At 47.6% G+C, this 576,716-nt stretch overlaps 1 protein-coding gene, 1 long non-coding RNA gene, 1 other non-coding gene and 3 pseudogenes across 15 annotated transcripts; 2 read left to right on the top strand and 4 right to left on the bottom strand.

Annotated features, from left to right (window-relative positions):
* Window positions 1-177,638: 177,638 nt before the first annotated feature.
* LOC140420974 (ETS-related transcription factor Elf-1-like) lies at window positions 177,639-549,107 on the bottom strand. Of its 9 annotated transcripts, XM_072505191.1 has the most exons (13): window positions 548,950-549,090; window positions 506,088-506,178; window positions 426,049-426,270; window positions 423,129-423,221; window positions 348,203-348,251; window positions 260,553-260,905; window positions 243,807-243,972; window positions 190,787-190,894; window positions 190,132-190,311; window positions 189,124-189,207; window positions 181,488-181,680; window positions 180,840-181,259; window positions 177,639-180,180 (listed from the first exon to the last, which is right to left on the bottom strand). In XM_072505191.1, the coding sequence occupies exons 6-13, from the start codon at window positions 260,622-260,624 to the stop codon at window positions 179,229-179,231; spliced, it is 2,175 nt and encodes a 724-aa protein (XP_072361292.1). In that variant the 5' UTR covers window positions 260,625-260,905; window positions 348,203-348,251; window positions 423,129-423,221; window positions 426,049-426,270; window positions 506,088-506,178; window positions 548,950-549,090; the 3' UTR covers window positions 177,639-179,228. The 9 variants fall into 9 exon arrangements, with proteins under 9 accessions (XP_072361292.1, XP_072361290.1, XP_072361296.1 ...); XM_072505189.1 differs by lacking the exon at window positions 506,088-506,178 and having other exon boundaries at window positions 548,950-549,107; XM_072505195.1 differs by lacking the exon at window positions 506,088-506,178 and having other exon boundaries at window positions 177,639-180,177; window positions 548,950-549,107.
* LOC140420975 (uncharacterized) lies at window positions 247,829-303,200 on the top strand. 5 transcript variants are annotated; one of them, XR_011946645.1, is made up of 5 exons: window positions 247,829-247,889; window positions 297,843-298,002; window positions 298,114-298,146; window positions 301,274-301,395; window positions 302,992-303,200. It is a non-coding gene; the product is annotated as an uncharacterized lncRNA (long non-coding RNA). The 5 variants fall into 5 exon arrangements; XR_011946644.1 differs by lacking the exon at window positions 247,829-247,889 and adding an exon at window positions 258,868-259,087; XR_011946646.1 differs by lacking the exon at window positions 247,829-247,889 and adding an exon at window positions 275,042-275,140.
* On the top strand, window positions 263,151-263,264 carry LOC140422856 (U6 spliceosomal RNA; annotated as a pseudogene).
* On the bottom strand, window positions 283,600-283,804 carry LOC140422836 (U2 spliceosomal RNA; annotated as a pseudogene).
* Window positions 432,863-433,255, bottom strand: LOC140422749 (small ribosomal subunit protein uS8-like; annotated as a pseudogene).
* A 1,324-nt stretch (window positions 549,108-550,431) lies between the features above and the next one.
* Window positions 550,432-550,503, bottom strand: trnae-uuc (transfer RNA glutamic acid (anticodon UUC)). The gene has a single exon. It is a non-coding gene; the product is annotated as a tRNA-Glu (tRNA).
* Between the last annotated feature and the right edge of the window lie 26,213 nt (window positions 550,504-576,716).

Here is a 576,716-nt window from a genome sequence, read left to right as displayed (position 1 = left end):
CAAAATCCTATTGCAGTTATATATTCAGGCATTGGGCAAAATGAACAGTTCACATAAAACAATAAAATTGAAAGACAGCGGAAGCAACTTGCAATCAAAGTATTTTTAAAAGCAATTAACGCCTTGGAATCAAGGATGTAACTTGTAGCAACCATAAACCCCTTCACAAATAATGAGCAGCTTCAGAAAGATGAATGCCCAGGGAACTGTTAAGTGGCTATAAAGTGGTAAGTCAGGGAACCCTCTTGGTAAGAGAAAAGTGGCTCCTTTTTGTTCCAATTGATTGAATAAATCAAACTCTCTTATTGAACCTCTCCAAGAACCAGCCAGAGCAGATGGCGTATCCAGACTATCTTTTCACGGTGTGTCTGTGTGAGGGGTTTATATACCAGAACTCTTTATCTGATGGAAGTTGGGAATCTGTCATGACTCTCAGTTAAGAATTTGAAAATGCTGCAGTTGTTTTCCTACTGTTCTCTCACATCCAGTTTTGTACTATTTCCAGCACTTGTTGCTACCTCTGTCCTTCTAAACAACTACTCTCCCCAAATCTTGTACCTTGGCTCCTGCCACAGGCAATACACACACACACTTAGCTGTGCACTATATATATATATATATATATATATAACAAAGCTTAGCGTCTGTCACATTTTAGATGTGGCATTTCAGAATCAGGGTTGAATTTGCTACTGCAATTTATAATACTTTAAAATGGTGAGAATATAATTAATTTATTGTTCTATTCAGAATGCTATAGCTAAAACAATGGTATTTCCAATTATTATACCTTTAGCAACAACAATAATGATTCAATGCGTTGCATTTTTTCCAAGGGTAAATTATAATAGACTTACAAGATTATGTGATCAAGAAAGAATGAAAAAATGCAGTTAATTAGTTTCCCAAGGTCCAGCACTCACCAGAGGTGGGATGTTCGATCTCAGGAGGGAATACTGATTTGGTTCTATCACAGTATTATATACATATATTCCTATTGGCTGCTCACAGACAAGCCTTAATAGAATTTAGAGAACTTTCTGTGTTGCCCAGGGGTCTCGATACACTTGGATGAAAAATCTAGAGCAGCGATATCTCTTAGCATTGAGCTTCACCGTATTCTGTTGAGAGATTCAAGTCAATGGGATTTTGCTTTGTCTCATTGCTCCTCCACCCTGAACATCCTTGGGGAGAGGGACCCACTCAAATTGAGCATATATCCTGTCTCCTGCTATTACTTTATTTAAACCAGGGAACAGGAGCAAATCCCCTCTGCCATCTTCAGTATCACAATAGTTTGAAGCATCTTCCTCTCTTTGACTTAAGCAAGTAGCTTTAGCATTGGTTTGTGTAAGTAAAGAAAGGGAAGATGTCCCTTGGCCCTGTTACAACAACTTGAGTACAATCGGGCAAAAACGCTGCTCACCATTCTGACCTTCTGGTGACCTTTTCCAAAACCCTGGGGACATAGTTGTTTCAATAATAGGGACAGAAGCAGCCTCTGTATGGTAGTGGCTTTACAGGATGTCCGAAACACAGAGACAGTAGGACAGAGAGAAGGACCTGCCACTCTAAGAGGAATGCAAGGCCTGAATTGGCTGAAGATAAAGGGCCGCTATTTTTTCTCCTTTCTAGAGCCGGGTGCTCTACACTGTGGGCATGCTATCCCCCAGCAAAACGGGGAATCAGTGGCCATATTGCGCCATTTTCTCTGGCGTAAAACGCCACCGTTCCAACGCCGACGTGGGGACATAGCCCCAGAATCGTAGAATCCAGCCCCCTGTATTCTTATTAAACTGGGGTTGTTTAAATGGGGTAAGAAGATGGTGAACTCAGGTCTTGCCCCCAAACTGTGGCTCTTCAGCTGAAGGCATTTCAATACGACTACAGCATTGGCATCTACAAGCAAAGTGGAGAATTGCCCAGGTATGTCCAGTTCACAAAAAGCAGGTCTAATCCAACCCAGCCAATTGCCGTCCCATCAGTCGCCTCTCAATCATGAGCAAAGTGAAAGATTGTGTCATTGATAGATGTGTCTATCAAGTGACACTTACTGATCAACAATCAGTCTGGGTTCCTCCGGGACAACTCAATTCGAGATCTCACTGCGGCCTCGTTCCAAACATTGACAAAGGAGCTGAATTCCAGAGGCGCAGTCTTCAAATGGCCTCCTTCTGCACTGCAGGGGTTCTACGATTCTCTTCTATCAGGTGAGGCGAGGTGAATGTGACCATCTTTGACATCAAGGCAGCATTTGACTGAGTATGGCTTTTGCGACCTGCTTTCCTGAAAAAAAAGATACTCAGGTAAATTTTGTGTTCCCGTCCGCATGATTCATCGCGGGCCGGGATGGAAAATTTGACGAACCATTTAAAGGTCCGTTGACCCCGAGCAGGAATTTCCAATGTCGGGGTGAAGCAAACACAAAATCTCGACCCCAATTTCTAATTTTTCTTTCTCAAACTGTATTGTAAAAAATGAAACTGAAACCATCTAAAAGCAATGGAGACAGCCAAATGGCTACAATATACAGCCTAAATTCCAGTAGGTGGGATGAAACAAAAGAGACAATCCCAAATTCCGGGGAGTAAGAAAAACCCTAGATGGGTTTTTCCAGCAACCCAACCTCCCACAGAGCAGTGGGTAGTCCATGACGGAGGCTGCTCGCCATTGGCTGCTGATGGAATCTTGCAGTCCCACCAATGTCTGTGCCGCTTTGCGTGACCTACCCCGTCCTGCCGCCAGGCAACCTGTCCCAGGGGATCACCTTTGGCTGTGTTGGAAGATCCCGCCAGAAGGGTGGACCAGAAAAGTAACATCTAACCTTCATCTAACAATGTCAGGAAATGGATATCTACAACAAAAGAGAATCTAACTATCTCCCCTTGACATTCAATGGCATTACCATTGCTGAATTGCCCACCATCAACCGCCTGGGGGTCACCATTGACCAGAAACTTAGTTGGACCAGCTATACAAGTACTGAGGCTACAAGAGCATTTAAGAGGCGAGGAACCCAGCAGCGTGTAACTCACCTCCTGGCTCTTCATGCCCTGTCCACCATCTACAAGACACACATCAGGAGTTTATTAAATGTAACCTGGATGAGTGCAGCTCCAAACAGCACCCACAAACCTTAACACCTTTTAGAACAACACAGCCCACTTGATTGACACTCAGTCCATTAGCTTATACATTCATTGGGTAGGATCCTCTGGATGGGTGTTTCTCAGCCACGTGTCGCTCGCAACGGTGGGATTCTATCCTCCCGCAGCTTGTCAATGGAATTTCCTGTTGAAACCAGACCACGCCGCCACAAAATGCACTTCCAGCAGGAAATGTGAATCCCGATGTCCCGAGAAGTCCAACCATTGTTTCTACCACTGGCGCATGGTGGCAACACTGTGTACCATCTACAAGCTGCACTGCATCAACTCACCATGGTTTCCTACAACAACACCTTTAAAACCCTTGACCTCTAGTGTCTAATGTGTCAAAATCCTGAAGCTCTCTCCCCAACAGCACTTACACTACACAGACAGCAGCAGTTCAACAAGGCTTCTCACCACTACCTTTTCAAAGGATATTAGGAATAGGCAATAAATTCTGGCCTTCAGACTGATATCAACATCCCATGAATAAATTAGAAAATAAACAGTGTTGTCAATTCATAATCCAAGCTTCACATCTACAATCTAGAGCTTTGCTGTTAGAGTACAGTGGCTTTGTGTTTGTAATCATATAGAATACACTGCACAGCTCAGCATGTTTACATCAACAGCACCCTCGTACTGTTATGTTTTGATGTTTAAGGACGGGAATCTTAAACTGGAGTTTATCACGATCCAGCAGAAGGCAGGATATGATGTATGATCCCTTGACGCTGAGACAGAATACAGCAGCATTCATAGAAGTCAGACATATCTACATAAAACTCGATTCAACCAAATGGGAACAATGTCCCATAACGAGCGTATTTAGCCCCGTGTTTCCTGGCGCTCACGATTCATGTTGTATAAAGGGCCTCAACGAGGATCGCGCAGCTGAGGCCGAACATAGCCCCATTTTATACACTGGGGAGCTCTGCCATTTTAAAATGGCATCCCGATGTCCAAGACCCCCGAAGCGATCCCCGATCTCCTCCTACCCGAGCCTGAAGGCATTATGGGAGGCATAATGGAAGGCATAATGCCCCCCCAACACCCACATAGGGCACCCCGACCCGATCACACATGCAATAAAATGCCAGCTTGGCACCTTGGCCGTGCCAACCTGGCACCCTGGCAGTGCCAATGCCAGCTGGTGGCATTACCAGGTGCCAGGCAGGCATTGCCAGGGTGCCCAGGAGGCACCATCAGTGCCAGGGTACCACCATGCTCAAAGAGCATGCAGTTGGGGTCCTCCCATCCCCTGAGAGACCCCATGGGTGCTGTTCCGTCAGGTCCCCATTAGATGCGCTCAGCCAAGGTTTCTGAGGCAAAGGGAATGAATCTAAAAGCCTCAGGTATCTCGGGAATTGATGCACTATCAATTACGACGAGACGAGAGTAGGATGTAATCGAGGCTTTATTACACAGAGATGAGTGGCCTCCTACAGCAGCTTACGAAATAGCTGCTGTTCGAAGAGCACACACATTTATTCTCCGCCTACTGGGCGGAGCCAACAGGCAGGGATCTACACCCTTACCTGTAGTACAGGGGCCTTACCGTAATACCCATATATACAATATAATACAACAGTGGCGACTACCACAGGAATGTGCACATTAGAGTGAGACTAGCTGACATGCACTAATATGCAGATTTGCAGTGATTAGTACTGCTGCCTCACGGTGCCAAGGACCGAGATTCGATCACAGCTATGGGTTGCTGTCCGTGTTGAGTTTGTACATTCTCCCCGTGTCTATGTGGGTATTACCCCACAACCCAAAGATGTGCAGGGTTGGTGAATTGGCCACACTAAATTGCTCCTGAATTGGAAAAAAAAATAATGCACTTCAAATTTAAAAAAATAAAATAATATGCAGGTTTGCCAAAAGGTGACCGCGTTGGAACGGTGTCTCCTGGCTTTTATAGGCCACTGCTTTTCCGGTTCAGTATGGATCGCACCCATTGCCTCCAAGTTAACATTGTGTGCATACAGTAATATTTCCTATTCACCGGTTAGGTAAATAACAACTGCAATGTTTATTTACATATACCTACAATACTTGCAAACTTGTGACCATGATTCAGCTTCCAGGACTGAACTGATACAGAAACCGGCACGGTTGCTAGGGTGATCCCAAATCCTGGTCCCTGATTGGTTCCCCAAGTCACGTGACCCTCAACAGATCACAACATAAAGGGGACAAACATCATGGCCGGGATTTTCAGACCCCGCGTTGGAGAATCGCTGGGGGCGGGGCGGGGGGGGGGGGTGAATCCCGCCACGCCGCTCTGACGCCGGGCCGCCGATTCTCCGGCGACCAGAGAATCACCGCCAATCGCACCAGCACGGTCACTGCAGCACCGGTCGGGGGCCATTGAAAGCGGGTTCCGCGGCGATTCTGCACGCTCGACAGGCCGATTGCCCGCCGAGTTCTGCCAAGTCCTGCCGGCGTGGTTTGCATATGGTCCTACCCAGCGGGACATCGGCATTCTGGATGCGGGGGCTATCCTGGTGGGGGGAGTCGACTCCGTGGGGGGCCTCCACGGTGGCCAGGCCCGCGATTGGGGGCAGCAGATCAGCGGGCATGCCTATTCCAGGGGGTGGCCTATGTTCCTCTGTGCTGGGCCCCTGTAGGGCACCGCCATGTTGCCCGCGGGCCGGTGCAAACCCGTGCCAGCCGTATCGCGCATGTGCAGACCCGCGCCAGCCGTGGCGCGCATGCGCGAATCCGGGCCAGCTTTCGGCGCCGGAGCAGTGCACAGCACTCGGGCGCTGTTCTAGCCCCTGAGGACAGGGTTAATGACTGGGCCTGGGGGCCCGTTGACGCCAGCGTCGCCCGCGCCAGTTTTGACGCCGGCGTCAACACTTGGCCGGGACTTCAGAGAATTCTGGCCCATATAGTCTTATCTCCGAATAAAAAATCCACATTGTTGTTCCACCAATCTTTGTTTGTGATTGGTATGTTAGCGATAAATAGAAGAATGCGTTCCTCCCATGGATCTTTTATGCTTAGATGGATAAAGCAGTCAAATGTTAGCCACATCACCATCTCCATGTCACACATTGACCTGAATTGGACATCTGTTGCATTTTGTGCAAATTGCTACATCAAAATCTTGACATTGCTGACTCAACATCATTGAAAGAGTACCTTCATCACAAGAATTGCTGTGGTTCATGGGAAAGAATCGCCATTGCCTTTTCAGAGTAACTAAGGATGAACAATAAAAATGGATGTATAATAAATCAGTGATTGCAAAGAGAAGGGACTGAATGTAAAATAAATCAACAAGTACACAATATCTAATTGAATAACTATTGTACAATTTAAAATATATGCTTTACAGGAAAATCTTTTAGCTATTATTCCCCATATTCATTAAAAGTTCATGAGATGCCAGAAAACACGTAACCTCCCTCCTGTATGACGTGTATCGAGTTTGCTAGAGTAAGTGTTTAACGAGAGTTTGTGCAGACTAAAATGCAAAATGGCGACAAGTGGTCAGCAATTCAGGGGAACTCGCCAGAAGAATAAAGAAAATCACATCTAATGATCCATACATTTGCCAGGAAAAAAAATAAAATCTCGAATCCATAAAATCGAAACCAAATTTGATTCTTTTGGGACAAATTCCCTGATGCCGGGCTCCATTTAAAGACACCCATAATGCGAGGAGAGCAAGTAAGAGAAAGGGATTCAACACTGCAATGTGGATTCTGAAATGTGCGCTCCCTTTAAGCGCTGCTGTTTGGAGTATGAGATCAGTGAATTGACTCTATTCAATCATTGTTAACCAGTAGGTGTAATTATAAAAGGACAATATCCTAGAATTTATAATGTTGCTTTGCATTTTATGTAATAAAAAGGAGGATTTGACTATTCAGTTGTACTGGCCTTGACTATAATACAACGTCATAACAGATCTTTGAACAACATTGAAGCTTTATAAAAGATTGTTCAAACGTTCTGATGGATTTAAACCTTGCTTTAAAATTTGTCAAGTTCTAATCTATTTTTCAGCAGTAATTACTATCCACAATGCTCCTTGCTGGAATATAGTCCCAGTTTCCCTCCAACATTTCACCCAAGTAGCCAGTACACAGATGTGACCTTTGACAGTAAGTGCCATTATGCTTTTGACAGTAAGTGCCATTATGCTATTCGTCTGTGAGGGCATCATGGATAAGCTAGATGTTTCCGTCCTCGCTAAGCACCTTTCCATATGCAATTCCACTGCTAGGATCACAGACTAGTAATCAGATGCAGTAACCAAGATCTCTTGGCATAGCTTCTCCACTCAGCCCTGACAGAATAAATACCTCACCACAGTGCCAGGATTGAGTCTGTACTTTTTCTCTTCCGTATAATTCAGCTCCTCACTAGATAAACCGACTGAGCCATAGAGAAAGCCAGGAGAGAGAAATTGGCCTTGTTTGCTCCCATTTATTGCTGCGGGTTTGATTCACTTCCTACACTGATTGCCAACGCCTGCTCCACTCACAGTGCACCTCCCATTTAAGAGACACAAGCTAAGTTTAAAGCAGCATAGGCTAGCTTAAAGTGGTGTTAACCACTCAAAAAATTGATCCCCTGCTGACATATCCAGCTGATGTTGGCGCGAGATGGATGTTGAACTCATCAAAACGAACAGACAGCACAAAGCTGGCATTCGGCCTGCAGTGTGATCAACAGGCAGAGGTTAATTGCATGTCATATTTAGCCCCCAGTTTCTCTCACCATTTACAATATCAATAGAACCTCTTGAGTGTGTTGCATCCTTAAAACTCCCCAAGTTCCAAGTTCATTGTAGCCTCATGTTTCATTCCCGATACCATACCAAATCAATACCAACCGGCACATGTTGCAACTGGTTCTAGGGGCTTTAATGTTTTGAATTTTCACAGCAAGAAATTATCTTGTCCAAATTATTTTTGCAAATTTCTATAATAAACACCTAACAAACCAAGAACTACTTCTTCATTGGAAATGACAGATGTGCTCATTTCCATCTCACAGCTGCAGCGGCAAAAATTGGTGAAGTTGAAAACCTGAATGTTGATGGAGTGGAGGCGACAGGTGCTCCTGTTTGGGTTGAACATTCATTTCATCTGGCAACCTGTGAACTGCAGCTCTGTTCCTGTACCCATGAAAATACAAACAGGATTGTTTTTTCCATCAGTTCAGTTGGGAACAAACCGGTTAACTGCTGGCAAACATTCCTGTAATTTATTCTTGATCTGGGCATCACTGGCATTGTTTGTGTTTATTTATTGCTCCTTCCTAGTTGCTCTGAGGCGGTGCCATTGTTGTCTGGCACACTCACCTCTACCTCACAGAGGCTGCCAACCCTCAGATTCTTCCATCTACCTCCCTCTGGGCCATGACCCTACCATCAAGACATTGTTTCCAGGACTGTCAGTGACCTCATTACCTCTGGAGATCTTCCCTCCACAGTCTCCGATCTCGGAGTCCTCCAAAACCGCACAGCCCGCTTCAACTCATTCCCAAAATCCACAAGCAGGATTGCCCTGGTAGACCCATCGTATCAGCCTGATTCTGCCGCATGGAACTAATTTCTCCCTATCTTAAATCTATCCTCTCCCCCTGGTGCAGTCTCTTCCCACCTATATTCATGCTTCCACTGATGGCTTACGCCATATCAACAATTTCCAGTTCCCTGGCCTAACTACCTCCTCTTCACTATGGATGTCCAATTCCTCTGCACCTTCATCCCCAACCAAGAGGTTCTGATGGCTCACCACTTCTTTCTTGAGCAGAAACTGGAACAATTCCCATTCACCATCTTCCTCCACCTGGCTGAACTTGTTCTAACACTAAATAATTTCTCCTTTAACTTGTCTCAAGTTTCTGCAAATAAAAGGTGTGGCTATGGGTATCTGCATGGGCCCCAGTTATGCCTGTCTTTTTGTGGGTTATGTGGAACACTCCTTGATCGAGCCCTACTGTAGCCCGCTCCAGCAACTCTTTTTTTCATTCCATCAATAATTGTCAGTGCCGCTTCATGGTCTACTCTGGATCTAAAATAATTTATCAGTTTTGATTCCAACTTCCACCCCTCCCTGACCTTCACATGGTCTAATTCTGACACTTTGCTTCCCTGTCTCCATTTTCATAGACTCACAATATCCATTACAAACCCACCGATTCCCACGGCTACCTCGACTACAGCTCCTCGTGCCTTGCTTCATGTAAGATTCCATCCCATTCTTCCAGTTTCTCCACCTCTGTCGCATCTGTTCTGATGATGCCACCTTTGAAAATGGTGCTTCTAAAAGGTCTGCCTTTTTCCTTAACCAAGGTTCCATCCACACTATGGTTGATGGAGCACTTAACCAGGTTCCACCCAGTTCCCACACTTCTGCCCTCACCCCTTCCTCTCTCTCTCTCCCAGAACAGGATAGGGGCCCCCGGTCCTCATTTTCCACCCCAGCATCTTCCGCATTCAACGGATTATCTTCCGCCATTTCTGCCAACTCCAGCATTATGCTACCATGAAGCACATCTTCCCCTCACCCCCATATCAGCATTCCATAGGGACCATTCCCTCCAGGACAATCTGATCCACTCCTCCATCATCCCCAACACCCCATCCCCTTCCCACATCACCTTCCTATGCAAATGCTGAAGGTATAATGTCTGCCCCTTTACCTCCTCACTGTTCAAGGGCCCAAAGACTCCTTTCAGGTTAAGCAACATATCACTTGCATCTCTTTCAATTTGGTTTATCGTAATCGCTGTTCCCAATGCAGTCTCCTGAACACAGGGGAGACTAAATACAGACTGGACGACCGCTTTGCAGAACACATTGCTCAGTCTGCAAGCATGACCCCCAACTGTCCTGTCCCTCACCATTTTAACTCAGCAATTTGCTTTCATGCCCACATTTCTGTCCTTGGCCTGCTGCAATGCTCCAGTGAAGCCCAATGTAACCTGGAAGAGCAGCACCTCGTCTTCCAATTAGGCATGTTACAGCCCTCAGCACTGAACATTGAGTTCAACAACGTTAGACTGTGGCCTTTCTCCTACATCTTAAACCCTTTTTTTAATATCCCACACATTTATTGTCTCAATGTAAAAACTCTCTACATCTTGTTTGTTGCAATCTCTCCCAGATACAATTTAATATCCAACATATTTCTCCCTTTCATTAATTCTGATGAAGGGTCAGGCGGACTGGAAACGTTAACTCTGTTTTCTCTCCCTATGAAGGCTTGTGACTTGTTGAGTTTTTCCAGCATTTTCTGTTCTGTTTTAAGTTGGCCTGTGAGCAGAACACAGCACACACAGCTCTGCTGCTGATCTCCCGAAGCTTTCCACCCATGTGTAAATGTTCTCATGCAACCAATCTCAAATGTTTACCAAATCCTTTATGAGTGATTGGTGCCTTTGTATCATTAGAAAAACACAACAAGGTAAGGATTCCTTCCCTGAAGGACAATATTGTGATGAATATCACACTGACCATAGAACCAGATGAAGTCAAAAGAGTATAAATGAAACATGTATATGTAATTGTCATTCAGAATCCCTAAAACCCATTGGAATAGGAACATAACAAATAGAATTATGAATAAGACTTATATAGTTCAAACTCTCCAAACAACAAATGTAACAAAGAGAATAAATTCTCCTGTGATCTGGAGTTGATAAACATAAAATTCTTCCTGACATCATTAGTGAAAGCTTAGCAAAGCGGCCCACAGGCCCACAGAGATAACATAGTACTCGAATCTATAGTCTGTCCATATTTCAAGATGCATTGACACCAGCATGGTAATTAAACACAGATAACATGTCCTGCGAACGACCTCCTTAAAAAAAAAGGATCTTATACATATGATACATATGAATGGCCATCTTTAAGATAGTCCACTATAAGCTAGTCCTGTAAAGGCTATAAGATGCCTCACTGTCCTAAAAAAATATATATAAATCTACAAGTATGAATAGCCGTCTCAAAGATAGCTTAATATGGGCTATTTACCATCAGGCTATTCTACAGAAAGGGAAGAAAAATCTATTAAAAGACACACATTCAACAGAACTAGCACTCACTCTTCTGTCCTGCAAAGGGGGTGCAGTCAAATGTTATATTCCTGCCTGTTTCGTCAAAAAGTCATTCTGGACTTTGTGAGTATGACTTTCTTACTTTGTTAAAAGTTTTGTAGCAGAGATACTGTCTACCATATTTCTCTTTTAGAAGCGACAGTCTGTTAGCAGATTTACGTTAATGACAAACTGTTAGCATACTTAACCATTTGTAGACTCTGTAAATCTTTTTTATATTTTAAAATGTTTGTAATAAAACCCCACTAAAAGTATAAACTGTGTGTGTTACATTGAGTAAGCTGAAGTTCTCAGAAGCACATTATGAAAAGTCCTAAGAGTCAAGAATCCACGCTGAAAAAGCAACGGTTTAGTATGAGCAACTTACCTGGGGAATCCCCCACTAGGAAGTAACTGAAAGCTGTTTAACTATTTCAGAACTGGAAGAATAATCTCCCTCTAGTGGGAGCTGTTCCCTTTTTTGTCTATAGAAATAACTTTTCCTCTATCAGTAGCTTAGTCAGAAATAGACTATTAAGATTAATCATCCAGGTCAGAAATCCTAAATCATTCACAAATGACCCAGTTGGATTTTTACAGCAATCTTGATTTTTTTTTCACTGTTACCAGCTTTTTGTTTCCAGGGCGGAATTCTCTGGTTGTATGCTGGTGGCGGGATTCTCTGGTCCTGAAGGCAGCGCCGCCCGCCCCCGCCCACGAGTTTCCCAGTGGCATGGGTAGATTTCAATGGGAAATCCCATTGAAAAAGGGTAGGAGTAGAGAATCTTGCCACCAATGAACGGCACTGCCAAACTCTCCATCCTTGCTGGCAGCAGTATCGGCGTGGACTCTCAATGGAAATCCAGGACCCAGGCTTTTTTTTAACTGAATCCAAATTTTTACAACTGCAGTGGTCAGGCTTGAACTCCTATTTGCTGAATTATTTGTCTTGACATCTGGATTATTTTTCCAGTTGCAAAAGCACATCCTAATATAGTTATGCTCAGAGTTTTCAATGTGTGTTTTGTCTTGGACAGTATCTGTCTCACTCCATGTGCAGTCATATGTTTGAATATACTTATTACAGAAAGTAGCAACACAGCTCACCAGCCTCTGAGATTCAATTGCTCAGTGCATAGCCAAGAGTGGAAGTAAGCTATATAGAGTTTTGGTTCATCCTACATTAACTGATCTGAACTGAGATGACAGAAGGAGTAGTGCTGTTTATCTCTGTGTCCAGCATTTCACGAGGGAAAAATTAACCAGGGTTCTGATCTTTGGTCTGTGCTGGAAATTGGATGTAAAAATTTACTGAAGAATGTCACTCTGTCAGTGTATCTGTCTCACTCCCCTGCCCTTTCCCTGTACCCTTTGGAACCTTTCAATAGCCTACATATCAACAGTGGCTACATATTAAAAGTAATTAATTGGCTGCGACATGTCAAGGAGCCAAGGAGCATGTCAAGGAGCAGAGAGGCGCTTCAGAAACACAAGTCTTTTTTCCATTTGAAAAGCTATTATGAATTCTGCTTTCACTGTTGTTTCCATGGGTGAAGGGGAGGTTGTCCTCACAACCCTCAGCATAAATTCTCCTCACCTTTATTCTTTTGATTTTAAAATGATGCCGTCTGTTGCTGATCCATTGATCAATCGAAATAGTATTTCTCCCTTTGCCTTATCAAAACATCTTTCTGAAATTGGCTGTTAACCTTTCCTGTTCGATACACAAGGTAGTGCCAGGATTGTGCTCAATTGTAAACCCTGTCATAATTAAATACCATTTGAACGCTTGGGACGTGCAATTCGTTAAAACCCATGCCAAGGGTGGAGATCAAAAAGCATGATTAACATGGGCCCATTGCCTCCGATGGAGGCACTTAAATTCAGCCTGCTTGTCTTAAAGCCAAAGTTCATTTTGACACAAACTCACTCCAATCAGGTTCACAGGAGGAGAGGGCCATGTGCATATCGGGTACAGAGTTCAGCCAGTTCCTTTGTGCTGGCTTTATATTTGTGAGAACGGAAAATCCAACTTTGCACATGTAGGTCATCGTGAAGGGCAATGCTTGTTTTACTTAGCACTGGATACTCCTCGGAGATGCTACTCCAGAATTCTAACAGCCTGATGGACTTGCAGCGTGTCTTTAATGTGCTGTCACAGGTGAGGCGCAGAAGTTCAGTCTCTTCATTTGGAGTCAGCTGTAAGTGTACAGTTGGCTCTGGGATCTCAAATGCAAAAGCTTCTTTCGCCCACCTCTTCTCTTTCAAAATTTTCCAGAAACTTCTCCTCTGGAAAGTAGCAACAAAAAATGTTTATCAGCAAGGCCAGATGCGACTGAATAAGGTTTGCCAGTCTATTGACACTTACTGTGTTCTTGGATGTGTCGTAACAATATGGGGAACATGTAGCAGTTTGGGCTTTGTACTCACACTTGCCAAACTATCAATGACTTTTAGAAAGCATCTATTTCTTCACAGTGCCGAAAGCAATCATCATCCTTCCCTTGCAAGTTGAGGATCAGTTTGTTTAGAATTGAAAAGATGTCTGCAAGGTACAACATAAATAACATCCAACTCTCATTTGCCATATAACATAAGGCTTTGAATCCTGATTTGCATTGGTACAATTAACAAAGCCATACCTCAAGAAATCATCCTTATACTGCTTTGTTCCCAATTTCAGTTTCTTTTTAGTAGGCTGTTTTCTAGAGACCCTGGAGAACTGCATATAGTTCACACTCGCACTGCTTTGTCCTGCCATGGACTCTCCTCAGCAGCTCTCTCCAGCCAATCCAGTTGTGAGATCCTGGCCTGCTTGTGTCTCTGGCAGCGAGAAACTGGAGGAATCTCTTCCCCGTGATTTCATGCCAAATGTTTGGACATACAGGGGCATGACGTCAGTGTATATGCCAGATAGGTGACCTCCTCTCTACCGATGCTTCTAACGGGATGGCTGCATCGTTAGTATTTAAAAGCTGGCCACGGCTGGCATTCTCAATTTAAAAGCCAGACGCAGGCAGGATTCTTAAAAGCCGGTCACAGCCATTGGGTGCTTCACCTCCGATTGAGAACGCCGTGACCGATCGCTCTGCACCCCTTGAGACCCCCTTACCCGCGACCCACCCTGCTTTAGAGGATTGCATGTGATGAGAGATTGGACACAAATGGCCTCCGCAGGATGGGCGAAAGGATGGTGGGGGTGCCAGCTCACCAGATGTCGATGTTGAATGCAATTTCTGCTGCACAGGACTCAAAGAGGATTCCCATGGAGCGGCTTACAGACAAGGTTAATGGCTATGCAAGCTGACATGCTCAGAGCATTGGGAAACTTGCCAGAAAACCTGGAGGACTTGGATTCCAATCTTTCCCAGCAGGGGCTTTGCAAGGAGCTTGGAGCCCATCCTTAGCAGGTGACCAACTCCATCAACACATTTCTGGACACAGCCATATGCTGACTGATATCTCAGCTTCCCTTGCAGCACAAACAGAAGCCACCCAGCTAGACTACTGCTAGAGATGGTGTAGAGGTGGTGCAGTCCAAAACTGGACCTTCTAGGACCAAAGTTAATCAAACAGTCTGTTTGTATGTATGAAACAGTCTCCCCAATTAAAAATCAGCAGCCTCCCTACTATGGAATGTTTGTTTTGTGGTAGCTTTTATTTCAGCATTGTGGCTCAGAGGACACTGAAGTGACCACCACCATTAGCAACACACTGCCAGCTGGCACCGTGCTCGCCAGCCCGCCGCTCACAAAGTTGAGCAGCACTTAAGCAGCACTTGCTCAGCCAACCCCAGCCAGTTTGCAACAATGGCGCTCAGGAGACCGACCCCAAGGTTCAGGGATGCAGATCTGTGGAGGCTCCTAGATTCAGTGTGATGTGTTATCTATGTTGGATTAACACGGACTGCAACTCGTGCATCATTTTATCATTTTAAAACAGGCTTCCAACGCTGTAGATGGTTCAACATTGCTTTATTGAACTTGCCGAGTAATGTACATAGTTCGCTGTGAGTCAACACTCCATCAATCTAAACTTACTAACCTTGGTCTGGCTTGCCCAGACTTTCCCTGTGCCAACCGAAGCTTAATTTTGGTTGTAGGGAAAATGCTGGAATCTATCATTAAGGAGGAAATAGCGGGGCACCTGGAGGGAAATTGTCCCATTGGGCAGACGCAGCATGGGTTCACAAAGGGTAGGTCGTGTCTGACTAATTTGGTAGAATTTTTTGAGGCCGTTACCAGTGCAGTAGATAACGGGGAACCAATGGATGTGGTATATCTGGATTTCCAGAACGCTTTTGACAAGGTGCCACACAAAAGGTTGCTGCATAAACTAAAGATGCATGGCATTGAGGGTAAAGTGGTAGCATGGGTAGAGGATTGGTTAACTAACAGAAAGCAGAGAGTGGGGATAAATGGGTGTTTCTCTGGTTGGCAACCTGTAACTAGTGGGGCCCCTCAAGGATCAGTGTTGGGCCCGCAGTTGTTCACAATTTACATAGACGATTTGGAGTTGGGGACCAAGTGCAATGTGTCAAAGTTTGCAGACGACACTAAGATGAGTGGTAAAGCAAAAAGGGCAGAGGATACCGGGAGTCTGCAGAAGGATTTGGATAGGTTAGGTGAATGGGCTAGGGTCTGGCAGATGGAATTCAATGTTGCCAAGTGTGAGGCTATCCATTTTGGGAGGAATAACAGCAGAATGGATTATTATTTAAACGGTAAGATGTTAAAACATGCTGCTGTGCAGAGGGACCTGGGTGTGCTGGTGCACGAGTCGCAAAAAGTTGGTGTGCAGGTGCAACAGGTGATTAAGAAGGCTAATCGAGTTTTGTCTTTCATTGCTAGAGGGATGGAGTTCAAGACTAGTAAGGTTATGCTGCAATTGTATAGCGTGTTGGTGAGGCCGCATCTGGAGTATTGTGTTCAGTTTTGGTCTCCTTACCTGAGAAAGGACATATTGGCACTGGAGGGAGTGCAGAGGAGATTCACTAGGTTGATCCCAGAGTTGAGGGGATTAGATTATGACGAGAGGCTGAGTAGACATGGACTGTACTCATTGGAGTTTAGAAGGATGCGGGGGGATCTTATTGAGACATATAAAATTATGAAGGGAATAGATAGGATAGATGCGGGCAGGTTGTTTCCACTGGTCGGGGAAAGCAGAACTAGGGGGCATAGCCTCAAAATAAGGGGAGGTAGATTTAGGACGGAGTGTAGGAGGAACTTCTTCACCCAAAGGGTTGTGAATCTCTGGAATTCCTTGCGCAGTGAAGCAGTTGAGGCTCCTTCTTTAAACGTTTTTAAGAAAAAGATAGATGCCTTTCTAAAGAATAAAGGGATTTGGGGATATGGTGTACGGGCCGGAGAGTGGAGCTGAGTCCACAAAGATCAGCCATGATCTCATTAAATGGCGGAGCAGGCTCGAAGGGCCAGATGGCCTACTCCTGTTCCTAGTTCTTATGTTCTTATGTGTAGTAGGTGCTGGCTGTACATTGCACTCTGACTGCTGCCGAAGAGGCCGAGACTTCCTGCCTCGTGTCTTTTATACTGGTAATGTAGCCTGTAGTGTCCTGCCTGGTGATTGGTTGTTCTGTATTCTGTGTGGTGATTGGTTCCTGTGTGTGTCCATCATTGCCTGTCTGTATCTCATTATGAACATGAGTGCATATTATGACACAGTGGAGGCCAGGAGAGATGTCCTGTTCCTCTGAGGGTCCGGAGGGTCAGCCACAAGGGGAGCCAGTGCTGCCTGGGATGAGGTGGCTGCGGCTGTGAGCTCCAGGAGTGCGACGACGCGGACTGGCCTCCAGTGCCAAGAAAAGATCAATGACCTACACCGTTCAGCATGAGTGAGTAGATACCAACGCCTCCCCCAGGCCGCCACCCCACCCACACCGGAGTCCTTTCCACCCCACGCAAGCATCCACCCCAACTCTCCATGCGACCCCCAACTCTCCCTCTACCCCACTCTCCCTTCAATCCCCCAACCCTCCCTTCACCCCCTCCCGCCCAACCATTGTGACCCACACGTATGGCTAACGATGCCATCCCTGTGTCTCCTCAGGAACATCTCTCCCACAATCCCCAGGAGAGGGCCTAGAATGGCGGTGGGGTGCCGGACTTATGGATCCTCACTTCCTTTGAGGTGTGGGCCCTGGAGGTGACTGGGATGGTCGAGGATAGGGTGGTCATCGACATGGAGGTTGGTGGTTGCTGCAGAAGTGAGGAACCACCAGGCCCCACCCAAAGGACCTGTGAAACATGAGTTGTTATTGCCTTACTGACCGACCCATCCCTCCCACTGACCACACATCCTTTTTCCCACGGGCCCTCCAGTCAATGGCACCGTTCCCATCTCAGGTGTTAAATGAAAATGAAATGAAAATCGCTTATTGTCACAAGTAGGCTTCAAATGAAGTTACTGTGAAACGCCCCTAGTCGCCACATTCCGGCGCCTGTTCGGGGAGGCTGGTACGGGAATTGAACCGTGCTGCTGGCCTGCCTTGGTCTGCTTTAAAAGCCAGCTATTTAGCCCGGTGTGGCACTCTCTCCAGCCTCCAAGGTGACCCTCATGGATCTGCTTGAGCACCATGGCCTGCATGCTGTGGGGGATAACAATTCGATCCAGTTTCAGAATGATCCCTTCAACAACCGTCAAATCATCCTTGACATTAAGAAACAGGGGGCATTACCCCTTGCGCCACCCATTTGCGAGGTGGTGCATTACCCTTTGCAGCAGAGGGTCTTTGACAGTTTCTGTTCGTACCTGGACGACACGTTCATCAGTGGCCGGGAAGTTGCTGGCGCACATCTGCACCTGTGCCTCGATTTGGCGAATGAAGTCTACATGTTCGCAGGGTGTTGTGATGGATCTGGATAGGGCATCCGTGATTATCAGCTCCTTGCCTGGTGTGTAGACGAGGTTGACATCATATCGGCGGAGTCGCAGAAGAATGCGCTGTAGCCGGGGAGTCATGTAATTTAAGTCCTTCTGGATGATGTGGACTAAGGGTCTGTGGTCTGTTTCCACCGTGAACTTTGGCAGACCGTATATGTAATCGTGGAATTTAACGATTCCTGTTAGGAGACCCAGGCACTCCTTCTCAATCAGTGAGTACATTTGCTCGGTCGGAATCATGGCCCTGGAGGCGTATGCCACTGGAGCCCAGGATGAGGAGTCATCTTTCTGGAGGAGCACCGCACCAATGCCGCCCTGACTTGCGTCCGTGGATATTTTCATTTCCTTGGTCGGGTCAAAGAATGCGAGGTGACTGGGGTGGTCGAGGATAGGGTGGTCACCGACATGGAGATTGGTGGTTGCCGCAGAGGTGAGGAACCACGAGGCTCCACCCGGGGGACCTGTGAAACAAGTTGTTATTGCCTTACTGACCGACCCACCCCTCCCACTGACAACACGTCCATTTTCCCACGGGCCCTCCAGCCAACGGCACCGTTCCCATCTCAGGTGTGGCACTCTCTCCAGCCTCCCACGAGACCACCTTGGAGGGGCGCTCCAAACAAGACAAGATCAAGGTATCACAGCTCTCATCCACACCCTCCACTGGCGCAGAGACACACATCCTGTGGGGTCAGGCTCCTGGGGCACAATCTGGTGAACACCACACAGATGCTGATGTACATCAGGTGGAGGCAGGAACCCCCAGCGAGACAGCAGTCGGAGGGCTGCTGGATTCAAGGACCCAGCTGGGTCCCAGCCTTTATGCTGAGCCTGTGGAACAGGGTTTCCTGGAGCTGATGGAGATGAAGCGGTCAGGACATTCAGAGCAGATGTCAGTGTAGTAGTCACCACTGTTTGTATAATACTTGTATTAGAGGTAATACAGTAACGCTCCTGTACTACAGGTACGGGGGGTAGATCCCTGCCTGCTGGCTCCGCCCAGTAGTCGGAGTATAAATGTGTGTGCTCTCCGAACTGCAGCCATTTCGGCAGCAGCTGTAGGAGGCCACACATCTCTGCTTAATAAAGCCTCGATCACTCTCTACTCTCGTCTCGTCGTAATTGATAGTGCATCAGTCAGCAATACTCCAGCAGATCCATGGCTGATAGGAGGAGTCCCAGAGCCTATGGGCGCAGGAGATATCGGCAGCAATGCGTGGCACCGAGGCCAACACTGCTAGGGTGGCGACTGCAGTGGAGAGCCTGGTGCATGACATCGGCACCGTTAGTGATGATGTCCAAGGCGTTAGCCTAATCAGTGACAGACATGGCTCAGGGTTTTACCAGAATGTCCGCCTCGCCGGGGGATGTTACCCAGTATCATGCTGGCCTTGATGAGGTTCTGTGGGTCATGTCCCACTCTCAGACGGGAATGGCCAAGGCGCTGCGGATCTTGTCCCAGTAGCAAGTGGGCATTGCCAGGACGGTGGGGGCAGGTAGGTAGGGGTTGACGGAAAAGTGGGGGGGCACCATCAGGAGATTGGGGAATTGTAAAACACAATAAACACCCTTTGGCGCAACCATTATGATGCCTCTGCCACTTTCTTCCGCAATGAGGGCCGACCCCCGAACCCTTGACCCATCTCTGAAGGCATCCCCTCCTCACCGGGCACACCGCGTGCAGGTGATGGGTGGGAGCGAGCACTCAGCAGACAGACAGGGGTCAGACTATGGCATAGATTGAAGAGCACTGGCACTCAGCTCTCTGCGGGTTATCATCACTCCCCTGACCTCGACAGTGACCCACTGATGGTGCCGACACAGTCCCAGCACCCTGAAGTGATGTAACACATCCCTCGTGTGTTCGGATGTTGGCTGCTGCATGTGCGGTGTTGATTTCCGCAGTGTTCAGACACAATGTTCAGGCATCAAGGTGTGATTGAAATGCTAGGCAATGACTCCCACATGCTACATGACCCATCCACCCACAGGAATCCACTTGGGATGTGTGAAGTGCTCACTTAACCACGATTGCCAATTCCCTATTAGCAGTAGCCTCAGGCCAGAGGCCTCAGCAGTCGGTGGGGGTTATGACTGATCAGTGAGGCAGACGGGCAGGGGCATGGGTTGCCCCCGGAATGATCCAGGGTTTGGCATGATGATACTGCATGCGGTTGTCCTCCCCTGCCCGATTCCCTCCTCCCCCGCCCCCCGTCACATGTCCCCCCACCCTCCCATGTCGCCCAGCCCTGCAGAGGGTCCCCCACCCCCAGGCGAGGGTCCCCAACCAGCACCGCCGGGCTCTTTGCCTGTGAGTGAAGATGGTTACTCACCTTCTTGGCTCCCCACAGAAGCCCTTCCGCCATGTTCACGCTTTTAGAAAGGAGCACTAATTGGCACCAGCATGGCCACTCTCTGGGAGGCCGATGAATGACGGGAGGCCGTTGGTTTCTGTTAACTGTATGGGAATGCGGCTTCAGTGGCGATAATTGGTTTCTCGCCACGTTACATCGAGCTCCCGATTTCGCCTATGGAAGTGGGCTGGTTGCATCGCAAACTGTTTGGCGCCTTTAGCCAGGCGTCTTACACACACATGCCACCCGCCACAGATCCCCCATGTAACTCGCCTCCATGTGTCTCACCACGTCCTTAATGTGTCCCCAAGGAAAAGGCAGCCTATAACAGAAGGGAGCCAGAGAGGACTGGAGCGTGTGTCCCAGGCCTTTGGACACTCACCCCTGCCGAGTAGAGGATGGATGGATTTTTCCGGGGAGGTGCAAGAGTGGGCTCTCTCCAAGGTGGGAGGTCGGTATGTAACAACCAAGAGAAACTCTGGTGCAAAATGATGTCCCTGTAGCAAGTGAGTCACTCCTCTCCCCCAGACCACTCCTTCCCAAGGTTTCCCCATGTGTCTTGTCTTTTGTCTTGCAAGATCAATATCGGACCATGCCAGTCCATTTGAGGTACATTGCCCCCAGCCACAACCCCAGCACACCTCGGAGGACAAGACCGGGGACAACACTAACTTTTCTGCACTGCATTTACCTGTACCCGCCACCATCTCAAAGGCTGACACCTCGGTGGGGCATTTTAGTGAAGAGGCTCCTGGGTCACCATCTGATGCACACGTCACACATGCTGCAGCACAACAGGTGGAGGTAAGGACTCCCGAGAGAGTGGACAGTCGGAGGACTGCCCAATCCCAGGAATCAGCCACAGTCCAGACAGGTATAGTGCGTCTTGAAAGTGTGATCCCATCATTGGTGGAGATGCAGACGCACAACCAGGATCTACAGGAGGGGGTGTCAGCAACTTTCCACCGCCTGCAGCTCCAGTTGGAGTCCAATGGCCTTCAGGTGCTGACAATGAATGATGCCAGGCCAACATTGAATAGGTATCGTCTGCGGTGGAAGCCTTCGGTCAAAAAGTCACAGCCATGGGTCAAGATGTGCAAGACTTGGGGCACACTGTGCGGTTCAGGACAGGGGAGCCCAATCACAGGCAGCCATGTACCGGGCCTATATGGACATTACTGCGGCATTCCAGAGCTTGGCCCAGTCACAAAAGGTCATGGCTGAGGGTGTTAAAAGCAATGACTGGCCGCTGACTGACCAGATCCAGTCACAGAGGGACAAGACCAAAGCGCAGAGGGACATGACTCACTTGCTGAGGGATGTGGCCCAGTCTCTGTGCTCGATGGTTGAGGGCATCAAGATCTTGGTTTAGTCGAGAGTGGGCCTCCAGGACTGGCAGCACCAGGTGATGGTGAAGCCTCCGGAGTTCACTCCGACCTCACCTCCATCCCATGTAGGAGCCCAGGGACCATCGAGCACACCGAGGGAGGAGAAAGTAATAGGGCCTGCGCCGGTGCCTCCTGCAAGGGAGGTTCTGGAACACCCCAGAGCTCCTGAATCCCCCCCACACCCCACATTGGTGCATCTGATGGGCAGTGGGCAGAACAGGCACCTCGTCGTCTGTGACACCCAAAAGGCAGCCAGGTCCATCCAGGTCCATCACTCCAAAGTTCAGCCGCCAAAGGCATCTCAGCTCAGAGGGCGAGATAAGGAGCAGGTTCCTTCCATGCCCGATGTGCTGTCTGGGGTCACACCTACAAGGTGCAGTGGGCCATGTAAAATAAGGAAGTTAGACACCAGTTAAGTTGGCACGGGTGCAGTACATAGGTTTGAGGTAAGGGGACGGGCGCAGTAATGTGTGTAGTCACTAGTAAACACCTTATCACCAACATGTAAGCTCCCCCTCTACATGTCCCCCACCCAAACCCACCCCAACCCCTCATGTTGGTGATGTGACCGTCGCTGGTTAGGCCAGTATTTATTGCCAATCCTTAGTTGCCCTTCAGAAGGTGGTGCTGAGTTTATCTTCTTGAAACTCTGCAGTCCTTGAGGTGTAGGTACATCCACTGTGCTGGTAGGGAGGGAGTTCCCAGTTGTTGCCCCAGCTACAGTGAAGGAGCAATGATATATTCCCAAGTCAGGACGGTGAGTGACTTGGAAAGGAACCTCCAGGTGATAGGGTTCCCAGGTATTTGCTGCTCTTGTCCTTTTAGATGGTACTGGTCGTGGGTTTGGAAGTGTTGTCGGAGGAACATTGGTGAGTTACTGCAGCGCATATTGCACATGGCTGCCACTGTCTGCCGGTGGTGGAGGGGTTGAATGTTTGTGGAAGGGGGAGCAATCAAGCAGATTGCTTTGTCCTGATGGTGTCGAGCTTCTTGAGTGTTGTTGGAGCTGCACTCATCTAGGCGAGTGGAGAGTATTCCATTACACTCCTGACTTGTGCCTTGTGGTGGACAGGCTTTGGGGTGTCAGGAGGTGAGTTACTCGCTGTAGGATTCCAAGCCGTTGATCTGCCCTGGTAGCCACAGTATTACTGTGGCTAGTCCAGTTCAGTTTCTGATCAATGGTAACCCTCAGGATGTTGATTGTGGAGGATTCAGCGATAGTAATGCCATTGAGTGTCATGGAGCGATGGTTAGATCCTCTCTTGCAGGAGACTTTCGTTGCCTCGTACTTGTGTGACGCAAACGTAACTTGTCACTTGTCAGCCCAAGCCTGAATATTGTCCAGGTCTTGCTGCATTTGGACATAGAATGCTTCATTATCTGAGGAGTCGCGGATGGTGCTGAACAGTGTGCAGTTATCGGCAAACATCCCCACTTTCGACTTTATGATGGAAGGGAGGTCATTGATGAAGCAGCTGAAGATAGTTGGGCCTAGGACACTACACTGAGGAACTCCTGCAGTGATGTCCTGGAGCTGCGATGATTGACCTCCAAGTATACTCGCTCAAATGGTGCCTTGATGTCAAGGGCAGTCACTCTCACCTCACCTCTGGCATTCAGCTCTATTGTCCATGTATGAACGAAGGCTTAATGAGGTCAGGAGCTGAGTGACCCTGGCGGAACCCAAACTGAGCGCCGTGAGCAGGTTATTGCTGAGTAAGTGCTGCTTGATTGCACTGTTGATGACTCCTTCCATCACTTTGCTGATGATGGAGTAAATTGATCGGGCGGTAATTGTCTGGGTTGGATTTGTCCTGTTTCGTGTGTACAGGACAGACCTGCGCAATTTTCCACATTGCTGGGTAGATGCCAGTGTTGTAGCTGTACTCCGGGGAACAGCTTGGCTAGGGGCACGGCAAGTCTGGAACAGAAGTACTATTGTCGGGATGTTGTCAGGGCCCATAGCCTTTGTGTACCCAGTGCCTTCAGACGTTTCTTGATATCACAGGGAGTGAATCGTATTAGCTGATGTTTTGAGTTTTCATAGCGGTTGAATACAACTGAGTGGTTTGCTAGGCCATTTCAGAGGGCATTAAGAGTCAACCACATTGCTATGGGTCAGGAGTCGCATGTCGGCCATACCAGGTAAGGACGGCAGATTTCTCCCCTAAAGGTCGTCAGTAAAGCAGATGGGTTTTTACAACAATCGAGAATGGTTTCATGGTCATCATTAGACTTTTAATTCCAGATATTTTATTGAGTTTAAATTCCATCACCTGCCGTGGTGGGATTGGAACCCAGACCCCCAGATCATTATCCTGGCTCTCTGGATTGCTAGTCCAGCGACAATACCAGTATGCCACCTCCTCCCTATAAGCTCTCCTATCTCCCCACTTACCCTGCAGTGGGGCTGCGCTTCTGATGAGTGCACTGAGGAGTGGCAGCACCTGGTGTGCCACGGATTGAGCTTGGCTACGACCATCCCGATGATGGATCAGCTGGGGCCTGAGGCTTTCCAGAGGGGTGGCCTGGGTGGGCTCCCAAATGACCAGTGGCTCTGTGAACATTTACAGGACACAGTGAGCAGTCAGCAGAGTGAGCAGCCAGGGGGCTGTAACTTATCCCAAATGGGTGCATTTAAAACACACACTGCAGCAATGGCAGCCTGAGCCAAGTCACCCCGATCCCAAGGGGTACACCTCGAATCCACGGAGCCTGTCAGCAAGTCGTTCCCTGCTACACTCTGCCCCCCCCCCCCCCCCCCCCCCCCCCCCCCAGCGCTGGCAGCCACCGCTCAGCAAGTGGTACAATTGTTTCAATTTTTTTCAAACTTTGCTCACCTTCTCTTTCCCCCTCAGCAGCCATGGCGCCCAGTCCCAGTTTGTAAATATCTGTAGTAAACTGTGCCTGCGAGGGGTAGAGCATCGCAGAAACCCGGAGCACAGTGGTGCGAATGCGCTGATCACATTTAAATGAATGCAAGTGCTGGATTTGTATGCTGCCGCTTGTGCAGGGCCCGAACCTCTTTATCACCATCAGTAGGGATGATGCCCAAATGAGTGACCTCAATTTTGGCCTGACGCCCGACTCTTCGCCCGATTGCGGTTCACGTTTGCTGCGTCACGATAATTCCACATAATGTAACACGTTGACCGACATCACAATCTGCCTACTCTGCAATCTTCCATTCATAGCATCTGAGCTTTCCTTTTTCTTTTCTTTTTTAATTTAAAGTACCCAATTCTTTTTCTTTCCAATTAAGGGGCAATTTAGCGTGGCCAATCTACCCACCCTGCACATTTTTGGGCTGTGGGGGTGAGACCCACGCAGACACAGGGAGAGTGTGCAAACTCCACATGGACAGTGTCCCAGTGCCACCCCTATAGTACCTGAGCTAACGCTGTACCCAAAATAACATCCGTGATGTCAACAGAACGCTGCTTATTTGGCACATAATGCCATTTTGAATCCAAAATGGCACCCTTGGTGCTGAAAATGCAGGCACCCACACAATTGAACTTTGAGGCCCTGACGTACTCAAAAATAATAAGGTACCAACGAACATTGACACTTTCTGGAGGGAAGCCAACCAGAAAAAAAAGGAGGCCATTATAAAAAGAAATGAGAATTTGGCTGGCCATTAACAAAATCAAATGCTCGCTGTAGGATTGTGAGGGACTGACTGTCTCAACAAAAGATGAAGCTGATGGTTAAAATGGACCCTGCTCTCCTGAAACCAAGATAAATGTGCACCTTTGTGTTTATTATTGCTGATAGGTTTTCTTTGGGTTACATGCTCAGATTTTCCAACTCTATGAAAGACCTACGCTGCAGAGCAATGAAAGGCTCAGAGGCAGAATTAAATTCCCTGCCTATAAATCAGGGTTTTTTAACAATGGCTCTCAGCAAAATCACAGCCTTCTTTTATCATTACAGCTATCTGATGAGTGGCATTAAGTGCAAGTGGAATCATTGTCAGTTCAGAGGGTAAATCTGCAGAACAATGGTGCAGTGCCAGAGCATTCTTCTGAAGCTCGCCTGTGATATTTGACATTCAAAAAATAATGGAAAACATGCCCAGTTTTAAAGAGGGCAGAGGTTCTTTTCAAAGGTTAACAAAGACCAGATTAGTGAAGCACAGAAATATCTTTGCATTGCTGTACCTTCTTCAAACCTTTCTTTGGCAACAGATGTAATTTATTAAATTTCAGCATCATAACCTTTGTAGGTAACGAGCTGAAAGCTTCGATCTTACTCCCTGGATGGGGAGCGACGGGAAATCTGAAAGGATTTCATCAATCTGAAAGTGCTGGCAGGTATTATTCATAGAGATAAAAAGGTGCTTACATTCCTCTCACACATCTTCTCGCCATTAAAATCACCCAAGCATGACTCATTTATTAAAGGTGGGAATTTGTGCTTTTAATGTCAGAATGAACAGCTCTGTGGTGTATAATCTGAATACTTCAAACAGGCTGATGTTTTGAATATTAATTTCTCGATATTTAATCCAGCCCAATCAAGAGCAGGCAAGTTGATTTTTTCTTTACAGAAGTTTTCTTTCTGAACCATCAATGCCTACATCCAAATCGAATGGTCAGAAAAAGACCACCTGGCCACATCTGTGGTGATCAGGTCACCATGACTGGACATTTCCGATTCCCCCCACTACTCTACAGCCATATAATCACCCAGGGGGGGTGGGGGGGGGGGGGGGCAACAAAAATAAACCACAAAAAATTCAGAGCAAATCAATTAACTAGTCAAATAATCTAGAAACTACTCAATCTCTCACGCAATCAAAACCAATCGAAGCTACCACACGCTTGCAGAATCTGTAAAGCCACTTGCTTCTATATTATGCGATAGCTGCTTCAGCCACTACCTCCTCCAGCTCTCTCTTTCAGGCCTACAGAGCCAGCACCAGTCACACCTGCTGGTTCACTATTCTACATCCATTTTGCCAGGGAAATGGGCAATGAATGGTGAACAATCCCAGGGAAGTTGGCAATGAATGGCGGGCAAATCCAGGAAAATTGGCAATTAATGGATTTGGGCCAAGAAATGGTGCCACAGGTTAAGTTTTTATAAGCTTCATTGTGGTTCAGGAGGAACAGGTGGGTCCCTTTCCCTCCACCCACCCCAACCCAATGACTATCAGAGGCAGTTTCCTACAATCCCTGACACAGCCTCCATTCCCCCAAAATCTAATTGCCCCAATCACCTCCATCTCACTGGAGCCACTGCTGTTGAACTGTATTCAAATCCCTCAATAGCCTCCCTATCCTGATAAATTCCTCCACTCCTACAGCCGTACAATTTGGCATCTTATAGAAGTCATAGAATTAACAGTGCAGAAGGAGGCCATTCAGCCCATCGAGTCTGCACCGGCTCTTGGAAAGAGCGCACTACTTATGCATTGCCAATTTCCTCCACCCCACCATCAGTGGCCATGCATTCAGGTGCTTGAGGCCTAAGCTTGAGAATTCCTTTCTAAAATTCTCTACTCTACTTCCTTGCTCTCCTCCCCTGTGAATATTCCAGATATCTCTTTCGGTTGCTCAGTGTCAGATTGTTCAATAAATTTTCCATCAATCATCTTGGGGTGGTTTGAGGGTGTTCTATAAATACAAGTTTTAAATTTGAGGACAGGCAGTAAAAATGGCCCACACCTCATGCTGGCCCAACCACCTGGCCAATTTGAATCAACTCATCGTTTGAGCACTGGCAGATTCATCCGTGCCGTGTGGAACTTGCATTATTGGAAACCCATCTCCTTGCCCACTGCATATCAACTTGGATTCACCGGAATACATTTAGAAGAAATAGTTTCAACCTAGATTTGGAATTCCTGAAAGTACTTAGCACTCAGTGCTATTACTGTCCAGAAATCTTGTTTATTCAGCAGCATAAGCATTAATCTCTTGGTGCTGCCGTGGCTAAATTTTAAATACATCCAATGACTTTTAAGTATGCCTTAAGGAAGCAAAATCCCTTGGCTTCCCTCACTATGTGAGTTAATAGTGTCAGGAATCAAATGATCCTATTAAAAAGCTTAAATCTTCTTTAAAAAAATTTTTTTTTTTTTAAAGTCAGCTTGATTTATGGAGTTTTTTTTGATTAATTATTTCTCAAATCAAACGGGGATCCATATACATAGTGACGGACTCAAATTACTTTCCACATTTTTAATATTTAAACTGTATAACAAATCTGCACTCGTGCTGGCCAAAACAGCATGTAGCGAGCTAAGGTACCTGCAACTCAAAAACTTCCTACGAAAGGAGACAAGGACGTACCCACAACCGCCACGACAGACATTACTGGAAGAGTTACTGGACGCAAACATCCTAGATAAAGGGAACTGTAGCGACATGTATGACCAACTGGTAGAAAGGGCCGACACTGTACTGGATGTAACAAGAATGAAGTGGGAGGAAGACCTGGGGATTGAAATAGGGTGGGGACTCTGGAGCGAAGCACTGCATAGGGTCAACTCCACCTCCATGTGTGCAAGGCTCAACCTGACGCAACTAAAAGTGGTACATAGAGCCCACTTAACAAGAACTCGAATGAGTAGGTTCTTCCCGGAGGTGGAAGACAGATGTGAGCAGTGCCAAGGAGGCCGAGCCAACCACACCCACATGTTCTGGTCTTGCCCCAGGCTTGATGGGTACTGGACAATCTTCTTTGAGGCAATGTCCAAAGTGGTGGTCTTCGGGGTATCAGACCAGCCAGATCTATTCCTGGGGAGGAGGGTGGACGCCCTTGCCTTTGCCACCCTGATCGCCAGCCATAGAATCCTGTTCGGCTGGTGGTCAGCAGCACCACCTAAAGCTGCCGACTGGCTGTTCGACCTCTCGGAATCTCTCCAAATGGAGAAAATTAAATTCGCCATCCGAGGGTCGGACGACGGCTTCCACAGGACATGGGAGCCATTCACCCAACTGTTCCGGGACCTGTTTGTGACCAACGAACAAGCAGAAGAATAGCCAAGAATCAAGGGAAAGTAGCCAAGGTGTGAGATGGAGGGAAAGACCCAGGGGCGGGGACGACGACAGCTAAACCTAAGAGAAAAGAAAGCTGAACCGGAGGGGGGTGAAGAAGGGGGGCGGAAGAGGGAAGAAGGAGGAGACAAGGAAGAACAGAAGGGAACCAGAGACGGAGGGGAGGGGAGAGAAAGAAAGCCAGAAGGAGAGCACAGGAAACGACAACAAACTCGGCAAATACAGTAACAGAGAGCAAGAAAATACGGGAGAAAGATGGGACAAACGGCCGAAGCACAACAACAACGGCAGCGAAAACCGTCCGGGAGAAGCAAGCAACAACACCAACACCAGATCCATTCTCGTATTGCCCTCTCCGTATTGGACATAACTACTGTAATTGTTTCTCCGGCACCCAAATGTATATAAACCTCCCCAGTTCCCCCCCCCCCCCCCCCACCCCCACAAACATGTGTCTACTTATTTGTTAAACGTATTATTGCTAACTGTACAGAGTTACTGTTTTTGAGCTGGTGTACAATATCCTACCAGGGTTTTTTTCTATATACTTCAATCTTTGTACATAACTGTAAATATACTATTTTCAAAAACCCAATAAAAAACATTCATAAAAAAAACCAGCATGTAGGACTGTTGATGCTTTTAACATTATGACACGCAAACCCACGCAAAAGGTATTGTAAGATCTCAAAGGCTGTGACAGCATTTTCTGCCCAGTGATGTCAGATTTTCTAACTTTGTCAGGGATGAATGTTAATGTAGAAACACTCAGCTGCGTCTTGAAGTTCTCAAAGTTTAGATTTGCAACGTTTCATTTCTAAAAAACTGACATCTTTTTCACTCTCCTGGCATACATTTTTTGATGGCTGTAATATAAGTCCAGTCGTGGAAGGATTAACCCATGGTTCGCAAAGAGGGATTACCATCCAGAGGGAAAATGCAAGAAGTATGTCAATCTTCGATATGTTTTTCCACAAGACCCATTGAAAAGCTAAGTCCTGACTCCACCTTGATTTAGTCTTTCATTTCTCAGCTGTGCATCAAGAGACAGCATCCTTGTTAAGACCATGGACGTAGTGCTGCCCTGATGTGAGGGCAAGGCAGGGAGTTCGGTTTTGGCAGGGGATCCATTTTAAATTTGTACCCAGATGTTGCTGCAGGTTCCAGATGGCAGCTCACTCTGCCGAATCTTTGTTTTTCCTCAGATCTGAGAAGGCTTCTCTCCGCTTGTGATTATTTGAAACGGAGAAGACAATGGCACCAGTCACACGTGGGGAGCCTCACTCCGAGTCCAGATTTACGCAGCAATTAGAAAATCTCTGCCTCACCCTTTGCCCCATTCATTAAAGCAGAGGTCTTGGGGGATTTTCACTACCGTTAGGAGTCACTTTGGGAGCACGCATTTCTTCCAAGAAACATTTATCTCCACACGATTCATCTTCACTTCACCCCCACGCTGACCTTCACCTCCCCCCTGCGCAGTTCGAATGAAACTCAACAGAAGCGGGAGGAGCAACACCTCATCTCTCAAATAGGCACTTGCCAGCCTCCTGGACCCAATATTGAGTTATAAAAATTTCAGATCAAAACCACTAGTTCCATTTTTTGCTCCCCTTCCCAGCCCTCACCTAAGAGAGGAGCTATCGGTAGTTGTGTTCTTTGTTTTTGTTCTTCAGGATGGTGAAGGCTGTAGTGCTAACAAAGAACAGCAAGTAGTGTTTGACAAACAAAGCTAATTTATTATACGACACTGAATTAGATTCAAACATATTACTAAGGAATTAGGTAAGTACAGTTTACACCACACTTTTACAATACCAAATTATTCTATCAGTTAAACTATCTCACACCTACTCTTTCTGCCTCCCACTCTCTCCCAGAAGGCAAGGAGGCATGTGATATTTATATGGTTGCTCTATAGTACCATCTAGTGACTAGAGTAGTAACATTACATTAACCCTTTATGTGCTTTACAATATCCACATATTGTGACAGTAGTGATGCTGCTATTGAATTTACACCTCCTCTAAGCTTGTCTTCTGTTTCTTTACTCGGCACCTTTTTCCCTTCTGCGCTATTACAGACTTTGCTTTTTATTCTTCCCTTTTTATACTTCCCTTCCCGCTCCCCCATTTCCTTGCTCTGTACCATGTTAAAACGAGTTACACCTCTAACATTTTCCAGTTCCATATGTCACAGATCTGAAATGTTCGACGGGAGTCTCAGTAGCCTGATGCTGATAGCTGAGAATGGACTCCGACACTGAAATCGGGGCCGGTGCCGGTTTGACGCTGGTCCACCATGCTCCGCCCCTCCAAAATGGCGTCATTGTGGCGTGCACCATGCGCCGTTTCAGCACCGTTGGCACAGCATGGGCCGAGTTCCTGATGGCGCGGGATACGTGTGGTTTGAGCCGGCAAGCCTGTGGATTGTGTCCAGCGCTGCCACACTCGGCCGGAATCCATCCTGCTGGCCGGGGGGGGGCAACTGCTAGGGCTGGGGGGACTGGGGGGTGGCCAGTGGGTGGGCTGTGGGGTTGTGGTTTGTGGGTTAGGTTGCACGCACAGCCGGTGCCATGTTGTATAGTGCAACCGTTACAGGTCGTCAGGCGTGCGCACGTGTGGCCCGGGACCCAGCCATTCTCTGCCCGTTTTTGGCACGGGCGGCAGGGTTTCAGTCGCCGACAGTGCTAGCCCCTCACCGGTACTGAAACCGGCAAGAGGTCCGCGCCGATTTGCCGGTCATGAATCACCACGGGCGGGATTCCCCCTTCTGTGGACTAAGTCTCCACGCCGGCAGGAAAACCGGCGCCAACCTCTCCAGTGTCAACAGCCCCGAAAGTGCGGAATTCTCCGCATTTTCGGAGGCTAGCTGGACGGCAAAGATGTTGGCACTGCTCCAGCCAGTGCATAAGGGCTGGCGCAAGTTCGCGCATGCGTGGAACGGCCAGCGTGATCTTGAGTATGCACAGACCGGTCGGCGGATTTTCGCGCATGAGCAGGGGGTACTCTTCTGCGCGCCGGGCCCCGGGCAATATGGTGGAGCCCTACAGGGGCCCGGTTCGGAAGAAAGAAGTGTCCCCACGGAACAAGCCCGCCCGCAGATTGGTGGGCCCCGATCGCGGGCCAAGCCATTGAGAGGCCCCCCCCCGGGGTCAGACTCCCCCGTGTCCCACCGAAGACCGCCCACGCATACTCACCTGCCAGGTCCCGCCGGTGCGTGAGTTGAGTGATTCACGCTGGCGGGACTGACCAAAAATGGACGGCCGCTCGACCCATCAGGGCCCGGAGAATCTCCTGGGGGGGGCGCTGCCAACGGCCCGCGACCGGTGTGGCGGGAACCTGCCCCCGCACTAAAAAAGCCGCAGGAGAATACGACAGCCGGCGTCAGGGCAGCGGGGCGGTATTCGTGCCTCCCCCTGGGGATTCTCCGACCTGGTGGGGGGGTCGGAGAATCCCGCTCCACGTGTCCCACGCAGGCATCGGCACTTAGCCGCAGAAACGGAGAATTCCATCCGTTAACTCTGGGCGGGACTCTCGTTCCCCCCGCCACCTGTTTCTCAACGGCACACCGTTCGCTGGTGGCGGGATTCTATATTCCTGTCGCTTATAAATGGGATTTCCTATTGAAGTCACCCCATGGCATCAGGAAACCCCCGGGCGGGGTGCATGGCCGGCTGGAAAAGAGAAACCCAACAGCTGGGGAATTCCGGCCTCTGTGTCGCTCTCTACAGCTGGGTCTGCTGAGCATTTCCAACATTTCCTGTTTTTATGTTGGTTCCCAGCAACTGCGGTACTTGTTTTTTTTCCATATGATCTATTTTGTACAGTAACCCTGATGTTAAATATCAGTATTCTCTGAATGCTATATTGGTACAGAAATCTCACGAAGTAGAATTTTCTATGAGTGATTATATGTTCTTCAACGTTCTTTACCTTCAGAATCTATTCATGTTGCAATAGGTAAGGCGCATACTGCTCTGAACTTATAAATGTTCCAAGGTTTTGCATTGGAAACTAATTCATCCTGTTATATTGGAATCAACAAACTTTCAGCCAAAGACTCTACCAACTGCAGTTTTGTCAAGTGACTTCCAAGAATTAGATAGAAAAGATGAGTTTCTGGAATCAGGCTAATTGAAACAGACTTAGGGAGAAAAGGATTCCACACCATCATACGGTGGAATCTAATTTTGAAGCGTTGACAACAGGAGCGACTTTGTATGCCCTGCAGGGGAGATTAAGGATAAAAATAAAAGCAAATCCATCGTCTTGATATTCATGACAATGAGGGAAACAAATTTTTTTAATGTACATTTATTTCCATTCAAAACAAATAGTAGTCTGGCTGGCTAGTGCCACTTTGCTGCACTTATAGCAGCCAGGATGAGATTAATCAAAACAATTCTTCAGGATTTGGAGTAAAAATGCCACTTCTAGTTTACATTTGGGATCCAGAGCAAGCCTGAGATCATGGTAAATAGCAAAGCCCATGGATGCAATTGCAGAGAAACTTGCATGGAGTTTAGCTAAAGACGAATTTGCAAAGGACACCAGAGAAATTCAAACCCCAAACCTAGCCCATGGGTCTGTTTTACACTTTTCTTGATTTTCTGTTCTTTTGTCAGAGTAAAATGAGCTGGTTTAGCACGGCGGGCGAAACAGCTGGCTTGTAATGCAGAACAAGGCCAGCAGCGCGGGTTCAATTCCCGTACCGGCCTCCCTGAACAGGTGCCGGAATGTGGCGATTAGGGGCCTTTCACAGTAACTTCATTGAAGCCTACTTGTGACAATAAGTGATTTTTATTATTATTATAAAATGCTACATTCCAACTTCTGTAAAGATAAAATGACTCAAGTAGCAGCACATGTGCTAGAGAATAAATGGAATTAAGGCTCTTTGTTATGATCCCTCTGTCACACTACTGTTTAATTAGACATTGGGCCAATGTAAAAACACTCCAGATCAACAGGATACATTGGAATTCAACAGTGATATGAGGCCTGAGGAAATCTCTAGCTTTAATGCCCTAGAATTGAGACACAACCTTTCCTAATTAACATGAAGACCAATCTCATGCATTTCATGAGCTAATGAACTACGTGTAAAGCAAATCTCCAAATCTGTTGGTAGTCATTGAGTTTTGAAAACAAGCCTTCCTGTTTGTAGAACGTGTGCTCACTGATTAGCATGCTTTACAAACTGAAAAGATCACGGACGGGATTCTCTGGGCGGGATTCGATGGCCTCAGGACGTTACCCGAGGCCCACGCCCCGATGCCCAACCGGCCGAGTTCCCGACGGCGTCGGTCGCATGTGTCATTTTTTGTTGGGAACCCGGCGTGGAGGCTGCGGGCTCAGGGACTTTGGCAGGGGCTGGGGACACTGTCGGGGGGCAGTCTGGGGGCCGTGAACCTGGCCAAAGGGGGGCACTATTTGGCAGGCCGGGTTCGCGCGCGGCCGTGTTGAATGTCACGGCCGCTGCAGGCCGCCGCCACGCGAATGTGCGGCAACGGACCCGGCAATTCTCCTGCCATACCGGCAGCTAGAGCCGGGTGCTCTACGCTGCCTGTCTGCTAGCCCCCGAAGAACGGAGAATCGGTGCACCGATGTTTCGGTCGTAAAACGGCACCGTACCCACGCCGACGTCAGGACATAGCCTGAAAATCAGAGAATCCAACTCCCTGTCCCAGTTTCCAGCATGGCGTTCAATGTGGTTCCCCATTGTGGCCATGTCATCGGGAAACCCGTAGGCATCGGTGCGCTGCCGGTGAAGCGGAGGAACCCACCGACAGAGAATCTCGCAGCACAGATTTGATTATTTTTCCGTTGATCATTGCCTCACTTCAGCTGAGCCAGAATTGGGGCCTCGGGTCTTCTGTTGGGGGGTCGGGGGATGGATGGGGGGGGGGGAGGGGGGCGGCTGGAAATGGGATACGAAAGGTCAACAGCCCAAGGTTCTTTTTCCTGATATTCAACCAATGACCCTAACTGGAATTTACTTGTTCGGAGTTCAACCAAAGGGGCCGGATTGAGCTTGGCTGGTGCCTGCCAAGAATGTCAATCAGACTGGCGTAAACATCATGTGGACAAAATACTGGAGGGAAGCAAGTATCCCTGAAACTGCACTGGGGAGTTAAAACCATCATAATGCGCAACAGAAGTGCAAAATCCAAATATATTCAATATTTCCTGACTGGCTGTCAATTAATTGATCAGGTGACCGGTCTCTCAGTCAAACTGTAATCCCATCAGGCCCCAATACTTAAAAAATTATGCAGGTTTACATATGTACTCTTGGTTTGATTACCTCAGCAGCTATCATTTGCATCATTTAATCAGTCCAATTATTTTGGAGGGAAAGGGAGTAAAAGAGGAAGACTTGAGACACCCACCTCTGAAGCAAATATTTCAGTGCCATTGGCCTGAGATTGTGACCACTGGGACGACAGTCTTAGACACACCCACCTTTTAGTGTATCTGTACATTATGGATTTAGCCTTTGTGGCTAAGTCCCAGGACACAATGGAGACTGGACATTTCACCTACAGTTACAGAGTTGGCGTCATCCCGATTTCCCCATTCCACATTCAGTAAAAAAGCTGTTTTTTTTTAAGTAGATCCATATTACAAATTTTAAATCAAAGCAGAATACTTGTGTCTAAAATATAATGAGCAGTAAATAGTTCCTGATTTTGATTAAATGCATTATTCTGCAGCCTTGTTGCTAAAATCACCAAAGCAACTGTTCGTTCAGCCACTCCCGATTGAGCTGTAGGGAATGCAACACAGTTTTTGGAATAGTATGGTGACAACAATGTGAAGTTCAGCAATACATTTTGTTTATTATCCTAGTGGGTGATAAGAAACGATCTTGTTGAAATTGTCCAGGTTCAAACCTGAGGGATGGGACTAAAGTGAGGATGACCAGGGATGTTAATTGGGGAAGTAATGATCTCAACTGACATCAAGAATAAATTTGCATTTATATAGCACCTTTCATAACCTCACAACATCCTACAGTGCTTTACAGTCAATGAGGTATTTTTAAAAATATCGTCATTCTGTAATGTCACAAATAAGGTTGTGGGGTTCCACAAACTGCAAAGTGATAAAGTTCAGGTAGTCTGTTTTTGATAATATTGGTTGAACATAAGAACTAGAAGCAGAAGTAGGCCATCTGGCCCCTCGAGCCTGCTCCACCATTCAATGAGATCATGGCTGATCTTTTGTGGACTCAGCTCCACTTTCCGGCCCGAACACCATAACCCTTAATCCCTTTATTCTGCAAAAAACTATCAATCTTTATCTTAAAAACATTTAATGAAGGAGCCTCTACTGCTTCACTGGGCAAGGAATTCCATAGATTCACAACCCTTTGGGTGAAGAAGTTCCTCCTAATTGCAGTCCTAAATCTACTTCCCCTTATTTTGAGGCTATGCCCCCTAGTTCTGCTTTCACCCGCCAGTGGAAACAACCTGCCTACATCTATCCTATCTATTCCCTTCATAATTTTATGTTTCTATGAGATCCCCCCTCATCCTTCTAAATTCCAACGAGTACAGCCCCAGTCTACTCAACCTCTCCTCGTAATCCAACCCCTTCAGCTCTGGGATTAACCTAGTGAATCTCCTCTGCACACCCTCCAGTGCCAGTATGTCCTTTCTCAAGCAAGGAGACCAAAACTGAACACAATACTCCAGGTGTGGCCTCACTAACACCTTATACAAATATTAACCAGGATATGGGAAGATCTCCCATGCTCATCTTCAAAATATTGTCATGAGATTGTTTCCCCAACTGAGGAGAAAATCGGGCCTTCGGTTTAATTCATTGACTTGATTTATTGTCACGTGTACCGAGGTACAGTGAAAAGTATTGTTCTGCGTACAGTCCAGACAGATCATTCCATACATGAAAAAACATAGGACATACGATAAATAAACAATACAAATACATAGACACAGACATCGGGTGATGCATACGGAGTGTAGCACTACTCAGTAGAGATGTGTGGAGAGATCAGTTCAGTCCATTAGAGGATGATTCAGGAGTCTGGTAACAGCGGGGAAGGAGCTTGTTTTGAACCTGTTAGTACGTGTTCTCAGACTTTTGTATCTCCTGCCCGATGGAAGAGTTTGAAAGAGAGAATAACCCGGTTGGGAGGGGTCTTTGATTGTGCTGCCCACTTTCCATAGGCAGGTGTAGTCTGAGTCAGTGGATGGGAGGGTGGTTTGCATGATAGACTGGGCTGTGTTCACGACTCTCTGCAGTTTCTTTTTTTTAAATAATTTTTTTTCCAATTAAGGGGCAATTTAGCATTAAGGGCCAATCCACCCACCCTGCACATCATTTGGGTTGTGGGGGCGAAACCCATGCAAACATGGGGAGAATGTACAAACTCCACACGGACAGTGACCCAGAGCTGGGATCAAACCTGGGACTCGGCACTGTGAGACTGTCTGAATTTCTTACAGTCTTAGACTAAGCAGTTGCCATACCAGGCTGTGATGCAGCCAGATAGAATGCTTTCTATAGTGCATCTGTAAAAATTGGTAGGAGTCAATGTGGATAAGCCAGATTTCCTTAGAGTCCTAAGGAAGTATAGGTGCTGTTGTGCTTTCTTGGTCGTAGCGTCAACGTAGGCAGACCAAGACAGATTGTTCATGATGTGCACACCTAGAAATTTGAAGCTGTCAACCATCTCCACCTCGGCACCATTGATGTAGACGGGGGTGTGAACGATACTTTGCTTCCTGAAATCAATGACCAGCCCTTTAGTTTTGCGAACATTGAGGGAGAGATTGTTGTCATTTCACCACTCCACTAGGTTCTTTATCTCCCTCCTGTACTCTGACTCATCGTTGTTCGAGGTCCGACCCACTACAGTTGTGTCATCAGCAAACTTGTGGATGGAGTTGGAGCCACATTTTGCAACACAGTCTTGTGTGTATAGGGGGATAAGTAGGTAGTCTTATGGGGACCCACTATTGAGGACTATCGAAGAGGAGGTGTAATCATTTATCCTTACTGATTGTGGTCTATGGGTCAGGAAGTCGAGAATCAGGTTGCAGAGGGATGAGCCAAGTCCTAGGTTTTGGAGCTTTGATTTGAGCTTGGCTGGGTTTATGATGTTGAAGACGGAGCTGTAGTGAATGGATAGGAGTCCGACATAGAAGTCCTTGTTGTTGAGATCATAGAATTTACAATGCAGAAGGAGGCCCCTTGGCCTCTCGAGTCTGCACCGGCCCCTGGAATGAGCACTCAAGCCCACCCCATCGCCGTGACCCAGTAACCACACCAAACCTTTTTGGACACAAAGGACAATTTATCATGGCCAATCCACCTAACCTGCACATCTTTGGACTGTGGGAGGAAACCGGAGCACCCGGAGGAAACCCACGCAGGCACGGGGAGAACGTGCAGACTCCCCACAGACGGTAACCCAAGCCGAGAATCGAATCTGGGACCCTGGAGCTGTGAAGTAACTGTGCTAACCACTGTGCTACCATGCTGCCCCAAGATGCTCTAGGGATGAGTGTAGGACCAGGGAGATGCTGTCTCCCAGGCACTGAATGGCCTGAATCTTCTGAAATGAGGAGCAGGGAACAACTTAAATTGCTGTTGCGCTTGTTGACTTCTTTATTTCTATGTGAACTGCAAGCTGTTTCTTATATTGACCGAATGACTACACAACCAGTATATTAGTCCAAAAGACAGTTTATTAACAAACACATTTGTTTTATATGCAATGATTCACACGGCTACGTACTAAACTAAACCTAATAACTAAGATGACCTTTACTTAACTTCAGGGTGACCGGCTCTGTGTGGAAGATAAGGCCTTTATCTGTGTCCACGTGGGTCGGTTGGAAATCTTCAGGTTCGTCTCGGCTGGGCTCGTTCTTCAGGTAGCAATCGCGGGTCCTTGAACTTGGCATTGATATGCTGCAATTGGTCGCACACAGGCCGGTCCAAAAGAGGCCGATCCCTAGTGCGCAGGGCTTCTTATCCTTCTTCTCTTTCGCGCCCTTTTGGGCGGGCCTATCTCCAGCTCCAATGGATCGATAGGGTTTCGATCACCTTCATTGATCCTGGCCAATTAAGGGGCGGATACCTCAGTGGCTGGGCGGGTCCCAGCTGTCATTGTCCCAGGCACGTAGGCCTTTCCAAATAAGGAGATCTGGTGCTGGTTAATCTGCTACTACTATAGTTCCTTGATTCAAGCTCTATTGTCCTGGGGGAAATGGTGATTGACTTTTAATGGGTGCAGGTTTCAGTCAGGTCTGGCTTCTTTGCGCAATACACAGAGGCTGTATACTTTTCTGTGTCCAGGTTGACCACAATTCCCATGGGCCTTTGCAGATGGCCATTTTAGATGGCTACACGCCTCAGGATCCAGAGGAACTCCCTATGCACACACTTAATGGTACTTACCATGGAAGTTTAAACTTCTGGGGCGAAATTCTCCTACCCGCCCCGCCACATTTCTGCCCCGACCGGCCGGCGGGAGTCTCCGTAACACCGGCCGGTCAATGGGGTTTCCCATTGTGGGGCAGCCCCACGCCGTCGGGAAACCCCCGGGCGCCGGCAAAACGGAGACTCCCGCCGGCGGAGAATGACGCCCCAGATTGCTGTTCTTACCTTGCTCAGACTGCCTCAAGGTTCTCCACAACAGTAGGATCAGATGGCCAGAAGCATTGGAGGCTTGGATTCTTTGCGCTATGCCTATGCTGGTTTCCACAGAGATTTTCTTAAATCTTTACCTAACAGGTGTAAAACTCGCTGAGGAATGTAGCTCAAAGTATCTCAGCTGGAGTGTACTCCAGTACCTTGGTAATGTCGCCATCGATCAACCACCCAACGGCACCAACAGCTTTCACCACCCCACCTAATAATGCTCAAAATAAGCCATCCTCCTGACAATGCTCAGCAGCTCCCCCCCCCCCCCCAACCTCAAGGCTGATTCACCTTCCAGAATTCATGGCACCTTTCTGCTGTCTATCGGGGTGGGGGGGATTTACACATCCATTTAAAAACAATCTAAGTTCTTGAACTGAAGACAGACCTTAAGGGGACCAAACTAGAACCAGGACCAGGAGGTGTGAAAACTCCAACGTAAAATGGTAAGTGGGTAGTTTAACATTGCAGTCGGCTCACTTGCTCCTCTGCTGACCAGAGGCTCTGAGCCTTGACCCATCCTAAGAGATGACACTTTCACCGGTACACCACTCCTTCAATACTGCACTCAAATGTCGGCCTGGATCACACAGTCAAGAGAAGTAAAGTACTTATTTTTCAGCGATGTAGTTTCTGTAACATAACAAAGGAGGAAGAAACATTGCAAATTGCACGCTATTAATATTTAATGATTATCCAGGAAGCACGGAGTGAACAAGTTACCAGTGTATTGGAAGGTTCTAATGCAACACCTTGATGTGGCATTCTTACAAAGTGTGATATCTGTGTTGTTTCATTGTAAATAAAATTGACAGAATTCTTCCTAAACATGGGTCAAAAGAATACCGTGGGGTTTTTTCACTTCAAAGGAGAATTGTTTTCTTTCGCTTGAGAAACTAGTGTAATGAAGTAGGTGGCCATACCAAGTGTAAAAGGCAAGTCCTGTTGTGTTAACCTGAAGGGACTCTATAAATTGACGGCAGCCATTCCAGTCAGAATTGGGAATTGTTTTCTATCAATCTCGCCATTGTGGAATCTCAGCCTCAAATATGGTTTTCTATTCAAAACGAAACAGAATGCTGCAGATGCTGAAAAGCTGGAAGTTGAGGCACCAATCAACCCTAATTAAACAAGCTTAATGGCCTACTCCTGTTACTATGCAACTGGCTCAGACACTGTCTGTGCAGAGAACAATACTTCAGGTATGGATCCTTTCTCAAAACTGGAGGACATTGCAGTAAACAGCATACACATGCACACACTAAATCAGCTGTAAAGGGATGGAGTGGAAGACAGGTGATTGTTAAAGGCTAGAAGTGATTAAAAACATGAAACAACAGGAGTTATCATGAGAGGAATTTCCATTAAAAGTATTTCATTTCTTTGATTCCATTTATCTGTGCATGTGACAGTATATGCCTGTTCGTATCTGTAATTACCCATCCCATTTCTTTGTTTATGTTGCGTTGCCAATGCTGCCAATCTGTTGTATCTTCCACTTCGGATGAAGGGTCAAGTCTGAACAATTAACTCATCTGCTCATTGAACTGAAAAAGCTCGTCCCATATCTGAGTGTTTCAGTAACCTTGAAATCACGTGTTGACATGCACAGACATGAGACAGTGTTTCAGGTTAAAACTGACTCGCTGGTTCATCTGTAAGTGACAAGGATGACCAAACCTATGAAATGTTTTCCCATTGTGATTTTTTTTTTAGGATCACAAGTAATAGGAGAAATTAGCAATTCGGCCCCTCAAACCTAATCAACAATCATGGCTGATCTCATTGGGGCCTCAACCTCACTCGCTGCTGCAACCCCCCCCCCCCACCCACCCCCCTCACGCCGCCAAATACTCAAACATACCCTGGTACACACCTACTCATTGATAGAATCATAGAACATCAGACACTGAAGGCGACTGTTCATTCCTCATGCCTTTGCACGTCAACACGTGATTTCACGGTTACTACCTCACCGATGCACGCTGCTTTCCCACAATCCTGGTCTCTCAAACAGCAACATGGTATCAAGGAGGAATAGCAGATACACAGCCATGTTCAAATTTTTTTTGAAAATATTTTTGTTCTGCTTTTAAAATTTTAACATTTTAAATATACAACACAACAAAGTAAAACAACCCCCCCCCCCCATCCTTCAACACCCCAGTGACTCACAACAAACATCCCCCACATAGTGGTGAGCATTACGGCTTCACAGCGTCAGGGTCCCAGGTTCGATTCCCAGCTTGGGTCACTGTCTGTGCGGAGTCTGCACGTTCTGCCCGTGTCTACCCGTGGGTTTCCTCCGGGTGCTCCGGTTTCCACCCACAGTCCAAAGATGTGCACGTTAGGTGGATTGGCCATGCTAAATTGCCCTTTGGTTAGATGGGGTTGCTGGGTTATGGGGATAGGGTGATGGTGTGGGCTTAGGTAGGGTGCTCTTTCCAAGAACCGGTGCAGACTCGATGGGCCGAGTGGCCTCCTTCTGCACTTTAAATTCTATGATTCTATGATGATCCCCACCATCATCCCCCCACTTGCCACTCACCCCCCTCTTAGCAGCTGATGGTAACCAACTCATCAAAGTGTGATATGAACACCCCATTTCTTATGAAATTCCTCACTCGCACCCCTCAAAATGAACGTCACCTTCTCCAAGCACAGGAACTCCATCAAGTTCTCCAGCCACACTGAGGCACAGGGCGGAGAAGCTGACCTCCACCCCAATAAGGCCTGCCTGCGAGCAATCAGCGAGGCGAAGGCTAAAACATCCGACCTCGCCCCCATTGTGTACATGATTGATCAAACCCCTCAACGCTGTTCACAAGTGTCCTCCACCCCCTCAAACAACCGGCTCATACTTGACTTTGTCAGGTGCGCTCTGTGAACCACCTTTGGCTGTATCCACCCCAGCCTTACACACGAGGTTGAGGCATTAATTCTCCACAACACCGCATGTCACAACCCGTCCTCCAGCGCCATCCCCAGAGCCTCCTCCCACTTAACCTTAACCCCTCCAATGACGCCATGTCCATACATCACCAAAATGACCCCCCCCCCACCTCCAACCCCATCATCGACAATACCCCCTCCAACAATGAAGAGAGTGCTGCCACCGGAAAAGTCGGTAAAACCTTCTTTGCAAAATCCCGCACCTCCATGGACCTAAAGGCCTCCCGCCACGGAATCCCACACTTCTCTGTCAACTCCTCCAAACTCGCGAACCACCCTTCCGAAAATAGGTCCATCATTTCCATCACTCCCCGCTCCTCCCATCCCCGAAACCTAGCATCCAATGTCGCCACCTGAACACGTGGTTCCCGCGTCCGCTTCGACCCCACCCCTAAAGTGCTGCCAAACTTGTCTCCATATCTTCAGGGTTGGCGCCGGAGCAGGTGTACAACATTTTGTAAAACTCCTCAAATGCCTTGTTCACCTGCTCCAGCACTAACAGCAGCTCCCCTGCCCCATCCCAGACCCGAACAATCTCTCGATCGGCTGCCTGCCGGCAGAGCTAGGACACCAACAAGTCTCTCCATATGCACATGCTACCCACTTCCCGACTCAGCTGCCGCACCACTTTCTCTGTAGGTCAAATCATGCCTGCAATTCCTTTCTACTCACCAGAGGTTCCGAAGTGGGATTCCCCGCATATCTCCCATCCACTTCCAAAATTTCCTCTACCAGCCGCTGCCACACCTCCCTATCCACCTGAGCCTTAAGCGATTTGATCCTACCCCTTACCACCGCCTTCAGCACCTCTCAAACGACAGATGGTGAGATCTCCCCATTCCTTTTGAACCCCACGTAGTTCATCAATCACCATTCCCATCTTTACACAAAAATTCGGATTCAGATGCAGCCCCACATCCAACCTCCACACCGGCCTCTGTGCAGGCCCCTTCTCCAAAATTACATCCACCCCAAGTGCGGAGCATGATCCAAAATAACAATCGCTGAGTACTTCACTTTTCTCAGCCCCCACAATAGCGATTTCCCCATAAAGAAATCGACCCTTCAGTCAACATTATGCTCCAGCGAAAAGAAGGAATACTCCATATCGCCAGATGCAAAAACCGCCACTGATACGCTCCCCCCATCTCCTTCATAAACGCATCTCAGCACCTTCTCCGTCATCTGGTTGCTATGAAAGCAGACTGTCACAGCTCATGGTGGTTCATTCGCCTTTGGCTTTGGCTGGAGCAACCGGTGAGCCCTAACCAGCTCAAAGAGAGGAATCCTCCTCCTCCCCAGCCAAACAATTGGCGAACAACTCTGTAAAGTACACTGTCGGCCTCCGGTCCTCCAGCCCTCTCAGGCAGTCCCGCAATCCACAGATTCGGCCACCGTGACTTGTTCTCTAGGTCCTCCAACTTGGTTCTCAGCTCTTTATTGCTCTGCTCCACCTTCCACAGCTCCCCTCCCATCGAGACGAGCTGGTCGCTCTACTGCAACAATGCCTCCTCCGCCCCCTTCAACACTTCTCCCTGCTCTCACACCACCGTCGACATCTTTCCAAGAGCTTCCTTTATCGTGGCCAGCGTGTCATCCACCAACTGTTTGAGCAAGGCCATCATCCCTTTCCCATGCCGCTCAAAATACTTTGCGAACTGCCGCTCAAACTCCACCGCCATCACCTCAGCCAGGCGAGCTTGCTCCCGTCAACTTTCCACCAACAGAACTCCACACTGAACACGAGCTCTCAGGAGGACCATCACTCGCTCCTTATCGTCCGGTATTTTGTCATTGGACTTTTGACATCCTTTAGTTACCTCAACTTTTCTGGAGAGCAATCAACTGAAATTTCACTCAATTCTGGGTGAAAAGGGCCAAGAAACAAAAGCTCTAGCAGGAGGGTGGCTAACACAACTCCAATATTTAAAAAGGGAGGTTGAGAGCAAGCAGGGCATTATAGACCAGTAAGCCGGACGTCAGTAGTGGGGAACATTCTAGAATCCATTATCAAAGATTTTATAGCAGAGCACTTAGAAAACAGTGGCAGGACCGGACAGAGTCAGCATGGATTTATGAAGGAGAAATCATGCTTGCAAATCTACTGAAATTCTTTGAGAATGTAACTAGTAGAATTGGTGAAGAGGGGCTAGTGGAAGTGGTGTACTTGGACTTTCAGAAGGCTTTTGACAAAGTTCCGCATATAAGAATAGCGTGTAAAGTTAAAGCGTATGGGATTAGGGGTAGTCAATTGAGATGGATAGAAAACTGGTTGGCAGACAGGAAACAGAGAGTAGGAATTAACAGGTCTTTTTTAAATTGGCAGGCAGCGACTAGTGGTGTACCACAGGGATCGGTGCTATTCACAATATATATTAATGATTTAGATGAGGGGTCAAAATGTCATATCTCCAAATTTACAGATGACGCCAAGTTGGATGGAAGGGTGAGCTGTGAGGTTGGTGCAGAAATCCTTCAGTGTGATTTGGATGAGTGGGAAAATGAATGGCAGATGCAGTATAATTTGGATAAATGCAAGGTTACCCACTTTGGTAGCAAAAACAAGGAGCAAAATTCTCCGGAAACGGCGCGATGTCCGCCGACTGGCGCCCAAAACGGCGCCAATCAGACGGGCATCGCGCCGCCCCAAAGGTGCGGAATGCTCCGCATCTTTGGGGGCCGAGCCCCAACATTGAGGGGCTAGGCCGACGCCGGAGGAATTTCCGCCCCGCCAGCTGGCGGAAAGGGCCTTTGTTGCCCTGCCAGCTGGAGCGGAAATGACATCTCCGGGTGGCGCATGCGCGGGAGCGTCAGCGGCCGCTGACAGTTTCCCACGCATGCGCAGTGGAGGGAGTCTCTTCCACCTCCGCCATGGTGGAGACCGTGGTGGAGGTGGAAGGGAAAGAGTGCCCCCACGGCACAGGCCCACCCGCGGATCGGTGGGCCCCGATCGTGGGCCAGGCCACCGTGGGGGCACCCCCCGGGGCCAGATCGGCCCGCGCCCCCCCCCCAGGACCCCGGAGCCCGCCCACGCCGCCTTGTCCTGCCGGTAAGGTAGGTGATTTAATTTACGCCGGTGGGACAGGCAATTTATCGGCGGGACTTCGGCCCATCTGGGCCGGAGAATCGAGCGGGGGGGCCCGCCAACCGGCGCGGCCCGATTCCCGCCCCCGCCGAATCTCAGGTGCCGGAGACTTCGGCAACCGGCGGGGGCGGGATTCACGCCAGCCCCCGGCGATTCTCCTACCCGGCGGGGGGTCGGAGAATGTCGCCCAAGAAGTCAGACTATTATCTGAATGGCCATAAATTAGGAGAGGGAACATGCAACGAGATTTAGGTGTCCTCATACACTAGTCACTGAAGGTAAGCATGCAAGTGCATTGGGCGGTAAAGAAGGCTAATGCTTTGCTGGCCTTCATTGCGAGAGGATTTGAGTACAGGAGCAGGGATGTCTTGCTGCAATTATACAGGGCCTTGATGAGGCCACACTTGGACTATTGTGTGAAGTGTTGGTCTCCTTATCTGAGGAAGGATGTTCTAGAAATAGAGGGACTGCAGCAAAGGTTTACCAGACTGATTGCTGGGATGGCAGTACTGACATACAGGAGAGATTGAATCGGTTAGGATTGTATTTGTTGAAGTTCAGAAGAATGAGGGGGGATCTCATAGAAATCTATAAAATTCTAACAGGACTGGGCAGGGTTGATGCAGAAAGGATGTTCCCGATGGTGGGTGTCCAGAAACAGGGGTCACCGTCTGAGGATACAGGGTAGACCGTTTAGGAGAGAGGTAAGGAGAAATTTCTTCTCAGAGAGAGTGGTGAGCCTGTGGAATTCGTTACCACAGAAAGTAGTTGAGTCCAAAACATTGTATGGTTTCAAGAAGCAGTTAAGCTACAGCACTTATGGCGAAGGGGATCAAAGGATATGGGGGAAAGCGGGATTAAGCTATTGAGTTGGATGATCAGCCATGATCATAATGAATGATGCAGTGGGCTTGAAGGGCCGAATGGCCTCTTCCTGTTCCTATTTTTTCTATGTTTCTAGAAACCACCCAACATGCAACCTCCACCTACATGTCACTACCGGAAGTCGCCCTGTTCAAATTTAAAAGTCGTTGAAATTATTGAGCAGACCAATAATTGTTCAGCAGCCAGAGATTGAAAGAGGCTCTCTACACAGTTTATGCAGAAATGCCCAAGAATAAAGAAGCAAACAGAAGAAAGCCTGGCGTGTGGCCACAGTTGGAAGATGCCATTGCAAAATACACCAATGAAAGTCGCCAGGATGGACTCTCAGGCCAGAATTATGCAGCCCCTCCATGACGACAGGTTCCCTGGCGGAGAATGCGGTGAGCCACAAATATTCATTAACGTTTTTTATTAACTTACGGGATGTGGGTGTCGCTGGTAAGGCCAGCATTTATTGCCCATCCCTAGTTGCCCTTCAACGGGACTGGAGGATCTTGCCCTTCTGTCGTGTTGGGTGTTCTGGTCTACAAACAGGTCAACACGGCTGGAGTTGGTGTAACTCTATTTTATTAACAACTCAACTTTAATAACATACTGTAAGCTTGGGTATGTGCATTACCAGCATATCTATGGACCCTGTCCTGTCACTATCTAGGTGAGGCACTCAGCAAAAGAACATTTGGCTCTGTTAAGGCGCAGGCCCTGGTCCCGTATCCGTTGAAAGACGCGTTGGAGGCGACTGATATGCTCCTGCGGTGTGGTAGACCAAATAATGATATCGTCCACATAGATGCGCACGCCTTCGATGCCCTTCATCATCTGTTCCATGATGCGATGGAAAACTTCAGAGGCCGATATGATCCAAATGGCATTCTATTGTAGCAGTATCTGCCAAATGGAGTGTTGAAGGTACACAGCTTCCTGCTGGACTGATCCAATTGAATCTGCCAGAAGCCCTTTGAGGCATCAAGCTTGGTGAATATTTTTGCCCGAGCCATCTCACACGTGATCTCCTCACGTTTGGGTATAGATTAATGTTCCCTCATTATATTGCGATTTAAGTCTTTCGGGTCAATACAGATCCGGAGCTCGCCGGAAGGCTTCTTGACGCACACCATGGAGCTGACCCATGCAGTTGGCTCCGTCACCCGGGAAATCACTCCTTGGTCCTGAAGGTCCTGCAGCTGCTGCTTGAGGCGGTCCTTGAGGGGTGATGAGACTCTGCGAGGTGTGTGAACTACCGGGGTGGCATCCTGTTTGAGCAGGATTTTGTATGTGTAGGGCAGTGTACCCATGCCCTCGAAACCATCCTGGTTGTGAGAGAGGATTGAGTTTAGTTGCGCCCTGAATTCCGCATCTTGGACGTCAGACGTGCCTTCTGGAGTGTACTCGCTGAACGAGGTGGAGGAGTTTGCACGCCTGTGCACCTAGTAGAGAGTCCTTTGAAGAGCCCACGATCTCAAAGAGTAGGATGGCTTTACGCGAGTTGTGCGTCACTTCGAGTTGGCACGACCCCGTGGCGGGGATGACGTTGCCATTATAGTCGACCAGTTGACAGATGGATGGAAGAATTGTTGGCTTGACCCTCAGGGTTTGAAATGCTGACCATGTGAGGAGATTTGCGGAAGCACCAGTGTCCAGGCAGAATGTGATCTGGGACCGGTTGACCGTGAGGGTGGCACACCACTCGTCGTCCGGATTAATGCTGTGCACCGACAGCAGCTGGTGTGTTCGACTCGGGGACAGCTTGTTATTGTTGATGACAGCAATGCGGAAAGGCTCCCTGTCCTCAGTGTCACTGGTCTGTATGATGTCAGGATCGGACTCGGGGAACGTGGGTAGAATTGCCCGAACATTTCTGCGAGGCTGGTTAAACTGTTGCGAGTTGGCAGGCTGAGGTACTCGACAGCAGGCAGCATAGTGGCCAAGCCTGCCACAGCGTAGGCATTGTCGCGCTTTGACAGGACATTGCCGCTTTAAATGGGCTGAGCCACAGTTGCCGCACGTCATGACGTCAGTGCTGTTCGTTGCGCCACTGCGCATGCGCGGTGCGGTCTTGCGTAGTGCGCACCTGCGCATCGCATTCCTCCGCGTCAACGTCCCCTCTTTTGGAGCGTACAAGCGCGGGAGGCCTCGGAAAGCGCAGAAAACGGCTGCCTTCCTCAGGCCCGCGGGCCATGAGGTACCCGATCGTCTGGACCCGCTCCACCTCGTGGGGCCCCTGCCGTGCCATTTCAGCCGCCTGGATGTGTGAGTACCGGCTGGTGGCGTTCTCATGCAGGACGCAGGTCTCGATGGCCGTCGCTAGGGTGAGTTGATTGATTTTAAGGAGCTGCTGGCACAGGGTGTCCGGCATGACCCTGAAAATTATCTGGTCGCGTATCATGGAGTCAGAGGTGGGCCCATAGCCGCAGGGCTGCGTGAGGATGCGGAGGTGCGTTAAATAAGACTGGAAAGGCTCGTTCTTACCATGCAGGCGCTGCTGGAACAGGTACCTTTCGAAGCTTTCGTTGACTTCAACGCTGAAGTGTTCATCAAATTTTAGGAGCACCGTCTTGTATTTGGTTTTGTCCTCGCCGTCGGCGAATGTAAGGGAGTTAAAGATGTGGATGGCATGTTGCCCTGCCGTGTATAGAAGAAGGGCAATCTTCCTGGTGTCCGATGCATTCTCCCTGTCTGTGGCGTCTTGGAAGAGCTGGAAGCGCTGTTTAAAAAGCTTCCAATTCACCCTGAGATTGCCAGTGATGCATGGCGGCGGCGGCGGGTTGATGTTCTCCATGCTGCAGGATGGCGGATTGCTGATAAGTTGCAGGTACGTCTCACAGGGGCTAGTATGCATCCACTCCTGGAACCATGTCATGTTGGGTGTTCTGGTCTACAAACAGGTCAACACGGCTGGAGATGGTGTAACTCTATTTTATTAACAACTCAACTGTAATAACATACTGTAAGCTTGGGTACGTGCATTACCAGCTTATCTGTGGACCCTGTCCTATCACTATCTAGGTGAGGCACCCAGCACATGGTGAATGTCTGAGAGGCAGGCTGTGAGATCTGTGCTCTGAGCTGGCTGCTGCTAGAATGAGCGGGAACTCTGGTGTTCCCTGTCTTTATAGTGCGTGTGCTCTCACTGGTGATTGGCTGCGATGTTGTGTATGCTGGTTAGTCCTACTGTATGTCCATCAGTGTGTCAGTGTGTGTGATTGCTGATGTATATCTTGACGCCTTCGTCTTAGAAACTCAACTTGTACATCAGTATGCATGGTACTGCCATCTGTTTTTATATTTCTCGCAAGTTTGTACACATATTCTAATTTCTCCGTCTTCATTATTTTACTCATGGTTTGCTGGTTTCTAAAATCTTGTCAATGTTCTGGCCTACCACTTACTTTTGCAGCATTTACATCGTTTTCAACTGATATCATCATTAACTTCTTTAGTTAACCTCTTTCTCTTCAAAATTCAACAGCAATGTATATTTATATAGCACCTTTGACCTGGTAAAATGACCCAATGCACTTCAGAGAGGTGTCATCAAAAAGGCTGCATTTCCTGTCAACAACGTGTATGTGCATCTCTAGTGTTTTGAAAGTTTTACAGCCATCACTCTCTGACAGCTGTGGTAGTTTATTTATGATTTGTCATGATAGTGACTTCCAACAGAATGAATGGGACTGCTATTCCTGCCATCAATTTTTATCTACATTCAAATCACGATCTAACACACATCCAACTTGTGTTATATGGTTTGTGTAGAGAAACCAAGCAGTATCTGTTTATCGTGAATCTCAAAGACACTTTTTCTGAAATCTGCTCCCTGCTCTGGGACATGGATTAGCTCTTTCCTACGAGAGAGGGGTGGCTCAGAGAAGAGCCTCCGAGTTCAGATGTTTGCGGTTTGCTCAGCAGGTCTCACTTCTTTCCTTTCTCAGGCTGTTTTCTTCACCTTTGAGGCTTTCACTTTGGACTTGGTCTTAAAGAAGGAAGTTGAGGCAGAGAGGTTTAAGATGGAATAGTGCAAAGAGCCTCGGCAGCTGAGGGAACTGCTACCAACAAAGAGAATTTGGAATCTGGGATAATCAAGAGGCTTGAGAAGAGTAGTAATCCTGGCTCTGGGTCACTGTCCATGTGGAGTTTGCACATTCCCCCCATGTCTCTGTGGGTGTCACCCCCACAACCCAAAGATGTGCAGGGTAGGTGGATTGGCCAGGCTAAATTGACCCTTAATTGGAAAAAAAATAATTAGATACTCTAAATTTTTTTTTATAAATCAAGGCTTTCTTAGCCATGAGCCAAGATAGGTTAGCAAGCACAAGGGTGATGGGAACTTGTTGTGAGTTAGAACAAGGGCAGAATTTGGGTGACGTCAAGTTTATGGAGGGTAAAACATTGAAATAGTCAAGACTAGAGATTAAGTCTCGGATGAGGGTTTCAGTAACAGGTAAGCTGAGACAGGTTGGAGTTCGGTGATCACATGGAAGCAGAAATAAAAAGTCCCATGATGGTATGGATGTGTGGTTAGAAGCTTACCTCAATGCCACTGACTCTTGAGCAGTCAGGTTCAACCTCAAACATTTGCCAGAGAGAGGACTGCAGTCGGTGGCTAGGGAGCATATGAACTATGAACAAAGAGCAGGATTGGGCCCTTCAGCCCATATACCCTGCCTTAATAACATCATGGCTGATCTGATAGTAACCTCCAATCTATTAATCCGCCTACCCCTGATAACTTCTCGCCCACTTGCTCCAAAATATTGCGAGACTCTGCTTGCACCATCTTTTCACACCAGCCCCCGGCGATTCTCCGACCCGGCGGGGGGTCGGGGAATCACGCCCAAAATGTAACCTCATCTCCGATTTAAATGTGTAACCCCTGATTTTTAAACAGCGACCCCTTGTTTATTTTAAAGAGCACAGTTTGTGGTGGAAACCAATGGTTTCAGTTTTCCCAGTATATAGGTGAAGGACATTCCCGCTGATCCAGTACTTAATGTCAGACGAGCAGTTCTACAACTAGACTAGAAAGGAATCGAGAGATGTAGAGATGGGTGCTGAACAGTTACGTATGAAAATTAACATTCTGTGTTCAGGTCAATATCACAGTATATAGATGCAGAATAAGAGAGCGACAGATAGATTCTTGACCAACACCAGGGGTAATGCTGTTGGACCAGGAGAAGTTATTGCAGGTGGTTACCTAGCCATAACAGGATAGGTTAAAAAAAAGGAACAATGTGAGTTCAGTCCCACCCAGGTGGGCGGGAGTGGAGAGGAGTAGGAGGACGATGGTTTGAGGTCAACTGTGTTAACGACTGCAATCAGGTCAGGAAGGGTAAGGCGAGAAAGCTTATAGTCACACAGGCTGTCATTTGTGAATTGGTTAAGAGGTGTACTGCAATTTTGGCTTTCCAGTAGCCTATTAGAATGATATTCATCAATTTCCCTTCTCTAAAACAAGTAAATAGATCAAAGCTTCACCCAGGGAAACCAGCATTGGCGACCTACCTTTTATCCACATCCTCTGTCACAAACCAATCCAGTCTCACTACTGAATGATCAAATACTTGCTATCCATCTGTACCTGGAACCATGACAACCGAAGCAGCTGCTTTTAGATTTAAAAAGTGTTTTTTAAAGTGAGCATATATACAAGGAGCCATAATCGGGGCAGTAGCAGGTCCAAGCTTCTATGTCTAATTAACTGTCAGTCTTCAGTCAATACTGCATTAAGATGCGTGCTTGGGAAAATAATGAAGGGGCATGTTTGATTCCACTGTGTTCCATGTTTGATCAGCTATTGGATTAGTGGTAGGTCTGTGCCTATGATTACTAGTGTGATCACAGGGGGTGCAAGGCTGTGTCAGAGTTTGTAATGGCTCTGCATTATTCTCGCGCCTATAACTGTTGTGCCTCTGATAAGGCTGTCCATTTTAAATTAATGATGACAATCTGAATATATTTTAATGTTTTCTAAAATTAAAACCCCGCCAGAACATGACCTGTTGGAAATAATGATATAGCCCTTAAATAATGAAGATGCTTGGGGCTGTTTTCTGCATCACCCTCACGCACAAATAGGCAGATTAAACCAGCAGCAGGACAATAGCTCAACAACTTTTCTGAAGAAGGGCCCTTTTATTCCCAAAAGCATTCTGAGCCAGATTTTACAACGCCAACAGCGGGGAAAGTTACGACATTCGCCAATGATTGATGTGCAATGATTGTCCGAGGAGTTTGAACTTCCAATGGGGCGATTTGCGCTGCCCTGGCCTTTCCCAGAATGTTGTCGACACAGCTCAGGATCAGAAGCACGATACTTAACCTAGATTTGACCCGCTGTTTAATTTCTGCCCTAAGTCAATGACTAGCAGTGTAGTCGGACACCTTGCCCCCAACCCCGCCCTCCCTACAAACGTCACACACACCCAACTGCCCCGGCAAGCGAGACAACCCCTCCATCCACTAACTCCACTGAGACCCTCAAAACATTTTTAAAAATTGAGCTGAACATGGCAGCTGAAGTTGCAAAAAGGAGGCGTATCCTCTCCGCCGCTCCTCTTCACCATTGATGGATGGCTGCATCAAGAGATCACAGCTGCAGTCGGGATAAGGAGGTAGGGTACACAAAAATGTAGGGTCACACTTATCTTTGCAGTCAGCGGCAATCGCCCCAGCATTGTAACACTGACAGTGAAGACCAGAATAACTGGGCCACAGTGTCTGTGAGAACTTAAGAAATAGGGGCAGGAGCTGGAAATTAGCAGTGGGATTCACCACCGGCGGATTCTCCGTTGCGTCGGCAGCGCACCCACGCCCGCGGGTTTCCCAGCAGCGTAGGGGGGCCACAATGGGAAATCTCATTAGCGGTCGGTGGGAACGGAGAAACCTGCTACCAGCGAGGGCGTGCCGCGCAGGAAAACACGGCTGGCGGACAGGAGAATCTCGCTCTCGGCCTTTCAAGTCTATTCCACAATTTAGTAAGGCTAAGGCTGATATTTATACCTCAACTACACCTCCCTACTCTATCCCCATTTCACTTCATTCTTTTGAATCCATAGTAATCTTGAGCAAAATGACTGACATCCACAGCTTCCGAGAATAGAGAATTCCAAATGTTCTGAACCCTTTGTGTGAAGAACTTTCTCGACATCTCACTCCTAAATGGCCAACATCCTATTCGGAGACCGTGACTCCAGTTTCTTGGCTCCTAATAGGAGAAATAGCCTCCTGCCGATCTACCTTGTAATGTCTATTAAGAACTTTGCATGTTTCATTGAGATCCCCTCTCATTCTTTTAAACTCCAGAAATGTAGGCTTAGTCTTCTCAGTCCCTCCTCATCTTATGTTCCCAAAAATCAGTCCAGTGAAACTTGCTATCCTTCCTCGAAAGCAAATACATTCATTCTTAGGGATGGGAACCACAACTGTTCACAGTATTTCAGGTGTTCACAGTATTTCTACATAATTGCAGTGAACCTTCTTCATATTTATGCTCCAATCTTTTTTAATAAAAGCTAAATACACTATTTGTTTTCCTAGTTGCTTGCTGTATCTATACATGGATACCCAGCTCTTCTGAATATCAACAGTTCCCTGTCTCTCACCAATTTAAAATATTCTGCTTTTCTATCAGTGAGTAATGCCTCTTTACATTATATTCCATCTGCAGTTCTCTTGACCACTCAGTTAACCTATCTTTATCTCTTTGAAGCCTTTGTATCCTCCTCACAGCTTACTTCCCCAACTAGCTTTACATTAACAACAAATTTGGATGGATACACTCAACAACACTCAACCCTCATTCAAGTCATTAGTAGGACGGGCAACATGGTAGCACAGTGGTTAGCACAGTTGTTTCACAGCTCCAGGGTCCCAGGTTCGATTCCCGGCTAGGGTCACTGTCTGTGGGAGACTGAACGTTCTCCCCGTGTCTGCGTGAGTTTCCTCCCACAGTCCAAAGATGTGCAGGATAGGTGGATTGGCAATGCTAAATTGCCCTTAGTGTCCAAAACGATTGAGTGGGGCTACTGGGTTATGGGGATAGGGTAGAGGTGTGGGCTTAGGTAATGTGCTCTTTCCAAGGGCTGGTGCAGACTCGATGGGCCAAATGGCCTCCTTTTGCACTGTAAATTCTGTGATTCTATGATTGATATGACTGATAATAACTGATAATTTATATAACTGAGGCGCAAGTACTGATCCTTGAGGAACTGTCACCCAAAAACTGATCCCAGCAGAATCCCAACAGTTACAACATTCAGACTCAAAAAGACCCATTTATTTCTATAGTTTTCTGCCCATTATTTAATCATCAAAATATGTTACCCCAATCCCATGAGCCCTAATGTTGTGTAATAATATCTTTTGTGGGTGCTTAATGAATCTTGTTAAAAAATCCAAGTACACAGCATCCTCCGGTCCCCCCGATTCATCCCATTACATAGAACCAAAAACAAATAACAGGTATGTCAAACATGACTTTTCTTTTCCTAAAATGTGGCAGGGTGGCAGAGTGATTAGCGCTTCTGCCTCACAGTGCCAGGGATATGGGTTCAATTCCGGCCTTTGGTCACTGTCCATTTGAAGTTTGTACATTATTCCCATGACTGGGTGAGTTTCCTCCAGGTGCTCCAGTTTCCTCCCACAAACCAAAGAAGTTCGGATTAGGTGGATTGGCCATGTTGAATTGCCCCTTAGTGTCCAGGGATGTCCGTGTTAGGTTATGGGGTCATGGGATAGGGCAGGATGAACGGAGAGTGGACATGGGTATTGTGCTCTTTTGAAGGGTTGGTCCGGACTCAATTGAGCCAAATGACTCCTTGTGCACTGTAGGGATTCTATGATTCTAAACTCATGTCGACTCTGCCCTATCACATTAGAATTTTCTAATTGTCCTATGTCTAGGTCCCTTAAATTATTTTCTGGCATGTTCCCTCCTCCTGACTCTGGACTCACTGGCCTATAATTCTTTGTTTTCTCCCTCCCATGTTTCTTAAATAGCAGAGTCAGATTTGCCACCTTCCAGAAGACCATTCCAGAAGATTAAAAACTCATAGAGGGAGGTTTTCCAGTCCCACTCATCGCGGAAATCCTCGCGGGTGGGCCGGAAAATTTGTAGGCTCATTTAAAAGTCAGTTGACCTCAGGCAGGTTTTTCGAGCGTGACCGGAAAATCCTGTCCATATATTCAGACCTCTTTGAAAAAACTCTAGGATACAGACCATCAGGTCCAGGGGATTTGTTGACTTACAGTTCCATTATTTTTTTCCAGCACTACTTCTTTACCAATTTCCTTAAGTTTCCCGTCTGGGGCAGCACGGTAGCGCTGTGGTTAATACTGTTGACTCATGGTGCCGATGTCCCAGGATCGATCCCGGCTCTGGGTCACTGTCCGTGTGGAGTTTGCACATTCTCCCCATGTTTGCGTGGGTTTCACCCCCACAACCCAAAGATGTGCAGGGTAGGTGGATTGGCCACGGTAAATTGCCCTTAATTGGAAAAAATGAATTGAGTACTTGGAAAAAAAAAATTTCAAGTTCCCTGTTTGCATTGGACCCCTGATTCCTCATTACATCTCAAGTGTCTTCCTTTAATTCACTCTTTAGTTGTATGCATGTGTAAATGACTCGGTTGAGGAAGATGACCTTGTGCAACTATAAAAGGGGCACATGTAACTGGCAGGCAAAATTGGCAAATGCCCAGGACAAATTGTGCTTGTTAACTGGTTGTTAAATAACAGTAGGTGCTACTGTTTAATGAGGCAATGGAAAAAAAATTCAATGCATATTTAACAGAAAACATTTGTGCAAAATGTTTTTCAACTCTCCCAATGGGCACTACCTGACTCTGAAACATTAATCATGCAAAATAGATTTTTTTAAAAATGTCCGCACAGTTGATCGTAATTTTATCGATGACGTGTCTATTAGAAATTCTTCTGACTTTGGAGACTTACATCGTAGGTTTCAACCCTGCACGTCAGGCAGCATACACACCTTTGTGGGTTGTGATAGTGATAATAGATTGTGCCTGGAGAGAAAAAAACATGTGCCCAATTTCACACAAATTCACAAGGCTTCTAAGCTAACAATGCTATCATATCTAGTACCAAAATCTTGTAACAGCACCAGAGGCAGGAGGAAAGGTCAATACCTGTTCTAGTCAACTGCAAAGCTACTTTCAATAGTCAAACTAATAGATATTCATTAAAAAGGTATTAAGATACTTCTGAACTGGGAGAAGTCATTAGTGTTTGAAGTAGAACCTACTCACTCATTGCTCTGATATTCCCAAAAGTCTACTTGTTTTGGCAGAATTGTAATTCAATTTTGGTGTGATTTCATCATTTTTGAATATTTAAGTGTGAAATTAAGACAGATTAATAGTCTTTTGGTCAGTTTGTTTCGCTAGTAATACTGACAAATGGATCATCTTTTTAAGGATCGGTGAAAATGTCTTCTTCAGGGATAAGAAGGAACTCCAGATGAAGGCTAGGCACATGCAGCATTAAACATAGAGACATAGAAAGATTAACAGCACAGAAGGAGGCAATTTGGCCCATTGCATCCGTGTCAGAAAGCACAAGGGTCCCTTGCCTTAGATTCGAGGGCAGCACGGTAGCACAGTGGTTAGCACAGTTGCTTCACAGCTCCAGGGTCCTAGGTTCGATTCCCGGCTTCGGTGACTGTCTGTGTGGAGTCTGCACGTTCTCCACAGGTTAGGTGAATTGGCCATGATAAATTGCCCTTAATGTCCAAAAAAAGGTTAGGTGTGGTTCCAGGGTTAGACTCGTGGGCTTAAGTGGGGTGCTCTTTCGAAGGGCCAGTGCAGACCCGATGGGCCGATTGGCCTCCTTCTGCTCTTTAAATTCTATGATTCTTGACCACCAAGTTTCACTGACTTCATCTGCTCTCTCCACAGGTGCTGGCTGAACTGCTGAGTGTTTCCAGTGTATTCAACTTTTGTCTCACATTCCCACCATCTGCAATTATTTACTTTGCTACTTTGCTCATTCGTGGAATTTTCTGCACAAGCAGGAAGTCTGCTAACTCACTTCCTCTGGTGTTCCAACTCACACCTCAACTTTCCAAACGGAACTACCAATCTCATGAAGAAGCGACGATGGGACAACAAGTAATGGATAATACCGACCTGCTGGGTAAACCTTTTGGAATTATTAGTAATCCATTTCGGAAAACAGCAACAACTTATTACAATGGCATTTGACTTTAAACTCCTTCCTTCAACTCCTTCCCCCTCCGCTTGCAAGTGAAATCTTCAGCACACATTGTTTTATGTGGAGCATGAACCAAAGATTACAAAATCAAAACTTATTAAGATGCCTCCAAATAGTCAGACCTTGGAAAAGAAGTTCCAGAATCCCCATTCCCTCATACAGGCGGCACGGTAGCACAGTGGTGAGGACAGTTGCTTCACGCTCCAGGGTCCCAGTTCAATTCCAGGCTTGGGTCACTGTCTGTGTGGAGTCTGCACGTTCTCCCCGTGTCTGCGTGGGTTTCCTCCGGGTGCTCCGGTTTCCTCCCACAGTCCAAAGATGCGCAGGTTAGGTGGATTGGCCATGATAAATTGCCCTTAGAATCCAAAAAGGTTAGGTTGGGTTGCGGGGATAGGGTGGAGGTGTGGGGCTTAAGTAGGGTACTCTTTCCAAGGGCGGGTGCAGACTCGATGGGCTGAATGGCCTCCTTCTGCACTGTAAATTCTATGAAAATATAACAATTCGATGTCCAGGTTCCATCTCGTCACATTGGGCTCCTTGAAACTAGAACACACTGCAATGTGAGAGGGAATGGGCAGAAATCCAGAACATAGAGCTCAACATCACCGTCTGTTACAGATACTCATCCAATGTGATGAGGGAAAGATACCTCGTGCATTGCAAACCCTGCTGTTGACTTTACAGAAATTGCACCTTGCTGCCAAGCTCCCTGGGTGTTTGAAAACAATTGTTCTCTTTGTGCAGTGAATAAGATTTAAACTCAACCAGAGAAAATACTCGTACTTAATATTGTAAGGTACCTTTGACAATAACATTTATATTCCTGTAATGTCACCTAACCTCTCCAGCCTAAAAAGGGAACAATTTAAATTGTAGAATCTTATTCCTACAAGTCTCGTAGTGAATTGTTGTGGGAAAAATACATTTTCCTTGCTTTTCATTCCTCTCCCTCTTAGTTTTCCTCTCCCTCTGGGCAAGGTCTTTCGGCTGTTCACGCCATCGCAATCTTCTGGTCCCACTGGTGGCGCACCTCCAATGTCAATCCTATTGACAGTGGCGGGACCAGAAGATCCCACTGCCGAGAAACATACCGTGGGGAGGCCAGTGAATGTCATACCCCCTCTCTCTGAATCCAATCTTTGGTTCTTCCTACTTCCCCTTTCTGTGCCCGATTACATTCTATTTCATTCCATTTTCTTCTCAGTCTGTTTCGTTCCCAATCCTCAAATGTCATTGGTTAATGAGAAATACCGTTGGCCTGATTATTCACCAAGCTCTAAGATTTCCCAGCAACCCCAGACGTGTCCACTTGCCACGCTAAAACCTTTTTGCTGAAGGTTGAGGGGAAAGATCGAACTAATAGGGCAGGCCATGAGATATCTTTCTCCAGCAACCATTGTGCTCATTTACCTCAGCACTCCAGACAGTGCAGAGGCAGGAGGAATTTGAGTGATGCGGGAGCCCAGAGACTGACAATCACTGAGCTTTTGATTGAATTGACTATTTGTCCTAATCCAATTGAAGCAAGAAGGAACTTTTCTCCTTCTTGACGTTTCTTACGGTGGCTACTAGCAACCTGAGGCAAAACACAAACCAATGAATACAAAATTGCTACTTTTCACATTTTGACATGTTATCAGCTCTGGATCTCCAGCACAGAACAGACAAAATTAGTTTCTATTTTCCCAGGCACTATCTAGGTCAAATAACATTAAAGTGATGTTTGTTCTGTCGTTTTATAAACCAACTTAATGATACACTGCCGCTCTGGTAAAATTATTTTGTCTTTTTTTTTGTTTTGAACATTCACTTATTTGAGGTGCACAATTTTATAAATCAATTATTTTGTTTGAAAATAAACCTTCGATTTCATTCCACAAGAGGAACAGGCAGACAAATTTCAAGTTCATTAATCTGACCACTGGTGAGGTTTTTAAGTACTGTATATAGCAACAGGTCAGTGGTCGGGTATTCAATGCAAGTGGATCATCTCTTGACTCCTCACAGCTTCTCCATCACCTAGAAGGAACAAGGCAGGAGTCTAATGTAAAAGCCTTCATTTGCCTGGAGCACTGCATCTACAACAACTCACAAGACTGACATCATCCAGGATGAGGCAGTCCGCCCATCCACCATCTTAAGGATCCGTTCATTCCACCACCTGCTGCCATATCTCTTATCCACAAGAGAAACTGCAGCAAAAACACCAGGGTCTCTTCTCCAGCAATTCCCAATCCGTGGCCTCCAACAACTACACGGACAGGAGCAGCAGCTGCTTAGGAACACGGGGCAGAATTTTCAGAATGGCATGCAGCTGACACATAACCTATTCCTGCTGAACCTCAGAGGCCCACTGTCATTGCACGCTCAGTTAAGCTCTGACTGGCAGTGAGCTGGAGTTTGTCTGCCCTTGGAAGGAAGTGCCACCTTGGAGAGCTGCCGGCTAATCTGATTGGCCAACAGCTCGCCAACCTATCCAGGCACAGTGCTGCAGTGCCCAGAAAAGGTACTGCATCGCTCCACCTGGAACTCAGACCCAGAAACGTTCTTAAGGTGAAACACAGGGGTGGGAGAGTAAGGTATGCCCTGGGGGGCCAGGAGGGGAATCATCGCAGTGTCAGGGGAGATAGGGCCAGAGTTCCCAGGTCCTGAAGTGGAGGGTGCTCCAAATCAGAAAGGGCCTTCAGATTGAGGCACCCCCCACCCCCCCCCCCCCACCCCTGCCCCCCCATCTCTTCCTGCCTGAGATGGAGAATTGTTTATTTTTCGGTTTCCCACCCTACTCTGACCCGCGCGCGCCAGTCTAAAAATTGAGGATTGCCAAGAAAAGGCCCTTAAGTGTCCATAAAGTGGCTACTTAAGGGCCATAACAGGGGAAAGGACAGATATTCCACCCAAGGCCATGCCCAACCAACCGTGAAATTACGCCTGGGTCAGGGCAGGCGGGATCACGGAGGAAATCCCGCCCATGCAATTTTACACGCTCCATCTCACCTCCCCCCGGCCTCAGAACCCAACTGGGAGGAACACTCTGCCCCCCATCCCCCAATTTGGAAATATATCATAATAGCAAAATACTGCTGATGTGGGAAATCTGAAATAAAAACAAAATGGTGAAAAGACTCGGCAAGTCAGCCAGTATCTGTGGAGTGAGGAACAGAGGCAACGAGTACGATTTAGCAGCCTCGCTGTGCCCGACTTGTTGTCGGGAAGAAGTTTTGAATCTCACGATAGATCTCTCGCGAGATTTGCAATTCTCGAATGTCTTGCGAGATTCAACGGGATTTTCGCCAAACGTCGCAATGTATAATTTAGTAAGAATGAGTTGCTTTTTCTTTAAAATGTCACTCATGTTCCACCTCATTTGTTGATTCAAAATTTGTGATCAGATATCCTCAAACACTATTGATTTTCTCCACAACACTCTCCACTTTATTCCAGTGATTCAGTGGAGATTGACAGCACACGCTCTCCGCAACATGCTGAATGACATGAAGCTGTATTGCACATGTGCTGGCATCCCACAGAAAAGGAGTTAATAAATGTCATGATCCATAAACAAGTCAGGGGCCTTTTCATAGGTCTGTAACTTCAACTTTATTGCCCGATATATAATTTATACTGTGGAAATTACAAAGGTGCGATGGGCTGTTTGTTGAAAGTAGAGCTGGTTTATATTAGCATGTGGTAGACATATGCCCCGGTTTGTCAGAGAGTCTGTGAGTGAAATTGAAATACTCCAGTCTGTGTGCAAAGCACCAAGATAGAAATACTCTGCAACATCAATAAATCACACTGCAACACACAATATTCTTCACAAACCATTTATATTCTTTGTCAGAATCTGGCGAAGATACCATATGTTAATAAATAAGAATTAGTTATCAAATATCGAAACAGGTAGGGACACAAAATGATTATTAGTAGCAAAAGCAATACGAACAACATTGTTCTTTGGTGCTAGTGTTTATGTGAAAGTGGACTCAGAGTGCAACAGAGGAGAGATGTGGCACAATTTCCCTCTTTTCCCACCTCTCGACTAACTGATTGTGACAAGGTCTACTTTGGAGAAGTGTTTTGATCCTTTGAGTGTTGTGACCTTCAAGAACGGACAAAACATAAGTTTTCTGAAAGGCTTCAATTCAAGGAAGAAATAAACTCTGATTTTCTCATCACTCAAAACGTAAAACCCAACAGCACGCACACACACACGGACAAAAAGATTGATTTAAAAATAGAGCATGCACCAATATCTTTTTAAGACTTACTCAAAATGGCAGTTGGAGACCCATAAGACCATAAGACATAGGAGTGGAAGTAAGGCCATTCGGCCCATCGAGTCCACTCCACCATTCAATCATGGCTGATTTCAACTCCATTTACCCGCTCTCTCTCTCTCCATAGCCCTTAATTCCTCGAGAAATCAAGAATTTATCAACTTCTGTCTTAAAGACACTCAACGTCCCGGCCTCCACCGCCCTCTGTGGCAATGAATTCCACAGACCCACCACTCCCTGGCTGAAGAAATTTCTCCTCATCTCTGTTCTAAAGTGACTCCCTTTTATTCTAAGGCTGTGCCCCCGGGTCCTAGTCTCCCCTGCTAATGGAAACAACTTCCCTACATCCACCCCATCTAAGCCATTCATTATCTTGTAAGTTTCTATTAGATCTCCCCTCAACCTCCTAAACTCCAATGAATATAATCCCAGGATCCTCAGACGTTCATCGTTTGTTAGGCCTACCATTCCTGGGATCATCCGTGTGAATCTCCGCTGGACCCGCTCCAGTGCCAGTATGTCCTTCCTGAGGTGTGGGGCCCAAAATTGCTCACAGTATTCTAAATGGGGCCTAACTAATGCTTTATAAAGCCTCAGAAGTACATCCCTGCTTTTATATTCCAAGCCTCTTGAGATGAATGACAACATTGCATTTGCTTTCTTAATTATGGACTCAACCTGCAAGTTTACCTTTAGAGAATCCTGGACTGGGACTCCCAAGTCCCTTTGCACTTCAGCATTATGAATTTTGTCACCGTTTAGAAAATAGTCCACGCCTCTATTCTTTTTTCCAAAGTGCAAGACCTCGCACTTGCCCACGTTGAATTTCATAAGCCATTTCTTGGACCACTCTCCTAAACTGTCTAAATCTTTCTGCAGCCTCCCCACCTCCTCCAAATTACCTGCCCCTCCACCTATCTTTGTATCATCGGCAAACTTACCCAGAATGCCCTCAGTCCCGTCATCTAGATCGTTAATATATAAAGAGAACAGCTGTGACCCCAGCACTGAACCCTGCGGGACACCACTCGTCACCGGTTGCCATTCCGAAAAAGAACCTTTTATCCCAACTCTCTGCCTTCTGCCTGACAGCCAATCGTCAATCCATGTTAGTACCTTGCCTCGAATACCATGGGCCCTTATTTTACTCAGCAGTCTCCCGTGAGGCACCTTATCAAAGGCCTTTTGGAAGTCAAGATAGATAACATCCATTGGCTCCCCTTGGTCTAACCTATTTGTTATCTCTTCAAAGAACTCTAACAGGTTTGTCAGACACGACCTCCCCTTACTAAATCCATGCTGACTTGTCCTAATCCGACCCTGCACTTCCAAGAATTTAGAAATCTCATCCTTAACAATGGATTCTAGAATCTTGCCAACAACCGAGGTTAGGCTAATTGGCCTATAATTTTCCATCTTTTTCCTTGTTCCCTTCTTGAACAGGGGGGTTACAACAGCGATTTTCCAATCCTCTGGTACTTTCCCTGACTCCAGTGACTTTTGAAACATCATCACCAACGCCTCCACTATTTCTTCAGCTATCTCCTTTAGAACTCTAGGATGTAGCCCATCTGGGCCCGGAGATTTATCAATTTTTAGTCCTCTTAGTTTCTCTAGCACTTTCTCCTTTGTGATGGCTACCATATTCAACTCTGTCCCCTGACTCTCTGGAATTGTTGGGATATTACTCATGTCTTCTACTGTGAAGACTGACGCAAAGTACTTATTCAGTTCCTCGGCTATTTCCTTGTCTCCCATCACAAAATTACCAGCGTCATTTTGGAGCGGCCCAATGTCAACTTTTGCCTCCCGTTTGTTTTTAATGTATTTAAAGAAACTTTTACTATCATTCCTAATGTTACTGGCTAGCCTACCTTCAAATTTGATCCTCTCTTTCTTTATCTCTCTCTTTGTTATCCTCTGTTTGTTTTTGTAGCCTTCCCAATCTTCTGACTTCCCTCTACTCTTTGCCACATTATAGGCTTTCTCTTTTGCTTTGATGCATTCCCTAACTTCCTTTGTCAGCCATGGCTGCCTAATCCCCCCTCTGATAACCTTTCTTTTCTTTGGGATGAACCTCTGTACTGTGTCCTCAATTACTCCCAGAAACTCCTGCCATTGCTGTTCTACTGTCTTTCCCACTAGGCTCTGCTCCCAGTCGATTTTCGTCAGTTCCTCCCTCATGCCCCTGTAGTTACCTTTATTTAACTGTAACACCTTTACATCTGATTCTACCTTCTTTCTTTCAAATTGGAGATTGAATTCGACCATATTATGATCACTGCCTCCTAAGTGCTCCCTTACTTTAAGATCTTTAATCAAATCTGGCTCATTACGTAACACTAAGTCCAGAATGGCCTGTTCCCTCGTGGGCTCCATCACAAGCTGTTCCAAAAAGCCCTCCTGTAAACATTCAATGAATTCCCTTTCCTTGGGTCCACTGGCAGTATTATTTACCCAGTCCACCTGCATATTAAAGTCCCCCATGATCACTGTGACCTTGCCTTTCTGACATTACTTTCTATTTCGTGGTGCATTTTGTGCCCCTGGTCCTGACCACTGTTAGGAGGCCTGTACATAACTCCCATTATGGTTTTTTTGCCTTTGTGGTTCCTCAACTCTACCCACACAGACTCCACATCATCCGACCCTATGTCGTTTAGTGCTATTGATTTAATTTCATTCCTAATTAACAAGGCAACCCTGCCCCCTCTGCCCACCTCTCTGTCTTTTCGATAGGTTGTGAATCCCTGGATATTTAAATGCCAGTCCTGAACCCCCTGCAACCATGTCTCTGTGATGCCTACCACAGCATACCAGCCAGTCACAATCTGGGCCACAAGCTCATCTACCTTGTTCCGTACACTGCGCGCATTTAAATATAGCACCTTTAATTCTCTATTGACCGTCCCTTTTTGTTTTCTTAGTGTGGTGGACCTTGGTTTACTGAGCCTTTCCATACACTGTGTCATATTTTGTGGGATGGGGACAATCGTAACCACTCTTGAGTTTTGTCTGTTCGTGTTTCTTTTTATTCCTAAGCAGCTACGCTCCCCGCTGATTACTTCACCTCTTGGTTCGCTGACTTTCCCTCCCCCCCCCCCCAATCTTTAGTTTAAAGTCCTATTGACCACCCTATTTACTCTTTTTGCCAGAACACTGGTCCCAGCTCGGTTCAGAGGAGACCATCCCAACGGTATAGGTCCCCCCTGTCCCAAAACTGATGCCAGTGTCCCATGAAAAGAAACCCCTCATTCCCACACCACTCTTTCAGCCACGTGTTAACTTCCCTTATTCTTGCCTCCCTATGCCAATTTGCATGTGGCTCGGGCAGTAATCCGGAGATTATGGCCCTTGAGGACCTGTTTTTTAATTTGAATCCTAGCTCTTTATAATCTCTAAACAGGTCCTCTTTCCTAGACTTGCCTATGTTGTTGGTACCGACATGGACCACAACAACTGGATCCTCCCCCTCCCTCTCCAGTATCCTTTCAAGCCGGTCAGAGATGTCCCGCACCCTAGCACCAGGAAGGCAACATACCATGCGGGACTCTTTATCCTGCTCACAAAGGATACTATCTATCCCCCTGATAATAGAATCCCCTACAACTACAACTTGCCTATTTACTCCCTCCCCTTGAATGGCCTGCTGAACCATGGTGCCTTGGTCAGCTGACTCATCCTTCCTGCAGCCCTGTTCGCCATCCACACAGGGAGCAAGTGCCCCATACCTGTTGGACAGAGTCAAGGGCTGAGGCTCCTAAGTTCCTGACTGCTGGTTCCCTTTACCTGCCTGACTTGCAGTCACACCCTGCTGTCCCTGGCCACTGGCAGGATTTAAACTACTTACTCTGACAGGTGTGACTGCCTCCTGAAACACAGTGTCCAGGTAAGTCTCCCCCTCCCGGATGTGCCTCAGTGTTTGAAGCTCAGACTCCAGCTCATCGACTCTGAGCCGGAGCTCTTCGAACATGTACAGAGAAGGCTGGGCAAGGCTTCCAGCGAGTCTCCCCAGAGCCTCCATGCCTTGTGGGATTCTACAAAGTCCCGTGAGATGTCGGAGTCCGAACTCTGTCCCAAATGGGCATGACCAAATGGCGCTCCCGGAAGTAGGTTGTAAACCTACTTACAACCTACTCAGGTGGGGTCCACCGGCCTTCTTCGATTTTTTTTGGCCTCCCTGGCAGTACTCCTGCTGGCTTGACAGTGCCATCCAGGCACATTGGCTGTGCCAGAGTGCGAGGGGGGCCATGCCCATAAAATGAGGGTGGAGGGAGGGTTTGAAGGGTGGGAGAGTGCAGGGAAGTAGGAACCTCTGGGAGGTTGGAGGGATGATGGATGGACCTGGAAAGGAGGGGTGCTATAAAGGGGTGGGGGGCTGGAGGGGGCTCCCCTAGGACCCAATAGCGGTGTGTTCTCACGGGGGGGGGGAGTAGTGTCCATGTGTATGGGGAGTGACATTGCCCATGGGTGGGGGGAAGAGTATGGGATACCCACAAGCTCACTTAGAGATCGGGGCACCCTTTCAAAACAGTGGCCCGGTCTCTGAGTTCAGCTCCCCAGTGCTTTTTTTATGTGGGCCAAACCGGTGAGAAACACCCAAGGGCCCAAAAAAATTGTTATTAAATAGTGGTGGGGAACTCGCTGGCAGAGCCGGCAGGAAACCCCTTGGAAAAACCTGACACAAATTAACTTGGACATTTTTTGGGAGGATCGCTCCCGTCACGGGTTCATCCGTTCAGCCGGATTGTGCGCTGTGATCGCCGAAGCTCTGGCGCTGTTGCTGGCCCGGGTGTTGAACTCGCCCGTGCTGGCATCGGTAGTGAGGGCGCCGGTGCGGGTACAGATGTGGACTCAGTAAATATACATTTTCATTTAAAGAAAACAACACACTCAAACAGCTATAATAATATTGTGCATTTCTTTTCGTTCTTCTTCCTCCAACCGAAAACCTTCTCAATTCACAGTCTCTTTGAACAAAGTCTCTGCACGATCCATCCATTCCTCTACTCCTCGGCATTTCTCTTCAGAATCAGATAATTTAGTTCAATCTGACCACAGAGCCCCTTGCAATTCTCCAATACAGGAACATTGGGGACCACAGCTTTCAAGCAGTCAAATGCCTGTTGAAAGTCCACTGTCCATTGAAATTTTTAAAGTTTCTCCAGCAATTCCATCAGTGGCGTAATCACGCCACAAAACGTTTGCACAACTGTTCGATCAAATCCACTCATGCTAAGAAATCACATTATTTCCCTTCGTCTTGAGGATAACGGAAACCCCACAAGGACAGTGATTCGGGCTTCTCCAAATTCACTTTCGGCTAGGTTCATCACCAAACCTGCCTCCTGAAGTCGATCGAGGAACTCCATACAATTTTTTAAAGGTTCTTTCCATGTCTGGAAGTTGGAAATAAAAGCAGATTATCCCAATTTCTCAATGCAGTCCCTCAAACGTGGGATAGGATAAGAGTCCGTTCTTGTAACTGCATTCCCCTTTCTGTAGTCCACACACAACCGTTGGGTACCGTCTGGTTTAGGCACCATCACTATGGGTGAGCTCCATTGGCTGCAACCCACTTCAATTATGCCATTTTTAAGCATACTTTCAATCTCTCTGTTGACCTGTGCCAATTTTAACGGATTAAGTCGATATGGATGTTGTTTGATAGGAACAGCGGGCGTCATTCTCCGACCCACCACCGGGTCGGAGAATGGCCGTAGGCCGCCGTGAATCCCGCCCCCGCCGAAGTCTCCGGTACCGGAGATTGGGCAGGGGCGGGAATCGGGCCGCGCCGGTTGGCGGGACCCCCCCGCTGGATTCTCCAGCCCGGATGGGCCGAAGTCCCGCCCAGAAATTGCCTGTCCCGCCGGCGTAAATCAAACCTGGTATTTACCGGCGGGACCAGGCGGCGTGGGCGGGCTCCGGGGTCCTGGGGGGGGGGGGGGGCGGTCCTGCAGGGCGATCTGACCCCGGGGAGTGCCCCCACGGTGGCCTGGCCCGCGATCGGGGCCCACCGATCCGCGGGCGGGCCTGTGCCGTGGGGACACTCTTTCCCTTCCGCCTCTGCTACGGCCTCCACCATGGCGGAGGCAGAAGAGACTCTCCCCACTGCGCATGCGCGGGAAACTGACAGCGGCCGCTGACGCTCCCGCGCATGCGCCGGGAAACTGTTGAGGGGATAGGCCGACGCCGGAGGGATTTCCGCCCCGCCAGCTGGCGGAAATGGCATTTGTTGTCCCGCCAGCTGGCGCGGAAATGCGGCGCATGCGCGGGAGCGTCAGCGGCCGCTGACAGTTTCCCAGCGCATGCGCGGGAGCATCAGCGGCCGCTGTCAGTTTCCCGCGCATGCGCAGTGGGGAGAGTCTCTTCCGCCTCCGCCATGGTGGAGGCCATAGCGGAGGCGGAAGGGAAAGAGTGCCCCCACGGCACAGGAGCATTCCGCACCTTTGGGCCGGCGCGATGCCCATCTGATTGGCGCCGTGTTTGGCACCAGTCGGCGGACATCGCGCCGTTGGGGGAGAATTTCACCCAGCATTTCCCACATCTACATCATGTATAGCCATTTTAATACTTCCCAATTTATCTCTACAAACTTGCCCATGTGATATCAATAACTCTTTCATGTCAGTTCATTTTTCCTCTGGAAGGTAACTTATCAATTCATAACAAATTTTAAGAACATCCTCATTTTCCAATTTAATTTGAGGTATGTCAAATTCAGTCATCTGGATTTGGTTCGTCACTTTGAGTTAGAATCATTAAAACCTCCTTTTTCTCTACTTCCCTTTCAAAGTACCTTTTAAGCATATTCACATGACACACTTGGTGAGTCTTCCTTCTATCTGATGTTTTTACCACATAATTCATCTCACTTAATTTCCTTTCAATCTGATACGGTCCACAAAATCTAGCTTTTAAAGGTTCACCTATCACTGGTAACAACACTAAAACTTTATCCCCACTGGCAAAACGACGAACTTTGGATTTCTTGTCCGCTACCCGTTTCATCACATTTTGTGCAACTTTCAAATGCTGTCTAGCCAATTCACCTGCTCTATTTAATCGTGCCCTAAAATTTGACACATAATCCAGTAGTGTAATTTCCGATTTCTCACCCACCTATTTTTTCTTCATCAATTTAAGTGGTCCTCGTAACTCATGACCAAAAATTAGTTCAAAAGGACTAAATTTGGTAGACTCATTAGGTGCATCCCTAATTGCAAACAATACGACTGAGATTCCTTTATCCCAATCCTCTGGATAATCTTGACAATACGCCCTCAACATTGTCTTTAATGTCTGATGCCACCTTTCTAACGCTCCCTGCGATTCTGGATGGTACGCAGTTGATTTAAATTGTTTTATTCCTAAGCTATCCATAACTTCTTTGAATAACTTTGAAGTAAAATTTGATCCTTGATCCGATTGAATTTCTGAGGGTAGTCCATATCTAGTAAAGAATTTAAGTAACTTCTCCACAATCCTTTTAGCTGTAATATTACGTACTGGAATGGCCTCTGGAAACCTAGTAGACACATCCATTATAGTCAAAAGATATTGATTCCCACTTTTTGTTTTGGGAAGCGCTCCTACACAATCAATTATGACCCTCGTAAAAGATTCCTCAAATGCTGGAATGGGTATTAAGGGTGCTGGTTTTATCACTGCTTGAGGTTTCCCTATCACTTGACATGTGTGACATGATTAACAAAAATAACTATATCTTTATGTAGTCCAGGCCAATAAAAATGTTTCTGGATTTTACCTTGAGTTTTTCTTATTCCCAAATGTCCTCCCATTGGTACCTCATGTGCAACTCGCAACACCTCCTTTCTATACCCTACCGGCAATACTACTTGATGAACTTCTGCCCACTTTTCATCCGCCTGCATATGTACAGGTCTCCATTTTCTCATCAAGACATCATTTTTACGGTAATAACACTCTGGTATACTCTCATATTCCTCTTCCGTATATGCTTTCTGATATATCCGTTTTATTTCTACATCTTTCTGTTGTAACTCTGCGAATTTTCCTGAACTAAAAATATCCGCCTCATCCTCCACCTTTTCTTGTTCTTTTTCAACCATCTGATCAAAAATCATTTCTGATAATTGCACTTCAACTTCATCTTCACTCTTTGATTTCTCCTCTTGTCTTGACCTGTGACTTTGCGACCTTGTTACTACACAATCTGGAAAAATCCCAGGATATTCGTCCTTCAACCCTTCAGTTGTCTGATTTTCCACTGGCATATCAACCACAGTAGGCATCACTCCCACCTGCGACCCAGCTATATTATTACCCAAGATGAACTGTATTCCTGGATAAGATAGTTTATCTATTACTACCACTTCACCACTCTTCACTGGACTTTCCAACCTTACCTTATATAATAGAACGCTACTCCTCTCACCCTGAGTTCCACATATCACCACCTTTTCTGGCAACATTCTTCCCAAACTACATAATTCCTCATCTCTTACCATTAAAGATTGACTAGCCCCTGTATCTCTTAAAATTGTGACTTCTTTACCTGCTCCTCCTGATACACATGTGTAAACTTTACCCACACAAGTAAATTCTTGAAATACATCTGGCACCTTCTTAACAATTACTTCTTGAACAGGCTGTACAATCATTTGCATCTCCTTTTCTTCCCTTGGGCTTTCCTTTACCACTTTAACAAACCCCACGGTCTTATCCTGTTTTACCACATCAGCCTTCCCAGTGCTTTTCTTTAACCACCAACACTGTGACTTTACATGGCCTAGTTTATTACAGTGAAAACATCTGAAACTTTTAATTTCTTTTCAACCCTCCTTGATTTATTTTTTAATCTGAGGTACACTCTCTTTATTGTCTTCCATCAGATCACCTTTACCTTTACCACTTGAGTATTTCTCATGTCCCCAGTTTCTATCCCTCACCGGCTGAAACTGATGTCGGAAATCAATCTTTGATTTATGAACTAATTCATAATCATCTGCCATTTCCGCTGCTAATCTCGCAGTTTTAACCCTCTGTTCTTCCACATGAGTTCTCTACATCAGGAATTGAATTTTTAAACTCCTTAAAAAGTATAATTTCTCTGAGAGCTTCATACGTTTGGTCTATTTTCAAAGCCCTTATCCACCTATCAAAATTACTCTGAGCATTTCAAACTCCATGTATGTTTGACCAAATTTTTTCCTTAAATTTTTAAACCTCTGTCTGTAAGCTTCAGGCACTAGCTCATATGCACTTAAGATGGATTTCTTCACCTCCTCATACGTTCCAGATACCTCCTCCGGTAGTGATGCAAACACTTCACTAGCCCTATCTACCAGCTTTATTTGAATCAGTAATACCCCCATGTCTGTGGCCATTGCATTTGTTTAGCTACCTTCTCAAATGAAATGAAAAAGGCTTCTCCCTCCTTCTCGTCAAACCTTGGCAATGCTTGGACATAGATTAAATAGATCCCCACCACGTCTTCGACTATGACGCTCTGTCTCATTATCCTCATCCACCTCCTCACTGTACATGTCCCTTTGCGTCTGCCAATGTTAACTGATTTTCATATTTCAGAGCCGTTTTCCAAAGTTCAAACTCTCTCTCTTTTTCCCTTTCCTCTCTATCTCTTTCTTTGTTTCTTTCTTCTCTCTCCTTTTCTTTTTTCTCTCTATCTCTTTCTCTTTCTTTTTCCGCTCTCTCTCTTTCGTATACAAGCCGCTTTAATTCTTTCTCATGAATGGAACATTCTTTCTCATGTTCCATTTGTTTAATTTGCAACTGAATTTTTGCCATTTCCCATGAGTCAAACTCTATCTCAGGCAACTTTAAATGCTTAACCTCCGCCATAATTACCTCACCTTTTCGCATTTTGTCAGGTAATGTTAACTGCAATGTTTTTGCCAGACCCAACAGTCTGCTTTTCATCTCTGTCCGTAAAGTACTGCGCGTGACAGTCTCCACCCCCAAAAACCTCTGAGCCTCTGTCCACAACACACTCCCCACTTAAACTAAAATACCACACCGGAAAAGCAACAATCCTTCACTGTCTTTAAGTTCACAAAAGCCAATCTAATAGATAGACTTTTATCCTCCTCAAGCCCCCAATTGTTATGGGCGAGGCTTTTTCAGAACCCCAAAATGTATCATGGAGTTCAACCAACCTCCCCCTTTAATGTATTTGTTGCTTTTCCTAGCACATAGCTTGTTCCTTAGGTGTGGGATTACAATTATGGACACGTGGGTTTTTAAACACAAAACAATGTTTATTCCATGAACTCAACTTAACATCTTAAATAAACATTGGATCTCTTAACACCCCTTTCTTCAAAGATAATTCCAAAAATATTACAACAGTAAATAATTCCTCAAAATGTTCCTTCAAACTTCCAAGAGACTTAACACTTTTAAACAGAATCACATCAGGTTAAAGGCTTTACTATTATGAGTTTAAATCACCCAAATGATCCAGAGATAGTCTTTCATGGCAGAGACATAGCAAATCCAGCTCACTGCAAAACACAGACACTCCCCAAGCTCTTTTCCTCCAAACTGAAACTTCAAAATGGCTGACCTGAGCTCAGCTCCACCCACTCTCTGACATCACTGTTTTCTTCAAGGTACATTGCTTAAACAATCATGTCTTAAAGGTACTCTCACATGACAGGTTGAAGACACTATGTAGGGCTTTAATGACGGTGGACATTGTCATGTCGGGGCATGGGATTGCAAAGGGGAAGCGGGAGAACTCATCAATAATATTGAGGAAATATGTATTGCGGTTATTGGAGGGAGGGCCCTATGAAATCGATACTGAGGCACTCAAAGGGCCGGGATGCCTTCACCAGGTGGGCCTTATCTGGTCGATAGAAGTGCGGTTTACACTCCGCACAGATCTGGTAGCCCCTGGTCATAGATCTGACCTCCTCGGTGGAGTAGGGCAGGTTGTGGACTTTGATAAAGTGGATGAGCCGGGTGACCCCCCAGGTGACAGAGGTCATCGTGGATAGCCCGTAGTCAGTCATCTTGCGCGCTGGCGCATGTGCCGTGGGACAGGGCATCTGGGGGCTCATTGAGCTTCCCAGGACGATATACTATATCTTAATTATAGGTGGAGAGTTCGATCCTCCACCTCAAGATCTTATCGTTCTTGATTTTGCCCCGCTGCGTATTATCAAACATGAAGGCTACCGATCGTTGGTCGGTGACGAGGGCAAATCTCCTACCAGCGAGGTAGTGCCTTCAGTGCCATACGCCTTCCACGATGGCTAGGGCCTCCTTTTCGACTGAGGAGTGCCGAATTTCGGAGGTCGTGAGGGTGCGTGAAAAAAATGCTCCCAGTCTGCCTGCTTGAGTGAGGGTAGCGTCGAGAGCGACCTCTGAAGCGTCGCTCTCCACCTGAAAGGGGACGGACTTGTCCACCGCACGCATCGCGGCTTTGGCGATATCGGCCTTGATGCAGCTGAATACCTGGCAGGCCTCAGTTGCCAGTGGGAAGATGGTGGCCTTGATTAGTTGTCAGGTTTTGGCTGCATAGTTGGGGACCCACTGGACATAATATGAAAAGAACCCTAGGCACCTCTTCAGGGCCTTGGGGAAGTGGGGGAGGGGGAGTTGCAGGAGGGGGCGCATACAGTCAGGGTCGGGTCCTAGAACCCCGTTTTCCACGACGTAGCCGAGGATGGCTAGTCTGGTTGTGCGGAAAACGCATTTCTCCTTGTTGCAAGTGAGGTTAAGGGTTCGGGCGGTTTGGAGAAATCTCTGGAGGTTGGTGTCCTGGTCCTGCTGATCATGGCCGCAGATGGTGACATTGTCCAAGTACGGAAATGTGGCCCGCAGCCCGTACCGGTCCACCATTCGGTCCATTGTTCTTTGGAACACCGAAACGCCGTTTGTGATGCCAAAGGGTACCCGGAGGAAGGAGAAAAGGCGGCCGTCTGCCTCAAAAGCCGTGTAGTGGTGTCCTCCAGGCGGATTGGGAGCTGGTGGTATGCAGACTTCAAATCCACCGTGGAGAACACTTGGTAGTGTGCAATCTGATTTACCATGTCTGCAATCCGGGGAAGGGGGTACGCATTGAGTTGTGTGTACCGGTTTATGGTTTGGCTGTAATCTACAACTATCCAGTTCTTTTCCGCGGTCTTGACGACCACCACCTGAGCTGTCCAGGGGCTATTGCTGGTCTCGATGACTCCCTGCCGCAAGAGTCGCTGGACGTCGGACCTGAGAAAAGTCCTGTCCTGTATGCTACACCGCCTGCTTCTGGTGGCGACTGGTTTGCAGTCGGCGATGAGGTTTGCGAAGAGTGGGGGAGGGTCGACTTTTAGGGTCGCGAGGCTGCATATGGTGAGTGGGGGTAGGGGCCCACTGAACGTCAGGGTTAAGCTCATTCGGTTGCATTGGAAATCTAGTCTCAATAGGAGAGGAGCGCAGAGGTCTGGGAGCACATATAATTTAAAATTTGCGTACTCGGCGCCCTGTATTGCTAGGGTTGCGGTAGTGCACCCTCGGATTTGCACCGAGTGGCACCCAGAGGCGAGGGAGATGGTTTGATGCACCGGGACAATTGGGAGCAAGCAGCGTCTTAGCATGTCTGGGTGAATGAAGCTCTCTGTGCTCCCGGAGTCGAAAAGACAATGCGTCTCGTGCCCGTTTACCCGGGCGGTCATCATGGAGCTCCGGAGGTGCTTGGATCGCGACTGGTCCAGGGTGACTGCGCTGAGTTGCGGGGAGCCGTAACTGCCCTTGTTGATCGTACGTGTCGAGTGGCGTAGCAGATGGCGGGCAAGATGGCAGCCCCCATGGATCGCACATGGCCGGCCGCGTGGGGGAGGATGGCCAAGATGGTGGCCCCCGTGAGTCGCACGTGCTGTGAGGGCTGGAAGATGGCTGCCCCCACAGATAGCACGAGGCTGATGATGCGTCAACAGGGGGCGGAGTCGGCAGACACGAAGCTACACTGCGGGGTCTGCGGGCCAGTGAGTCTGAGGATCGGGCCTGTGAGTTAGAGTTCTTGGACTTGGCCAGGCAAACTTTGGCGAAATGTCCTTTTCTCCCGCAGCTGCAGCAGTTCGCATTACGGGCCGGGCAGTGCTGCCGGGGGAGTTGGGACTGGCCGCAGAAATAGCAGGGTAGCCCCCCATCGTGGGCGGGCAACCGCGCGACACAGGTCTGGGGTAGTCTTTGGTCGGGGGTCCACGAGGGGATCGCGTGGTCAGCCGGGAACGCGTTAAGGCTCTGGAACGCTACTTCCAGAGAGGAGGCTAACTTTACCGTCTGATCCAGGTCCAGGGCCCCCTTTTCGAGTAGGCGCTGTCTCACATAGTTGGACCGGACTCCCGCCACGTAGACGTCTCGGATGGCGAGTTCCATATGTTGAGTGGCCCTAATGGTCTGGTAGTTGCAGCTGCGTGCGAGGGCTTTGAGGTCGCGTAGTCTTCTAGCGATTCCCCGGGGCGCTGGCGGCGAGTGGTGAGGATGTATCGTGGGTAGACCTCGATCACGGGCCGTACATAGAGACGTTCGAGCATTGCGAGGGCGTCTGTGTAGGAGGAGGCCTCGTCGAGTTGAACAGAGATTTGATGGCTCACCAATGCGTGGAGGAGGCTCAGCTTCTGTTCGTCGGTGACGGAAGGCGTGGAGGAGGCAGCGAGATAAGCCTTGAAGCAGCGGAGCCAGTGCAAAAAAAGTATTTCGCCTCCACGGCCTGCGGATCGAGTTCCAGTCAGTCAGGTTTGAGGGCCGATTCTATAGGTGCGTTTAAGTTGATTAAATTGATGCGACCATAAATTCACTTGAGACAAGAGTAGAAGTAAACCGTGGCTTTAATCAACTTAGAACAGTGCCTGCCTGCAACTGATCCAATACTGAGAACCGCCTACAGGTCGACTGCTCTTTATATCTCCCTTCAAGGGGAGGAGCCATGGGCGGAGCCCATACATGCCCCAACATGTTCCCCTATGGATAATGCCATACAATGGCCCATAGGTGGAGCCCACAAGGGCAACAGCATAGCACAGATGCAAATACAAAGGCAAACATGGTCCAGATACAATGGTGGATTATTGGTATAATACATTCACCACAGTAACCACTGTTGCACAATCGGAAACATGGTAGCCAATTTGCACATAGCAAGGTTACCAAAGCAGAAATGTGATAATGACCAGATAGTCTGTTTTAGCAGGTCAGACCATTTGGCCTATTATGCCTATGTTGCCTCTCCAGTAGATCTTATCCAATTAGTCCCCCTTCTGTTATTTTCCCGTAGCCAAGTAATCATTTCCCCTTTGAGGATATAATCCAATTTTCTTTGAAGATTATTATTGAATGCTCCCATCGCCCTCTTAGGTAATGCATTCCAGACCACAATTCGCTATGCAAAAAAATGTATTGTCGTGTTACCCAATCACATTGGGGGTGGGGGAAGAGGTGGACTTTTCACCACAAACACAGGAAACAGAAGGTTGGGTTGTTTTGAGGAGTTTGTGGTGGGCAGGGGGGAAAGTTGGAAACTAATTAAAGTAGTGATTTTCAAGAGGGCCCGGTAGGGGGGTTAGCGGCCGCGCCTTGTAAAGCCCCTAGCTTTACCTGCAGATACGACAGAGAATTTCCGGGTCCGTGGCCGCGCAGGTGCACGGCGGCGACTAGCAGCGGTAGCACCGTACAACATGGCACCGGCCGCGCGCAGACCTGGCCTGTAAGATAGTGCCCCCTGTAACCACCCCGCCAACCCTGGACCACCCCCCACCAGTCGCCCCAGCCGCCGCCGATGCCCACGACCAGCGGAACGGTTCCCCCCAACCCCACCCACGACTGTGGCGGCGCTGGACACAGTCCGCAGATGCCAAGCAAGGTCCCCGAAAACTGTGCCCCACGCCATCGGGATGTTGGCCCATCGGGGGCGGAGCATCGGGGGAGGGCCTCTGGTGACATCCTGAGGCCACCTCAACGTCCTGCGGTGTATTCAGCTATGACAACATTTTTGAGGGGGGCGGAGCATCCAAAAAATGGCGCAGCCCCCGATTTCGGCGTAAAAACAGATTCTCCGGCCAATCGCTGAACGTGATTTTGACTTCAGCAATCAGAGAATCCAACCCAGGTTTTCTATCCATTTGAGGGCAGGCTCTCCAAGCTGGAGGGCGATTCCGAGGACTTTCAGCTTCAGAGACGAATCCAGCTGCAATACCATACAAGTATGAGGTCACCTCAAGAAGAAGGTGCCCTTTCAGCCACATTTTTAAAACATTCATGAGAAAGAAAGAGATAAAGCAGCGAAGTCACCAGTGTGGCTGTGGGGAAGGGGCAGGAGGGGTGGGGTGGAATCCCTCCACAAAGTGCTCTTTGGCTGCATCCCACCCTGGCAGGCTGAAAAGGACTTTCGGCCTGCCAGCCATGCCGAAACCCCTCTCCAGTTATTGGGGCCCAGATTCTCCGTTCCTGAGACTAAGTGTTGACGCCGTGGATTCGTGGACTCCCACGACAGCAAAACCGGTGCTGCACCATGTGGCACCGGCGCCACATGTAATACAATCGATTTTAATGAGAAACGGTGCGGGATTCGCCAGATTCGCGATTGACACTCGGGCGGCTGACAAGCTGCAGCCGCATATACACACTTCACCCCCCAAAAACACCATCCCAACCAACAAGATGGCACTGGTTGTGCCAGAGCACGCCCATCCCGCTGAGCGAGGTGCCTGCGGGGACACCAATATGACCCGTGGCCCTAAGTTCACAGGTGATAGTCAGCGGGGTGCGCAGCTGCATGGCTGCCTTGCCGGATGCGGCAATTATGTTCCGTGCCCATTCAGCCAGACCCCCACAGCCCAATTCCTCCTTCAGGCTTTCAATAATCCGAAATGCCTGCTCACTGCATGGCAGCAGGTAGCCCCTCCTGGGCCCTGAACTCATCTCTCCCAAAATAGCTGGTGTTGGGAATGCCATCCTGAAGCAGGCACAATGCTCAGTGCCAGTATTTCTGGGGACACCCCACCTCCATTCTCACCTGCAGTGGCCCTTATAATCGAGCCCCTTAAATCTGCATCCTCTGGTTGTTGACCTTCTGCCCTCGAAAATGGTTTCTCATTTTTTTACTGTATCAGAACTATTCATGATTTTGAACATCTTTAACAAATATCTTCCTCAGGAGACGAAAGATTGAGAGAACAACCCCAGCTTCCTCAGTTGCTCCCAATTGTTTTTAAATGCTTTTCTGGGTTATGTGTATCGCTGGCAAGGCCGGCATTTGTTGTTCATCCCAAATTAGCCTTGAGGAGGTGGTGAGCCACCTTCCTGAAATGTTGCCATCCATCTGCCGATAGCTGAAGCCCCTCAGGCATTCTTGCTATGATGTATAGTGTACGGATCTGCACACAATCCTGAAGCGGAAGCCTAACCTGTATTTTAGAATTTCCTTTTGAGTGTACTTTATTAACAAAGCCAAGGATCTGGGATAGTTGGCTGGACCCTCTGTTCGGGATACTCCTGCCAGAGTAGAATCGCTCCTTTTTTGCGCTGGCGCTAGGAGCAGGATTCAAGAATGATACCGTTGAGGGCAGCACGGTGGTGCAGTGGGTTAGCATTGCGGCCTCAAGGCGCTGACGTCCCAGGTTCGGTCCCGGCTCTGGGTCACTGTCTGTGCGGAGTTTGCACATTCTCCCCGTGTTTGCGTGGGTTGCCCCCACAACCCAAAGATGCGCAGGGTAGGTGGATTGGCCACGCTAAATTGCCCCTTAATTGGAAAAAATTAATTGGGTACTCTAAATTAAAAAAAAAAGAATGATTCCCTTGCCATGCAAATTTATGCATGGTGGGGAGTTCGCGGGATACTGTCATATTCCCAGTATCCGGCCTCCATTTTGAGCGGGCACCCGATACAAAGGTCCGGTGGAGGGACCCCCTCTCCCACCCAATACAAATCCTACCCCCTCCCGCTGACGAGTAGGGGCATCCTCCTCCCCCCACCATGGGAATTATGGGTCTCACCCCTCCCCGCACCCCCCCCCTCCAAGCACACATGTATGGGGGTGGCCTGATTCATCCCACCAACCACCCCCATCAGTTGCCCAACAGATCCCCCACCAGAGACACTCATCACAGAGACTCCCCATTCCAAAGACCCCCATCTCAGATATCAACCCATCAGGACCCCCACCCCCCCCCCCACAATCAGGGGCCTACCTCACCAACCCACATCAGATCCCCAAAGCAACCCCCATTAGATCCCAAAGTGAGAGACCCCAATTTTAGAGACCCCCATCTCAGAGACCCCCCCATCAGTGTGCTCCCATCAGGGAGCCTCTCATCAGACTCCCAACAGAGATACACCCATCAGACTCCCAAAAGTGATGCCTATATCAAAGACCCCTATCTCAGAGGCCCCCATCTCAGAGGTCCCCCCCATCGGAGACCCCCCCATCAGTCCAGGCAGAAACAGTGAAAACTCACTGCTTTTTCACTTACCGGCAGCCCCTTACACCTGCTGCCTCAGACTAGAAGTGTTGAATGCAGTTCATTCATGACAACATTCTATGAATGTTACTTCATAGAAAGCAAACCACCCCGCAATGCTTTAAATCCCCTCAGATCCTTTGATCTGCCAGGCTTCCATTCACTTTCAAAGAGAAATAGCTTTTAGTAGACTGTGACTGACAGGGTAATAGCTTCCAGACAGCCAGGTGTCTGTATTGCTTATTTTCATTTCTGTGTCTCAAGTACCCTGCTGTGAAGCTGAATCCAATTTTATAAACATCTAGGAGATAACTGCTTTCATTTCCTCTATTTCTCAGCAGAATGCACTTAACTTTGTTTGATGTGGGGGCAGCACGGTGACACAGTGGTTAGTGCTGCTGCCTCGCGGCGCCGAGGTCCCAGGTTCAATCCCGGCTCTGGTTCACTGTCCGTGTGCAGTTTGCACATTCTCCCCCTGTTTGCGTGGGTTTCACCCCCACAACCCAAAGATGTGCAGGGTAGGTGGATTGGCCACGCTAAATTGCCCCTTAATTGGAAAAATGAATTGGGTACTCTAAATTTATAAAATAAAACTTTATTTGATGTGGTGAGGATCTATAAATTTAAAGTACCCAATTAAGAGGCAATTTAGCATGGCCAATCCACCTAACCTGCACATCTTTGTGTTGTGAGGGTGAAACCCATGCAGACACGGGGAGAATGTGCAAACTCCACACGGACAGTGACCCAGGGCCGGGATTTCAACCCGGGTCCTCAGCGCCGTCGGCAGCAATGCTAACCATTGTGCCACATGCCACCCCTGGTGAGGATCTATTAATCATAACGAGATGTGTATAAACATTGTGGTTAGCATCAAAGCAGGGTACTTGAGTTCCATTCAAGCATGAAGGGAAAGATAAATAAACAATCGACCAAGCAGCTGTGTATTGATCATTAACATGTGAATGTTATTGGAAGCTTTTTCAAATGTTGTGGGCTTTGGAGGAAGCCTGAGACACCTGTAACTGCTGCTGTTTTAAAGGCTTTTGTCAGCCGAAGCAGATGTTAGGAAAGGGAAGGTGAGGGGCAGCACGGTGGCGCAATGGGTTAGCCCTGCTGACTCACAGCACCAAGGTCCCAGGTTCGATCCCGGCTCTGGGTCACTGTCCCTGTGGAGTTTGCACATTCTCCCCTTTTTGCGTGGGTTTCGCCCCCACAACCCGAAGATATGCAGGCTAGGTGGATTGGGCACGCTAAATTGCCCTTTAATTGGAAAAAATGTATTGGGTACTCTAAATTTATTTTTCCCAAAGATTGTAAAAGAAAAGGGAAGGTGTTCCTGCATTGATTCTTCACTGAACTGCCTGGAAAGCCCTTCAGCTGTCAGGCAGAGCAGTTCACGCTGACGAGGCCACACCAGGAGGATGCTATTGAGCAGAGGGCACCATGCCAAGGCTGATCTGCAGGTTGCCCAGGACTTGAAGGGGCAGAATAGACACGAGACCCCATCCCTTATTCCCCCCACCCCACCACACCCCTCTGCAGCCTGGCCTTGGCAGAGTGGCACATTATCAGTGCTCCACCATGCCAGGGCTGCACTTGGCCAAACTCGCACCAAAGCCTGCCCCCATGGATTTCCCACTGTGGGGGTCAGAGCACCATGGTGATGGGGGGATGGGGAGGGGGGGTTGGGGGAAATCGGGCTTCCAGCCCATTAATTGCATGCTTATCATTAATTTGCATTTTCCCTCCAGCACGGGGCAGGTAGTGCGCTAAGGTTGGCATCAGGGAACCAGAGAATGGAAACTGCTTGAGCGCCCAGTGCCAGTCCCATTTTTCTGCCGACACTCCATTCTCCACCTGATCTGGATTCCCAATCACAGTAGCGGTGAATGGAGAATCTTGGCTACAATTGGTCAGTGGCATATTCTATTGTTAAGAACACAGCTGATAGTAAACGTTGCATTATTCCAAATCCCAGAAGGGAAACTTGAAACTACAGCCCTCACTGTCTTTTCCAATTTGATTTACTGTGAGGAAAGGTTTGAAATCCAGAGAACGATGTCCCAGACATTTTGTGATGATTTTAAATGAAATAAATGTTTATTAAGCAATTAAATAAACAAGAATACACTAAACTAAAAGTACCTTTAACTAAGACGAGCTATAAACAGTATTATGAGCTTTACCCTGTTCTAATCGATCTTTTTTTGCGCTTCCTTCAGAGCTACAGCTACTTCTCCCTGAATGTTCCACATCTTATTGATTATTTTAAACTATTTTTAAAATCGAACAACAGTTACCACACCAGGCAGTTGGGATTTGCTTATGAGGTAAAACAAGCAACTGGCTTTGCAACTCAAGCTTTCTTTCAGACGCATTTTGCTAGGAGTTAAACATCTATTCCTGCCATGGCTGAGGTCTGAAGCAGCTACCCTTGCATAGATTTAATCGTCTCCTGATATACAGTTTTTCCCATTTGATCTTCCATTATCTGAACTCACCTCTTCAGAAGTCAAACTTAATTATCTTCATTTCATGAGTCTACCTTTTAGAATGTACAGTAAGTGCAAAGTTCACACCTTGTCTCCTCCTTTGAAACTCCAAATCTTATTCAAAATCCTTTATGTTCTGTTTGAGTGTTATCCGTTTGCCTTAGGTAAATAACTGGGGCGTCATTCTCCTACCCCCCGCCGGGTCGGAGAATGGCCGTTGGCCGCCGTGAATCCCGCCCCCGCCGAAGTCTCCGGTACCGGAGATTGGGCGGGGGCGGGAATCGGGCCGCGCCAGTTGGCGGGACCCCCCGCTCAATTCTCCGGCCCGGATGGGCCGAAGTCCCGCCCAGAAATTGCCTGTCCCGCCGGTGTAAATCAAAGCTGGTATTTACCGGCGGGACCAGGCGGCGTGGGCGGGCTCCGGGGTCCTGGGGGGGGCGCGGGGCGATCTGACCCCGGGGGGTGCCCCCACGGTGGCCTGGCCCGCGATCGGGGCCAACCGATCTACAGGCGGGCCTGTGCCGTGGGGGCACTCTTTCCCTTCCGCCTCCGCCACGGCCTCCACCATGGCGGAGGCGGAAGAGACTCTCCCCACTGCGCATGCGCGGGAAACTGTCGGCGGCCGCTGACGCTCCCGTGCATGCGCCGCATTTCCGCGCCAGCTGGTGGGGCAACAAACGCCATTTCCGCCAGCTGGCGGGGCAACAAACGCCATTTCCGCCAGCTGGCGGGGCGGAAATCCCTCCCTCGCCGGCCTAGCCCCACAATGTTGGGGCTCGGCCCCCAAAGATGCGAAGCGTTCCGCACCTTTGGGCCGGCGCGATGCCCGTCTGATTGGCGCCGTTTATGGCGCCAGTCGGCGGACATCGCGCCGTTGGGGGAGAATTTTGCCCCTGTTTGCAGTGTTGTTAGACACATCAACATATTGTAAATACTAGTTTCATTAACACTGCCTCACAGCACCTGGAACCTGGGTTCGATTTTGACCTTGGGTGACTGCCTGTGTGGAGTTTGTAAGTTCTCCCTGTGTCTGCGTGAGCTTCCTCTGGGTGCTCAAGTTTCCTTTCACAGTCCAAAGATATGCAGATTTGGTGGATTGGCCATACTAAATTGCTCCTTAGTGTCCAATGATGTGCAGGTTAGGTGGATTGACCATGATCAATGCACCGGGTTACAGGGATAGAGTGAGGACTGAGCTAGGTTGAGTGTTCTTTCGGAGGATTAATGCAGACTCAATGGGCCAAATGTCCTCCTTCTGCATTGTAGGGATTCTATGAGAGATTCTAAGCTGGCCCTGCCTTAAGCAGCTTGCATTTACCAATAGTCTTGACAAATATGTAGTCAGCAGAAAACATTCCAACTTATTGAATTTCCCTAATATTTTCATGTCATTACTATTTTTCCTGATACTTTGCCCACAAAAGGTTTACCTTGTCATGTGAAGATGGTACTTCCGACAATATGAGACTCGTGCTCATCTGGAGTGTTGGCCGAGGAACATGTCTTAGCACCTTCATGATGCTGCATGTTAGAATCCAGGTGTTTCTAGTATCTCGGGTTGCTGCAGGGGTAATGGGAGGGGTAAGGCATTTTCAAGTTAAGGTGCTACCTTGCCAAATACGATTGATCGCAAAGTGATCAATTCCAAACGCGGCAGTTGATTTGTAAAACATCAGCAATTTTTATCGCTTTTGCTATTACCATGGACAAGGCTACATGACCAGCAATGTGGCTGGCATCTCCCCACCACCCAACCTGAGATAATTGTGCCAGCACTGCCAGAAACACTACCAGAGCCCACCCAAATTATTTGCATAGCTTAGACCACCAAGAGATCGGGAATGGTCAGCGTCAAGAACCAAGGCTGGGGATGGATAGACATCCTGCCTCACTGAAGGTCCATCATTGATGCAACGAGGAAAGTCTGCCCCAGTCTCTCTGGCAGTGACGACGGAATCGCTCAAGTCAAATTTCCCCTCAAGCTCAATTTGATTTTCCACCAAGGCTGTACACAAGCTCCTTTCTAATTTCTGATCGCATTCGGTTGTTTCATTTTCCAAATAACGGGCAATGCCCATTTCAGGCTTGCATTGGCCGTCGTTCCCCAGTTGCCTGCAAACACATAACACACACAAAAAAGAAAAGCACTGGTAGTTATTGCTATATTACGTTGTGGAATATCTTATTACTCATTTGCTTTCTGCCAAGATGGTCATACACTCGATGTTCAGTAACACTCGAAGTCTTCATAAAGCAAATACTGCTTATTGAGTAACGATAACAATTTAACTATGAGTTCGTTCTCTCTTCAACAACTAAACTATAGGTTAAATTAACAAGACTAAATATATATTAACTATGATTAACGGCACCTGCACACTATGCTATCTCTCTCTACCTCTGGTCACTAGTCGCTCCAAACACGAAGAGGCAGGAACGCTCCTTGAGTTTATCTTTTATACCCATGTCTAGTGCTGCCATCTAGTGGTTATCTAGCGGTTACTTCTGAATATTGACTCTTTACACACATACAGATATGCAGATCACTACAGTTATCCTTTTGTCTGCCTTTCAGTGGGGGGTGGGGGTTTGTCTGCTGCCTTGCCAGGATTACACAAAAACAAGAATTGGTACAGTAAGTCAAACAGGAACAATAGCAAGCAGTAATTTATTACTTCATCAGGCGGCAAGGTGGCGCAGTAGTTAGCACTGCTGCCTCATGGCATTGAGAACTCGGGTTCAATCCCAGCCCTGGGTCACTGTCTGTGTACAATTTTCACATTCTCTCCGTGCCTGCGTGGGTCTCACTTCCACAATCCAAAGATATGCAGAGAAGGTGAATTGGCCACGCTAAATTGCCCCTTAATTGGGAAAGAAAAATTGGGTACTCTAAATTAGAAAGAAAGAATTTGGTGGTGGTTGAGGGGAGTATCCCTGCCAATAGCTCCAGGTCAGGTGGATCATTTCCACTGATGCTCTCCACGTACACCAGCACATTTAACAAACGGCTAACCAAAAAATTCAAAATGCGTAAATGGCAAATTTGAATGCCACTTTTCAAGCTTTGTGTGCGAAAATGGCAACCTTGCTGAAAAATGCCACAGGCAAGCAAAAACAAAATCATACAGAGGTTAGAGTTAGGTTATCAATGCTGAATTTGAGTTGAGAAGCCTTATAGTCCACATCTTGCTTACATTACTGAAACTAGAGAGTAAATTCTGCAAGTCCCATACTGCAGTGGGGCCTTTGCGGATCGCTAGAGCACATTGTAAAATTGCAGACAATACAATCCGTTTTGACTTCTTACAAGACACTTCAAGGTCTCACATACAATTTGCTGCTGGAACCAAGAAATGAGTTAGTCAATATTAGCAGGCTCAATACATTCACGTGGCATTCTTCCATTCATCCCTTTGCCAGAAGCACTCACCCATTTAAAATACAAAGGAAGGTCTCCATAATAAAACAGTGGCAGGGAAATGTTAGATCAGATGTTACGCTTTCTAATGTTAACGTTAAGAACCGTAATTATAACCTGCGGCATCTGCATCATACATTTTCCAATGTCTGAGTTTTAAAAGTATTCTGTTCCCCAAAAGCACCATCCTTCACATTGACAAACTCAAAACGTTCCCACCCCGGAAATGATTTCTTCTTAAATTCATATCGTTGCCCAGATTAACTAGACGGGATAATATCATAACCTAAAAAACTATAATTTTGGAAATACATAGCAGATCAGGCAGCATCTGTGGTGAGAGGAACAGGACCAGCTTGTCCACAAGCCCTGGGGCAGGGTAAGGGGGCAAGGCATATTGGGTGAAGAACAAAAAGGGGAGGTCTGCGAGAGGGTGGAAATATTAAAAGGCAAAAGGGTATGACGGTTGCAAGACAAATATATTTCCAGCATTTTTCATTTTCAATTTAGATTTCCAGCATTTGCATTATTTTCTTGTATAATCTATCTCTCTCGGACACTACCCAAGATGACTGTCACTAGAAGGACATTATTAAACCGAGTTGTAAATGATCTAAAGTTATTTTCAGGCTGCCACTCCAAGAAGTGGGGCTCTTTAAATCAGCCAGGATACATTTGTCTGATAAAGCCCCAACTGGAAGAGTTATTAGTCGGTCTTCTCTATGTAGATATGCCTGTCACATTTTCTACTGTTCAAATGTACTCCCACCTCAGCACCAATTACAATCCTGTTCTGTTGTGTAAATCCTCCTGGCTAATTAATTAGAATGATTACTCACTTTAATAAGATGTGTGTTCAAAAGGTTGCTTTATACCTTGGACCATTCCTGAAGGCTTCCTGTTTGAGCTAAATTCACTCCTTTTCACCCCACCTGGGTTTTCACAGCTAACAAAGCGCTGTCCCTTATTCTGCCTACAAATGCCCTGGGGTTTCCATCTAATTGCATCCATAACTGTCAAAATAACTTCCGATCCACTGATTAACAAAAGGTTCTTGGTCAGTCACGGTTTCATCCAGGCTCAATGTAATCTGCATTCGAGACATACGATATCAACAACTTGCAGTATTACAGCAATTTTAATGTACTAAAAGCATCCCAAGGTGTCTCACGGGAGGGCAGCAGGCAAAATTACCACCAGGCTACATGAAGCAATATCAGGACACATGACTGTAGTCAATGAGGCAACTATTACGGAGCACCTTATTACAGGAGATTTGGAGCAAGAATCTTGGGCCTCGGTAGCAGAAGACACAGTCACTAATGTGAGGCAATGGAAATCGGGGATGAGTGAGCGACCAGAGTTTGAGAAGCACAGCGATCTCAGAGGATCAAAGAGCTGGTGGAGGCTATATTGGCAGAGCATGAAAGCAAGACCATGGAGATATTTCAAAACAAGGATGAAAATTTTAATTTTGAGAAACTACTAAATAACATCATGGATGATATAACCATCCATCATCAAGCTAAACATCGGAAATTACAATGGCAAACTCAGCTGTGTCGACCCTGCAAAGTCCTCCTTACTAAAATCTAGGAGCCTGTGCCAAAATTGGGCGAGCTGTCACACAAACTAGTCAAGGAACAGCCTGGCGTAGTCATACTCATAGACTCATACCTAGCAGATAATGTCCCAGGCGCCACCCTCAGGATCTCTGGGTATGTCCTGTCTCACCTTTCTAAAAACAGCTGGCACAATATAACTTCAGTCTAACGTTAGCTTGCAAGATGTCACTTCCTCTTAGTGTGGTATTGCGATCCCCGATCAGTGCCCAAAAGTGGCTAGGACACTGGACCGAAACCCTAATATTTTAGTTTACTTTAAGACTGCGGAAATAATTATTTGCTCCAGGAATGATTGCAAGAGAAAAAAATAGGGCTTTGGTATTCCTAAAACAAAACTTTATTAAAAATACAGTATTAAACTTTTAACTTCACACCTGAAAAGGAGCAGCTTACAATTACTCCCTTAATGCTCCTACTCCATTTCCCATTAAATTATGAGAAAAGAAACATACAGCTCTCAATCCAGCTTACAAATCAGCAGAGCATAGAGTAATACTTGCGGTACAGAACAGATTCTGGCACTGGTTAGAACCCCTTCAGACTCTGGCTGAATATCTTCAAATAGCTGCTTCAACTGGGTTGTATCAGCCTCTTCCTTGTCTTCAGACAAGACTGCTCTGCTGCTAAAATATTATTACTCTTTGTTTAACTCTCCTACTCGGAAAAATAACTGCCTTTACTTGTGGTCTAACTAAAACAAGGATTGCCAGATCAGACTTCACTGAGCCGAAAGCCTTTCTCCAAAGCAATTCTCTCCATAGCTTTCTCCAAGACTGTCCCTCTCCACAGCTTCTCAAAATGTCTCTCTTCCTTCCTTGGCTCCACCCAGCAATTACTTCATCTCTCCAAGCTCAAAAACAAATTAATTTTCCAAGGACTGAAGGCATATTATCATGATAGGGAGCTATTAGGATTTTGGGTTCACAAATGGGATCCTAAAATGAAGCAGACAATTTAAAGGTTTAAACAGATTGAAGGAAAATGGTGTTAGCCTGAACTCAAAGGGATACATCCATACATGGCGATGACACATACTCCCATTCAGACTCATTAGGGAATGCATCATTCACCAAAGACCTATTGTCTTTCAAGACACTCCTGCATGACAGCCATTATCCCATTGACAGAGTCTGATGACCTAATGGTCTATCGATGGAAGGTAGTTGCATATGAATGGAATAGCTCTGGACTTTTGCATAAATGGGAATGGGCTATCAGCCAAATAATGAAAATAGATTCAAGTTTTACCACCTCGGGGGGAGAAGCTTTGTTTGAAGGGCTGGGTGAAGCTTAGAGAGAGAGAGTGGGGGGGGGATCTTTTTGAGAACAAAATCAGAAGCAGATGGTCAGCCAAGGAGACAGGTCATGAAACCTGGAAGTAGAATGCTGTGGAGAGCAGCCAGTCAGGTCATGAAGCCTGTTAGCTTAAATATGCTAGCAGCCGTGGAATAAGTCATGGAAACTGCCAGAGAGAGAGAGAAAGCTTTGAAAAAGGCTTCTGAAAGATGTCCTAAAAGAAGAAAGGCTGCTTCCTAAATGGAAGTGTTGCCTTTGCCTGGATGTGTAAGTGGAAAGAGAGCTGTATTTTAATGCCGTGTGGTTTAATGGGACCTCGTGTGTTAAAGTTAAGAAGCTGAATATGATCTATTAATGTCAGAACTGTGAAGTAAAAGTTTAAATATTGTTTACTTTTCTGCTGTTTTAAGAAAGTTTTGTTTATAAAACAACAAAGCCCAATTTCTTATATTAAGACTCCCAGAACAAATCTATCTTTTCTGCACAGTCTTAAAACTTTAAAACGTTACACATCTGGTTCAGTATCTTAATCTTTGTTGAGGGCTGGCCAGGCATCTGTAACAACATTAACTCCCCAGGGACTTCCCCAGGCAACCCACTATGCTTTTGCCCAGACTGATAATGACATTGCTTTGTGAATTTAACCTGTTGGCTGCAAAAACCACCCATACCCTGTAGAACAAAATTATCATTTTTAAAACATGATCATTGCAGTCAAACATAATCTAACCCCAGGTTTTTAACACTTAAATTGTCCAATACATTGATAATCCAATTTTCCTAAAATCTTCCAATCGTCATTGGCAAGTCATGTTGCAGCTGTATAGAACCTTAGTTAGGCCACACTTGGAGTATAGTGTTCAATTCTGGTCGCCACACTACCAGAAGGATGTGGAGGCTTTAGAGAGGGTGCAGAAGAGATTTACCAGAATGTTGCCTGGTATGGAGGGCATAAGCTATGAGGAGCGATTGAATAAACTCGGTTTGTTCTCACTGGAACGAAGGAGGTTGAGGGGCGACCTGATAGAGGTATACAAAATGATGAGGGGCATAGACAGAGTGGATAGTCAGAGGCTTTTCCCCAGAGTAGAGGGGTCAATTACTAGGGGGCATAGGTTTAAGGTGAGAGGGGCAAAGTTTAGAGTAGATGTACGAGGCAAGTTTTTTACGCAGAGGGTAGTGGGTGCCTGGAACGCACTACCGGAGGAGGTAGTGGAGGCAGGGACGATAGGGACATTTAAGGGGCATCTTGACAAATATATGAATAGGATGGGAATAGAAGGATACGGACCCAGGAAGTGTAGAAGATTGTAGTTTAGTCGGGCAGTATGGTCGGCACGGGCTTGGAGGGCCGAAGGGCCTGTTCCTGTGCTGTACATTTCTTTGTTCTTTGTTCTTTGTTCTTTTGTCACAGTGGTTGGCATTAAGAGAGAAGCAACGGGTATCAGCCAGTGACAAGCACTGCTTTACAAGAATATTTGATACATATATATCAAAACTTAAGCAATTGTAATGAACTGAAATATCATATTTCTGCAATTCGCAGAAACTTTGGAGCCAAGTCTGAGCCTAATGTAATTTGGCAGTCTAGCAAAGGTTTGAAAAGTGAGACACTAATTTCTCAAGTAAGCTGTTATTACTATTGTGGGATCGCTAACAATGCCTCTGCTATGATGAGGATTGTCCATTAGTGAACTGATAGGGTTTCCACAGTCTGCCAGTAAAAGGCTTCCTCAATTACAAAAATCCCATTGGCTTGGCAGCAGAATGATTGCCTGCCTTCTTGGCACAGATATGCACGGGCTAAACTATTCAAAATAAGCCATTATTCACAAAGAGAGAACATTACATGCAAATATAAAATTCTTGAAGTTTGTTTCAGTGAGGTTCCAGCATTGGTGCCAAATGAGAGAAGGCTTATATGAAAGACAGGTCGGCATGTAGATTCAGATAGAAACAGAGGCTTGTGGCTAGTATATTTTTACATCGATCCTTCATCATTTATGATGATTGTTACAAATTAAAATGTTTGTTCTATCAGTAGTGAGGGACGTCCGATGGCACTCACGAGCGGGTCGGCTGCATTGAGAGGAGCTCCCGCCGGTGGCCACTGTTTACGGCGCTTTCGGGGGTTTCCCCGTTTTTTCGCTCTCCCCGCGATTTTCGTCGGCCTTTGGGGCCGTCCCGGGCATCAAGCTGGGCCGGTTTGAGCACCGGCATGGAACCCCGCACAAGTGTCGGGTGGCCGGAGCTGAGGCGTCGGGCCCTGGGCGCGCAGCATTTGGAGCAACGGGGGCGAAGCCAAACTGAGGACGAGGCGGCAGGCCCGAAGCCAGGGCGCAATGCAGTGGAGATGTTCCACATCGGGTGGTTCCCGTCTGGAATGTGTTTTTTTTTTTTAATATTTTTATTCAATTTTAGCAAATTTTCAACAAAACCTTACAGAAAAAAGAAAAGCATAAAACACACAGATCAACATTGTACACTTATATCGCGAATTCCCCCAATGTACAAACCCCCCATGACATAATAATAAACACATCCCCTCCCCCCTGGGTTGCTGCTGCTGACCACCTCCTAACGTTCTGCTAGAAAGTCTAGGAACGGTTGCCGCCGCCTGAAGAACCCTTGCACAGAACCTCGCAAGGCAAACTTTACCCCCTCCAATTTAATAAACCCTGCCATGTCGCTGATCCAGACTGCTACGCTTGGGGGCTTCGCATCCTTTCACTGTAGCAGAATCCTCCGCCGGGCTACCAGGGATGCAAAGACCAGAATACCGGCCTCTTTCGCCTCCTGCACTCCCGGCTCATCCGATACCCCAAATAATGCTAACCCCCAGCTCGGCTTGACCCGGGTGTTCACCACCTTAGACACAGTCCTCGCAAAGCCCCTCCAAAATCCATCCAGCGCTGGACACGCCCAGAACATATGGCCGTGGTTTGCTGGGCTCCCCGAGCACCTCACATACCGGTCCTCTACCCCCAAAAACCTACTCAACCTTGCCCCTGTCATATGCGCTCTGTGAAGAACCTTAAATTGTATCAGGCTAAGCCTGGCGCAAGAGGAGGGAGAATTAACGCTACCCAGGGCATCAACCCACAGACCCTCATCTATCTCCTCCCCAAGCTCCTCCTCCCATTTACCTTTTAGCTCCTCCACCGAGGTCTCCTCCTCTTCCTGCATCTCCTGATAGACCGCCGAGAGCTTGCCTTCTCCAACCCACACCCCCGAGAGCACCCTATCTTGAATCTTACGTGCTGGAAGCAGCGGAAATTCCCTCACCTGCCGTCTCACGAACGCCCTCACCTGCATGTGCCTGAAGGTGTTTCCGGGGGTCATGGAATGTGTTTTTAAGAAGTCTGAAGTCCAGTCCCAGGGGAATAATTTTTATATTTTTTTAATACATTTTTTTTGAAGGAAAGTTTTTTTTAAAAGATTGAAGAAAGAAAGAGAAAAATAATAAGTTGTTAAAGGATGCAAAAAGCAGCGGTGAAGCAGGAAGGAAACGCGGGTTCGCTGTCGAATGAGAGGATCAGCAAAAGCGCTGACAAGATGGCGGGTGCCGGGCCGCATGGTGGGGCCGCACTGCCTATGATGGAAAAGATGACCGAGGTGATGGCTGTGGAGGTGGAAAAGCAGTTTGCGAGGCACATGGAGACGTTGAGGAAGGAGATGGCGGTCGCACTGAAGTCATTGGTGGAGGAAGCAATCGCCCCGGTGAGGGCAGCTGTGGCAAAGACATTGGCCGAGGTGTGAGGGTAGGGCAAGAAGATGAGGGAAGTGGAGGAGGCCGTGTCGCAGCACAGCGACCAGCTCACCCCGATGGGGACGAGCTACAGAGGGTGGTGGAGGTCAACAGAGGACTCTGAGCAAAGCTCGAGGACTTGGAGAACCGCTTGAGGCGGCACAATCTGAGAATTGTGGGCTTGCCCGAGGGGACAGAGGGCTCGAGGCCAGCAGAGTACTTCGCTAAGATGCTGGCGGAGTTGATGGGGGAGGGTGAGAACCCTTCCCGGTATGAGCTGGACTGAGCTCATCAGTCGTTATGGCCGAAGCCCAAAGTGAATGAGCAGCCAAGAGCAGTAATTATCTGCTTCCATAAACACCACATGAAGAAGAAGGTGTTAAGCTGGGTGAAGCAGAAGCAGGAGGTGCAGTGGGATGGTGCTAGAGTTCGGATTTACCAGGACGTGACGGTGGACTTGGCAAAGAGACGAGCGGCATTCGGCCGAGTGAAGGCGGCACTGTACAACGGGGTGCGATTTGGAATGGTATACCCAGCAAAGCTGAGGGTGACGTATAACGCCAAAGATTTTTGTTTTGAAACAGTGGAGGCGGCCGAGGCGTTCATGAAGGCAAAAGGCTTGGGACAGACGTGAGGAGCGGAACTGGAAGAGACACCGTGGACTGTGATTGGGGAGCTGGAAAATGTATAAATGCTATAACTTTCTTTTCATTGGCATGTATTATAATTTACTTCACTTCACATTGTTATAGAGTTTATATTTTTGTTTGGGTTGATTGGCATTCTTTGTTGCAACGGTTATATGTTATTTTAATGAATTGTATGGGTTGGATTGTTTTTTTCTGGGACTGGGTGGGAGGGGTCTGTATACCTTGGAGGGGTGGGCTAGTGAACAGAGGTGAGGTGAGAGGAGGGCTCCGGACATTGGAGTCTGGTTAGCAGGTTTCGATAGGGCTATGAGGCGAGCGAGGGGGGTTGAAGGAATCGATACTGGGAGACGTTTTTTCAAGAGGAAGTGCAGTGGGGGATTCTGGATTCTGGAGGGGGGGGAAGGGGTTTGATGTTAACAATGAATAGGGGCGGTTCAGGCTCATGGGGCAGGGCCCAATGGTATGATGATGGTCGATGAGAAGGGGGGGGGGGCTGAGAGACCCCCAGTTAGGATAGTCACGTGGAACGTGAGGGGGTTAGGCGGTCCAGTCAAGAGGTCAAGGGTGCTTGCGCATCTTAAAAGTTTGAAAGTCGATGTAGCAATGCTGCAGGAGACTCACGTGAGGATGAAGGACAGGGTGAGACTTAAAAAGGGTTGGGTTAGTCAGATGTTTCACTCTGGATTTGACGGAAGGGCTCAAGGGGTAGAGTGATTGCAGATCAGGGGGGTAGATATGTGATTGTGACAGGGGCGCTGGAGAGGAGGTTAGTGGCACTGGTAACTGTATATGGTCCCAATTGGGACGATGTGGGATTCGCGGTGTTTGGGGCTCTCCCTGACTTGGACACACATGAACTGATAGTGGGGGTGGACTGTAACTTGGTGCAGGAGCCAAGGTTGGACAGGTCACGGCCGCGCTCGCTGGTCCCATCAAGGGGGGGGGGCGAAGACATTGGCTGGGCTAATGGTGGAAATGGGGGGGGGGGGGGTGGGGGGGGCCTTGGAGGTTTCTGCACCCAAGGCAATGGGCGTACTCATTTTTCTTGGCATAAGGTATACTCGCGGATCAACTTTTTCGTGGTGGGGAAGGCTTTGCTGGCTGGGGTTAAGGGGTCGGAGTACTCGGCAATTGCAGTATCAGATCATGCTCCACATTGGGTGGATATGGTACTGGAGAAGGGCGCTGCACAGAGGCCGGGGTGGGAATTAGATGTGGGACTGTTGGTGGACCGAAGATTCTGTGACAATATTGAAATAGTAATTGAGGAATATGTATGTACAGTTTCAACTGTACGGGTGAGGTGTCGAAGGCAGTTGTCTGGGAGGGTCAAAAGGCAGTGGTGAGGGGTGAGGTGATCTCGTTTAAGGCCAGGGTGGACAAAGAGGAGAGCTTGGAGCGGCAGAGGGTAATAGATGAGATGCTGGAGGTAGACAGGAGTTATGCAGATGAGGACCCAACGAAATTGGACAAGAGGAAGGAACTACAGGCGAGCTTTGACCGACAATTTACCAGGAAGGCGGTGCGCCAACTAGTCGAGCAAGGGCTGCAGTTTACGAGCATGGAGATAAGGCAGGTCAGCTTCGGAGGGAGGCGGCGGCAAGGGAAATTGTTCAGGTGAGGCGCAGGACAGGGAAGTTGGTGGTGGCTCCGGATCTGATTACCAAGGTCTTTGAGGAATTCTATGAGAGGTGGTAGAGGTCAGAATCACCTAGGGAAAACCGGGAGATGCAGGAATTTCTAGATGGGTTGGAATACCGAGGTCAGGGGAGGGGGACAGGGCTACATGAGACAGAGCGATAGTGGAGCAGGAGATAAAAGATGCGATTGGGAGGATGCAGTCGGGGAAGGTGGCAGGGCCGGATGGAATATTATAAAAAATTCAAGGATAAGCTGGCACCCCTGGTGGTGGGGATGTTTGAGGAGGCGATAGGGAAGGGGGTGTTATCACAAACTTTGGGGAAGGCATCAATTTCCCTGTTGCTTAAAAAGGATAAGGATCCGACGGAGTGTGGGTGTATAGGCCCATATCACTTTTAAACACGGACGCAAAAGTATTGGCGAAGGTACTGGCAGGTAGGCTGGAGAAGTACCTCCCGAAGATGATCGGTGAAGATCAGACGGGGTTCGTGAGAGGGAGGCAGCTCTTTTCAAACGTTAGAAGGGTATTGAACGTGGTTATGGCACTGGCGGAGGGGAAGGAAACAGATGTGGTTGTGGCATTGGACGCCGAGAAGGCGTTTGACTAGGTAGAATGGGGGTACTTGATGGCAGTTCTGGAATGATTTGGGATTGGACAAAGATTTGTGGACTGGGTAAAGCTATATAAGGAGCCGAGGGCGAGTGTCCGCACAAATAACATCAGCTCGAGATACTTTTCTCTCCACCGTGGGATGAGGCAGGGATGTCCTATGTCCCCCCTGCTGTTTGCACTTGCGATTGAGCCATTGGCCATCGCATTAAGTTCGGGGTATGGAAAGGGATAGTGCGGGGGGATAGAGCATAGGGTGTCCTTATATGCCGATGACTTGTGTGTCAATAGGGGGAACATTGGAGCTCCTTCAGGTGTTCGGGTCTTTCTTGGGGTACAAATTAAATCTAGACAAGAGTAAGTATTTTGTGGTGTCTTGGCCAGCGGTGGGGGCATGGGTGGGGGGGTTGCCATTCCGTAAGGCAGGGACTCACTTTAGATACCTGGGGGTGCAGGTTGCCCGGGAGTGCAGGGGCGGGGGGGGCTCCATAGGTACAACATTTCTAGTTTGGTGGGGAGAGTGAAAGCCGATCTGGCAAGGTGGGATGGTCTCTCTCTGTCTCACTGGCGAGTCAGTAACAGGCTGTTAAAGTGAATGTGTTGCTGCGATTTCTGTTTATTTTCCAATGCCTGCCGATTTTCCTGCCAAAGGCATTTTTCAGAGAGATTGAAGGAATGATTAACTTGTTCATATGTGGAGGGAAGGTGGCCAGAGTGAGAAAGGTGCTGCTACAGAGCAGAAGGCAGGCAGGGGGGTTGGGTTTTCCGAATCTGATGTATTATTACTCGGCGGCGAATGTGGAGAAGGTGCGGAGCTGGGTCACAGGAGTTGATTCCCAGTGGGTCAGAATGGAGGAGAGTCTGTGCAGGGGGTCGGGATTGAAGGCGCTAGCAACAGCGCCGTTCCCGATGGCCCCAGGGAAATACTCAGGGTGTCTGGTAATAGTAGCTTCATTGAGAATTTGGAGGCAGTTTCGCCAACACTTCGTGTTGGGGGCAGGGTCAAGGGAAATGCCGGTTTGGGGAAACCATAGATTTGAACCAGGGAAGTGGAATGGAAATGGGAGGAGAAGAGGATTAAGACACTGAAAGATTTCCAGAGGCTGGTTTAGCACACTGGGCTAAATCGCTGGCTTTTAAAGCAGACCAAGGCAGGCCAGCAGCACGGTTCGATTCATGTACCAGTCTCCCCGAACAGGCGCCGGAATGTGGCGACTAGGGGCTTTTCACAGTAACTTCATTGAAGCCTACTTGTGACAATAAGCGACTTTTCATTTTTTTTCATTTTCATTTGTTTCTTGGGGGTCGGTTTGCAAGGATTGAAGGAGCTGGAAGCGAAGTACGGGCTGGAGCAGGGAGAAATGTTTAGATACATGCAGATTCAAGATTTTGCCAGAAAGGAGATACGGAGCTTCCCTGTGGAGCCGGCCTCCACATTGCTGGAGGAGGTGCTGACTGCAGGGGGACTGGATAAGGGGTAGTGTTGGCGGTTTACAGAGCTACTTTGGAAGTGGAGAAGGCACCACTGGAAGGGATCAAAGGAAAGTGGAAGGAAGAGTTGGGAGAGGGTATGGAGGAGGGGATCTGTTGTGGGGTGCTCCGGAGACTGAACGCCTCCAACTTCTGTGCAAGGTTGGGGCTGACACAGCTGAAGGTGGTATACAGAGCACACCTCACAAGGGTGAGGATGAGCCAGCTCTTTGAGGGGGTTGAAGATGTGTGTGAAGGTTGCGGAGGAGGCACCGCAAATCACACTCATATGTTTTGGTCCTGCCCAAAGCTGGAGGATTACTGGAAGGAGGTTTTTAGGGCAATCTCTAAAGTGGTGCACGTGAAACTGGACCGCAGCTCCCGGGAGGCCATATTCGGGGTGTCGGACCTACCAGGGTTGGAAACGGGTGCGGAGGCAGATGTTGTAGCCTTCGCCTCATTGATCGCCCAAAGGCGGATCCTGTTAGGATGGAGAGCAACCTCTCCACCCTGTGCCCTGGCGTGGCGGGGGGACCTGCTGAAATTCTTGACTCTTGAGAAGGTCAAATTTGAACTGAGGGGAAGGATAGAGGGGTTCTTCACTTCATGGGCGTTATTCATTATGCACTTTCAAGAACTGGATAACATCGAACATTAGTTGGGAAGGGGGGGTGGGAGGGTTGGGGGTGGGGGGACTGCGTGTGTTAATGGTGACTATCGGTGACTATCCTGATTCCCTTTTGTTATTTGTTTATGTTAACAAGCAGGCAGTTGTTTGGGGGTTTGGTGGGAGGATGGGATTGTTGTTGATATGGGGATTGACATTATATTCATTACTGCTTATTGTTTATTGTTCAAATTTGGGGGAGAATGTGAAAAAGGAGGAGAATAAAAATATTTTAAAATAATGTGCACAGTAGAGAAAGGCATATGTTTGATTTAGACACACATCCATGTAATAGTGAGCAAATTCCTGGTTTTGGTTGTGCCCCAAAGACAATAACATTTGCAAGCTTTCTGTTGCCCAGTGTTAGGTGATGAGTACCTTACGCAGACAGCAGCAGAGTTACATGGTCCAGCAAAAGAAAATGTGAATGCCAAGTACAGCAGCACAGCTAAAATACCAATGATATCAGAAACTTCATAGTAGCCTAGTCGCTATTGAGCCCAGTAACACTGAAGCTCTGACTCTCCCTGGTAAACCTTATTTCTTCTCAGAGGAGTGGGAATTCCATGGACGGTCGATGACTGCTGCAAAACACAATAAAAGTATAAGAAGTCATAGAATAGTAATTTAATTCAAAACAATGTCTTACACCATCAAGATACCACTGAATCTTTACTCTTGCAGCTGAACGTGTTACTATAGCACCTAATATTGCAAAATCGAAATTGCAATCGCACAGCTACTGCCAACACAGTAAATACTATATTAAACCACTAAAGGATTATAGTGCCACCTAATGACTGTATTATAATATGTGTATAATCGATCTAAGCCGGAGAAAATACAAATATTTTTGAGGAATTAATGTTCATCAGGGCAAAGTCCGTCAAAACAGGGAAATGAAAAAGTTTTTTCACATTTCAGTTCAATTTGATTATCACTCTGGGGTCAAGAAAGAATAACATGGATGAAATGCTGGTCCTGGCTTCCTTCACACTACTACAATAGACCGTAACCCCACAACCCCCTCCCCCCACCCCGCCCAATGAGATTAATCCGCCTTCTGCAGCAGGCGTCCTTGTAGCGTCCATGAGACTGCCACTTGATGTTGAATTATGATCCATTTTAGAAAAAGATGCTCCTCACTTAGTCAAAGTTCTGATGCGAAAAATTCAGCTGTGGAGATTTAATCCATATTCTGTGCGGCATGGCAAAAACAACAACCAGAGAGCACAGCAAGAACACTGATGTCTTTGCCGAGATTTTTTTTTCTGAATTTGTTCTCAGGATGCAGGCAGTGTTGGCAAGGTCACATATATGGCCCATTCCTCATGGCCCTGGGAAGCTGGTGGTGGCAGTGATTGATGGTGGTGAGCCTTCTGGAACTGCTGAAGTCACCATAGCGATGGTGTTTTCACATTGCCAGTTACTAGAATATGGAAGATTGGAAAAATCGGATTGGATTCCCAACAATTGTGTTACATGTTTCTCATAGACTGACCTGTCCCAGCTAAGCCAGTTCCTGAGGACATCCTTAAAACCTTCGAGATTCTCTGAATACAGAAAGTAAAGGTCAAAGTTATATTGTTTTCTGGGCAAGTGCTTCACATGCAGGAAAAATAGTATTTAAAGCTTAACCACTGATTAAATGTGGGTGGTACAAAATGCTGAGCTTCACTTTTAATTGTTATTGTCTTCTGGTATAAAAGTTTACATCTGGTTTAAGCACTCGTGCTGCGCGTATAGTTATTATTCTGTAAGGCAGGGATTTTGGTGTCTCCAGGAGGCATGCACTTTCTTTGCTGCTGTCAAAAAATGCTGCAATGTTCTTTCACTGAACAAATTAACTTCTCACACCAGTACTCCCACTCATTGAACATCCCATGTACGTTTTCACCAGCATTTGCTTCTGATGTCAATGGTACTCAACAGTTGTGTGTTAGCTAGGTTAAAGGCCATAATGAGGTATGGTTGTGTAAATTTCTAATTGGTGCATTCATATAAAGTGGACAACCAGTGTTGCTAGGGCCTGAACTGTTGCAAGGCGTGCTTTTAATGGGTCACATCTATTCGCACCACTCCTTTGGAATTAACTTTGCTGTGCCAGCAATGTGGAATACATGGAGGATCCCCACATCCCAATGATGGTATACTACAGACAGCTGAGCGCAGGAACCCACACCAAAGGACATCTCAAACAAAGATACAATGACATTCTGAAAGCCAATTTCAGAGTTGATGAGTTGGATCCCATGACAAAGGAGTAAAACAATCCTCAATCCTGGACAGATCCATTTGAATCAGTATACTTAAATATAGGCATCAACAAAAAATGGAAGAACAATGCACACATTGCTGGAAAGTCTGTCATGTGCAAAATGATCAATTTATTGTGAGGCAAGCTGTCGAACTGCAAGACATCACTAACATTACTGAGTTCAGAAATAGCAGTGCTAACTCTGTGGTTCACAGAAGGTAGAGAGTGACTGATTTCAGAAACAACATGGCACTAACATTTATTTTTTATTTTTTATAAATTTAGAGTACCCAATTATTTTTTTTCCAATTAAGGGGCAATATAGCTTGGCCAATCCACCTACCCTGCACATCTTGGAGTTGTGGGGGTGAAACCCATGCAGACATGGGGAGAATGTGAGATATGGGGCAAATATTCCTGAGCATGCCCATGAATTATTGATAGCAACAAACAAATCTAACAGGGGAGTCAAAAGAATCACCATTATCCTGAGAGTGGCTAGAATATGGAATGTGAAACAGGTTGTTTATCCAATTGGTCTATATTGTTGGTTATCCATCAAACAAGTCTCCTCCCACCGCTCTTTAACCCCATCAATGTAACATGTCTATTCCTTCCTCTTGTATTTATCTAGTTTCTCCTTCTATGCAGCCATGTTATGCATTCCAACTACTCCATGTGGTAGCAAGTTCCACATTCTAGCCACCATCAGGATAATGGGGATTCTTTTGACCCCCCTATTAGATTTGTTTGTTGCTATCAGTAATTCATGGGCATTCTCAGGAGCATTTGCCCCATATCTCAGATTTTCTAATTGAATATCAATCCGAATGGAAGTTTACTATTTGTTTTTTCCCACTTTAGATTGGTTGATATTATAATCCACAGTCCTGAATGTTAGTCAAGAAAGAGAGCTAATGCCCCTGTAAAGGTGGGGGGTTACATAAAAAAATATTGTGCTCCAATTTTTAAACAGTGTTGCACTTCCCATCACTGAACATAAAAAGTATTTGTCCACGCTATCTTCAGTTCTGTCCATATCTATCTACAGTAATCCATTGTTGCTTATCTTTCATATACACAATTACATGCTATATGAAGAGCATTGTCATGAGCAAGAAGAACAACATGCATGTTGATGGCACTTGCTAGGTCATTGATTTAAATAAAACAAAAGTTAATCATAGAAGTTACAGTGCAGAAGGAGGCCATTCGGCCCATCGAGCCTGCACCGGCTCTTTGAAAGAGCACCCTACCCATGCCCACACCTCCACCCTATCCCCATAACCCAGTAACCCCACCCAACACTAAGGGAAATTTTAGACATTGAGGGCCAATCCACCTAACCTGAACATCTTTGGACTGTGGGAGGAAACCGGAGCACCCGGAGGAAACCCACACACACACGGGGAGAACGTGCAGACTCCGCACAGACAGTGACCCAAGCCGGGAATCTACCGTGCTGCCCTGAAGGCAAGCATTCTTCTGGTGGAGACATTTCCATTTATCATCGCATGATGAATATCCACTTACTGCGATATCTGTGTCCTCCAATTAAGTTTGTTGTTTAGAGTTGAACAGCTCACTCGATGTGCTCACAGAGGTTGGAATGTTATGACCTACTGAAAACCTAGAAGCTGTCAAGGGTTGCTGCTCTGGCTTTTGTACGAGGAGCCGAGAGAATCAGTCAACTGCTGAAGCATGAGATAGAGTATTGCAAGTCGACCAATTTGAGTTGAAGGAAAACTGTCAAACAGCAGGCTGTTGTAATTGGGGAGTTCAGCTTCTTGCTCACTTTACATTAACTGTGGCACAGCTGACAATAAAAACACTGGTCTACAGTTATTGAGGGTGATTTTCATGCTCTTGCAAATATGAAGCAATTTTATGCACTCAGATGGGACAAGGTTTATCAGACACAATTGGCAGAGACAAGCCAGGAAAGCAATTAGTTTCTTGAATAGGATTTAAAATCTAAGTCCCAAGCCCTGAATGTCCTGTCCAAATTAATCTGGGTGGGGGAGGGAAGAAAAATTAGACAGGGCGCCATTCTGGAATTTTGTGCCACAAATTATGTCAAGCATATAACACATCTGCAAAAATATAAGCAAGTATTATAATGAAAAATATGAGGGGGCTGCATCATACCATGTGTATTTCCAATAATCTGTACCATAGCAACACTGGGCATTCTGTGTATATCTGGTACTGTAGTCATCTGGGATGGCCACGTCCCAATTACAAAATGGACACTTGCAAAGAATGCAGGGAAAATTGAACAATACCGAAAAAACAAGTAGGTGCAAGCTCTGTCTGTTGATTAGAGCTGTAGCTCTCAGACAGGACCGGTACTGCAGAACCATCTACATACTAATGAGCTATCCCTGGGAACAAAAGGCAACATTTAAGTAAACAATGCTAAGACAGACATCCCGGCGCCAGAGGAGACTAAAACAAAGCAGCCCAACAGCCACCTAGGACACGCCCAGCAACCAGGGAACCCACCCCTCTATTGGAGGAAAATCTATAAGGACAATTGGGAAAGGGCCCAATTAATTGGCGCCAAGTTCAAGGCACACCTAAAAGCGCGCAAAGCCCTTTTAGGTATAAAAAGGATTTCCCAAGAGAGAATCACTCTCTTGGCCTCGGCTCTCAGCAAGGAGAGACCCGCCAAAGCTGCTCCAGACCAAGTAAGTTCCAAGTCAACGCACGCTACGAGATAGACGCTCCTAGTTGCTACCCTGTAAACAGCTCAACCCAGCAGCCTCAGAACCAAGCAACGGCCATTGTTCCTCTGACTGAGTGGGCACCTGAAGCTAAGTATAGGCTTTTAGTAATAGTGATAGTTTAGGTTGCAGAGTTTTATGCATGAGTAGATTTGACTGTGTAAATAAATGAGCATTGCTTTTGAACTTATTAACTGGTGTATCGAGTCTTTAATCAGTATTCGGTTTTGAACCTTGTGGCGGTATCGAAAGATACCTGCCGACTCTTGAGCAACCGTAATTAAACAGAGCCAAATTAAGAGACAACAGCAAGTTAGCAATATTTACTGGCGACTCTGGTGGGACTCGACTTAGAAGTGGCCTAACCACTCCGAGAGAACCCAAATTCAAATTGAGAATCTAATTGGAAACAGAAAAACCACAAGTGTAAGAACAGTACTGATCAAGCCTCCGAGATTCGGAAGTGTGTTAATAATGTGTACTAACAGGGATATAAGATAAACCTGAGAGATTTTGTTGCGTAAATCTGTTGGGAGTTTTGTAGGCCAGAAATTAGCGTAAGCCGTACCCATGTTTACATCACCACTTTATCACCCCCTGTTCCAAATTCAGTCGAGAACCTAGATAGAGAAAATGGCAATGTAGGCAATAGAACGCCTTATGAACCCCCAGGAATTTGAGGTTGCAGCGACCAGTAGAGTAGGACAGTGTCCCGTTTGGGAAGATGAGATCAGGAACTATCTCAAAGGGAAAGGACGGCCCCTTTGGAGTGAATTCTGCGCCAATGATGAAACAGGTCCCGGAAATATAGGACATACTTGGTGGGAGAACCTGTCAGAGATACACAAGAAGAGCTTGGGGAAAGTTCGCAAGCCTATGGCAATCGTGTCCTGTTTGGCACAATTGCGAGGCACAGAGGAGGTCATTAGGACGCTCTGTAGAGAGATAGAGGAGAGAGACAGAAGTAGTGAGGTAGACGTGAGCGAAGTAGAGAAGGTGAATAGAGATTTAAAAGAGCAGTTAGCAGCAAAGGACAGAGAGGTGGATGATGCCAAGTGGGCACACCAGAATTGTCTCGCGCATTTGAGTAGCTTCCAAACGTAATACGTTAAGGCCTACCAGGACATGCAACGTTCGGTGTTGGTAAGACAAGAGACCCCCACGCAAAGTGCCGGAAGCAAATTGCAGAATTGCTTTCGGTTCAAAATGGATTTCAAAGCACATTTGGACCACAATTAGATCAGGAAAACGGCCCCGATTGGCAGGAATTGAACGAGACTGCCCATAGATACGTACATGGGACATGTACGCAGGAAAAAACCCAGAAAAGGAGAGCGCCCCAACCCCCAACCGAACAGGCAGAACACACCCCCATGAACCCTGTAACCACACACCGCAGGTCCAAGCAGAAGGAGACGTAGATTTCCTGTGCACAACCCTATTAACCGTGACCCAATTACGGGACGCATGTGGAAAAATTACACCGCTCCTTCCCACATCAGACCCCCACCAATTTTTTGCGAAAGTCAAACAGCAGGCTACCATGTACGACCTGGACGAGAAGGAGCAAGTGAAGCTCACAGTTTTAAGCCTCGACCCTTCAGTCGTGGCAGCCCTTCCCGACCCACAACTCCAAGAGATGCACACAGCGATTCTTGATATGATCAGCTACAACAGAAGAGACCCCGTAGAAGGCCTAAACCAGTGTAGGCAGAAGAAAACAGAACACCCCCACAGCATTTGCTGGACGCTTGTGGATACATTTCACAGCAGTTTTCGGAGAGTTAGCCCGTGCCCATTTGTCCCCAGATAATATGACCAAATGGACTCACATCCTAGTCTCTCACGCGACAGACGCAGGACAGAAAGCTTGCTCAAATTATGACCCCTCAGACAAGGCCCACAGTGAAAAATGGGTTTTGAAGAGATTGTCCCGCGCTTGGGAGCAATCAGGCAAAGCAAAACCGCATTTTTAAAACCCGATGAAGAGCAGGCAGACATGAATCGAGTTAAAGTGCACCAGAACCCCGCATGGGTAAATTAGGGCAGGAACAACCCCCCAGCCCAAAGCTCAAGTATGTTACAATTGTGGACAGTTAGGATACTTTGCACGAGAGAGCAGCAGAGAAATCAACAGACAGGCACCCTAAACAGGAATAGGGCAAAGCCGATCCATAGCGTTAGCGCCCGTTCAGAGAATGCAGACATGAACGGCACCGACTGACAGTGTTCGGGCTCCCCAACGTGGGTCTGCGACACCCTTTGGGACAAGTCCGGTAGACCGGTAGTAGCAGGCAAAGTCCGGGGACACCCCGTAGAATTCCTTTGGGACACAGGAGGGTCCCACACCACACTCAATTCCTTCACGATGTTTCAGCGAAACACATGGCCCACAACAGACACCATCACACTCAGTGGCTTTATAGGCCATTTACAACAGGGACACATCACAGCCCCTGTAGCAATACAAATAGGTAACATCACGATTAAGCACCCCATGGTTTTGGTTGATCTGCCCCAGACAGCAGAACATATGCTTGGAATCGATTTCATGAGCTCCCATAACCTTTCTTTTGACCCAGTTAACAAGTGTGTACGGAAAATGGCAAAGGCAGCACGAGCCCCCTCCACGCTCACAGTTGGAGAGTATGTAAACAGGATTATCTCAGTAGGAGACTTCTGGTTCGACCCTCGAGCCATTAGTGCAGACAACCAGGTTAGGCCAGTCCTGCAGGAACATAAAGCAGCATTTGCACAGCACAAGCACGACTGTGGCAAATTGGCTGGCTTTGTGAACATTACAGGTCCCGACCCCAAACCCCAGAAGCAGTACCGATTTCCCCAGGAAGCAGAGAGAGAATTCTCCAATGTAATAGAGAGTTTGTTGGATCAAGGTGTACTCAGATCAGTAGCCTCCACAAACAACGCACCAATTTGGCCCATCAGGAAACCAGATGGATCATGGCGACTGACCATTGGTTACTGGGAACTGAACAAAGTAGCCCCAGGAGCAGCCCCCACCGTAACCACGAGTCCCGAGACCATGCTCAAACAGGGACTCCAGTCAAAAAGAAATTCGGTTTTGGACATTGGCAACGGCTTTTGGTCCATTCCATTGGCTAAAGCGTGCCAGTACAAATTCGCCTTCACATTCCAGGGACAACAATATACATGGACGTGCCTTCCACAACTCCCCCTCCATTTTCCACTGATAGCTGGCAAATGGATTAGCAAAATGTTCCCACCCCGATTGTCTGGTCCAGTATGTAGATGACTTGTTACTACAGACAGACACAGGGAGAGCACATTTCGCTTCTCGCCGAACTCCTAGGACTCCTAAAAGAAATTGGTTGTAAAGTCAACCACAAGAAGGCCCAGATTTTGAAAGAGAAAGTGATTTACTTGGGAACAGTGATCACACATGGTAAAGGTGAGATCGAGCAAAAGAGAATTGACTCGATCGTCAAATTGCCCCTTCCCCACAATGTCTCAGCCCTCCGGTCATTTTTAGGACTGGTTGGCTACTGCCGAAACCATATTGACGGTTTCGCCACTAAAGTAGCGCCCCTTTCCGAATTTCTCAAGAAGCAGGCACCTTGGGAATGGCTTCCACTGCATACGGATGCTGTGGATGCTTTAAAAAGAGCACTACAGGTCCCAGATCCACTTTCCCCATACGCTATCGAAGTAGCAAGCACCGACCGAACCTTTTCGGCCGTGCTCCTCCAGGAACGCCATGACCAATTACGCCCCGTAGCATATGCCTCACGTGTGTTAGACCCCGTAGAGCAAGGATTTTCTGCCTGTGAAAGGCACCTGCTCGCAGCTTTTTGGGCAATACAATACTTCGCCTACATTACAGGACTCAACCCCATCACCATCCTCACAGAACACACCCCAACACAGCTATTGTTAGACAGCCGACTTAAGGATGGCACAGTCAGCCAAATCCAGGCAGCCCATTGGACCCTTCTTTTACAGGGGCGGGACATTACAGTTAAAAGAACCAAGACCCACACTTTCCTAGCCGACAATTTGCAATATGCAGGTACCCCAAATGAGTGTGAGATCATCACCACAAAACAGAACACAGGCCCATTTATTCCCCAAACACCTCCCAGGAAAACAGGTAGTACACCCCAGAGACCCCAGCCCACAGACACGTGTGCACCCCTGAAGATTTATGTGGATGGCTCCTCCACAGTGTTAAATGGAAAGAGAATCACAGGTTGCGGTATTTACGTAGAGGACACGCAGGGACGCACACTAGATGAGATTTCACTAAAGTTGCCAGGACACTTAGGCTCGCAGGTAGTAGAGGTGGCAGCAATCGCTTACATTGTAGACCACCCCGACTCGTTCCCGACCCCAGCAGACATCTATTCGGACAGCTTGTATGTGTGCAACAGTTTGACGTAATTCCTACTCCTGTGGGAACGAGAGGATTTGCTTCCGTGGATGGTAAACCCTTACCCTCAGCCCCATTACTCCGCCAAATCTTAGAGACAGCGAAGGATAGAAAATATGGAATAATTAAGGTTCGCAGTCATCACCGTTCTTTCCCCCCCCCCCCCCCCCCCCTCCCCGGTAACGGTAAAGCAGACGGTAATAGCGAAGGTAGGCTCCAGGCATGGTTATTTTTGGAACCCCCCCCGAAAGCACCCCAGTACATGCAGTTCAGTCTCACAGACCAATATTCAGGATCTAGCGAAGGCACAGAAAGAGGACGAGAAACTCAGGGAAGTTTTAAAGGGTACCTTCCCAGCCCCGTATGATAAATACAAGAATGCAATGACCACACATGACGGTGTGATTTTAAAAGATGGCATTTATATATTCCCAGCCAGGAGAGGAACCAGATCATTTGTCAGTTCCATGACAATCATGGACACTAAGGTATTGAACAGACCCTAGCCCACCTCAGACCGCTCTGCTGGTGGCCTGATTTAAAAGCCGATGTTACTCACTACACAGAGAATTGCTTGATCTGTGCCCAGAACAATCTGGGCAGATATGCGAAAAAGTCTTAACTTAGTCATACCCGCCCGTTAATGGACCCTGGACAAATCTCCCGATAGATTATATAGGACCCCAACCCCCTTGCAGAAATGGTTATAAGTATGTGTTGGTGGTCATAGACACCTTCACAAAATGGGTGGAAGCATTTCCATCGAGAACTAATACGGCAAAGACAACGGCTAAAATATTAACACACCACATGTTTACAAGATGAAGGCTCCCATTTCACTGGACGTGGAATGAAAAACGTCCTCACGATTTTCGGCATTCAACAAAAGTTTCACATAGCATACCACCCCCAGTCAAGTGTTATTGTGGAGAGGATGAATAGGACATTAAAAGCCACCCTCAGGAAAATGGTTCAGCAGAATAACAGCACCTGGGATTCAGTTCTCCCATTTGCTTTAATGTTTATAAGGAACACGGTATCCACGTCCACAGGATACGCCCCCCACACTCTCATGACCGGACGCCCCATGAAAGGGACAGAGGATTTATTAGGACTGGATTTGGCCAGCCCTGCAGTTACAGCCCTCATGCATGAAAATGCGGTACAACAATTGATACAGAACATAAATGCAGCCCAACTCGCAGCAGCTGTGAGACCTGGGACCAGGAAGCAACAGGGCAAGGCTTGTTTCGACAAGACAGTACACGCCACTGAGTTTGCAGTAGGGCAGCAAGTGATGCTTTCACTATACAACCCCAGTTCATTCCTTTCCCCTAAATTCTCCGGACCGTACTCCATTTCGGACAAAGTCAGCCCCTCGGTATACAAAATAACCTATCCCAATGGCAAGTCTGCGTGGTTTCACATAAACCAGCTCAAGGCTTATGGCTCGCAGAATAGCCACACACACCACATCCTGCTCGCAGCAGCAGACGAGCATGCCCCGCCCACAGATGACGTTTTCCTACCCTCCCCCAACCAGTCCAGCCTGTCCACAGACATGACTTCAACTCCACCCCCAGAGGCACGACTCCGCCTCCCCCTTCCTTCAACCAGCAGCGACAGCGACAGTGATAGCGATCACATTGACGACAGCCACAGCACTCCACGTTATGACTATACCCCTGTACCAGGCCCCACTCCCAGCGATTCCGAGCATGATTCCACTGACCCCTTCGAGGTTACATATATCCTCTTCTAGAGTCATTTCTGGTTCACTTGAATTATCATTGAGTTCTTGGTGCTCCTCTTTTGGAGTCATTTCAGGGTCACTTGAATTATCATTGATTTCTGGGTGCTCCTCTTTTGGAGTCATTTCAGGTTCATTTGAATCATCTGTGATCTCTTTGTGCTCCTTTTCTGGAGTCAAAATCTTCACAATTTCATTTTGTTGTGGGTTGTGGTGCTCCTTTTCTGGAGTCAAATCTTCAAGATTTCTATTGACGTGATCTCGCTGGAGTCTTGGTGCTCCTCTTCTGGAGTCAAAATCTTCAAGATTTCAATTGACATGCTCCCTCTGGACTCATGGATGGCCGTCCTCTGATTATTGAGTGCTTTTGTGCAGACGAGCTGAGATATGCCAGTCTCGCTGTGATCCTGCACATCCTGTATGGGAATTGTGATTTCTTCGTCACTGGTCTCACATACAGTGGGTAGACATTCAGTGTCTTCTTCTGGTGGCTCAAATAAGCTTGATAGATCTTCATGGTCTTGTACATGCATGTCGTTCGCTATGGAGTGTTTGCTTGCTTCCATTTTTGAGTCTGTCACCGAGCTGTCGGGGAGGCCTGCGTCACTCTCTTTGTGGAGTCCTTCATTGCTCTCTCTGTGGAGTTTATCATCGCTCTCTCTGTGAAGTCCTTCATCGCTCTCTCTGTGCAGTCTGTCATCAATCTCTCTGTGGAGTCTGCCATCGCTCTCTCTGTGGAGTCGTGTAATGTTCTCGCTGTTGAGTCGATCTGTGCTCTTTCAACGGAGTCGTTCTGTGCTCTCTGTGTGGCGTCGTCTTCGTCTTGGGTATTTCTGTCATCCAATGTATCGACGACCTGCCATGGTATTGGATTCATCTACCATGAAAAGAGTCGTATTGAGCTTTTCAACCGTGTTGCTGATGCTGTGATCAGGATCTCCGAATAACTCAGCCATGTCTGAGCAGTATTGTGTGTATTGTTCGATAGACAAATCATCACTTTTTGTTTCAGAGTTGCGATCGTTCTCTTCATGTTCAATGAAGAAATCATCTTCTTGTGTGGAGGCTGGGACCCTCCGTGGTGCGTGGACCACTCTCTGTTTCTTGGCGTCAGGCCACAGCATAATCCTGCACTCACGAGTCGGGATATCATATATGCTGGGCTGAAGATTCCCCAATCCGAAGAACTCATCGTCGGGGTCTTCACGGTACAACACCTCTAGTTGCGGTTCGGATTTGGTACTGGGGTAGCCATCTCCCAAGATCAAATCTTCATCTGAGTTGTAGTCTACAAGGACCATATCATCTTCTAGGGCGATGCTAACTGCTTGTTCCAGGGTATTGTGAAAGTTATTTTCAACTGCTGGTGTAATTTCGGGCATTGTCTTTTGAGGCAAGAAAATTGGGTTTTGCAGCTTTTTTTTTGTTCATTTTCGTGCATTTCCCTTTTAAGTGGTCCTGGTCCTCTGACGTCATGACGCTCGTGACGTCATGCATAGGACTCGATTGCCCATGTGCACTCTGAGTTCCCTGTACTGTGCGCTCTTTTCGCAACTACGCATGTGCAGCTCATTTCTCAAGATGGCTGCCGCTCAGAACTTCCTTCAATCCTGCCTCTGCCTCGTGGTAAGTTTTGGCACCGTTTTTTCTCTGATAAGAGTTAAATCTTTCCAGCATCGCACCAGCCTGACTGTTACAGCGTTTAGCAAATTTTTTGAGTATATTGCCTACTTTGGTGTTGTCTTCACCTTCTAAGTAATTAAAGCAATTATACATTTCTCTGGCTTCATGCCCTCCTGTTGAGAGTAGTAGGGCTATTTTTGTTGCGTCGGAGGCAGTGCTTAAATCATTAGCTGTAATAAATATTTGGAACAGCTGTTCAAACATTTTCCAGTTATAACTTAAATTACCGGTTGTTTCCAGCTGCCATGGAGTTCCAACAAGTTCCATCTCAATCAGTTAGTCGTCGAGGATCCATTTGCTGCGAAGTCTTCCACAGTCGAATATCCGGTTTGTTTTTCTTCTCTTGCTGGTGTCTAGCTAGCTTTCTGAAATCACTCGTGGTACCATATGTTATTCTCTAAGTCTGAATAAAGATTGTAGACTTCCAGTTAACACAAATACTTTATTTAATGGGTTTGTTCTGTTTCCAGAGCTTAGCTAGATATAATACAGTCAAGAGGTATGACCAGTGAAGCTAAGGTGAGCTGCCTATGCTGAGCTGTCTCTGTGTGCAGCTGCTCCCTAGCCCTGTGCTTCTGAAAGAGGCGGATCCTGCCTTGGGCTCGACCCTTTATAACCGTCTCTGGTGCTGCCCTCTAGTGATGCTGTGGCTGTTACATCTGTGCTGCAGTCCCTGGTGTATGTGCAGATGTATGTACAGATGTACAGATCACTACAGTGATGACCCCAAATTATTGAACTTCGTGTTGAGTTTGGAAGAGTGCAAAGTGCCCAATCAAAAGATGAGGTACTATTCCTTGAGTTTTCATTGGGATTCATTAGAACAACATCGGAGGCCGAGGTTAGTAAGGTCATTGTGGGAGTGAGGCAGAGCCTCAAGCCTCACACTTCTAGACTGAATAGAGACTTTCAGCAACACAATCCCTCAGTTGGTGCTTAATCTCCCCAGCGTGGATTAGACTGCATAGGGAGCAGCAAGTACAACATACCAGATTTAAAGAAGTGCATCTAAATCCCTGATTCACCTGAAAGAGTGTTTCAGACCTGGTCAGTGAAAGAGCAGACCTTGCAACTCCACCGCTTACCTGGGTGGACGCCATGAAATGGGGAGGAGTTGGCAGGGGTGAAGAAAGATTGCAGCAGTGCGTGGGAGAGAAAATGATCTCTTCAGAATATCGAAAGGATTGGAGATTGCAGAAATGGCAATGCCTGACCCATTTATCTTTCATTTTTTTAAAAAACAATGTTTCATTGCAGCAACCTGCATATTAATGGTGTCATTTCCGAATTAGCCTGAATATGCAAAGATCACTAGTTAGTCAATTCTGTATTTATGAAATTGACCCGAATTTGACAATTGGAGAAGGAAGTCTGCAGCTGAAGTAAAGTCCCACTTTCCATCCAGTCCAGATAATTGGGTTGTGAAGAATGACACTAACCACTTGGCTGGATTCCAGGAAAATATGGCTTCAGAAAACCCTTCAGTGTAATTAGAATACTTTGACAGGCAGCTTTTCGTTCTCGGCAACCTTACTTTTGAAAGCAACTTAGCGCAGCCCCAGCAATTATGCTGTGAAGAGCACCCTCTAGTGTTGATTCACCACCGAGGAACAGCAGCTCAGGTTGAAACGTGGTGTGAATTTAAACGATTTTGCAGACTGTCAACGATGAAGAGGCATTCACATCAAAGGGGCCACTTATATGAGACATATCCCGTTTCATATCAAATCCTGGACTCCAGTTTATCACTGATTGGATGTTCGTGGTGCAGACTTGATAAAAAAGTGTCCGTATACTTGCATATCAAAAAAAACTGATTTCATATATACTCTTGTGATGAATGCCGTTATATCAGATTATCAGATAATTAAAGTTTGAGGGCTGCACATTGTTTATTTAGGAAATACAAAGATGGAACTCATGTCAGGGCCCCAGGGGTAGAAATAATAGTATGTCAGTTTTTAAAATCTGTTTTTCTATTACATTTGAGTCACACTGGTACCATTATGTCACGATGGGGTTGATACTGGTTTTATAATGGGTACGGGGGAAAAGGGAGGCTGCAAAACTCACTCTGCAGCCAGTTGTGTTAATATGTCCACCACTGCAGCTGTAGCAGTTATGCCTGTTCGAAATAATATCTGGCTGACGACCGCCCCCCCCCCCCCCCCATCCTCAACAATATTCTTACTTAAGAGTCCTTGGGACTGTTATGCCAATCAGTCTCCTTGACCTCACATGATGCACTGAAGCTGTAATTTTTAATGAAACATGATGAGATGAACCTTTAATCGTTTGAAAGGCCATTTGAATACCATGCCACTCTCAAGCAGGTTTAATCACCATTCCAGGGCATTGGTATCATCGTGTTGCCCACCTCACGTACGCCCTTTCCCTACTCAAGCTGTGTGGTGTCAAAATCATGGGAAGAATAACAGGAGCTATTTCGGCAGCGGCAGTGCCAATGCTGAAGGTCATTATGTAGCATCTGTTCAGCCTGTGCAGGCTCCATTAGGAAGGCCAGCTGCAAGCAGATCAAATCAATCCATGGACTATTTCAAACACAATCATATAACATCCTCCTCTCTTTCGTGAATCTATAAATGCCCTTTTGGGAATTGATAGCATTATCGTCCAAATGGTGATTTTTTTTTTTATTACAATAGTTGTGGATCATTACAAATCCGGGCAAATCTAAATTTGCTTTAATTGGGATCAGCCAAAACAGGGCACGAAGTCAATTTATAACATGCACAGCACAATGTTTAAAATCATATTTGATCCAAAGTGCAGAGTGCTGGGGAAGACAGCACTATATGAAGCTGTCCACTTCTACATTTTCTCCAATAAAATCTACCAGTGGTTTAGACACCAACATCAGTGGTGGCACCAGTGTAATGGTCTGGCTGGGAACTTCCTTGGAGCAGTTCGCACTCCACTGCAGTAACATCGCTGGAAGTGTAATGGTAGCAGGAGCAGGATGAAGGCATGTTACCATTGTAATGGTCTGAGAATACATACAGTGCAGAAGGAGGCCATTCGGCCCATTGAGTCTGCAACAACCCACTGAAAGAACACCCCATCTAAGCCCACTCCCCCACCCTATCCCCTTTACCCTGAAACCACAATTAACCTTTGTACACGAAGAGGCAATTTGACATGACCAATCCACCTAACCTGCACATCTTTGGACTGTGGGAGAAAACCGGAGCACATAGACGCACACATTAACCACAAAAATGTCTCTTTCTCAGGTCTGTGAAAACTTTGACCTCGTGGAAACCGAGCAGAACCCTCTCTCCTGGCCCCTGAACCTGCTCGCCCAGACCCTGACCTGAATCTACGCTCCCACCCCGACCTGAACGCTCCCTCGCAGGCCCCGGCCTGAACCCGCTCTCTCGGGCTCTGACCTGAATGTGCTCCCCCAGGCCCTGGTCTGATCCCACTCTCCTGGGCCCTGACCAGAACCTGCTCTCTTGGGCCCCACTCTGTCTGAACCTGCACTCTCGCAGGCCCCGACTCGAGCACAGTCTCCCGGGCCCCGACCCGAGGCCGCTCTCCCGGGCTCCGCTCCAAGCCCACTCGCCCGAGCCCCAACCCAAGTCCGATCACAAGGGCCCCTACCCAAGCCCACTCTCCAGGGCCCCAACTTGAACCCACTCTCCCGGGTCCATGCCCGAGCCTGCTGTCTCGGGCCCTGACCCAAGCACGCTATCCCGGGCCCCGACCCGAGCCAGCTCTCCAGAGCCCGGACCCGAGCCCGCTCACCCGGGTCCCGACCCGAGCCGCTGTCCCGGGCTCCGACCCGAGCCCGCTCTCCCGGGCCCTGACCCAAGCCTGCTCTCCCGGGCTCCGACCCGAGACCGCACTCCCGGGCCCTGACCCGAGGCCGCTCTCCCGGGCTCCGCTCCAAGCCCGCTCGCCCGGGCCCCAACCCGAGTCCGATCACAAGGGCCCCGACCCGAGCCCACTCTCCAGGGCCCCAACTTGAACCCACTCTCCCGGGTTCATGCCCGAGCCTGCTGTCTCGGGCCCTGACCCAAGCACGCTCTCCCGGGCCCCGACCCGAGCCAGCTCTCCAGGGCCCGGAAAGGAGCCCGCTCACCCGGGTCCCGACCCGAGCCGCTGTCCCGGGCTCCGACCCGAGCCCGCTCTCCTGGGCCCTGACCCAAGCCTGCTCCCCCGGGCTCCGACCCGAGCCCGCACTCCCGGGCCCCGACCCGAGGCCGCTCTCCCGGGCTCCGCTCCAAGCCCGCTCGCCCGGGCCCCAACCCGAGTCCGATCACAAGGGCCCCGACCCGAGCCCACTCTCCAGGGCCCCAACTTGAACCCACTCTCCCGGGTCCATGCCCAAGCCTGCTGTCTCGGGCCCTGACCCAAGCATGCTCTCCCGGGCCCTGACCAAAGCCCGCTGTCCCGGGCTCCGACTCGAGCCCGCTCTCCCGGGCCCTGTCCCAAGCCCGCTCTTCTGGGCTCCGACCCGGGCCCGCTGTCCCGAGCTCGCTCTCCCGGGCCCTGACCCGAGCTCGCTCTCCCGGGCCCTGACCCAAGCCCGCTCTCCCAGGCGCTGACCCAAGCCCGCTCTCCCGGGCTCCGACCCAAGCCCGCTCTCCCGGGCTCCGACCCGTGCCTGCTGTCCCGGGCTCCGACCCGAGCCCCTCTCCCTGGCCCCGTTCCGAGCCCACTGTCCCGGGTCCCGACCCGAGGCCGCTCTCCCGGGCTCCGCTCCAAGCCCGCTCGCCCGGGCCCCGACCAGAGTCCGATCACAAGGGCCCCGACCCGAGCCCACTCTCCAGGGCCCCCACTCGAACGCACTCTCCCGGGTCCATGCCCGAGCCCGTTGACCCGGGCCCCAACCCGAGCCCGCTCTCCAGGGCCCGGACCCGAGCCCGCTCTCCCAGGCCCCGACCCGAGCCCACTGTCCCGAGCTCGCTCTACCTGGCCCTGACCCAAGCCCGCTGTCCCGGGCTCCAACCCGAGCCTGCTCTCCCGGGCCCTGACCCAAGCCCGCTCTCCCGGGCTCCGACCCGAGCCCGCTGTCCCGGGCTCCAACCCGAGCCCGCTCTCCCGGGCCCTGACCCAAGCCCGCTCTCCCAGGCTCCGACCCGAGCCCGCTGTCCCGGGCTCCGACCCGAGCCCCTCTCCCTGGCCCCGTTCCGAGCCTACTGTCCCGGGCCCTGAGCCAAGCCCGCTCTCCCAGGCTCCGACCCGAGCCCGCTCTCCCGGGCCCTGACCCAAGCCCGCTGTCCCGGGCCCTGATCCGAGCCTGCTCTCCCTGGCCCCAGTCCGAGCCCACTCTCCCTGGCCCCGACCCGAGCCTGCTGTCCCGGGCCCAGACCCAAAAATGCTCTCTTGGACCCCGCTTGCCCAGACCCCAGGGCGAGTCATTTTTATTTCCATCAATGTATCCCTCCCTCATCCCACCCCAGTAGGGTCATCTGTTCGCTGTCCGAGTTGACCTTTGACATTGTGCTAACCTTTCTTCTGGCATTAACACAGTCTGATCTCTTAATGTGCCACGATCAGCACCCTGCTAGGCCCTGATCACCCCCATTTACAATCCCTTTGTGTCTTTGTCCACAACATATTTGTCAGTGTCTCCTATCGCTAGCCCTCCATCCACCACACACACCCTCCTCCCACTACAGTATAAATCTCATCCTATTTCCAGTTCTTTCTAGCTTTGATGAAGAGTTATCCAGACCTGAAGCGTTAGCTCTGTTCTCTCTCCACAAATGCTGAAATTTTCCGGCATTTTCTCTGGAGTTTTTGAGATTCCAGCATCTGCAGTAATTTGCTTTTATCACTCTTTATTTATTTTTAAGTGCTGTATGTGCTAGAAGGCTCTGGAAAATGCAGGGTTGATGTGGGACTGAGTATAGCACTGACTACACAGTGATGTAAGAAGGCACAGCAGAACAATACTTTTTACCTCAGTACACGTGACCATAAATCAAATCCAAGTCCAAAATCTAAGTCCAGACCTTGGAGTCAGTGTGGTGTTGAGTAGAGGTGTGTCACGATTTAGAGATGGGATGCCTCCTTGCCGGTACCTTTTACGGCAGGCTTATCCAATTATGGCCCACAAAGCCTCTTTGTGGGGTCCCTGGCACCAATTAGACACAGTACAGCCTTCCAGACTTACACTGAGTTCAACAATTTCAGACTGTGAATTCTCTCCTCCACCTTGACTCCATTTTTATAATATGGAAATGCTGGCATTGGACTGGGGTGAGCACAGTAAGAAGTCTTACAACACCAGGTTAAAGTCCAACAGGTTTGTTTCAAACACTGGCTTTCGGAGCACTGCTCCTTCCTCAGGTGAATGAAGTTGTGGGTTCCAGAAACATATATATAGACAAAGTCAAACATGCAAAACGATACTTTAAATGCGAGTCTTTGCAGGTAATTAAGTCTTTACAGGTCCAAACGGAGCAACTGGAGAGAGGGATGATTACAGGTTAAAGAGGTGTGAATTGTCTCAAGCCAGGACAGTTGGTAGGATTTCACAAGCCCAGGCCAGATGGTGGGGGGTGAATGTAATGCGACATGAATCCAAGGTCCCAGTTGAGGCCGTCCTCATGTGTCCGGAACTTGGCTATAAAGTTTCTGCTCGGCGATTCTGCGTTGTCGCACATCCTGAAGGCCACCTTGGAGAACGCTTACCCGAAGATCAGAGGCTGAATAGCCTTGACTGCTGAAGTGTTCCCTGACTGGAAAGGAACGTTCCTGCCTGGCGATTGTCGCACGATATCCGTTCATCCGTTGTCGCAGCGCCTGCATGTTCTCGCCAATGTACCACACTTCGGGACATCCTTTCCTGCAGCGTATGAGTAGACAACGTTGGCCGAGTCACACGAGTATGTACCACGTACCTGGTAGGTGGTGTTCTCACGTGTAATGGTGGTACCCATGCCGGTGATCTGGCACGTCTTGCAGAGATTGCCATGGCAGGGTTGTGTGGTGTCATGGTCGTTGTTCTGAAGGCTGGGTAGTTTGCTGCAAACAATGGTTTGTTTGAGGTTGCGCGGTTGTTTGAAGGCAAGTAGTGGGGATGTGGGGATGACCTTGACAAGATGTTCATCTTCATTGATGACGTGTTGAAGGCTGAAAAAAAGATGTTGTAGTTTCTCCGCTCCGGGGAAGTACTGGACGACGAAGGGTACTCTGTCAGTTATGGCCCGTGTTTGTCTTCTGTGTCGATCGATGAGTCAAGCAGCAAATCCCGTTCATGTGAGGGCATCTTTCAGCGTCTGTAGATGTCTGTTACACTCCTCCTCATCTGAGCAGATCCTGTGTAAATGGAGGGCTTGTCCATAGGGGACTTCTTTAATGTGTTTAGGGTGGAAGCTGGAGAAGTGGAGCATTGTGAGGTTATCCGTGGGCATTACCGCCCTTGATGGAGATGAGTGTGTCCAAGAATGCAACCGATTCTGGAGTCCACGTTGAGTCTGATGGTGGGGTGGAACATATTGATGTCATCGTGTAGTCGTTTCAGCGATTGTTCGCCGTGGGCCCAAAGGAAAAAAATGTCATCGATGTATCTGGTGTATAATGTCGGTTGAAGGTCCTGTGCGGTGAGGAGGTCTTGTTCAAACTTGTGCATGAAGATTTTTATAGTAAGATGTCTTACAAGACCAGGTTAAAGGAGCTGCACTTCAAAAGCTAGTGGACTTCAACCTGGTGTTGTAAGATTTCTTACTGTGCCCACCCCAGTCCAATGCTAGCATCGCCACATCATGGCTTCCATTTATATATCTATCAATGTATTTTCATTTCAATATTAATCTTTATTAGTGTCACAAGTAGGCTTACATTAACACTGCAATGAAGTTACTGTAAAAATCCCTAGGTCGCCTCATTCTAGCGCCTGTTCGAGTACACTGAGGCGGAATTCAGAATGCCCAATTCACCTAATGTCTTTCGGGACATCTACATCTGATCCCTGTCCCAGGTTGTCAATTGATACACTGCATACCGTTGTTCTGCCATTAACACATGCTAATCTTTTACGTGCCACTATCAACACCCTTCTTCGTCTTGATCATCACTATTTACATACCCGTTGTCATTGACACCTTTGTCAATCTCTCCCTAGCCTCCACCTATCGCTAGCCCTCTATCCACCATGGCCCATACCTGCCCACCACAGTATAAGTCTCATCCTACTTCTCGTTCTCTCCAGCTTTGACAGAGTCATCCAGACTCAAAACTCTGTTCTCTGTCCATAAATAAAGTGTCCAGATGCAGTTAAATCCTGTTGCACCGAGGTCCCAGGTTCGAATCCTGGCTCTGGGTCACTGTCCGTGTGGAGTTTGCACATTCTCCCCGTGTTTGCGTGGGTTTCGCCCCCACAACGCAAAGATGTGCAGGCTAGGTGGATTGGCCACGCTAAATTGCCCTTTAATTGGAAAAAATGAATTGGGTACTCTAAATGGAAAAAAGAAATCCTGTTGCACAGTCACATGTTTGCTTTTGTAAAATTATAAATTGTTAGGTCCACATTTTAACAGAAACTGCCATTATTACCCTGTAACTGAGTCCTCCTGCCACTGGTGGCGCCAAAACTGTGATAATTCTGGAGGGCAATAGAACCTCAGACCTCTTAGTGCTAATAACTACCTGTTTGAGCTTCTGTTTCCTGCCTCCTCATCCTCCCCTCTCACAACCAGTGTGAAGAGCTCATGAATTGTTTTGGTACCAGGTAGAAACCATCTGCTCAGCTTCTGCAAAAGATATTGGCAGTTAAAACTATGTACTGCTGCCAATAAAATGAGCTAATGGACATCTAGTAAATTATGCCTGAGGTATACATCATCCTTGTCAAACTTGAAATTATTATCCATGTTCTCCAGACTGATTCTGTAGGGAGAGAAAAGAGCTAACGTTTCGAGTCCAATGACTCTTTGTCAAAGCTTTGACAAAGAGGCATTGGACTCGAAACGTTAGCTCTTTTCACTCCCTACGGATGCTGCCAGACCTGCAGAGATTTTCAAGCATTTTCTCTTTCGTTTCAGTTTCCAGCATCCGCAGTAATTTGCTTATATCTCTAGATTGGTTGCTCGGCTGAGAGGGTTGTTCTATGTTAGGTGAGTAACTTGGGCTTAGACTCTCTGAAATTTAGAAGAGTAAGAAGCGATTGCATTGAAATATGCGTCACATTGAGACATACAAGATTCTGAAGGGGTCTGACCGGGTAGACACAGAGATTCCCTTCCCCTAGCTGGAGAATCTAGAACATGAGGGCCACAGCTTCAGGATCAGGGGGCAATCATTCCGGACGGAGATAAGGAGAGATCCCCTCACTCAGAGGGTGTGAACCTTTGGAATTGTCTACCCCAGAGGATTGTGGATGCTCCATCATTGAGTACTGAAATTAATAGGTTTTGAACTTTCAGGAAATCACCAAATTTGGGGGAGCAGGCGGGGAAGTGGAGTTGAGTTTGAAGATTAGCCATGATCACATTGAATGGTGGAACAGGCTCGAGGGACTGAATGGTCTACCCCTGTTCCTTTTTGTATGCCATCAAGTAAAGTGAATGTCATATTTGTACAATATTACGTTTGACCTGATTGTTATCTGAATGACACTTGAGTTATGCTTCAAAAGGGAGGAATCCAAACAATACATTCGTACATTAGTGAGCTAAAAATAATTTCACAGCTATTCTTTTGCATGAAAATTGATACATTCCTCAGCAATTAGATTCTAACTGACCTGAGGATATGCCTATTTGCACCATCCACTCACAGAGAGCAGTTGAGCAGGTAAACAATCAGAACATTGCTCTGGTTCAGTTATGTGCTGTGACAATGAAGGAATGGGCCAAGGGCGGCACACTGGCCCAGTGGTTAGTACTGCTGCCTCATGGCGCTGAGGACCCCAGTTCGGCCTGGGGTAAAAAAAGGAAACCAGTCAAGTTAAACAGATTACCATTTTAGACTCTTCAAGGCAGTCTCTGTAGCCATTAGAAAAGGCTAGAAAAAGTCTAAACATTCTTTTACTTACATAACACATGCTATAATATTCATGCTATTCAACATCTGCATTTTTGTATTGCATATTGCACCCCCATTTTAATTGTGCTGTTCAACAGGAGTGGTCAATCCCCAATCTTCCGACCAATATGTATCACATCGCACTTTTCGCGCAGTGGTATTCCTCCATTGATTGTCTATGGGTGCAATTCTACCACCAAGTCACGGCAGGCTCCACACGACGGGTGAATTGTGGGAGAGGTCCAAATTGAGCTTGGTGCCAGGCACCGAGCCAATCGCGAGTCACCTACTTGCAGTCCCTGGTGTGATCTGCATCATACACCCGCTGGGCGTGATCCAGATAATCATATTTCAATGAACCTAATAGCTTTCACCCGGTGCCCAGGAGTCATTGGCCACACCAGCAAGAACTCAACCTGACGCCAATCAGTACTGGTCTCCACAAGCGGGAACCAATCGTGATGATGATTCAGGGGTCTCGGATGCCATTGGAGCCCCCAGGGTGGTCGGGAACAGGGCAGTACACTGGTACTCCCCCAGGAGCCGGGCACCCTGGCACTGCCAACCAGGCACCCTGGCAGTGCCAAACTGCCAGAGTGTCTGGTTGGCACTGCCAGAGTACCAGGGGCACTGCATGGGTGCCAGGCTGGCAATGCCAGGGTGCCCAGGTGCCAGTTTTGCACTGCCATGGGTCAAACCTGAAGGGGGCCATGCCCATGAAAGGGGGTTGAGGGTGTATGAAGGGTGGACCCCATAGCAGGGTGTCCTCAAGTGATGGGGCGTAATACTACTATTTGCGGTGGGTGGCATTGCCTGTGAGTGGGGGACCCTCAAGCTCACTTAGAGGTTGGGGCACACTTTTAAAATGGCGGCCCCATCTCTGAGGAGCCGGTTTCGCCGGCGTGTTCAGCTCCCCACTGCCGAAAAAATTTCCAATTGTGGGCTTGGGAGAAACTCCCCAAGACCCAAAAAACGACAGTGTGGGTGAATACACATCTTGAGAGTGTACAGGCCATTGCCCGAATGCGGCGCCTGAGCATCGATGAAGGCGGCCATTTTGTGCGCTTTTCCAGGGGTCCCACGCATGCGCACCACGGTCGGGAGAATGAAGCGGCCAAAAATTACACATCGCAGGTGCGAGCGGCGGCTGACCGCACTGCGCATGTGCAACGACGCACTGAGCCACGACTTCGACATGATGACCTGCCCCAACTGCGGCACCGCCCATTTAAAGCGGCAATGCCCTGCCATTTAAAGAGGCAGGCGATGTCTCAACAGCAAGAAGCTTGGCCATTATGCGGCTTTGCGCAGGTCTGCACCTCCGATAGGGGCCAGTGATCCCAGCTCCAACGCAGACACGTTCGAAGTGTGCAGCAAGGGCTGCTGGATTTGGAACCTGATCCCGTCACGGATCCAGAGGATGACTGCCCGGAGTCCACATATCGAGTGAGCAGCATCACCATGCATGACAAGGCCTCCTCGCATTCAGCAACACACACACCATCCTCAATGTGGATTATGGGGACGAGTGGCGTGCCACAGTACAAGTCAACGATTGTAGCATCCGGTTCAAGCTGGACACTGGTGCTTCAGCCAATCTAATATCCCAAGCAGGTCTTGCTCGTACCCAAAGGCAGCCAACAATTCTTCCGTCGGCCTGCCAGTTGCTCGACTACAATGGAAATGCCATCACTGTGTTAGGGTCCTGTCACCTGCATGTATCCAACAAGGCCATCAAGGAACTTTGCGGTTTGAAATTGTCAAGCCCGGCAAGGCTTCTCTGCTTGGTGCCCATGCATGCACGCTACTCCATCTCATCCAGCGTGTACATTCCATGTCCTCTGCCAACAGCACTCTTCACGCCGACACTGAGGAGCTACTATTGCAATACCCGGATGTGTTCAATGGGATGGGTACGCTGCCCTACCGCTATAAAATTCTGCTCAGGCCTGATGCCACGCCTGTCACCCATGCGCCACGCCGGGTGCCGGTGCCCCTAAAAGACTGTCTAAAGACTCAGCTGCAGGAGCTCCAAGATCAGGGATTAATATCCAAGGTGACGGAACCAACTGATTGGGTCACCTCGATGGTCTGTGTCAAGAAGCCCTCTGGAGAACTGTGCATTTATATCGATCCCAAGGATCTGAACCACAACATTATGAGGGAATACAACCCGATCCCGAAGCGGGAGGAGCTGACGAGTGAGATGGCACATGCCAAATTCTTTACAAAGCTGGATGCATCGCGTGGCTTCTGGCAGATACAAGTGGATGAGTCCAGCAGGAATCTCTGTAGATATTGCTACTGGGTCAGCTCGATGGTCTGTGTCAAGAAGCCCTCTGGAGAACTGCGCATTTGTATCGATCCCAAGGATCTGAACCACAGCATGCCGTTTAGTATTGTTTCGGCCTCCGAAATCTTTCATCGAATAATGGAACAAATGCTAGAGGGCATTGACGGTGTGCGGGCTTATGTTGACGACGCCATCATATGGTCCACGACCCCGGAGCAACATATTTCTCATCTGCAATAAGTCTTCAGGCGCATACATGCCAACGGCCTGAAATTAAATAAAACCAAATGCCCCTTTGGCATGTCGTCAATTAAGTTTCTGGGTGATCAGATCTCCCAGCAGGGCATGCAACCAGACTCGGACAAAGTCAAGACCATCAACACAGTGAAGACCCCAGAGTACAAGAAGGTGGTCCACCGCTTCCTGGGGATGGTAAACTTTTGGGGGAAGTTCATTCCCAACCTCGCTTCACACACCACGGCCCTCAACATCTGGTGAAGAAGTCCACCACTTTCCAGTGGCTACCCGCCCGTCAAGCAGAGTGGCTTGAGTTGAAAGCGAAGCTAACCACCGCTCCTGTTCTAGCTTTTTTTGACCCAGCGAGGGAGACTAAAATTTCCACAGACGCCAGCCAGGACGGCATTGGGGCGGTGCTCCTCCAGAAGGATGACACCTCGTCCTGGGCCCCAGTGGCCTATGCGTCAAGAGCCATGACCCCCACTGAGCAACGATATGCTCAAATAGAGAAAGAATGCCTGGGCCTTCTCACTGGCATCGTGAAATTCCACGATTATATCTATGGTCTCCCGGCCTTTACAGTAGAGATGGACCACAGACCCCTAGTGCACATTATACACCAGGACTTAAATGACATGACACCCAGGTTCCAGCGCATTCTCCTTCGACTCCGCAGGTATGATTTTGAACTGGTTTACACACCTGGAAAGGAGCTAACCATCGTGGATGCCCTGTCGCATGCCATCACCTCGCCATGTGAGCAGGTAGACCTCATACACGACATTGAGGCACAGGTGCAACTGTGTGCCAGCACCCTCCCGACATCCGACGAACGACTCGTCATCATTCGAGAAGAGACCACCAAGGACCCTCTTCTGCAGTGGGTCAGACATCACCTCACGAATGGCTGGCAGAAAGGGCAATGCCCCCAATACTATAATGTAAAGGATGACCTAACTGTTGTCGAGGGAATCCTCCTGAAATTGGATCGCATCGTCATTCCGCGCAGCCCCCAGAGCTTGGTGCTCACGCAGATACACGAGGGACACCTCGGTATTGAGATGTGCAGGCGCAGGGCCCGGCAGGCTGTCTATTAGCCCGGCAGCAATGCAGATATATCAAACATGGTCCTCAATTGCGTGACATGCCAGCGCTTCCAGCCTGCTCAGCCCAAAGAAACGCTCCAGCAGCACGAGATCGGAGTTTACCTTTTTCACGCCAATGGGCGTGACTACGTCCTGATAATCGATTAATTCTCCAGTTACCCCGAGGTAGTGAAACTGCCTGACCTAACAACCAGGACTGTCATAAAAGCCTGCAAGGAGGCATTTGCCAGGCATGGAATCCCGCTCACGGTTATGAGCGACAACTGTCCCTGTTTCTATAGTCAAGAATGGTCCAACTTCGCAAAGCAATACCACTTCCAGCACATCACCTCGAGCCCACATTACCCGCAATCTAATGGGAAGGTCGAAAAAGGGGTCCATATCGGGAAGCAGATGCTCTGCAAGGCTGCGGACTCAGCTTCGGACTTTAATCTTGCTCTTCTAGCGTACAGGACAACCCCTCTGTCCAACGGTATGTCTCCGGCACAGCTCCTTATGAATCGTAACCTGCGGACGACTGTTCCGGCCATTCATGTACCTGACCTGGATCACCTTCCAGTGCTGCAAAAGATGCAGCAGATCAGAACCCGGCAAAAGCTGACATATGATGCTCATGCTACTGATCTACCCGTGCTCTCTCCGAAGGACGTTGTTTGCATCATGGTGCCTGGTGGAGGCTGGTCAGCTCCAGCTGTTGTTGTTCCACAGACTGCTCCCAGGTCGTTTGTGGTTCGCATGGCTCATGGATCTATTGTCTGGCACAACAGAAGGGCAATATGCAAACTTGCCTGCCCACCACCGGATCTCACATTCCCAGATGGCGCTCTGCCTTCTCCGGACACCTTGCTCCACGAGGCCACCAATCTGGCTGCATGCCAACCTGTCAAGACAGCACCATCCCCGCCTCCACCGCTCAGGCGGTCCACAAGAATCCGACGACAGCCCCAACGACTGGACTTATAAATACTTCCCTTGTATATATACTGTTATGTTTCTGCACGCTAGACACCTTACATGTACATATCCATTCACTCACCAATTGCTGTATATAGTTACTTTTGTAAATATGTCGTATATGCTCAAAGCAGCCGACAAATATTTTTTAAAAGGAGGATGTCATAATATGCACCCATGCACATCATGAGGTAAAAGCAGGCAGTGACAGACACCCAGGTGAGCCAATCAACATACAGAACAGAACACGACCAATCTCAAGACAGAACTCTAGAAGGGGGGCTTCCAACTATAAAACACATGAGGCATCAGCACTCTGCCTCTTTCCACTGGTGACAACTGTAGTGACAGTCAGGGTGTACAAATCATTCAACACCTTCTACACATGGATCAGAGCTAGCCTGGTCTAGATAGTTAATGTTAGTTTACTTAGAGTAGTAGAGAGTCAACCCACAGGCAGCTGTGTGCTTCGTTACAGAAGTTCAATAAATCTTATTGGACCAACACCTACATTTGGTGTATGCTTGATCATTTAACTGCATCGTGTTGCAGTCCGTGTTACCCCAGGGTGAATAACACGACAACTTTGAGCAAGAATTTCCAATACCGAGCAGGCAGAACTGGATAATCCCATCCATTATCTGGTTGTTATTACATCACCGTTTGAGAGAGTTTGCTGATCACAAATTAGAAACCATGTTTCCTATGTAACAACAGTGGCTGCACCTTAAAAAATACTTCATTGGTTGAAATGTTCTCAAAACAACCAATGTTCATGAAAAGTGCTATATTAATTTCATTATTGTAGCTGCAATTCGTTCTTCTTCTACTCTATTCCCCTCTATCTCCATTTTCAGTTCTCTGATCTTTTTTATACTCAGCCTGATTCTCCCTTGTATTATCAAGCTGATAGCTGACTCATCCTACTCATAAATCCTTTGACTTTCAGGAAGCTCTAGCTTTGGGTGCCTTCTTTCTCCCCATTGTATAAATGTACCCAACTAGATATTGTTTTTCAATAGCGTCCATTCCTCCACCACATTTCTCCTTGCCAGCATTTGACTCCAATTTTCTGAAATTAGCCCTCCTCCAGCTAAATCTGTTTTATTATAGATTGGTTACCAAGAAAGTACAGGAGCAATATGAACCTTGCAACACCACAATCACTGTTTCTGAGGTGACAGTCTCCACTAGACCCATTACATTCCACCGCCCGAGACTGAACAGTGTCTCCTCTCATTCAGCAGAAAGTTTCAAGAAAATTCTGAACACACTTCCTTCTCTGCCCTTAACAAAATCATTACTCCTTCAGTATTGGCGAAGTTAAAGTTTTCTATTATTATTACTCCACAGTTCCAGCATCCCTCAGTATTTCCAAACAAGTTTGCTTCACCACCATCCCCCGCTATTTAGTCATCTATAAAATGCACCTATTGCTGTTTCTTAACTCCAACTAAATTGATTCTGTCTTTGACCATTGAAGAGCATTCTCGCTTTCTAGTACTGTAATTTTCAATAATCAAAACCACTCTTACCTGTTTTGTGTTGTCCTTCCAGAATACCAACCATTTCTCCATTGCCACATCCATTGTCTCTTAAATAAGTCCAATATCACCCCCGTAACCACTCATCAATAACCCTTCATCTGAATGTGGAGATGCCGGCGTTGGACTGGGGTGAGCACAGTACGAAGTCTTACAACACCAGGTTAAAGTCCAACAGGTTTGTTTCGATGTCACTAGCTTTCGGAGCGCTGCTCCTTCCTCAGGTGAATGAAGAGGTCTGTTCCAGAAACACATATGTAGACAAATTCAAAGATGCCAAACAATGCTTGGAATGCGACCATTAGCAGGTGATTAAATCTTTACAGATCCAGAGATGGGGTAACCCCAGGTTAAAGAGGTGTGAATTGTATCAAGCCAGGACAGTTGGTAGGATTTCGCAGGCCAGATGGTGGGGGATTAATGTAATGCGACATGAATCCCAGGTCCCGGTTGAGGCCGCACTCATGTGTGCGGAACTTGGCTATAAGTTTCTGCTCGGCGATTCTGCGTTGTCGCGCGTCCTGAAGGCCACCTTGGAGAACGCTTACCCGGAGATCAGAGGCTGAATGTCCTTGACTGCTGAAGTGTTCCCCGACTGGAAGGGAACATTCCTGCCTGGTGATTGTTGCGCGATATCCGTTCATTCGTTGTCGCAGAATGCCGGCCTCTTTCGCCTCCTGCACTCCCGGCTCGTCCACTGCTCCAAATATTGCGAGCCCCCAGCTTGGCTTGACCCGGACTTTCACCACCTGAGATATTGCTCCCGCCACTCCTCTCCAGGACCCCTCCAGTGCCGGGCATGACCAGAACATATGGACATGGTTCGCCGGACTTCCTGAGCACCTTCCACATCTGTCCTCTACCCCAAAAAACCTGCTCAACCTCGCCTCCGTCAAGTGCGCTCTGTGAACCACCTTAAATTGTATCAGGCTAAGCCTGGCACACGAGGAAGAGGAATTAACCCTACCTAGGGCATCAGCCCACAGACCTTCCTCAATCTCCTCCCCCAGCTCCTCCTCCCATTTACCCATCAGCTCTTCTACCAGCACTTCCCCCTCTTCTTTCATCTCCTGGTGTATTGCCGACACCTTGCCCTCCCCGACCCATACACCCGAGATCACCCTGTCTTGAATTTCTTGTGCCGGGAGCAACGGGAATTCCCTCACCTGTCGCCTCACAAACGCCCTCACCCGCATATATCTAAAGGCATTTCCCGGGGGTATCTCAAACTTCTCCAGTGCCCCTAGGCTCGCAAACGTCCCGTCAATGAACAGGTCCCCCATTCTTCTAATCCCCGCCAGATGCCAGCTCTGGAACCCCCCGTCCATCTTACCCGGGACAAACCGGTGGTTACCCCTGATCGGGGACCACACCGAGGCTCCCATTGCACCCCTGTGCCATCTCCACTGGCCCCAGATCCTTAGCGTTGCCGCCACCACCGGGCCCGTGGTGTACCTTGTCGGCGAGAGCGGCTGCGGTGCCGTCACCAACGCCCCCAGGCTCGTTCCTTTACAGGACACCATCTCCATCCTCTTCCATGCCGCCCCCTCTCCCTCCATCACCCACTTGTGGATCATCGCCACATTTGCTGCCCAGTAGTAGCTCCCTAGGTTTGGCAGCGCCAACCCTCCTCGGTCCCTACTTCGTTCCAGGAACCCTCTCCTTCCCTGGTCTATTTGAACGTGTTGCTTTAAGTTTACTTTGCCTATTTGAATAGGTCATGTATCGCTCACCAAGGCTGAAAAGTTTTTGCCTGGGATTTTCCACTCCCGTTTGCATCCAGTGGATTCAGCGACGGGAGTGGGAAATATCACGAGATAGCCAAAGTCTCATTTTACAACAACGTAAAAGGAAGAAGCGATTTCAGTGGTGAGCCACGATCCCCGTTCATCTTAATTAATTAACATATATTTATCAGGCCCCTACGTAGGAATCATCCTGTCACGCCAAAAAAATCTACCCACCGCAGCGTGATGTCAGAATGACTTGAAGCACAAGTGGTCTCAGAAGGTGTGTTCCTGGTGAGCAGTACTCCCAGTGGAACTCAGAGGTGAGTGCATTATTCAGGGGAGTGGGTTGTGTCAGGGTAGTGCCATGTGGTGACAGGATTTTTCCATTTTATGTCAGGGGTTGCCAGGGATTGCACTTGGGTAAAGATTGTTTCCTGGTTGTGAGCTGGGGACGCCTTTAAAGTTGGCACCCAGATCATCGAGTTGCTTATTTGATGGCAGGGCCAGGTGAATCAGAGGCCGCCCACGTCGTGAAAACTGTGACTGGATTTTATTTTCCTCAGTCCTGGACTATATGGCGGAAATAGTCGTAATTGCCATCCGCGGCCTCAATACCACTTCCCTGCCCGCCATCGGCCTTTGCTGATATCAAAGAAAAAACACACCCTTCGGTTATGAAATCGTTTCTTAAAGCTGTGGAATTGGACTCAACATTGATCTCCCTCTGTGTATGGATGGCCCTCACAGTGGGGACTGTGCACAGTTTTGTATGGCTTCAATAAAACTTACTCGGATCCTGAATTCAATTGGTTTCTTTTTGTAAGCACCTCATTTAATTTCTGTTTTGACACTAGATACCTTTTAGCCTGGTAAATGATGAGCCAACCCAGACTCTAAAGCTCTTTAACGTAAACATTGTAAGTTCTATCTTACCTATGGATTATGCACATTTCTTATTTTAACGTTCAATATGCAGTACAATACCTTATATTTGTCCATATTCAGCTCCACAAATCATTGGTGCATAAACTCTGTTGAGCCCTATTGGTTGGATATCTCCTCTGCATGCACAACTGTGTTTGCTTGATGGCACCCACAAAATTAACTACATAGCATACTGTCCTAACACTCAATAACCGCCCCTCCCTGCTGCTTCCTTTGTGACTACTCTCTGCTTTTCACTTTCCAGGAATGGACACGTGGTGCTTCCTCTGTCTAAGTCAGTGGGTGTATTCCCAGGTGAGAGTTACAACAGTATTGTTTTTCAGTGTCCCAGTCTAGATTGAGGGAACATTGCATTGTGGGCGATGTCACTAGTTGCTCTTTAGATCCCAGACAGGGGCTCTTTTCTGGGAGGTCTGTTGGGAAAGGTAGTCCTTTAGTTAGGGGGTCTCTGTGGGGGGCTTTCTTCAGTGAAGAGGTTTCTGAGAGGGTTCCTTTAGTTAGTGGTCCCTCGTAGGGGCTTCCTTTATTTAGAGGGTCTCTGTGATGGGTCCCTTTATTTAGGGGATCTCTGGGGGGGGTCCCCCTATTCAGGGGGCCTCTGAGAGGGGGTCCCTCTATTCAGGGGGTGTCTGTGTGGGATCCCCTATTTGGGGGTCTCTGGGGTGGGCAGGTTGGGTCACCCCGGACTTGGGGGAAGGAGGGACCCAGAAAATCCGGGGGAGTGGTTCTGAATCGCAATGCAGGGGGGGGTGGCGTGCTGCTTTGCGATAAGGGGAGGGTGGTCAGCTGCAGTGTCTCGCTATCGGGCTGCCAGCTCAAAATGTCAGGGCCATAGCAGGATTCCCCAGGGAATCACCACAATCCTCGCCATGCATGAATTTGCTAGACTGAGGATTGGGAATCGGTTCCAGATTTAGTGGGAGTACAAATCAGTAGCAATTCAACTCTGGCGGGAGAACGTAGTCTTCCGAAGGGAGAATGTCGTCCAGTGCACAGATATTACTCGCCTTTACGGGCTAACAGCGGAACGATTTGCTGGTGCTAGGTTGCTCGATCAGACACTGCTCTTTTGGTTAAAAGCCATTTATTTTAAAACATCCAGCAGCCTGGTGCAGGCACGCACACATCTGCAGTCAGTGCAAATATTTCTAATGGGTATGGATTATTCAGTGAAATTAAAATTTGTGACCCAGTTGTAATTAATGAATTTTTGAGGATAAAATTGGAGATCAATTCATCTTCAGTGCCGTAGCACTGCTATTTGCAAATTCACAATTTTCTGTCACAAGGCCTGGGCAGACTGAAGACACAATGAAGCAGATTTTATCATTTTCCAAGCATTCACACATACCAAATTGTCAGACAGGAGAAATCCAGCTGGTTAGCATGTCTGCCTGAAACTCCTTATGAGCATTATGAGAGAACATTGGATTTCTGAAAGTGCAGATGGAAGGCACAACCTATTTTTTAAGCTGCGATTTGAATTTCTAATGGTCCCGTTCCTTCCCAGTTATTGCAATGGGCATCTGCTATAAGTTGTTTCAGCATCTTCCCAATAAAGCTTACCAGGTTGGGAGGTCTGTAGTTCCCTAGCTCTAATTTGTCCCCTGTTTTGAAAATGGGGCCGACTTGAGCTAGCTTTCAGTCTAGGATCTTGATCCTACTGAACCATTGAAGATATGGGCGAGGAGGGGGCGGCACGGTGGTGCAGTGGTTAGTACTGCTGCCTACGCCACTGAGGATCTGGGTTCAAATCCCGGCCCCGGGTCACTGTCTGTGTGAAGTTTGCACAATCTCCCCATGTCTGCATGGGTTTCACCCCCACAGCCCAGAGATATGCAGGGTAGGTGGATTGGCCACACTAAATTGCCCCTTAATTGGAAAAAAATAATTGGGTCTCTAAATTTAAAAAAACAAAGATATGGGTGATTGGCTCATAAATCTCCCATCACATCCCAATAATCACCCATTAATGAGACTGAGGTCCTATTGATTGTGAGCTTTCCTAACTCCATTAATGATTAGGAATTGGTCAGAAAACTCATTAGTATCTAGGATACACAGAGGCATGTCATTATGGAACTGTCAAACCATTTGTGATTAATTTCCTGGCATCAAAATCAGGCATTGCATTGGTGGGAAGCTGCTCAATCTGAGACAACTCCAGGCAAGGTCTCTCCAAGGACATGCTTTCCAATTTGCTGCTTGCCCATGACTGTGCACTGGCTGGATATCCAATGTAGCATGGACATGTTCTCCATTCCTTGTGACAACTTCAGCCTGACAATCAGCACAAAGGAAACTGCAGCAACCTACTCTATAGGGCTGCAGAGAAGCCCTGTCTCGAGTCCAGTATTTCAGTCCATGACCAAAACCTGCCAGCTCTGGGGCAGCACGGCGGTGCAGTGGTTAGCATTGCTGCCTCACGGCGCCGAGGTCCCAGGTTCGATCCCGGCTCTGGATCACTGTCTGTGTGGAGTTTGCACATTCTCCCCGTGTTTGCGTGGGTTTCACCCCCACAGCCCAAGGACGTGCACGGTAGGTGGATTGGCCACGCTAAATTGCTCCTTAATTGGAAAAAATGAATTGGGTACTCAAAATTTATTTTTAAAATATTTTTTAAAAAGAAGAAAAAAAACTGCCAGCTCTGGATCAGTTCTCTGACCTCGCCAGCACTCTCTCTCTCTCGAGCTGTCCATACTGATGAAGGGGCATGTGCAAGAATTGCCAAAGCAAGTGTAGCCCTTGTCAGATTTTGAACATCAGTATGGGAATTAAGAAGATTAAGTTTGCCTAGCAAACTGAAAGTCTATAGTGCAATAGTCCTTGCCACACAGCATGTGAGACTTGAAAGGCATACAAATGTCAAGCTCAAGCACTTTCACTTGTGCTGCCTTCAGAAGCTTTTGAAGATCAGATGACAGGACCAAATACCAGCCACTGAGGTTCTCACCCGAGTTGGCATACCAAGCATCCACACCATATTGAGGCAGTCACATATAAGTTAGGCTGGTCATGCAGCCTGAATGTCTGTCGCTCGCCCACCAAAGCAAATCTTCAATGGAGAGTTTGAATCTGGGGTGCACTCTCATGATGGTCAAAGGAAACACTACAAGGACATTCTAAAGGCTTCACTTTGGAGGCTTGATGTTGACTTTGGGTCCTGGGAGAAACTTGCCCAGCATCACTGCACCTGGCATAACCAAATATAGAATGGAGAGTTCTCCTTTGAAAGCAAGTGCATATCATAGGCAGAGAGAAAATGCACGCGGAGGAAATCGTAATCCAACAGTTCGTCCAAAATTCAACTGTCTGAAGTATCCTGCCCTATTTACAGCACAACCTTTTAGATGCAGATCAGCTTTAGCAGTCACCCACATACCCAACATATCCTCGATGATCATCTTTGCCTCGAAGGACGAACAAGAAACAAAAAAGAAAGGACCTTTCCTAACCTATCCAAGGTGATATTTCTGTCTATCTTAACATTCGTAATGCTACATATATAGGGCACACCCATTCAAAATCTGGAACACAAGCATCATCTGCAGGATTGTAGACTGATGCTAAACAAAACTATTTACCACCTCCACCATAACATGAGAATCAATTTGAATCTGGAAGTAATTAAAAGTCATTATTTTCTTCCGCGAAGGTGTTAAAACTGGTTGCGATGTACCCGGGTGAAGGAGGAGAAAATCAGTCAGGGCTTAAATTTCCGATTATAATCCACTGCTAAAAATAAACACAATAAATAAATACCAAGCGAGAAGATGGCCACTAACCTAAGGTCACATAACCTCTCATCTTTTACTGCCTGGCCTGATGCATTGAGCAGAGCGGGAAATGGCCACCAGCAATCATGAGATTTTGTATAATAATAATAATCTTCATTGTCACAAGTCGACTTACATTAACACTGCAATGAAGTTACTGTGAAAAACCCAGTCACCACATTCTAGCGCCTGTTCGGGGACACAGAGGGAGAATTCAGAATGTCCATATTACCTAACAGCATGTCTTTTGGGACTTATGGGAGGAAACCGGAGCACCCGGAGGAAACCCATGCAGACATGGGGAGAATGTGCAGACTCCGTACTGACAGTGACCCAAGCCGTGAATCTAACCTGGGACCCTGGAGCTGTGAAGCAACAGTACTACCCACTGTGCTACTGTGCTGCAGCATATATTAGCAATTTCAGAAGAGAAAGGGATAAAATCAGCAAGGGAAGAGATTAAATGATTTGGTCTCTTTCTTGTGTGTGGCAGGCAATGCTTTTTCTTCTTCTTTGGATGTGAATGAGTTATAGGTCAAGAACTAACTAGGTTGAAGGCAACGCTGGACTTGTGGTTCAAATTTAAGAGAAAAATCTTTCCTATTCTTGGAGAGAAGAGGGAGCTAACATTTCAAGCCTGGATGACTCTTTGTCATCCAGACTTGAAACGTTAGTTCTCTTTTCTCTCCACAGATGCTGTCAGACCTGCTGAGATTGACCAGTATTTTCTGTTTTTGTTTCAGATTGCAGCAACGCAGTAATTTGCTTTTATCTGTCCTATTCTCTTTCGCACGGCAAAATCACAAGGCTGTACACAACCCATTTTCCAGAAAGCAAAGGCACCCAACTGTTGAAATGAAATGTTGCATTCTGGATTTTTCACTGAAGTAGACCAGGTTGACACTGAGCACAAGATTGTGTTTACAAGTAAACAATGGCGACTTTAAAATTATGCTGATCCTCAAGTATCTAGATTTTGTTTTCTTTTGAATGTGAATCTTGTCATAATATACATCTATGTATATAATGGAGTGCAGACAGGCAGTGATTGACACACAGGATGACCAGTGAGCACACAGAACAGAGCAGCCAATCACCAGACAGGACACGATCACTATAAAGGCAGAGGGCACCAGTTTTCCCGCTCTCTCGGGACTCAGCCTCTGGGACAGTCAAGTTAGTGAGCTGGCCAGTGCAAACACCATGTGATAGCTCGTAAGTCTGGTTTGGCTAGTATCAGGTCTCCAGTCAAGTCAGCCTAGTGTCAACCCACAGTTGAACATTTATAATAGTTTAGATGTTAAATAAAATCGTTAAATGGCCATTCCGCGCGCTTTTCCCGGGCCCCTGCCACGACCGAGGGGACAGCGAGATCGACGACCAGACTGCGCAAGTGCCTACGTCGTTTGACCGCACTGCGCATGCGCGATGGCGCACGGAACGCGCTGACATTGGCGTCATGACGTGTCTGAATTGTGGCTCCGCCCATTTAAAGCGGCAATGTCTGGCAAAATCACGACGGTGTCTACAGTGTGGCAAGCTTGGCCACTACGCAGCCCTTTGCAGATCTGCTTCACTGCCCAGCATCCAGCGATCCCAGCCGCGGTGCGGAAGCATCCGTTCAATACAGCAGGCCATGCCAGACTCCGACCCCGACAGCCCAACAGATCCTGATGCTGCATGCCTCAAATCTCCTTACCGGGTGGGCATCATTACGAAGCATGCGCTGCCTTTCTCCAAGAAAGCGAAGCACTTCCTGATCCTCAGCGTGGATCCCGATGACGAGTGATATGCTATACTCACAGTCAACAAGGCTCGCATCCGGTTCAAACTGGACACCGGCGCATCGGCGAACCTCATCTCCAAATCCGATCTCGATACCATCCGCGTCAGACCAAGCATTCTTCCACCGATCTACCAGCAATCCTGCCGACCTCTGCGACAACCGCATTGGCGGCAGTCCCGCCTATCCAAGTGCAAGCGGCCCCTGATCCACCCGTGAGGCAGTCAACCAGAATTCATCGCCCGCCGCAGAGACTAAACTTATAGACTGAACTTTTGTACAACTGTGTTACATTATCGTTTTAACCTCTGTAAATATTGTTTTTCACAGTTTCATCTGCCCTATATCTGCACTAGCGACACCTTCCTGTGTACATAAGGTCATTTTAGCACATTCTGTATATAGTCACGCATATATACACATCTACAAGCACATGCATCTTAATATTTATTATCTCAACACACACAATACAAAACAAAAAAAAAGGGGGGAGATGTCATAATATACATCTATGTATATAATGGAGTGCAGACAGACAATGATTGACACACAGGATGACCAGTAAGCACACAGAACAGAGCAGCCAATCACCAGACAGGGCACGACCACTATAAAGCCAGAGGGCACCAGTTTTCCCGCTCTCTCGGGACCAGCCTCTGGAACAGTCAGAGTTAGTGAGCTGGCCAGTGCAAAAACCATGTGGTAGCTAGTAAGTCTGGTTAGGCTAGTATCAGGTCTCCAGTCAAGTCAGCATAGTGTCAACCCACAGTTGAACATGTATAATAGTTTAGATGTTAAATAAAATCATGTTGCATCTTATCAAGTTTTGGAGGTCTGTCTCTCACTACACTGCATGAAGTGCAGTCCACATCAACCCAGCCTACCCAACACATCAAATCTTGTCTTGCATTCTTTCATCAGCCCCAGCCACATCATCTGTGCCTGACTATAACCTACTTTCCGAATTCCAAACACGGCCCGAAACCAGCGACAAGGAGGTGCAAACCCCCCCCCCACCCTTTGATTTTTCCTCTCCTCCATTTAATTGAATGACAGAACTGGGATTGAGAGGACATGGGGGAAATCAGATTCTTTGGTTACATTCTGCATATACTGAGCTTGTGCTCCTCCACCAATATGATCACCTATAAATCGATAATCTTTAATGTACATGAAACAGGGGTTATGGCAAAGATGACTTCAGGAGCATTGTTAAATAAAACATTGTGCAGTTAGATATCCAGCTACATCCAGTGGTTGCTATGGGAACTGGCATTGATGAGTCAGTTAGGAGTCAGGAATTCTGATAATGAGATTGTCACCGTTTTCACACATTGGCAATCTCGTTATCAGAATTTCTAAATCCTGGTTGACTAATCAATGCTTGGTACCATAGCAACAGCCTGCTTCACTGGCTGGACATAAACCTTAACCATTTGCTTTCTGGCTGCTAATCGGAGCCATGGCTGTGATCTTGACTGTTTATTTAATTAAATTCATAATTTGCTTCCATAAGGAGGTTATTAAAATGTTATCTAGCTCGGACAAGGTAATTCTGACTCAAGTTTCTTCTTTACTTGCTGTGATGAAAAAATATAAATCAATCACCACCTAAATCCATTTGTAACCGCAAAAATGGAAGAAGTAGAACAAGGCACTGCAGTTTACAACTCTGCGTCACGTCAAACCAATATGTTTTAGGTTTGTTCTCCTCCCTCCAGCCCTCCCAATGAATTTAGTATCCGGAAGGAATACATCTTTGACCACCAGTTACATGCATCGTAAAGATCCCTTCATATTCTTATCAATGTAACTAAACTCCACTGCTGCATTCGTGACATTTCCAATTTCCATTTTGGTCATCCATGTTACTTGGGAGAGAAGCTGCCAATTTAATATTGAGTTCAGAGTGTTTTTCTTTTATCTCGGCTGTGGACTCATGCCCTCAAGGAACTAAAGGTTGCCTAATAAATTTCACTTCAAACCTCTACTGCCATCTCAGCTGAATGTTTAACTGTATGTTGGATTAATTTGCTCTGGATTGAAATACTGGTGCCAGAGGTAAAAGAGCAGTAATCTTAGACCTGATGCTACCCTGCCCTGTGTTTGTTCATTTTATACATTCTACTCAGGAGATGGTGCCTTCACAATCAATGTAAAATCCGTCAGTAAGTGTCATGATATGCAGACATGCAGATAATGATATACAGACAGACACGGACAGGCAGCTAATGAACACAGAGAACAGGACATGACCAATGAGCAGGCAGGACACTCAGGAGTGGTATCTCACTATAAAAGGCACGAGGCACTCACACTCTGCCTCTTTCCACTTCTGAACATCGACAGAGTGAGTGAGTCAGAGTGTATGTACAGTATCACACCTCTCGCACGTGGCTAAGAGCTAGTCTGGTTCAGTCAGACAGAGTAACCACACATAGGTTAGCAGAGAGTCGAACGCATAGAGAACTGTGCTACAGGTTCAATAAATCAGATTGAACTAACTTCAAGGTCTGGGGTATATTTTGGTTATAGCTGCAACCAGTTGCAGCCTGTGTTATCCCAGAGTACATAACATGACATGCTACCAGGCAACTGCTTAATCTAGGTGGTTTACCTCAATCCGTTCCGTGACGACCAGTGAATGTATCCCGGCACCATGGAGAAGATTCAGGCTCCTCACCAGCTCAGGACCTCCGGCAATCTCAGTGCCAACTGGCGGATGTGGTGATATACATCACTGTAAGTACACAAAGAGTTAATGTACATACACTACACCGAGCTAGACACTAGAGGGAACACCAGAGACATGACACACAGACATTCAACCAAGTAAGATAGGACACAATCAATGGGCATTCACGATACACATAGAGGTGACACTACCACAGCAGGGCATTACACCAACCCATATAAAAGGACACATCACACATGCTCAGTCTCTTTCCAGTAGAGACACTCAGTGAGTACAGACACAGTGTTGATTGAACATCCCACCCACCACATGGATTGTAGCAGACTGGTTCGTCAGTCTGAGTAGCTATAGCAAGATTAACAGTAGCGTCAAATCCAAGTAGGAGAATTGTTAATAGTTTAATAAACGTGTTAAAGCTATCTCCAAATCTGAACCTTCCTTTGTCAGAGTGCACATCAAGGAAGCAGCTTATGCTTCGTCAAGAGCCTAATAAAACAGCGGACATTCAAGCAAACGTTTCTGCTGTACATCGAAGCTTCAGACCTCATGGGTGCGTCTGATGCAAGGAAGATCACGCTTCTCCTCTCAATAGCAGGTGATCAAGCCATCGAACTCTTCAACTCTTTTCACTTCACCAAAGGCCAGGACAAGACAAAGTTTCAGACCATCCTGGACATGTTTGACAGTCACTGTGAAGTGGACACCAATGAAATATTCGAGCGCTACATATTCAAACAGCGTCTACAAGGTAAAGATGAATCTTTTAACTCCTTCTTAACTAACCTCTGCCTGCTAGTGCTGTCCTGCAACTTTGGTGATATTGCTGACTCCATGATCAGAGACCAAATCGTTTTTGGAGTTCACTCTGATCCTCTGAGAGAGCAGCTACTGAAAATCAAGCATATGACCCTGCCAGTCCCGATTGAAACATGCACAGTGCATGAGCACGCCAAAAATCACTAGGCCCAGTACAAATCGGCTGAAAATGAGAAACTTGCCCCCCACGAGACAGAGAGTGTGCAGGCCATCTCCCGGATGCAGCGCCTCAGTATTGATGAAAGCGGCTATTTCGCGTGCTTTTCCCGGGGCCCCACGCATGCGCGATGCAAACGGGATAATGATGCGGCCGACGCCCACGCTGTGCATAAGCGACGACGCGTGGGGCGTCAGGACGCCGACATCATGACGTGCTCAAACTGCGGCAATGCCCACTTAAAAGAAACACTGCTCTGCATGAGGCAGGTGATGTTTAAACTGCGGGAAGCCTGGACACTATGCAGCCTTCTGCAGGTCTGCACCACCAGTCAGGGGCCAGCGCTCCCAATTCCGACGACGGCGAGTTCAGAGTGTGCAACAACGATGACAGGATTCTGATCCTGCCGGCACAACGGATCCAGAGGAAGAATGCCTGGACTCTGCCTACTGTGTGGGCATCATTACCAAATGTGAATATGCTGCATCCAACTCATCACAAATTCAATCCATCCTCGGTGTGGATTCGTCACCAGTCCCTCTTCCACCTTTGGAAACCTCAATTGGTCCAGGAATCGGCCCATCCCTCCCTCCTCCCGTTGGGGCTCGGATCGGTACAATTCCTTGTAGAAGTCCCTGAAGACCCCATTGATGCCAACCCCACTCCGCACCACGCTCCCTCCCCTGTCTTTAACTCCCCCGATCTCCCTAGCTGCGTCCCGCTTCTGAAGCTGATGCGCCAGCATCCGACTTGCCTTTTCCCCATACTCGTAGACCGCCCCCTGGGCCTTCCTCCACTGCACCTCCGCCTTCCTGGTGGTCACCAGGTCGAATTCGGCCTGGAGGCTGCGCCTCTTCCTCAACAATCCTTCCTCAGGTTCTTCCGCATACCTCCTGTCTACCCTCACCATCTCCTCCACCAGCCTCTCCCTCTCCCCCCGCTCCCTCCGCTCCTTGTGGGCCCTGATGGAGATCAGCTCTCCCCTCACCACCGCCTTCAGTGCCTCCCATAACATCCCCACTCGGACCTCCCCGTTGTCATTGGTCTCCAAGTACCTCTCTATACTTCCTCGGACCCGCTCGCTCACCTCCTCGTCCGCCAACAGCCCCACCTCCAAGCGCCACAGCGGGCGCAGGTCCCTCTCCTCCCCATCTCCAAGTCCACCCAATGCGGGGCGTGGTCCGAAATAGCTATTGCCGAATACTCGGTATCCTCTACTCTCGCTATCAGCGCCCTACTCAAAATGAAAAAGTCGATTCGAGAATAAGCCTTATGGACATGTGAGAAGAATGAAAGTTCCCTAGCCCCCGGCCTTGCAAATCTCCAAGGGTCCACCCCTCCCATTTGGTCCATAAATCCCCTCAGCACTCTAGCCGCCGCCGGCTTCCTACCCGTCCTAGACCTGGAGCGATCCAGTGCAGGATCCAACACCGTGTTAAAGTCTCCCCCCATTATCAGGCCCCCCACTTCCAAGTCTGGGATACGACCCAACATACGCCGCATAAAACCCGCATCGTCCCAGTTCGGAGCATACACATTGACCAGTACCACCCTCTCTCCCTGCAACTTACCACTTACCATTATGTACCTACCGCCATTATCTGCCACAATGCTCGACGCCTCGAATAACACCTTCTTTCCCACCAAGATCGCCACCACTCGATTTTTGGCAACTAGCCTCGAGTGAAACACCTGACCTATCCACCCTTTCCTCAGTCTTACCTGGTCTGCCACCTTCAGGTGTGTCTCCTGGAGCATAACCACATCCGCCTTGAACCCCTTCAGGTGCGCGAACACGCGGGCCCGCTTAACCGGCCCATTCAGTCCCCTTACATTCCAGGTTATCAGCCGGATCAGGGGGCTACCCGCCCCCCCTCCCCCGCCGACAAGCCATGACCCCTCCTCGGCCAGCCACGCGCCCGCACCCCACACCCGGCCCGTTCCCCACAGCGACATACCCCCGTCTCGACCCACCCCACTCGCTCCAGCTCCTCCTTGATCTTCGCAGCAGCAACGCGATTCCCCCCCAACCACCCCCCCCCCCCCCCCCACCAGCTAGGACCCATCCTAGCTGGTTTACTCCCCCCATAGCACTTCCGCAAGTCAGCTGACTCCTGCTGACCCTGACCACTCCCGCCTCCCCTTCGACTCCTCCCATTGTGTGGCACACCCTCCTCTCCCGCTCCCCATTCACAGGCTCTCCCCCTCCATTCTAAGCTCAGGAAACAATCCTCGCTTCCCCGCCCCGGTCCCGCCCCCCCCACCCCCCCACCGCCCACCCCAGTCTTCGGCGCGGGAAAAAAGCCCGCGCTCTCCACCTACCAGGCCCCCCACCAACCAAAACAGTGCCCCACCCGCCCCATCCACTCTCCCCAACCCGAAAGAGAAAAACACAGAGAAAAAGAAACCCAAAACAATGCAAAGGCCCCCCCCCCGAACCAAAAATAGGCATAACATATCCACCGCAGTCCCCAATCACCCATCTCGACCCTCAGTCTGTGTCCAGCTTCTCGGCCTGAACAAAGGCCCACGCCTCCTCCGGAGACTCAAAATAATGGTGCCGGTCCTTGTAGGTAACCCACAGTCGTGCCGGCTGCAACATGCCAAACTTCACCCCCCTCCTGTGCAGCACCGCCTTCGCTCGATTGTACCCGGCCCTCCTCTTCGCCACCTCCGCACTCCAGTCCTGATATATCCGAACCTCCACGTTCTCCCACCTGCTGCTCCTCTCCTTCTTGGCCCACCTGAGCACACACTCCCGATCGACGAACCGATGGAACCGCACCAGCACCGCCCGCAGAGGTTCGTTAGCCTTGGGCCTCCTCGCCAACACTCTATGGGCCCCTTCCAGCTCCAGGGGCCCCGGGAAGGACCCCGCTCCCATCAGCGAGTTTAACATGGTGACCACATAGGCCCCCACGTCCGGCCCCTCCAGCCCTTCCGGGAGGCCCAGAATCAGCAGATTCTTCCGCCTCGACCGATTCTCCATCTTCTCGAACCACTCCTGCCATTTCTTGTGGAGCGCCTCATGCGCCTCCACCTTTACCGCCAGGACTAAGATCTCGTCCTCATTGTCAGAGATCTTTTGTTGAGCCTCTTGGATCGCCACCCCCTGGGCCGTCTGTGTCTCCAGCAGCTTATCAATAGAAGCCTTCATCGGCTCTAGCAGGTCCGTTTTAATCTCTCTGAGGCAGCGCTGGATACCCTCCTGTTGCTCCTCCGCCCACTGCCTCCACGCTGCCTGGTCTCCGCCCGCCGCCATTTTGTCCTTCTTTCCTCCCTTCTTCTGGTCCACCACCACCTTTTTTGTTGCCCCGCTCCTAGTTAAAGTCATATACTGACGGGGAGCTATTATTAACTCCTTCCCACAGCGGGAAACGTCGAAAAAGTGCCCTTGGGGGCCCTGAAAAGAGCCCAAAAGTCAGTTTTTGCGGGAGCCGCCGAATGTGCGACTTAGCTCCGCATAGCCCCAACCGGAAGTCTCGAGAGGGAGTCCTTTTGGCAGTGTTCGCTTCACCAATCTGCCCCAAAATGTCTGTGGAAACTCTTGAAAAAGGTCTAAGAGTCCATTCCTGACGGGAGCTGCCAAATGCGCGACCTACTCCTCCATGGCCGCCACCGGAAGCCTCGTCCCCGCTTCTTCTGTGGCCTTGGTGAGATCTTTTCACAGTTGTTCCCTCTGCTGCTGGAATTCACCTGTGATAAAGGCCCTCAGGTCAGCTTGCAGCTTTAAGCTTGCCCTTCCCCCGCCTGCATGCTGGAAGAGGCCCTGTTTATCCTGTTGCAGCCAAATCTTTTACTGTTTCTGCCGGGTCTGGTAATCAAAAGACATAACATTCCTGGGGGACACTGTCAGGGGAATGCTGCAGTCTTCTTCCCACACCGGGAAATGTCAAACAAATGCCGTGGGGGCCCTGTAAAAGAGCCCAAAAGTCTGTTCCAAGCAGGAGCTACCGAATATGCGACCTAGCTCTGCATAGCCGCACCCGGAAGACCATACCATTTCAAACATGTCACTTCCAGCCCACAATATCCGCAGTCCAATGGGAAGGTTGAAAAAGGGGTGCACATTGTGAAACAGCTCATCTGCAAGGCCGCGGATTCTGCTTCTGACATCTGCATCGCGCTGCTTGCGTACAGGGCGACCCCACTGTCGACTGGCATGTCGCCGGCTCAACTCCTGATGAACAGGGACCTGCGGATAACACTTCCAGCCATACACCTGCCCAACCTGGATCACCTCCCGGTGCTGCAGATTGTGCAGCAGCTCCAAAACCAGCAAAAGCAGGGCCTATAATGCTCATGCCACCGATTTGCCCGTGTTATCCCCAGCAGACACTGTCAGGATCAAGATACCGGATGGTGGCTCTTCTGCTCCAGCTGTCGTTGTTCGACGGGCTGCGCCCCGCTCGTATGTTGTACGTATGTCTGATGGTTCTGTTGTGCGGCAAAACAGACGGGCACTGCGCAAAGTTGCCTGCCCGCAACCGCTTTCTTCTCCGTTTCCGTCCGTTGTTTTGCCACCACCTGATACCTCGAACTACGAGGCCACCAGTCAGGCTTCCATCCCGCCTGTCAAGGCACCGTCGTCCCCACCCCCACCTCTCCGGTGGTCGACAAGGATCAGGCGCAAGCCCCAGAGACTGGACTTATGAACATTTGTTTTGTTTGCTATGTTCTGTTTTCAGACCCTAACCTGTCTTCACATGTAAATACGTTCACATATGCCACCGTTTGTAACTATATTAATATATGCCACCACATGTAAGTATGTTCCCATGTGCCAACAAAACATAAATTTTAAAAAAGGGGGCGATGTCATGATATGCAGTCATGCAGATAATGATATACAGACAGGCACAGACAGGCAGCTAATGAACACAGAGATCAGGACATGACCAATGTGCAGGCAGGACACTCAGGAGTGGTATCTCATTATAAAAAGCACGAGGCCCTCATACTCCGCCTCTTTCCACTGATGAACATCTACAGAGTGAGTCAGGGTGTATGTACAGTATCACATCTCCAGCATATGGCTAAGAGCTAGTCTGACAGAGTAACCACACTTAGGTTAGTTGAGAGTCAAACTCATAGAGAACTGTGCTAACTGTGCTACTGGTTCAATAAATCAGATTGAACTAACTTCAAGGTCTGGAGTATCTTTTGGTTAAAGTTGCAGCCTGTGTTATCCCAGAGTACATAACAGGACAGGAAGGGCAGCATGGTGGCGCAGTGGTTAGCATTTCTGCCTCACGGCACTGAGGTCCCAGGTTTGATCCCGGCTCTGGGTCACTGTCCGTGTGGAGTTTGCACATTCTCCCGGTGTTTGCATGGGTTTCACCCCCACATCCCAAAGATGTGCAGGGTAGGTGGATTGGCCACGATAAATTGCCCCTCAATTGTAAAAAATGAATTGGGTACTCATAATTTTTTTTTTTTAATCTGTCAGTAGGGGACAAAGCAAGCGTTCATGATTAACTGTAATGAGAAGCCCAGTGCAAAGATATTAGCCCGGATCTCGGGGGAACAGCAATCATCGTCAGATTGCTGCTCTGCATGAAATTTGCCCATCTTTGCCGCTGCTCTGCATTTCTTGCTAACATTCTTTTTTTTTAATAATATTTTGTTAAGGTATTTGAAAATTTTTATAACAGTAACAAAAACAATGACATCAACATGGTAAAATAAATATTTCCCCCCCAGCCCACTCTTCACACACCTCAACCATTCAACAACAATCCGCACCCCCCCCGCACCCTCCCCCCCCGCCCTTGGAATACTGCGTCTGCTGACATTTTCATTTTCCCCGAGAAAGTCGACGAACGTCTGCCACCTCCGGGAGAACCCTAACATTGACCCTCTTAAGGCCAACTCTATTTTCTCAAGACTGAGAAACCCACCCATGTCACTAACCCAGGTCTCTACACTCGGGGGCTTCGAGTCCCTCCACATTAATAAGATCTGTCTCCGGGCTACCAGGGAGGCAAAGGCCAGGAGGTCGGCCTCTTTCCCCCCCTGAACTCCCGGATCTTCCGACACTCAAAAGATCGCTATTTCCGGACTTGGTACCACCCGGGTTTTTAGCACTGTGGACTGTCGTGTTGGGTGTTCTGATGCACAAATGATCCAACACGGCTGTAGAAGGTACAACTCTGTTTTATTGTCTAATCAACGGTAACAACTAACAACTGGCTTGGTTACGTACTTCACCAGCTAACCTGTGGACCCAGCCCTATCACTATCCTAGTGAGGCACTCAGCACATGGTCTATGTCTGAGTGGCGCCCTGTGAGCTCTGTGCTCTGAGCTATCTCCTGGAAGAATGAGCGGGAACTGTGGTGTTCCCTGTTTTATAGTGCGTGTGCTCTCACTGGTGATTGGCTGCGATGTTATGTGTGTGCTGGTTGGTCCAACTGCCTGTCCATCAGTGTGTGTGTGATTGCACCATGATATGCTGATCTGGATATCATGACATCCCCCCTTTCACAAGGATATGTGCCTACATGATAATAAATAGAAATGTGTGGTGAGTGCATCTGAGTATGTGTGTGCAATATTTACAACACGTACATGAGGCTAAACTATATACAGAGGAAGGTGTCAGGTGCAACAGAACAACGACGTTGTACCAATAACAGAACAAATGCAATCAGCAAACGACGAGAGAAAACTTCTGGAACAATGAACGACAAAAAAAAAAAAACTCGTTGACAGTACTGTAAAACAATTCAGTGAGTCCAATGTGCTAACAGGCTCATAAGTCAAGTCACTCAGGTGGGCGACGAATTTGGGTTGACCGCCTCAAGGGTGGGTCAGGATCCACCGGCTGAGGAATGGGCCTGGCCACGGGAGAGAGAGGAAGAGGCAGAGTGGCAGGAAGCTCAACAAAGTCGACATCAGGGATAACAGGAGGGCGTGGCACCGTTGCATGATCTTGGAGCGAGCGCGGAACCAGACGAAGGGCCCGCCGATTACGGCGGCAAATTGAGCCATCAGGCATACGAACCAGGAACGAGCGGGAAGCCACGTGGCGGCGAACCTCGACGGTTGACGACCAGCCACCCTCCGGTAGGTGTATGCGGACGTTGTCTCCAGGCGCCAGGGCAGGAAGATCAGTCGCCCGAGCGTCATGTGCCACCTTCTGCTGAGCACGCTGTTGTTGCATCCTTCGCAATACTGGAGCATGGTCGAGGTCAGAAACATGAATGGACGGCACAGTGGTCCTGAGGGTGCGACCTATCAACAGCTGGGCTGGCGAGAGGCCCGTGGACAGTGGGGCTGAGCGGTAGGCCAGCAGGGCTAAACAGAAGTCAGATCCGGCATCAGCAGCCTTGCAGAGGAGCCGTTTCACAATGTGGACGCCCTTTTCCACCTTGCCTTTCGACTGAGGATGCAAGGGTCGGGACATCGTGTGTGTGAAGTTGTATGAAGTGGCAAAGGAAGACCATTCTTGACTCGCAAAGCAAGGCCCGACATGACGGTGAGCGGAATCCCATGGCGAGCAAAGGTTTCTTTGCATGCCCGGAAGACAGCTGATGACGCTGTGTCGTGCAGGCGTATGACCTCCGGATCACTTGAGAAGTAGTCAATAAGAATAATGTCGTCCCTGCCGAGCGCATGAAAGAGGTCCACGCCCAACTACGACCAGGGGGACATGACCAACTCATGGGGCTGAAGTGTCTCAGGGGGTTGCGCCGGCTGAAACCTTTGGCAGGTGGGGCAGTTGAGCACCATGTTGGTGATGCCGTCGTTGATGCCCGGCCAGTACACAGCTTCTCAGGCCCTCCGCCTGCATTTTTCAACCCCAAGATGGCCTTCGTGCAGTTGTTCGAGGATAAGCTGGTGCATGCTGTGTGGGATCACAATCTGGTCCAACATTAGGAGGACACCATCAATGAAGCCAAGTCGTCCCGGACATTGTAGAATTGTGGGCACTGCCCCTTGAGCCACCCTTCCGTCATGTGGCGCATCACACGTTGTAGAAGGGGGTCAGTCGCAGTCTCACGGCGAATGTGGGCCAGACTTGCATCAATAGCTGGCAGATTAGCCGATGTGAAGGCTACCTGTGCGTCGACCTGACAGACGACCCCACTCGATTCGGGCGGTGTGCTCGCTGTTCTGGACAGGGCATCTGCGATGATGAGGTCCTTTCCCGGGGTGTAGACAAGTTGGAAGTCGTACCTCCGGAGCTTGAGCAGAATGCGCTGGAGGCGAGGGGTCATCTCATTGAGGTCCTTTTGTATGATGCCGACCAGGGGGCGATGATCGGTCTCTACGGTGAACTGCGGAAGACCATACACAGTCGTGGAATTTATCCATGCCGGTTAACAAACACAGGCACTCCTTCTTAATCTGCGCATAGCGCTGTTCTGTGGGGGTCATGGCCCGCGAGACATAGGCGACCGGGGCCCATGATGCAGTGTCATCCCGTTGCAGGAGTACCGCCCCAATGCCAGACTGGCTGGCATCAGTCGAGATCTTTGTGTCGCGAGTAGTGTCGAAGAACGCCAATACCGGGGTGGTGGTGAACTTGATCTTGAGCTCCTCCCATTCCTTCTGGTGTGCGGGCAGCCACTGGAACTCCGTAGTCTTCTTCACCAGGTGGCGAAGAGCTGTTGTGTGCGAGGCAAGGTTGGGAATAAACTTCCCCAGGAAGTTGACCATCCCGAGAAAGCATAGCACTGCCTCCTTGTCTGCCGGTTGCAGCATGGCTGCAATAGCTGCCACATTGTCGGCATTCGGACGCACCCCTGACCGGGATACGTGGTCCCCCAGAAACTTTAGCTCAGTTTGGCCAAAAGAACACTTGGCTCGGTTGAGGCGCAGGCCGTGCTCTCGTATCCGAGCAAAGACGCGCTGGAGACGGCTGATGTGCTCCTGTGGTGTGGTGGACCAGAAGATGACGTCGTCAACATAGACACATACCCCTTTGATGCCCTCCATCATCTGTTCCATGATTCGATGAAACACCTCGGATGTCGAGATGATGCCAAACGGCATCCTATTGTAGCAGTAACTGCCAAAGGGAGTGTTGAACGTGAACAGCTTCCTGCTGGACTGATCCAATTGAATCTGCCAAAACCCCTTTGAGGCATCAAGCTTTGTAAAAATTTTAGCCCGGGCCATTTCGCTCGTGATCTCTTCCCGTTTGGGTATGGGGTAGTGTTCCCTCATGATGTTCTTGTTCAGGTCTTTCGGGTCGATGCAGATCCGGAGCTCGCCAGAGGCCTTTTTAATGCACACCATGGAGCTGACCCATGGCGTGGGCTCCGTGACCCGGGAAAGCACTCCTTGGTCCTGGAGGTCCTGCAGCTGCTGCTTGAGGCGGTCTTTGAGTGGTGCTGGGACTCTACGAGGTGCGTGAATGACCAGGGTGGTGTCCGGTTTGAGCCGTATTCTGTAAGTGTAGGGCAGTGTGCCCATTCCCTCGAAAGCCTCCTGGTTGTGGGCGAGGAGCGAGTGGAGCTGTGCCCTAAAGTCTGCATCCGGCAAATCGGACGTGCCATCTGGAGACAGAGTGTGTACCCGCTGAACGAGGTGGAGGATCTTGCACGCCTGTGCGCCTAGCAGAGAGTCCTTCGAGGATCCAACTATCTCAAAAGACAGTGTGGCTGGGTATGAATTGTGTGCAACCTCGAGCTGGCAAGACCCCATGGCCAGGATAACATTACCGTTGTAATCGACCATCTGACAGTGGGATGGCCGAATCGATAGTTTGACCTTCAAGGTGTAGAAGGCTGACCATGCAATGAGATTGGCTGAGGCACCAGTGTCTAAGTGGAATGTGATTGGTGATCTGTTGACCGTTAGGGTGGCACGCCATTCATCACCCGGATTAACGCTGTACACTGGCATCGGCTGGTGGGTCCTACTTGGGGACAACCAATTTCTGTCTATTACCGCAACGCGGAAGGGTTCCCGGTCATCGGTATCACCGGACTGTACGGCGTCAGGGTATGACTCGGTGTCTGGAGGCTGAATGGCCCGCACGTCCCTGCGAGGTTGGCGGAATTGTGGAGGGTTGGCAGGTTGAGCTGCTCGACTGCAGGCGGCGTAGTGGCCCATCTTGCCACAGCGGAGGCATTGCCGAGTTTTCGCTGGACATTTTCGCTTTAAGTGTGCGGATCCACAGTTGCCGCACGTTGTGACGTCATTGCGTTCGTTGCGTCACCACGCATGCACGGTTCGATCCTGCGTAGAGCGCGCCTGCGCGTCACGTCCCTCTGCGTCGACGTCCCCTCTTTTGGCGCGTACAAGCGCGGGAGGCCTCGGAAAGCGCACAAAACGGCCGCCCTCGTCCGGTCCGCGGGCCGGGAGGAACTCGATCGACTGGACCCGCCTGGAATTGGGAGTACCAGCTGGTCGCGTTTTCGTGGAGGATGCAGGTTTCGATGGCGGTGGCTAGGGTGAGGCGCTTTATTTTGAGGAGCTGCTGGCGTAGGGTGCCCGAGGTGACCCCAAAAACTATCTGGTCCCGAATCATGGAATCGGAGGTGGCCTCATAGCCGCAGGACTGTGTGAGGATATGGAGGCGTGTCAAAAAAGATTGAAAAGGCTCATCCTTACCCTGCAGGCGCTGCTGGAAGATACCTCTCGAAGCTCTCATTCACTTCGACGCTGAAGTGTTGCTCAAATTTTACAAGGACCGTCTTGTACTTCGTCTTGTCCTCGCCTTCCGCGAATGCCAGGGAGTTGTAGATGTGGATGGCGTGTTGCCCCGCCATGGAGAGGAGGAGCGCGATCTTCCTGGTGTCCGATGCAGTCTCCCTGTCTGTGGCTTCTAGGAAGAGCTGGAAGCGCTGTTTAAACAGCCTCCAGTTGACGCCGAGATTTCCAGCGATTTGGAGCAGCTGCGGCGGGCTGATGGTGTCCATGGTGCAGGATGGAGGATCTCTGAAGAGGTGCAGGTAGGTCTCACAGTTGCTGGCGAGTTTCCAAACCTGGTACCATGTCGTGTTGGGTGTTCTGATGTACAAACGAACCAATACGGTTGTAGATGGTACAACTCTGTTTTATTATTCTGTACAATAACAACTGTTAACTTCTGGCTGTGGTTCGTAATTCACCAGTTAACCTGTGGACCCAGCCCTAGCACTATCTTAGAGAGGCACTCAGCACATGGTGCATGTCTGAGTGGCACGCTGTGAGCTCTGTGCTCTGAGCATCTCCTGGTGGAATGAGCGGGAACTGTGGTGTTCCCTGTTTTATAGTGCATGTGCTCTCACTGGTGATTGGCTGTGATGTTGCGTGTGTGTTGATTGGTCCGTCTACCTGTCCATCAGTGTGTGTGTGTGATTGCACCATGATATGTTAATATGGATATCATGACACCCACCACTGTCGACTAGCCATTACCCTTTTTAGGCCAGCCTCGAGCTTGTGCCCTCCACTTTCTTGAGTCCCCACTCGGGCTATCGCCGTTCCCGACCTCCCATTTGTCCCCTAGTAACAGTTCCTCCCCTGTCAGCAAAGCAGCTCCCCCTCCCTCCCCCCCCTAGCAACAACACTAAAAACCCAATCCCCCAAGTCAAGCTCCAGCTTATCACCTGTCCACCCCCACTGCGCTTCCGAGAGTCAGCTGACCTATGCTGACTCGATAGCTCCCGCCCCTGGCACCAAGCAATCTGTCTCCCTATTGTACTCTCCTCGCTCCCCCGCCCCCCCCACATGAATAAACATTTTAAAAGTATCACATTCCCCAGTAAACAAACAACAGAAAAGAAACAGTGAAGAAACAACTACGTTCGAAAAATAGTCACCCAAAAAGCAGAACTAAATTCAAAGTCCATCCCCCCTCTAACAAGGTCCCTGCAAGACAGATCAACCTTTAACCATCCACATAGCCCATTATTTCACATAGAGCTACTTAAATGTTTACAATCCAACACCACAAATCGCTGCCACAGTACTTTTCCAAGGCTTAACTGTCTTCTAATTCGCTTCCAGCTTCATTTCTTTAATAAAGGTCCATACTTCGTCTGGCCTTTCAAATTAGAAGTCCCGTTCCTCATGTGTGACCCACAGCATTCCGAACTTCATCCCCTTCGTAAAGAGGATCATTTTTGCCAGATTGAACCCAGTTCGCCTCTTGGCCAAATCCGCTCCCAGGTTCTGATAAATGCGCAACTCACAGTTCTCCCCGGACTTCCAGGGGCGGCCATGGAGGAGTGGATCGCGTATTCAGTAGCTCATGCATGGAACGGACTCTTGGACCATTTTCAGGAGTTTTCACGGACATTTTGGGACAGATTGGTGAAGCGAACATTGCCAAAAAGGATTCCCTCTCTGTTGTATGGATAGCTGGACCAGGAGTGGCCGGGTGAAGCGTTTAAGTCCCAACAGACAGAAGTGTGCGGAGCGGGGGCCAAGGCACAGCATGGCGGCCGGTATAGACCAGGGAGCATGGGCGCAGTGGTCACAGGAGCAACAGGAGTTCCTCAGGGGCTGCTTTGCTGATCTTAAAAAGGACATGCTGGCCCCGATGAAGGCATCAATAGACCAAATGATCGCAACTCAGGCGACACAAGGGAAAGCGATTAAGGAGATGGAGAAAAAGCTATCCGACCATGAGGACGAGTTGGTCGTACTGGCCCTTAAGGTGGAGGCGCAGGATGACCTCCACAAGAAGTGGCAGGAGAGGCTGGAGGACCTAGAAAACAGGGCCAGGAGGCAGAACTTGAGAGTTGTGGGCCTCCCCAAAGGCGTCGAGGGGTCGGATGCGGGCGCATTCGCGTCCAAAATGTTGGAGACGCTGATGGGGATGGGGGTATTCTCTCGACGGGGCGCACAGAGCCCTCGCAAGGAAGCCCAAGGCGAATGAACCGCCGAGGGCCATGGTGGTGAGATTTCATCGCTTCTCGGACAAGGATCTTGTCTTGCAGTGGGCTAAAAAAGAACGGAGCAGCAGGTGGGAGAACAGCGTGATAGGCATCTATCAGGACCTGGGTGCGGAGCTGGCCAAGAGACGTGCTGGATTCAACCGGGTGAAGGTGACCCTCTTCGGCAAGGAGGTGAAATTTTGGATGCTACAGCCAGCGAGGCTATGGGTCACGTACAAGGAACGGCATCACTATTTTGAGACACCGGATGAGGCATGGACATTTGTCAAACAAGAAAAGCTGGACTCGAATTAAAGGCCAGTTAAGCTTTGGTAGAATGCGGTTGTGCGGCGGGGTAACACGGTACCATTTTAATATAAGATTGTATGCAATGTTGGGTGCGTGTAAGGGCTATGGCGGTGGCTGGAGGGTGCTGTGTTTTCGACAAAGTTGAGATACGGAGGGGGGAGGGGGCCCTGTACTTAGTGCGTTTTTTTTGGAAGTTGGAGCCTTGGTTCAGTAAGTGTCTCCTCACAGGGCTACGTTAGTGTCTTTTGTTTGGTTTTCTTCTTGTATTACTATTTACTCACTGGGGCTGGAGAGGTAGCTAAATTGATTTATTCATGTGGGGAGAGGGGTCCAGACAATGAGGCAACAGTCTGATCGTCGCCAGGGGCGGGAGCTACCGGGGTCAGCATGGGTCAGCTGACTCTCAGGGGCGTAGTGGGGGGTGAGCAAGTGCTCAGCTGGTGCTTGACCGGGGTATTGGGCCATGGGTCTGTTGGGGCGGGGGGGGGGGGGGGTGATGCTGCTTGCTGACAGAGGCGGTATCAATTTCCGGGAACCAATTGAGGGTCGGGGGCGGTGGCTCCCTGGGGGGGGCGCTCGAGGAAGCGAGGGGCGCGGGCACGAGGTTGGCCAAAAAAGGGTGATGGCTACTCAGCATGGGTTGGGGGGGGGGGGGGGGGGGGGGCGGGGGGGGGGGGGGGGGGGGTAGCCCCCCCCCGTCCAGGCTGATCATGTGGAATGTGAGGGGTTTGAATGGGTCGATCAAAAGAACGCACGTGTTCGCGCATTTAAAGGGGCTAAAGGCAGGCGTAGCAATGCTTTAGGGGGCAGCACGGTAGCATAGTGGTTAGCACAATTGCTTTACAGCTCCAGGGTCCCAGGTTCGATTCCCAGCTTGGGTCACTGTCTGTGTGGAGTCTGCACGTTCTCCCCGTGTGTGCGCGGGTTTCCTCCGGGTGCTCCGGTTTCCTCCCACAGTCCAAAGTCGTGCAGGTTAGGTGGGTTGGCCATGCTAAAATTGCCCTTACAGTTGGGTGGGGTTACTGGGTTATGGGGATAGGGTGGGGATAGGATGGAGATGTGGGCCTGGGTAGGGTGCTCTTTCCAAGAGCAAGTGCAGACTCGATGGGCCAAATGGCCTCCTTCTGTACTGTAAATTCTATGATTCAGGAGACACATTTAAAGCTCGCAGATCACACGAGATTTAGAAAGGGATGGGTAGGCCAGGTGTTTCATTCAGGGCTGGATTTGAAGACCAGGAGGGTAGCAATTCTGATCAGTAAGGGTGTGGCTTTTGAGGCTGGGAGAATTGTGTGTTGCTCTCTTTGGTTGGCTCTTAATTTGGCTCTGTTTAATTACGTTTGCTCAAGAGTCGCCAGGTATCTTTCGACACCGCCACAAGGTTCACAACCGAATACTGATCAATGACTCGGTACACCAGTTAGTAAGTTCAAAAGCAATGCTCATTTATTTACACACAGTCAAATCTACTCATGCATAAACTCTACAAACTAAACTACCACTATTACTAAAGCCTATACTTAGCTTTCGGTGCCCACTCAGTCAGACGAACAATGTCCGTTGCTCGGTTCTGAGGCTGCTGGGTTGAGCTGTTTACAGGATAGCAACTAGGAGCGTCTATTTTGCTGGGGGTCTGAAGTGGGAAGGAACGGTGTAATTTTTTCACGCGCGTCCCGTAATTGGGTCACGGTTAACGGGGTTGTGCAAAGGATGTCTCCTTCTCCTGCGGCCCTGCGGTGTGTAGTTACAGGGTTCATGGGGGCACTCTCCTTCTCTGGGGGTTTTCCTGCGTACATGTCTGTACATATCTATGGGCAGTCTCGTTTGATTCCTGCCAATCGGGGCCATTTTCTTGATCTAATTGGGGTCCGAATGTACTTTGAAATCAATTTTGAATGGAAAGCAGAGATTGCAATTCTGCAATTTGCTTCCGGCACTTTGCGTGGTCTACGGCGCTCTGCCTTTGTTCCGTTGTGGAAGTATGGAGTGCTCGTTGGGCTGCTTTTAAATCATTGCACTGTTTCTACAATTACTCAACTTGCTGTTCTGTTTCTTGTCTGACCAAGACTGCACATTCTGTGTCCTGGTAGGCCTTATCATATTGCGTCTGAAAACTGTTCAAATGCGCGAGACAAGACTGATGTGCCCTCTTGGCATCATCCATCCCTCTGTCCCTTGCTGCTAACTGCTCTTTTAAATCTCAATTCTCTTTCTCTACTTCGCTCACGTCTACCTCACTGGTTCTGTCTCTCTCCTCTATCTCTCTACGGAGCTTCCGAACGACCTCCTCTGTGCCTCGCAATTGTGTCAAACAGGACACGATTGCCATTGGCCTGCGAGCTTTCCCGAAGCTCTTCTTGTTGATCTCTGACAGGTTCTCCCACCAAGTATGTCCTATACTCCCGGGTCCTGTTTCCTCATTATCGCAGAATTCACTCCAAAGGGGCCATCCTTTCCCTTTGAGATATTTCCTGATCTCATCTTCCCAAACGGGACACTGTCCTACACTACTGGTCGCTGCGACCTCGAATTCCTGGGGGTTCAAAAGGCATTCCATTGCCTTCATTGCCATTCTCTCTATCTAGCTTCTCTACTGAATTTGGAACAAGGGGTGATAAAGTGGTGATGTAAACACGGGTACGACTTACGCTAATTTCCAGTCTACAAAATTCCCGACAGTTGTACGCAACAAAATCTCTCAGGTTTACCTTATATCCCTGTTAGTACGCATGCATTAACACACTTCCGAATCTCAGAGGTTTGATCAGTACTGCTCTTACGCTTGTGGTTTTTCCGTTTCCAATTGGATTCTCAATTCAAATTTGGGTTCTCTCGGAGTGGTTAGGCCACTTCTAAGTCGAGTCCCACCAGAGTCGCCAGTAAATGTTGCTCTCTTTGGTTGGCTCTTAATTTGGCTCTGTTTAATTACGTTTGCTCAAGAGACACCAGGTATCTTTCGACACCGCCACAAGGTTCAGAACCGAATACTGATCGATGACTCGATACACCAGTTAGTAAGTTCAAAAGCAATGCTCATTTATTTACACACAGTCAAATCTACTCATGCATAAATTCTACAAACTAAACTACCACTATTACTAAAGCCTATACTTAGCTTTGGGTGCCCACTCAGTCAGTGGAACAATGGCCGTTGCTCGGTTCTGAGGCTGCTGGGTTGAGCTGTTTACAGGATAGCAACTAGGAGCGTCTATCTCATAGAATGCATTGGCTTGGAACTTACTTGGTCTGAGGCAGCAACTCGGCGGGTCTCTTTTCGCTGAGAGCCAAGGCTAACGAAGGAAGATTCTCCCTTGGGAAATACCTTTTATACTCAAAACATTCGCCCGCTTTTGGGCAGGCCTTGAACTTGGCCTCAACTAATTGGGTCTTTCCCAATCATCCGTATCGATCTTCCTCCAATAGAGGGGTGGGTTCCCTGGTTGCTGGGCGTGGCCTAGTGACCGTTGGTCTGCTTTGTTTTAGCTTCTTCTGGCGCCGGGGTGTCTGCCTTAACATTATATATCTAAATGTTTCCCTTTTGTCCCCGGACAGGCCTCATTAGTATGTAGATGGCTTGGCAGTTTCTGTCCTGTCTGAGAGTTTAAGGTTCTAATCAACAGACAGAGCTTGCACCTGCTTGTTTCTTAGTATTGTCCAATTTTCCCTGCATTCTTTGCAAGTGTCCATTTTGTAATCGGGACCTGGCCATCCCAGATGACTACATGCGGCAGATGAGGGGGCAGGTATAGAATGGTGAGTGGAAAGCTGGAGGAGGTCCGGGTGGTGTTTGTGAATGTCTACGCTGCGAACTTTCGCAACTACTACTGGGCGGCCAATATAGCCATGATTAGGAAGTGGGCAATGGGAGGGGGGGTCAGCGTGGGAGCGGTGTCGTGTAAAGGTACTAGTCTGGGAGCTTTGATAACGGCTCTTTTGCCATTCTCGCCGACCCGCTACTCCACAAGTCCGGTGGTGGTGGCGACACTGCGGATCTGGGGACAGTGGAGGAGGTACAGGAGGGTGGAGGGAGCGTCGGTCTGGACTCTGATAAGTAACAACCACAGGTTTGTCCCGGGTAAGATGGATGATGGGTTCCAGAGCTGGCAGAGCGCAGGCATCAGAAGGATGGGGGATCTGTTCATAGACGAGAAGCTTTCCCAGTTTGAAGGCGCTAGAGGACAAATTTAATCTGCCGCCAGGAAATGCCTTTAAATATCTGCAAGTACGAGCCTTCCTGAAAAAACGGGTGGTGGCCTTTCCGACGCTGCCGCCACTGAGGATACAGGACAGGGTGGTCTCCGGCGCCTGGGTGGGGGAGGGGAAGGTGTCGGATACCTACCAGGAACTACAGGAGGCGGAGGAAACCCCGGTGGAGGAGCTCAAGGGCAAGCGGGAGGAGGAACTAGGTGAGGAGTTGGAAGAGGGTCTGTGTGCAGAGGTCCTGGGCAGGGTTAATTCCTCCTCATCATGTGCCAGTCTCAGTCTAATTCAATTTAAGGTGTGATGCACTATCAATTACGACGAGACGAGAGTAGAGAGTAATCAACGCTTTATTACACAGAGATGTGGAGCCTACCGCAGCTGCTGCTGAAAGAGTCCAGCGGGGGTGGTGGAAAACTATTTACATACAGGTTGTTTGATAAGAAAGGCATTACAAATTTAGACGATCGGACGCCTTGATCTGTCGTTGCGAGCGCCGCAGTTCTGAAGGCGATTCAGGCGTTGGTTCGGTCGTCAGGGATCCGGGAGCGTGTCGACCTCCTCTTCATCCCCGGGTGGGACCAAGGGAGGACGGAACGGGGGCTGTGGGGGGGGGGGGGGGGACACCAGCTGGCGCCAGGTCCCTGAGGGAGACTGTATCTTGGCAGCCGTCGGGGTACGCTACGTAGGCGTACTGCGGGTTCGCGTGGAGTAGCTGTACCCTCTCAACCAACGGGTCCGCCTTGGGGAGCCGCACGTGCTTGCGGAGGAGAACGGGTCCTGGAGCTGCCAGCCATGTTGGGAGCGAAACCCCGGAGGTGGACTTCCTGGGGAAGGCAAAGAGACGTTCATGGGGAGTTTCCTTAGTCGCAGTGCACAGGAGTGACCGAATGGAGTGAAGGGCGTCGGGGAGGACCTCCTGCCAGCGGGAGGCCGGGAGATTTCTGGACCATAGGGCCAGCTGGACAGCCTTCCAGCCCGTCCCATTCTCCCGCTCCACCTGCCCATTTCCCCGGGGTTGTACCTGGTCGTCCTGCTCGAGGGAATGCCCCTGTTGAGCAGGTACTGGCACAGCTCATCGCTCATAAATGAGGATCCCTGGTCGCTGTGGATGTAGGCGGGGCAACCGAACAGAGCGAAGATGGTGTTGAGGGCTTTGATGACGGTGGCAGACGTCATATCGGGGCGTGGGATGGTGAAGGGGAATCTTGAATATTCGTCGACCACATTAAGAAAGTACATATTGCGGTCGGTGAAGGGGAGGGGCCCTTTGAAGTCCACGCTGAGGCGTTCAAAGGGGCGGGAGGCCTTCACCAGGCGCGCACGGTCTGGCCGGTAGAAGTGCGGTTTACACTACGCGCAGACCTGGCAGTCTCTGGTGATAGCCCTGACTTCCTCGATGGAGTAGGGCAGATTGCGGGCCTTTATGAAGTGATAAAAGCGGGTGACCCCTGGGTGACAGAGATCGTCGTGCAGGGTCCGGAGTCGGTCCACTTGTGCACTGGCACATGTACCTCGGGATAGGGCAACGGGGGGGGCTCGTTGAGCTTACCGGGGCGACACAAAATCTCGTAATTGTAGGTGGAGAGCTCGATCCTCCACCTCAAGATCTTATCATTTTTGATCTAGCCATGCTGTGTGTTATTGAACATGAAGGCAACCGACCATTGATCAGTGAGGAGAGTGAATCTCCTGCCGGCCAGGTAATGCCTCCAATGCTACACAGCTTCAACGATAGCTTGGGCCTCCTATTCGACAGAGTGTCGAATTTCGGTGGCATGGAGGGTGCGGGAAAAGAATGCCACGGGCCTGCCTGCCTGATTGAGGGTGGCGGCCAGAGCGACGTCTGATGCATCGCTCTCGATTTAGAAGGTGAGCGTCTCGTCGACCGCGTGCATCACGGCCTTGGCTATGTTGGCCTTGATATGGTTGAAGGCCTGGTGAGCCTCGGTCAGGGGAAAAACTGTGGAGAGGATGAGTGGGCGGGCCTTGTCCGCATAGTTAGGGACCTATTGGGCGTAGTACGAGAAGAACCCAGGCATCGTTTAAGGGCCTTGGGGCAGTGGGGAAGGGGGAGTTTCATGAAGGGGCGCATGTGATCGGGGTCGGGCCCTAGAACTCCGTTCTGAACCACATAGCCGAGGATGGCTAATCGGTTCGTGCTGAACACGTACTTCTCCTTGTTGTAGGTTAGGTTGAGGAGTTTGGCGGTGTGGAGGAATTTGGAAAGGTTAGCGTTATGGTCCTGCTGGTCGTGGCCACAGATGGTGACGTTATCCAGGGACGGGAAAGTGGCCTGCAATCCGTACCGGTCAACCATTCGGTCCATCTCCCGTTGGAAGACCGAGACCCCGTTAGTGACGCCGAAGGGAACCCTAAGGAAGTGGTAAAGGCGGCCATCCGCTTCAAACACGATGTACTGGAGGTCCGCCTTGCGAAAGGGGAGCTGGTGGTAGGCAGATTTCAGGTCCACTGTCGAGAAGACCCGGTACTGTGCAATTTGATTGACCATATCAGATATGCGTGGGAGGGGGTACGCGTCGAGCTGCGTGTACCGATTGATGGTCTGACTGTAGTCAACGACCATCCTGCTTTTCTCCCCAGTTTTCATCACTACCACTTGGGCTCTCCATGGGCTGTTCTGGCCTCGATGATACCTTCCCTCAGCAGCCGCTGGACCTCAGACCTGATGAAGGTCTTGTCCTGGGCACTGTACCGTCTGCTCCTGGTGGCGACGGGTTTGCAATCCGGGGTGAGGTTCGCGAACATGGAAGGTGGGTCGACCTTAAGGGTTGTGAGGCCGCATACAGTAATGGGTTGCAGGGGCCCACCAAATTTTAGGGTTAGGCTCTGGAGGTTGCACTGGAAGTCCAGGCCGAGTAGCAAGGCAGCGCAGAGGTTGGAGAGGACGTAGAGCCAGAAGCCGCTGAACTCTACGCCCTGGATGGTGAGGGAGGCGGTGCAATACCCCTGGATCGCCACGGAGTAGGATCCGGAGGCCAGGGAGATTCACTGGTTGATGGGATGTACCGTGAGGGAGCAGCGCCTTACCGTATCGGGGTGGTTGAAGCTCTCAGTGCTCCTGGAATCCAGAAGGCAGAATATCTTGTGCCCGTCGACCTTCACTGTCGTCGACGCGGTCACGAGGTTGTGCGGTCGGGACTGGTCAATCGTGATGGAGGCCAGACGTGGCTGGTCGGCGGCAGTTGCAGGTGATGAGCAGCCCGATGTGGTGCCCGACGAGCAGGGCTCCTGAGGCGGGGAAGATGGTGGCGCCCACGGGCCACACGTGTCCTGAGGCGGGGAAGATGGTGGCGCCCACGGGCCACACGTGTCCTGAGGCAGGCAAGATGGCGGTGCCCACGGGCCGCACATGTTGTGAGGCGAGCAAGATGGCTCTGCCCACGGGCCACACGGGTTGTGAGGGGAGCAAGAATGGCGGCGGCCATCGGCCGCACGTGGTCGGAGGCGAGGAAGATGGCGGCGCCCGAGGGTCGCACATGGGGGGTGCCGGGACATTAGCGGCGACCGAGCGGGCCTGGCACACAGCAGCGAAATGTCCTTTCTTCCCGCAGGACTTGCAGAGCGCGCTCCGTGTCGGGCAACGCTGTCGGGGTGTTTTGAGTGTCTGCAGAAGTAGCACTTGGGTCCCTCGGGGTTGGTTGGCTGCCGCGCGGCGCAGGCCTGGGGTTGGCTGGGGGAAGTCGCTGATGGGATCCACGGCGGGGTGTTCGCTGGTGTTGTCCACGATGCCCAGGAGGGGTGGGCCGTGCGGTCGGGGGCATACGCCTGTATATTGCGTGAGGCGACTGAACGAGAGCGCTAGTTTCTTGGTCGCCGCGAGGTCGAGGGTCGCCCCTTCTAAGAGGCGCTGGCGGATGTAGGCCGACCCTATGCCCATAACAAACGCGTCTCTAAGTAGCAGGTTAGAATGTTCAGCGGCCGAAACGGTCTGGCAGTCACAGTCTCTCACCAGGACGTGCAGGGCACGCCAGAAATCTTCCACAGACTCACCGGGGAGTTGATGCCGCGTGGACAGGAGGTGCCTGGCGTAGATTTTGTTAGTCTGCTGAGTGTAGTTCTCCTTCAGTAGCGCCATGGCCTCAGCATAGGTCGGTGTGTCCCGGATGAGGGGAAAGATATCGGAGCTCAGCCGTGTGTAAAGGATCTGGAGCTTCTGTGCCTCTGAGGGTGGGTCTGTCGCAGATCCAATGGATGCTTCAAAGCAAGCTAGCCAATGTGCGAAGGCCGACTGGCGTTGTCTGCTTGAGGATGCAGCTGCAGGCGATCAGGCTTGATGCGGAGATCCATCGTTGCAAAATCTCTGTGTAATAAATTGATGCACTATCAATTACGACGAGACAAGAGTAGAGAGTAATCGAGGCTTTATTACGCAGAGATGTGGAGCCTCGCGCAGCTGCTGCCAAAATGGCTGCAGCTCGGAGAGCCCACACATTTATACTCCGCCTACTGGGCGGAGTCAGCAGGCAGGGATTTACCCCCGTACCTGTAGTACAGGGGCCTTACCGTAATACCCTTGTATGCAGTATATACAATACAACAGTGGTGACTACCACAAGGTGGTCCACTGGGCACACATGACGGCAGCGAGAATGAGCAAGTTTTTTGGGGTAAGGACAGGTGTACGAGATGCAAGGGCAGCCCAGCAAACCATGTCCACATGTTTTGGGCATGCCCGGAGCATTCTGGCAGGGGTTCGCGAGGGCAATGTCCAATGTGCTTAACACACGGGTGGTGCCGAGTCCAGAGACAGCAATCTTTGGAATGTCAGAAGACCCGGGAGTTCAGGGGGTGAAAGAGGCCGACGTCTTGGCCTTTGCCTCCCTAGTAGCCCGGAAATGGATCTTGTTAATGTGGAGGGACTCGAAGCCCCCGAGTGTAGAGACCTGGGTTAGTGACATGGCTGGGTTTCTCAGTCTCGAGAAAATAAAGTTTGCCTTTCGGGGGGGTCGGCCTGGGGGGAGGTGAGTGCTTCATTGGGATGGTGTGGGAAGACTAAGTCGCGTGGGGTAATGTCTATTTAATTGTTATTGTATATTCTCTTTTTGCACTATGTTAATGTTCACTCTATTTAGTTTTGCTCTTATTGTTACTACTGTTTTATTATGAAACATTCTGAAAAACCTTAATAACATTTTTTTTTTTTAAACTCATAGTTCTCCCAATTGCTGCTCTGTTCTTGGCCCACCGCAAAACGTGTTCCTTGTCCATGAAACGGTGAAAACGTACCACAATGGCCCTCAGTGGTTCGTTCGCTCTGGGCTTCCTCGCAAGGGCTCTGTGCGCTCTGTCCAATTCCAGGAGCCGAGGGAATGCACCAGCCCCCACCAACTTCTCCAACATGTCCGTCACATAGGCCCTGACATCCGATCCCTCATTGCCTTCAGGGAGGCCAACAATTCTGAGATTCTGCCTCCTGGACCTATTCTCCAGGTCCTCCATCATAGATTATCATAGAATTTACAGTGCAGAAGGAGGCCATTCGGCCCATCGAGTCTGCACCGGCTCTTGGAAAGAGCACCCTACACAAGGTCAACACCTCCACCCTATCCCCATAACCCAGTAACCCCACCCAACACTAAGGGCAATGTTGGACACTAAGGGCAATTTATCATAGCCAATCCACCTAACCCGCACATCTTTGGATTGTGGGAGGAAACCGGAGCACCCGGAGGAAACCCACGCACACACGGGGAGGATGTGCAAACTCCGCACAGACAGTGACCCAAGCCGGAATCGAACCTGGGACCCTGGAGCTGTGAAGCAATTGCGCTATCCACAATGCTACCGTGCTGCCTCCAGCTTCTCCTGCATTCTTTTCTGGCGATCGTTCATCATCCCCACCTTGCTTCCAGCACGGTTATATACTCCTCGTGCTCGGACAACTCCTGGATCACCCTCCCTTGGGTTTCCTGATTCTGAACCACTTGATCAATCGAAGCCTTAATCGGGTCCAGCGTGTCCTTCTTCAGCTTGGCGAAGCAATCCTCGAAAAACTTCACCAGCTGCTCCGTCGACCACTGTGCCGTCTCCCCGCGGCCCTTGCCCTCCGCCATGCTGTCCCCTGTTACCAGCTCTGCTTGCGTCTCCCTTATAGGACTTTGTCGTCTCACACAGTCACTTCTGGTCCAATTCTCCATACATCAGAGGGGGATTTCTCTTTACTGTCCCACTCTTCACTGCTTTATCCCATAAAATTCGAAACAAAACAGGGGAAAAAGGTCCAAAAGTCCATTACAGGCGGGAGCTATCAAATGTGAGGCCTACCCCTCCATGGCCGCCACCGGAAGTGCTTGCTAACATTCTGAGCACAGCTTCAACAGGTAGCATCCATCTGGCCAATCAGTTGCAGCACTGAAGAGTCGAGAGAAGATATGATATGCCTTTTTTTTTAAAGCACTAGCTGCCATATGGTAAGTTTAAAGGTCAGGTGTGAACGGGTGAATGAGTGAATGGGTATGTAGGTGAGGTAAGTAGGTAAGTGGTTAGAGTGGGTGAGCTAGTAGGTGGGTCAGGTTTGTGGGATTTGTTGAATTGTAGTCAGCTTGATGCAAGTGGTTGTTGGGAGTGAGCATATTAGGAAGGGATCATCAGGTTAGGTTAGTTGGGAGGACCAAGTAAGTAGTTGGGTGGTCGGGGTGGGTCAGTTGTGTCGGATGAGATCAAAGGGATCGGGAGATAGTCACATGGTCAGGCAGGTAGTCGCGGCGTCAGGGAGTGGTGGGGGTGTAATTATCTGGGTTGGTCAGTGGTCAGGAGAGGAGCCTTGGAGTCAGTTTGCGACTGGGTGATCAGTTGTGGAGTTATCTAGATGTTAGACTGGGGGCCAGCTCTTCCAGCTGATCAAGCTGGTGGGATTTTCCGGTCCCGCCGATGGCACATCCCTGCCATGTGTTTCCCAGGGGTATGGGGGGGATTCAATGGGAAATCCCATCGACAGGCACAGGACCAGAAGATCCTGTCACTGGCCATCAGTGGACCACCTCCCGCCGTCGAGAACAACGCCCCTGATCGGCCAGAGAATCTCACCCTAGATTTTAATTTGTCTAACTTTTCGTGGGTAACTCTCAGGTAACTGAATCGGAACTGTCCCTAGTCTCTGACGCTAGGTTAGAGTTGGAGGCATTCGCAGGGGGTCCTCGGGGAGCAAGGGCATTGCCCGTCAATACGTCAGAACGTCCTTGGAATCCAAACACGCTTCTTGAATAATACATCCAGTTTCTGGCAACCTGGACACTGCCTCAAGCCTAAGTCCCAAAGTAGGCAGGAGAGGCAGTAGGTTGGCAGTTTAGTTCTGATATTTATTGCTGAGGATGTTTTTCCAAAAATGGATTTGCACCGGAACTGCATAGTAAGGAGCAAAATGGCAAAATGGGCCACTCTCTTAAAAAGAAAATGTCAGCATTTGGTTTACAATTTAGAGATTTCTATTCTAATTGCACCAACTGGAAGTACACAATAACACAGCACGGTGGGGGAGGCAGTGGAGTTGTGATATTGTCACTAGACGAGTAAACCAGAGGCCCAAAGTATTGCTCTGGGGACCCATGTTCAAATCTTGCCACTGCAGAAGGTAAAATTTGAATTCAATGAAAATCAGGAATTAAAAGTCTAATATGACCATGAAACCGCCATTGTTGACTGTTGTAAAATCATATCTGGTTCCCTAATTGCCTTTCGGGAAGGAAATCAGTCGTCCTTACCTGGTCTGAGATACACGTGACTCCAGACCCACAGCAATGTGGTTGACTCTTAACTGGCCCCTCAAGGGCAATTAGGGATGGGTAATAAATGCTGGCACAGCCTGCGACACCCTCATACCATGAACAAATAAAAAATTTAAAAATGTGCCAAGTCTTTGGAACTTTGAGGACAGAGTTACAAATTTTGGGGACAGAATTACACTTCCTCTGACCCACATTATGTATGATGAGTATTTTGCACTGGTACAAAGACAGCAGAAAGAAGGGTTCTGTTCCCCCATATTGAAGTCCCGCACCTGGGAGACACACTCGAGGACAAAGAGCCTTTTTCTTTTCGCAGAACCCGTTCCCACTGAAAGCTACCCGCATGAATTGAAGACTGGACCAGAGAATGTTGAGGAGAAGCACAGCAATACTGCTTGTTATTCAAACCACTTATTTTTGCCACTCGCTTTATCCGTTTTGAGATGCTCATTTTGTGCAGTATTTTCCTTTATCATCAACAGAAAACTCTCCTTTTCCAAGAGAGAACCATTTTCAATCCGTTATCTGCCAAGCTAGGCGGGCCTCAACTAGAAGTGTCCCTCGACTAGACATTTGATTCTGTTGTCTCTGATTTTAATCAACAAATTGAATGTGCTGGTGATCAAGCAATTTAAGGCCAGAACTTTATTGTTTCTATTCTCCTTGTCCTGCTCCCATTTTAATTCCCACCACCTCTCATTTTAAAGACTTTTTCAGGTTATTAGAAAAATGTAATAGAAGCTTGGTGCTCCACTCAATTATGTTTACTTCATCTCATATTTTCTTGCCTCCCTTGGTTTCATCCAAAAGTCAGCAAATAGCCAGCACCAAAGCACTGACAGGTCGCTTCATGATGTCAACAGTAGCTCAGTTGATAACACACTTGCCTCTGGGTCAATGAGTTCAAGTCCTCACCCCAAGGACTTGAGCACAAAAATCACTCCCAGACTCCCCAGGACTACCTCCTGCAGAACAAACAAGTTAGAGGGTATCCCCAGAAGGGGCCTCAGCCCCGCAGTGCGCTCCTCCCATGCTGCCTTAAACCCCTTCGAATCACGTTCATTTTTTTTCGTTTTGAGCCACCGCCATTACTGTGGTACAACAAAATGGCGGTTCCTCACTTTTTTTTCCAATCAGAATTCAGCGCTCCCTCTCTCACTGTGTGCCGGATATATACCTCAAACTTCATGATGTGAAGATGGAGCTTCCTTCTATCGTTCTCCAGCCCACCAACATCCCCCCTTTTCCCTTCCTCACTGGAATAATATTGGACCCCATCGTTGTTGTGGTGGACATTTCTACCCTCCCTCAGAAACCATCACTTGTGATGTGCCTATGCCCCACGTGGACCTTTACCCATCCCATCTTGAGGCTGTGTGCATGGTCACCTACAGAGATGAACACCCTCCAGGAGAGCTTCGCATATCTCACCCTTTCGAGTCTATAGGCTGCAGGTGCCTCCAGGTACCATCACCATTCCATTTGCAGCCCAGTCAGGAAACCGCCAAGCCTAGGGGCAGCGACTGTGAGACGGACCTGCACACCAATCTGTGTTTTTCCCCCACTAGATCACACAGCACTTTTCCTTCCCTGTAGTTGAAATACAGCATGCTCCCAATGACTGCTCCTGCTTCATGCTCTGAACTGTCCCCTTTCTCCGACTATGATGTCCACATCGCCCTTGGACTGCCCGTACTTTCGAACTCATTTCCACATGAAATGAAATGAAATTAAATGAAAATTGCTTATTGTCACAAGTAGACTTCAAATGAAGTTACTGTGAAAAGCCCCTAGTCGCCACATTCCGGCGCCTGTTCGGGAAGGCTGGTACGGGAATTGAACCGTGCTGCTGACCTGCCGTGGTCTGCTTTCAAAGCCAGCGATTTAGCCCTGTGCTAAACAGCCCCAGCCCTGTGCTAAACATCGCCACAGGAGTGTCTGTACTTGCGACTCCTGGCTGCAAGTCCCAGACTGAGGACTTGGACTTACATAGAGTCCCCCATTGCCATGAAAACTAAGGACTAGTGTCCCCTCCCAAACCCCGACCGATCTCTGAGCGACTCATCCTTCATGTGCCACACTAACAGGTCTCCCCGTCTTCCTATTCCGGAGTTCCCGTGCATATCCTTCAAAGTCAAAAATGCGTTATCCCTTTGACCCCATTCGTTTGTCAGCCTTTCATATACCATTGTCAGTCTCCAGCTTCCCACCCCTCAGTCTACCCTCAGACTTCCATTGTTCCTCATCCTCCTTGTCCCTCTACCTTCCAACGTGCCCTTGTCTTCATCATTCCATGCCCCCCCCCCCCCCCAACCAAGATTGTTTTTCCACCAGGAGCTCCGGTTTCCTGCCACAGTCGAAGGATGTACAGGTTTGGTAGATTGTCTATGCCAAATTACCCCTTGTTGTCCAAAGATGTGCAGGTTTTAGGGCTTACAGGCATAGGGCAAGGGTGTGGGCCTAGGTAGGGTGCTCTCAGAGGGTCGTGCAGATCCAATGGTCTGATTGGCCTCGTTCTGCACTGTAGGAATTCTATGTTTCTTTTTTTTTTAAATATATTTATTGAAGATTTTTAACACAATTTTTCTCCCTTACAAACAATAACCCGCCCCCCCCCCCGGTAACAAAACACAAAATCGCACAGAGCAAGATATATACATGGCAAAATGATCTGTTTACATAGCTTTGTACACTGGCTCTCTCCCGTACGTGCCAGTTTCCCCAAGTTATCTCTTGCTCATCCATCCTCCCAGGCAGTCCCCCATTCCCACCCCCCTCCCCCCCTCCTCCCAGGACGTCCCCCCCCCTAGGTTGCTGCTGCTGCTGACCGACCTTCCTCTAACGCTCCGCGAGATGGTCTCGGAACGGTTGCCACCGCCTGTAGAACCCCTGCGCAGACCCTCTCAAGGCAAACTTAATCCTCTCCAGCTGTATGAACCCAGCCATATCGTTTATCCAGGCCTCCACGCTGGGGGGCTTCGCATCCTTCCACATGAGCAAGATGCCGCCCCCTCTCCCACCATCACCCACTTGCGGATCATCGCCACATTTGCTGCCCAGTAGTAGCTCCCCAGGTTTGGCAGCGCCAACCCTCCTCGATCCCTACTTCATTCCAGGAACCCTCTCCTTACTCTCGGGGTCTTATTCGCCCACACAAACCCCATAATACTCCTACCTACTCTCTTAAAAAAGGCCTTGTGATCACGATGGGAAGGCACTGAAACACAAACAGAAACCTCGGAAGGACCACCATTTTGACCGACTGCACTCTACCCGCCAGCGAGAGCAGTAACGTGTCCCATCTTTTGAAGTCCTCCTCCAACCAACCTCATCAGATTCAGTTTATGTAGGGCCCCCCAACTCCTGGCTAACTGGATCCCCAGATACCGAAAGCTCCCCTCCGCCCTCCTCAGCGGTAGGTCCCCTTTCCCTCTTTCTTGGCCCCCTGCCTGTAATACAAAGAGCTCACTCTTCCCTGCATTGAGCTTATAGCCCGAAAACTCCCCAAACTCCCTTAGAGTCTGCATGACCTCCACCATCCCCTCCATTGGATCCGCCACGTACAGCAACAGGTCATCCGCATATAGCGACACCCGATGCTCTTCTCCCCCTCGGACCACCACCCTCCATTTATTAGACTGCCTCAATGACATGGCCAAGGGTTCGATCGGCAATGCAAACAACAGGGGGGACAGGGTGCACCCCTGCCTCGTTCCTCGGTACAGCCGAAAGTACTCCGACCTCCGCCAGTTCATCACTACACTCGCCACCGGGGCTCTGTAAAGGAGCTTAACCCAACTGATAAACCCTCCCCCGAACCCAAACCTACGCGGCACCTCCCAGAGGTACTCCCACTCTACTCGGTCAAAGGCCTTCTGCGCGTCCATAGCTGCCACTATCTCCGCCTCTCCCTCCTCCGATGGCATCATCATCACATTTAAGAGCTGCCACACATTAGTGTTTAATTGCCTGCCCTTTACGAATCCCGTCTGGTCCTCGTGGATCACCCCCGGGACACAGTCCTCGATCCTCGTGGCCAGCACTTTTGCCAGCAACTTAGCATCCACATTGAGGAGCGAGATCGGCCTGTACGATCCACATTGCAGTGGGTCCTTGACCCGCGTTAGGATCAAAGAAATTGTCGCTTCCGACATCGTCAGGGGCAGGGTCCCCTCCTCTCTTGCCTCATTAAAGGTCCTCACTAGTAGCGGGGCCAACAGGTCTACGTACTTCCTGTAGAACACCACCGGGAACCCGTCCAGTCCCGGGGCCTTCCCCACCTGCATACTCCCCCAAACCCTTGCTCAGCTCCTCCAACCCAATTTGTGCCCCCAAACCAGCCACCTCTTGCTCCTCCACCCTCGGGAATCTCAGTTGGTCTAGGAATCGTCTCATCCCCGGTCCCCCGTTGGGGGCTGGGATCTGTTCAGCTCCACATAGAAGGCCTTAAATACCTCGTTTATTTTCGTTGCACTCTGAACCGTGGCTCCCCTTCCATCTTTGACTCCCCCTATTTCCCTCGTTGCCATCCTCTTACGGAGCTGGTGTGCCAGCATCCGACTAGCCTTTTCCCCATACTCGTAGGTCGCCCCCTGCGCCTTCCTCCACTGTGCCTCCGCCTTCCCTGTGGTCAATAGGTCAAACTCCGACTGGAGCCGTCGTCTTTCCCCAAGTAATCTTTCCTCCGGGGCCTCTGCGTATCTCCTGTCTACTCTCAACATCTCCCCCACTAACCTCTCCCTTTCCATGCCCTCTGTCTTCTCCCGATGAGCCCTGATGGAGATTAGCTCTCCCCTGATCACCCACTATATACAACAACCATCACACATCAAACCTCAAACATCCCCCCCACCCTCACAAACCCTCAGTTAGAGTCCAACTTTTCGGTTTGTATGAAGGTCCACTTCAGGCGTTTCGAAGTACTAGTGTTGGTCCTTGTATGTGACCCACAGTCGCGCTGGCTGCAGCATTCCGAATTTCACTCCTTTCCGGTGCAACACCGCTTTGGCCTGGTTGAAACCCGCTCTCCGCTTTGCAACCTCCGTGCTCCAGTCGGGGTATATTCGGATCTCTGCATTGTCCCACTTACTGCTCCGCTCCTTCTTGGCCCATTTCAGGACTCACTCTCTATCCGTGAACCGGTGAAATCTCACCACCATAACCCTTGGCGGCTCATTTGCCTTGGGCTTCCTCGCCAGCACCCGGTGTGCCCCGTCCAGCTCCAGCGACCTCGAAGGGGCCCCCACGCCCATCATCGCCCCGAGCATCATGCTCACGTGTGCCCCGGCATCGGCCCCCTCCACTCCTTCAGGGAGACCCAGGATCCGCAGATTCTTTCTCCTTGACCTGTTCTCCAGGTCTTCGAGTCTTCCCGCCCACCTCTTGTGTAGCACCTCGTGCTGCTCCGCTTTCACCGCCAGGCCCAAGAGCTCGTCCTCATTCTCACTGACTCTTTTCTGTACCTCCTGGATCTTTACCTCATGGGCCTTCTGGGTCATCCCTAGTCCTTCAATTGCCGAAAGCATAGGCGCCAGCATCTCCTTGCGCAGCTCCTCGAAGCAGCGCTTGATGAACTCCTGCAGCTCTGGCCTGCACACCGCTTTGTCCCCGGCCGCCGCCATTTTGTTTTTTATCACTCGCTTCTCCCGCTGCTCCAATGCCGCTTTTTTGGCCGTTGCGCGTCTGGTCCGGTCCATAAAAGTGGGAGGGGGACCTCTCTCTTCCCTTCCCCACGGGTTGTCTTCGAAAAAATTCCGTTGGGGCTCCTCTAGCGAGCCCGAAAGTCTGTAATAGCGGGAGCTGGCGAATCGTGCGGCTTAGCTCCGCATAGCCGCAACTGGAAGTCCCCAATTGGAAGTCCCCAATTCTATGTTTCTAAACCTCCAGTCCCAACTGTGTGGCATTCATCACAACAAAAGCAGCGCAGCACTATGACACAAAGGCTATGCGTGTTGCACTCATCTCAAAAGTCACAAGTGAATGACTACCTGGTGCACGGCACTCATTCTCAAATATGCTTTAGACCAGTGTTCTTCAAACTTTTATTCTGGGGACCCAATGTTACCCACCGGCCAACCTTCGGGACCCAACCCAGCCGACCTTCGGAACCCAACCCGGCCGATCTTCGGGAACCAACCGGGCCGATCTTCGCGACCCACACCGGCTGACCTTCGTGACCTATGCCGGCCGACCTGAGCGACCCACCATTTTCCCTTACCCTGCTGATAAAAATGGAGGAAATGGTTTTGGGTCCCTTTGGCCCTCGTACACGCTCCTCCAATGGAACCTGTTGGATGAAGGTGAAGCCTTCCGGTGTCGAAAAGTATGGAATCTCCATCTGTCCAAAGTTCTGCATTTTTTTCCGTAAACCTTTATTAAATAAAAAAAAACCGAACTTGTACAAAAAAAATTAAATGAATAAAATAAATGAATAAATCCCCCCCGAACTTGTAAAAAACAAAATGAATAAAATAAATGATAAAATAAAAATTAAATAAATAAAATAAATGAATAAAATGAATAAAACCCCCCAAACTTATAAAACAAAAAGCTGCGACCGTTTAAAAAAAATAGCGGCCGCACTGCGCATGCGCGCCCGATCATGGGCGCGCAGCCCATGATCGTGCGCACATGCGCAATGCGGCCGAATTTATTTTTCATGTTCGCAGCCATTTTAAAGGCCGCTTGCAGCCGGCGTTATTAAAAGCCGGCTGCTGCGCAGGGATTTGCGCAATCGGGAGCGCCACGAAGGACGACTCCATGACCTTCCCGACACCGAGTTTGAAGAACACTGCTTTAGACCAACGTAATTTCCTGCGGCATGAGGCAAGATTGGAAGACATGAGGAGATTCCAGTGAACGACTGTTATAATGAGCGGTCATTGGATGTCAATGAATGCAAATGGCGTTGACTCCACCAGGCAGCGTGTATCCAACTCGCCCTTGGGGAATTGCAAACTGATTTTATGCCAGCGGGTTCTGACTCTTTAAACCTTACATTAGATTCTCCACTCCCCTCCGCTGTGGCAACATTTGTGGAGAAAGGAACAGAGTTGATGGATGCGATCTAACCAAAAAAAAAGTCCATTCTGGGCCATCTAATGGCATTTTGTGTTTCTGACTGGCCCGGTGAAACCTCCACTCACAAGGCCGCACTCAGTCGCATTTCCTGCACTGAGGAGCTCCGCTTGCCGGAACTCCCCAGTGCAGGAAGAGATTGGGACGCCATCCGGCCCCCCTGATGCAACCACTGGACCCCCTTATTGCCCCCGACCTCACACAGGCTGGGCACCGCTGGAACGGATTCCCAGCATGGGCAAAATTCCAGCCTGACTGCCCCGGAGAGCCTGGCAGAGCCAGCTGGGCACCCTGGCAGTGCTGGGACCCAGCTCCTGGTTGTTGGTTGCTGCGTCCATTGTGTTGCCTCCCACAGTGTTCAGGCATCACGGTCCAATTGGGATGCTAGGCAATAGCTCCCACATGCTACATGGCACGCTTACCCACAGGGATCCACTTGCAATGTGTGAAATGCTCACTTAACCATGATTGCCAATTCCCAATTAGCAATAGCCTTCAGCCACATGGCTAAAGGCCTCCGTGGTCAGTGGGAGTTATGGGTGGCCGGTGGGGCTGCCCACATGAACCAGAGGGTGGCATGGCAGGCCTGGGTGTCCTGAGGCACCCATCCCCCCAACCAAGGCCATGGGTGGACACCCACCTGCTCAGCAAACACCGGGGATTCCCCCAACCCCCTCCAAACACCGGGCAGCAACTCCAGTGCCCCCGGGCTCAATGCCCAGGAGCGAAGATAGATACTCACCCCTTTGGATCCCCACAGCAGCATTTTCGGCAGCTTCACATTTTTAAAAAGGAGCGCTACCACTTACTGGGGAAGCCGTTCGATCACCGGAGGCCGTTAGATAACGGGTCTCTCTCATCAATTGGAGATTGGATTTAAGTGGTGATTATTGGTTTTGCATCATGCTATGGAGGGATCCTGATTTCACTAATGGGGGCAGGCCAGTTAGATCACAGACTGGTTGGTGCCTGCCGCAGTTCTCCATTTTGGTCTATCTCACGATCTAATGGCCTTGTCACACTCTTAAGCGTAACACAACCACTAAATTGTGTCCAAGATATTTCGCAAATTGCAGATCCTTGCAGTGTTTTCCTTATTCATAACAGTAACTGCTCACTATTTGAACCTGGATAGCAAGTGAACTCCGTCTATAATCACTGCAGATTAACTAACATGTAACACTGAAAGAAAATCACTTGTTAATGGGTTATTTCCATATATTGCAGCACTTTTGAAAGATTAATTTACCCCGGAACACCACATTTAAATTACTGTAGTGGAATGCTTGCTGAGTTTAGTAAGCTTTGCTTTGTACAAAAAAATGCATTTAATACAGTAACCAAATGTGAACAGGACGTAAAGCAAAGAGATTGTAGCAGGAGGGCGAAGGGTTTGTGCCGTGGGTTATATTTGCAGCATGTAAATCCTTGAATTGTAGCACAAGTTTATTCCTTGTCAAACTAAGACCAAGGGATTTATAGTCAGAGCTGATCCACAGAAAATGGGTTAAGGTGACTGGTGGTTACATGATTAGAACAGCGGGAATACTCGAATCCTATAATACTGCAAACGTTCGGCAATTGTTGGCTTTCAATCACCAATGTCAAATAAATTATAAAGTCCCCGCTACAATAAAAGGACTAAATTTCCAGATCAATTCAGGAAAATAGCAATTCCCCTATCCAATTGGTACCTAGCTTTATCTATCCCTTCCAGTGAAATGATTGACTATAAAATGCTACTTTCAGTGTTCAGTTCGTGTCCCACCTTCATCCCCCAAACCTACCTCTTTCCAAATTCTGCTGACAGTGGTAACTTTAAGTTGACAAACAGATTAATGGGTGCCAGTGGCACCACTGGTCCCAAGTTCGAGAGCGCATTTTCCACACAAATGCCAATAAAGAGTCATGAAGATGTGGATATCACAATCAAGCTTAACATTAGGACCTTTCACCTCAAGTCCGAAAGAATTTCTGGCAACGAACTGCAGTCATTGTTGTAATGTAGGGAACATAATTATGCTAATCTTTATTATTGTCACAAGTAGGCTTACAATAACACCGTAATTAAGTTACTGTGACAATCCCCTAGTCGCCACACTCCGGCGCCTGCTCGGGTACACGGAGGAAAAAATCAGAATGTTCAAATTACCTAATAGCAAGTCTTTCTGGATTTGTGGGAGGAAACAGGAGCACCCTGATGAAACCTATGCAGACACAGGGAGAATGTGCAGACTCCGCACAGGCAGTGACACAAGCCGGGAATCGAACTAGGGTCCCTGGCGCTGTGAAACAACAGTGCTAACCACTGTGCTACCACATGCCAGCTAATGTACACAGAGGCATAAATGACAATGAAATAAATGATTCTGGATCACAACGTCTTCACCTTCGACAACATGTTCTTCATCCAGACGCACGGAACAGCCCTGGGGACCAAAGTCGCACCCCAATACGCCAACATCTTCATGCACAAGTTTGAACAAGACCTACTCACCGCACAGGATCTACAACTGACGTTATACACCAGATACATCAATGACATTATTTCCCACGGCGAATAATGACTGAAACGACTACACGATGACATTAATAAGTTCCATCCAACCATCAGACTCTCCATGGACTACTCTCCAAAATCAGTTGCATTCTTGGACACACTCGTCTCCATCAAGGATGGTCATCTCAGCACTTTGCTTTACCGCAAACCCACAGATAACCTCACAATGCTCCACTTCTCCAGCTTCCACCCTAAACACGTTAAAGAAGCCATCCCCTATGGACAAGCCCTCCATATACACAGGATCTGCTCAGACAAGGAGGAGCGTAACAGACATCTACAGATGTTGAAAGATGCCCTCGTACGAACGGGATATGGAGCTCGACTCATCGATCGACAGTTCCAACGCGCCACAGCAAAGAAACCGCACCGACCTCCTCAGAAGACAAACATGGGACACAACCGACAGAATATCCTTCGTCGTCCAGTACTTCCCCGGAGCGGAGAAACGACGACATCTTCTTCACAGCCTTCAACACGTCATCGATGAAGATGAACATCTTGCCAAGGTCATCCCCACTACTTGCCTTCAAACAACCGCGCAACCTCAAACCATTGTTTGCAGCAAACTACCCAGCCTTCAGAACAGTGAACACGACACCACACAACCCTGCCATGGCAATCTCTGCAAGACGTGCCAGATCATCGACATGGATACCACCATTACACGTGAGAACACCACCCACCAGGTACGCGGTACATACTCGTGCGATTCGGCCAACGTTGTAAACCTCATACGCTGCAGGAAAGGATGTCCCGAAGCGTGGTACATTGGCGAGACCATGCAGACGCTGCGACAACGAATGAATGGACATCACGTGACAATCACCAGGCAGGAATGTTCCCTTCCAGTCGGGGAGCACTTCAGCAGTCAAGGGCATTTACCCTCTGATCTCCAGGTAAGCAATCTCCAAGGCGGCCTTCAGGACGCGCGACAACGCAGAATCGCCGAGCAGAAACTTATAGCCAAGTTCCGCACACACGGGTGCGGCCTCAACCGGGACCTGGGATTCATGTTGCATTACATTCATCCCCCACCAACTGCCCTGGCTTGACACAATTCACACCTCTTTAACCTGGGGTTACTCCATCTCTGGATCTGTAAAGATTTAATCACCTGCTGATGCTCGTATTCCAAGCATTGTCTGGCATCTTTGAATCTATCTATATATATGTTTCTGGAACATACCTCTTCATTCACCTGAGGAAGGAGCAGCACTCCGAAAGCTAGTGACATTGAAACAGTACCCGTCATGGGACAGTTAAAATCAACACGCTGTAGAGAACAGGAAATTAAAGCTGAGAACTACTTGAACTGTACACTGTGGATCTCGAGAGTGCATTTACCCAGGGGGTCATTGAGCTCGCAGAAATTTGCTTCGTGTGAAATGGAAGTCTGGTCCTTCAAAGTGGGTTGCAATGAGGTGGAGGGAGGGAATGCATAAAAAGAAAGCCCTGGTCTTGAGTAGGTTTGAGGAGAGGAATCTGACCAAAAACTAACGAGTTATTCTGGATATTTATATTTGGGCACAGCTGCTTTTCAACTTTGTCCCATCCAGATGCTCATTCCAGTGACAGTATTATGGTTTGAAGTGGTAATTAGTGCCTCAAAGTTTAATCATCATATCCGAATAGGGCATCGTATCTCAACAACATAGTTCAATTACATGAGCTTAAACTGAACCCATCAGTACCCAGTCTACATTGAACATACAGTGCAGGAGGCCATTCGGCCCATCGAGTCTGTACCGACCACTTAAGCCCTCACTTCTACCCTATTCCCGTAACCCAATAAATAGCCCCCCCTAACCTTTTTGGACATCAAGGGAAATTTAGCATGGCTAATCCACCTAACCTGCACGTCTTTGAACTGTGGGAAGAAACCGGAGCACCCGGAGAAAACCCACGCAGACACAGGGAGAACGTGCAGACTCCGCACAAACAGACACAGACAGTGGTCCAGCAGGCAATCGAATCTGGGACCCTGGCGCTGTGAAGCCACAGTGCTATCCACTTGTGCTACCCACAGTCTACTTTAACCATTTCATCTAATGGATAAAGATGCATCAAAATTTGATCCACGACAAATTTCAAACTTGTTGTAGGTCACTGTTGATTTCCATGTAGCATTGGTCAAAAATCAGGAGTAAAGGGACGATCACTAACATCAGCAACACTGACAGAAAAGCTATCATGAACTCACTAACCACTAATATCCCCTGGCATACCATGATAACAAAATTAACTTTGCGAGAAAATACTATCAGCTACATTCTCTACCACTGCTCAAAAACCTGCATCTGTTTGTACTTGCATGGAAAACCAACACCTGCAAACTCAACCTTCAGGTAAGAGATGTTTCTGATGACGTAATGATGCATCCGTTTATCCATGTACCTTGGTCTATCAGATGATGTGCCAATACTGATTGTACAACATGGGTAAAATCTTAGGTATTTAATATACCTTAAACTGATGCAATTTTCTAAATCAGATTTGAAACTGTTCAGCACTTGTGTTGTGTTTTTAACCTAGGGAAATAACTTCAGGAGCATAGTCAGAAGAAAACAATTTGTGCCATAGGAGATATTAATAGGGATGATCAAAAGCTTTGTCAAAGTGGTAAGCTAAAAGGAGTCTTAAAGGAAAAGATCAACCAAGGGCCGAGGCAGTGGAAGTGCCTCAGAAGAGCTGGGTATCAACATGCGCACGGAAGCGGACTCCCCAGGTTCGATTTCCAGACGACCATGTACCAGGAATCAGTTTGTGGGTAGGAATTACAAATCACAGCTCTGGAGGTCGCCTTAGGAATCGGATAGCTCTGGTAGAATCATAGAATCCCTACAGAGCAAAGGAGGCCATTCAGCCCATTGAGCCTACACCGACCCTTCGAAAGACCCAGGCCCAATCCTCTGGCCGGTTCCAGGGACCCCACAGTTGCCTCCCAGTGTTCAGGTACAGTATTCAGGCATCACGGTCCAATTGGGATGCTGGGCAATAGCTCCCACATGCTACATGGCACGCTTACCCACAGGGATCCACTTGGAGGCAATATCCTAGGGGCAATTTAGCATGGCCAATCCAACTAACCTGCACATCATTGGACTGTGGGACGAAGCCGGAACACCCGGAGGAACAGACACGGGGAGAATGTTCAAACTCCACACAGTCACTCATGGTCGGAATCGAACCTGGGTCCCTGATGCTGTGAGGCGGCAATGCCATCTACTATGCCACCGTGCCACCCAGTTTTAGGTTTTCAAAGGGCTGGCAGGGAATAGGAAATCAGATCGGCACCAATTAATGACCCCTTGACCTCTTCACGAAGATAATTCAGGAGCCTATCCATTCAAGTTTGGATTTATTCTTTTCTCAGGTGAGTTTGAAAGCTGCCTGTGCCCCCCAGTCATTTTCTCTGCAAATGTTTTGAGATGAAATCTGAAGGGCAACATGAGTGGCAGCATGGGCTTTGGACCAAACCTCGTTGTCCATGGCTGCTTTTGACCTTGTTGCCTTCGGAGGAGCTATCTAACTAGCAAGGCCCCCAACATGGCTGCCACCTGCTCTCACATCACAATAGGCACATCAAGTTGGGTGCTGAGCTCGACTCCTGGCCAATTAGTATATTGTTTGGAAATCATGATAAGATGAAAAAAAACAAGAATTCCAATAATTGGGAACGTGTTCTGGTGGCTGTATATTTAAAAAAAACAAGCCATTTTAAAATGGAAATTATAGCAAAGACAGATCAGCTGAGTTGATGGAATTAGGGTTTTATTTGCTGATTAGCCTGGTGGGGGTCTAGCAGCCGCGGCATGTAAAGCCTCCGACTTTACCTGCAGATGGAGAATTGCCAGGTCCGTGGCCACGCAACATAGCGCCCGGCCAGCGGAACGGCTCCCCTCCCCCCGACTGTGACGGCGCTGGACACAGTTCGCAGCCACCACGGTGGGCCCGAAAACTGAGAACACATGACCGACGCTGTCGGGAAGGTGGCCCATCAGGGTGGGCGTCCGGTGACATCCTAAGGCCATCCCAATGGTAAACAGCGTAGTCAGCGATTATGCCGATTTTAAGGGGGCGGGGCATCCGAAAAATGGCACCGCTCCCGATTTTGGCGTAAAAATGGATTCTCCGGCCAATCGCCGAACACGATTTCAGCGTCAGCAATTGGAGAATCCCGCATAGGGTTTCTCATTCACCACCGACTTCAAAATTTGCACCATTGTAATTTGGTCAGTCCAAACATGTGCAAGTTAGGCGGGTTGACATTGCTAAATTTGCCCTTAGTGCCCAAAGATTAGGTGGGGTTACGGGGATAGGACGGGTGAGTGGGCCGAGGTAGGGTGCTCTTCCGGAAGGTCGGTGCACTCGATGGGCCAAATGGCCTCCTTCTGCACTGTAGGAATTCTAAGATTCTATGCCAGTACTCCTCCGAAAGCGGAAATCCAGAGCAATGCCAACTGTTAAGAGTTAGGAGGGCAAGGGCGGTCCGGTGGTTAGCACTGCAGCCTCACTGCGTCGAGGACCCGGGTTTGATCCCGGACCTGGGTCTCTGTCTGTGTGGAGTTTGCACATTCTTCCTGTGTCTGCATGGGTCTCACCCCCACAACCCAAAGATGTGCAGGGTAGATGGATTGGCCACGCTAAATTGCCCGTTAATTGGCATTCAAAATTTTTTTTTTTTTTTTTTTTTTAAAAAACAGTTAGAAGAACGTTTTAACAGAACATTTTAACAGGGTCATTGTCCTTCCTTTAGCTTACTTGACCTATGTGCTCTTTGCTCTACAGTAGAATAGGTTAAACTACCTGCGGTAAAGGTTTCCTCTCCACGCTGCTAATACAGGCGGCAGCTCTTCGTACCTACCTCTGCATGAACCCAGCTGCCGGAGTGCCAAGAAAAGCAGCAGGAACATGTTCCAAGCACGTTCTGATGAAACCTCCTCGGAGAGTCTCAAGCGGTTTCACTCATACATGCAAAATGGTTTCAAAAAGATAGCCAGTCTATTTATACAATTTGTAAAATAAAAAGGGTTTTATTTCTTTTCAAAGAAACCTCACTCTACCACAGGACTTGTTACTTGACGAGGCTGCAGTATCCAAGTAGGCCTCTGAATGAAGCACTGAACAAAAGCATATCCATCCCACTTACAACGATAAGAACCTGATCAAAACACAGAGCATAAAGAGGAAATAGTACACCTCAGTAAATGTAGACTTTTTGTTATATCAAAGATAAATATTTACAATTTTTTGTTTGGAAAAAAAATCCCACCATTTATAAAATATCCCAGTTCACATTTTTCCTGAAGAATTTTCTTCATATTACATATATGAAAAATATAACATTCTGCACAAACCTACAAGGCATTAACAATTTAGATATAAAATTTTCATCTTGGTGGTTAGTTAGCACCATGTTTATGGTGACCTAAAAATTACATTCAATATTATTTTCTAAATCTGGTTGACATCATATTCCTGGTAAGAAATCTAAATTCCTTAAAGGAGGATTTCAGCAACAAAGTTACAAAATATAAATAGGATATATTGTCAAAAAAAAAGGCTGAGTTTTGTTGAAGCCTAACTCAAATTATGCCCTTTGGATAATTAAGTTGGACTTAATGTTTTTTTTTGCGAGGGCCGGGGAGAAGTTGATAAACAAATAGCATGTGAATAGGAACAAAGTACCCTCAAAGGATGTCATCATCACGCACCAAATAAAAGACTATGTACAGAGCTACAGGAAAATATTTGGGATCTTATGACTTCTTTAGCTCTGGGCACATCTTCTGGAATCGAAAGATGTGCCACAGCAAACAACTGAACTGGATTCACAGCAAACAACTGCTGGATTAACTGGGGGCTGGTTTAGCACACTGGGCTAAATCGCTGGCTTTGAAAGCAGACCAAGGCAGGCCAACAGCACGGTTCAATTCCCGTACCAGCCTCCCCGAACAGGCGCCGGAATGTGGCGACTAGGGGCTTTTCACAGTAACTTCATTGAAGCCTACTCGTGACAATAAGCGATTCTCATGTCCCTGACACACTTGAGTGCAATCTTAACTCACTCCAATTGATTCGAATTCTGAACCCCTCAAAGCAGGTTGCATAAACCCAACTGATGACCTGCCAGTGCAATGCTCTGTCAACTGGTCACCAGAACACATGCTCAGTTGGGCTGAAGAAAGTTTACCGTTGCAACGGAGCAGTTCAACTTACAACATTTAAAACATTTACCGGAGTGTCTACCTTTGCGGTACCCAGGTAAAAGCACATTTGGATCAAGACCCATCTTAATTATTCCTGGTGCAACAGCAGAAAAAAGGGAAAGCCGGCTTCGAAAGAAGCAAAGAGCGTGAAGTTTTGACGTTTCATCAAAACTTGACAAAATTATTGCAGCTTTTAGGTCTCTTGAATATTTTACAGATATTGATGCATGGATTTCAAAATGATATTGAGTGTGTTATCTGGGTACAGTATTAAATATTCTGACCAAGATTATGAATCAATAACTGCCTATTTACAATCCTCCAAATGACTATAATTGGACAAACAAGGGTCCAACATATATGAAAGATACAAAGATATGATTTTCTACAGTATTTACAAATTTGTTGGCTCTGTTTTAACCACTACAGAAGTGGATATGGCACTTGGACTGGGAGCCATGTGACTGGGATAGTTAAGCATGCTCGCTGCATGAGAAAGCATCTGGGCACTTTCCAGTTTCAGAAATGGCATGGTGTCGTGCAGAGTGGTTACCACAGGAGTCTTATCCTGATCATGCCTGTGGTCTGGATGTAGATTCAGTACCGAGCAATCTTCATTGGCTTCCAGTGTCACCACAGGGGTGAGAGCACAATTTGGGCTGTGCGACAATGAACAGTTGAGGTTTTCAGAGCCTGGCACAGTAGCTTCAAAGTCTTTGTCTATTCCTTCAACCTTTATGACAGATGTCGCAATACCATTTGTGCTGCTCAGCATCACAGTTTCGAGGTGCTGATAGTTTGGCTCGCCATCTGAACTAGGTCCAAGTTCCTTCTCCATTTCTGCCATTCTGACTTCAGGACTGGCGGCATTTGCACTCGTGACTGTAGTCTGGAATTCGGGTGTGTCCAGAATGGGTTCGGGTGGTTTAAGGACTGTGGCAATTACACTGCCTGGACGATGGGCAACCATTGGTTGACCATTGCTACTAATGGTCACGAGTTGTGTGATGGCATCGGGCGAAGGTTGCATAGAGTGGTTTATCACAGGCTGAAATCCACCATCAGATAACGAAAGACTGGCGGCAATCACTTGGGCTTGCTGGATCTCAGATAAGCTGGAGCCATCAACACCTGTGGGAGACAAGGTGGCCTGGATGGTGATGGTTTCCTTTGAGCCTTCGGAACATGGAATGGCACGTAAAATAACTTTGGAAGGAGAGTTGTTCAATGTATCTGTTCCAGCCAGCATTGTTGTGAGGGGTATCGTTTGCAACATTAGAGTACCGACCGCATGTGTGCCAGACGTCATCACCACAGGAACCTGGGTAGGGACACTTATTGTCCTGCTGGATTAAAGGAAAAGGAAACAATAATTAAGCAATTTGCAGACCTGCAGCACACCAAATTAGTCAGTGAGAATACCTACTAGTAAAATCCTTCCAAAAAGACATTTAAAGGCATTGAAAAAAATCAGTTTACATTCCAAAGCAGATGATTCAACAAACTTGCAAAGGATGCTCATTTAATCAGAGGCATTTTATCCTTTTTTCCCTCCGCTCCAAAAGCCAGTGTATATCCTTTCCTTGCCAAAGCACTGCAAACCATGTTATTCAAACATTGCTAACTCAATCATAGCACATTGCGGCATCTAGTCTCCCAGGACTTGCCCCAACTTCCCAGCCCATTTTGGAAAGCATGCTTGTGTCTTATTAATAGCATCTTTATCCTTGAACTTGATCCTACGAACCCAATCCCTTAAAAATACAAGCCAGGTGATACAGATACATTGGGTAAACGTAATAGAAATAGCTTTGAAAACAGGATGAAGTTATATAGTTTACAGCCATCCAAAATACACTTTCAAAGTGACAATTTCGGAAGACTAAGTTTAACAAGTAGCGAGATGTGACACATGATAGTCGCCATTTGTGCAAAATGGTGCAATTTGCCTTTTGTGCAAAACCTATTTGCAAATTAGTAAAACTGCAGTAAAGTTCATCATTACCTCATTGCGTGCCCAGCTGATGACATAGTTACAGCAACCTTAGAGACATCTGGTGATCCTTGCTGAAAGATTTGATTGCTCTGTAACCCCTGGATGGTTTGTAAAAATTGACCCTGTTGTCCTCCTGCCTTCCTTGCTTCAGCCCAGCCAGAAGGGTGTTCCTGCTTGATGTGCTGCACCAGCACACTCTGTGGCATGGCTGTCACTTTGTTCGCATTTTGCAACTGAAAAGTTCCGAGGGCGGCGCTTTTGCTTTTTGCCGGCGATGTTGCCGTGAAGCCGGATGAGGTCACCAAATTGGACGGAGGGTGCTCGGCTGAGTCGTCGTCTATGACCACCAGATCCTTTGGCATCTCTTTGAATTGATAGACCAGCCGCTGACCTTCCACTTTGGCCAAAATCCCTCTCTGGTAGTAATACCTAAAAGGAAAACATCATTCAGAATTAAACTTGTTGCTCAATAATGCAGAATAAAAGAAAACAGAGACAAGAACAGACGAAGGGAAAATTAGGACCTGACCTGAAACAATTATTTAAAAACTCACAAAAGGTAAAACAATAAATAATGCTTTGGCTATTATATTGTGTCCAACAAAACTGAACTGACCGCCATTTTGTGAAGAATGCATGATTCCTGGCCATACTCACCTAAGGGCTCTGCCCATTGTTTCATAGTTCATATCAGGTTTATTTTTGTGTTTTCCCCACAGCTTGGACACGGCCTTTGAGTCCACTAGCTTAAAGATTCCCTTCTCCCTTTGCGTCCATTTAATGTACTTCGGACAAGTGTTTTTATCTTGAAGGAGAGCCAGGAGGAACTCCCAGAGATATATTGTGTTGCCTACAAAAGGAAAAAGCAAAACATCATGAAAGGGTGGCGGACTAGGTTACTGTTCAGCTATTTTAAAAGCCACAATAAACAGTTCAACAAGAAGACATGAGGAAAGAGCAAAACTGATTTTCTCAAATGCATTCACACAAAGTCAAGATTGAAGAATTTTTTCTAGGGTGATCCAATAAGAGTTGGTTTTATCAGAGCTTCCCATTGCTACTTTCTCACTTGATCGGATTGATTATATTTGCTGATTTGTAAGGAAACTGAAGTCTGCACTAATTGTTTGACTAACTTGTCACCACCGAATCTCTGTTTGGGAAACCTAAATAATTATTTCTATTGTAACAGACTAGACACAGGTCTTTTTTAACTTACAGAATTGCCGGACTTGGATTTTGTTTTATGATATAAACATTTATTGATACCATGGAGGAACTGTCAAATTAATCTATTAAAGTGAATAGTTTGTCATTACTTGAACTCTATCTTGGCCTCTTGCTAAGGTTTTCAGCATCACAGATGTCAGTCCTCAGCAATTTGATTTTCACCACTTGAGGTCACAAAACAGCTGGAGGCACTGGACTCTGCAAAGGCAATGGGACCCGACAATATTCCGGCAACAGTACTGAAGGCCTGTGCTCCAGAACCTGCTGCGCCACAAGCTGTTCCAGTACAGCTGCAACGCTGGCACCCACCTGTCAATTTGGAAAATTGTCCAAGAATATCCTGGAGGGGCTCTGACGCTAATTTTCAAATCCTCGCTGGCCACAGGAGAGTTGTCAAGAGGACTACAGGTAATGTGGTGCCATTAGTTCAAGAGAGGAAGTAGGGTAAAAAATAGGTAATGACAGGCCGGTGAGTCTAACAACAGTGGTAAGGAAATTATTGGAGAAAGTTCTTGAGGGACAGAATTAATCTCCACTTGGGAGAGGCAAGGATTAATCAAGGATAATCCGCATGCCATTGTGAGGGGGAGGTCATGCCTAACAAATCTGATTGAATTTTTCGAGGTGGTGATCAGGTGTGCAGATGAGGGTCGTGCGATTGATATAATCTACATGGACTTCAGTAAGGCTTTTGACAAGATCCCACATGGGAGACTGATTAAGTAGGTATGAGCCAATGGGAATCAGGGAGATTTGGCAAATTGGTTACAAAATTGTCTGAGTGGTACGAAATAGAGGGTAATAGAACACAGAACATAGAACAGTACAACACAGTACAGGCCCTTCAGCCCACGATGTTGTGCCGACCATTTATTCTAATCTCAGATCAACCTAACCTACACCCCTTCAATTTACTGCTGTCCATGTGCTTGTCTAAGAGTCGCTTAAATGTCCCTAATGACTCTGACTCCACCACCTCCGCTGGCAGTGCATTCCACACACCCACCACTCTCTGTGTAAAGAACCTACCTCTGACATCTCCCCTATATCTTCCTCCAATCACCTTAAAATTATGTCCCCTCGTGACAGCCATTTCCACACTGGGGAAAAGTCTCTGGCTATCCACTCTATCCATGCTTCTCATCACCTTGTGCACTTCTATCAAGTCACCTCACTGCCTTCTTCGTTCTAGTGAGAAAAGCCCTAGCTCCCTCAACCTTTCTTCGTAAGACATGCCCTCCAGTCCAGGCAGTATCCTGATAAATCTCCTCTGTACCCTCTCCAAAGCATCCACATCCTTCCAATAATGAGGCGACCAGACCTGGATACAATATTCCAAGTGTGGTCTAACTAGGATTTTATAAAGCTGCAGCAAAACCTCGCGGCTCTTAAACTCAATCCCCATGTTAATGTAAGCCAACACACCATATGCTTTCTTAACAACCCTATCAACCTGGGTGGCAACTTTTGAGGGTGGCAACTTTGAGGGATCTATGTACGTGGGCCCCAAGGTTCCATCTGTTCCTCCACACTTCCAAGAATCCTGCCTTTAACCTTGTATTCAGCATTCAAATTCGACTTTCCAAAATGAATCATTTCACATTTATCAAGGTTGAACGCCATCTGCCACTTCTCAACCCAGCTCTGCATCCTGTTAATGTCCTGTTGTAACCTGCAACAACCCTCAACATTATCTACAACTCCCCCAACCTTCGTGTCATCGGCAAACTTACTGACCCACCCTTCCACTACCTCATCCAAGTCAATTATAAAAACCACAAAGAGCAGAGGTCCCAGAACAGATCCTGACGGGACACCACTGGTCACCGACCTCCAGGCGGAATACTTTCCACCACTACCACTCGCTGTCTTCTTTCGGCCAGCCAATTCTGTATCCAGACAGCCAAATCTCCCTGTATCCAATGCCCCCTAACTTTCTGAATGAGCCTACCATGAGGAACCTTATCAAATGCCTTACTGAAATCCATATACACCACATCCACTGCCCGACCTTCATCAATGTGTCTCGTGGGCAGCACGGTGGCGCAGTGGGTTAGCCGCCGGGGTCCGTAAACCTCTATTCCCATCTTATTCATGTATTTGTCAAGATAGGGCAACATGGTGGCCTAGTGGTTAGCACAGCTGCCTCACGGCGCTGAGGTCCCAGGTTCGATCCCGGCTCTGGGTCACTGTCCGTGTGGAGTTTACATTCTCTCCGTGTTTGCGTGGGTTTCGCCCCCACAACCTAAAAAGATGTGCAAGGTAGGCGGATTGAACTCGCTAAATTGTGCCTTAATTGGAAAAAAAATGAATTGGGTACGCTAAATTTTTTTTTAAAATAATCAATGTGTCTCGGTACATCCTCAAAGAATTCAATGAGGCTTGTGAGGCATGACCTGCCCCTCACAAAGCCATGCTGACTACCTTTATCAAACTATGTTTTTCTAAATAATCATAAATCCTATCTCTCAGAATCCTTTCCAATATTTTGCTCACCACAGACGGAAGACTGACGGGTCTGCAATTTCCAGGGATTTCCCTATTCCCTTTCTTGAACAGGGGAACAACATTCGCCTCCCTCCAATCATCCGGTACTACTCCAGTGTACTGGTTGACAGTTGTTTTTGTGACTGGAAACCTGCGTCCCATTGTGTTTCAGGGATCCCTTGCTGTTTGTAGTGCACATTAATGATCTAGATATGAATGAGGGGGGTCTGTTCAGCAAGTTCGCAGATGACACGAAAATTGGTCGTGTGGTAAATAGTGATTGATTGATAGATATTTGATTGATATTTGTCACATGTACCGTAGTACAGTGAAAAGTAGAATGTACACAGTATGTACATAGTAGACAAAAGGATAATAGACAGAGTACATTGACAAATGGTATATCAACAAATAGTGATTGGTGATAGTGCGGAATAAGAGCCAAACAAGCAATACAAGCTTGTGAGGACGAAAGCATAAGATTACAGGATGATACAGATTGGTGGGTCAGGTGGGCAGAAAGGTAGCAAATGGAATTTAATCCTGAATGTGATAGTCCTCCCAAAATGTATCAACTAACAAAGCAATGGAGTATAAAATGAACAGCAGGATGCTGGGAAGTACAGTGGGACCTTGGGGTGCATGTCGAAAGATCCCTGAAGGCAGCAGGACAGGTAGAAAAGGTGGTTAAGAAAGCATATGGGATACTTGCCTTTATTAGCTAAGGCATAGAATACAATAGCAGGGAGATTTTGAGAGAGCTATATAAAATGCTCATTAACCTCCAGCTAGAGTACTGTGTGCAGTTTGGTTGCCACACTATAGGAAGGATGTGATTGCACTGGAAGGTTGCCAGAGGAGATTCATCAGGATGTTGCCCGAGCATTTTAGTTATGAAGAGATGCTGGATCGGCTGAGGTTGGTTTCCTTGATAACAGAGAAGGCATGGGGCGGGGGGGGGGGGGGGGGGGAGAGAAACTTAATTGAGGTGTACAAAATTATGAGTAATATAGATAGGGTAGATAGGAAGAAGCTTTTCCCCTTAGTAGAGGAGTCAATAACCAGGGTCAAAAGGTTTAATATAAGGAGCAGAAGATTTAGAAGGTATTTGAGGGAAAGAACTCTTACCCAGAGGGTGGTGCAAATCCGGAACTCACTGTAGCCATCTCAGATGGCCACCTGCAAAGGACTATGGGAAATATGGCCAACCCAGGACTCGGACAGACTCAGAACTTGTGTGTGTATTTGCAACCCAGATAGCTAGACGCAATCGAATCCCCCGCTCGTTTGCATTCTAATGGCCCATTTCCCCAGCATAAAAGAACTGTACTCAGGTAACCGATAGAAATACAGACTAATCGGCACCACTCCCTTTACTCAGGGAGCCCACACAGCCAAGGTCATTGACCACTAAGGACACGCCCAGCCATCAAGGCACCCGCCCCTTTATTAGCCAAAATCGAAGGCAGTGATCGAAGCCTATCGAATTATTGGGTCCAAGTTAAGGACCGCCCCAAAGAGCGTGAAATCCCAGAGGGATAAGAAGAGACACAGCCATGTGCTCGGTATCTCTTGGATCCGGCCTATGCCAACCCAAGTGGAGCATTACGACCAGAAGACAAGTTCAAGACCAACGATCGCTACCAGACGGATGAGCCCAGCAGAAACAGAGCCACTTCTTCCACCCAGCCACGCAAGATCTGGACAAAGGCCTTGTCCATCTGCATAGAGCCGGTTGCCCTGAAGTTAAGTATAGGTTATTGTAGTTGTTAGGTGTAGTTTAACTTATAGTGTTTTGTGCTGCATGTCGAAGTAATCCTTGTGTGTAAATAAACCAACTTTGAACTTGAACTGACTAACTGGTTGTGTGATCCTTGATCGATATCCGGTAAAGCCTTGTGGTGGTATCATTTGACAACATTGGCAACATCACTGCCTGAAAGGGTGGTAGAGGCAGGAAAACGCACACTTGAGAAGCATTTAGAGCAGCACTTGAAACGCAGTAGCATGCAAGGCTATGGACCAAGTGCTGGAAAATAGGATTAGGCTGGGTGTTTGACTGCCAGCACAGAAACAATGGACCTAAAGGCCTCTTTCAGTGCTATAAAGCTCTACGACTCCTTTTCATTGTTCCTTCAAAGCCCTGGAACTCCCTCCCTAACAGCACTGTGGCTCTACCATCACTTCATGGGCCGCAGCATTTCAAGTTAGGGCTCACCACCACCTTCTCAGGGGCAATTAAGGATGTGCAAGAAATGCTGGCCTAGCCAGCAACGCCCACATTCTGTGAAAGAATGAAACAAAATTCTTATACTAGACAGCACCTATCATACTGTTAATGTATAGGTTAGCAGAGTGGTAAGGAAAGTTGTTGGAAGCATTGTGGCATCTAGCCATTATTTTATAAAGGTCTTCCATTTTCCTGAGCCTTGCAGGAGACTCTGCCTGTTCTTTTGTCGAAGTAATTAAACTTCATACACTTTGTGGGAAATTTTAACCTGAACCGTCCATTGGGAAACAAACAGGTTCAGGTGCAATACTGGTTTATCTGCTACCCATTTTCTCTACATTGAAATAGTGATAGGCAGAGTGTAAAACCAACGTACCATTGGATCCTGTGTGTTCCAACACAGCGAGTTAGGTTAAAATTACTCCCTTTAATTCTGCTCAGAAAACAACAAAGAGCTTGATTTTTCCTCCACTAATAAAATGAATGAGTCTTTTGCTGCAGCTGTGGTTCCGAGGTTAAAAGTACTGTCAGGCAGCTTGTCCCTAGGTCTGCAATAATACTGATCTGTCAGATGCTGCAGAAACATAACCAACACTCCCCAGCTGTCTATCTCTCATCCTCCATTTGCAGAGGTGCCTCATCCCTGTTCAACATCTTGCCCTGGCAGCCTCAGAAAGATCAGTAACTTGGCCTGTTGTTATTCCAGGCACTATGGACCAAATAGCCCTAGTGCTCAATAATTTGATACCATACTTGTTTGCCTTATACAAAGCATTGTGCCGACAGCAGCTACTTAGAGAGCAATAAAGTGAGGAGTTGTAATGATATTTTTTGGTGGACAAAATGAGTGACGAGAGCCTGGAGAATGGATCCCATTTTGAGTACCGAACCCTTGTAGATCAAGGATACAGCCCATGTGCATACATGGTAAATGAGGGCAGCACAGTGGCCTAGTGGTTAGCACAGCTGCCTCACGGCATTGAGGTCCCAGGTTCGATCCCGGCTCTGGGTCATTGTCCGTGTGGAGTTTGCACATTCTCCCCGTGTCTGCGTGGGTTTCGCCCCCACAACCCAAAAATATGCAGAGTAGGTGGATTGGCCATGCTAAAATTGCCCCTTAATTGGAAAAAATAATTGGGTAATCTAAATTTATTTTAAAAAAATACATGGTAAATGAGAGAGGGAGGAGTAACACCAATAAATTCTGCTGCAGACCATCATTTAAGAGTTCTATGTTGGAACTATACCTGCTGTATGCTCGGAGACCATTTCTCATGATAAGATTATGCAATAAGGGAACAAGATTTTTTTTTTTTTTTTTAAATCTTTGTTTCTTAGATCTTTAATCACAAAAACATTCCAGATCTTTCTCAAGCAATGGAATGACTGGCCATTCAGGATTCCTTCCTGATTCTTCAGAAGTGCCAGTAAATTGGGGTCCACGTACATAGATCCCTCAAAGTTGCCACCCAGGTTGATAGGGTTGTTAAGAAGGCAGATGGTGTGTTGGCTTTCATTAACAGCGGGATTAAGTTTAAGAGCCGTGAGGTTTTGCTGCAGCTTTATAAAACCCTGGTTAAACCACACTTGGAATATTGTGTATTGTCTGGTCGCCTCATTATAGGAAGGATGTGGATGCTTTGGAGAGGAGATTTACCAGGATGCTGCCTGGACTGGAGGGCATGTCTTATAAAGAAAGGTTGAGGAAGCTAGGGCTTTTCTCACTGGAGCGAAGAAGGAAGAGAGGCGACTTGATAGAGGTGTACAAGGTGATGAGAGGCATGGATGTAGTGGATAGCCAGAGACTTTTCCCCAGGGCGGAAATGGCTGTCACGAGGGGACATCATTTTAAGGTGATTGGAGGGAGGTATAGGGGAGATGTCAGGAGTGGGTTCTTTACACAGAGAGTGGTGGGTGCTTGGAATGCACTGCCAGCAGAGGTGGTGGAGTCAGAGTCATTAGGGACATTTAAGCGACTCTTGGACAGGCACGTGGATAGCAGGTGTAGGTTAGGTTGAACTTAAGATTAGGATAAATGGTTGGCACATCGTGGGCCGAAGGGCCTATACTGTGCTGTAGTACTGTTCTATGTTATATGTTCTCAATGTAAGCTGTTATGTTTAAAACTGATAAAGCCTAATTCTGAAGTGGAGGGGAGAAAAAGAGGGAGGTGAAAGTGGAACAGCAAAGACTACAAAAAGAAAAACATGTTTTTGCAGTGTCAGCAGACCCATCACTCAGTGTTATCGCACCATTTTTGCTGATGATGCAAAAACAAAATCACACTGAAAAGGTAAATTACAATGTTTGCACAACTGTCGAGCTGTCACCCTGCTGACACTTTACCTTTTCCATCCTTAGTTTTCTTCTTAATTGGAAGGTGTGGCGCTGTGACAGGTGAAGATGGGCGAGTAGGTTTCATCTTTCGACCTGGAAAATCAAAGCACATTACTCAGCGTGCGCACGTGGTGCTCTCTGATTAACGCTGCTCTCCAAACTACAGCATGGGCCAGCACCACATGCTGGCCACAGTAACGTGTGTGTGTGTTTGTGCATCTGTCAGTAGTTAACAACCAACATGACTGCAATTTGCAGAACTGTGCCCAATGAACATTGATTTACCGTTGACAGCATTTCAGCCACAGAAACGGTCCTGGTGGTTTAAAAGAGCTTCAAAATATTCCTGGAACTTATTAATTCTGGAACTGAAAATCCTTCATGAATGGCCTGAATTGAAAGTGGCTTGGTTGGTTAGAATCCTATGCTTAGGCCCAGCACGCAGCTATATTGCCATTCCCATGTTGCTGTACAAGTGCTTGGGTGCACATCAATGCAAAACTATTACAACTGCTGAGCACATTAAGGTCCCAAAATGCAATAGGCCACTTTTTACTGAGTTTGAGTTTGCTTTCTGACGTCAGTCTTTTAAAGGAGTTGTACTACACACAGAACAAAGAACCACACACAAATATTATTCAGATCATCTTAGTTTCACATTTTGGACACACAATTTAAGTGCGCATTCTTTAAACATGATGAGAAAAGGTCAGGAGAACATTGGCACAAAACTGATAAATATCAGCCAGATGCAGAATGCTCCATCCACAAAGAAGTTTGCATGCTACCTCACAGCAAAAAACAAGCGGCAAGAAAGGAATGTTAACGAAAACCGAGATATCCTTTAAGTGCACAGAGAACAAATAGATTTGCCTCATTAAATGTGCAATTATTTTACATAAATAGATGTAAAGTAAATCTGGACTACACAAAAATCCACACAATATGGTCCTGAATACCTCTTCCTTTTTTTTTGTTCCTTTCCCCGCTAACACAGTCCATTAATCTAGAATTTACCTTTCTTTTTCCTCTGTTTGAGTGCATTTTTTCTGGGCGACTCATCTGCAGAATCATCGTCATCACCTGCCATGTAGGCTGAAGACCTGCTGTATACCTCGGGGATCTTATCTGATGTGACAGATAGATGAGGAACAGACGCAGCAATTTCTTCATCCAGTGAATGTGCGAATTGATTAACTAAACAGGGATTTAAGTGGGAGGGGAAGGGAAGGAAAGTGGGGGAGTGGAGGGGAGAAAATAACTTTTCAAGGCTTTGTTGACAAGACATTGATTTGAGGATTTATTTTTCACAAGTAGAACATGTTGAGTGTTTGGCACCAACGTGCCTGTGCTGCTGACAGATCAACAAAGAGATTTCTTTACTACACAGTGCGCAAAACTGCCTTCTGTCGTAGCAGCTGGACATTTTCTATCAGTTATCATTCTATTTTTCCTTCATTCTGTCGAGTGCACCAGAAATTTGTCTTCATGCAACCGATGCTATAGAATTCATTACATGAGAAATTGGGCATCGCGCCGAAGATCTGATCAAAAGGTGGAATTTTATGTGAGAACAGACGTACACAAACAATCGCGTCAGGTTGGCTCAGAGGTCAAAGGGAAAATGCTACGTGGAAGGGAGAGAGGAAGTGCATACGTGTTTAAAACTCACACATTCTTTTCTCGTCCAAGATGGCATTGGGGGATTCCATGTTCAGGAGTGCTTCAGCTGCTTCAATGGTCTCCATTGTTTCATCTTCATCCTGACAGGAAGCTTCCACTAAGGGGCAGAGAGATCCACCAAATTAAATTAGCCGAGGTGAAAGCATTTGTGATCTACAGGAATAGTGCACAAGAAGACGACCATGCCACACACAAGTGTAGCGGGAGAAATAATGGTAACTGCACACAACCATCAAGGTTAAAACTGGCCTGGACATTTCACCAACAAATTAGGACTGACGAATCACTAGAGATTAAAAAATGGTCAGATGCACAAAGGAAATAGCAGTATAATTGGCATGTTAAAATAAGAATCAACAGACGCAGCAACTGCAGGCGACAATATCGTCTCCCTGTTATATGACTAACAAGAGGGCAATCCAACCTAAATGAGTGTTTTCTCACAAACTCTCTTGGGTAAGATGGATATACCAACTAATCACTGCTCTCGGTGTTTTGGCTGCAACGCTGGTTTGAGAGCCCTGGCAGCCAAGAACCAGAAAGACAAAAGTTAACAACTCAACCTGTAGCCGAGGCTCCTCAAAAGAAATTAACAAACTCTCTTCTGCATTGCACCAGGCTACCGAAGCGAGCGTGCCAACTGAAAAGACATTATTCCTTACGACCATCAGGTGACAGTCAATGCATGTAGTTACCAAATATAAAATGGGCACTGGATTTACAGTTTACATTAAAGTTAGTGAATCTTATTGGATTAGATAACAGAAATTCAATTTTTATAGCACAGCCAGATGACGTTTATTTGCATGCATTTGCCACAGATCTTGACTGCAAAATATTATTGACGTTTTGCCTCTGCAGTGGTTTACTATTGTGGAAGCACACTGACTGAAATTTAACCCTAAACTCTACCCGCTGCAGTTAGAAGTGTAGGGAAAAATCTACCAGTGCTGGGAACATTCTACGGTAATGACAAGTATAGCTTTTTAGGAGATCTTGTATGGCGAGATAGAAAGTGAACTCATTTAAAAAGGGGCAAACCCAGGGGAGGCACGGTGGCGCAGTGGTTAGCACTGCTGCCTCATGGTGCTGAGGGATTCGATCTCAGTTATTGTCACTGAGTTTCTCCCCATGTCTGCGTGGGTCTCACCCCCACAACCCAAAGATGCAGGGTAGGTGGATGGCCAGGCTAAATTATCCCTTAATTGGAAAAAAAAAATTGGGTACTTTAAATTTAAAGAAAAAAGGGGGCAAACCGTATAACCAACAAAATACTGTTATCAGATTATATTTTGTAGCATCAACAACAGATCATGATGCTGATGTGAAGTGATATTTTATGGACTTTATACTTGGCACAAACCTAGAAGCCATTTGTTGTCGGTAAAGAAGCAGAAGCAGAGTGGTGCATGGTTGTCCATATTGAAGAGGAAAAAAGATTTCCGGTTGCGGCTATGCGGAGCTAAGTCGCACATTCGGCAGCTCCTGCAAAAAATGGACTTTGGGGCTCTTTCCAGGGCCCCCAACGGCATTTTGTCAATGTTTCCTGCTGTGGGAAGGAGAGTACAATAGGTCCCCGACAGTATATGGCTTTTACCAGGAGCGGGGCGACTAAAAAAGTGGTGCTGGACCCGAAGAAGGTGCGAGGGAAGAAGAACAAAATGGCGGCGGGCGGGGACCAGGCTGCGTGGATGCAGTGGGCGCAGGAGCAACAGGAGGTTATCTAGCGCTGCTTTAGGGAGATTAAAGCGGACCTGCTTGAGCTGATGAAGGCTTCGACTGATAAGCTGCTGGAGACACAGACGGCCCAGAGGGTGGCGATCCGCAAGGCCCGACAAAAGATCTCCGACAACGAGGACGAGATCTTAGGCCTGGCGGTAAAGGTGGAGGCGCACGAGGCGCTCCACAAGAAATGGCAGGCGCGGTTTGAGGAAATGGAGAATCGGTCGAGGCGGAAGAACTTGCGGATTCTAGGCCTCCTGGAGGGGCCGGACGTGGGGGCCTATGTGGTCACCATGTTGAACTCGCTGATGGGAGCGGGGTCCTTCCAGGAGCCCTTGGAACTGGAAGGAGCCCATAGAGTGCTGGCGAGGAGGCCCAAGGCTAACGAGCCTCCGCAGGCAGTGCTGGTGCGGTTTCATCGGTTCGCTGATCGGGAGTGTGTGCTCAGGTGGGCCAAGAAGGAGAGGAGCAGCAGGTGGGAGAACGTGGAGGTTCGAATATACCGGGACTGGAGTGCAGAGGTAGCGAAGAGGGGGGCCGGGTACAACCGAGCGAAGGCGGTGCTGCACAGGAAAGGGGTGCATTTTGGCATGTTGCAGCCGGCGCGACTGTGGGTCACCTACAAGGACTGGCACCATTATTTTGAGTCTCCGGAGGAGGCGTGGGCCTTTGTTCAGGCCGAGAAGTTGGACACAGATTGAGGGTCGGGATGGGCGTTTGGGGATTGCGGTTGATATGTTACTTTTTGAGGGGGGGTCCTTTGCTCTTGTTTTTTCTTTCTATCTGGTTTGGTGAGGGTGGTTATGGCAGGTTGGGCACTGTTTTGGTTTGGTTGGTCGGGGGGCTCTTGAAGGGGGGTAAGCAAATGGGACAGGGGTGGATGGCCGGCAGTGTGATGGGGCCCCGCAGGGGAGGGGGAGGCCCGGGTCGGGGGTGAGGGGACTGGGCCTGTAAAAGGTCCAGAGTTGTCAGAGGTGGCGGAGCCGGGTAGGTGGTAAGCGCGGGCTTTTTTCCGCGCTGAAGACTGGACAGGGCGGGGCCGGGGCAGGGAAGCGAGGGTTGTTTCCCGCGCTTGGGATGGAAGGGGGAGGTGGAGAGCCTGTGGATGGGGAAATGGAAGAGGAGGGTGTGCCACACAATGGGAGGAGTCGAAGGAGAGTCAGGAGTGGCCGGGGTCAGCTGCCTTGCAGAAGTGCAGTGGGGGGAGTAAAGCAGCTAGGAGGGGTCCTAGCCCGAAGGGGGGGGGGGGGAAATCGAGTTGCTGCTGCTCTGGTCAAGGGAGAGCTGGAGTGAGTGGGGGGGGGGGGGGTCGAGACGGGGGTCTGCCGCCGTCGGGAACGGGCCGGGCGTGGGGTCCGGGCGCGTGGCTGGCCGAGGAGGGGTTATGGCTCGTCGGTGGGGGAGGGGGACGGGTAGCCCCCTGATCCGGCTGATAACATGGAATGTAAGGGGACTGAACGGGCCGATCAAGCGGGCCCGCGTGTTCGCGCATCTGAAGGGGCTGAAGGCGGATGTAGTCATGCTCCAGGAGACACACCTGAAGGTGGCAGACCAGGTAAGATTGAGGAAAGGGTGGGTAGGTCAGGTGTTTCATTCGGGGCTGGATGCCAAAAATCGAGGGGTGGCAATCTTGGTGGGAAGGAAGGTGTCGTTCGAGGCGTCGAGCATTGTGGCAGACAATGGCGGTAGGTACGTAATGGTTAGTGGTAAGCTGCAGGGAGAGAGGGTGGTACTGGTCAATGTGTATGCCCCGAACTGGGACGATGCGGGTTTTATGCGGCGCATGTTGGGTCGGATCCCGGATATGGAAGTGGGGGGCCTGATAATGGGGGGAGACTTTAACACGGTGATGGATCCGGCACTGGATTGCTCCAGGTCTAGGACAGGTAGGAAGCCGGCGGCGGCTAAGGTGCTGAGGGGGTTTATGGGCCAAATGGGAGGGGTGGACCCTTAGAGATTTGCAAGGACGGGGGCTAGGGAATTTTCATTCTTCTCACATGTCCATAAGGCTTATTCCCGGATCGACTTTTTTATTTAGAGCAGGGCACTGAAAGCGAGAGTGGAGGATACCGAGTACTCAGCGATAGCCATCTCGGATCACGCCCCGCATTGGGTGGACTTACAGCTGGGGGAGGAGAGGGACCAGCACCCGTTGTGGCGTTTGGAGGTGAGGCTATTGGCGGACGAGGAGGTGAGTGAGCGGGTCCGAGGAAGCATAGAGAGGTACCCTGGAGGCCAACGATAACGGAGAGGTCCGAGTGGGGGTGGTATGGGAGGCGCTGAAGGCGGTGGTTAGGGGAGAGCTGATCTCCTTTAGGGCCCACAAGGAGAGGAAGGAGCAGAGGGAGAGGCTGGTCGGGGAGATGGTGAGGGTAGACAGGAGGTTTGCGGAGGTGCCTGAGGAAGGACTGTTGAGGAAGAGGTGCAGCCTCCAGGCCGAATTCGACCTGGTGACCACCAGGAAGGCGGAGGTGCAGTGGAGGAAGGCCCAGAGGGCGATTTATGAGTATGAGGAAAAGGCAAGCCGGATGCTGCCGCATCAGCTTCAGAAGCGGGACGCAGCTAGGGAGGTCGGGGGAGTTAAGGACGGGGGAGGGAGTCGTGTGCGGAGTGGGGATGGCATCAATGGGGTCTTCAGGGACTTTTATAAGGAATTGTATCGGTCCGAGCCCCCACTGGAGGAGGGAGGGATGGGCCGCTTTCTGGACCAATTGAGGTTTCTGAAGGCGGAGGGACTGGTGGCGGGATTGGGGGGCCCAATTGGGCTGGAGGAGCTGACCAAAGGGATAGGGAGCATGCAGGCGGGGAAGGCACCGGGGCCGGATGGTTTCCTGGTCGAATTCTATAAAAGAATATATGGACCTGTTGGGCCCATTGGGAGCATAATGGGGTTTGTGTGGGCGCGAGGGACTCAAGGGTGAGAAGAGTGTTCCTGGAGCGGGGTAGAGATGAGTGGGGGGGGGGGGGGGGGCAGGCGCTGCCCAACCTCTGTGGGTACTACTGGGCTGCCAATGCGATGATGGTGCGCACGTGGGTGATGGAGGGGGCTGCATGGAAGAGGCTGTAGATGGCATCCTGTGTGGGTACGAGTCTGGGGGCGCTGGCAATGGCGCCGCTGCCGCTCCCTCCAAGGAGGTGTACCACGAGCCCGGTAGTGGCGGCTGTCCTCAAAATCTAGGGGCAGTGGAGGTGGCATGGGGGGGGTGGGGTTGGGGCCTCGGTGTGGACCCCAATACGGGGAACCACCGGTTCGTCCCAGGGAGGACAGATGGAGGGTTTTCAGGGTGGCACAGGGCAGGGATACGAAGGTTGGGAGACCTGTTTGTGGATGGGAAGTTCGCGAGCCTGGGTGAGCTGGAGGAGAAGTATGGGCTCCCCCCCAGGGAACACCTTCAGGTACCTACAGGTAAGGGCGTTTGCCAGACGGCAGGTGGTGGAATTCCCACGACTGCTGCCACGCACAGTACAGGACAGGGTGCTCTCGGGCGGGAGTGGGGAAGATTTCGGAAAGTTACCAGGTGATGCAGGAGGAGTTGGAGGCCTCGGTGGTGGAGGTGAATGGTATGTGGGAGGAGGAGATCGAGGAAGGGACGTGGGCAGATGCCCTAGGGAGGGTGAACTCTTCATCTTCGTGCGCAAGGCTCAGCCTCATACAGTTTAAGGTGCTGCACAGGGCACACATGACCGGGACAAGAATGAGCCGGTTTTTTGGGGGTGAGGACAGGTGTGTTAGGTGCTCAGGGAACCCAGCAAATCACACCCATATGTTCTGGGCATGCCCAGCGCTGGAGGAATTTTGGAAGGGCGTAGCGAGGACGGTGTCGAGGGTGGTAGGATCCAGGGTCAAACCAGGCTGGGGGCTCGCAACATTTGGGGTGGCAGAGGAGCCGGGAGTGCAGGAGGCAAAAGAGGCCGCATTTCTGGCCTGTGCGTCCATGGTAGCCCGGTGGAGGATTCTTCTTCAGTGGAAGGACGCGAGGCCCCCAATCTTGGCATCCTGGATCAACAATGTGGCGGGGTTTATTAAGTTGGAGAGGGTGAAATTCGCCTTGAGAGGGCGGTACAAGGGTTCTTCAGGCAGTGGCAACTGTTCTTAGACTTCCTGGCAGAACAGTAGACATTGGTCAATGGCAGCAGCAGGTTGTTTTTTGACTGTGTCTTGTATTTAACCCTGTTGGGTTCCTTTTTCATTTTGTTGTTGATATTCTGTAAAAACCTTAATAAACATTTTTTTTTTTAAAGAGAAAAAAAAAGAACCTTTGAAAGACTGACATTTTCTTTGGAGTCTGAAGTACAGCAGACATGTACTGAACATTTTCCATTCTGTAAGCAAATCTTCCTTGGTAAGTCCAAGGACTTATCCTTGGGATAAGTCCAAGGGGAGCTATCTTAGAAAGGTAGGAACATTAATGAGCTTAAAACAATGCATTATTCTACCACCTAGGTGTATGTTCCTCTCAGCCTACTGCATTCTTCATATCAATTCTCAGGCCAGCTGTCGGGTAAATTGCAGATAATGTAGGGCACGGTAGCACAGTGGTTAGCACTGCTGTTTCAAAGTGCCAGGGACCCAGGTTCGATTCCCAACTTGGGTCACTGTCTGTGCTGAGCCTGCATGTTCTCCCTGTGTCTGCACGTTCTCCCCCAGTCTGTGTGGGTTTCCTCCGGATGCTCCGGTTTCCTCCCACACGTCCCAAAATGACTTGCTTGTTAAGTGAATGGGACATTCTGAATTCTCCCTCAATGTTCCCGAACAGGCACGGAATGTGGCGACTAGGGGATTTTCACAGTAACCTCATTGCAGTGTTAATGTAAGCCTACTTGTGACACTAACAAAGATTATTATTATTAGATTGCAAACCTGGCTATATCTGTAAAAAGAACCATAGACATTCTGCCTCCTGCAGCCACCTGGGTTGGCCATCTCCCGACGTAAAATGGAGAACAGCAAAGGCTGCAGGGAAATTCAGCCAACACAGGCAGAAACTAGCAGATGCATGTTTACGGTGTAGTAAACTCTGCAAAAGCCCAGACAGCATCGATACAAGCAGCCACCTGCATAATAATGTAGCAACCATCTACATACTAATGAGTGATCCCCGGGAACAATCGAAACATTTGGGATAAACAAGGCCAAGCCAAACTCCTCGGTGCCAGCAGGAGCCAACACAAAAGAGGTTAACGGACACCTCAAAACCGCCCATCGATCAGGGAACAGCGCCGGTATTGGAGAAATTGAACCAAGCGATTGGGACAAAGTCCAATCACTTGGGACCAGGTACGGGGTCAGCCCCGAAAGGCGGGAAGCCCCTGGGGACTATAAAGTTAAGCCCCCAAGTTCAAATCGTCCTTCTTGACCGGGTCACTCAGCAACGTGAACCAACCCTTGACAGTGACCGGTTCAGCTGCCGCCAAAAGCCCCTAAGTCTTAAGTCTACGCTCGCTACGAGATAGGCGCTCCTAGCTACCAGTCCGTACCAACTTCGAATCCCGCAGACTCAGAACCCGAACGAAAGGCCATTTGTTCCCCTGACCTGGTGGGCCAGTCCGAAGCTATGTATAGGCCTGATAGTTGTAGAAGTAGCTTAGACGTAGAATTTGTGCATGAGTAGCGATTACTGTGAACAACAAATGTGCTTTGATTTGAATCTTACTAATTGGTATATTGAGTTATTGATCATTACTTGAACTTGAACTCATGGCGGTATCATAAAGATACCTGGCGACTCAAGAGCAAAGATTATAAAACAGAGCCAATTGAACCAACCAAAAGTTAGCAACACTCCATCATTTAAAATTATAAAAGGGAATTACATTTGTTAGTGGTTTGTCTGAGAGCTGATCTAATATATTTTTAACCATTTGTCAACAAAATAATTACTACGCCTTTCTGCAATAACATACAAGGATTCTCTTCTCCCTGAATCCAGTCTCTTCCTCTGTTTAATACATTTAGATGAGCCGAGATCACTTATTATTTTCTTAAGTATTGTTACGCAACCTCTCTAAAAACAAAACATCACAATACCAGCTTCTAAGTACTCCATTAATTTGCAACCAGCTTCAGTAGGAAGTGCAGACAGGATGACCCATCCCGGCCTTCTCCCAATGTCCCCAGCATCATGGATGCCATTGTTCTGCCAATTCAGTTCACTTCACATGACATCAAAAAATGGCTCAAAGCACAGGGTACAGCAAAGTCTATGGGCCCCGGCAACATTCCAGTTACAATACGGAGGACTCATGCTCCAAAATCTGCCATGCCCTTTGCCAAGTTGTTCCAGTAAAACTACAACACTGACCGCTACCCAACAAAGTGGAAACTCATCCATGTATCTCCTATCCACAAAAAGGACAAATTCAATGTGGCCAATTATTACAGTCCACTCTCTCAATCATCATCAGAGTGATGGAAGGTGTCATCAAGCAGCACTTCTTCATTAACAATCTGCTCACCGATTCTCAGTTTGTCTTCTGCTCGCCAGGGCCACTTGGCTCCAGGCCGTATTATAGTTTTGGTCTACACATGGAAAAATAAGTGCAGAGCTCCAAAGGTGAGGTGAGAGTGACTGGCCTTGACATCAAGGTAGCATTTGAAAGTATGTGGCATCAAGGAGCCGTGCAAAATCTAAATCAATGGAAATCAGGGAAAACCGTTCACTGGTTGGAGTCATACATTTTTTAAAAAATTCATTTTTTTTAAAAATTCACCAATTAAGAACATAAGAACTAGGAGCAGGAGTAGGCCATCTGGCCCCTCTAGCCTGCTCCACCATTCAATGAGATCATGGCTGATCTTTTGTGGACTCAGCTCCACTTTCCGGCACGAACACCATAACCCTTAATCCCTTTATTCTGCAAAAAACTATCCATCTTTATCTTAAAAACATTTAATGAAGGAGCCTCTACTGCTTTACTGGGCAAGGAATTCCATAGATTCACAACCCTTTGGGTGAAGAAGTTCCTCCTAAACTCAGTCCTAAATCTACTTCCCCTTATTTTGAGGCTATGCCCCCTAGTTCTGCTTTCACCCACCAGTGGAAACAACCTGCCTGCATCTATCCTATCTATTCCCTTCATAATTTTATATGTTTCTATAAGATCCCCCCTCATCCTTCTAAATTCCAACGAGTACAGTCCCAGTCTACTCAACCTCTCCTCATAAGGGTCCCTTTTGCGTGGCCAATCCATCTACAGTGCACATCTTTGGGTTGTGGGGGTGTGACACATGCAAACACGGGGCGAATGTGTAAACTAGACACAGATAGTGACCCAGGACTTGGATCGAACCCGGGTCCTCGGTGCCATGAGGCAGCAGTGCTAAGCATTGCGCAATCGTGCTGCCCCTAAGGTTGGAGCACAGTAAGAAGTCTTATACACCAGGTTAAAGTCCAACAGTTTGTTTCAAATCACTAGCTTAACCTAAGGTTGGAGTCATACGTAACACAAAGGAAAATGGTTGTGGTTCTTGGAGGTCAATTGCCTCATCCCTGAGCCATCACTACAGGAGAACCAATCACTACTTTGATTAGCATCTTAGGTCCAACCATCTTCAGCAGCTGCATCAATGACCTTCCTCCATCACAAGGTCAGAATTGGGGATATTCACTGATGACTGCACAATGTTCACTCTCATTTGCGACCCTTCACATAGTGAAGTAAACATGCCCACATTCAACAAGGCATTCAGGTCAGAGCTGACAACTGCAAGTCTATTTCCAACATTAGAAAATTTAAACAGCTTCCTTGACAGTGAATGGCATTAGCATCACTGAGACCCCTCCATCAACATCTTGGAGGTTACCATTGACCAGAAACTTTACTGGACTGGCCATACAAATACTCTGGCTACAAAGAGCAGGTCAGAGATGGAAAGCAGTGACAGAATGCTGTGACGTCCTTAATATTGTAAATCCCAGCATAATAAAACCAACATAATCAACAGATACTTAAAAGAGGGTTTTCAATAAAATGTCCACGCCATGTATCAAGCTCCATATACAATTGAACTACAAAATATATCTAATTTTTCCACTGACTGAAACTCGGGTTATTTAAATGCAACACTGCTTGAGAGAGCATCAAATAATTCAAATTTAAGGCAGCACGATGGCGCAAATGGTTAGCACGGTTGCCTCACAGCACCGAGGTCCCAGGTTCGATCCCGGCTCTGGGTCACTGCCCGTGTGGAGTTTGCACATTCTCCCCGTGTTTGCGCCCCCACAACCCAAAAGATGTGCAGGGTAGGTGGATTGGCCACATTAAATTGCCCCTTAATTGGAAAAAAATTAATTGGACACTCTAAATTTATTTTTAAAATAATTCAAATTTGTTACAAAATTATTTGTGCAGGAAACAAATGACAATTATTTGCTTTAGGTAGTTTGGGTAGTAAAGTTCATAAGACATAAGAGCTCCCAGTCGGGATTATACTGAGCGCATTCCTCCAGCAAGATTCAAATACCATCTCTTGCGTCCTCCTTCACCAACAGCTCAGCCCAATTGTGGCTCTTAATATTGCCTCATCCCTAGCATCTACATCGCCAGTAGATCATTGGCTAGATTTCAAGCAGCTGTGTTATAAGATTTGTAGTTTTATCTTAATCTAACTGTTTTCAAAGTCCGCCGTTCAAATGGCTCAGGATGCAATACAGACTAGTCTCTTTAAATCTTGTAAGATTAATGTATTATAGACAAGGCATTACTGTCACAGGTTCAGTACAGCATTAACTACAGCCCACACTGCTAATGGAAAATTATAGGAAATCTAGTGGATACAATTACAATGTGTTCGAACTAAGCATCGTTGTCGATTGTTCTGCCACTTCCCAATTGCAGCATTAATCTCAATCCACCAGCTCATAGCTATTAGTGGCTTTCTTGCTTCTATGTTACAGCTATCTTAATCAGGAAATCCATCGACCAAAGTTGCATAACTTTCCAGTGTTGGTGCACAGAGTGCAGTTCTTGCTTAAGGAGGAGGCACAAACACTCCTTTTACAATCTAACCAGGCTCCGCAATATTGTCAAATGGCAACAGATATCACATTTAACTTCATGAAGACTAACATTCGTCTGCAATCATTGCCAATATGGCCAGGCCAGAGTTCTGGAAAACAACCTCACATGAAATGAATGCGTTACAGTTTTTATTTAGCAACAAAAATAACACTTGTAGAGCTGATTCTAACAACAAAACTTAGGTGATTTCTATAGCCAGTAACCCCATACACTAGCAACCTCAGATAGATTGTGCTGAAGACAGATAGCATTTTGAGACTGAATGATTTCCTTCATTCAAACTGCAAGAACAATAAGCACACAAGTAACAGCCGATTACCACAAGAAAATAAAATAGTACAAGTTCAATCGGTAGCTGTTACAAAAATCCAATGCTGACCAAACAATTGAGTGTGATGACTGACCTTTGCACCCAGCCAACAAGTCTGAACAGTAATGGGCCATTACTTTATATATATTGTGCCCATGCCCCATTCATGATTCCAGCAACAAAGCGATAAAGAACAACACGAGAGCGCTGGGAATCATGGCATTCTTCAGAATAATTCAATCCTGATTTTGGTTGTGGGTCACAGGCACGAAACAAAGATCAGCAATTCTACAAGACCAACCCAAGACCTGCAGGTGACATACAGTGGTAAAAGTTCAAAGACAATTTGAGGCTGTCATCAGTCCCACTGCAGAAATCCTGGCATATAAAATGAAAGCCAAAAGGCCCAAGTTGAGGAGCTCTCACCATTTATTCCAGATCAGTCGACATTAAGACCTCAGTGCAACAGTCACTAGCTTACAAAATCTGCCTCATTTGCCACCCTTACAACACAAAACAATTGTATACAGGCCAATGCACAACTAGTTCCATTCGGGTAATTTATTAATTTAAAAAAAAATTTAGATAGGCAATTTCCCCCCCTCCCCCCAATTAAGGGGTAATTTAGCGTGGCCAATCCACCTAACCCTGCGCAACTTTGAGTTGTGGGGGCAAGACCCATGCAAATACAGGGAGAATGTACAAATTCCGCATGGACAGTGACCCGGGGTCAGGGTCACACCCCGGTCCTTGGCGCCGTGAGGCAGCAGTGCTAACCACTGTGCCGCCACGCCGTCCTAATTCGGGTAATTTAAACTTAAAGTCACAACTCTAGTTGCACACATGAAATATTCAAACAGGTGCCTGCACACGCGCAGAGCAGTGGCCGTGCGTTCCAGCGAGCAGACTCCTCAGAGATCAGCGCATTCTACTTCATAAACGAGGGGCACAACGTAGAGAGGTCACTCCCCTGAAACCCAACCAACAACAACTGGCATTCATAGAGCACTTAATATAGTGAAACATCCCAAAGCATTTCACAAGAGCATAAACTGATGGGAACATTAGGACAGGTGACCAAACGCATTGTCAATGTGATAGGTTTTAAGGACGAGTAGGTTTAGGGAGCAAATTCCAGAGCCTGGGCAACTGGGTTACAAGATGAGGATGGCTGAGACCTTGTTTGGGGGGGGGGGGGGGGGATAAGGATGACAGTTTTCAATTTTGCACATCAAGTTAATTGAAAAAAAATTCACAACAATCCAAATCCAAAACCAACATCAGATGTGCCAAAAAAAACAACTAAAATGCCTGCCTGTCAAGAGTATGTGATATGCCAATGATGAATTAACAGCATACGGGGCTGTTGTCAGGTTTGCTTTTGTCCATGAGCATCAATATAGCGCAGGGAAATTTGTGTATGCGCCAAAGGGCTTTACTTTCAGATTAATACAAATCTGTCTGATGCTCTTCAGCTCACCACCTCCAATTATTCCCACCACCAAAAGCAGTCATGTAATTAACATTTCTTCATTATTGCGCCATATAATTCAAAATTCTCCCTCCACGTTCAACTCAAGTTTGGAACAACAAAATGTATAAAAATTAAATGTACATAAGCACAAAGTGCCTTACTCAAATGAGGAGAGTGCAGAAATCTTCACAAACACACTACATTGCATTGTCTCCTTTCAAACAGGGATTCCTGTTGACAGATGGTCGATAGCTTTTATGTCCTTGGGGGTCACCATCCCCAACAGTCTGTCCTAGTCAAATCATGTTGACGCAACAGTCAAGGAAGTCCAACAACATCTCTCGTTCCTACGGAAGCTAAAGAAATTTGGCATGTCTGCATCGACTCTCACAAACCTCTACAGATGTGCAATAGAGAGCACCGTATCCGGTTGCATCACTGTTTGGTATGGCAACTGCTCAGCCCAAGATCGCAAGAAACTGCAGAGTGTGGTGAACTCAGCCGAATGCATCACACAAGCTTGCCACCCTCACATTGATTCTGTCTACACATTCCCACTGTCTCAGGAAGGCAGGCAGCATTATCAGAGACATCTCCACCCAGGCTTTGTCTTATTCCAGACCCTTCCATCAGACAGAAGGTACTGAAGACCCGCACATCCAGACATAAGAACAGCTTCTTCCCAGCAGCTACTGGACTCCTCAACGACTCTCCCTCGAACTGATCTGTTCCCTGGAAGAACACTATTCATGATGTCCTATGCTGCTCTTACTCATATTTGCTTTCTTTGGCCCCTTGTTCCACACTGTAACCAATCACTGTTTGTCGATGTACCATTTGTCAATGTACTCTGTCAATTATTCTTTTTTTGACTGCTATGTACGTACTGTGTACATCCCCTTGGCCACAGAAAAATAACACTACACCCTGTATGCTTCATCCGATGCCAGTGCTTATGTAGTTACATTGTATACCTTGTGTTGCCCTATTATGTATTTTCTTTTATTCCCTTTTCTTCTCATGTACTTAATGATCTGTTGTGCTGCTCGCAGAAAAATACTTTTCACTGTACCTCGGTACACGTGACAATAAACAAATCCAATCCAATCTTTGGTACATGTGACAATAAAACAAATCAAATCAAATCCTGATCCAAATGATCTGATAAGTTACAAGATTTCTGGTCATTTACCTTTTTATTGAATTATTACTTTTACTTTGCGGAGTATCATTGCTCAAAGGTTCTCACCTCACCTCATCTCTGTACTACAGATTGCTGGGGGGGGGGGGGGGGGGGGGGGGGATCTACTTGAGCCCCTAATTTAGGCTGCCATTCCCAGTACAGTAGAATGGAAGTGAGATTATTTTTGAAGAGACATCAAAATGGGGTTCCTGCTCTGTCGATAAGCGCAAAATTCATTTTGAAAGCACTCTATTGTCCCTGGTGTGTTGGCCAATATTTATTCTGCAACGGACTTCACAAGAGCAGATGACCTGTTCATTATCTCATTGCAGGTTGTAGAAGCTTGCTGCCCACAAATGGACTTCTGCCTTTGTTACGTTGTAGCCAGTGACTAAACGGCACAAGAGCTCAAGTGGTTTGATCTTCTGAGGCTTGAAATGAATACAAGCTTCTTCCTATATATATTCTAGCGATGGTGAGGAAAGACCGTTTAAAGGAGGACAAAACTGAGGGGAGGGTGAAAGCAAAGTGGCCCCAGCAATTCAGAATGCACATTCTGCTTCATGATTTCCCGAAAAGGGTTTCAAGAACAAATCTTCCACTTATTAGGCATAATCCTTGTAAAATCACTGCCCTGCGTAGCTGTAGAGGCTAGATGAGTGAGCTTATAATGTAAAGTGGCATCGGGCTGCAGTGCTAATCAACAAAAGCCTCCACATGGAACAGCATGATCTGTCATTGGGGCGGCACGGTGGCACAGTGGTTAGCACTACTGCCTCACAGTTTCAGGAAGCCGAGTTCAATTCCGGCCTCAGTGACTGTCTATGTGAAGTTTGCACTTTCTTCCCGTGTCTGCGTGGGTTTCCTCCGGGTGCTCCGATTTCCTCCCACAGTCCAAAGATGTGCTGGTTAGTTGATTGGCCATGCTAAATTGCCCCTTAGTGTCCAAAAACAAAGGTTAGGTTGGGTTACGGGGATAGGTTGGAGGTGTGGACTTAAGTAGGGTGTCCTTTTCAAGGGCTGGTGCAGACTCGATGGGCCGATTGGCCTCCTGCACTGTAAAATCTATGATTCTCTGAAATCAGTGTTCAAACCAGGGTTTTCTTTTACTCATAGTACCATATATGTTGAAAAGAAAACTTTCTGGTTACTAACTTAAAAGTCAGCTTCCAAAACCTGCAGTAAGGGTAGCACGGATCATTAACGGTTCAGTTGATCATCACACAAATTAGGAGTGACTTGTAAGTCCTCACCAGACTGCTGCAATGAGTAATAAAGTCTAAAGAAGTATTGTTGATATAGTTTGCATATTAGTGGTTACAATTGGGGACACTGTATAACAGGAATAAACTACTCAAGCATCACTGTTCCAATTTGTTATTTGAGCTCAATTATATTCCTACCTTGTAATTACCCTTGTGTATTCATTATTCTCCAGTTTCACAATGTTGCAATTTAATAGAGGGAAAAAAAATGTATTTGCCCTCCCTGCCTCCTCATTCAAAACCCATGTTTTCAGAAAGATGCAGCTCCTGTTGGGAAATGGTTCACTGGGCAGTAATTTCCCTCCAGTACTTCGGAAAGTGCCAATTCTTCATTGGAAGCCTGGACAGAACAGTGACGTTTAATGTGATATTGGGGACTATCAGAGCCTGGTCTAACCCTGCCCTCACTCAATGTTCAAACCACAGTGCTTCAAGCAAAGGACAACAGTGATCGCCAGTAGGAATCCTGTCTTATATTGCCCTCTCCAGTCTGGAGAGCAACTGTTGTACCTTTGCCTGAAAATGCAGAGCAGGGATTAAGACCAGAATTGATTTGTGAAACTCAGTCCCACACTGAGAGGCGCACTTAGAAACTGTGCTGAGGTGGGATAAGTGTAATCATGGAACAGAATCATAGAATCCCTACAGTGCAGAAGGAGGCCATTCGGCCCACTGAGTCTGCACCAACCCTCCAATAGAGCACACTAGCTAGACCCACCCCCTTGCAACCCCATCTAACCGTTGGACACGAAGGGGCAATTTAGCATTGCCAATCCACCTAATCTTTTGACTGAGAGAGTAAACCGGAGCACCCAGAGGAAACCCACACTGACACGGGGAGAATGTGCTAACTCTATACAGACAGTCTCCCAAGGCTTGAATCCAACCCGGGTCCCTGGCACTGTGAGGCAGCAGTGCTAACTACTGTGTCACTGTGCCATCCAATAAACACATCTTCACCTATATTTTGCCCATGTGAATCTGGGCAGGAAAACCAGCCCATTAGATTGATAAGCAACAATGTTGACTGCAATACAATAAACAATCACAACTGCAATTTCCTAACTTTATTCTCCTCCTCCAGTGTCAAGAGTAGGTTGTGCCACTACCAACTTCATTTTTCTAAATGGTGGGAGCTCCTGGGTTTTAATTATCCATCCTGTACTGCACGATTAGCAGCATTGGTGAAGTAAACTACAGATGGTGCAATGAAAATCCTGTTACAATACCGTTAAGTGCAATCCTGCAGTATTGCCCAGTCAGCAAGTCTGCCAAATAGACAAGCTGCCTTTCAGAGATTATCCAACATCATCAGCTGCACATACCGCCCTTTGTGCTTTTCGACAAATGGACTCTTCAAATCATGTCACAGTTATTGCTGCCTTCACTGCCATTGTAGTGAAGAGCCATAGAATGTTTGCTGAACTTTGTACACTAAGATTCTGTGCGCTGGCATTGAAAAGGCCTTTTTGATGTCAATGGTGTGTCCTTCATAAAGCAGTAATAGCAAATGGACATATTCTCAACATCTGACAGCAAGAAGCAATCCTTTCCAACAGCTCTGGTGTCGAATAAGGAATCACTAAATTGGGCATTCATGTACACAGTAGATCTCACATAAATAACATTTGCAAACAAATTGATGAACTTGTCATACAAATCTCCCACAAAGCTAGATGGGTAAAGGTGCAGACTGTGGCACGCTGACATAAAGATCCCAGTATTATTTTCTGCCTTATCTTAGCATATTGCATGGTGGAGAAAATATAGTGGATGCTACATTTGGGTTCAGGCTCTAGGATTGACCTGTGTGTTCATTTCAGCCTCAACTCACTTGTAACACTCTTGCAGAGGCAGAAGGTTCAAGGTTTAAGTCTCACTCGAGTACCAAATCTAGGCTGACCCTTCAGCGCTGCAGTGGACATGCTGCAGTCTTTTGGACGAGGCATTAAATCGAGGTGCTGTTTTGAAGAAGAGCAGGGGAGTTTTTGCCCAGTTGCCCAGGCCAATATTTACCCTTCCACCACCAACATCGCCCAAAACAAAAGGCGTTATTTCTAGGATATTGCTGAGTGTAAATTGGCTCCTGCATATTTTGCATTACAACAGTCACTTCAAAAATTCTTCTTTGGCTGTAAAGGACCAGAGAACTGCAAGTCTCTCTGAACCCTGGTGAGTTGGAGCAAAAGCAGATTTTCCTTTGCTGATCGCTGTTGGCGACTGTTCGAAGCTTCATTCGTGGGCAAAAAAACAATTGCGATGCGCTCCACAGTCAAACAGCTGACAAAGTGCATACTTGATAAATGATTATTGGGGTCAATTATCGGTGAGGAGCTCACGTCCAGCAATCATATCTTAGCCCTCCTGTTGGGAAGATAAGCAAAGCATGGGGTGGTGTGGAGGATAATATTAAAATCACAATGTTTCGCTTTTTTAAAAAAATATATAAATTTCATGCAACTCAGATAGAGGTTTTAATTCCTTGTGTTCTGGATTGGTTCCGATCTCCTAATCGGAGAGCAATTTTCTTGGACATTTTTTCCCTAAAAGGTCCCGAGGTTTTCCCTCCCTCTTTGAGATGACATGGCTGTGGGGGTGGGATAGGCAGATGGTGACTGTTTGGTCCTGATGCTCCAGCAATCAGGAGTGTGGGGCAGTATTGATGGGCCAGCTGCTCTTTCCCGGTGGATCATTTTTGAATGTTTATATGAATTAAACAGTAGCATCATCTTACAAAACTCTGGGCAACAGTCACTGCGCGCTTCATTTTTTTCCCCGCAACAATCTCCGCTCAAAAGTATGGATGCCAAGGGTGGCATGTGGCGCAGTGGTTAGCACTGGGACTGCGGCACTGAGGACGTGGGTTCGAATCCCTGCCCTGGGTCACTGTCCTGTGAGTTCGCACATTCTCCCCATGTCTGCGTGGGTGTCACCCCAGCAAGCCAAAGATGTGCAGGTTGGGTAGATTGGTTATCTGAATGACACTTGAGTCATGCTTCAAAAGGAAGGAATCCAAGCTATATACTTGTACAGTAGTAACCTAAAAATAATTTCACGGCTATTCTTTTGCATGAAAACTGATACATTCCTCAGCAATTAGTTTCTAACTGACCTGAGGATATGCCTATTTGCACCATCCACCCACAGAGAGCAGTTGAGCAGGTAAACAATCAGAACACTGCTCTGGTTCAGTTATGTGCTGTGACATTGAAGGAATGGGTCGAGGGCAGCACGGTGGTGCAAAGGTTAGCACTGCTGCCTCATGGCACTGAGGACCAGAGTTCGGTCCCGGGTCACTCTCCATGTGAAGTTTGCACATTCTCCCCGTGTCTGCGTGTGACCTTCACCCCACAACCCAAAGATGTGCATGTTAGGCAGATTGGCCACACTAAATTGCCTCTTAATTGGAAAAAAAATAATTGGGTACTCTTTTAAAAAAAAAATTTAAACAAAAAGTATGGCTGCCACCCTGGGTAATCCTGAAAAAAAAACAATGGTTCTGATGCTGAGATTATAACGCCAATGACAGCAGTGATATGTAACAGTACAATGTGTGCAGCCCCTCTAGACTAACTGTTCTGGCAGAATAAATCACAAAAAAGGGAATGCAAGACAGGAAGCTCATTAAATGGATTTTAAAACCTATTGCTTTAAGATGCTGAAGCAATTAGCATGAGGTTTAACAGAATTAATTTATATCAATTATAAACAGTCTCCACATACCTTCAATCACAAGCATCTCTCCTACTAGTAAATTATACCTCATTTTCAATCCCCATCACTAGCTTTGTGCTCACATCTAAATCAGCTGCTGGGCTCAGCAGACATTTCTCAGATTAAGTAAGAGACATGTCCTCATTCAAGAGGGGAATTAATTGGATAAGGATGGCAACATGCATCATAAAAGGCCAAGTTTACTCTTCGGAGGGACATCAAAACATGATCCATTCATGAAAGTGAACAGTCAATACTCCATACTTCATGAACATGTGAAATTGCACATGATCAGTTCTCATTTTAGCAGTTTAGCTGCGGAGGCCGAGTATGAGGGTGATTAATGTTAGCCCGTGAGCAAACAAACTGCAATGGCTGCTGACTCTGTACATGCTCGCACTGTGAATGCGAATTATCCGAACTGGACAGGGAGCTGCAATGCAACCTGGATCGCCTGCTCGGAAAATGAAACTTGGATGTGCACCTTCCCCCACCCCCAGGTTAAGCTCACCAGCTGCTCGATCAAAGCATCAGCTCACTTCCGTGTTTACAAGTCTGCCTGAAACTCCAAACTTCTCTCCCTCCCCCCTCCCAATCTCAACTCCAGCCAATTCATCAGGTTAATTTCATGTCGATTTCACCCAGGGACCAGTTGCCACATTGCTGTACCCCGTGCTGTTTCAGTCTGCTTCGTTCAAAATCTCCATCACACTTTCCACGACCCCCACCCCCGTTACTAAACTTCTGATAAACTTTTGCAAAGTCCGACCTGAACAGGATCGCCCGTCAGTCCGTCCACCCACCCACCCACCCACCAAGCAAGCAACTTCTCTCCTCGCATACCTGCCTGGATCAATAAATCCAACGGGGTCTTGATCCCCTCGCAGACGGGAAAAGCCATGGAGAAATCCGCTCGCTTTCCCTCCCTCCTGGTGCCACATCTGGTTTCACATGGAACAGCGGAGCCGCTTCCATGGAGGTTACGTGGCGCCCTCTGGGCTCAGCCTTCCCAGTGTCCGGCTTTCCAGGCGAGGTTTTTGCCCCTTCTCCCCACCTCACTCCTTTTTTCCCCCCAAACCGGAAGTGTTCGATCAAAGTGGGATCACATCGATCTCCATCCCAAACTTTGAGCTTCTGGGATAGGACGGCTGGGCGCAGGCGCAGTTGCCCAGACACCTCCGCCACCTCGCCTTCCGGGTGCATCCTGATTTCAGCCCTTTGCAATGGATTCATAAACTGCAAAAGAGGTACCGATCCCCCCCCCCCCCCCCCCCCCCCGTCCCCACTGTGCACTCCAGTTGGGTGTCATCCTTTTTGGTGACAATGCGAGTGTCCCTCAATAGTCACCCTGATGTCCTCTCAGAGTCTGCATTTCAGTCTCATTCTGGCAATGCAGAACGGTGTAGACTGATGGAAACAACCTAACTGGTCTCTCCCAGCGTTTATGCTCCACACGAACCTTCTCCTACCCTACTTCCATCTAACCAGGTCAGATTGACCACAGTGAGATTTCACAATTGGAAATTTTCTCCGGGGTGGGTTATAACCCAAGTCTCAGCATGACGCCAGGCAAGGTGCAGGGACAAGAAAGCTGGTCCACCAATACGATTTTACACTGGTTGGTTCAATCAGGGCTAACTCAAACGAAAACAGAGCGTGCTGGAAATAAATACTCAGCAGGTCAGGCACCATCTGTGAAGAGGGAGAAACAGAGGGTGGAATTTTCAATCCCGCAAGCAGTGAGTATCGGTGTGGCTGACATGGGATAGTTTGGAGAGTCTTTAGGTCACACTCCATACATCCTGTTCCTGCCCCGCGACACTGCCCATCAGTGGCAGAACTGGAAAATTTCACCAAGAGTTAACGGATCAGGTCGATGCCCCACCAGATGCCTGACTCCCTGAATATTTTAGCATTTTCTGTTTTTATTTCAGATTTGCAGGGACCGCAGTATTTTGCCCTGGAAACACCAGGTTAAAGTCCCAACCGGTTTGTTTGGAATCACAACTTTCGGAGCGCAGCTCCTTCACCAGGTGAGGAAGGAGCTGCGCTCCGAAAGCTAGTGATTCCAATCAAACCTGTTGGACTTTAACTTGGTGTTGTAAACTTCTTACTGTGCCCACCCCAGTCCAATGCCGACATCTCCACATCTTTGCTCTTGCATCAGCTCCCCACAAGTTAGCGGCATCACAAGTTAGTTGCGGGTCTGAGCAAGTTAAACACAAAGCTGGAAACCAGGCATCACTCTTCGGTAAACTGAGTCAAACAAAAATAACAAGACAGTCACATTGTAGCCGATGATGTCTATCTGGCCCACATTAAAATAATCTCGGGGCAGCACGGTGGCGCAGTGGTAGCGCTGCAGTCTCACAACGCCGAGGTCCCAGGTTCAATCCCGGCTCTGGGTCACTGTCCGTGTGGAGTTTGCATCTTCTCCCCATTTTTGCGTGGATTTCGCCCACACAACCCAAAGATGTGCAAGGTAGGTAGATTGAACACACAAAATTGCCCCTTAATTGGAAAAAATTAATTGGGTTCTCTAAATTTTAAAGAAAAAATAAATAAATAATCTCAATGAAGCTTTACGTATTCATCCGCAAACAGCACATCTTTTCCTTGCTGCGATGTAATAGGCATCATAATAATATCATAATACGATACTACCTGTTATTACTGACATAAGTATAGCACCTTGACCTCTGTATCAATTCTAATAAATGTGACAGGATAATACTTCTCCAATGAAAGTGAACTGGGATGCTTTCAAGATGCCCTTGTCATAATTCACTATTTGAATAATATACTGTGCATTGTAATGAGATGCACCATATGATAGTGGAAGAGAAAGAATTGGTTGACCCACTGGAAACAATGATCTCCAATTCTTGTACATTTCTTCATGCATTTCAGGTTTTCATCATTACGATCATTCAGAATGCCACAGATAAAGCAGGTGTGGGCTGACCTCTCCACACAATGAAAAGCACTAGAGCAAATGTAGACTGCTTGTTTGCCTGCCCACAGATTGTTTGTTAAACAATCAACTCCGGGGGAAGGGAAATGGGGGGGGGGGGGGGGCTGACAATTTGCATTGTAATACCGAGTGCAAATAATGCCTACAGTTTGCCTATCCTATTTGTCTGTCGTGAAGACTGCAAGGTGTAAATTTATCCAACGCTTCCAGCAGCATTCAGCAACAATTTGACTGATAATTGCTCACTAATCATAAACATTTCACTCACAGTATTCCTCTGTGAACACAAACAATTACATTTCCGATATCCTTGCACAGAAAGGCCATTCCTCTCGTCAGTCCGACGGGCAAGCAGACTTTAGACAGACACCTGTACCTATGATGAACACTGACATAATAAAAATGAATTAATCGCACCTCCTGGACATGAATGCAGGGTTGTTTTACTGGTACAATTATGTCTCTGCAGCTCTCGGACCATTTTTCAGGAGTTTTCACGGACGTTTTACGACAGATTGGTGAAGCGAACATTGCCAAAAAGGATTCCCTCTCTGTTTTATGGATAGCTGGACCAGGAGTGGCCGGGTGAAGCGTTTAAGTCCCGACAGACAGTAGTGTGCGGAGCGGGTGCCGAGGCACAGCATGGCGGCCAGTACAGACCAGGGAGCGTGGGCGCAGTGGGAGCAACAGGAGTTCCTCAGGGGCTGCTTTGCTGATCTTAAAAAGAACATGCTGGCTCCAATGAAGGCATCAATAGACCAAATGAAGGGAAAGCGATAAAGGAGATGGAGAAAAATCTATCCGACCATGAGGACAAGTTGGTCGTACTGGCCCTTAAGGTGGAGGTGCAGGATGACCTCAACAAGAAGTGGCAGGAGAGGCTGGAGGACCTAGAAAACAGGTCCAGGAGGCAGAACCTGAGAGTTGTGGGCCTACCCGAAGGCGTGGAGGAGTCAGATGCGGGAGCATTTGTGTCCAAAATGCTGGAGACGCTGATGGGGACGGGGGTAATCCCTCGACGGGGCGCACAGAGCCCTCGCAAGGAAGCCCAAGGCGAATGAACCGCCGAGGGCCATGGTGAAGCAGTAGAGGATCCCTCATTAAATGTTTTTAAGATAAAGTTCGATAATTTTTTGAAGAATAAAGGAATTAAGGGTTATGGTGTCCGGGCCGGAAAGTGGACCTGAGTCCACAAAAGATCAGCCATGATCTCATTGAATGGCGGAGCAGGCTCGAGGGGCCAGGTGGCCTGCTCCTGCTCCTAGTTCTTATGTTCTTAAGGAAGCCCAATGCAAATGAACTGCCGAGGGCCATGGTGGTGAGATTTCATCGCTTCTCGGACAAGGATCTTGTCTTGCAGTGGGCTAAAAAAGAACGGAGCAGCAGGTGGGAGAACAGCGTGATACCCATCTATCAGGACCTGGGTGCGGAGCTGTCCAAGAGACGTGCTGGATTCAACTGGGTGAAGGTGACCCTCTTCAGCAAGGGGGTGAAATTTGGGATGCTACACCCAGCGAGGCTATGGGTCACGTACAAAGAACGGCATCACTACTTTGAGACGCCGGACGAGGAGTGGACATTTGTCAAACAAGAAAAGCTGGACTCGAATTAAAGGCCAGTTAAGCTTTGGTGGAATGTGGTGGTGGGGCGGGGTAAGACGGTACCATTTTAATATAAGACTGTATGCAATGTTGGGTGCGTGTAAGGGCTGTGGCGGTGGCTGGAGGGTGCTGTGTTTTCGGCAAAGTTGAGATACGGAGGGGGCCCTGTACTTAGAGCGGTTTTTTGGGGAAGTTGGAGCCTTGGTTCAGTAAGTGTCTCCTCACGGGGCTACGTTAGTGTCTTTTGTTTGTTTTTCTTTTTGTATTACTATTTACTCACTGGGGCTGGAGGTAGCTAAATTGGTTTATTCATGTGGGGAGAGGGGTCCAGACAATGAGGCGACAGTCTGATCATCGCCAGGGGTGGGTATCAATTTCGGGGAACCAATTGAGGTGGTGGCTCCCTGTGGGGGCACTCGAGGAAGCGAGGGCTCGAGCTTGGCCAAAAAAGGGTGATGGCTAGTCGGCGGGGAGGGGGAGGGGGTTAGCCCCCCCGTCCAGGCTGATCACGTGGAATGTGAGGGGTTTGAATGGGTCTGTCAAAAGAACACGCGTGTTCGCGCATTTAACGGGGCTAAAGGCAGACGTAGGATGACCTCAGGAGAATGGCAGGATGACCTCAGGAGGATTGCTTCAGGAGACACATTTAAAGCTCGCAGATCACACAAGATTGAGAAAAAGATGGATGGGTAGGACAGGTGTTTCATTCAGGGCTGGATTCGAAGACCAGGGGGGTAGCAATTCTGATTAGTAAGGGTGTGGCATTTGAGGCTGGGAGAATTGTGGCAGATAAGGGGGGTAGGAATATAATGGTGTGTGAAAGCTGGAGGGGGTCCGGGTGGTGTTTCTGAACGTCTACGCTCCGAATTGGGATGATGTGGAATCTATGAGACGCATGCTATGCAAAATCCCAGACTTAGAGTCACACAACTTGATCATGGGGGAGACTTTAACACAATCATTGACCCCGAACTGGACCGGTCGAAGTCCAGGACAGGGAAGCGACCGGCAGTGGCTAAGGAACTGAAGGATTGGGGGGGGGGAATCCCTGGAGGTTCACGCAGCCGAGAGCGAAGGAGTTTTCTTTTTTCTCCCACGTTTATAAGGTTTACTCCCGCATAGATTTCTTTGTTTTGAGCAGGGCGTTAATCCCAAAGGAGACGGGGATGGAATACTCGGCAATCAGAGTCTCGGACCATGCCCCGCACTGAGTGGTCCTACGGCTTTGTGAGGAGATAGGGCAGGCCCGCTCTGGAGACTGGATGTGGGGCTGCTGGCAGACGAAGAGGTTTGCGGGCGGATTAACAGGAACATCCAGGATTACCTGGAAACAAACGATACGGGTGAGGTAGCAGCGGCAACTGTTTGGGAGGCTCTGAAGGCAGTTGTCAGAGGGAGCTCATCTTAATTCGATCCCATAGGGAAAAGAGAGAAAGAGCGGAGAGAGAGAGACTGGTGGGGGAGATACTCCGAGTGGACAGGAGATACGCGGAGGCCCCCCGTGACGGGGCTATTGCGGGAGCGGCGGAGTCTGCAGGCGGAGGTTAAACTGTTGACCACAGGGAAAGCGGTAGCAAGCTGAGGAAGGCAAGGGGGGCAGTCTATGAGTACGGGGAGAAAGCGAGCAGAATGCCGGCAATCCAGAAAGAGGGAGACGGCCAGGGAAATCGGGGGAGTAAAGAGTAAGGAGGGTAACACGGTCTTGGATCCGGGCGGTTGAACAGAATCTTTAAGGAGTTCTATAGCAAACTATGTCAGTCGGAGCCCCCGGCGGGAGCGGAAGGGATGAGGCAATCTTTGGGCCAGTTGAGGTTTCTAAAGGTGGAAGAGGACCTGGTGGAGGGGCTGGAGGCCCCGATTGAATTGGAGGAGATTGTCAAGGGTATAGAGGGCATGCAATCGGGTAAAGCCCCAGGGCCAGACGGTTACCAGGTAGAATTTTATAAGAAATTTTCGGAATTACTGAGCCCACTCCTGATGAGGACCTTCAATGAGGCTAGAGAGAAAGGAACCCTCCCCAACAATGTCACAGGCCTTGATCTCACTCATTCTTAAGCAAGGGAAGGACCCTGAACATTGTGGGTCATACAGGCCGATTTCGCTCTTAAACGTGGATACCAAATTGCTAGCTAAGATTCTGGCTACAAGAATTGAGGATTGTGTCCCAGGAGTGATAGAGGAAGACCAGACTGGGTTTGTTGAAGGCAGACAACTTAATACCAATGTTCGGAGACTTTTGAATATTATTATGATGCCCTCAGAAGGAGGGGACGCGGAGGTGGTAACAGCGATGGACGCAGAGAAAGCCTTTTACCGGGTGGAGTGGGAGTACCTGTGGGAAACGCTTGGGAGGTTCGGGTTTGGTGAGGGCTTTATTGGCTGGGTGAAATTGCTGTACCAGGCACCTGTAGCACGTGTATGTACAAACCGGCTGAGGTCGGGGTACTTCAAGCTTCATCGGGAAACGAGGCAGGGGTGTCCCCTCTCTCCGTTACTATTTGCCCTAGCTATAGAACCGCTAGCTATGGCACTGAGAGACTCGAGGAATTGGCAGGGACTGGTTCGGTGGGGGGTGGAACTTCGGGTCTCGCTATATGTGGATGATTTGCTCCTGTACATTTCGGACCCTGTGGAGGGGATGGGGGAAGTTCTGCGGATTCGGAGGGATTTTGGTAGTTTTTCAGGGTACAAACTGAACATGGGAAGGAGCGAGTTGTTCACGATCCAGGCCAAGGGGCAGGAGAAAAGATTGAAAGAGCTGCCGCTCAGGATGGTAGAGAAAAGTTTTCGTTACCTGGGTATACAGGTGGCCAGGAAATGGGATGCCCTGCACAGGCTCAATCTGACCCGGTTGGTTGAGCAAATGGAAGGGGACTTTAAAAGGTGGGACATGCTCCCACTGTCATTGGCAGGGAGGGTACAGTCCGTGAAAATGACAGTCCTCCCCAGATTTTTGTTTGTCTTTCAGTGTCTCCCCATCTTCATCCCCAAGGCCTTTTCGAATAAGACCCGCGAGTAAGGAGATCACTGTTGGAGCACAGTTGGCGGGGGGAGGGGGTTGGCACTGCCAAACTTTCGCAACTACTACCGGGTGGCCAATATAGCCATGATTAGGAAGTGGGCGATGGGGGGGTTCGGCGTGGGAGCTGCTGGAGGCGACGTCATGTAAAGGTACTAGTCTGGGAGCTTTGATAACGGCTCCTTTGCCATTCTCGTCGACCCGCTACTCCACAAGTCCGGTGGTGGTGCTGATACTGAGGATCTGGGGACAGTGGAGGAGGTGCAGGGAGCGTCGGTTTGGACCCCGATTTGTAACCACAGGTTTGTCCCGGGTAAGATGGATGGTGGGTTCCAGAGCTGGCAGAGCGCAGGCATCAGAAGGATGGGGGATCTGTTCATAGACGAGAAGCTTTCCCAGTTTGAAGGCGCTAGAGGACAAATTTAATCTGCCGCCAGGAAACGTCTTTAAATATCTGCAAGTACGAGCCTTCCTGAAAAAAACAGGTGGTGGCCTTTCCGACGCTGCCGCCACTGAGGATACAGGACAGGGTGGTCTCCGGCGCCTGGGTGGGGGAGGGGAAGGTGTCGGATATCTACCAGGAACTACAGGAGGCGGAGGAAACCCCGGTGGAGGACCTCAAGGGCAAGTAAGAGGAGGAGCTACGTGAGGAACTGGAAGCGGGTCTGTGGACAGGGGACCTGGGCAGGGTTAATTCCTCCTCATCATGTGCCAGGCTCAGCCTAATTCAATTTAAGGTGGTCCACCGGGCACACATGACGGCAGCGAGAATGAGCAAGTTTTTGGGGGTAGAGGACAGGTGTACGAGGTGCAAGGGCAGCCCAGCAAACCATGTCCACATGTTTTGGGCATGCCTGGAGCTTAGAGAGTTCTGGCAGGGGTTCGAAAGGGCAATGTCCAAGGTGCTTAACACACGGGTGGTGCCGAGTCCAGAGATAGCGATCTTTGAAGTGTCAGATGACCCGGGAGTTCAGGGGGCGAAAGAGGCCGACGTCTTGGCCTTTGCCTCCCCAGTAGCCTGGAGACGGATTTTATTAATGTGGAGGGACTCGAAGCCCCCGAGTGTAGAGATTTGGGTTAACGACATGGCTGGGTTTCTCATCGTCGTGGAAATAAAGTTTGCCTTAAGAGGGTCTACGCTAGGGTTCTCTCGGAGGTGGCAGCCGTTCGGCGACTTTCTCGGGGAAAATTAAAATGTCGGCAGCAGCAATCTGTGGGGTGGGGGGGGGGGGGGGGGTGGTGTGAGTGCTTCATTGGGATGGGGTGGGAAGACTGCGTCGCGTGGGGTAATGTCTATTTAATTGTTATTGTATATTCTCTTTTTGCACTATGTTAATGTTCACTCTATTTTGTTTTGTTATTATTACTACTGTTTTATGAAAAATTCTGCAAAACCTTAATAAAAATATATATATTTTTTTTAATGTCTCTGCAGGCAGGAGGGCATCGTCTCAAATGTAAGATGGAAAGAGTGAAATGACCATTTAGGTTTCACTACTTTATGCATTAGGTGGTGAATACAGGAGGCAAGGGCGGGTGTTGATCGCATCGGCAAATTCGAGAAAGTACTGGACATGTAACTGGTGAAATATTTGGTACAGGGGTAAAAATATGTTCATTTGATGCCGGCAGGAAATCGTAAATCCCTTTAGGATTCATAGCTAATGGAGTACCCTTGAAGGGTGCAGTTTGGTTAGGAGAGAAATGTGGAAGCCAATTTGTGCACAGGTGAATTCCTGCTTAATCTTTCATGGTTGTGTTGGTTGAGAAATGAATGTTTGGCTGGGAGGACTCCTGCTCATCTTAAGTACGAGGGTGATCTTTTTGGAAGATGCAGATGATGACTCGGTTTGAATCATTATAAAGATGTCACCTCTAACAAAGTGCAACTCCTTTAGTAGTACACAGAAGCGTCAAGTCTATTTTATACTTCAAGTCCTAGGGCAGAACTTTTGGTCCTGCCGAGATGGGAGACGAAGGTGGAAGGGGCCGGAAAATACCAAAGTCAGCCGAAGGGAGACAGGCATTTTCCACTCGGCCTCCAGGTTCCCACCATGATGGGAGGCACATTCACTGCCTCGAGCCAGGCACCCTGCAGCTGGGCACACCACAGCCAGACACGCTGTGGCAGGCCTGCAGACCCTCCCTGTCTGTTTGAAAGGGGGGTATACTAAAGGCCACTTCTGTAGAGGAATTACTCCACCCCTCACAACCTCCAACAGTGGTGAAACTTTTATTTCAAGTTTTAATGAAGCTGGTGAGCAGTTGCCTCTACCTTGAAGCACCCTCTCAGTTATTTACCCTGTTCTGCAGAGCCTCCTGCTCCTTTCAAGCTGAAAGGCCTCTGATTGGCCCTCCAGCTTTGCATCTGCCTTAGTTGAAAAGAAAGAACATCCCGTTCAATGTTTCAAAAAGAGTGAGCACTTCCCCCTGGTGGTGGCTTTAGGACCAGTAAACAGATCTGATTCTGAATGGAAAATTCAGCCCTTGGAGTGGGGTTTGAACCAAAACGTTTCTCATTCGGATAGGCATGTGATGAATCCTGTGGGGTGGCACGGGGTCGGCACTGCTGCCTCACAGTGTCAGGGGACCCGGTTTCAATTCCAGCCTTGGGTCACTGTGTAGAGTTTGCATATTCTCCCTGTATTTGTGTGGGTCTACTCCGGGTGCTCTGGTTTCCTCCCACAGTCCATAGATGTGCAGGTTAGGTGGATTGGCCATGTTAAATTGCCCCTTAGTGTCCAACACTGTGCAGGTTAGGGTGGGGTTACGGGGATCAGGCAGGGAAGTGGGCCTGGGTGCCGAGCTCTTTCAGAGGGTTGGTGCTGATATGCTGGGCCAAATGGCCTCTTTTTGCACTGCATGGATTCTGAGATTAGCTGCACACCGGACCCAGCCAGATGGGCCAAGGTGGTCTCTTCTAATCCTGTACCTTCTGACCTTGCTGCGTGATGAGCAATATTTGGACATCAATAAAGATAATAGAAAGCCTACAGCATGCCTCCTACATTGCTGTTGAATTCCTGTCATGCCCCACAAATACCCGCTCTACTTTTAGCTCTGATGCAAATATTAATCCCATCTGTGACATAGGCTCTTGCTGAGCAGAGAGGTGTGGGGAAGAAGTTAGATCACAATTAACAGTTCCCAAGATAGAGCGAGAGAGAGAGAGAGGACAGTTGACAATAATGTGTCACTCAAGACACATTAAAAAAAAACAAGTCCCATACCTATCCCAAATTATGTACACAATCTATAACAGCCTGGCCTACTAAACAACACGTGCAGAGAAGTAGTCAATGGTCAATGGAAAGAACTTGAATTTATGCAGCATCTTTTGCGATCTCATGGCATCCCAGAGAAAGCTCCAGCCAATTTAGTTCTTTGTGATGTGTAGCCATTGTTGCAATGTAGGGAAATGTAGTAGAGTGTTTGTGCACAGCAAACTTGCACTAATAGCAATAAGGGGTGCATAGGTGGATAACTGGTGTTAGTGATCTCGGCTGATGTATAGGTGTTTGCCAGCATTCTAGGAGAACTCCTCTGCTCTTCTTCAAATAGTGCCATGGGAGCTCTTATATCCTCCCGAGGTTATTGGAGACTGTCAGAACCTCACTGTCCACACACTCGGCCCTGAAGAACGCTGTCCGATCGAAGCACAGGAAGGTTGCCCGCGCCCAGGAAACCATAAAGGTGCATCTTTAGGGGGAGAGAGGAGTGAGTCAGGTGGAGGGAGGGAACTAAACATTTAGCTGCAATACTGTTATTGTCGGTAAGTGTAGCATTTTTTTAAAAAAATGAATTTTCCAAGCCTGTTAGTGCTTTACAATTCTTCTCTTCCTTCACTGGTTCTGGAAAACATGGGTTATCTCAATAAGCTGCATTTTGTCTTCATTAACCTGTGCAGTCAGCTGTGGTAAGGGAGTAGCAGCCAAAACACTTCTCCTGATTGATTATATGACAGTGCACTAAGGCTGATCTTTGTATGATCTGATGTGAACCAAGAGTTGAATCGGTAGTATTTAACACAATGTAATGATTTTATGCTTTTTTCTTCATGCGTCATTAAACGCCCAACCAACCTGACGCATGCGCATAAACACACATGTACAAACACACACACAGACATGCAGATTGACAGACTGACGTACTTCTTCAACGTGAAGTGTTGACGGCAGTCTCTCGTCAACAGCGTCAGTGGTCAAGGGTCACATTCCCTCCAGTTTGCCTTTCATTCTTGTTGAAAGCACCTTGACCTCGACCCCACACCTCCCGAGAGCCGATCGATGCGGAGAATGCACTGCATGAACAATCACTCATTCCAAATCTCAAGAGTCCTGACGTATCTGCACTTTTCATTGGGACCAGTTATAAAGATCAATTTGGTTTCCTAATACATGTTTCCCTCTACAGTGCCCAAGATAAAGCAATAAGGGGGATTTATTTTTATTTACTTTTATGATTATGTGGCATATCAGCCACATGACCAGCTTCTTTTGGTTCAAATCCAGAAACTGGTCCAAGTCATAATATACACCAGTATATCATGGTGCAGACACACACACTGATGGACATACAGTGGGACCAATCAACACACACAACCAATCACCAGTTAGAGCACATGCACTATAATGACAGGGGGCATCAGAGGTCCCGCTCATTCGAGCTGCAGCTTGCTAGTAGGACAGAGCTCACAGCCTGCAGCACAGACATTCACCATGTGCTGAGTGCATCGACTCGTTAGTTAAAGCTAGTATTGTGTTAACCCACAGTGAGAGTATGTTAAACAGTTAATGACTCAATAAAATAGTGTTGCACTATTTCAAGTGTTCCACGGATCCAGAGCGCCCAACACATGATACCAGGAGTTGAGGGATATTAGAACTTCTTAGACCTACCTGCAAGTGATCTGCCTTCCGCCAGCATTCCATCATCCTTCAACATGGACAACATCTGCCCGCCGCCGCCGCTCCGCATCACCGGCAACCTAGGGGCCAACTGGAAGATATTCAAACAGCGCTTCCAGCTCTTCCTTGAGGCCACGGACAGGGAGGACGCCTCGGATACCAGGAAGATTGCTCTCCTCCTATCCACGGCCAGGGACCATGCCATCCACATTTTCAATTCTTTCACCTTTGCGGATGATGAAGATAAAACAAAGTTCAAGACGGTCCTCCTCAAGTTTGACACTCACTGCAGCGTAGAGGTGAATGAAAGTTTTGAGCCCTACGTGTTCCAACAGCGTTTGCAGGGTAAGGATGAACCTTTCCAATCCTTTCTCACTCACCTCCGCATCCTTGCGCAGTCTTGCAGCTACGGGCCCACCTCCGACTCCAGGATACGCGACCAGATCGTTTTTGGTGTTCAGTCGGACCCCCTACGAATGCAGCTCCTCAAAGGAAAGCAACTCATCCTAGCGACCGCCATTGAGACCTGTGTCCTACATGAAAACGCCACGAGTCGGTATTCTCACATCCAAGCAGCTGAAATGGCGCGGCAAGGTCCCCACGAGGCGGAACGGGTCCAAGCAATTGAGCAACTCCAGAGCCTCAGCCTGGATGAGGGCGGCCATTTCACACGCTTTTCGCGGACTCCCGCGCTTGTGCGCACCAACGAGGGGACGGCGACGGCGAAGAACATAATGCGCAGGCGCGCACCACGCACGACCGCACCGCGCATGTGCGGTGGCGCAACGAACGTGCTGACGCTACGACGTGCAGCAACTGCGGCTCCACCCATTTAAAATGGCAATGCCCTGCCAAATCTCGACAATGCCTAAGATGTGGCAGACTTGGCCACTATGTTGCCTTATGCCGAGCAGCTCAGCCTGCCAATTCATATCGCTTCAGCCAGCCTCGCAGGAATGTCCGGGCAATTCAACCCACGGTCAGCGAGTCCGATGCGGACCTCCCACACAGCAGTGACACCGAGGACCCGAAGGCGCCTTTTCGAGTCGGTATCGTGATAAAAAACAGGGTTGGTTCGAAACAAAGACACCAGCCGCTGTCGGTATACAGCATTGATCCAGACGATGAGTGGTGTGCCACCCTGACGGTCAAGTGGTCCCAAATATGATTCCGCCTGGACACTGGTGCCTCCGCCAATCTCATTTGACTTCCAAAGCCTTTGTGTCAAACCAGCCATCCTTCCATCAGCCTACCAGCTATTGGATTACATTGGTAATGCCACTGATGCCAACTTGAAGTGACGCACAGGTCACGCAAAGCCATCCTTCCTTTTGAAATTGTGGGCTCCTCAAAAGCCTCCCTGCTTGACGCGCAGGCATGCAAGCTGTTGAACCTAGTTCAGAGATTTCACTCTCTCTCTCCTGATGACACGTCTGCCTTTCAGGACACTGACTTCAGGGCGCAACTCGACGCCATCATCAACCAGCACCACGACGTCTTCGAAGGCATGGGCACGCTCCCATATACCTACAAGATCTTATTGAAACAGAATGCCACGCCTGTGGTGCACACACCTCGCAGGGTCCCAGCATCCCTTAAGGACCGCCTCAAGCAGCAGCTGCAGGACCTCCAGGACCAAGGAGTGATTTCCAGAGTCACGGAACCAACTGACTGGGTCAGTTCCATGGTATGTGTAAAAATGCCTTCCGGCGAATTGAGAATTTGCATTGATCCCAAGGATTTAAATCGCAATATCGTGAGGGAGCATTACCCAATTCCCAAGCGCGAAGAGATCACATGTGAGATGGCTCGCGCCAAGCTCTTCACCAAACTCGACACCTCAAAAGGATTCTGGCAAATCCAGCTCGACAAATCCAGCAGGAAACGGTGTACATTTAATACCCCCTTTGGCAGATATTATTACAACAGGATGGCGTTTGGGATCATATCTGCTTCAAAAGTGTTCCATAGGATTATGGAACAAATGATGGAAGGCATTCAAGGTGTTCGCGTCTATGTCGACAACATAATCATTTGGTCCACCACCCCGCAGGAGCATGTCAGTCGCCTCCAGCGCGTATTCAAACGTATACGTGAGCAGAGCCTCCGCCTCAACAGGGCCAAATGCTCTTTTGGTCAGACGGAACTCAAGTTCCTTGGGGACCACATCTCCCAGTTGGATGTGCGGCCGGATGCAGACATTGTAGCTGCTATCACAGCCATGAAAATGCCAGAGGACAAGAAGGCGGTCCTCCGATTTCTGGGCATGGTCAACTTTTTAGGGAAGATCATCCCTAACCTTGTCTCTCATACCACGGCCTGGTCAGGAAGACGACAGACTTCCAATGGCTCCCTGCCCACGAGCACGAATGGAGAGAACTCAAAACCAAACTCACCACGGCCCCGGTCTTAGCTTTCTTTGATCCAGCAAAAGAGAGCAAAATTTTGACCGATGCCAGCCAATCCGGCATTGGGGCAGTGCTCCTGCAACGCAATGAGGCATCATCATGGGCCCCGTTGCATATGCGTCACATGCCATGACCCCCACGGAGCAGCGCTATGCGCAGATAGAAAAGGAGTGCCTGGGCCTTCTGACCGGTGTCGTTAAGTTTCACGATTATGTCTACGGACTTCCTCAATTCACCGTCGAGACCGACCATCGCCCGCTGGTCAATATAATGCAGAAAGACTTGAACGACATGACGCCTCGCCTCCAGCGTATTCTTCTCAAGCTCCGGTGATATGACTTCCAGCTGGTATACACCCCAGGCAAAGACCTCATCATTCCTGACGCTCTCTCCAGGGCAGTCAACATTCCATGTGACCCAGCGGGATTCGTCTGCCAGGTTGATGCCCATGTGGCCTTTGTGGCCACCAATCTACCTGCCACGGATGAATGCCTCGTCCAAATTCGCCGCGAGCATATCATGCGCCACCTAACAGACGGGTGGCTCAAGGGCCAATGCCCTCAATTCTATAATGTCAGAGATGATTTGGCGGTAGTAGACGGGGTGCTTCTGAAACTGGACCGCATTGTCATCCCGCATAGCATGCGCCAGCTCGTCCTGGAACAGCTACACGAGGGCCATCTTGGCGTGGAGAAGTGCCACCGACGGGCCCGAGGGGCAGTGTACTGGCCCGGCATTAATGAAGACATAGCCAACACAGTGCTCAACTGCCCCACCTGTCAGCACTTCCAGCCGGCCCAACCACGTGAGACCCTACAGCCCCATGAGTTGGTCACGTCACCTTGGACCAAGGTGGGCATCGACCTGTTCCACGCGCTGGGTAGAGACTATGTCCTGATCGTGGACTACTTTTCAAATTACCCAGAGGTGATAAGGTTGTACGATATCACATCGTCTGCAGTCATCCGTGCCTGTAAGGACACCTTTGCTCGACACGGCATCCCGCTCACGGTTATGTCGGACAATGGCCCCTTCTTCGCAAGCCAGGAATGGTCCAACTTTGCCAGGAGGTACAATTTTGCCCATGTGACATCCAGTCCCCTGTACCCCCAATCCAACAGCAAAGCGGAGAAGGGAGTACATATAGTCAAACGGCTCCTCTGCAAGGCTGCCGATGCTGGGTCCGATTTCTACCTCGCCTTGCTGGCCTATTGCTCCGCCCCACTGTCCACTGGCCTGTCGCCAGCCCAATTGCTCGTGGGTCGTACCCGGAGGACAACGGTGCCGTCCATTCATGTCCCAGACCTCGACCACCTTCCGTTCCTTCGACGGATGCAGCTGTCTCGTGCACAACACAAGGCGGCTCATGACTCCCGTGCAGCTGATCTCCCTGCTCTGGCTCCAGATGACAACATCTGCATCCAGCTTCTAGATGGTGGCTGGTCTGCAACCGCTGTTGTCATTCGGCAGGTAGCCTCCCGCTCGTTCCTGGTTAGTCTATCGGATGGCTCCATTCTGCGCCGCAATCGACGCGCCCTTCGTCTCGTTCTCCACGGTTGCCTTGCTCTCCTGCTGACCCTGCCATGGACTATGCAGAGATCCCTGTCACTCTGCATCCTCCTCACTCTGACACAGTCCAGCCCGCTCCTCAGCCAGCGGTTCCCGACCCACCCTTGAGGCGGTCAACCAGAATTCGTCGCCCACCTCAGAGACCTAATTTGTGAACTTTGTGGACATATAGACTTTCTGAATTGTTCTGTTCTTCCGTTTGATTGTTTACATGGTGTGTATATAGTGTTCATCCCGTTATTCTTGTTGCATACTGTTTTTTTGCACCAGGCACCTTCCCATGTAAATAGCTTGGTTCTCATGTACATAGTCCTGTAAATATGTCTTTCGCACACACGTAGTTCGGAACATTCTCACCATACACTATTTATTGCCACACATGTACATTCTTTTATAAAAGGGGGATGTCATAATATACACCAGTATATCATGGTGCAGACACACACTGATGGACACAGAGTGGGACCAATCAACACACACAACACCGCAGCCAATCACCAGTTCGAGCACACGCACTATAAAGACAGGGAGCATCAGAGTTCCCACTCATTCGAGCTGCAGCTTGCTAGTAGGACAGAGCTCACAGCCTGCAGCACAGACATTCACCATGTGCTGAGTGCATCGACTCGTTAGTTAAAGCTAGTATCGTGTTAACCCACAGTGAGTGTATGTTAAACAGTTAATGACTCAATAAAATAGTGTTGCACTATTTCAAGTGTTCCACGGATCCAGAACCCCAAAGGCAACTGGGCATCAGCAACTAATGTTGGTCTTGCCAATAAATTCCTAAGAACGATAGAACAAAAAAATTCCCACCAAACCAAAGTGATGGAAAAGCGAGCTTCGCAATCTCGTAAAATGATAATCATAGGTTTTGCAGGTTTTGCAATGAGCTGTGCAAATCAACTCACATCCTGAATGTCCTCCCCTCCCCCAACCGCTCTGTAGTGAAACAGCACCTCCGCTTTCTCCCAGAGTGAGCTTTTCAAAATGCCCTCCCTATTAACAAAGCAGCAAAGATGTGAGCTTCAATCAGAACAGAAAACAAAAACATTCCATGAATTATGACTATGGGCAATAATCGTGCTCTCTCAATTTTCAGCAAGGGAGCCCATTTTCTTAAACAGCACCTCATCATGACAGGCCATCGCTAGGTAACAATCCCTCTGACTCTTGAAAAGGATTCCCAGATAAAACTTAAACATGGACTACTCAAGTCTCACTGGAGCGGTTTTCAAAAGTGAACGACTAGCTGATCAAATTAATGCACTTGTGTGAAAACTAAAGGTTGCAGCCTCAAAGCAGTCCAGTAAGCCGAGAAAGACTTCTAAGCACAAACTCTTGGCCAATACTATAGTACTGAGGAGGAGCTGCACCGTCAGAGGTACCATCTTTCAGCTGAGACACCACACTCAGGGCTGTCTATCCAATCAGTAAAAGCTCCCTGTTTGAAGAAAGTCCAGGGAAGTTCTCCCTCGTGGCCTGGTCAATAATTATCCCTCAACCAATATCACTAAAAATCAAATTACCTGGTTATTTATCTCAGTGGTATTCATGTGATCTTTGTGTGTGAAAATTGGTTGCTGTTTTTATTACACTATAACAGCAAATCTGCATCAAATATATTTTGTGAGGCACTTTGGGACATTGAGGTTGTACTATATAAAGACAAGTCCTTTCTTTCCTCCTCTTCAACATATGTTCAATTATTTTGATAGTTTTAACCGTTAAACTGTACGAAGGTATAATCCTATACTCGACCGCAGGATGCAACAAGTCATGGTGGGGGAAGAAAACACCTTAAAGTCTAACTCAGCATTTCAAAAGGATTAAAATTCATACAGACCAGTGTAAATCTAATAAAAGACAACATACAGCTTCATAAAAGCTGACATGCTGTGAAGAAAAGCTGACAACTTAAAAAACAACCTTGGGCACGTAGGCCTTTACAACAAGATGACAAGGTGTTAGGTGGAAGGTTCCATGAGACACAAATCTGTCATAACTTAAGCTGTGGTACAGCCACTTTCACAGCAGAATAAAAAATCTCAAGTACACAGGGCTTTACAGCAAGTGAGGAATTAATGAACTTCTAAAGGAGATATGGGCGTTGAAGGCATACGGTTTATTATCTGTGGGATCTAGGGCTCATTCATTCCTGTCCCCTGCCTGACAATTTCATTGTTCTTTTTCCCCCTCACACTTCATTCGGTGCACATTTTAAGCTTATTTTATTCTATCTTCAATCCAAAAATAATATCTCTCGGAAGAGGGGTAACCATGTCTTGAAGATGAAAATAAAAGTAGCTGAAAGGGCTTCTTTAGACCTTCACATCAGTTACTTCCTGCAGAATCATCTCCTCTCTCAGTGTTGGTATTTGGGGGTAGCACAGTGGTTAGCACAGTTGCTTCACAGCTCAAGGGTCCCAGGTTCGAATCCCGGCTTGGGTCACTGTCTGTGCGGATTATGCACATTCTCGCTGTGTCTGCGTGGGTTTCCTCTGAGTGCTCCGGTTTCCTCCCACAGACCATAGATGTGCGGGTTAGGTGGATTGGCCAGGCTAAATTGCCCTTAGTGTCCAAATGGTTAAGTTGGGTTACGGGGATATGGTGGTGGTATGGGCTTGAGTACAATGCCATTTCCAAGGGCCAGTGCAGACTCGATGGGCCGAATGGCCTCCTTCTGCACTGTAAATTCTATGTATCTTCCTCTGTGACTGAAATAACACCCACGCAGTCTGAGGCATCGCCTCTCTGGTCCATCCGAGGTTCAGTATGCACGATGCCAATGTGCCGATGCTTCCTTCTCAGGGACTTCCCGTTTGGCATTGTAACCTCGCATGACCAAGGCTGTCTGCACTCTCGCAGTACCTTTCCTTGTACCCAGGTCTTCAGGGCGATCCAGTATGCACACGCTTTGGCTCACATTAAACTGTTAATGGTTTTGCTGTCTTCTCCCTCCATTCTAATAGAATATCATGAGCTTTTGCCTGGAGTAGATAGGACGGAAAGTGGCATGGAATTCCCTCCTATTAATCAAATTGGCGGGTGAGGGTAGACCGTCTCCCTATGGTGTCGCACGAAGATTGAGCAGGGCAAATCTGAAATCTTTCTTGGTTGTCTTACATTGACAGGGTGTTGCTTCGACCATCTTGATGGTCTGCTCTGCTAACCCATTGGGCTGAGGATAGTGTGAGGAAGATGTGATCTGTTTTGCATCTCGTTTGCTGCACATGTTCTGGAAGGGCTGTCCTGTATATTGGGTACGGTTGTCTGAGACGATGGGTGCCATCTTCCCAAAGGGAACAAAGTCCCCGAACGAGTGTGCTTTAGCTGCGTGTTTCCTGGCACTCGCAGTGCTGAGAAACACATGGCTCTTCAACTCAACGTGCTTTGAATAAGGGGCCTAAACGGGAACATGCATCCGAGGCCACATATAGCCCTGCTTTTTACAATCGTTGCAGCGAAAGATCGGGACGCCATTTTTAAATGCATCCTGATCTCCACGACTCTGAACAGAACCCCTGAACCTACTTGTGTACAAAATGGGAGCGGATCTGGTGTCTAAAGAGTTGAAATTCTAAAGGAAGATCTCCTGCTTGCCAGTTCACGGTCAAATCTCTATTTGCCACTCTGATGTTTTTTGGTTAATGGCTGCACTGGATGCTACACACATGGAGCTGCTAAGTGCGGTGTCTCATTGGATGAGAAGCTGCACTTGCTGCCTTTTTAGTGTCCCTGTGCTTTTGGAGTATAAATGCTGCAAGAGTGTATCACTATTGACTCATAACACTGTGCTGCCAAGGGAAATGTACTTTAGATGCTTGGCTTCTTTGAGTCTTGCTTGAAATAAGGTGCAAGCATTTTAAGTTTCAGATCTTTAGATTGCAACGATACTGCCCTGCATGCTAGTTCTGTTGCAGTGCTGAAGCTGTGCCTTTATTCTGGTGGGTTGCAGCCATGCCTCAATTGTCAAGGTGGGAAAGCTGGCTTTGGCGCCAAAACTGAAAAAAAGAAAATGGCAGAGCCAACCGGCAGTCGTATGGAGCTTTGCCGAGGTCTGTACGAACTTGCCTCTCCTAGTCCTCTCAAGCATGGGGTACATTTCATTTTTTGTCCCATTTTTTAAAATTTAGATTACCCAATTATTTTTTCCAATTAAGGGGCAACTTAGCCTGGCCAATCCACCTACACTGCACATTTTTGGGTTGCGGGGGCAAAACCCACTGAAGCACGGGGAGAATGTGCAAACTCCACACGGACAGTGACCCAGAGCCGGGATCAAACCTGGGACCTCAGCGCCATGAGGCAGCTGTGCTAACCACTAAGCCACCGTGCTGCCCCATTTCATTTTAAAACAAACTCAACGCTCTCGCCTTCACTGTTAGGCGATTGCGACATTCAGATAAAAAGATGTCTGCTGCTGCTCAAATTACTGAGCTTGGAGTGAGGGCTTCACTCGCTGCTGAACCCGAATGTCTGTTGGAACTGGTCGCTGTGCCAAATTTTGGATTCCAAGTTCTTGCGGTTGAAGACCTGGACTTTTTTTTTTTTTAAACTGAAGCACCTGGACGGAGGTGACTTGCGAGTGACTTCCTTTAAAGTGCTGCACTGACAGACTGCCTTCCCTCGAGGAGTCTGCACTGGAGCTGGATAAGTGATATCACTGCAGTCGATGTTGCTGCCGTAGTTGTCTTCTGCCTGTCAGAGGCAGCAATGAACATCTGCAGTAGGGATCATGGGCATTACCTTTAACTTGGGGGGCTGTACCTTTTATCCTCCAGCCTTGCACACGGTGTTGCCATAGTGATGTTGCTATGCAGTTTCTTAAAAGGTACCTGTCATTCTATACCACAACAGATTCCGTGGAACCTCTTTCTGTTTATCTGCTGTATCTTTGGCAGAAGAGTTGTGAAAACCCCCAAACCCTCCATGTCACGCTGCGAACAAGGCCGTTCAAAGCTTCATGGGCTGTTCTCAAAAGCTGACGACAATGCTAACATCAACTAAATGGAGAGGTGGTGGCGTACTGATATTGTCACTGGACTAGTAATCCAGAGACCCAGAGCAATGCTCTGGGGACCAAGGTTCAAAACTCGCCACTGCAGATGGTGACATTTGAATTCAATAAATATCTGGAATTAAAAGTCTAATGCTGGCAGCATGTGGCACAGTGGTTAGCACTGCAGCCTATGACGCTGAGGAACCGGGGCGAAATTCTCCGTAATCGACGCGATGTCCGCCGACCAGCGCCAAAAACGGCGCAAATCAGTCCGGCATTGCGCCGCCCCAAAGGTGTGGAATCCTCCGCATCTTGAGCAGCCGAGCCCTAACCTTGAGGGGCTAGGCCCGCGCCGGACTGATTTCCGGACTGCCAGCTGGCGGGAAAGGCCTTTGGTGCCCCGCCAGCTGGCGCGGAAATGACATTGCCGGGCAGCGCATGCGCGGGAGCGTTAGCGGCCACTCACGGCATCCCCGCGCATGCGCAGTGGAGGGGGTCTCTTCCGCCTCTGCCATGGTGGAGACCATGGTGAAGGCGGAGGGAAAAGAGTGCCCCCACAGCACAGGCCCGCCCGCGGATCGGTGGGCCCCAATCGCGGGCCAGGCCACCGTGGGGGGCATCCCCCAGGACCAGATCGCCCTGCGCCCCCCCCCAGGACCCCAGAGCCAGCCCGCGCCGCCTTGTCCCGCCGGTAAGAGAGGTGGTTTAATCCACGCAGGCGAGACAGGCATTCCAGCAGCGGGACTTCGGCCCATCCGGGCCAGAGAATCGCGGTCGGGGGGCCCACCAACCGGCGCGATTTCCGCCCCCGCCGAATCTCCGGTGCCGGAGAATTCGGCAACCGACGAGGGCGGGATTCACGCCAGCCCCCGGCGATTCTCCGACCCGGCGGGGGGTCGGAGAATCCCACCCCAGGTTCGAATCCCGGCCCTGGGTCACTGTCCATGTGGAGTTTGCATATTCTCCCCTTGTCTGTGTGGGTTTCACCCCAACAACCCAAAGATGTGTAGATTAGGTGGATTGGCCACACTAAATTGCCCCTTAATTGTTAAAAAATTATTGGGTACTCTAAGAAAAAAAAGTCTTTAAAAAAAAGTCTAGGGCAGCACAGTGGCGCAGTGGTTAGAATGCTGCCTCACGGCGCCACGGTCCCAGGTTCAATCCCAGATCTGGGTCACTGTCTGTGTGGAGTTTGCACATTCTCCTCGTGTTCGCGTGGGTTTCGCCCCCCACAACCCAAAGATGTGCAGGATAGGTGGATTGACCACGCTAAATTGCCCCTTAATTGGAAAAAAAAATGAATTGGGCACTCTAAATTTATAACAAAAAAAAGGTTAATGATTTTTTAAAAATAAATGTATAGTACCCAATTCATTTTTTTTCCAAATAAGGTGCAATTTAAGCACTTTAAATTAAGCGTGGTCAATCCAGCTATCCTGGGACCGCAGTGCTGCAAGATGGCAGTGCTAACCACTGCGCCACTGTGATGCCCAAAAAAGCCTAATGATGGCCATGAAACCATTGTCGATTATCGTAAAAATCCATCTGGTTCACTAATGTCCTTTAGGGAAGGAAATCTGCCATCCTTACCTGGTTTGGCCTACATGTGACTCCAGACCCACAAAATGTGGTTGACTCTTAACTGCTCCCTCAAGGGCAATTAGGGATGGGGAATAAATGCTGGCCCAGCCTGCGACGCCCATGTCCCATGAACGAATAAAAATAATGAAGACCGACTTCCGGGTGCGGCGATGACCAGCTGAGTCGCACGTTTCGGCAGCTCCCTGTGAAACGGACTTTTGGGCTCTTGATAGGAGCCCCAACGGCAATTTTGACGGCTAAAAACACTGTGCGGTAAACCAGAAGGGAATCCCCCCTGGATACGGATGGAAAAAGGAGAGAGTGGCCAGATTGCAGTGGATCCTTTAGAACAGCGGCAAGGAAGGCAAGCAAAAACCAAGATGGCGTCGGAAGGTGGCAGTTTAACATGGGGCCCTGAACAACAAGAGTTCTTGAAATGCTGTGTGAAAGAGATCAAAAAGGAAATGAAGAAAGAGCTGTTGGCCCCGATACTACAGGCGATCGAAGGGCTAAAGGAGGAACAAAAGACCCAGGAGCGGGAGCTTCGGGTCGTGAAGGCAAAGGCAGCCGAGAATGAGGACGATATACAGGGCCTGGTGGTGAAGACGGAGACGCAGGAGGCACATCAGAAACGATGTGTGGAAAGGTTGGAGGCACTGGAAAACAACGCAAGGAGGAACAACCTGAGGATTCTTGGTCTTCCTGAAGGTGTGGAGGGAGCGGACGTCGGGGCATATGTGAGCACGATGCTGCACTCGTTAATGGGAGCGGAGGCCCCGGCGGGTCCGTTGGAGGTGGAGGGAGCATACCGAGTGATGGCGCGAGGACCGAGAGCAGGAGAAATTCCCAGAGCCATAGTGGTGAGATTCCTCCGTTTTAAGGATAGAGAAATGGTCCTTAGATGGGCGAAGAAAACTCGGAGCAGTAAATGGGAGAACGCGGTGATCCGCGTTTATCAAGACTGGAGTGCGGAGGTGGCGAGAAGGAGGGCGAGCTTTAATCGGGCCAAGGCGGTGCTTCATAAAAAGAAGATAAAATTTGGAATGCTGCAACCGGCAAGACTGTGGGTCACATATCGAGGGAGGCACCACTACTTTGAGACGGCGGATGAAGCGTGGACTTTTATTGTGGAAGAAAAACTGGAATGAGCGGGTTATTAAAAAGAACGTTCGAACAAAGTGGTGGGGCGAATGTGGGGGGCAAAGAGGGGTTTTATGTACTAATCCTGCGATGTGGTAACTTTTCTCTCTCCCACAGGTGGTGATAGGGGGAGGAGGGGAGGTGGAGGAGATGGGGCGTTGGCCATTGGGGGCGGGGCCAAGAGAGAAGCGCGGGCTTGGTTCCCGCGCTATGATAATCATGGCGGGAATAGAGAAGCAGGAAGGAGGGGGCGTCGCACGGTGCGAGCCGAGGTCACGGGTGGAAGCCGAGGTCAGCCAGAGTTTGCTGACTTCTGGGAGCAACATGGGGGGAGTAATTACGCTAGCGGGGGATCTAGCGGGGGGGGGAATTACTGGGTTGCTGCTGCTGGGGAGAGGGGGGAGCTGGTATGGGAGAGGATGGGCGGGGGGGGCACCGCCTGGGGGAGATACAGCTGCATGGGAACTGGGTGAGGAGCTGGAAAAAGGTGATGGCTAATCGACAAGGGGGTGGGGTAGGAAGCCCCCCAACTCGGCTGGTCACGTGGAACGTGAGAGGGCTGAACGGGCCGATAAAGAGGGCACGGGTACTCGCACACCTTAAGAAACTTTAGGCAGATGTGGTTATGTTACAGGAAACGCACCTGAAACTGATAGACCAGGTTAGGCTACGCAAAGGATGGGTGGGGCAGGTGTTCCATTCGGGGCTAGATGCGAAAAACAGGGGGGTGGCTATATTAGTGGGGAAGCGGGTAATGTTCGAGGCAAAGACTATAGTGGCGGATAACGGGGGCAGATACGTGATGGTGAGTGGCAAACTACAGGGGGAGACGGTGGTTTTGGTAAACGTATATGCCCTGAACTGGGATGATGCCAATTTTATGAGGCGGATGCTAGGATGCATTCCGGACCTAGAGATGGGAAAGCTGATAATGGGGGGAGATTTTAATACGGTGTTGGAACCAGGGCTGGATAGGTCGAAGTCCAGGACTGGAAGGAGGCCGGCAGCAGCCAAGGTGCTTAAAGATTTTATGGAGCAGATGGGAGGTATAGACCCGTGGAGATTTAGCAGACCTAGGAGTAAGGAGTTCTCGTTTTTCTCCTATGTCCATAAAGTCTACTCGCGAATAGACTTTTTTGTGCTGGGTAGGGCATTGATCCCGAAGGTGAGGGGAACGGAGTATACGGCTATAGCCATTTCGGATCACGCTCCACACTGGGTGGACTTGGAGATAGGGGAGCAAACAGGAGGGCGCCCACCCTGGAGAATGGACATGGGACTAATGGCAGATGAGGGGGTGTGTCTAAGTGTGAGGGGGTGCATTGAAAAGTACTTGGAACTCAATGATAATGGGGAGGTCCAGGTGGGAGTGGTCTGGGAGGCGTTGAAGGCGGTGGTTAGAGGGGAGCTGATATCAATAAGGGCACATAAAGGGAAGCAGGAGAGTAAGGAATGGGAGCGGTTGCTGCAAGAACTTTTGAGGGTGGACAGACAATATGCGGAAGCACCGGAGGAGGGACTGTACAGGGAAAGGCAAAGGCTACATGTAGAATTTGACTTGCTGACTACAGGCACTGCAGAGGCACAATGGAGGAAGGCACAGGGTGTACAGTACGAATATGGGGAGAAGGCGAGCAGGTTGCTGGCACACCAATTGAGGAAAAGGGGAGCAGCGAGGGAAATAGGGGGAGTGAGGGATGAGGAAGGAGAGATGGAGTGGGGAGCGGAGAGAGTGAATGGAGTGTTCAAGACATTTTATAAAAAATTATATGAAGCTCAACCCCCGGATGGGAGGGAGAGAATGATGGGCTTCTTGGATCGGCTGGAATTTCCCAAGGTGGAAGAGCAGGAAAGGGTGGGACTGGGAGCACAGATCGAGGTAGAAGAAGTGGTGAAAGGAATTAGGAGCATGCAGGCGGGAAAGGCCCTGGGACCGGATGGATTCCCAGTCGAATTCTATAGAAAATATGTGGACTTGCTTGCCCCGGTACTGACGAGGACCTTTAATGAGGCAAAGGAAAGGGGACAACTGCCCCCGACTATGTCTGAAGCAACGATATCGCTTCTCTTAAAGAAGGAAAAGGACCCGCTACAATGCGGGTCCTATAGACCTATTTCCCTCCTAAATGTAGATGCCAAGGTCCTGGCCAAGGTAATGGCAATGAGAATAGAGGAATGTGTCCCGGGGGTGGTCCACGAGGACCAAACTGGGTTTGTGAAGGGGAGACAGCTGAACACGAATATACGGAGGTTGTTAGGGGTAATGATGATGGCCCCACCAGAGGGAGAAACGGAGATAGTAGTGGCGATGGATGCCGAGAAAGCATTTGATAGAGTGGAGTGGGATTATTTGTGGGAGGTGTTGAGGAGATTTGGTTTTGGAGAGGGGTATGTTAGATGGGTGCAGCTGTTGTATAGGGCCCCAGTGGCGAGCGTGGTCACGAATGGACGGGGATCTGCATATTTTCGGCTCCATAGAGGGACAAGGCAGGGATGCCCTCTGTCCCCATTATTGTTTGCACTGGCGATTGAGCCCCTGGCGATAGCGTTGAGGGGTTCCAAGAAGTGGAGGGGAGTACTTAGGGGAGGAGAAGAGCACCGGGTATCTTTGTATGCGGACGATTTGCTACTATACGTGGCGGACCCGGCGGAGGGGATGCCAGAAATAATGCGGATACTTGGGGAGTTTGGGGATTTTTCAGGGTATAAATTGAACATGGGGAAAAGTGAGTTGTTTGTGGTGCATCCAGGGGAGCAGAGTAGAGAAATAGAGGACCTACCGTTGAGGAAGATAACAAGGGACTTTCGTTACCTGGGGATCCAGATAGCTAAGAATTGGGGCACATTGCATAGGTTAAATTTAACGCGGTTGGTGGAACAGATGGAGGAGGATTTCAAGAGATGGGATATGGTATCCCTGTCAATGGCAGGGAGGGTGCAGGCGGTTAAGATGGTGGTCCTCCTGAGATTCCTCTTTGTGTTTCAGTGCCTCCCGGTGGTGATCACGAAGGTTTTTTTTAAAAGGATTGAAAAGAGCATCATGGGTTTTGTGTGGGCCGGGAAGACCCCGAGAGTGAGGAAGGGATTCTTACAGCGTAGCAGGGATAGGGGGGGGCTGGCACTACCGAGCCTAAGTGAGTATTATTGGGCCGCTAATATTTCAATGGTGAGTAAGTGGATGGGAGAGGAGGAGGGAGCGGCGTGGAAGAGATTAGAGAGGGCGTCCTGTAGGGGGACTAGCCTACAGGCTATGGTGACAGCCCCATTGCTGTTCTCGCCGAGGAACTACACCACAAGCCCGGTGGTGGTGGCTACACTGAAGATTTGGGGACAGTGGAGACGGCATAGGGGAAAGACTGGAGCCTTGGGGGGGTCCCCGATAAGAAACAACCATAGGTTTGCCCCGGGGGGAATGGATGGGGGATATGGAATGTGGCAAAGAGCAGGAATAACGCAACTGAAAGATCTGTTTGTGGATGGGAAGTTCGCGAGTCTGGGAGCGCTGACCGAGAAATATGGGTTGCCCCAAGGGAATGCATTCAGGTATATGCAACTGAGGGCTTTTGCGAGGCAACAGGTGAGGGAATTCCCGCAGCTCCCGACACAAGAGGTGCAGGACAGAGTGATCTCAAAGACATGGGTGGGGGATGGTAAGGTGTCAGATATATATAGGGAAATGAGGGACGAAGGGGAGACTATGGTAGATGAACTAAAAGGGAAATGGGAAGAAGAGCTGGGGGAGGAGATCGAGGAGGGGCTGTGGGCAGATGCCCTAAGCAGGGTAAACTCGTCGTCCTCGTGTGCCAGGCTAAGCCTGATTCAGTTTAAGGTATTACACAGGGCACATATGACTGGAGCACGGCTCAGTAAATTTTTTGGGGTGGAGGATAGGTGTGCGACGTGCTCGAGAAGCCCAGCGAATCATACCCATATGTTTTGGTCATGCCCGGCACTACAGAGGTTTTGGATGGGGGTGACAAAGGTGCTTTCAAAAGTAGTAGGAGTCCGGGTCGAACCAAGCTGGGGGTTGGCTATATTTGGGGTTGCACAAGAGCCGGGAGTGCAGGAGGCGAGAGAGGCCGATGTTTTGGCCTTTGCGTCCCTAGTAGCCCGGCGCAGGATATTGCTAATGTGGAAAGAAGCCAAGCCCCCGGGGGTGGAGACCTGGATAAATGACATGGCAGGGTTTATAAAGCTAGAGCGGATTAAGTTCGTCCTAAGGGGGTCGGCTCAAGGGTTCACCAGGCGGTGGCAACCGTTCGTCGAATACCTCGCAGAAAGATAGACGGAATGGGAAAAAGAAGGCAGCAGCAGCAGCCCAGGATCGGGGGGGTTGGGAGAGGAGGAACCAGAAGGACTCTCAGGGTTGTTAATATATACTGTATAGTATGTATAAGTCGTTGCTACAGATAATTAGATATTGGACTGTTAAATTATATTTTTGGAGAGTGTTACTTGTGACAAGGCAGTTGCCAATTAGGGCTAGTTTTCATTTTTGTTATTTATTATTTATTCATTTTTTGTTTATAAAATAGGTCATTGTTATTTGTGTTGTTATAATATTGTGTAAAGGATGCACAATGTACTGTGTTAGTTGACCAAAAATTTTCAATAAAATATTTAATAAAAAAAAAATAATGAAGACCGAGATACTCCCCTCAACCAACACCAAATTCAGATTAGAGTTTCAAAAGAGCAAATAATGAGAAACCACTTCCAATGGCTAAAGGGTTGATAACAGCGGACATAGATTTATGTAGTTGGCTAATAAACCGTGGGAGACATGAGGGAAAGCTACTTTATGCAAAGAGTGGTTCGGATTTGGGATCCATTTTGTATTAGGATGGTGGAAATAGATTCAATAGTGCCTTTCAAATTGGAATTGGATTTTAAAGAGTGGCGGGAGAAAAAATTGCAGATATATGGGAAAAGAGCCGAGGAATGAGTCTAACTGAATTGTTCTCTGACTAAGAGAGTCAGTATAGCCTCGATGGGCTTTATAATAGCTTTCTTCTATGCTATACTATTCTATCATTCTAGTGATACAAACTTGCATGTGCAATGAACAAATAAGTTCTGTCCTCAACGTATAGCTATCCAATTCAACACATTCAAAAGTTGAACTTTGACAGGGCTATGAAAATTACTCTATACTATATTGGTGGAACATTATACACATGCTGCATCTATTTGCTTTTTTAAAAATAAATTTAGAGTAGCCAATTCTTTTTTTCCAATTAAGGGGCAATTTAACATGGCCAATTAACCTACCCTGCACATCTTTGGGTTGTGGGGGTGAAACCCACGCAAACACAGGGAGAATGTGCAAACTCCACATGGACAGTGACCCAGAGCCGGTATCGAACCTGGGACCTCGACGCCGTGAGGCAGCAATGCTAACCACTGCGCCACCGTGCTGCCCTGCATCTATTTGCTTTGTGTGACCTATTGTTTCTCAGTTCTTTTATGAACTGCTGTTGCTTCCTGGACTTGACTTATTGTTGAGATAACTCTTAAACCAAAATGATAATTTAATTATGAAATAAAATGAACTCTTATATGTAAATTTTAAATCAAGCTTTTCGATGCACACGAGCAGTCGTTTCAATGACAGAGCCAATGTAAATAATCTGGGATAAGGAAAAACCGTACATTAATCTGGGATTTACGTACAGTTCCATCTGGGCACAACACCCTTGAAAACAGCTTCCTAGGATTTTTCCACCACTGAATGCGGATAGCTGAATTAATCTATTACTTGTCAAATTGAATTAACACAAAAAAAATGTCCTGAAAGCAACATTGCAAACAAAAAAGCTGTATATTCCCTGACACCAGCCAAATAAATAATTCTCAGTACTTCAATTCACATGGTACATCACAAATTCATAATTAGTGATGAGGCGATTTTCGGGGTGTCGGATGACCCGGGAATCCAGGAGGAGAAAGAGGCAGATGTTCTGGCCTTTGCTTCCCTGGTAGCCCGGAGACGGATACCGCTAGCTTGGAGGGACTCAAAGTCTCCGAAGTCGGAGACCTGGCTAACTGACATGGCAAGCTTTGTCGGCCTAGAGAAGATTAAGTTCGCCTTGAGAGGGTCACTGTTAGGGTTCGCCCGGAGATGGCAACCATTCATCGACTTCTTCGCGGAGAATTAGTCATCAGCGGGGGGGGGAGGGGGGAGCGGTTAGGGTAGCGTAGAATAGGGGGTCAATTAGGCAGGTCTTGGCGGGATGGGAGTCGGTGATTGCACTATGTCTATTGTTCTTTGTACATTGTTTTTATACTGTTTGTTTGTAATGCCAAAAATAGCTCATTAAAATTGTTTATCAAAAAAAAACAAATTCTAAATTATTGGTACAGTGTGTAATCAGGAACAAAGCATTCATTGCTGGAATATAAAGCGCTGCATATTTCTGAACGTACACTGCCCTAGTAGAAACACATCTCTCAATAAAGAACACAAGTACAGAGGAGGAGGTTCACTCGAGTACATTTACCGAAGGAAAACCCACTGGCAGCACCATCACCACATCCAATTGTCTCCGACACCAGGGTTTTTCAAACTCAGGGTCGAGACTTGCGGGTGGGTGTCGGGAGGGTTGCACCGTTCCTGAGAGAGGCGGCCAACTGCCGCAACCAGCTTACAAAAATGCCGGCTGCTGCTGTCTTTTAGGTTGAGAATCCCGGCTGCCCTGCGCACGCGTGCCCCCCAGGCGAATCCGGCAATGCGCATGTCCAGAGCCCAGCGGGGCAGACTGCCTCCTCCTGACCTCAGCGTGGTGTACCTGTAGTGTCACCTCCTGACACTGCCCCAGGACCAAATGTTTTTAAAATGGCAGAATCTGCCTGCCAGAAGCCACGTATACTGACATCATACAGTCCGTGCTTTGGCCGCCAAATCACAGAGGAGAGATTCCCCCCTTTTGTAGCTGCCAGCAAGTAAGCAACAGGACTTTGTGAAAGAACTGAAAATGGATAATTTTGTAATAAGGAAGAAAGGGCCAGACAACACAAGCAGGGCAGGAACTCATAACTGAATCTGCTGGAGAGAGCTTCTCAGGAGAGTCCACAGCTGAACCAAGGTTCCAGGGCCTCTGATGAACAACCCAGTAAGAAGAAGTTGAAATCAGGAACAAAGCAGTCTAAAGATGGTTTCTTGAAGAATGGCTTTATTAATTGTGCCAATGCAAATCAGGATGCAACGCCGAAGTGTTATGTGCCAGGTAGTACTGGCAAATGAAAGTTTAAAACCCTTAGAACGTCAAAGCCATTTGAAGACTAGGCTTGGCGGGCTCAAGGACAAACCTCTTGGTTTTTTTCAAAGCCTGCAGCAAGAACTTAAATGATCAGCTGAAGTCCTTAGCAGAAATGTAACATTGAATGATGAAGCAAGTGAGATTGTGAGGATGAAGCAGGCTCACCCGTCGCATTAAAAGTAAGCAAAAAGGATGTGTAGCAAAGTTCAGGTGGCTTGGGTCGTGAAGGTCGGCCGGCGTGTGTCACGTAGGTCGGTCGGCTTGGGTCCTGGAGGTTGGGCGGCTTGTAAAAGGGGGGAGGAGATGTGGGGGGGGGGGGGGGGGGGGGGAGAGAAAATAAGATAAGCCAGCCAACCCTGGAAGCAACTCTTGGGTGGCCACAGAAGCAGTCGAATGCCAAAGCATAATGGTTAGAATGTGTCCTCATTATGTATGCTTGGCTGAGAGCAGAGACTAATAAATGCATTAGCTCAGCAGCGTGTTTTGACAAGCATAGTGAATTGCTGATTTTGTTTGATTGACACCTTTAAGTGGTTAAAATAAGGTTTTTTTTCTGCGATTTTTTTTGTTAATGTCTCAATATTTATTTGGACAAGATCAAGAAGCGTTCAAAGTCTCTGTCATTGATACTTTAATACTGTGTTTAGTTGACATTTTTACCAGATTGTAGGAACAGCAGTCCCTCCCCCCTTCAAGAAAATACCTGAATGGGTGTTGCTTTCCTCTCACAATTGTTTCATTCTTTCATCGTTATTATATGGCTCATTGGTTATGTACATAAGTGCATACTGGGTGAATGAACATAGAATGCACATGGGTGGCATGGTGCCTCACAGCACCAGGGACCCAGGTTCAATTCCGGCATTGGGTCACTGTCTGTGTGGGGTTTCTACATTTTCCCGTGTCTGCATGCGTTTCCTCCGGGTGCTCTGGTTTCCTCCCACAGTCCAAAGATGTACAGGTTAGGTGAATTGGCCATGCGAAGTTGCCCCTTAGAGTCCAGGGATATGGGGGTTAGGTTATGGGGTTACGGGGTAAGACAGGGTGGATGGTTTAGTGGGCATGGGTGGGATGCTCGGTCGGTGGGTCAGTGCAGATTGGATGGGCCGAATGGCCTCCTTCTGCACTGTAGTGATTCTATGAGTTGGCATTAAGCTGGTATGGGGAATCTGAGGGGCCACAAGGAGTGGCTGGTGGCATGACTTGGCATGGATGGTATAAGGGGTAGTGAAAATTCAATGAAGGGCATTGTTAAGACCTTTCAAACTTGCCTTTCAAAAGTTTCCCGAATCCAGACCATGGTTCACGATGTTTTTGAGAAACCCTGAATCACGAAAGTTGGCCCAACTCCACAAAAATTGAGAGGGGCTAGGATTCCGGCCAGGTCAGGAGTGCAGGTACTGAGCCTGCACCCTTACCCTTATCAATTAAAATGGAGGCGAGAATCCCAGGATTGTGTCACCTGCCATTTTTAAATGGCTCTGGGCTCCATGAAAATCCAGCCCCAAGTGTTAACACACATTGCATGAAAGGAACTTCCTCATATCAGTCCTAAATTTACTTAGCACATGTTGTACCCTTAATCCATGTACACATCATATATTCATGTACCTTTATCCAAGGTTCAACGGTCAAATGATTTGGGTCTTTCTTTGTATATAGTTTATTGCAAGTGCCTTGCTGTTAAGACAATTTGTTTATGATTGGAAGTGGATAGTATAACTGGCAGGAAAGCTGAATGCAGCAGTGTGACTAGTTCCAGGTTACAGGTCTGCATTTCCCTCCTCTTTATGACCTTCACAAATCTACTTGATTAGAGCTACAGTTGCATGGGACTGCATGGAAGCAAAATCTCATGCAACGAATTGAAAGAAAGCAAAATAACTTGACCTAGTCTTCCCAAATGAGTCAGTGTGTTTAATATGTTTCAAGCAATGCCTTTGTTGTCAAATTCAATGAAAAGGACTAACAGTCATTTGAATGATATAATCAACTGGCTGACAAATATGGCTAGTGTAAGTGGTAGGGATTGCACTGCAATTTGCTGACTGCAAGTGACGATTTTTAATATGCCGATGGAGTGGCTGAAGTTGGTGGTGTCGGGCAGAGGGGCGGTTGGCTTTTGGGGAGTGAGATTCAGGTTAATCAATAGGGCACAGAAATAGTTTCAAATAATTTTAACTCCGTACAATGAGTAATTTGTCATTTACACATTTCTCACCCAGAAGCCACATGGAGGTGTTTGGTGTCAAGATGAAAATTGTGGGGGGGGGGGAAGAGAAGAACATCAGATTTCAAGCGATGGGGAGGGCACGGGCAGGGGGGGGGGGGGGGGGGGGGGGGGGGGGTTTCAATGACGACAATGTAGTGTAAGTTTGTATTACAGTATGTGATCGTGTTCGTCTTTTTTTTTTTTAATTGTTATAAATTTAGAGTACCCAATTATTAATTTTTCCAATTAACGGAAATTATTTAGCATGGCCAATCCACCTACCCTGCACATCTTTGGATTGTGGGGGTGAGACCCACGCAGACATGGGGAGAAAGTACAAACTCCACACGGACAATGACCCGGGGGCCGGGATCGAACCCAGGTCCTTGGCGCCATGAGGCAGCAGTGCTAACCACTACGCCACCGTGCCATCCTGTGATGATGTCCATTGGGAGAGTGGGCCTTGAGGTCCCAGACTGAGTGCTACCATGGAGTTGAGGCTAACACATAACAAAAGAGAAAGAGGCAGGAATTAAAAACTCACCCTCACTTGCTGGCTTCCTGTATGTACCTCCTGTACATGCACTCCAAACTATCCTCAACATAAAGCAAACTATTACCCTTGGACCATCCCAACCAGATGCATACCTGAAAGACCAATGTTATCCTCTATTATTTGTTCTTCAACAACATCCAAAGATGTATCGTCCATCATCCTGGTGGAAACCTCATCGCAATCCAGGCTAGAATAGAACAAGTCTGTGTTTGGCACTTGTTCTACGATCACAGCAGGAAATGACAGAGAGTCTTCAAGCTAGGGTTAAAAAAAGAGACATTCAACAGGATTAAAGGAAAAGACATGGAAGAAGAAACAGCGAGTTCAGATTTTGAAATTGCTGAATTAAAGTTTTAACATAATTCAACAGGTGTCCAACCTGAAATGTTAGTTTGAATTCCACTCCGCCCTTTACCAAACAACTTTGTTGAACAAAAACATCCATCGCTATTAAAAGTGATTACTTAATGGTGAGGTGCAGCATCAAAATATGCCACTCAGCACTGATGAAAAGATGTATTCTTTATCTAAAGAGTGATGAAGAGCAGCTATAGAATTAACTGCAGCGTACCAAGTCCCCCCAACGTGTCGATTCTAGAGGGCATCACCTCACAAGTTTTGGACTCAGCAGCAAAGAACATCAATTTTTTTTTTTAAACCTGCAAGAATTTGTTCTCAAAACAAAACCACAGCCACTTTACTCAGAACATCTTAGCTGACTGTCACTCACTGACGAATGCTTCAACTCCAATAGCATTTCCTTTTTGACTGTTCTGGGACATGACATTCATTGTTGACCTTCCAGCTTTGATAAAAGATTGTAAAAGTTTATTTAAAAATTCCAATTAAGGGGCAATTTAGCGTGGCCAATCCACCTACCCTGCACATCTTTGGGTTGTGGGGGTGAGACCCATGCAGACATGGGGAGAATGTGAAGTTGTGAAAATTACATGTTACAGAATGTCGATGATATAAAAGTCTGGTGTATCAAAGGCTGGTACACCAAGAAAGAAATGCATGCATTCATGCAGTATCTTTCATAACCTCAGAATATTCCAAAGGACTTTACAGCCATTGGGAATTTTCTTTTTGGAAGCGAAGTCACTGTTGTCATGGACAAACATGGCACCAATTTGCACACGTCGAGGTCCCACAAATAGCAAATTAATAATAACAGATAATCTGTTTTTACGTTTTGGCTGAACGCCAAATCTTAAATCAGGATACAGGGAGAAAACCCCTCCTCTTCTCTGAAATGGTGCCTGGGCATCTTTCATGTCTACCCGAGAGGGAAGGCCTCATCTCACTCAGCAGCGTTCTACCAAAACTACCCAACCTGACTGCTTTAATCTCAGTAAATATCAGAATGACCAAGAAACACAGTTATGTGGCGTGGGCATCAACCCACGGCAAGTCTTGCAATAAGCAGCCATCTGTTTCCTCACGTCCCTTTCTCAAGCATCACCCTTGATGAGAAGAACAAAAGGTGATGTTATTGAAACACACAAGGTTCTGAGGGAACATGACAGGATAGATGCTGAGAGGATGTTTCCCCTCGTGGGGGAATCCAGAACTAAGGAGCACAGTTTCAAAGTATGGGGTCTGTCGTTTGAGATGGAGATGAAGAAGAATTTCTTCTTTCGCAGGGTCGTTAAACCTTTGGAATTCACTACTCAAGAGAGAAGTGGAGGCTGGAGTCATTGAATGTATTCAAGTTTGACAGAATTTTGATCTACAAGGGAAATCAAAACAACAATGTCATCCTTTTTGGCTCAAATATTTCTCGTCTTCCTCCAATTCACCAGCCTGTTCCTTCTAAGCTGTTTAGCATATTCCTGCCATTGAAATTACAACTCATCATAAGAGCTCCTGACAATAACTCATGCTTTCATTTGAAAACTGTGACACTCTTCAATCATTTAAACTTCAAGCTCCATGTTACTGGATTCATTTAATCTCATCTCTTTTTACAAAGAGAAAACCCTCTCCTGCACAATGGGGTTTCCCTTGATTGCTCAATAATAATTTTAATATATGAAGTTCCTCTTAAAGTGAGTCAGATGTAGAGCAAAAGATAAAGCCCACAAGAACTTTTACCAGCTAATATTTACTCCTTAAAAATACAGACTATTTCTACTTTCTGAAAGTAGAATATTAAAACATTTCCATACACTATAAATAAGTGGGAAAGAAAACAAGAAACCATTCGGTAGCGTGAACATGGCACAGCTAAGGTGCTGTGCGGGAGGGATTATTGTGTTGTGCAGGGACGGCACGGTGCCAAAGTGGTTAGCACTGCTGCCTCATGGGGCTGAGGACCCGGGTGGAGTTTGCACATTCTTTCCATGTCTGCGTGGGTCTCAACCCCACAACACAAAAGGATGTGCCGGCTAGGTGGATTGGCCACGCTAAATTGCCCGTTAATTAACAAAAAAAAAGAATTGGGTATTCTAAATTTATTTAATGAAGCAAATGGAGAGACATAGGTGGGGGGGGGGGACTCTCCACCCCGCTGTGCCACATTTCTGCCCCGATCCGCCAGCGGAATTCTCCGTTATGCCGGCCGGTCAATGGGGTTTCCCATTGTGGGGCAGCTGCACGCCGTCGGGAAACCCCCGGGCGCTGGTAAAACAGAGAATCCCGCCCGCGGAGAATCCCGCCCATGATGTGGGATGCAAAATGGAAGCCATATAGAAGAGAGAAGACTGATTAACTTAAGCAGAAGTAATGAGAAAAAAATGAGAAAGAGAGACACAGGAATGAAGATGACAGAAAACCTTATAGAGAGACCAAGAGGCAAATAAAAAAAACTAAATGACAGAGTGGGAAACAAGGGCAGCATGGTGGCAACGTTGCTTCACGGCTCGGGTCACTGCCTGTATTGTGTCTGCACATTCTCGCAGTGTCTGCGTGGGTTTCCTCCCACAAGTCCCGAAAGATGTGCTTGTTTGGTGAACTGGACATTCTGAATTCTCCCACTGTGTACCCGAACAGGCGCCAGTGTGGCGCGATTAGGGAATTTTCACAGTAACTTCATCGCAGTGTTAATGTCAGCCTACTTGTGAGACTATTATTATTAAAAGTTCGGGCAATAACAAAAAGAGGTTAAGCTGTTGTGCAGGGGCCTGAGGGGTGGGAGGAAGGGATGGTCTCATTGGTGCCAGGCAGTAATTAAAAAACTGGATTTCTGTCACACACACATTGACTATCTGGAAAGTATAGACAGTAAAAAGAAAACTATTTGGATGACATTGAGGCTTTTCCAATGAGACAAGTTTAAATCCAGACCGACTGCAGGTTGAGTGCTTCTGATGCCTGTGGGGGGCTCAATGTGAAATAGGTTTCTCGGTACCAAAGCACAAAGCTGCACTTAATTTGGCATTAAATTGGCAATTTCATTCTGAATGGCTACTGGATGGCTGATGGGGGCAGTGAAAATGCTCAGGCTGTTGCTCTTTTGTGGCCCGGACAGAGTGGAGGAAGCTGTTCAAAACCATTTAACCCCACCCTACCCTGAAGTGCTCGCCCAGGTTCTCAGTGACATGGAAAAAGCGTTCCATTTTCCAGTTCCACACTTGATGACAAGAAGATGATTTTTTTTTTTTTTAAAGTTAAAACGTAGGAATTTCCATGGCCCAATAAGTTTTGATCTTGTTCCTGCGGAACAAAATTGGCACCAAAATACTTAAAAGGGTTAAAAAAAAAATCCTGTCACAATAAAGAATTTAGTTCATAGGTTTTAATGGAAACTGCATTTTTTTTTAAATCAAATACTGACGATATGCTGTCAAGTTGTGGGTTATATTGATTTTTTTTTTGTAAACTGCTGCCAATCTAGGTACATTTATGTTCACGGCTCCTTTACTCTCAATCAGGACAAAACAAACACTAGATCCCCACGTTTACCCTCATTATCCCAGGGGTACAATGGTAAATCACCTACCCATTTTAGAGAATCACAAATGGAAAGGTGCCATTGGTATATACTTGTTCTTGTTTTTTGGGAGGGGAGAGGAGTGGGGGGGGGGGAGAGAAGAAGAGTGCCAGAAGGGGGCAGTAGACATCTGTCAAACTCAGGCCCAGTTTCAGTACAAGTTTCAATCAACTTTATTAACATATGGACTGCTGTTCTTCACTGTTCTGCTGCTTTCTCACCTTCGGATAGGGGTTGCCAGGTACTGTAATTTAGCCTTTGCATATTCATTGAAAGCAAATTGACAAGTGAACCCTGATTAGATTCATTTTACCCAAATCAAAACACAAGTAGGGGTAGCACGGTGGTGTAGTGGTTAGTTAGCACTGCTGCCTCAAGGCGCCAAGGACCGGGGTTCGATTCTGGCCCGGGGTCGCTCTCCGTGTGGACTTTGCACATTCTCCCAGTGTCTGCTTGGGTCTCACTCCCACAAGCCACTAGCTAGGGTAGGTGGATTGGCCACGCTAAATTGCCCCTTAATTAGAAAAAAAAATGGTACTCTAAATTTATTTATTTTTAAAACACAAGTAAAACCTATTTAGAGCTCTAATACCACAGAGATGTTTAGGTGCAAGTTTTCACGCTTTCACATTTAGTATTTCAGAGCAGCCTCCCCTGAAGTGATTGTAGCCAGCAGAGTGAGTGGGCGTTGTAGGTCAAACCATGACGACATATCTTTAGAAGCTATCCCATCAATTTGCGAATATGTGTTGAGCTGCAGCGACTCGGTATTCTAGTGCTACAGTGCCCCAGTCTGGCCCATCCACAGTAAAAGTTTGCTCCTTTATTTATCAATTCATTTCCCCAATTGAAGGCAAATTTACAAGTAATAATTTTACTGTCATCTTAGTTTTGCCAGCAAGAGGATCAGAGTACAAAATAAATTTTCTCGCAAGTGCTGAAGACCAACCAGTCATATTCCTTTATGAACCAGGATTTCTATTTGTTATGTATACGAGAGGAGGCCCAAATCAAGCCTGCGCCAACAGCCTAGCTCTGAATTAAAGCAATGATTGATAGCAAGGAGACCATGGGCCTGTTACACTGGATCTCGCTTTCATTTTTTACACACCAATTTTAGTTATTTTCTCAATTCATCAATTCTCCTCTCCCCAATAATATACAATTTCCATTTGTTTGTCCAACAGACCAGCAAAACAACTAACAGCCAATACTTCAGTATTGCTCACTAAAATAGAGACATGCTGGGCAGGATTTTCCGGCCCTTCTTGCCACTGGGATCTGGTCCTGCCGAAGGCGACGCCCCATGGCAGGTTTCCCGGCAGCTGGACGGGCGAGCCAGGCAAAACACCGTGGACACTGGCAGAACCGGAAGATGCCGCCAGCGGCCAATAATAGATGATGTGCCGATAGGTAGACTTCTTTGTCCTGAATGGTGGCTGAGCTTTCCACAGTGCCGTTGCACCTCACCTCATCCAAATGAGTGATGAGTATTCTATCACACTCCTGCCTTGTGTGCGGATGAGAGGCTTTGGGGAATCAGGAGGCAAGATGAACTAAACTGGGTTCATTGTTATTTATATTCGCTATCCGGGGAACACCCTCCTCCTGTCTAGTGAACAACACAACTTTGGTTACGTCTCAACTTAATAATAATAATAATTATTATTATTATTATTATTATTATTATTATTAATAATAATAATAATAATAATAATAATAATAATAATAATCGCTTATTGTCACAAGTAGGCTTCAATGAAGTTACTGTGAAAAGCTCCTAGTCGCCACACTCCGGCGCCTGTTCGGGGAGGCCAGTACGGGAATTGAACCCGCTCTGCTGGCCTGGTTCTGTATTACAAGCCAGCTGTTTAGCCCACTGTGCTAAATCAGCCCCAACTTCATCTGATAATAGTTCCCATCTCTGCTGCACAATGACCCCTAATATGTAAGTATATCGGGACATTTCTAGTGTGTCAGGTGATACATAAATGCAATTTGTTGTAGTTGTGGACAAAGAGGAAGTGAATAATGACTCAGGTCTAAATCGTACAAAATACAGTTCAAATTCTCAACTTAGATGCTAAGGTTACAGTCAGCCACAAAGCTGGGATTGTACAACATATTTCCAATGATGGGTGGGACCAGTGCACAGATGCATTCCCCCCACATTAAAATCCCAGCTAAAGCTAATGGAAATTGTGGGCTGAGGGTAGTTTATGGAAAATACCCACACTCAATTTGCTCATCCACTTGTTTTTCTGTGTAGAACAGCCACATGTGGTAAAAACCTTCTGTTGAACTTAACTCAACCATTCTGCAGACCATAACGCCTCTATTTCCTTCCCCAAATTGGTTCCCTTTCAGAACAAATACAGCAAGTAATCAAGCAGAGCAGGAAAATAAAACCACAGAGGAAAACTGGAAAGGGAATAAGAGAGGGAAAGCTAATGTACGAGAACAGATCAGCGAGTGACATAAAAGGAAGTCCATACTGCTACAGAGGGGAAGGCAGGCAGGGGCTTTGGGTCTTCCGAACCTGATGTATTATTACTGGGCGGCGAATGTGGAGAAGGTGCAGAGCTGGGTCAGAGGGGTTGATTCCCAGTGGGTCAGAATGGAGGAGAGTTTGGGCAGGGGGTCAGGATTGAAGGCGCTAGCAACAGCGCCGCTCCCGATAGCCCCGGGGAAATACTCAGGGGGTTCGCTAATAATAGCTTCATTGAGAATTTGGAGGCAGTTTTGCCAACGCTTCGGGTTGGGGGCAGGGTCAAGGGAAATGCCGATTCAGGGGGAACCATAGATTTGAGCCAGGAAAGTGGGATGGAAATTTTCAGAGATGGGAGGAGAAGGGGATTAAGACACTAAAAGATTTGTTTCTTGGGGGTCGGTTTGCAGGATTGAAGGGGCTGGGAGCGAAGTATGGGCTGGAGCAGGGGGAAATGTTTAGATACATGCAGGTTCGAGATTTTGCCAGAAAGGAGATACAGAGCTTCCCAGTGGAGCCGGCTTCCACATTGCTGGAGGAGGTACTGACAGGGGGACTGGAGAAGGGGGTAGTGTCAGCGGTTTATGGAGCTATTTTGGAAGAGAAGGCACCACTGGAAGGGATGAAGGCAAAGTGAGAGGGAGAGTTGGGAGAGGGTATGGAGGAAAGGTTCTGGTGTGAGATGCTCCGGAGAGTGAATGCCTCCACCTTGTCCATGTGGTTGGGGCTGATACAACTGAAGGTGGTATATAGAGCACCTGACAAGGGCGAGGGTGAGCCGGCTCTTTGAGGGGGTAGAAGATGTGTGTGAACGTTGCAGGGTGGGCCCGCGAATCACGTTCATATGTTTTGGTCCTGTCCAGACCTGGAGGATTACTGGAAGGAGGTTTTTAAGGTAATCTCTAAAGTGTTGCACGTGAAACTGGTCCCAGGCCCTCGGGAGACCATACTCGGGGTGTTTGACCAACCGGGGTTGGAAATGGGTGCGGAAGCAGATGTTGTAGCCTTCGCCTCGTTGATCGCCCTAAGGCAGATCCTGTTGGGATGGAGAGCAACCTCACCACCCTGTGCCCTGGCGTGGTGGGGGCACCTGCTGGAATTCTTAACTCTTGAAAAGGTTAAGTTTGTACTGAGGGGAAGGATGCAGGGGTTCTACAATTCATGGGCGTTATTCATTGTGCATTTTCAAGAATAAGATAACATCGAACATTTAGTGGGGGGGGAGAGTTGGGGAGAGGTGAACTGTATGTGTTAATTGTGACTATGGGCGATTCCTGATTCCTTTTTGTTATTTGTTTATATTAACATGCGGGCTTTGGGGGTTTGGTGGGAGGATAGGATTGTTGTTGTTGATAGAAGCCTGGAGACCCTGCTCCCGGGATCAACCCGGCTCTGAACGCCTCGCGACATCTACTGAGATCTTGTGAGACGTTGTGATGTAAATCCTGTCCATGGTGGGCAGGATCACTTTTTAGCAAATCTGCATATTAAAGCGAGACAGCTAGTCTCACTCTAATATGCAGTTTCTCGAGATACCCCAGGCGTTGGGATCTATCCCCTTCGCCTCGGAGACCTCGGGTGAGCTCCGTTCAGTTCTGCTCTCCACAAACGGGGACCAGATGTGACGGCACTCGTGGGGGTCTCCTTGGAGATAGGAGGCTCCCAGATGCATGTCTCTTGGGCAGGGTGGCACCCTGGCACTGCTGCTGTCATCCAGACACCCTGGCAGTGCTAAGGGGCCCAAGTGGCACTGCCAGCTGACAGAAGCACTACCAGGATGCCAGGTTGGCATTGCCAGGTTGGCAAGCTGGCATTTTCTTTTGCCGGTGTTCGGGCCTGGGTGTCCTGCGCGGGTTTTGGGTGGGGTGGGGTGGGATCCTCCCCTAGTGCATTGGTGCTGGGTGGAACTGAGTATCACGTTGGGGGCCTCGGAGATTGGGACAGCATTTAAAAATGGCATCCCGATCTCTTGCTACACTGAGGAGATCCGGCGAGCGGAGCTCCTTGGTGTAGAAAACGGGGCTATGTATGGCCTTGGACATGTGTTCCCTGCTGAGGCCCCTTTCTTAATAGGAGTGCCGTTTTATAGCCATGTGTTTCTCGGCGCTGCGAGCGCTGGGAAACATGCGGCTAAACGCACTCGCTATGGGACTGTTTCCATTTAGTTGAATTGCACCCCTAAGCCTTCAGTGCAATATTGAGAGAGTACTTTATTATCAAAGAATGTGCTGTTAAAAATGGGGTCTATCCACACACAAAATACTATGTTGTCCAATACTTTTGTTTTTTAAATATGTTCATTCAAAGTTTTTCCAACAAAAATTTTCAACCAGTTAAACCCACCCCCCCGTAACAGAAAAGAAAAAGACAAAAGAGCAAGACAAAACATAAACATATCAAGCAAACATAGTAAACATAGTACAGAACTTATACAATGGGTTTCTCCTGCACATATTAACCCTCCCCTATGTTTGTACAAATATTACCTGGGAAAAGAACCCTCCCCACCCACCCAAATATCCCCCCCCCCAAAAGAAACACCCCCCACCCCTCCCCCCTCCCTGGGTTGCTGCTGCTGCTGACCGAGCTCCTTCTAGCGCTCCGCGAGATAGTCAAGGAACGGTTGCCACCGCCTGAAGAACCCCTGCGCAGACCCTCTCAGGGCAAACTTTATCCTCTCCAGCTTAATGAACCCTGCCATGTCACCCTGCTTCGCGTCCTTCCATAATAGCAAGATCCTCCGCCGGGCTACCAGGGACGCAAAGGCCAGAATGCCGGCCTCTTTCGCCTCCTACACTCCCGGCTCGTCCGCCACCCCAAATAATGCCAGCCCCCAACTTGGTTTGAACTGGACTTTCACCACCTTGGACATAGTCCTCGCGAAACCCCTCCAGAACCCTTCCAGTGCCGGGCACGACCAAAACATGTGGACGTGATTCACCGGGCTTCCCGAGCACCTCCCACATCTGTCCTCCACCCCAAAGAACCTACTCAGCCTCGCCCCCGTCATATGCGCTCTGTGAACAACCTTAAACTGTATCAGGCTGAGCCTGGCACATGAGGAAGAGGAATTAACCCTACTCAGGGCATCCACCCATAGACCCTCTTCAATCTCCTCCCCCAACTCCTCCTCCCACTTGCACTTCAGCTGCTCTACCAAAGCCTCACCCTCTTCTTTCATCTCCTGATATATCGCCGAAAACTTGCCTTCTCCAAACCATACACCCGAAATCACCGTGTTCTGGATCCGCTGTGCCGGGAGCGACGGGAATTCCCTCACCTGCCGCCTCACAAACGCCCTCACTTGCATACACATGAACGCATTTCCCGGGGGTAACTAGAACTTCTCCTCCAGCGCCCCGAGGCTCGCAAACGTCCCGTCTATAAACAGGTTCCCCATCCTTCAGATCCCTGCCCGATTCCAGCTCCGAAACGTTTCCCCCCATCCATCCTCCCTGGGACGAACCGGTGGTTCTCCCGAATCGGGGACCACACCGAGGCTCCCATCTCACCCCTATGTCGTCTCCACTGCCCCCAGATCTTTAGCGTTTCCGCCACTACCGGACTCATGGTGTACCTTGTCGGCGAGAGCGGCAGCGATGCCGTCACCAGCGCCCTCAGGCTCGTTCCTTTGCAGGACGCCATATCCAACCTCTTCCATGCCGCCCCCTCTCCCTCTATCACCCACTTACGGATCATCGCTACATTGGCTGCCCAATAATAGCCCTCCGGATTCGACAACGCCAGCCCTCCCCTGTCCCTACTACGCTCCAGAAACCCCCTCCTTACTCTCGGGGTCTTGTTTGCCCACACAAGGCCCATGATGCTCCTACCTACCGCTTAAAAAAGGCCTTGGTAATCCTAATAGGAAGGCTCTGGAACACGAAAAGAAACCTCAGGAGGACCGTCATTTTAATTGACTGTACCCTGCCCGCTAGCGAGAGTGGCAACACATCCCATCGTTTGAAGTCTTCCTCCATCTGCTCCACCAGCCGCGTCAAATTAAGCTTGTGCAGCGGCCCCCCAGCTCCTAGCTACCTGGATCCCCAAGTACCGAAAGCTCCTTTCCGCCCTCTTCAACGGTAGGTCGTCTATCCCTCTTCCCTGGTCCCCCAGATGCACCACAAAGAGCTCACTCTTCCCTACATTGAGCTTGTAGCCCGAGAAGTCCCCAAACTCTCTTAGGATCCACATGACCACCACCATCCCCTCCACTGGATCCGTCACATACAGCAACAGGTCGTCTGCATACAGCGACACTCGATGCTCCTCTCCCCCTCGGACCACCCCCCTCCAGTTCCTGGACTCCCTTAATGCCATGGCCAAAGGCTCTATTGCTAATGCAAACAACAGGGGGGACAGGGGGCACCCCTGCCTCGTCCCTCGATACAGCCGAAAATACTCCGACCTCCGCCGATTCGTAGCCACACTCGCCACCGGGGCTCTATATAGAAGCTTAACCCAACCAATAAACCCCTCCCCAAACCCAAACCTCCGCAACACTTCCCAGAGATACTCTCACTCCACCCGGTCAAAGGCCTTCTCCGCGTCCATAGCTGCCACTATCTCCGCCTCTTCCTCCACCAAGGGCATCATAATCACGTTTAGGAGCCTTCACACATTGGTGTTTAGCTGCCTGCCCTTTACAAATCCCGTCTGGTCCTCATGAATCACCCCCGGGACACAGTCCTCAATTCTCGTAGCCAGCAATTTTGCCAGCAGCATAGTGTCCACATTGAGGAGCGTGATCGGTCTATATGACCCACATTGCAGTGGATCCTTGTCCCGCTTCAGGATCAGAGAGATCAGCGCTCCGTACATTGTCAGGGGCAGGGTCCCCCCATCCCTTGCCTCATTGAAAGTCCTCATCAGCAACAGGGTTAACAGATCCGCATACTTCCTGTAAAACTCAACTGGGAACCCATCTGGCCCCGGGGCCTTCCCCACCTGCATGCTCCCCAGTCCTTTAACCAGCTCCTCCAACCCAATTGGCGCCTCCAAACCAGCCACCTCCTACTCCTCCACCCTCGGAAACCTCAGTTGATCAAGAAACCTTTGCATCCCCTCTTCCCCCGCTGGGGGCTGAGATCTGTACAGCTCCTCATAGAAGTCCTTAAATGCCTCATTTACTTTCACCGCACTCCGCACTGTAGTTCCCCTGCTATCCTTGACTCCCCCTATTTCCCTCGCTGCCATCCTCTTACGAAGCTGATGTGCCAGCATCCGGCTCGCCTTCTCCCCATACTCGTACGTCGCCCCCTGTGCCTTCCTCCACTGTGCCTCTGCCTTCCCGGTGGTCAACAGGTCGAACTCCGTCTGGAGACGTCGCCTCTCCCTGAGTAGTCCCTCATCAGGAGCCTCTGCATAGCTCCTGTCCACCCTTAGGATCTCTCCCACTAACCTCTCCCTTTCCCTGCCCTCTCTCTTCTCCCTGTGAGCCCTGATGGAGATTTACTCTCCCCTGATCACCGCCTTCAGCACCTCCCACACTACCCCCACCTGCACCTCCCCATTGTCGTTGGCCTCCAAATACCTTTCAATACACCCCCGCACCCCACCTCATCCGCCAGTAATCCCACATCCAGACGCCACAGCGGGCGTTGGTCCCTCTCCTCTCCTAAGTCCAGCTCCACCCAATGCGGGGCGTGGTCTGAGATAGCTATGGCCGAGTACTCCGTTCCCTCCACTTTCGGAATCAGCGCCCTGCTCAAAACAAAAAATCTATCCGGGAGTAGGCTCTGTGCACGTGAGAAAAAAAAGAAAATTCCCTAGCCAGGGGCCTAGCAAATCTCCACGGATCTACTCCCCCATCTGGTCCATAAACCCCCTAAGCACCTTGGCCGCAGCTGGCCTCTTCCCTGTCCTAGATCTGGAGCGATCTAATGCTGGGTCCAACACCGTGTTGAAATCCCCTTCCCATTATCAAGCTTCCTGCCTCCAGATCCGGAATCCACCCCAACATGCGCTTCATAAATCCAGCATCATCCCAGTTCGGGGCATAGACGTTCACCAATACCACCCACACCCCCTGTAGCCTACCGCTCACCATCACGTATTGACCCCCATTATCCACTACAATATTCTTGGCCTCAAACGACACCCGCTTCCCCACCAGTATTGCCACCCCTCTGTTCTTTGCATCCAGCCCTGAATGGAATACCTGTCCTACCCATCCCTTTCGTAACCTGACCTGGTCTGCCACCTTCAAATGTGTCTCCTGAAGCATGACCACGTCTGCCTTCAGTCCTTTTAAGTGCGCGAACACTTGGGCCCTCTTAACCAGCCCATTCAGGCCCCTCACATTCCAAGTTATCAGCCAGATTGGGGGGCTTCCCACCCCCCCCCCGCCGACTAGCCATCTCCTTTTCTGGGCCAGTCCCGTGCCCGCGCCTCCCACACCCTCCAGTCCCCAGGCTGGGGACCCCCGTCCCGACCACCTCTTCTGTTTCCAGTTCCCCATCGGCCAATGCAGCAGCAACCCAATATCCCCCCCCCCCCCCCTCCCCCCGCTAGACCCGTGTCTAGCTCTTTTGCTCCCCCCATAACACTCCCGTAAGTCAGCTGACTTCTGCTGACTCCGGCCTCCCCCGCCATCCCATTGACCCCCCTCCCGTGTGGGAATTCCCCCCTCCCCCTCCTCCCCAGCAGTCAGTGAGCGCTCCTCCGTCTTTTCCTAGCGCGGGAAAAAGCCCGCGCTTTCCTGAGCCGGCCCCGCCCCCTCTGGCGCCGCTCCTTTTGCGGCCTTATCCCAATTCCCCCATCCCCGGGCCTCCCCTCCCTCCAGCACCGACGCCCACATTCGCTCACAATCTCCCCAACAGATCTCTTCCCCCATCCCCATCCATCACCCAACCCGTGGAACATTCCCGACGCATAGTTAAAACCCTGTATATATCCGACATCCCCCCCACAACAACAGACCCTCAGTTTGAGTCCAACTTTTCAGTTTGTATGAAGGTCCAAGCCTCCTCAGGCGTTTCGAAGTAGTGGTGTTGATCCTGAAATGTGACCCACAATCGCGCTGGCTGCAGCATTCCGAACCTCACCCCTTTCCGATGGAGCACCGCCTTGGCCCGATTAAAACCAGCTCTCTTCTTTGCCACCTCCGCGCTCCAGTCCTGGTAGATTCGGATCTCCGCATTCTCCCACCTGCTGCTCCGCTCCTTCGTGGCCCATCTCAAAACACACTCTCTATCCACGAGACGGTGAAACCTCACCACCACCGCCCGTGGCGGCTCATTGGCCTTGAATCTCCTCGCCAGGACCCGATGAGCCCCATCCAGCTCCAGGGGATGCGGAAAGGCCCCCGCTCCCATCAGCGAATTGAGCATCGTGCTCACATATGCTCCAGCATCGGCCCCCTCCACGCCTTCAGGGAGACCCAGAATCCAAAGATTCTTCCTCCTCGACCTGTTCTCCAGGTCCTCGAATCTTTCCGCCCACCTCCTGTGCAACGCCTCGTGTGCCTCCAACTTCACTGCCAGGCCCAAAATCTCATCCTCATTCTCCACGGTTTTCTCCCGCACCGCCTGGATCGCCGCCCCTTGGGCCTTCTGAGTCTCCACTAACCCCTCAATCGCCGTCAGCATTGGCGCCAGCACCTCTTTCTTCAGCTCCTCAAAGCAGCACTTGAGAAACTCCTGCTGCTCCTGCACCCATGCCGCTTGATCTACGCCCGCCGCCATCTTGTTTTTTCTCCCTCACACTTTTCACTGCTCCAAAAACGCTTTTTTGACCGCTCCACTCCTGGTCCAATCCATATACTATGGAGGGGGGACCTTGCTCACCTTCCCACACTAGAGGTTGTCGAACAAATTGCCGTTGGGGCTCCTCAAGAGAGCCCAAAAGTCCGTTTTAGCGGGAGCCACCGAATGTTCGGCTTAGCTCTGCATAGCCGCAACCGGAAGTGTTGTCCAATACTTTAATCAGTAGCTACTTGCGGCTAATTGGGAATTGAGATTTGGTCAGCGAATTTCTGATCAGCAAATAAGTAACAGGTACGGTCTTTGGACATGTGAACTGGAAGCTTGTCATGCGTTTATTGGTAAAATGTTAAGATAAAAAACTGAGGCTACAAGTGTTTCTGATTGTTGAGGTTTTTTTTGCTTCCTTGATTACTGAATAGCAGTGTATGTTTGTTAAGTAAACATACACACAAATTACATTTACCTGGATTTGAGAGCATCAGGCATTTGTGACTAAAATTAGTCTGTGTGACTAAAATAGTGTTGTCATAGGAACACCTGTGGTAGTCAGCGGTTCTTATTGGACAACACAGAGTTAAAATAGATCCCATGGTGCCTTTTCAGGAGGAGTAAGGTGTTCTGTTGAACATCTATCCTTGACGATGACCTCCAGAGACCGATGGGCCAGTCTTTTGTCTCACTTACTTTTTTTCCCCTCATGCTATAATCTATTTATAGGTTCGATCCCGGCCCCGGGTCACTGTCTGTGTGGAGTTTGCACGTTTTCCCTGTGTCTAGTGGGTTTTACCCCACAACCCAAAAATGTCCAGGTTAGGTGGATTGGCAATGTTAAATTGCTCCTTAATTGGAAAAAACATAATTGTACTCTAAATTTAAAATATATATATATATATATATATATAAAACCTATTTACAGATAAGAGTGTTTAATATAAATATTGTAGCCAAAAGGTGAGAAAGACATTTTGCTCATTGGAGCAGCAACTGAAGCTTTGCATCTAAACATTTTATGTTGCTAGCCTGGCACTAAAGAGCTGTACTGTGACGCGATTGGAGAAGGCAGCAGCAGCGGGAAGAAAGCTCATCTTGTCACCTTGTGAAGGATATTGAGTTAAGTTGATGGTGTCAGCCACAATTCTCAGTGGGAAAGATGTAAAGAAAGCATTAAGAACTCGCACGATAATTCCAACTATGAATCGGAATGAAAGCCCAAATCCAATGAAAGGTGGATGACTAGTGATGGAGGTTTGTAAAACTTTTATCATTAAGGTAAGCTAAATCCCATCAGCAATGTGAAAGATTAAAATCCTCATAGTCAGCCCCCCCCCCCTCCAGCATCGTTTATCCAATCAGCTTGGTATCTGACAGGTGCTAGGCAGCCAGCTAAAGTCTCCAGGTCTAAATAAGTGGTATTTACCATGGCCCTGTAGCATCCTTCCTTCAGGTCGATGGAGATAGAAACTCACTTTTATTAACCAACTGCCTCAGGGCTCGATCGCTTAGCCTAATCCATCTGCATGACATTCACTGAGGTGCCTAGAGGCTTCAATTCAGGCAGGTGCACAGACCTGAAGCGAGAAGCATACATCACTAGGGATTTTGATTAGGTGTCACGCCCATGGGCTTTGGAGAGTGAACATGTATTTTGTTGATGCAAACATCTATTTAGGTTGGAAACAGTGTAGTGCGCCATGCCAGTTGATTGACATTGTTGAAGGACACCAGGGAGACTAAAATACTTAAACTGTGATATTTAAAATGTTCACTACACACACTTGTGCCATTGCTTCCCCACGTAGTGAATTTACAACCACAGACGGACCATTAAAGATGGAGAGACAATGTACAGAGAGAGACAAGTATCTCCACAGAGAGGGAAGGAAAAAGCAATCTCCGGCAAGCACTGCACCACCAGATCCTACTGAACTCTTTAGAACCAGAATGGGATTGTACTGCAATAAAACTATCACCATTTAAAATGGAACTAGCTATCGAGGGATAAAAGTCTATCTAACTGTATCGCCATGGTAATAGTTTTCGCTTTTCCAGGCTCAGTTACTCACTCTGCAACCCTCCCCTGACAAGGTTTATTGCTCATTTGTAAACAGCTTCGATAAAATTGCAGTCAGGTCAACAGTGAATATTGAAAGTAGGTTTTAATCGCTTTCTAGTTCGTCGGTTTTTCATCAGTTTTGTAATAATAAAGAATGATTTCCACACCAGAATGCCCACTTTTAAAAAGTAACTTGAGGAGGGCAAGTGAACATTGAAACTTTGTTACAATATGTGAATAATTTTTAAATTACAGGGCCTTTTATGTTGAAATTAGCATATTGTCAATTCTTGATAGGAAGCCAGGGCCTGATGAAAGAAAATTGAAGTAATTTGGTTAAAATCTTGCGACATTGCCATGAAAGCAATTGCTAAAGGATCAGTAATGGACAGAAGCAATATAATAAATATAACTTCAACACTTACTTCTGTAGTGCAGACTCAGTCCAAAGCTCTCAGCAGCATCTGCAGTATTCTATCTGAAATCTGGACTCACCTAAACTTTTTTTTATACAAGTCTTAGACAATTAACTACATTGTAACATAATCCATTGCAATTAACTCACCTAATAAATAAGTACTCTGGCCAAAATGGCCCTTCTGCGATAAGCCTTAAAATCTAGTGAATTAAGGTGTACATTAGGCATGCGAGACATACCTGGTGTCCATCATCCATTCCGTTGCTAGCAAATTCAAACACCAGCTCAGACTGTTGGACTGCAGCAGCCATGATTCTCAGATCAAGGGCTCCCGCACCTGTCCAGAATCAGGATAAAAGTGACTTTCTGCAAACTTGTGGGAGTGAAGGCCGCTTTGAGCTTCAGGAGGTAGTCAGTGTGATGAAGTAAATCAATCTCGTTAGGCTTAATGAGAGGAAGAACGTGCCAAAGACTTTGAATCAGAGCTGCATGCACATCACCCAGGGTAGTGGTACTGAGACAGTCTTCAGTCCTGGAGTCAGGATTACAATCTCACAGTGAAGGGAAGTTCTTGAAACATTATGAAGTAGATCTGAAAGAATAAAGCAGAAAGGATATATTAAATAAGGAGTAGCCACATCACTGCTCAAAGTAAAGATTTGGAAGCCGGTTAATATTTATCCCAAACATTTGGGCCAGTGGTCCTGGTATCAATAGGCCAGGAAGCCGAGTGACTGACATGAGACAGGGCATATTAGGTAAATCTGCTCCCAGTGGGTTTCCTAACATCAGATAGGGACACAAATAACCAATTCAAGGGGAGGTGGTGGCATAGTGGTAATTATCACTGAGCTGGTCATCCAGAGACCCAAGTAACCCAATGGTCCTCATTATTGACATCATGGGGCAGCACATGACACAGTGGTTAGCACTGGGACTACAACACGGAGGACCCTGGTTCGAATCGCGGTCCCCGTCACTGTCCACGCGGCATTTGCACATTCTCCCTGTGTCTGCATGGGTTTCACCCCACAACCCAAAGGTGGGCAGGTGGTGGTTTGGCCATGCTAAATTGTTCCTTAATTGGAAAAAAAAAATAATTGGGTACTCTAAATTTATAAAAAGAAAAAAAAAAATCATTGACATCATTCGCTACCACAGAAAGTAGTTGAGGCCAAAACTCATGTTTTCAAGAAGCAGTTGGCTATAACCCTTGTGGCTCAAAGGTGATCGACGGATATGGTGGGATTAGGCTATTGAGTTGGATGATCAGCTATGATTATAACGAATGGTGGAGTAGGCGCGAAGGACCAAGTAGCCTCTCCTCCTACTCCTATTTTCTATGAATTTAAATCCCGCCACGACGACTGGTGGAATTTAAATTCAGCAAATAAAATCTGGAATTGAAAGCTAGCCTCAGTAATGGTGACCATGGAACAATCGTAGATTGCCATAGAAATTAATCTAGTTCACTAATGTCCTTTAGGGAAGGAAACTGCCACCCTTACCCGATTTGGCCTACACGTGAGTCAAGACCCACAGCAATATCATTGACTCCTAATTGCCCTCTGAAAAAGCCTAGCAAGCGACCCAAAGGCAATTAGGGATGAGTAACAAATGCTGGCCTTACACCCAAACCCACATCCCATGATATAATTTTTTTTTAAGTGAATCAATGTGTACAGATTTTTGCCTGATTTGCTACTCAGTTTTTTGCATCCTGAAACCAGACAGAACACTGGGCATTGAGCTAGAAACCGGAAATGACAACGGCAAACCCAGGCTATATACTCAACAAAGTCCTCCTTACTAACATGTGGGGACTTGTGCCAAAATTGTGAGAGCTGTCTCACAGACTAGTCAAGCAACAGCCTGATGTAGTCATACTCACAGAATCATACCTTACAGATAATGTCCCAGACACCACCATTACCATTCCTGACCATTACTATTCGCGGGTATGTCCTGTCTCACCGGCAAGACAGACTCAGCAGAGGCGGTGGCACAAGATGTATATAGTCGGGAAGGAGTTGTTCTGAGAGTGCTGAATATCGACTCTAGACCCCATGAAGTCTCATGGCACCAGGTCACGCACGGGCAAAGTAGCCTCCCACAGATTACCATGTACTGTCGTTGTTGTTTCTCCTCCACCCACCCACCTCGCTGATCAATTAGTATTTTCCCGTGTTGAACACTATTTGGAAGAAGGACTCTAAGGGGGGACTTCAATGCCCATCACCAAGTGTGGCTCGGTAGTATCACCACAGATCGAGCTGGCTGGGTCCTAAAGGACATAGCAGCTAGACTGGGACTGCAGCAAGTGATGAGGGAACCAACAAGAGGGAACAACAAATTGACCTCATTCTTACCAATCTGCCAAACATAGATGCATCTGTCCATTACAGTATTGGTTGGAGTAACTGCCGCACAGTCCTTGTACAGACAAAGTCCTATCTTCACATTGAGGATGCCCTCCATCATGTTATGTAGCACCACAATTGTGCTAAATGGGATAGATTTTGAACATCTATCAGCTCAAAACTGGCATCCATGAGGTGCTGTGAGCCATCAGCGACAGCAGAATTGTATTCAACCACAATCTGTAACATAGAACATACAGTGCAGAAGGAGGTCATTCGGCCCATCGAGTCTGCACCGACTCACTTAAACCCTCACTTCCACCCTATCCCTGTAACCCAATAACCCCTCCGAAACTTTTTGGTCACTGAGGGCAATTTAGCATGGCCAATCTGCACATCTTTGGACTGTGGGAGGAAACCGGAGCACCCGGAGGAAACCGGATCAACCCCGGTTCAATCAAGAGTACAGAAGAGCATGTGCTCGCTTCGGCAGCACATATATTTTTTTGAAAAATTGGAACGATACAGAAATGATTAGCATGGCCCTTGCGCAAGGATGACTCGCAAATTCGTGAAGCGTTCCATGTTTTAAAAAAAAAAAGAGTGCAGAAGAGCATGCAAGGAGCAGCACCAGGCATACCGAAAAATAAAGTGTCAACCTGGTGAAGCTACAAAACTGGATTACTTGTGTGCCAAACAACATAAGCAGCACATAATAGACAACGCTAAGTGACCTCACAACCAACAGATCTGCCATATCCAGTTATGAATGGTGGTGGACAATAAACCAACTCACTGGAAGAGAAGGCTACACTAATATATCCATCTTCAATGGTGGAGGAGCCCAGCACATCAAAGCAAAAGAAAAGGTTGAACCATTCGCAACAATCTTCAGCGAGAAATGCCAAATGGATGATCCATCTTGGATCCTCTGGAGGTCCCCAGCATCACAGATGTCAGTCTTCAGCCAATTCGATTCACTCCACACGATATCACTGCAGGGGTTCCTCAGGATAGTGTCCTAGGCCCAACGATCTTCAGCTGCTTCATCAATGATCTCCCTTCCATCATTTTTTAAAATAAATTGAGAGTACCCAATTCATTTTTTCCAATTCAGGGGCAATTTAGCGCGTCCAATCCACCTACGTTGCAGATCTTTGGGCTGTGGGAGCGAAACCCACGCAAACACGGGGAGAATGTACAAACTCCACACGGACAGTGACCCAGAGCCGGGATCGAACCTGGGACCTCGGCGCCGTGAGACTGCAGTGCTAACCACTGCACCACCGTGCTGCCCTCCTCCCTTCCATCATAAGGTCAGAAGTGGGGATGTTTGCACAATGTTCAGCACCATTCACAACTCCTCAGATAATGAAGAAGTCAGTGTCCAAATACAACAAGATCTGGACAATATCCAGGCTTGGACTGACAAGTGGCAAGTTACCTTCACGCCACACAAGTGCCAGGCAATGACCATTACCAGAGAAGAGGCAGTAACCATTGCCCCTTGACATTCATTGGCATTACCATTGCTGACTCCTTCACAATCAACTTCCTGGGGGTTACCATTGATCAGAAACTGAACTGGACTAGCCATATTAATACTGTGGCTACCAGGGCAAGTCAAAAGCTAGGAATCCAATGGCGAGTGCAGCTCCAAAAATATTCAAGAAGCTTGACACTACCCAGGACAAAGCAACCCATTTAATTGCTACCCCTTCCACAAACATTCACTCCCTCCACCACCGGCAAACAGTGGCAGGCGTGTGTCTCATGCACAAGCTGCACTGCAGGAACTCCCCAAAGTCCAAACTCGCGGCCACTATCATCTAGAAGGACAAATGCATCAGGTACATGGGAACGCCACTATCTTGAGGTTCCCCTCCAAGTCACTCACCATCCTGATTGGGAAATCTTTTGTCGTTGCTTCACTGTCTCTGGGTCAAAATCCTGAAACTACGCCCCCCCCCCCCCCCCCCCCGCCCTCCCCTCCTAACAGCACTATGGGTGTACCTACACCACAGGGGCTACAGCGGTTCAAGAAGGCAGCTCACCACCACCTTCTCAAGGGCAACTAGGGATGGACACTAAAGGCTCGTGTAGCAAGAGATGCCCACATCCCATAAATGAAGAAATAATAATAAAACATTTGTTTTGGCTAAATGCTTGACCACCAATCTGATTATTTACAGAGGAAGTCTAATTTAAGTTAGCCCATTGGCATGATGGATTGGTTAATTGCAGCATTGTGCCAGGGAGAGGGAGGATGTGGACTTGCATCAATGATTCTACACGTGGGGAGATGCCAACTATGTCCAACAGATGAAGGAGAGGTGCCAAGCCCAGGTCAACACTTTCTCAGGTGAAGTAAGGAGGAAAAGCTTTGAGCACGACACTGATATTCTGATGCATCTTCTCAAAGGACATAGTACCAGACTTTAGCAGATGCCTGGCAACTGAATGATCTTCCTATCTTAACTGGGAAATGGTGTTCAATCTGGAGGTCTGGAAGAAATAATAAAAAACAGCAAAAAAAAAGTACTATCAATTTATACAGGAAGAAATCTTATGAAAAATCCCAGTGGAGTGCAGATTTGAGAACGGAAATCTTACAAGCACTAACAAGTCTTTTGTCATGCCTTTATTAAAATTGAAAGATGGTTCTGTGTTAAACACAGAATTTATTAACTTAGGGATCAAAACTTGTGGAAAATTGTTGCGAGCACATAGCAACAATCTCAAGGAGGAACTCATTGTGCATGCAGATGGTGTCGGGTGGGTGAGGCATTCAAAGTTACATGAACTACACTGGAGGGCATTTCAGTTCAGCCCTTAAGCACATAAGATGGAGTTTGTGGTGAAACACTGTACACCTGTATTAGGGGATGCAAGGTAGGACCTGTACTACAGGTTCGCCGGTAGCCCCTGCCAGCTGGCTCTGCCCAGTAGGAGTATAAATATGCGTGTCCTCCATTCAGCTGCCATTTCGCCAGCTGCAGCAGGAGGCCACGCATCTGACTGCAATAAAGCCACAGTTGTACCCAACCTTAGTCTTTGTGCAATTGATCGTGCACCAGAGTTCATGGCAATTGTTTAAGCAGGTTTGGAGCTCTACTGAAATAGAAGGCAAAGAAAACTCACACAAGAATGTCAAGTGTTGATCCACTGAAATTAGCAACAGAAACCCCTCGACCGAGTCTGCTCGCAATTGAAATTTATTCCATGTTCCTGCCCAGGATTTCTGACAAAAAATTAGAACCTTGAACATATAAAAAGAGGCTTTTGCAGGGAGTTCGCCATTAAATTGAAAGGTATATATTGTTTTTAAAACAGGGAAACTAAAGAAGACATGGGATGAAGTGCGGGCTCACTCGGGAGTAGGCCATTTCCATATGAATTAAGGAGCAGGAGTAGACCAGTTGGCCGTACGAGACTGTTCCGCCGTTCAACAAAATCATGGCTGATCTTATTGTAACCTCAACTCCACATTCCCGTCTATCCCCGACAACCTTTCACCCCCTTGTTAATCAAGAATCCATCTAGCTCACCCTTAAAAATATTCAAATATTTTATTTCCACTGCCTTTTCAGAAAGCGAGTTCCAGAGACTCAAAGACCCTCTGAGGAAAAACGTTTCTTCTCATCTCAGTCTTAAGCGGGTGACCCCTTATTTTTAAAACACTGATCCCTAGTTCTAGATTCTCCAACAAGAGGAAATATCCTCCTGTCATGTGAGGGTACCTTTAAGAAATGGATGTTTAAGCAATGTACTTTTAAGAAAACAGTGAAGAGGTTCTGATCAAGTTATCTCTTACTCTTCTAAATTCTAGTGGATACAAACTTAACCTGTACAACCTTTCCTTACAAGACAACCTGCCCATTCCAGGTATGAGTCTAGTAAACCTTCTCTGAACTGCTTCTAACACATTTACATCTTTCCTTAAAAAAAGGAGGCCAATACTGCCCTCAATACTCCAGATATGGTCTCACCAATGCCCTGTACTACTGAAGCATAACCTTGGTAATCAATTCCCCTCACAATAAACAATAACATTCTATTAGCTTTCCTAGTTACTTGCTGTACCTGTATACTAGCCTTTTGTGATTCATGCACAAGGACACCCAGATCCCTCTGCACCTCAGAGCTTTGAAAACTCTTGCCATTTGGATCATTTTTCTTTTTTATTCTTTCTGCCAAAATGAAGAATTTCACAATTTCCAACATTATAATCCATTTGCCAGATTTTTAAATTGTACCCAATTCATTTTTTTCCCAACAAAGGGGCAATATAGCGTGGCCAATCCACCTACCCTCCACATCTTTGGGTTGTGGGGGTGAGACCAACGCAGACACGGAGGGGGGGGGGGGCGGGGGGGGGGGGGGATGTGCAAACTCCACACGGATAGTGACCCGGGGCCAGGATTGAACCCAGGTCCTCAGCGCTGTGAAGGCAGCAGTGCTAACCACGGCACCACCATGCCACCGGTTTTGCCAGACTTTTGCCCACTTAACCTACTTACCTATGTCCCTTCATAGTCTCCTTACGTCCTCTTCACAATTTACTTTCCTACCTACCTTTGCGGCATCAGCAAATTTAGCAACCATACCTTCAGTCCCTTCATCCAAGTCATTTATATAAATTGTAAAGATGAGGCCCCAGCCAAGAAAAGACCCATTCATGCCTACTCTGTTTCCTGTTAGCTAACCAAAATACAATCCATGCCAATATGTTACCCCCCCTCCCCTCCCGATACCATGAGCTTTTATTTTACACACTAAGCTATGATGGCGTATTAATGGCCTAATATAGGTGCCGCAAAATTCTAACTATTCTAATTCCTCATTTCCTTTTAGAATCTTCTGGTAAACTACATGCTACCAGATTTACTTTTAAAAAAGGGGGTAAAAGTGGCTAACTCCACTCGTAAATATAGGTCTACAACTATTCAGCTCCTGGGTTGGTTTTCCTCCACTCCCCGAGTAATCCTAGCCATCCTGATATACAGTTGAAAGGTAAAGTTACTGTGCAAAAATTTCCGTCTAACCCCTCAACCCACCAATGAAAATAAATCAATTGCTAATGGATTTCTGAGCAAATTTGTTCCACCTTATACTCTCCAGTGATACTCATGCTCAATAATGAGGGCCCTCAGGTTACCAAAGATACATGAAAATTTTTTAAAACTCTATGATCCACGGTGCATGAAAAAAAAAGTATTTTCAATATTCTCAACATGTATAATGTGCGGGCACATGGGAGAAAACAAACTATATTTGCAGTCCAAACAGATATGCAATCATGGTGAATTGTTAAGTAGTTTTAAATATTTATATACTGAGAGTATGGGAAGTCCTACAAAATCTGAGTGTGCATACGCCAAAGCGGCAAATATCTGTTGGTAAAAATATCCGGAAATAATGAAAATGGACAAGATTAACACTGCAAACTCTTTTAACACAACAGAGGATGACAGGTCTAATCCACTACTTCCGCAGATATGTAAGCTCAACAGAAAGGAAAGTGCTTAGGTGCATTGGCTGCACTGGTGAAATATTGTTCAAAAGGACCATTTTTTCCTCATTTAAATTCCACATTTGACGCAGGAATCCATCCGTACAACTTCAGTTGTAATCAATTGTCAGGCTTAGCTGCTGCAAGGCAGCGAAACAGGTTTTGAGCTGTAAATCGCGTTGTATAAGTAAACCCAGCTGAGAAAACAGCCTTATCCTTCCGCGGCCAAAAGTCATGGGCAGGATTCTCCCAAGCCCCCACTGGCGGGTTTGATGGTGGGCACAGGAGGAGATTCTAGCAGTAGCGTCCGATATCGGTTTCACTCTGGCGTGAATTTCCACCGGATATTCCGCTGGTGCCTGCCATGGTGGATCGGAAAACCCTCCAGAGGTCGGCGTGAAGCAGATTTGAATCCCTCTAATGGAATGCAGATGAAAGCCCGATCGGAATCTTCCACCCACTTCCAATTCTCTGCGACGGCGCCCTGAAGACACGTGGGCGCAAAGCACATCTGGAACAATGTGGCGTGCATATGTCGGGACTTCCCGGAACAATGCCCAAGGCTGTTTCCCGAACTAAAGATGGAGACCGCCAGCAACCCTGGATCCTGGAACACCACAGGAGTGGTTTAGGGGAGCATCTGTAGGTAGATATTCCAGATTAAGAGCGAGTCCATCGTCCCAGCCTCAGAATGTTCCTGGAAATCTTCTTTCTCAGGGGGTTCATGTCCCAGCCTCTTGAGTGCTCCGAGAATCCCACCTTCATTTGCAGGAGGTTCACCTTCTTTCTTCAATAGAGGGTCAGTGATATTGAGTGCCCATGTAAGATGGCGGGCCACATCAAATCAGACCTGCCCCACCACTGTTCAAAACATCTGGTTGCATAGTTAACGAGAGCCAGAAGATTTGACGTGTTTCGACGCCAGCTTCCAAGACAGGGAACAGTGAACATTCCCACCCCGCCACTGAAACTAGCCCCAGAATAGGAGAATTCTGCCCCGTGTTTTTGCATTTACTCAGCATACAAGTCAAACACATTTTTGGCCACAACATCCTATGCTTGTATTAGGAGTCAGAATCAACTTTTCTACCCCCCTATTGCTCCCGGTACCTTATAATGGGACGCAAAGGATCAAAGTGGGTGATATGAACTGTGTTGCGAAGAAGTGTGGGAGTGGATGACACACACACACTTTTTATCGGAAACAGATGACATTTCAAAGTGGCGACAGTCCACACCCATGCCGCCGTTTCACTTTTAGACTTGGTGTACAGGTCAACCCCGTTTTTGGAAGGATTTTGGGAGACAATGAACTTATACGCCAATATTTACAGTACTTGAATATTCTGGATCCTTAAAAAAAAACTACACATTTAACATTCAAAAGATTCTAAAAAGGAGCAAGACAAAATGATTTTGGCTTCTTTGCTTGGTGATCAAAGCTTTAAGTCCCTGAAGACAATCATACCCTGACATGTTATTCCTAAATCCCAGAACTGTTCAGCATAAGCATGAAGAGTGATTATAAAACTGGCTGCTTATTTGCTTTATAACCTGAAGATGGACCATCATTATCAGTACAGAAAACACAAGGGAAATGTCTTGTATAAATGACGCCGGTAATCGTCTGCTATGCTTTCCTGTCACTGAAACACAGCAGAGTCTCAGAGGCGCTACCACTGTACCAATGGGTTTCTCCTTGTAATGATGATGCAAATAATTTTGTAAAGTGTAATTAACTTCACCATTATGCAAACCGATTTTTCTGCCAATTGCACATTCTCCTCCATTAATCCAGCAGTGTGGTTGTTAAAAGGGTTATCTCTTTTCTCTATTCCCTGTTAAATTGGCCATGCAAAGTTCACTGCCAATAGAAAGCAGTGGGGCAGGATTATTTCCTACAATGTTCGAGCAGCTATACAGTTCCACCAAATAGTTATCGGTGGTATCTGACCGGCAGATAGATTCTGTGTTTGTAAGTGAGAATTGAAGGAGAATGAGAACTCGGCATCGTATGGAACACGGCCATGTTATGAACTTTTATTTGGATTGACATAAGCTGACCTGAAGCTTTGTATTGGCTATCCCAGGAAATACTGACAAAAGTAACCACAGCTCAAAGAAGCTATTCACAGATTTCCAATTATTCAAACTTCCAATTATTCAATCTAATGGCAGTTCAGCGGAAGGCACTGTTACCTCTGAGTCAGAGGTCGTGGGTTCAAGTCCCACTCCAGAGATTTGAGGACATAATGCAGGCTGATGCTTTCAGAGCAGTACTGAGTGCTACAATATCAGAAGCATTGTTTCTTTTAGATATATGCAGGTGAGGGGTTTTGTGAGGCGACAGGTGAGGGAATTCCCGTTGCTCCCGGCACAAGAAGTTCAAGATAGGGTGATCTCGGGTGTATGGGTCGGGGAGGGCAAGGTGTCGGAAGTACACCAGGAGTTGAAAGAAGAGGGGGAAGCGCTGGTAGAAGAGTTGAAGGGTAAATGGGAGGAGGAGCTGGGGGAGGAGATCGAGGAAGGTCTGTGGGCTGATGCTCTAGGTAGGGTTAATTCCTCCTCCTCGTGTGCCAGGCTCAGCCTGATACAATTTAAGGTAGTCCACAGAGCACACTTGACGGGGCGAGGTTGAGTAGGTTCTTTGGGGTAGAGGACAGATGTGGAAGGTGCTCACGGAGCCCGGCGAACCATGTCCATATGTTTTGGTCATGCCCGGCACTGGAGGGGTTCTGGAGAGGCGTGGCGGGAGCAATATCTCAAGTGGTGAAAGTCCGGGTCAAGCCAAGCTGGGGGCTAGCAATATTTGGAGTAGTGGACGAACCGGGAGTGCAGGAGGCGAAAGAGGCCGGCATTCTGGCCTTTGCGTCCCTAGTAGCCCGGCGAAGGATCTTGCTAATGTGGAAGGAGGCGAAGCCCCCCAGCCTGGAGGCCTGGATAAATGATATGGCTGGGTTCATAAAGTTGGAGAGGATTAAGTTCGCCTTGAGAGGGTCTGCGCAGGGGTTTTACAGGCGGTGGCAACCGTTCCTAGACTATCTCGCGGAGCGTTAGAGGAAGGTCAGTCAGCAGCAGCAGCAACCTTGTGGGGGGGGGGACATCCTGGGAGGGGGGGGGGGGGGGGGGGGGGGGGGAAGAGGTGGGACTGCCTGGGAGGGGTGGATGAGCAAGAGATAACATGAAGGGTTGGGGAAACTGGTACGTACGGGTGAGGGCCAGTGTACAAAGCTGTGTAAATATATCATTTTGCCGTGTATATATCTTGCTCTGCGCGATTTCTCTTTTTTTTTTGTTACGGGTGGGGGGGGGGGAGGTTATTGTGTTAAAAAACTTTAATAAATATATTTTTTTTAAAAAGAAGCATTGTTTCTGAATTGTGACTTTAAACCAAGGCTTCGCTGCCCTCTTGTGTGAGTTTAAAAAGATCCCACAGCATTATTTTTTTTTTGAGGAAAGCAATTGAATTCTCCCCGTCATACTGACCAGTATTTACTTCTCAACTCATGTCACTAAAACAGATCACCTGATCATGATCACATTGCTGTACGTGGGATTCATGCCCTGCGCAGACTGGCCATCACGCGCTTTCGGTTACCCGCAGGTCATGAAAGGCACTGGATAAATGCAAATTGTTTTGTTGGCTCTTTGACCCCTCTGGAATTGCATGATATAATTAGAAGGAGATGGCAATTCTCTTAGCCACAGCTCATGGTTAGTTTGTCAAATGAGGTGTCCGGTCATTAAACACAAGCAAGTTCCCAGATTTGAGGGGGATTAAACCAGGCTTCATCACTTCTGGATTCAAGGACAAGTCCCGGGGGAGTACCAAAATTTGCATCAGTTGTGGTGACCTTCCCCCCCCCCCCCCGAGGCTGAATCGTAGAAACATAAAAAATAGGAGGTGTAGGTCTTTCTGCCCTCTGAGCCTCCTCGGCTGTTCAATACGATCATGGTTGATCCTCTTATATCATTGCCATACTCCAGTACTCTCCCCATACCCCTTGATGTCTTTAAAAATCTATTCCTTCCCAGATATCTTCAGTAGCCTGGCCTCCATAGCCTTCTGTAATAGAGAATCTCACAGGTTCATCACCCTCTGAGTGAAGAGGTTTCTCCTCATTTGGCCTACCCTGTATCCCAAGACTATGATTCCTTCTTCCAGAGGATAAAACATCCCTGCATCTATTCTGTCCAGCCCAGTCAGGATTTTATATGTCTCAATTAGATCACCTCTCATTCTTCTAAATTCCAGTGCTCAGAAGCCCAGCTGACCTAACCAAACAACAATCCTGTCATTCCAGGAATCAGTCAGGTGAACCTTAACTGCACTTCCTCTACGGAAAGTATATCCTTTCATAGATAAAACACCAAATTCAGCGAGTTTGGAATTGACAAAAAGGAGCAGGATTGGCTCCGAAGCAGTCACGGTGGCACAGTGGTTAGCACTGCTGCCGCCCGGCCTGGAGAAACCGGGTTCAAAATCAGCCCCGGGTCACTGCCGGTGTGGAGTTTGCACATTCTCCTCGAGTGTGCATGGGTCTCACACCCCCCCCCCCCCCCCCCACCCCCACCACCACCACAACCCAATTGGAATTGGGTACTCTCAATTTTAATAAAAAGGAAAAAAAGTTTGCATATTCTCCGTGTCTGTTTGGGTTTCCTCCAGGTGCTCCGGTTTCCTCCCACAGTCCAAAGATGTGCAGGTTTAGGTGGATTGGCCATTCTAAATTGTCCCTTATTGTCCAAAGATTAGGCGGGGTTCTGGGGTTACAGGGGTAGGGTGGAGGAGTGGGCCTAGGTAGGGTGCTCTTTTGGAGCCTCCTTCTGTAGGGATTTTATGAATATCATGAATCCACCTGGAGCCAACAGTAGACAGTATTCAAAGGGCCTCAATTGGCATGCATCTCTCCCGTTAATGAGTTTAGAACAGCATTGTAGATAATAATCAAGTGTGAACAGTTTATGGAGAAATAAGTTTTTAGACGTCCATGAGATGTACATATGTTAATATATAGTCAAGGAAGATTATATGGCCAGACAGTTCATTACACAGAAGGAAAGGTACAGTTGACCAAGCCCTGAGAAGGCAGGAGAGGCAGTTACCAGAGAGCAGTCTCAGAAAAAAGGCAGGCAGATTCCAGCCACAGAGCCTGAAGACCAAATTTACAGCAAACATGCATCTTTGTCTTAGAGCAGTGTCAGTGTGGAGTTTGCACATTCTCCCAGTGTCTGCGTGGGTCTCACCCCCACAACCCAAAGATGGTCATGCTAAATAGCCACTTAATTGGGTGCTCTAAATTTATAAAAAGAGAAAAAAAATCTATGTCTCTGAGCCAACTTTCATAACAGCAGCGTTTGCTGGGCCAGGAAAAAGATGGTTCTGAGATTTGAGTATGGTGTGGTACCCATAGCTGGTTATTGAATTTGGATGTTGTTTGGGAAATCTGTTATCGTAGATATATTGTGGAACCAGAGGTACGTTGTATATGAACTGTGCGTGTGTTTAGTAATTCATACATCTTAATTGTGAGAGAGCAGAGTAGTCCTGTTTGTGTGTATTTGTCTTTACTTGAATAAATAGTCTTTAATAATAGTTACACGATTACTGGGCTATTTATTATCACTGGGGTTTCGCTTGTCTCCACACACCAAAACAAAATAAAACGAGACACCCTCAAGCACCACCAGGTTGGAGCACCCTTGCAAACAACATCAACGTGCTTGGTGACACTGAGAAATAAAAATATCCAATATGTTCTACAGTCACTGCTGTATTGTGAAACAGAGTGTTGCACAAATGGATCATCTGATCTTAATTATGACTCATCATGAGAAATGAAGTTTTGTTACTGATCTCCACATTTTTACACTAATCCGGTGGTTGGATCTGCAACTTCAGCTCAAGAAAACAACCAAGCTTCGCCTTTCTTTGAAATATTTGGCCATAACTTTCACACGCATATATACATTTTAAAAAATGATTGTAACGATTACAAGACGCCTTTTTGTCCCCCACCCCTCACCTTGAAAAAGTTCATTATCTTGTACAGATTAAAAGAAACTTCATTTTCGATTCCTGGTCTGCACGAAGTTGGGGTGTACAGCCTGGGTGGGTGGATTCCAGCCACCGTCCACTGCCCTCTACTGCAATATACCTCTATACCTCTTCATTCACCTGAGGAAGGAGCGGCGCTCCGAAAGCTAGTGACATCGAAACAAACCTGTTGGACTTTAACCTGGTGTTGTAAAACTTCTTACTGTGCTCTACTGCAAAGTGTGCACATCAATAGTGGATATGGTCTGTCATGCAATTCCCCGCCCCCCGCCCCCCCCCCACCCACCACCCCACACCCTCCCCTTTCACCAACGCACCTCCCCTTTCAGCAACGCAATAGATGGGATTGCCAGCTGAAGAATGGGTGAGTTGCAGGAGATTGCCAACATGTTCCAACCTGAGTCCCTGCCCTCAGAAGTAGAGTGGAGAATAATCAGGCTAGTGGTAGAAGGGTGGAGGGAAATACTTAATCCCAGGGTTAGTGGGGGGGGTGGGGGGGGGGGGGGCAATTAGTGTTCTAGTCAGATTGATTCTAGTCGCCAAGGAACAAAGGAGACATGTCAGTGGTGAAAGGGTTGTGTAATTGTGGTGAATGTATAATTACTGATAATTCACCAGTGCACTATGTTATGTTATTAACCCTGTGGGCTCTACCTATGGGCCATTTTGTGGCTTCACCCACAGGGGATATGTTGGGGCATGTATGGGCTCCGCCCATGGCTCCACCCCCTTTACAGGAAGTATAAGAGCTGCTGACCTGTGGGACCGCCTTCAGTGTTGTACCGGTCAAAGGCAGGCTCAGTTCTAAGATGATTAAAACCACGGTTTACTTCTCCACGTGTCTTCGAGTGAATTGATGGCCGCATCAGTAATGATGCACTTTCACAGACTTCATTTGTGAGTACAAAAAAAGAGTTTATTAATAAGAAAACAGCAGCCACATGGTTGTACCTGGATCCTTACAAGTCTCCTTCCTAAGAGGACTCTACCCCTGGGATGATTACCCACTCTGTGTCCCATTGGTCCCCCAAGCCAGGTGACCCTTACCCTGCTGTGTTGCCCTTAAAGGAATAATCTGGAGTTTGTACGTTCTCCCCGCGTCTGCGTGGGTCTCACCCCAACAACCCAGAGATGTGCTGGGACGTGGATTGGCCATGCTAAATTGCCTCTTAATTGGAATAAAAGAATTGGGCACTTTAAATGTATTTATAAAAAAATAAAGGGACATCACCATAAATTGCAAAGAGCCAAGGGACTAATTTCCAAAGTTGACTTCGAAAGCAGCATCTGAAGGTAACCTCTACCCCCTCTGTGTATCAATGATTTGAATACAGGCCGAGAGGACGTGCTGCCACAATTTGCAGATAGTATCAAAGTAATACATGAAGGATGCTGGGACTGCAGAGTGCGTACAAAGATTTTTACTCGGAAGCTGCTCAGTATGTGGAAATACAAACATGGAAGATAAATTTGAAAATTGTGGGTCTTCTATTGCAAAACAATGCAAATTATTTTGCAATATAATAAAAGTGCGTAAAGTTTTAAGTCAGGGGCAGATTAATATCTTGACAGAGTTGAGGGGCTATGGTTTTCACTTCCAGATTTAGTGATTGAGTCAGAGACTATTTCTATGTTAATATGAGATTAGATGGGGGGGAAGGGAGAGTGGGGGGGGAGGGGAGAAGAAAACTGGACTGAAGGGATATGGAAAGACGGTGAGTAGATATGGTTGGGACCATTTACTTGTGTAAAGGGTAGACACCAATAAAGATGTGGTCGGGCTGAATGGCCTGTTTCTCTGTAGTAACTGCTATGTTACTACATATGTATGTATTGGTGATCGGAGATGAATGCAGGATTGGTAAAGTGATTTTTTTAAAGTTAACCTGGGGTTTAGGCGGCGCAATGGTTAGCACTGCTGCCTCACAGCACTGAGGACCCGGGTTTGATCCCGGCCCCGGGTGGAGTTTGTACATTCTCCCTGTGTTTGCATGGGTCTCACCCCCATAACCCAAAGATATGCAGTGTAGGTGTATTGGCCACACTAAATTGCCCCTTAATTTAAAAACGTTTACCTGGGGTTTGACTTGAAACAACTGGTAGAACAAGAAGCACGGCTTCAAATTGGAGGATACTTATTAATTTCTCTCTCTCTCACACACACACACACACACACACACACACACATACATACGTAGAGCAAGCTTCAATCCATAGAATCCCTACAGTGCAGAAGGAAGCCATTCGGTCCATTGATTCTGCTCCTACCGTCTGAAAGAGCACACTACCTAGGCCCACACCCCCACCCTATCCCCATAACAATGGCCAATCCACCTAACCTGCGCATCTTTTGACGATGGGAAGAAACCGGAACACCCGGAGGAAACCCATGCAGACACGGAGGGAACATGCAAACTCCACACAGACAGCCACCCAAGACCGAAATCAAACCCAGGTCCCTGGTGCTGTGAGGCAGTGCTGACCATTGTTCCACCTCTGGCTGGAATAGGAGTGACAGGAAGCTCTGGCTTTCATTCAATTACATGTGGATGCTACAACGAGATTCAGGTTTCTCTGGAATGGGTGAATCAAGATGAACAGAATGACTTTCCTCATCTGCAACCATCTGATGATCTTATAATTACCGCGGGATCTTGCTTTGATTGCTGAAAATGACCTTTGTTAGAAAAGTTCATGCATCAGCAATGGGTCAGGACAAGGTTGCTTCTAGATGATGGTCCCTACAGCCAAATAGCATTCCAGCTCTCACTAGAAAGACCCAACATGTGAAAAATGGTCAATTAAGAGGGGAAAGCAGGAGTTGCAAAGAATCAATACCATGAGGAAGGCAGGAAGAGCCAAATAAACAGGATTCTTTTCTGTAAATATATTTCTCTACTATATAAACATCAGTCAAAGCTAGGAAACCAATTTGTGCAAATTAACTCCTTAACCAAAACTCACTTACATCATCATCTTAGTGGGGACCATAAGATTTAGTGCACAAATCTTGTGTGTCAGTGAATGTTCACACCGTGCATTGTTGCCTGGGCAACTGTGGCATCCTTGACTCGGCAAACTCGAGAATAAACCAAATTACCCCACCCAGGCTCACAACACTGCAGTTATTTTCAGCATTACTTCCCTTCGAATGAACTTAAAACTTACTAATGCTATAAGCTAGATCAGCACCACCAAACGTTGCACCTCACAATAACAATGAATGATGCGGGAAGCACCTCATTATATTTAGCATACCAGCAGTAACTTGGACCACAAATGGTACTGCATCTGCACCGGCACTCAGATATCAGACTATTACCAAGATTAAAACCGAAAATACTGGAAAGACTCACCAAGTCTGGCAACATCTGTGGACAAAGAAACATGTTAGTGTTTCGAGTCTGTATGACTCTTCTTCAGAGCACCATACGAACTGCAAATGTTAGCTCTGCTGCGCTCTCCACAGATGCAGCCAGACCTGCTGAGTCTTTGCAGCATTTTCTGATTTTATTTCAGATTTCCAGCAACCACAGTATTTTGCTTTTATATTTTTTTTTAGATTATCCAATTAAGGGGCAATTTAGCGTGGCCAATTAACCTATGCACATCTTTTGAGTTGTGGGGGTGAAACCCACGCAAACACGGGAAGAATGTGCAAACTCCACACGGACAGTGACCCAGAGCCGGGATCGAACCTGGGACCTCGGCGCCGTGAGGCAGCAGCACTAACCACTGAGCCACCGTGCTGCCCATATTTTGCTTTTGTTACCAAACATTTTCTTGTTCATTTCGGCAAAACAGTCATTGGGTAAATAAAAGGTAGACAATTCGTTTAAGATTGCAGGCGGTAGGGCAGAACGGTGGCGCCGTGGTTAGTACTGGAACTGCGGTGCTGAGGACCCGGGTTCGAATCCCGGCCCTGGGTCACCGTCCGTGTGGAGTTTGCACATTCTCCCCGTGTCTGCGTGGGTTTCACCCCCACAACCCAAAAGATGTGCACGTTAGGTGGATTGGCCACGGTAAATTGCCCCTTAATTGGAAAAAAAAATTGGATACTCTAAATTTATATTTAAAAAATGATTGCTGGCGGAATTCCCCAATAACCCAGCTGCATGTTTCTCAGCGGCGCGCGCCATTTGCTTGCAGTGGGAGTCTCCATTCCTCTGCTCGTCAATGGGATTTCCCATTGAAGCCACCCCACGCCGCCGGGAAACCCCCTGACAGATGTGCACTGCTGGCGGGAAAAGAGAATCCCAAAAGCCAGAGAATTCCAGCCTACATTAGACTGATTTTGGAACATGTTTACCCTGATGTAAAATATTTCAATTGGTAGAAATAGTTGATGATACTACTTTGCCCTTGAATGGAATAATGGCAAATCTGCTGCCCTATTACTGACCATAGTGTGTTTTCAGAGTTCGTCATGGTGAAGATGAGATGCTGCTGATCATCGTGAAATGTTCGAGGTCAGAGCAGAGGTGGGAGTCCAAGGAAAATTCTGGGACCCCTCTCTGAACTGCTTTCAACGACCTGTATCAAAACGCACACCGGCATTTCCAGCACACATATCTGCTCCAAAGCTCTCAACCCACTGCCAATTTTTGGAAAGTTACGGTATGCTGCCAAATCATGTCCATTACAATGCAGGCCGGGTGCCAGGTTACAGGGAAAAGAAAAAACCTTACGGCCTTAACCCCACTGAGGATATCAGCATTATCTCTACAGCATTGAAACTCCACACTGAAAAAGGACATGGTCAATGGTCACACAGGAAGAACACGTGTTCCTGTCTGACATTTCTCCCTTTAAATCCAGGTTACATTGAGATCTTCAAAGGAAAGCTTTTCTTAAGATATTGTATGGTAATGATTTTCTACCCAATTGGGAGAAGAGCGAAAGGTGTCCAAAGCTCAGAGCCAAGGAAATCCCTGGGACCTGCTCCAGCCCCATCAGCTTTTACTTGGCCAGCGTCAGAGAGGAAACCCAGTTTGCGTGCAAATAGGGCTTCCACTGAACTTCTGCACAGGGAACCCTGGAGGAGTGCGAGCAGATTTCCTGTCACATGATGCTAACTTTATCAGACTTACAAGGTGGGGTGGGGCAGATTGCCAATCTTCATCCTTTCTAAACTAAATACAATAAAATACATCTGCAGTTAGAATCGGTAGAAAGCTCCAAGGTTCTCCCCACCCCCCCTTTGCATCACATCAGCATTCAAACCGTTTCTGTCCCATCTCGGGGAAATCTTTCTTCTCTATTAAGAATCCCACATAGATGCTGCTGCTGTTGGTTATACCGCAGCAACATTTGCCGGCATTTGCATACAAAGGAGACAGGCTTTCCATTATTTGAAATGAATTCTCAAATAACGCGCTGGAAACAAGCCAGGGTTTAGAGAACCCCAAAGTGTATCATGGAGTTCACCTGACCCACGACTTTTAATAGATTGTGGTTACGGGGAGCACATGGTCCACTCTACAGGTATGGTGCAAACAGAGCTTTACAGTACTTTTAATTTAAAACAATGTTTATTCTATGAACTCAAGTTAATCTTTTTAAAACATACAGTGAACATCTTAGCAACCATCAATTCAAATACAACCCCCAAAGAATACAACATTAAGTAATCCTTAATAACTTCCCAAACAACATCCAGAAGACAAAAGAAACACCTTTTAATAGACGCACATTAGGTTTACATTCATTATTGAGAACATTTATAATTCTGAAATCACCAAATGACCAAGAGATAGTCTTTTCATGGCAGAGAGAACAGCAGTACATCTGCTTTGTCTGGCTTCAGCTCCAACACTGAAATCGAAACTAAAACACACCTGCAGCAAACAGCCTAAAACGAAAGTAAAAAGCTGACAGACAGCCCAGCTCCATCCACACTCTGACATCACTGCAGTAATATGAGCAGCCAAACATTTCTTAAAGTGCCATTCTCATGACATAAGTCACTGCCCGTGGAGTAGCTTTATATTTGAAATCAATGGAACGGAGGGCTGTCCCCAGGATTGGCCTGGGGACTCAAGTAATTAAAAATCAGCCTTCAGAACATTGCTGTGTCAATGCTGGAGAAAGATCATAGGGATATTAAAAATATTTCTTCTCTTCATTCTCTTTGAACATTTCTCTTTAACAGGTTTTAAAATATTGAAAAAGGGGTGGGGGCGAGGGAAGGCTGCTTGGTGACAGTCATATATCATCCAAATGGAAAATTAGTCTTTTTGTTTTCCAATTGGTGGAGCATGGTGGTACATCACAGGGATGGATGTGATGGCTGACTAATGGTTAGAACATGGGGCTAGTCATGTGATGAAACCTCCAGGACTACACTTAAATCGCAGTTGGCAAGCCTAATAGAACGTAGGGGTGAATTTTCACTTTGCAGGTGACTCGTTGGTCTTGGGGCATGGTTTTCGCTTGGGGTATTTCAGTCAATGAGCATGCGAGAGGTCTCGGGTTCAAATCCCAGACGAGAGGGCAGCACGGTGGCGCAGTGGGTTAGCCCTGTTGCCTCACGGCGCCGAGGTCCCAGGTTCGATCCCGGCTCTGGGTCACTGTCCGTGTGGAGTTTGCACATTCTCCCCGTGTTTGCGTGGGTTTCGCTCCCACAATCCAAAGGTGTGCAGGCTAGGTAGATTGGCCATGCTAAATTGCCCCTTAATTGGAAAAAATGAATTGGGTACGCTAAATTTATAAGAAAAAAAAAATCCCAGACGAGCCTTGATTGCCAGGTCAGACATTATGACTTTACGGCAGCACGGTAGCACAGTGGTTAGCACTGTTTCTTCACCGCTCCAGAGTACCAGGTTCGATTCCCGGCTAGGGTCACTGACTGTGCGGAGTCTGCACGTTCTCCCCTTGTCTGCGTGGGTTTCCTCCGGGTGCTCCGGTTTCCTCCCACAGTACAAAGACGTGCAGGTTAGGTGGATTGGCCATGCTAAATTGCCCTTAGTGACCTAAAAATGTTAGGTGGGAATACTGAGTTACAGGGATAGGGTGGAGGTGTGGGCTTAAGTAGGGTGCTCTTTCCAAGGACCGGTGCAGTCTCGATGGGACGTATGACCTCCTTCTGCACTGTACATTCTGTAAACAGAAGCCAGGACTGTTTCCAGGTCACAAACCCAACCGTGGTCAGCAGGTTTGACTTGGCCGCCTCCTTAATGAACATGGGGACAGGTTTCCTGTCCATGAGGGCCAGGCTTCAGAGGAACAGCCAACTGCAAAAACTTGGTAAATAACTGCAGCTTCAAAAGAAGTTGCCCTCTCTCTTCCACTTCCTAAAACTTTAATTAAAAATGGGAAAAAAACAACCATTGTGACTCCAGTCCCAACCAGGCAGGCAGGGCCAGCAGGCCCATAGGGAACACTGGTATGATGGCTGAGACACTGGACTTCCTCGTGGGAGGTGATCTGCACCGTTGCATCTCAAAATGAAGGATGACTGGAAAATCTCAAGTTGATCTACTTAATTCCTGTTAACAAGGCTCTTAACAAGACCAATTGGCTGCCTGCATCATGGCCTATCCAAGTCCCATTGCCAGCAGCCTTGTAGTTTTCAGGCTCTATTCCATATGTCAGCGCGACCTGAAGATTCAGCTCACGAAATCGAGCAGGACGTAAATCGAACATCCAAGCAGGATCTGCCCTTTCTCTCTAGGTGGGGTCAGATGAACACCAGGCCTCTTTTTTTTTAATCCAGCATTAAATTGGCAGTCTTCCTGAAGGACAGCAGGAGGTAAGACCGGATGGAAGTTAAGAATGAGACAGCAGTGTCGTGCGGGGGGGGGGGGGGGGGAGCATGCTGGAGACTTGAGTCTAACTTCACATAAGAAAGCTGGAAACATTTTCCGTTTCCCAAGCAATAACATTTCTTGCCTTGTAATTAATTCCATTTGGGAGTAGGGGAGGACTGAGCGGCTAATAGTTGTTGCCATCCCACAAGCAGAGTGATAAATAAGGCAGCGACGACATCCTGGCTGTTCTGATAAAAATGCCTAGCTGATCTTTTTGCAATGGAATAATAATATACCCCAGTGCAGCAGAACTGTGTTCTTCCTTCCAAGAGTTTGGAAGGAAGAACACAAGTTTGGAGAGCCTTGTTCTTCAGCTGCCGCTTGGCTTTCTCAATCTCACAGCGAGCTGGGGTTGCACTGATATGGTGGCGAGTAACGTGTTGTGGAATGGTGTTGATGGCATTTGCATCAAAGGCTGTGTGTCTTGGTTGAGGATGTCCTTGAAGTGCTCTCTCCAGCTGTCATTGACCACCTCTGTGTCTTTGATGAACGCCTATCTTGTTTTTGGCTCTCAGCAGGGTGGGTCAATGGGTAGCCGGACCATAGATAGCTTTTATTGCACTGAAGAAGCCATGCACATCATGGTTGTTGGTGAGTTGCTGAGTCTCCTGCGCTCTTTTCATCCACCATCTGTTTTCCAGGTCACAAGTTCTTTTTTGCACCTCGGCCTCCAGTTGCATGTCGACTTGTTTCCACTCACTCGGGTTTTGGTAGAGCTGTCAGTTCACGAACGCGTTTCATTGTGGTCAAGGAGATGCTGGATCTCCTGATCGTTCTCGTCCAACCAATCTTGGTGTTTCCTGGTCGAGAGCCTAAGTATCTCCTCTCAGGTGTTCACTATGGTGGCTTTTAAGGCGGATCATTATCACTGTCCGAGCAAGGGACCGCAAAGACTTCCGCATCACCTGCGGCATGACCGGAGCTGACAACTACTGGACTGACCACCGACTAATCCGCTCTACCATTTCCATCCCTGAAACCCTGAACCAGCAGAGGCAGAAAAAACTCTGCTGCAGGAGACTCAATGTCGCTGGACTCAAAGACCCCGAGAAGGAAGAGCTACTCAGTTGGTGCCTCACAGCTAACCTGGTGACAACCAATAAGCCAGAGCTGCAAAATGTCCACAGCACCTGGTCTGCCTTAATAGTCAACACCTTTATCTGGGTGTAAAGGTGCACACGACTGCAAATCCACCCACTTACCCTTTCAGTTTTGTGGTAAAATGAGCAACACCTTTACCCACAAGGACATTCCTCCCCCCCCCCCCCCCCCCCAACACCCCCACCCCCCCACTCCCGAAGGCCAGACCAGCAGTGAGCAAATGGAAACTTCTAAATGTTTCTGGGGAAGAAAATGTTACATTTGTTGACTCGCTTCCAAAACAATTAAAAACTAATCATTTACGCCTTTAACGCTAGTTATCTTTTGGTTACCATGGTCTCAAAACACTTACGTCAACATTCTCTTGTCAGCTGGATAAAGGAATTTCATCCAGCATCATTGAAAATATCCAACAATTCAACCGGGTCTCGCTATTCTTTCTTTAAAAAATGTTTAATTGCTTTATCCGAGTTACAAAGCCAGGGTTCAGAGTGTGGACAGGGGTGAACCCCGAATCCAGCTCCTTGCCTGCTCCAAAAACCAATTCAAATTGAATCCAATTCACAGTCCCCACAAGAGAGACATACCAGATCTGAGCCAAAAGGCAGAGCAGATACTACACTTGATCTTAGCCAAAAGGCCAAGAAGCGATGGGGTCTCGCTATTCTAAACACGAACAATGATTTACAGGCATCCCAAGCAAATTAAAAGGAAACACATAAACATTGCTTTGCCTGTCCTTGCTTCTATAATCAAAGGGAAAGCTTTGGGACAATGCTTTTTGCCTGGAATTCTTGCCCCAATCTTATTGCTGAAGAGCCTGGGTGGATGTGCAGGTTAAGTGGATTGGCGATGCTACGTTTTCTGTATCTAAAAGGTCAGGTGTGGTTACTGGGTTATGGGAATAGGGTGGGGCATGAGCCTAGGTAGGGTGCTTAGACACAATAAGCCGAATGGCCTCCTTCTGCACTGTAGGGATTCTATGAATTCTATGATGGCCACCCTTCTCACCATTATCATGAAGGCAGTTCAACCAATTGTTGTGGTAACTTTGTACCGTTCAGAATTCCAGAGATGGTCAAAAGCTAGGCGCTATATAGGGAGGATTATGGAACTATAGAGCAGTAGGAAGAACTGAAGCATGTACGACATACATAGAAAAAACCCCAAAAGTAAAATTAATTACATGGAACAAAATACCAGAATCCCAAGGTGGTCATGTGTTCTTATTGGCAGGAATATTATGTTTGCTTCATGTAAAGAAGAGATTAACACTGATTAAAATTGTGGAAAGAACTGAGCAATTACAAGCACATTCCCATTAAGTAGCAGTGAAGTTTTTTTTTTAAATTTAGAGTACCCAATTCATTTTTCCAATTAAGGGGCAATTTAGCATGTTCAATCCACCTAGCCTGCATATCTTTTGGGTTGTGGGGGCGAAACCCACGCAAACACGGGGAGAATGTGCAAACTCCACAACGACAGTGACCCAGAGCCGGGATCGAACCTGGGACCTCGGCGCCGTGAGGCAGCAGGACTAACTCTTTGCGCCACCGTGCTGCCTAAGTAGCAGTGAAGTTGTGCAGTTAGAACGGATGAAGCTTGTCGTTCAGAATGTTACTGGTTTAACTGGAAGATGGTGACTGAGTTCCAGGGGCTAGGGGTGGCACAGTGGTTAGCACTTCTGCCTCACAGCGCCAGGGACCCGGGTTCGATTCCGACCTCGGGCGACTGTCTTGGAGGAGTTTGCACATTCTTCACATGTCTGTGTGGGTTTCCTCCGGGTGCTCTTGCTTCATCCCACAGTCCAAAGATGTGCAGGTTAGGTGGACAGGTTTGGTCGTGTTAAATTATCCCTAGGTGGAGTGACGGGGATAGAGTGGGGGATTGGACCTAGGTAGGGCGCTCTTTCAGAGGGTCAGTGCGGACTCGATGAACCGAATGCCCTCCTTTTGCATTGTAGGGATTGAAATGACCTTGCTCCTACCCTCACCCACCTGAGCTAATAAGACTCGACAGGAAAGTATGTTCTTTTAAAATAGTTTTCAAATATGTCCTCGCCTCCAATTTTATAATAATAATAATAATCTTTATTGTCACAAGTAGTCTTACATTAACACTGCAATGAAGTTACTGCGAAAAGCCCCTTGTCGCCACATTCCGGCACCTGTTCGGTTACACAGAGGGAGAATTCAGAACGTCCAATTCACCTAATAGCACATCTTTCAGGACTTGTGAGACGAAACCAGAGCACCCGGATAAAACGTTTAGCGTGACCAATCCACCTACGCTGCACATCTTTGGGTTGTGGGAGTGAAACACACGCAGACACGGGGAGAATGTGCAAACTCCACACAGGCAGTGACCCGGGGCCGAGATCGAACCCAGGTCCTCAGGGCTGTAGGCAGCAGTGCTAACCATTGGGCCACCGTGCCGCACCCATATAATGCCTTTTAACATGGCCTAAGGCTCCAAGCAGAATTTGATATCAAGCCACTTGAGGAGGTCAGACCAAGCACTTGGTTAAAGAGGCAGGTTATAAGGAACATCTTAAAAGGAGAAAGAGGGAGTGAGGCAGAGATTTAGGAAGGGAATTCCAGATCGGGATCCAGAAGCTGAAAGCACGGCGACCATTGGTGAAATTATTAAAATAGGAAATGCACAAGAGGCCAGAATTGGAGGAGTGCAGAGGTTGTAAGGCAGCAAGAGGTTAGAGAGATAAGGAGATGGTGATAATGTGATGGACAATGGGTGTGATGTAACGGGACAAGAGAGTCCCGTTTCGGGTATGTTTAGCGGAGTATTTAAACATTGCTACTTAATGGCACTTTGTCATGTTCTTTGGCCTCAGGGAGGAACGCCCCGCCGAGGCCACACATCAAGCTCTTAAGGGCAAGGCACCCCTGGGTCCTACCACTGGCAGGGGCAACCAGGCACCCTGGCACTGCCAGCCTGGCACCCTGTCAGTGCCCCTGCCAGCCTGGCAGTGTTAAGCTGTCTGGGTACCACCCTGCCCAGAGCCTGGATACTTGGGGGGTCTCCAATGGCCTGGGAGACCTCCTCCTCTTCCCCCCCCTTACCCTCACCCCCGATGCCATTACACCTTATCCATGTTCATTTTATGGGAGGCACGGTTACACAGTGGTTAGAACTGCTGCCTCACAGGGACCCAAGTTCAATTCCAGCCTTGGGCGACTGTGTAGAGTTTGCACGTTCTCCCTGTGTCTGCGTGGGTTTCCTCCGGGTGCTCCGGTTTCCTCCCACAGTCCAAAGATGTTCAGGTTAGGTGGCTTGATCATGCTAAATTGTCCCTTAGTGTCCAAACGGTTAGGTGGGGTTACTGGGTAACGGGGAGAGGGTGGAGATGGGGCGCTCTTTCAGAGGGTAGATGCAGACTTGATGGGCTGAATGTCCTCCTTCTGCACTGTAGAGATTCTCTATGTTCTATGTCTGGACCAGTTACAAATGGCGCCCTGGCGAGGTTTCCCAGGCATGCCTGTTAATCTCCAGGCCCCTGGAGAATACAGCGCAGACACACTTAAATTAATCTAATGGATCATTTAAGTATGTATGCCTGTATCTCACCCTGTGAAGGCAAGATCCTGATTACGACTTTTGCAAGATTCCGTTGAATCATGTGAGACATTGGGCGTCGCGAATCTCGCAAGAGATTTAACGGTCTTGTCGTGTCACCAGGTCGGGCGCGATGGGGCCATTAAATCGTGCTGGTGAATTGTGAACCAGACAGGATGACAACTGAATTTTCACAACATCTTTCAGATACAAAAGCAAAATAATGCCGTTGCTGGTCCTGGAAATCTGGCATATAAACCAAAAAATAAACTGAGAAAGAAACCACGCAGAAGGCAGCATCTGTGGAGGGAAGCAGAGTTAACGTTTCCGGTCGACGACCTTTCATTGAACTGAAGATGATCGAAATGGAAGCGTTTTTAAACCAGTGAAAGGGAGCATGTGAAAGGAACAAAGGAGAAGGACTGTGATGGGGCAGAGGCTAGGAGAGATTAAATAACAAAATATATGATGATGCAAAGATTTCATGCTAATTAGGGGAAAGTGGTAATTGTCACTGCACTAGAAACCCAAGGGTGAATGCTCATGTTCCAGGGACACAGGTTCAAATCCACCACCTTAACTAGTGGATTTAAATTCAATTAATAAAATTTGCAATTTAAAGCTGGTCTCAGTAATGGTGGCCACGAAACTGTTGTCATTTTATTGTAAAAACCCATCTGGTTCACTAATGTTCTTTCGGAAAGGAAATCTGCCATCCTCACCGTGTCTGGCCTACATGCGACTCCAGACCAATAGAAATGTCACTGATTCTTAACTGCCCTCTGAAATGGCCTAAGCAATTCACTCAGTTCAAGGGAAACTTGCATGGGCAATAAATGCTGGAAGAATAAAGACCATTAGCAGTTCCACCACCAAGACCTCCCCAGCACAGTAGAGCTAAATTAAGGGTGCCAGTACATGCAAATAAATAGGCCGAAGTTTCTGAAATAGATGCAGGTCTGATCCGCAGTGAGCCGGTTGAGAACAAAGGTGGTGATTCTACTTGAAGATCACCAGCTCTTAACAATATATTCACCATAGACAATGCTGTACGCACAACATTTCTCTTCATTTACACATCTTTGTCTCCATCCCATGACAGTACTACACATAAAACATTATCAACTGCTGCAGCTGGGTTACACAATTTGCCACTTTGGTGAACATTTTGAACATTACCAGAGAGGTTCACAGTCAATGATTGCAGTGTGCTATCTGGGGGATAGAGAGAATTCACAGCTCTTCCCATATACTTATGTTTTCATTCATTGCTTTGAATTGTTTCCAACTCAGCCATCATCAGTATCTGACCTGCAACTAATGGTATCATACCCATGAGTTGTTCACTTTTAAATACCCTATTCAGACATAACATTTTAAAATAGGAAATCAGTACACCTCCCATCCTACCCCAGGGTTTTTCCCCCACGCTAAACGGAACGAAAACCTAACATGCTCGCCATTACATTTTACTGACATCCCAGTGGCCTGAACATGTCCAACGTTATACTTGCTTCCTTCCCATTTTGTTATCTGAATCACACCATAAAACTTTCATTATGTCCCTCAGAAGATTTCTCACGGTCAAGGCATTCACCTCTTTTCTGTGTCATTAAAGCTGGACCTCTCCAGCACCCTGTATTGCTCCAGAGCCAGATAAGAGTGAGGCATTAAAATGGTGGGTTACAGGATCAATGCTTTAACGTAGTGGGATTAATGTCACTACAGCAATATATGTTAGCCGGCCGCATAAACCTGAGCAGTTCTTAAAAGGAAACAATTGGCTCAGCTCTGTGGTTTTCTTTGCTTCCAGAACCTTCCTCTGCTACTACTTCGAACAGTGAGAGCTCGTCAGGAGGGCCCAGAATTTCGTATTCATGGCATTTTCCTTTGAAAAGAGCCAGACCAAATTATATCAAAGCCCACAAGGTAAATCTACACCTTGTGACCTTGTGATAAGTGATTTACCTGGATGCTGACATGAAACAATTACAGGTCAGCTTTCTGCGAACCACTAGATTCCTATCAACACCAAAGAGGCTCTCTTCAGCAGGAACACTGCAAGGGTTAAATATGTCATTTGCACTTCAAAGGAGGTAGTCCACACTCAGCTGCGACATTAAAAGGCCTGGGGTTAATGAAACACAGTCTTTGACAAAGCCAGCAGCAAACAAAAAAAAACTATTCAAGGAAAGAGAAAGGTGAGCAAGGAAGCCCAGGAAATGAAGCAAAAACTCAGAGGAAAAGCAGATTGCAAACAGCCAGCAGGGGAGGGGCAGGTGAAACTGCTGACAGACTGTGATTGAGGTGTGTGTGCAGGTCAGAAGGAATAAAAGATGAACTAATGAGTGAGGAATGTCACACCTAGATTCAGCGCAGACATGGTTAAGGCGGAATTTCAGGTTTGACGACTTGAGTTACAAGAATACGGAATAGGACAAAGCGGGGCCCTTTGACTGCGACACACATGAATAACACACGAAACCGCGCATGCGAGGCCTTTCATCGTGAACAAATGTCGGTGCAAAGTGTCACTCCATAAAAGGAGATTGATGTCGGGTTTCAGGAGGTGGATCTAAGATATTACCCAACAGAGTGAATTCCACATTGCTGGGTGGGGAAGTACAGTGAATCAGAAACTGCACTCTTCTCAACTTGCTCAACCCATTGTTAGCTGCAAGAGTTTGCCACATTGTTTCTGGTGCAAGTAAACAGCCACCAGGGCTACCACTTTTTCCAGAAGGGTCGTGAAATCCACCTGACAGCTGGAATTTTGAGCACCTCAAGAGCCTCCGTACCACCTTGACAACTGGAAGCTGCCAAATAAAGCAACTCTAAGAATAATGGAGCATTCGGCAGCATTCAAAATTGTTAGCAAATATTCACTGCCCATTTCTGGCACACTATATATAGCCCCATCCACCACACATGGGTAAGAAGTTACTTTTGTTCTAAACCTCTGACAACACCACTCTAGGGCCGCCAACTTTGTAGAAGCACTGGGTTGCAATAATTGAGGGCAGCACGGTAGCATTGTGGATAGCAGAATTGCTTCACAGCTCCAAGGTCCCAGGTTCAATTCCGGCTTGGGTCACTGTCTGTGCGGAGTCTGCACATCCCGTGTGTGCGTGGGTTTCCTCCGGGTGCTCCGGTTTCCTCCCACAGTCCAAAGATGTGCAGGTTAGGTGGATTGGCCATGATAAATTGCCCTTAGTGTCCAAAATTGCCCTTAGTGTTGGGTAGGGTTACTGGGTTGGATGGGGTTACTGGGTTATGGGGATAGGGTGGAGGTGTGGACCTTGGGTAAAGGGTGCTCTTTCCAAGAGCCGGTGCAGACTCGATGGGCCGAATGGCCTCCTTCTTTTTCACTGTAAATTCTATGAATCTATTCTATGAAAACTGGTGACCAGGGAGGATCAACAATATGAACAAAGAACAAAGAAAAGTACAGCACAGGAACATTCTATTAAGGTGAGAGGGGAGAGATTCAGAAGGGCTCAGAGGGGCAATTTCTTCACTCAGAGGGTAGTGAGTGTCTGGAATGTGCTGCCAGAGGTAGTAGTAGAGGCGGGTACAATTGTGTCTTTTAAAAAGCATTTAGATAGTTACATGGGTAAGATGGGTATAGAGGGTTATGGGCCAAGTGCGGGCAACTGGGACTAGCTGAATGGTAAAAACTGGGCGGCATGGACTGGTTGGGCCGAAGGGCCTGTTTCCATGCTGTAAACTTCTATGATTCTAGGCTCTTCGGCCCTCCAAGCCTGCGCCAACCATGCTGCCCGTCTAAACTAAAAACTTCTACACTTCTGGGGTCCGTAAACCTCTAGTCCCATCTTATTCATGTATTTGTCAAGATAGGGCAGCATGGTGGCCGAGTGGTTAGCACAGCTGCCTCACGGCGCTGAGGTCCCAGGCTCGATCCCGGCTCTGGGTCACTGTCCGTGTGGAGTTTGCACATTCTCCCAGTGTCTGCGTGGGTTTCGCCCCCACAACCCAAAAATGTGCAGAGTAGGTGGATTGGTCACGCTAAATTGCCCCTTAATTGGAAGAAATAATTGGGTAATCTAAATTTATAAAATAAAAAAAAGTATTTGTCAAGATATCGTCCCCGCTTCTACCACCTTCTCCAACAGCGAGTTCGAGACACCCACTACCCTCGGTGTAAAAAGCTTGCCCTTTGCACATTAAATGTATGCCCCCTAGTAATTGACCCCTCTACCCTGGGAAAAAGTCCCTGACTATCCATTCTGTCTATGCCCCTCATAATTTTTTAGACATCTATCAAGTCACCCCTCAACCTCCTTCGTTCCAGTGAGAACAAACCAAGTTTATTCAACCTCTCCTCATAGCCAATTCCGTCCATACCGGGCAACATCCTGGTAAATCTCTTCTGCACCCTCTATAAAGGGACCTTGTCAAAGGCCTTTCTGAAGTCCATATAGACAACATCCACTGCCCTACCTGCATCAATCATCTTTGTGACCTGCTCGAAAAACTCTATCAAGTTAGTGAGACACGACCTCCCCTTCACAAAACCGTGCTGCCTCTCGCTAATACACCCATATGGGCGGCACGGTAGCACAGTGGTTAGCAATGATGCTTCACAGCGCCAGGGACCCAGGTTCGATTCCCGGCTTGGGTCACTGTCTGTGCAGAGTCTGCACCTTCTCCCATGTCTGCGTGGGTTTTCTCCCGGATTTTCACAGGAACTTCATTGCAGCATTTCTGTAAGCCTACCTGTGGCAATAGATTATTATTATTATGCTGTATGTCTGCCCAAGCCCAGGGTAGAACTCCAACACTCCCGACATGTGATGGCTTTTGGACCCACATCATCCCAGCATTCACATGACCACAAGGGTCTACATAATACTAATAATACTTTATTATTGTTACAAGTAGGCTTACATTAACATTGCAATGAAGTTACTGTGAAAATCCCCTAGTTGCCACACTACGGAGCCTGTTCGGGTACACTGAGGGAGAATTCAGAATGTCAAAATCACCTAACAACATGTCTTTCGGGGCTTGTGGGAGGAAACCGGAGCATCCGGAGGAAACCGACGCAGACACGGGGAGAACATTCAGACTCCATACAGACATGATGTGGAGATGCCGGCGTTGGACTGGGGTGAGATCAGTAAGAAGTCTTGCAACACCAGGTTAAAGTCCAACAGGTTTGTTTCGATGTCACTAGCTTTCGGAGCGCTGCTCCTTCCTCAGGTGAGGAAGGAGCAGCGCTCCGAAAGCTAGTGACATCGAAACAAACCTGTTGGACTTTAACCTGGTGTTGTAAGACTTCTTACTGATCCATACAGACAGGACAGTGACCAAGCCGGAAATCAAAGCCTGGTCCTGAGGGCTGTGAAGCAACAGTGCTAACCACTATGCTACCGTGCCGCCCATGTGCTACCGTGCCGCCACATACTTGATATTGTCTGTCTCAGACTGATCTCGCTCCTCAACGTGGATGATACGTTGTTGGCAAAAGTGCTGGCTACGAGAATTGAGGACTGTGTCCCGGGGGTGATTCATGAGGACCAGACGGGATTTGTAAAGGGCAGGCAGCTAAACACCAATGTGCGGAGGCTCCTCAATGTGATTATGATGCCCTCGGTGGAGGAAGAGGCGGAGATAGTGGCAGTTATGGACGCGGAGAAGGCCTTTGACCGGGTGGAGTGGGAGTATCTCTGGGAAGTGTTGCGGAGGTTTGGGTTTGGGGAGGGGTTTATCAGGTGGGTTAAACTATATAGAGCCCTGGTGGCGAGTGTGGCTACGAATCGGCAGAGGTTGGAGTATTTTCGGCTGTATCGAGGGACGAGGCAGGGGTGCCCCCTGTCCCCCCTGTTGTTTACATTAGCAATTGAGCCTTTGGCCGTGGCATTAAGGGAGTCCAGGAACTGGAGGGGGGTGGTCCGAGGGGGAGAGGAGCATCGAGTGTCGCTGTATGCAGACGACCTGTTGCTGTATGTGGCGGATCCAGTGGAGGGGATGGTGGTGGTCATGCGGATCCTAAGAGAGTTTGGGGACTTCTCGGGCTACAAGCTCAGTGTAGGGAAGAGTGAGCTCTTTGTGGTGCATCTGGGGGACCAGGGAAGAGCGATAGACGACCTACCGTTGAAGAGGGCGGAAAGGAGCTTTCGGTACTTGGGGATCCAGGTAGCTAGGAGCTGGGGGGCCCTGCACAAACTTAATTTGACGCGGCTGGTGGAGCAGATGGAGGAGGACTTCAAAAGATGGGATGTGTTGCCACTCTCGCTAGCGGGCAGGGTGCAGTCGATTAAAATGATGGTCCTCCCGAAGTTTCTTTTTGTGTTTCAGTGCCTTCCTATTATGATTACCAAGGCCTTTTTTTAAGCGGTAGGTAGGAGCATCATGGTTTTTGTGTGGGCAAACAAGACCCCGAGGGTAAGGAGGGGGTTTCTGGAGCGTAGTAGGGACAGGGAGGGCTGGCGTTGCCGAATCTGGGTGACTATTATTGGGCAGCCAATGTGGCGATGATCCGTAAGTGGGTAATAGAGGGAGAGGGGGTGGCATGGAAGAGGTTGGAGGTGGCGTCCTTCACAGGAACGAGCCTGAGGGCGCTGGTGACGGCACCGCTGCCGCTCTCGCCGACAAGGTACACCACGAGTCCGGTGGTTGCGGCAACGCTAAAGATCTGGGGGCAGTGGAGACGACATAGGGGTGAGATGGGAGCCTCGGTGTGGTCCCCGATCCGGGAGAACCATCGGTTCGTCTCAGGAAGGATGGACGGGGGGTTTCGGAGCTGGCATCAGGCAGGGATCAGAAGGATGGGCGACCTGTTTATAGACGGGACGTTTGCGACCCTAGGGGCGCTGGAGGAGAAGTTTGGGCTACCCCCGGGAAATGCGTTCAGTATATGCAAGTGAGGGCGTTTGTGAGGCGGCAGGTGAGGGGATTCCCATTGCTCCCGGCACAGGGGATTCAGGACAGGGTGATTTTGGGTGAATGGGTCGGAGAAGGCAAGGTTTTGCCGATATATCAGGAGATGAAAGAAGAGGGGGAGGCTTCGGTAGAGGAGTTGAAGGGCAAGTGGGAGGAGGTGTTGGGGGAGCAGATTGAAGAGGGTATGTGGGCTGATGCCCTGAGTAGGGTTAATTCCTCTTCCTCATGTGCCAGGCTCAGCCTGATACAGTTTAAGGTCATTCACAGAGCGCATATGACAGGGGCGAGGCGGAGTAGGTTCTTTGGGGTGGAGGACAGATGTGGGAGCTGCTCAGGAAGCCCAGCAAATCACGCCCACATGTTCTGGTCGTGCCCGGCACTAGATGGGTTCTGGAGGAGTTTCGCGAAGACTATGTCCAAGGTGGTGAAAGTCCAGGTCAAGCCAAGTTGGGGGCTGGCATTATTTGGGGTGGCGGACGAGCCGGGAGTGCAGGAGGCGAAAGAGGCCGGTATTCTGGCCTTTGCGCCCTGGTAGCCCGGCGGAGGATCTTGGCTCATGTGGAAGGACGTGAAGCCCCCCAGTGTAGAAGCCTGGATAAATGACATGGCAGGGTTCATTAAGCTGGAGAGGATAAAGTTTGCCTTGAGAGGGTTAGCGCAGGGATTCTTCAGGCGGTAGCAACCGTTCCTAGACTATCTCGCGGAGCGTTAGAATGAGGTCAGTCAGCAGCAGCAGCAACCCAGGGAGGGGGATGGAGGGGAGGGGGGTGTTTCTTTCGGGGGGGGGGGGGGGGGGGGGGAGTATTTGGGTGGGCGGGGGAGGGGTTTTTCCCTAGGGGTACTTGTAAAAAAGCATATGGGAGGGTTATTATGTGCGGGAGAAACCCATTGTATAAGTTCTGTAGTATGTTTGATCGATATGTTTCTGTTCTGTTCTGTTCTCTTTTCTGTTATGGGATGGGTTTAATTGGTTGAAAATTTTTGTTGGAAAAACTTTGAATAAACATTTTTTAAAAAAAAGATATTGCCCGTATCTCACGATAAGGCTTCTGCTCACACCTCTCTTCAGCCTCAAGAGGCAATGCAACCTCAGCATGTGAGAAGGTGGCACCTTCCATTTTCATCAATCTTGTTACTCAAATTAGAAATGGTAGATATTTCTGCAGAATGCCAGCAAGAATCTGCCCCACAAGCATATCCGTTTTGCTTCTTAAGTACTACAGGGTGTGGCCTCTGACACTGGTGGCGCTGGGCTACAGCAACCATAAGAAACTAACTACCGAGCTACAGCTAGTTCTGTGTAGCCTTGTTGCCATACAGAGACTGCAAAGTACAAGCACACACATATACAGGCACTGGGGAGGGTTTGTTGTGTAATCAATCCAAGCATTGAAGGTCCTGCAGATAATGTAACTGACACTGCTGCAGTGTGGAAATTATTTTACCAAATAATGTCTTTGACTGTTCCAGGAGGAGGGAGCTTGGATTTTCTACAATGTCAACTTAAATTTGCAGCGGCAGTGTAACTATTTTCCCAATTTTACTCAAGTATCTATTACAATTGGTACACCCTGCAGAAGTACACACAGATTCACTGAAGGGGATGGGGGTGGGGGGGATGTAGCTAACAGTGAGATTTTACTTTTACACATCGCAAAAATATGCATAGCTGCATGCAAATAAGACACAAAGCAGGCCTTTGAATCTCATTTTCAACAGCCATCATAATGAAAACCAGTTTTGTTTACAGGAATAAACAAAGAATGTTCTGATCTCCTGGGCCAGTGTCAGCTCTTCACAGCCCGAATGCTCCAACCATTTTGCCCACCCTTTCCCAGATCCTTTTAAAGTTTTACTTTCCTGACAGTTTATCCCCTAAATTATTATATTCTCTGCCTCAAAACCCAACTCTGATCAGATTCCAACTGTCTCCCACGTGAATAAAATTGTCCTTTAACCACTCCCTTCATTCTTCCAATAATTGCTTGTGGTGCACCAATCACAGGAAAAAATCTTTCATTCTTTATTTGTTGAAAAGGTTTTATAATTTTGATGTTTATTAAAAATTGCCCATAAACCAAATGTTCCAATTGTGAATGTTTTTTTTTTAAATTTAGAGTACCCAATTCATTTTTTCCAATTAAGGGGCAATTTAGTGTGGCCAATCCACCTACCTGCACATCTTTGGGTTGTGGGGGCGAAACCCACACAGACACGGGGAGAATGTGCAAACTCCACACGGACAGTGACCCAGAGCCGGAATCAAACCTGGGACCTCGGCGCCGTGAGGCAGCAGGGCTAACCCACTGCGCCACCGTGCTGCCCTCAATTGTGAATGTTTTGTTGTAGAGCGCAAACATATTTCTGTGAAATCTGTTTTGGGTTCAATCAATTGAAACCGTCAAAACTGAGATGGATAGTGCAGCACGGTGGTTCAGTGGTTAGCACTGGGACTACGGCACTGTGGGCAGGGGTTCGAATCCCGGCCCTGGGTCACTGTCCGTGTGGAGTTTGCGCATTCTCCCTGTGTTTGCGTGGGTTTCACCCCCACAACCCAAAGATGTGCAAGTTAGGTGGATTGGACACGCTAAATTGCCCCTTAATTGGGAAAAATAATTGGGTACTCTAAATTTATTTATTTTTCTAATCCTGAAGCTTATGTGTCTTTCTAACCCACACTCCTTCCTTGCTCAATAACTTATTAAATAAGTTCTGCTCATGTGATTCTTCACAATAATTCACCAAAGGTTTAAATTGAATTAGGCCAGTTTCCTGACAGTTAAAAGTTTTGTATTTCTTTCTCATGAGTTACAAAGACAATGCACAGAGCAGAAAGGGCAAGCCCTGAATCCATCTCCTTGCTTGCTCCAAAAACCAATTCAAATTGAATCCAATTCATGGTCCCCACAAGAGAGTGTCATACTAGGTCGAAGCTGACAAGAACCGACTCTTTTACTGAAGAAACAAGGCAGGTAGAGAGCTATGTCACTCACATCAAGGAATGCACCACCGCACAATTTGACGGATCATGATGACTGTAGCTAACACCAGAGAGAAAAGGTCGAATTCTCCCATTTTGAGATGAAGTGCAGTGGCGGCTGGCTCTGGTGGCGTACATCCTGCCAATCAGGATGTGCGCCAGATTCAGCATTTTGATTATTATTAATTATGTACAGGAGAGTTCCTCTCCGACTCTCTGGTGGGCATGCAGCTGATTTGTCTACCCGCCCTCAGCTGGCAGGTTCAAATGTCCCAGCACCATATTTATATACCAGTCCAGCACATTCATATTACTCTCTCCAGTCCAGCCCACCTGCCTGCACCACACTATGCAGGACGCCAGCAGCGCAGAGGGGGACAGCTCGCAGCTTCAAAGAAGGCAGCACCAGCTTTCAGCGCCAGGGCCCTCGAGGCCTTTATTCGGGGAGTCCAGGCCCATTGGCATGTCCTCTACCCCAGAGATAGAGCAAAAGAGCATACATACATAGAACATACAGGGCAGAAGGAGGCCATTCGGCCCATCGAGTCTGCACCGACCCACTTAAGCCCTCACTCCCACCCTATCCCCATAACCCAATAACCCCTCCTAACCTTTTTGGACACTAAGGGCAATTGAGCATGGCCAATCCACCTAACCTGCACGTCTTTGGACTGTGGGAGGAAACCAGCGCACCCGGAGGAAACCCATGCAGACACAGGGAGAACGTGCAGACTCTGCACAGACAGTGACCCTGTGGGGAATCGAACCTGGGACCCTGGCGCTGTGAAGCCATAGTGCTAGCCACGTGTGCTACCATGCTGCACACAAAACTCAACTCTCTGGCTTGGGAGGCCGTTGCTCAGGAGGTCAGCAAGGCCACCACCCACCCTTGAAGCACCATCCAGTGCAGAAAGCGGATGAATGATCTCATCCACTCCACCAGGGTAAGTCCTCTCTCAGCTCACTCAACTATAAAACTCTCAGCATGGCATCATGGACTCAACCAGCTACTCTCTTCATGGATCTCTCACATTCAGCCAGGGGAGACACATATCAACAATCACTCTCTCAACAAGCCTTTCACAACACCACCATCCCATCTGTCTTGTTGTTTGAACTCCTATTTCTGTCCCTTCTAGGGATGGCCCACCACACACACAGGGGGCATGCATTTCACCCAACCTCTGCCCCATCCCCTCTAATCACATCACTTTCCTTTGTCCCCCTACAGGCCAAACTTGCACACAACAAGCGAGAACGAGCCCAGACCGGGAGAGGGATGGCAGCAATACTCGCCCTCACCAAGTTTAAGGAGGCTGCTACAGAGCTCATGGGTGAGGGCCGGGATCGGTCGTGTGGTGACGTAGAGCTTGGCTGCCTGCAATAACCTGGTATGGATCTCAGATCCATCACTTCACCCAATCCTGCAATTCACAGTAAGTGCAACAGAATCAGAATTAGCTTCAGCTTATCCACTGAAAATGTCCTTTTGTATTTTGCAGATTCCAGCAGACCACGGCCAGCTAGCTCACCAAGTGAGTATGCATTCCAGGAAGGGGCCCCAGAGGCCAACTTAACAGTCCTCCAATACGTCATCACAATCGTCCCAGACAGAAACAGACTTACTTTTGATTTTGGAAGATGGCATTTTGCCCGGGATGGAGGTGTTGCAACTTTACTACAGGGCAGAGTTCAACCCTCCCTCCCTCACTGTCCGTGTGGCTCCGATTTACTTGCTAATATTGGTTCCTGGTGTTGAGGTGGCGGACAGTAACGCACCCCCCCCCCCCACCAACCCCAAACCAGTCACGTGTGAGGTGCCCATGCCTCAAGTGGACCTGTACCAACCCCATCTTGTCCCAAAAGACGTGCTGTTACGTAATTTGGACATTCTGAAATCTCCCTCTGTGTACACAAACAGGCGCTGGAATGTGGCGACTCGGGGCTTTTCACAGTAACTTCATTGCAGTGTTAATGTAAGCCTACTTGTGACAATAAATATTATTATATTATCTGGAGGCCGAGTGCACAGTCACTTACAGGAGTTGCATACCCGCCTTCACCACACTCCTCCCCCCCCCCCGCACCACTCATGAGGGCTTCACATCCTCCCCAGCACTTAATGTTTCCCCTATCTACATGCTGCAGACCATCGCCATAACCTCTCCAGCCCAGTGCAGATCCCACCACAGAACGTCAACTGCAGGACAGCCCTACACACCAAGCTGTATATTTTTTCTTTGAAGCAACCAGCCTTTGTCCTTCCCTGCAGCTGGAATACCATGCTTCCAATGACTGCACCTCCTGCATGGCCACTGCTCTTCTGCAATGTCTCCTATCTCTAACTTTAGGCTGAGGTCCACATAGCTCCTGGATTTGCCGTCATCTGTCACTCCTTTCCATTTCGCAGCAGGAATGGCTGTACTCGCTGACTCCTGCCTGCCTGCCCCTGAACTTAAACAGGAGTCTTGTCATAGGGCGGGATTCTTCGGCCGTGCCCACCTGGCAACAGGAAATTCCCGCCCAAGGTCAACGGAGACTTACATGGTCTCCGTCCCATCTGTGGCGATCTTGCGGCAGAAACGGCCGAAGAATCCAGCTCATAGTTACAGATTCCAAAGAGGACAAGTGACCTTCACAAATCGCTGCAGCCCCAACCTGTATAGTGTTCAGGCGAACCATCCCTAATGTGCCACACAATCAGGCCACCACCTGCGTTCAGTAATACATATGCTAGCCCTTAGAACCCCCTTGTGGTCAGTGTTTCACGTAGCTTCCCTCCCCTCGGGTTTCCCTCTGCCTCCCATTGCTCATTTTCTTCATCCACCCCCTTGCCCCTCTGCCTGCCATCGTGAGGCTTCGCCCTTACCCCACCCCTCACAGCCCTCTTTTCACATTGTCCCCTTGCCTGCCCAACACGACCCTCGCTTCACATCCCACCCCCAGTTGAACTTCAGACTTGTGGCTGTACGGGTCCCGCAGCGCAGTGACGTCCAGATAGATGCTGGGGTGTGGTAACAGAGATGACCCCTGTCTTTCCCAACCTCAGGTGCAATACTAGTTACTAGTAAGTGACATGGGTCCAACAGCACGATGCTGTCCATGCAGACCAGAACAATATAGAGATTGAGGAAGGAAACTGATCTACCCCAGCAGATTGGTGGACAGCGCATCAGGAGCAGAGCAGCACTATGGCCAAAAGGCTTTGCTGCTCTCACCTCAAGGTCTCTGGCGAACGGAGGACTGCATTGTGCACCTCACTCTTGGGTTTCAGACCAACATCATTTCCCACTGGTACGAAGCAAGATTGGAAGGCCTGATGGGATACCAGCGGGTAGCCGTTTTAATGAGCAAATGACAATCACGCCACCAGCCACCAAGAAGGGAAGGCAAGGCCAAGCCGCCATTGGTAGAATTGCAATGTGATTTTATGCCGGTGGATTTCCTTTTTTTTTAGTTCTCACTAGATTCTATGCTTCTGCCTGCCACCAAACCTTCCACGGGTGAAATGGGAGAATTCCACCCAATGCTTAACTATCTGTCTGTATCATAATTCACAGTTTAACTGCAATTCATTGTAATGTTTTTTCCCATTATTTACAGGATGTGGGCTTCGCTGGTGTCAGCCAGTCTTTGCTGCCCACCCCTAGTTGCCCTCGAGAAGGTGGTGGTGAATTGCCTTCTTGAACCACTGCAGTCCATGTGGTGTAGGTGCAGCCACTGTACTGTTGGGGAGGGTTCAGGATTTTGACTCAGTAACAGTGAAGGAATGGTGATATATTTCCAAATCAGAATGGTCACCATCCTGACTTGGAGGGGAACTTCCATGAACCTGCTGCCCTTTTCCTCCTAGATGGCATGATCTTAGGTTTGGAAGGTGCTGCCTTGGTGAGTTCCTGCAATGCATCTTGTAGATAGTACACACGGCTGCCACTGTGCGTTGGTGGGTGGTGGAAGTGAATGTTTGTGGCAGGGGTGGCAATCAAACGGGATGCTTTGTCCTAGATGGTGTCGAGCTTCTTGAGTGCTGTTGGAGCTGCACTCATCCAGGCAAGTGGAGAGTATTCCATTACACTCCTGACTTGTGCCTTGTAGATGGTGGGCAGTTTGGGGGAATCAGGAGGTTGGTTACTCGCCGCAGGATTCCTAGCCTCTGATCTGCTCTTGTAGCTGCAGTATTAATAAGGCTAGTCCAGTTCAGTTTCTGATCAATTGTGATCCCCAGGATGTTGATAGTGGGGGATTCAGTGTTGGTAATGCCAATGTATGTCAAGGGCGATGGTTGATTTCCTGGGATGGTCATTGCCGGTATTTGTGTGGCGCGAAATGTTACTTGCAGCTCGTCAGCCCAAGCCTGGATATTGTCCAGGACTTGCTGCATTTGCAAGTGGACTGCTTTATATCTGATGAGTTGCAAATGATGCTGAATGAACCAGGGGCTGGTTTAGCACAGTGGACTAAACAGCTGGCTTGTAATGCAGAACACGACCAGCAGCGCTGGTTCAATTCCTGTACTGGCCTCCCCGAACAGGCGCCGGAATGTGGCAACTAAGGGCTTTTCACAGTAACTTCATTGAAGCCTACTTGTGATAATAAGCGATTATTCTTATTATGTTGTGTAATCATCACTGAATTTCCCCACATCTGACGTTATGTTGGAAGGTCATTTATGAAGCAGCTGAAGATGGTTGGGCCTAGAACACTATCCTGAGGAGCTCCTGCAGTGGATCCCAGGACTGAGATGACTGACCTCCAACCACCACAACCATCTTCTTTTGTGCCAGGTATGACGCCAACCAGCAGGGGGTTTCATGTTTGACCTGAAACCATCAGTGTTCATGGGGTCTGGAGTTGAAGTTGAGTACTCCCAGGAACTCCTCCCCACTGTAGCGCCATCTCCGTTTGCCCTGCCGGTGGGATAATGGTGTCTGGGACATTATCCAATTTTTTTTTTCATTAAAATTTTTTTAAAAAAAAGAGTACTCAATTCATTTTTCCCAATTAACGGGCAATTTTATCGAGGCCAATCCATTTACCCGGCACATCTTTGGGTTGTGGGGGCGAAACCCACACAAACACGGGGAGAATGTGCAAACTCCACACAGACAGTGACCCAGAGCCAGGATTGAACCTGGGATCTCGGCACCGTGAGGCAGCAGGGCTAACCCACTGCACCACCGTGCTGCCCGACGTCATCCAATTTTGGCACAAGATGGTAGTAAGGAGGACTTTGCAGAGTTGACAGGGCAGGGTTTGCCGTTGTCGTTTCAAGTGCCTAGGTCAATGCCGGGTCGTTTGATACAACTGAGTGGCGTGCTAGGCTCTGGACTCACATGTAGGCCAGACCAGGTGAATACTGCCAATTTCCTCCCCATTATGGAACCAGCTGGTGTTTTTGTACAACAATCTACAATGGTTTTATGGTCACTTAGAATTCCAGATATTTATTGGATCAATTTCCACCACCTCCCGTGGCGGGATTTAAACTCAGGTCCCCTGTGCCTCTGGCTCACCAGTCCAATAAAAATTACAATTGTAGCATGGTGGTTAGCACAGTTGCTTCACAGCTCCAGGGTCCCAGGTTCGATTCCGGGCTTGGGTCACGGTCTGTGCGGCGTCTGCACGTTCACCCCATGTCTGCGTGGGTTTCCTCCGGGTGCTTCGGTTTTCTCCCACATTCCAAAGATGTGCAGGTGAGGTGGATTGGCCATGCTGTATTGCCCTTAGTGTTCAAAAAGGTTGGGTGAGGTTGCTGGGTTGCGGGGAGGATAGAGGTGTGGGCTTGGGTAAGGTGCTCTTTCCAAGGGCCGGTGCGCACTCGATGAGCTGTATGGCCCCCTACAGCACTGTCAATTCTGTGATTCTGTGATACACCACCACCTCCCCTATGCAAATATTGATAACTCTGTATTCTGATACACACATTAAATCCCGATAGATTTATTATAAGGAATTCAAAATGTTCAAAAAGACTTTAGTGGGTCTTGTTATATTGGCAAAGATTATCAAATCGCTACTTTGGTACAGCAACAAGAAGAGTTTAATCTTAATTTTTTTTTAAAGCAACCTTTGAATTTGTGTTAGTTTTCAAATCCATCTTCTGAAAGGGCAAAAAGATATGGCCATTAATAAACACCATTATGGTTCACCAACTACAATCCATAATTTTTTTAAAAACATTGTACAATAAGGTACAATAAAGTCAATTGGAAAATGAACTTTCTTAAAGTGTTGGCATCTACCTAAAGTAAATAGTTAAATTAGGCAATCTATCACGATGCCTGAGAAATTAATCACTATTACCTACCAATTATGGAGGCCTCAGAGACATTTGTTCTAATTAAGTAGCCATTTTACCTCTCTCTTCTCTTTTGTTCAAGGGCAACGCGGGCCATTGCAGGAAACATTTTTCTACTTCTGCTGCCTCGAACATGAGAGCCAATTCAGATCTGTTGGAACCGGACTGTCCAGTTTACACTCAGTCAACTTTCCCTAGGATGTGTGCTGACTTGTCAGTGAGATCAGATTACAACTCGTAGGAAACTCTGTAAACACCAGTGTACACCATTAAACAAAGCTTTGCCATTCTGATCGAGTCACAATAAATCTTCATAATTTCAGCTAAACCTTTGTATCTCCAGGGGAAATGCAGTGAGTACCTACAAACCAGATTAATCCATATGCATTAAACATAGCAAATCCTGGTATACAGTCCAAACTATTATACAGGGCAATAATAAAACTTACCCTGTTCATCAAACATAAATATCAATAATTAATCACAATAAATTTCACACAGTTCCCACAAGTGTCTTGAATAGCACTTTAATACCTTATTTATATTAATCCACATCTTCAGAGGCAGCATTGTTGACATGTAGTTCATATGCCAGACAACAGACTCCTGAAGCAACTGCTCAACTTGGAACCCGATCATGGCAAGAAACTCTCAAGATGACAACAAAAAAGTTTAGGGATGTCCTCAAGAATCCCTGAAGCAGTCAAACATCCAGGCCGCCTCGTGGGAGTCCCTGGCTTGTGACCGACCAAAATAGAGAAAGTCCATCCGGGAAGGCATCGAAAACCGTGGGAGACTATCTCGGGAACATGCAAAGGGTAATTCGAGAAAGCACACAAACCGTAATCCTTCAAATGCCACCACTTGCAGTAGATTCTGCAGATCGCGCATTGGACTAGTCATCTCAGATTCCATTGAACTGAAGAGGAAGCAAGTCACCCTCGTTTCTGAGGGAATGCCTAAGAGCAAAGAGAGCCTTCATGTCCAGGACAGTCATGCAAATCAAAAGTTCCACATGCCCTGGAGATGGCTACCTCATTTATTTTTAAAATCAAATGAAAGTAGTAACTTAAAGCAAAATACAGATGTAGATTATATAAACAAGTACTCAAACATTTGGCCTGTGTAAACATACATTACAACAGTGGCTACACTTCAAAAATATGTCATTGGCTATAAAGCACTCGGAGATGTGCAGTGGTCATGATAAGTCCTATATCTTTTATTTAATAAATTTTGTGTATCCAATTCTTTTTTCCCCAATTTTGTTTTTAAATTTAGAGTACCCAATTCATTTTTTTCCCCAATTAAGGGGCAATTTAGCGTGGCCAATACACCTAGCTTGCACATTTTTGGGTTGTGGGGGCGAAACCCACACAAACACGGGGAGAATGTACAAACTCCACACGGACAGTGACCCAGAGTTGGGATCGAACCTGGGACCTCGGTGCCTTGAGGCTGCAGTGCTAACCCACTGTGCCTCCGTGTTCCTTTTCTTTCCCTCAATAAAGGTGGCCAATTCACCTACCTTGCACATCTTTTTTGGGTTATGGGGGTGAGATCCACGCAGACATGGGGGCCACACAGACAGTGAACACGCTAAATTGCCCCTTAATTGGAAAAAATGAATTGGGTACTCTAAATTAAAAAAAAAAAAATCAACTTCAGCAACTACACACACAAAAAAATAATTCCATTGATCCCATTAATTAATTTATTTATTTATTTTACTTTAGATTATCCAATTCTTTTTTTCCAATTAAGGGGCAATTTAACGTGGCCAATTCACCTACCCTGCACATCCTTTTGGGTTGTGGGGGTAAGATCTATGCAGGCACGAGGAGAATGTGTAAACTTCATACGGTCCGTGACCCGGGTCCTCGGCGCCGTGACGCAGCAGTGCTAACCACTGTGCCATCGTGCTTATTGTTCCCATTAATTGAGATTTTAATTTTGCCCATTAATTCAGATTTAATAAGGCCACGTATTGGGGCGGCACAGTGGTAAGCACTACTGCCTTACGGCACCGAGGACCCAGGTTTACAGTACGCGATCCATTCACATATTGTTGAGTGCGTGATCCAGTCACAAGCAATGTATCTAGGGATAATGCAGGGACCTTGGAAGCGATTGAATGGCCACACTGCAGCCGTAAAGCAGCACACCACGGCACAACGTGACCGATAGAAGTCAGGAGCCCCAGGTCCCGAGATTTACCCAGTCGCAATGCCTCGCGAGATCTAACACGGCTTCGCGAGACATTGCGATGTAAATTCCGCCCATTGTGGGCGGGATCACATTTTGGCAAATCTGCATATTAGAGTGAGACAGCAAGCCTCACTCTAATATGCAGTTTCCCGAGGTTCCTGAGGTGTTGGGAACTATCCCCTTCACCTCAGAGATCTTGGGTGAGCACCGTTCAGTACTGGTCTCCACAGACCAGATGGAACGGCAGTCGTGGTGGTCTCCCAGGGGCTTAGAGGCTCCCAGGTGCATGCTCTGTAGGTAGGGTGGTACCCTGGCACTGCTGATGCCAGCCGGGCACCCTGACACTGCCAGCCTGGTATCTTGGAACTGCCACCTGGGTGACAGCCTGGCATTGCCAATGAGCCCAGCTGGTACTGCCACCTGGAAGGGGCACTGCTAGAGTACCAGGTTGACACTGCCAAGGTGCCACACTGGCATTTGTCACACAGTGGCGATCTGGCCAGGGCTGCCATGCATTGGTGCTGGGTGGGGTGACATGGGGGCCTGGGGACCCATCATAGTGAGTTGGGGCTTCGAGGGGTGTCAGGGGTCGCATCAGAGGCTCCAGAGGTCAGGTCGCCAATCTCTCACTACACTGAGAAGTTCCGGCGAGCAGAGCTCCTCAGTGCAGAAAACAGGGCTATGTGCGGCTATGGCCGCGCATTCCCCGCTGAGGCCCCTTATCTAATCTGAGTGCCATTCAATAGCGTTGTGTTTTTCGGCACTGAGCGTGCCAGGAAACACACGGCTAAGCGCGCTCACTATGGGACTTTGTTCCCATTTAGTTCAATTGCGCCCCTTATTTTTTCTAAAAGTTGCTGCTGCAATCTTACAAGTTTTAAACCTGGTGAAAGAACATTTCTAATCCGCTGATTAATCCAGTCGCGTAAGAAAGGATTCAGCTAAACTGGGAAAATGCTATAGAAGACTGGCAGAGACATAAGATGGCACCACTCTCTTCTAGCCAGTTACGGCAGTACATCCATAATTGTCAGACACACTTAATTCTGAGTTACCTTCCCCACAGTATTAGCTTTGGCTTAGTGGTATTCCAATTCAGAAGGTTGTGAATTCGAATCCCACTTCAGAAGCTGTCACTTAGTGCTGTACAGTGGAATTGTTGAACTGACAGACATGTCATCTTTTGAACAAGACATTAAACTCCACGTGCCCTCCCAGCTGGACATAAATTATCCCTTGGCACATTTAATGAGTTGGGTTCTCCAAGTGCCCTAAGCACCATTTATACCTCAACTAACATAAACACAGATCTGGCAAGTTTTCTCATTGCTGTTTGTGGGACATGCGTTTTGTTTGCAGTACTTTTGCTGTGCTCAACTCAACATTCACTGTTCTGTGCATTATCATAACTATACTTCAAAAAGTGCTTTATTGACATTCAATCAACTTTTAGTAGTTCAGTTAGTAACATTCTTGTCCTCAATCAGAAGGTTGTGGGTTCAAGTGTTGCCTTGGGACTTGAGCACAAAACTCTAAACCAAGAGAGAGGGTGGCATGATTGCACTGTGGTTAGCACTGCTGCCTCACAGCGCCAAGGATCCGAGTCTAATTCAGGCCTTGGGTGATGTATTTCCTCCCCATGACTGTGTGTGCTTCCTCCCAGTGCTTTTCCTCCCACAGTCCAAAGATGTGCAGGTTGGGTGGATTGGCCTTGCTAAATGGCCCCTTAATGTCCAAAGGTTAGGTAGGGTTCCCTTTCAGAAGATTGGTGGAGGTTCGATGGGTTGAATGGCCTCCTTCTGCACTGTAGGGAATCTATGATTCTAGAACCTGTTTGTAAAAGATCCCATGGTACTCTTTCTAAGAAGAGCAGGAGAATTATCCCTTGGGGTCCTGGCTAATATTTGGTCCTCAACCAACATCATTAAAAAAAATGATCTTATCATTATCACACTGCTGTTCATGGTAGTTTGTTGAGCGGAAATTAGCTGTTGCATTGTCTATGTTACATTTCAATCTATCGCATTGACTGCAAAGTGCTTTGGGATTCTGCGATCGTGCAAGTCACTATGTCTTTTGATTTTTGAATCATTGAAGGTGCTTTATTAAAAATTGAAATACTTTTGTTCGCATACTGAGCAATATTAAAACAGAAAAAAAAAGGGCAGCACGGTGGCGCAAGTGGTTAGCACTACTGCCTCACGGCGTCGAGGTCCCAGGTTCAATTTTGGCTCTGGGTCACTGTCCGTGTGGAGTTTGCACATTTCTCCCCATGTTTGCATGGGTTTCACCCCCACAACCCAAAGATGTGCAGAGTAGGTGGATTGGCCGCACTAAATTGCCCCTGAATTGGAAAAAATAAATTGGGTACTCTAAATTTTTTTAAAAACAGGAAAAAAATCACAGACTCCCAACAGATAAACAAAATTCCATTTTTCTTTTTAAGTAATATAATCAAAGGTACTACTCATGACTCCCTTCACTTATCTCCTACGGTTCCAGTCTTCACTGAAGACAGTTTATAGGCCTACAGTATGGTTCCTGTAAGGGTCAAGAACGCTCAGATTTCTCGCAAGTGGTCATTGACTTGCGAATCCTCTGGCTAAATTTAACATGATAATTGGTTGGATTGGATTTGTTTATTGTCACGTGTACCGAGGTACAGTGTAAAGTATTTTTCTGTGAGCAGCTCAGCAGATCATTAAGTACATGAGAAGAAAAGGGAATAAAAGAAAATACATAATAGGGCAACACAAGGTATACAATGTAACTACATAAGCACCGGCATCGGATGAAGCATACAGGGTATAGTGTTAATGAGGTCAGTCCATAAGAGGGTCATTTAGGAGTCTGGTAACATCGGGTAAGAAGCTGTTTTTGAGTCTGTTTGTGCGTGTTCTCAGACTTCTGTATCTCCTGCAGATGGAAGAAGTTGGAAGAGTGAGTAAGCCGGGTGGGAGGGATCTTTGATTATGCTGCTCGCTTTCCCCAGGAAGCGGGAGGTGTAGATGGTGTCAATGGATGGGAGGCAGGTTCGTGTGATGGACTGGACAGTGTTCACGACTCTCTGAAGTTTCTTGCGGCCCTGGACCGAGCAGTTGCCATACCAGGCAGTGATGCAGCCCGATAGGATGCTTTCTATGGTGCATCTGTAAAGGTTGGTAAGGGTTAATGTGGACATGCCGAATTTCCTTAGTTTCCTGAGGAAGTAAAAGTGCTGTTGTGCTTTCTTGGTGGTAGCGTCAACATGGGTGGACCAGGACAGATTTTTGGAGATGTGCACTTCTAGGAACTTGAAACTGCTTACCATCTCCACCTCGGCCCCGTTGATGCTGACAGGGGTGTGTACAGTACTTTGCTTCCTGATGTCAATGACCAGCTCTTTAGTTTTGCTGGCATTGAGGGAGAGATTGTTGTCGCTACACCACTCCACTAGGTTCTCAATCTCCCTCCTGCATTCTGACTCGTCGTTATTCGAGATCCGGCCCACTGTGGCCGTATCGTCAGCAAACCTGTAGATGGAGTAGGAACCAAATTTTGCAGTTGTGTGTGTACAGGGAGTAGAGTAGGGGGCTAAGTACGCAGCCTTGCGGGGCTCCGGTATTGAGGACTATTGTGGAGGAGGTGTTGTTGTTCATTCTTACTGATTGTGGTCTGTTGGTCAGACGATCGAGGATCCAGTTGCAGAGTGGGGAGCCAAGTCCTAGGTTTTGGAGCTTTGATATGAGCTGGGCTGGGATTATGGTGTTGAAGGCGGAGCTGTAGTCAATAAATAGGAGTCTGATGTAGGAGGCCTTGTTGCCGAGTTGCTCTAGGGATGAGTGTAGAGCCAGAGAAATGGCGTCTGCTGTGGACTGGTTGCGACGGCATGCGAATTGCAGTGGATCAAGGCGTTCTGGGAGTATGGAGGTGATGCGCTTCATGATCAACCTCACGAAGCACTTCATTACGACTGAAGTCAGGGCCACCAGACGGTAGTCATTGAGGCACGTTGCCTGGTTCTTCTTTGGCACCGGTATGATGGCGATCTGCTTGAGCAGGTGAGGACTTCAGAGTGGAGTAGGGACAGGTTAAAGATGTCCGCGAACACCTCTGCCAGCTGTTCCGCGCAGGCTCCGAGTGCACGACGAGGGATCCCGTCCGGGCCCGTCGCCTTCCGAGGGTTCACTTTCAGGAAGGCCGATCTGACTTCGGAAGCTGTGATGGTGGCTATGACTTCAGGTTTTGACTTAAGGGATTTTCACTGACAGTTCTATTAAAAGGCAATGTGTTTTAAACTGACTGTTCCGCACCCAAGCTAATTTCCTGTGCGAGTGACCAAATGTTTCTTTCTGTAGCAGTTGGTGAATCTGAAGAAGTACAATCAATAGAACTCCTGCCCAAAGCAGATAATTGTGATCACAAGGCCAATTTCTTATATTTACCTGTCCTACAAACAATGACTGTGATGATTCAACTGGCATTGTGCTGACTTCCTATAGATAATATATGTGACAGAATGGAAGTTATTTTAATTCAGGCCAGGAAACAGAAGAACACAAGAAATAGGAGTAGTTATAGACCATACGGCCCACTGTTGTTAATTTCCCAAATTCTTCAGATTAACAGTGAACTTGAGTTGAAAACAAAATAGCAGACAAATAAAAAGATAGCAAGCATCTAGAGGAATAAGTGAGATGCGATTTGCCCAGTTACAAGATTAGCAGGCATCTAGAGACACTGAGTTGTGAATGACCACATCAGAAACATGGTGTACCAGAGATCAATGGGGCTATACAAATGATAATTCTAAAGGGAAGGAATTTCTTTTTTTTTTTTTAATTTAGAGTACCCAATTCATTTTTCCAATTAAGGGGCAATTTAGCATGGCCAACCCACCTACCCTGCACATCTTTGGGTTGTGGGGGCAAAACCCACGCAAACACGGGGAGAATGTGCAAACTCCACACGGACAGTGATCCAGAGCCGGGATTGAACCTGGGAACTCGGCGCCGTGAGGCAGCAGTGCCAACCAGTGCACTATCGTGCTGCCCTAAAGAGAAGGAATTTGATAGCTGTAGACAGCCGAATTCACAGGGGGTATATCAAAGAAACTGAACAGTATAACTGCCAACACCTGTGACTATTGAAGGATTTTAGGAATATTGGCTTCTAAATATTGGGTTAAACTTAAGAGTTAAAAGCCTGGGGGCATAGTGTGTTTGGCTGCAAAGGACATGTTTTTAAAAAAGGATTTTGTTTGATTCTAGTAAACAACAGGTGAAATTGACAAGAATATGGACTGACTGGGGAGGTCCGTGGCGAGTTAATGTGCTTTTGCAGCCTACAGAGATCATGGGCGGGATTCTCCGACCCCGCGCCAGGTCAGAGAATCGGCGGGAGGGGGCACGATTCACGCGACGCCGCTCTGATGCTGGTCCGCCGATTCTCTGGTGACGCGGCCCCCCCCCATGGCGATTCTCCGCGCGCGATGGACCGAGTGGTCGCCGAGATAGGCCAAGTCCCGCCGACGCCGTTCACGTGTGGTCCTACCCAGGATGAACCTCGGCGTTCATCCTGCAGGGGGCAGCCTGATGGGGGTGAGGGGAGGTCCGACCCTGGGGGAGAGGGGGGCCTCCACCGTGGCCTGGCCTGCGATCGGGGCATACCGATCAGCGGGCAGCTTGTCCTGGTGGGGGGGGGCCTATGTTCCTCCGCGACGGGCCCCTGTAGCTCTCCGCCATGTTGCGTCGGGGCTGGCGCAGAGAAGGAAGCCATGCACATACGCGAATTCACGCTGGTCGTAGCGCACATACGCAGACCCACGGCGTCGGTTCCGACGCCGGTAACAGCAGGTGAAGCTGCGTTAGTCGCTCTAGTGCCACGCTGGCCCTCTGTACGGCGCAGGATCGCTGCTCCTAGGGGCCTGTTGATGCCGTCATAAAATGCAACGGCCTTTACGATGGCGCCAACACTTATGAAATGAAAATCACTTAGTCACAAGTAGGCTTCAAATGAAGTTACTGTGAAAAGCCTCTAGTCGCCACATTCCGGGGCCTGTTCAGGGAGGCTGGTATGAGAATTGAACCGTGCTGCTGGCCTGCCTTGGTCTGCTTTCAAAGCCAGCGATTTAGCCCTGTGCTAAACCAGCCCCGATTTAGCCCTGTGCTAAACCAGCCTCAGGATCAGAGAATACCGCCCCATGTATTTTTCAACTTGAGGAGATGAGATCATTGCTGGATGGAGCTCAGAAAGGGAGTTAGTTTGGAGAAGCTTTGAGAGAGTAGGATAGTTTTTTTTAAAAGAGTAATGATATTTTAAATCAGGGCAGTTTTGTCTGAAGACAAAGAAGAGGCTGAACCAACTTGGTTGAAGCAGTTATTTGAAGATATTCAGCCAGAGTTTGAAGGGGTTCCAACCAGAGCCAAATCTGTTTTATAAAGCAAGTCTATGCCCTGCTAATTTGAAGATGGATTAAGAGCTGTATGTTTCTTTTCTTGTTGCTTAATGAGCAGCAACTGTTGTCATGGCCAGGAGCAGTTAACTCAACACAGATCTGGAATTTTTCTAGGCTCTACTTTCTAAAGACCTTGGCGGGATTCTCCAAGAATCGCCGGGGGGGGGGGGGGGGCGGGGTGAATCCCGCCCCCGCCGGCTGCCGAATTCTCCAGCACCGGTCGGCACCCCATCACCCCCCCCGGCGATTCTCCGGCACCGCGATGTGCCGAAGTCCGCCCGTTCTATGCAGGTCCCGCCGGCATAAATTGGAATTGGTCCCTTACCGGCGGGACCTGGCGGCACGGGTGGGTTCCTGGGTCCTCGAGGGGCGCAGGGTGATCTGGCCCCAGGGGGTGCCCCCACGGTGGCCTGGCCCACGATCGGGGCCCACGGATCCGCGGTTAGGCCTATGCCGTGGGGGCACTCTATTCCTGCGTGCCAGCCGTGTAAGCCTCCGCGATGGCTGGCGCGAAGGTGAACCCCCACCCCCGCGCATACGCGGGGATGACGTCAGCAGCCGCTGACGCTCCCGCGCATTCGCGGACCCGCGCTGGCCGGCGGGGTCCCTTCGGCCCCGGCTGGCACCGCGCCAAAGGCCTTCCATACCGGCCGGCGGGGCGCAAATCACTCCAGAGCCGGCCTAGCCCCTGATCCTCCGCACCTTTGGGGTGGCCCGACGCCGGAGTGGTTCCTGCCACTCCACTGCGCGGTTTCTGCCTGCCCCGCCGATTCCCGGAGAATCCCGCCCCTTATTGGGGAATGTCTTTATCATTCACTAATCTGGGGGTGGGATTTTAAATATATTTTAAAATATAGAACAGAATTCTCCCATGCCCCCACCGGCGAGTTTAATGGTGGGGGGATAAGAATTTGACAGGAGCCCCAAGAACCTGTTTTACTCTGACGGGAATTTTCCACTGTGCCCACCACGGCTGGAGTTTGGCGTGAAATGCATTTGCATCCGGCTAATTGGATGCAGATGAAGGCCCAACTACCCATACCTGGTTCACCAGCAGGTGTGCTCCGGACTTAACATTCCACAGGGGTCACCAAGAGAAAGGAGAGAGATCGTGGGCGGAGGACGTAGTAAAGAACCTCGCGTAAGCTTACTGTTAAAGGGGCAATTTTGTGAGCAAACGCAACAGTAAATTTCTACGTTGCAAGGAACCCACAAACAGCAAGTTAAAAAAAAATTACCCGATAATCTATTTTTGGCAGCTATGACATCCAATGCAAACCTGAACAATCTTCCTCCAGCTTCTACTGTGACATTGTTGCCACTCTGATTGGACTGCATACACAGGGAGTGTAAGAGCCACTTAAACAAAGTGAGAGGCAAATACGGGAAGCAGCTACCAGTCTCACCACACAAGCACCTGACCTGCTAACGTTTAATCTGTGGCGATGGTGTCAGTGTTGAAATGCACAAGGGTGCCTGACAAAATTTAGAGATCCTTAATACTCCCATTCATAAATGTAATGGGCAGGGATAAGAATGAGGAGAAAATATTTGTCTACTTAATCCCCTAGATAAGCAACAGAATCAAGCTGGTTTACTGCTTTGATTTGAACGTTGTCTCAGATTTTACAGTGCCCTTTAAAACAGCGCGCACAAGGCCTGAAACCTACCTTCTACATTTAAACCAATGTCAACTTGGGCGCTATCATGATAATGTTGCCAAAGTCTGAAACTACAGGCAAACAATGCAAGGGTGGCCTTTAATAGCTTCTGATTGTCTCAGCCTGCAAGGGAACATATCATAAGTAAAGGGAGAGATGGTGGTGCAGGGTTATGTCACTGGGCGAGAAATCCAGAGCCCAGGCTAATGCAGCTGGGTGGAATTTAAATTCAATTAATAAAATTCTGGAATTTGTGTCAGCAAACTGTCATCTATTGTTGTAAAAACCTACTTGGTTCATGAATACCATTAGGAACGAAATCTGCCATCCTTATCCACTCTCACCAACAGGGGACTCCAGACCCACTCTTGCCTGTCCCCTAAAATGGCCAGCAAGTCACTTAGTTCAAGGGCAATTAAGGGTGGGCAACAAATGCCAGCCTTCCCAACGATGCCCACAACCTATGAATTAATATATATATTTTTTTAAATAGCCAGAGCCCCAAATGAAGGGACAAAGAATTAGCGTGCACAATATTACGCAATGACAATATAGGTGTCTGCTTGTGGTGGTCAAGTGTTACACAGTCAAACGACCCCAGTTGCTTGACCCATCCCTTCAGCACGGTAGCATTGTGGATAGCACAATTGCTTCACAGCTCCAGGGTCCCAGGTTCGATTCCGGCTTGGGTCACTGTCTGTGCGGAGTCTGCACATCCTCCCCGTGTGTGCGTGGGTTTCCTCCGGGTGCTCCGGTTTCCTCCCACAGTCCAAAGATGTGCAGGTTAGGTGGATTGGCCATGATAAATTGCCCTTAGTGTCCAAAATTACCCTTAGTGTTGGGTGGGGTTACTGGGTTATGGGGTTACTGGGTTATGGGGTTACTGGGTTATGGGGATACTGGGTTATGGGGATACTGGGTTATGGGGATACTGGGTTATGGGGTTACTGGGTTATGGGGATAGGGTGGCGGTGTTGACCTTGGGTAGGGTGCTCTTTCCAAGAGCCGGTGCAGACTCGATGGGCCGAATGGCCTCCTTCTGCACTGTAAATTCTATGATAATTCTATGAAATTCTATAATGGTGTACGGCAGAGGACCAGAGAAGAAACAGCATTTTCATACTCAGGCAAAGTTACTTTTACATATTAAGACAAAACAGTGCCATAGAAAATGGTGGGGTTAAGAATCATTCTGCACAACTGTTCTCTTTCGTTTTTCAAAATAACTTTTGAATACCTAATTATTATGTTTTTTTCAATTAAGGGGCAACTTAGCATGGCCAATCCACCTAACCTGCACATCTTTGGGTTGTGGGGGTGAAACCCACGCAGACACGGGGAGAATGTGCAAACTCCACAAGGACAGTGACCCAGGGTCAGGATTCGAACCCAGGTCCTCAGCGCCGCAGTCCCAGTGCTAATCTCTGCGCCACCGTGCTGCCCCTGCACAACTGTTCTTGGCACATCGATTAAATTCCATTTGCGTCCAATTCCTGTGTAAAATTCAATTTTAAGAAAATTCTAAATGAATGGGTTAGCATCTCGTTTAAAACAGATTCTGGAGGCAAACCAGTTAACCAGTATGCTGAAAGGAATTTCGTCTCTTGTTGAGACAGTCTGACTCTTGAGGCTGGAGTTCACGAGATTCGAATAGGAAAAGCCAAGTTGGAATGCACTGAAGTAGAAAACGTGGTTGAGGAAAGAGCTCCTTCTGCCAATGTTCTTGTTATCTCCTGCGAATAGAGCATGAAACCCAAGGCTGACACTCCAGAGCTGCACTGTCAGAAGTGCCATTAAACTGAGGGGCCTGTATGCTCTCTTGGATAGATGTGAAAACTTTCATAGCGCTATCTCAAAGAGCAACGAGTTATCCCTGGTGTCCTGGCCAATATTGATCTCTCAATCAACATCACCAAAACAGACTATCTGGTTATTACATTATTAGTGTACAGCCTTCATTTTTGTACCTTTCATTCTCAGGGCAATGGGCTGAATTATTCCCCCACAGTCTTAATATTTATTGTTCTTGCGCCATTTCGGGTCTTCCCTCAACCACAGGAAGGTGTTGTGTGAGAACACTGGGCCAGGGCAGGATCAGGATGTCTGCCGATACTCATTTTCGAGGCGGAGAGTGACTGTACGGAAGGTGCTGAGTGCTGCTCTGCATTCACAGAAACATAGCCCATGACAAGATGGTATCTCTAGAAGGGATAGAAAGAAAGCAGGATCAAAGAGAAAGAGATAGTAGGATGAAGGGAAGCTTTTTATATCGGCATTGCCTTCATTAAAATTTCATGATACTGGAGGCTCTGAGCCAGGTCCCTTAACCTGCTAACAGCATGTTAGACCATCTATTAGTGTATCCTAATATAAGAGCCAGATTCAGCTAAATCCCCCATCCTCCTCCAGCTCCTCATACTACATACCCCCCACAACTACCAGCTCCAAGGCTACTCTCACTGCCCCCAACTGAAACCTCCCATCCTACCTCTCAGTGCCCCTGACTGACACCTTCCATCCTCCTCACACAGCGCGCCCCCCCCCCCCCCCCCCAACTCCCAACTGGCACGTCCCATTCCCACCCACCCCACACCACTCCCTGTCTGAAATCTCCCATCCTCATCACACTGCCCCCCACGACCACCTCCCGACTGACACCAACTAGCCCCCCCTCTCACTGACACCCCAAACTGACATATCTCATTCCCCTCACCCTGCTCCCCGAAATCTCTCATTCCTTGCTGCATGAACTGCTTGCAAGTAAGATTAGCCCTCCCAGTGGTGCCAATCCTGTCAACGTTAAGTTTTGTTTCCCACTAATACATCTCCAACAGATGTTTGGGCCATATGAACATTTCGGTTCCCTCTTCGCCTTGCTTTTGGCCAAGCTTTAAGCAGGAATAAGTGACACCACCTTCTTCACACAGTGGAAGAGGAAGAGCTACTGAAGGCCCGTCATCCGCAGAAACCTGAGCGAGTAAGCAGCTGATTCAACAACAGCAGCTGGATTCCCTGGCCCTTAGCACAAGCCCTCTGCAGCTGAGCCACAGTTCCAATTAGAGTGGAACAAGCTTTAAAATAATACTTCACATCAGCAACAAACAACCGATGAGAAACCACTGCACACACTAAGCAGCTGGTAGCAGTGCGGTAGCTGGAAGACTATGTGAATACAGGCACGTTGAATTGTAGCCACGAATTGGCATTGGGCTCAGATACCTCCAAACACAGGACTGGTATGATTTACCTAATTCCAGATATCTTGGCACAATCGCCTCTCAACTCTATTCCAAGAGACTTCACTTGGCTGTGAATTCCCTTGAGAACAGAAGATTATAAGGTGACCTAATCAAGGTGTTTAAGATGATTGGAAGTGCAGAATAAGGGGGTCATTAACTTAAAATGAGACCATGCCATTCAGGGGTGATTTCAGAAAGCTCTTCTACACTCAAGGATAGTGAAAATCTGGAGCTCTCTGCCCAGTGAAAGGTTGAGGGAGCTAGGGCTTTTCTCACTGCAGCGAAGAAGGCAGAGAGGTGACTTGATAGAGGTGTACAAGGTGATCAGAGGCATGGATGGAGTGGATAGCCAGCGACTTTTCCCCAGTGTGGAAATGGCTGTCACGAGGGGACATAATTTTAAGGTGATTAGAGGAAAGTATAGGAGAGATGTCAGAGGTAGGTTCTTTACACAGAGAGTGGTGGGTGTGTGGAATGCACTGCCAGCAGAAGTGGTGGAGTCAGAGTCATTAGGGACATTTAAGCGATTCTTAGACAGGTACATGGACAGCAGTAAATTGAAGGGGTGTAGGTTAGGTTGATCTTTGATTAGGATAAATGGTCGGCACAACATCGTGGGCCAAAGGGCCTGTACTGTGCTGTATTGTTCTATGTTGTATCGGTAAAGCTGTTTTGGGTTCAATCAATTGAAACCGTCAAAACTGAGATGGATAGTGCAGCACGGTGGTTCAGTGGTTTGCACTGGGACTACGGCACTGTGGGCAGGGGTTCGAATCCCGGCCCTGGGTCACTGTCCGTGTGGAGTTTGCATATTCTCCCCGTGTCTGCATGGGTTTCACACCCACAACCCAAAAGATGTGCACGTTAGGTGGATTGGCCATGCTAAATTGACCCTTAATTGGAAAGAAAACTGATTGGGTACTCTAAATCTATTTTAAAAAGAGACGGATGGACTTTTATTCGGTAAGGGTATTAAGGAATATGGAACTAAGACAGGTAAATGGAATTGAAATACAGGTTGCGAGACAGTGGTATTGGGGTAATGTCACTGGACTAGTAATCCAGAGGCCCAGGCAAATACCCTGGGCACATGGGTTCAAATCCCATCACGGCAGCTGGCATTATTTAAATTCAGTTCATGAAGTCTGGAATTAATGAATAGCTACTCTCAGTAATGATGCGCAAGAAACCAAAATCCTTCTGGTTCACGAATGTCCTTTAAGGAAAGAAATCTGTCATCCTTGACTGGTCTGGCCTACATATAACAGACCCACAACAATGTGGTTCACTCAAATGCCCTCTGAAATGTCCTTGCAAGCCACTCCATTGTATAAACTCATTACAGAAAAGCCACTTTGTAATCAAACTGAATGCACCATCCGGCATTGACCTAGGCCCTGGAAACAACAATGGCAAATGCAGCCAAGTCAACCCTGCGAAGCCCGCCGTACTAACATCTGTGGGTTCATTCGAAAATTGGAAGAATTGTCCCACCGACTAGTCAAGCAACAGCCTGCTCACAGCGGCAAGTGTGTACCATCTACAAGATGCACTGCAGTAACTTATCAAAGCTCCTTTGACAGTACTTTCCAAGCCACAACACCTAGAAGGACAAGTGCAGCAGGTAGATGGGAACACTGCCAACTGTAGATTCCCCTCCAAGCCACACAGCATCGTGATTTGGAAATACAATGCCCTTCCTTCACTGTCACTGGGTCAAAGTCCTGAAACTCCTTTTCTAATAGCACTGTTGGTGTACCTACACCACATGGCCAAGAAGGTGGCTCATCCTTACCATCTCGAGAGTAATTGGGGATGGGCAATAAATGCTGGTCTAGCCAGCGACCCCAGCGTCAAATGGCATGACAGACTGGAGGGACTAAATGGAGACATCAAAGTGCCTGATACTGGAGGTCCATGTGGGCTAATAACAGCTTATTATTATAGCAAATTTATCATAGGGAAAATACCAAAATGCATAATCATACAAAATTAAAGACAGGCCAAAAGATGGCCCAGCACCTTAACTACTGTAGGCCAGTACAGAGGCATCCATGGTATTGTACATCATGGATATACACTGTACCCCATCAAACTATTGTTCCATCACCTGAAGCAGCAGGGCATGGTGGCACAGTGGTTGCACTGCTGCCTCACAGCGCCAGGGACCCGGGTTCAATTCCAACCTTGGGAGACTGTGTGGAGTTTGCACATTCTCCCAGTGCCTGCGTGGGTTTCCTCTGGGTGCTCTGGTTTCCTCCCACAGTCCAAAGGTGTGCAAATTAGGTGAATTGGCCATTCAGTGGGATCATGTGATTACAGGGATAGGTCAGGGGGCTGGGCCTTGGTCAGGTGGTCTTTCAGAGGGTCAGTGTAGACTCGATGGGTCGAATGGCCTCCTTCTACACTGTAGGGATTCTATGATTCATTGGAAGTCATAGAATCATATAGCACAGAAGCAGACCATTCGACCCATCTGGTCACTGGCAGTTTTTTGAAAGAACTATCTCTCATGCCTTCCCCATAATCCTGCATTTAAAAAAAAATTAAATATATTTCAAATTCCCATTGCAATTATTGTATATGTTTCCACCACTTCACCAGGTAATGCATTCCATGTTAATATAAATTGCTACATAAAAATCCTTTATCCAAATTTCCCCTGTGATAACCCTCACGAGGACAACGGGGGATCACTAATCAATCTCCCCATGGGGCTCGTAGGGTACGGGTTGCCATGGTGGCGGTCGGAGGCCCGCCCTGCTGGGACTCATTAATGAGCCCTTCAAATGCTGCTCCCAGACCTGGACCGGGCGTTCCCATCGTCCCGAGCAGGGACATTATGTTGTACGTCGCGGTGGCAGCTTTATCTTTTGTGTTCAAATAAATCTGTTTCGCCTTCTTCTTTGTGTCTCCTGGATTACTACATCTCTCACTGGGGGTTTATCCATCCTGTATCCTCTGATTACCACGCCTTCTGCTGGTGCAAACAGTTTCTACTTATTCGCTCCATCAAAGCTTCGCATAATTAGGAACAACACTATTTATTACCTCCTGCTAATCTTTTCTTCTCCACAGAGCTTCCATCTTCCCCAGTCTCTTCCCACTGCCTATATTTTAGAAATACGTAGGGGCAGCACAGTGGCGCAGTGGGTAGCACTGCAGCCTCACGGCGCCAAGGTCCCAGGTTCGATCCCAGCTCTGGGTCACTGTCCGTGTGGAGTTTGCACTTTGCCCCCATGTTTGCATAGGTTTCGCCCCCACAACCCAAAGATGTGCAGGGTAGGTGGATTGGCCACACTAAATTGTCCCTTAATTGGAAAAATGAATTGGGTACTCTAGATTTTTTAAAAATACGTAGATCCTAACTCCGTAAATCAACAGTAAGTTATCTCACGTTTAGTCAACAAACTGAATAGGAATGGTTTTAAAACAGCTATACATTAATGGAACAGGATTTTCTTTGGTTAAAATACTTGCCTGGACTTCCATGGAAACAGAGGAATATTCATTTGAAACTAATGGGAGGAACAAACATTCTCATGTTTGAAGAGCGATCACATCTGAGAACTGGACCCTTAAAGGGGAAGTTAAATGCAAACTGTTCGGTCATCACACTACAATGCTTTTTGGATTCCTAATCTCTTCCGCAATTACTAATCAGTTCCTCTTTACGAGCCCGATGTGGGTCCGGCAGGCCCTGCTTTTGCGCGGTAACATTGACTCATTCGGTGAAACAAACAAGGCAGCATGTGACAGTGGCTTTGACAAAGAGCCATCCAGACTCGAAGCGTCAGTTCTGTTCTCTCTCCACAGATGCTGTCAGACCTGCTGAGACTGTTCGGTATTTTCGGTTTTTGTTTCAGATTCCAGCATCTGCAGTAATTTGCTTTCATCTTATCATAGAATTTATGTGCAGAAGGAGGCCATTCGGCCCATCGAGTTTGCACTTGCTCTTGGAAAGAGCACCCAACCTATCTCCGTAACCCAGTAACCTCACCGAACCATTTTGGACACCCAGGGCAATTTATCATGGCAATCCACCTAACCTGCACATCTTTGGAATGTGGGAGGAAACCGGAGCACCCGGAGGAAACCCACGCAGGCACTGGGAGAACATGCAGACTCCACACAGTGACCCAAGGCGAGAATAGAATCTGGAACCCTGTGAAGCAATTGTGCTAACCACTGTGCTACCGTGCTGCCCCTGTGACAGTGACACCTGTACAGGGAGGGTGCTGGGGTGGGTGGGATGGGGAGGAACAAACATCCAGAAACGTCAGCTACTGGAAACTAATGAGAGCAACTCACACAAACATTGTGAGGCATTAAAAATATATTTTAGACATTTTAACACTTATTAACTGGCAAGATATGGGGAATAGAAGCCATTTGACTGGGCAATGTGGCTGGATGAAGTTACCAGAATACCGTGTCAACCCTGCATTCAGAGTACAAGTCAGAAGCTGCAGGTGGGACCTTTACTATTTGCCCTCAGCAGTCTCGCTGTACCACACATTTCCGGATTTCCAATCCTGGGAATATTAAACTTTGTGCCATTGCCGGTGTTTTAGATTCCGTATTATTTCCACCCATTCCCTCGCACTTCCTTGAAATGGAAGACGGGAATTCCCGACTCGGGTCGCTGTCTGTGAGGAGTCTGCACATTCTCCCCATGTCCACATGGGTTTCCTCCGGGTTCTCCGGTTTCCTCCCGCAAGTCCCGAAAGACGTGCTGTTAGGTAATTTGGACATTCTGAATTCGCCCTCGGTGTACCTGAACAGGCGCCGGAATGTGATGATTAGGGAATTTTCACTATAACTTCATTGCCGTGTTAATGTCAGCCTACTTGTGACAATAAAGATTATTATTATTAAACTCATCACAGTCTCCAAAGTACATGCCCGATTGAAAGTGGTGGCAATCCACGCCCAACCCCTCTGTGTGGGAGGAAACCGGAGCACCCGGAGAAAACCCACGCAGACACAGGGAGAACGTGCAGACTCCGCACAGATAGTGGCCCAAGCCGGGACCCTGGGAACCAGGTGCTGTGAAGCAACAGTGCTAACCACTGTGCTACCGTGCTACCCCATGGCAACCTGAAGTCAGAGGATCATTTTGCAGAGACAATCAGAGTGTGTCGGGCTGGAATCCATTACGTTTTTTAAAAACTTTTAGAGTACCCAATTCATTTTTTTCCCAATTTAGCGAGTCCAATGCACCTAGCCTGCAAATCTTTGGGCTGTGGGGGTGAAACCCACGCAAATACGGGGAAGAATGTGCAAACAGTGACCCAGAGCCGGGATTGAACCTGGGAACTCAGCGCCGTGAGGCATCAGGGCTAACCCACTGCGCCACCGCGCGGAATCCATTACTGATGAGGCAATATGTTTGAGCATATAGCCTCTGCTCGAGATAAAGGCTTTCAGTGCTTGACGAATCACAAAACCGCTAAAATTTAAAACGAAAAATTCAATTCAATTTTTTTAAAAATGTCGGGTGAAAGGGTATTTGAAACGAGGGCAGCACGGTGGCGCAGTGGGCTAGCATTGCGGTGTCACGGCGCCGAGGTCCCAGGTTCGTCGATCCCGGCTCTGGGTCACTGCCTGTATGGAGTTTGCACACTCTCCCCGTGTTTGCGTGGGTTTCGCTCCCACAACGCAAAGATGTGCAAGCTAGGTGGATTGGCCTCGATAAATTGCCCCTTAATTGGATACTCTAAAATTTAAAAAAAATAAAAATTTAATATTTGAAAAGGATCACGGCATTATGCTAGGTGGCTCATTCCAAGAATCACTCTCGAAAATCGTAATAAAAGGGAAGTACATCAAAACTCGCTGGAAACCAATTTCTTCTATAAATTCCTGTACTAAAGCGCCTTTCATATCTCTGATCTAAATAGAAACCTAGCTAACCTTGTGGGTTCCAGTCAATGCGATTGCTTGTGAAAGTCAACAGGAAACCAAACTAAACCTTGTCCAAGCCAATATTGTGTTAAAACACTTTTTCAAAGAATTTATTTTGCTAAAAGACGGTTAATCTTATGTTTTGTCACGCAATGTTGCACTTACCAATGGAGACATTCTTCGAAGCAGATTGGAGACAAACTTGATTCAGTGTGAAAGGTCACAGAAATGATTCAGCTTCCTCCATGAACTGCAACACTCTGCACAATTACAATAGCAGTGCGTAACTTGCCTTAAAAAGGCTATTCGTTACTTTTAATTTCCAAATTTGAGGGACCTACATTTAACGGTAATTCTTCAGCTACTTGTAGATTGCAGGCTCTCCTGTGCTTACTTGCTGCCTCAAGTGAGAATGATCAGGATAAATGAACCAGCAGGAACAGGTTAAGGAGGTGCACAAATGTAGTCTCACTCAGTTAACTAAACTACCATTGATCCTCTTAAGGCAAACTTAATTTTCTCAAGGCTGAGAAACCCAGCTATGTCACTAACCCAGGTCTCTACACTCGGGGGCTTAGAGTCCCTCCACAATAACAGGATCCGTCTCCAGGCTACCAGGGAGGCAAAGGCCAGAACGTCGGCCTCTTTCAAACCCTGAACTCCCGGGTCTTCTGACAGTCCAAAGGTCGCCACCTCTGGACTTAGCACCACCTGTGTTCCTAGCACCTTGGTCATTGCCCTGGCAAACCCCTGCCAGAATGCTAAAAATAGAATTGTTGTCCCCTTTTGCATGTACATTTGTTGTGGTAAAGGAGTGGCACAGTGACACAGTGGTTAGCACTGCTTCCTCACACGCCAGGGACGCAGGTTCAATTCCGGCCTTGAGTGACTGTCTATGAGAAGTTTGCACTTTCTCCCCGTGACTGCCAAAGATGTATTGACCATGCTAAATTACCCCTTATGCCCAAAGATGTGCTGGGGAGTGGAGCTATGTAGGCTACTCTTTCAGAAGGTGGGTGCAGACTCAATGGACCGAATGGCCTCCTTCTGCACTGTAGGATTTCTATGATTCCAATCCAGTCTTCATTGGAAGTTAGAACTGATTGCTGAATTTGCCTCCAAAATAAGCATCAAAATCAAATATTAGTCAATATCAGTCTTTCCTTGATAAGAGGGAGGGCATCAGGACTAAAATCTTAACAGTAGTTTGTCAAATGCTGCATGCATCGTATTTTGGATTGGTATATTTTATACCAGTGCACTGGAGATTGGGGACAGTCCCGGAGATGAGTTACAAACTGCTACTAGAATAAAGACTTTCATTTAGTGATCTCTCGCAAAGGAGAGTGAGAGTGAACGTATTAATGTTGTAGATCCAACTATCACCTCTGAGTTAAGTCAGTACCTAATGCCTGTTGAGGCTCAAACTGCATCCACATCTTCGGGGCTCATTTATCTCATGTGTAACATCTCTATCTGAAAGACTCATCTTATGAGGTATTATAGTTTCATTCATTTTTATGGGATGTGGGCTTCGTTAGCTAGGCTAACATTTGTTGCCCAAACTTAATTGCCCTTGAGAAAATGATGAGCTGCCTTCTTGAACCACTGAAGACCAGATAGGCGCTTCTGTGGACATGAAAGAGATTCCAGGATGCTATGTTGCCTCCCTGGTGCCAGGGTCCAGGATGTCTCCGAACGGGTAGAGGGCATTCTGAAGGGGGAGGGCAAACAGGCAGAGGTCGTTGTACATATTGGTACTAACGACATAGGCAGGAAGGGGCATGAGGTCCTGCAGCAGGAGTTCAGGGAGCTAGGTAGAAAGTTAAAAGACAGGACCTCTAGGGTTGTAATCTCGGGATTACTCCCTGTGCCACGTGCCAGTGAGGCTAGAAATAGGAAGATAAAGCAGCTAAACACGTGGCTAAACAGCTGGTGTAGGAGGGAGGGTTTCCGTTATCTGGACCACTGGGAGCTCTTCCGGGGCAGGTGTGACCTATATAAGAAGGACGGGTTGCATCTAAAATGGAGAGGCATACATATCCTGGCCGCGAGGTTCGCCAGTGTCACACGGGAGGGTTTAAACTAGTATGGCAGGGGGGCGGGCATGGGAGCAATAGGTCAGAAGGTGACAGCAATGAGGGAGAACTAGGGAATAGGGCCAGTATGGCTCTGAGGAAGAGCAGACAAGGAGAAGTTGCTGAACACAGCGGGTCTGGTGGCCTGAAGTGCATATGTTTTAATGCAAAAAGTATTACGGGTAAGGCAGATGAACTTAGAGCTTGGATTAGTACTTGGAACTATGATGTTGTTGCCATTACAGAGACCTGGTTGAGGGAAGGGCAGGATTGGCAGCTAAACGTTCCAGGATTTAGATGTTTCAGGTGGGATAGAGGGGCAAGGTTTATAAAACTAGAAAAGATAAAGTTCGCACTAAGGGGTTCGGCTCAAGGGTTCACCAGGCTGTGGCAACCGTTCATTGACTACCTCGCAGAACGATAAAGGAAATGGGAAGGCAACAGCAGCAACCCAGGGTGGGAGCTCGGGCAGGTCCTCAGGGGTGTTTTTGTATAGATATTTGTACTTGGTTATGTATATTGTATTGTTTGATTTTATCTCTGGAGAGTTATTATTTTTGTTATGGCAGTTGCCATTTAGTTTATATATTATTTATTTATTTGTTAAAACGGTCACTGTTATATATATATTGTTTTATTGTTGTAAAAAGGTAAACCTTTGTATTGTTTTGTTTGACCGGAAAAAAATTTGAATAAAATATATTTTTTTTAAAAAAGAGTGGTCCTAGGGTGAATGTGCTAAATTGGGGGAAGGCTAATTATAACAATATTAAGCGGGAACTGAAGAACCTAGATTGGGGGCAGATGTTTGAGGGTAAATCAACATCTGACATGTGGGAGGCTTTCAAGTGTCAGTTGAAAGGAATTCAGGACCGGCATATTCCTGTGAGGAAGAAGGATAAATACGGCAATTTTCGGGAACTTTGGATAACGAGAGATATTGTAGGCCTCATCAAAAAGAAAAAGGTGGCATTTTCAGGGCTAAAAGGCTGGGAACAGACGAAGCCTGTGTGGAATATAAGAAAAATAGGAAGGAACTTAGGCAAGGAGTCAGGAGGGGTAGAAGGGGGTCACGAAAAGTCATTGGCAAATAGTGTTAAGGAAAATCCCAAGGTATTTTACACGTACATAAAAAGCAAGAGGGTAGCCAGGGAAAGGGTTGGCCCACTGAAGGATAGGCAAGGGAATCTATGTGTGGAGCCAGAGGAAATGGGCGAGGTACTGAATGAATACTTTCCATCAGTATTCACCAAAGAGAAGGAATTGTGGATGTTGAATCTGGAGAAGGGTGTGTAGATAGCCTGGGTCACATTGAGATCCAAAAAGACGAGGTGTTGGGCGTCTTGACAAATATTAAGGTAGATAAGTCTCCAGGACCTGATGGGATATATCCCAGAATACTGAAGGAGGGTAGAGAGGAAATTGCTGAGGCCTTGACAGAAATCTTTGGATCCTCACTGTCTTCAGGTGATGTCCCGGTGGACTGGAGACAAGCCAATGTTGTTCCTCTGTTTAAGTAGGGTAGCAAGGATAATCCAGGGAACTACAAGCCGGTGAGCCTTACGTCAGTGGCAGGGAAATTACTGGAGAGAATTCTTCCAGACAGGATCTACTCCCATTTGGAAGCAAATGGACGTATTAGTGAGAGGCAGCATGGTTTTGTGAAGTGGAGGTCGTGTCTCACTAACTTGATAGAGTTTTTTGAAGATGTCACAAAGATGATTGATGCAGGTAGGGCAGTGGATGTTGTCTATATGGACTTCAATAAGGCCTTTGACAAGGTCCCTCATGGTAGACTAGTACAAAAGGTGAAGTCACACGGGATCAGGGGTGAGCTGGCAAGGTGGATACAGAACTGGCTAGGTCACAGAAGGTAGAGAGTAGCAATGGAAGGATTCTTTTCTAATTGGAGGACTGTGACTAGTGGTGTTCTGCAGGAATCAGTGCTGGGACCTTTGCTGTTTGTAGTATGTATAAATGATTTGGAGGAAAATGTAACTGGTCTGATTAGTAGGTTTGCAGACGACACAAAGGTTGGTTGAATTGCAGATAGCGATGAGGACTGTCAGAGGATATAGCAGGATTTAGATTTTTTGGAGACTTGGGCGGAGAGATGGCAGATGGAGTTTAATCCGGACAAATGTGAGGTAATGCATTTTGGAAGGTCTAATGCAGGTAGGGAACATAGTGAATGGTATAACCCTCAAGAGTATTGAAAGTCAGAGAGATCTAGGTGCACAGGTCCACAGGTAACTGAAAGGGGCAACACAGGTGGAGAAGGTAGTCAAGAAGGCATATGGCATGCTTGCCTTCATTGGCCGGGGCATTGAGTATCAGAATTGGCAAGTCATGTTGCAGCTGTATAGAACCTTAGTTAGGCCACACTTGGAGTATAGTGTTCAATTCTGGTCGCCACACTACCAGAAGGATGTGGAGGCTTTAGAGAGGGTGTAGAAGAGATTTACCAGAATGTTGCCTGGTATGGAGGGCATTAGCTATGAGGAGCGGTTGAATAAACTCGGTTTGTTCGCACTGGAACGACGGAGGTTGAGGGGTGACCTGATAGAGGTCTACAACATTATGAGGGGCATAGACAGACTGGATAGTCAGAGGCTTTTCCCCAGAGTAGAGGGGTCAATTACTAGGGGGCATAGGTTTAAGGTGCGAGGGGCAAGGTTTAGAGTAGATGTACGAGGCAAGTTTTTTTACACAGAGGGTAGTGGGTGCCTGGAACTCGCTGCCGGAGGAGGTGGTGGAAGCAGGTACGATAGTGACATTTAAGGGTCATCTTGACAAATACACAAATAGGATGGGAATAGAGGGATCCGGACCCAGGAAGTGTAGAAGATTGTAGTTTAGTCGGGCAGCATGGTCGGCACGGGCTTGGAGGGCCGAAGGGCTTGTTCCTGTGCTGTACCTTTCTTTGTTCTTTGTGCTATTAGGGAGGGAGTTCCAGGATTTTGACCCAGCGATAAGTGAAGGAATGGCGATATAATTCCAAGTCAGGATGGGGAGAAACTTGAAGGGGAACTTCCAGGTGATGGTCTTCCCATGTATCTGTTGCCCTTTTTCTTCTAGGTGGTAGTGGTCGTTGGTTTGGAAAGTGCTGCCTAAAGTGTCTTGGTAAGTTTCTGCAGTGATTCTTTTATTTTAAAAAAATATATTTTTATTGAAATATTTATGAAATTTTATAACAAAAACAGAAAAATTTGTTACCATTTACTGTCTGTGGGATGTAAACTTTGAAGAAAAATAAGTGTTAAACATTAACATAGTGCAGAAATAGATATTTCCCCGAACGGCTCTGTCTTCACAGACCACCGAAAATAACAAAAAAAAAAAAAACACAACACTAAACCCCCCCCCCCCCCCCCCCCAACCCTTGGAAAGCTGCTACTGCCGACATTTTAAATTAAGTTTCCCCAAGAAAGTCGACGAACGACTGCCACCTCCGGGAGAACCCTAACATTGATCCTCTTGGGACTTGCGGTGACGGCGGGCGGGAGGCAGCCACACAAGGGAGGGCTCCCGTTCGGGAACGGCATTTTCGGGGCTTTAAGCCCGGTCCCAGAGTCCACGGAGGCGGCAAAAGCATGGGAGAAGGCACAGAGGAGGCACAGTGAAGGAGAATGTCGAGGGTGAGCAAAAAAACGGCCGTAAAAAAAACCCAGCTGTAGGTCCGTCGGGGAGTGGAAAGGCCACCGCGGGGTCACCAAGGGAAATGGAGGCTGGAGCACCAGGGGAGGCCGCATTGCTTACGGCTGAAGAAATAACTAAGGTGATGGCTGCGGAATTCGAAAGGCAGTTTACAAAATACATGGAGACAATGAGGAAGGAGATGAGGGAGGTTTTGAGTGTGCTGGTGGAGGAGGCGGTTTCCCCGGTGACGACGGCGGTGGCGAGCGCAATGGCGGAGGTGCGGGAGCAAGGGGAGGCGCTGAAGGAATTGGAGGAGACATTATTGCAGCACGGTGATCAACTTACCTCGATGGGGAAGGAGATGCGGAAGGTGATGGAGATTAACAAGGATCTGCGAGGAAAAATGGAAGACCTGGAAAACCGATCCAGGCGACAGAATTTGAGGATTGTGGGGCTGCCCGAAGGAGTTGAAGGACCGAAGCCGACTGAGTATTTTGCCGCGATGCTGGCGAAACTATTGGGGGAGGGGGAGGACCCCTTCGGATATGAACTGGATCGGGCTCATCGGTCGTGGAGGCCTGTACCAAAGGCGAGTGAGCTGCCAAGGTAAGTGACTCTGTGCTTCCGTAAGTACAGAGTGAAGGAGAAGATCCTGTGCTGGGCCAAGCATAAGCGGGTGGTGCAGTGGGCTGGAGCTGGTATACGTGTATACCAGGACTTTACTGGCGAGGAGGCAGGCTGCCTTCAACCGGGTGAAGAGGGCACTGTACATGAGCAAGGTGCAGTGCGACATTGTATATCCAGCGAAGCTGAGGGTGACTTACAAGCTCAGGGACTTTTATTTTGGAACGGCGGAAGCAGCGGAGGAGTTTGCGAAGGCAGAAGGACTGTGGCAGAACTGAGAAATTGAGAAATGGCCATGTGCCGATGTAACTTCATGACTGTATTTTCTTCTTTTTTGTTTCACTGCATGCTGGTGTATGGGCTAAAGAAGCCAATGTTATATATATTTGGACAAGGGAAGTGATGGGACTTTCACTCGAAATGAGGGCTCTTTGGGGCGTAGGTGGATATGCGGGGTTTGTGTGCTAAAAAGGGGATTTCTGGGCTTTCCTAGGGCCGGGCAAGGGGGAAAGGGACCCGGGCGGAGGCCAAACCGGCCAGTAAACGGGAGTGTCGTGGGGGGAGGGGCTGCGGCCATCGGAGCCTGACAGAACAGGGTCCGAGTGGTCTAGCCGGGGTGGAACGTTGGGGGGGGAAGGAACCAAGGTTGGGGGGAGGAGTTTTACAAGAGGCAGTGGACGGGAGGAGTTGGGGGGGGGGGGGGGGGGGGTTGTGTACAACTCTTGGGTATCATGTACGGTACTCTTTCAGAGGTTGGATGGCGTTGAGTGTAGTGGGGGGAGGGAGAGCGGACTCTTTAGGTCAATGGTGACCATGGGCGGTCCCGGACTCCTTTTTCTTTTTCTCCTTTGTTTTTTGTTTCCACCGTGGGAGGGTTTGTTTTATTGGATGCATATATTGACAGGTGGGCCGTTGATTGGGGTGGTGGGAGGATGAGATTGTTGTTATTGTTAAGGGAATTGATTTTGTATTTGTTACCATTTACTGTCTGTGGGCGGGGTGTAAATTTTGAAGGAAAATGTGAAAATGGAGAATAAAAACATTTAAAAAAAAACATTAGTCCCAGACAGAGGAACAGAAACTCAAATGGGAGGAGGGGCTTAGCGGGGAGATGAAAAAAAAACATTGTTCCTCTTAAGGCAAACTTTTGGTTTTCTCAAGGCTGAGAAACCCAGCCATGTCACTAACCCAGGTCTCTACACTCGGGGGCTTCGAGTCCCTCCACATTAACAAGATCCGTCTCAGGGCTACCAGGGAGGCAAAGGCCAGAACATCGGCCTCTTTCACACCCTGAACTCCCGGGTCTTCTGACACTCCTAAGATCGCCACCTGTGGACTCGGCACCACCCGTGTTCCTAGCACCTTGGGCATTGCCCTGGCAAACCCCTGCCAGAACCCTTCAAGCTTCGGGCATGCCCAAAACATATGGACATGATTTGCTGGGCCCCCCGCACACCTCGCACACCTGTTCTACCCCGAAAAACTTGCTCACCCTCGCCGTCATGTGTGCCCACGTAACCACTTTAAACTGTATTAGACCGAGCCTGGCACATGAGGAGGAGGAATTAACCCTACTTAGGGCTTCCACCGATAGTCCTGGCTCTAACTCCCCTCCTAATTCCTCCTCCCACTTGCCTTTAAGTTCCTCCACCGGGGTTTCCTCCGTCTCCAACAGCTCCTGGTAGATATCTCGACACCTTCCCCTTCCCCACCCAGGTACCGGACACTACTCTGTCTTGTATCCCCCGTGGCGGCAGCAGCGGGAGGACCACCACCTGCTACCTCAGGAAGGTTCGCACTTGGAAATACCTAAAACCGTTCCCTGGCGGCAATTTAAACTTGTCCTCCAGCGCCTGCAGGCTGGGAAAGCGCCCATCTATAAACAGGTCACCCATCCTTCTAATACCCGCCCTCTGCCAGCTCTGGAACCCGCCATGCATCCTACCCGGCAGGAACCTGTGGTTATTACATACCAGGGTCCAGACAGACGCTCCCTCCACCCTCTTGTGTCTCCTCCACTGCCCCCAGATCTTCAGTGTCGCCATCACCACCACCGAACCTGTGGAGTAGCGGGCCGGCGAGAACGGCAGAGGTGCCGTTACCAGCGTTCCCAAACTGGTGCCTTTACATGACGCCGCCTCCAACCATTTTCTGCAGTGATTCTTGAAGGTGGTACACACTGTCGCCAATGTCCGTCAGTGCTGGATGGTTTGAATATTTGTGGAAGGGGAAGCAATCAAGCGAGCTGCTTTGGCCTGGATGGTGTTGAGCTTCTCGACTGATGTTGGAGCTGCACTCATCCAGGCAAGTGGAGAGTATTCCATTATCCTCTTGACTTGTGCCTTGCAGATGGTGGAAAGGCTTTGGGGGAGGTGGGGCAGGGGGATGGGGGCAGGGGGCCAGGAGGTGAGGCACTCGCCATTGGGTTCCTGGCCTTTGACCTGCCCTGGTAGCCACAGTATTAATATGATAGTCCAGTTCAGTTTCAGATCAATGGTAACCCCCAGGATGTTGATTGTGGGGGATTCAGCGATGATAATGTCATTGAATGTCAAGGGGCGATGGTTAGATCCTCTCTGTAGGAGATGGTCATTGCCTGGCACTTGTGTGGCGTCACTGTAACTTGTCACTTGTCAGCCCAAGCCTGGATGTGGTCCAGGTCTTTCCGCATTTGGATGTGGACTTCTTCATTACCTGAGGAGTCGCAAATGGTCATCCACAAACATGCCCACTTCTGACCTGAAGTTGGAAGGGTGGTCACTGATGAAGCAGCTGAAGATGTCATCATACAAAAACTGACACCAACCCAAAGCTGCTGACACGTGAGCAGTGGCCAAAGGACACTCCCCTGCGGAACCCCTGCAGTGATGTCCTGGAATGGAGAAGATTTTTGAGACGGCCTCCATTTACCAAGTCAGGGGAATTGCTGTAAGCAGGCAGGAAGCTCATGATTCAATGATCATGTCACACCACTGGGATCCCAACGATATATTGCTCCACTTAAGCATGCTATCTACGTAGTTCTGGACATGCCCAGCGTGCAGATTGGCAAAACCAGTTTCTTTCAATAGTCGTGGCTCCAGAAACCATTTATTTGGCATTTTAGGATTAGTAGAATGATCATAATTACTTTCCCTGCACCTTGCTGTTCATTTTCCCAGCCCACATGCCTCAGCAATGGCCACCTTCACTGTCTCTCTGGCAATGCCCTCCTCCACAAACCCCTCTAGGCACAGCGCTGTATTGGCCAGAAGAGGTAATGCAGCGCTCTGCCTGAAGCAAAATCCTGGAAACATTCACATGACAAGTGCCGGGGCTTCCAGGGACAGGCTGGTTAGGGATGCCCAGGGGCAATTATGGCATCGTGGGGTAGGTCAGGAGGGAAGGGAGGGCCAGAACTCCCAGATCCTGGTGGAAGGGCTTCTCAAATCATAAGAGGCCTTCATATTGAGGCACGCTATTTCTACCCTCCTGAGATGGAGAATAGTTGGATAAAGGATTGCCCACCTTCTCATGCGAAGACCTAATAATCGTATGGGCAATGTAATATTCTGGGCAATATAATGAAGATAATCCCTTCAATTGGTTCATTATCTGTCAGCGGGTGTGCGTCTGATCACGCCTACATCCACTAACTGAAATATCACGCAAGTATGGGATAACATTGGGATGTACGCCTGACGTCATCACGTGCTATTTTACACATTTCCAGGTCAGGTATGCGCCCGCCTGGGACACACAAAATCCTGACCATAAGAGTTAACATTCGAGTCCGTATGACTCTTCTTACATTTACACTGCATCTTTAAAATAGTAAAACACCCCAAGATGCTTCACAAGAGCTGTCATCATACAAAAACTGACACCAACCCAAAGGTTGGTGGGCAGGTTGCCAAAGAGGTAATTTTTTTAAGGGGCGTATTAAGGGAGCAAAGAGGAGAGGTTTAGGAAAAAAAGTTCAGAGCATAGGGGTCTAGCCATCTGAAGGCGGGGCTCTCGCCATCTGAAAGCAGGGCTGTCAATTGTAGGGCAAATGATTCAAGGGTTAGCACAAGAAGCAAAGTTGGAGGAAAGCAGAGTTCTCAGAGGACTGTAGGGACGGAGCGGGCTGAACTGGTTGGTTGGGGTGAGGCCATGGAGGGGGTTTAAACATGAGGATAAGAATTTTAAATTTGAGGTTGCTAGGCCAAGAGTCAGTGTAGGTCAGTGAGCACAAGGCAACATGGGTGAATGTGCTGTGCTAGTTAGGATACAGGAAGCAGAGTTGTACACAAATGTAAATGTGCTGCAATTAAATTAGGCAGTCAATATTCGATTCCTCCTGCAGAGGCAGTACTTCACACTGTCACTGGCCACCTCCAAGTGGACTAACTGTGAACAAAGTTCATGTTATACATCATAAATAGCATTTTATTTGACAACAAAATCATCCCATGCCTTCTTGTAAAAGTAAAAAGAGGCGCACTTCAAACCCTGTTCAACCCCAGCACTTTCCAAAAAAAAGTACAGCTAAGGATTATGTCACAAGGTAAGTGAAAGTGAGAGAGACCATTTGACCCACCTAGCTAATCCTTCTGCACCAGTAATTTCCACGGGGATTCTCCCAAACACCTGCAGCAACTTCAGCAGAAGAGTGGCAGAAATCCCAAAGAAACGCTAACTTTACTGTAGGAGATCTGGGAAAATCGTGTGGAAATTTGAAGCATTGATCCTTTCTCCTCCCACTCCCACATTCTAAACAGTGTTGAATTATTCCTGAGCTTTTTCCTCCATTCCATTCCCAGGGGCAACTTGGTGTGTGATCTGCTTCCCGGCATCAATTCTGAATTTGCCTTCTGCCACTGTGTACTTATGAGCCCTTGCCTGTTGGTTTAATTTGAGATCAACTTCAGTGTTTTATTGTTGTTATCTTCGTCAAACATTAACAGATGTATTGTTTACCTGAAGGCTTTCCAATATGTACTCCCTTTGTTACATCGCAATCAGGTGCCACACATCAACATTCAATACTGAACTCAAGTTCAATGTTTGCCGACAGAAATTGCTAACCGACCATGTAGGTGTGGCTGTAGTGATATCATTTTCGCAACACGCACTAATATTAGTAGAAAATGTCTTTCACACACTCCCAATATAGCCAAATGTACTTCAGGTATATACATTTACCTAACAAATATCTCCCACCATTTATTAATCAAGGAAACACAATTAATCCCAAAACACTCAACACTCTGCTTTTTGTCTAATTATTTTACAACAACAGCGCAAAAAGGTTAAAGTTCAGATATATACAGTATTGTGTATAAGGTGCACTAAAATACATGCTCAATAACCATATCGGTTACTCATGCCTTATTTTGTAATCCAATGTGGAAAACCAGATGTGGCTAATTGTAATTAGCCACATGTAGATGGTGGCAAACCTATTGGACCACATTCACCTTGGCACCATTGCTACGATATGCATTTGGGATTTCCGGCATATGTACTGTGCCCGGAGATTAGTAGTGCTGTGAATCTTGAGAACTCATTAAGTCAGTGCAACACTGCTTCCTCATTACTGAGCCTTTCCAAACTACCATCATACACAGTATTGAGTAAATGCCAACATATATTAGGGATGGGCAAAAGTCCCGGCCTTGCTAGCAATGCTCACATCTCATGAACGAACAAAAAAAAACATTTCACAGCTTGTTGTTTGCAGACTACCCAATCAATGTAGTAAGACAGCCAAAAGGGTTTTCTCCCCATAAATCAAAAGCTCAATGAATATAATAGACTGTGATAAATTGCAGACAAACTGTATTTTTGCACAAATTGTAAGCACAACATCAACAGAAATATGTGAGTAACTCTCCTGGGTAGAATAACAGTAGTGACAGCACTCGGCTCTTAATGAGAGCGAACTTGCCCTTGTTTAGGGTGGGATTTTCCAGCTCTCCCTCAGCGCTTTTCCGGCAGAGAAAGCTCACCATTGGCCGCCGGTGGGATCTTACGGTTCCGCTTATGTCTGTGCCATTTTGTGTGGCTCACCCGTCCAGCCGCAGGCAGAGCCGGAAAAATCCCACCCAAAGTATTTGTAACCTCCAGGCATCCCAAAGTGCTTGACTGCCACTGAAGTACTTTCTGAAATGTAGCCACTGTTATATTGCAGGAAATTCTGCCAGAGCTCCAAGTCGAAGTTCAGACAAAAAGTCACCAACCCAAACTGTGGGGCAGGATTTTCCTGTGGCTTTTGGAACTATCAGGCTCAAATGGGGGGCAGAAAGCCACACTGCGTTTTTCCTTGAATTGGTCAATTTGTGGCCAGAGGATCGACTTGCTGCCCAAGTAAGCATGGTGCGATGCTTTCTAATCAAGGCTTGCCAGTTTACACACAACAGCAGGAGGCCATGACAGGTAAGTGAGGGAAAGGGCACCTCAAGGTGGAGTCAAGCTCGCTCTAACTTTATCAAAGTTAAAATAAAAATGGCCTTTGCAGTGTGCAAACACAGTGAGGGGAGTGGGCTTCCACATGGTAGGCCGTAGCTGCAATTCCAACCAGACAGGCATGGCGAGACTCTAAACCTGTCTGGTGTTGTCCCACACCTCCTCGTGGGCAGCCCACCTCCAAGCAGCTACGCTATTGACTGTGGGGACCTGGAGACCAAGTGGAAAAGCCCAGCCAGCGACCTTTGAAAGGCCTTAAGTGATCATTAACTTTGTCAATTGGCTACCTGCCACTTGCAAGCAAGTAGTCTTTGATATGTTGGGTGTTCTGGATCACAAACAGGTCACCAACACTGGATGTGGTGCAACTCTATTTTATTATAAGGTTAACTATATTAACATACTTGAACTGTGGGTAAATGCAAGACCAGCTTTAACTGTTGACCCTTGCCTAGTCCTAACCAGGTGATGCACTCAGCACATGGTGAATGTCTGTGTTGCAGGCTGTGAGCTCTGTGCTCCGAGCTGGCTGCTACTAGAATGAACAGGAACTCTCCTGTCCCCTGTCTTTATAGTGCGTGTGCTCTCACTGGTGATTGGCTGAGGTGTTGTGTATGCTGATTGGTCCCGCTGCATGTCCATCAGTTTGCGTGTGTGTGTGTGCCTGCACCATAATATACTGGTGTATATTATGACAGTCTTGTGCAGCCACCCCTCCTCCCGCCATCCCCTCCCCACAATGCTTCACAATCCCACCTCTGGGTAAATGGCAGCAGCAGGAACTAAAAACCCTCCACATGGGCTCAGTTCCTGTCTTCACAGAAGCTGCCAGACCAACTGAGATTTTCCAGCATTGCCTGTTTTTATTATTGAAGAACCTTACAACTTGTGCAGCTACTCATGACACAGACATTACTGGGAATAAATCTTCCCTCGATGGAAAATGTAGGAGCTGCGAAAATAGACAGCAGACTGCACGCTAATAATAACAATCTTTATTGCCGCAAGTAGGCTTACATTAACACTGCAATGAAGTTACTGTGAAAAGCCCCTCGTCGACACATTCTTTTTCGGGTACACAGAGGGAGAATTCAGAATGACCAAATGACCCAATAGCTCGTCTTTCGGGACTTGTGGAGGAAACCGGAGCACCCGGAGGAAACCCACAGAGACACAGGGAGAATGTGCAGACTCCACACAGACAGTGACCTAAGCTGGAAATCGAACCTGGGACCCTGGCGCTGTGAAGCAACAGTGCTAACCGCTGTGCTATCGAGCTTAATAGCACATCCTTTTCTTTACTGCAGTCCTTTGTTTAACCCCACAGCAACACATTATTGCTTTGCTTATACAGTACAATCGTACCATGTCCATAAATGACCTGCAATCAATTTAAAAAATGAAGAAGCTATTCTTAATTTCGTACGAATACGATTTTGTCACAAGTTGTAGTGAATAATAAATATAACTACTGCAAAGGACCAAAATAATGAACTATTTTGGAGTTACACAGAGGGCCTGCAGTAAAAAGAGTGGCGTTCACATCCCTACATCTGCATATCATATGCTTCCCTTTTCCATTTGAGAAAGAAAACTCCCAGTTCTAGTTAATCAGGTTTCGACAAAGGGCAAAGGCTTTGAAAGAAACTCACATATTTGATTTAATTTATTAACCCACAATGTTCCACACATGTTTTAAACAAAATGTGATTTACTACACGTCAGCTCGTGATGGTTATCCCGATCCTAAATCTGTTCACCCTTGTTGATCATTGGCCGTGATTTTGAAAGTCCTGTAAACAGAAGTCATGTTTGGGAGGCCTCTACATCTGAACTAAGTTTTGCCGCAATGAGTTATGGAGCCATTGAGAGTTTAATCTTGCAGCTCATGACTTCTAATACATTTTAAACTGTGATGGTCCCACTTTTAATTGATATCAGTTAATATATTGATAATTTTCATGACTGGAATCTTACGTGCTTCGTTCAAATGCAAGAAGAGCTCTGAACACTTTCACAAGACAAGGGTCAGTCAATGGAGTAGAAACTCAATGCCAGTTTGCATTGCGCATCACAAACTAATTGTGAGCTTTGATATCATAGAATTTACAGTGCAGAAGGAGGCCATTCGGCCCATCGAGTCTGCACCGGCTCTTGGAAAGAGCACCCTACCCAAGGTCAACACCTCCACCCTATCCCCATAACCCAGTAACCCCACCCAACACTAAGGGCAATTTTGGACACTAAGGGCAATTTATCATGGCCAATCCACCTAACCTGCACATCTTTGGACTGTGGGAGGAAACCGGAGCACCCGGAGGAAACCCACGCACACACGGGGAGGATGTGCAGACTCCGCACAGACAGTGACCCAAGTCGGAATCGAACCTGGGACCCTGGAGCTGTGAAGCAATTGTGCTATCCACAATGCTACCGTGCTGCCATATGCAGGTTACGGTACCTTAAAACCCGCTATCTGGAAAAGCCAGCCTGGTCCCAAAACTGGATTTTTAAAAATATAAGCGGGCCATGTGGGAATACCCCAGAGAGATTGGAAGTGCATAATTAAAAGTTTCATAATTTACAGTGGAGGGTCTGAAGGCCATGCAGGCGGGTAAAACCCCGGGGCCGGACAGGTACCCAGTGGAGTTTTATGTATCGGACCCATTAGAGGGGATGGAAGAAATCATGAGGATTCTAGGGGAATTTGGCCGGTTTTCGGGGTATAAGCTAAATATGGGGAAAAGTGAGATGTTTGCGGTCCAGGCGAGGGGACAGGAGAGGCGACTGGGGGAGCTGCCGTTTAGATTAGTAGGGGGAAGCTTTAGGTACCTAGGTATTCAAGTGGCACGGGAATGCGACTGGCTCCATAAATTAAATCTGGCTCTGCTAGTAGACCAAATGATGGTCCGGAGATGGGACGCACTCCCATTGTCACTAGCTAGGAGGGTGCAGACAGTGAAGATGACGGTCCTCCCGAGATTCCTGTTCGTGTTTCAATGTCTCCCCATCTTTATTCCGCGGTCCTTTTTTAAATGGATCAACAATGATCTCTGGCTTTGTTTGTGTGGGCAAGACCCCGCGGGTAAGGAAGGTAATGCTTGAGCGGAGTCTGGGAGAGGGCGGGCTGGCGCTGCCAAATTTTAGTTACTATTACTGGGCGGCGAATATAGTCATGATCAGGAAGTAGGTGGTTGGGGGGAGGGGGGGGGGGCGGTCAGCATGGGAGCGTATGGAGGCGGCTTCATCCAAGGGCACCAGTTTGGGGGCACTGGTAACTGCGCCTCTGCCGTTCCCGCCGGCACGGTACTCCACCAGCCCCGTGGTGGTGGCGGCCCCGAGAGTCTGGGGGCAATGCAGGAGACATGTGGGAGCAGAGGGAGCATCGGTCTGGTCCCCAATCTGTAATAATCACCGGTTTGCCCCGTATATTGCGGAGCAGAGATTGAGAGGATGGGGGATATGTTTATAGAGGGGAGCTTTCCGAGTATGAGGGCTCTGGAGGAGAAGTTTGGGTTGGCGAGGAGAAACAAATTCAGGTATCTGCAGCTGCGGGACTTCCTACGTAAACAGGTGTCATGTCCACGGTGTTAAAAACAAGGGTGTCGGAAGACCTGGGAATCCAGGAGGAGAAAGAGACAGACATTCTGGCCTTTGCTTCCCTGGTAGCCCGGAGATGGATACTATTAGCTTGGAGGGACTCAAAGCACCTGAAGTCGGAGACCTGGCTATCGGACATGGCTAGCTTCCTCTGTTTGGAGAAAATCAAGTTTGCCTTGAGAGGGTCACTGTTAGGTTTCGCCCGGAGGTGGCAACCATTCGTCGACTTCTTCGCGGAAAATTAATCGTCAGCAGAAGGGGTAAGGGGGGGGGCGGTTAATTTAGCTTAGAGTAGGGGGGTTAATAAAGTTGGGACCTGTAAGGGAGGGAGACGGCTTTTGCACTATGTTTATAGTTTCATGTACATTGTTTATTGTGTTGGTTGTTATAAAACCAAAAAATACCTCAATAAATTTTTTTTTTTTTTTAATTTCTTAATTTAAGCATTCAACCACCAAACAATTTGTATTATTCTGCTAGTTTTAGTTAATTAATTAACCGCAAATCCACAGCAAAAAGCAAAATTCCAAATGTGCCTTCTGGCTAATAGTAGAATGAAGAACAAAATGAATGCTTCCATACAGAACTGCACGTCTTTGATCCCAATAAACTCAGCTCAACTGACCCAACCTAAAGCTTAATCACAACATAGTCCAGTCTCACCATCAGCGCCCCACAGTGGGTATTACTGGTAAATGAAAGTACTGTACAGCAGGTTCCTCAGTTACTGACAGGTTATCAGCGGGCGGCATTCTCCATTGGCGGGGTTCTATTCTCCATTTTGCCGGCGCCCGGGGGTTTCCCAACAGACATGTTGCAATATGCATGGGGCTGAAGCCAACCATTGCCTTGCCTCTGAAAATGCACAAAATCTGAACCCCGACATGGACTCAGTGTCCCAAGGTTGTCTGTTTTGAGACACTGTGGGCGGGATTCTTCAATAATGGAGCTACATCCCCACGCCGGCGTGAAAACCGGCACCAACAACTCCGGCGTCAACACCCGAAAGTGAGGAATTCTCCTCTTTCTAGGGGGCTAGGGGGCCCGTTTTTCGGGCACCCGCAGGATCGCCACCACGCCAGTCGAGGGCAGTCGAATGGCCGAGTTTGGCCGAGTCCACAGCAGAAAGCAAAATGGCCGGCATGGATTACTCACCTCCCATACAGCGGGACCTGGAAGGTGGGTGTGCGGGGGCCGTCCTGGAGGGGCAGTGGGGGGATCCGACCCCAGGGGAGGCCCCCAACCGTGGCCTGCCCTGCGGTCGGGGTCTACCGATCGGCGGGCAGGCTGATTCCGTGGGGGCCTACTTTACTCCACGCCGGGACCCTGTCATATTGTCCTGGGGCTGGCACGGAGAAGGGAACTGCTGCGCATGCGCGTGCGTGGAAATACGCCGGCCGTTCTGCGCATGCGCGAACTCACGCGGGCCGTTCCGCAACGGCTGGATTGCGTGGACCACTCCAGCGGCAACCCATCCCCCTTGAAAGGGGAGAATTCCTCACTTTCGGGGGGCATTGACGCAGGACTCGTTGGCTCCGGTTTTCACGCCAGCGTGGGGACATAGCCCCATTATTGAAGAATCCCGCCCACTGTCTTTAATGGTCTTGAGTATTTTCTGCTTTGCCGCTCTTTACCCCACTTATCACTTTGTAAAAATAAACAAGCAATCGTAAGCTGCAAAAAAAATGGAATAATCATATTACATAACATAATCAACCTACTTGCAAAGGCAGTTCATCCATACAACTAAAACCTTTAATTGTGCACACACAACCTAACAGTTCGACTTCAGTGAGTAGTCCGCTTTACAAACCACTTTTGCAGGACAATATATAATCAATCCTTAAATGAAATGTTACGCGGGTAAAGAAGAAAAAAAAAACTCGCATTTTGTAACACCTTTCACTTCAGTTAGTTGTTCCCGCTGAAAGATGCCAGTGCCAACAGTGCACTATCCCCCTGGTACTCAACTGCAGCATCAGAGTATGTGCTCAAGTCACCAGAGTTAATCATCTGTTTTAGTGGTGGAATAAATGGGGGCCTGGACACCAGGGAGTACTCCTCTGTGCTCCACATTGTGCCATGGGATTTTACGCATTCACCGGAGGGGCTAAATTTTAACAGTGAGTGAACGACAGCACCCCCAGCAGTGCAACATAGTGTTAGTCTGGATTTATATGCTTAAATCTCTTGATTAAGAGGGGGATTGGGGTAGAGGGGGATTTGGGTAGAAGGCGGGAGAATGGGGATGAGAAACATATCAGCCATGATGAAATGGCGGAGCAGACTCGTTTGGCCGAATTGCCTAATTCTGCCTCTATGTCTTATACTCTTATGGTCCTGGAGTGAAGCTTGAATCCATGACGCTTTGACTCAGAGTCAAGACTGTCACCTATTGTATATTTTAAATAAATAATCTACCATCCTCACTAGGAGACTTTGCAAAAGACCTGTTCTCCCTAAACTTTGACATTGGTCCACAATCCCTACCCAGATCTGCCATCCCCACACCCCAGCATCAAGCCATTGAACAAGGTGTTAGACAACATGACAAAGTACACACTTGAGATGCAGTCATTTGGAAACATACACTTTAGATTTACACACGAGAGCAGGTGTCACTTTAAGAGCCTTGAGGATTTGCAATGGTGAAATTAGCAGAGAGACAGATCAGCAGAGCTGCGGGGAGGCGGGGGGGGGGGGAGCGAGAGAGAGAGAGAGGACAGAAAGCTACACATCCACATACAACATAAACAAGTTTCCTTAGGAATGAACTGGAACAAACATTGCCTATTCAAAACCTGCAGACATGTAGAGAATAAAGTTTATTCAACCCCCTTTTCCTATGCCAAGAATTTTAATGTACATCAACAACAACCAATTCAATAGCATTTTTCACATACAGCAAAATGTCTTCAAGTGCTTTATGACACAGACCAGAGGGCGGAAAAGATGGGGGCGCCAGTTTTAGGTGGAAGACGCATAGAGAAAACAAGGAAAATGTTTTGGGGAGGTTTTTGAAAAGGCAGAGGCAAATCGGAGGAAGTTGGATGACGGGTTCCAAGGAGGACAGGGCGAACTGTCACTAATGGTGGAGGAGTTGGGATGGACAGGAGGGTGGTGTGAGGCATTCTGCACAGTCAAACGGCAGTAAAGCAACACCACAAAACAGAAAGGACCTTGTGATGTTGAAAAGGCAAAAGGATGTCCACCCAGGAATATAAGATACTAATGATCTTCCCAGCCGCCAGAGCTAGGAGCCTTATCTTCAGTATTTACAGCCACATTTTCAAATTACCCTTTCAGTATGTAGTGGAAGCCTCTTAAGCGATTTGGACTATTATACACATATATTAATATATTATAGATAACGGATACATGGCAATGGGATACAAGCCGCGATTGAACCAACTGGGTGCGATGACATCAAAGCGGGAGGGTGAAGTTTGAGTGGTTCACAGCAGTCAGAACGCGGCAGTTCAATTACTTGCTCAGAACTATCAGCATTTTTTACATTTGTTGTAATGTATACTATTTATCATGAAATGGTTCAAAGTGCTTCGGGCTGCAGTTAGCTTCGCAGTGCTATTAAGCTGCTCTTGGGAAGATAAGCAAAAATGGCAATAATAAAACCACAGCAGTGATGTTAAACCCAAGATATACGGCACAGAGGAATTGTAGGAATGTCAGAGGTTTTTTTTTGTTTTGGGTAGCCGCATAATGGAAAATACTGCACATGGTGAATGGCAAGGGTGCATTAAAATGAGATTCAATCTAGACCAGTTGCATTTATATAGCACCCTCAACATTGTAATACACCCCAAAGTGCCTCTCAGGAATTTAATCAGTCGAAAATTTACACCCAACTAAAAAGGAGGAGACTTCAGTAAAGATGACAAAATGCTAGATCAAACAGAAATTTTTTAAAGAGGAGCTGAGAGGGGAAAGAGAGGTAGACAGAGGCGGAGAGATTTAGGGAAGGAATTCTAGAGTTCACCATAAAACCCCTACAGTGCAGAAGGAGCCCATTCAGCCCATAGAGTCTGCACCAGCCCTCTGAAAGAGCGCCCTACAAAGGCCCACTCCGCTGCCCTATTCCCGTAACCCCACCTAACCTGTACATCTTTGGACACTCAGGGGCAATTTTCGCATGGCCAATCCACCTAACCTGCACATCTTTGGACTGTTGGGTAAAACCGGAACCCTTGGAGGAAATCAATGAAGACAGGGGGAGAACATGCAAACTCCATACAGACAGTCATCCAAGGCCGGAAATAAACCCGGGTCCCTGGCGCTGTGAGGCTGTAGTGCTAACCACTGTGCCACCTAGCACAGGCCTAGCCAACTGAAAGCACAGCCACCAATGGTGTGATGAAGGAAGTGGAGGTTTACAAGGGGCCAGGCTGGTTAAACTGACCACCATTATGAGTAGTATCAGTCAGCGTCAACAATTAACAGTATCAACTATATTCTCTCAAAAATAATGCAGCAGGGGCAGCACGGTGGCACAGTGGTTAATGTCATGATATACATCAGCATATCATGGTGCAATCACACACACACTGACACACTGATGGACATTGTAGCCACCTGAAATGGCTGATTGCCGATTAATTTGGCCAAAACCCGATATAAAATGGCTAACCGAAAAGGCTGATGGGAAAAGCAGCCAACAGGGCACAAACGGACAGCTGCAGACAGAATAGCGTATTCGGCTCTGGGGAAGTCGGCCCAGATCGATACCTACGACTATTAGCAGCACATCAACACAGACATCTGCAGTTTAATTGGCTATCCCCGGGAACAATTGCAACATATTAGCAATTGAATGCCGGGCCAGACCTCTCGGCGCCTGCAGTGGCCGAAACAAAGACAGGTGAACGACCACCCCCCGCTCGAGGAATCATCCCATTATTGGAGCATATCGAACCCAGTGATTGGGAACAAGTCCAATCACTTGGGACTCAGGGTCAAGGGCCACCCCGAGAGGCGGGCCGCCCCGAGAGGCGGGAAGCCCCTGGGCCCTATAAATTGAGGGGCCAAGTTCAGATCGCTCTCTCTCCCTTCTTCTCCTGCTCGCAACCTTCGCAAGACCAGAAACTGTAAGTTTGACTCCAGCGAACGCTACCCGATAGAGACTCCTAGCCATCGACCCGTGTCAGCCTTTTGAATCCCGCGGGCCAGATCCAATTCAATAAGCCATTCGTTTCCCTGACCTGGTGGGCCATCCCCAAAAGTTAGGTATTGGCCAGTAGTGGTAGGTAGTGATATAGAAAGTAGGATCATTGTGTAAGTATTTATTGCTGCACATAATAAATGACCGTTGATTTCAATCTTACTAATGGTGTGCTGTCTTATTAATCATAACTCGAGCTTGAAACAGAAAGGTACCTGGCGACTCGTGAGCAAAGGTGACATAATCAGAGCTAGTAAAACGAAGGCTAATAAGAGCAACAACATACAGTAGGACCAACCAGCATACACAACATCGCAGCCAATCACCAGCGAGAGCACACGCACTATAAAGACAGGGGACACCAGAGTTCCCGCTGATTCTAGCAGCAGCCAGCTCAGAGCACAGAGCTCACAGCCTGCAACACAGACATTCACCATGTGCTGAGTGCCTCACCTAGATAGTGATAGGAAATGGTCCACAGATAAGCTGGCAATGCACGTACCCAAGCTTACAGTATGTTCTTACAGTTGAGTTGTTAATAAAATAGAGTTACACCATCTCCAGCCGTGTTGACCTGTCTGTAGACCAGAACACCCAACACGACAGCATTGCTGCCTCGCGCAAGGTCCAATGTTTGACCCCGGCGCTGGGTCACTGTCCGTGTGGAGTTAGCACATTCTCCCCCTGTCTGCGTGGGTCTCACCCACGCTAAATTGTCCCTTAATTGGGGATTTTTTTTTTTATTTTTAAATGCAGCACCATCCCTGCACCAACGACCCTCAAGTGAAAGAAGAAGGAATTTGCTCTCAAGAACACAAAGTGTGCCCAATCAGCACCTTTGTAACACAAGATTGCATTCCAGTGAGATTTTCTGATCACACTACATCATACAAGGGAGGTGCTCATGAAGAGGAGGTAAATTCCCAAAAGCTAGGTCAGGCAACACACAGTTTATAGGGCTAACCCCAGCACACTTCCTCTATCAATAAGACATAAAAAGTCTGTATGATCCAGTACTTACAAAAAACAATTGCTGCATTATTCTGGAATATGATATCTCCTGGACTGCCTTTCCACAGGGATCATAGGGAAGTCACATCTGATTGTTCAACGACTTTTCAATACTCAAAACATACACAATAACATACCAACTCCTCACAAATGTCAGTGCAAAAGTCAAACACTCCTTAAATGTACTGCAAAATGATAACAGCAGGAGTGACCACAGCACCTGGCAACTTCTGCCTCCCACCTTTCAAGATATACAATGCACCAAAAGGGAGTTTAAAGTCAACTTAATAATAATCTGACAATCTTTCATCATTGTCACAAGTAGACTTACATTAACACTGCAATGAAGTTACTGTGAAAAGCCCCTAGTCACCATATTCCGGCACCTGTTTGGGTACACTGAGGGAGAATTCAGAATATCCAATGAAATGAAATGAAATGAAAATCGTTTATTGTCACAAGTAGGCTTCAAATGAAGTAACTGCGAAAAGCCCCTAGTCGCACATTCCGGCGCCTGTTCGGGGAGGCTGTTACGGGAATTGAACCGTGCTGCTGCAATTCACCTAACAACACGTCTTTCGGGAATTGTGGGAGGAAACCGGAGTACCGGGAGGAAAGCCACGGAGACATGGGGAGAACATGTAGACTCGGCACAGACAGTGACCCAAGCCGGGACTCAAACCCGGGTCCCTGGCGCTGTGAAGCAACAGTTCCAACCACTGTGCTACCGTGCCGTTATGAGATCGTGTTATGAGATCGCTCATAACATTCACCATCAGAATGTCCCGTTCAAAAAGTCATGATCAGGAGAAATAAACACATTTAAAATGTAAAAAAAAGGAATTTTGTGATAAAAAGCCACTCAGGTTCCAGCCCTGCTTTGGTTCTTATTTTTTGAGAAGGCCTCATCAGTCCCCTCAGGTGGACGTGAAGGATTCTGTGACAAAATAACGTTTTACACGAGGAGGAGGAGGGGCGAGAAGAGGCCAACATTCAGCCCATCAAAGGTGGCACGTCGGCGCAGTGGTTAGCACTGCTGCCTCTCAACACCATGGACCCAGGTTCGATCCCAGCCCCGGATCACTGTCCGTGTAGAGTTTGCACATTCTCCCAGTGTCTGCTTGGGTCTCACTCCCATAACCCGAAAAGATGTGCAGTGTAGGTGGATTGGTCACGCTAAATTGCCCCTTAATTGGAAAAAAAAGAATTGGATATTCTAAATTTAAAAAAGAAACATTCAGCCCATCAACCAGCATCACAAAAACAAATGATCTGATAAATATGCTTGGTTGCGAGAGCTTCCTGTGCACATATTGGCTGCATCGTTTCTTAAATTACAGCAGTGACTTCATAAAGTACACCAATGGTTGCAAAGTCCTGAGATTGTAAATGGCACCTTATAGGGCAGCATGTGGCACAGTGGTTAGCACTGGGACTGCGGCGCTGAGGACCCGGGTTAGAATCCTGGCCCTGGGTCACTGTGGAGTTAGCACATTCTCCCCATGTCTGTGTGCGTTTCACCCCACAACCCATAGATGTGCAGGTTAGGTAGAATTGGCCTCACTAAATTGTCCCTCAATTGGAAAAAAAAATAATTTGGTACTCTAAATTTATTTTTAAAAAGTAAATGGCACCATATAATCATTTTTCATTGCCTTGTGCATACCACACCGTAATTCCAGATTTCAGACACTGCAGACTCTCTGCTAGCTCCATAAATAACAACAGGGGGAAAAAATTCACTGTGACATTTAAACTTCTCCAACCATCCAGCTGTTTATATTATCATGATGCTCATCCACAAATCTCCATTCAGGATATCCTGGGTGTTCCAAGCACTGGAGGGGAGGCAAACGTTTGCCCCAAAAAGAGTGGGGGGAGGGGCATTGAAAGGAAAATGTTGCTGCAGCTCATACTTAGTGGGCCTCCTTGAAGAGCAATGGAGGTGGGCTGTTCAACTTTAAAACGGGTTAATAGTCTGCCTGCCTTGGAGGAAGATGAGAAGGAGCCAAAAACAAAATGGAATGGAAGGAGTAAAAAAAGTAAATAAATTCGAGGCACGACTTATGGCTTAAAAGCAGCCATGCATGCTTAAAACAAAAAATTTAAATACGCAACCTCAGGGAAAACACAAACAAGAGTAAGGGTTCAACGAGGCAGCAAGTACTTGTAGCCAAAGAAGCCATTGAAGCCCCAACAAAAACAGCCAAAGGCTAGTTCTGAGATTACAGCAAACTACCGCAATGCGTTTTCACCGATCAGAGTTCAATCTAGCCTTGCATTTTTAAAGTGTAATCATTTCTCTATTATGCCTTATTGTGCTTTGCTGGTCTGTAGGAAAGGCTGAACTCCAACACTGATGGTTGGCTGCTTTACACACTGGAAGCTTGTACATACATATTCAGTGAAATTAATTCATTGTCCTCACAGTATCGAACGTGCAAAGCCTTCCCTCACCGTCAATAAAACACCATCAGCACTGCTCCCCCCGCCGCCCCTTAACCAGAATGTATATGCTCAGGTTAACAGCTATTTTCAGCCGCTTTTTAAAAAGTACACTGCATATTACATTTATCCAGTATGGAGAGATCATGCCCGGTGACCCTTAAAACAGTTTTGCACACTTTTAACCTCATTTAATGACGCTGACTTGATCCAGGCCGCAGCCAATAGCAGCCCCCACTTCCTCTTCCATCATTAGAGTAAAGGAGGTGGATCTGTGGTCTCAGAAAGGTCAGATGCCAGTCTTAAAAGTCGGCTTCACCAAATCCTAATGGCATAGGAAACCATCCAGCCCATCATGTCTGTACTAGCACTTTTGAAAGAGTTGCCATATTAGTCCCACTTTCTCCCCAACCCTGTGCATTGTCCTCTTCCTCCGACAACAGTAGAAACACAAATGAGTGAGAAGGAAGTTGCTGACTTGAATGATTTATCCGACTGGTACTGGCCAGTGGAAGATTGGGGAGGGAGGGTAAAAACCGCTACATTTCATCATCACTTTAAAACAAACACAGAGCTGCTACTTATTTTTCAAAGCTGTGCAACATTAAAAAGGGGACGTGGCCACCACACTAGGATCTTTGGGTAATATTTCGGAATCATCTCTCAAATGAGTCAGCCTCAAGGTATTGCAGACAGATGAACGGGACATCACAAAAAAAAGACATCAACAACATTGGTCCAACTATTTCAACCCGGTTGAGGCCAATTGTTTAATGGCCTTGAACTTAAAACAGCACCAAAGCAGCTTTTGGAATCCATTATTAACCAATTGGAGCCTACCTCTTGACAAGGTGATTCGAACATCCAGAAGGATTGGCGACTTTGAATGCTGGTGAATAAAAAAGAAAATTTAGAAATGTTTTCAAAATCATGTAATTGTTTGAATTGTGAAAAAAGAAAGGAGCAAAGGTGTACAAGGAGTGAGAACATAGAACATAGAACGATACAGCGCAGTACAGGCCCTTCGGCCCAAGATGTTGCACCGAAACAAAAGCCATCTAACCTACACTATGCAATTATCATCCATATGCTTATCCAATAAACTTTTAAATGCCCTCAATGTTGGCGAGTTCACTACTGTTGCAGGTAGGGCATTCCACGGCCTCACCACTCTTTGCGTAAAGAACCTACCTCTGACCTCTGTCCTATATCTATTACCCCTCAGTTTAAAGCTATGTCCCCTCGTGCCAGCCATTTCCATCCGCGGGAGAAGGCTCTCACTGTCCACCCTATCTAACCCCCTGATCATTTTGTATGCAAACAGGGAGAACAGGGAGAAAAAGGAGAGATAAAGCAGAAGGAAAAAATTATGAAAAACGTTTTAAATTAATACAATATGTTTGCATCTGGGTTCATTTCAGTTCATGGTGTCGACGACGAAAAAATGACCAACAAAACAAAAATGGCTAGCTCAGGGATATAACTTAAGAGGAGGGAAAAATTTGACAACATTTCAATAGCCAAGTGAAGGATCATTTCCAGTGTTGTGCTTCTGGCAAGGCTAGCTCCTCATTGCAAAATTACATTGGAAGACTGCAAGATGTTCTAAACACTGGTCAGACAAGCACCAGATGCCAATTTCTGTTTTTTGCTGGGACAGGCTCACAGCCCATCAGAAAATTTCAAAAAGAATTAACCCAATGGTATTGATATTGAGTCAGGCAGAACACATTCTTGGGTTCAATATCTGTGGTCAAACAATTGGTACACTGCTTGTTCTCAGGCTATGAAGGGAGCAGAGGGGAACAAAACAGTGTCTCCAGTTTAATTGTTGCCCAAAGGCCATCGCTGGAAAGTGTATGTGCGAGTGTGAGTGAACGAGTATATCTGACCTACTTCCCAGGGTTGAAAAGCTGCCACATGAAGAATGTCCAGCTGAGGTGATGTCTGCTGTACAGACGAGGGAAGGGGGAAAAATGGGCAGGAAGCAAACATTACACCAGCGACTGTCACTGTCAGAAGCACCCGTGACTTTTGGCTTCTCATGTGAGATTCATTATGGGTGGCACGGTGGCGCAGTGGTTAGCACTGCTGCTTCACGACACCAAGGACCCAGGTTCGATCCCAGCCCTGGGTCACCATCTGTGTGGAGTTTGCGCATTCTCCCTGTGTCAGCGTGGGTCTCACCCGCACAACCCAAAGGTATGCCGGATAGGTGGATTGGCCATGCTAAAATTGCCCCTTAATTGGAAAAATTAAAATAAATAAGTAAATGTGTAAAGAAGTGATGAAATCTAATGATAGATGAAAAGAAATGTGAGGTTCACATCAACAGGAGAGTTGAAAACAGAACATTTGATTTGCGATTGGGGTTGGGGTTTCACATTCAACTCCTCTTGCCCACACCCTCGGTCACATAGCTTAGCGTCAATGCTGTTGGTCAGTTTCCTCCCTGTCTTAAGCATCTCCCATGTGTAGTGTCATGGGGGAGTACGTGCTGACAAATCACTCATTCCCAACTGCCATGAACTTGTCAGGGACACTGGCAGTGGCTCAGGAGCAGGGTATCCACTTGAATGTCAAATCAGCAGAGGTCAAGAGTCGGCACTGAAAGATACAATGTAGAAACTACCCTTTGACTGAAATGCGGCACATTATTCCTGTACCAGTTGTAGAAGGGCATTAGCACGATCCATTCCTAAATCTCAAATTCTCTGAAGCAGACAACAATAACAATGTAATCTAATTATCAGTTGCCTGTAGGTGGCTGTGAGCAGCAATAGATCCTTCACTGTGGGGACCTGCTGTGCTAATATCTCTCTAATGGGCAACTTAAAAACAGCGACTGCAAGATGGTTCACAACCACATGTTGGCCATGCCCTAGACTGCCCAACCTCTTCACAAAACTCACAACAATACACAGCTACATCATCAGATTTCAGTTCTAGACTTACCAGTGCAGAGCACTGGCCTATACGGGCAAGTTCACAGCAATCAGAACCAAATCTGGACAATCTGAATACAACACAAGACTGTTAAAGTTCATGTTACCATAAAACTAATTTGCCCTCATATAAACCATCCCTGGGTGCAAGTTCGCCCATTTTCGATTAAAGTGTTCAAGATCTTATGACAAAGCAGAACATTGCTATCCCATTACCTGTGATCATTGGAACGATGACATTAAGTTCCTGATGAAGCAACCAGGCACTTTAACCTACATTTGCATTCCCCTCCTCCTCTCAACCTGGATTGTACGAATGCTAGCCACCTCTGATACCTGCCCTCGCCCACCAATTCATTTTTATGTTTGTCAGGTCTGTCTGTTCAATTGTGGGAGTTGGGGGACAGCACCCAACCCGGTCATTGCTGGTTGCTAACACCTATGCACTGGATCATCATATCAGGAGCCTTTCCCTTTGTAAGTAACGTCACTGAAGCCACAGGAGTTTCTATGCAAGTGGTGTTAGCCATGGCTTAGTTGGTAGAACCCTTTCCCCTTCAGTCAGAAGGGTACGGGTTCAAGGACCACTACAGGGACTTGAACACAAATCCTACCCTGACAATCTAATGCAGTACTGAGGGAACTCTGTGCTGTCTGAAGTTCCCATGTTTCAGATAAGGTGTCAAATTGAGGTCCCATCAGGTAGTCGTAATATACTCATTGCAAGATTTCAAAGAGGAGGAGGGAAGTTATCCCTGGTGTCCCAGCTTGCGGTGCGTATATTAGCTGCATCATTTCCTGCATTACAACAGTAGCTGCACGTCAAAATACTTTTTTTTTAATTTAGAGTACCCAAACAATTTTTTCCAATTAAGGGGCAATTTAGCATGGCCAATCCACCTAGCCTGCACATCTTTGGGTTGTGGGGGCAAAACCCACGCAAACACAGGGAAAATTTGCAAACTCCACACAGAGACCCAGAGCCAGGATCGAACCTGCGACCTCGGCGCCGTGAGGCAACAGGGCTAACCCACTGTGCCACCGTGCTGCACTCACATCAAAATACTTAATTGGCTGGAGATTGCTTTGGGATGTTCTGAGATTATGAACACGCTACGTAAATGCAAGTCTTTCTTTTTTACCTCAATTTAAAACCAAGTCTGACATCTTCCTGGTCTACTGATTGAATTATTGTTAAGCAGGTAACTCAGTCTCATAATAATATCAGCAGACAGATTTTCTGACATGAATCAAATACTGAAATAAACCAAAGGTTTAGGACAAGTGCTCCAGTTTGTGTATTAATCATGTCTCATAACATATTCTGCTTTGTGGTCCAATATGCTTTCCTGTAAAGGAGCAAAGTCACACTGGTCACCAAGATGGTTACCGATCACATGACACTAGATACTAGGAAAAAACATTTATATGAAAAAAACATTAGATAATAGGGCCGCGATCTACCAGTCACGTTGCACCTGAACGGGACTGCGACCCGGCCATTAGATGTTGGGAGAGGCCTTTCCCGGGCTTCCCGACAGGGCCAGAGGGGCCCATGCCCACGAAAGAAGGGTGGAAGAAGTTATGAGGGGTGGGGGGTGGGGAGGAGGAGTTGAAGGACAGGTATGAAGGGCCTTCAGAAGGTTTTTGGGGGGGGGGGGGTGGGGGGGGAAGGGCGGGGGTACCAGTAAGAGGGTGGGTAGGCCTGAAAAGGGGTCCCTCAGCAACTCCATAGTGGGGTGTCATCACTTCAGGAAGGGGGGGCAATGCCCATGTGTGAGACATTGTCCGTAGGTGGGTGAGGCGGTGGGACCCTCAGTCCCACAAGTTCTGGACAGCCTTCCAAAATGGTGGCCTGATCTTGGAGGAGCCGGTCAGGCCAGCAAGTTCAGCTCTCTGGTGATGAAAATAATTCTAAGTGTGGGCTAACCCGGTGAGAAACTCCCCAGGGCCCAAAAACGTGACTACGTGTGATCAGATAGCTGTAGAGAATTTGCGATAAGGGCCGGGAGAAACTCCCTGCAAACCCTACCACAAATGACACTTAGAATCACGCCTAGATCTCAGTGTACTAAATTATTTCCCTCTTACTCCTCTATAAAACACACACCATCAAAAGCAACAGAAAATAGGTCAGCACGGTGGCGCAGTGGGTTAGCCCTGCAGCCTCACGGTGCCGAGGTCCCAGGTTCGATCCCGGCTCTGGGTCACTGTCCGTGTGGAATTTGCACATTCTCCCCGTGTTTGAGTGGGTTTTGCCCCCACAACCCAAAGATGTGCAGGATAGGTGGATTGGCCACACTAAATTGCCGCTTAATTGGAAAAAATGAATTGGGTACACTAAATTTAAAACAAACAAAATGAAAGAGTGCATGCAAATGAGGCAAGAGAGAGAGAGAGAGCAAGCCCATGGGAATGATCAATAGAGAGGGATAAGTGAGACCACAGAAAGTCTTGGAAAAGGTATTAAAAAGAAACTAATAATAATAATCGCTTATTGCCACAAGTAGGCTTCAATGAAATTACTGTGAAAAGCCCCTAGTCGCCACATTCCGGCGTCTGTTCGGGGAGGCCGGTACGGGCCTAACTCTCAGATTCTCCATAGCTGATGAATATTCCATTGAAGTGATACCTTTGCATTTCTACAAAGGAGGGTGAGAGATTCAGGTGAACATATTTTTGGGGATGGAATATCAAATACACGAGGTGTAGATGAATGTGTGTCCCTGTTAACATGAGCAGACTAATGTAAACATTCAAGTACAGCTGCACAGGTTTTCCCAACTGCCACATAAACGCAAGGGCAAAAACAACTCCACTTCTGTTCCCACTGCTCTGCATGAGGTCCAATCACATCTCTTAATTGTAGTTAGGGATAAAGTTGGTCGGCCTCAACTGGTCTGCATGAGGGCAGCGTGTCAACAAAAATCAGGCGTCTTCCAATGCCTGGAAGCACCATCATTGAGTTGTTTCAACAAGTATGTCTGAACTCTCTTACATAATCTTCTTCTTTCAACAATTATCCTGTATCTCAGTAGGCTAGACAGTTGGTTTGTGATGCAGAACAAGGCCAGCAGCGCAGGTTCAATTCATGTACCAGCTTACCTGAACAGACGCCGGAATGTGGCGACTCGGAGCTTTTTACAGTAACTTCATACTTGTGACAATAAAGGGTTATTATCATTATCCATCCCACCGTTGACCAGATGTGGTCACTTGTAGCCTTGCAGCTTGAAGACTGAAGGGCTTATCGTCTTTCTGGAGAAAAGTGAATCGTAATATGGTCAACCTGTGGTGGTATGTATTAGGGGTAATACGGTACACCACATGTCGACAAGCTATTGGTGGAGGGATGCGAGGTCCTGATCTGCCACCTACTGGACTCCACCCAAAAATGCCGGTATAAGAACCCAGCTTTTCCCTCCATTTTCCTCAGCAGCTGCATTCTGTAACCACGCTGCTGGGGATAAAGTTCTGCTTAATAAAGCCTTCAATTGACATGACCTCAACCTGCCTCGCGTCATATTGACGGTGCTACAAAACATAAAAACAAATTACTGTGGGTGCTGGAATCTGAAACAGAAAATACTGGACAATCTCAGCAGGTCTGACAGAATCTGTGGAGAGAGAAGGAACCTAACGTTGAGTCTGGATGGCTCATTGTCAAAGCTGGAGAGAACTGGAAGTATTGTCAGATTTATGCTGATGTGGGGGGGGGGGGGTGGCATGGAGCAGTGGGGCTGGATAGGGGCCAGCGATAGCTGGAGATTGGCAAAGATGTGGTGGACAGAAAGACAAAGGAAATGCAAATAGGGATGATCAAGGACATTCATCCCCCACCATCTGGCCTGCAAAATCCTACCAACTGTCCTGGCTTGATACAATTCACACCTCTTTAACCTGGGGTTACCCCATCTCTGGATCTGTAAAGATTTAATCACCTGCTAATGGTCGCGTTCCAAGCATTGTTTGGCATCTTTGAATTTGTCTATATATATGTTTCTGGAACATACCTCTTCATTCACCTGAGGAAGGAGCAGCGCTCCGAAAGCTAGTGACATCGAAACAAACCTGTTGGACTTTAACCTGGTGTTGTAAGACTTCGTACTGTGCTCACCCCAGTCCAACACCGGCATCTCCACATCAAGGTTAAGAAGGGTGTTGATGGTGGCATATTAAAGAGATCAGAATGTGTTAATGGTAGAACAAAGGGAAGCAGTGCATCAAATGTCAATCTGGGACAGGGGGGAAAGCACGGCGGTGCATTGAGTAGCACTGCTGCCTCACGGTGCCGAGGTCCCAGGTTCGATCCCGGCTCTGGGTCACTGTCCGTGTGGAGTTTGCACATTCTCCCCGTGTTTGCATGGGTTTCGTCCTCACAACCCAAAGATGTGAAGAGTAGGTAGATTGACCATGCTGCTAAATTGCCCCTTAATTGGAAAAAATGAATTGGGTACTCTAAAAATATATATTTTTTTAAAACCTGGGACAGGGAACAGATGACCCAAGTGGGGTGGGGGGGGGGGGGGGGGTGAAGGTGGAGGAGCGAGTTCACAGTCTGAAGTTTTCGAACTTAATGTTAAGTCCGGAAGGCTGTAACGTGTCTGACTGGAAGATGAGATGCTATTTCTCCAGTTTGTGTTGGGCTTCAGTGGAATTTTGCAGCAGGCAAAGGACAGACTGGTGGACATGAGAGCAGGTCAGTGAGTTGAAATGGCAAGCGACAGGAACGTCTGTGTTTTAGACTGAACCCCAGCTGACAGCAGCACACAACCAATCCAAGTTCCACAGATAAGGTCTCTACCAAACTAGCATATGTCTGCAGAACCTCAGCTCTTCTTGTGATGGTTTGGTAGCAGCACAGTGGTTAGCACTGCTGCCTCACAGGGCTGAGGACCCGGGTTTGATCCTGGTCCTGGGTCACTGTCCGTGTGGCGATTATACATTCTCCCCCTGTCTGCATGGGTCTCACCCCCACAACCCAAAGGTGTGCAGGGTAGGTGGATTGGCCATGCTAAATTGCCCCTCAATTGAAATAAAAATGTTTTAAATGAATGTTTGTAGGTGTAAATTCACCAATTTTATTTTCAAGAAACAGCTGTAGGAACTGTATATTTGCTCATTCTCACCTTTTGGATGTCGCTTCTGGCTTCTTCAGCCTGCCTGTTCTGCACAACTGGGATCATCATATGAGCTCTGATCCCTATGTCCTTGTACGTATATTTTTAAAATAAATTTAGAGTACCCAATTATTTTTTTCCAATTAAGGGGCAATTTAGTGTGGCTAATTCACCTACCCTGCACATCTTTTTGCATTGTGGGGGTGAGACCCACACAGACACGGTGAGAGTGTGCAAACTCCACACGGACAGTGACCCGGGGCCGGGATCAAACCCAGGTACATGGCACCGTGAGGCAGCGGTGCTCACCGCTGCACTGCCCCCCTTTCATAGGTTTCTACCAGTTTCAGTCTCCCTAGACGTTTTGGTTTCAAATCTCAGTTTCAGTCTTGGTTTTTTTTTAGAAACTGGAACTGTCAGTTTCCTTTCTCCGTTTCCCTTTTCAATTCAAGTCTGTCCCAAATAATACAGGCTTTGAAACCATAGATTCCATCACAATAATCTCCTGTGGGAGGAATCAACAGCAGTAAGTATTTTGCAAGGGTCAGATTCATCCTGTACAGTCGCTCCCAAGTGGTAAATCAAACCCCAAAAGCAAATGTTACCTGGTACTAATGGAAGAAGAGCAAACATGTTATAGAGCCTACCCATTCTAGCCAGGTCCCTCCTCGTCGCTGGAGGGATGCCCAGTTACACCAACAGCACTGTCTCATTCATAAAGTTGCCTTTTACTGCATTCCAGCCCTGTACAATACTACCCTGGGCAATCCAATACTACCCAGATAGAATGTTCTTCCTGTCTGTTGGCATGTTTAATTTACTATACAGAACTCTTAAATGTGAGGAAACCCAAGAAAGCAGTCCTGGCTTTGAAACAGAGTGGTTCTGGACGACGGGCAGAATGCGTTAAGCTCTCTTCAATCTGCCACATCTCACCGAGCAAAGCAACCAAACTACAGTAAAGTCATACAGGAAAGTCAGTCTTCCAAATCTATTGCAATTTCTCTGAAATATAACTCAGAAGTGAAACTGCTGCTCTCACCTGAGAGACGTCAAAAATAATAATTAGCAGTGCCAAAGCCCAATATTGCATGAGATCAGATTGTGTGGTTGGGAAGATAGATAATATGCAGTGTGCATACCAAATGAGATCACATGTCTTCAGCTATCACCTTTTCATCCCATATTTATCCTATCATTATGCCAAGATTACAATTGCAGAACAGTAAGAATTAGTCCTGTATCAGCAGTGAGCCATCGACCCGTGCCACGTAATTGTATAGCCACCTGTGACACACTCTAAAACGGAGGCTCAGCCAATTGCATGGAGTGGAGATTCACCAGACGCTCACCACTAATCCACCTCCCGCCCGGAATAAGTCTCAGAAGGAACAGGTCAGATGTGCAACCTACCTGCTGTTAAGGAAAATCAGTATCGATGCAGGATTTTTTTTTAATATGTAGGAATAGGTAACCTACAACATTAACGGCACTTAGACCCTTACTCTGTTGTGTTGCCCTTAAGGGGACAATCTTCAAAGCAGTTAGCATTTTATGGTAGCTCTGAATAGCATGCCCCCTTTAATGCATAGATGGCAATGTCGCAGACTAAAATCTGCAAAGTCAATAACTTGAGGTAAATGAAAGGCTGGATTTTCAATGCACTTTGGGGACAAGGATGAGTGTGGATTGGCCATGATAAATTGCCCTTAGTGTTCAAAATTGCCCTTAGTGTTGGGTGGGTTTACTGGGTTAAGGGGATCGGGTGGAGGTTGACCTTAGGTAGACTGCTCTTTTCAAGAGCCGGTGCAGTCTCGATGGGCCGAATGGCCTCCTTCTGCACTGTAAATTCTATGTTAAGATCACTTACCCAGAAAGCATCCCTGGATCCTGATGTGCTAAAATGTTCAAAGTGCTGGTGATAGGGGAGGGGATGGTGGTGGTGGTGGTGGGCGGGATGGAGAGTCAGGAACCTGCTCACCTCCATTTCACAGTTTGTTAAGCTCCTTGAGGAGTTTTCTTAGCAGGCAGGGGAGGACCAAATTGCAATGCTTAATCTGTCAATCAGCGAATCAGAGAAACCTTCTGCACGTTAGAGCACAGCTGTCGGGTTCAATTTGGCAGAAGCTAAAGCATTTTCATATGATGAAAAATGTCAGGACCTGGGTATCTTGTGAATTACCCGTTCGGTTCAATGGCTGTTGCTGTGTGAGGTGAAGGTGCTGGCCTCCTCAATTTGATGCCAGCTCTCCTCTAGAAAACAGCAGCAGGCCCATTAAGCTTCTCGCTTGCCTCTGCTGACAGCTTCCGCCCAGGTACACTCAGTGTCACTAACTGGATGCAGAGCTCGTCTCTATCGTTAACTACAGATGTCCTAATTAGGTCAACGATGCAGATGCGGCCTGGGTCACGATCCGGATGTCGAGTTCTTGACCCTGATATGAAACTCAATGCATCCCGAGCAGGATTCTCCACTGGCGGGATTCTCTGTTGCGCCAGCACCGCACCCATGTTCCTGGGTTTCCCCGCAAAATGGGAAATCCAATTTTCAGGTGGTGGGAACGAAGAATCCCGCTGTGGCACGAGCACGCTGCCAGGAAAACGCGTTTGTCAGACTAGAGAATCCCGCCCCAAGTGCCGAAATACAATCAGAGCAGTCAGCATCGAAAAGAGAGAAAGGCAGACGAGACAGGTCAGTCAAACTGTTAACTTGTTTTCCTTTGGGGCGGCTCGGTGGTGCAGTCGTTAGCACTGCTGCCTACGTCACTGAGGACCCAGGTTCGATCCCGGCCCTGGATCACTGTCTGTATGGAGTTTGCACATTCTCCCCCGGTCTGCTTGGATCTCACCCCCATAACCCAAAGATGTGCAGGTTAGCTGGATTGGCCGCACTAAACTGCCCCTTAATTGGAAGAAAGAATAATTGGGGACTTTAAATTTATTTTTTAAATACAAATAAAAATAATTAATTAATTAAAAACGTGTCTTTCTTTGATCAAGGTTGGGATTCAAACCCCATTCCAGGAACGTGTGCATTTAATCGAGGCTGATACTTTACTGCAGCACAGAGGGGGAGTGGTGCTCCTGCAGGACGTGCTGTGTTTTGGATCTCTCATTAAGCAGAGTTCCTCCCACGTGAATAGAATGTAAGAGTCCAGTGCACTATTTTGAAGTAAAGCAGGCAAAGTCCTTCCCAAGTTTCTGAACCAACATCTAAAAACACATGATCCGGTCATTTATTGTATTACTGTCTCTGGGGCCTCCTCGCCACAATGACTGCAATGTTTCCCACATTGCAACAGGAATATTACAATTCAAAACGTTTCATTTTCCGTAAAGCATTTTTAAATGCTGTCTGATGGTTATTTACCGACAACTGCGCCACCGGAGGCGGCCCGCCATTGGGATGTACCGGTCCCGCCATTGACAATGGAACTTCCTGGTGACGGCACCCCTTGTCGCTGGGAAATCCATGCGTCAGTGTGGGACTGGAATTTCCCGCTGGCGTGAACAGCCAGTATTTCCCGCACGTTGTGTCAGCAAAAGCAACGGTGACTTGAAAAAACCCGAACGGACCGACTGTGGTAGAGGCAAATTTGCTAAAAGGTAAGAGAGCAAGTCAAGAGGAGGATGCAGAGTCTGCAAAGGGATATAGTTTGGTCAAATGAGTGGGCAAACAATTGGCAGATGGACGATGACGTGGATGTGAGGTTGTTCACTTTGGCAGGAAGAATAAAGCAGAATATTAATTAAACAAAGAAAGACTGCAGAATGCTGCAGTACAAAGGGATCTGGGTGTCCTTGTACATGAATCACCACATGTTAACATGCAGGTAAAGCAATGGTTAGGAAGGCAGATGGAATATTGGCCTTTATTGCAAAGGGGATGGAGAATAATAGCTGGGAAATAACAAAAATAATCTTTATTATTGTCACAAGTAGGCATACATTAACACTGCAATGAAGTTACTCTGAAAATCCCCTAGTCGCCACACTCCGTCGCCTGTTCGGGTACAGTGAGGGAGAATTCAGAATGTCCAAATTACTTAACAGCACGTCTTCTGAGACTTTTGGGAGGAAACCGGAGCACCTGGATGAAACCCACGCAGACACAGGGAGAAGATGCAGACTCCGAACAGACAGTGACCCAATCCAGGAATAGAACCTGGAGCTGTGAAGCAACAGTGCTAACCAAATCTTGTTCAGGGCAGTGGAAAGACCACAACTGGAGGACTGTGTACAGCTTCCCCTTAAGGAGGGATCACTTGTATTGGAAGCAGTTCAGAGAAGATTCACTCAGCTGAATCCTGGGATGAAAGTGTTGTCTTATGAAGAAAGGTTGAGCAGCTTGGGCCTACATTCATTGGAGTTTAGAAGAAAGCAAGGTGTTCATAATGAATCATAAAAATTCTGGGGAGGTGGCTGCTCGACAAGGTGGATGCTGAGCAAACGTCTCCCCTCATGGGGTAATCTATAACTAGGGGGCACGGTTTAAAAATAAGGAGCGGGAATCTCCATCCCCGGGACTTCCAGAATACGTTCACTGATTGGATGGAGAATCGGGACAAAATGGGGGTCGGCGCCTTCAAACCCTCGCTGGCGGCGTAAACGAGTTCTAATCTTTTGATGCAACTCTGTACCAATAAATGGCCTCCCTGTCCAAAGCTGTGATACTGTTAGTTCGGAGGACATTTTTCTTTGCATGTTGCTCAGATTCAGTGAAAATGTACCCAAGTTTAAGAACCTCCTATGCCAACTAAGGTAAAAACTACTTTCTGGCACTGCTCTGGATATCGCATCAGGGGTGTTGAGAAGCGTAAAGCATCTTGCAAGACACCTCATTCTAATCAATAATGATGCTTTAACTCAAAAAAGACAGGTTGTGCTCAAACCATAAAAATGTACTTAGTACTAATTAAAATGGATAGAAGGCAGCTAGGAACCCATAACATCTGAATCACCGATGATTAAGCGTATTGCAATTAAGCACATGAACAGACTTAAGATAATTTCAAGTTCAGGCAGAGCTGCTTAATTCCTTCCAAGATGTCACTGGTTTAATGTCTATACAAGCAGAATAAGAACAACATACAGTTTTATGGCACCATAAACATCAATAAATGTCCCAAAATGCTTTGCAAAGGCAAAACTGTCTGGACATGTAAGCAGTGGTCAGAGAAAGATTAAAAAAGGTGACTGAAAGCCAGATCAAAGAGAAATTGCATGAAGGCCTTGGGTCAAGGGAAGACATGGAGAATAGGGTGAGGGGGGAGTGGGTGGGAGGATTTTGAGATAGGTGGAGCAACCGGAGTTGCAGACCACAGTGGGATGAGGATCATCGGTAGTTTTGTTTTTGCTCAACTCTGCAGCCTGCATTTTCCAGTTGATGTCATTGCAGTGTGGGAGTAACTCATTCATACAAAATCAATTATTGCCAGAATTAAATAACACTTATCTAAATTCTACCAATTTCTTCATCACTGGTAAGCACTGTCATGCACCCCCACCCTCCCCCCTCACCCTCCGTCCTTGATAAAATTATGTTCTCAGAACCAAGTTACATTATCACGCAAGGATAATGAGTAATCTATCCACTGAAGTATGAACGACACAGAATCACCCTACTCGAGTCTTGATCGATACTGACTCTGACCTTACAATTTGCTCACTGGCAGCTATAATCCATTTGTAATGTAGGCCTGCATTTTAAACAGGACAGCAAAAAGTACTCCGAATGGAGCGAGCACTAAATCATAAGGTGGCTTTTGTTGCCTGCCTCCAGAAGGGCAAAAGTGATGCCAAGGAAAATGGGCACCATGGGTGGCACTCACTGGCCAGGGTCTCAAAACTGCCCATATTAGCCAAACTCTCAGCACCCTGTTCTGACCAGCAAGGGCAGATAATTATCATGAGGCAGTACGTGTCTTCCCTGGACACAATGGAGAATCTGTAGCCACAACCGTGGAGTCGGGAAGAATGTCGTCTTTGAGTAACTGTGCATTTGACAGAAGTACACAGTGGCTCTGCCAGTTTCTCAACCCATCATTTACCATTGGAAGCAACCTCATTGAATCACATGGTACAGAAGGAGACAATGTGACCCAATAGGCTGGTGTTGTTTCAAAGACAGGTATTTCCAATTAGTCCCACTCGATTGTCCTAGCCCCATAGCCATAATTTTTCTTTCCTTTTCATGTGTATATATATATTATATATATATATATATATATATATATATATAAAATTCTTTCTTTTAAAAAAATAAATTTAGAGTATCCAATTCATTTTTTCCAATTAAGGGGCAATTTATCGAGGCCAATCCACTTATCCTGCACATCTTTGGGTTGTGGGGGGCAAAACCCACGCAAACACAGGGAGAATGTGCAAACTCCACACGGACAGTGACCCAGAGCCGGGATCGAACCTGGGACCTCGGTGCCTTGAGGCAGCAGGGCTAATCCACTGTGCCACCGTGCTACCCCCTATCTAATTCTTTCTGAAAGTTATGAACATCTTTCCCCATCTCACCACTGGTTCTTTTGCCAGTTACCATGAAGCTTAAGATACCAACCGTCCTGTAAGTGGAAATGTTTCTCCTTATTTATTCTTGAAAATTCTTCATAATTTTGAAAAGCTCCAGCAAATCTCCCCTCAGCGTTCTCTACATGAGGACATCGGGTTGTGCATCCATTGTGTCCTTCACTATTCAAGCATAATTCAGTAAACATTGTTTTAAATGGCAGTGATGTATTTGTTCTTTAATAAAACAAAATTGGGTGTGTGATCTTTTAAAATTGAACTAGTATGCCCCAACTTGCATACGTCTTTGCAGAATTGACACCTCACTGTGCTGCGAGCACAGAACAGCTTGCAAGCAGTTGCATCATCACAGAATGATGTTTATGCTTATGGCTGATGTGGTAACATCAGGTCCAGGCCACCGGCAATAATATTTCAATACTCTTCATGCACTTTAGAAAATAAGCTAATTATTAAATTGAGCAAATAGTGCACCCAAACTCAACTCATCCATCCCACCCCAACACCCTTGTCATTTGGCCTGCCTATTTCACTCCTGTTCCCAGCTACTTAAAAATGTCATATGGAAAATGGTGAAAAGGGTTAAACTTCTAATCTGCAAAGTTCACATATGATTATCTCATGCACATGCACTACATTCCTGCATCCTATTTTTACACAGGCGTAAAGTGTAGTAGAAGTTTTCAACTCTCTTCCACAAGTAACAATTGATGATTGATTTTAATTCTGAGATTGACAAGATTTTTGTGAGGTAAGTATATGAAGTTAGGTCACAGGTCAGCTCCCATCTCATCTATGGTCAAACAAATTCGAGGGACTAAATGGCACATTTCTGTTCCCAAGTTGAGCTATTTTACAATCGTCAAAAATGGAGCCAAGGCAAAAGGGGCCTAGCTTCAATGTCGCCATAGAATTCTTGCAGTGCAGAAGGGGGCCATTCGGCCCATCGAGTCTGCACTGACCCGCCAAAAGAGCTCCCTACAAAGGCCCACTTCCCCGCCCTATCCCTGTAACCCCACCTAATCTGCACATCCCTAGACACAAAGGGACAATTTAGCATGACCAAGCCACCCAATCTGTACATCTTTGGATTGCGGGAGGAATCCCCTGGAGTGGGATTCAAGAGTGTTATCGATACCTTGCTGATACCTTGCACAGAAGGCAGCCAGAACCAACGAGAAAATAATATAAATTTTAATACAGTGAACCAGCAAATGACTCATAAGACTCGCAATTTATCAAATTTAAACTGTAGTTTGCACTTTGCCATCGATTTCAAAACTTGGGAGGTTAATTGTGTGTATCCAAGCGTACAAGAGCAATGAGCTTGGCATTAATGCCAAGGATCTATAAAAGTATTTCACAGAATTTGTTGCTCTGTTAGATTTCAGAGTTTCCTGCTCTCTGGAACTGGTTTAACATCCTTTGTTGTTATTTAACAAGTTAAGGGGCTGTTGATTGCTGATTCACCAGATATCTGTCTGGTCAATGGAGTCCTAATGGACCACACACACTTTTAATTGGAGGAAAATCAAATCATGCAGTAATTCAACGTAAGCAACTTAATTAACACAGCAATGTGTTCTGGACGGGATTCTCCGACCCTGCGCAGGGTCGAAGAATCGCCGGCGGGCCGCGTGAAATGCGCCACGCCGGCGGCACGTGACTCTCCGCAGAGTGGAGAATCGGAGCAATTGGCGCCGGCATGGTTGGCGCGGGGACGGTCGCGAGCCGCTCTACGCGGCCGGCTCACCAATTCTCTGGCCCGGATGGGCCAAGTGGGCGTAATAAAAGAACAGTCCCGCCGGCGGGACCTCGGCATGCAAGGGTCGGGTGGCGGCCTTTGGAGGGGGGAGGGGGGGTCCGACCCTGGGGGGCCCCTAATGTGGCCTGGCCCACGATCGGGGCCCACCGATCGGCGGGCCTGCCTCTTATGCCTGGGGGCCTCCTTTCCTACCCGCCGGCCCCTGTAGTCCTGCGCCATGTTGCGCCGAGGCCCCTGTAGTCCTGCGCCATGTTGCGCCGAGGCCCCTGTAGTCCTGCGCCATGTTGCGTCGGGGCCAGTGCGTTGAAGGAGGCCATTGCGCATGCACGCGTTGGCGCCGGTGCCACTGCGCATGTCCTCATTGGCGTCGGCACAACTGCGCCTGCGTGGATCCTGCGGCGCGAACTGCAGCTGGAGCGGCGCAAACCACTCCAGCACTGTGCTGGCCCCCTGGAGGAGCCAGAATTAGTCGTGGGAGCGGCCCGTTCACGCCGTCGTAAAACGCGACGGCGTTAACGACGGCGTGGACACGCTGCCGTGGGATTGGAGAATTCCGCCCATTGTGTCCGTAAAAGTTTAAACCAATGAATGATTTGAATTAAGCAACCTTGAATTTAGAGGCGCAGTTCAAAAGACTGTTATAAATATTTCTATTCACAACATTCAAATGGTATTGAGCGGGATCTTCTAGCCCCGCCCACCACTGGGATTGTCTGGTCCCAACGAAAGCAAATGGATTTTTGGCTGGCATCCCCAAGTCGGGACCCGAAGATCCCAAACATTGTTTTTTGAGACGGAAAATATCACAAAAGAACGGGCCAGAATATTAAGTGTACATTATCCAATGATTTCTCCCAGTGGAAAAGATGCATATTTCCATAAAGATAATAGTCGATTCCTGCCCCAGTTCGATAGCTTTTATGACAATTTTTAAAAGAGCTTTTGGTCCCCACGCTTGGAACAAAGTTTTTTTTTATATCCTTCACTTGGTTTAGTCTGATGTCACATTGGAAAAGAATGCTATTTCTTTAATGTAATGATTCACCAAATTAATTTGCGCGCTCTAATCAATGTTATTTGGTGGACTTTGACTCGAGGCGCATTACAGCTGTAAATTAAGATCAACTTTTTATTGTAAAAGGGTTTTCCAGGCGCATGGTGGCACAGTGGTTAGCACTGCTGCATCATGGCTCAGAGGACTCGGGTTCGATCCCGGCCCCAGGTCACTGTCCATGTGGAGTTTGCACATTCTCCCTGCATGGGTCTCACCTCCACAACCCAAAAAGATGCACAGGGTAGGTGGATTGGCCATGCTAAATTGCCCCTTAAATTGGGAAAATAAAAAATATACATTTCCAGTTCAAAGTCCAGAGTTTGATATTTTACTTAATTGAAATGTGCTCAGAACCAGAATCCATCGCCTATCCATCTTGCAGACTTTGCTTCTGCATTGGAGTTCATTGCTCCAGTGTGAGCCAAGGACATTTTGAATGACGAGATGCATTTAAAGGCGAGTGTGCTCGTGAATCGGAAAAGTAATTGATAGTAGCCAGCTATTTCCATTAAGCATCTGTTCCTTTTATAAGCTAACTCCACCTCCCTCATTTTTCTTTCTCTCTGTAAGCCTGCCAAATCGTAACCAACTGACATACAAAAGACCATTAGTGGACAATCAAAAGATGGAGATGTCAATGAACTTGCATGTCTAATACAGACCACACTACATGACATTTTTAAGAGTTCTTTCAAACATTCCGTGACCTTCAGGTAAAAATTCCTTTTTTGAAGGATACAGCTGTGAAATGGTTCCAATTCAACAGTGAAAGAAACTCCGCTTTGTGCCAGCTTGCCAACATTTGAATATCAAGCTTATAAATCAGAAGTTACAACCTTACCCTTTTAAGCGTGTAACAAATAATGATGAATGGGCAAAGCTCAAATGTACGCTTTGATGCAACTTCGTGAAGGGACGAACTCTAATCTCAAATTCAGATCTTTCCATTGGTTTTACAGCCTTCAGCATTTACATTCACAATATTAAGACTGAGTGCCCTATACCCTTCACTGTGGTTAGTGTAAACTGCCAGTATATATCCCAGAAGAACGGAATGCAATCCCAGCAATCATTCACCAAATTCATTCTCCTCACCAATTAATAGATTGTTTGCAATGAAGAAGCAACGGGGGAAAGACAGACTGGAACACCGACTCTTTAACCAAGTGACGGCAGCTCTGCTGTACTAGGCATTGTTCAAATGACTAGTTTTTGACAGGAATTCACTCTTGGCAGCAACCTTTTCCTTCGCATACCAGTGCTTCCAGGCTAACATTCCAGGCAGAATTCTCCCGAGCCCCCACTGCCAGCTACAACGGCAGATGGCGGGACGAATTCGGCGAGACGCTCCAAAATCAGTTGTACCCCAGAGTGAATTTACAGCACGATCTTCCACTGCTGCCCATCTTGGCACTTCGGGAAACCTGGTCGAGGCTGGCGTGAAACTCATTTTAATCCCACCAATGGGATGCAGATGAAGACTCAAGCAACCATGCTTGGTTTGGTGCAGACACGATGCAAAACACCCAGTTGCACAATTAACCAGGTGGGGGCCAGAAGAACTTTATTATTAACATTGGATTTACCACATAACATCCACGGAAAATCAGCTTTTCCATTAACAGTTAACCAGACTTCCGGGTACGGCTATGCAGAGCTAGGGTGCATATTCAGTAGCTCCCGCTTGGAACGGACTTTTGGGCTCTTTACAGGGCCCCCACCGCATTTGTTAGACATTTCCCGGTGTGGGAAGAAGACTGTAACATTCCCGACAGTGTCCCCCAGGAATGGTATGTCTCTTGGTTACCAGACCCGGCAGAAACAGTAAAAGATTTGGCTGTAACTGCAGGGGAGAGAGGGGCCTCTTCCAGCATGCAGGCGGGGGAAGGGCAAGCTTAAAGCTGCAAGCTGACTTGAGGGCCTTTATTAAAGGTGAATTCTAGCAGCAGAGGGAACAACTGTGAAAAGATCTACCAAGGTCATTGAAGAAGTGGGGACGAGGCTTCCGGTGGCGGCCATGGAGGAGTAGGTCGCGCATTCGGCAGCTCCCGCCTGGAATGGACTCTCAGACCTTTTTCAGGAGTTTCCACAGACTTTTTGGGGCAGATTGGTGAAGCGAACACTGCCAAAAGGATTCCCTCTCGAGACTTCCGGTTGCGGCGGAGCTAAATCGCACATTCGGCGGCTCCCGCAAAAACTGACTTTTGGGCTATTTTCAGGGCCCCCAAGTGCGCTTTTTCGACGTTTCCCGGTGTGGGAAGGAGTTAATAATAGCTCCCCGTCAGTATATGGCTTTAACTAGGAGCGGGACGACAAAAAAGGTGGTGGTGGACCAGAAGAAGGGAGGGAAGGACAAAATGGCAGCGGACGGAGACCAGGCAGCGTGGAGGCAGTGGGCGGAGGAGCAACAGGAGGGTATCCAGCGCTGCCTCAGAGAGATTAAAACGGACCTGCTAGAGCCGATGAAGGCTTCTTTGATAAGCTGCTGGAGACACAGACGGCCCAGGGGGTGGCGATCCGAGAGACTCGACAAAAGATCTCTGACAATGAGGACGAGATCTTAAGCCTGGCGGTAAAGGGGAGGCGCATGAGGCGCTCCACAAGAAATGGCAGGAGCGGTTCGAGGAGATGGAGAATCAGTCGAGGCGGAAGAATCTGCGGATTCTGGGCCTCCCAGAGGGGCTGAACGTGGGGGCCTATGTGGTCACCATGTTAAACTCGCTGATGGGAGCGGGGTCCTTCCAGGGGGCCCCTGGAGCTGGAAGGGGCCCATAGAGTGTTGGCGAGGAGGCCTATGGCTAACCAGCCTCCGCGAGCGCTGCTGGTGCGGTTCCATCGGTTCGCTGATCAGGAGTGTGTGCTCAGGTGGGCCAAGAAGGAGAGGAGCAGCAGGTGGGAGAACGCGGAGGTTCGGATATATCAGGACTGGAGTGTGGAGGTGGCGAAGAGGAAGGCCGGGTACAATCGGGCGAAGGCGGTGTTGCACAGGAAGGGGGTGAAGTTTGGCATGTTGCAGCCGGCGCGACTGTGGATTACCTACAAGGACCGGTACCATTATTTTGAGTCTCCGGAGGAGGCGTGGGCCTTTGTTCAGGCCGAGAAGCTGGACACAGACTGAGGGTCGGGATGGGCGATTGGGGACTGCGGTGGATAGGTGGAAGCGCGGTTTCCCCCCCCCCCCGCCGAAGACTGGGGGGGGGTGGGGGGGGGGGGCCGGGGGGGGGAAGCGAGGATTGTTTCCCGCGCTTAGAACGGAGGGGGGAGGGGGAGACCCTGTGGATGGGGAGCGGGAGTGGAGGGTGTGCCACACAATGGGAGGAGTCGAAGGGGAGTGGCCGGGGTCAGCAGGAGTCAGCTGACTTGCGGAAGTGCAATGGGGGGAGTAAACCAGCTAGGATAGGTCCTAGCTTGGGGGGGGGGGGGGGCGGAGAGAATGGAGTTGCTGTTCTAAGGTCAAGGAGAAGCTGGAGCGAGTGGGGGGGGGGGGGGGGTCGACGTAGCGAGGACGGTGTCGAGGGTGGTAGGATCCGGGCTGGGGGCTCACAATATTTGGGGTGGCAGAGGAGCCGGGAGTGCAGGAGGCGAAAGAGGCCGGAATTCTGGCCTTTGTGTCCCTGGTAGCCCAGCGAAGGATTCTCCTTCAGTGGAAAGATGAGAGGCCCCCAAGCGTGGAATCCTGGATCAACGATATGGCGGGGTTCATTAAATTGGAGAGGGTGAAATTCGCCTTGAGAGGGTCGGTACAAGGGTTCTTTAGGCGGTGGCAACCGTTCTTAGACTTTCTGGCAGAACGACAGACATTGGTCAATGGCAGCAGCAGCTCGGGGGGGGGGGTTACTTTATTTTTGTTTACGTTATTTACACTGGAGGGTTTGAGGGGGTGTATACACCTGTTGCGTTAAGTCGGGGTGTTAATGTTCATTTATTATTTATGTACAGGGGGGGGGGGGGTTTGGGGGGTTGCTTTTTTAGATTGTGTTTTGTACTTAACCCTGTTAGGTTCTTTTTTCTTTCTCATTTTGTTATTAATATTTTATGAAAACCTTTAATAAAAATTATTATTAGTTAACCAGTTCTTACACAAAAAATGGTCTTTGAGCTTATTTCCCCCATGTACTTCTAAAATTTCATTTAAGCAAAATCACATTCACAGGTCAAATGCGACTTATGAATAAAGTTAACACAGGGCAGCACAGTGGCGCAGTAGTTAGCATTGCTGCCTCACGGCGCTAAGGTCCCAGGTTCGATCCCGCCTCTGGGTCACTGTCCATGTGGAGTTTGCACAATCTCCCCGTGTTTGCATGGGTTTCGCCCCCACAACCCATAGATGTGCAGGGTAGGTGGAATGGCCACGCTAAATTGCCCCTTAATTGGAAAAAATGAATTGGGTACTCTAAATTCTTTTTAAGAAGTTAACACAGTGGCTTACAGGTTATTCACAAAGCCCTTGAGAGAGAAGCTTTCAGAAGTCAGTCTAAGAAACACACCTTTCCTCAGAACTCAGCACAACTCTAAAAATGATGCTAAAGACAGACACAGGGCAGGGCTGGAATCAAAACTAAAAACAGACCCAGCCCTTTCAATGAGTAATATCACAGCCTGCCTAGCTGTTAACCCGTACCGGCCTCCCCAAACAGGTGCCGGAATGTGGCGACTAGGGGCTTTTCACAGTAACTTCATTGAAGCCTACTTGTGACAATAAGCAATTATTATTATTATAATCACAATCTTTAGTGGGCATATAATCTGTATACTTTAACCCAAGTTCCTTTAATAACATTACTGCAACAGACACACAATACAATATGTATACAAATTTCCCACATTCATCATAAAAGATTGAATGCCACATTTCCTACATTACAACAATGACTACACTTCAAGAGAAGTGCTTCATCGGCTGCAAAGTGCTTGGGGACATTGAGGTTGTGGAAGGTGCTACAAAAATGCTAAGATGTAGAGGCTACCGTTTAAGTAAATCGGTAACACCAGTAGGCCCATGCATTATTACATCTGCAAAGTAACCATCATATCGGTCAAAGAACACACGGTCTAAAGCTCTCCCCTACCATTTTTCTCTTGGTACAGTTTGAACTTTGGCTCTATGCAGAGGTAGAATGAAGAGGGCTATTGTTTATTGGAGGAGGTTAAGCATGGAGAAATAACAGTTAAATATTCCAAATTCTATTTCACAGTACATGATGATGAGTCGAAAAGAGAGCAGGAGTTGTGGCAGAAGCCAAGATGTGAAGAGGTTTCTTCACTCAAAGTGTTACGAATTTCTGTAGTTCTCTATTCCAGAGGGTTGTGAATGCTGTTGGTTGTCTATATTTAAGGTTGGGACAGGTCTCTCAGAGAATCAGGGAAGTGGTCGGGAAAGTGGAGTTGAAGCCCATAAATTGGCCATGATTGTGTTGAATGGTGAAGACGACTTGATGGGCTGTACAGTATACTCCTGTTCGATTGCACTCCTGTTTTATTTTAGGGCAGCACGGTAGCATAAGTGATTAGCACTGTGGCTTCACAGCGCCATGGTCCCAGGTTCGATTCCCCGCTGGGTCACTGTCTGTGCGGAGTCTGCACGTTCTCCCCGTGTCTGCGTGGGTTTACTCCGGATGCTCCGGTTTCCTCCCACAGTCCAAAGAAGTGCAGGTTAGGTGGATTGGCCGTGATAAATTGCCCTTAGTGACCAAAACGGTTAGGAGAGGCTATTGGGTTATGGGGATAGGGTGGAAGTGAGGGCTTAAGTGGGTTGGTGCAGACTCGATGGACCGAATGGCCTCCTTCTGCACTGAATGTTCTATGTTCTATGTAAGCCTGGAGCAGTTAGTCAGCCAAACAACCGGCCTCACTGACAGCTGAGAAAAGGAAGATCATTGAATCATAGAATTTACAGTGCAGAAGGAGGCCATTCGGCCCATCGAGTCTGCACAAGCTCTTACCATAGAGCACCATACCAAAGCCCACGTATCCACCCTCTCCCAGTAACCCCCACTAAGGACAATTTAGCATGGCCAATCCACCTAACCCGCACATCTTTGGACTGTGGGTGGAAACCGGCGCACCCGGAGGAAACCCACACAGACACGGGGAGAACGTGCAGACTCCGTACAAACAGTGACCCAGCTGGGAATCGAACCTTGGACCCTGGATGTGAAGCAACTGTGCTAACCACTATGCTACCGTGCTGCCTGTGCAGAAGATAACGGAGGAGGCACAATGGCATTACCAACAGATTTGATGAGAGCTGGTACTGAGGCCTTAATAGTGAAGAGGAAAGGCTCCCGACAGCAGTAGAAAAGTACAAGGATTGGATTCTTCCGCTGCGCCCATCGCAAGATCGCCACGGGCAGGACGCGGACATGTAAAGGCCTGTTGACATCGGGCAAGAATTTCTGGTTGCCGGGCAGGCATGGCCGGAGAATCCCACCCCTGAACTTTAATATTAATGAAATCATTGACTGAAAAGCCTCCCCCTTTCCTGCTGGTTCTGATTTTGGGCGTGGTTCAGTGATAGCACTCTTGCCTCCATGTCAGAAGTTCTCATCCCACTTCAAAGACTTGAGCACCAAATCAGGTCAACACACCCAGCACCAGCGCAATATTGCAGTGTTTGAGAGGTCACTCTTCCGATAAGATGCTAAACGTTGGCCTGGCTCTCTTCCCAAGTGGACGCAAAAGAACCTGTGGCAATATTTCCAAGAAGAGAAGTTCAGTTATCCCTCAAGTCTAGGTCATTATTTGTCCCTAAATATACAGCACTAAAAGATATTAGAGGTTATCTGGTTGTGTGTCCTACATCTATTTCTGGTACTTCACACAAATTGGCAGCCACGTTTTTAAAATAAATTTAGAATGCCCAATTCATTTTTTCCAATTAAGGGGCAATTTTAGCACTTCTTTGAGTTGGGGGGGGGGGGGCGAAACCCACGCAAACACGGGGAGTGTGCAAACTCCACGTGCACAGTGACCCAGAGCCGGCATCGAACCTGGGACCTCGGCACCGCGAGTCAGCAGTGCTAACCACCGCGTCACCGTGCTGCCCTTGGCAGCAACAGTTACTACACTTCAAACACTTCACTTGCTGTAAAGCATTTCGGAGCATTCAGAGTTTTTGGAAAGCAATACATTAATAAAAGTCCTCCTTTTCCATGTACTTATTATCAATTCGAGAAGGAGGAATAGTGTCTGTAACCTGGAAGCACATGAGGCTCTATAACCAGTATATGGGATTTTATTATTTTATTTTAAACTAAATTGTGATGCTATCTCAACCAAAACTAATTATCAATAAAGAAATTGGTGATTCTTGTTTCGCACATTTCCACTTCAACTGCTTGATGCCCAAATCAAGCACTCATTGCATTTTTTAGCTAAGTATCCATAGACAAAGAAATGCCCTTGCCAAAGGTATACATTCTCAGGATGCTGTTATTGGTAAGTTAGGCATTTATTGCCCATCTCTCGTTGTCCCAGATGCTAGTGGGCCACCTTCTTGAACTGCTTCAGTCCTATGAGATGACTGTGCTCCCAGAACACTTCTCATCCTCCTACAGGTACCATGCCGTATAAGGGCATTGGTGACCATGGATTTACATTGTATCAACCCATGATTGAGCTCACTTGACTAGACAGCTGGTTTATGACGCAGAGCGAGGCCAGCAGCGTGGGTTCAATTCCTGTACCGGCTGAGGTTATTCATGAAGGCCCTGCTTTCTCAACCTTGCCCCAAGTGTGGTGACCCTCAGGTTAAATCACCACCAGTCAGCTCTCCCCCTCAAAGGGGACAGCAGCCTATGGTCATCTGGGACTATGGCACCTTTACCGTACCAATATTATGCTTGGCAAAGTACTGCAGAGGTTTGCCATTGCATTCTGCAGTATGGCTGACTAGGAAACTCTTCCACTCTTTCGAAAGACTGATGATCAAGCTGTTTGGCCACATTATGCCTGCACCTTCTGTAGCCCTAAGTTCTGAAGAAGGACTTGAACCCAGAGCTTCTAGCCCAGAGGTAGGGACACTTCGATGGTACCACAAGATATCCCGCTCCCACAATACTCATTCGTATTAAAACAGCCAGAGTAACATTTCAGAGTTTAAAACAAAAAATTCCAATTGAGGGCCAATTTAGCATGGCCAATCCACCTACCCTGCACATCTTTGGGATGTGGGGGTGAGAACCACGCCAACACAGGAAGAATGTGCAAACTCCACAAGACAGTGACCTGGGGCCGGGACTGAACCCGGGTCCTCGGTGCCTTGAGGCAGCAATGCTAACCACTGCGCCACCCCCAACACTTGAGTTAAGGGCCAATCGTGCTATTGTGGGACTGGAGTAATATCCAAGTGAGGCCAGGCAAGAAGAGTAGGCTTCGCTCCTTAAAAAGTAAATCAGTTGGGTTTTTATGTCAATCTGGCAACTTCGCGGTCATTTCCAATGATACCGGGATTTTATTGCCAGATTTTAAAAACTGAATGCAAATTCTCAAACTGTCACAGCGAAATTGAAAGTCAGATCCATTCAATTATTAGCCCAGTAACATACCCACGGCACTGCCCTGTCTCTCCTGTATTCTCATTTAAACTATTGATGTGCAAACAGCATACTTAATGGAACTAGACCTGACTTGACAAGTATGACTACAAGCTGCATAGTTATGAGGCCATGCAATAAACAGTGCATAACTCCTGTTACAGTCAGTTGCTCTCTACAAATCCAAGTAAAGCAGTAAAATATGTTCAAGAATGCCGACTCCAGCCAAGTTTGTGCATTTGTTTTGTGTATAATTGAAATTTCCTGATTGGACACAAAGTCGGGGAAGTGGTTTTACATTTCTCAAAACTGCCAATAGGGGGCGGCACAGTGGCTAGCACTACTGCCTCACAGCGCCCAGGACCGGGTTTCGTCCCTACCCCAGGTCACTGTCCGTGTGGAGTTTGCACATTCTTCCCATGTCTGCGTGGGTCTCACCCCTACAACCCAAAGATGTGCAGAGTAGGTGGATTGGCCAAGCAAATTGCCCCTGAATTGGAAATGGTTTAAAAAAAAATGTTTTTAAAAACTGCCAATAAGTAGGAGGTATTTCAGTTTCAACTTGCACATTTGCGTACACCGCACCATGGGTACAGTAAAGAGGAAATGGATGCAACAGGCATGTGGAATGAGACAAAAAAAATAGAGGTGATAGGGCAGAAACTGAGGATGGAGATGAAGATGGGCATTTTGGGAAGGTTTGTGGATACAACAGAGTTCTAAAAAATGGTGACTGAACTGAATTTCAGGCTCTTTCTGCTGCGCAATAACACTGAATCCTGTTTGAAGGCCATTACTGCCTTGTTCTGACTGACTTCACAAAATGGGTTGGAACTAATGCATCACTTACTTGAGAAGCTTCAAACCTCAAATGATTGGATAAAGGAGAGGACAGCTCTTCTAATGTACCACATTATTCCAAGCACATGGCAGAAGGTGACACAACCTCCCCGCCCCCCCCCCCCCCCCCCCCAGATGATCAGGAGGGTGCCCTGATATGCAAGCACTCAGGCAATGAAGTGTGGGGGCAGGAGCGCTTAATCCATCAGTGCAAATATATGTTGCACAGAAACATGAGCTGGAAGAATAGGCCAGGGAGAAGTAATCCACACAATTGTTAAAGTTTTCTACTTGCTTCCAAATAACAGGTGGATAGAAAACACAAAATGCTCCTGGTGGATGGCAGATTTCTCAAAACATTTGGTCTTGGATTTACAGGTAAAAATGGCATCCATTAACAAGACACGTCTCTTCTAAAGTGAAGACTGTGCCCTGAAAAAACATGCAATAGGGACAGCATTCCCTAGAAATACTGCTCCCTCAGCATGGCATCAAACACCGGAAATCCAGGAAGACATCAGTCACATTTTGCAGTTCGGTCTCACTTTTCCCAGTACAATACATATAACATGAAGTGATCAGCAGGAATACTGGTGACACAAAGACGGCATGGTGGAACAGTGGTTAGCACTGCTGCCTATGGCGCTGAGGACCAGAGTTCGATCCCAGCCCCAGGAGGCCACGGTCTATGTGGAGTTTGCATATTCTCCCAGGGTCTGCGTGGGTCTCACCCCCACAACCCAAAGATGTGCAGGGTAGGTGGAGTGGCCACGCTAAATTGCCCCTTAATTGAAAAATAAAAGAATTAGGTGGTCTAAATTTATTTTTAAAAAGAAATACCGGTGACACTTCTCACACAGTCTTGTTGAAACTTTGTATTGTTCAATTATTTTTGATTTCTCATTCTTTGTGAAAAGGCAGTGTAGAAAGATAGCAGCCTCTCATGACTGGCTGTTCAGTCTGAAAGACAGACAGAAGATATATGTTGGGATTCCATTGGGCGTGTCTTCAGAATGGCACTATCCAAATAACACATGACCAACAAAGTTGTCAATGATGTATTCTAACACCCAGTCCAGTCAATGTGGAATTATTGTGCTTAGCCAGATTTTATGATCCATTGCTTTATATCGGGTTCACATCGGAAATATCAAAATGTTTAAAAAACTTTAGTAGTGCTGAAATGCAACTGCTCCCTTTTCTTCTTTTACTCTACCCAACCTCCAACTTTGATTCCCAAATGGGCAATCTGGTTTCCCCCCTCTACCCTCACCCACCCCCTCATTAATTTAAATTTTTTTTAGTGTACTCAATTATTTTTGTTTACAATTAAGGGACAATTTAGCATGGCCAATCCATCTAACCTGCACATCTTTGGGTTATGGGGGTGAAATCCACGCAGACATGGGGAGAATGTGCAAACTCCGCACGGATAGTGACCCAGGGCCGGAATTCAAACCCGGGTCGTCAGCGCCACAGACCCAGTGTTAACCACTGCACCACATGCCGCCCCAACTTACCCCATTATACTCCCGCAATTTTCCCCATTTACCTCTCTCCGTCCATCACATCACTGCATCCACCCCCTCCCCCACATCCCTCAGGAGGGCCATGGCCTCAATTCGATATAGCATCACTTGGAGATCTCTGATACAAAACTGAATGGGGGATTCAGGTTTGATATCAGGATATGGTTCTCCGTGTTGACACGCTAAGAACGATCAAAGTTCACTCTGGAACAAAAAGCTTCAACATTGTTGAGTTGGAGAAGTTAAAATATATAAACTCTCTGGAATTCAATGGAACTATTATTCTCACCAAAACCAGCAGTCCATTTCATGAAGCCTCACCGTTCCATGATTAAAATAATTTCCCAAGCATCTAAAACTTGTGTCATCTAATGAATTGAAGCCTGAACCATAGGTGCACACTCGAGGGTAAATGGTTTAGCAGAAAAGGTGCACAAATTTGTTCAGTATGCCAAATGCAACCACCAGAAAATCTTTCACTGCACATTCACCGCTCACACTATCATGGATTAAGTGAGCATTTCAACAGCAGACTGAAATTCTGAAATGGGCACACACTCGGCAAACCTGGAGATGCACAATCTCCACCCATCAACTTGTGTGGAAGCCAAAGTGGTACCATTAGATCAAGATTAAAGGCATCAAAAAGACAGATATTCTGATCATGTCCTCACTCCTGTTTGTGGGGCGTGCTATGTGTAAGGCGGCTGCTGTTTTTCCAATATTAAAACTAGAATTACACTTCAAAAGTATTTAATTTACGGTCATGAGAAGTGCTGTGCAAATGCAACTCTTTCTTTTTATCAGAATGCCAAGAGGGATGTGGGCCAGATTCAAAGTCAGCTACCATATTTCACTATTTATAAGTCAAAAAAGCCTCAAGCTCAGGGGAGCAATTTCTTCCATGAAATGTGACTTTACACTGCAAAATTCTTCTGACAGTAAATTCCAGATTTTGGAATGTTCTGTTTTTCCCCCAATCGGGTTTTGTACCCAGCAGAGCAATCTGAAGACTTTCTGACGTGATATGCTCCCACTGTTCAGCAAGAACTCAGGACAAAATGAGATGCCCTGTATATTGCGGTATTGAGGAACCAAGTGAAATCCAAGGGTCAATAAATGTCAGCAGCCACCCTGACTTTGAAAGGCAGCTGCCAATCAAAGCAAGGCATAAAATAATGGCTTGGGTAAACAAAATGTTTGCAGGGCTTTCAGCAAAGTACAGGGGAGTGAGACTGATGAATATTTCTTCCACTGCAGACCAATGATCTGAATGACGTCTCTGTTTAAATTTCTACGATTCTTATTAGCAGTGTCCCAATTTTGAGGTTGGAGGGAAGCACGGGACAAAGTAAGGCAACATTATCAATGACTCTTGATTCAACACAATGACGGACTGACAGAACAGAACAGAGACACAGGAAAGGCTGTACTGGAGAAACGTGCTGGGGAGGGGGTTGCAGATGCTAGATACACAAGGCGAATTGTAACTTGATTAGTAATGTAAAGTGGATTCTAGAAGAATTTCGCTAGACTTAGGAGCTGGATTCACATTTTTGGCAGAGCTAGGCTTTTTAAAAGGGTTGAGTCCTCTTTTTTATATGAATTTAGAGTACCCAATTAATTTTTTCCAATTAAGGGGCAATTTAGCGTGGCCAATCCACCTAGCCTGCACATCTTTGGGTTGTGTAGCACCGTCAATATGACGCGAGGCAGGTTGAGGTAATGTCAATTGAAGGCTTTATTAAGCAGAACGTTATCCCCAGCAGCGTGGTTACAAAATGCAGCTGCTGAGGGAAATGGAGGGAAAAGCTGGGTTCTTATACCGGCATTTCTGGGTGGAGTCCAGTAGGTGGCAGATCCTATCAGGACCTGGCATCCCTCCACCAATAGCTTGTCGACACGTGGTGTACCGTATGACCCCTAATACGTACCACCACAGGTTGTGGGGGTGAAACCCACGCCAACGCGGGGAGAATGTGCAAACTCCACATGGACGGTGACCCAGGGCCGGGGTCGAACCTGGGACCTCGGTGCCGTGAGGCAGCAGTGCTAACCACTGCACCACCGTGCAGCCCCACCCCCAAAAAAAAAAGAGTAGCGTTCTTAAGTGGAAAGAAAAGAAGAAACCGCCTTTCAGAGCTTTTGCAACAGAGGAAATGTGCGCGAGCCCTATCTGAGGGGATTGGAGATGAGCGAGGCCAGCATGGCCCAATGAAGACACGGGCAGCAGTCTTCAGTTCAATTTTGTAAGCAATATGAAGAAACAGCAGCTTTGAAGCAGTGAAAGAAGCCAAAAATATCACTGCTCCAATTAAGCGGTGTGGAAGAGGTTTAGGTTCAATAATTCAATTTTGAGAATATTAAATGTTATGAAATCTGAAGGCAGATAATGAACATATAGTGAAATCATCAGCAAGAAAATGGAAAGGTTCATATGATGGAATAACTAATGTCACTGATGTGAAGGAGGAGCAGATGGAGAAAGGTGAATGGAAAAATGGTTCAGAAATAAATGACTAATTATAATATAAATCAAGCAGTGACATCACAATCAATCGTTCTACGATTCTCAGATGGTCAAAAGAAACAGGTGTCCATCTCAGAGCAGCAGTGACAACAAAGTCTACTTCAATTGTGGAGTAAAAACCACTTTAACACAATATTCCAGATCGCACATTTGTGTATTAAAAACAAGGGGCTGGATTCTCCAAAAAGTATGCCCAAGATCACACGTGCCCGCGGATCCATGCCGCCCGATCGCTCCCCTCACCAGGGCGACCGTGGACCGAGTCCGCAGCCACCACCCGAGGTTCCCGACGGCCGATACGTGGTTAGAACCACGCCGTCAGGAAATCGGCCAGTTTTGCCCGGAGAACTGCGGGGGAGCCTCTGTCAATGGCCCCCTAGCCGCAATGTAGATTGTGCGCGAGCGATTTCCAATTTCTTTGTAACGGCCATTCTCCGCCCCCGCGCCAAACCCGATTTCGGCACGTGGCTGCGGAGAATCCAGCGCAAAGTCTTTCAAGAAGCACAAACTAATTTGTCAGGCAATAGTGGCCCATAAAGACCAGGAAGATCCCAACTTTGATCCCTAGTCTGTACTAAGTTCACTGAGATCAGATTAGGTTATTAACACAGTTGGTGTAAATCTCTGCAAGTTACCAGGGAGGAGGAGGGAGACTGGGTTCTCCCCCCCGCCGGGCCATTTCGGCCCCGGCCCGCCAGCGGGATTCTCCTTTACGCCGGTTGGAGAATGGGGTTTCCCATTGTGGGGCAGCCCCATGCCGTCGGGAAACCCCCGGGCACCGGCAAAACGGAGAATCCTGCCCCATCTTCTTTCTCCAGAATGAAGAGTTCGAATTGCTCCTGCACCAGTGCCTTATGACTGCTTCCCACCAGCACTAAAAGTTACCAGCCTATGGGTAAACACATTTAGTTAACTGCAATTTTTCATTTAAACCAGAACACTTCCCAGGGCACAAACAACAAAGGGGGACACACTGGTTTAAAGAATCGAGATGATTTCAACAAAATGAGACAAGGAAAGTGTTACAGTGGAGAAAATTTGCAGCTTGCAGTATTTTTCTAAATAAGCTTTTCTTTCATAAACTTAAGAGTACCCAATGCATTTTTTCCAATTAAGGGGCAATTTAGCGTGGCCAATCCACCTACCTGCACATCTTTTTTGGGTTGTGGGGGCGAAACCCACGTAAACACGGGGAGAATGTGCAAACTCCACACGGACAGTGACCCAGAGCTGGGATCGAACCTGGGAACCTCGGTGCCGTGAGGCAGGAATGCTAACCACTGTGTCACCAAGCTGCCCTTCTAAATTAGCTTTGACCCACTATTATGGCGGCACGGTAGCACAGTGGTGAGCACGGTTGCTTCACTGTGCCAGGGACCTGGGTTCGATTACTGGCTTAGGCCACTGTCTGTGCGGAGACTGATGCTTCTCCCCGTGTCTGCATGAGTTTTAATACAGTTTTTTTTAAATAAAACCCTCAACACGCCCGAGGGCTGCAATACTACAATGCAGATACTGTATTACAAATAAGGACAACTGCAAATAGCTCCCTACATTCAGCTACTATACAAAGCGATGGTACTGTGTTACCACAGGCAATAGTCTTATGAATTTGTAGGTCAGACGTCACTTCTATTCCCGTTTCCCTTTTATTCCCCTATTAATGATACATCAGCATTTCACTTACTCAATAGATGAGAAAATGCTGTTAATAATATTAACAGAAAAAAGCTTTACAAGTGCATGATACACTTCTCGGTTTTAGACACCATTATGGACCTGGAGTGGCTCAGTTGGGTAGCTCTGCAGATTCTGAACCAGCAAGGCCTCGGTTCCAGTCCCATTCCAGGACTGCTCATGGAAGCACAAAGGCAGGTGAGTGTGTGTTGGTGCCAGCCCCCAGCTCAGATAAACGACGAGGGTTAGTAGCAGGAACAATATCTAGCTGTAAACTCATACACCAACTCCAAAAAGTGAAAGGCGATTAACCAGCATTATGCTGACCCTGTCTAACATGGGCAAAGCTGAGAGAGAAATGAAGTATTTGAGGCACAAATTAATGAGCAACATCACTGTTAAAATTAATGATGTGGAGATGCCGGCATTGGACTGGGGTGAGCACAGTAAGAAGTCTTACAACACCAGGTTAAAGTCCAACAGGTTTGTTTTGATATAATTTATTGGGAGTTGTAGTTCAAGAATATAAAATATATTTAGTTGTCACAAGTTTTATTCTTTAATGAACTGTTTAATTCATTAGTAAGAAGTCTTAAACCAGGTTAAAGTCCAACAGGTTTGTTTCAAACACTAGCTTTCAGAGCACTGCTCCTTCCTCAGGTGAATGAAGAGGTATGTTCCAGAAACACATATATAGACAAATTCAAAGATGCCAAACAATGCTTGGAATGCGAGCATTAGCAGGTGATTAAATCTTTACAGATCCAGAGATGGGGTAACCCCAGGTTAAAGAGGTGTAAATTGTATCAAGCCAGGAAAGTTAGTAGGATTTTGCAGGCCAGATGGTGGGGGAGGAATGTAATGCGACATGAATCCCAGGTCCCGGTTGAGGCCGCACTCATGTGTGCGGAACTTGGCTATAAGTTTCTGCTCGGCGATTCTGCGTTGTCGCGCGTCCTGAAGGCCGCCTTGGAGAACGCTTACCCGGAGATCAGAGGCTGAATGCCCTTGACTGCTGAAGTGTTCCCCGAAGCGCGGTACATTGGCGAGACCATGCAGACGCTGCGACAACAAACGAATGGACATCGCGCGACAATCACCAGGCAGGAATGTTCCCTTCCAGTCCTGGCTTGATACAATTCACACCTCTTTAACCTGGGGTTATCCCACCTCTGGATCTGTAAAGATTTAATCACCTGCTAATGCTCATATTCCAAGCATTGTCTGGCATCTTTGAATCTGTCTATATATATGTTTCTGGAACATACATCTTCATTCACCTGAGGAAGGAGCAGCGCTCCGAAAGCTAGTGACATCGAAACAAACCTGTTGGACTTTAACCTGGTGTTGTAAGACCTGTTAAAATTAATGCCATAGGAATATTCTTAGTGCTGTCTGCCAGTATGGCGACAGTAAATAACAGCTCCAACAAACAGGACTATAAATATAAAAACAGGAGTGCATATTATTCTACATATATTAATACACAGGGTCCCATTCTTTACGGTGAGAAAGAACATGTACAAAAATTGTGTTAGTTTCAGCTGAACAAAATAAATGGCAGCCATTCACTAACTTATTCCTCAGGGCAATGCCGTGACCAATCAGGTTAAAGCTGCCTGGTTTAAATTTCAAAATATTTGGCAATAATCTGTCAGTCACCATCAACTAGTGCATTCTCCATGGAAACATCTCTACAAATCAGAGTCCACTCACCAACCAATTAGCGCTCTCTTCTCATGCAGTGTAAATTGTTGTTTTCCCCTTACATTGGTAGTCTACAAAATGAAAAGCTTTGATGTGTCTCTTTTTTCAGCAATACTCAAGTTCTGTCCTACCAAATAACTATTGATGAAAAAATACTGCTGATAGGGATGCAAGGGCAGTAGTTCAGTTTGAAAGATTGAACATATGGTTCATGACATCTGCTTTTAGTTGCAACCCTCCATTTATCTCCAAAACATATGTTGGCATCTGTGCTCAGGCCGGTTAACTCAGTTGGTTAAACAGCTAGCTTGTGGACCAGATCGATGCCAGCAGCATAGTGTTGAAACCCCACTTTGGCTGACGTGACACCGAGCCTGCCTCCTCACCGTACCTGTAGCTTAGTTAGGCAAACAATTGCCAAGGACCTGCTTTCAGACAGATAACTGAAGGAGAAGAAAACAAAATGGTGGGCGGGATTCTGTGATCCTGAGGCTAAGTGTTGACGCCATCAGAAATGCCGTCGCATTTCTCGATGGCGTCAACACGACCTCCGCATCAGCAACTCTGGCTCCTACGGGGGGCCAGCACGGCACTGGAGCGATCCATGCTGCTCCAGCTGCTGATCCTGGCGGGGTTCGCGCATGCACAGTGGCACCGGCGCCAACGTGTGCATGCGCAGTGGCTCCCTTCTCCGCTCCGGCCCCGACGCAACATGGCGCAGGGCTACAGGGACTGGCGCGGAAGGAGGCCTCCAGCCAGAGGCCGGCCCGCCGATCGGTGGGCCCGATCACGGGCCAGGCCACATTGGAGCCCCCCCACCCACCCGGGGTCGGACTCCCCTCTCCCCACACAGGCTGCCCCCGGACTCTTCCACGCCGAGGTCCCGCCGGCTGAAAGCAGGTGTGAACGGCGCCGGCGGGACTCGGTTTTTTTACAACGGCTGCTAGGCTCATCTCGGGCCGAGAATCGGTGGGGGGGGGGGGGGGGCGCGTAGAGTGGCCCCTGACCGGCGCCACGCCAACCACGCCGGCTCCAATGGGGCCGATTCTCCGCTCTGCGGGGAATCGCATCCCGCCGTCGGGGCAATGTGGCGTGATTCGCGCCGGTCGCGGGGATTCTCCGGCCCAGCCCCGGGCTGAGAGAATACAGCCCGGTGTTCAATCTCTACAGACCCAAAGCAAATGGGCAACAGGACACTGACATTGTATCAACCGTCATGCTCTACCTTTAGTGGGAATGCTGAGGACAGGACACCCATTGTACTTTTGTAACACGAGGTGCTTTGCAGGTGTTAAACCAATGACCAGCAGATTCTGTTAACTGAGCAATGAAGCGGGGGCTTACAATGGGAGGCAGGCACTAAAGTGGAACAATGTCAGCACCAGGCTGACAGGTCAAACAGTTGATGAGTGATGAGAACTGTAGCATTTTACTTTAAATTTGTGAAACAACTTTGGTGCCCTGCATGCTCTCACCTGGATTCCCCCATCGAGAGGATTAAATAATTGCACGTGCCAACTCCACCGGAGGTCCTCACAGAGAGAAGGCAATGCTCCTCATTGTCAGAGAGAAAGAAAATTAAACTTGGCGAACTGAAGCTTTGCTGCTTTTTGAGGAGTCTCATTGTTGCTACAAGTTGAAGGATACACAATGATTACATTTCACGAGCTTAGCACAAGAGTATGGTAACCAGACATAGCACCAATAGCTTAATACCTTCCTTTAACAGCCTCATATTATTCTGCATTTAGAAAAGGACACACACCATTTACCTGGCTGTTGTACAATAGAAGCTGTCGCTTATAATGAACGGGGAGCAATTGAAATTTTTGAAAGAAAAATTCTTTTGACTTCAGTCATGGAAATTGCATGTGACTTTGTAACCTTACAGAAGTGAAAGAGAGAGTGTTGTTGCACTTTGCATGTTCATAAGTTATTCAAATAAAGAAAGCATAGTCCATAATAGAAGAGTGTTCGAAAGGATTTGCATAAAATAACACAACAGGAGCCTCAAATTCAATTGGCAGTATGCAGATTTGCTTCCTGTGGAGCAGAATTGTTTCGGAAAAATGGAAGCAAAATACTAGAGGATGGTCAGTTCACTGAAATACTTTGTAGATTAAAAATGAGCAAGGTACATTGCACACAAAATTAAAAGTTGCTCAATTACTGGTAAAGATTGTCACTTCAGTCTGTAAACCGGAATTAAATCTATTTCTAATGAACCATCAGACTCATTAAATATACAATAGGCATTTCCATTATCTTTCAGGAAAAAAGTTAAAGCAACATTTCAAGTTATTGAAGCATTTAAAAGTACACATTTCCCCCTCAATTGATTAATCTGTATACTCTGTCCCATATTATCAAAGTGTCCTTGTGAGTATGGAGTGGGTACAAGTGGATCATTGTTTTTCTCTTTGCGAGAAGAGGCCACAAGACAGGGACAGAATTTAATGCCCTCCCAGAGAGGAGTTTGGTGTTGGGAGGGGAGCATTTAAACAGACGGATGCATCTATGGACTCCACAACTTCCGGTCTCTTCCTGGATTGAAGTCCTTAAGTGGACATTAATAGTCTAATTCCAGTGACAGGTAAAGCCGTCTCCATGTGTGAAACATGGAAAACAAACTTTCAGGCTCCCACTGTGGGGAGTGGTGAAGGGGGGTGGGAGGGGAATGGGGGAGGAGAGGAGACTTCCTTGTTCAAAGGCACTCGGAAGGAGAGGTCTGCAGCCTCCACTGCGAAAACTCTCATCTATGCCTTTGTTATCTTTCATCTCGACTATTCTAATCCTCCATTCTCCAGAAACCAGAGGTCATCCAAAATTCTGCTGTCCATATCCTAACACAGGCCAATTATCATTAGCCTATCACCCATGTGTTCACTGGCTCCCAGTTAAGCAACACCCCTATTTTAAAATCTCGTTCTGGTTTTCAACTCTCTCCATTGTCTTTCTTCTCCCCGTCATGATATCCACATCAGCAGATCATGGTGCAATCACACACACTGATGGACAGGCATTTGGACCAACCAGCACACACATAACACTGTAGCCAATCACCAGTGAGAGCACACGCACTATAAAACAGGGAACACCACAGTTCCCGCTGATTCTACCAGGAGATAGCTCAGAGCACAGAGCTCACAGCGTGCTACTCAGACATAGACCATGTGCTGAGTGCTTCACTAAGATAGTGCTAGGGCTGGGTCCACAGGTTAGCTGGTGAAGCACGTACCCAAGCCAGTAGTTAGTTGTTACCGTTGTTTAGACAATAAAACAGTTGTACCATCTACAGCCGTGTTGGATCATTTCTGCATCAGAACACCCAACACGACATGGTACCAGTAGTGGATGCTAACCAGCGACTGTGAGACCTACCTGCACCCTTTCAGAAACCCGCCATCCTGCTCCATGGAAAACATCAGCCCGCCGCAGCCGTTCCGAATCACTGGTAATCTCGGAGAAAACTGGAAGCTGTTTAAACAGCGCTTCCAGCTCTTCCTAGAAGCCACAGACAGGGAGAATGCATTGGACACCAGGAAGATCACCCTCCTCCTCTCCACGGCGGGGCAACACACCATCCACATCTATAACTCCCTGGCATTCGCGGAAGGCAAGGACAAAACAAAATATAAGACTGTGTTTATAAGACGGTGTTTCTGAAGTTCGAGGAACACTTCAGCGTGGAAGTCAATGAGAGCTTCGAGAGGTACCTATTCCAGCAGCGCCTGCAGGGCAAGGATGAGCCTTTCCAATCTTATTTGATACACCTCCGTATCCTCGCGCAGTCCTGCAGCTATGAGGCCACCTCCAACTCCATGATACGGGATCAGATAGTTTTTGGGGTCATCTCGGACACCCTACTCAAGCAGTTCCTTAAAATAAAGCGCCTCACCCTAGCGACTGCCATCGAGACGTGCGTCCTCCAGGAGAACGCGACCAGCCGGTACTCCCAAATCCAGGCGGCCGAAACGGCACGGCACGGCACGGGTCCTACGAGGCGGAGCGGGTCCAGTCAATCGAGTTCCTCCCGGCCCGCAGCCCGGACGAGAGCGGCCATTTTGTGTGCTTTCCGAGGCCTCTCGTGCTTTTAAGCGCCAAAAGAGGGGACGTTGACAGAGGGATGTGATGCGCAGGTGTGCTCTACGCAGGACCGCACCGCGCACGCGCGGTGGCGCAACGAAGGCCATGACATCATGACGTGCGGCAACTGTGGCTCCGCCCACTTAAAGCGGCAATGTCCAGCCATAGCGCGACAATGCCTTCGCTGTGGCAGAATGGGCCACTAAGCTGCCTGCTGTTGAGCAGCTCAACCTGCCAACTCCCTACAATTCCGCCTCACAGCCTCGCAGGGACGTGCAGGCGATTCAGCCCCCCTACACCGAGTCATATCCAGATAGTACGCAGACCAGCGTTACCGAAGACAGGGAGCCCTTCTGCGTTGCGGTAATCCGCAAGAACCGGATGTCCCCAAGTCGGAAGAACCAGCCGCTGCCAGTGCACAGCATTGATCCAGGCGATGAGTGGTGTGCCATCCTAACGGTCAACCCGAATTCGGCGCCCACCTGAGAGACTTGACTTATGAGCCTGTTAGCACATTGGACTCACTGAATTGTTTTACAGTACTGTTAACGAGTTTCTTTTCTTGTCATTCATTGTTCCAGATGTTTTCTCTCGTCGTTTGTTAATTGCATTTGTTCTGTTATTGGTACAACCTCGTTGTTCTGTTGCACCTGACACCTTCCTCTGTATATAGTTTAGCCTCATGTACATGTTGTAAATATTGCACACACATACTCAGACGCACTCAGTACACACCGATATTTATTAGCATGTAGGCACATTTTCTTTGTGAAAGGGGGGATGTCATGATATCCACATTAACATATCATGGTGCAATCACACACACTGATGGACAGGCAGTTGGACCAACCAGCGCACACATAACATCGCAGCCAATCACCAGTGAGAGCACACGCACTATAAAACAGGGAACACCACAGTTCCCGCTCATTCTACCTGGAGATAGCTCAGAGCACAGAGCTCACAGCGTGCCACTCAGACATAGACCATGTGCTGAGTGCCTCACTAAGATAGTGATAGGGCTAGGTCCACAGGTTAGCTGTGAAGCACGTACCCAAGCCAGTAGTTAGTTGTTACCGTTGTTTAGACAATAAAACAGAGTTGTGCCATCTACAGCCGTGTTGGATCATTTGTGCATCAGAACACCCAACATGACACTCCTCATTTCTGTAGCTGACTCCATCCCTTCAATCGTCCAAGACATCCATGCTCCTGCAATCCAGGCCTCTTGTGCATCACCAACTTTAATTGGTGGCTGTGCCTTCAGATGCCTGAGCACCAAGCTCAAGAACCTTTTCCTGTGAGTTTAGCCCCACAACCCAAAGATGTGCAGGGTAGTTGGATTGGTCATGCTAAATTGCCCCTTAATTGGAAAAAATTAATTGGGCACTGTAAATTTTTAAAAAAAGAACCTTTTGCTGAACATCTCTCTCTCTCTGTAGCTCACTTTCCTACTTTAAGACACTCCTTACACTATTTGACCACATTTTCAATGTGCCCCAATCTTCATGTTTCGCCCTGTGTCAGATGACCTTCCTGTGAACTACTCCTTTGGAATATTTTATTATGTCAAAGGCACTATTAAATGCAGGGTTTTTTGCACATTCTCCCAGTGTTTGCGAGGGTTTCACCCCCACAACCCAAAAATGTGCAAGCTAGGTGGATTGGCCATGCTAAATTGCCCCTTAATAGGAAAAAATGAATCCACTTGTACCCACTCCATACTCACAAGGACAAAATGCAGGTTGTTGTTGCAATGCCCCAGATTTGATCTCTGATCCTTCATCTGTGCATTTAAATATATTGTCCGTAAGGTACTTGGCTGCACTCACAAGCATAATTGTCTCAAGCTAATAAAATAGACGAACACCACATCTGCATCAAGCATTTCACCTGGACCCAGCTGCTACGGTGCAATTCACGTTTCTAGATGGCTTCTGTGTCATATAGATTTAACTTAAGTTTAACATAATAACATTTTTTTTTTTAAAAAACTGTCATTTCTCCTTGATATAATGGAATCAAAAATCTTGAAAGATGTCAAGAGCATTTCTAAATATCACGTTTTGCAATGTCTCTCGAGCAGCTCCTGTTCTCCTCCCTTTGTTAACAACTCTTGATTTTGGTCTAATTAGCAATATTCTCACCTTTCAATCAGAAAGTTGTGATTTTAAGCATTATTCTTGGTTCGGAAATCTCGCTTCAGTGCTGTAATATATCACTGTCCTTCAAATGGGCTGTAAAATAAAGGGCCTCCATCTGCCAGTTCAAGCAAATGTGGTTGCATGTATCCATTCAAAGAAAGGCAGGGCGTTTTCCCATCACATTGGCCAATATACACCCCCACAACCCCTCCCTGAGCCAACACATTTAAACAGATTAACTAGTTAATCAGGTTATTACTGGATGTCTGATTGTGCTATGCACAAAATAGCTGCCACATTCATCCACATAAGAACATCGACTGTATTTCAAGTGAATTCATGCTGGATGTTCTGAGAAATAAGTCGGGCAACTTCTCCACCAGGGCTTTTAACTACCACAATATCACAATTCTTCACAAGACATTGCTGCGCCCTTTGTCAATTATTCCAGTAGAGGTGTGACATGGCCATGAGTGAACTGAATGCATCAGTAAATTGACACCTGCAGTACTGGACCTGAAGCTAATATAGTTTCACAGAACTTTCCTTTTACTTCACAGAATTTCCCTTTTACTTATTCTTTTGTAGGATTTGGGCATCGCTGAGTAAGCCAGCATTTATTACCCATCCCTAATTGCCTGAGAGGAAGTGGATGTGAGCTGCAGCTTAAACCACTGTAGTCCATGTGGTGTAGGTACATCCACAGTGCTAAGGGTGAAACTTCCAGGATTTTTGACCCAGAAATAGTGAAGGAACGATAAATTTCCAAGTTAGCATGGTGAGTGGCTTGGAGGGCAACATGCAGGTAACGGCATCCCCATTATCCCCAGCATCTGCTGCCCTTGTCCTTTTAGGTAGTAGAGATCACAGGGTTGAAACATGCTGTCAAAGGAGCCTTGGTGAGTTGCTGCAGTGTGTATGGTACACACTGTTGCCACTGTCAGTCGGTGGTGCAGGAAATGAATGTTTAAGGTGGTGGATGGGGTACCAATCAAGTGGTTTGCTTTGCCTTAGAAAGTCATCAAGCTTTTTGAATATTGGTGGATCTGCACTCATCCAGGCAAGTGGAGAGTTTTCCATCACACTTCTGACTTATACCTTGGATCAGCTCCGGGGAGTCAGATGAGTCTGCAGAATTCCCAGTCTCTGACCTGCTCTTGCAGCCACAATATAGTTCAATTTCTGATCAAGGGTTATCCAGAATGTTAACAGTGAGGTTTCAACAACAATAATGCCTTTCAATATAAAGGGGAGATGGTTAGATGTTCTCTTGTTGGAGATAGGTCATGGTGGCACTGCTGCCTCACAGTGCCAGGGTCCCGGGTTCAATTCCGGCCTCGGGTGACTAGCTATGTGGAGTTTGCACATTCTCCCCTGCATGGGTTCCCTCTGGGTGCTCTGGTTTCCTCCCACAGTCCAAAGAAGTGCAGGTTAGGTGGCTTGACCATGATCAAACGCCCCTCAAGTGTCCAGGGATGTGCAAGTTAGGTTACAGGGATAGGGCGGGGTGGATGGGGGAGTGGACATGGGTAAAGTGCTCTTTCGAAGGGTCGGTGTAGACACGATGGGCCGAATGGCCTCCTTCTGCACTGTAGGGGTTCTATGCAGATCAATACATAGTCATTGCCTGGCACTTGATTGGCATGAATGTTACTTGGCATGAATGTTACTTGCCACTTGTCAACCCAGGCCTGAATGTTGCCCAAAATTCAGCTGGAAAGCACCACCAAAACTGTATTTTGTACTTTCAAATCTAAAAGACTCCCCACTCACCAATGTAATGCAATTAAAACATGTTCTATACATTCAATTAGGGAAACACAAGTTTGTAAAGTTATGTACTTTTGGAATAATCCGTAGAAAGAAATACCGTCTTGGTCTGGTCTCAGTGCTTGAACGAGAGGCTACGATGGCAGCAAAGAATCCTCAGAGAATGGGATTGCAACATTAGCTCAGTTCAGATCCATTCAATAAAGGCCCTGACCAAGCTGTGCTATAAACAGTTAATTTGCATTCTGACTCATACCAGACAGGATAGCAAGCATAATTACATGGTACTATGCAGAATTTAATAGGCTGTGCAATACAACTGGAGACAACAAGCTAATCAGCTCAAAGTCCTCTATTCCACAGTGGAATATATTGGATTGTTTGATACAGCCAGCAGATGGCTCAAACAAATCCATACTTTGCTTTCTCTATCTCGGGTTAAAACTTTTTCTTGTTTATTTGTAAAACATAGGAATTTCAAATCTACATATTGTTTAAAATTGATCAACCTCCCCAAACTGCAAACTGCCCGCTAATGGAACAGGATCACACAATTCCATTTGGTTCTGATGATTAAAAACTAAGAAGAAAATAACAAATTCAGGGCGCGTAAATCAGCGTGTTTATCTAATCTACTCAGGATTTAGCATACACATGGAAACATGTCTGCGCACGCTCCTGCTGAAGCATGATTCATGCTCGATCAGAGCTTGGTTCAATCCTCAGCCCCAGCTCAAGTAATAGACTTCGAGTTTCGAAAATGAAGGAGTCAGTGAAATGAATAGATTCTGATGAGCTCAACATTAGATTCCCCAGACACTCCAAATACACTCCATGCTGACCTTGTGTGTCGAAATGCTTGCATTATTATGACTTTATGAAATTTTCCATTCTGAATCATTAAACAGCTTTCAAACCGATCCCATTCAATTCTTTAAAATGGATCTGAGCCAATTACTTATTAACAATTTTCACTGCTTAAGTTTTCAGCCTTTCGCACACATCCATCTCAATAGTCTCCTGCATCGGATCAACTTTGGCCCGTCAGGACTGTGTACCAGATGTTATTGTGGAGGATCAGACGGGGTTCGTTAAGGGTAGGCAGCTGGTGGCCAATGTAAGAAGGCTGCTAAACGTGATCATGCTACCTCCGGAAGGTAGGGAGGTTGAGGTAGTGGTTACGATGGATGCGGAGAAAGCCTTTGACTGGGTTGAGTGGGATTATTTATGAGAGGTGCTGGAGAAGTTTGGTTTTGAGAGGGGCTTTATTGACTGGGTTAGGTTGCTGTACCGAGCCCCGGTTGCAAGTGTACGGATAAACAGGACGACTTCGGACTATTTCAGACTGCACCGGGGGACGAGACAGGGATGTCCCCTCTCCCCACTGCTGTTTGCGCTGGCAATAGAGCCATTGGCAATTGCTCTGAGAGCCACAAAGGGCAGGAAGGGGCTGGTCCGGGGGCAGGGTGGGGTGGAGCACAGGGTCTCGCTGTATGCGGATGACCTACTGTTGTATGTCTCAGACCCAATAGAGGGGATGGAAGAAATTATGGGAATTTTAGGGGAATTCGGATGGTTTTCGGGATATAAGCTCAATATGGGGAAGAACGAGATGTTTGTGGTCCAGGCGAGAGGTCAGGATAGGCGACTGGGGGAACTGCCGTTCAGAGTGGTAGGGGACAGTTTCAGGTACCTGGGTATCCAAGTGGCGCGGGATTGGGACAGGCAACATAAATTGAACTTGGCCCGGCTGGTGGAGCAGATGAAGGAGGATTTCCGGAGATGGGATGCACTCCCGTTGTCTCTGGCGGGCAGAGTTCAATCGGTAAAAATGACTGTCCTCCCGAGGATCCTATTCGTTTTCCAATGCCTCCCCATCTTCATCCCGCGGTCCTTTATTAACCGAATCAATAAAATTATCGTGAGCTTTGTGTGGGGGGGGGGGGGGGGGGGGGGGGGGGGGGGGGCAAGTCCCCGCGAGTGAAGAGGGCAATGCTCAAGTGGAGTCGGGGGGATGGTGGGCTGGCTCTGCCGAATTTCAGCAATTATTACTGGGCAGCTAATATAGCCATGGTAAGGAGGTGGCTGGTGTGGGGGAGGGGGGGGGGGGAGCCTGCATGGGTGCGCATGGCGGCACAAGTCTGGGGGCGTTGGTAACAGCGCCTCTGCCATTCCCGCCGGCGCGGTACTCCACTAGTCCAGTGGTGGTGGCGGCCCTGAGAGTCTGGGGGCAGTGGAGGAGACATGTGGGAGCAGAGGGGGCATCAGTATGGTCCCCAATCTGCGATAATCACCGGTTTGCCCCGGGGAGGATGGACGGGGGGTCCGAATTAGGCGGAGAGCGGGGATCGAGAGGATGGGGGACTTGTTTATAGAAGGAAGCTTCCCGAGTATGAGGGCGCTGGAGGAGAAGTTTGCTTTGGCGGGGGAAATGAATTTTGATATCTACAGGTGCGGGACTTTCTATGGAGGCAGGTGCCAACCTTCCCACTCCTGCCGCTAAGGGGGATTTAAGACAGGGTGGTTTCTGGAGGATGGATAGGAGAGGGGAGCATCTCGGACATATATAAAGAGCTTATGGGTTCGGAGGAGAAGCAGACCGAGGAGCTGAAGCAAAAGTGTGAGGAGGAACTGGAGGAGAGATAGAGGATGGTCTATGGGCGGACCCATTGGGTAGGGTCAACGTGACTGCAACATGTGCCAGGCTCAGCCTGATCCAATTTAAGGTCGTTCACCAGGATCACTTGACAGTGGCCCGGATGAGCAGATTCTTTGGGGTGGAGGACAGGTGTGCGAAGTGTGTGGGGGGGCCAGCGAACCATGTCCAAAACTGAGGGGATTTTGGCAGGGGTTTGCCGACGCCATGTCCAAGGTATTAAATACGAGGGTGACAATGGGTCCAGAGGTGGCGATATTTGGGGTGTTGCAGGATCCGGGAATCCAGGAGGAGAAAGAGGCAGATGTTCTGGCCTTTGCTTTCCTGGTAGCCCGGAGGCGAATATTACTAGCAAGGAGGGACTCAAAGCCCCCGAATCGGAGACCTGGCTATCGGACATGGCTGGCTTCCTCTGTCTGGAAAAACCCACGCAAACATGGGGTGAATGTGCAAATTCCACACGGACAGTGACCCAGAGCCAGGATCGAACCTGGGACCTCGGCACCGTGAGACTGCAGTGCTACCACTGCGCCACCGTGCTGCCCGTTATGTACATTGTTGATTTTGTTGCTGTTACAATGCCAAAGAAATACCTCATTGAAATGTTTATTAAAAAAAACTTTGGCCCGTCAATAACAGCCCATTTGCATGACAGGGTGAGGGGTCAGACGTTATTCTGGTGTGCTCACCCGATTGTGGTCAAGTGCATGTTCCTGAAAATGACTAGACCGGATTATGTACTCATGTACTCTCCTCACATTGCTGCATTTTGCAGCTGCAGGTCAGTCAACAGGAAAGCGCTTCGACCAAAATCCTGCAGATGCTGAAAATCTGAAATCAAAACAGAAAACATTGGAAATGCGCAACATGGTCAGGCAGCATCCGTGGAGAGAAAAACAGAGTTGATATTTCAGGCCACCGGAAAGGTCATCAATCTCTATCTGCCTCCATAGATGACATTAGACCTGCTGAGTATTACCAGAATCTTCCATATTTCAATCGAAATATAGTCAGAAATAAATTCAGATTAATTTTCAACATTCAGATTTTGCCAAATTGATCTAAAAATAAAATTGTCGCTTGGTGGGACAATTCTTCCAAGTCTCCCTTTTCCAAGCAGTGGTGCCTAGAATCACAGATCATTTTCTCTTCGCCTCCTAAATGTGTGACTGAACGGGTGCACAACCACTTGTGGTCCCATACAGTTTACCTCACCCAAGTATCTGACCTTCATGTTTTGGCCAACAAAACAAGCATTAACAGGCTCTTTTACCACATGGAGCGCCACAGTGGAACTCGATCGTATTCAGCTGAACTTTTTCCAGCCCACATATACACACTGAGGTGAATTTTGCAACCCCCTACCCCTATGCTATTTGAAATCATCCAACTCAAAGGAGTCAGGGATTAAAACTCGGGCCTTCAAGGTTTAGTAATTAAATTCTATGTAATACATTTACCATCTGAATCACAGTAAACAAGCTAAGAATAGAAAACAACTACCGGGGGGGAAAAAAATTATTGGAATCACATTTCCCACAGAGGACACGATTCAATGGCCATGCTGCGCCGGAAAAGTAGCTTGCCGTGGCGCAGCGTGGCCATTGAAAACCAGGAGACCCGCTCCCGGGATCTACCTGGCTCGCCATGCCTCGCAAGATTCAACACAATCTCGTGAGACGTTGCAATGTGAATCCCGCCCACAATGGGGGGGGTGGGGGGGGGGGATCCCTTACTGGCAAATCTGCATATTAAAGCAAGGCAGCAAGCCTCACTGTAATGTACAGATTCCAGTGTTATGCGCAGACCTGGCCGCCCATTCCCCATTCAGGCCCCTTATTCAACATCAGTCGTGTTGAAAGGCCATGTGTTTTTCAGCACTGCGAGTGCCGGGAAACAAGGGGCTAAATGCGCTCGCTAGTGGACATTATTCCCTTTTGGGAGAATGACGCCCAGAGTGTTCAGAAATAATTCACGGGTTCGCTGGAGGCATGCCTGGCTGTCTGGTGTAAACTTCTTTTTTAAATCAGGAATCATTACCATTTGGGTCCCATTTCCTTCATTTAAATGCCGCCCTCATCTCTCAAGCCTCTGCCGAAGACTCTGGATATCCCCACCGCCCCAACTTACTTGTTAGGAGATCCTCGGGCCCCCTTCACCCCACCTCAAAAGGACAGTGCGACCCGGGCCCAATCCCCAGCACAGGCAAACTGTCACCTGGACATGTCGCCACTCCAGCTTGGCACTCCCGCAGTGCCTCTGCCTGCCTAGCAATGCCACCTGTGAACACCAGGGTGGCACAGCCAGGGTGCTCGGCTGGCACTGCCAAGGTGGCATGAGTGCTAGGGTACCATCCTTCCCAGAGCCTGACCACTTGGGGCCTCAGATGGCTTAGGAGACACGCCCAGCTGCCATTACGCATGGTCCAGGTTTGTGTGGATTAGTGCTAACTGGTGGCATGGCAAAGTCTCACAGGCGCGGCCGTTCGATACAGGGCCTTGGGAAAGCCCGGCGCAGGCTAACTGATCACTCAAATATGCAATCCTGGATCCCATTAGATGTTGCAGGGTGTCCTCAGTGTCGCAAATCTTGTAAGACACCGCTCATGAGATTTAATGTCCCCATCGCGCCCAGAGTCAGGCGCGACATGGCCGTAAGATCGGGCCCAAGGAGTCTTCATGCAAAGCAAATTACTTTTCAAACTTTAAAGAGAAATATTAACATTTATGCTTTTTAAAACTTGCACCACAAGTTTTCTGGAAGTGAAATGCTTATTCAACTATTTTATTATAAAGTTACGAGTCACATTTTTAAACATAATGTATTTAATATGTACATGGTAATAAAATATAATTACATTTAATAGTCTCATCACCTCATCCGTTCTTTTAATTAACCAGAATTTGCTCGGCCACTGTTCTATTAAATAGAAATTTAATAGGAGTGTTCATTAGTGGAAGACAAGAATAGAATGAGGTTCCCCAATGACCCACTGTTTAATTTACTGCCAGATATGGCCCTGTCTGTAGGGCCTAGATTCAAGTCTTAATCTATATTGTGCCAGCTGATCTCAGCAACGGAAGCACAAAAGGGTTCTATGTGCTACCAGAGATGGGAAAAATGCAAAAAAAGCCAACCAAAGTTTCTGAGAAAGTCCCACATAAGAGGTTTTTAACAAAATAAATTTAGAGTACCCAATTATCTTTTTTCAAATTAAGGGGCAATTTAGCGTGGCCAATCCACCTACCCTGCACATCTTTTTGGGTTGTGGGGTGAGACCCATGCAGACAGGGGGCCACAAAAGAAGTTGGTGTGAAAAATTAAAGGACATGGGATTGGGGTGATAAATTGGCATGGACTGAGAATTGTTAGCAGAAGGAGGGTCTTTTTCAGAGTGGCAGACAGTTAGGAAAGTATGTTGGCCTTCATTGCAAGAGGTCTTGAGTACAGGAGAAGGACATCTTATTGTAGCTGTACTGGGCCTTGGTGAGACCACACCTGGAGTAGTGTGTGGAATTTTGGTCTATTTTTCAAAGAATGCATAGACTTGCGACAGACTGAGTTCAGCGAAGGTTCACCAGACTGATTGTCCTATGAGGGGATATCGCGTCAACTAGGCTTGTATTCGCTGGAGTTTAGAAGAATGTGGGGTGGATTACATTGAAACATATAAAACTCTGACAGGGCTGGACAGACTGGATGCAAGGATAATGTTTCCCCTGTCTGGGGGATCCAGAACAAGGGGTCACAGTCTCAGAATACAGAGTCGGCCACTTAGGACTGTTATGATGAGGAAAAAACCATGGAATATGCATATGGAAATATTGGACTTTGAAAAGACTTTTACATTTTAAAATGGACACAAATCCCAAAGATGGCTGAAAATGTACAGTTAGCCACGAACAGGAATGACTGTAGGGTGTTTGTCGAAGGAACAATGGAACCCCTCGCTGTATTTCCAGATAAGGTACTTCTAAAAGCATCTAAAGACAGATTACCATCTCCGGTAAAGACAAGAGAACATAACGACTATCTCATCTCAAAGACACTGGGTGTAATTGCCTAGACCGACTGCGTGTTCCTTGTTTCCAGTTGGAATATACTAAGAAGGGGTTAAAAGCTAGTTGAGGGAGCTGCTAGAGCCTGCCTGCCTGCCCTGCCGGTCTGTCTGTGTGAGCGCTGCAAGGAAAAGCAAATGGAGGTTCCCGAATGTCATGCAGTGCCAGAAGCAGTACACCTGGAAATAGAAGATAACCTATTTTGCAGGAATATCTAAAACTCTCTCTCTGACTGTGGAAGACACCCAGCCAGCCAAAAATAAATTACAGCTGGAAGAACAAACTGTAATAGCTCAACCAAACCACAGAACACCTGAACTGAAGAATCAATTATTCGCCTGCAGAAGTCAATAATGCAGGAATCAATTTGTAATGGTCACTATACTTCATCATTTACTCCTCACAAATCAAGGACTGTTCCTTCTAACTACTTATTTACATTTAGTTACTATTAGACTCAATTCTTACTTCTAAACCATATGAATGCGTTTTAACATTTCTCCTTACATTTTTAGTAGTTAATAAACTTATTCTATCTTAAAACTCATAAAAGCCTGGTTAAATTGGCTCCCTTTTAAATAGTGCTATTGGATCTGGAAAAGGTTTCAAAGGGAAAGGGAACCTTGTTACATTAAACCTTGTTGCTACCAGCAGAGGATGAGTTGAATAAAGATAGGGAGTCAGTCATCCCTCCTCACCAGGGTTGGTAACAATTTGGGAGGGTACCTCAGACGGCAGTGACAAATCGAGGGGTCTCACCCAGATCAACAACTTTTGCGGAAGCTCACCTGGGGTCGTTCATGACAGGACTGAGATGAGAAGTTTCTTCATTCGGAGTGGTGAATCTGTGAAATTCTCTGCCACAGAAGGCTGAATTGCTGAATATATTTGAGAAGGAAATATGGATTTCTAGACACCAAAGATATAGGGTGTGGGGAGAGTGCAGTAATATGGCCTGGAGTTGGGGATCAGCCATGATCATATTAAATGACGGAGCAGGCTCAAAAGGCCAAATGGTCTATTCCTTTCTTTTGAATTTTTAAAAAAAAATTTAGAGTACCCAATTCATTTTTTCCAATTAAGGGGCAATTTAGGGTGGCCAATCCACCTACCCTGCACATTTTTGTGCACAGGGCACATTTTTGTGTTATGGGGGCGAAACCCACGCAAACACGGGGAGAATGTGCAAACACCACACGGACAGTGGCCCAGAGCTGGGATCGAACCTGGGACCTCGGCACCGTGAGGCAGCAGGGCAAACCCACTGCGCCACCGTGCTGCCCTCAAATGGTCTATTCCAGCTCCTATTTTCTATGTTCCTCAATTTCTAAAGTTCTTTCTACTGATTATCCAGTAACCTCCATTGCATCTGAACCTGTGGCATGTCCCATTCGCCCATCACCACTAGCCTTGCTGCCCGAGACTGGCTTTCAGTCCAGCCTTGATTTTGACATTCTCCTCCTTGTTTTCAAATCCCTCTGTGGCTCACTCCTCTCTCTGAGATCTCTGCACTCCTCTTATTTATCCACAATTTTCATCACTTCAGCACTGGCAACCTTGTGCCATCAGTTGCCTCAGAATTTGCTCCCTAAATCCCCTACCTCTCTCTTGGTTGTGAATGGTACAACGCAGTTTTATTTCAAACATCTATTTACACTGGTAAACTGTTTACTGAGGTTCGATCATGACCCTTGATTCTGTTCCTAATTCTATCTTGTAGTGACACTTAGCACATGGTGGATGTCGGAGTAGCCTGCAATGAGCTCTGTGCCCTGAGCAGTCTCTTGCTCGAGTGCACAGGAAGTGTTGTGTTCCCTGTTTTGTACTGTGTATGCTCTTGCCTGTGATTGGCTGTCGTGTTGTGTGTGTTGATTGGTCCGTTGATCTGTCCATCAGTATGTATGTATGTATGTGCTATGATATTTACCTGAATATCATGACATTATTCATCCACAATTTTCATCACTTCAGCACTGGCAACCTTGTGCTATCAGTTGTCTCAGAATTTTCTCCCTAACCCCCCTACCTCTCTCTTCCTTCCAGACACTTCTTAAAATGTACCACATTAACCAAGCCATTTAAAAAAATTAAGTTAGAGGGCCCAATTCATGTTTTCCAATTAATGGCAATTTAGCGTGGCCAATCCACCTACCTTGCACATCTTTGGGTGTGGGGGGGGGGGCGAAACCCACGCAAACATGGGGAGAATGTGCAAACTCCACACGGACAGTGACCCAGAGCTGGGATCGAACTGGGACCTTGGCGCCATGAGTCAGCAGTGCTAACCACTGTACCACCGTGCTGCCCTAACCAAGCCTTTTTGATCATATGTCTCAATACCTCCTCATGCATTTCAATGCCAAATTATGTCTGATAAAGCTGCTGTGAAGTGGCTTGGGATATTTTACTGTGTTAAAGATGCTATATAAATAAATGCAAGTTGTCATGTGTATAGGTGTCAAGTATGGAAAGCATCTGGGTCAGCTAGGATTCTGTGACTGCCAGACAATCAGAAAGAACATTACTTGCAGGAGGGACCAGAAAGCCACTTGCTGATTTGCACTCGTATTAGAGTGCTATTCTACGCAGTCTATATTTTTTGGTGCAAGGTGCAAGTAATCGAAAAGTGAGGAGGCAAGGAGGCTTGGAGGAAAGTAAAGGAATGAGACGGTCAACCTGGCAATTCACCACAGAGCACAATCTCAACATTAATTGCACTGCTTGCTGAGGGAGAGAAAATTGAGTGAAAGGAGGGGTTGGGGGCGGATAATCAGTTACACAGTTTCAAAGAATGCAATCTCAGGATCAGATTGGACACTTGCACTTCTGTCGAAGATCAATGTGATATGGCGGCATGATATAGGAGCACATCAAAGCTAGGAGGCTGCACCCGTGGCAAACTCCAAAAGGCCAGTGCTCAGCAGCAACAATGGCTAAGATTGTATTTTGATCGCGCTCATCACTGACCTTAAGAAAGCTGCCCACAGAGATCTCAGAAGCTCTGTGACGTGGCTGTCACTTTCTCACCTAGTGGTGGTGTAATGGTATTGTCACTGGTCTAGTCATCTAGAGACCCAGGGTAATGTTCTGGGGGCCTCGGTTTGAATGCCACCATGGCAGATGATGGCATTTGAATTCAATAAAAACCCAGAATTAAAAGACTGATGATGGAAACCATTGCTGATTACTGTAAAATCCTTTCTGGTTAACTAATATCCTTTCGGGAAGGAAATCTGCCATCCTTACCTGGTCTGGCCTACATGTGAATCCAGACCCACAGCAATGTGGTTGACTCTTAAATTCCCTCAGAAATCAGCTCAAGGGAAATTAGGAGTGGGCAATAAATGCTGATGGTAAGTCCCAGCGAAGCCCACATCCCCATGAATATTATTTTTAAAATTAAGTTAATTCTGGCACCTGCTAGAGGAGATCGCTGGCATCCAGCGACAGTGATGTCATCAAACAGGCCAAGTAGCCATTACATGCAACAACGCTCACAGACAGCAATCCGGGAAAGAAGCAGGTTCTTATCATTTTAAAGTAAGCAAAATAATGTTTGGGGAATACATATGGGATTAAGGTCAAAGCTGAAATAGCAATTTTCAAACTGGTAAAGTGCTTTTGAAGTTTAACAGAATTCTTCACAAGAAATGGAGAAATTTGATGTTCCACAAATATAAATTATGGCCATAATTTTCCAGCACTTCACATCATCGGGATCGTCTGGTTCCGCCAACGTGAACAAAGATTTCAGTGGCCCACCCTGATGGGTTGGGCTGGAAAACTACGACCTATAAGCTGCCTCTCCTTATTCAACAAAGCACAACTTTTTCAAGGGTTATTTGCAATGAGAATAACAATGTAAAAATTCTACTTTCATGTCCAATCAGTGATTTCTAACTGATTTCAATCTGCAAGATATTCAATGGACAATCGAAAACTCACTCACAGTAACTTTTGGATTTCCACATTTAACTGCACAGGTGCAGACTCAGAATATTACCAGTTTCACAGATTATAATGGACAATGAACACCGACAAGTTTGGGATAACGTGCAGCTCCCTTGCCTCCAATGAACCTACTTTTCAATACAGTCAACAGTTTTCAGGCAAAACAACTCAACACCAGAAAACTGGTAAACAGCCGAAACAAACCTAGAGATGATGTGGGAGGTGGTGGCTCAACTTTTAAAAGCATGTGCGCACTTAAGTGATAAAAAGCTTGTGGTTTCAGAACTCTTATATTTCCAAGCATCAAAATAGTTCATGGCTTTGTTGTGTAAAGTACACCACAGAAAAACAGTAGGCCTCGTTACCCAGGTTACCTCAGCTACACAACTGCTGTTAACGGCAGTCACTATTGCTTAAAACAACACTCACTGCATGCATCTTCAAAACCACTGCAGTTGTAATGTTCATGCTGGGAAACATTTATGGCTGGTTTGGGAGCTGTAGCTCAGTCAAGACTGTTCTGTTCTTTTGGTTGAAAGATCAACCTGAGGATGATAGAATGACATGTTGGGCTCGAACTCACACCCAGCCAAGTGTCCGATCTCAGATGTGCTGCTGCAGCAAGGCAGCAACTGGAAGGAGGATTAGCATTAGGCAAGGTGGCCTGTTGATAGGTCAGGCGGGAAAGCCAGCTCAAATGTCGTACTTTGGCTTCGGACTGAACACATGATTAGGATCCTCATCTCAGTATAAAATTACCATTAAATAGGAAGTTCATCTGTAAATGGGAAGTGGTAGGACGCGGAGGAACTAGAGTTAAACTGCAGGAAAAGATGATTTCTTTGGCTCTTGAGACGATATCAGCCTTTCACTACATTCCAGAAGATTCCCGGTTCAAATACGATCCCTGGAGCTCCGCAACGTCGACACTGCCCGGCCAGATTTTAAAAGGTGCAATTCTCTTCTGTTTATTTCAGTGAAAGATAACATGTCGTACCCTCGTTTCTCAACTGAGTGCTTCAATATAATTGAAGATCAGCAGCTGGAGGGAATGGTGACTCAGTGAAGTTAAGGGTTAGAAATAGAAAGGGAGAGTAGGTGAGGATAAGAATGCACAGTTACAGTCTTTCCATGGCCTGGATTTTCAACACCAAGGTGGGTAGCGGGAGCCTCAGGAGATGTACCTGCAAAGGCGGGGTTGGGGGGACAGCATTGGTGGGTCCAAGTTGCTGTCGGGCCAGCCAATCAGGGCTTGCCAAGTGCAGAGGTGGCCTGTTTAAAAAGGCCCGCCTCGGTACTTTGTTAAAATAAAAAAAACAGAAATTCGCTCCAACCTTTGCCCTCACACCCCTTCAACACCCCCCCCTTCCTCCCTCCTCCCTCCTCCCTCCCCTCCCCCCCCTCCCTCACCTCCCCCCCTCCCTCACCTCCCCCCCCTCACCCCCCCCCCCCCCCCACACACACACACACACTCATACTCCCCAAGCAATGTTTTCTCTGGAGCTCAGGTGTTTCGTCAGAGTAATGGATTTCTGGGCTCTCAGCCAAGCCTTATTATGTATGTTTGGCTGAGAGCTTGGACATGTAGTAGAGGACTGAAACATCTCACCACAAAAATTCATTATTTGTTTGTGTGGGAGATCTTTTCAGGCTGTAAGTAAAAGGTGAATATTATTCAGTCTTTCTGGCTCAAAAATGACAAAATCAAATTTAGACACAAAGGTAATGCAACTAAAGCCTAACAATGGTAGAGAAAACGAAGGACCGAGGTTCACCAAATACAAGCTAAAGTGTTTTGCCTCCCCGATAGCCCTCTTGGGTACAGTGATGCTAGTCGCTCTGGTAGGTAACCTGCCCACAATGTATATATGATGTAAGAGTGTAACCCAGGAAATGCAATGTAACAATTGTATCTTGTGGTCAGAACTGGATATTCATGTCTTTTGCTCACATACATCTTCAATCTATTCAAAGGGGAGGCAGAGAAAACACGGCGAGGCCAGATACAAGTCATTAACCTTCAATTTTGTGCAGCTAGTGAGCGTAAAGAGCAACAGCAATGATCAAATTCAATTTAATCCACGCATCTGCCTTTACATAATGAGACAAAATATTAAATAAGCTTTTCCACGTCAGTGGATCTACTTAAACTCCTAATAATTCCACTGCATGCATAATTTCAGCACTTAGCGAAAGCTTGTCTTTACAGCGAAACTGTTTAAAAAATACAATGACTTAGTGACCAACTTAATAGCCTTTTCTGGACCTGATCCTACTTTTAGCTCCCTGGTTTAAGAAAAAAGGTAAATGGCCCATCTCTATCTCTGGGTTTCATCTGCTGCTGTTTCTGTTTAGAAGAGATGGGTTTCCCAATACAGTGAGTGCGAGATGTTCATCCATTGCTGTGATAGGGTAACAAATTTATTTAATTAATTAATAATCGTTATTGTCACAAGTAGGCTTACATTAACACTGCAATTACGTTACTGTGAAAAGCTCCTAGTCGCCACATTCCAGCGCCTGTTCGGGTATACCGAGGGAGAATTCAGAATGTCCAATTTACCTAACAGCACATCTTTCGGGACTTGAGGGAGGAAACCGGTGCACCCGGAGGAAACCCACGCAGACACAGGGAGAATGTGCAGACTCGGCACAAGACAGTGACCCAAGCCGAGAATCAAACCTGGGACCCTGGCGCTGTGAAGCAACAGTGCTATCCACTGTGCTATCGTGCCGCCCATAAATCAAGTAGGTACATGCAGAGTGGCGCTGGCGTCAACGAGGGCATGCGCAGTGGCACTGGCACCAACCCGCGCATGCGCGGTGGCCTCCCTCAACTTGCCAGCCCCGATGCAACATGCCGGTGGGCCCCTATCGCGGGCCAGGCCCCATCAGAGGCACCCCCGGGGCCAGAGTGCCCCCCCACCCCCCCGACTCTGCGAGTAGAGTTCCCGCCGACTGCGACCAGGTGTGGCCGGCGCCTGCAGGACTCTGCCTTTTCAGAGCAGCCGCTCAGCCCATCCGAGCTGGAAAATCGATGGCCCGGCCGCCTAGAGCGGCCCGGCGCCGCGCCAAACGTGCCGGCGCCAATTCTCCGCTCCACGGAGAATCGCATGCCGGCGTCGGGGCGGCGTGGCGCGGCTGTGGGGATTCTCCGGCCCAGCGCGGGGCTGGGCAAATCCTGCCCAGTAATCCTGCATTATTTGGGGGAGGAATGGGGACAGAGTGGCGGCATGTGGCACAGTGGTTAGCATTGCTGCCTATGGCGCTGAGGATCCTGGTTCGAATCCCGGCCCTGGGTCACTGTCCGTGTGGAGTTTGCACATTCTCCCAGTGTCTGCATGGGTTTCACCCCCACAACCTAAAGATGTACAGGCTAGGTGGATTGGCCACGCTAAATTGGCCCTTAATTGGAAAATAAATAATTGGGTACTCTTAAGTTTATTTTAAAAAAGTTTGGGGGACGGGGGAGTGGGGGAAACAGAGGAAATATTTGTCTTGAAAAAACTCCTCTCACTGGTTGATTAGAGAGGTTTTAAACATCTGCCACACAAATGGATGCAAAATGACTATTTTTGATGGGAGTACAACACATTTGATAGACTACGAAACTTTTAGGCCTTGGAAAAGCTTTGACTCTATTTAAGTACTTAAAAAATAGAGAACATCTTTTGGGCTGCCCAAAATAAGCAAGAGGATGTTAAACAAAAAAAAACTTTCCGTATACGAGATGGTCTAGTCACAAGTACAAAACCAGGGGCCAAATATACAAGTGGTCTGTTTTGTGTTCGTACATGTGTCTGTTCAAATGACAAGATGACTGCTGTGAAACTATCAGGTTCTAAAGTGAATGAATGGTTACAGTGCAGAGGCCTAGTTGCTGTTTACTTCTTGCACAGCTCCACAAATATAATTGCCCTTTGAAATTACGGAACTACATGAAAAATGGTGACTATGATCAAGGGCTGGATAGATACAACTCATTTCACAATGCATTCACAAAGCAGTTATTGAAACAGATAGGACTATCAGGTGACAAGATGCACTGTAAGCCTAGTTTCCTACTCAGGCTGAGTGTGGCGAGTGGAGGCAGAGGTAACAGAGGGGAAATCCATTGGATTGTGGCCTGGGTTAATTAATAACAATAATCTTTAGGCACTTCCGGTTGCGGCTATGCGGAGCAAAGTCGCACATTCGGCAGCTCCCACAAAAAACGGACTTTTGGGCTCTTTACAGGGCCCCCAATGGCATTTTTTCAATGTTTCCTGCGGTAGGAAGGAGAGTACAATAGTTCCCTGACAGTATATTGCTTTTACCAGGAGCGGGGCGACTAAAAAAGTGGCGGTGGATCCGAAGAAGGTGCGAGGGAAGAGGAACAAAATGGCGGCGGGCAGGGCCCAGGCAGCGTGGATGCAGTGGGTGCAGGAGCAATAGGAGGTTATCCAGCGCTGCTTCAGGGAGATTAAAGCGGACCTGCTTGAGCCGATGAAGGCTTCTATCGATAAGCTGCTGGAGACATAGATGGCCCAGGGGGTGGCGATCCGAGAGGCCCGACAAAAGAACTCCGACAATGAGGACGAGATCTTAGGCCTGCCGGTAAAGGTGGAGCCGCACGAGGCGCTCCACAAGAAATGGCAGGAGTGGTTCGAGGAGATGGAGAATCAGTCGAGGCGGAAGAATTTGCGGATTCTGGGCCTCCCGGAGGGGCTGGAGAGGCCGGACTAGGGGGCCTATGTGGTCACCATGTCCTTCCAGGGGCCCCTGGAGCTGGAAGGGGCCCATAGAGTGCAGGCGAGGAGGCCCAAGGCTAACGAGCCTCCGCGGGAAGTGCTGGTGCGGTTTCATCGGTTCGCTGATCAGGAGTGTGTGCTCAGGTGGGCCAAGAAGGAGAGGAGCAGCAGGTGGGAGAACGCGGAGGTTCGAATATACCAGGACTGGAGTGCGGAGGTGGCGAAGAGGAGGGCCGGGTACAATTGAGCGAAGGCGGTGCTGCACAGGAAGAGGGTGAAGTTTGGCATGTTGCAGCCGGCGCGACTGTGGGTCACCTACAAGGACCGGCACCATTATTTTGAGTCTCCGGAAGAGGCGTGGGCCTTTGTTCAGGCCAAGAAGTTGGACACAGATTGAGGGTCGGGATGGGCGTTTGGGGATTGCGGTTGATATGCTACTTTTTGAGGGGGGTCCACTGCTCTTGTTTTTTTTTTCTGGTTCGTGAGGGTGGTTAGGGCGGGTTGGGCATTGTTTCGGTTGGGTTGGTCGGGGGGGCTCTTGGAGGGGGGTAAGCAAATGGAACAGAGGTGGATGGCCGGCAGTGAGATGGGGCCCCGCAGGGGAGGGAGAGACCCGAGTCGGGGGTGAGGGGACTGGGCCTGTAAAAGCAGCTGCGTCAGAGGTGGCGGGGCCGGGTAGGTGGAAAGCACGGGCTCTTTCCCGCGCTGAAGACTGGAGGGGGCGGGGAAGCGAGGGTTGTTTCCCACGCTTGGGATGGAAGGGGGAGGGGGAGAGCCTGCGGATGGGGAATGGAAGAGGAGGGTGTGTCACACAATGGGAGGAGTCGAAGGAGAGGCGGGAGTGGCCGGGGTCAGCAGGAGTCAGCTGACTTGCGGAAGTGCAATGGGGGGAGTAAAGCAGCTAGGATGGGTCCTAGCCCGGAGGGGTGGGGGGGGGGGGGGGGGATCGAGTTGCTGCTGCTATGGTCAAGGGGGAGCTGGAGCGATGGGGGGGTGGGGGGGTGGGGGGGGGGGTCAAGACGGGGGTCTGCCGCCGTGGGGAACGGGCCGGGCGTGGGGTGCGGGCGCTTGGCTGGCCGAGGAGGGGTTATGGCTAGTCGGTGGGGGAGGGGGGGGGCGGGTAGCCCCCTGCTCCGGCTGATAACCTGGAAAGTAAGGGGACTGAACGGGCCGGTCAAGCGGGCCCACGTGTTCGCGCACCTGAAGGGGCTGAAGGCAGATGTGGTTATGCTCCAGGAGACACACCTGAAGGTGGCAGACCAGGTAAGATTGAGGAAAGGGTGGGTAGGTCAGGTGTTTCATTCGGGGCTGGATGCCAAAAATCGAAGGGTGGCGATCTTGGTGGGAAAGGTGTCATTCGAGGCGTTGAGCATTGTGGCAGACAATGGCGGTAGGTACGTAATGGTAAGTGGTAAGCTGCAGGGAGAGAGGGTGGTACTGGTCAATGTGTATGCCTCAAACTGGGACGATGCGGGTTTTATGCGGCGCATGTTGGGTCGGATCCCAGACTTGGAAGTGGGGGGCCTGATAATGGGGGGAGACTTTAACAGTGTTGGATCCGGCACTGGATCGCTCCAGGTCAAGGACGGGTAGGAAGCCGGCGGCGACTAAAGTGCTGAGGGGGTTTATGGACCAGATGGGAGGGGTGGACCCTTGGAGATTTGCAAGGCCAGGGGCTAGGGAATTTTCATTCTTCTCACATGTCCATAAGACTTATTCCCAGATCGACTTTTTTGTTATGAGCAGTGCGCTCATTGAGAGAGTAGAGGATACCGAGTACTCGGCGATAGCCATTTCGGATCACGCCCCGCGGGCATTGGGTGGACTTGGAGATGGCGGAGGAGAGGGACCAGCGCCCGTTGTGGCGCATGGAGGTGGGGCTGTTGGCGGACGAGGAGGTGAGTGAGCGGGTCTGAGGAAGCATAGAGAGGTACCTGGGCGCCAACGATAACAGGGAGGTCCGAGTGGGGATGGTATGGGAGGAGCTGAAGGCGGTGGTTAGAGGAGAGCTGATCTCCATTGGGGCCCACAAAGAGAGGGGGGAGCAGAGGAAGAGGTAGAGGCTGGTGGGGGAGATGGTGAGGGTAGACAGGAGGTATGCGGAGGTGCCCAAGGAAGGACTGTTGAGGAAGAGGCGCAGCCTCCAGGCCGAATTTGACTTGGTAACCATCAGGAAGGCGGAGGTGTACTGGAGGAAGGCCCAGGCAGCGATTTACGAGTATGGGGAAAAGGCAAGCCGGATGCTGGCGCATCAGCTTCGGAAGCGGGACGCAGCTAGGGCGAACGGGGGAGTTAAGGACAGGGGATGGAGTGTGGTGCGGAGTGGGGTTGGCATCAATGGGGTCTTGAGGGACTTTTATGAGGAATTGTATCGGTCCGAGCCCCCACTGGAGGAGGGAGGGATGGGCCGCTTTCTGGAAAAATTGAGGTTTCCGAAGTTGGAGGAGAGACTGGTGGCGGGAGTGGGGGCCCCAATTGGGCTGGAGGAGCTGACCAAAGGGATAGGGAGCATGCAGGCGGGGAAGGCACCGGGGCCGGACGGTTTCCCGGTCGAATTCTATAAAAAATATATGGACCTGTTGCTAGTTAGGACCTTCAATGAGGCAAGGGAGGGGGGGGGGGGGGGCTTTGCCCCCGACGATGTCCCGGGCACTGATCTCCTTGATCCTGAAGTGGGACAAGGATCCCCTGCAGTGTGGGTCTTACAGGCCGATTTTGTTGCTAAACGTAGATGCCAAGGTGCTGGCGAAGGTCTTAGCCACGAGGATTGAGGATTGTGTGCCGCAGGTCATCCACGAAGACCAGACGGGGTTCGTGAAGGGGAGGCAGGTGAACGCGAATGTCGGGAGGCTTCTGAACGTTATCATGATGCCGGCGATGGAGGGGGAGGGGGAGATAGTGGTGGCGATGGACGCTGAGAAAGCCTTCGATAGGGTAGAGTGGGGGTACCTGTGGGAAGTGCTGAAGAGGTTTGGGGAGTTGTTTGTCAGGTGAGTTAGGCTGTTGTATGAGGTCCCGATGGCAAGTGTGGCCACGAACAGGAGGAGGTCTGAGTACTTTTGGTTGCACCGAGGGACGAGGCAGGGGTGTCCCCTGTCCCCCCTGCTCTTCGCACTGGCGATTGAACCCCTGGCAATGGCACTGAGGGAGTCGAGGAACTGGAGGGGATTGGTGCGGGGTGGGGAGGAGCATAGGGTGTCGCTCTAGGCGGACGACTTGCTGCTATATGTGGCGGACCCGGTGGGGGGAATGCCGGAGTTAATGAGGATCTTAAGGGAATTCGGGGATTTCTCGGTATACAAGCTCAACATGGGGAAGAGCGAGCTGTTCGTGGTTCACCCAGGGGACCAGGAGTGGGGGATTGGCGAGCTCCCACTAAAAAGGGTGGAGAGGAGCTTCAGGTATTTGGGGGTCCAGGTAGCCAGGAGCTGGGGGGCCCTGCATAGGCTTAATTTCACAAGCTGGTGGAGCAAATGGAGGAGTAGTTCAAGAGGTGGGCCGTGTTGCTGCTGTCCTTGGCGGGTAGGATGCAGTCAGTCAAAATGACGGTACTCCCAAGGTTTTTGTTCCTGTACCAGTGCCTCCCAGTGTTTATCCCAAAGGCCTGTTTTAGGCGGGTCAACAGGAGTATAAGGGGGTTTGTGTGGGCGCGAGGGACTCCCGAGGGTGAGAAGGGTGTTCCTAGACCGGAGTAGAGATAGGGGGGGGGCTGGCGCTGCCCAACCTCTGTGGGTACTACTGGGCCGCCAATGCGACGATGGTGCGCAAGTGGGTGATGGAGGGGGCTGCATGGAAGAGGCTGGAGATGGCGTCGTGTGTGGGTACGAGTCTGGGGCCGCTGGCAACGGCGCCGCTGCCGTTCCCTCCAAGGAGGTACACCACAAGCCCGGTGGTGGCGGCTGCCCTCAAAATCTGGGGGCGGTGGAGGCGGTATAGGGGGGAGGTTGGGGCCTCGGTGTGGACCCCAATATGGGGGAACCACCGGTTCGTCCCAGGGAGAACAGATGGAGGGTTTTTGGGGTGGCACAGAGCAGGGATACGAAGGTTGGGAGACCTGTTTGTGGCCGGGAAGTTCACGAGCCTGGGTGAGCTGGAGGAGAAGGTTGGGCTCCCCCTGGGGAACACCTTCAGGTACTTACAGGTAAGGGCATTTGCCAGGCGGCAGGTGGCGGAATTCCCACGACTGCTGCCACGCACAGTACAGGACAGGGTACTCTTGGGGGGTGGGTGGGAAAGATCTCGGAAACTTACCAGGTGATACAGGAGGAGGAGGAGGCCTCGGTGGTGGAGGTGAAAGGTAAGTGGGAGGAGGAGTTGAGAGAGGAGATCGAGGAAGGGACGTGGGCAGATGCCCTAGGGAAGGTGAACTCTTCCTCATCGTGCACGAGGCTCAGCCTCATACAGTTTAAGGTGCTACACAGGGCACACATGACCGGGACAAGGATGAGCCGGTTCTTTGGGGGCGAAGGCAGGTGTGTTAGGTGCTTGGGGAGTCCAATTGGGGAGTCCAGAGAATCACACCCATATGTTCTGGGCATACCCAGCGCTGGAGGAATTTTGGAGGGGTGTAGCGAGGACGGTGTCGTGGGTGGTAGGTTCCAGGGATAAACCGGGTTGGGGGCTCGCAATATTTGGGGTGGCAGAGGAGCCGGGAGTGCAGGAGGCGAAAGAGGCCGGTATTCTGGCCTTTGCGTCCCTGGTAGCCCGGCGAAGGATTCTTCTTCAGTGGAAGGATGCGAGGCCCCCAAGCGTGAAATCCTGGATCAACGATATGGCGGGGTTTATTCAGTTGGAGAGGGTGAAGTTCGCCTTGAGAGGGCGGTATAAGGGTTCTTTAGGCAGTGGCAACCATTCTTAGACTTCCTGGCAGAACAGTAGACATTGGTCAATGGCAGCAGCAACTCGGGGGGGGGGGGTGTTTATTTTATTTTTGCTTTTGTTATTTACACTGGGGGTTCTGAGGGGGTGTATATATTTGTTGTGTTAAGTCGGGGTGTTAATGTTAATTTATTATTTATGTACGGGGGAGGAGGGTATGGAGGGTTGCTTTTTTGGACTGTGTTTTGTACTTAACCCTGTTGGGTTCCTTTTTCATTTTGTTATTGAAATTTTATTAAAACCTTAATAAAAAATGTTTTTTTAAAAAAAATATTAATAATCTTTATTAGTGTCGCAAGTAGGCTTACATTAACACTGCAATGAAGTTACTGAGAAAATCCCCTAGTCACCACACTCCAACGCCTGTTCGGGCACACAGAGGTAGAAATTCAGAACATCCAATTCACCGAACAAGCACATCTTTCTGGACTTGTGGGAGGAAACCAGAGCTCCTGGGGAAAATCCACGCAGACACGGGCAAACATGCAGACACTGCACAGACAGCGACCCAAGTCGGGATTTGAACCCGGGTCCCTTTTTTAAAAAAAATTTAGAATACCCAATTATTGTCTTTCCAATTAAGGGGCAATTTAGCGTGGCCAATCCACCTAACCGGCACATCTTTGGGTTGTGGGGCCGATCGGGTACCTGCGATCGGGTAACATTTTAACAATGGCACGGTGTACTTTTCCAAACCCCGGCATTTTCAGCATCTTCCTTCAGATGCTCCTCTCCACTAACAAGCTAGTCAATTAAATTGAACCGACAGAAAACACCACACAAATGGGAGGGATTCGGTGACCCTGAGGCTAAGTGTTGACGCCGCTGGAAACGCCGTCACATTTCTTGACGCGTCAACACGGCCTCAGGATCAGCAATTCTGGGAGACCAGCACGGCACTGGAGCGGACCACGCCGCTCCAGCTGCTGATCCTGGCATGAACTGGGCGCCGCGGGGTGAGCGCATACGCAGTGCTCCCTTCAACGTACCGGCCCCGACGCAACATGGCGCAGGGCTACAGGGGCCGGCGCGGAAGAAAGGAGGCCCCCAGCCAGAAAGGCCGGCCCACCCATCGGTGGGGCCCGATCGCGGGCCAGGCTACATCGGAGGCACCCCCCCCGGGGTCGGAACCCCCCACGGGCTGCCCCCGGATCCTTCAACGCCGAGGTTCCGCTGGCTGAGAGCAGGTACGAACGCCGCCGGTGGGACTCTGGATTTTTACGACAGCCACTCAGCCCATCCCAGGCCGAGAATCGGCGGGGAGGCCGTGTAGAGCTGCCCCTGATCGGCGCCGCGCCACTCACGCCGTGCCAATGGCGTCGATTCTCCGCTCTGTGGAGAAGCACATCCGGCCGTCAGGTCGGCGTGGCGCGATTCGCGCCGGTTGGGGGGATTCTCCAGCCCCGGGCTGAGAGAATCCCGCCCATGGTCTCTGGATGCAGTAGCGGAGGCAAAAGCTATGGAATCATTAGAGAGGTAGTTGTCGGGGCAGCATGGTGGCGTAGTGGGTTAGCCCTGTTGACTCACGGCGCTGAGGTCCCAGGTTCAATTCCGGATCTGGGTCACTGTCCGTGTGGAGTTTGCACATTCACCCCCACAATCCAAAGATGTGCAGACTAGGTGAATTGGCCACGCTAAATTGCCCCTTAATTGGAAAATAATGAATTGGGTACTCTAAATTTAAAAAAAAGAGGGGTAGTTGTTATAAACCGTCTTTTACTCGGGTGTTTCCAAACTGTGGTTCGCAGACCCTGGTGGGGTCACGGACAAGCAATTGGGTTCACGGGCCACCGCACAATTGCAACTGTGGAGCAGTGCCCCTTTAAATGTGTGTGATTCTTTTTGCCTGTGGATGTGGCCAATGGGGCCTGATCACTGACACCAAAGCCTGCAAAGTGGTAGGTGTTTCAGTTGTTCTTTCCTGTACCGGTATCTCTGCTGTTTGAACAAACCCAATTTTCACTCTGGGGTTGCACCATTTGACGTCATAAAGTAGAATTACAAGTAGAAAAATAAATTTGGGAAGCACTGCTCTAAACTGCAATAAGCATAATTTGTGAGACTTTTACTATATTGAAGCACCACTCCCTTAATTTCCTTTCTGGATCTCTTCAATTCCCACTCATGGGATCCACAGAAGCCAACAGCCCTCTGAACTGCCTCCGATGACGAAAGATGCAGCACTGGTCATTGTCTTATCAAAGGAATGGTATGTGGGAGAGTTGAGGAAGAACAGAGAGGCCATCAAAACAGAGAAAATAGGAGCAGGAAGAGGCTATTTGGCGCTTTGAACCTGCTTCGCCATTCATTATGATCATTGCTGATCATCCAATTCAACTGCCTGGTCCTGCCTTCCACGCCATATTCTTTGATCCCCTTCGCCCCAAGTGCTATATCTAAATGTTTTGGGCCCAACTGCTTTTTGTGGTAGTGAATTCCACAGGCCGACCACTCTCTGGGTGAAGAAATTTCTCATCTCAATCCTAAATGGTCTACCCCATATCCTCAGCCTGTGACTCCTGGTTCTGGACATCCCTACCACCAGGAACATCCAACATGATTCTTGCATCTCCCCTTTCTAGTACCTGTAAGAATTTTATAAGTTTCTACAAGATCCTCCTTCATTCTCCTGAACTCATGCGAATATAATTCTGACCAACTCAAATCGGTCCTCAAAAGAGTGCACAGCAATTTTGCAGTGAGGCAGGCAGGGCATTTTGGGGGGAGGGGGGGGGGGGGGGGGGGGAGAAGAAAGAGAGATGCCATTGTCTCACCCGCCAGGCATACCCTGCCCTTCATACCCTCAGACCCTTGTCACTTACCTACCCTCTGGTTCCCGGCACTTTGTTCACGGCAGCTCACAGCAGTCCCTCTTCTGGCCACAACAGTGCTGTGCCTGGAGGGACTAGAGAGCTACCGGCCAATCAGCAGAAGTCCTGCCTTATGCCAATCAATAATAGAGCATGAAATGGTATCGGGGCTGCTGGAGTTGGCGGGAATCACTCTGGATGGTCGAGGGCTGGCCTGAAAATTCAGGCCTATTTTATTTTTAAAAAGACTGAAGCTCCATTCATGCCAAGTGCCAATCTGAACCTGGCAAGTTTTGACAGAAAGGAGTGACAGTGAGATTTAGGATGGAATTAACAAAACCATTGCAAAAATAAACATATATAGAATTGGGTCAGATTTTACACCAAATTAAATGTAACAAATGAAAATTGAAGTAAATCGCAAAGTCTTGGACAAATGAAAAAGCTCACATATCTTTGGATTGGATTTGATTTATTGTCAAGTGTACCGAGGTACAGTGAAAAGTATTGTTCTGCGTTCAGTCCAGTCAGATCGTTCCATACATGAAAAAACATAGGACATACATGAAAATACAATGTAAATACATACATACATATCTTTGCCAATTTTTGCAGACAACAGGAGATGGGGGATTTTGAAATCTGTAGACTTGAGGGGGTTAGGAGCAGGTCTGTCAGAATGAAGGACATGTTAACATCAAACACCGCATTAACAGTGCGGTAGATAACGGGGAGCCAATGGATGTGGTATATCTGGATTTCCAGAAAGCCTTTGACAAGGTGCCACACAAAAGGTTGCTGCATAAGATAAAGATGCATGGCATTAAGGGGAAAGTAGTAGCATGGATAGAGGATTGGTTAATTAATAGAAAGCAAAGAGTGGGGATTAATGGGCGTTTCTCTGGTTGGCAACCAGTAGCTAGTGGTGTCCCTCAGGGATCAGTGTTGGGCCCACAACTGTTCACAATTTACATAGATGATTTGGAGTTGGGGACCAAGGGCAATGTGTCCAAGTTTGCAGACGACACTAAGATGAGTGGTAAAGCAAAAAGTGCAGAGGATACTGGAAGTCTGCAGAGGGATTTGGATAGGCTAAGTGAATGGGCTAGGGTCTGGCAGATGGAATACAATGTTGACAAATGTGAGGTTATCCATTTTGGTAGGAATAACAGCAAAAGAGATTATTTAAATGATGAAATATTAAAACATGCTGCTGTGCAGAGAGACCTGGGTGTGCTAGTGCATGAGTCGCAAAAAGTTGGTTTACAGGTGCAACAGGTGATTAAGAAGGCAAATGGAATTTTGTCCTTCATTGCTAGAGGGATGGAGTTTAAGACTAGGGATGTTATGCTGCAATTGTATAAGGTGTTAGTGAGGCCACACCTGGAGTATTGTGTTCAGTTTCGGTCTCCTTACTTGAGAAAGGACGTACTGGCACTGGAAGGTGTGCAGAGGAGATTCACTAGGTTAATCCCAGAGCTGAAGGGGTTGGATTACGAGGAGAGGTTGAGTAGACTGGGACTGTACTAGCTGGAATTTAGAAGGATGAGGGGGCATATAGAATCATAGAAACATATAAGATTATGAAGGGAATAGATAGGATAGATGCGGGCAGGTTGTTTCCACTGGCGGGTGAAAGCAGAACTTGGGGGCATAGCCTCAAAATAAGGGGAAGTAGATTTAGGACTGAGTTTAGGAGGAACTTCTTCGCCCAAAGGGTTGTGAATCTATGGAATTCCTTGCCCAGTGAAGCAGTAGAGGCTCCTTCATTAAATGTTTTTAAGATAAAGATAGATAGTTTTTTGAAGAATAAAGGGATTAAGGGTTATGGTGTTCGGGCCGGAAAGTGGAGCTGAGTCCACAAAAGATCAGCCATGATCTCATTGAATGGTGGAGCAGGCTCGAGGGGCCAGATGGCCTACTCCTGCTTCTAGTTCTTATGTAAAGAAACTGGACCTGAATCATAGGAATCTTAAGAATGCTGCGAATTTTGCCATCTACGTTCTATGTTTCGGAGTATTATAGAACATAGAACATAGAACATTACAGCGCAGTACAGGCCCTTCGGCCCTCGATGTTGCGCCGACCTGTGAAACCAATCTAAAGCCCATCTACACGATTCCCTTATCGTCCATATGTCTATCCAATGACCATTTGAATGCCCTTAGTGTTGGCGAGTCCACTACTGTTGCAGGCAGGGCATTCCACACCCTTACTACACTCTGAATAAAGAACCTACCTCTGACATCTGTCATATCTATCTCCCCTCAATTTAAAGCTATATCCCCTCGTGCTAGACATCACCATCCGAGGAAAAAGGCTCTCACTGTCCACCCTATCCAATCCTCTGATCATCTTGTATGCCTCAATTAAGTCACCTCTTAACCTTCTTCTCTCTAACGAAAACAGCCTCAAGTATTATATGCATCAGATGCTGATAAAGCGACTACTGATCAACTGAATGCATTTAAAATGTGGACATATGGGAGATGTTCCACGGAAGACCAATGAGGGAGTGCTGGAAGTGCCGGGAGAAAAGAGGAAATTAACAAAGAGAGAAAAAATTCAATATTTTGGTCACATCGTCAGAGCAGACAGTAGATAACTACTGGAAGGAATGTTCGATGGAAAACATAGGAGAGGGAAAGAGAGGAGCAATGGGTGATGGATATAATGGGTTGGATAGAGTTGACCTATATGGAATATGTGAAGGAAGCACAGGACAGACAGAAGTGGTGATCAATGACAGTCAAAGAAGATAAGCTCAATGAAGTCAACTTGTGGCAACAGCAGATTCAGTTGGGGTTTGGCCCCGATTTAACGGGAGGCCACATTTACTCCGCATTTGGATCTTTTATTTTTCCAAGAATGTCACATTTATTTCTTGCAAAATGCAAAAACCCTGGTTGTAAATTTGTTTTAAGGAAGCTATGAATCAAACTACCAGGGAGTTACTGGTGAAACGTATTGTTCACACATGTAATTTAGGTTTAGGCTAAATTCTCTGGCTGTTATAACTGGAAGTTTTTTCTTTAACAACGGCATAAAATTATACATGATACTTTTATAAGAAATTCCAGTCACCATTCTGGAGAATTTCGGCCTGGACTCCCAACAATTTGCTTGTAAAATGAAGCAGCTGGGTGAGATTCCCACATCATTCTCGCTGGTGTTTGTGACCTCACTGAGGCTGGGGATGATCACACCAAGGAATGGAACATTTTGTTTCCCTTGTAACCACTGGCTAAACAAGCAAGAAGCACAACAAGCAGGCAGCTTCTCCAAAACTCCCAGAACACTTTCTGCCATTGCATGACTTCAATAGTCCACATCTCCATCCCTGCGGTAAAATAAAAATTACTTGGTCACCTCCCCCTACCACCCTCAAACTTCCCTCATCTCCTGAAGGCAGGACTCATCGTAGAATCCCTACAGTGCAGGAGGCCATTCAGCCCATCGGGTCTGCACCGAGCCTCTGAAAGAGCATTCCAACCGAGGCCCACTCTCCACCCTATCCCCACAACCCCATCCAACCTGCACAACTTTGGACACTAAGGGCCATTCCACTTCCTCTGCACATCTTTGGACTGTGGGAGGAAACCAGAGCACCCGGAGGAAACCCATGCTGTCACGGGGAGAACATGCAAACTCTACAGTCACCCAAGGCCGGAATTGAATTCTGGTCCTTGCGCTGTGAGGCAGCATTAGTAACCCACTGTGCCACCTTGCTGGTTGTTGCAGCTCAGTTAAAGACTGACGGGCCTTCTAAACCTGGCAGCACTAAGCTGCAAGTCTGGATCGGCCAATGAATTGCTAAGCTTATCAGAGGCAAGTTCCAATCTAACTTCATGACTACTGGATAAGATGGAAACCTGGTTAGGCGCATCTCACATTCCAAATATGGGGGTGAGAGGCCTGTCGGTTTGCCCAGATCAGCACAGTAGCATTGGGATAGCACAATTGCTTCACAGCTCCAGGGTTCCAGGTTCGATTCCGGCTTGAGTCACTGTCTGTGCGGAGTCGGCACATCCTCCTCGTGTGTGCGTGGGTTTCCTCCGGGTGCTCCGGTTTCCTCCCACAGTCCAAAGATGTGCAGGTTAGGTGGATTGGCCACGATAAATTGCCCTTAGTATCCAAAATTGCCCTTAGTGTTGGGTGGGGTTACTGGATTATGGGGATAGGTTGGAGGTGTTGACCTTGGGTAGGGTGCTCTTTCCAAGAGCTGGTGCAGACTCGATGGGCGGAATGGCCTCCTTCCGCACTGTAAATTCTATGATAATCACTTGCACAAACCAGGGGTGAAACCGTGGACATTCCTGGAGTGTACAGCTCAGCATCTTACCAGGGCCTGTGCAGTTACCCACTGAGCTCTCAGGGCAGACACAAGGGTCACTTTAGTTCAATGAACTGGGCATTCAATTATGGCCATCCAAATTACTTAAGGTTCTAACAGCCTTCAACAATTTCTAAAATACAACTGCTAGCATTCTGACAGACAGATGAAAGGATACACTCCCACCACACCTCATTCACCAAACAGACATTTCCTCCACCTTTAATTTCAGAAAATCTATTTATCCAGGCCACAGCTATGTTTTCCAAACTGGTGAAGTTTAGGTATAAATATTTAACTTTATTTTAAGCTTTATTTTTAGGGAATCATCAGCCTATTTATTTGGTTAATACCAGCCTGAAGAATAACACACAGGGGAATGAACACATTTAAGGTTCATTGCTGAACCTCACTCATTGGAAAAAGTGACCTGCAGTTTTCCAAATGTCATTATCACACATGCCAAACACTGCCTTAAAGGAGACGTTCTTGATACCACAAACATGCTGAAGGATCAAACCTAGCTTCTGTCAGGAAAATCAAATATAAACGTTCTCCAGGATTGTTGGGAGCGGTGTGGTTTCCAACTCGCATCACCCGAAAAGTCAGTGAAGAACACAAAGCAGTGGATACTAGCTTCTCCGCAGCCAGTCCCCAGGGTCTAGACCAGGACAAGATAAATGTAGACAGGGTCCCAGGGCAGTGACAGGTGAGGCCCAAGAGGGTGGACAGACGAGGGTCGGGGGGTGTTGGCGGAGAGGCTGGGCGGGAGGGTGCACCGGTGAGGTGGAGGGGCAGTGGAAGAACTTGTGAAGGGGAAGTCACCCAATATTGAAAGGAAGGAGGCAGTTGATGAAGTGCTCCCACTGCCTTCCCAACCAAAGCTTGAGCAGGGTCCCTTTCTGGGTGCACCCTCTGCTGCTGAATTCCTCCTGCCCAGCCTGAAAATTTAGGCTAGGTGGGAAGCGGACCCAAGTTGTCATTATTTGGCCACTTCAGGGCCTCAATTGGGCAAGGGTGGGTGGCCAGCCTAATTCTCGCCCATCCCACCACAAAATCATGCAGAGGTTGGGGCAGGCGCAAGGCCAATGCGAAAGGCATTACAGGCACATCCCCCCCCCGCCCAGTAGGCAGCGTAAAATTGTGCCCCTTGTTTTAAATGAAATAACCAAACATTGCGACTGGTACTTTTATACTCATCCAGATAATAAACAGACTATGTACCCGGCAAGTCATCTTTTCAGTCCACAGGCTCTTGCCTACATAAACTGTCACTTTACTGGAACGAGAAGACATCCAAGACATGGATTTTGCCAGGAATGCACAGCTATTGTCTCTCGGTTTCATAAGCAGGAAGCACGGTGCTGGGTTCAGATCTTGAACACAAGCGGGATCTTTCAGTCGCGCGGCCCCGAGATCGGAAATTCCCGCCCAAGGTGAATGGGCGAAATTGTCCGTCACGCCCGCAACAATTCCTGCGGTGGGCATCTAAACCATGATGTGGGGTTTGGACATTTCTGAAACAAACAAGCTTGAATTACTCACATAGGCCTTCCAGGTTTCCTGCTGTGGGTTAAACAGTCAGAGCACAACTAGCCTCTCTCTGTGCCTTCTTGTGAAGGTTGGTGCCCAGTAAATTCTCTGCATGTCTGACCACTGTTACCATCCAGCTTTCCCAAAAAGTAACAGTCCCAAGACTTGCCTCTTGACTTCCACATGATGTGGTCACACTCTGCAACAGTGATTTCATGTTGCTCTTTTCACTTGAGTTATGGGGTGCTGGTGACTGTGGGTCTGCTTTGTGTGTTTATGCTGTTGAATCGGTTTCCTGTAGCTTAGTAGAGTAAGGTGGAAGGAGCGAGAAAGACAAAAAGAATTAAACAGAAGAGCGAAAGATCAAGAAAGAGGGAAGGAAGGGGAGGTGGACTGAGAGACTGGGGCAACGAGTGCTAGACAATAAAGGCAAGGAAAGCTTGGCTGATCAGGGTTATTCTTCTCCTCAGTATCGAGGATAAAGGGCAGGTTCCATTTTCTTCAAAGTCAGTCAGGGAGAACGCGGGCCAACATTCGCCAGTGAGAGACAGAGAGAGCTTCATTTGATCAGGGCCTCTTTCCTCTCCAGCTGAGGGAGATTATCTTCTCGGAGGTGGGGGTAGTAGTGGGAGTCCAGGTTTCTATTTTGCCAGGGATTGAGATCGGGGGAATGGATAGTGTGAGGCCTTGGGTGACTGTCTGTGGAGTTTGCACATTCTCCCCATATCTACGTAGGCTTCCTCCGGGTGCTCCGGTTTCCTCCCACAGTCCAAAGATGTGTAGGTTAGATAGATTGGCCAGTCTAAATTGTCCCTTAATGGGGCTATGGGGTTACAGGGATAGGGCGGGGGAGTGGGCCTAGGTAGGATACTCTTTCGGAGAGTCCAGGTAGACTCGACGGGTCGAATAGCTTCCTTCTGTAGCAATTCTATGAAACACGGTCAGAACTGCCATTTTCCAGAGGAGACAATAAATCCAGGGCCTATGTGCCCTCTCAAGTGGACAGAAAAAGGTCCCAAGGCACTACTGCAAAGAAAAGGGGAGAATTGGCCTGGCCAATATTTATCCCTCTATCTGACATGATAAAAACATCATTACCCATCTGATGGAATTTACTGTGCCCAAATTGGCCGTTTTGTTTCCTACAACAGTGATGACACTTCATTCGCTGTAAAGCAGTTGAGCATGGGGGCGATTCTCCGAAATGGAGGCCAAGTGTTCGCGCCGTCGTGAACGCTGTCGCGTTTCACGACGGCACGAACAGGGCCCCGGGCACGACCTATTCTGGCCCTCACAGGGGGCCAGCACGGCGCTGGAGTGGTTCACGCCGCTCTGGCGTCCTTACGCGGCGCCGCATGCGCAGTTGGGCTGCGCCATCCTGCGCATGCGCGGGGAACGTCTTACGCACGCCGGCCCCTCACCAACATGGGGCCGGTGTTCTGGGGCCACGCGCGGAAGGATGTAGGCCCGGGGGGTGGGCCAACCCGCCGGATGGTGGGCCCCGATCGCGGGCCAGACCCCATCGGAGGCCACCCCGGTGAAGGAGCCCCCTCCCTCCCCCACAGCGTTCCCGCTGGCAGCGACCAGGGGTGGACAGCACCGGCGGGAACCTGGCGTGTCGTAGCGGCCGCTCGGCCCGGTGCGAATCGCGCGCCACTGGTTTCCGGGGGGTGGTGGGGAGAATCGCGTGCGGGGTTCGGGGCGGTGTGGCGCGATTCGCGCGGCGCCCCAGCTACTCTCCCACCCGGCGTGAGGGGGGGTGGGGGGAGAATAGCGCCCCACATCTTTAAGTCAGAAAAGGCTCTATTTAAAAGCAAATCTCTTTCTTGCATGGCACTTTTGCAGAGAATAGGTTTCCACCGGAGTGTTTGGAGATGACGGTTTATGGTTCCTTCCCACTGCTGGGCTGGGGAGGTTGCTCTGCCTGGGTGTGGTGGCTTTAAAGAGGTTGACCTCACTCTCAGCAGGAGAAGATTCGGCCTGACTATATTTGGTGGGGATTGTCGTCACCTCAATAGAGGATGGGGAGGACATCAGTTTCTCTGCTGCAAAGAAACTGCCCATCTAAATGAATAAGCTACGACATTAGCAACAGCTTGCAGTTCTGCAGAGAATTATCAGAAAATGTCCCAATGGCTTCCCTACTCACGCCGACTCCCGCCAGCTGGGTGGGAACAAGCCCTCAAGTGGTCACTTAAGGCCCACAGCAAGTGAAAGGATGGTTTCCTAATCGAGGCCCTGCCCGCCCAATCGTGAAATTCCATTTAGTCTGGGGCAGGCAGCATTCCACAGGGAATCCTACCCATACAATTTTATGCTACCCCACCCTCAGAACCCACCTTGGGGGCAGTGTAAAATTCTGCCCATGTCTTTGGATTCTGTCATTGATATGTAACATGTACATCAGGAAGCGAATGGGACAATGGATGGATTCATGCAGAACTTCAAAGAGAACAGTACAGGGTGGGGGGGAAAAAAGAGAGAAACCATTGCTGGAGAACTTCAAAGAGTTACAGGAGAGATGTGCCAGGATCAAGAAGGGACAACAGAACCAACGACCTGAGGAAACGGAGATTGGAGATGGGGCACCAGTTTGCAGGGATGTAGGGGTTGAATTGGACTTCCTTTGCAGAGGGATTGTTGGCAGTGTTTTGACAGTGTCAGAGAGAGGGAAGTAATTTTGAATGTCAGCTAGCATGGGCCAGGGAAGGAAGTTATGTGGTCAGCAGTGGGAATGGGATCAAGGGAGCAGGAAATAAGTCTCACGGAGCAGATCAGCTCTGAAGGGGTGAGGCGTTAGGTGAGGGGAGAGCTTGGATGGGAAAGCCTAGGGGAAGGTTTGGCAAGGGAAAACAAGGTTGGGGGGGGGGGGGGGTGAAGGCAGCAGACAATTGAATGGATGATCTTAAGTGGCTAAATGAACTCCTTGTACTTACTGTTGGACACAAAGGTGGAGAAGGAAGGGGATGGGGGTTCAAGGAGAAGGTAATCGTTGGCATTACCTTCGCCTTCTAATATGATTCTGAAACAGTGAGCACTTTGGGTCGAGGAGACTGAGGCAAGATAGAACTTAATGTGGCCCAGCCAGATCTGGGGAAGTAACTACATGTTAGTTTGGAGATGTCGAAGACTAGAGAGGAGAGGATAAGGGATCACATTTGGCTGCAATGTCCTCTAGGGTTTATTAACCTGCCAACTCACACTGTGAAGGTACACATGCTAGCCAAGCCCACCTTGGCAAGGTACCAGAAGGCGATTAGTACCTGCAAAACTGCACCCACTTTAGGAGGTTAGGGAGAAAGATAAGAGCTTCGTCATGAAGCTTATTTGATTTGCTTATTTGCGAGTCAGCGGAACAGTAAATAATAAAAGCAAATTAAGGTGTTGTTGCTCAAGAGTTTTACACACATTTGAAACAGTCCCAATTACACTGGGAACTTAGATTCAACTCACGGCCAAGCAATTTGTTGCAAAATCAAAATCAACACCCAGCTGTCCGAGCTAGATTTGGACCCCTCATGCCATTGATCAGGTTCAGCCAGAAACAAGCGCCATTCCTGCAGCTGCAGTCAACACATTCTTGCTTCCAGTAAGCAGTGGACAGACAACACCTTAATCTGCAAATAGAGCAGCCCAAAACCACCCAATACTTATTACTCCTCTAAACTGAGAGCTAGAATCGGTGAACAGATGTAAAACCAGTGCCTTTCCATCATGTTCCTGATAATGACTGCCCACTCTGTACATCTCCGCCAAATACCTTCTGCAGTAGGATTTCCATTGCCCCATATTACATCATCACTTAACCAGCTTAGTAAAAACAACTGCCGAGCTGGAAAGGTGCCTCCCAGAGCCTGAGGATGTGCTGAGCAAACCAAGCATCTGACATTAATTCTAAATGGTAAGGAGGTGGGTGGGGGGAGTGGCTGGTTGAGGGAAGATTGGGGAAATGGTGGGTTAGGAGAGGCGCGGGGAGGGGTTGGGGGGAGGGAGGGGGGGGAAAGAGAGAGGGAGATACGCACACAAGTTTGACGTTTAACCACCTGGTACAACCGACAGTGCTTAAGCTGAAACACAGAACAATGGACCAGCACAGCCATTTTGGGGAAGGGAGGGGGGGGGGGTAATTAAAAAAGGTCAAAACAATTGAAAGATTTACGTCAACACCTAACAAAGCATCAAAATCAACACACCCTCTCCATTTCAAAGCAGTGGAAGTATTGCACATAATAAAGCACTGGGCTCCTGACAGACTTCACTCGATCACACTGAACACAGCCACCTGCCTCTGGTTCTCTCCCCAGCACAACCCCCCCCCCCCCCCCCCCCCCCAAGCACCCCCCAGCACCCCCCACACACACACACACAGGCAGCAGCACAATGGTTTAATAGTTAACAAGAGAGATTACTGGGACATAAGACTGCTCAGCACCGACCGGTGCAAGCACACAACAACCAAAGTTTCCACAGGCACGTCAAGTGACAGCGAAAGAGCCAAAATCAGATATCGTGCACGCCCTCTTGGCGCGTGGAGCTTCGAGAAGAAATGGGCAGAGTCAAGGGGTCAGTCAGTTACCTTATGAAGCGGTGTGTCCCGTGTCGCTGTTTGTACCCATCTATCCGTTTATCCAGGCAGGTAAAACTCCAGTCAAACGTGCAGAACCTGCACCTGTGAATCAGCAGAATGGGGAGATGTGAAACCCAACTCGGTGCCTGTCTCTCAACACGCAACCGGGAAGTCAAGCAGTTCCTCCTTCAGAACGATTTATTTGTCTTTTTGTCTCAAAAGTTTCTCTTTGCTTGTTGGTTCCCGACAGCAATGGCTGATTGAGAAAAGGAGAACCACAACTTCAACTGTCGCTGCTTAGTCTTTCACTATGACTCATAGACAAACACATACAACGCAGCCGGTTCTGGGTGAGGCACACCCACACACTGAATGCACCCAATGACTGCCCTTGGCGTCCTATGCAAATTCCTATAGGTGAGGGGGCACAGCCTTCTTGTCTGGCACACGCACACACAGCAAACTGGGACAAAGCTTAAAACGAAAAGTGCCTGAAGCACACCTGAATTTCAAACCCAATAAGAGCGATACTGAGAACTGCTTGGTGAATCTAGTCTCTCACTGAACTGGACTATGGTATGAAAAGAAACGTTCGCTCAACACTCCCACCCCCTCCTCCCTCCACCAAACTTCCGACGAAGTTGAAAGCATTTCTTGAAAAAAAAAACACGTTTAAAGGAGTGGCTCCAGTCAGCAGACTAAAATATGACAATTGAACCATCCTCTTAAAGGGGCAGTGAATTCTGAAGGATACTCAGTCACATGTTAACAGAAGGATGTGCAGCTGCAATTTTGGCGAATACATTACTACAACTGCCAAAAATTTTGTAAATAAAAATATCCCAAGAGGGCACAGATAGCAGTATCAAATAATGCCAGTTGTTGTATAGAGTGGCTATCAGGAACTACCTAATTACTCCGCTGCTGCATTGCTGCGCTTCAAAACCCAATTTCTGATGTGGTCTCACTGCCCTTTTAGGTGCTGACACTATTCCTTTAACCCCGCCCTGTCACTGTCCCTTTAACCCCTTTGGATTTGGAGTTTCTTGCTGCCAGTGTGATATGGACCATCCAGTCAAGTCACCAATTCAGTTTTCACATTTACCCAAACTGGGTCTGAATTTAGTGCAGCCAGGCCTCAGAATTCATTTTGGGTTTCAAGTTTTTCCTAATGGAACTTCCCTTCCATTGTCCAGCGCACTGTTTAAAACCTACTGCTCAGAAACAAGCACAGGTTGAGTAACAGCCACGGTATGAGAAGAACAAACCATTGCCAAACACTGACATAAGTTGAAATGAAATGAAAAGAAAATTGCTTATTGTCACAAGTAGGCTTCAATGAAGTTACTGTGAAAAGCCCCTAGTCGCCACATTCCGGCGCCTGTTTGAGGGGGCCGGTACGGGAATTGAACCCGCGCTGCTGGCCTGCCTTGGTCTGCCACATTTGATGCCCTTTCTTTGCTTGGCACTGCGAACAGATTGCTAAGGATGAGTCACAACATGGGTGATATTCTGTACAAGTGGAACACTTTTTGACATTGTTGACCAAAAGCTAACCAGCCATATAAGTACTGTAGATACAAGAACAGATCAGAGGTTGAGAATTTTGCAGCAAACAACTCATCTCCTGACTCCCCCAAAGCCTGTCCACCATCTATACAAGGCACAAGACAGCAGTGTGATGGAATACTCTCCACTGACCTGGATGAGTGCGGTTCCAACAACACTCAAGAAGCTCAACATCACACAGAATCAAACAGCCCGCTTAATCGGCACCCCGCCCACCACTTTAAATATTCATTCTTCCGCCAACAATGCACAGTGGCAGCAGCGTGGTACCATCTACACGATGTATTGCAGAAATTCACCAAGGCTCCTTAAACAGTAACTTCTAAACCTGCAACCACTACCACCTAGAAGGACAAGGGCAGTAGGCACATGGGAACACCACCACCCTCAAATTCTCACACAAGCTACTTATCATCCCAACTTGGAAGTATATCACTGGTCCTTTGCTGTCATTGGAAGGCCCCTCCTAACAGCACTTTGGGTGTACCTACACCGCACAACTGCAACAATTCAAGGAAGTGGCTCACCACCATCTTCTCAAAGGTAATGAGGGGCAGGCCACAGATTCTGGCCTCGCAGCAATGCCCACATCATGAGAACAATTCAAAAAATAATTTAGCATTTTATGACCGCAAGAAGAAGCAATTTGTAAACTCATTTGCGAATCTCATAACACTGAGGTAACAAGTGACCAGCTACACGTTTATACAGCTCGGTGAAATGCTCCTGGCCAGTACAAATTCATTGATGGCCGAAGAATGCCAATGCAGGTCACAGGCAGGAAAGTCATCGCCAGGCTACATGTGAGGGAAGCATTCAGTCCACATTTGTTGGTTTTGGACTCATACTGCCTTCCAACACACTCCTTTTCCTGGTCCTCTCACCCCACTCCCCCAGACTCACATATGACTGCTAACCATACAAGCGAGACCACACAATCACCGTCCTGACTTGGAAATATATATCACTGTTCCTTAACTGCCACAGGGTCATAATCCTGGAACTCCCTAACAGCAATGGCGGGTGTACCTTACGCCACATGGACTGTGGTGGTTCAAGAAGGCAATCAACACCACCTTCGAGGGCAATTAGGGATGGGCAAAAATGCTGGTCTGGCCAGTGAATCCCACATCCTGTAAAAAATGAATTTTAAAAATTCAAGGAAGGTGCGCATGGAACCAGGCCCCAAGGAAGCCATCAATAGTTTCTAGAGAGTGCGGACGAGTGAGGGAGTTGTGAAATTGGCACAGGAAAAAAATGCGAGGGATCAAAAGCAAACAGCGTCAAAGAAAACAATATCAAGCAAAACTGGCGTCAAATGGACAGGAAATTGAGAATGCTGCAAACTGCTGACACTCACCTGTGTGACGGAAGCTCAGCAAGGAATATGGTGCAAAATGTAGTTAGTGGAGTCGGAGTTCAGATCCACTATCAGCAGGACAGGCTCCAAGGGCTGCATCGCCCATTACTGTTTCTATTTTCTCTGATCCGTTCGCCCGTTCAGAATTACTCTGCAGCAGGGATGTAGTTTCCAACGGTTGATCTCCCAGTTTGTACAAAAAGCGGATATCATCTAAAGAGACTGAAAAAATATTGAGGTAACTTCATGTTTGCTGTGTCCGGGTTTGTATTACAAGCTCAAGAGACAAAGGCATCGTGGTTGGCACCCTTGCGCCTCTCACATGGCACATCTCACTTCACTACCCTACCCTAGTCCTAGACGTTTTACGTAAGCATTCCCCAGGGCCCAACATCCAAACACTTAACACCAGGTGGAATGGAACAAATGTAAAAACTGGACAGATGTCCATTGTTTTACAGGCGCGTGAATCTCTGGTGCACGTTTCTTAAAATAATTTGGTCATCAGTTTTACAGGGTTGAACTAAGGGCGTCACGGTGGCACAGTGGCTAGCACCACTGCCTCACAGCGTCAGGGACCCGGGTTTGATTCCGACCTCGGGTGAATGTATGGAGTTTGCACATTCTCCCCACGTCTGCGTGGGTTTCCTCTGGGTGCTCCGGTTTCCGCCCACAGTCAAAAGATGTGTAGGTTAGGAGGATTGGTGCAAAATGTAGCTCGTTTCATGTTAAATTGCCCCTTAGTGTCCAAAGGTTACTGGATTACGGGGATAGGATCGGGGAAGTGGACCTATGTTGGGTGCTCTTTCAGCGTGTTGGTGCAGAACCTTTGGGCTGAATGGCCTCCTTCTGCACGATAGGGATTCTACAACATTGAGGCTTGGGGGCTTCCGGTGACGGCGGACGGGAGGCGGCCGCACAATGGAGGGCTCCCATTCGGGAACGGCATTTTTGGGGCTTTAAGCCCGGTCCCAGTGCCCACGGAGGCGGCAGAAGCAGGGAGAAGGCACGGAGGAGGCACAGTGAAGACCCAGGAGGAAAAAAAAACAAAGAAAAATGTCGAGGGTGAGCAAGAAAACGGCTGAAAAAGAAACAGCTGAAGGTCTGTCGGGGAGTGGAAAGGTCACCGCGGGGTCACCAAGGAAAATGGAGGCTGGAGCACCAGGGAAGGCCGCACTGCTTACGGCTGAATAAATAACTAAGGTGATGGCAGTGGAATTTGAAAAGCAGTTGGCGCAGATTGCGAAATGCATGGAGACAGTGAGGAAGGAGATGAGGGAGGTTTTGAGTGTGTTGGTGGAGGAGGCGGTTTCCTCGGTGAGGACGGAGGTGGCGAGCGCAGTGGCGGAGGTGCGAGAGCAAGGGGAGGCGCTGAAGGAAGTGGAGGAGACGTTATTGCAGCACGGTGATCAACTTGCCTCGATGGGGAAAGAGATGCGGGAGGTGATGGACCCTAACAAGGATCTGCGAGGAAAAATGGAAGACCTGGAAAACAGATCCAGGCGACAGAATTTGAGGATTGTGGGGCTGCCCAAAAGAGTTGAAGGACCGAAGCCGACTGAGTATTTTGCTGCAATGCTGGCAAAACTATTGGAGGAGGGGGAGGCTCCCTCCCGATAGGAACTGGATCGGGCTCATCGGTCGTGGAGGCCTGTACCAAAGGCGAGTGAGCCGCCAAGGGCAGTGACTCTGTGCTTCCATAGGTACAGTGTGAAGGAGAAGGTCCTGAGCTGGGCCAAGCAGAAGCGGGTGGTGCAGTGGGCTGGAGCTGGTATAAGTGTATACCAGGACTTTACGGTGGAGCTGGCAAGGAGGCGGGCTGCCTTCAACCGGGTGAAGAGGGCACTGTACATTAGCAAGGTGTGGTGCGGCATTGTATATCCAGCGAAGCTGAGGGTGACTTACAAGCTCAGGGGCTTTTATTTTGGAACGGCGGAAGCAGCGGAGGAGTTTGCGAAAGCAGAAGGACTGTGGCAGAACTGACAAATTGAGGAATGGCCATGTGCCGATGTAACCTCATGACTGTATTTTCTTCTTTTTCTTCTTTCTGCGCACGGGTGTAGAGACTAAAGGAGCCAATCTGGTATATATTTGGACAAGGGAAGGGACGGGACTTTCACTCGAAATGAGGGTTCTTTGGGGTGTAGGTGGATATGCGGGGTTTGTGTGCTAAAAGGGGATCTTTGGGCTTTCCTAGGGCCGGGCAAGGGGGAAAGGGACCCGGGCGGGGGCCTCCACGCTGGCCGGTTTAAGCCGGCCAGTGAACGGGAGTGAGGTGGGGGGAGGGGCTGCGGCCATCGGAGCCTGGCAGAACAGGGTCCGAGTGGTCTAGCCGGGGTGGAAAGTTGGGGGGAAGGAACCGAGGGTAGGGGGAGGAGTTTTACAAGAGGCAGTGGATGGGAGGAGCTGGAGACCTTGGGGGGGGGGGGGGGGGGGGCGAGAAGAGAGCTGTGTAAGATTAAGGGTGACTACGGGTAATTCCTGATTCTTTTTTGTCATTTGTTTATGTAAACATGCTGGTTGAGGTTTGGGGGTTGGTGGGTAGATGGGATCATTGTTATTATGGGGACTGACATATCTTACTGATTGTTGTTTTTTTGTTGATGGATGTAAATGTGGGAGAAAATGTGAAAAAGGTGAATTAAAATTTTTTTAAAAACAAAAAAACATTGAGGCTTGGGGGTCAGTGCCTGGCCCACTCCATTTGCAGTGCAAAGTGAAGGGAGTGGCTGGAGGCTGCTGACTGGGCTTTCCGTAAGTCACTGCTCAACTTTACTGTTCTAACCACATGTATTTGTGGAAACCTGCCAGCAAAAAGTGGTGGTGCTCGTTTAAGATGCCTTTTCACAATTGCAGATTACAATGACAAATTCAAGCCTGTTCAACAGACCCCACAAGCAAGAAACAGGCCTCAGAAAGGATTGCCTGGTACCTTCATATCAAAGTTTTTCAATTAATCGCTTCTTAAAAATTACAGTCTTTTTCAAACATTGGGATTGCACAATGTCACAGAACAGTGAGACGTTTTTCTATCTGTTAACGCCCCCCCCTTGCCAAGTTCCTTTGAACGCAGTTACATCTGGAGTACTGCATCCAGTTATAAATGTCTCATCTCAGATTGTCCTCGGAGGGGAGGGGCTATGTAGATTCACCAAAATGATCCCATGGCTGAAAAAGGTGGAATTGAAAAGTTGCAAAGACTCGGCTTGTGTGCACATCAATTTATTTATTTTTAAATGTTAGCGTACCCAATTCATTTTTTCTAATTAACGGGCAATTTAGTGTGTTCAGTCCACCTACCTTGCACATCTTTGGGTTGTGGGGGCGAAACCCACGCAAACACGGGGAGAATGTGCAAACTCCACACGGACAGCGACCCAGAGCCGGGATCGACCTGGGACCTCGGTGCCATGAGACTGCAGTGCTACCACTGCACCACCGTGCTGCCCTGCACATCAATTTATAGGAGTAAAGCATGATCTAACGCGGGTGTTTAAAATGATTTTGGTAGGGTAGACAGAGATCATCGGTTGGGCAGGGGTGTCAGGTTGAAATTAGTGCTCGGCCATTTAGGGGCATGTCAAGAAGTACTTCTTTACACAAAGGGTAGTGGGGCAATCGGGATCTCTCTCGCCAAAAGGGCTACTGAAACTAAATCATTTGAAACTTTAAAGACTGACGCTGATAGATTTTATATAGCAACTGTATTAAGGGATGCATAACCAAGGTGGACAAATAGAGTAACGATACACATGATCTAACTGAATGATGGACCAGATCAGCGCAACTGAATGACGCAGTGCTCCTTCTTCTGTTCCTAGTCGGAAAATATCATGCAGTGAACAGACACAAACACTTTCACAGACCTCATCAGTGAACACAAAAGGTATTTATTAATAAGAATTGTATAGCAGCTTCATGACTCTAGCTCATTCCCAGAATATCTCTGCCATGGACCCTGGTCCTGATTGGTTACACAGATCAGATGACCCTTACTCTGCTGTGTTGCCCTTTAAAGGGACAATCACCTCACACACACAGACTACGTGAACAGGGACCTTCTCAGCATTATTTGGAGGCCAGACTGTCTGCCCAGCTATGGGTGGTCCTTGGTAAGAATTGGGCTGTTCTACCCAACATATCCTGACCCCCAAGTCAAAATATCACCCTTACTTGAACAACATTATTTTTTACATTTCCCACACCATCGACATTTAGCATCTCAAGAGTGAAGTTCCTAATTTAGCGCCACAGTTGGTGGGCTACTTTGGATTTAGGTCTCCAAACATGAGGAACCAGTTTGAGATGGCTCACAAGGATTCATTTTACAGCAGCATCCTTCCCATGTCATCGAGGAATGACCCAAATGGATCCAAACACGAGCCCCACAAATGAAAAAAAAAAAAAGAACAGTTTTCTAAATCAATAGAGTCACCTAGTCTCCCACATCTGCAAACTTAGGCCAGCAATGCAATGGAATTATGTGGAGTGGTCAGAAAGTTGTAATTGGTGCTCACACCAAAAAACGACTTGTGGTCAAAAAACCATACCAACTCTCATTTACAGAGTAAAATATTCTCCTGCAAACACATCAAACAGAATTATACACCACCCCGAGGCGGCTTCTGATTTACTGGGGTGAGGGGGTTGGGCAGGAGACGGCCAGAGGTCTCACGGCGCCGAGGTCCCAGGTTCGATCCCGGCTCTGGGTCACTGTCCGTGTGGAGTTTGCACATTCTCCCCATGTTTGTGTGGGTTTCGCCCCCACAACGCAAAGGTGTGCAAGGTAGGTGGATTGAACACGCTAAATTGCTCCTTAATAGGAAAAAATGAATTGGGTACTCTAAATTTAAAAAAAGGAAAGGGCCAGAGGAAGGGAGGCAGGTGGAGGAGGGAAAAGAGCATAATGTTGAATGAACTTAATGGCCACTAAAGGGGCATTAACCCACCTAGCCTCAATTTCCAGGCTGGCAGGTGTGGGGAGGATGGGAAACAAACAGAACCAACATTCCCAATCTCGGGCAGGAAGCAGGGAATGGGGTGGAGGGGGGGGGGGAACACCTCACTCTGAAGGCCTCCTCCAAGTTAAGGTGCCACCCCTCCCCCGGAGTGTTGGGAGACCCAGGTCTCTATGCCCCCCCTCCCCCGGCCGGCCTTCCCTCACCCACCTCCGTGGCCTAACCCCACGCTGTGATCGCCACCCTCCCAAACTCCCTCCTGCCACCTGGACATACCCTCCCCAACTTCCCAGACTTAGTCCCAGACAGAGCGCAGCAGTACCGCTCCTGGCCACTGCAGCGCCATGTCTGACCGGGTTGAAGTGCTGTCGGCCCATTAGATTGGCTGACAGCTCTCACAAGGCGAGACTCCCTTTCAAGGGAGGACGGGAGTCCTGCCCATTGCCAATCAACTCTCAATCGAGCATTAAACGGCACTGGGAGTTCGAGAATAGGCAGCTACGTGTTAGATGCCGAATTGCAGAATGGTGAGCACCGATCGCTCTCCAACCTCAAAATTCTACCCACTTTCACAGTCACATAAATAGCAAAAAAAAAACAAAATATGAACATGGGAAACCTTGAAGCGGAATTATCCAGGGCCCCACCAGTGGGATCAATAGTGGGTAGGGAGAATTCTGCATGAGGTCCAAAAATAGATTTAATGCTTCCGTGAAATCACAGTTGGATCTTCCAATGCTGAATGCCCTGGCGGATCGGGAATTCCACTGGAGGACGACATGAAATTAATTTGCATCGCGTTAATGGGATGTAGATAAAGGCCCGACCGGAATCTTCCCCTTCCACAGCCGATGTGACACCAATGGGAATCACGCCGGCCTAGAATGCATCTGGACCACGTGACATGCAGAAGTCTGGACTTACTTGTAGAAGGTCTGGGGCTGCTGTTGGAATTTGGGATGGAGACCACCAGTGACCATACACCCTGGAGCATCTCAGCAATGGGTGGAGGGAGCTTCTATCTTTTTCTTTCAATTAAGGGGCAATTTTTCCACAGCCAATCCACCTACCCTGCACATCTGTGGATTGTGGTGGTGAGAACCACGCAGGCACAGGGAGAATATGCAAACTCTAGACGGATGGTGACCCAGAGCCAGGATCGAACCTGGATCCTCAGTGTTATGAGGCAGCAGTACTAACCACTGCGCCACTGTACCGCTCTACCCAGGTGAATAAGTAATTACAGAAGATATGACGTGTTTTTTTTTAAAATGGCCTTTGCAGCGGGAAATAGTCCCTGTTCCCGCCGCCACCACAGGACTCAGCCCTTGATGGGAGAATGCCACCCTTGGTTTTTTATATTGCACGTTTACTGGTATCACTCCTAACTAACTGATTGATCATGTGTGACTTAATACAATGCACCAATGCATGGCTGGACACAGGGCCTTGTGCTCAATTCTCCAGGCAATGACTCCTGGTTTTAATTTTGCTGTTGTGACCAGTTAGGAGTGAAGGCTAGACACCATCCCACAGGAAGAGGAACAGAAGGCCCATGTAGAAGCTACACATCTATTAAGTGGATCTATTTTATTGGGGCATAATCACTTCCTGCTGTGAAATGTAGCCTTGCCTCTGAATCAATTTATTTTCCTACAGAGCAGTGCGGATCCTTGCTCGTTGAGCACCCAAAGAAGGGAGTGAATAAAGGTTTGGATACCTATTGCAATGAGGTTAGAAAGGACCACAGAGATTTTATGGGTTAAACAGTGATCACAATTTTGAAAGTGTTTAATTACGTGTGGAGCACTTTCTTTGGGGGGGGGGGGGGGTTTATTATAGACTGGTTTCACATTTTAGAAAAAGAATCCTAGGTTTTTTCCTCCCGTATGTTTTCGCTTGGCATCTTCATGGTCCATGATGCCAGCTGAGGTCGTTAGAACGAGTTACCCAAACTGACGGGAAGGCAGTAAACCATTTTCCAACCTTTCTAGCTCCTTTATTGGAACATCAAATCGGAGACGAATGACACCACACTTGTTCAGTCTGCCTGTGAGATTGACAACTATTTTCCCACCCCTGCGGTCATCAATAATTTCAAACTCTCCAATACAGCCATGCTTCATCATTACAGTCAGGAATCTCACAATCACTTTGGAGCATGGCCGGATGAGAACCTGCCGTTTTCCACATTTCTCTGCATTGTTGATGCAGGTAAGGGCATCAGCAAGAACATTCATGCGCACCATGATGCCGCTTCGGTCAATATGGCAGAAAGAGCACGTGTGGAGCACTTTAAGACATCCCAAAGGACCTGACAGACAAAATGCAGGGAGGTCGTTTAAAAAAAAAATAGATTTAGAATACCCAATTCATTTTTTTCCAATTAAGGGGCAATTTAGCGTGGCCAATCCACCTACCCTGCGCATCTTTTGCATTGTGTGGGTGAAACCTGTTGTGTTATGTACTCTGTGATAACACAGGCTGCAACTGGATGCAGCTTTAACCAAAAGATACTCCAGACCTTGAAGTTAGTTCAATCTGATTTGAACCAGTAGCACAGTTCTCGGAGTTCGACTCTCTGCTAACTTAAGTGTGGTTACTCTGTCTGATTGAACCAGACTAGCTCTTAGTTACGTGCTGGAGGTGTGATACTGTACATACACCCTGGCTCACTCTGTAGATGTTCATCAGTGGAAAGAGGCAGAGTGTGAGTGCCTCGTGCCTTTTATAGTGAGATACTACCCCTGAGTGTCCTGCCTGCTCATTGGTCATGTCCTGTTCTGTGTGTTCATTAGCTGCCTGTCTGTATATCATTATCTGCATATCCTGACAAAACCCACACAAACACGGGGAGAATGTGCAAACTCCACATGGACAGTGACCCAGAGCCGGGATCGAACCTGGGACCTCGGCGCCGGGAGTCCGCAGTGCTAACCCATTGCACCACCATGCTGCCCAGGGAGGTCATTTTAACAGAAGCCAGCCACAGGAAATGGATTGGATCAGCCCCATTGGACTGGGCAACTAGGTCCAGTTCCATCGCATGCTGTAGGTTAAAATTACTCCACAATTTTTTTCTTGTTACTGTCCGAGAGCTTGGCCAGCACCATTTCTCCACCTAAAAAAGACAAAACCACATTACAACTGATCTTTCTATAAACGTATAGCTACTCTATTAAGCCTCTATTTGGAGAGGCAGATGAGAGGAGAGAATAATGTCAATAATATTTAACCAAGAATTGATTGAATGTTGTCGTCTATGGGTATTAAAAAATAAATCCCAGATCATTCACTTTTTATGAGTGGGATTCTCCAGCCAAGTTCGCCTGGAGAGCGGAGAATCCCACCCGAGGTCAATGGATTTTCCATTGTCCACAGCTCGCCCATGGCGTTCTTATTTTGTTTTATAAATTTAGAGTACCCAATTCATTTTTTTTCCCAATTAAGGGGCAATTTAGCGTGGCCAATCCACCTAGCCTGCACATCTTTGGGCTGTGGGGGCGAAACCCACGCAAACACGGGGAGAATGTGCAAACTCCACATGGACAGTGACCCAGAGCCGGGATCGAACCTGGGACCTTGGCGCCGTGCGGCAGCAGGGCTAACCCACTGCGCCACCGTGCTGCCCTGCCCATGACATTCTTGAGGCAGGCGGGGCAGGAGAATCCAACCCAATGTATTTTAGCTTTCAATCAATGCTACAGTATGGACGTGTTGGCAGAGCTGCCGATCTTTCTTGATTCACTAACCCTCACACGGTACCGCCGTAGATTTAGTTTCTGCAAAAGCAAGAGACACTTAGCTCATAGAAAGGTTCACATTCCTGACAGATTAGATTGAACACAACAAGTAAGATAGAGGCTGAACAGCACAGTGCCTGTCAAATAAACAAAGAAGTGGAATCAATGGGTTACCAAGGCCCAAAGCAAGTCGTTAAAAGCATGCGTTTGATACTCTCGGATTCACTCAAAATTGGGGCGGATGGGGAGGTATCTGAAGAGTCAAACAATTTGCCCCTCAGCTTTCATGGAGCGTGAAAACCAAAATCAATTCACATGTGGTTTTAGAGTCAGAGACAACACATGCAGATTTGTTTCAGGACTGAAGAAGGAGGAGCCTAAACAAAGGAATACCATCACCAAATTGATTGCAAACCTTCACCAGGAAGACTCAACTCCCAAGACAACTCGAGGTGGGTAACAAATTTCAGCCTCATCTTCAATGCCCATATCCAGAAAATAATTTTGTAAACATTTGCTACTGCTAACCGATTTAGCCAACCCCAGTGCGAAAGTGGGAGCTGGCAGTGGGAATTTTCTAAACATCAGACTCATCAAATCAAAGTAGGCCACCAGTAAACTCTACACTTCCAGATCAGCATGGCTGGTTGGGATAGGCTCATCTCTCTCTGGGTGACTTGTGCTGCAGTGTGGTTCCAGATTTACAATGGCCTCTCCCATAAGGCAAGGGATTATCATAGAATCCACAGTGCAGAAGGCCGCCGCCGTACTCAAAAAGAGCACCCCACCCAACCTTTTTTTGGAGACTTAGGGCAATCTAGCCAATCCCACCTAACCTGCACGTCTTTGGACTTTGGGAAGAAACTGGAGCACCCGGAGGAAACCCACGCAGACACGGGGAGAACGTGCAGACTCCGCACAGACAGTGACCCAAGACGGAAATTGAACCTGGGACTCTGGAGCTGTGAAGCAACAGTGCTAACCACCATGCTACCCATAGACAGGTATAGACAAGGGTTCTAGACAATGAGTGGGAAGGTGATTACAATGTAGGCAAGCCGAAAGAATAAAAGAGCTGAATTTTCTTTTTGGAAAAAGGAGCGAAACACTGTCTCAGCGTTAAAACCACACAGTCGAGGAGGTATTCGGGTTTGATGTCCATTTGGGCTGAGTCAGTTTTGAAATCAGCCAGGATGGCAGCGCCAATGTTTTCAACACCCCTGGGTTCGGGAGGGAAACAAAACCAGCCAGAGTTTCTGTTCCCATTAGCTAACCTGTTTGAAGACTCGATGGTTCAGCGTCAGGTAAAGGCCGGATCATGTTGCTTGTGATATCCCTGCTTTAGCTGTTTAACTAAGGCCCCGTCTATTCCCTCAGGTGGACAGAAGAGATCCAACACCACTTTTTGAAGCAAGGCAGGAGCATTCCTCCACTGTCCTGTCTAACATTTATCCCTCAACCAACATTGAAAATATCGCCGGCTGTGGGACTGTGCTGTGGCACTTCCTGCGTTACCATAATGGCTGTACTTCTGAACTTCTGACTGCAAAGTATACTTCAGCACCTTGAGGCCATGAAAGATGCTATATAAATAGCAGTCCTTCTGTCTAATTACACAATCCAGAGTTGGCCCTTCAGTCCTGCATTAGGTAGTTTCCCACCCTCCCCTCAATCTCACTGAAGCATGTTTCAGTAGCTAAGCGATCCCACAACCAACCAATCAGCTCTATGCTTTGCAGGCCCGGCGTAGCTGAACGTCTGCTTTCAGTCAAAATTTACCAGGAGTGGATGGTGTGTTCCATCAACCTGACAGCTGATAATGAAGTACTGTTCTATTGGCATTATAATAGGAGTCAAACACTTGCGTCAAAACAAGACATCCGCCGATTATGAATCTTGAAACAAGAGCCATGTAAGTTAGCTCTTGACACACTTTGGAATGGGTCCAGTATTGTTTGGAGCATTTTTGTGTAAACCTTCTGCAATATAACTCGGTGTAAAAGTGCAGGATATTAGTGGGTTAAAAGGTCAACGTTCCCTTCTCTGTAAAACCGATTCCAAATGCACGGAAGGTTTTCAGGAGTATCCTGGACAATAATAATCTTTTTGTTCTATTAACAACATGAAGGCTGTATTTTCTTTATATTTACAAACTCAGGACCATTGGAGACAAATTTTAAATAAAAATGTGCTGTTAGAACTCCCCAAACCATGGGCCGATCCTCCCAAAAAATGTCCAAGTTAATTTGTGTCAGGTTTTTCCAAAGAGTTTCCTGCCGGCTCTACCAGCGAGTTCCCCACCACTATTTAATAACAATTTTTTGGGGCCCTGGGGTGTTTCTCACCGGTTTGGCCCACATAAAAAAAGCACTGGGGAGCTGAACTCAGAGACCGGGCCACTGTTTTGAAAGGGTGCCCCGATCTCCAAGTGAGCTTGTGGGTATCCCATACCCCCCCCCCACCCACCCATGGGCAATGTCACTCCCCATACACATACCCCTTTATAACACCCCTCCTTTCCAGGACCATCCATCATCCCTCCAACCTCCCAGAGGTTCCTACTTCCCTGCACTCTCCCACCCTTCAAACCCTCCCTCCACCCTCATTTTATGGGCATGGCCCCCCTCGCACTCTGGCACAGCCAATGTGCCTGGATGGCACTGTCAAGCCAGCAGGAGCACTGCCAGGGAGGCCAAAAAAAATCGAAGAAGTCCGGTGGACCCCACCTGAGTAGGTTGTAAGTAGGTTTACAACCTACTTCCAGGAGCGCCATTTGGTCATGCCCATTTGGGACAGAGTTCTGACTCCGACATCTCACGGGACTTCGTAGAATCCCACAGGCATGGAGGCTCTGGGGAGGCTCGCTGGAAGCCTTGCCCAGCCTTCTCTGTACATGTTGCCCTCTCCCTTTAGCACAATGCAACCGGAGAATCGTGCCCCATATCTTCATTATTTTTTATGGACAATCCTTGTTCTCCTAACCTCAATCAGAATGATGTAGGCTTGTGCTCCATTCCAAAACTTGAATAAATAACCTAGGCTGGCACTTCACGGAGGGAGTACTGCATTGTTGGAATGAAACTCTAACCATATCTACCAGTTCAGATGAATGTAACAAGGTGCCAAAGCACCACTATTTGACTGCCATGGAGAGCTCAAGAATATCCATACCAACATTTCTCCCTCATTCAATCATCAAAAAACAATCAACTGGTCATTCACCTCATTAGTTTTTCTCATTGATGCAACATGTCGATTCCTTTCTTGCTGAAATTCAACCAATACAGATCCCTTTAATATTGTTTTCAAACTCCAAGATCTTCAATATTTTTGGATTATTTCATGGAATATGGGCCTCACCAATATTTTTAATGCTGAGTTGGAGGTGAGTTACTCGCCGCAGGATTCCTCGCTTCTGACCAGCTCTTACAACCATAACATTTTTATGTCTGGTCCAGTTCAGATTCTGGCCAATGGTAACCTCCAGGATGTCGATAGTGCGGATTTCAGAGATGGCAATCCCACTGAATGACAAGAGGCAATAGTTAAATTATCTCTTGTTAGAGGTGGGCACTGTCTGCCACTTGTGTGGCACGAATTTCATTTACCACTTGGGAGCCCAAGCCTGGCAGAACCCAAATCGACCATCAACGAGCAGGTGGTTTCGGAGTAAGTGCTGCTTGATAGCACTAACGATGGTTCCTTCCATTACTTTGCTGATGATCGTGAGTAGACTTATGGGGCGGTTATTGGCTGGAATAGATTTGTCCTGCTTTGTGTACGGGACATACCTGGGCAATTTTCCACATTGCAGGGTAGATTCCGCATTGTATTGTATTGTAGCTGTACTGGAACAGCTTGGATTGAGGCGCAGCAAGACTTGGAGAAAAAGTCTTCATACTATTGAGGATTGTCAGGGCCCATAGCCATTGCAGTATAATAATCAACTTGCATTGATAGAGTGCCCTCTACTCAGTAAACACCCTAAGACACAATACCTAGTCGGAGAAACAGAAACAAATAGGAAGAATAAGAATAGATCAGGCACCAGGTAACAATACAAGAGTTCCAAGAGGTGACTGTCGTGTTGGGTGCTCTGCTACACAGACGAACCAACACGGTTGCAGATGGTACAACTCTGTTTTATTACTATCAATAACAACATCTGTAAACTTGTTACTGTGGTTCGTTCATTACCCTTTAACCTGTGGACCCAGCCCTAACAATATCTTAGAGAGGCACTCAGCACATGGTGTATGTCTGAGTGGCACGCTGTGAGCTCTGTGCCCTGAGCTGTCTCCTGCTGGAATGAGCGGGAACTGTGGTGTTCCCGTTTTATAGTGCGTGTGCCCTTGCTTGTGATTGGCTGTGATATTGCGTGTGTGTTGATTGGTCCGTTGATCTGTCCATCAGTGTGTATGTGTGTTTGAATCATGATGTTTATCTGAATATCATGACATCGCCCCCCTTTTTTACAAAAATATGTGCCTATGTGTTAATAAATATAGATGTGTACTGAGCGCAGCTGAATGTATGTGTGCAATATCTACAACATGTACATGAGGCTAAACTATATACATAGGAAGGTGTCAGGTGCAACATAGCAACAAGGTTGTACCATAAACAAAACAAGTGTAAACATCAAGCATCAAAACAAACTCCTGTAATGACAAAAAGTGAAACATATTAACATTGGACTCACTAAAGTTTTATGCCACAATGTTCAAACAGGCTCATAAGTCCAGCCTAGTAGGTGGGTGACGAATTTGGGTTGACCGCCTCAAGGGTGGGTCAGGATCCACCGGCTGAGGAATGGGCCTGGCCACAGGCAACAGAGGAATGGGCATGGTGGCAGGAAGCTCCACGAATCGACATCAGGAACAATAGGAGGGCGTGGCACCAGTGTAAGTTCCCGTAGCGAGCGCGGAAGCAGGCGAAGAGCCCGGCGATTGCGCCGGCGAATGGAGCCATCAGGCATGCGAACCAGGAATGAGCGGGGAGCCACGCATCGGAGAACTTCGGCAGTTGCCGACCAGCCACCCTCTGGTAGGTGGATGCGGACGTTGTCTCCAGGCGCCAAGGCAGGAAGATCAGTTGCCCGAGTGTCATGTGCCACCTTCTGCTGAGCACGCTGCTGTCGCATCAGGTGTAGGAACAGGAATGGATGGCACAGTGGTCCTGAGGGCGTGACCCATCAACAGCTGGGCTGGTGAGAGGCCAGTGGCTAGTGGGGTCGAGGGATAGGCCAACAGGGCTAAACAGAAGTCAGATCCGGCATCAGCAGCCTTGCAGAGGAGCCGCTTGACGATATGAATGCCCTATTCTGCCTTGCCAGTGGACTGGGGATGCAGAGGGCTGGACGTCACGTATGTGAAGCCATAAGAAGCAGCAAAAGAAGACCATTCTTGGCTTGCAAAACAGGGCCCATTTGTCCAACATGACAGTAAGCGGAATGCCATTGCGAGCGAAGGTCTCTTTGCATGCCCTGATGACAGCGCACGATGTCAAATCGTGCAGGCGTATGACCTCTGGATAATTCGAAAAGTAATCTATAATGATGACGTAGTCCCTGCCGAGCGCATGAAAAAGGTCCACACCCACCTTCGCCCAGGGGGACGTCACCAATTCATTCGGCTGAAGCGTCTCAGCGGGCTGCGCCAGCTGAAACCTTTGGCAGGTGGGGCAGTTGAGCACCATGTTGGCAATGTCGTCGCTGATACCCGGTCAGTAGACAACTTCTCGGACCCTCCGTCTGCACTTCTCAACCCCGAGATGGCCTTCGTGTAATTGTTCGAGGACCAGCCTGTGCATGCTGTGTGGAATCACAATCCGGTCCAACTTTAGGAGGACACCATTAATGACAGCCAAGTCGTCCCAGACATTGTAGAATTGTGGGCACTGTTCTTTGAGCCACCCTCCCGTCATGTGGCGCATCACACGTTGTAGAAGGGGGTCAGCCGCAGTCTCCCGGCGAACACGGGCCAGACTTGAATCATTAGCTGGCAGATTGGCCGATGTGAAGGCCACATGCGCTTCGACCTGACAACCGAATCCCTCCGAATCGGGCGGTGTGCTCACTGCCCTGGATAGGGCATCCGCGATGATGAGGTCCTTCCCGGGGTGTAGACCAGTTGGAAGTCGTACCTCCGGAGCTTGAGCAGAATGCGCTGGAGGAGAGGGGTCAACTCATTCAGGTCCTTGTGTATGATGCTGACCAGGGGGCGATGGTCGGTTTCCACGGTGAACTGAGGGAGACCATACACGTAGTCGTGGAACTTATCTATGCCGGTTAACAAACCTAGGCACTCCTTCTCGATCTGCGCATAGCGCTGTTCTGTGGGGGTCATGGCCCGTGAGGCATAGGCGACCGGGGTCCATGATGCAGTGTTATCCCGTTGCAGGACCGGCCCAATGCAGGACTGGCTGGCATCAGTCGAGATCTTCGGATCTCGAGGAGGTGTGGAAGAACGCCAATACCGGGGCTGTGGTGAGCTTAATTTTGAGCTCTTCCCATTCCTTCTGGTGTGCGGGCAGCCACTGGAACTCCGTGGTCTTCTTCACTAGGTGGCGAAGAGCCGTTGTGTGGGAGGCAAGGTTGGGAATGAACTTCCCCAGGAAGTTGACCATCCCGAGAAAGCGTAGCACTGCTTTCCTGTCTGCCGGCTGCGGCATGGCTGTAATAGCTGTCACTTTGTCTGCATCCGGATGCACTCCTGACCGGGATATGTGGTCCCCCAGAAACTTTAGCTCAGTTTGGCCAAAAGAACATTTGGCTCGGTTGAGGCGCAGTTTGAGGCGCAGGCCGTGTTCCCGTATCCGAGCAAAGACGCGCTGGAGACGACTGATGTGCTCCTGTGGTGTGGTGGACCAGATGATGACGCTGTCAACATAGACGCGCACCCCTTCGATGCCCTCCATCATCTGTTCCATGATTCTGTGAAATACCGCGGATGCCGAGATGATGCCAAACGGCATTCTGTTGTAGCAGAACCTGCCGAAAGGAGTGTTGAAGGTGCACAGCTTCCTGCTGGACTGTGCGGGAACTGTGGTGTTCCCCGTCTTATAGTGCATGTGCCCTTGCTTGTGATTGGCTGTGATGTTGCGTGCGTGTTGATTGGTCCGTTGATCTGTCCATCAGTGTGTATGTGTGTTTGCATCATGATGTTTATCTGAATATCACGACAGTGACCATCAAACTGGTCAAAAAAATTGGGTTTGAGAAGATGTATAAAAGTTGGAGACAAAAAAAAAATGGAGAAACAAAGGAACTAAATAATGGAGGTATCACGGCAGGAGAGGAATGAGGAGAGTACAGCAAAGATCAGTTCATCACATCTTCGTACAGCTTCAGGCACTTATTCACCCCCTCTTCATGCTGCCCTTGAGCCTCTCCTTAATAGCTGCCATTCTGCATATCCTAGCCACACTTTGGTACTGCGTTTTAGGCTTCAACTGAGTATGGGTCATCGGAGGTTTGGAGCCCACTGTTCATGTACTGGGATTTCTGGATTGTGGAAACAGTAGGCCGACTCCACCCTCCTTGGGAGAACCCAAGGGCAATTGTAACAGGTCTTCCACAACCCCAATTACTGCAAAGGCAATTTTGCAGGGACCCAGGATTGAAGCTGCAATTCCTTGACATGTGTGGCTCAAACAAATAATGAGGCCATTTTGCAGAACCATACAGCAAACCAGGAACTCATTTTGAGAAGTGTTTTTAAAATAAAATACCAAATGTCAAGCTGTGCCCCTTTCACAAGAACAACGGTAACACTACATTTCACCAATGAATGAAATATCAACTTAAGAATAGCTAACCAAGGGCAGTCTTTAAAGCAATGGTGATTCATTATGAACAGACACCTTCCTTTAACAGTCATACTTTCATACCTTGGGAGTTTAAAAAAAAGTATATAGCAGCAATAAAGCAAATCCATTTTTGCACCTTATGGAGCACAGCATGTGGCAATATTTAATCGGGGTGGGTTGGGGGAAGAGGAGAGGCAAGCGCGATGTCATTGAAGCCGTAATTCTTCAGGGAAACGACAAACAGAGTGATCCTGCGAACCATATGAGAAAAGATTATTATCCAGATGGTGGCGTTTCTCAATCATCATCAACAAACCATCACCTTTCGGTAATGTGTGGAATCTTGTCATATGCGAGATGACAGACATATTTGCCTGAAGACCAAGAGTTGTTGCATTTCAAATAATTTGTCATGTGACATGTTTCAACATTGCAGAGAGACTAGACAAATACAATACCTTTTTTTACGTCATCAGACAAACGGATTCTGAAATCACACATTCAAGAGGGTTACTTCAAGCTGAGGTAACGCAGCTCTACCCAAACTAGATAAGAGGTATAATTACCTGGCCAAACTCTCAAAAACAAATCCGCACTCAATCCAGGTCCTCGGTCCTTAAAAGGCAACATGGTGTTCAACTTGACAATAGTTAACTTGTACATTTCTTATCCCGATGTGGCCATCTGCCAACAAGAAGCCTTAAACAGGCCATTAATGGGATTCCTTGAAGAAGCCAGATGGCAAAGCTGGCTTTCCTTCTGCTACAAAAGCCATTACTGCTGAAATAGAGATTTGGAAATCCTTCAGGAGACCATAACATCATCATCCACCTTCCCAAATGAACAGTGACTTGAGAGTTGCGGTGACATAGGAAAAGGTTGGAAATGCAATGGCCGGTTAAGCAATCAGGGTGACCAGAATGTGTGATCAGCTTGATGGGGGCTGTTGTCGGGTCACCACAAAACTACCCTTGGCAACATTGTGCTTACTAAAATAAACAGAAAGGCACTGCGTTCACAGTTGCATGTGACAAGTTTTTTAAAAAATCATCATGGTTGCTTTTAAATCACAGCTTTCCGCAATAGCTCAGTTGATGATGATGAACTGGTGATCATGAAACCGAATCACAAGGACCAGCAAAGTCCCACATTTAATTCTGCCCATTGTGAAGTCACTTGGTCCTCTTCAGGATAGCAGCAAGTGCGCTGGTACGCACTATAGCATATCTGGATTAAGGGAGTTGAATTCCAAATGCTCCACAATGGATCCTGCTGCAACGTTGGGTGGTGCAGCAAAAACAGGGTTGATAGGGCAGCACAGTGGTGCAGTGGTTAGCACTGCTGCCCCACATGGCCAAGGTCCCAGGTTCGATCCTGGCTCTGGGTCACTGTCCATGTGGAGTTTGCACATTCTCCCGTGTTTGCGTGGGTTTCGCCCCCACAATCCAAAGATGTGCAGGTAGGTGGATTGGCCACGCTAAAGTGCCCCTTAATTGGAAAAAATGAATTGGGTACTCTAAATTTTAAAAAAAACAGTGTTGATCCCCTCTGCTGTCAAATTAGCTTCTCATATGATCAAAGTTCTTACAAGCAAAATAGCCACTTGGGTAAGTATTCAAGAGCAGTCAGCCTCTGTACGATCAGACACTTCTTTACAGAGTCGGCACCTTCAACAAAAGAGGCAACAAAACTGGGGCATGACAAAATACAGATAGGGCAGTGCAAGGAAGGATCTGCACTAACAGGCAGCATCATATTGGCAGCAAACTGAAGCTGTGGATCCAAGTGTTGTGAGACGAAGTGCTTCTCAGCTTCCCAACAATGTCAACCGGCGACCCAAGTCTGGAGCTTCTGGGTTCAAGTTGTGCTCCAGAAAATTGAGCCAATAATCTGGGATGATATTTCCGTGCAGTACTGAGGAAAGTTCTGCACGGTCAGAGGTTCTGTATTTCAGATGAGACATTAAACCAACTTTGTTTCAGGTGGAAGTAAAAAATTCCACTTTACCAAAAACACTAAAACTGATCTGTTCATGCCCTCATTTGTTGTTTGCCGGATTGTGCAGAGCATAGATTGGCTGCCGGTGTCCCCTACATAACAACACGGACTAAAAGAAAAACCTGAAGTAGGATTTGAACATCCAGCCTTTGGACTCAGGCAGGTGAGCCATCATCAGTCAAGTAACACTGGTAGTTGGGGAGTTGCTCCTCGTGAGTGATCACATGCGTGCTGTGTTGGGTGTTCTGGATCACAAACAGGTCACCAACACTGGAAGTGGTGCAACTCTATTTTATTATAAGGTTAACTATATTAACATACTTGAACTGTGGGTGAATGCAATACCAGCTTTAACTGTTGACCCTTGCCTATCCTAACCAGGTGATGCACTCAGCACATGGTGAATGTCTGTGTTGCAGGCTGTGAGCTCTGTGCTCTGAGCTGGCTGCTACTAGAAAGAGCAGGAACTCGCCCGTCCCCTGTCTTTATAGTGTGTGTGCTCTCACTGGTGATTGGCTGCGGTGTTGTGTATGCGGATTGGTCCCACTGCATGTCCATTAGTGGGTGTGTGTGTGTCTCTGCACCATGATATACCGGTGTTTATTATGACAATGCGATAACTAGATAATTCAGCCACATGGCAGCAGTTCCACTTTAATCTTAATAATGCAAGCTCCATTTGTTTATCTTTTAAGAAAAGACTAATTTTGCCGAAGCGCTTGATACAGACAAGTCAGGTGCACAGCTAACAGCAATCATCTTTAAGATGGAGTCATCCTTACTATTTAAAACTAAAAACAGAAATGATCCCGGAGCCATAACCATCACAGCCTTACCAATCCTGCCTATCGCTCCCAGTCCTCTGGCACAGTCCCAGCTCTCTGATCCTCAGCTGGCAATGAGATGTGCCAACATTCACACAGGTCTAACTTGGGCAGGGTGCCAAAGTGTGAATCTGGCACCGTTGGAACCTCGCTCCAGCAATTAGGTTTGTTTCAGGAGAGCAGACATCACAGTTAGAATGACAAAGAAAAAGGATATGGAATAAAACGTAAGGTCACAATTTGTTTAATGCGCCAAATGTATTTTGAAAGAATTACATACATTTATATAGCACCTTCCTCTACCCCAGGACTTCCCAAAGCATTGAGAGCCAATTAGATGCATTGGAGGCATAGTCATTTGCTGTACAGTCAGAAATGCAACAGTCAATTTGAGAACAGCAAGATCCCAAAACAGCAATGAGATGATCACCAGATAAACAGTATTTTTAAAAAAAGAAACATTGGTTGAGGGATAAAGACATCGCTCTGTTACTTATTTTCAAGGTCTTTAGAAGTGGTGACAGCATCCAAACACTCAATCTAGTCTGGACGGCATTTCATTTCTGTACTATTAAAGAGCCTGTCTGAGCTGCAGAAAGGAGCCAGTTGAAAAATTTGGCTTCTCTCAGCTACAATGGAGAACTATGGTTAGGGGTTTCCTCTGAAAATTGCAACCCAGTCATGACGCAGACTGCTTTTCCTACCACAGGATGTGCATTGCATTCTTAAGAGGGCCTTTGCTAGGGTGTGAGGCGGAAGACTGCAGCCTGTTAGTCACAGATAAGGCAAAGAAAAGACAGAAGCACAGCAGAGAGAAAGCAAGCATCTTCATAAATAATATTTCTAATAGTCTGAATTATTGCTGTGGTCAATGTGCCCACACGCATGATTGTAAACACTGGAGACGGAGGAACAATAAGCTTTGCATTCAGCAACGCCATTAACATCACATCTTAAATTATATTGCCGAATTACAATGAAGTATAGATCACTGTTGCTAACCCCAAAGTACTGCTTCAACAGAGCCCGCAGATTATAAAATCGCCAAAATCCAACCAACCGGGCTTTTCTGATCATCTCAGCCATCTTCTATAGTCCCACGTGACTAATAAATCCAATTTTCATGCAGATTCTGAGAAACTGCAAGGATACTGGTCATGTCCAGACAAGATATACCCTTGGTAAGGAAAGCCATTCAAGTCCATTGGCCTCATCCTTGAACACAAGGCAGCCATCTTGAATCTGTTCAACTGTCAGCTCCACTCATTTCGACAGACCTATTAAATCCATTTGAAGTGAGCTGTGTACCACCTGGACCAATTCTTATGCTGAATTAACCATAATGTGTGAGGGATGCCATTGGGCACCTTACCGGCTTATAACTCTCACGAAGACCACAAGGGACCACAGATTGATCAGAGTTCCTGTGTTGAGCGGGTGGAGGCACGCCCAGTAGTGGTTCACCAGTAGGGCCTTAAAACCGACCCACAGACGCAGACAGGTAGTTCCAGATGATCCCGGGTTGGGACCTATGTTTTGCATGCGTGGCTGTGGCTTTGTGTTGGAGAATAAGCCTGCTTTGCCTTTTAGTCTGCCCCTCCTGGAATTATTGCATTACCCATTTTTTCTCTCTTAGCGTAAGCAGCATATGGGGCCAGGAGGAGCGTGGGTAAAATATAGAAAAACATTCTCACTTTTTTTTTTGCATCAAAAACACATGTCCAGAGTGCCCTCCCTCCCACCTTGCATGATATCCGTGCAAAATGCTTCTAAATTCCACATCTCACATCCTCCTAATGACACTGACATTGTGCTGAAATACTGGTAACATCACCTCCAATCTCATTTCATGTTTAAGACCTGCACAACTAGCAGAGAAAACAGACTGAATTTGGGTTGGGGTCGAACTGGTATCTTGGACGTGGAAAGCAAAACAGTGACTGAGTCAGAATTTATCCTTCTATCAAAATTTGTTTTGGAAAGCCTTTCCTGAGCTTGGGCCTTGGCGAGCTCTTAAATTTTTTATTTTTTTATTTTTCTAATTAAGGGGCAAATTAATATGGCCAATCCACCTACCCTTCACATCTTTGGGTTGTGGGGGTGAGACCCACGCAAACACGGGGAGAATGTGCAATCTACAAATGGACAGTGAACCGGGCCGGGATCAAACCCAGGTCTTTGGTGCCATGAGGCAGCAGTGCTAACCACTGCGCCACCGTGCCGCCCTCTAAATTTATATATATTTTTTAAATTAAAAGTACCAAATTCTTTTCTTTTTCCAATTAAGAGGCAATTTAGCGTGGCCAATTCACCTACATTGCACATCTTTGGGTTGTGGGGGAGGGACCCACGCAAAAACGGGGAGATTTTGCAAACTCCATACCGATACTTACCTGGGGCCAGGAGCGAACCAGGGTCCTCAGCGCTGTGAAGTAGCAGTGCTAACCACTGCACCACCATACTGCTCCCCCCCCCCTTGAATTGTACTACCCATCCACTCCTTCCCTCCATTCCCACCCTCTGTGCCTTCCCTCCACCGCTTTTCCTTCATCCCCCCCATCAATCCCGCCGACCACTTCTTCCTTCCATTGGCCTACCTCTCTGACCTTCTGCTCCTTCCCTTCATTCCCCCGTGACCAGATCTCTCAGAGCCAACAGCAGCCCCAAAACAAACATACCCAAGACCTCAAGGCTCAGAGATGCGGGAAAAGACTTCAGGATTGCTGCTACCAGCGTGATGTCTAGGCATTGAAGAGCAACACCCACAGAACGCAATGGATAAAAGGAGCTGCAGAACAAACAATTAAACAAAATGGGAATAAAGTATCAAGAACAGCCCAGACCTTTCACAGGACTCTGCACCGAGTTCCATTCACAGACACCTACATTCAAATTCTAATTGCGAGGCGAGGAAAGAGGTCTTTGAAGCAAGTAGAGAACCTCCTCTCTGCTTTCATTGAGCTGCTACCATCCAGTGATTGTGACAGCATAACATTCCCCTTTCAGTACATGCATCACAACATCTACACATTCAGGTGTGCACATGCTCGCGTGCTTGGTGACGTGCAACATCAGAATACAAAAAAACATCTCCTCTCCCCAGGTGGGGCACGCTGCCAACTTTGCATTTTTTTCCTGAATCCACCCTCTAAATTCCAAACAAACATTCTACAACACAGTCAGATCTGCAAACACTCGTCCCTCAGGAAGCTCCCATTGCACAGGCACAAAACAACCCAGGGCACAGCCCGCCTCTCTCTCTGGGGGATCATCTGGCTTCATCTCACTGGGCACTCTATAGCTGGGGGTAATTCAATCTCACAGGTTTTGGAAAAAAAAATTAAACTCCAGCGGTCCATCTGGCCTACTGGTCTGAATGCTACGAGTGACAGGTGCATTCCCCACACAAACTGTTAGGTGAATTTCCCTGGTGAGATGTGGGTCTGTCCCAGGAGAGCTAGGAGCAGACTTCCCACATGTTAGAACAATTAACAGCATGGGGGAGGGGGATATAAAAGAGGGGAAGTGATCAAGAAGTTCAAGGACCATATCAGGGTTTTCCACAACACTTCAGGAGGTTTTGGTTTTGTGACAAATACATTGTGACATCAATGTTATTCATATACCTGATCCCTTCTTCCATGCCCTCCGCCACTCCCACACTCCTTTCCTTCCCTCCGTTTCCCCATCACTACTGCTCTCCGCTCCTTCCCTTAATTTCCTGTCATTCCTGCCCTCCATTCCCCGTCAATCCTGCTCTCCGCTCCTTCCCTCCATTTCCTGCCACTCCTGCCCTCTGCTTCTTCCTTCCATTCCCCGTAAATCCACCTCTTCACTCCTTCCCTCCCCGTCACCCCGTCCTGTGCTCCCTTCCTCTGTTCCCCATCACTCCTGTCCTCCGCCCCCTGTCACTCTCACTATCACCTTCTGTTCCTGCTTTCATTCCCCTATCACCCCTGCCCTCTGCTCCTCCCCTCTATTCCCTGTCACTCCCACCCTCCGCTTCTCACCAATGTTCAGCTGGTTCAGCAGCACCATCTTTCCTATTGGCAGCATCTCACTGCTTTGGCATCATAAACACCGGAGGTACAGGGAAGCAAAAAAGTGTTGCTGAGAAAATAAAAAGGTAAATGGAAAAGTAAGGAAGGGCAGGGGAAAAGAGAAATACAAAAACGAGCAACAAAGCAGGCAGCAAAGAGCAAAAAAGTGGAGAAAAAGAGCGGGAGGGAAAATAGCAAGAGAGAGTGATAGGTAAAGTTGTCATAGTCCCAGATGATCACAGGCTACTTTCTTTGAGGGGGAGAGCTGACTGGTGGTGAGTTAACCTGAGGGTCAGCACATTGAACATTGGTGAGGAGCGGAGAGCAAGGGGCAAGGTTGAAAAGGCGGTGCCTTCATGAATAAAATGCTCTGCATCATAAACCAGCTGTCTAGCCAAGTGAGCTAAACCGGCCACCAAAAAAAGAAAGAGTAAAGTAAAAGGAAGGCAGTCACACAAAATGGAGTGGAAAATGACGGAAAATGTGCAAGAGAAGTGAAAATTCCAGGCCAACAACAAGAACAAAAGTGGAACAAGCTCAATTTACCAAATGATCTTTGTTGGTCCAGTTTTTAAAATCCCTTCCCCTCCTCCCACAAAATACATTTTAAACCCAATACTCTTTGCTACATTATTGTTTCCATAATCCCTCACTTGTACTTTGCCATCAGAATCTCTCTCCCTTGCACGAGGATTTTCCACTCCGGTATCTCCTGATTCCTTTTCCCAGTGGCTCCAGCTTCTCCCATTGATCGCCAATGTTATGGTTGTCCTTTTACTAACGTGGTTGGAGATTTTGAACGGAAATACAATGCAACATTCCATTTGTAACATCTGACTAAATTAAATTCTGTGGAGCAGCAATGGATAGCACGGAGGAGTGGGCAACAACTATTCTCGCAGAGGTACAAGGGTCGAGACCGATAACTGCTCAGACCCGATGCGCCTGACTGCTGCCATGAACCGAAGATACTTATAGTCAGGGCAGCACGGTGGCGCAGTGGGTTAGCCCTGCTGTGTCATGGCACTGAGGTTCCAGGTTCGATCCCAGCTCTGGGTCACTGTCCGTGTGGAGTTTGCACATTCTCCCCGTGTTTGCGTGGGTTTCGCCCCCACAACCCAAAGATGTGCAAGGTAGGTGGATTGGCCACGCTAAATTGCTCCTTAATTGGAAAAAATGAATTGGATACTCTAAATTTTTTTTAAAAGGATACTTATAGTCATCTAGATTTCAGCAAGGCCTTAAAAACACAAACCAAGTCACAGGACACCAAACGAGCAAACTGGAATTTTCTTTCAAATCTACCAACTCTGCGATGGTCAACTTTTCAACAGGACCAGAAAACTGTAATTTAATTTTCATACCAAACTGAACTAAACTCAAGACAGACTCTTCATACTAACCCTGTTGCGACTAATGGATGGAAACTTTACAGCAACCTAAATGGATTATACAAAAGAGCTGAACTCAGCGACAAGGGGAGAGTGACTGTTCTTGACATCGAGGTAGCATTTGATCGAATATTGGCATCTAGGAGCCTCGGCAAAACTGAACTCAAACTGAATCGGCAGAAAACTCTCCACTGGTTGGAGTCAAACCTACCACAAAGGAAGATTGTCGTGGTTGTCAGTGTTGTTCAGAACCACGCTGATGTTTACTGCGAGAGTATCACAAAACCCAGAGGGGTAACTTAGAAGACTGGTTCGTTGTGGTGTATGTTCCTTTTCTGATATAATGTGAGGAACGGTGTGTAACGCAGCGAGGAACAGTCCTGTCATTGTGTGAACTATTAATAAACAATATAATGGAGAGTGGGCGGCATGGTGGTTAACACTACTGCCTCATGGCGCCGAGGTCCCAGGTTTGATTCCCCCTGGGTCACTGTCCATGTGGAGTTTGCACATTTTTCAAGTGTCTGCGTGGTCTCACTCCCACAACCCAAAAGATGTGCAGGGTAGGTGGATGGGCCATGCTAAATTGCCCGAATTGGGACAAAATATTGGATACTCTAAATTTGTTTAAAAAAAAGAATATTATGGAGGAGAGAGACTGACAATCAGTTAAGGCTTCCACCCCTGGACCTTCAAATCGCCCTAGCCACTCCAACCTTTACGGTCCTGTTGAAAGTTCCCACCTTCTCCCAGAGTGCCATCCACTAAGCCAGTTGTGTTGGAAAATCTCGCACTGCACACTCACCCACGGCCACAGTAGGAGCCCCTAGTCCCCTGCCGGGAACATTAGGGAGACCATGCTCAGGTGGTCTATCCTGACTACACACTCACCCTTTCGTCATGAGGATATCTGCAGTACTGAATCCACAGCCTTGTGTTTGTTGGCTGCTGCCTCTATGGCAAACCGTTCAGGCCTTAAAGTTTGATTGAAATGCTATGAAATAATCATCATCTGAGATCTGCCATGTGTACCAATGAGAAACTAGTTGATAATATTTTGTTCATTAAACGGTCAACAGTAGCAAAGATTTGAAAATCTATGTAACACCCACATATCATGTAATCCATTAAACAGCACGGAAACGTCACCGTTCTACATTGGTAGCAATACAAAACTATATTAGCCAATTTTCACAAAGAAACCCAAACACACGGTATCACCTCTAGCAGGTTCCTCAATAGAAATGGAGGGTAAACCAGAGAATGTGTTATCATGTCCACAACTTTGTAGAAATGATCTGTCCATCAATGTGTCACTTGTTCCACATATCAGTGCCATTCTCCTTCCAGGAGCTGCAGCTGTGCAGGCCCTCCCACACGGCCCAATCTCACCAGAACCAAATCCTGGCATCCACATATTCCACTGTAGCTCAGGCTGCAGTTGAACATCCTTGGCTTCCAAGCGTGTTTAACCCGCAGCGACATGCCAGTTACATGCAGCACTCACCACACCAGCAATCTGCAAAAGCATTTCTTCAATGGCATCGTCAGGTGGTCCATGTGGTAGAATTATGCGCACCAGGTCCCTCACCGTTTTTTGCTTCAAAGTGGATTGCCTCCGGAGCTCATACGTGCCACTGAGCCCGGTGTTCCAGGATCCAGGTATTTTAGAAAAAAATGTCCTTCTTTCCAGCTACAGAAAAGGAAGGAAACAGCAACAGCAGCCTCCAAGCAATTGCAGCTACCAGCAGGAGCAAGCAGCAAACATAACCTGCAGCTTACTCACAACTAAAAAAGGCCAATTCCTTATTAGCAATAGCCTTCAGCTGTGAAGCTAGAGATTGCTCACAGTCAAAGGGAGCTAAAGTGATTTTCAGCACATAACCAAGAACAGGGCTCAGTCCTGGAAGTGTTCAGTAGGACAGATGGGCATCAGCTGTAGTTGCCCCTGTTATGGGTATCCCTCCTCCTCCTCTTCCCCCGCCTTCTTCTCTTTCCCCCCCGCCCTCCCCACCCGAGCACCAGGACAGCAGCTCCAGTGCCCAGAGCTGCATACTGGAAAATGGAAATGGCTACTCACCTCCTTACTTCTTCTCAGAAGCCATTTCACCAGCTTCACGTTTTTAAGGAGGAGTACTAAACGACGCCCACGTGATTTCTCGCTGGGGAGTCGGGTAATTCCCGGGAGACGGTTACATTCAACTTCCATCTCACTAATGAGATGGAAATTGATGGGGGTCAATAATATGCTCGTCAATTTGGACGTGATCCGGAACTCGCCATCAGAGGCGGGCCTTTCCTGCTATTTAATCGACATGCCCAGATCCGCGCCAGCCAAGCGTTCCTCGCCAAGGCCCGGAAAAGAAGCCAAGTCCCGTTCGATGGCAGGGTTGTCCTCGGTTCTGCTTGCGCCAGGAAATACCTGGCTAAACGTGCCTGACATGGGACTGTTCCATTTCCATTGAATCATGCCCTATACTTCTTTCCCTTTGATGTTATTCACCCTGTGGAGTTGGCTTTTGGCAGGTATATGTCAACTTCCTTATTGCTCCACTTTGAAGTTACCACCTCTGTGGCCCCCTTGTTTTCTCTCGTCACAGATGTAAAATACTTTTCCACTGAGACACGAATTCGCATCTCATCGTTGCTTCAGACATCTGCCTCAAATCAATTCTCTATTTTACATGGTTTCTTTTTCTTAATCTTAATTTTATCCCTTCTTAACAGAGGTCAACCATCTCAGTCCCAGGATGCCACTGCAAGAGTTCATCAAGGTAGTGTCTTAGGCCCAACCATCTTCAGCTGCTTCACCAATGGCGTACCCTCCATCAGAAGTGGAAATATTCGACAGTGACTGCAATGTTCAGCACACCACAGATTCTGACACAGAGGCTGCTATGTACATATATGTCATGTCACCAATCCGTAATGAAAGTGAGCAGTTGAAAAGTCACAAAACAGACTAAGGAATAATTTAATGCAAATTAAGTTTTGCCACAATATTCTGGAATACAATGTGATTGTTAGAATTTGGTTTCAGCATTCTTCCTTCTCTTTAGCATTATCACACTTCAGAGATGGGCCTGGTAGCAAGTGTGAGGGACCGGATGGGTTTTTTTTTTAATGGTCATATCTTTTTGTATTCAGCTGCTAATTATATCCTATTTGAACTTTGGCACTTTTTAATAACATGCAACATCACTGAGCTAATATGGCAAGGAGCAATTCAAACACATCTCGGACGTTTCCTCTGCCAAACTTCCTTGTTCAGTTTGATAGCTTAAAAACAAATTGTATACCCTCTCCCTTCACATACATCTCACTGAGTTGCACGGAGGTTCATCGGACTAAAATATTTAATTTTGTACTCTTGTACCTAATATGATGGTCCCATGTGACATGTGCCTTATATTTAAAGTGAAGCAATTGGTATGTTGACGTGTTATTTAAACACTGCTATTTTACCTCACCCTCTCTGCTCACTGTACAGAGACCAACACACCCAGGGTTCAAACTCACAGGAGGTTGGTGGCCTTTAAACAAGGCTACATGTCTGTCAGATCTGCTCACCACATCTAGCAGTAACGCACTCACATGGTAGCTGATCAAATCATTTCTGAAGTAAAAACAGTTCAACTCAATCACCCACAGAAACACCCTACCAATAGCACAAGGACACATCATAAACCACCAGATGCTTCAGCATAACTACTGGAAACAACTACAGCAGCCACAGGAGAAAAGAACATTTGCTCAGTAAGCAAGATGGTTTGTAGCAGGTGTTTGCTGTCCCTCCCCCCATGAAATTCTCATGATTTACAAATTCCTCATTTGAGGTCAGAATGGGTACAGAATATCAAAAGGAGGTACAGTATAATATGAGCAAAGATATGGCAAAGGTTTGGATGACTGCAGCCATCATCTGTAGCACCTTAATCACTTGTCTCAAGTGCTTCATGTGCAACTCATTTTTTTGAGCAGAGCAAGATCCCACGAACTGCACCAAAGTGAAAACAGCAGATTGCGACTCGGTAACGTTTCTCATGCGCAGGACTGCTGCGCACAAAGGAGGAAAAATGGAGGACAACGGGTTGGGGGAAAACTGGAAAATCCAATGATGATTATGCCGGGTAAAGGGTGAACGGTCAACGAGCTGGGGTTTGAGGGGCGATCTGGAAGCAGGGAGGGAGATAGAAAGGCAGGGAATCTATGCAAGAGGTTTCTGGGGAAAGGGGAGAGGTGGCCAAATGCCAGCCACAAAAATGGTCAGGCTGATGATGAGGAATAGCTGGTGTCAGAGAGATTAAAAGGACACATAGGCACCCAAGGCTGGAGAAGGAACAGCAAGTGAGGATGAGTCTCGATTTGTGAAAGATTAAAGTGAACACGGAGGCTAATAATTATTATTATTTTTAAAATAAATTTAAAGTACACAATTATTTTTTTTCCAATGAAGGGGCAATTTAGCATGGCCAATCTACCTACCTGCATATTTTTGGGTTGTGGGGGTGAAACCCAAGCAAACATGGGGAGGATGTGCAAATTCCACACGGACAGTGACTCAGGGTCGGGATTCAAACCCGGGTTCTCAGCGCCGTAGTCCCAGTGCTAACCACTGCGCCACATGCCACCCTGAGGCTAATAATAATAATTTTATTAGTGTCACAAGTAGGTTTACATTAACACTGCAATGAAGTTACTGTGAAAAGCCCCGAGTCGCCACACTCCGCCGCCTGTTCGGGTACACAGAGGGAGAATTCAGAATGTCCAAATTACCTAACAACACACCTTTCGGGACTTGTGGGAGGAAACCCATGCAGACACAGGGAGAACGTGCAGACTCCACACAGTCACCCAAGCGGGAATCGAACCTGGGACCACAGTAAAGAGGCTCGTAAAGACCTATCAGAGCAGATAATCAAGTGCTTAGTCAAAGAGTTGCATTTAAAGGAGCACTGAAGAGGAGGAAAGAAAGGCGTAGAGGCAGAGGGGTTTAGGGAGGGAATTCCAGAGCTTGGGGTCTTCACAGCTGATTGCACTTAGCCTAGGATAGTGTTCAATAATAATAATATTTATTAGTGTCACAAGTAGGCTTAAATAAACACTGCAATGACATTACTGTGAAAATCCCATAGACATCACACTACGGATCCTGTTCAAGTACACGGAGGGAGAATTCAGAATGCCCTATTCACCTAACAAGCGCGTCTTTTGGCACAAACCCAATTCAGAGTGGGTGCGGATGGAGGAGGCCTCCTGCAAGGGGACGGCCTTCCGGGCCTAAAGCTACGGTAGCACTCCCATCCCCTGCGACAAAACATACATCTAGGCCAATGGTAGCAGCTACACTGAAAACTTGGGTCCAACTAAGACAGCACTTTGGGCTGACCAAGATATCCCCCATGGCTTCCATCTGCAATAACCACAGGTTCACTCCAGCCATGCCAGACACCACCTGTAAGAAATGGAGACAGGAGGGGGGTAAGTTCGGGACTTCTACATAGGAAACAGACTAGCGACGCTAAACGAACTTGACGGAGGAATGGGAACTGTCGACAGGACAGGAAATGAGGCACCTACAGATAAAACACTTCCTCCACAAAGAGACAGCAGGATACCCCTGGGCCCCAGAGACCACACTATTAGAAGACCTGATGATCACGGACAGTTAGGAAGGGGGACTCTGTGGGAAAATATACGGACAGCTACTGGGCAGAGCTCGAACACCACTGGACGAGACCAGATGGATATGGGAAGCCGAATTGGGGACAGAAGTGAGCTGGGGACTCTGGAGCGAAGATCTGAGCAAGGCCAACTCCACCTCTTCCTGCACAAGGCTAAGCCTAATGCAGCTCAAAGTGGTGCACAGAGCACACTATACCAGAACCCGAATGAGCAGGTTCTTCCCGGAGGTGGAGGATAAATGTGAGCGGTGCCAGAGGGGCCCGTCCAACCACACCCACATGTTCTGGGCTTGTTCCAAACTTGCTGGGTTCTAGACAGTCTTCTCCGAGGCAATGTCCATGGTTGTGGGCGTGAGAGTAAAGCCATGCCCAAATGTGGCAACCTTCGGGGAATCGGAGCAGCCAGAGCTGCACATGGGGAAAGAGGGCCGACACCCTTGATTTCGCTTCCCGAATCGCATGCCGGAGAATCCTGCTCAGTTGGCGATCGGCAGCACCACCCACAGCTGCAGACTGGCTTGTCGATCTTTCGGAATTTCTCCACCTGGAAAAGAACAAATACGCCACCTGAGGGTCAGAGGAAGGCTTCCTAACAGCATGGGGGCAGTTTGTCGGCCTGTTTCAAAACCTGTTTGGGACCAGCAACAATGAGCAGATAGAAAAACTGGAAAGTAAAAAAAAAGGAAGAGAGGAAAGACAAGGGGGAACCGCAGAGAGAGGGGGGGGGGGGCGGGGGCGAGGAGGATGGGTTGGAGAGGCACAAAAGAAGCAACGTGAGGGGGGGGGGGAACAACCCCCGCCTTCACAGGAGGGGCATGGCCAAAGCCGTGGGGCAGATAAAAAAGTGGGGGGGGGGAGAGGAGAGAAGAAGAGGGAACATTCTCCCCCCCCCCCTCCAGATCGACCAGGAAGGGGTGGCGGCAGGAAGTGGCAGGCTGGAGAGGAGGGAGGGGGGGGGAGGACGGAGGACTATATGGTGAGTCGGATGGCAGCACGGGAGCATTGTGGATAGCACAATTGCTTCACAGCTCCAGGGTCCCAGGTTCGATTCCAGCTTGGGTCACTGTCTGTGCGGAGTCTGCACATCCTCCCAGTGTGTACGTGGGTTTCCTCCGGGTGCTCCGGTTTCCTCCCACAGTCCAAAGATGTGCAGGTTAGGTGGATTGGCCATGATAAATTGCTCTCAGTGTCCAAAATTGCCCTTAGTGTTGGGTGGGGTTACTGGGATAGGGTGGAGGTGTGGACCTTGGGTAGGGTGATCTTTCCAAGAGCCGGTGCAGACTCGATGGGCCGAATGGCCTTCTTCTACACTGTAAAATCTATGACATCTATGGCGACAAGATTGTACATAGAAAAATGTAAGGGAATAAAAGGACAAGCCTTTCAGTATTGTACAGTAATTGAAAACAAGCGACAATGTGCATAATTTTGAAAATGCCAATAAAAAGATTTTCTTATATTAGCAATACTAACATAGCCAATGAGTGTGATGGAACATGAAGTAAGCTGGCCTTGTTCAGGAAGGGGCAGTGGGGGAGGAGTCAGTAGTATTGAGGCAGTTTAAATTGCACCAGTTTACCTGTTTGTATTGGTATGGATTGACTGAGGAATGCTGGCCACGACACTGATAATTCACTCTGCTGTACTTCAAATATTGTTGGGAGCTCTTTAATACCCACTGAGATGATGGATCTATATATTCTGCTGCGCTTTTCACGTTCACTCCAAAATATAGTGGAGTTACTGAAATACATTCTTCATTACTTTAGGTATACAAAAGTCGCCATTTGAATTACTGATCTTCATGACAATTCATCAACATAGTAGTAACGCTGTAAACTATGTCATATCCAACCACAGGAGTGCTCTAGGAACAGAACAAGGAGCAACACTCCCGACATTCCAAGCTTGATATATTCCAGATCAGCTGCAGAACTGAGAAAAGTGAAAGATTCAGAAAAACAGGGATACTGCGGCACACCTGGTGATTTTCAGAGATATGGCTGAGAGGAATGGTTGAAGGGGGTCTCCTGTTCCTCCAACTGCTCATGCCAAATTATTGAAAAGATTGTGCCTGGCGAGAAAGTGCAAGTAGCTGCTTGTAAAGCTCAGATCACCTCCAAATTATATATCAGCAAATCAGGAAAACTAGATGGTAGCAATCACTGCTTTGATGCAGGAGTAATCTTTTTGAACAAGCAGGTTCTTAGTAACTGTAACATCTTGGTAGACAACAGAATAACAAGCAGTATTTACATAGCACCCTTATTGTAATGAAACGCCCCAAGATTCTGCACTGGAATATTGCCAAACATAATTTGACACGAAACCTCGTAATGAAATATCAGGGCAGATAACCAAATGCTTAGTCAAAGGGTTTCATTTAAAGGAATATCGAAGAGGAGAAAAGATTGGCATAGAGGGGTTTAGGGAGGTAATTCCAGTGCTAATGGTCTTCACTGCTAATAGCACAGCCACCAATAGCAAAGCAATTGAGATGCACAAGTCGTCAGATTTCAGGAGCGGATACCTAAGAGGATTTTGAGGCTGTGAAGATACAGGAGGACAAGGCCTTGGAGGAATCTGAAAACAAGGGTGAAAATTTCAAAATGAAGGCTTTGACAGGGACTTCAGGAAATAATGGAATGGTTTGGGGAAATGAGAGCATGCTGAAGTGAATCTGTGGAGTTGTTTACCGCAGAGGGCTGTAGAGGCTGGGACGTTTAAGTATGTTCAAGTTTGAGATAGACAAGGGTAGCACAGTGGTGCAGTGGTTAGCACTGCTGTCTCACAGCATTGAGGTCCCAGGTTCGATCCCGGCTCTGGGTCATTGTCCGTGTGGAATTTGCACATTCTCCCCGTGTTTGCGTGGGTTTCGCCACCACAACCCAAAAGATGCACAGGTTAGGTGGATTGGGGGCAGCTCGGTGGCGCAGTGGGTTAGCCCTGCAGCTTCACAGCGCCGAGGTCCCAGGTTTGATCCCGGCTCAGGGTCATTGCCCGTGTGGAGTTTGCACATTCTCCCAGTGTTTGCGAGGGTTTCGCCCCCACAACCCAAAGATGTGCAGGTTAGGTGGATTGGCAGCGCTATATCGCCCCTTAATTGGAAAAAATGAACTGGGTACTCTAAATTTATTTTTTAAAAGTTTAAGACAGATTTTTAAACAGCAAGAAAATAAAGGTTAGACCATGAGCCACAAGACCTAGGTGCAGATGTAGGCCACTCAGCTAGTCCCTCAAAACGGCGCATCCCCGCCATCGGTTTCCGGGTGGTGTGGGGTGCAGTCAATGGAAATTCCTCAGCAGCGGGACCAGAAGGTCCCACCGCCAGCGAACAGCGCACCGTAGGGAGGCCAGAGAATCATCATGATCCCATTGAATGACTGAGCAGACTCGATGGGTCAAATGGCCTACTTCGGCTCCTACATCTTATGGTCAAGGCATTTGAAAAGGAACGGGAGGGTGGAGATACCATAAGTAGTTTGCAAGGACAGAGGGTCAAGGATTGTGCTTTTTGCTGAGGGCACGATGACAGCAGATTTGAAAAACGGTGATTTAATTTCTCTCTGGAATCTCAGTCTTTGCTAGACTGTCTATAAACATGGCAGCATTCAGAAATCACATTCATCTTCCAAATGTACTTGTATTTTAATCATATTGTTCAGTCTCCAGCTTATCCCCCCACAAAAGCCAAATTAATACTTACCTTCATTGTCTTGCTTCTTTCTGTACCAGTGATACAGACAAAAGAGGGATTTCTAAATGTACATAGGACCTTAGTTAGACCGAACTTCCCAAGAGAGAATCTAACCACCTCCCCGTGATGCTTATTGGCACTGCCATCTTCAATTTCCCCCACAATTAACATCCTGGGGCTGAAAAGAAAAAACTGGGACTTGCCAATGAGCAAAACCAGAACTGAACTTATATAGATACTGTGGCTGCAAGAACAGGTCAACTCCTGGGAGTTCTGAGGGAAGTAACTCACCTCACTCGCATCTACAAGGTACGAGTGTCTTTGAATACTCTCCACTTCACTGGATGACTGCAGCTTCAACAACACTCAAAGAAGCTTGGCACCATCCAGGACAATGCAGCCTGCTGAATTGGCATCCCTCCAGCATTGGCAGACAGGATGTAATGTAACAACTCAGCGAAGTTCCTGTGCCAGCCCCTCCTAAACCTTTTGACTTCGACCATTTGGAAGGACAAGGGCAGCAGATGCACAGGGAATACCACACCTGAGGCTCCCCTCCAGGCTACACAACATCCTTAATTCTATTGCCATCCGTTCACTGTCACTGGGTCAAAACTCCAGAACTCCCTCCCCAACAGGACTCTGGTTGTACCTAGATCACATGGACTGCAGAGGTTCAAGAAGGTGACTCACCACCACCTTCTCAAGGGCAATAAGGGCAACAAATGCTGGCTTAGCATTAATGCTCACATCTCATGAACAAATATTTTAGAATAAATAAAAAGGGAAACATTGTGGATCTAACTCTACAGACAAGTAGGTATTCAAATTGTTATCATTCATGTCTGATTTCCATGTTCCACCAGGAAAATTAGCTTCTGTCGCTGCAACCTTTAAAAAAAATTCATTCATGGGATGTGGGCGTCGATTTATTGCCCATCCCTGAGGGCATTTAAGAGTCGACCACATTGCTGTAGATCTGGAGTCACATGTAGGCCAGACGAGGCAAGGACAAAAGGTTTGCTTCCCAAAAGGACATTAGTGAACCAAATGGGTTGTTATGACAATTGAGAATTATTTCATGGTCATATTTAGACATTTAATTCCAGATTTTTATTGAATTCACATTTCACCAACTGCATCCCATCATGGTGGGATTTGAACCCAGGTCCCCAGAGCATGATTTTGAGTTGCTGGATTACTAGTCCAGCGGAAGTACCATTACACCACCGCCTTCCCATATATACTATGCCAAGATATACTATCTCACTCTAAATATTCGACTTTGAATACTACGAGCAAGGCTTCACCCAGCAATTATTCTGCCTGTGGAAATGTCTCCTTTCAAACCAGAAATTCAAAAATAAGAGCTTTACCTCGTTACATAGAACATAGAAAATACAGCACAGAACAGGCCCTTCGGCCCACGATGTTGTGCCGAACCTTTGTCCTAGATTAATCATAGATTATCATTGAATTTACAGTGCAGAAGGAGGCCATTCGGCCCTTTGAGTCTGCACCGGCTCTTGGAAAGAGCACCCTACCCAAACTCAACACCTCCACCCAACACCAAGGGCAATTTGGACATTAAGGGCAATTTATCATTGGCCAATTCACCTAACCCGCACATCTTTGGACTGTGGGAGGCACCCGGAGGAAACCCACGCAGACACGGGGAGGACGTGCAGACTCCGCCCAGACAGTGACCCAAGCCGGAATCGAACCTGGGACCCTGGAGCTGTGAAGCAATTGTGCTATCCACAATGCTACCGTGCTGCCCTTGAGAACAAATAAATCTACACTATATAATTTTACCGTAATCCATGTACCTATCCAATAGCTGCTTGAAGGTCCCTAATGTTTCCGACTCAACTACTTCCACAGGCAGTGCATTCCATGCCCCCACTACTCTCTGGGTAAAGAACCTACCTCTGATATCCCTCCTATATCTTCCACCTTTCACCTTAAATTTATGTCCCCTTGTAATGGTTTGTTCCACCCGGGGAAAAAGTCTCTGACTGTCTACTCTATCTATTCCCCTGATCATCTTATAAACCTCTATCAAGTCACCCCTCATCCTTCTCCGTTCTAATGAGAAAAGGCCTAGCACCCTCAACCTTTCCTCGTAAGACCTACTCTCCATTCCAGGCAACATCCTGGTAAATCTTCTTTGCACCTTTTCCAAAGCTTCCACATCCTTCCTAAAATGAGGCGACCAAAACTGTACACAATACTCCAAATGTGGCCTTACCAAAGTTTTGTACAGCTGCATCATCACCTCACGGCTCTTAAATTCAATCCCTCTGTTAATGAATGCGAGCACACCATAGGCCTTCTTCACAGCTCTATCCACTTGAGTGGCAACTTTCAAAGATGTATGAACATAGACCCCAAGATCTCTCTGCTCCTCCACATTGCCAAGAGCTCTACCGTTAACCCTATATTCCGCATTCATATTTGTCCTTCCAAAATGGACAACCTCACACTTTTCAGGGTGAAACTCCATCTGCCACTTCTCAGCCCAGCTCTGCATCCTATCTATGTCTCTTTGCAGCCGACAACAGCCCTCCTTACTATCCACAACTCCACCAATCTTCGTGTCGTCTGCAAATTTACTGACCCACCCTTCAACTCCCTCATCCAAGTCATTAATGAAAATCACAAACAGCAGAGGACCCAGAACTGATCCCTGCGGTACGCCACTGGTAACTGGGATCCAGGCTGAATATTTGCCATCCACCACCACTCTCTGACTTCTATCGGTTAGCCAGTTCGTTATCCAACTGGCCAAATTTCCCACTATCCCATGCCTCCTTACTTTCTGCATAAGCCTACCATGGGGAACCTTATCAAATGCCTTACTAAAATCCATGTACACTACATCCACTGCTTTACCTTCATCCACATGCTTGGTCACCTCCTCAAAGAATTCAATAAGACTTGTAAGGCAAGACCTCCCCCTCACAAATCCGTGCTGACTATCCCCAATCAAGCAGTGTCTTTCCAGATGCTCAGAAATCCTATCCCTCAGTACCCTTTCCATTACTTTGCCTACCACCGAAGTAAGACTAACTGGCCTGTAATTCCCAGGGTTATCCCTAGTCCCTTTTTTGAACAGGGGCACGACATTCGCCACTCTCCAATCCCCTGGTACCACCCCTGTTGACAGTGAGGACGAAAAGATCATTGCCAACGGCTCTGCAATTTCATCTCTTGCTTCCCATAGAATCCTTGGATATATCCCGTCAGGCCCGGGGGACTTGTCTATCCTCAAGTTTTTCAAAATGCCCAACACATCTTCCTTCCTAACAAGTATTTCCTCGAGCTTACCAATCTGTTTCACACTGTCCTCTCCAACAATATCGCCCCTCTCATTTGTAAATACAGAAGAAAAATACTCGTTCAAGACCTCTCCTATCTCTTCAGACTCAATACACAATCTCCCGCTACTGTCCTTGATCGTACCTACCCTCGCTCTAGTCATTCTCATATTTCTCACATGTGTAAAAGGGCTTGGGGTTTTCCTTGATCCTACCCGCCAAAGATTGTTCATGCCCTCTCTTAGCTCTCCTAATCCCTTTCTTCAGTTCCCTCCTGGCTATCTTGTATCCCTCCAATGCCCTGTCTGAACCTTGTTTCCTCAGCCTTACATAAGTCTCCTTTTTCCTCTTAACAAGACATTCAACCTCTCTTGTCAACCATGGTTCCCTCACTCGACCATCTCTTCCCTGCCTGACAGGGACATACATATCAAGGACACGTAGCACCTGTTCCTTGAACAAGTTCCACATTTCACTTGTGTCCTTCCCTGCCAGCCTATGTTCCCAACTTATGCACTTCAATTCTTGTCTGACAACATCGTATTTACCCTTCCCCCAATTGTAAACCTTGCCCTGTTGCACGTACCTATCCCTCTCCATTACTAAAGTGAAAGTCACAGAATTGTGGTCACTATCTCCAAAATGCTCCCCCACTAACAAATCTATCACTTGCCCTGGTTCATTACCCAGTACTAAATCCAATATTGCCCCTCCTCTGGTCGGACAATCTACATACTGTGTTAGAAAAGCTTCCTGGACACACTGCACAAACACCACCCCATCCAAACTATTTGATCTAAAGAGTTTCCACTCAATATTTGGGAAGTTAAAGTCGCCCATGACTACTACCCTATGACTTCTGCACCTTTCCAAAATCTGTTTCCCAATCTGTTCCTCCACATCTCTGCTACTATTGGGGGGCCTATAGAAAACTCCTAACAAGGTGACTGCTCCTTTCCTATTTCTGACTTCAACCCATACTACCTCAATAGGGTGATACTCCTCGAACTGCCTTTCTGCAGCTGTTATACTATCTCTAATTAATAATGCCACCCCCCCACCTCTTTTACCACCCTCCCTAATCTTATTGAAACATCTATAACCAGGGACCTCCAACAACCATTTCTGCCCCTCTTCTATCCAAGTTTCCGTGATGGCCACCACATCGTAGTCCCAAGTACCGATCCATGCCTTAAGTTCACCCACCTTATTCCTGATGCTTCTTGCGTTGAAGTATACACACTTCAACCCATCTCCGTGCCTGCAAGTACTCTCCTTTGTCAGTGTTCCATTCCCCACTGCCTCATTACACGCTTTGGCGTCCTGAATATCGGCTACCTTAGTTGCTGGACTACAAATCCGGTTCCCATTCCCCTGCCAAATTAGTTTAAACCCTCCCGAAGAGTACTAGAAAACCTCCCTCCCAGGATATTGGTGCCCCTCTGGTTCAGATGCAACCCGTCCTGCTTGTACAGGTCCCACCTTCCCCAGAATGCGCTCCAATTATCCAAATACCTGAAGCCCTCCCTCCTACACCATTCCTGCAGCCACGTGTTCAACTGCACTCTCTCCCTATTCCTAGCCTCGCTATCACGTGGCACCGGCAACAAACCAGAGATGACAACTCTGTCTGTCCTGGCTTTTAACTTCCAGCCTAACTCCCTAAACTTGTTTATTACCTCCACACCCCTTTTCCTACCTATGTCGTTGGTACCAATGTGCACCACGACTTCTGGCTGCTCCCCCTCCCCCTTAAGGATCCTGAAGACACGATCCGAGACATCCCTGGCCCTGGCACTCGGGAGGCAACATACCTTCCGGGAGTCTCGCTCACGACCACAGAATCTCCTATCTATTCCCCTAACCATTGAATCTCCTACAACTATTGCTTTTCTATTCTCCCCCCTTCCCTTCTGAGCCCCAGAGCCAGACTCAGTGCCAGAGACCTGGCCGCTAGGGCCTTCCCCCGGTAGGTCATCCCCCCCAACAGCATCCAAAATGGTATACTTGTTTTGAAGGGGAACGGCCACGAGGGATCCCTGCACTTTCTGCCCGTTTGTTTTTTTCCCCCTGACTGTAACCCAGCTATTCTTGTCCTGTACCTTGGGTGTGGTTACCTCCTTGTAACTCTTCTCAATCACCCCCTCTGCCTCCCGGATGATCCGAAGTTCATCCAGCTTCAGCTCCAGTTCCCTAACACGGTCTTTGAGGAGCTGAAGTTGGGTGCACTTCCCGCAGGTATAGTCAGTGGGGACACCGGTGGTATCCCGCACCACCCACATCCTACAGGAGGAGCATGTAACTGGCCTAGCCTCCATCCCCTCTTACCTGACAGAATATAGCTGCCCTGTGGACTAACTAGATCTCCGCCCTCCGACCCTGCTCCCAGTCAGCTACACTTTCTGTAAACTCCTGGCTCTCTTTGCACTCTTTGCGGAAATGTCGGAAACAAAATGAAACGAGCACCTTACTCCCTCCTCACCTAACTCCCTCGGTCACCAAACTCTCACTATCGCACTCAAATGCACCAAATTCAGCACTCCCTCGGTCACCAAACTCTCACTATCACACTCAAATGCACCAAATTCAGCACTCCCTCGGTCACCAAACTCTCACTATCGCACTCAAATGCACCAAATTCAGCACTCAGTGCAAACAAAGTCTGCACTGTAGGGGATCACTTTAATACTGTGAATCTAGCCTCTGAAAACTGGCCTAATCCAATTAACTAATTAACAAGCTCCACCTGCAAGTGCCTACAAGTAGAAGCCTGTTTAAAGCTTATTGAAAATTCACCTTCTTCTAAACCAAACAGCAACTTTTAAGTTAATTAACTAAATAAAAGAAAGACTAAACTTTAGATAAAAATGAAGCCTTATACTCCCTCAGTCACCAAACTCTCACTATCGCACTCAAATGCACCAAATTCAGCACTCAGTGCAAACAAAGTCTGCACTGTAGGGGATCACTTTTATACTGTTACGTGTTGCCTGGAGATATATTAGCCAATGAGAAATCTATTGATCACCGATACCACAACACTATTTCTCAAAAGTATTTCTACATTCCCAGTGACTGACGAGGTCAGAATTGGAAGACTTGTTCCAGTTCACTCTCTTCTTCTACACCCATTTCAGTTCCAATCTTATCACAGATCCTGTACCCTCTTGGAACAAGTCTGTCAAACTCTTTGCAACACTTAATGGCAATCAAATTAAGAATGAAATCACACAAAGGTGAATCAAACAGCACCAACGAGTAAGAACATTCCCCTTTATTATTCAAATTCCAATTTCACAGGGTCCTCAGTCTGGGAACACTGCACAGGAAAGGGACAAGGACACACCTGGTATAACCTAGGGAAGGATGGACAGAATGTTTCCACCAATAGTGTGTGAATCCTGACAACTGGCCAAGAATGGGACAGCTGGTTCCACCTTAGACTCAGGTTCCCCAGCCCCACATCTTGTCATTACTTGTTGGTTGTCCTTAATTTTTACAATTTATATAAATGACTGTGATGAAGGGACTGAAGGAACGGCTGCTAAATTTGCTGTTGACACAAAGAAAGGTTGGAAGGTAAATTGTGAAGAAGATGTAAGGAGGCTACAAAGGGATATAGGTATGTTAAGAGAGTGGACAATACAGTAGAATGTGGGAAAATGTGAAATTGTCCAGTTTGGTGGGAAGAATGAAAGGGGAGAATATGATCTAAATATTGAGAGATTGCAGAGCTCCGAGGTGCAGAGGTAATCTGGATGACCTGGAGCATGAATCATAAAAGGTTAGTATACAGGTACAGCAAGTAATTAGGAAATCTAATAGAACGACATCATTTATTGCGAGTGGAATTGATCACAAAAGTAGAGAGAGGTTATGTTTCCACTGTAAAGGAAATTGGTGACATGTGGACAGTATTGGTCTCCTTATTTAAAGGGAAGATGTAAATGCAGTTCAGAGAAAGTTGACCAGACTATTACCAGGAATGGGTGGGTTGACTCACGAGGTAAAAGGTTAGGTCAGTATCTACTAAGAGTTTAGAAGCCTAAGAAGCAACATGATAGAAATCTCTTAAGATGCTGAGGGTTATTGACAGGGTGGATGCAGAGAGGATGTTTCATCCTGTTGGAGAATCTAGAACTAGGGGGTCACTGCCCGTTTAAGACAGAGATGAGGAGAAATGTTTTCTCTCGAGGGTCGTGAGTCTCCTCCTCAAAAGGCAGTGGAAGCAGAATCTTTGAATATTTTTAAGGCAGAGCTAGATAGATTCTCATTTATCAAGGGGGTGAAAATACAGTCAGATCAGCCAGGATCATATTGAATGTTGGAGAAGGCTCAAGGGGCTTACTCCTCCTGCTCTTAATTCTTATGTCCATATGTTTGATTTGAGGATGAGATCTATTCATGGTCACAGGTTTCTCCCATGGGTCTTCATGTGACTGAACGGTCCAATTCCCTCTGACAGATCTTTGGGTGGGATATCACATGAGGTAGCGATATCCAGAGTGCAGGATTTGCTTCCTTTTCTTCTCTGTCGCTGCTCAGCCTCACCATCATCATTTGAACCCGGGTTCCCAGAGCAATACCGTCGGTCTCTGATTTACAAGTCAAACAACAATATCACTGCAATACTGCCTCCTCAATTCACTGACACTTTTCATCTAAGAATGCCTACCTCGAGGTTTTGCTCTTCTCTTCAACATGATTTCAGTTTGTCCCTTTCATCATCTTCACTATCATTGCTTTCCATTTATAATAATAATAATATTTATTATTGTCACAAGTAGACTTACATTAACACTGCAATGAAAGGACAGCACTGTGGCACAGTGTTAGCACTGCTGCCTCATGGCACCGAGGTCCCAGGTTCGATCCCAGCTCTGGGTCACCGTCCATGTGGAGTTTGCACATTCTCCCAGTGTTCGCGTAGGTTTCGCCCCCACAACCCGAAGATGTGCCGGCTAGGTGGATTGGCCACGCTAAATTGTCCCTTAATTGGAAAAAATGAATTGGGTACTCGAAATTTATAGAAAAAAAACACTACAATGAAATTACTGTGAAAAACCCCTAATCGTCACACTCAGGCGCCTGTTTGGGCACACTGAGGGAGAATTCAGAATGTCCAATTCACCCAACAAGCACGTCTTTCGGGACTCATGGGAGGAAATTGGAGCACCCGGAGGAAACCCACGCAGACACGGAGAGAACGTGCAGACTCCGCACAGACAGTGACCCAAGGCAGGAATCAAACCCGATACCCTGGCACTGTGAAGCAGTGTTAACCACTGTGCTACCATGCCGCTTGAGGTTTCCCTCCTGAGACTTGCTCTCCTGCCTGCCAACCTATCCCAGGCCTTCTGGGGAAACAAAGTACTATGGTAATGCAATGCAGCCCATGCTGTACGCAAACATAGAATTATTTTTCAAACCAAAGAGGAATTGGATATACCCAACTTTCAGATTGTTACTGACATTTGGCAGAAGAATATTGCTTAACTTCTTTTATTTTTCTTGGAAAACATTTCCGATCGGGTTAGTCAGTGTGCCAACTCTGTATGTTTGCTGCAGCGACTTTTACCCCAGGGGCTTTTGAACAAGTGGAAAAAAATTAAGGTCAGTTCGCACTCCACATGGTGGGCCTAGGTTACTTGCATGCTTCATCAACTGGGTGTTAGATGGTTGGCTTCTATCACCTTCACACTATGTGCACCTTATCTATTCCAGGGAAGGGCAGACAGATAGTGTCACTAAGAGAAGGGGGTAAAGCACTGAATGTAGGAATGAGACGGTCATAGATTCAGAAGATAGGCCACATAATCAGACACAAAGTCAATCGAGGTCAGTCTCACGGTTTTCAGTGATCCGAGAAAGAAGGGTTTGGCAGCACCCAACAACTTACATTTATATAGCACCTTTAACATGGCAAAACATCCCATGGCACTCCAAAGGAGCGGTAACAATTGACGCTGAGTCAAAACGTTGAAATTGACTGATCAAAAGAGGTAGAATTTGGGCAGCATCTGAAAGGGAGAAGAGAGGAGCAAACATGTTTGGGGAAGACTCATAGGGTGTAGATGGTTAAACTGCACAGCACAGAGGAAGACATTTTCAAAGCAGAAAAATAACTTTAAAAAAAAAAAAGATATGGGGCTGGAAAATAAAAGAGGTTAAATGAGAGTGGATAGATTATGGTGAATGACATATTTTCAGGAAAAATTCTCTTTTTAAACCATAAATTGCATTCAACAGGACTTCAGCACAAGCTCGCAAACACAACTAGAGAGCAGCAAAAGTTTGCATTGGCTTCTGGCCATGTTCCCATGGAGATTGCCAATGGACTGGTTGACTCCCATTACAGTGTTGTCAGCAGGTTTTATTTACCATTTAGTACCATTATATACCAGGAGAAAAAAAACGCTGCCCTGAAGCCTTTCATATGTGTACACTCTTAATTCGACATCTCAAATTGCTCCTACCACCATTAACTTCACCATAATGTTATATTAATTCCCAGACACGGTTTGAGCTCAGACAGACTAAAATATGTAATTGTACTAATGAATAATTTTCACAGTTCAGCAGCTGAATGTGGTAACCCAACATTGTATTTTTACAGAAATTGTGTTGAAATCAAAAACTCATTGCATCATCATCTGCTGCAACTTGGGTCTTTCAAATTCAGCACACCTTCCAATCTTGCTACATCTCCAAAAGTTCTTTTAAAACTTAAGTGCAGCACCAACTAGCTACTGTTTGATGTACCACACTCTCTTTCCTATTTTTTTCCAGTGCTTTTGGTGTCCAGCACAAATGGATCCAGACCTATTATCTAAATTTCTTAATGAAATTTAGGGCGGGTGGCACAATGGTTAGCTCTGTTGCTTCACAGCTCCAAGGTTCCAGGTTTGATTCCCCGCTGGGTCACTGTCTGTGCGGAGTCTTCACTTTCTTCCCGTGTCTGCGTGGGTTTCCTCTGGGTACTCCGGTTTCCTCCCACAGTCCAAAGGTTAGGTGGATTGGCTATGCTAAATTGCCCTTGCTGTTCAAGTAAAGTTGGATGGACTTACTGGGTTACAGGGATAGGGTAGAGGTGGGCTTAAGTGGGGTGCTCTTGCCAAGGGCCAGTGCAGACTCGATGGGCCGAATGGCCTCCTTCTGCACTGTAAGTTCTATGATTCGAAGAGATTGAGTGATATTCTGGTGTGCCATATTCCATTCACCTCCAACACGCCACATTGACCAAACATGGTCACATTTTATCCCCCCCAACTCTCGAAGGCCGATTCGGATATCCCACTGTACCCACAAGATCATCAGATCGTGAGAGGCTTTTGCAAGTTGCTGGCTTTCTGGCCAATTACAATCAATACCGAATAGAAATAGCCATTAACTGCAATGGCAGCGTCAGCCATTCAAGTAAAATACAGTGCCGCCTCTAAGAACAAGTTAGGGAAGGACTAAATCAAAATACCCGATTAACAAATTGATAATCATTTACTGCTACCTCCACCCATTAAAACAGCTTTCATTCGACAGCGTGACAATGCCAACCAATTAAATTGGTGAGGTGGGAGGAGTGGGTTGGAGGCAGCAACCGCATAAAAGCAGATAAGAATATGAAACTTACTGAAATACTGCAGTGCCTGTCACCAGGTGTACACTCACATTTCATCACAACAGGAACGTGGTTTGATAGTCTTCTGGCATCCCTCCCCCAGTATTGAACCAGTCTATCGAACGCTTGTGATCTTATCATCACACCGCTGGCGTGCCTATTTATGGTTATAACCGGTTTCTTTCTATTAGGAGTGGCTGCTCAGTCCCACCACAATTTTATTAATAGGAAAGGGGGCTATTGAACTGAACAAAACCATCATCACTTGAACATACCACAACTCCACCTGCCTGCATCTATCCAATATTCTCTTCTCTCCTTATCTCCCTCTAGAAAGTAACCAATTGCCTCTCATTATAGCTTCCTCTGCTAACTTATTCCATTGGACTATTATGTTACTGGATGAAAAGGTACTTTTGAATTCCTTACTTGCTATTAATTTACTAAATTTTGAACCTACATTTACAATTGAATCTTGCCCACACAACAGTTCCCTTGGGTTATTTTTATGCTGGAAGTGTAAATTCACCAATTACACGTGCTTATTCACAAATTGTTCAATTGCACATCACAAATTTTCATTTCTCCACCCCTCTTTGGTTTCCTGATATTATCCTCAGTGAACAGGGCAGACAAAGACACAGCTTAGGGCATCTGCCAATAGCCCTCCGATATAGGTATCTGCTGCCCTTGTCCTTCTTGTTGATAGAGGTTGTGGGTTTGGAACGTGCTGCCGAAGGGGCCTTGGTGAGTTGCTGCAGTGCATCTTGTATATGGTGCACACTGCTGCCACTGTGCATCAGAGAGGGAGATAGCAAATGGTGTGAAGGTGGTAGATTGGGGGCCAATCAAGCTGATTATTGTGTAATGGATGGCCTTGACCATTGTTGGAGCTGCAATCATCCAGGCAAGTACAGAGCATTACAAAACACTCCTGACTTGTGCCCTGTAGATGATGGATGGGCTTTAGGGAGTCAGGAGGTGGGTTACACTCCACAGAATTTCCAGCCTCTCAGCTGCTCTTGTAGCCACAGTATTTAAATGGCTGGTTAATAATGGTTTAATTTTGTTTCCAATTAAGAGGCAATTTTTAGTGTGGTCAATCCACCCACCTTCACAATTTTGGGTTGTGGGGGTGAATGTGCAAACTCCACATGGACAGTGACCCAGAGCCTGGATCGAACCCAGGTCCTCGCCGCCATGAGGCAGCAGTGCTAACCACTGCGTCACCGTGCCGCCCATTTATATGGCTGGTTGAGTTCAGTTTCTGAACTGAACCAGCCATATCCTCGGGAAACACCACTTTCAGCTGTTCTCCGATCTGCATAACCACCTGTTATCCCAACTCTTTGTTAAACCAATTGCTATTCATTCAACTATTTGTCTTCTGGCTCCATGTGCCCCAAACCTTTGTCAGGAGCTTATTGTGTAGTACCTCAAAAGCCTTTTGAAAACTGAAGCAGATGGCATCTACAACATTACCCTTGTCCATATTTTCCATTACTTCCATTGATTTTAATTAGAGGACATAGGAGCCATCATGATCTCATGATTTCCCAATATGCTCTCTCGCCAATGAAATACTTATAAAGTGGAATCACTGTACAGCAGGACTTGTGGTATCAATTTGTGAAACAGAACGAGTGACTAGATAGCTGGTTTTACACCTTCCAATTTTGAAAAAAAATTTAAACTGATGTTTCTGGGCATGTTGAAGCGGTTAACTCCTTGCCAGAGAACAGTTTAGTAACAAATTTATTAAATAATAAATTAAATAATAATAAATTTGAGCGGACTGGATGTTGGGGAGTACACCGAGAGAGAGAGAGAGAGAGGGGTGGGGATGTTAGGAATTATTTACTTCAAAAAAGTACAGGAGCCAGTTATAAAAAAGAAAATTTGGTTCAGTGCACCCAAAATAAGTGCCTGTATTCTGAACAGCATATTGCAAAAGCAGGAGGTCATTGCAGTTGCTACATCCTGATGGAGTAATCAACACGAACATCAAGTGCTTTTCACCACTTTCCAATTTTATTGTGTAAGACAATGAAACCTGCACTACAAAAAAATTGTATTTCACCATTTTCAAGTCACTCCAACTAAAAGGCATTCTTTTTGAATCAAGGTCTCCCTGGCTACATCAGGTCTTTAAAAAAAACCATACAACTAATGTAGTGTTCTTTGTGTTGCTAAATTCAAGATGGTTGGCATAGTGTTCACAAAGACCACAAAATAGCTTTAAAAACAAAGCTAAAAATTTATTACTACTACTAATTTGGATTTGACATTTACTCCCGTACACAGTTGATAATTAACACAGTTGATAATTAACATATAATCTACACTTGTCTCTACACCATTATAAACTATGATTTGCTCTCACTCACCATCTTTCCTTCAGTCTGTACTCTAGCTATCTCCTTCACTTCTATACCCCCCCCCCCCCCAAAGTATATAATGTCTTATATACTTGTAACTCTAGATCCCTCTGGTGGCTGATCTAGACATTTCATTAATACTTGCAGTTCTCACATTTATGATAATGTCACACCTAAAAACATTTGTGAGCGACCAGGAGGAGAAGATCAGTCAGTTTTCTGACCTCGAATTGCAGGCCAGGATTTTTAAGATGGCACCTGAACGCCTTCTGCCAGCCTGAAAAGGGAGACTGGGCAGGAAGTGGTCATTAATTGGCCACTCGTGGGCCTCAATTGGGGCAGGGGTGGGCAGGCTGGCTGAGACCTTGCCTGTCAACTGTAAAATTGTGATGATCAGGGCAGGCAATAAGCCAGTAAGAAGGCCATCCAAGGAATTTTAATGGCCTTGCAAACCCACCAGTGAGGAATATAAAATTCTGCCCCTGATGTTTGTACAAGGGGTGTAAATAATTTGCCACTTGCATTGCGTTCCAGGTCAACTGCCTGAATTTCTCAAATCCTTCCTCCTTCTAACTGCACCCCGCAGCCCTCTGAAGCAGTTTTCCCTTCCACAGCTTGTGAGCGAGGGTGGCTTCAATCTGAGATAATTATGCCATTCCCTGCTGAGTCACACAAACGCCAGACTCCAAAACACACAGCAAATTCCAGCTCTCATGTGGGAAGCTCACTCCAAGTCTCCACTGACATCATCCTATGTGGGAGGACGGGAAGAATTTCCAAACATGCATTGCCTTTTAAGGTTATAAGATTTATTGTGAATGGTGCGACTTAAACAAACACACATCCATGGCCAAGCAAACTGAAAGTAGCGTGTGAACTGAACTTGTCCACTTTTTATTCAATGTTGTGGATCTCACACAGGAGAGCCATGTAAATGGATTTCACTAATTTTTTTTATTTTTTACATGGCCTGAGAAAGAACACACCAAGTGTTTTTTGGCAGTGTTGCCGATGCACACACACTTTTGCATTCCCCCATTCCAGAAACGTAGTGTAGAAGAGTTCATTCTTGTCCAAAGCCACTTGGCTGTCAGTTCTCCATCGCCGATTTCAAAGTCTTACTAAAACATTTTATTTTGGTCACACTTTCAGTTTCTTCCCTCAAAATGTCTTATTTTAACACTCCGTGTCCAGCTCTTTCTTATAGTGCAAGGAGCACCTAATTTGTTATAACCCATAAGTATCTTACGGGGGGGGGGGGGAGAACAATTAGCTTCCCTGCGAACCTTGCAGAATAAGACCTCCCCGTTAAAGGGCGGGGGAACCTATAAACAATGTATAGTTGTTATGACATTTTAAGCCGGCCAGTTAGGCACCGGCAAGGCAGACTTAATTGCGATCTTCCGTGTGATGTATATAATAGTCATAGTTTATTTACAAAGTTTATTTGAAGATTGTACACTTTTAATAATCTTTATTGGTGTCACAAGTAGGCTTACACTAACACTGTAATGGTTACTGTGAAAATCCCCAAGTCACCACACTATTCGGGTACACGGAGGGAGAATTCAAAATGTCCAATTCACCTAACAAGCACGTCTTTCGGGAGGAAACGCACGCAGACACGGGGAGAACGTGCAGACTCCGCATAGACAGTGACCCAAGCCAGGAATCAAACCTGGGTCCCTGGCGCTGTGAAGCAACAGTGCTAACCACTGTGCTACGGTGCTGCCTTTTATGGTCTTACAAAATTATTAAAGTAAGGTTGTGTCTTTACCCGATCAGTCAGGGTTGTCTTAAGCAAGGGAAGCTCAGCATAGGGGGACAAGCTCAATACATGGTGGACAGGTCGTTGTACAAACCCGCGAGATGCTGACTGACGCTTTCACCGAGATCTATTAAATTCTTCAGCTGTACTTGCAAATGGCTCCAATGTTTTCTACCCTCCAATAAATATCCTAGAACATATGAGACATTTATTACTATACAGAAATTCATCCGACTATCCTTTCAAATTGACAAGATCAAATTTGAAAGGCATAGTCTCTGGCCCTGCACTCCTTATTAACCAGAACTATAACCATTTTGTACTTGATGTCTGGAATGAAAACCTGGGGAGAATGAAAAAAGGGCCGCCGATTCACAAAAATTAAAATGACCCCTAATCAGTCAAGGGAAATCCAGAATGGAAGCCAGGTATAGGAGAAGAGAACCCGCTTCTGAAACTTAATGCCCACTAGTTTCAGAGCTTCATTAGTGAGTAAAGTGAATTTATAGGCCACTGGAAATATCGTGGAGTTCTTTGTTAGATTTTGTTTCGCAGAGTTTCATCAACCAGATGGAAAGTCCCCGAGCCGCCCTCTGTCTATTCAAGTATCAGCTATATGAAAAAGTAAACCAGTTTTTGTTGGTTTACAACTGACACTATAGACCTCACTTGAATGCTCATCAGTCTGCCTGCACATTTGCACAGGCCCAAACTTAGGCACACTCTCGCTCACACACACCCACACTCTTATCGACATGCCGAACACCGACAGCACTCGCAAGCAGTTTTCAACCCTTTCTCATTCACAGACACACCCGCAGTCAGTCACTCACAGGCACAGATATATACATGTCTCGTTTCCTCACAGCAGTGGAGAAGAATAATGCATGGGCCACACTAGGCGCCTATTGAGTGACGTGCAGATTGGAAAAAAAATTAAGTACCTCAACATGTCTTTACATTTTTTTAAAAACTCAACCATTAGATCTTTAACTCTGTTTAAATAGGTCAGCCATCGTGATGGCCTAGCACAAATCAAACCAACTCAAGCCAATTGTGAGGCGAATTCTCCATCACTTAAGGAGAGGCCAGCAAGAATCATCCACTGATCCTTAACCAGCTCGCAGTTATCAATTTCCCATTGCCTCAGCATTTGCAGACGTGTCAAAACGTAACATGTTTTTACAGGACAGCCCATCTCAACCACACAAAGAGCTGTGGAGCTGGCATTTGAACAGTAGTAACAAAAAAAACAACAATGTTTTTGAGTTCTGAAATAAAACCCTGAGGCTGTATAGATGAGAAGGTCAATGAAGAGGCTGCTGTGGTCACTATAGTACTCGTTACAGTCATGGGTGAACAGAACCTAGACACATTCACCCATTACTCCAATGTTTATTGACCTACATTAAACATTTTTTTTAAAAAGAGTACTAGGGGCTGATTTGCACAGGTTTAAAGAGCAGGCTTTTAAAGCAGACCAAGGCAGGCCAGCAGCACTGTTCAATTCCCATACGAGCCTCCTCAAACAGGCGCCGGAATGTGGCGACTAGGGGCTTTTCACAGTAACTTAATTTGAAGCCTACTTGTGACATTAAGCGATTTTCATTTCATATCATTTCAATTCATTTTTTCCAATTAAGGGGCAATTTAGCATGGCCAATCCACCTAGCCTGCACATCTTTGGGTTGTGGGGGCGAAACCCACACAAACACAGGGAGAACGTGCAGTGACCCAGAGCCGGGATCGAACCTGGGACCTCGGCGTCCGTGAGGCAACAGTGCTAGCCCACTGCGCCACTGTGCTACCCTTATTGACCTGCATTGACTCCCAGTCCAGCAATGACATAGAATTACGGTGCAGCACAAAAGGAAGCTATTCGACCCTTTACTACTATGTTGGCTAGTTTAAACAGCAATCCAGTTAATCCCCCCTCCGCCCCGCTAACTTTCTACATGTTCTTGAAATTGTTTCTCCTTCAAGTATTCATACAATTACTTTTGATCTACATCCATCACCTTATTAGGCAGTACTTTCCAAATTTTGACCACTCGCAACTCTTTTCCTCATATCACCTCCATTTTTTTGCCAGTTAACTTTGCCGAGGGCAGCACGGTGGCACAGTGGTGAGCACTGCAGCCTCACGGCACCGAGGTCCCAGTTTTGATCCTGGATCTGGGTCACTGTCCATGTGGAGTTTGCACCTTCTCTCCGTGTCTGCGTGTGTTTCGCCCCCACAACCCAAAAATGTGCAACGTAGGTGGATTGGCCACAGTAAATTGCCCCTTAATTGGAAAAAGTGAATTGGGCACTCTATTTTTTTTTAAAACTTGGATCTTTTCCCTTTGGTTAGTGATCATTTATGTACAAGAAACAGATTATTTCATTATTGTAGCCATCTGGGATGGCCACTTCCAGATTACAAAATGGACACTTTGCAAAGATTGCAGGGAAAATGGACAATACTGAGAAAACAAGCAGGTTCAGGGTTTGTCTATTGATTAGAGCCACAGCTCCCAGACAAGACCAAAACTGCAAACCCATTAGCATACTAACATCCGGGGACAAAAGAGTAACATTTAAGTAAACGATACTAAGGCAGACACCCCGGCGCCAGAGGGGACCAGAACAAAGCAGGCCAACGGCCACCTAGGACACGCCCAGCCATCAGGGCACCCACCCCTTTGTTGGAGGAAATTGATAGGAACGATTGAGAAACAGCCCAATTAATTGGGGCCAAGTTCAAGGCCTGCCGAAAAGAGCGTGAAGCCCCTTTGGATATAAGAAGGAGCCCCCAAGAGAGAATCGCCCAAAAGCTGCACCAGAACAAGTAAGTCCAAGGTCAAAGCACGCTACCAGACAGATGACCTTAGCTGTTCCCCTTCACCACTTCGACCCCAGCAGCCTCAGAACCGAACAACGGCATTATTCCTCTGACTGAGTGGGCGCCCGAAGCGAAGTATAGGCTTTAGCAGTAGTGATAGTTTAGTCTGTAGTATTTGTGCATGATTATGTGTGTAAGTAAATAAGCATTTGGCTTTGAACTAACTAACTGGTGTATCGAGTCTTTGATCAGTATTTGGTTTGAACCTTGTGGCGGTATCAAAAGATACCTGGCGACTCTAGAGCAAAACGTAATTAGAATGAAGGATGGCAACCATATTGGCTGCCATATTCAGAGCCAAATAAAGAGAAACACATTTAGCAACATTACTGTATCTAACCTCATTACGTTAAACACCTCTATCAAATCTCCTCTTAACTTCCTTTGTTCTAAGGGAAACAATGGCAACTTTTCTAGCGTATCCACTGAACTGTAATCTCTCATCTCAGAGACCATTCCAGTAAATCCTCTACAAAGCCTCCATATCTTTCCTGACGTGTGGTGCCCAGAATGGTGTACACTTCTAACTCGGGTCAAAATCATGTCGAAATTTGGTTAGCCCTGCAGCCTCACGACACCGATGTCCCAGGTTCGATCCCGGCTCTGGGTCACTGTCTGTGTGGAGTTTGCACATTCTCCCCATGTTCGCGTGGGTTTCACCCCCACAACCCAAAAGATGTTCAGACTAGGTGGATTGGCCATGCTGCATTGCCCCTTAATTGGAAAAAATGAATCGGGTACTTTAATTTTTTTTTTTTTTTTAAATCATGTAGAGATTTAGCACAACGCCCTGCTTTTGTTCTCCATGCCTCTCATTGCTCAGGATGGTATATATGCTTTATATCAATTGCTTTGCTAACCTGGCCTTCCATCTTCAAATGAATCATGCACTTACAATCACAAGTCTCTCTCTTCTTGAATCCCTTTTAAAATTATACCTTGATTTTATTGCTCCCATATTGGCTTTCAAATCTTCACCATGGTCTTGCCCTTCTCTATCTCTGTTAACTTCTCCAGCCCTACAACCTTTTGAGATCTCCAACTCTAATTCTGAGATTTTATGCATCCCCAGTGTCCTTTACTGCACCATGGTGGTCTCACCTCAGAAATTGTCTCCCTCACCTACTCTCTCTTCTTTAGGAGGTATGATCAGTAGGTTCGCAGTTGACACGAAAAATGGTGGTATGATAAGTAGCGAGGCGAGAAGCCCTAGATTGCAGGACAATATGGACAGGCTGGTCAGATGGGCAGAACAGTGGCAAATGGAATTTAACCCTGAAAAGTGTGAGGTGATACATTTGGGAGGATTAACACGGCAAGGGAGTATACAATAAATGGTACAACGCTCGGAAGTACAGAGGACCAGAGGGGCCTAGGGTTCATGCCCAAAGCTTCCTGAAGGCAGCAGGACAGGTAAATAAGGTGGTTAAGAAGGCATATGGGATTACTTCTCGACCTTTTAGCTAAGATCAAGCGTCAGATCAAGCTCAAGATGAGGAGCAATGCCTAATCTTGTATGTTTCTCTTGTAGGGGCTGGTTTAACACAGTGGGCTAAACTGGCCTTGTGACGCAGAACAAGGCCAGCAGCGCGGGTTCAATCCCCTTACCGGCCTCCGGAATGTGGCGACTACGGGCTTTTCACAGTAACTTCATTGAAGCCTACTTGTGACAATAAGCGATTATTATTAGAGATCATGATTGGGTTCAGTTTAAATTGGTTTTTGGAGTAAGCCAGGAGATGGATTAATGATTTGCCCTGCCCACTCTGCACATTGGCTTTGTAACTTTAAGGATGGGATTGAAAGAAAATTTAAAGGCATATGGGATACATGTCTTTATTAGCTGAGGCATAGAATACAAGAGCAGGGAGGTTATGATGGAGCAGCAGAAAATATGCATTAGACCACAGCTGGAGTACTGTGCACAGTTGTGGTTGCCACACGATAGGAAGGATGCAATTGCACTAGAAAGTGTGCAGAGGAGATTCACCAAGATGTTGCCTGGGTTGGAGCGTTTCAGTTATAAACAGAGGCTGGCTAGGCTGGGGTTGTTTTGGAGCAGTGAAGGTTGAGGGGTGATCCAATTGATGTTAACAAAATTATGAGGGACATAGATAGGGTAGAAACGAATAAACATTTCCCCTTAGAAGAAGGGTCAATAACCAGGGGACACAGATTTCAGGAAAGGAGCAAGAGATTTGGAGGGGACTTGAGGGAAAACTTCTTCACCCAGATAGTGATGGAATCTGGAACTCACTGCCTGAAAGGGTAGGTTGAGGCAAGAACCCTCAACAATTAAAAAGCATTTAGATGAGCACTAACACCATAGCATACAAGACTATGGGCAAGTGCTGGAAAATGGGTTTATAATAGAGAGGTGCTTGATGGACAGCGCAGACATGATGGGCTGTAAAGCTCTATGTCTATGACTTCCCTCCTACTTCAATCAAGCTTTCGGATGCGATGTGTCTCAGTTGTCAAATATTCTTTTAAGGTCATTGGTGTGAAGCATGGTGGACATTAGTTTGTTGACCTTCAGTAAGCACCATAACACCTGTTGGATATTGGACATCAAGGTTCATTGATCGCGGTCCTAACGCTCTCAAACATGCGCACGCGCATGCATGCACGGCATTGCCTAGTTCAAGGTCTAGTGATGTTGGGTGCTAACTTGGCCTGTCACGGGAAGTATGGTGGTGCAGTGGTTAGCACTGCTGCCTCATGGCATTCGATCCCGGCCCTCGGTCACATTCCATGTGGAGTTTGCACATTCCATGTGGTGTTTGCACATTCCATGTGGAGTTTGCACATTCTCCCGTGTTGCGGGTTCCCCCACCCCCCCTTCCCCAAACCCAAAGATGTGCAGGGTAGATGGATTGGCCACACTAAATTGCACCTTAATTGGAAAAAATGAATTGGGTACTCTAAATAAAAAATATTTGGCCTGTCACTTTAAAGTCACTGCTGTCAAAAGTAAATTTGAGCCATTTATAAACTGCTATAGTCAGAGCGGACAAAGAAAATCCTGTAAACATATGGCTTTACAGCAATGATTGGCTTTCTTGCTCTTTATGAATGACCTTTCATAACCAACAAGAGAGTGTGCTGTTAAGCGTGACCATTCTCCTGTCACATTGTGTATAAATTGCTCCCATGCTACAGTGAAGGTAGTGAATTAGGAAGGTGCAGATCTAAATCAATGAAGCCCAAGATAGCAAGATAGCTTCCAAAATGCTAGAAATCAGCTACGAAGCTATGAAAACCGTCACACAGAACAAATCCCGTCAGTAAAAGACTTGCACTTCAGCAAGGAAGCAGCTGTCCTGTTTCAATGCTTAAAGGCTTCCCAGCCTGTCACTTTCACAGAGCCATTAATTTCCACTGTGCTTTTGCCTGGTCTACCCCAAGTTCTACACTGCTTGGGAAAACCATGCTCTTTGCTGTGAAAGCCAGAATGCTGCGTTAAATCCTCAGACAATTGTTCTTTTATATATATTTAAACCTCAGACTCTCCCTCACACTTCCAAACATGGAATGGTTAAAGGCAGGAGTGAGTGGGACAATCCCGGGTTTCCGACGCACCAGTATTTTCCACAATTTAATCCCTCACAAGGATTGACACTTCCCCCACCACCACCGCCACCATTGCCACCCACTCCTCTTATGACCCTTGCAGGTTAAAATTCAGTCCACAGATGCCAAATGTCAGAAAGTTGTGCCAAGCCTATATAAACCTCTAACTCATGCCCAGCTGGAGTAATGTTCAGTTCTGTGCACCACACGTCAGGAAGGATGCAAAGCCTTTGAAGTGGGTCTAGAAGAGGTTCACTGGATAGTCGTTAGAATGGCGGATTACAGTCATGCGATTAGACTGGATAAGTTGCAACTATCTCCTCGGGGCAGGGAAAGCCAAGAAGAGAAATCAAAACAGAAAATGCTGGAAATACTGAGCAGATCTGTCGGCATCTGTGGAGAAAGAAACAGAATTAATGTCGAGTCAAAATATGACTTGAACTTTTATTTAAGGCTCAGAAGCGATTTGATAGAAATGTATAAAATCATGAAGGGTTTATCCAGAGTAAATAAAAATAAATTGTTTCAATGGTTGAAAGGTCAAGAGATTCTGGGTAGAGGTTTAAGGTGAGTGGCAGAAAAACCAGAAGAGACAAGAGGAATTTTCTTTGCATGTAACAAGTGGGTAGAATTTGGAATGCACTGCCTGACAGTGGCCAATACAGATTCATTAAGAGCCTTCGAAACGAATTGGATAAATATTTGAAGGACAAATTTGCAGGGATCAGGGAAAGAATGGGAGAGATGGATGAACTGAATTGATATTCAAGAGTCCACGTCAAGTTAAGAGGATGGAATGGTTTCTGTCGTGCTGGCCAACTGACAGGGGAATTGCCAACCGAAAATATTTACTTAATTTCAGATGCTCCCATTTCCAGTGGTTAGACTGATTTCACATTGCCTGCCTCCTAGCAAGGGTATCCCAGCCTTCTCAGAAATGTCAAGAGGCTGCGGAGGTTCCTCAGCAACTCGCTGCCAATGGAGAGTCCAGATTGGGCAAATGGGAAAACTATCGGCTGTGTGGTATCATGGCTCACCCCCATTGTCATCCCACTCGACCTCGATGTTTGTGGCACTTCTAGTCCTGTCCACTAGAAAAGCAATCCACCTGATTGAATCAGGTTTTCTTACCTGCAGGCACTGGAGATTGTAGTAGCTCTCACTCTCAATCAAACAGAGAGTGGTGACTGACACAGAATCCTTTATGAGCAGCTTTTTAAATCATTAATTTTCAGGATGGTTACTACCCATCCCGAGCAAAATTGGCTTGGCAGATCACTTCATAACGCCATTGAGGGCTAGACAGCTCTTTTATGATGCAGAACAAGACCAGCAGCTTGGGTTCAATTCCCGTACCAGCTGAAAATTCTGAATTCTCCCGCTGAGTACCCGAACAGGCACTGGAATGTGACGACTAGGAGCTTTTCACATTAACTTCATTGCAGTGTTAATGTAAGCCTACTTGTGACAATAAAGATTATTTATTTATTTATCTATCAGGCAACCATTTTGGTGCAGCATGGTGTCACAAAAAGGCCTGACTGGGGAAGGGCGACAGGTTTCTTTCCCTACAGGACATTAGGGGGGGGGGCGATTCTCCGAGCCCCGTGCCGGGCCAGAGAATCGGCGTAACCTCTCCACGACGCCCCAACACCGGCACGCGATTCTCCGAATTTGCGCCGGCGCGTTCGACGCGGGGCCGGCTGCTGGAATTGGCGGGGCCGCCGATTCTCCAGCCCAGATGGGCCGAGTGGCCACACCGATACAACAGAGTCCCGCCAGTGACGTTGACCCGTGGTCGCTGCCGACGGGAACTCTGCACAGGCGTTCGGGGGGGGTTGCGGCCTGTTTGGGTGGAGGGGGGGTGGAAGGGGGGCTCCTTCACAGGGGGGGGGGGCTCCAATGGGGTCTGGCCCACGATCGGGGCCCACCGATCGGCGGGCCGGCCTCTCCCCGCCCCCCCCCCCCCCGGCCTACTTTGTGGGCCCCTGAACACCGACGCCATGTTGAGTCGAGGCCGGCGCGCTAAAGAAGTCCCCTGTGGCGGCCAGAATCGGTCGTACACGGGCCCGTTCCCTCCGTCGTGAAACGCAACGGCGTTCACGATGGCGCGAACACTTGGGCTCCATATTGGAGAATCCCCCCCAGGAAATCTGTTGGGATCTTCTTACAATTTAATTTTCACTTTTACTAGCACTAGTTTTTTTTCTATTATTCTATGTAAATTCTTAAAACAGCTACAGTGGGATTTGAACTTGGATCCTCTAGATTAGATGCAAATTTACATTTGGGTTGCCACTGGATACAAGATCAGGGACCAAGTGTGTCATAATATACACCAGTATATCATGGTGCAGACACACACACTGATGGACACACAGCAAGACCAATCAACACACACAACACCGCAGCCAATCACCAGTTAGAGCACACTCACTATAAAGACAGGGGGCATCAGTTTTCCCGCTCATTCGGGATGCAGCTTCTCAGAAGGACAGAGCTTACAGCTTGCAGCACAGATCTTCACCATATGCTGAGTGCATAGACTGGTTAGGACAGGCATAGGTCGTTAGTTTAATCTAACATCGTGTTAACCCACAGTGAAAGTATGTCAACAGTTTCTAGCTTAATAAAATAGTGTTGTACCATTTTAAGTGTTGGTGGCCTGTATGTGTTCCACGGATCCAGAGCACCCAACACTTCAGGCTGCAGTGAAAGGGGCGGGGGGGGGGGGGGGGGTCCAAAAGGGCTAATACTCTTCCTGCAGTGGCGACTGAGGTTGTCAGTGCAAGGAATGATATAAATTTATATAAATTATATAAGAAATTATATTCATTTCATTTTTCATTTCAAGTACGGTGGCCCCCCAAAAAAACCACTGTGGTGTCATTCTCAGTGCTACAGGCACCAAAAACACCCTGCCAATCACACCCAAAATGACATTCAGAAATGCTTCCGTTATGGGCAGTGGTTAGCATTGCTGTCTCACAGCGCTGAGGTCTCAGGTTCGATCCCGGCTCTGGGTCACTGCCGTGTGGAGTTTGCACATTCTCCCCGTGTTTGCGTGGGTTTCTCCCCCGCAACCCAAAGATGTGCAGGGTAGGTGGATTGGCCACGCTAAATTGTCCCTTAATTGGAAAAAATGAATTGGGTACTTCAAAATTTTTTAAAAAGTAATGCTTCCGTTAAATCGCCCCCCTCTGTTTCTCTCCACAGATGCTGGCAGACCGGAGTTTTTCCAGCATTTTCTGTTTTAAAACTGGTATCGGCCAGATTGCTCCAAGACATTACAGCGGCCAAGTCCTCTGCTATTGCAACAAGTTTAAAATGCATCGGGCAGCACGGTGGGGCAGTGGTCATCACTGCTAAATCACGGCACTGAGGAACTGGGTTCGATCCTGACCCCGGGTCACTGTCTGTGTGAAGTTTGCAAAGTTTGCACATTCTCCCAGTGTCTGCGTGGATCTCACCCCCACAACCCAAAAATATGCTGGATAGGTGGATTGGCCATGCTGTACTGCCCCTTGATTGGAAACGTTTAAAACACATTCTATTTGTTGCCCCACCACCTTAAAAAAAAGCTTAGCACAGAACCAAGGTATTGAACATGAAACCTTTAGGTTGAAGATGGTCTTTTGCTTTGAGTTAGGGTGGTGTTGCCTATCTTCACAGGTGTTGGTGTAATTGTATAGGCATCATGGTCCTCTGAAAGGCCACACATCCACTCTGTCCATTAAATTCATTGTGAAATTTAGACAAGCTGCTGCACACAAGAACACAACACACAAGTAGAAGGAGTGGGCCACCAAGCCCATCAATACCATCATGGCTGAGCTATGCCGGCCTCAACTCCTTTTCCGTGCCATTTCCCCATTACCCTCTATTCCTCGATCTATTAAATATTTATCCACCACACTTTAAATACTTCTAATGATCCAGCCTCCACCACCATCCAGGGCAGAACATAGAACATACAGTGCAGAAGGAGACCATTCGGCCCATCAAGTCTGTACCGACCCACTTGAACCCTCACTTCCACCCTATCCCCGTAACCCAATAACCCCCTAACCTTTTTGGACACCAAGGGCAATTTAGCATGGCCAATCCACCTAACCTGCACGTCTTTGGACTGTGGAAGGAAACCGGAGCACATGGAGGAAACCCACGCAGACACGGGGAAAATGTGCAGACTCCGCACAGACAGTGACCCAGCAAGGAATCGAACTTGGGACCCTGGCGCTGTGAAGCCATCGTGCTAACCATTATGCTACCATGTTGCCCCACGAGAATTCCAGAGATTTACCACCCTCAGAAATTTCTACGCACCTCAATTTTAAATGACTGGCCCTTTATCTTGTAGCTTTATCCCCTTGATCGAGACTCCCACCAGTGAAAACATATCACCATCTACACTGTCAAGTCCTCCTCAGAATCTTATATGTTTGAATAAGGTCACCGTCACGCTTCTAAATTTCAAGGAATGCAGACCAAGACTATTTAGTTGATAGGATAACCCTCTCATCCCTGGAATTAGGCCAATTCTTCCCATCAGTTAAATCCCCTTTTATCCTAGGTCATCCCTGAGGAAGTTGAAAGTTTTTCACAATGTCCGTGGGCAGTCACCTTTAGCTTAAAGATGATTACCTACTTTTCCTTACGGTGGATTGAACTGCTTGCACAGGATAGGGAGATATAATGGTGCACAGACATATGCAACAGGAATTCTGTCCCTCTGCACTTGTTCAGCGCCATGAAAAGCTAAATGGGAACAAAACCAGAACAATAACTATAAACACTCAAGTATGCGGAGGAGAAAATAGTGGTTATTCACCCTTGGTCAGAACAGGCGAGGAGTGCGCACAACAAATGTAATAGCCATGACGGCGTGCTACAATTGATGGTACTGGTCTTGAGGTTAAAGGTTGAGTTCCCACCCCCACTAAGACTAAAATTTAGATATGTTGATAGGGTGAGATGAGGTAGGGTGAGAGAGGAGAGTGATTGGGTCTAAATTCCTTGGCTGTGCTGCAGATTTAATGTAATGTGCAATGAAAATAGGATGAGATTATCACACCTCTGCAGGAAATGATGTTATTACAATAATACAACGCTTTCTTGTCACAGTTCAGATGTACAAAGGTTTAGTGATTGCTTTCCCCCTGCTGTCCAACATATTAAGCATGCTTGCTACCTACAACTTCCAACAGCAACACTCAGCTGTCAGAGGAACAGCGAGAACAAATTAATTTCAGCTACACAACAGATTGTTCATTTAAACTAGCAGTGTCTTCATGTCTTCGAGTAGTTGAAACCAGAATTTCCATCACAATGCTGTCGCTCACAAGCGAGACGATAGTTTAAGCAAGGCAAGGACGCACTATTGTGATTTAAATCATTGGCAATCATGGCTCAGCAGCAGCACTCTTGCCTCAGATCTGAAGGCTGTGGGGTCAAGTTTCACTTCAGGGACCTGAGGGCCTAATTGAAGCTGACACTCCAGCACCAGGACTGGGGGGAGTGATGGTGCCACCTTTTGGATGAAATGTGCAAACGAGGCCCCAATGGCCCCCCAATCCCATGGCACCATTTTGAAGAACAGCATTAGAGGTCGCCCTATTGTTTTTTAAAAAAAATAAATTGAAAGTGCCCAATTCATTTTTTCCAATTAAGGGGCAATTTAACGTGACTAATCCACCTACCCTGCACATCTTTGTGTTGTGGGGGTGAAACCCATGCAAACATGGGGAGAATGTGCAAACTCCACACGGACAGTGACCCAGAGCCGGGATCGAACCTGGGACCTCGGCGCCGTGAGACTGCAGTGCTAACCATGGCACCACCATGCTGCCCCATCGCCCTATTGTTATCCAATATTTAGCCCGGAATTGGCATCACTAAAACAGAGGCACGATGTACAATTGCCTTTCCTTATGGTGGCTTCAACAGCTTGACCCAAATGGGAAAATTATAGCAGGATGGGGGATAATAATGCCACGCACACATGTGCAAGGGGAATTCTGTTCCTTTGAACTTGTGCAGCCATGAAAAGCCAAATGGGAACAAAACCAGAACAAAAACTGCAAACACTCAGTGGGCTGAGGGGAAAATAATGGTTATTCACCCTTGGTCAGAACATGTGGAGATGCCGGTGTTAGACTAGAGTGGGCATAAGAAGTCTTACAACACCAGGTTAAAGTCCAGCAGGTTTGTTTGGAGTCGCTAGCTTTTTCGGAGCGCAGCTCCTTCATCAGGTGACGAAAGCAAGTGACTCCAAACAAACCTGTTGGACTACTAGGTAAGAACAGGCGAGGACTGCGCTATTCAAATGGAATAGCCATGAGTGCGTGCTACAATGGATGGAGTCGGACTTACCACCAAAGGATGAGTTCTCCACCCCTTCCCTCTTTCCCACCAAGAGTAAAATTTAGATACACGGATAGGGTGCCTGAGCCTGGAACCTGGATGTCCTGCCACCGAGCACAGCACCCATCATGGTTGCCAGGGGATGGATTTCACTCAATCGCACAGTTCATGAAGGCAACAGCTCAATCAAAAGTGCAAGCTGTCAGGCGACACGGTGACGCAGTTGTTAGCACTGCTGCCTACGGTGCTGAGGACCTGGATTCGATGGCAGTTTGCACATTCTCCCCGTCTGCATGGGTTTCACCCCCACAACTCCAAAGGTGTTCAGGTTAGGTGGATTTGTCATGCTAAATTGCCTCTTAATTGCAAAAATAAAATTGGGTAAAGTGCAAGTTGTCAAGTCATTTAAAACTCTTGCCTTTTTAAATTAAAAAAAAACATTCAGCCTGCACTGGGGGAAAAAAAAAAATCAGTACTTGCAATTTCGCTAGATTTGTTAGTCCCATTGCTTTTATAGTAATATTTTCTGCATGACTGTCCCCACAACCTATCATTATCACAGGAGGGAGCCTGGAAATCCATCATTTGATTGACAGCTCCAAGTGGTGACAAAGAGATTAGCTATCTTTGATGAGGGGATATCAATACAAATGATTTTAAAATAAGGGATTAAGTACATGAAGGAATTTAAATGCATCCAATGGGCTTTCATCAATGAGAGTTTTGTTTTAAAATATAGTGAATTTTGTGATTGTTACTTGGAGCTTTATTTTGATTGCATCTCACCCGGAGGCCTGCCCCTGGTGGATCCTGGTCGGTTAGCATGGAGGATGTACGGGAAAAGGGTGTGGGGTTTGGATTGGCATGAGTTGGTACTAATTTGCAATAGCAATGATGAAGAGCCAATGGGAGCGGTAGAGGGGCATAGATTAGCATGGAGGATATAAGGAACCATGTGGGATGAGTGGGGAGCATGAGTTGGCATGTGTCGGGACTGGTGTTGGGGGGGTGGAAATGAGGCCTAGATGTCTGTTTTTCAAAATTGTTTTTATTGTAACTGAGACCAAGTTGCAGAGGAATAAGGCAACATTTTAAACAGCCCACCTCTGCACAGGTCAGGCTCTGTGGCTGCCTCTGAACACTTTCCGTGACACAGTGGGTCCGACTGCAGTTAGCACTCACTGCACCCCAGAAAGAAAAGCCAAACATTTGGGACACTTTCTCCCTAGAAGGGTTTGCAGAGTTGAGAACTTGCCCAACTGGGAAGCAAAAATGCAGCCCAGATTACCTGATCATTTAACACTTTGTTGCCAGTGAAAGCTGACTGAGCACACATTGGCTGCCGAGTTCCCCTACGTTGCAACAGCGACTACACTTCAAATGGTATTTCATCCCATGATCATTTTGGTGCAATGTAAATGCAAAATGTTTTGTCAATGTAAAGCATCCCAAGATCATTTTGGTGCCACATAAATGCAAGCTGTTTTGTCAATTTGAAAACATACGCAGATATCTTAATTTCTTCCCAATTTTTAAAAAAAATTTTAAAATAAAAGACCTCAAAGTATCTTCACTTCCCAGGAACTAAGAATACGCAACTGAGAATAGCATGGATTATAATAAACCACAACATAATCATAGTCCGGGAAAAGCGTTTTATACGCAAACAATGGTATGCAATGCCAAATTATTCCAAGGCTGTTACTATATTAGTCAGGTTTATAGAGCAGCAGTCAACATTATTGTGAAATTAGGTGGGTGGGGAGGAGGGGGAAGAGACTTCAGGGCAAACCCAGAACAACCAGCTCAGAAAGCTCAAGCTGCCGGAATGCCTGTCAGTTGAGCAATATTTAAATTGAGCACGTTTGTGGAATCAGTCCAGATAGCTCTTTGCACCACACTAGAAATTACAAGTCAGTCGGGCTTCATCTGAAACACTTGTGTCGAGCTGTGCTTGTCTTGTTATGTATCCTGGGGTAACACGGACTGCAACTGGATGCAGTTGTACTGTAAAGTAGACACCAAACTTAGACGTTAGTTTAATATGTTTTATTCAACTTCTGGAGCAGTGCACACAGCTTGCTGTGGGTTGACACTCTACTAATCTAAGTGTGCTAACTATAACTAACTAGACCAGACTAGCTCTGAGCCACGTGTAGAAGGTGCTAACTGATATATACACCCTGACTGTCACTACAGTTGTTACCAGTGGAAAGAGGCAGAGTGCTGATGTCTCATGTGTTTTATAGTGGAAGACTACCTTCTAGTGTTCTGCCTGGTGGTTGGTTGTGTTCTGTCCTGGGTGTTGATTGGCTGTACTGGGTGTCTGTCACTGCCTGTCTGTATCTCATTATGTGCATTTTTTAAAAAAAATGTGTCGGTTGCTTAGAGCATATGCGACTGTGTGTACGTGTATAACTATTTACATTAAATGGCGAGTGGATGAATATGTACATGAAAAGGTGTCTAGCGTGCAGATACAGAACAATATTTACAAGATAAATTTCTATAAGTCCAATCTTTGGGGCTGGCGTCAGATCCTTGTCGACTGCCGGAGAGGTGGAGATGGGGACGACGGCGCCTTGACAGGCGGGATTGCTGCCAGATTGGTGGCCTCGTGGTGCGAGGTATCCGGAGGAGGCATAACAACATCTGGAAAGGTGAGATTTGGTGGTGGGCAGGCAAGTTTGCATAGTGCCCTTCTGTTGCGCCTGACAATGGAGCCATCAGTCATATGAACCACAAATGATCTGGGAGCAGCCTGTCGAACAACAACAGCTGGGGCTGACCAGCCTCCATCAGGTAGCTTGATGCGAACAGCATCCTCCGGAGATAGCACAGGCAAATCGGTAGCATGAGCATCGTACGTCAGCTTTTGCAGGTTCCTGAGTTGCTGCACCTTTTGCAGCACTGGGAGGTGATCCAGGTCTGGTAAGTGTATGGCTGGAACAGTTGTCCGCAGGTCTCTATTCATGGGGAGTTGTGCCAGAGACATACCGGTGGACAGAGGGGTTGCCCTGTACGCCAACAGCGCAAGGTTGAAGTCAGAAGCAGAGTCCGCAGCCTTGCAGAGCAGTTGCTTCACTACATCGACCCCTTTCTTGGCCTTCCCATTGATCTGCGGGTAGTGTGGGCTTGAGGTAATGTGTTCGAATTGGTACGACTTGGCAAAATTGGACCACTCTTGGCTATGGAAGCAGGGACCATTGTCACTCATGACAGTGAGTGGAATACCATGCCTGGCAAATGTCTCATTGCAGGCCTTGATGACTGTCCTCGATGTGAGGTCTGACAGCTTCACAACTTCCGGGTAACTTGAGAAGTAATCTATGATGAGCACATAGTCATGCCCATTGGTGTGAAAAAGGTCGATTCCCACCTTGGACCACGGAGAGGTCACGATCTCGTGTTGCTGAAGTGTTTCTTTCGCCTGAGCAGGCTGGAAGCGCTGGCAGGTTGCACAATTGAGGGCCATGTTGGATATGTCCTGGTTGATTTCAGGCCAATAAACAGCTTGCCGGGCCCTGCGCCTACACTTTGACACCTAGGTGTCCCTCATGGATTTGTTTGAGCAACTAGTTCTGCAGGCTGCAAGGAATAATAATACGATCTAGCTTAAGCAGGAACCCCTCGACGACTGTCAGGTCGTCCTTGACATTAAAGAACTGAGGACATTGCCCTTTTTGCCAACCATTTGCGAGGTGGTGCATTACACGCTGCAGAAGAGGGTCTTTGGCAGTCTCTTCTCGAATGTTGATCACTCTTTCATCTGAGGCCGGGAGGTTGCTGGCACACAGCTGCACCTGCGCCTCAATCTGGCGGATGAAGTCAACCTGTTCACAGGGCGAGGTGATGGAGCGGGACAGGGCATCCGCAATTATTAGCTCCTTGCCTGGTGTGTATACTAACTCAAAATCGTACCTGCGGAGTCGAAGGAGAATGCGCTGAAACCTGGGCATCATGTCATTCAAGTCCTTATGAATGATATGGACCAAAGGTCTGTGGTCAATCCCCACTGTGAAGGTTGGTAGACCATAGACGTAGTCATGGAACTTTACAATGCCGGTTAGGAGGCCCAGGCACTCTTTTTCTATCTGGGTATACCCCTGTTCAGTAGGAGTCATGGCCCTTGACGCATAAGCCACTGGAGCCCAGGAAGAGGAGTCATCCTTCTGGAGGAGCACCGCACCAATGCCGTCCTGGCTTGCGTCTGTGGAGAGTTTTGTCTCCCTGTCCGGGTCAAAAAACGCTAGTACCGGAGCAGTGGTGAGCTTTGCTTTGAGCTCGAGCCACTCTGGTGATGTGTGGGTAGCCACTGGAATGCAGTGGACTTCTTCACCAGATGCCAGAGAGCCGTGGTGTGTGATGCCAGGTTGGGAATGAGCTTTCCCAAGAAGTTTATCATACCGAGGAAGCGTAGTACTGCCTTTTTGTCTTCATGGCGTTAATGGTCTTGACTTTGTCAGAATCTGGTTGGACACCCTGCTGGGATATCTGGTCGCCCAAGAACTTGATGGATGACATGCCAAAGGAACACTTGGCCTTGTTCAACTTGAGGCTGCTTGCATGGACACGTCAAAGACTTGTTTGAGAAGAGATGTGTTCCTCGGGGGTCGTGGACCATATGATTACATCAACAAGCTTCGTGAAGAATTTGGCATGTGCCATCTCACTGGTCAGTTCCTCCTGCTTCGGGATTGGGTAGTGTTCCCGCATTATGTTCCGGTTAAGATCTTTGGGATCTATGAATATCCGCAACTCGCCTGAGGGCTTCTTCACACAGACCATCGAGCTGACCCAGTCAGTCGGTTCCTTCACTTTAGAGAAATATGCCCGGATCTTGGAGCTCCTGCAGCTGTGCCTTTGAGCGTTCCTTCAGAGGAGCCGGCACCCGGCGTGGTGCATGGATTACAGGCGTGACATCGGGCTTGAGTAAGATCTTGTAGCAGTACGGCAGCATACCCATTCCACTAAACACATCCGGGTATTGCTCCAGGATATCATCAATGTCAGCCTGAAGATCCACATTGGAAGAGGACATGGCATGGACTCGCTGTACGAGGTTGAGTAGCTTGCATGCATGCGCACCAAGCAGTGATGCCTTGTCAGGCTTGAAAATTTCGAATCGCAGTGTGGCATTGATGGTCTTGTTGGAGACAAACAGATGATCAGATCCTAATGCAGTTATGGCATTGCCATTAAAATAAAGGAGCTGGCAGGCTGGCGGAAGAATTTGGGGATGCTTTTTAAAGTGGTCAAAATCAGCTGGAGAGATGAGATTGGCTGAAGCACCAGTGTCCAGCTTGAACTGGATGCTGCATTGGTTAACGTCATTCGTCCGCAAAATCCACATTGAGGATTGATAGGCGTCTTGCTGAATTTGAGGAGGCATATTCACATGTAGTGATGTTGCCCACACGATATGGGGACTCCAGGCAGTCGTCCTCTGGGTCCGTAGTGCTACCAGGATCAGAATCCAGTAGACCTTGCTGTACACATCGAATGTGTTTGCGTTGGGAATGGGATCGCTGGCCCTTGACCGGTGGTGCAGACCTGCACAAGGTTGCATAATGTCCAGGCGTCCCACAATTTAAACATCGCCTGGCTTTTGCAGGGCATTGCCGCTTTAAGTAGGCGGTGCCGCAGTTCGGGCATGTCATGATGTTGACGTCGTTGCGCTCCGTGCGTCGTCGCACATGCGCGGTGCGGTCAGCTGACGTTCACACTTGCGCAGTTTGGTCTTCGGCCACTTCGTTCTCCCGTTCGCTTGCGTAGGACCCCAGGAAAAGCGCGCGAAATGGCCGCCTTCATCGATACTGAGGCGCCGCATCCGGGCGATGGCCTGTACACTCTCTGCCTCATGGGAGGCAAGTTGTTCCTGTTCTGCCGATTTGAAATGGGAGTACCGATTTCGCGTCTGTTCATGCACTTTACACTTCTCGATTGCGACTGGCAGGGTCATGTTTGTAATTTTGAGGAGCTGCTCCTGCAAAGAGTCGGAGTGGACCCCAAACACGATCTGATCCCTGATGATGGAATCAGCGATGTCACCATAGTTGCAGGACTGCGCTAATATATGGAGATGAGTTATAAAGGATTGGAAAGGTTCATCTTTATCCTGAAGGCGTTGCGGGAAGACATAGCGCTCAAAGTTCTCATTTGTTTCGACTTCACAGTGACTGTCAAATTTAGCTAAAACGGTCTTGAATTTGGTCTCGTCCGCGCTGGTGGCAAAAATGAGCAAGTTGACTATTTGGATGGCTTGGTCCCCCACAGTTGATAGGAGCAGTGCGATTTTTCTGGCATCAGACGCATTCTCGAGGCCCGAGGCCCCAATGTAGAGAAGGGACCTTTGCTTGAAGATTGCCGGAGATCTGTAGCTGTGGAGGGGCCTGGATCTTCTCCATGCCGCTGGAAGGCACTCGCTGGTCGTCACTGAATCACTCGAGGTAAACCACTTAGATAAAGTAGACTACTGGTACCATGTCATGTTATTCACCCTGGGGTAACACGGACTGCAACTGGATGCAGTTGTACTGTAAAGTAGACACCAAAATTAGACGTTAGATCAATACGTTTTACTGAACTTCTAGAGCAGTGCACACAGCTTGCTGTGGGTTGACACTCTGCTAATCTAAGTGTGCTAACTATAACTAACTAGACCAGACTAGCTCTGAGCCAGGTGTAGAAGGTGCTAACTGATATATACACCCGGACTGTCACTGCAGTTGTCACCAGTGGAAAGAGGCAGAGTGCTGATGCCTTGTGTGTTTTATAGTGGGAAACCCCCCTCTAGTGTTCTGCCTGGTGATTGGTTTTGTTCAGTCCTGTGTGTTGATTGGCTGTACTGGGTGTCTGTCACTGCCTGTCAGTATCTCATTATGTGCATGAGTGCATATCATGACACTTATCGACCAACTCGTGAAGATATACAGACCAAGACGGGATGGTGTTCCATCACTGGTCTGCGCTAAGTTAGCCGACTGAAGACAAGGCAGTGATTGATGTACTACAATAGGTCTAAAACCTCTTCATTCTGCGTGCCCAACCAAATGTTGCAGACTGGCACATTCCAAAGCCCGACAATGTGCTGAGGGATGCACAGAAGCTTGGGGCAACCGCCATCGAGGCACACTGGGGAAAGTGGTTGTCTCCGATCTTTCAGCCACAGTGAACGGAGGGGAGAGGCATTGAGCCATATGACTCGCATTGAATGATACAGTTAATATCACATGTATCACAATTATGTTGAAGCACCTCAGAGTACCACTTGATCTATGTAGACAATTTAATTACCATTGCACCATTTGTAATGACCATGTTGAAATGTCGGAAATGTTTCCTTTGATTGTATTGAAGCACCTCGGAGTGCAACACGGCGTATGTAGAAAACCTGAATATTACTGCACTGTGAGATGACCACTTCGAAATGTTTGTAATATTCTTTCAGATATTTTACGAATAAAGTATATTTTTGCAGCAACAAAAAAAAAAAAAAAAAACTTCATCCGGGGTGAGACACTGGCATAGTCGACCTGTTCCAATCACATTCCTGCCATCCATGCTGGATGGGCAGGTACATTAATGTTGAATGAGAACGAGAATCAGACTCGGCTGTGGCGGTTCTTACGTGAAATTGCCTGCACACACTTACTGTTGAGGCTTGTGAATCAATGGTGATTTAGCCGAGGTACCTTAGGAGAACCAGGATGGCCACACCCCAGCACAAAGTGTGGATGCAAGAAAAGTAACTATAGGCACAGTGTGCTCTCAAACATCATCACATGCTTCTTAAGCTTTGGCCAGGTTACCAGAAAAAGTTAAGCATGAAAAAACTAACCACGTCAGGTTTGGCTGCGTAATTTTCCTATTGGGGTGGCATCGATTCCCTTAGCGCAGAGAAGGCGGAGGGGGAATCTGATTGAGGTGTACAAAATTATGAGGGACTTAGATAGAGTTGATAGGGAGAAACCTTTCCCCTTAGTAAAGGGGTCAATAACCAGGGACATAGGTTTAAGGTAAGGGGCAGGAGATTCATAGGGGATTTGAGGAAATACACCTTTACCCAGAAGTGCTGGGAATCTGGAACTCACTGCCTGAAAGGGTGGTAAAGATGGCAGCCCTCAACATTTAAGAAGCATTTCGGGGAGCACTCGAAACGCCAAAGCATACAAGATCACGGCCCAAGTGCTGGAAAATGTGACAAGAATAGATACCAGCCTAGGAACGGTATCCTTGCATTCGGCATTAGTGAAGCAGTCTGGGAACAGTGTCCTCATAGTCAGTATCTCAGTGAAGCAGTCGTGATTTTAAAAAGTTTTCTTTGAAAGAAGGGATTGACTTATTTGTGTTGTTTCTCTGTGAAAGTCAGAGTCATTATAATAAAGTAATATACATAAGTAGTAAGGTAGCACGGTGGTTAGCACTGTTGCTTCACAGCGCCAGGAACCCAGGTTCAATTCTCGGCTTGGGTCACTGTCTATGCGGAGGTCTGCATGTTCTCCCCATGTTTGCAGGATTTCCTCCGGGTGCCCCGGTTTCCTCCCACAAGTCCCGAAAAGACGTGCTGTTAGGTAATTTGGACATTCTGAATTCTCCCTCTGTGTTCCTGAACAGGCACTGGAATGTGGCGACTAGGGGCTTTTCAGAGTAACTTCAATGTAGTGTTAATGCAAGCTTATTTGTGGCATTAAAGATTGTTATTAAGCAAAGTAAGGAAGGAAAGTGAAGTTAGCATAAGGGAGGTAAATTGTTCGCACTGTTATACAAGCATAATTTTTTGTTAAAAAAGGGGAGTAAATAAGGATCTTAAGGGTAGTCATGGTAGAACTCCCACCCATGATATGCTCCTTCTGTACTTCGTGGCAACTCACAGAAGCTTCAGTTGTCCCTGGTGACCACGTGTGCAGGAAGTGTGTCCAACTGAAGCTACTGGCTAACCACTGGACCTAATGGTGGATTCACTGTGGAGCAGAGGGGGAGGGTCAAGAGGAGTTTTTCTGGCGGGAAGCCGCTGACCAGTGGGGTCCCACAGGGATCAGAGTTGGGGCCCATGCTGTTTGAGGTTTATATAAAATGAACGAGACTTCGATGTAGGAGGGTTGATCAGTAAATTGATGGATGATACAAAAATTGGTGGCATGGTAACGAGTGAGGAGGATTCCTTAGATTACAGAAGGATATAGACAGGCTGGTCAATGGCAATTAAAATTCAATCCGGTTAAGTGTGAAGTGATGCACTTTGGCAGGATAAACAAGGCAAGGGAATACATTAAAAAAAAAAAAAAAATTTAGAGTACCCAATTATGTTTTTTTCCCAATTAAGGGGCAATTCAGCGTGGCCAATCCACCGAACCTGCACACCTTTGGGTTGTGGGGGTGGAACCCACGCAGACATGGGGAGAATGTGCAAACTCCACACGGACATTGATCCAGGGCCAGGATTCGGGACCGGGTCCTCAGCGCCGCAGTCCCAGTGCTATCCACTGCTCCACATGCCGCCCTAGGCAAGGGCATACATGATGAATGGCAGGACCCTGGGAAGCACCGAAGATCAGAGTAATGAATTATATAGTTGGGGGGTTTGGAGGAAAATGAAATAGGAGAGGTAGACCATACAGCCTGTCGAGCCTGTACCACCTTCAATATGATCTATCATGGCTGGCTTCCAACTTCAAGGTAGATGCTGTGGTTAAGAAGGCACGTAGTAAGGGCAGCATGTGGCGCAGTGGTTAGCACTGCCGCCTATGGCACAGAGGACCCGGATTCTATCCCAACCCTGGGTCATGGTCTGTCGAGTTTGCACTTTCTACCCGTGTCTGCATGGGTTTCACTCCCACAACCCAAAGATGTGCAGGGTAGGTGGATTGGCCACGATAAACTGCCCCTTAATTGGGAAAAAATAACTGGGTACTGTAAAAAAAAATTTAAAAGGGGCATGTGGTATACTTGCCTTCATTAGCCGAGGCATAGAGTTAAAGAGCAGGGAGGTTATGTTGGAATTGTATGAAACAGTAGCGAGAATATGGTGTGCAGTTCTGGAATCTGCATTATGGGAAGGATGAGATTGCACTAGAAAGGGTACAGACGGGGTTAATCAGGATGTTGGAGTGTTTTAGCCATGAAGAGAAATAGAATAGACTGGGGTCATTTTCCTTGGAGCAAAGGAGACTGAGGGGAGACATGATTGAGATGTATAAAATTATGAGGGGCATTGATAGGGTAGACAGGAAGAAACTTTTCCCCTTGGTAGAGGGATCAACGACCAGAGGGCATATAGATTTAAGGTAAGGGCAGGCGGTTTAGAGTGGATATGAGGAAAAGCTTTTTTTTGCCCAGAGGGTGGTCGGAGTCGAGGGGAACGATTCTCCGGCCCGCTCCTGTAGGCGAAATTGGGATCTCGCCGTAGCATGGCAAAATTTTTTTTATCACCACTTAAGCCCAATTTCCATGCAATTAATGACAGCCCCCCATATCCAACGGCCTCCTGTCATTCAGCGGCCTCCCCAGAAGTTGTCACCCTGGTGCCGATTAGTACTCCTTTCGAAAAATGTGAATCTGGCGGAAAGGCTTCTGTGGGGAGGCAAGGAGGTGAGGAGCCATCTTTGCTCACAGGCAGAGAGCCCAGAGGCACTAGGTTTGCCACACCAGTGCTCGGCAGGAGGACCTTCCGCAGGAGTGGGCCACCATAGGAGGGTTGGGGGGGGGGGGGGGGGGGGGGGGAAAGAGAGGCAACCGCTCGTGGCACCACCGTGCCAACCCTGGATTGTGTTTACCCGATCCGGGGGCAACCCTTGTCCTTGCCCGTCTGCCCCACTGACTACCCATAATCCCCACAGACTGTCGAGGCCTCTGGCCGTGCAGCTGGAGGCTTTAGCTAATTCTGAAATTGGCAATTGTGGTTAAGCGAGCATTTCACACATCCCAAGGGATTCCTATGGGTGGGCGGGCCGTGTAGCATGTGGGAGTCATTGCTTCACATCCCAATCACACCTTGATGCTTAAACACTGCGCGAGACAACACCACACGCGCAGCAGTCAATATCCGAACACTCAGGGGATGGGACACAGCTCTGGGAAATGTCCACGGTCGGAGGGTGGGTGGATGCCACAGTGAGGGGGCGATATACCAAGGATTCAGAGGTCGGCCCGCATTGCAGAAGAAAGTGACAGAGGCATCATACTGGTTGTGCACAAAGATGTTTAACGTGTAATACAAGTGCCCACTCTCCGGATGGTACCGCCCCCCCTCCACTCCCCTGGGTCCGCTCCCGACAATTATGAGAGTGCTTTCCCTGAGGAGACAAAGAGGGGACATTGTTAACCACACACATGGTCCACAGTGGTGGGAAGGGGGCGAGAGGTGGAGGGAGGGTTGGGGTCACATGGGGAGTTGGGGGGGGGGGGGGGGCGTGGTGTCTACTGCTGCCCGGTGTAGGTCATTGTCATTTGTTTGGCACTGGAGGCCAGTCTTCCTGGTCACACTCGCCAAGTCCACAGCTGCCCTGTGGCTCACCCTTGAGGACCCTTGGGGAAGCAGGACATCCCTCCTGGCTTCCATGGCTTCAAACAGCCTCCCTAGGTCAGCGTCTCCGAATGTTGGGCCAAGTGCTCAAAAATGGGATGAGAATACTTAGGTGGTTATTTTTTTGAAAATACATTTAGTGTACCCAATTCATTTTTTTTTCCAATTAAGGGGGAAATTTAGCGTAGCCAATTTACCTACCCAGCACATCTTTTGGATTGCGGGAGTGAAGCCCATGCAAACACGGGGAGAATGTGCAAGCTTCACACGGGCAGTGACCCAGGGCCGGGATCGAACCTGGGACCTCGGCACCGTGAGGCAGCAATGCTAACCACTGCGCGACCGTGCTGCTTCTTAGGTGGTTGTTTTTGACTGGCGCAGAAGTGATGGTCTAAAGGGCCTTTTCTGTGCTGTAGCCCTCTATGACTCCTTGGTGCTTGATGGGCAGCATAGATACCATGGGCCAAAGGGCCTCTTTCTGTGCTGCATGACTAACTATTGTTGTTCTTTTTAAAAATAAATTTAGAGTTGATTGTTGGGATGTATGTTCCCAGGGTGTGTATTTGCTGTGTAACCTGTTTTGATACAAGTTTGTAATAAAATACATTTAAAAAAAATAATTAAATAAATTTAGAGCGCCCAATTCTATTTTTTTTCCAGTAAAGGGCTATTTTAGCGTGGCTAATCCACCTACCCTGCACATCTTTGGTTGTGGGGGAAGTATTGTTGTTCTAGGAGCTGGTTCAAGCCCATCTTGATAGCTCTTAATTGACTCTTGTCCCCTTTAAAAGTAAAGCTTTATCCTGGATGAGACATAGGTGAGAAAGGGAGAAGTTGCTTTTGTTTTGGTTGGCTGCTCGTCAGTGAAGGCCGATCATGATAGCATGGCTTGCTCCAGTTCCAATTGGACCCGTGCCAGAGTACAGCACAGCCACATTGGACAAAAAAGCCACATAGCCCCTGTATGTCCCCCCCACAATGGTGGTCAAGGCTGAGGTAGTGACCAGTTAGCAGCAGTGATATATATATATATATATATATATATATATATATATATATATATATATATATATATATATATATATAAAACTCTTTCAGCTCACACACACAGGAAAGAGAGGGGGGGGGGGTGACTGGGAGTAGCCTGTACCCTTGCAATGTTCTCTGGCTACATGATTCATGTCAGCACACGCATGTTCGAGTCACGAGTGGGATTCTTTTACGTTATTTGGACTCTTCGAACAGGCTCGACTGTTCTCCTAGTAAAACATTCACATTCCTGGCTCTGAAATACCAAACACAAGCAAATCACCGCATTGTTTAAATATTTCCCTCCTTCCAAAGCGGTGGATAATGTTCTCTGTTCCAGCATTGTCTCAACGATGGAAAGACCCACAGCGAGAAGACAAAAAGAAAATGATGTTCACTGCAAACAATGAAGCGCAACTGAACATGAGCAAAGGCTGCTGTCTTTCTCAAGTGTCGAGCAATTTACATGGATCCAAAGTGAGGTATTTTGATCAATGCAGTTAAAAATAACATGTACCCTCGCCCTTTCTTCGCTCTTCTTAAGCAGCGGCTCACACTCGGGCACAGGCCCTCGGGTATAGTCAGCCTTCAATACCTTGAAAGAATGGCCACCTGGCCATGCTTACACGGGAGATGAGGCAATTACCGTCGACAAGCTATTTCATTCTTTTTTTAAATTATAAATTTAGTGCACCCAATTTATTTTTTCCAATTAAGTGCCAATTTAGCATGGTCAATCCACCTACCCTGCACATCTTTGGGTTGTGGGGGCGAAACCCACGCAAACACGGGGAGAATGTGCAAACTCCACACGGACAGTGACCCAGAGCCAGGATCGAACCTGGGACCTCAGCGCTGTGAGACAGCAATGCTAACCACTATGCCACTGTAGAGGCTTCACAGACAAACTGCTACCGTTTTCATTTTCTATTTGCACACGTATATTCCATGTCACTATGAGAAGCCTGCCTGGTTCTCTGTAATCTCCTCCAGCACGACATTTCTCTGTGAACTTTGCACTCCTCCAGTTCTGGCCCCTTGCACATTCTCCAGCCCCACCACCCTACCCCCGTCTGCCCCCACCACTGGTGACCGTACCTTCACTTGGCTAGGCCCCAGACTCCCTGCCGCTCCATTCCATTAAGACAAGCCTTAAATCTCATCACTTTGACCAAGATTCTTGGTCACCTGCCCCAATATCACCACATGCGATTTATTTTTAAACATAGAAAATACAGCACAGAACAGGCCCTTCGGCCCACGATGTTGTGCCGAACCTTTGTCCTAGATTAATCATAGATTATCATTGAATTTACAGGGCAGAAGGAGGCCATTCGGCCCTTTGAGTCTGCACCGGCTCTTGGAAAGAGCACCATACCCAAACTCAACACCTCCACCCAACACCAAGGGCAATTTGGACATTAAGGGCAATTTATCACTGGCCAATTCACCTAACCCGCACATCTTTGGACTGTGGGAGGAAACCGGAGCACCCGGAGGAAACCCACGCAGACACGGGGAGGACGTGCAGACTCCGCCCAGACAATGACCCAAGCCGGAATCAAACCTGGGACCATGGAGCTGTGAAGCAATTGTGCTATCCACAATGCTACCGTGCTGCCCTGAAGAACAAATAAATCTACACTATATCATTTTACCGTCATCCATGTACCTATCCAATAGCTGCTTGAAGGTCCCTAATGTTTCCGACTCAACTACTTCCACAGGCAATGCATTCCATGCCCCCACTACTCTCTGGGTAAAGAACCTACCTCTGATATCCCTCCTAGATCTTCCACCTTTCACCTTAAATTTATGTCCCCTTGTAATGGTGTGTTCCACCCGGGGAAAAAGTCTCTGACTGTCTACTCTATCTATTCCCCTGATCATCTTATAAACCTCTATCAAGTCACCCCTCATCCTTCTCCGTTCTAATGAGAAAAGGCCTAGCACCCTCAACCTTTCCTCGTAAGACCTACTCTCCATTCCAGGCAACATCCTGGTAAATCTTCTTTGCACCTTTTCCAAAGCTTCCACATCCTTCCTAAAATGAGGCAACCAGAACTGTACACAGTACTCCAAATGTGGCCTTACCAAGGTTTTGTACAGCTGCATCATCACCTCACGGCTCTGAAATTCAATCCCTCTGTTAATGAACGCGAGCACACCATAGGCCTTCTTCACAGCTCTATCCACTTGAGTGGCAACTTTCAAAGATGTATGAACATAGACCCCAAGATCTCTCTGCTCCTCCACATTGCCAAGAACTCTACCGTTAACCTTATATTCCGCATTCATATTTGTCCTTCCAAAATGGACAACCTCACACTTTTCAGGGTTAAACTCCATCTGCCACTTCTCAGCCCAGCTCTGCATCCTATCTATGTCTCTTTGCAGCCGACAACAGCCCTCCTTACTATCCACAACTCCACCAATCTTCGTATCGTCTGCAAATCTATTGACCCACCCTTCAACTCCCTCATCCAAGTCATTAATGAAAATCACAAACAGCAGAGGACCCAGAACTGATCCCTGCGGTACGCCACTGGTAACTGGGATCCAGGCTGAATATTTGCCATCCACCACCACTCTCTGACTTCTATCGGTTAGCCAGTTCGTTATCCAACTGGCCAAATTTCCCACTATCCCATGCCTCCTTACTTTCTGCATAAGCCTACCATGGGGAACTTTATCAAATGCCTTACTAAAATCCATGTACACTACATCCACTGCTTTACCTTCATCCACATGCTTGGTCACCTCCTCAAAGAATTCAATAAGATTTGTAAGGCAAGACCTACCCCTCACAAATCCGTGCTGACTATCCCTAATCAAGCAGTGTCTTTCCAGATGCTCAGAAATCCTATCCTTCAGTACCCTTTCCATTACTTTGCCTACCACCGAAGTAAGACTAACTGGCCTGTAATTCCCAGGGTTATCTCCAGTTCCTTTTTTGAACAGGGGCACGACATTCGCCACTCTCCAATCCCCTGGTACCACCCCTGTTGACAGTGAGGACGAAAAGATCATTGCCAACGGCTCTGCAATTTCATCTCTTGCTTCCCATAGAATCCTTGGATATATCCCGTCAGGCCCGGGGGACTTGTCTATCCTCAAGTTTTTCAAAATGCCCAACACATCTTCCTTCCTGACAAGTATTTCCTCGAGCTTACCAATCTGTTTCACACTGTCCTCTCCAACAATATCGCCCCTCTCATTTGTAAATACAGAAGAAAAATACTCGTTCAAGACCTCTCCTATCTCTTCAGACTCAATACACAATCTCCCGCTACTGTCCTTGATCGGACCTACCCTCGCTCTAGTCATTCTCATATTTCTCACATGTGTAAAAGGGCTTGGGGTTTTCCTTGATCCTACCCGCAAAGATTGTTCATGCCCTCTCTTAGCTCTCCTAATCCCTTTCTTCACTTCCCTCCTGGCTATCTTGTATCCCTCCAATGCCCTGTCTGAACCTTGTTTCCTCAGCCTTACATAAGTCTCCTTTTTCCTCTTAACAAGACATTCAACCTCTCTTGTCAACCATGGTTCCCTCACTCGACCATCTCTTCCCTGCCTGACAGGGACATACATATCAAGGACACGTAGCACCTGTTCCTTGAACAAGTTCCACATTTCACTTGTGTCCTTCCCTGCCAGCCTATGTTCCCAACTTATGCACTTCAATTCTTGTCTGACAACATCGTATTTACCCTTCCCCCAATTGTAAACCTTGCCCTGTTGCACGTACCTATCCCTCTCCATTACTAAAGTGAAAGTCACAGAATTGTGGTCACTATCTCCAAAATGCTCCCCCACTAACAAATCTATCACTTGCCCTGGTTCATTACCCAGTACTAAATCCAATATTGCCCCTCCTCTGGTCGGACAATCTACATACTGTGTTAGAAAAGCTTCCTGGACACACTGCACAAACACCACCCCATCCAAACTATTTGATCTAAAGAGTTTCCACTCAATATTTGGGAAGTTAAAGTCGCCCATGACTACTACCCTATGACTTCTGCACCTTTCCAAAATCTGTTTCCCAATCTGTTCCTCCACATCTCTGCTACTATTGGGGGGCCTATAGAAAACTCCTAACAAGGTGACTGCTCCTTTCCTATTTCTGACTTCAACCCATACTACCTCAATAGGGTGATACTCCTCGAACTGCCTTTCTGCAGCTGTTATACTATCTCTAATTAATAATGCCACCCCCCCACCTCTTTTACCACCCTCCCTAATCTTATTGAAACATCTATAACCAGGGACCTCCAACAACCATTTCTGCCCCTCTTCTATCCAAGTTTCCGTGATGGCCACCACATCGTAGTCCCAAGTACCGATCCATGCCTTAAGTTCACCCACCTTATTCCTGATGCTTCTTGCGTTGAAGTATACACACTTCAACCCATCTCCGTGCCTGTTTTATTTAAACTCGGGTGAACATTTCTATTGCATTAAAGTAACAAGTAAGTGTTAGTGCAAAGGAGAAGATGAATCCTGTCACAAACCCAACACCATTGATTAAATGGGAATCCTTCTGCCCTATATCATTCGCCATTAATAGGCCCATTGAACCAGCAGGGAACTGCTCAGAAAGAGGATTTTCAATTAAGAACCTTAGTATCAGTGTGCCTTCTCACCTTGAAATGGGCATATCCATCAGTCAAATATTACAGAATTAATCTCACAATCTCTCCAAACCATTAGGCAAATAGTTTTTTTTTCCAACAGACAGCAAAACAACAATATCACGAATCAAGGCACATATTCAACAGAGTTGACATTTTGCAAAGTTTGTTTGCATGTTGGCCCCTCCTCCCCAGAGACTGCCCCCACCCCCGCAGAGGAAAAATATACGTCAGGCCTCAGCGACAATGACACAGTAAATGACAAATGTCATTTATGCTTCCTGAAACATGAGTTTCCTGATAGGTCGCCGATGTTAATGGCACATTTGCTTCAGCCAAAAAAAAAAACAACAAAGAATTTTGCTGCACGGTACACCACTCCCTGGGTCAATTGGCATTTTTGAAGGTTTGTGGGTAGCCTGCTCTAAACACCAGCTCAAATGTCACCGCCTCACCAGCAGCCTCTGTCCCTGTCACTGGTAATGGCCATTTCTGTAAGGCAATTTTTAAAAAATGTAGTTTTTGCATTTCGCTTGCAGACAAAATAAAAAGCATATCCTTCGGAAAGCTGGAATAAAACCTCAGCTCAGTTGGTCGCACACTAATGTGGGAGATGTGGTCAGAACGCCAATGTGGGAGTCAGATAAAATTGGGCATCAACCCACAGTGACTGTAGAGAGAGGCAAACAATACATGTTAAATTGCCTCAAGCAGTGGGCTGGGCTCATGCTAAAAAGGAATGTAGCAAGGAGAAAGGTACAGTGCAACACACCTAGAGACAGCGGGCACCAGATTGTTCGCACACACCTCCTAGTGGTCAATTCAGGAGCAGCTCAGGCAACAGGTCACCCCGACTCTCATCTTCTTCTCAACCGTGGGTTCTACCAAGCTCGAGGGGCTTGGAGAAGAAAAACAGGAGCACAGTCAGAGCAAGAAACAAGTAGCAACCCGTTTAAAAAAAACACAAACAAGTTGAGAAACTGCTGTTTGAAATTGGGAAAGAGAAGTACTAGAAATGCACCAGCAGGCTCAGGCAGATCAAATATTTTTTAGTGTAAACCCTTCCACTACAGCACTCACTTGTCTTTCCTCTTTACCCATGATGATTGGCCTGCTGTGTGTTTTTAGTTTTGGTTTCAGACACTTAATATTTGCAGTCCTGTCCCACCTCTCTGTTAATTTTAGCACTCACATTGATGTTCACCTACACATTAAACATCTTTTCAAAGAAGCGGGGGTGGGGAAGCAGGATCGAAACCGACCCATGCAAAATAACAGCGAAACAAACAAGTCATTTGCAATGCCACCAAGTTTTGAGAAGTATGTCATTTGCAAGGTCACACCCAAACATTCAGCAAATAGCAGCGCAACAAAAAAAAAAAAAAAAAAAAAAAAAAAAAAAAAAAAAACTGGTTCACCAATAGGAGGAAGTTCAGCAGGGAGCAGCAAATGCTCATTTTGCAATAGACACTTACTGAGGCACAAGCGTGGCATCTGGAGCTCCAGGCACTGGCTTCAAACCATTTACTCATAGTGAGCTTTTGGGTCTCCTTTAACATCGTGTCAGCGGTTCTTAACATTGATCTGGAACCTTGTTCATTAGTGGCCATTTCCGGGGTGTCCGACTCGCCGGGGCTGTGGACAGGGGTGAAGGCGGATGCGCTCGCCTTTGCCCCACTGATAGCCCAAAGGCAAGTTCTGCTGGGATGGAGAACGTCCGCTCGCCTAGTGCCTTGGCCTGTTGGGTGTCCTTATGGGCTTTTTATACCTGTAAAAGGTCAGGGGATCAGTAGAGGGATTCTACCAGAAGTGGCTGCCATTTATCTCCCACTTATCAGAATTAATTACCATCAGCTGTTGTCGGGCGGGGGGGGGGGGGGGGGGGCTTGTTTTGGTTGTTGCCTTTGTTATGTGTTTTTCTCTATCTCTGATTTCATGTGTTAACACGACAAGTGGACCATTGGTCTTGTTGTGGTTCAGATTGTGTTCGTCAAATATGAAATCTTTAATAAAGTATTATTTATTAAATCTTTTCCTTTAAACATTTACTCGCCCGATTCCACATCCAGTCATAGCCTGAATAGAATAAAACAAGCATCCTTGCAAATTACCACCCCATCGTCAACTTCTTTTCCTCTCTAAAGTCCTCAAAGTCGAGGATGAGCCAGCTGTTTGAGGAGGTGGAGGATATTTGTGAGCGGTGTGGGAGGGCCCAGCCAGCCAATTACATACACATGTCCTGCCCGAAGTTGGAGAGATTTTAGATGTCGCTTTTCAGCTTCATGTCGGCAATCTTGCATGTGGATTTAGAGCCCAGTCCCCTAGGGGCCATATTCGGGGTGTCAGACTTGCCGGAGTTGCAGACGGGAGTGGGGGCAGATGTTTCAGCCTTTGTCTCATTGGTCGTTGGCAGGAGGGTTCTGTTGGAATGGAGGCCAGCTTCTCCACCCGATACCTCAGTGTGGCTGGGGGATTCAATGGAGTTCTTGCACTGAAAAAAGGTGAAATTCGCAAAGGAGGGGTGAGTGAGGGCTTTGTTTGTACTACATTTTGGAGAGCTAGTTACGGTCAACTGCTAAGGGAGTGGCGAGGGGGCGGGTTGGGGCTGGCTGGGGCGTTGGGGGGAGGGGTGTTGTGAGCGCTGGCAACGGCACCGCTCCCGATGGCCCCAGGAAAGTACTCGGTGAGTTCAGAGGTGGTGGCCATGCTGAAGGTAGTTTCAGCAGTATTTTAGGTTGGGATACCGATTAGGGGGAATCATGGGTTTGAGCTGGTGAGGATGCATACGAGGTTCCAGGGATGGTAAGAGATGGGGATTCAGGAGATGAAGGATCTGTTTCTGGGAGGGAAGTTTGCAAGCTTGGAGGAGCTGAGCGAGAAGTTTGGGTTGGTGCGGATCAAAGGTTTCAGGTATATTTAGGTGCGGGACTTTGCGAGGAAGGTCTTCCCAACCTTCCCGATAGCTTCTCCCTCCTCGCTGTTGGAGGCTGTGCTGTCAGTGGGGGGGCTGGAGAGAGGGGTTGTCTCAGTGATTTACAGGAGGATTCTGAAGGAGGATGGGTGTCCAAAGAGGGTTTTTTTAAGTTTAGAGTTCCCAATTAATTTTTTCCACTTAAGGGGCAAGGTGCTTTATTGACCCCTTTAATTGCACTCTTATTTGAAATTTCTAAGTTTCCATTGACCTTTGTTATGTTCAGGCTTTCCCCCGAAAATGAGCAGTCCTTTTTTGCTTTGTCCCTCAGTTTGTTTCCTTTCTTCTGTTTGGTTGGTGGAGTCAAGAGTGACCAATCCACCTAGTCTGCACATCTCTGGGTTGTGGGAGTGAAACCCACACAAACAAGGGGAGAATGCGCAAACTCCTCACGGACAGTGACCCAGAGCCGGGATCAAACCTGGGACCTCGGCGCTATGAGGCAGCAGTACGAAGGAAGGGCTGGGGTCAGTGCAAGGTGCTGTGGAGGGTAAATGCCTCGACTTTGTGTGAGAAGTTGGGGCTGATACATCTGAAGGTAGTGCAGGATGAGCCGGTTGTTTGAGGGGATGACAATGTATGAAAGCGGTGTGGGAGGGCCTCTGTGAACCATGTACACATGTTTTGGGCCTGCCCAAAGCTGGGAATGTTCTCTGCATCATTTTGGATGCTGAATGCTGATGACGCAAGAAATAGAAGCAAGAGGAGAGCATAAAGCCGTTCGAGTCTGTCCACCACTCAAGTATGATCTTGTGCCACTCATTCCTCATACCCTCAATTCCACCAAGAGATCAAAAACCTCTCCCAGCCTTGAATTTAGCCAATGATGGAGCCCCAGGGTAGACAAATCCAAAGATTCTCTGAAGAACTTTTTCTTCACCTCAGCCCTAAAGTGATGAACTCCTTTCCGGATACACGGGTCCAGAGTATCGCTCTCAGACACGGGAGGTTTCCCAATCAGCAAACCTGGAGAAGTGCCCCAATAATTTGGGGGGGGTGGGGGGAGAAGAGTGTTAACAGAAGGGGCAGTATGGTAGCACACTGGTTAGCACAGTTGCTTCACAGCTCCAGAGTCCCAGGTTCGATACCCGCCTTGGATCACTGTCTGTACGGAGTCTGCATGTTCTCCCAGTGTCTGCGTGGGTTTCCTCCGGGTCCTCTGGTTTCCTCCCACAATCCAAAGATGTGCAGGTTGTGGATTGGCCATGATAAATTGCCCTTAGTGTCCAAAAAACTGGGTTACAGGGATAGGGTGGAGGTGGATGGTGCTCTTTCCAAAAGCCAGTGCAGGCTCGATGGGCTGAATGGTCTCCTTCTGCATTGTAAATTCTATGGTCTATGATCCAAGTTGGGCCCGTCATCCCTGGAAACAAGGTGAAAGCAGCCACAGAGCCGAAGACAGATGTTGAGGCAAGCGGTTTAAAAGGGTACGTCGAGGCGGTTTGAGACTTCATCCCACTTGTAATAATGTTTTTTTAATAAATAGCCCTGTAGCACTCACCCTCATACCCACACACTCCACCCTCATACCCACACACTCCCAAGGAGCCATAGTTGAGGCCTGAGGCCCAGTGTCTCCCACACATTCTCTGCCCCCATAAAATTTCAGATAGGCCAGGGTGGGCAAGTAGTCAGCGAGAAGGCCACCCACGAGGTTTTAGTGCCTCCCCCCACCTTCAAACCTGTTGGCAGGGGAGCACAAATGCAGTACCATCAGAGACAGGTTTACAGGCGGGCACGTGGCGCAGTGGTTAGCACTGGGACTGCGGCGCTGAGGACCCGGGTTCGAATCCCGGCCCCGGGTCACTGTGCGTGTGGAGTTTGCACATTTTGCCCGTGTCTACGTGGGTTTCACCCCCACAACCCAAAGATGTGCAGGCTAGGTGGATTGGCCACGGTAAATTGCCCCTTAATTGGAAAAAAAAAAACTGGGGACTCTAAATTTATTTTATAAAAAGAGACGGATTTGCAATGAAACGCGTTGTGCCTCAGCACAGGACACGGACCAATTGGGGAGGGGGGTGGCGGGTTGCAGACTTGCATTTTGGAGTGAGGGGGTGTTTGTGGTGGGATTTGAGGCCTCCAGGGAGGGAGGGTTTGAGAGGTGGGGTGTGAGTTTGGGTGGGGCATCACAAACTATAAATCCGTCTCGGAGTCAGCTATTTGTAACGTAAACAAAAGTTGGGGTGGAGAGAAGATGAGGGAGAGAGAATGAATGCCATCTGCTATTTTTCCAACTGAATTGAAAGGCAACACATTAAAGAATCAGTCATGTATTTTCCTCCACATTCTCTATTGTTCAAGTAACATGGACCAAGCACCATTCCGAAAGGGTGGAGTGATTTTGGTTCATGGAACAGTGACTTGGAGGTGACAGGACTCACAGAATTGTCCATGTCCGCGGCACTAAGTTTCTGGTGTCTGGAATAATGTTGAGTCAGTGTACCTAACTGCCGGCCGAGTTATTCCACAGTTGTGTCACTGCCATGAGCGTGGACTAAATAAAAGAGCTGGACCGGAGGAGGCAGCCTTGGTCGCTGAGCAATGTTGGACAGCTGACTACAGAAGAAGATTGTACCTTGTGCTTTTTCGGAAATGCTTGGTGTCTGAAGTAAATGGGTGTGATTTAATGGAAAAATTTGTGTGTCATTTTGGGCACGATTGGCGGGTTTTAACGTTTAAGGGCAGTTAGTGCCGGAAATGAGCCCCCACTGGTGTCTCAGCAGCTCACCGCTAACAAAGGGGGAGCTGCTTTTAAACGCTCCCACACCACTCATTCCCAGTCAACACACAAGCATGGCTGTGCGCAGACCTGCTCCTCGTTTTGGCGATGCTGAATTGGTCAGGCTTCTGGACGCCGTTGATGAAAGACAGGGGGCGCGATTCTCCACTCCCACGCCGAAGTGGCCGCGCCGTCGTGAACGCCGTCGAGGTTTTCGACGGCGCGGAACGGCCCCGGTACCGACCAATTCATGGCCTGACAATGGGCCAGGATCGGGGCCGCGTCATCTACACGCGCCAGGCCTTGTCGCCCGCGTAAAAGCGGCGCCGCATAGATGACGCGGCCGGCGCCGCATAATGGGCGTCATCTGCGCCTGCGCGGTTGCCGTCCTCTCTAGGTCCGCCCCGCAATAAGATGGCGGATGGATCTTGCGGGGCCGCGGAAGGAAGGAGGTCCTCCTTCAGAGAGGACGGCCCGACGATCGGTGAGCACCGATCGCGGGCCACCCCACATTTCAGGTAAAGCCCGGTGCAGGATCCCCCCTCGCCCCCCCAGCGTTCATGCACCGCTCACGACTGCAGCGACCAGGTGTGGACGGCATCGGGGGGAACCCGCCGTTTTGGCCTGGCCGCTCGGCCCATCCGGGCCTCAGACTAGCGGGGGTGCCGGAGAATCGCCATTTTCGGTGTCTCTGGCGATTCTCCGGCCCGCGAAACTCGATTCTCCCAACCGGCGTGGGAGTGGAGAATCGGGCCCAGGGTATTCTATTTCCCCAAGGGGGGCAGAGGGCCAGCAGCAGGGGCTGGCAGGGGCTCTCAGTGCAGGCAGCATGACAAAGAGGACTGCTGTACAATGTAGGAAGACCAACGATCTCCGCTGAGTTACAAGAGTAAATTACCACCTCTCTCTTGGTATCAGTTCCACCTTCCATCCCTTAAATTCCCAACTGCTCCTCCCCCCCCACAGGCGGGAAGGGTACAGGCATTGGAGATGAATATTTTCTTGAGGTTTTTGTTTCAATGTCTCCCAGTCTATCTTTTGCAGGGTCAATAAATCGATATCTACTTTTGTTTGTGCTGGTAAGAGCCCTCAGGTTCATAGGACATTACTGCAATGTGATAGACAGTCGGGAAGTTGGCACTACCTAATCTGTAATGTTACTGTTGGGTGGGAAATGTTGATCAGATGCGGTGGTGGTTCAAGGATCTGGACTCTATATATGAGGCAGATGGAGGAGGTTTTGTGCATAGTGTAAAGAATGAGGGCCCTGGTTACTGCTCCACTCCCATTTTCCCCTGCAATAATCACTTCGGGTCCGGTGGTGACGGCCAATTTGAGGATTTGGAATCAGTTTAGGCAGCATTTTAAAGCGAACTCCATGTCACTGCTGGCTCCGATTTGCAAGGACCATAGGTTTCTGCCATCTGTCTTAATGATTGCTTAGGGAATGGGAGATGGAAAGGCTGAAGAGGTTTAGGCACATGTTTTTGGTAAGGTAGGTTCGCCGGTTTGGATTAGCTTTGAGAGAAGTTCGAGCTCCCAAAAGTGAACGCTTTCAGGTACTTGCAAATTCACAAGTTTCTGCGCAAGGAACTTCCTTAATTTGCCCTGGCACCGTCATCCTCACTTTTGGACAGGTCCTCTCTTTGGCCGGGTTAAGAGAGGTACGATTTCAGATATTTATTGGCAGATGTTGTTCATGGAGCAGGGCTTTGTTGGCAGAAGGGGAAATGAGAGGGTGAACTGGGTTTGGTTGAGGGGGTGGTGTGGAGCGAGGGTCTTGACAGGGTCAACTTCATTTCCTCAAGAGCAGCACGGTGGCACAGTGGTTAGCACTGCTGCCTCACAGCATCGAGGACATGGGTTCGATCCCGGCCCGGGTTCACTGTCCGTGTGGAGTTTGCACATTCTCCCAGTGCCTGCGTGGGTCTCACCCCCACAACCCAAAGACGTGCAGGGTAGGTGGATAGGCAATGCCAAATTGGCCCTCAATTGGAAACTAAAAAACAACTTCACTTCCTCATGAGAGAGGTTAAACTTGATCCAGTTCAAGGTGGTGGCACCGGGGTGTATTTGATCAGGACATGTATGAGTGAGTTCTTCTTGGGGGTGGAGGGGGGCCGGCGAATTGTACGCACATTTTTTGGTCTTGCCCCAAGCTAGTATTCCTCGGGGTCTCCTTTTTCAACAATATCTCAAGAGATTTTGGGTATTGAGCTGGTTGGCGGCCATTTTTGGAGTATCGGACTCTCCAGTGCTCAGATGGGGACGAATGCACATGTTTCAGCCTTCGCTTCGTTAATAGCCCAGAGGCGAGTTCTGCTTGGGTTGAGCTTCCCCGTGTCACCTAGGGCCTCGGCCTGGCTGGGGGATCTGATGAAATTTCTGTATCTGGGGACGATCACGAATACCATGAGGGGGTCGTTGGAAGGATTCTGCTCGAGGTGGCAACCCTTCATCTCCTTTTTCAGGGAACTGGTTACCTTTGGGGACGGGGGGGGGGGGGGGGGGTTATTGGGGTTTGCTGTACTGTTGTTACTTTATGAAAATCCTTTATGAATAAATATATATATATTTAAAAATGATCATCCCTTAAAGGGCCACACTACCACAATAACCATGTACAAAATGGAAGCAGGTTGATTTTAAAAAAATATTTATATATTAGTTGACAATTACTTTCCTATTTTTTCATAATACTGTGGCAATGTTATACACCACAGTCCTTCAGGTTAGCCCTTGTCAGAGCATAACATAGTCAATATTATCTCGGTGAGTGCTCCAAGAACTAAAGCATTCATCTGGATGTACAAAAATGAGCAATCTCAGGATAAAACAGCCCAAAGATTAGTCTTTCTTTCGTGGCTAAATACATTTGAATGAAACAACAATAGTCATACAAATCAATGGACCATTCCATCAAGAGAGTTCAATCAAGAAATGTTTTTTAAAAGATAGAATTTCCAATGCCAAATACCGACACTAGAAAACTCACCACTGAGAATAGGAGAGATCACTCCCATCCACAGCAGGCTAGCATTGCATCACTAATACTTGATTTTCCTCACAGATGTGGTTTCAAGTGTACTCCCACACACTCCAATCCTAATGGGAATGAAGCCTGCATCAAACTTCTCCCATTCCATTCCACAGCTAAAAGAGATTTGAAGGTTACGTATTGAGCATTGAAACCAAGATGCTGTACAGCTAAACACACTTCACCCGTTGTCATAGAACACATCGGATTTGGTCTTTTCTCGGTTGTATTCACAGCATATGTGGGGACTGCAGTGTAATTGTGGCCATGTCGACGAATCGGCGCACGCAAGCAAAAGAGCTGAAGAACAAATTCAAGTTGTTGCATTTACATATAACATCCTTCGTGACAGCAGAGCTTTCAAGCTTCAGAATCAATTCCTCAATTTGAAATGTCACCACTTACAACGTGGAAAAGTTCTATCTGGCCATCATACTGCCCCTCCTTCCCACCCGTCGCTGGAATGGCCCAGCAAACCATTCAGTTCAAGGGCAATTACAGATGGGCAACAAACGTTGGTCCAGCCAGGGCGGCACGGTGGTGCAGTGGTTGGCACTGCTGTCTCACGGCACCGAGGACCCAGGTTCGATCCCGGCTCTGGGTCACGGTCATGTGGAGATTGCACATTCTCCCAGTGTTTGCGTGGGTTTCGCCCCCACAACCCCAAAGATGTGCAGGTTAGGTGGATTGGCCACGCTAAATTGCCCCTTAATTGGAAACAATGAATTGGGCCCTCTAAATTTAAAAAAAGAGAAAAAATGTTGGTCCAGCCAGCGACACTCACATCCCAAGAACAAATAATTATAAATTATACAGCTATCTGGAATGTGGTACAGAGTATAGAGGAATAGAAGAATTTATTTCTTTAAGAAAAATGCTCAAATTACGAGGGAACTTACCCTCTGGTATGTTTCAATTTCTAAAACAGGCTGTTATCTACTTCAGCAAACAAAGGCGTCAAACCCCATTTTGGTTCCTTCTTGTGGATTTAACCGTCATGGAGCCACCCCCCCCCCCATACTGAGTCAGTATGGGTGAAAGTCAGAAACAAGAAAGGAACAGTCACTTTATTGGGAGTTTTCTATAGACCCCCCCAATAGAAGCAGAGAGATAGAGGAACAGATTGGGCGGCAGATCTTGGAAAAGTGCAGAAGTAACACACAGTTGTTGTCATGGGTGACTTCAACTTCCCTAATATTGACTGGAACCTCCATAGTGCAAATGGTTTGGATGGAGCAGATTTTGTCAGGTGTGTACAGGAAGGATTCATGACTCAATATGTAGATAGACCGACTAGGGAGGAGGCCATATTGGACTTGGTGCTCGGCAACGAACCAGGCCAGGTGTCATATGTCTCGGTGGCAGAGCATTTCGGTGACAGCGACCACAACTCCTTGACCTTTACCACAGTCATGGAGAGGGATAGGAACAGACAGTATGGGAAGGTATTTACTTGGGGGAGGGGAAATTATACTGCCAATAGACAGGTGCTGAGGAGCATAAAGTGGGAACAATTGTTCTTGGGGAAATGCACAACAGTAATGTGGGGGTTATTTACGGAGCATTTGCTGCGAGTACTGGATAGTTTTGTCCCACTGCGACGAGGAAGGAATGGTAAGGTGAAGGAGCCTTGGATGACAAGAGAAGTGGAGCTTCTAGTCAAGAAGAAGAAGGAAGCTTACGTAAGGTTGAGGAAGCAAGGATCTGACACGGCTCTAGAGGGTTACAAGGTAGCCAGGAAGGAACTCAAAAATTGACTGAGGAGAGCTAGAAGGGGGCATGAAAAAGCCCTGGCATGAAGGATTAGGGAAAATCCCAAGGCGTTCTACACTTGTGTAAGAAATAAGAGGATGATCAGAGTGAGAGTAGGGCCGATCAGGGATAGTGGAGGGAACTTGTGCCTAGAGTCTGAGGAGATGAGGGAGGCCCTAAATGAATATTTTGCTTCAGTATTCACTAGAGAGAGGGACCTTGTTGCTCATGAGAACAGTGTGAACCTGGTTAATAGACTCAAACAGGTTGATATTAAGAAGGAGGATGTGCTGGAAATTTTGAAAAGCATCAGGATAGATAAGTCCCCTGCGCCTGACGGGATATACCCAAGGTTACTACAGGAAGCGAGGGAAGAGATTGCTGCGCCGTTGCCGATAATCTTTGCGTCCTCACTCTCCACTGGAGTAGTACCGGATGATTGGAGGGAGGCAAATGTTGTTACCCTGCTCAAGAAAGGGAATAGGGAAATCCCTGGGAATTACAGGCCCATCAGTCTTACGTCTGTGGTGAGCAAAATATTGGAAAGGATTCTGGGAGATAGGATTTAGGATTATTTAGAAAAACAAAGTTTGATTAAAGATAGTCAGCATGGCTTTGTGAGGGGGAGGTCATGCCTCACAAGCCTCATTGAATTCTTTGAGGATGTGATGAGACACATTGATGAAGGTCGGGCAGTGGATGTGGTGTATATGGATTTCAGTAAGGCATTTGATACAGTTCCCCATGGTAGGCTCATTCAGAAAGTTAGGGGGCATGGGATACAGGGTTTGGCTGTCTGGATACAGAATTGGCTGGCCGAAAGAAGACAGCGAGTGGTAGTGGATGGAAAGTATTCTGCCTGGAGGTCGGTGACCAGTGGTGTCCCGCAAGGATCTGTTCTGGGACCTCTTCTCTTTGTGTTTTTTATAAATTACTTGGATGAGGAAGTGGAAGGGTGGGTCAGTAAGTTTGCCGATGACATGAAGGTTGGGGGAGTTGTAGATAGTGCTGAGGGTTGTTGCAGGTTACAACAGGACATTGACAGGATGCAGAGCTGGGCTGAGAAGTGGCAGATGGAGTTCAATCTTGATAAATGTGAAGCGATTCATTTTGGAAGGTCGAATTTGAATGCTGAATCAGGATTAAAGGCAGGATTCTTGGAAGTGTGGAGGAACAGAGGGATCTTGGGGTCCACATACTTAGATCCCTCAAAGTTGCCACCCAGGGTTGATAGGGTCGTTAAGAAGACTTATGGTGTGTTGGCTTCATTAACGGGGGATTGAGTTTAAGAGCCGCGAGGTTTTGCTGCAGCTTTATAAAACCCTAGTTAGACCCCACTTGGAATATTGTGTCCAGTTCTGGTCGCCTCATTATAGGAAGGATGAGGCTGCTTTGGAGAGGATACAGAGGAGATTTACCAGGATGCTGCCTGGACTGGAGGACATGTCTTACGAAGAAAGGTTGAGGGAGCTAGGGCTTTTCTCACTAGAACGAAGAAGGCAGTGAGGTGACTTGATAGAAGTGCACAAGGTGATGAGAAGCATGGATAGAGTGGATAGCCAGAGACTTTCCCCCAGGGTGGAAATGGCTGTCACGAGGGAAAGGTGATTGGAGGAAGCTATAGGGGAGATGTCAGAGGTGGGTTCTTTACACAGAGTGGTGGGTGCGTGGAATGCACTGCCAGCAGAGGTGGTGGAGTCAGAGTCATTAGGGACATTTAAGCGACTCTTAGATAGGCACATGGACAGCAGTAAATTGAAGGGGTGTAGGTTAGGTTGATCTTAGATAAGGATAAATGGTCGGCACAACATCGTGGGCTGAAGGGCCTCTACTGTGCTGTACTGGTCTATATTGTTTCCAATTAAGGGGCAGTTTAGCATGGCCAATCCACCTACCCTGTACATCTTGATGTTGTAGGGGTGAAACCCACACAAAAACAGATGGAATGTGCAAACTCCACATGGACAGTGACCCAGAGCCGGGATCGAACCTGGGTCCTTGGCGCCATGAGGCTGCTGAGCTACCCACTGCACCATCGTGCTGCCCTAAGAAAAGGGTTTCTGTCAGCCAATGATAACAAAAGATTCTCATGCAAAGACTTCTTTTCATCCCTTTATTTTCTTTTTTCTCCTGAAGAAGCTCACATAGTCACACGGATACAAGCAGCTCACTACCTTCACGTGTGACCCAGAATAGGAGGTTTATCCCAAACCTGACATCAGGATGTGTGATATCCACACACACAGTTCATACTGGGCAAGTATCAAGTTGGAAAAAACGCCCATTTACATATTCTCATTGCCGTCCGATCAGGAGAGAACAGGGCTAGGATTCCACTGGCAGGCTAGTTCAGATCAACGAACTGCAGGTAGTATGGACTAAGGTTCCAATTCCCCTTCTCTGTACGTGAACCGTTTGTTGCACTGTGTGGTCTCTGTGGTGATATGCCTGGAAACAATATTGTAGATAGCTGGTGGTGTGACCTCCAACCAGCAGGTAGCGGGACAGATCCACCATGCGGTCGAGACTGTGGTCATGTAACAAGGCACTCAGACATAACTGCTGGCACATCCGATGATCCTCAGAAGGTTATAAGATGTGCATGAGGACAGTCGTGCATAGGCATAGTTCCAGGGGCATATAAAGAAACTCCATGATAACTTGCTCTGTATCAGATCGTTATCTTATCACGTGTATTAATAAATATCCTGGTTTGGACAAGTCACAAGCAGTTCTGTGGATTCCTTGCTGGACATCAACCACTGAACACAACCGTCCCTTTGGAATTGCTGTACCTATGCGTATTTTGAGGGACGGCTTCTTGTGTGTGGCCGGTTTGTACCGTGCACAGCAAGTTCTGGGCTGCATTCTGGTCACACACCAGTGCAGCTTAGAAGGAAACTTGGTATGGGCTAATGAGAATATTTTTATTGCCTCGATCAAATTCCCTCAGGATTGCAAGCAGCTCTATTCCATCACCCCTTGACTTTTGCCGTTTTATGGAGAACAATCCTAGCTTCTCCATTTTCTCCATCAAATCCCTCATCACTGGTACCATTCCAGTAAACCTCCTCTGCACTCTCACCAAGACATCTTGATCTCTCCCACTGCTTTGTGTAACTCAGCCATTGACAACCAATCTAATGCCACTGAACATGTTCAGATGTAAAACACAACCATGCCCTTATTTCCTCCATTTCGCCTCCCCTCCTCCAGCCACTACAGCTCACCCATTCGGAAGCAAAGAGAAACTGTACCTACAGAGCACCTGCACCATGTGTGAACGGCCCCTTCAGAGGGAATCGGAACAACAATGAAGACTGTCACTTGGCAATGATGGGGGTGTGCGTGAGCAGAATGGCTGAAAGCATGATGAAAGAGATATGTTTGGTGAAAGTTCTAGAAGGCAGCCAGGTGATGGTCAGATGTTCGGGATAAAATTCCAGAGTGGAAGCGGATTTCCTCCACCTCCGCTCTGCGGAGCCAAAGTGCAGTCACCTAGCATGGTGATGACGTACAGTTTACGCCAAGCTTGATTTATGATCGCCAATGCAGTTCCTGACAGCACGATGAAAGCCGTGTCAGTAGTGACCTGCAAATAGTTATGTACCTGAAGAGGAAAAGAATGCAGAGCTATGGGAAAAGGGAAGGGAGTCTAATTGGAAAGCTCTTTAAAAGGACCAGTACAGTCATGATGGGCCAAGTAGCCTCTTCTGTGCTGCAAGATTCTGTGAGTCCATGACAAAGAGTCAGCTGAATAGATGTCAATGTGGACATGTACAGTTAGAAGATTATACAAGGTTGAAGAGGGGGAGACAGTTGTGTGCAAGGAATATAAACTAGGACAAGGAATTTAAATGTGATATTTGGAAGACCGGGATCAAGCAAAGGTTAGCGAGGACAAGGTAATAGGTGGGACTGAGTGTAGGGTAGGGCACAAGGCAGGTGTGTTTCGATAAAATTGTGGGACTCAGGAGGCCAAGAAAAGCATCGGAATGATCAATCTGGAGGGTATGCTAATCTAGACACTGGTCTCAGCTGCAGAGGGCATGAGAAAAGAGTGGAGGTGGAAAAATGCTGCTCTGCTCGTGGCTCAATGCTCAGCTCGGGGTCAAACAGCTGGCTCAGAAGTTTCCCAGCGTTTAATTAGAAGTTGTCAATCAAGATACACCCCAAGGATATTAATAATTAATAGAATTAGTATCAGAGAGACGGTTGTAGAATTAAACAACCATCTCAGAGTTGAGAGACAGAGAGAGAGTCAGAAAACTAGAGAGTTGTGAAGGTAAGGCTGGAGAGGGGGAGGAAGCACAGAGAGCTCAACCCATCATGGCGGAAACAAAATGGTGGCCCGACCAGAAGTGCCATCAGATACCTAGGTTTCCCGGAGGAGACATTCATATCATCCTATCTACATAGTGAAAGAAAAAGTTACAAACGTGCAAATTAGGAACAGGAGTCGGCCCCTCGACCCCTCAAGCCTGCTCCACCATTCAATAAGATCATGGCTGATCTGATGGCAACTTCAACCCACCTTCCCGCTACCCCTGATAATCTTTTAACCCTTTCTTAAATCAATAATCTATCTACCTCAGCCATATAAATATTCAGACACTGCCTTTTTACAGTTTCAAAGCCCCTCAAGGGAAAACGAACCTCCTCATCTCGGTCTTAAAGAGTCAGAGGATCAACCATGATCTTATTTAATAATGAAGCAGTCTTGAAAGGCCGAATGGCCTACTCCTGTTACTATTTTCTATGTTTAGACCCCATTTCTAGATTCTCCCCAAAAAAAACATCCTTCCCACATCCACCCTGCTTAGACTCCTCAGGATCTTGTATGTTTCAATCAAGTCACCTCTTACTCTTCCAAACAAACCAATTCTGTCCAACCTTTCCTCACAAGACAACCCACCCACTCAGCTATTAGTCTAGTACAACTTGTCTGAACTGCTTCCAACTCATTTACATCCTTCGTTAAATAAGGAGACCAAACTGTACACAGTACAGCAAATGTGCTCTTAACAATGACCTGTACAACTGAAGCATAAACTCGCTACTCATTTATCCAATGCCTTTCACAACCTCACATTGTCCCAAAATGTTTTACAATTAATGGGGTACTTTTGGAACTGGAATCACTTATATAATGCAGGACACTTGGCGGTCAATGTCTGCGAAGACCCCACAAATAGCAATGTGATAAAAGACCAGAAATTTCTGTTTCAGTCATATTGGCCAGAACTCTCATGGTCTTCTTTGAATAACGCACATAGGATCTATTAGGGCAGGCAGAGGCTTAGTTTTTTAAAATAAATTCAGAGTATCCAATTATTTCTTTCCAATTAAGGGACAATTTAGCGTGGCCGATCCACCTAACCTGCACATCTCTGGCTTGTGGGGGGTGAAACCCACGCAGCCACAGGGAGAATGTGCAAACTCCACATGGACAGTGACCGAGGGCCGGGATTCGAACCCGGATGCTCAGCGCCGCAGTCCCAGTGCTAACCACTGCGCCACATGCCGCCCTAGAGGCTTAGTTTAACATTTGACCTGAAAGACAGCAGCTCCAACAGTGCAGCATTCCTTTCAGTGCTGCACTGGAGTGTTGGCCTGACCTGAATTTTATGCATTTGGATGTTGGCTCTGGTTCATTTTTATTCATTTTAAAATTAACATTTATTTTCAGCACCCATCCATCATATGCTCCTGTAGCTCTGCTATTAACACACTGTACATCATCTCCAAGGAGGTGTATGTTGACTGCCTTGGAATTTTCCCTCGCGCTTTAAATTTCCAATGGCCAATAATTCTCCACTCAAAAGAGAAGGCAAAAATGAGCAACTTTGAGCAATTTAGATAGGATAGATAGGAAGAAGCGTTTTCTCTTTGTAGAGGGGCCAATACCAGGGGTCATAGATTTTAAGATAAGGAGTAGTAGATTTAGAGGGGATTTGAGGAAAAATTTTACCACCTTGGAACATCCAAGAAACTGGAACTCTGCCTGAAAAGGGTAGAATCGGCGTGAACCCTCGCAACACTTAACAAGCATTTAGATGAGCATTTGAAAACGCCATAGCATACAAGGCTACTGATCAAGTGCTGGAAAATGGGGTTAGAATAAATAGATGTTAGATGGCCAACACAGATACGATGGGCCAAAGGGCCTCTTTCTGTGCTGTAAAATTGTATGACTCGGCTTCTGGGAAAATGAGGTGGAGAAGGCCAGTTTTCCAAGGCTCCAATGTGCTCACACAGCAAGAGGAATGAGCTCTGCAGCCAAGCACAGTGCAGCCCTTTTTATTACTGCCACAATCAATCTATCAGCCAGAACCATCAGATCATCCAGGATTGCTGAAAATAAGCACTGGAAACCTGGAACAAAACACACATGTCAAAGCAGTTATGATGAAAGCAAGCAGAGTAATGAAGTGACAAAAACAGCGGTTGTAGAAACATTGCAAGGGATTAAAGGATTGACTCAGTGCTCACAGGTTAATAAATTCACAGCAGTAGCAGATCATTCAAATCTAGGCTCAGCGCTTAAAAGGTTTGGCTGTGTTGGATTGTGAAGCAAGCTTCTGCTGCAATTGAAACCCAATTTGCTTAGAAGGATTGCCTTTAAGTGCCAAAAGCATCATTAGACAGAGCCCTCGACAGGGAGTGACAACAAAGAATAAGATTTTGTTTCTGTCGCGTGTTCCTCTTGTCAGTTTGGTTATCGACTGTTCGTGCAGGACGAAGCATCAGAACATGGGCATGCGCGGATCCTGAGGGAACACTGTTATTTCAGCGTATAATGGCACATTATACAAAATGATCATCATACTGGAGTTCCTATCCAATGCTGTGTCATTCACTCCTATCACTTAACATTCCTATGGAACGTAGTAGCTTTGACTCAATCCTACCATGTGGAATAGCTCGAGGACAATTGTCTGATGTCATTCCCAACGCAGTGAGTTAGGTTCCTTCATACCTACCCAGCTGTAAATCATCTTCATTTTACAGAAAGAGCTTCCATTTACGGAGCACTTTTTATATCGCCAGAACGCCACAAAAAGTTTCGCAGCCAATTCATTATATTTTGAACTGTAGTCACAGTTGTAAGCAAACACAGCAGCCGAGTGACACTCAACAAACGAGATAAATGTCCGGATAATGTGTTTCGGTCGCATTGGTTGAAGGATGAATGTTAGACAGGACGAATCAATCTTGCTTTTATCTTCTACAAAAAAAAACCTGATGCAAGAGTGACTGTTTTTAAAACAAGTGTCATACTAAGTGCTCCCACAACCTGAATTGTTGACATTTTAAAAATCTTTAATCTCTTCATTTGATACTTTGCTTTTAGTTATGGTTCCTTCAGTTTGAGTTATGAAATGGCAGATTTCAAAAAGTTAAAATGATGCGCAGGTTACATTCCATGAAGAGATATCCGGACTGGAGGAGAATATCAATTGAATTGCTCTTTCCAAGAGCTGGCAAAGGCCCACTGGCTGACTGGCCTTCTCTTGTACTGCACAATTCAATAATTAAATTTCCAAAGCCTCAACTCACTGCTATTAAGACCCCAAGATTGATCTACTGCAGTATCTGCAGTACAAGGGTCTGCACACATAGGGTTAAAGTGGGCCTGAGTAGTGTACCTCCCACTCGGTGATGTAGCAGAGTGTTGGACAGAGCAGTGTTTACCAGCAAGCATGGAGACAGTGCCTAGCTTGTGCCCTTCGCAGTATATTTGTAAATAGTTCCAAGGGTCAATAAAGACTTACAATTAACCTACGTATCACAATGAAGATTTCATCATACACACCAAACTGTAGCCAACACCCTTCAACAGAATCTGAGCAGCTTCTATCTGGATTGTTGGCAAGGTTTTGAAACGTACTTCCAAATATTAAATATATTTATTAGGAGCTATCCTTTCCCAGCTCCCAATGACCATAATTACAAAGCTTTAATGTAACAAAATAAACATAAAATAATGGAGGTGAAATTATATGGCTTTTATTTACTTGTTTTTTCTGGTCAGTGCTCATCTTGACCTCATGATAGTCTTTCTTATCCACGCTGGATTTCAAATATCCCTTTATAGAGAAGAGGACATGGCAGACTGGATTTTCCGAGCAGTGTTTTATTTCTGGGAATAAAGCATTCATTTTTTTCCAATTAAGGAGCAATTTAGCGTGGCCAATCCACCTACCCTGCACATCTTTGAATTGTGGGGGCGAGACCCATGCAGGCGGAATAAAGCATGACTGAGAAGATATAGCTTTTGTGCACAGTATTGTAACAACCTTCTGGACTTAACATGGAGTTCAACAACTTAAGACTGTGAATTCTCTCCTCCACCTTCACCTCATTTTCATTTCAATCAATTTATTTTCATTTCTTCCATTGATCTGTTTTTCCCTCACCATTGTTCCCCCCCCCCCCCACCCTCCACTCCACTTTGGGCCAACTGTCCCTACTTATCCTTGAACATGCGGCTCAACTTTGTTCTGCCATTCACACGTTCTAAATCTATTTTTGTGTCACCATCATTTCCATTTCCATTCCCTTTGTCTTTCTGTCCTGAACATCTTTGTCAATCTCCACTTATCACTAGCCCCCTCTCAAGCCCCACCGCTCCATGCACCCCCCACAACAGCATAAATTTGACCCCATTTCCATTTCTCTCCAACTCTAAGAGACGTCCAGACTGGAAACGTTAGCTCCCTTCTCTCTCCACAGATGCTGCCAGACCTGCTGAGATTTTCCAGTATTTTTTGTTTTTGTTTCAGTTTCCAGCATCTGCAGTCATTTGCTTTTATGTAGGAGCTCCATGTGTTTAGTGCATGGCCACATATTGCCTACCTCCCCCCCCCCCCCCCCCCCACCCCCCCCCCCCACCCGATCGTGGTAAAGTTTTTTATGTTTCTGCAGTACACAACTAGGTTAATCCATTCTCTTTCCAAAATAAAAGAGTCCAAGCACAAGGTGAACATCTGTATTCCAAAAGGGAAAATAGTGGGACAGAAATTCATTGGTCAGGCAGCAAGGAGCATCTGGGGAGAATGAGGCAGCCTCCTGATCACATTCAGACTAGCTCGTTCAAAGCAAATGTTTTTAAGAGATTTTAAGCAGATTGGATGTTTGATTGATAAGCTGCACTAGTCACAATTTGCCAGCAGTATCTCCCCGAACCATAACCATCCCAAAGAACAAGAGCACAAATGTATGGGAGCACCTCCCTGTTTTACACCATCCATTCTTGAACATCGATCACCCTTTCTTCAGTGACACGGAGTCACATACTGGACGTCCCTACTTAATAGCACAGAGTGTAACTTCACCATAGTGACTGCAGCTACCCATCACCCTCTTCCCAAGGACAACAAGGGATAGGCATTAAACTCCAGCTTTGACAGTGACATCAACCTATTTTAAATTATTTCATAGAATATGGGCATTGCTGGTTAGGTCAGCATCTTCATTGCCCATCCTTAACTGCTCTTGAAAAGGTGAGTCACCTTCTTGAACCGCTGTGGTACTATTTGAAATGGCGTATCAGGATTTTTGACTGAGCAACTGTTCCAAGTCAGGATAGTGTGTAGCTTGGAAGGAACCTTGCAGATGATGGTGTTCCCATGCACCTTCTGCCTCTGTCCTTTTAGGTGGTAGAAGTTGTGGGTTTGGAAGCTGCTGTTCAGTGAGCTTTAGTAAGTTGCTGCAATGCATCTTGTAGATGGTAAACACTGCTGCCACTGCGCATTGGTGGTGGAGGGAGTGGATGTTGAAGGTGGTGGATGGGGTGCCAAACACGTGGGCTGCTTTGTCCTGGGTGCTGTTGAGCTTCTTGAATGTTATTGGAGTTGTACTCAAGGGGAAAACATTCCATCACATTATTGACTTGTGCCTCGTGGATGATGGATAGGCTTTGGGGAGTCAGAAAGTGAATTACCCACCACAGAATTCTCAGCCTCTTGTCCTACCCTTGTAGCTGCAGTATTTATATGGCTGATCCCATTCAGTTTCTGGTCAATGGTGAGCATTGGTATCATGAGGTGATGTTTTTAAAAGCAATTGGCTGAACAACATCTGGCACTTACATAACACATATAGCTCAGTAGGACATCCAAGACACGTCACAGGAGCATCAAATAAAACACGACCCCAAGCCACATGGGGAGATATTAGGGAAGAAGAAAGAGGTAGGTTTCAAGGAGTGTCCTAAAGGAGGAAAGAGAGACAGAGGTAGAAAGTTGGAGGGAGCAAATTTCAGCCTTGGCTCCATCACAAAGATGAGAATTTGAAATCCAACCAGGAATAGTCGGTTTTCAGGGTGATGAATTGGAAATGGATTGGGGGGGGGGGGGATGGGGGGGCATCAGTCAAAATACATTTTTGCAGCTCTATAGGGAGGGTTCTCTACATAAAACATATTTTATGTCCATTTCAGAACAACAGTTCTCATTTTAAACTCACTTCCAGGCAAATTGAGAAGCTCTCAATGGGAGCTCTCGTGGCTTCCTAATTAGTTTTTGCCTGAATGGTGCTTTTTCAGTGGATGGCTATTAACTGACCAAAATTAGAAGGACCAGTTGGTACTGCAGACCCACAAAAAGTGAAGTCCACAAGGCTGCCTGCTGGCCAACAGCTATTTATCACTGCTGCCACTCCACAACCCCACGGGCAGCACGGTAGCATTGTGGATAGCACAATTGCTTCACAGCTCCAGGGTCCCAGGTTCGATTCTGGCTTGGGTCACTGTCTGTGCGGAGTCTGCACATCCTCCTCGTGTGTGCGTGGGTTTCCTCCGGGTGCTCCGGTTTCCTCCCACAGTCCAAAGATGTGCAGGTTAGGTGGATTGGCCATGATAAATTGCCCTTAGTGTCCCAAATTGCCCTTAGTGTTGCGTGGAGTTACTGGGTTATGGGGATAGGGTGGAGGTGTTGACCTTGGGTAGGGTGCTCTTTCCAAGAGCCGGTGCAGACTCGATGGGCTGAATGGTCTCCTTCTGCACTGTAAATTCTATGATAATCTATGATATAAAAGTTGTGCGCAAAACACAGCAGCCGATCTGGACCCGAGAAAGCAGGCTGCTTTCCCCAGATTGAGACAGAAACAAAAGGGAAGTAATTCAAGCTCTGACATGACAACAATGCAACCATTTCTGCAGCCAGCAACTCCCTGTAGGTAGCTTTTTACCAGCCAGTCCTCACTAGGTTGACAGGGAATGCTGCATTGTCGAAGGTGCACCCCTTTGAATAAGACATGAAACCTACCCTCTCAGGTGGACATGAAAGATCCTACAGCACAGTTCGAAAAACAGGTGAGGAGCATTGCAATTGTGTTACTGGACTAGGCACTAAGAATCCAGAGAGCAGAATTCAAATCCTTCCAAGGTCGTGGAGAAATTTAAACTCTGGTAATTATGTAAAGCTGGAAGAAAAATTAAGCTTCAGTAATGGTGACCATGAAACTACTGGATTCATGTAATAACCCATCTGGCTCATTAATGTTCTTCATGGAATGAAATCTTTTAAAAATAAATTTAGCGTATCATTTTTTCCAATTAAGGGGCAATTTAGCGTGGCCAATCTACCTACCCTGCACATTTTTGGGTTGTGGGGGCGAAACCCACGCAAACACGGGGAGAATGTGCAAACTCCACACAGACAGTGACCCAGAGCCAGGATCAAACCTGGGACCTTGGCGCCGTGAAGCAGCAATGCTAACCACTGTGCCACCGTGCTGCCTGATGGAAGGAAATCTAATGTCCTTACCTGGATGTTAGTCCAGACCCACAGCAATACGAGCATCTCTTAAGCATCCTCTGCAAACCAATCGGTTGTATCCAATTGCTACGCTAAATTCTAAGATGATGATAACTGGGCAAAGCACCTGGCACTAGGTATCGGGCCCAACCATGTGGAAAATAGTACCTTGGGGAAGGGGCAAGTGACCGGGAAGAACGAGTTTAGCTAAACAGGCGGCAATCAGAAAAAATAAAGTTATTAACCCTAAGATCTTGTTATCAGTTTAGCTGCATCACTGAACTTCTCTGGGCCAATGTTCCTATGAAGTAAATTATTCAAAGAACAAAGAACAGTACAGCACAGGTACTGGCCCTTTGGCCCTCCAGGCCTGCACCAATCACGTGTCCTATCTAGACCAACCGCCTATATCCTTCTGTACCCTGTCTGTTCATGTGTCCATCCAGATAAGTCTTAAAGATCGCTAACCTATCTGCCTCAACCACCTCATGGCAATGCATTCCAGGCCACCACCACCCTCGTGTGAAAAGACATACCCCGCACATCTCCACTGAACCTATCCCCCCTCACTTTGAACTTGTTCCCCCTTGTAATTGTCATTTTCGTCCAGGGTAAAAACTTCCAACTGTTCACCCTATCTATACCCCTAATAATTTTATAAACTTCTATCAGGTCGCCCCTCAGCCTCCGTCTCTCTCTAGGGAGAACAATACCAGTTCATTCAATCTCTCCTCATAGCTAATACCCTCCATACCAGGGATACCAGGCAACATCCTGGTAAACCTTTTCTGTACTCTCACCAAGGTCTCCACATCCTTATGATAGTGTGGTGACCAGAATTGGACACAGTATTCAAAATGTGGCCTAACCAACGTTCTATATAACTGTAACATAATTTAATCTTTTATACTCGATACCTCATCCTATGAAGCATGCCATATGCTTTCTTTACCACTATTTCCACTTGTGCTGCCACTTTTAAGGATCTGTGGACCTGTACACCCAGATCTCTGTGTCTCTATGCTCCTGATGGTTCTGCCATTTGTTTTATAGCTTCCACCTGAATTGGATCGACCAAAATGCATCACCTCGCATTTGTCCGGGTTAAATTCCATCTGCCATTTCTCCGCCCAATTTTGCAGCCTATCTATAACCTGCTGTAGTCTCTGACAATCTTCATCACTATCGGCAACTCCTGCAATCTTAGTATCATCTGTAAACCTGCTAATCAGACCAGCTACTTTTTCTTCCAAGTCATTTATATATATTACAAATAGCAGAGGTCCCAGTACTGATCCCTGAGGAACACCACTCGTTACAGACCTCCATTTGGAAAAACATCCTTCCACTGCTACCCTCTGTCTAAGGCCAAGCCAGTTCTGAATCCGTCCAGCTAGTTCACCTCTGACCCCATGTGATTTAATCTTTTGCACTAGCCTGCCATGAGGGCCCTTGTTAAATGCTTTATTAAAAGTCCATGTAGACAACATCCACAGCCGTTCCCTCGTCAATCATTTTTGTCACCTCTTCAAAAAAATCAATTAAATTAGTGAGACATGACCTCCCTCATACAAAACCATGCTGTCTGTCGCTAATAAGACCATTCACTTCAAAATATGCATAGATCCTATTTTTAAAAAATATATTTTTTATTCTCCTTTTTTCACATTTTCTCCCAAATTTACACCCAAGAATAAACAATAATCAGTAGAGAATGTAATGTCAATCCCCATATCAATAACAACAATCCCATCCTCCCATCAAACCCCAGACATTAGCCCACAAGTTAACATAAACAAATGACAAAAAGGAATCAGGAATCATCCAGAGTCACCATTAACACATAAAGTCCCTCTCCCCCAACCCTCCCAACACCCGCCTAATGTTCGATGTGATCCAATTCTCGAAAGTGCATAATGAATAACACCCATGAATTGTAGAACCCCTCCATCCTTCCCCTCAGTTCAAATTTGACCTTTTCAAGCGTCAAAAATTCCAGCAGGTTCCCCCACCATGCCAAGGCACAGGGTGGAGAGGTTGATCTCCATGCTAACTGGATCCTCCTTCGTATAGATCCTATCTTTTTTTCCCTAAAATTTAGAGTACCCAATTCATTTTTTCCAATTAAGGGGCAATTTAGCGTGGCCAATCCACCTAGCATGCACATTTTTGGGTTGTGGGGACGAAACCCACGCAAAAAAGGGGAGAATGTGCAAACTCCACACGGCAAGTGACCCAGAGCCGCGATCGAACCCGAGACCTTGGCGCCATGAGGCAGCACAGGAACAGGCCCTTCGGCCCTCCAAGCCTGCGCCGACCATGCTGCCCATCCGAACTAAAATCTTCTACACTTCCGGGGTCCATACCCCTCTATTCCCATCCTGTTCATATATTTGTCAAGCTGCCCCTTAAACGTCACTATCGTCCCTGCTTTCACCACCTCCTCTGGCAGCGGGTTCCAGGCACCCACTACCCTCTGCGTAAAAAACTTGCCTCGTACATCTCCTCTAAACCTTGCCCCTCGCACCTTAATCCTATGCCCCCTAGTAATTGACCCCTCTACCCTGGGATAAAGTCTCTGACTATCCACTCTGTCTATGCCCCTCATAATTTTGTAGACCTCTATCAGATCGCCCCTCAATCTCCTACGTTCCAGTGAGAACAAACCAAGTTTATTCAACCTCTCCTCATAGCTAATGCCCTCCATACCAGGCAACATCCTGGTAAATCTCTTCTGCACCCTCTCTAAAGCCTCCACATCCTTCTGGTAGTGTGGCGACCAGAATTGAACACTATACTCCAAGTGTGGCCTAACTAAGGAATGTTGTTTGGATTAAGGGGATTCCCTGTTGGGTTAATTAGATCTCAGTTTGGTAAAAATGATGTGCTAACTGGGAGGAGCCAAGGTACCAGGCATTTTGCAGAAAAACAGTTTAAGTTGGAGATGCGAGCGGAAGCCAAGCATTTCAATTCAGTTAAAAGATATGTCTATGGCTAGACAAGCAGCTTCTTTCCAAGCAGTTCAGAAGATTGGTTTTGGAAGAGGAGTTAAAACAAGCTGGAGCAGCTTCTGAAGAAATACAGCCAAAGTTTCTGCATGGTTCTGACCAGATTCAGGTCTTTTCTTTAAAGCAGCGTGGAAAGATCTATTTTTATCTAGACATCGCTGTAAAGCAAGTATTCTTGAGTGCTAACTGTATTTTAAACAGTGAATTGAGAGTTGAAACTTTTTTTTGTTGTTTGAGTGGGAATAGAGATAGCTAATAAGGGTTATTATATTGACTGTGTTGATTAGCATTGTTTAAGGGGTAATTGTAAGTTATTTTCTGGTGTTACGTTAAAGATATTTTAATACCCTGTTAGCAACAGTTTGTTTTAACATACCATTTCCATATTTATTTGTGCAATCACTCCTGGAACGATATATCCTTTCCTCACAGTCTTACAAAATTAAAATAAATTACTGGGGTTGCTGTCCAGTATCCCAGCCATTGTAGGGGTCTTATCGGAGATTGTAATACCAAGAAGGGATGTTTCATCAGAAGTAATTTACTGAGATGATGGATCATTCCAACAGGACACAGCTGACATCAGGCTATTGGTTGCTGAGGTACCCGCAATAATGACGCTTGGAGTGTAAACAGTAAAGAAGGCTTTAATAGACTAAGAACTATGCTAGAGCTGAGACATGTGCTAACTGCTGCACAGCCCACAAGGCAGCCCCTTATATATGGCTCACAGATGGGCAGAGCCAGAGGCGGAGTCCCCAGGGTTCCAAGCCCGGTCTTAAAGGGGACATCACCTTTCATGATGACAAGGCAGTAACCGTTCATCACAGTTGGTAATTGGCTTGGGAGGAGACAGAGAGTAGGGACAATGGGCTGTATCTCTAATTGGTAGGGTGCGACTAGAGGTGTCCCATAGGGATTTGCGTTAAGACCTCAACTGCTCGTCACATTTATTCATGACAAGTGACAGAATAGAAAGCCACATATCCAACTTTACGGATTCGCAAAGGTATGTGGCATTATAAGCAGTGTGCATGAAAGCATGGATTTATAAAGATATTGATAGATTAATTGAATAGGCAAAACTGTGGCAAATGGACTTCAATTAAGACAACTATGGGAACATCCCCTTTGGACTTAAAAACATAATATTAGAGTAACTGAATGATGAAAAGCCAGAAAGTCCAGAGGTCCAAAGTCTTGGGAGTCCATGTAAATGGATCGTTAAAATTCAAACTGGTACAGGAAATAATTAAAAGGCTAATGGATTTCTAGTCTTTGTATATGACTAGACTACAAGTGGTAGAAGTCATGCTTCAGTTATACATAGTTCTGGGTCGACCACACTTGGGCAATAGTTCTGGGCACCATACTTTATGAAAGTTATCTTGTCCTAGGAGGGGGTGCAGTCTCGATGTATCGGAATGACAGCTGGATTCCAAAATTAAATTACGAGAGATTACACAAACTAGGGATATATTCCCTGGAATTTAGAAGGCATGATTTGATCTTCAGTATTCAAGATATTACGGAGAACTGATAATGATACCAGTCGGTAATTTAGAACCAGATCTTTCAGGACAAAAATGAGGAAACACCTCTTTGAACAAAGGATGCAAGATATTTATTTCCACAAATAGCAATTGATGCTAGATCAATTGTTACTTTCAAATCTGTGATCGATGGGCGATTGTTAACCCAAGATATGAAGGAATGTGGGGAAAAGGTGGGTTTGTGGTTTAAGGTCACATATCAGCCATTTCGAGCTGAATGGGAGAACAGGCTCAATAGTTTATTCCTGTTCCTATCTTTGCAGTACCTGTAATGTCACTACATGCAAGATAAAGAATCTTGTGAATACCAAAGAACATTTTCTACAACACTGCCTTCCCGACCCAGCACAGCAGTAGTAACTCTACTGGATCTATGTTGCGCAATTAAGCAGTGTCACATCTGGGAGTTTAGATCTACAGTGCATTCAAATCTAATACTTCTTTCACTTGATCGATGACTTGGAAATAATGCCATTAATGCAATCCTGGCTGCCCTTTATAGAACAGTTTGTATTGATGGCTGGAATATTGCTAACTTAGAAAGGAAGACTTGTATCTATATAACACCTCACAATCTCCCAACGTGCTTTACAGGCAATGGTATAATTTCAAGAGTAGTCACTGTTGCAATGTAGGAAAAGAGACAGCCAATTTGTGTACAGCAAGATCTGATAAACGACAATGAAATCATCTGTTTTACTGAGGGGTAAATGCTAGCCAAGACATCAGGGAGAGCTTGTGTGCTCTCAATGTTACAGGATTGTTTAAGTTTTGAAAGATGGCACCTTCAACAGTACAGCCCTCCCTCAGCATTGCACTGGAGTGCCAGCCTAAGCATTTATGCTCAGACCAAAGATGTGCAAGGTTAGGTGAATTGGCCATGATACAATTGCCCCTTAAGTGTTCAATGATGTTCAGGTTAAGTGGGGTTACGGGGGAGTGGGCCGAGGTAGAGTGCTCTTTCAGAGGGTTGGTGCAGGCCCAATGGGCTGAATGACCTCCTTCTGTACGGTAGGGTTTCTTTGGTAAGTCTCTAGAGTGGAATTTGAATCCACTCATCAGGAGCACCACTCAACCAGGGCTGACATCTACCAGTCTGAAAGTGCCTAACATTTATTAACTGATTGACAGTGGTGAACTCCCAGTGGCTGCAACGCTCTCTAGGTGATTATATACCATGCAAGATATGCACTGAGGCTCCAGCTCTCAACAATAATCACACACAAGTGGCAACTTCTCAAAATAAACTCCCCTATCCCACTAAGGCTGGCAGTCAGTCGGGGTGGCTTAAAAACATAGTTTATCATGGCTGCTGGCCTTGGTTCGGCACAGTTTCAGAGTTAGCGACAGTTCCATGAGACCTACTTGCTGCAAGTTGCCGACACTAACATGGCAGTAAGCTCAACATGGAAGCAGCTCTGGTTGAGGAGACAGTCAGTCTCGGAGGTTCACAAGGAGGCATGCACAACGGAACTCTCTCTTTCTGTCTTTGCATCAGTCTTTGGACTATTGTCAATAATCCTGTAAATTCAAACTCTGTTGTTTAGTGCAACTGTACTTCATCACACTACTTTAAAAAAATTTTTTTAAAGATTTTTACTTATTTATAAATTTAAAGAGTGCCCAATTCATTTTTTCCCAATTAAGGGACAATTTAGCGTGGCCAATCCAGCTACCCTGCGCATCTTTGGGTTGTGGTGCGAAACCCACACAAACACGGGGAGAATGTGCCAACGCCACATGGACAGTGACCCAGAGCCGGGATCGAACCTGGGACCTCGGTGCCGTGAGGCAGCAGTGCTAACCAGTACACCACCGTGCTTCCCATCCCACTACTTTCTTCATCCAAGGATCAGTCAACTGCATCCTATTGATGGCATTTATAATCTGTAACATAAACAGATTTATTTGTTGTCAACTATGTTCAATGATACTTCTCAGAGGATTCAACAACAAGAGCAAACTGTTGATCATCACACATGGGAGACTGATAGCAAAGCCCGTGGGATGCAAGGGAATTTGGCAAATCGGATCCAGAATTGGCAGATTGGCAGGAAACCGAGGGCGATGGTCAAGTGGTGTTTTTTTTTTTATTTGTGTCCAGTGGGGTCCCACAGGAATCAGTGTTGGGGCCCTTGCCGTTTGTGGTTTTTAGACTTGAATGTAGGAGGGTTGATCAATAAGTTTGTGGATGATACAAAAATTGGTGGGGTGATAAATAGTGAGGAGGATAGCCTTAGATTACAGAAGGCTATAAATGAGCTGATCAGTGGCAAATGGAATTCCATCCGGATAAGTGTAAGGTGATGCACTTAGGCAGAACAAAGAAGGCAGGGGAATACATTATGAACAGCAGGACCCTGGGAAGCACCAAGGATTAGAGGAATCTTGATGTGTATGTACACCAGTCCCTTAGAATCATAGAATTGTAGAGTGGCAGGGCAGGTGTTTAAAGTGGTTGAAAAGGCATATGTATACTTGCCTTTAAATTAGCTGAGGCAGAGAGTTAAATGCAGGGAGATTATGCTGGAATTATATAAAACATTGATTAGGCCACAGCTAGAGTTTTGTGTTTGATCTGGAATCCACATTATAGGAGGGATGAGATAGCACTAGTAAGGGTGCAGAGGAGATTTACCAGAATGTTGAATGGGCTGGAGTTTTAGCTACGACGAGAAATTAGTTAGACAGGGGGTGTTTTCCTTGGAGCAGAGGAGACTGAGAGGGGCATGATTGAGATGTATAAAATTGTGAGGGGCATAGAAAGACAGAAAGAATTTTTTTTCCCCCTTGGTTGAGGGATCAATGACCAGGAGGCAAGAGGTTCGGAGAGGACGAGAGAAAACATTTTCATCCGGAGGGTGGTGGGAGTGTGGAACCCGCTGCCTGAGGAGGGTGGTGGAGGCACAGACCCTTACAACATTTAAGAAGTATTTAGATGCCAAAGCATACAAGGCTATGGGCCAAGTGCTGGAATATGGGTTTAGAATTGTTAGGTGGTTGTTTCGATTTTTACTTGATGGGTCGAAGGGCCTTTTCTGCGCTGTAGACCTCAATGACTCTGCAGGTACCCAGAAGTCACTCCCATTCATGCTTTGGTCAATCTGACATTGCGGAGTGGGGCAAAATGGAAGGTCCAAGCAAGCCATCAGTGATATTGGTGCATACTATCCCATATAGGTATGTTAAAGGTTAGTGTGCAGTGCCGTGACTATCCGCCAGCCGATATAAACGGTGCAGATTGCACTGCCTGACTTCATCAGTATCAAGCAATCTGATTCATTAAAAGAAACAGCACAAGGTAACAGAACAAAACTACAACCACAACTTGAATTAATTTGCACCTTCAGTGTAGTAACACATGGGGGGTGGGGGGGGGGGGGGGGGGGGGGGTTGGCGGTAGCTGAGAAGGCTGAGGCAAAGGAAGTTGGAGATGCACAAGAGACCAGAGTTGGAGCAACACAACGCTCTTGGAGGATTGTAGGACTGGAGGAGTTTACGGAAATAGAAGAGCAGGGCCAAGGAGGAATGTGAAAGAGAATAAGAATTGGACTGCAAGCTAACGTGGGTCAGCAAGTATAAGGGTGACGGTGATTGGGATTTAATACACATTAGGATACAGGTAGTATGAGGACCTAGGAAATAGGAGCTAGAGTGGACCATACGTTCACTCAAACCAGTCAAAGCAAAAATAGCTGATCTTCTGCCTCAAAACATTACTCTCCAGCCAGTGCCCATATAAGATCTATATATCCCAGCCTTGAATATGGAACATAGAACATACAGTGCAGAAGGAGGCCATTCGGCCCATCAAGTCTGCACCAACCCACTTAAGCCCTCACTTCCACCCTATCCCCGTAACCCAATAACCTCTCCTAACCTTTTTGAACACTAAGGGCAATTTAGCATTGCCAATCCACCTAACCTGCACGTCTTTGGACTGTGGGAGGAAACCGGAGCACCCGAGAGGAAACCCACGCAGACACGGGGAGAACGTGCAGACTCCGCACAGACAGTGACCCAGCGGGGATTCAAACCTAGGACCCTGGCGCTGTGAAGCCACAGTGCTATCCACTTGTGCTAACCCTAAAATATACTCAATGATGAAGCTTCAACAACCTTCAGGAGGAAGACAATTCCAAACATTCACAACCCTTTGAGTGAAGACATTTCTCCTCATCTCAGTTCCTCAGTAATCACTCCTCATCCGGAGATTGTGACACCATATTTAGATCGTCCAGCCAGTAGAGCAATCTCTCACTACCCTACAAATCCTACAGAATTTTGTCCGTTTCAATGAGATCAGCTCTCACCCTTCTAAAATCCAGAGAATATCACCCCAATTTAGCTCCTATTTCCTAGGTCCTCATGCTGCCAGTATCCTAATGTGTATTAAATCCCATTCACCGTCACAGTGCAGACTCGAAGGACCGAATGGCCTCCTTCTGCACTGTAAATTCTATGACTCTATGAATTTACTCAGCTTCTCAACATAAGACTATCCTCAGGACAACCCTCTCATTCCAGGGATAAATTTAGTGAAGCTTCACCTGTACTGCAGCCAATGCAAGTATATCCTTCCTTAAATATAGAGACTTAAACTGCACACAATATCCAAATATGGTCTCACAAAACCCTGAATAACTATAGCAAGACTTCTTTATTCCTATCCTCCAATCCCCTTTGCAATTAAAGGGCAACGTGCCATTTGCTTGCTATACTTACGGGTTACCGTGTTTCTTGTACGAGACCACCCAAGTCCCTCTGAACTTATTTCTACCAGCTCCCCTTTATCTACTCAACTAGTTACATCCTCAAAATAACTTTTAATATATTTGTGATGCACAATTTCCCTTTTGTCAAACCATGACGACTTTGTCTGAGCATTCTATGATTTTCTAAGCGTATTGTTATCTTCCCAACAACTGATGTCAGGCTTAATGGGCCTGCGATGCCCTCTTTTTTTCCTCTCTACCCCCCACCACCACCTCCTTTCTTGAATAGTGGTATGGCTCACTAGGGCCATCTAGAATGTAGATTTTGAAAAATTATATTGGATAAAAATTTGGAAAGTTTGAACCACTGCATCTGCCATCACAGCAGCTACCTCAGTAAATTTCATTTGTAATGCATTTTCTTGTCAGTTACTGAATCGAACAATTAAATTCAAAAGCGCTTTTATATAACAGTAGCAAAAGAACACATCAAATTTAACTTCCCACCTTTAACTCAAATCGGTCTCATTTCCATCCCGTGTAACAATGAGCAGGCCAAACTTTCCAGACCACAGGTGATACAGTCCCCTGATAAGCATCTTCCAAATATTCTGTACACAAAATTTTGTTAAATGTTTTCCCCCCTCTGTCACACTCTCTCCACCATCCCCCCCCCCCCAATCATGCTTTTCCAGCCCCTCACAAAAAAGTCCCGCATTAAGTTAGCTCATTAATGGGGGCGCTACAATTCACCTCAATTTCTTGAGTGATGGAAAATGAGAAAACAACAGCTCGTGGTTCCCACATGTCATCCCATTGGTGTGGTTCACATATCAAGGGCAGAATTAAGAGTTGGTTAATCTTGCCCTCACATGAAACAGGGGTCCAGTTGCTCGGGTGAGATATAGGAAAGGTACTCCTCCTTCCACAGTATTCCAGCAATGAGTCATAAACCGATCTCTAGCATAATCACCAGTTGCAGCAGTGAAAACTTTACCATTTGTCATGTTACCCCACAGTGCCAATTCAGTTCTAAAATGTATGCAGCAGATTTGCCTCCTTTAGAAATTACGAGATCACTTTCATTGTCGCTGCTTGCATGTGCTCCATTTTCACTGCCTCCTGAAATTTACAATCAGTTAGCAATGCACTCTTCAAAAATTTGTTTCATCAGAAAACAAATTGAGAAACTTATGGTACTTGACCTATTTAACCAATACAATCAACTTACATTCATATGGAACCATGGCAAGATGTCCCAAGGCACTTCACCATAATCAGACAGTGAAAATTGACACAGCCAAAGAAGGAGATATTTTGACAAGTTAGCAAAAGCATGGTCAAAGGGTAAGCTTTCAGGACCTTCTTAAATGGAGAAAAGAGACACTTGGAGAGAAAACGTGTGAGGGAATTTCTGAGATTAAGAACAAGGCAGCTGAAAGCACAAGCAGCAATGGCATGGCAGAGGGACTTGGGGATGCACAGGGGTCACAGGTGGAGGAATGCAGAGATCTGGAAAGGCTTTAGGGCTGGATGTGGTTACAGAGGGGAAGAATTTTAAAGTCAAGGGAGCCAGGAGCCAATATAGGTCAACAAGCTGAAACATGATGGGCGAACAAGGAGAGTTTTGGATGAGCTCAGGTTTGGAGGGTGAAAGGTGGGAGGCTGGATAAAGAGGGCATTGCAAAAGTGGAGTCGGAAATATGTTGTTTCAGCTTCATACCACTGCTATACTGGTGGAATGCAAATCAAGTGTTTCAAGGCCTGAAATGACTCCAAAGCAAAGTGGAGCAAGACCCCCGGGGGAATGTCACTTCATTTTGCTCTGGGTCAGATGGGACCATGACTCTGGATTAATGTTAAAATCGGTGCTGTGCTAAAAAAAGACCATAAGACAAAGGAGCAGAATTAGGCCATTTGGGCCATCGAGTCTGCTCCGCCATTCAATCATGGCTGATCTGTTTCTCATCCCCATTCTCCTGCCTTCCCCCATAACCCACCATCCCCTATTAATCAAGAACCTCTCTCTCTCTCTCTTAAAGATACTCTATGATTTGGCCTCCACAGCCTTCTGAGGCAAAGAGTTCCACAGGTTCACCACCCTCTGGCTGAAGAAATTCCTCCTCATTTCAGTGTTAAAGGATCGTCCCTTCAGTCTGAGGCTGTGCCCTCGGGTTCTAGTTTTTCCTACTCATCGAAACATTCTCTCCACATCCACTCTATCTAGGCCTCTCGTATTCTGTAAGTTTCAATAAGGTCCCCCGTCATCCTTCTAAGCTCCAATGAGTACAGACCCAGAGTCCTCAACCCCTCTTCATATCGCAAGCTCTTCATTCCAGAGATCTGGAACCTCCTCTGAATCCTATCCAAGGCCAACAACACATCCTTCCTTAGATGCGGGGCCCAAACTGCTCACAATGCTCCATATAGGGCTTGTTCAGAGCCCAGAACAGCCTCTGATGTACATCCCTGCTCTTGTATTCTAGTCCTCTCGACATGAATATTAACATTGCATTTGCCTTCCTAACCTACACGTTAACCTGAAGAGAATCTTGAACTAGGACTCCTAAGTCCTTTTGTGCTTCTTATTTCCCAAGCCTTTTCCCATTTACAAAATAGTCTATGCCTCCATTCTTCCTACCAAAGTGCGTACCCTCACACAACAACGGTTGGTGCAACGGACACTGGTGCTGCAGTTATAGCATGGCTGCATTCCTGCAATGAGCGCTGATGTCTCTCTTAACCAAATGCTTCTCAACTGCCAGTGACTGTAAAATTAAGTAGCAAATGCATTTTCCATTATGATCTATGATGAAACAACTATATTGGGAGGTAGATCTTTTTCCAAACTACTGCCTCAGATTTTTGTACAAGCTTGACACTCACAATAACATATTGTCAAGAAAAACCGTTGTCTTTTTGCTTGAATTCTACCTTTTAAAAATTGTTCGTCAAATATGACTACCTTTTCACAGAGTTTAAAAAAATATATATTTATTAAAGTTTTTTAACACAATTTTTCTCCCTTACAAACAATAACCACCCCCCCCACCCCGTAACAAAATAACAAGAAATCGCGCAGAGCAAGATATATACATGGCAAAATGATATGTTTACATAGCTTTGTACACTGGCTCTCTCACGCACGTGCCAGTTTCCCCAACCCTTCATGTTATCTCTTGCTCATCCACCCCCCCATCCCCCACCACCGCCCCCCCCCCCCCCCATCCCCCACCACCGCCCCCCCCCCCCAGGTTGCTGCTGACCGACGTTCCTCTAACGGTCCGCGAGATAGTCTAGGAACGGTTGCCACCGCCTGTTGAACCCCTGCGCAGACCCTCTCAAGGCAAACTTAATCCTCTCCAGCTTTATGAACCCAGCCATGTCGTTTATCCAGGCCTCCACGCTAGGGGGCTTCGCCTCCTTCCACATTAGCAAGATCCTTCGCCGGGCTACTAGGGACGCAAAGGCCAGAATGCCGGTCTCTTTCGCCTCCTGCACTCCCGGCTCGTCCACTACTCCAAATATTGCTAGCCCCCAGTTTGGCTTGACCCGGACTTTCACCACCTGAGATATTGCTCCCACCACTCCTCTCCAGAACCCCTCCAGTGCCGGGCATGACCAAAACATATGGACATGCTTCGCCGGATTTCCTGAGCACCTTCCACATCTGTCCTCTACCCCAAAAAACCTGCTCAACCTCACCCTAGTCAAGTGCGCTCTGTGAACCACCTTAAATTGTATCAGGCTGAGCCTGGCACATGAGGAGGAGGAATTAACCCTACCTAGGGCATCAGCCCACAGACCTTCCTCAATATCCTCCCCCAGCTCCTCCTCCCATTTACCCTTCAGCTCTTCTACCAGCGCTTCCCCCTCTTCTTTCATCTCCTGGTGTATTGCCGACACCTTGCCCTCCCCGACCCATACACCCGAGATCACCCGGTCTTGAATTTCTTGTGCCGGGAGCAACGGGAATTCCCTCACCTGTCGCCTCACAAACGCCCTCACCTGCATATATCTAAAGGCATTTCCCAGGGGTATCTCGAACTTCTTCTCCAGTGCCCCTAGGCTCGCAAACGTCCCATCAATGAACAGGTCCCCCATTCTTCTAATCCCCACCCGATGCCAGCTCTGGAACCCCCCGTCCATCTTCAAACCCGTAGTTACCCCTGATCGGGGACCACACCGAGGCTCCCATTGCACCCCTGTGCCGTCTCCACTGGACCCAGATCCTTAGCGTTGCTGCCACCACCGGGCTCGTGGTGTACCTTGTTGGCGAGAGCGGCAGCGGTGCCGTCACCAACACCCCCAGGCTCGTTCCTTTACAGGACGCCATCTCCATCCTCTTCCATGCCGCCCCCTCTCCCTCCATCACCCACTTGCGGATCATCGCCACATTTGTTGCCCAGTAGTAGCTCCCTAGGTTTGGCAGCGCCAACCCTCCTCGGTCCCTACTTCGTTCCAGGAAACCTCTCCTTACCCTCGGGGTCCTATTCGCCCACAGAAACCCCATTATACTCCTACCTACTCTCTTGAAAAAGGCCTTGGTGATCACGATGGGAAGGCACTGAAACACAAACAGAAACCTCGGAAGGACCACCATTTTGACCGACTGCACTCTACCCGCCAGCGAAAGCGGTAGCATGTCCCATCTTGTGAAGTCCTCCTCCATTTGCTCCACCAATCCTGTCAGATTCAGTTTATGTAGGGCCCCCCAACTCCCGACTATCTGGATCCCCAGATACCGAAAACTCCCCTCCGCCCTCTTCAGCGGTAGGTCCCCTATCCCTCTTTCTTGGTCCCCTGCCTGTAATACAAAGAGCTCACTCTTCCCTGCATTGAGCTTATAGCCCGAAAACTCCCCAAACTCCCTTAAGAGTCTGCATGACCTCCGCATATAGCGACACATGATGCTCTTCTCCCCCTCGGACCACCCCTCTCCATTTATTAGACTCCCTCAATGACATGGCCAAGGGTTCGATCGCCAATGCAAACAACAGGGGGGACAGGGTGCACCCCTGCCTCGTTCCTCGGTACAGCCAAAAGTATTCCGACCTCCGCCAGTTCGTCACTACACTCGCCACCGGGGCTCTGTAAAGGAGCTTAACCCAACTGATAAACCCTCCCCCGAACCCAAACCTACGCAGCACCTCCCAGAGGTACTCCCACTCTACTCGGTCAAAGGCCTTCTCCGCGTCCATAGCTGCCACTATCTCCGCCTCTCCCTCCTCCGATGGCATCATTATCACGTTTAAGAGCCACCGCACAGTGTTTAATTGCCTGCCCTTTACGAATCCCGTCTGGTCCTCGTGGATCACCCCCGGGACACAGTCCTCGACCCTCGTGGCCAGCACCTTTGCCAGCAACTTAGCATCCACATTGAGGAGTGAGATCGGCCTGTACGATCCACATTGCAGTGAACAAAGAACAAAGAAGAAATGTACAGCACAGGAACAGGCCCTTCGGCCCTCCAAGCCCGTGCCGACCATGCTGCCCGACTAAACTACAATCTTCTACACTTCCTGGGTCCGTATCCTTCTATTCCCATCCTATTCATATATTTGTCAAGATGCCCCTTAAATGTCCCTATCGTCCCTGCTTCCACTACCTCCTCCGGTAGCGAGTTCCAGGCACCCACTACCCTCTGCGTAAAAAACTTGCCTCGTACATCTACTCTAAACCTTGCCCCTCTCACCTTAAACCTATGCCCCCTAGTAATTGACCCCTCTACCCTGGGGAAAAGCCTCTGACTATCCACTCTGTCTATGCCCCTCATAATTTTATATACCTCTATCAGGTCTCCCCTCAACCTCCTTCGTTCCAGTGAGAACAAACCGAGTTTATTCAATCGCTCCTCATAGCTAATGCCCTCCATACCAGGCAACATTCTGGTAAATCTCTTCTGCACCCTCTCTAAAGCCTCCACATCCTTCTGGTAGTGTGGCGACCAGAATTGAACACTATACTCCAAGTGTGGCCTAACTAAGGCAGTGGGTCCTTGTCCCGCTTTAGGATCAAAGAAATTGTCGCTTCCGACATTGTCGGGGGCAGGGTCCCCTCCTCTCTTGCCTCATTAAAGGTCCTCACCAGTAGCGGGGCCAACAGGTCTACGTATTTCCTGTAGAACTCCACCGGGAACCCATCCGGTCCCGGGGCCTTCCCCGCCTGCATACTCCCCAAACCCTTGCTCAGCTCCTCCAACCCAATTGGTGCCCCCAAACCAGCCACCTCTTGCTCCTCCACCCTCGGGAATCTCAGTTGGTCTAGGAATCGTCTCATCCCCTCTTCCCCCGCTGGGGACTGGGATCTGTACAGCTCTTCATAGAAGGCCTTAAATACCTTGTTTATTTTCGTTGCACTCTGAACCGTGGCTCCCCTTCCATCTTTGACTCCCCCTATTTCCCTCGCTGCCATCCTCTTACGGAGCTGGTGTGCCAGCATCCAACTAGCCTTTTCCCCATACTCGTATATCGTCCCCTGCGCCTTCCTCCACTGTGCCTCCGCCTTCCCGGTGGTCAACAGGTCTAACTCCGTCTGGAGCCGTCGTCTTTCCCCAAGTAATCTTTCCTCCGGGGCCTCTGCATATCTCCTGTCCACTCTCAAAATCTCCCCCACTAACCTCTCCCTTTCCATGCCCTCTGTCTTCTCCCGATGAGCCCTGATGGAGATTAGCTCTCCCCTGATCACCGCCTTCAACGCCTCCCATACCACGCCCACCCGCACCTCCCCGTTGTCGTTGGCCTCCCAAGTACCTTTCGATACACCCCCTCACCTTCCCACACACCACCTCATCTGCCAGCAGTCCCACATCCAGCCGCCACAGCGGGCGTTGGTCCCTGTCCTCCCCCAGCTCCAGTTCCACCCAGTGCGTGGCGTGGTCCAAAACGGCTATGGCCGAATACTCCGTCCCCTCCACCCTCGGGATGAACGCCCTGCCCAACACAAAAAAATCTATCCGGGAGTAGGCTTTGTGCACATGGGAGAAAAAAGAAAATTCCCTGGCCTGCGGCCTTGCAAACCGCCATGGGTCCACTCCCCCATCTGATCCATAAACCCTCCAAGCACCTTGGCCGCCGCCAGCCTCTTTCCAGTCCTTGATCTGGAGCGGTCCAGTGCTGGATCCAACACTGTATTGAAGTCCCCTCCCATTATCAGGCCTCCTATCTCCAGGTCCAGAATGCACCCCAACATGCGCTTCATGAATCCAGCATCATCCCAGTTCGGGGCATATACATTTACCAACACCACCCACGTCCCTTGCAACCTACCGCTCACCATCACATATCGCCCTCCATTATCCACTACGATAGTCTTGGCCTCAAATGACACCCGCTTTCCCATCAATATTGCCACCCCTCTATTCTTCGCGTCCAGTCCCGAGTGGAATACCTGTCCTACCCATCCCCCCCCCCCCCCCCCCCCCCCCCCCCCGCCCCCGGCCGCAGACTAGCCATCTCTTTTTTTGGGCCAGTCCCATGTCCACGGCTCCCTCACCCTCCAGTCCCCCAGCCGGGTGACCCCCGTCCCGACCACCTCTTCTATGTCCCATTCCCTTTCGGCCAGTGCAGCAGCAACCCTTCCCCCCCCCCCTTCCCTCCGCTAGACCCGTCTAGCTTTTTTGCTCCCCCCATATCACTCCCGTAAGTCAGCTGACACCTGCTGACCCCGGCTTCCCCCGCCGTCCCATTGACCTCCCCGTGTGGGAGTCTCCCAATCAATATGCGTTCCTTCGTTCCCCTTCCCGCGTGCGGGAAAAAAAACCCGCTTTCCAAAGCCCGCCCCCTCTGGTGCAGCTCCTGTCGCGGCCTTGTCTCTCTCCCCCAGCCCATGTAACATTTCCTGCGTGTGATTGACCCCCTATATACAACAACCATCACACATCAAACCTCAAACATCCCCCTCACAAACCCTCAGTTAAAGTCCAACTTTTCGGCTTGTACAAAGGTCCGCGCCTCTTCAGGCGTTTCGAAGTAATAGTGTTGGCCCTTGTATGTGACCCCACAGTCGCGCTGGTTGCAGCATTCCGAATTTCACTCCTTTCCGGTGCAACACCGCTTTAGCCCGGTTGAAACCCGCTCTCCGCTTTGCAACCTCCGTGCTCCAGTCCGGGTATATTCTGATCTCTGCATTGTCCCACTTACTGCTCCGCTCCTTCTTGGCCCATTTCTGGACCCTCTCTCTATCCGTGAACAAGTGAAACCTCACCACCATCGCCCTTGGCGGCTCATTTGCCTGGGGCTTCCTCGCCAGCACCCGGTGTGCCCCGTCCAGCTCCAGCGACCTCGAAGGGGCCTCCGCGCCCCTCATCGCCTGAGCATCGTGCTCGTGTATGCCCCGGCATCGGCCCCCTCCACTCCTTCAGGGAGACCCAGGAGCCGCAGATTCTTTCTCCTCGACCTGTTCTCCAGGTCTTCGAGTCTTCCCGCCCACCTCTTGTGTAGCACCTCGTGCTCCTCCACTCTCACCACCAGGCCCAAGAGCTCGTCCTCATTCTCACTGACTCATTTCTGTACCTCCTGGATCTTTACCTCGTGGGCCTTCTGGGTCATCCAAAAAGAACAAAGAACAAAGAAATGTACAGCACAGGAACAGGCCCTTCGGCCCTCCAAGCCCGTGCCGACCATACTGCCCGACTAAACTACAATCTTCTACACTTCCTGGGTCCGTATCCTTCTATTCCCATCCTATTCATATATTTGTCAAGATGCCCCTTAAATGTCCCTATCGTCCCTGCCTCCACTACCTCCTCCGGTAGTGAGTTCCAGGCACCCACTACCCTCTGCGTAAAAAACTTGCCTCGTACATCTACTCTAAACTTTGCCCCTCTCACCTTAAACCTATGCCCCCTAGTAATTGACCCCTCTACCCTGGGGAAAAGCCTCTGACTATCCAGTCTGTCTATGCCCCTCATAATTTTGTATACCTCTATCAGGTCGCCCCTCAACCTCCTTCGTTCCAGTGAGAACAAACCGAGTTTATTCAATCGCTCCTCATAGCTTATGCCCTCCATACCAGGCAACATTCTGGTAAATCTCTTCTGCACCCTCTCTAAAGCCTCCACATCCTTCTGGGAGTGTGGCGACCAGAATTGAACACTATACTCCAAGTGTGGCCTAACTAAGGTTCTATACAGCTGCAACATGACTTGCCAATTCTTATACTCAAGAATTCTTATCCCTAGTCCTTCAATTGCCGACAGCATAGGCGCCAGCATCTCAATGCGCAGCTCCTCGAAGCAGCGCTTGATGACCTCCTGCAGCTCCGGCCTGCACACCGCGTTGTCCCCGGCCGCCGCCATTTTGTTTTTTTCCCCCTCGCTTCTCCCGCTGCTCCAATGCCGCTTTTTTGGCCGTTGCACTTCTGGTCCGGTCCATAAAAGTTGGAGGGGGACCTCTCTCTTCCCTTCCCCACGGGTTGTCTTCGAAAAAATTCCATTGGGGCTCCTCTAACGAGCCCGAAAGTCCGTAATAGCGGGAGCTGCCGAATCGTGCGGCTTAGCTCCGCATAGCCGCAACCGGAACTCACCTATTCACAGAGTTAGTGATATTAGACAATAGACATAACAGAATTGGTCTGGGGGTTTTTTCTGACTAACTACCACTGCTCAAGGCACTTTTAATTTCAACCACCGACTAATTCACCAATTTGATACATAAAATTAAGTGTTCATCTGTTACAAGGGAATTACAGCTCTTTCAGAACTTTCCAACAGCTCCCCATTGGTTAAGTCAATTCCTTGCATCGCTACAAATGGAAATCAGCCAACATGACAAGCTGACTATACAGAGCAGATGGATAATTTCTGCATAACACAAACTACCTGTAGCATAGAACGAAACATACCATCAGGCCAAAATCAGTGTGACATCCAATTGCTGTTCTAATTAATTTACAATGTCTGAATATTCTCGTGCTATTTTCAAGCTAGTTCTATCCAAAAACTAGGCAATGGTTTGCCTAACCGGTTCATCCAAAGATATGGGTAAGTATTTGCAAACAGTGACATTATGGGAAAATTGCATTGTTGACAACATTCTCATTTTAGAGAGAAGGTCAAAGGATCAAGCCCTACTCCCAGGGTTTCAGTGCATCATCTCAGATGTTACTACAATTCAAAGTACCTAATTGGGTGAAAAGCACTTTGGGGTGCATTGACACCATGCTGGACACCATATAAATGCAAGCTCTTTCAGCCATGGCTCAGTTGGGAGAATTCTCACCTCGTGAGCCACAAGAAAATGGATTCAGTTCCCACTCCAGAGACTAGAGCACAAAGTCGAGGCTGAAAACAGGCAGCACAGAGGGAGTGCTGCACTGCTGGCGTAGATGTTCATCAGGCAAGATGTTAAACAGGCTCTGTCTGCCTTCCCACCCAGTTGTGTGTAAAAGATCCCATGAAACTATTATTAAGAGTATGAGAGTTCTTCCCAGTGTCCTGGGCAAGATTTATTCCTCAACAAATTTCAAAAAAATACATTATCTGTACATTATTACATTGCTGCTTGTGGAAGCTTGCTGTGCACAAATTAGCTGCTCATGTTTCCTCTGTTACACCAGTGACTCCACTTCAATAGCTATGAAATGCTCTGGCATAACCGGAGGTTGTAAAAGGCGGCAAATAAATGCAAGTTGGTCTAATTTTCTCTGGCTAACTACCAATGTCTAAAGGTCACCAACATTGCCCCCTATAGCCCCACCCCATACTCCCACACACTAATTGAGCATGTTAAAACAGAAGCCTTTAGGTGTTACAAGGAAAGGGCAAATCTCACACTTACTGCTCATTGAGAACTTCAAGAGCCAGTCAGCACATTGAACAGCTCAGCACTATCAGAGCAGAATATGGATAGGGGGATGCATATATTATTTTGAATCCTGCAATCTGGCTTTGAATTCCTCTATGCTCCAATTATTTTCCAGGGTTTTTTTTTTGGGAGGGGGGGGGGATGTTTTTTGGGGGGATCCATTACATGTAGACTCTTGAATCTAAGATTTCCCATGTCCCTACAATCAGGCAGTTTAAATAATCCAAATGAGGCAGACAACACCATGTTGATTATTGCCTTCTCGTGATGCCATTATATAAAGTATTTCCGAGTTCACATTTTACTAACATATCTTACTAATGATTGGGCGACATGCAACCACAGTAAAGTCGGGGAAAGAGGGAGTGGTTTGTGAATTGAGTTATTAACTATCTGCATGCTGCTTTGAAGCTACTCGCACACCCCACCGTGAATGATTTGTCTGCTCAACTTTGAAACAACTTCCTGCAAACATTTTACAGGGGTGAGGCTGTGAAAAAAGCAGATCCTGGCTATTCCGAACAGGAAAACAAAGTGTTGCTTCAAGATAAGCAGATTGCCATTAGTTGCTTCCCACATCAGAATTTCCCAGTTTAAGCTGCACAATGTATTTTCCCCCAGAAGTACCGCTGGCACACAACAGATCCCAGGAGAAGGCCCAGCCCCAAGCATTCCTCCTACATGGGCACCCATGAAAATTCCCTAAATAAACGTGGGATTCAATACATCTTTAAAGAGCTCTCGATATCAGCTCATTGAGTCAGAGCATTCAGTTTCCTGTTGCCTTGAACAACTTGGAGGGGTGCCACCAACAATGACCTTTTGATATCCCGCAGAACATTACAAGGAAAGCACACATGAGGCAGACAACAGGATGATTACTGCCCCCTCTAGTGATCTCATTACACCAGGTCATATGCTTTGACAATGACTGAATGGCATGCAACCTCCCTCCACAGTAAAGTTTAGGGGCGAAGGAGCCTTTACAGTGCAGAATGAGGCCATTCGGCCCATCGAGTCTGTACCGGCCCTCGGAAAGGACTTCAAACATGCTACTTTCCAGCCACAAGCCCAAGGTTACCACACTGAATGGCTCAATTCGGTCAACTTTGAAACTTATATATGTTTGCAGGGGTGAACGAACTTATCCTGTAAAAAAAAAAGATCGCGAAGGCGAATCCTGTGTAAAGCGGGTCACAGACACCCCAATAGAAAATACAGTGAACAAAAATTAATGATGTCAGTAACCGCACGCTTTAATCTTATGATTCTGTGCTAACCTGGACTCCCACTCCTGGAGCAAACGTTGCTCACTAAAGAACAAAAGTTAAGAAAGTCACTCACAGCTGCTTCCCCCTAGTCACTGAGTGAGAGGGTTTCACCCAAGTTGCCTCTCTGGACGGGTCAGTGTTGATAAATGAAGCCAGTCCCCCCTCACCATTCGCCTGTCGTCTCCTCCTAACCCGATCGCATTCTCCACCAAAACTCCTGAATGTTTGGGGATTTCCTAACTTCGACTTTCGCCCTTGCCATTGGCTCAGGGCAAATCACATTTTTTCCATAACACTGGCCAATTGCTGCAACAAGGGACGGTCTCCAAGCTTCACATGGGATGGAAATGAAAGAGCATTTTCCTGGCTCCAGATGTGTTTATTATCTCCAAGGCACACATACACAAATCAGTTTACATGACATTGCAATCAATTCCAACAGGATTGTATATAAAATGCGTATCTAACAAAAAAAAACTTTTTCTAAGTAAAGCAAATGAAAAAGCATCCTCAACAGTGACAAATACTCCTGAGGTCAAATGTATATTTATATATGTATGATGTCTCTTTCGAAGAGGTGGATACTTAGGAAGTAAAAGGAAACGATGGGAGCGAAGAAGTGGAGAGGGGTACATAACTTGATAACGTTTTGATAACTTTTGGAGAAGTTATTGCAGAGAATGAGAGGTAATCAGTGGCAAAAGAACAGAGGGAGAGGGTGTGGTGTGGAAGAGAACTGCAAAATATACTCCTGCCTGAAGTTTTTAGCTCGGATAGGGTGGAGGAAACCCACTTCACTGTGGGAAAGCATTCCCGGGGTCAGTGTACAGGACTTCATTCAGGAAAGGGCTGGAATGAAAATGGGTGCAAGAGGGTTGGAAGGGTAGTATTGGATGCAATGAGGGGCATAACTGGGAAATGTCCCAGAATTAGAGGAACATCAGCGTCAGGAACACTTCAATAGTCTTACACTTAGTTTCTCAAATCTATTTTATTCACTAAGGTTGATCCGATTGCTTCAACTGGAAGTGTATCAAACTTTTCCGAGAAAGGAACACAGAAAGAGGGCTCCTTGCTCTTGATATTGGAGCCGGGGTAGGTGGTGAGTTATAAGTACATTTGGAGACGCTCCCTTGGTTTACGGAACTGCTCCTTTATTCCCAGAAGTGATCTCAAAAATGTCCCGGAATTCTCAACATGAAGTATGATACAGAAATTACAAGATACACAGATGCGCTGGGTCTGGCTCAGTGTCCGCGTTTCTGGCAGAGGCTACATACAAGAAGAAAAGTTGGGAACCGATGTTAGAGAGAGATGGCCCAAAATCCACCGCACTATCCCAGTTTATCACAGCTCAGCCCAGTAAAAATCCAGCTCAGCACAGCCCAGTTCATTCCCCGAGCCTCCCAGGAAGGAGTCGGCTCCCCGGCTGGAGGCTGCTCTCAGCTGTCGGCCCAGCGGCTTCTCGGCAAGGGTAGGGGTCGTCTTGGGAAATGCATTCACCAATTTTCTGAACAAAAACAAAATGAATGAAGATACAAAAATAAAATTCTCGTTCCCATACCGGGAGTCGAACCCGGGCCGCCTGGGTGAAAACCAGGAATCCTAACCGCTAGACCATATGGGAGGAGTTATGATAAGCTGTTTCTGAGCTGCCTCTAAAGACTGTGATGAGGTCACATTACATTCATACGGAAATTGACACTGGGTTGCACTCTGCAGGCAGATACTGTTCTAACTCCTGGAGATAATTGATACTCTTAACTACAATTAAAGATTTGTTCCTGAGCTAACTCCAATAGATAGTTGGTACTGGGCTAACTCCAATAAAGAGTTGGTACTGGGCTAACTTCAATAGAGAGTTGGTACTGGGTTAACTCTAATAGAGAGGTGGTACTGGACGAACTCCAGTAGAGAATTGCTACTGAGCTAACGCCAATAGAGAATCGATACTGAGCTAACGTCAATAGAGAATTGATACTGGGCTAACACCAATAGAGAATTGATACTGGGCTAACACAATAGAGACTTGATACTGGGCTAATACCAGTAGATAATTGATACTGGGCTAACACCAATAGAGAATTGATACTGGGCTAACACAATAGAGACTTGATATTGGGCTAATACCAGTAGAGAATTGATACTGGGCTAACACCAATGGAGAATCGATACTGGACTAACACCAATAGAGACTTGATACTGGGCTAATACCAGTGGAGAATTGATACTGGGCTAACACCAATAGAGAATTGATACTGGGCTAACACAATAGAGACTTGATACTGGGCTAATACCAGTAGAGAATTGATACTGGGCTAACACCAATGGAGAATCGATACTGGACTAACACCAATAGAGACTTGATACTGGGCTAATACCAGTGGAGAATTGATACTGGGCTAACACCAATAGAGACTTGATACTGGCCTAACACCAATAGAGACTTCATAGAACTTCCGATTGCGGCGATGACCAGCTAAGCCGCACGTTTCGGCGGCTCCAGCTCGAACAGACCTTCGGGCTCTTTTAAGAGCCCCAACGGGGAATTTTTTCGGGACGAAACCCGGTGAGGGGTGAGACAACGGCCAGATCGCGAAGAATCCTCGAGGACAGGGGCAGAAGGAAAAAAGGAGCAAGATGGCGGTGGAGGGAGCCAAGGCGACATGGGGACCGGACCAAGACGAATTCTTAAGACGGTGTGTGGAGCTGCTTAAAAAGGAGGTGCTGGCCCTGATGCTACAAGCAATTGAGGGGCTTAAGGAGACACAAAAGACCCAGGAGATGGAGCTACGTGTGGTGGAGCAGAAGGGGACGGACAACGAGGACGAGATCCTGGGCCTGGCGGTCAAAATGCAGACGCACGAGGCGCTCCACAAAAAGTGCATTGAAAGGATTGAAGTCCTAGAAAACATATCACGGAGAAAGAACCTCCGGATCCTGGGTCTCCCCGAGGGAGTGGAAGGAGCGGACGGCGGGGCTTACGTGAGCACGATGTTACGCTCGCTAATGGGAGCTGAGCCCCCTTCGGGCCCCTTGGAAGTGGAAGGGGCCCATCGGGTCCCTGCGTGGAGACCAAAGGCGGGAGAACCACCTAGGGCGACGATCGTGCGATTTCACTGCTTCAATGACAGAGAGGTGGTTCTGAGATGGGCCAAAAAGTTACGAAGTAGTAGATGGGAGAATGCGGTGGTACGAGTGTACCAGGATTGGAGTGCGGAGGTGGCGAGAAGGAGGGCGAGTTTTAATCGAGCCACGGAGGTGCTACACAAGAAGAAGGTGAAGTTCGGGATGTTGTAGCCGGCGCGACTGTGGGTCACACACCAGGAGAGGCATCACTACTTCGAAACGGCGGAAGACGCATGGACCTTCATTAAAAACGAGAAACTGGATCAGAACTGAGGGACTGATGTTGGAGGGGAAACGAAAATGCTGATGAATATGGAGATGTAAATTGGGGAGGGGGGGACACTGAGAAATGTGGGCGTCGGTGGGGGGGAAGAAGAGACATAGGCGGGGGATGGGGAATGGGAGTGGGGCGGCAGAGTGAGCTGCGCCACGAGGGGTGGGACGGCTCTAGAGAACACGGGGTTTATTTTTCTTGTTCCCGTGCCAGAAAGATGATGGCGGGAAGATAGGCCCAAGGTGGATGGGAGTTCCTCACACGGGGGGGGGGGGGGTCAAGGAGAGAGCGGGAGAAGTCGAGGTCAGTTGAAGTCAGCTGACTTTCGGAAGCAATATGGGGGGAGTAACCATGCTAGATGGGGATCTAGTGGGGGCGGGGGGGGGGGGGGGGGGGAGAGGGGGGGGAGGGAGGGGGGATAACTGCGTTGCTGCTGCAGAGATCAAAAAGGAACTGGTAAAAGAAAAGGTGGTTGGGGCGGGAATGCACCGCCTGGGGAACGGGTGGGTGAGCGGAACCGGGACGTGGGACTGGCCCAGAGAGGGCGATGGCTAGTCGACAGGGGAGGGGGGCAGGCAGCCCCCTAGTTCGGCTGATCACGTGGAACGTGAGAGGCCTAAATGGGCCGATTAAGAGGGCCCGGGTGTTCGCGCACTTGAAAGGACTGAGGGCAGACGTGGCCATGCTTCAGGAGACGCACCTGAAGGTGGCGGACCAAGTTAGGTTAAGGAAAGGATGGGTGGGACAGGTGTTCCACTCAGGGCTGGATGCAATGAATAGAGGGGTGGCCATACTGGTGGGGAAACGGGTGTCATTCGAGGCTAGGAACATTGTAGCAGACAGCAGTGGCAGATATGTGATGGTGAGTGGCAGACTGCAGGGAATGGAGGTCGTGTTGGTTAATGTATATGCCCCGAATTGGGATGATGCGGGATTTATGAAGCGGATGCTGGGACGTATCCCGGACCTGGAGGTAGGAAACCTGATAATGGGGGGGGACTTCAACACCGTGCTGGACCCAGGGTTAGATAGATCTAGATCTAGGACCGGAAAAGGCCGGCAGCGGCCAAGGTGCTTAGGGGGTTTATGGACCAAATGGGGGGAGTGGATCTGTGGCGATTTGTTAGGCCGATGGCCAAAGAGTTCTCCTTCTTCTTCCATGTCCACAAGGTGTACTCCCGGATAGATTTCTTTGTTTTGGGAAGGTCACTGATTTTGAGGGTGGAAGGAACTGAGTACTCCGCTATAGCTGTTTCAGATCATGCCCCACACTGGCTGGACCTGGAGTTAGGAGAGGAGAGGGAGCAGCGTCCACTCTGGCGACTGGATGTGGGATTATTGGCGGATGAGGGAGTCTGCAGAAGGGTGCGGGGATGTATCGAAAGGTACCTGGAGGCCAATGACAACACGGAGGTCCGAATGGGAGTAGTATGGGAAGCACTAAAGGCGGTGGTCAGAGGAGAGCTGATCTCCATCAGGGCCCACAAGGGGAAAACAGAGGCCAAGGAAAGGGAAAGACTACTGGGGGAGATTTTGAGGGTCGATAAAAAATATGCGGAGGCCCCGGATGAAGGACTATACAGGGAGAGGCGACAACTCCAGATGGAGTTCGATCTGCTCACCACAGGGAGGGCAGAGGCACAGTGGAGGAAGGCACAGGGGATGAGATATGAATATGGGGAAAAGGCGAGTCGCCTGTTGGTCCACCAGCTGCGAAAGAGGAAAGCGGCGAGGGAGATAGGGGGAATTAGGGAGAAAATGGGAGCCACGGTGCGGAGAGCAGGGAAGATAAACAAGGTGTTTAAGACCTTTTACGAGAGACTATCTAGGTCCCAACTCCCGGAGGGAAAAGAGGGGATGCAGCAGTTTTTGGACCAATTAAGGTTCCCGAGGGTGGAGGAGCAGGAGGTGGAAGGCCTGGGGGCACCAATTGGGGTGGACGAGGTTACCAAAGGGCTGGGGAACATGCAGGCAGGGAAGGCCCTGGGACCAGATGGGTTCCCGGTGGAATTCTATAGAAAATATGTGGACTTGTTGGCCCCGCTGCTGGTAAGGACCTTTAACGAGGCCAGAGAAGGGGGACCCTACCCCCGACAATGTCAGAGGCGACGATATCGCTAATCTTGAAGCGAGATAAAGATCCGCTGCAGTGCGGGTCCTATAGGCCTATCTCACTGCTAAATGTGGACGCCAAGTTGCTGGCAACGGTGCTGGCAACGAGGATAGAGGATTGTGTCCCGGGGTGGTGCACGAAGACCAGACAGGGTTCGTAAAGGGGAGACAATTAAATGTCAACGTGCGACGACTATTAGGGGTGATAATGATGCCCCCAGCAGAGGGGGAGGCAGCGATAGTGGCGGCAATGGATGCAGAGAAGGCATTTGATAGGGTGGAGTGGGAGTATCTATGGGAGGTGCTGAGGAGGTTCGGGTTCGGAGAGGGGTTTGTCAGCTGGGTTAAACTCCTATATGGGGCCCCAACGGCAAGTGTGGTCACAAATCGGTAAAGGTCGGAGTATTTTCGACTACCCGGGGGAACAAGACAGGGATGCCTGTTGTCCCCATTACTGTTCGCGCTGGCAATTGAACCACTGGCCATAGCGCTGAGAGACTCCAGAAAATGGAGAGGGGTGATTAGAGGGGGAGAGGAATACCGAGTGTCACTCTACGCGGATGACCTACTGCTGTATGTGACGGACCCAGTGGGGGGGATGACAGAGATCATGCAGATATTGAGGGAGTTTGGAGATTTCTCGGGATATAGGCTTAACATGGGAAAGAGTGAGCTTTTTGTGATACACCCTGGGGACCAGAGTAGAGGGATAGATGGTCTACCGCTAAGGAGAGTGGAAAGAAACTTCCGATACCTGGGGATTCAGATAGCCAGGAGTTGGGGAACCTTACACAGACTCGATCTGAATCGACTGGTGGAACAAATGGAAGAGGATTTCAAAAGGTGGGACATGCAGCCGCTGTCACTGGCGGGCAGAGTGCAGGCGATTAAGATGATGGTCCTCCCGAGGTTCCTATTCGTGTTCCAATGTCTCCCTATACTGATCACTAAGGCCTTTTTCAAAAAAATAGATAGAAACATCACGAGCTTCGTGTGGGCAGGGAAGGCCCCGAGGTTAAGGAGGGGGTTTCTACAACGTAGCAGAGTCAGAGGGGGACTGGCGTTGCCGAATTTGGGCGATTATTATTGGGCCGCCAACGTGGCGACGATTCGTAGGTGGATGATGGAGGGAGAGGGAGCGGCGTGGAAAAGGCTGGAGATGGCGTCCTGCAAAGGAACGAGCTTAAAAGCGCTGGTGACGGCGCCACTACCGCTCTCCCCCAAAAGATTTACCACAAACCCAGTGGTGGCGGCATCATTAAGTATCTGGGGGCAATGGAGGCGACAGAGGGTCGTGTTGGGAGCCTCGGTATGGTCCCCGATCAGGAACAACCATAGGTTTGCCCCAGGGAGGCTGGACGGAGGATTCCAGTCCTGGCACCGGGCAGGAATCAGGAGAGTGGAAGATTTATTTATAGATGGGAAGTTTGCAAGCTTGGGAGCGCTTGAGGAAAAGTATGAGCTGTCCCGAGGAAATCTCTTTAGATATATGCAGGTGAGAGCGTTCACGAGACAACTGGTGAGGGAATTTCCGCTGCTCCCGAAACAAGGGATCCAGGACAGGGTGCTTTCGGGGGGGTGGGTCGGGGAGGGCAAAGTGTCAGAGATATACCGGGAGATGAGAGAAGAGGGGGAGGAGCTGATGGGCGAACTGAAGGGAAAATGGGAAGAAGAGCTCGGGGAGGAGGTTGAGGAGGGTTTGTGGGCTGATGCCCGAAGCAGGGTAAATTCCTCTTCCTCGTGTGCCAGGCTTAGCCTGATCAAATTTAAGGTGCTGCACAGAGCACACATAACGGGAGCAAGGTTGAGCAGGTTCTTCGGAGTGGAGGACAAGTGTGGGAGGTGCGGGGGAAGCCCAGCGAACCACACACATATGTTTTGGTTGTGTCCGGCACTGGAGGGGTATTGGAGGGGAGTGACGGGAGTGATCTCGAAGGTGGTGAAGGTCCGGGTCAAGCCAGGCTGGGGGTTAGCTATATTTGGAGTAGCGGATGAGCCGGGAGTGCAGGAGGCGAAAGAGGCCGATGTTGTGGCCTTTGCGTCCCTAGTAGCCCGGCGTAGGATTTTACTCATGTGGAAGAAAGTGAAACCCCCCGGACTGGAGGCCTGGATAAACGATATGGCGGGGTTCATAAAACTGGAGTGGATGAAGTTTGCGCTGAGAGGATCGGCTCAAGGGTTCACCAGACGGTGGCAACCGTTCCTCGACTACCTAGCGGAACGTTAGGAGGAAGATAGATGGCCAGCAGTAGCAACCCGGGGGGGGGGGGGTAAATTGTTTGTGTTTTTGGAGGGGGAGAGGGGGTGGGGGGAGCATTACTTCGTGTTATTTGGTTAGTTTACTATGTTAGTTAAACAATGTTATATAGCAGTTATCATGTTACCATTTTTGTTGATTTGTAAGGGAAAAAATTGTGTTTGAAAACTTTAATAAAATATATATTTTTTAAAAATAGAGACTTCATACTGGGATAACACCAATAGAGACTTCATACTGGGCTAACTCCAATCGAGAATTAATACTGGGCTAACACCAGTAGAGAATTAATACTGGGCTAACGTCAATAGGGAACTAATACTGAGCGACATCCAATAGAGAGTTGATACTGGGCTACCTCCAATAGAGAGTTGATACTGGGCTACCTCCAATAGAGAGTTGATACTGGGCTAACGCCAATAGAGACTTGATACTGGGCGAACATCAATAGAGAATTGACACTGGGCTAACACCAGTAGAGAATTGATACTGGGCTAACATCAATAGAGAGTTAATACTGGGCTAACTCCAATAGAGAATTGATACTGGGCTAACACCAATAAAGAATTGATACTGAGCTAACTCCAATAGAGAATTTTACTGGGCTAACTCCAAAGATAATTTTTACTGGGCTAACACCAATAGAGAGCTGATACTGGGCTAACTCCAATATAAGGTTGTTACTGAGCTAACTTCAACAGAAAACTAATACTAGACTATCTCCAACAGAGGCTGGTTTAGTTCAGCATGGGTTCAATTCCTGTACCAGCTGAGGTTATTCAAGAAGGCCTTGCCTTCTCAACCTTGCCTGTTGTCTGAATCTGGTGATCGTTGGTTAAAGCACTCAAGAGGAAAGCAGCCTATGGTCACCTGGGACAATGGTAACTTTATCCTTACTTGGGCAGGAAAGATATTAAGGCACATGGAAAAAAGGCAGGCAATTGGTATTTAAAAAAAAATTTGGGTCACCATTTTCAAACAGAAATGGCGGGGCAGACCATACAATCTCTTCCTGTTCTCCTGTAAGAATGCAGTGCAAAGATGGACAAATAAAACTTCGAAACAGAAAATAAACCCTTCAACTTTTGGGTGGCTTAATGGTTAGCACTAATGCCTCACAGCTCCAGGGACCCGGGTTCAATTCCGGCTTCGGATGACTGTGTGGAGTCTGCACGTTCTCCCCGTGTCTGCATGGGTTTCCTCCGGGTGCTCCGGTTTCCTCCCACAGTCCAAAGATGTGCAGGTTAGGTGGATTGACCATGATAAATTGTCCCTTGGTGTCCAAAAGGGTAGGTGGGGGTACTGGGCTGGGGATGCGTGATGGGGATAGGGTGGATGCGTGGCCTTAACAAGGCCGGTGCAGACTCGATGGGTCGAATGGCCTCCTTCTGCACTGTACATTTTATGAAATCTTTATAAGGATTTCTCAGCAGTCTGCTCTGAAATGTGGAGCTACAGTAATGGCCCAGGGAACCGTTGTCATCCAGTTATTAATTGCACAAGCAGCCATTCTCCATGTGCAAAACGAGACAGAATAATTTATTCTGTTTGTCGTGTTGGGTGTTCTGATGTACAAACGATCCAACACGGCTGGAGATGGTGTAACTCAATTCTATTAACTACTTAACTGTAACAGCACACTGCTAACTTGGGTACGTGCATTATCAGCTAATCTGTGGACTCTGTCCTATCACTATCTGGGTGAGGCACTCAGCACATGGTGAATGTCTGAGTGGCAGGCTCTGAGCTCGGTGCTCTGAGCTGGCTGCTGCTAGAATGGGCGGGAACTGTAGTGTCCCCTGTTTTTATAGTGTGTGTGCTCTCACTGGTGATTGGCTGTGATGTGTGTGTGCTGGTTGGTCCAACTGCATGTCCATCAGTGTGTGTGTGATGCACCATGATATGCTGATCTAAATATCATGACACTGTTGACTTTTGGGAGACAATTCCACTCTAGATGTTATCATTGAGCTGAGCCTGCAACAATTTGACTTGATATCCATAAAAACACAACGAGCAGCTATTAAAAGTGGGGAACATAGGCATATTCATATCCAATGGCTGTATCTGTACTGATGTGGAGATGCCGGCGTTGGACTGGGGTGAGCACAGTAAGAAGTCTTACAACACCAGGTTAAAGTCCAACAGGTTTGTTTCGCTGTCACTAGCTTTCGGAGCGCTGCTCCTTCCTCAGGTGAATGAAGAGGTATGTTCCAGAAACATATATATCGACAGATTCAAAGATGCCAGACAATGCTTGGAATACGAGCATCAGCAGGTGATTAAATCTTTACAGATCCAGATCCCTGTATCTGTACTGGTGAGGGAGCATGAAGACTGAAGATATTTTCTCTATTTTCCCCTCTATTCATTTTTTTGGCTGAGAGTTTGGTGCTGCACTGCAGTAACACAAGCTGTGGTATTGCTGATATAATTCTTATTCAGATTTACCATCTTTTCGTGTACCCCAACAGGCAGCCTCTTTTTTCAAAACCTATCTAATGACCACACATTTTGTTAATCATCATAATTAAACATTACAGGAAAGCATGACTATAGTAATAGTTTTTTTTTAAACTTCCCATTCATGTAATGGATGACCTTATTTGTCTGCATAAACAGATGAAGTCGGGGGAGCCCTGGCCCACTAACTCACTCAGCGGCCCCTCAATCCCAACTCCCCTCCCTGCCCAACTAACTCACTCAGCAGCCCATCATTTCCAACGATCCCCTCTGCCCCACTAACACACTTCGCATCCCTTCAATCCCATTCCCCTCACTGCCCCACAAACTCACTCAGCAGTCCCTCAATCCCAACTTCCCTCACTGCCCTACTAACTCACTCAGCAGCCCCTCATTTCCAACTCCCCTCAATGCCCCACTAACTCACTCATCAGCCCCTCATTCCCAACTCCCTTCACTGCCCCATTAACTCACTCAGCAGCCCCTCATTCCAACTCCCTTCATTTCGCCACTAGTTCACTCCTCAGCCCCTCATTCCCAACTCCCCTCCCTACCCTGCTAACTTACTCAGAAGCCCCTCTCCCCAGCTCTTCTCTCCACCCCTACTAACTAACTTAGCAGCCCCTCATTCCCAACTCCCCTCCCTGCCCCACCATCTCACTCAGAAGCCCCTTTTCAGCCCGCCCCCACTAACTTACTCAGCAACCCCGCTTCTCAAATACTCTACCCCCTCTCACTCCTTGCACTATCACTGCACCGGTGCTAAGGCTCTTTCTCCAACACTCACCTTCTCATTACTCCTCCAATCACAGATTGTTTCTGACCTGCAAACCATATGGGAGGAGTTAAGATAAACTGATTCTGATCTGACTCTCCTGAGCTTGCATTAGATTCATTCATGTGGTTAGAAGTTGGCACTGGGTTGACTCGGGGGGTAGTAAGAGCATCAATATTGTTCGTCCAATCACAGGTTGTTCTCTCTATATTTGCTGATAATAGGCACAACTGTATCTCACCAGTTTGCCCAATAGCAGCAAGGATAGGCCAGCAGTGGTTAACACTGCTGCCTCACCGCGCCGAGGTCCCAGGTTCGATCCCAGCTCTGGGTCACTGTCCGTGTGGAGTTTGCACAATCTCCCTGTGTTTGCATGGGCTTCGCCCCCACAACCCAAAGATATGCCGGGTAGGTGGGTTGGCCACGCTAAATTGGCCCTTAATTGGAAAAAATGAATTGGGCGCTCTAAATTTATACTACAAAAAAATAGCAAGGATGGGAGAGAAAACAATGTGTGATTGGAGGAGCGGTGAGCAGCGGGAAGGTGAATCACGGCACGTGACCCTGAGGAGCAGAGACACTCAAAATCTGCCATTACACAATTAAGAGAAATGTAGCCTCCTAAAGAGACTTGTTGTATCCCACAATGGCAACCACTACCCTAACCCAGAGGCATTTAGGCCCTTTGCTTTCAGAAGGAGACTCAAAGCTTCTTCGCAATCTTCTCCCCTGCAGTTCTGAAGGTGCTGATCCATGGGCCAACTTATCATAGAATCTCTACAGTGCTAAAGGTGGCTATTTGGCCCATCGCGTCTGCACTGACCCTTTGAAGGAGCATCCCACCCATTACCCTGCTCAGTAATCCCACTTAACCTGCACATCCCTGGACATAAAGGGGCAATTTTTATCATGGCCAACCCATCTAACCTGCACATCTTTGGACGGTGGGGTAGGGGCAGCATGGTGGCGCAGTGGTTAGCACTGCTGCCTCACGGCACCAAGGACTGTGAGGGGGGTGGGGTGGGGTGGGGGGATGGGAGGTGGGGGGGGGGGTGGGTGGGCGGGTGGGGGGTGGGGGGGGGGTGCGGGAGGGAGGGAACCGGAGAACCCCCACGCAGGCATGGGGAGAATGTGCAAACTCCTCACAGACAGTTACCCAAGGTCGGAATTGAACCCAGGTCCCTGGCGCTATGAGGCAAGAGTGTAAACCGTGGCACCCCCTAACCTCTCTCTGGTACATCAGTAAACCCAGCTGGAGTGTGGATAGGTGATTTGGCTGTGGGATGAACAAGCTTGATCTTGTCTTCACCTTCAGGGGCGAACACCATTGAACTTTCTGGCAGCAATCCCTGGATAACAGTGAGATGAGATTCTTTGGAGGGGAAGTAACTTTGTATGAGCTGTGGTAAACCAAACGCAATTCAATTTAATATTGTGTCTTAAGACATGCAGTAAAAGTGACACTTTATTAATTGCCTAACTTTTGAATTTAAGATTCTCAGCACAGCTTTTTTATCAACCGATTCTGCCTGCATTTACACAATCACACAGGCTACTCACAGTTGAGTAATATTATAATTTTCCTGCATGGAACTATGCACACCTGAACTCTGGGCACGGCCTTCACCATACAGAAGCCTCAATTGTGGTAGCTGTGACGGGGTGCAGCACGCTATCTTATCAAAGTGTATGATCAACAGTGCTCAAACATAGTTTTGCCCTATGCTTCACCATACAAAATGTGCCCAGTCAGTTGTGGTGATGTCATGGTTGTGTTGTAATTCACCGACTGGCCACTAGGAGTCTCATTAGTAGATAAGTGAATGTTAAAGTCAGGTGACCTCAGGCTGCCTGGAGAGCTGGAAGTGAGTGGTTGCTTGTGCATGTCAACACTGTTATTCATCTGTTGTTTTGTATATAGTTGACCCCAGTTAATGTTAATAAATCATTTATAGCTTTAGCTACAAGCGTTCTTGTAATATAAATCAGGACATCCGACAAGAACATTGTCAGTCATGCTACTTCCTGCTACCCAGGGGGATGTTTTAAAGTAGCAGGAATGGAAGACAGGCCATCAGTGATCGCCTTGCTCGGGGAAATTAAATGGCAGATGGCAGAAGAGAAGGAAACAAAAACCTCCCCTCTCCCTGTTCCCCAGCAAGTTAGAGGATTCCCTGGCCTGTTTCCAAACTCTGGTATTGCACCACAACCTCGTAATGAGCACACAGCTAATAGTATTATGGTCACATCATATTTCTTGGAATCTTTGCAAGGTCCAGCCAAGAATTTTCTGCACGCAAAAACTGAAACTAGCTGATGTGAGGTGGGGAGCAATAGCCAATTTAAGTTTCCAACAGGCAGCCTGCGCTAAGAGATGACAGCTCTGTACTCAAGCATTTCTCCTCCCTGCATTTTCCCTATTTTTACGTGCCAGAAGCAGCCATTACATTACAGTCACAACAACAATTTATGTATCACCTTTAACATAGTAAAGTGGGTTTTCACTGCTTGGGCCAGGAACCTGGTGGCTGAGCTTTGGTCACCTCCTGACTTCATTAGTTTGCAAGTTTTCAGGTTGTCAACATACTTTAGCACGTGGGCCAGGTGTAGGTTGCTGTCTCCTTCCCTTTATGCCAGCAACCACCCTCCCACAAAGTCGCAGCTCTTCACCAATGCCAGCAATCTGGCCTTGGCTTGCCAAGCTGAAGAACGCTTGGGGAAACACTCACTGAAGGTCGATGTTCTCTGGACGCCTACCTCAGAAAATGCAGACTTCGACAACACTGTTAATACTGTAATTTCAGTCTTCCACCTGAACAATTCAAAGGACAGCAAAATTCATGTCCAGTTCTATGGCCAACCACTCGCCCATGACCAACCACTCGTGCCAGCCCCCTTGCTGTTTGGAGTATACATCAATAATCTAGACGTGAATGTGGAGCTTATGATCAGTAAGTTTGCAGCTGACACAAAAATGTGTGGTGTGGCAAATGATGAGGAGGAAAGCCTTAGATTGCAGGAAGATATAGACAGGCTGGTCAGATGGGCTGAACAGTGGCAAATGGAATTTAACCCTGAAAAGTGTGAGGTTTGGGAGGTCTAACAAGGCAAGGGAATATACAATGAGCGGTAGGACGCAAGGACCAGAAGACCAGAGGGACCTAGGTGTTCATGTCCAAAGATCCCTGAAGGCAGCAGGACAGGTAGATAAGGAGGTTAAGAGGTGGTCATGCCTGATAAATCTGTTAGAATTCTTTGAGGAGGTAATGAGAAAGTTCGACAAAGGAGAACTGGTGGACATGATCTATTTGGATTTCCAGAAGACCTTTGACAATGTGCCGTACAGGAGGCTGGTAAATAAGATAAGAGGCCATGGTGTTAGGGACAAGACACTGGCATGGAATGAAGATTGGCTGACTGACATAAGACAGACAGTGAGGCTAAAGGTGTCCTTTTCAGGATGGCAGCCAATGGTCAGTGTTGAGACCGAAACTAATCTCAATATACATTAATGATCTGGAAGAAGGAACTGACGGCATTGTTGGTAAGTTTGCAGATGATACAAAGATATGTAAAGGGACAAGTAGTGTTGAGGAAACAGGGAGGCTACAGAAGGACTTGGACAGAGTAGGAGAATGGACAAAGAAGTGGCAGATGGAATACACTGTGGAAAAGTGTGAGGTTATGCACTTTGGTAGGAAGAATAGAGGCGTACACTATTTTCTAAATGGGAAAAGGCTTTTGAAATCAGAAGAACAAAGGGCATTGGAGTCTTAGTTCAGGATTGAAAGGGTTCGCCATCGGAGACTTCCTGCATCTCCATCTCCCAGTACAAGGGTTCAGTTGGCAATTAGGAAGGCAAATGCAATGTTAGCATTCATGTTGAGAGGGCTAGAATACAAGAACAGGATGTACTGCTGGGGCTGTGTAAGGCTCTGGTCAGACCCCATTTGGAGTATTGTGAGCAGTTCTGGGCCCCGTATCTAAGGAAGGATGTGCAGGTCTTAGAGAGGGCCCAGAGGAGGTTCACAAGAATGAAACCTGGAATGAAGGACTTGTCATATGAGGAGCGGTTGAGGATCCTGGATGTGCACTTCATAGAATTTACAGTGCAGAAGGAGACCATTCAGCCCATCGAGTCTGCACCGGCTCTTGGAAAGAGCACACTACCCAAGGCCAACACCTCCACCCTATCCCCATAACCCAGCAACGCCACCCAACACTAAGGGCAATTTTGGACACTAAGGGCAATTTAACATGGCCAATCCACCTAACCTGCACATCTTTGGACTGTGGGAGGAATCCGGAGCACCCGGAGGAAACCCACGCACACACGGGGAGGATGTGCAGACTCTGCACAGACAGTGACCCAAGCCGGAATCGAACCTGGGACCCTGGAGCTGTGAAGCAATTGTGCTATCCACAATGCTACCGTGCTGCACTTGATGGAGTTTAGAAGGATATGGGGGGATCTTATTGAAACTTACAGAATACTGAGAGTTGTACATAGAATGAACGTGGAGGGGATGTTTACACTATTTGGAGAAACTGGAAATCGAGGGCACAGACTCAGACTGAAGGGACGATCCTTTAAAACAGAGATGAGGAGGAATTTATTCCGCCAGAGGGTGGTGAATCTGTGGAACTAATTGCCACAAAGGCTGTGGAGGCCAAGTCGCTGGGTGTTGTTAAGACACAGGTAGATAGGTTCTTGATTTATATAGGGTCAGGGGTTATGGGGAGAAGGCAGGAAAATGGGGATGAGAAACATATCAACCATGATGGAATGGCGGAGCAGACGTTAACCAAATGGCCTAATTTTGCTCCTATATCTTATGGTCTTACATGGGGTACTTGTCTTATGGGGTACTTGTCTTTCTTAGCCAAGGCATAGAATATAAGAGCAGGGAGGTTATGATGGAGCTGTATAAAATGTTCACTCGGCCACAGTTGGAGTACTGTGCGTAGTTCTGGTCTCCACATAATAGAAAGGATGTGATTGCACTAGAAAGGGAGCAGTGGAGATTCACCAGGATTTTGCCTAGGCTGGAGCCTGTCAGCTATGAAAAGAGACTAGTTAGGCTAGAGCAGAGAAGGCTGAGGGGGGGAACCTCGTTGAGGTGTAAGAAATTAGGAGGGACATAGATAGGGTAGATAGGAAAACCCTTTCCCCTCAGTAAAGGGGTCAATACCAACGGGGCATAGATTTAAGGTAAAAAGCAGGAGACTTAAAGGGGATTTGAGGAAAATCCTTTACACCCAGAAGGTGGTGGAAATCTGAAACTCACTGCCTGAAAGGAAGGGAACTCTCACAACATTTAAGAAACATTTAGATGAGTTTTATAAGGGCACCAAAGTGACCACACCAAGTAGGTTTAAGGAAAAACTTATACAGCCCCTGTAGTGCCCTACTGGGTCATCACTAGTTGGTGCCTTACTGGCCGACTCTATTTATACAAAGCCAAGTTTTGTTAAGGGTCCCCAGTCCCCTTAGAACATAGAACATTACAGCGCAGTACAGGCCCTTCGGCCCTCGATGTTGCGCTGACCTGTGAAACCACTCTAAAGCCCATCTACACTTTTCCCTTATCGTCCATATGTCTAGCCAATGACCATTTGAATGCCCTTAGTGTTGGCGAGTCCACTACTGTTGCAGGCAGGGCATTCCACACCCTTACTACACTCTGAGTAAAGAACCTACCTCTGACATCTGTCTCATATCTATCTCTCCTCAATTTAAAGCTATGTCCCCTCATGCTAGACATCACCATCCGAGGAAAAAGGCTCTCACTGTCCACCCTATCCAATCCTCTGATCATCTTGCATGCCTCAATTAAGTCACCTCTTAACCTTCTTCTCTCTAATGAAAACAGCCTCGAGTCCCTCAGCATTTCCTCATAAGATCTTCACCCAATCCAAGCAACATTCTGGTAAATCTCCTCTGCACCCTTTCCAATGCTTCCACATCCTTCCTATAATGTGGCGACCAGAATTGCACGCAATACTCCAAATGCGGCCACACCAGAGTTTTGTCCAGCTGCAACATGACCTCATGGCTCCGAAACTCAATCACTCTACCAATAAAAGCTAACACACCGTACGCCTTCTTAACAACCCTCTCAACCTGGGTGGCAACTTTCAGGGATCTATGTACATGGACACCGAGATCTCTCTGCTCATACACACTGCCAAGAATCTTACCATTAGCCCAGTACACTGTCTTCCTGTTATTCCTTCCAAAATGAATCACCTCACACTTTTCTGCATTAAACTCCATTTGCCACCTCTCAGCCCAGCGCTGCAGCTTATCTGTGTCCCTCTGTAACTTGTAACATCCTTCCGCACTGTCCACAACTCCACCGACTTTAGTGTCATCTGCAAATTTACTCACCCATTCTTCTACGCCCTCCTCCAGGTCATTTATAAAAATGACAAACATCAGTGGCACCAAAACAGATCCTTGTGGTACACCACTAGTAACTGGACTTCAGTCTGAACATTTCCCATCAACCACCACCCTTTGTCTTCTTCCAGCTAGCCAATTTCTGATCCAAACTGCTAAATCACCCTGAATCCCATGCCTCTGTATTTTCTGCAGTAGCCTACCATGGGGAACCTTATCAAACGCTTTACTGAAATCCATATACACCACATCAACAGCTTTACCCTCATCCACCTGTTTGGTCACCTTCTCAAAGAACTCAATTAGGTTTGTGAGACACGACCTACCCTTCACAAAACAGAGGGGGTCCCATGGTGGAGGCACACACACAGTGCTGTTAGGCAGAGGGGGTCCCAGGTGGAGGCACACACACACACACACACACACAGTGTTGTTCGGAGGGTGAGTTCATGGTGGAGGCACACACACAGTGCTATTAGGCCAAGGGATTCCCATGGTGGAGGTACACCCACAGTGCTGTTGGTCAGAGGTGGTCCCATGGTGGAGGCAGACACAGTGCTGTTAGGAGGACGGGTTCATGGTGGAGGTGCACACACAGTACTGTTGGTCAGAGGTGGTCCCATGGTGGAGGTACACTCAGTGCTGTCGGTCAGAGGTGGTCCCATGGTGGAGGTACACTCACAGTGCTGTTAGGCAGAGGCAGTCCCATGGTGGAGGTACACTCAGTGCTGTTGGTCAGAGGTGGTCCCATGGTGGAGGTACACTCACAGTACTGTTAGGCAGAGGGAGTCCCATGGTGGAGGTGCACACAGTGCTGCTAGGCAGAGGGGCCCCATTGTGGAGGTGCACACAGTGCTGTTGGTCAGAGGTGGTCCCATGGTGGAGGCAGACACAGTGCTGTTAGGAGGACGGGTTCATGGTGGACGTGCACACACAGTACTGTTGGTCAGAGGTGGTCCCATTGTGGACGTGCACACAGTGCTGCTAGGCAGAGGGAGTCCCATGGTGGAGGTACACTCACAGTGCTGTTAGGCAGAGGGAGTCCCATGGTGGAGGTGCACACAGTGCTGTTAGGCAGAGGGGCCCCATTGTGGAGGTGTCCACAGTGCTGGTGGTCAGAGGGAGCCCCATGGTGGAGGTACACTCACAGTGCTGTTAGGCAGAGGGAGTCCCATGGTGGAGGTACACTCACAGTGCTGTTAGACAGAGGGAGTCCCGTGGTGGAGGTACACTCACAGTGCTGTTAGGCAGAGGGAGTCCCATGGTGGAGGTACACTCACAGTGCTGTTAGACAGAGGGAGTCCCGTGGTGGAGGTACACTCACAGTGCTGTTAGGCAGAGGGAGTCCCATGGTGGAGGTGCACACAGTGTTGGTGGTCAGAGGGAGTCCCATGGTGGAGGTGAACACAGTGCTGGTGGTCAGAGGGAGCCCCATGGTGGAGGGACACTCACAGTGCTGTTAGGCAGAGGGTCACCATTGTGGCGGTGCACACTCAGTGCTGTTAGGCAGAGGGGCCCCATTGTGGAGGTGCACACAGTGCTGTTAGGCAGAGGGAGTCCCATGATGGAGGTACACTCACAGTGCTGTTAGGCCGAGGGAGTCCCATGGTGGAGGGACACTCACAGTGCTGTTAGGCAGAGGGAGTCCCATGGTGGAGGTGCACACAGTGCTGGTGGTCAGAGGGAGTCCCATGGTGGAGGGACACTCACAGTGCTGTTAGGCAGAGGGAGTCCCATGGTGGAGGTGCACACAGTGCTGTTAGGCAGAGGGAGTCCCATGATGGAGGTACACTCACAGTGCTGTTAGGCAGAGGGAGTCCCATGGTGGAGGGACACTCACAGTGCTGTTAGGCAGAGGGACTCCCATGGTTGAGGTGCACACAGTGCTGGTGGTCAGAGGGAGTCCCATGGTGGAGGGACACTCACAGTGCTGTTAGGCAGAGGGAGTCCCATGGTGGAGGTGCACACTCAGTGCTGTTAGGCGGGGTTCATGGTTCTTGGGGGAATTCGTATTTTGCAAGGTCACGGGATAGTTAATCATCCCTACCCCCCAAAGCCCTAAGAGTCCTCTGAAGACTGTGATGAAGGAGGGCACCAGAGCCTTTTGGCATCTGGCTGAGCCCGTGCGCCAGAGGTGCTAGATCGAGTGGCGTATATGTCCATGATGAATGTCACTTCTGCCATGAACGACGTGGCGGCTGCAATTCCCGCATTTGTGAATCCGAGGGTTCCCCATCGGCGACTTCCTGCGTCCCCATCTCCCAGTACGAGTTGACAACCTGTAGCCACCTGGGATGGCCACTTACAAAGGGAAACATGACTACTTACAAGGGATTTATGGCCACTTGCAAAGAATCATGGGAAATATGGTCAATGCAGGATCCAGACGAACTCAGAGCTTAAATGTATATTTGCCACTAGATAATCAGACACTATCGAAACCCCAAGCCGATTTCCATTCTAATGGCCCATTTCCCCAGAACAAAAGATTTCTACTCAGGTATCAGATACAGACTCATCGGCGCCACTCCCTTCACCCAAAAAGCCCAAACAGCCAAGGTCAATGACCGCTCAGGACACGCCCAGCCATCAAGGCACCCGCCTCCTTATTGGCTAAAATTGAAGTCAGTAATCGAAGCCTGCTGAATTATTGGGTCCAAAGCTAAGGACCGCCCAAAAGAGCGCAAAACCCCCAAAGGATAAAAAGAGACACTGCCATGTGTTCAGTCTCTTTTGGCCCTGGCACACCGGCACTCTCTTGGCCCAGCCTACGCCTGATACCAATTGCAGCACCACGACCAGAAGCAAGTTCAAGACCAACGATCGCTACCAGACGGATGAGTCCAGCAGAAACGAAGTCACTTCTTCAGACCCAGCCACGCAAGATCCGAACAAAGGCCTTGTTCCTCTGCATAAAGCCGGGTGCCTGAAGTTAAGTACAGGTTGTTGTAGTGTTTGGTGTAATTTAGCTTGTAGTTTTATGTTGCATGTCAAAGTAATTCTTGTGTGTAAATAAACTGTCATTGAACTTGAACTAACTAACTAGTTGTTTGGTCTTTGATCGATATCCGGTCAGACCTTGTGGTGGTATCATTTGATACCTGCCGACTCTGAAAAGCAATATCATCATTAATAACTATCAGTATCCAGTTAAAAAGAGCAACATTATTGGTGTCTCCAGTACGAATTGGCAACAAACCTCAGTCATCTCAGCACCTTGACCCACTTGGCATTCCACTGTGGCCCAATCAGGCAGCTGATGCAGTTGTAGAAGAGGTTTCCGAGGACAAGGAACTTTCTTTTTTTTCCAATTAAGGGACAATTTAGAGTGGCCAATCCACCTAATCTGCACATCTTTGAACTGTGGGGGTGAGACCCACGCAGACTTAGGGAGAATGTGCAAACTCCACATGGACAGTGACCCGGGGCCAGGATCGAACCCGGGACCTCAGCGCCTTGAGGCAACAGTGCTAACCGAGGACAAAGAAGTTTCTGAAGAAGTGGGTGCCTGGACTGAATATGGTCAAGGTGCTTTTGCATAGTACGATAATGGGCTTGAACCTGGTGAGAAACCGGCGAAGGATAACGGCAGGGATGCACTGGGTGCCATCGGCAAAGTTTTGAACGAACACGAGTCACCTGGAAGGTCGACGTCAAGCGGGGCAATGCCCATGCTGCTCCTCGTTGTGGCGCACCTTTGCACCCATGTCTGGAAAAATCATGCTAAGATGGGTATGACGTCTTCAGCACAGCAGCAGTTCCGTGGGGACAACCCCAGTCACTGCGTGCGGAGTGATCCTGAGTGAACAAAACAAGAAACGAGCCAGCCTAGTGTCCATCGATCCTAAAGACTATTTCTTGAGGCCCCCATTTAAATGTTTGCACTGCTTGCTCTGCTAAACCATTGGAAGCTGGGTAGTATGGGGCAGTACGAATATGTCACACTTCATTTGCCTCAACTCACTTGTGAAAGGAGTGCCCGTATGAGTGGCAAGTAGTTCAGGGAGGCCATGCGTGAAAAACGATTAACGTAACTTCTCCGGGATGTGGTTCCCGCTATCTTGCTCAATCTGGCTCAGGAGCCACCACGTAAACATGGTAGATATCCACCTCTGGGAAGACATGAGGATTAATTCTGAAATGTTGACACAGCTCGAGTGGCTTCCTGTGCTACACATAGAATTTCCTGATTATCACAGGGGAACATCCTCTTCAGAGAATACAATCTGCTGACAGCTAACAAAGCACACCCTTTGACTTCAAAAAAACCCCATGCAGTCATCTGAAATCCTGTCGTCCTGACTGGAATACACTCCTCACCCGACAAACTGATGACAGCCCCATCTCTCGATGGAGCACCTGCTGCAAACAGCACCAACTACAACCTGGTAACTGACCCAAGGGGCGATGTTGCAGGTTTCAGCCTCCCACAGAAAACGTGGTCACCCCCCTCGAGCAACTAAGGATGGGATGGGGCAGATGTGGCCGTTTGCTCCACAAGTGGAAACATGAGAAAGAGCTCACATTGTGACTGTGGCCACCCAGGTCAGACCATCACCATAAACTGAACTTCACCCCCGAGAGATACATTCCTGGTGGCATCACAACTAGTCACACCGTGTCAGCTGAAGCCATTGAATGGATTGCGGACCTTGTTATTGAACTGTAACTGGGAATGCGTTAGAGGAGCATAGATAGCTTGGAGGGTTGTGTTGTTGGAGGAGAATTCATGGAAAGGAAAGCATGAGACCATGGAGGGGATTTGAAACAAGGATGAGAATTTTAAAATCAATATTGACCGGGAGCCAATGTAAGTCAACAAGCACAGGGGTGGTGATGGGTAAATGTAGGTCAATAAGCACAGGGAAGTGATGGGTGAATGGGATTTGGTGAAAATTAGGATACAGACCTAAGAGTTTTGAATGTGCTCCAGCTTTTAAAAAAAATATTTTTATTCTCCTCCTTTTTCACATTTACATCAAATCTACACCCACAAACAACCGTAACAAATACAATGGCAATCCTCTGACCAACAATCTCTTCATCCCATCCGCCCCAAACACCCCCAACATTTTAAATACAAACATCAAAGAAAAAGAATCAGGAATCCACCATCACCCCATACAGAATCATCAATACAGTATACACTCCAATCCCCCCCCCCCCCCCCCCCCCCCCCCCCAACACGCTCCTCCCAAATGTGCTCCACTATACAGCAGTGCAAAGTGGGAGGCTAGCTCGGAAAGCATTGGAATAGTCAAGTTGAGATAATGAAGGCATGAATGAGGGATTCAACAGCAGATGAGTTTAAATAAAGTTGAAGTTGACAATGTTCCATTCGGCCCAAAATATCGAAGCTGGTGAATATATTCCACACGACCCTCCACCCGCATAACATCATCTAAATCTGTCACCGTTCACTTCTATCCCTTTCCCTTTCATGTGTTCATCCCCTCAAATGTATATATGCGATTCACCTCAACCAGTCCAGGGTTCCACGCTGTCACCAAATAACTGGCTTTATTTTTAAAAAACAAATTTAGAGTACCCAATTATTTTTCCAATTATGGGGCAATTTAGTGTGCCCAATCCACCTACACTGCACATCTTTTTGGGTTGTGGGGGTGAAACCCACGCAGACACGGGGAGAATGTGCAAACTCCACACAGGTAGTGACCCGGGACCGGCATCGAACCCTGGTCCTCAGCGCCATGGGCAGCAGTGCTTACCACTGTGCCAGTGTCGCCTGTAAGTGGCTATATTTATCTGCATGGAGACAATCTGGAACAATGCTCATAGCATTCTCTCTTTCTGCCACTTGATGCTGCAAAATGTTTTACCTTGTATCTTTTACCCCTGCTTATTTCTCTGCTTACATCAGTGACCTGCTGCTTTCTCCATGATGTTCTCTATTCTTGACAGGGAGAGCATTTTTGTAGTTTGCCTGCCTAGTTCTCCTCCTTGATATAAAGGAGTCCACCAGTGAGAGCAATCGCAAGCAGTGATCTGAGAAAGAGATTACTTTCCCCTGGAGTCACTGGGTTTAAATAACAGCCATAGTGTGCCCTTCAGTCTAGACTACAGTTTTACTTGGCCACCGACATCAAATCATCATTTTAAAGATGATAATGCACCAAGAATTATTTTTCTATTGTGATACCCTCTATTACGACTCGAGAGAGAAGATTGATAATTCAAAGGCTTTAATTAGCAGAGAACCAGACAGCTGCCGAGAAGTGTGCTCACTGCACGCTGCCCACTGAACATTACCTTATATACAGTTCCCTGGGGGGGGCGGAGCTGGAGGCAGAGTTCCCCAGGGTTCCAAACCCGGTCTTAAAGGGATCATCACATTAAAGGTACAGTAATACAGTTATCATTCATCACATCTATAAATTCATTCAAGGGTACCATGCTCACTGTGAAGTGTAAGTCCTGTGTTTGCCAATTACTAGCTTCAACAGGTTGCAAATTCAACATCTTGGTTGGGTTTCCTTAAAAGCCAGCCAGGTGACAACACCTAGTTACATTAAGTGCTGCACACTAGGCCCTGTAAATTAGATTCCTGCATTAACACTGTGTTGTGATTAGCAGCACACCAAACAAGTACTGCCTCCCTTTAGGTTTTTCACTCCTACACTCTAGGATGGAGAACATTAATTTGCATTTGTACAGTGAATTTAAGATCGGAAAAGGTCCCAACTGGCAGGGCCCTTAAGCCTGTGCAAGAATTATTCTTGAGCTGTCTACTTGGCACGCTCCACTTCAATACTCGTCACTTCAGTAGAAATTGTCTTGTGGTTAGGCTTGTGGATTTGGTGACTAGCTTTCTCATCATGGGGGTTGCATTTAGGGCAACATTTTAAGCCTTGCAGATTACACAATACTTGGGAAACAGTGAGGAAGATATGAACAGACTTTGGGAGGATATAGACAAGATACAATTCGGAAGGAAGAATGATGAGAGCCAATAGAATTTTAAAAAGGCATAGGGTAACAGAGAGAGACACAGAGGTAATATAGACGGAAGTTTAAATAACGATAGATAAGTAAATACAGCTGTTAAAAAGCGTATAAGCTTTCCTCGGCTTTATACAAAGCAGATCAGAGTACAAAAAGATAGGAAATAAAGTTAACACATTATAAAACACTGGTTCTGTCCCAGCTGGCATATTGTGCTTGATTCTGGTCACCACACATTAGGAAGGATTTCAGGGCCTTGTAGAGGGTGCACAGAAGATTAACCAGAACGCTGCCAGGAATGGAAGACTTTGTGGAGAGACTGGAGAAGTTGAGCCTGTTCTCCCGTTAATTTTTTTCCTCCTTGTGTGCAGCCGCGTTAAATTCTTGCACAGCTACACACACACATGGTAACTTAAAGTGGCTGACCTTTGCTCTGCAATTTCTAGGTTTAGAGGGATCATCGTTGTCCTCTTTGCGGCAGAGAAAGTTGAGGTAAAATTTGATAGTCGTGTTAAAATACCCGAAAAGCGGAGTAAATAAGGCAAAACGGTCTCTGCTGACCTCCGCAGAGCCATCCGGGATGCCAAGAGAGAATATCAGACCAAGCTAGAGTCACAGACTAGTGTTACAGACTCTGGGCGGTTGTGGCAAGGCCTAAACAACATAGCGACTACACAGCAAAGCCAAGCAGTATCTCCAGCAGCAGCGCACTCCCCCCCCGATGAACTCAATGCATTCTTTCTCGATTCAAGCAGGAAACCAGCGATCCGCTGTCGAGTGCCCCATAACACACACATACCCACCATCATGATGTGCCATCAATTAACACAAGACGAGTAGTGAATGAAACTGTGGCTTTAATAAGCTAAACAGAAAGCCTCCTGGCCACTGACCCCAAACTGGGGTAGGGCTGGAGGTCAGCCACCTTTATACCGAGCCCGAGGGGAGGCGGAGCCATCAGGCAGTGGTTTACCACAATACATGTAGTACAGTAACAGTTTACCACAATACATATAATACACTAACGGTGGTTTACCACACATCCCAGCTTCCAAAGTCAGATCGGTCTTCCTGAAAATGAACCTGATGCATTATCAATTACCACAAAGACAAGAGAAGTGGAATGATCGAGGCTTTATTGAGCAAAGATGTTGTGCCTCCTGTAGCTGGAACCAGAGCCAGCAGGCAGGGATTTACATATGTACCTCTACTATACGGGCAGTGCCGTAATACGTGTAATACAACTAGTGGTGACTACAGACTTCCGGTGGTGGCCAGGACGAAGTAGGTCGCAGGTCCAATCGCTCCCGCTGGTGATGGGCTAATGGATTTTTTTCGACCAGGCTTTTCAGGACTTTGCGACCTGGGAAGACAGGGAAGAGGTTCCCCCCCCCCCGGGGTATGGACGGCTGGACCAGAAGTGGTCGAGTAAAGCGGCTAGGATCGAAGCGGGAACAGTGAGGACAGCAGACAGGGCGGAGAAGCATGGCGGATGGCAGGGACCAGAGAGCAGAGGCTCACTGGCCAAGGGAGCAGCAGATTGAGTTTTTTAAGAACTGCTTCGCCGAATTGAAAAGAGACACGCTGGACCCGATGAGGGCATTGATGGGCCGAATGGTCGAGACACAGGCTGTCCAGGAGAAGGCAATCAAGGAGGTTGAGTCGAAGCTTTCCAGCCAGGAAGACACGATAATGGTGCTGGAGCACGAAGTGGAGGAACTGAACGCACGGCAAAAGAGGATGCAGGAGCAGCTTGAGGAGCTGGGAAACAGTCATAATGAAGTGCTTCGAGAGGTTGGTCATGAAGCGCATCAACTCCATACTCCCAGAACACTTTTATCCACTGCATCTCGACAACAAGGACTCCTGCATCAGACTCCTATGTATTGACTACAGCTCTGCCTTCAACACCATAATCCCAGCCAAGCTCATATCAAAGCTCCCAAACCTAGGACTTGACTCCTCCTCTGTAACTGGATCCTCGACTTTCTGACCCACAGACCACAATCAGTAAGAATAAACAACAACACCTCCTCCACAATAGTCAGCAATACCGGGGCCCCGCAAGGCTGCGTACTTCGCCCCCTATTCTACTCCCTGTACACATACGACTGTGTGGCAAAATTTGGTTCTAACTCCATCTACAAGTTTGCTGACAATATGACCATAGTGGGCCGGACCTCGAATAACGAGTCAGAATACAGAAGGGAGATTGAGAACCTAGTGGAGTGGTGCAGCAACAACAATTTATCCCTCAATGCCAGCAAAACTAAAGAGCTGGTCACTGACTTCAGGAAGCAAAGTACTGTACACACCCCTGTCAGCATCAACGGGGCCGAGGTGGAGATGGTTAGCAGTTTCAAATCCCTAGGGGCACACATCACCAAAAATCTGTCCTGGTCCACCCACGGCGACGTTACCACCAAGAAAGCACAACAGCACCTATACCTCCTCACGAAACTAAAGAAATTTGGCATGCCCACATTAACTCTTACCAACTTTTACAGATGCACCACAGAAAGTATCCTATCTGGCTGCATCACAGCCTGGTATGGCAACTGCTCGGCAAGACCACAAGAAACTTCAGAGTTGTGAACACCGTCCAGTTCATCACATGAACCTGCCTCCTATCCATTGACTCCATCTACACCTCCCACCGCTTGGGGAATGCGGGCAGCATAATCAAAGACCCCTCCCACCCGGCTTACTCACTCTTCCAACTTCTTCCATTGGGCAGGAGATACAAAAGTCTGAGAACACGCACAAAGAGACTCAAAAACAGCGTTTTCCCTGTTGTTACCAGACTCCTAAACGACCCTCTTATGGACTGACCTGATTAACACTACAGCCCTGAATGCTTAAACCGATGCCGGTGTTTATGTAGTTACATTGTGTACCTTTTGTGTTGCCCTATTATGTATTTTCTTTTCCTTTCCTTTTCTTCTCATGTACTTAATGATCTGTTGAGCTGCTCGCAGAAAAATACTTTTCACTGTACCTCGGTACACGTGACAATAAACCAATCTAATCCAATCCAATACAATAAACCAGAGGACACAGATTCAAGATAATTGGTTAAAAAAAAGCCAGAAGTGAGATGATGCAATTTAAAAAAAAATAATCTGGGGTGCACTCAGAAAGAATGGTGGAAGTAAATTAAATAATAAAATTGAGAAGGGGACTGGATAGGCACTTGTTGGGGAGAAAATCACGGAAAGCAGGGGAAAGGGAATAATTCCAAATGTGCTGTTCCTGGATTGAGGGCCTTAAATGCCACAAGTGCGATTGTATCTGGCAAGGAATGAGTTTCAAAAAAATAAATTTAGAGTACCCAATTCATTTTTTCCAATTAAGGAGCAATTTAGCGTGGCCAATCCACCTACACAGCCCATCTTTGGGTTGCGGGGGCGAAACCCACGCAAACACGGGGAGAATGTGCAAACTCCACACGGACAGTGACCCAG

The sequence above is a fragment of the Scyliorhinus torazame genome, chromosome 5 (genome assembly GCF_047496885.1).
Source record: "Scyliorhinus torazame isolate Kashiwa2021f chromosome 5, sScyTor2.1, whole genome shotgun sequence".
In the NCBI taxonomy this organism is placed as follows: Eukaryota; Metazoa; Chordata; class Chondrichthyes; order Carcharhiniformes; family Scyliorhinidae; genus Scyliorhinus; species Scyliorhinus torazame.
The sequence above is the reverse complement of the archived record's forward strand: the minus strand, read 5'-3'. Positions and strand labels throughout refer to the sequence as shown.

Excerpts from the sequence above, each read along its gene's own strand:
- LOC140420974 (XM_072505189.1), bottom strand. The coding sequence starts at position 260,624 with ATGGCTGCTGCAGTCCAACAGTCTGAGCTGGTGTTTGAATTTGCTAGC. Across the intron at positions 190,895-243,806 it reads GGATAACATTGGTCTTTCAG|TGGAAGCTTCCTGTCAGGAT; the intron begins GTATGCATCTGG and ends TCTGCCCCTTAG. Across the intron at positions 189,208-190,131 it reads CAAACAGAGGAAAAAGAAAG|GTCGAAAGATGAAACCTACT; the intron begins GTAAATTCTAGA and ends TTGATTTTCCAG.